The sequence below is a fragment of the Phycodurus eques genome, chromosome 4, assembly GCF_024500275.1.
Source record: "Phycodurus eques isolate BA_2022a chromosome 4, UOR_Pequ_1.1, whole genome shotgun sequence".
Lineage (NCBI taxonomy): Eukaryota > Metazoa > Chordata > Actinopteri > Syngnathiformes > Syngnathidae > Phycodurus > Phycodurus eques.
Genome location: NC_084528.1, coordinates 1,367,244 through 1,943,959, shown reverse-complemented (window position 1 = coordinate 1,943,959; position 576,716 = coordinate 1,367,244). Strand labels below are relative to the sequence as shown.

At 43.7% G+C, this 576,716-nt stretch overlaps 2 protein-coding genes and 1 non-coding gene across 7 annotated transcripts in view; 2 read left to right on the top strand and 1 right to left on the bottom strand.

The window, feature by feature from the left end:
• enpp2 (ectonucleotide pyrophosphatase/phosphodiesterase 2) overlaps positions 1 to 29,949 on the top strand; it is a 297,302-nt gene extending 267,353 nt beyond the window's left edge. The window contains exons 24-25 of the mRNA XM_061673612.1: positions 2,058 to 2,211; positions 29,632 to 29,949. Coding sequence (XP_061529596.1) covers positions 2,058 to 2,211; positions 29,632 to 29,802 — 325 coding nt within the window. The 3' untranslated portion in view covers positions 29,803 to 29,949. The remainder of the gene's footprint in view (positions 1 to 2,057; positions 2,212 to 29,631) is intronic.
• A 196,813-nt stretch (positions 29,950 to 226,762) lies between these two features.
• On the top strand, positions 226,763 to 553,375 carry adgrb1a (adhesion G protein-coupled receptor B1a). Of its 5 annotated transcripts, none has more exons than XM_061673606.1 (30): positions 226,763 to 227,495; positions 291,851 to 291,955; positions 310,628 to 310,789; positions 311,054 to 311,218; positions 353,653 to 353,817; positions 353,971 to 354,135; positions 354,358 to 354,459; positions 354,565 to 354,671; positions 364,943 to 365,137; positions 366,991 to 367,059; positions 370,104 to 370,212; positions 399,026 to 399,169; positions 421,085 to 421,160; positions 424,605 to 424,707; positions 424,797 to 424,840; positions 433,540 to 433,666; positions 460,074 to 460,177; positions 472,403 to 472,505; positions 472,621 to 472,771; positions 472,861 to 472,930; positions 476,499 to 476,565; positions 482,344 to 482,429; positions 494,717 to 494,815; positions 501,866 to 502,037; positions 503,696 to 503,791; positions 504,813 to 504,852; positions 506,887 to 507,548; positions 527,824 to 527,859; positions 528,069 to 528,227; positions 551,863 to 553,375. In XM_061673606.1, the coding sequence occupies exons 1-30, from the start codon at positions 226,769 to 226,771 to the stop codon at positions 552,058 to 552,060; spliced, it is 4,608 nt and encodes a 1,535-aa protein (XP_061529590.1). In that variant the 5' UTR covers positions 226,763 to 226,768; the 3' UTR covers positions 552,061 to 553,375. The 5 variants fall into 5 exon arrangements, with proteins under 5 accessions (XP_061529590.1, XP_061529589.1, XP_061529592.1 ...); XM_061673605.1 differs by having other exon boundaries at positions 310,625 to 310,789; XM_061673608.1 differs by lacking the exon at positions 310,628 to 310,789.
• Positions 428,457 to 428,529, bottom strand: trnak-uuu (transfer RNA lysine (anticodon UUU)). Its single transcript has one exon. It is a non-coding gene; the product is annotated as a tRNA-Lys (tRNA).
• Positions 553,376 to 576,716: the final 23,341 nt, after the last annotated feature.

Here is a 576,716-nt window from a genome sequence, read left to right as displayed (position 1 = left end):
ACTAGCTCCCAGCTGGAGAAACCTGAATGCTTAATGGATTTAAGCATAGCAGGTGCTTTGCATTTGTGCAATGAATGTGGGTGTGACCTCAGAAGATCAACACCCTATATAAAGGTGTACGTAATTTTTAGGCAGCTTCTTTTCTTTCGGCAAAACGGGCACAAAAAAGAGGTTTAACTGACTTTGAAAATTCAAATATGATCAAAGGACCTTCACATGGATGCAGCACTTTTGAAATATCAAAGATTTGGGGCGGGTTCACAGAATCATCAAACATTTTGTTGAGAATCGGTCAACAGGGTTGCAAGAAACGTGTTGGGAGAAAAAAAATGCAAATTAACTGCCAAGGATTTGAGAAGAATCAAGCGTGAAGCTACCAGAAAACCATTATCTTCAAGTTCTGTCATGTTTCAGAACTGCAACCTACCTTGATTACCTCCAAGTACAAGATGTTTAGTGTTCAGAGACATGACTAAGGTAAGAAAAGCTGAAAAAAGACAACCACTGAGCAATACACATACAGTAAACTGAAGCCTCTAGACAGGGCCAAGAAATATCTAAAGACAGATTTCTCAAAGGTTTTATGGACTAATGAAATGAAAGTGACTCTTAACGGACCAGATGGATGGGCCCGTGGCTGGATCACTCACGGGCACAGAGCTCCACTTCTACTGAAGACAGGCTCAAAATTATATTTTTGAGATTTTTTTTTCTGTGACTTCGTGACTTGGACCTAGCAGTTTGAGTGGTGTTCCAGTGCACCTTTCCTGGTCAGAGGTTGGAAAACTCCGACTTCCCACTTTGCTGGAATGCAGCATTATAACAGAGAGCTACAGATAGCAAGAAAGATAATTGTTCATGCATCTTTGTTCTTTGCTGAATGACTGAAAGTTTGAAAGTTTCATACTGTGTACTCGAGAATGTTTAGTTACAGTGCATAACAGCAATTGATATATTCACTAAGCTAATGTTAGCATTAAGCTAGCACAGCTAGCACATTCGCTAAGTTAGCATTAGATTACCGAAGCTAATACATCACATTAGCATTATGCTAGCCCTTTATGTCATTTGAATCTGTTAAATATCATGATTGTTTTTAATATCTTCAATTGTAGCTCATGAGATAGATACCACACATTTGTCTGTTGTTGTAGTTTTACAGTGATTCCTGAATTAAAAAGTGAAAAGGAAACTTCATCTTCTTATTTGGGAACTGTTAGCTGAGTCGTGTAACATGCCAAAGGACGCCACACACACGCAGGAGCAGAATACTTTCAGTTTTTCATCAGAGAGAGCCCTTTGCACTGGGAGCTGTGATGAGCCGTGGCCATGGTCTGGCCTCTTGGGGTCCTCAGTCGCTATATTGTGGCTCTTCTTACGTCACTGTACTGGGGCTCTCTGCCGATGTTCTGTGGTCAGAGTCTGTTGTCTGGTCTCAGTGGAAATGGCTCCTTGAGGTGTTCCTTCACTTGGTTTCTCTGTGCCCAGCCATAGGACATTACATAATTATTTTTAACCTGCATATGTGTGTGTGTGTGTTTTTTTGTGGATGAGGGGTGGGAGGGGATTGATTTAAACTATGTAAAGCACGTTGAGTTGCATGTCTTTGTATGAAAAGTGTTTTATAAATAAAAATGTGGTGAATTTATGGATTGATTTGTTGATTGATTGATGATACATTATATCTTGGAAATGTAGAAGTATTTGAAAAATATAAACGCTTCCAGAGAGTTCAGAAATAGTGTTCCATATTGATATTTATCTGTTTTCTAACTTAAATCGTTAAACTTTGCTGAGAAATCATAAACATGATCACTGATCAATGTCTTCACATTGGTGAATATCATTAATAAAATGAGAAAAAGTAATCTGAGCAAATTATTTTTTCAGATGTATCAAACTTTAGCCCTTTGCAATAATCAGTAGACGGGAAGTCGCTCTCAGTTTCAAAAAGGCTGGGGACCCTAGCTGTACAGTACTAAACAAAGTCAACATATGTTCAATAAGCAAACATTTGGTAAATTGTCACTAATCTCATGACTTCTTCTTAACTGCAGGTATGCGCATGGTACAATACCCATCCCAACTCACTTTTTTGTGGTTCTAACCAGCTGCTTAGACTTCAGAGAGCCTGCAGATTCTTGTGGTGGCCCCCTCAGCTCTGCCGCATTCATCTTGCCACACCAACCTAACAATGATGAGACTTGCAATGTAAGGAACACCACTCGTCTTTATACTTTGCCTTACTCCAACTCGGAAGTCAAGTATTAGAATGTAAATGTATAGTCAGGTCATTTGTGTTTACATACAGTATTGCACCAGTTCACAACAAAGGTTATATCAGGATATCACTTTCTACATGGAGGATGTTGACTAGGATGCAGAAAGGACCCAAATGCACGATTGATAGGTTGAAAAAAAATAGGAGATTTATTGAGTATTCAACAGGGATCTTCTAAAACAAAAAAAATAAATCCGACGCAGGAGTCACAAATGTCTATATTAAGAGTGACAAAAACAAAAAAATCATAGCAAAGCTGGAAAAGAACAACACTGGAAAAGACTCTTGCTTTATCTGATCTGATTTGGCAGAACTCAGAGCCCTGCTGGGTTTATATTCCATTAAAATGTCTTTAATGTATTCAGGGCCTAAACCATTGAGTGATTTGTAGACCAGTAGCAGAACTTTGAAGTCTATTCTAAAGCTGACTGGGAACCAGTGTAGAGACTTTAGAATTGGAGTAATATGTTCTGATCTCTTCATTATTCCATACCGGATCGGTCGTGGCCCGGGTTAACAACATCCGCCACCGGCGCCGTCAACCTGCGGGGTGCCGTTGGAAATTCCGCTACTGTGGGTCTAAGTCAAAGAAGAAGAAGCGGTGGAAAGCGGGTTCTTTGGAAGAAAGAGAAGAGGAAAGCACAGAGCCTAGAACTGAATGTGGGGACTTTGAATGTTGGGACTATGACAGGAAAATCTCGGGAGTTGGTTGACATGATGATTAGGAGAAAGGTTGATATATTGTGTGTCCAGGAGACCAGGTGGAAAGGCAGTAAGACTAGAAGTTTAGGGGCAGGGTTTAAATTATTTTACCATGGTGTAGATGGGAAGAGAAATGGAGTCGGGGTTATTTTAAAGGAAGATTTGGCTAAGAAAGTCTTGGAGGTGAAAAGCGTATCAGATCGAGTGATGAGGCTGAAACTTGAAATTGAGGGTGTTATGTGTAATGTGATTAGTGGCTATGCCCCGCAGGTAGGATGTGACCTAGAGGTGAAAGAGAAATTCTGGAAGGAGCTAGACGAAGTAGTTCTGAGCATCCCAGACAGAGAGAGAGTCGTAATTGGTGCAGCTTGTAATGGACATGTTGGTGAAGGTAATAGGGGTGATGAAGAAGTGATGGGTAAGTACGGCATCCAGGAAAGGAACTTGGAGGGACAGATGGTGGTAGACTTTGCAACAAGGATGCAAATGGCTGTAGTGAACACTTTTTTCCAGAAGAGGCACGAACATACGGTGACCTACAAGAGCGGAGGTAGAAGCACGCAGGTGGATTACATCTTGTGCAGATGATGTAATCTGAAGGAGGTTACCAACTGTAAGGTAGTGGTAGGGGAGAGTGTGACGAGACAGCATAGGATGGTGGTGTGTAAAATGACTCTGGTGGTGGGGAGGAAGATTAGGAAGACAAAGGCAGAGAAGAGAACCATGTGGTGGAATCTGAGACAGGACGAGTGTTGTGCAGCTTTTCGGGAACAGGTGAGGCAGGCTCTCGGTGGACGGGAGGAGCTTCCAGAAGCCCCACTACAGCCAAGGTGATCAGAGAGGCAGGCAGGAGAGTACTTGGTGTATCTTCTGGCAGGAAAGGAGAGAAGGAGACTTGGTGGTGGAACCTCACAGTACAGGAAATCATACAAGGAAAAAGGTTAACTAAGAAGAAATGGGACACTGAGAGGACCGAGGAGAGGCAAAAGGAATACATTGAGATGCGACACAGGGCAAAGGTAGAGGTGGCAAAGGCCAAACGAGGCATATGATGACATGTATGGCAGGTTGGACACTAAAGAAGGAGAAAAGGATCTATACAGGCTGACCAGACAGAGGGATAGAGATGGGAAGGATGTGCAACAGGTTAGGGTGATTAAGGATAGCGATGGAAATATGTTGACTGGTGCCAGCAGTGTGCTAGCTAGATGGAAAGAATACTTCGAGGAGTTGATGAATGAGGAAAATGAGAGAGAAGGGAGAGTAGAAGAGGCAAGTGTGGTGGACCAGGAAGTGGTAATGATTCGTAAGGGGGAAGTTAGAAAGGCATTAAAGAGGATGAAAAATGGAAAGGCAGTTGGTTCCTGATGACATTCCTGTGGAGGTATTGAAGCATCTAGGAGAGGTGGCTGTGGAGTTTTTGAGCCAGCTTGTTCAATAGAATTCTAGTGCGTGAGAAGATGCCTGAGGAATAGAGGAAAAGTGTACTGGTGCCCATTTTTAAGAACAAAGGTGATGTGCAGAGCTGTGGGAATTATAGAGGAATAAAGTTGATGAGGCACACAATGAAGTTATGGGAAAGAGTAGTGGAGGCTAGACTCAGGACAGAAGTGAGTATTTGCGAAGCAACTGTATGGTTTCATGCCTAGAAAGAGTACCACAGATGCATTATTTGCCTTGAGGATGTTGTTGGAAAAGTACAGCGATGGTCAGAAGGAGCTACATTGTGTCTTTGTAGATCTGGAGAAAGCCTATGACAGAGTACCCTGAGAGGAACTGTGGCACTGCATGCGGAAGTCTGGAGCGGCAGAGAAGTATGTTAGAATAATACACGAGGTACGAGGGCAGCAGAACAGCGGTGAGGTGTGCTGTAGGGGTGACAGAAGAGTTTAAGGTGGAGGTGGGACTGCATCAGGGATCAGCCCTGAGCCCCTTCCTCTTTGCAGTGGTGATGGATAGGCTGACAGATGAGGTTAGACTGGAATCCCGGTGGACCATGATGTTTGCAGATGACATTGTGATCTGCAGTGAAAGCAGGGAGCAGCTGGAGGAACACTTAGAAAGATGGAGGCATACACTGGAAAGAAGAGGAATAAAGATTAGCCAAAGTAAGAGAATATATGTGCATGAATGAGGGAGGTGGTGGGGGAAGAGTGAGGCTACAGGGAGAAGAGATAGCAAGGGTGGAGGACTTTAAATACTTGGGGTCAACCGTCCAGAGCAATGGTGAGTGTGGTCAGGAAGTGAAGAAACGGGTCCAAGCAGGTTGGAACGGGTGGAAGAAGGTGTCAGGTGTGTTATGTGACAGAAGAGTCTCTGCTAAGATGAAGGGCAAAGTTTATAAAACAGTGGTGAGGCCAGCCATGATGTACGGATTAGAGACAGTGGCACTGAAGAGACAACAGGAAGCAGAGTTGGAGGTGGCGGAAATGACGCTCTCGTAGTGACCAGGTTGGATAAAATTAGAAATGAGCTCATCAGAGGGACAGTCAAGGTTCGATGTTTTGGAGACAAAGTTAGAGAGAGCAGACTTCGATGGTTTGGGCATGTCCAGAGGAGAAATAGTGAGTATATTGGTAGAAGGATGATGAAGATGGAGCTGCCAGGCAAGAGAGCTAGATGAAGACCAAAGAGAAGAGTTGATGGATGTCGTGAGGGAAGACATGATGATAGTTGGCGTTCGAGAGGAGGATGCAGGAGATAGGCTTACATGGAAAAGGATGACGCGCTGTAGCGACCCCTAACGGGACAAGCCGAAAAGGAATAGAAGAAGTTCTGAGCTCTTCGTTCTGGTCAGAACCCGAACTGCAGCATTCGAAATGAGCTACAGCTGTTTAATGATCTTTGGGGGAGTCCAGTCAGAAGACAATTACGAATAGCCAAGCCTACTTGAGATAAAAGCATGGATGAGCTTCACCTGGTCTGCTCGGCTGATGTAAGCCTTCACTCGGGATATGTTCTTCAGCTGGTAAAAGGCTATTTTACTGATTGATTTGATATGGCTGACAAAGTAATTGAACCTGATAAAAGACACCCAGATTATCCGTGGGGACTTTAACAAAGCAAAACACCTGGTGAGGACATGCAATAACTAACCAAGAGAACCAGATGAGAGAGGACAGAAAAGGGCAGGACAGGGCAGGATGTGGGAAAATGAGTAAGGCAGTGCGACTGTCGAGTGGTGCGGTGGGATTCTTTTTTAGTGTCTAAACACCTGTAAGAACCTGTGAGTTGATATGTTAATATAACCTGTCTTGTTATTTTAGTGATTCCAGCACAATTACGGGACACTATAGAGTGTTTCTATTGAACTTATTAGTGAATGAATGAACACCATATCACATTCATGTCAGTCAACTGGTGTACGGAGTTGCTGAGCCGGCACATCAAGGAAGGGTGAAGGGTGTTAGAGGATTAATGGGGGCCGTACGTGTATACTGGACAAATGCAGAGCCAACCATGCACAAGAAGAGCGACACAGAAAACAAGTGAATAACGATACAGCTAAGCCTGCCAACCGTGTCCAGTGAACCAGTTAGAATCAAGAACCTCAAGGACGGTTTGTTAAAGTACTGTGGACAGATAAAAGAAGTTAAGGCCTGAGGAAAGACTGATGACGAATTGGGATGTGGGGCACAAAATGGGGATTTACAGCAGCAAGCGGCATAAAAGAACAAACATAGCAGTTAGAGCGATTTTGAAAATGTGCCATTTGAAGGGCGTAAAGAAACCAAACATTCATACTGAAGGAAGTGAAATTAGCAGAGGAAGTGACAATCACATGTAATCAAAGAAGCTCGTCATTGGTGTCACGTCTGACAAGGTACGAAATAGTGTCGATTGTCAAAGTGGGACCATCAATACACATATTGAACACAATAATTATGGCAAGTAATGCTAAACCACAGAGGAGGTGTTTGAAACCCCCAGGAGAAGTCATCTTCTTCTGTTCTTCCGCAGAGTTACGCAAGTGTGTGTGAGGTATGTGCGCGTCAGTTCAGATGATTGGTCGTTGCTCGGTCTTTATGACCTATCTTCTGCTCCTCTATAACCTATGCAATCAGTTACCAGCACTGATTGTAGCTAAAAGTGTATACTAAAAGTGAATCATCGAGACACTATTCAGCCACGTCGAACTTATGCAGCAAACAGCTTCTGTCCGGTCGCGGTGAGCATTCAGCTTTATCAGGCCGGGCTTCCCGGCCATCTGCTGCAGAAGGTGAAGGAGGAGGAGGAGGAGTTGGGACCACAGGAGGCGCTTGCAACCATCTTTCAGTCTGACGCGCGAACCCACATAGCGCCTTCAGCAACTTTCACAGCCGTTGGAAGTTACCAAGAGTACTTGAAAGGGTCCAAGCCAGCGCTGATGTCTCCATCTTTTTCGGCAGAAGTTTTTGATCAACACTAAGTCGCCAGGTTTTATGTTGTGCGGGGCCCGTCAGCCGCTCTGGGCAGTGGTGAAAAGAGCAAATTAGACAAAGGTGTGCAATACCTGATCATGTTGTCTTCGCAAAGATGTGTGTCCATTGTCCAGCCTGGAGGATTCATTCTGACATTCGGAGGCCCTGCAAAGAGGATTTCAAAGGGGGACAAATTGTGCCGAGGACGCACACGCATTCTCATAGACTGTACATTAACATGATTGGCAGGCACTTCATCCAAATTAATTTAGTTTCTTCAGACCATTTATTCAATTTGGCTTTCAAAATCCCATTTTCTTTCTCGACTGCACCACCAGATTGAGGGTGGCAGCTATAATGTGTTCTGAGGTCAAATCGTAGTCTATCTGAAAGCTGGGTCAGCACGTCATTTACAAAGTGTGTGCCATTATCGGAGGAAAGTTTTTCAGGGAATAACTTCAGTCAGTAGTGCTTTTGCCACAGTGGATGCAGATGCATGTTTTGCCGGGAAGTCTCTCCAGCGTGTCTTGGGTCGTCCCCGGGGTCTCCTCCCGGTGGGACGTGCCCGGAACACCTCACCAGGGAGGCGTCCGGGAGGCATCCGAATCAGATGCCCCAGCCACCTCATCTGGCCCCTCTCGATGTGGAGGAGCAGCGGCTCTACTCTGAGATCCTCCCGGATGACCGAGTTTCTCACCCTATCTCTAAGGGAGAGCCCGGACACCCTGCGGAGGAAACTCATTTCGGCCGCTTGTATCTTGTTCTTTCGGTCACGACCCACAGTTTGTGACCATAGGTGAGGGTAGGAACGTAGATCGACCGGTAAATCGAGAGCTTCGCCTTTCGGCTTAGCTCCTTTTTTACCACAACGGATCGATACAAAGTCCGCATCACTGCAGACGCTGCACCGATCCGCCTGTCACTCTCCCGTTCCATTCTTCTGTCACTCGTGAACTAGACCCCAATATACTTGAACTCCTCCACTTGGGGTATGAGCCCATCCCCGACCTGGAGAGGGCATGCCACCCTTTGTCGACTGAGGACCATGGTCTCAGATTTGGAGGTGCTGATTCTCATCCCAGCCGCTTCACACTCAGCTGCGAACTGCTCCAGTGAGAGTTGGAGGTCACTGCTTCATGAAACCAACAGAACCACATCATCTGCAAAAAGCAGAGATGCAATACTGAGACCAGACCCTCTCTGCGCCTCGGCTGCGCCAACAAATTCTTCCATAAAAGTTATGAACAGAATCGGTGACAAAGGGCGGAGTCCAACCCTCACCGGAAACGAGTCCGACTTACTGATTTCCTCGAAGCCATCCGGAAGTCTTTCTCCATGGCCTCACCGAACTCCTCCCATGCCCGAGTTTTTGCTTCAGTGACCACCAAAGCTGCATTCCGCTTGGCCAGCCGGTACCCATCAGCTGCCTCAGGAGTCCCACAAGCCAAAAAGGCCCAATAGGACTCCTTCTTCAGCTTGACGGCATTCCTCACCATTGGTTCGGGGATTGCCGCCACGACAGGCACCGACCACCTTAAGGGCACAGCTCCGGTCGGCTGCCTCAGCAATGGAGGCACGGAACATGGTCCACTAGGACTCCATGTCCCCCGCCTCCCCCGGAACATGAGCAAAGTTCTGTTGGAGGTACGAGTTGAAACTCCTTCTGACAGGGGATTCCGCCAGACGTTCCCAGCAGACCCTCACAATACGTTTGGGCCTGCCACGTCGGAACGGCATCTTCCCCACCATCGGAGCCAATTCACCACCAGGTGGTGATCAGTTGACAGCTCCGCCCCTCTCTTCACCCAAGTGTCCAAGACATGCGGCCGCAAGTCTGATGACACGACCACAAAGTCGACCTAGGGGGTCCAGGTGCCAAGTGCACGTGTGGACACCCTTATGCTTGATCATGGTGTTCGTTATGGACAATCCGTGATGAGCACAGAAGTCCAATAACAGAACACCGCTCTGGTTCTCATCGGGGGGGCCGTTCCTCCCAATCATGCCCTTCCAGGTCTCACTGTCATTGCCCATGCGAGCATTGAAGTCCCCCAGCAGAACGATGGAGTCCCCAGCGGGAGCGCTCTCCAGCACCCCCTCCAAGGACTCCAAAAAGGACTGAACTCCTGTTTGGTGCATAGGCACAAACAACACTCAGGACTCGTCCCCCCACCCGAAGGCGGAGGGAGGATACCCTCTCGTCCACCGGGGTGAACCCCAACATACAGGGGCCGAGCCGGGGAGCAATAAGTATACCCACACCTGCTCGGCGCCTCTCACCGCGGGCAACTCCAGAATGAAAGCGAGTCCAACCCCTCTCGAGAGGACTGGTTCCAGAGCCCAAGCTGTGCGTGGAGGCGAGTCCGACTATATCTAGTCGGAACTTCTCGACCTCACACACCAGCTCGGGCTCCTTCCCTGTCAGAGAGGTGACATTCTACGTCCCTAGAGCCAGCTTCTGTAGCCGGGGATCGGATCGCCATGGTCCCCACCTTCGGCCACCGCCCCATGGGCCCGGGCCTGGCTCCAGAGCGGAGCCCCGGTGAAGGGAAGGGAAGGGCAAGGGAAACCTGTGTTCATTTTTTGTCATCATCATAAGGGGTCTTTGAGTCGTGCTTTGTCTGGTCCCTCACCTAGGACCTGTTTGCCATGTGTGACACTGCCAGGGGCATAAAGCCCCAGACAACTTAGCTCCTAGGATCATTGTGACACACAAACCCTTCCACCACGATAAGGTGACGGCTCAAGGAGGGGTACTGAAATAATGATAAATTAAAACATAAGGTCATATAAAATATTGAAAATTGAAACTACATATTTGAAAAAAAAACCCTGTACTAAATGATTAAATGTTACTGTATTATATTAAAACTAATGCAACTGTACTGTTATTTATAAATGTACTGTACTTGATTAAAAACATGAAGTCACTACAACATTATGCGATCAATTCTATCTATCTATCTATCTATCTATCTATCTATCTATCTATCTATCTATCTATCTATCTATCTATCTATCTATGAATGATGATTGTGTTTCAATAACGCTTTTCCTCATTGATTTAAAATGACTGCTTTTAACGTGTATGTGCTGTAGGATAAATGTGCCTTTCGGGCTAAAGCGCAGTGGACGTGTGTTTACTCCTGGACTCAAGACAGAGTTTCAACACTGCTGCGTTACAATCTGAAACGTATACGGTTCATTGCAGGCAGGATGGCCGGATAGTCTAAGCTCCCCTGCGCCGGTGTACCTAATGAGGTGTCCAAAGGTAAAGAAGGAATTTAAGTGTCGGAGTGAAACTCGTGTCATAGATATGCACTCCAGACTACACACAGTCAGAGTCAAATATTTCATTACTTTTTTAAATAGAGGTACCTCGCAATAAATTAGAATATAGTTGCAAAGTTTTTCTTCAGTCCTCAGTAGAGTGATTAAACGCTGAAGTGCTTTTCAAAGCGCAAATTCCAGCCTAATTTCTACATTAAAAATCAATATTTCTTGAATTAATTCACTATTTCGTTTGACGTTATATTTTAGTTTCTCAATATGGGGATTTTTTTAATTTGCTATGTGCTGCAATCATCTTGTCACTTGTGAACTTGTGAATGCCAGTGATGTGTGCAAGAATGTGATTGACATGCTCGCGTGAACGCATTTGAGTAGTGTTGATGAAAGCAAGATGCGTGCGAATGAGAGTATTTGAGTCGTGTAAATGAGAGCATTTGACTAGTGTAAATGAGCATTTGAGTAGTGTAAATGAAAGCATTTGACTATTGTAAATGAGAGCAATAGAGCATTTGAGTAGTGTAAATGAGAGCATTTGAGTAGTGTAAATGAGAGCATTTGAGTAGTGTTAATTAGAGCAAGACTCATGTGAATGAGAGTGTTTGAGTAGTCCTTATGAGAGCCTTTCAGTAGTTTGTGTGTGTGTGAAAGCATTTGAATAGTAAGTGTGAGAGCTAATCCTGAATAATGTCCCTAACGGCCCCTCATAACCTTCTGCTCGGCCGCAGGCCTCAGCGAGCGCTATCAACTCAGCTGCTTGCGCCGAGTAATGAGAATGGAGCGATGAGGAAGGCACAAAGCGGAGCCAACAAGCAGCAGACAAGTGAGAAGAGCATTGCTCCTGTAAGATAGAAGTCACACAGTGAGGAACGCACAAAGTTAGTGGAGAACAGCCTGTTTACAGATGGCCACCATGTGAAAGCACGCAGGAAGGCGCCATTCCACTAGATCAAGTTGACAAAGGGAAGTACTCCATCGGGCGAAGGAGGCTGCCATGACGCTTGTCCACAAACTGAACAAAGGGCTTGGATTAATCAGGAAGCCAAAGCGTGAGGAGGACAGCAGGGCAGATGTGCGCTTAACGCGCTGAAGTTTGCTCCGGCAGAGAAATGTGCACATAAAAAAAGAAACACAACTGCGCATAAACACACAGACAACACAACATAAAAAAAAAACACACACAGCTGCGCAAAATCCTGTCTGGAGAGGAAAAAAATATAAAAAACAATTGCAATATTAACTGAGTTTCTTCTAAAAAGAAAAATCAAAAAATATTCTCAGAATGCTATAATGAAATGCAGTTTGTAGCATTCAACATTCCGTTTAAGGATTAAATATCTGTTCATGTTGAAATTGTTAAAATTGTACTGTGTTTAACTTTGAATGCACACTGATAGTTATCCCAATCTAGTAACTCAATTCAATCAATTTATTATTTTGTGTGAACGTTGAGTAGTACTATCCTAAGACTTTGAGCAGCCTCCTTTTCGCTCTTTTTCCCCCAATGGAATCTGTCTTATCAGTAGGCTACTTCCCTTTAAGGTCTCGAGGCCTCATTCGCACTACTTCATAAAATAAATAAATAAATGAATAAAAATAAAAACTAAACTCTACAACTCTAATCTCTAAAATATTACTCACACTACTTAATCACCAATCACCAAACAACAAAAATTCCCACAATTTATATTCCCCTGCAACATCTCACGACGCATTACATGAGTAATGACATGGGCACACAGAGATATACAGTATCCACAGGGAACAACAGATCTTCCTGTAATCAGTCAAACAACACACTTTCACTAAACACTTGGCCAAGATTCCAGCATTCGTGTTTCAAACACTGCACACATACCTGTACATACACCACCACACCAATAATCAGCAGACCGCACAGTCACTCACACCAAGTCGTTTTCGTCCATAAATTGAAAACGTCTTTTCAATCAGATGTCTTATGTCTTCAGTCTCAAATACCTTTAAAGCTTTTCTCATCATTTGAATGTCTTCAAAGCACTTGGTGTTACATCTTTAATGTATAAATGGTGCTTCATAAATAAATTTGCTTTGATCCTTTGACAGCATTTGAAATAAACATTGTTTCAAATAAAACTGTTAACTCTGTGAGTGTACACAAATCATGGTTTTGAGCTCAGTGCTGCGAATTATACATTTTCACAAAACTGATATTCTGACCCCTCACAGTAAGTAGTTAACATTTCGCTTTTCACATTTGTGTTAATAATTTATTTATATCAATTGAATTAACCATTAACTACCACAATTAACCATCATCCAAAAAAAATAAACCTTGATGTATTTAAACTTTTCAGTCATCAATTAATGAATTTTAATTCTTTTTCCCAGACCAAATGTCCACGAGTGAATAGTTTCTCGACACCTTGAAAAATGACAAGTAACCGTCCTAAATTTCATGTGAGTTGTCGATTACAGTCCCTGAGGCCCCAGGCCAAGTTACACCATCCCTGGCCCACTGTAAATTTGTTCAAGCAGTTCCAAACTGCTACACCTAAGGTCCCAGACCAAACATCAATGCGGGGAAGAGATCCTCAGATGATTACAAGTAATGATTCTACATTTCAGGTAGCTCAATCTGCATTCGTCATGGTTGTCGTGATGGGAGGACATCTTTCTAATTCAAAGGGATCGATCAATTGTACTCCATAGTTGCATAGATTAATTTCAGAACTGTGTAAATGAATGTCTGGTGATGACTGTAAATGAAATAACTATCTTAAGCAGAGCAGTGTTATTAGTGCCAAGCGCGTCTTCATTGCAAAAAATAACAAAAAGAAACAGCAATGTTGAATGTATATCGCCAGTTAAGCGGCACTCTGTCTTTGGAGTCAGCCAGAGGGCGGACAAACTGGGTCCCCCACCATCAATCGCCACCATCAGTGCAAATGTCTTGCCCTTTTATTTATCTTCTTCGGATAGTCTCTGTTCCAATGTCCAGCCAATGTCCCTTCTTTCCACAATGGAAGCATCTTCTGCACCCTCCGCATCTCCTCCCTTGTCCAGTCCCAACCTCCTCAAATCTGGTTCAGTGATGCTTTGCTGTCCATTAGTTGTCAAGAACAATCCTCAAGGCCAGGCGATGTGGGAGGGAGGCGGCTCCTCTTGAGGTAGGAGAGGAGGGGTTCGCAGAAGTGCTGTGTGTGAAGGGCCGTGCTGTGGGTCACAGAAGAGGGTTGTGTTGTTGGTCTTCTTCCAGATTGGACTTTTCTAGATTTCTGTCAAAGGGTGATTGATTTGTGGAGGCCACTGTGGAACCCAGCTCGCGACTGCATCCTGACATCCTACCCGAGGCCAACTCGGACAGATTAGACCACAGGCGATACACAGTTATCAGTAACTTGCCCTACACATAGTTTTTGTCTTCTGTCCCTGTTTGCATCTAAATCTAACAGTCAACCACATTTCCAGACATTTGACATATTTCTCTAAAACTTCAAAATCCTTGACTTCATTTATTTTTTGTTCTTTCTCGAACAACTTTCTTTTTCCCTCCAACATTTCCTTCAGTTGGTGTAACTGCTGAACACTTAAACTTGCCATCACCGGGCAATTTATTTGGTTCTCCACTTGTTAACACACTCCACAGATCCCCCCCCCCCATATTTTTCCCTTGTATTGGTCATGACAGGTCGTGTATACACCGGTAATTTGTTTTCTTTGCTCATCCCATTTTCAGTATTTGTTACAAGCACTTCTCTTTTTTTACAATATTCGAACGTCTTCGAAATTGTTGGGAGCACTAATCCCTGATTGTCGGACTCTAACCAGGGGACCTAAACCCCTAACCGTCAGACTCGAACCTGGGGACCTGAGCCCCTAACCTCCGAACTCCAACTGGGGGACTTTAATCCGGGACTTTAAGATGGACTTCAACCTGGATTTAAACCTGGATTTTAACCCGGCCTCTAAGGACTCCAACCTTAGCAATGAAATGTGGGGATAGCAATTTCCAATACCACTTAATACAAAGACAAGATTGTTTCAAACACAGTACATTACTTTCCACCGTGTGAAATCAGAAATGTTCAAATTATTTTACCGTAGTTCTTTATCTGGAGGACAATGCAGGTCTGTGTGGATCTCGAAGCGACAGTCAGTTGTCCAAGGGCCAGCTAGTCCCTCTGTCCAAATGTCTCAGGTAAGGGCAAGACAGTTACTTGTCTTGGATGATCTGTCTCCGTCTGGTTCCTGGTTTGACAGTCAATCCTGAGATCCCACTTCTAACACCAAGTTTGTTTTGGATATGAAATCAAGAAACAATCTTGTCTTTTGTCGTTTTAATAATATCTTTGCAAAGAGAGAAATAGTCAAGAGAGTTTACAGGTGCCGGCTTCTCTGCCCGTCTCTGAAGAAGACTGAAGAGCAACAGTTAAGCCAAAATGGGAGGGAGATTAGGGAAGAAGAAAGACCTATTCATAGATATCTTGTCCTTGAGAGAAAAGGGAGGTTGGTACAACCGCCGAGACAGAATGACAGAAGGTAAGAAAAAAAAGAAGTCTCACAAGAACAAATAACCTTTGAACTATGGAATAATACAATAAGAGTAATATACTATATTTTGTCATCTTGCCATAACAAATGCATGGTGGCCGACTGGTTAGAGCGTCTGCTTCACAGTTCTGAGGAGCGGGGTTCAATCCCCGGTCCCGCCTGTGTGGAGTTGGCATGTTCTCCCCGTACCTGCGTGGGTTTTCTCTGGGCACTCCGGTTTTCTCCCACATCCCAAAAACATGCATTAATTGTAGACTCTAAATTGCCCATAGGTGTGACTGTGAGTGGGAATGGTTGTTTGTTTGTATGTGCCTTGCGATTGGCTGGCAACCAGTTCAGGGTGTACCCCGCATCCTGCCCGATGACAGCTGGGATAGGCTCCAGCACGCCCGCGACCCTAGTGAGGAGAAGCGGCTCAGAAAATGGATGGATGGATGGATAATGAATTTAGCACAGTTAATATTCTATTTTTGCTAATATGTATTCATATGGAGACTGATGTCAGATGGTAGACTGCAAATGCAGATTAGTTTGTTCGCACTAATATGATTACATTTCACATGATCCTCAGGCACGGAAGTAGGACGTAAGTTGATATATACATACATATATACAGTATATACATCATCTGGCTATTAGACGTGAAGTGAACATGACAATGTTCTGCAGAACTTGGAATTAAAAGACACATATTGAAAAGCTGGACATCCCGTCTTTTCCCTTTATTGTGTGTAATTACTCAATTTCTTGGTGCAGAAACCCAGGACATAATGATGAGGGGGTGGAATTCAAATGGAGACTCAGCCAAACCTGCAACGAGGATGTTGAAGAAGGATTGTCGTTAAGGATGCGGAAATATTTAAATTAAAGTAGAGTATCTGTACAATCAGTGGTCCTACCCCAGGACTTATTCAACGCGTTGATTCATAAATGGGTGAAACAGAAAGGGATGTTGATCATTTAAGCACGTTGCTGGAGATCTTATCCATCAAGGAGGAAAATTTGTTAAAACTAATTCATGAAACGGACCTCAAAACGTCACTGAACGTCATGGAAACAGAAATTGAAACATCAGAGGACTATACTGTAAGGAACAGATCAATGCAGGCATTCTACTGCCTGCATTTAAGCCTGCCAGATCCAAGACTCCACTGTCAGAGTATTAACGTTCTCCCGTGGTACACCAGCTCTCTGACCAACACGTAAACTACGCCAGTCCTCGCAACACTTCTGACCTCTGTGTTTTCCCTTGTCCTCAGTGCTCTTTCTGTGTTCCCCGCTGTGTTGACCTCTTCCACCACGCCGCCAAGCCATCCACCTGCTCACGCCACCGCCTGCAGCACGTTCCCTGTCTCAACAACCGCCAGCATGCCTCAAAGATCCATCTCCATATCCTCTTTAATAAACCTTTCACCACAAACCTCTCAGCCTCCGCTTGCTTCTGGGTCCAGTGAAAATCGAATCGTGACAGAATTCTCTTGCCACCCATGGACCCAGCAACCCCGGAGGCGTTAAAACATGCACTCACCGTCCAAGGCGCCCACATAGGGCGAAAGGACAAAGCTCTTCAAGAGATCATGGAATCCTTACAATTCCTCACACAAAAAATCTCCCTCCTTTCTTCAAAAATGTAGTCTGACTACACTTCCATAACTAAAACCTTCCGAGCCCGCAGCCTCCCCGTTCAGGGCAGGGAAGCCACTCACCGCCTCCTTACGCTCACTCAGAGCGCAAGTTCCATTCCTTCTATTCAGTTGAATTCCAAATACTTACGGGTGGGATGGGGGATTTTCATGAATGGTCTTTCAGAGCAGCTGAAGGATGAGATTGCTGCTTGGGACGAGCACTCCTTACTCAAGGATCTCATTTCACTATCGATTTGCCTTGACAACCGGTTACGGGAAAGAGCACGTGAGAGGGGGGTTAGAGTCCGTCAAATTATTTACACCATGGGCACTGCACCGTCAGTATCTCACTCGTCTTCTGCACCTCCGACTTGCTCTGCGTCACCCGTTTATCATCTGGACTGATTACAAGAACCTTGCCTACCTCCGCCTTAACCCCCGACAAGCTCGCTGGACCCTCTTCTTGAGCTGATTTCATTTCTACCTTCTCTCCTTCTGTCCTGGATCCCACAACAGCAAACCTGATGCGCTGTCTCGCATGTTCTCACCCCCCTCCAGCTCAGCAGAATACGAAACCATCCTCCCTTCCTCCTTCGTTGCGGCAGCTACTTGGAAAATCGAGATGATTGTCAAACATGCTCAAGAGGATCCCAAGACTGGACCTCCTAACCAGCTGTTCGTACCCGACTCGGCACATTCTGACATTCTCCAGTGGGCCGACAGTTCAAAACTCACCTGTGAGTGGAAAATTGAGCAGCCGTGGCCCAATGGTTAAGATCATCACCTGCCACCGTGGGGGACCTAGGTTCAAGACCCTGACTGGATCATCCGCCAACATCCCCTGGACTCACGGCTGTTGTGTCCTTGAGCAAGACACTAATACCCCGAAATGCTCCCCGGGTGCTTCAGCTGCCCCCTGCTCCAGTGTGTTCCATAAACACGTGTATGTGTATGTGTTCACTGTGATGGGTAAAATGCAGAGAACAAATTCCGTGTGCATGCATGTTCATGACAATAAAAGGTGATTCTTCTTCTTCTTCTTCTGTGACCCCGGTATCACCCGCACAATTCAATTTATACAACAACAGTTCTGGTGGCTGAGCCTGTTGAAAGACACCCGGGATTTCGTCCAACCCTGCTGCGTCTGTGCCCGAAGGAAGGCTTCACACCTGCCCCCAGCTGGTCTGCTGCACACCTTACCTATCCCGAGCCGCCCTTGGTCCCACAGCGCCTTGGACTTCGTTACCGGCCTCCCCCCCTCTGAAGTTAACAACCATTTTCACCATTATCGATAAATTTTCTAAGTACGTCCAATACATTCTCTTCCCCAAGCTACCCTCTGCCTTTGAAACTGCTAACCTCCTTGCCCAACATGTCTTCAAACTCCACAGAATCCCCATCGATATCGTCTCGGACCGAGGTCTTCAGTTCTCCTCCCTTGTCTGGAAGGAGTTCTGTAAAGCGGTGGGCGCAGAAGCCAGCTTGTCATCGGGATACCATCCACAGACCAACGGCCAGACGGAGTGGGGAATCGGCCCTTTGCTACATTGCCGCACGCAACCCCACCTCCTGGAGCTCATTCCTCCAATGGATTGAGAACGCTCACACTTCCCTCACCAGCTCCGCCACTGGTATGTCTCTGTTCATGGCCTGCTACGGTTTCTAACCTCCATTATTTAGGGAACAGGAGCAGGCGGTGGCGGTTCCCACGGTAAGGGATCACCTTAAGAGGGTCCAGGCCGTTTGGAAAGACGTCAGGGCGGCCTTAACCTGGTCCGCAGAGAGGAACAAACAGCTTGGGGACCTTAGTCGCTTTCCTACGCCTGAGTCCAAGCTGGGTCAGTTTGGCTTTCCTCCCTTGATCTCCCACTCCAGACGGAATCCCCCGAACTCACTCCACACTTTATTGGTCCATTCCCGATCACTAATTAAAACTCCCGCAATTCATCAAGATCCATCCAACATTCCATGTTTCTCTGCTCAAACCTGTCTCCACTTGCGCTCTTAGCCCTCCAGCTGTGCCCCCTCCGCCCCCCGTGTTATCGACGGCCATCCTGCTTTCATTGTGTCGCACATCCTTGATGTGAGGCCCAGGGGAAGGGGGTTCCAGTTTCTTGTGGACTGTGAAGGCTATGGTCCAAAGGAACTCTCCTGGATCTCCCGCAAACTGATTCTTGATGAGTCCCTGATTAGGGATTTTTACGCGGCTTACCCTGGGAAGCCAGGTAGGACGCCTGCAGGGGGGAGTACTGTCATGGTCTGTCCCTCCAGTTCTGTTGCCAGAGCTTGGGTGGCGGTTTGCGCCCCTCTCCTTCTCTCTCTTTTCAGAATCAGAATCATCTTTATTTGCCAAGTATGTCCAAAACACACAAGGAATTTGTCTCCGGTAGTTGGAGACGCTCTAGTACAACAGACAGTCAATTTACAGAACACTTTGGAGACATAAAGACATTGACAAAAAACAATTGTCCAAAAAGATGCAGAGTCCTCTAGCACTTAGAGCAGTTCGAATGACTAATATTGCAATAGTCCGGTGCAATGACCATTGTGCAAAGGGCGCTGAGACTTCAAGGAGTGTATGCGATTTAAAGTGATGAGAAGTGCGATAATCTGGGACAATGTTGGTTGTGCAAATGTTACAGATACCCCTCAATCAGTGTGCAAATGGAGCAGATGCTACTCTGGCATGAGTGGCCAGTATATGCAAATAGTGCAGCATGGCGAGACAACTACAGTGAGTGCACGAGTAATACATAATTGGCCCCACAGAAATGTGACAACGAACTCAAGTCAAAAAATTGCCATCTTATTGTAATGGAATTGTAGGTTAGGTGTTTAAGAAGTTGATTGCAAGAGGGAAGAAGCTGTTGGAATGTCTACTAGTTCTAGTTTGCATTGATCGGTAGCGCCTACCTGAGGGAAGGAGCTGGAAGAGCTGGTCCGAGAGACGAGGGTCCGAGAGCATTTTGCACGCCCTTGTCTTAGTTCTGGCAGCGTGCTAGTCCTCAATGGTGGGTAGGGGGGTACCGACAATCCTTTCAGCAGTTTTGATTGTCTGTTGTGTGTCCTTTTTTGTAGCAGCACCAAACCAGACTGTGATGGAAGAACAGAGGACTGATTCGATGACCGCTGTGTAGAACTGCCTCAGCAGCTCTGGTGGCAGGCCGTGCTTTCTCAAAAGCCGCAGGAAGTACATCCTCTGCTGGGCCTTTTTGAGGACGGAGTTGATGTTGGTCGCCCACTTCAGGTCCTGAGAGATTGTAATTCCCAGGAACTTGAAGGTCTCGACGGTTGACACAAGGCAGCTGGACAATGTGAGGGGCAGCTGTGGCGAAGGATGCCTCCTGAAGTCCACGATCATCTCTACAGTCTTGAGCGTGTTCAGCTCCAGGTTGTGTCGGCCGCACCACAGCTCCAGCCGCTCCGCTTCCTGTCGATATGCAGACTCGTCACCGTCCATGATGAGGCCGATGACAGTGGTGTCATCTGCAAACTTCAGGAGTTTGACAGTCGGGTTCGCTGAGGTGCAGTCGTTCGTGGAGAGAGAGAAGAGCAGCAGAGAGAGGACACAACCTTGGGGCGCCCCAGTGCTGATGCTGCGTGTGGATGAGGTGGCCTTCCCCAGCCTGACCTGCTGTGTCCTGCCCGTCAGAAAGCTGTAAATCCACTGGCAGATGGCAGGTGAGACGCTGAACTGGAGAAGCTTGGTTGAAAGGAGTTCAGGGATGATGGTGTTGAACGCTGAGCTGAAGTCCACGAACAGGATCCTCGCGTAGGTCCCTGCACTGTCGAGGTGTTCTAGGATGAAGTGCAGTCCCATGTTGACTGCATCATCCGCAGACCTGTTCGCTTGGTAGGCAAACTGCAGGGGGTCCAGCAGGGGACCTATGACACTCTTGGTCCAGCACGAGACGTTCAAAGGACTTCATGACCACAGATGTCAAAGCGACAGGCCTGTAGTCATTCAGACCCGAGATTGCAGGTTTCTTGGGGACTGGAATGATGGTGGAGCGTTTGAAACAGGATGGAACTTTGCACATTTCCAAAGATCTATTGAAGATCTGTGTGAAGACTGGAGCGAGCTGGTCCACGCAGACTTTGAGGCAGGATGGGGACACATGGTCCGGGCCTGCCGCTTTCTTAATCTTCTGTTGTTTGAAGATGCGTCTCACATCCTGTTCATGGATGGTTAACGCAGAAGTCAGAGGTGTGGTTGTGGTCGTGGGTGCGGCCAGATGGGTGTGTGGTGTGAAACTGTCCTTTTCAAATCTGCAGTAGAAGGTATTCAAGTCGTTGGCTAGTGTGCTATTGTTCTCAGCTTGGGCGGATCGTCGCTTGTAATTAGTCAGCGATTGGAATGCATGCCAGACTGATTTAGAGTCGTTTGCGCTAAACTGTTTTTCCAACTTTGCTGCATAGATCCTCTTTGCAATATTAATTTCTTTAGTAAACTGGTTTATAGCTCGATTATACAGGGCCCTGTCCCCGCTCTGATATGCGTTCTCCTTAGCTTGGCGAAGCTGCTTAAGTTGAGCAGTGAACCACGGCTTGTTGTTGTTGAATGTGCGAAATGATTTTGTTGGTACACAAACCTCTTCACAGAAACTGATATTGGATGTGACAGTGTCCGTATATTCATCCAGGCTGCCAGCTGAATTTTCAAAGACACTCCAGTCTGTGCAGTCTAAACAGCTTTGAAGTTCCATCTGGCTTCATTGGTCCACTTTTTGACTGTTTTCACTGTAGGCTTCGCACATTTAAGTTCTTGCCTGTACGTCGGTATTAAGTGAATTAAGCAGTGATCAGACGAGCCCAGGGCTGTACGAGGTATAGCATGGTATGCGTTTGTTACCGTAGTGTAGCAGTGGTCTAAAGTATTATTTTTCCTGGTAGGACAGTCAATGTGCTGCTTGTATTTCGGGAGTTTGTGGTTGAGTTTAGCTTTGTTAAAGTCCCCTAGAATAATGAGGGGTGAGTCCGGGTGTTTTTTTTCAATTTCGTTGACTTGTTCGGCGAGCATTAGCAATGCGGCGTTCGTGTTAGCTTGAGGCGTAATATAGACTCCAGCCAGTATAAACGATGCAAACTCACGTGGCGAGTAGAATGGTTTACAGTTTAAGAATAGCGACTCCAAATGCGGGCTGCAGTGTGTGCTGAGCACCGTGACGTCCGTACACCATTTTTCGTTGATATGGAGACATTTCCCGCCGCCCTTTGTTTTCCCCGATGATTCCATGTCGCGGTCCGCTCGATGAATGTTGAAGCCGGGAAGCATGACAGCGCCATCATGTACAGCGTCGCAAAGCCAGGTCTCCTTGAAGCACATGGCCGCGGAACGTCCGAAGTCTTTACTGGTCTTTAACAGAAGATGAAGCTCGTCCATTTTGTTGGGTAGGGAGCGTACATTCGCGAGGTGGATCGACGGGAACACCAATCTGTGTCCTCTCTTGCGGAGTTTCACCTGAATGCCGACTCGCTTCCCTCTGTGGCGCCGCTTCCGTCTCCATGCGCCGAAAACCGCGGACGCCGCTCCGGTGAGTAACTCGGGGAAAAAACTGAGCGGATATTCGAAAGTTGGTGACAGAAAGTCCGGAGTAGCCTCCTTGATGGTTAGCAGGTCTCCCCTTGTGTAAGTGAGTCGTGTAAGGTCTCCAAAGACGGACGAAAAACACAAAAACAAAGACAATACTAGAGAGCGCGTTACCGAGGCGACCACACTGGTAGGCGCCATCTTGGGTAATCAGTGATTACTGGGATTACTGGGTAATCACACATCAGACACATCACATCGGAGCATCCCCGACTGCAGAGCATCCTGCAAGCGCTCCAAGCTACCCTGTTTGGAGGTCTGAGCTCACCCCGAGGGAACGGAAGCGGGCACAATGCGCCCGTTCCGAACGTCTTGCGAGCCGAGACACTCGGGATCCTGCCGGGTAATCCCAGTAATCAGCACCACTTCGGCCGCGCACCGGTTGCCAATCGGCACTCAACTCTGCCTACCAGATCCAAGACTCCACTGCCAGAGTATTAACGTTCTCCCATGGTACACCGGCTTTCTGACTAACACGTAAGATACACCAGTCCTCGCAACACTTCTGACTTCCGTGTTATTCCTTGCCCTCAGTGCTCCTTCCATGTTCCCCGCCCTGTTGACCTCTTGTCTCGACAACCCGCCAGTATGCCTCAAGGATTCATCTTCATATCCTCTTCAATAAACCTTTCGCTACAAACCTCTGTGGCACACACGCCATGAAAAGATGATACCCAGCACCCCAGTCTCCGGTGAGACTCGCTCTTCCCACCGAGATAGACGATCACGGAGTGGCGCGATGTCACATCACATACAAACGCTAATTGAATCAACAGCCATGATCAACAGAAGCAAGACACAAACATTTGCTTTGGCATCCCGACGCTAATTGAATTACCAGGACCCGGAGCTTCGTAGCGGAGATCAAAGATACCGAGTTTGCACGAGGAGGCTAAATTAAATCCCTTCCACCCCCAGCCAGCCCGGAGAATTTCACCAACCAAGGTGTCTCCAACCTGCGGGGTACCGCGCCACTTGGTCGGTCAAGTTGGGAACTTGGACAGAGCAACAGTGACCTCCACAGGCAACGCCACTCGTGACTGTATTGCTGCAAACTCGAATGTCTGATGTCGAATCTGTTGTCAACTGAACCAGATAAAATGTTTCAATCCACACCACACAAATGCCACATTGAAAAGTGTTCTCAACAATCACATAACGTTTGAAACATTCATTTCATGTATTAAAGAGGATCAGCGTGGGACAATGCAAAGCGGGAAAATTGTCTTATCTTGAATCCAATCATTAATATTTTATTCCACTGGTCTTAAACCACGAAATAATACCAAAATGGGAAATTAACACTCCTCGGCGGTCCAGCTCCCCTTTTGGTCCCGAAGGTGGAGGGAAAGGAAGGCAGGAGGGGACAAACCACCCCCTTCTGGCTCACTTCGGCCATAAAAAGGCTGGAGCTATGCTTTCTGGGCAGCTCTCGTCTCACCCGACCAACTTGCCGATGACTGACCCAGGCAGGACGCCCACCTCACTACGAGGTGACGAGGACACATCGGAGCATCCCCGACTGCAGAGCATCCTGCAAGCGCTCCAAGCTACCCTATTTGGAGGTCTGAGCTCACCCCGAGGGAACGGAAGCGGGCACAATGCGCCCGTTCCGAACGTCTTGCGAGCCGAGACACTCGGGCTCCTGCCGTCCGGCCTGGGAACCTTTTGGGCTCCTTTTTTCCTTTCTCTTCTTCCTTTCCGCCAAATCCACCTGTTCCAGGTGCAGACCGGGCCGGCCGAACACTCGGAAGCTTGACCTGCCTGCCTCAAACGTGTTCAAGACATGTAAATCCAAGTCCAGTCTACTAAAAGTACAGATTAGTGCATATTTGGGTTTAATTTAACAAGAACATGAATCCCCAGCTATATGCCTTCACTACACGCTCATTCTACCATTGTCACATCACAAGTCAGTTTCCTTTGCCAATGTTTGTCTGTACTTTGTTTGTTTTGTGTTTTTCTGTTTTCTTTCCCTATAGATTCCCCATGTGAATTAAATTTTCCATAAAATTCACTACCTGCATTGTTGTGTGTGTTTGGGTTCGAGAAAAAAAAACCTGGATGTCTAGAACTCTTATCAAAGTTTCCTAAAGTGTAGCAACCTTCGGATTACGAGACTGATAAAAAGGTTTCTCGTTGTTTTTCCTAAAATTTATCCACATAAAAAAGCGACGCTTCCAGCTCATTCTTTTCTCCTAAATTAATTTAAAAAATTATTTAACCCATATACGCTACACCTCTCAGCCTCCGCTTGCTTCTGGGTCCAATGAAAATCGAATCGTGACACTACCATGGAAATCAGATAGAGTGCTACTTCCAGATAACTACAGAATTGCCAAAAACAACTGGAATATCTAAAGAAAAGGTTCAAGAGGGATGTGACACTGCATAAGAGCTGCGTGCGGCAACACAGCGGCGGGCTGATTCTAGGGCCTGATTCGCCCGCTCAGTCTGGCCGTTGGTCTGTGGATCAGAATCATCTTTATTTGCCAAGTATGTCCAAAAAACACACAAGGAATTTGTCTACGGTAGTTGGAGCTGATCTAGTACGAAAACAGATAGTCAATTGACAGAGAACACTTTTGAGACATAAAGACATTGACAAAAAACAGTCACTGAACAATAAAGGGTTGCTAGTTATCTGGTAATGCCGGATAACCCGAAGACAAGCTGACTGCTGCCCCCACCGCTCTACAGAATTCCTTCCAGTCAAGGGAGGAGAACTAGGGTTCTCGGTCATAGACGATATCGATGGGGATTCCGTGGAGTTTAAAGACATGTTGGACAAGGAGGTTAGCAGTTTCAAAGGCAGAAGGAAGTTTGGGGAGGGGTACATAATGGACATATTTGGAAAAGTGATCGATAATAGGGAGAATGATCGAGTTATCTTCAGTGGGGGGTAGTGATGTGGGACCAAGGGCGGCTTGGGATAGGCAAGGGATGTAGCAGACCAGCTGGGGGCAGGTGTGAAGACTTCCCTCGGGAGCAGAGGGCGCAGGCTTGGACGAACTCCCAGGTGTCTTTAACGAGGCTGAGCCACCAGAAGCGTTGCTGGGTGAACTGAATGGTGCGGGTGATGCCGGGATGACAGTTGAGTTTGGAGTTGTGCGCCCACTGAGGGACGTCAGAGAATGCGGAATCGAGTATGAACAGTGGCTCAGTCTTGGGATCGCGTGAGTCTTTTGTCCCTCCTTAACCACCTGTTCGATCTTCCAAGTGGCCACTCCAACAAAACATTGTCCCAGATTATCGCACTACTCACTTGAAATCTCGACACGCTTTGCACAATGGTTATTTCACCGGACTATTGCAATATTAGTCTTTCGAACTGCTCTAAGTGCTAGAGGACTCTGCATCTTTTTGCACAATTATCAAAAAATAATAATAATAATAATGTACCGGCATTACCAGATAACTAGCAACCCTTTATTGCTCAGTGACTGTCTTTATGTCTCAAAAGTGTTCTCTGTCAATTGACTGTCTGTTGTCGTACTACAGCGGCTACAACTACCGGAGTCAAATTCCTTGTGTGTTTTTTGGACACACTTGGCAAATAAAGATGATTTTGATTCTGATTCTGATAACTGTACGGTTGAAGATTGAAACCCTGGGAGCAATTAAGAAGGAACTGGTACATGCACTTAGATCCCTGAAATAGAGCTCGGGCTGAGGAACATGAGTTTCTTTGTACGGGAGGAGGGGTGGCTCGGAGGCTGCGGGCTCGGCAGGAGTATTTACTGGTGCGTGGTCTGATAGCATTTTCAAAGAAAGGAGGGAGACTTGTTGCGTGAGGGAGTGTTAAGATTCCATGATTTCTTGAAGCACTTTTTCCTGTCGCCCTATGTGGCGAGTGCATGTTTTAGCGCCTCCGGGATTGCTGGGTCCATAGTATTCTGTCACGATCGGATAGAGACTGGACCCAAAAGCCGGCGGAGGCTGAGAGGTTGTGATGAACAGTTTATTGAAATGGAAATGGGGATGGTCCTTGAGATGCACTGGCAGGTTGTTGAGGCAGAGAATGCGTGGTAGGCAGTGACAAGGACGGGCGGCTGGCTTGACAACGAGGTGGGAGAGATCCACTTGAGGAGGGACACAGAGGATACACTGACGACAAGGAAGAACACAAAGGTCAGAACGATGACAAAGAATTGAGTAGGCTTACTTGGAGACTGGGGAGCCGTGTTACCGCTGGAGAAGCTGCAATACTAATATGAGAGTTTCCGGGATCTGGCAGGCTTATATGCAGGTGATGATGAGGGCTGATTGATGACAGGTGTGCGGCCGAGAGGGTGAGAGGATCCACCCAGGCTCCAGCAAAGGTACTGCAGGGCACAGCTCATGACACAACAGAACATTGCGGAAGACGTACCACAAGAAAGCACAGGTGTATGCAATGTGAAGTACTACATGTCTCATCACACAGTACTCCGAGAAAACAAAGCAACCATGAAATAAAGGTGATCTTTGATGCATCATCCCATGAAGAGGATTGTCGTTGCCTCAACAATTGTTTTCATAAGGGCCCAAGCCTATTATCTATTTTGAAAGTAAACACATAGCCTCTAGCAATTTAATGGCAAGAGGGATGAAGCTGTTGGAATGTCTGCTGGTTTTAGTTTGCATTGATCGACAGCGCCTACCTGAGGGAAGGGCCTGGAAGAGGTGTTGACCAGGATGTGAAAGGTCGAAGAGGATTTTGCATGCTCTTGTCTTAGTTCTGGCAGCGTGCAAGTCCTTGAGGGTGGGTAGGGGCGTACCGACGATTTTTCCGGCAGGCCTGATTGTCCGTTGCAGTCAGAGTTTGTCATTTTTTTTTGCGGCAGCACCAATCCAGACTGTGATGGACAAACACAGGACTGATTCCATGACTGCTGTGTAGAACTGCCTCAACAGCTCCTGTGGCAGGCCGTGCTTCCTTAGAAGCCGCATGAAGTACATCCTCTGCTGGGCCTTTTTTAGGATGCAGTTGATACTGGTCTCCCACTTCAGGTCCTGAGCGACTGTAATTCCCAGGAACTTGAAGGTTTTGACAGTTGACACTGCGCACTTGGACAGCGTGAGAGGCAGCGGTGGCAAAGGATGCCTCCTGCAGTCCATGATAATCTCTACAGTCTTGAGCGTGTTCAGCTCCAGGTTGTGTTGGCCGCACCAAAGCTCCAGCTGTTCCACTTCCTGTCGATACGCAGACTCGTCACCATCTTTGATGAGGCCGATTATGGTGGTGTCGCCTGCAAAATTCAGGAATTTAGCAGCTGGGTGCGTTGAGGTGCAGTCAAGAGAGAGAGAAGAGCAGCAGAGAGAGGATACATTCTTGGGGCGACGCGGTGCTGATGGTGTGTCTGGATGTGGTGATCCCCAGCCTCACCTGCTGTGTCGTGCCCATCAGGAAGCTGTACATCCATTGGTAGATGGCAGGTGAGAGGCCTCCAAGCTGGAGAAGCTTGGAGGCCTAGTCCATTTATCAAAGGAGAAGCACGGGAAACTTAGCTTCTCACACGGATGCTAAATGAATTATCAGCCAGTCCGAAGGAGCTCATCGAAGCTGAGACACGGACAGTGGTTTCTCACTCGGACGCTAAGTTAATTAACTTTCACCCCCAGCCAGCCTGAAGAGTCTCACCAACAGACTTCTTTTTTTGGGACTTGGTGACTTGATGACCAAGAAGGTGAGAAACCCGCTGGTCGGTGGTTCCACAGGGCCATTTGTTCCTTCTGTCTGGGACAATGGATGGAGCACGAGTGACACCCACAGGCGGTGGAAATCTACTGCAACTTCAGGGAAACTCATCACAATGTGCACCGAATTTGAATGATGTATGATATTTTAATAACTTTGCATGAACGTTCCCAGTCTTACCATCACAACAGCGCCACTAGTGATTGTATTTCTGCAAATTTGAATGTCTTGCGAACAGCGACACCCGGGCTCCGGGCGCACTACCTTGGAATTCCTTTCCTTGTTATTTTTCTTTTTTCCTTCCTCTTTTTTCCGCCAAATCCACCTGATCCCCATGCGGACCAGACCGGCCAAACATTCAGGAGATCGACCAGCCTGCCTAAATTGTGTTCCACGCACCTGAGTCAAACTTGTGGTCTACTAAAAGTACAGATTGGTGCATATCTGGGTTTAAATAACGAGAACAAGAACCACCAGCTCTATGCAATGTCATTGCACGCTCATTGCGCCTCCTTCTACCAATGTTTGTTCGGTTGATTGAAAACTCTAAATTGCCCATAGGTGTGAATGTGAGTACGAAAGGTTGTTTGTTTATATGTGCCCAGCGATTGGCTGGCGACCAGTTCAGGGTGTACCCCGCCTCTCACCAGAAGATTGCTGGAATAGGCTCCAGCACGCCCTCGACCCTCGTGAGGAGAAGCAGTACAGAAAATGGATGGATGGACATTTGAGATTGCTCATATGATTTGAAACAAGATTTGCAACAAGATATTCAATACATGTGAATATTTTCTCAAATGTAGTTGCAATTATGGGGACCCAAAAAAATGGTAAAAAATTAAATTTTCATTAATTATAGCTTATTAGGGCACAGATATACTGGTCTGGCCCGCTTGGGATCAAATTGGGGTGAATGTGCCCCGCGAACTAAAAGGAGTTTGACACCCCTGTTCTAGGATAATCTTCCATCCATCCATCCATTTTCTGAGCCGCTTCTCCTCACTAGGGTCGCGGGCGCGCTGGAGCCTATCCCAGCTATCATCAGGCAGGAGGCGGGGTACACCCTGAACTGGTTGCCAGCCAGTCACAGGGCACAAACAAACAAACAACCATTCACACTCACAGTCACACCTACGGGCAATTTAGAGTCTCCATTTAATGCATGTTTTTGGGATGTGGGAGGAAACCGGAGTGCCCGGAGAAAACCCACGCAGGCACGGGGAGAACATGCAAACTCCACACAGGCGGGGCCAGGGATTGAACCCTGGTCCTCAGAACTGTGAGGCTGACGCTCTAACCAGTCGGCCACCGTGCCTAGGATAATCTTATAAAACATAAAATAATCTGGTATTTGTTGTCCTTGGTTGTGAAGGGACAAATCGGGACAAAAAAAAGCCTGATTCTCTTTATGTGTGTGGCAGGCCTTCACGAAAAAAAAAATTTTTTTTTACTGAGATTCAGTCCAGAGGTTAAATTACAGGAAAAGGAGGGAAACCCAACACTAATACTTGCTTCTCAATGATCCCTTGCAGAGCTCAGATGAGGAGTTTAACTGGGTGGAGGACCTGATGAAGATCCACACAGCCCGCGTCAGAGATGTTGAAATCCTGACAGGTCTGGACTTGTATCGTAGAACCACGCGCAGTTATCCTGAAATCCTCTCACTGAAAACGTATATGCAAACCTATGAGAGTGAGATCTAAATTTTACATTATACTTTGCTGGATTTGAACATTTTGATCACACTGACTTGGATGTAGATATCCTATGGAACTGCACAGTGACTTTGATTCACATCTTTTTCATACCACTTAGCTACTAAATTTGTCATAAATTATAAAAGTCAGCTAGTAGGGAAGAAAATGGGTCTGTTTATATATATATATATATATATATATATATATATATATTTGTGTATATATATATATATATATATATATATATATATATATATATATATATATATATATATATATATATATATATATATATATATATATATATGTTGTACTGCCACGGAGAAGGAATAGGCCCTAATCTGCCACGCTGGCCCAATGCATGTTGGCAGCTTGTTCAGAAAACACTTGAAGCTGGACATGGAATAAAAAACGTAAAACGTGCATTAATTCGCTACAAGAAAATCATTTTTGGTTTGTGGATGGAACGATATGTCACAGCCGCCAAGAAATCGTACAACGAGTTAAAGAATTTGATACAAACCTATACAGTGACCCTCACCGAATGATTACTAGAAAACTACAAGCAGACCCAGTTCCATGTATCCCGAATGAAGAGGTTGAAAATGCTATTAGATCACTTAAGGCCGGAAAAGCTTGTGGTCTGGATGAAATTTCTGTTGAAATGGTTAAAGCAGAAGGGAACGAACTTAATAAGATCCTTGTAAAACTATTTCAACGCTGCTTGGACTTGCAAGAAGTATCGGCGACATGGAAAGACGCAGAAATCAGTCATCAGGTGATAAAATGGACCTAAGAAATTATCCCTCAATAAACCTGCTCTCAACGATTTATAAAGTATTTGCAAAGATATTGGACAAACGAATTGTAATCAAACTCAGTGAAGCACAGCCGATAGAACTAGTGGGTTTTTTGTAGCCGTTTTAATACACATATAGACAGTTCAACAAATAATCGAACGACACGAGTACGAAATGCCTCTGTGTGTAGACTTCATCGACTATGAAAAAGCGTTTGACTCAGTCACCACCACTTTGATATGCAGGCGCTAGTAAAGCAAGGGATAGAGCCGACCTATATAAACATTCTACAATCAATATACAACGATTCTTCAGGTTCAATACGAAGTGATGATGAAAGAGTGCGAATAAGTCTAGGAAAAGGAGTCAGGCAAGGTGACACACTGACTCCGAAGCTAGCTTGCATTGAAGAAATATTTAAAAAGCTCAATTGGGAAAAAGAAGGACTAAAAATTAACGGCGCTTATTTCAGCCATCTTCGTTTTGCAGACGACATAATTTTATTCTCCTAAGATGCTGAACAACTACAGCGTCGTATTCAGGAATTAGAGTTAGAAAGCCGTCGCTCAGGTCTGAAAATGAACAAAATGATATCAAAATGGAGGACTATGTCCTAGACGCCGTCGACAACTACATCTATTTAGGCCAACTTCTAACAATGGATGGAAATACAAGCACTGAAGTTGAACGGCGCATGAAGCTTGCCAGGCAGGCTTATGGAAGGCTTAGCGTTATATTCAAGAACAATCTTCCCATTTGCTTGAAAAGAAAAAATTTCGATCAATGTATTTTACCAGTCCTCACTTATGGGAGTGAAATTTGAACTATGAATGCCAAAGTTATACAAGACCCAAAGGAACATGGAATGCCAAATGTTGAAAATAAGCATTCGCGACAAGAAAAGATGCAGTTGGATAAGACAGCAGACGCGAGTTACCAACGTCATTCAAAAATTAAAAAGCCTTAAATGGAAATGGGCTGGCCACGTTGCTGGACCACAGAAACTATCAATTCGATACCACTGGACACAAAGCGACCACGGCGAAGACCTAAAAGTAGATGGATAGATGAAATCATTAAACACACCGGAATACAGTGGCAACAAATTGCAAAATGTCGTTGTCGTTGGAAACGTGAAGAAGAGGCCTTCATCCTGCAGTGGATAGGTAATGGCTGATGATGATGACGATATGTACATTTTTATTGTGTGTTATCCAATTGAAAGAAACCTGTGAACATCAGAACACCTATTTTAGTTTGAATTGTATATTATGAAATCAAGTTTGTATTACATTGATAGTTTTCCTGTAACATCACGCACTTCTGGACATGGCCTATGCTATGCTTGAAATATGGTGGCCGACGAGCAAATGCGTAGCAAAACGCCATATCACAAGAAAAGAACAAAAGAAAAACGATGCAAGATAAAAATGCTGCAATCACAAAAAACAACTCCAAAGGAAAAATGCTGCAAACACACAAAAAAACACGCACACAAATCCGAAAGGACTGGTCCGTCCTGAAGGTTGCGCCCTGTAGTGGCTTGGCATACTTCCATTGTGTCATGTGAACTTGCAGCATTTCTCTCTTGCAGTTGTTTTGGGACATGTATGTGTATGTGTTTTTTTGTTTGTTTGCAGCATTTTTCTTTTGCTGTTGTTTTTTGTGACAGCAGCTTTTTTATCTTGGGGCAATTTTCTTTTCCTGTTTTTTTGCTGTGATTGCAGTATTTTTATCTTGTAGCATTTTTGTTTTACTGTTGTTTGCTGTGATTGCAGCATTTTTAACATGCAGTGTTTTCCTTTTTCAGGTGTTTTATGTGCTTGTGTGTTTTTCGTTTTGTGTCATTCCTGCTTGGCAGCATATGGCTGTTTGCAGCGCGTTTGCCCCTTTCGGCGTCCCTATGGAGGTCTATGTATTGTTTTGTTCCGGAGTTTATTGAGTGTTTGAAAAGATAAATTTGATAGCCAACATTAAAGAATGGTGAATTACTGTGCTATGTTGGAATCAGGGCGAGAAGACAGAATATTTGCCAAGAAAAAGATGGAGATTGTGGCTTGAACGAATCCACAGACCTGTTTTTATTCCTGCCAGATACCCAGTCCATACAGTCCATTGTTTGTTCTAAATACTTCGTTGAAGGTAAGCTTTAACACTTAGCAATGTGAGAAAATGCATTTTACAAACTGTACAGTACATATGACCTTTTCAATGTTTACATTTTACTTCAGTATTCTTAAGTAACACAGTTTTTAAAAAATATATATCTTATGTTGGATATTGGTTGATTGTTGCTGTATTATACCAAACAAACATACATGTCAGAAATGTAGGATTCTTTAATTACCAGAAAGGGAGCTCACTCCCACCATACTAGAGATCGTTGTCTAGCCTTGACGCTAATGTTAGGCAAAGTCAATGCTCTTTGAGCTAAAGTAAGCCAAGCTGTCAACTATTCTGGGGCTTTAAGTGAAACAGTCTCGGTTTTATTTCCACTTTTCTTCACACACAGTTAGGCTATGAGAGATGTCTGCAGGGATCACAGTGGTTTATGATGCCCCCTGTCATGTTGTGTATTTGCCAATTCATCCAAAGTTTCTCAATACTCTTATCAGTTTTTTAGCCCTCATTTTAGCATATCTAAGGAGGTTGTAAAATTTAAAACATAGTTGATATTAAATGATAAGGGTTATACAGAAAAAAAACGGATAAACAAAACCAAACATGAGTCAGTCAACTAGATCTCACGACTGAAAGCTACCTATATTATACATACATGCAAATCAAGTCACCTTTTTGTGTTCGCCGTTTTGAACTCAAAATAGGCCATTTAACGTAAATCGTAGAGCTCCAATGAGTTTTTCCTGGATGGGAGGCAGGGGGTGCTCGCCGTCGCCGTCACTATGTCATAGGTTAGGCGTGTGCAAACTACGGCCTGCAGGGCACATCCAGCCCGTTGATCATTTCAATCCGGCCTGCCAAATATTGGTACAGAATCGCCCAAATCATATAAAAATCATGACAACATTCATTTGACCTTGTCCTGTAATGCCGAGTAGTTCCACCAGGCTGTGCTGTAAATGCTCAGTGGTTCCACCAGGTTGTCCTGTAATGCCCAGTGGTTCCACCAGGGAGCGCAGTAGGTACAGTGATACATTTACTTGACTTTGGCTGTTCTGTTTTTACTCTGCTTCTACTCTGAACCCAAAGAAAAGAAAAGTCGACAGTGAGTTCCGAGTGTTTAATATACATCCCCAATTCCAATGAATTTGGGATGTTGTGTTAAACGTAAATAAAAACAGAATACAATGATTTTCAAATCATGTTTAACCTATATTTAATTGAATACACGACAAGGACAAGATATTTAATGTTCAAAGTGATAAACTTTATTGTTTTTAGTAATCATTAACGTTAAGTAATCATTAACTTAGAATGATATGGCTGCAACACGTTCCAAAAAAGCTGGAACAGGTGGCAAAAAAGTTGAGGAATGCTCAACAAACACCAGTTTGGAGTATCGCACATGTGAACAGGCTTATTGTGAACAGGTGGGTCCCATTATTCGGTATAAAAAGGGATAAACTTTTTTTTTAGCAAATGATCATTAACTTAGAATGATATGCCTGCAACACGTTCCAAAACTGGAACAGGTGGCAAAACAGACTGCGAAAGTTGAGGAATGCTCATCAAACACCTGTTTGGAATATCCCACATGTGAACAGGCTAATTTGGGAACAGGTGGGTGCCATGTTTGGGTCTCAAAGGAGCTTCCCTGAATTGCTCAGTCATTCACAAACAAAGATGGGGCGAGGTTCTCCTCTTTGTGAACAAGTGCGTGAGAAAATAGTCGAACAGTTTAATGACAATGTTCCTCAACGTACAATTGCAAGGAATTTAGGGATTTCATCATCTACGGTCCATAATATCATCAAAAGGTTCAGAGAATATGGAGAAATCACTGCATGTCAGTGGCAAGGCCGAAAACCAACATTGAATGCCCGTGACCTTCGATCCCTCAGGCGGCACTGCATCAAAAACCGACATCAATGTGTAAGGGATATCACCACATGGGCTCAGGAACACTTCAGAAAATCAATGTCAGTAAATACAGTCCGGCGCTACATCCCTAAGTGCAACTTGAAACTCGACTATGCAAAGCAAAAGCCATTTATCAACAACACCCAGAAACGCCGCCGGCTTCTCTGGGCCCCAGCTCATCTAAGATGGACTGATGCAAAGTGGAAAAGTGTTCTGTGGTCCGACGAGTCCACATTTCAAATTGTTTTTGGAAATTGTGGACGTCGTGTCCTCCGGGCCAAAGAGGAAAAGAACCATTCGGACTGTTATGGACGCAAAGTTCAAAAGCCAGCATCTGTGATGGTATGGGGCTGTGTTGGTGCCAATGGCATTAATGCTGAAAGGTACATACAATTTTTGGAGAAACATATGCTGCCATCCAAGCAACGTCTTTTTCATGGGCGCTCCTGCCTATTTCAGCAAGACAATGCCAAACCACATGCTGCACGTGTTACAACAGCGTGGCTTTGTGGTAAAAGAGTGTGGGTACTAGACTGGCCTGCATGCAGTCCAGACCTGTCTCCCATTGAAAATGTGTGGCGCATTACGAAGCATAAAATACGACAACGGAGACCCCGGACTGTTGAACGCCTGAAGCTGTACATCAAGCAAGAATGGGAAAGAACTCCACCTACAAAGCTTCAACAATTAGTATCCTCAGTTCCCAAACGTTTATTGAATGTTGTTAAAAGAAAAGGCGATGTAACACAGTGGTAAACATGACCCTGTCCCAGCTTTTTTGGAACGTGTTGCAGCCATAAAATTCTAAGTTAATGATTATTTGCTAAAAACAATAAAGTTTATATACCCAATCATGGCACCCACCTGTTCCCAATTAGCCTGTTCACCTGTGGGTTGTTCCAAACAGGTGTTTGATGACCATTCCTCAACTTTCTCAGTCTTTTTTGCCACCAGTCCCAGCTTTTTTGGAACATGTTGCAACCATAAAATTTGAAGTTAATGATTATTTGCTAAAAACAATAAAGTTTATCAGGTTGAACCTTAAATATCTTGTCTTTGTCGTGTATTCAATGAAATAAAGGTTGAACATGATTTGCAAATCATTGTATTCAGGTTTTATTTAAGTTGAACACAACGTCCCTACTTCATTGGAATCGGGGTTGTAGAATGGACTACTATACTATACTAATACTTTTTCACTGAAGTCTGGTCAAAGGCTGTATGTCTAATTTGTTAAGAAACCATTGTGGTTTTAGAGGAATATAACATCAGCTGTCACTTTTCTACCAAGCGTGCTGATTATGCTAACAGCCAATCAAGGCAGGAACTGATGGCTACTGCTCAGTGGTTAAAATCAAGCTTGCAGGCTCAGCAAAACACCTTTATCTGACAAACTGCCATCCAAGATTTAGTCACACAAGAGCCTGAAACAGCGCCACGGGAGCTGCAGATGGAACTGATTGATTTCCAATGTGATACTGTCCTAAAAGAGAAGTTCAACTCTCAAACTGGATGAGTTTCATGATTCATTAAGCGCAGACACATTTCCAAAAATCCGGAAGATGGCACGGAGGATGCTGGTGGTGTTTGGCTCTACATTTGTGTGTGAACAGACTTTTAGTGTGATGAACACCAACAAAACATCCTACAGATCCCAGCTGAGTGATGAACACCTCAGATGTGTTTTGAGAATTGAGAGAGAATTGCCACAACAAAACTAACACCAGACTTTGATGCACTGCCAAAAAAAAAAGGTGATCAACAACACTGTTCCCATTAAAAGTATTAACACTACAATGCCTTTTATTTTTATTTATTATTTTTGATATGTAAGCGTCTGGTTCTGTCAAATTTTGAAAGTCAATGTGGGCCCTGAGCCAAAATGTTGCCCACCTCTGTCAGGCTGTTTCGTACTCCTTGAACGCTGGCAGCGAAATCTATTCCACAGATCCACCATCAACACACAGATTGTGAATATTACTCTGCGGCGGACTAATATGCGGCTTGAGGTTCTGCCTTTGCGCTCGACTGTCACAGGAGTTGACGAGACCAGAAAAAAAACTTCCGCCGCTTCTGCTGTTAATAAGTCACGGTACTTTTACTCCATGACAATGATCTCAATTTCGCTCGCAACTTTTATTTATCAATTATTGATTATTTATTAACTATTTCGTGCGCGAGACTCCCACTTTGACTTCCGCATCGGGCGCTGTCAATCCAATTTAAGCGCTAGTGACGTTTAAGTCTAGTTCACCAATCAAATGACACAAGAAAGTCACATGACCTCACAAAACGTCTTTCATTGTGCTTCCCGGACAAAGGTATTCACACTCGATAAGCCTGCCCCGCTGATCGTCGTGCGAATGTGGCGGCCATGTTGGGAAGGTCGTCGTTACTATGAAGGCAACGGCGCGCTCCTCTTGTTTACATTTATACGAACAAAAACCACAGCTTTCATGTATTGAAAAAAGTTGAGAATACACCGTGCAGTAAATTGCAGATGTTATTTTGTAGATTTGATTGTACATACACACACACACAGAAACATCAGAATTTGTACATTCACATTTTATTTTGTAATTTATTTGTGTTTAATTGAGGATCATGCTGTGGTAAACACCTGCGGCGTCAACCTGCAGGGCGCCGTTGGAAATTCAGCTACTGTGGGTCGAAGTCGAAGAAGAAGAAGAAGAGGTGAAGAGCGGGTTCTTCGGCAGAAAGAGAAGAGGAAAGCACAGAGCCTAGAACTGAATGTGGGGACTTTGAATGTTGGGACTATGACAGGAAAATCTCGAGTTGGTTGACATGATGATTAGGAAAAAGGTTGATATATTGTGTGTACAGGAGGCCAGGTGGAAAGGCAGTAAGGCTCTTAAATTTAGGGGCAGGGTTTAAATTATTTTACCATGGTAAAAGGAGATAGACGAAGTAGTTCTGAGCATCCCAGACAGAGAGAGAGTTGTGATTGGTGCAGATTGTAATGGAGTGGTGAAGGAAATAAGGCTGATGAAGAAGTGATGGGGAAGTATGGCATCCAGGAAAGGAACTTGGAGAGACAGATGGTGGTAGACTTTGCAACAAGGATGCAAATGACTGTAGTGAACACTTTTTTCCAGAAGAGGCAGGAACATAGGGTGACCCACAAGAGCGGAGGCAGAAGCATGCAGGTGGATTACATCTTGTGCAGACAATGTAATCTGAAGGAGGTTACCGACTGTAAGGTAGTGGTAGTGGAGAGTGTGGTTAGACAGCATAGGATGGTGGTATGTAAGATGACTCTGGTGGTGGGGAGGAAAATTAGGAAGACAAACAAAGAGCAGAGAACCATGTGGTGGAATCTGAGACAGGACGAGTGTTGTGCAGTTTTTCGGGAAGAGGTGAGACAGGCTCTCAGTGGACAGGAGGAGCTTCCAGAAAGACTGGACCACTACAGCCAAAGTGATCAGAGAGGTAGGCAGAAGAGTACTTGGTGTATCTTCTGGCAGGAAAGGAGAGAAGGAGACTTGGTGGTGGAACCTCACAGTACAGGAAATCATACAAGGAAAAAGGTTAGCTAAAAAGAAGTGGGACACTGAGAGGACCGAAGAGAGGCGAAAGGAATACAATGAGATGTGACGCAGGGCAAATGTAGAGGTGGCAAAGGCCAAACAAGAGGCATATGATGACATGTATGGCAGGTTGGACACTAAAGAAGGAGACAAGGATCTGTACAGGCTGGCCAGACTGAGGGATAGAGATGGGAAGGATGTGCAGCAGGTTAGGGTGATTAAGGATAGAGATGGAAATATGTTGACTGGTGCCAGTAGTGTGCTAGATAGATGGAAAGAATACTTCGAGGAGTTGATGAATGAGAAACTGTGGTACTGCATGAGGAAGTTTGGAGTGGCAGAGAAGTATGTTAGAATAATACACGAGGTACGAGGGCAGAAGAACAGCGGTGAGGTGTGCTGTAGGTGTGACAGACGAATTTAAGGTGGAGGTGGGACTGCATCGGGGATCAGCCCTGAGCCTCTTCCTGTTTGCAGTGGTGATGGGTAGGGTGACAGATGAGGTTAGAATGGAATCCCCGTGGACCATGATGTTTGCAGAATACATTGTGATCTGCAGTGAAAGCAGGGAGCAGGTGGAGGAAAAGTTAGAAAGATGGAGGCATGCACTGGAAAGCAGAGGAATGAAGATTAGCCGAAGTAAAACAGATATATATACATATATACATATATTCTGTATATATGTGCATGAATGAGAGGGGTGGTGGGGGAAGAGTGAGGATACAGGGAGAAGAGATAGCAAGGGTGGAGGACTTTAAATACTTGGAGTCAACCGTCCAGAGCAATGGTGAGTGTGGTCAGGAAGTGAAGAAACGGGTCCAAGCAGGTTGGAACGGGTGGAGGAAGGTGTCAGGTGTGGTATGTGACAGAAGAGTCTCTGCTAGGATGAAGGGCAAAGTTAATAAAACAGTAGTGATGCCAGCCATGACGTACGGATTAGAGATAGTGGCACTGAAGAGACAACTGGAAGCAGAGCTGGAGGTGGCGGAAATGAAGATGTTGAGGTTCGCTCTCGGAGTGACCATGTTGGATAAAATTAGAAATGAGCTCATCAGAGGGACAGCCAAGGTTCGATGTTTTGGAGACAAAGTTAGAGAGAGTAGACTTAGATGGTTTGGTCACATCCAGAGGAGAAATAGTGAGGATGGAGCTACCAGGCAAGAGAGCTAGAGGAAGACCAAAGAGAAGGTTGATGGATGTCGTGAGGGAAGACATGAGGGCAGTTGGTGTTCGAGAGGAGGATGCAGGAGATCGGCGCTGTGGCGACCCCTAAAGGGATAAGCCGAAAGGAAAAGAAGAAGATGCTGTGGTAAAAAAAAAAATCTGAAGTTACTCACTATTTACTCAGTACTTGAGTAATAATTTCACTGCATACTTTTTACTCTTACTCAAGTAATTTTTTGGAGGACTACTATTTACTTGAGTCACATTGTCAAGTAACAGTACTCTTACTTGAGGACAATGTTTGGCTACTCTACCCACCTCTGGAGCAGACATCCTCTCTTGCTACTCTTAAGTTTAAGCAACATTTTTGCGCATCAGATCAGCCAGTATGGTATTTGTTGCGCTGGTCTTTTGTATTTTTGCGTTGAGGTGCTGCGGGTCGGGGCCCTGGTTGTGGTCCCAAGTGGAACCGCGAAGGACACGTAACTTTGGCGACAAGAGTTGATCCGGTAGTACATCCATCCATCCATCCATCCATCCATTTTGTCCTTACAAGGGTCGTGGGAGTGCTGGAGCCTATCACAGCTATCTTCGGGCAGGAGGCGGGGTACACCCTGAACTGGTTGCCAGCCAATCGCAGGGCACATATAAACGAACAACTATTCGCACTCACATTCACGCTTCGGGCAATTTAAAGTCTTCAATCAACCTACCATGCATGTTTTTGGGATGTGGGAGGAAACCGGAGTGCCCGGAGAAAACCCACGCAGGCACGGGGAGAACATGCAAACTCCACACAGGTGGGGCAGGGGATTGAACCCCGGTCCTCAGAACTGTGAGGTAGACACTCTAACCAGTCGCCCACCGTGCCGCCTCCGGTAGTACATTTTGTATTAATTAGGAAATGCGGCTACAATTATCTAATTAGTTTACTGATATTAATGTTAAATGTATTAAGCGCTGTTAAGGATTATGTCACAACACAGAATGAACTAACTTCAAATTCAGAAATGGCCAATAAAAACTGAAAAATATTGTACTTAATATTTTCCTGGATGATGCATTTGGGATGATCCTTTGAAGTTGGTAATTGTGAAAAATGAAGTGAAACAGACAATGATTTTAGTCAATTATTTTCCAGAATGAGAGTGCTGAAAGAGGAGGATACTATTCATGTGGCACAGCTTGAAGCAGGCATCAGGTGCAAGTGGAGATGGGCCTGGCTCAAGTTGGAGGCCAGAACAAAAAAACAAAGAAATGAGGCAAATTTAGTTTTAAATTTTTAAATTTGTACATCAACATTTACAACCCCAAATCCAATGAAGTTGGGACGTTGTGTTAAACATAAATTAAAAACAGAATACAATGATTTGCAAATCATGGTCAAACTATATTTAATTGAATACACTACAAAGACAAGATATTTAATGTTCAAACTAATAAACTTTATTGTTTTGAGCAAATAATCATTAACTTAGAATTTTATGGCTGCAACACAAAAAAGCTGGGACATGTTTACCACTGTGCTACGTCACCTTTTCTTTTAACAACATTCAATAAAACGTTTGGGAACTGAGGATACTAATTGTTGAACCTTTGTAGGTGGAATTCTTTCCCATTCCTGCTTGATGTACAGCTTCAGCTGTTCAACAGTCCGGGGTCTCCGTAGTCGCATTTTACGCTTAATAACACATTTTCAATGGGAGACAAGTCTGGACTGCAGACAGGCCAGTCTAGCACCCGCACTCTTTTACTACGAAGCCACGCTGTTGTAACACATGCAAAATGTGCTTGGCTAGAATTCTTAATACAGGCTTAAAAATCTAGCACCTTTAGGACAGGAATAAGTCTTAAAATTAGAAAAAAAAATTCGTATTACAAGCAACAATTTGAAGAAAAGTGATATATTTTCATCATTAAAGAGTGTTTCACTTAATTTAAGAATTTACATCTCACATATGAATTTAGTTTATTACAAGCACCAAATGTATATTATGGAGGAAATATTTCCTTAAAATATGTTAAAATCAGTGTTGAATAATACAGTTTATTAAAAAGTAGTTAAAATAAGCAATTTAGACTTCAATCAGGGCCCTTGAAGCGTTCTTACACACATACACACACAAAATAATCATACCAAAAACTTTTTTGCATGTTCTCCCCGTGCCTACGTGGGTTTCTCCGGGCACACCGGTTTCCTCCCAAACATGAGTGGTAGGTTGATTGAAGACTCTAAATTGCCCATAGATGTGAATGTAAGTGCGAATGATTGTTTGTTTCTATGTGCTCTGCGATTGGCTGGCGACCGGTTCAGGGTGTACCTCGCCTTCTGCCCGAAAATAGCTGGGATAGGCTCCAGCAGCCCGCGACCCTAGTGAGGATAAGCGGCTCAGAAAATTGATGGATGGATGGATAGCCTTGAATTTCGATTTCCAAACTATTCATCTATCGATTTGTTGTTTATATAAAAATATAAGGAGGTGATTCAATATTTATATGATTTCAAAATCATAACGACCCCCTGACAGAAACCATAACAACAATGTGGCCCGCGACAAAAATGAGTTTGACACCCCTGTCATAGGGGGTTTTGGAGCCGTGCTTTGTCTGGTCCCTCACCTAGGACCTGTTTCCCATAGGTGACGCTACCAGGGGTGTGAAGCCTCAGACAACTTCGCTCCTCGGATCATTGGACACAAACTCCTTCACCACAATAAGGTGACGTGGAGGGGTACTAGTTAGTAATGCATTTCAAATATCCCAGACAAAATAATAAAGCAATAAATAGTAAATTTCTGGCAAAGTTTTGGGCTGAACTTCAACTTAAAGAAAATAATAAAATTTTCTTTTTGAACATCCACAATATAGTTGTTTTTAAGCTTCTAATGGAATGGAATATTTACGTAAGTTTAATGTATCTTAAGATACCTAGTTTGGAAAAATATTCCACTCATTTAACCCAGCTTGGTAAGCATTACTCCATTTTAACAAAATTGTATAATTTAAATTACCAAACTATTTTCTTTCCTGAAACACAAAAATGTATTTCAAGCAATAGAGCCATGTAAAATGCATACAACTGCAATACTACAATCATTTTTTTAAATTGACCATGTTTTTTTCAGCAACGAAAGAAACATAACCCTTTCCTAGAAAGCTTCTCGTGTGTACGTTCCTCAGTGATGGCATGACAATAATTTTAAAAAAATCTGCCTCACAAACTGGAATATTCCTCTTCTTGATGGAGTTCTCCAGCAGGTTTGCAACCTTTCCTATTTCCTATACTTTGGATTGAACACTGCTGAATCGGAGAACAAAAAAAGAATATTCTAAGGTTTACAATGATTGTTTCTTTAAATAAGTGGCATGAGAAATACTAAACAACTGGGGAAATTTCCCCGTGCGTGTCCCCAAACACCACAAAGCCAGACAGGTGTCGAAGAGTCTGAAGCAAGCAGATGACCCTGTTCAACACATTGTGATCACTGTTTTTAGCTGTGCTGTATGGTATTCTGTTAAGTTCAAAATACTTTAGTTATAATAGTTAGTGGTTATCATTACTCACAAGTTGAATTAACTGTGGGTCCTGGTGTGTTGTTCTTTCGCTGTAAACATGTTGGTGGCTTCAGAAATGGGAGTTAGGACCCACCTATACAATACCAACAGCATAAAAGACAGATCGTCCTGTTTTTGTGCCGATTCTGCTCCTTCTCCTGACCAAGTACGTCAAACGCCAGACAATCTTCAAGTCTTATAAGATTATCCTATAAGATTGTCCTTAGGTCCGATGTGTGTTAAAAGTGGATTCCTGGTTTTAGGGTCCGAAACAGGTCGGGGCTGATAACCTTAAATAACATGTTCAATATTCATTCATTCATTTTCAGTACCCCTAATCCTCACGAGGGTCACGGGCGTGCTGGAGCCTATCCCGGCTGACTCTGGGCGAGAGGCGGGGTACACCCTGAACTGGTCGACAGGCAATTGCACGGCACATATAAAGAAACAATGCATATGAGTCCGTCGCGGAGTAATATTCAGAAATTACATCTGTGTGTGGATGGTGGATGTGTGGAATGGATGTAGCTAACAGCGTTCAAGGAGTACGAAACAGCCTCTGACGGCAACATCAGACGAAATAACACTAAACTGAAATTTAAGGGAAGATCCCTCAATTGACTGTGAATACTAAAACCTATATGTTGTTGAAATTGTTTTGTGTTATTTTATTCTCCTAAAGGCGGAACAGTGGACGACTGGTTAGCACATCTGCCTCACAGTTCTGAGGACCTGGGTTCAAACCTGAGTTTGCCTTAATTTATGTTGAAATTTAAAAAAAGTCTCTGCGGGGATCCCCCCAGACCCACCCTTTTTTTGGTCACCATTTTGTACAACATTGTACAGGGATAGACAACTGCAAGTGCAGGGGCAAAAACCAGGGTGGCAGATTTAAAAAAAGTACTCCTGGAAAGACCCTGTGTGGCCCCACTGCATGGCGGCCAACTGAACACAATTTCCACTTTAAAGGGAATGATTCAAGCATAGAAATGTGATGCTATGCCTAAGCTAACAAAATCAAGATAGACTACAGTGTCGCCAGTGCTGTCGTAGTCATCGTCATCGGCAGGAGGAGCGGGTTTCAAGATGGGTAAGTTGGGTGTGGCGTCGGATTCATACTCTTCATCGGGGGCGCTGAGGAGGGGCATCTGGTTGGCAGGAGTTGGACCTGAAATCTTGTTGTCCAAAGTAGTGTTAATGCATTTCAAAACGTCTAATGCATGAAATGCAGCAACTGCTGCAAAAGATAAGCAGCACAATGGCTGTTACCAGAGATATGAATATAGAGACCATCCAATTCTTCCATTTACCAAAAGTGGCATGTAGCCAATCTTCTTAGGCACATGTGCCAAACTCATGGCCCGCGGGCCAAATGTGGCCCGCCGTGTCATTTTATGTAGCCCGCAGGAGCTTGAAAGGTCTTAAAATAAGTCAATTAAGCAGTTTACATGTGTATTCACCATCAACTCCATTTCCCATAATACATAAATTGTTGCCTAACAAATTATCGGCAAGTGACAGAATCTTACCACTAGGCAGTGGTTTTATAAATGACTTGAGAAACGTCTACAAATGATCCCAAAATGTCGAGGAAGCAAAAAATTGTTTAGATAGAAGGCTTTTCAACAAAGATTGGAAAACGAATATATATTTTTATGCTTCTCTGTTCATGGGTTTCTGTATTCATGCAGACACATTTTTACTGTATTCACTATTCACACATTTCTCATTAGCAGGTGGTATTCCCTTTTCACTTTATACCAGGCGGATTTGTATTTCTAAAATGCTAACTCTGTCACCAATGTTCTGAGCAGTGAAAAAATTGTCAAGCGTAACAGAAAACATTTGAAAAAAGTTAATGTCATAACTTGGGTTTGGAGATATTCTTGTTTATTTACTTAAAATAGTTTGATGGTTGATTGATGAGCAACGTGGGTTTCTTAGGATTCATGTTATAATACCAGGGCAATAAGTAATAATAAATAGTTATTTAACAATATGTTGTGGTGTATAGTTACATTTACTGTCTTCTAACTGGCCCTTCCACTGCATCGATAATGGGTTCACGAAGCATTGGGTGTTGTGGTGGTCTGAAGATGCAAAATACACGCATTGTGATTGGCGTTAAGTGGAAATAGGCTTGGAACCATGACTTTAGACAGACTCAGTCTCAGTAGTGACCCACTGTAACCACACATTTTCATGAGTCATGAAACTTGTATAGCCACCTGAGGCCTTCTTTAACGCAACTGATATCAAACTTCCATCGTTCCTGTTTGGGCAAACAGTTGACTCACACACTGCAACTACGGAACTTGAATTCGAAAGCTGATGCGTTTGAAAAACATTGTTTCAATCCTCACCCTCGGTCTTACTCCTCGGCAAATCGATAATCCCACTGGGTTGAACATTTAGAAATATCTCGGACTATTAATGTTTCACTTTTATCACTACCCAAGTGTAAACTAAATGGCTTGATTAGCTGTCACTCAACTACAGGCCACTGCAAAAAAATTTTCCTGAGTACCTTCGTGAGTCTACACGTCCTTCATAACTTCTACTAATACGACGCAATTAACTACTTGCTTAAGTCCCCCAATTCCCACTATTCTATCTTGTGAATTATTAAAATCACATCAACATCAACCCTAACAAACCAGGCTCCTGTCCAATTTCAATAAAATAATCGATCCCATTATAAATCTCTCATAGTCCTATGCAATTCTACCCCCCTTGCATGCCATTTGTTCCTACTTCCTGTGGGGAAAATAACATCTTCAATCGATGATTCACATTTTCCGACAGAACACCGGCATATTTACGGACAACCGTTAGTGCTAGCACTAGCTTGCTAGGCTACATAACATTTTGTTACTTGCTTGCGAGCCGTATTGTACTTAAAAGTATGTGAACTTACTGTACCTCAAGCAATCCTTGAATGGTCGTCCGCTCCCGAGTACCAGTCATTTCGTTCTTCCCCCCAACACACAATACATTGGAATAGCGCATTGTTGTCATCGCCATGGTAACGAGTGTATCTGGTCACGTTGACCGTGGACACGTTTTCTCGTCCCGCCTCTCCGACAGTGTTTGATTTGATAAAGGCCAGTGATCGTAAAAGATAGGTTGCGGTGGTCTCGGTATACATGTGTGTTGCCACTGTCTGACTGAGACCGAGATAAGGCAAGATTTTATGGCAGTAATTGATATATTTTTATAAAGATAGAATGCTTGCATATCAACATAAACAAAGGTTGTGGGAGATCTAGACAGGCGCAGTCTGGGAGAAGGAACAGAAAAGATTAACTGTGTATATTTGCAAGCATATTGTCCCAGATTATCGCACTACTCGTCACTTTAAACTGCATACACTCCTTGACGTCTCGGCTCCCTTTGCACAATGGTCATTGCACCGGACTATTGCGAGATTAGTCATTCGAACTGCTCTAAGTGCTAGAGGACTCTGCATCTTTTTGCACAATTGTCAAAACAAAAATTGTACCGGCAAAAAACAGTCACTGAGCAACTCTTTATTGCTCAGTGACTGTTTTGTCAATGTCTTTATGTCTCAAAAGTGTTCTCTGTCAATTGACTGTCTGTTGTCGTACTTGAGCGGCTCCAACTACCGGAGACAAATTCCGTGTGGTTTTTTTTGGACATACTTGGCAAATAAAAATGTTTCTGATCTGATCTGATCTGATTTGTTTCGGCTTGTTTCTAAAGGTTGTAACCTCTGTTGTTTGCCTTATAAGTAGTAAAACTTTCTGGCACATTCCACCTCACTCCCTACTCAGAGTATAAGATAGATAGCGCTTCTTTTTTGAGACAGACACATAGTCGCGCCACTCGTGAAACTATCTGTCTCCAACGCCTTGTTGCTCCTTACCAATAAACGACAGACAAGTGTCCATTTGGTCTTCTGGAACTTCATTGGCTTTTCCTCACATAAAGAACTCACAATTGGTTGGTATGAATACTTTTGGCGAATATTTTTTCCATAGCTTTAACAGATTGTGTCAGAAGTGGAATATGAGAGAAGTGACCGTTGAGTTCACGACTGCACCTCCACTCCCCTCTCCTTGTGGAGAATGGACAGACATTCCACCCATCTGGCCGGCTAAAGTAGGAACAATTTACTTCTGTTTTGATGGTGTTATTGTCAGTTCAATAATCCATGTTATTAATCCTGTCATAATAAACCATTTGATCAATTGGATATACTCGATACGATTTGTCATTTTTTTTCAGAAATATTGGCAAGGAGTAAATTTTCATTATTTGTTGTTTTAGAAAGTCACCAATATAAGGAAGGAAAAAGAGGGTGCCACCCGAGGGGGTGAATACGCTGTGGGAGCGTCTGGTCCTCTATTATTGAGAGGACGCGATAAAAACCTGGATGGACAGGGTCAGCGTTATTAATTAATATGTTTGTGCATATATCGGTGTTATAATGATTGGATTTGGACAGAAACTGTTGCTGCAATTATGCCGCCTTAAGCGACACAGACGAAGTGCACCTTGACCAGTACATTGCCTCGAGAAATCAGTGGAGACGTCACTGGTTGCAAGCAACCTCTGGGTGGTCAGTCTGATAAGGGGGACGAGGACCAGGCCGTCCCTAGGTGGGGGGGAATTAGGCCGGGTTGTGTGTTTGTTGTATATTGTACTATGAAATCACTTGTGTTTGGAGGATAGTTGTGGAGAATGAATGCGATGGATGAGTTTAAGGTGGGAGGAATGTTTTATTTGACTATGGTGGTACAGTAAGGTTTATCTGAAAGAGCGAGGCAGGTCCATTAAGAAGGCTTTAAAATGGTTTCGTGAGTGTCAGGCTCGTGGGTATCTCTGAACCTCCCTGAGTGCAGCCCCAACCATGTGCAACATTGATAAGATTGGGTATCAAGTGAACGCCATTGTCGATCATGCTCTCCGTTGCGGAAGTGTACATGCAAACACCAGTTAGAGGAAATAGGAAAAAATGCAAGCAGAGTGGAGGCTCTACCTCTGTGAATTCAAATCATAGTCAACATGAAGCCCACATCCGCTGCTTCTGCCTCACCCACTCCCGCCGTTGCATCTCAACTGGAAGTTGATTAGCCATTGCAGCAGGCGGAAGCCTTGAGGTCGGATGACTGTTGTCCTCCCCCTCCTCCTCCCACTTTTCCTCCTCCCTATGTGGTGTTGCAGGCAGCTCTTTAACGTATGGCAACAGGGCCATCTGCCGAGCAATCGTTGGAGTTGCTAGTCAGGAGCGCACTTAAACTTCTGATGCTCTAACACACCTGACCCAGTACTGACATTTGTAAATATTTTGTACAAACCTGCGATGCATGTGGAAAGATGAATCTGAAAGCCACACTACAAGCTGCTATGGGGGCCTTCCCAGTACCTGCGCTGCCTTGGAAAGCAATTGTGCTTGATTTTATGGACATGGGGATAGAAAGCAGATGTGAAGGCAAGAGGTACGTGTTGGTATGTGTGGATAGTTTTTTTTAGATGAGTAGAAGTCATTCCTACTAGGAATCAGACAGCGAAGACAGTTGTAAAATGGCTGTTGAGAGAGCTAATTCCACACATTGGATACCCAGCCCAGATAAGATCAGATAATGGCTCTCACTTTACGAACAACCTCTTGAAAGAGGGAGAAGAAAAACTGGGTATCACTCAAACTCAGAGCTGCCTACCATCCGCAATCTCAAGGGCCAGTGGAGAGAATGAATAAAACCAAAAACCTGTCCAGACACAGGACTGACCTGGGTAGATGCTCTCCCAATTGTTCTCCTCCACATCTGAGCCACGGCGAACTCCACGTTCAATGTTAGCCCACATGAGTTGTTGACGAGCAGGAAAATGTCGCTTCCCGTCACGTGTTTACCATCTTCAGGTCCAACTTTGATGTTGCAAGCAGAAGAGCTTGACAATTATGTGTGTGAACTTAACATCTCTGCGAACAGCATTTCTCAACAGGTTGTGAACATTCTCACCAAGGAACAAGAGGAGGAGAGCTCCTAGGTTTCGCTGGGCCAATGCATTTAGGGAAAAACCTTCAAGTACCATTGGGAACAACGCCGTTGGTTGGGTCCCTACGAAGTGGCGGAGGTAACATCTCACTGCCTTAAGGTCTGGCTCTCAGTCGACAAACTAAGTACCTGTATCAATAAGACACAAGGCACGCTTGCGAATGACCCAACTGAAAGAACTCTGACTCAGACTAGGCAACAACTGGCGAATGCACCATCTAGCGACTGAGACTTGTGTATATTGCTTGCTCTGCTTACCCTCTAGAATAGTGCCTCCACGAGATTTCTCCAAAAGACCCTGAGAGAATTGGTTACTGGTGTCCTTCTTATCACCCTTTTAATAGTGTTACAATTAATTTGGGAAGAAATAAACAGAGGAGGAAAGGAGAAGAGGAGTATCTTCCTCTATTTAAAGATTGGAATATAAATTGGCTCGGGGATTTAAACTTTCTTGGTGAGAGAGCAGTTGCGATAAATGATCGTGAGGAATGAATTAACTCTTTCCTATGTGCATTGTACAAGAGTGGAATAAGTATTAACTTGTGTGTCCGATAGGGTCATTGTTTTGTGTTTACGAAGTGGCATGTTAGTAAGTGGTTGGAAGAGGGATGACAACCAGTCTGGGCTACATGAAAATTGGGGGTATAGAGAAATCATAAACTGTAATTATACAACCCCAATTACAATGAAGTTGGGACGTTGTGTTAAACATAAATAAAAACAGTACAATGATTTGCAAATCATGTTCAACCTATATTTAATTGAATACACTACAAAGACAACCTATTTAATGTTCAAACTGATAAACCTTATTGTTTTTAGCAAATAATAATTAACTTAGAATTTTATTGGTGCAATACGTTCCAAAAAAGCTGGGACAGGGTCATGTTTACCAGCTTCAGCTGTTCAACAGTTCGGGGTCTCCATTGTGTTATTGTACACTTCATAATGTGCCACACATTTTCAATGGGATACAGTTCTGGACTGCAGGCAGGCCTGTCGAGTACCCGCACTCTTTTACTACGAAGCCACGCTGTTGTAACACGTGCAGAATGTGGTTTGGCATTGTCTTGCTGAAATAACCAGGGGCGTCCATGAAAAAGACATGGTTGGATGGCAGCATATGTTTCTCCAAAACCTGTATGTACTTTCAGCATTAATGGTGCCTTCACAGATGTGTACGTTACCCATGACATTGGCACTAACACAGCCCCATACCATCACAAATGCTGGCTTTTGAACTTTGCGTCCATAACAGTCCGGATGGTTCGTTTCCTCTTTGGCCCGGATGACACGACGTCCACAATTTCCAAAAACAATTTGAAATGTTGACTCGTCGGACCACACAACACATTTTCCACTTTGCTTCAGTCCATCTTAGATGAGCTCGGGCCCAGAGAAGCCGGCGGTGTTTCTGGGTGTTGTTGATAAATGGCTTTTGCTGTGCATTGTAGAGTACGAATTGTATATACTGACAAGTGTTCCTGAGCCCATGTGGTGATATCCTTTACACATTGATGTCGGTTTTTGATGCAGTGCCGCCTGAGGGATCGAAGGTCACAGGCATTCAATGTTGGTTTTCGATCTTGCCGCCTATATGTAGTGATTTCTTCAGATTCTCTGAAACCTTTGATGATATTATGAACCGTAGATGATGAAATCCCTAAATTCCTTGCAATTGTACATTGAGGAACATTGTCCTTAAACTGTTTGACTATTTTCTCACATACTTGTTGACAAAGAGGTGAACCACGCGCCATTTTTGCTTGTGAATGACTGAGCAATTCAGGGAAGCTCCTTTTATACCCAATCATGGCACCCACCTGTTCCCAATTAGCCTGTTCACCTGTGGGTTGTTCCAAACAGGTGTTTGATGACCATTCCTCAACTTTCTCAGTCTTTTTTGCCACCAGTCCCAGCTTTTTTGGAACGTGTTGCAACCATAAAATTTGAAGTTAATGATTATTTGCTAAAAACAATAAAGTTTATCAGTTTGAACATTAAATATCTTGTCTTTGTAGCGTATTCGATTAAAAATAGGTTGAACATGATTTACAAATCATTGTATTCTTTTTTTTAGTGTCCTCAGTTCCCAAACGTTTATTCATCCATCCATCCATCCATTTACAACACCACTTATCCTGGTTAGGGGCGCGGGGCGCTGGAGCGCTGGAGCCTATCCTAGCTGACTTCGGGCGAAAGGGAGACTACACCCTGAACTGGTTGCCAGTCAGTCGCAGGGCACATATAGACATGGACAACCATTCGCACTCACATTCACACCGTCACTGAGTGGGAACTGAACCCACGCTGCCCGCACCAAAGTCAAGCGAGTGTACCACTACACCATCAGTGACAACGTTTATTCAATGTTGTTAAAAGAAAAGGTGATGTAACACAGTGGTAAATCGTATTCCGGTTTTATTTAAGTTTAACACAACGTCCCAACTTCATTGGAATTGGGGTTGTAGAATGGACTACTATACTATACTAATACTTTTTCACTGAAGTCCGGTCAAAGGCTGTATGTCTAATTTGTTAAGAAACCATTGTGGTTTTAGAGGAATATAACATCAGCTGTCAATTTTCTACCAAGCATGCTGATTAGGCCAACAGCCAATCAAGGCAGGAACTGATGGCTACGGCTCAGTGGTTAAAATCAAGCTTGCAGGCAAGATTTGCAATGATTTGCAAATCATTGTATTCTGATTTTATTTAAGTTTAACACAACGTCCCAACTTCATTGGAATTGAGGTTGTACTTATTCTTTATATATAGAAGTTCCTTTTTGTGGCTAACCGTTTTAATCAATGAACTCAATGAGATAATATAATCAGAAATAGGGTATTAAATTAGTATAGTAAATTAATTTTTTTCAATTTTAATAAATGAGAGGGACGTGTTAGTATGTCAAGTTATCTTGCGGGTTATCTTACAATATTTCCAGTGCCGCTAATTAGGTAACAGTAGGAGAAATAGGGGAACATCTGGTTATTAACATAGCGACTTTCTGGTTAGTTATGAAGGAAAAACAAAAATACGTGAGATGAGAAGAGAGGGATTTATTGTGATTGCAGTGAGCAGCTGCACCATGAGATGGCGCCTAATTTGCATGATGCACATAGAAAATGACGTGCAGTACTTGTTTTTGAGAATGACTAATTTTGGAATGAGTAATAATCTGATTGTCTCCCCACATTCAACACTAGAGGCAAGGAGGATGAAAATGACTGTTCCATTTGTAAAAGTAAAGTTTGAGGGTGGGATTTTTGTTAATTTGCATTCAGACCTATTATTTGAGTCAGTTGAGATTATTTATGTTCAATTGTAGTTTATTTTTGATTAAAGGGGGCCAATGTTGTTAGAGTTTCACAAAGTTCAAGTCACCTGCCATGCAGAGTGAGACAAACAAGCATCTGCATTGGCAACATTGTACAGTTGTATTCTATTTTGCGTGAATATTATTCCATTAGTTTTGGGATTCTGATACGAGGATCCATTTGGAGAATACTTTAATCCTAGACGTATAGATTTAATGCTTTGTTACAACCTATTTGAACAGTTGATGGAAGAGCGAATCATAAATTCAGAGAGAGAAGATCAACATCAACTCAATCCTCACTTCCTGCAGCTTCTGAGGAAGCATGGCCTTCCACAAGAACTGTTGAGGCAGTTCTACACAGCAGTCATCGAGTCAGTCCTGTGTGATGCTAAAAAAATGACAAACTCTGACCGCAACGGACAATCAACACTGCTGAAAAGATTGTCGATACACCCTTACCCACCCTTGAGGAATTGCACGCTGCCAGAACTAAGACAAGAGCATGCATTATCTTCTTGGACCCTCCACATCCTGGTCACCACCTCTTCCAGCTCCTTCCCTTTGGTAGGCATTACCGAACAATGCAAACTAAAACAAGCAGACATTCCTACAGCTTCTTCCCTCTTGCTATTAACTTCTTAAACAGTTAACGTAATTCCATTGCAACATGCTGCCAATTTTTTGCCTTGAGTTTGTTGTCACATTTCTGTCGGGCCAATCACTTGACTCTCTGTTGTCGTACTACAGCGGCTCCAACGACCAGAGACAAATTCCTTGTGTGTTTTGGACGTACTTGGCAAATAAAGATGATTGATTCTGATTCGGATTTACATCCAGTCAGGACCTCATGCGGGCTTAAGTGTAGCTTGTTGATGATCAAAGTTCAAAATAATACAATGTTAATGCCCGACCGTGTGATGAAACCTGAATATGTTGGACTCCTAGTGAATGCAATCAGAAGTCTCCACCTATCCAGGTAGTCGATCTACTTCTCAACCCCCTGTTCAACATGCCGTTATTCGTCCAGTCTGGTCTTGTACCGTCAGAATGTCATGAATTCTCTGTTCTATGCAGAAGCTTCTGTTGCCTGATTGACTTTACCATTTCCACAAGGCCTTCTCCATTGGCAATTTCCCAAATGGTGCCTCAGTTTATGTAATATTTTTGAATTCACTAACAGCAATAGGAGAAAACGGCCAAGAATTATTACTCATTTCTTAATGTTAGGGTTTGCATTGCTTCACACTTGTATTTTTTTGGGAGGTATGGATTTTCCCTCTGGCGTAATTAAACTCCAATTGTGCATGCTTCTTTTCGGTGAACAAAGCGTCAAAAAGTCTATTGCAGTACTAAAGCGCTATTCCCCAGCTGAACAAGGTTCTTGAGATGATCATCTATACTATGTATTACTATTGTAATTGTTATATATTATTATTATTATTATATATTGTTTATATATTATCTCTAATAATATGCTCTATGCTACTGTGTATTTTCTTTAAACTCATATTCCCATCAAAGGTTCAAATCGTATAGTTTAAACGCACGTTCACTGATAAACTATTCCCCTCCCTTCTCACAGCACACACAGAAAGAGACAAGCAGAAGAGCGGGAATCAGAAAGACCAAGACATGCATGTGTGAGAGAGAGAGAGAAAGAGAAAGCGAAAGAAAGAAAGAGAAAGAGAGAAACCCCCGGCTGTATCAATTTTTCCTTTGCTTTGCTGTAGCAGACAAATGGGTGTATCCCCTGATTCCTTTAGAAGCACAGCTGGAACATACCTTGGTCCTCTGGGGCAAGACAGCTTTGATTTCCCCAAGGTAACACTTTTTAACTCTTTAGAATTGACCAATGCCCCCCTTTCATTTTTCTTTCTGTTTGCCTTCCCAACCATTCAGAGCTATCGAACCTCATCTCCTTATCTGTAACGTCTTCCACTAAGCCCCTCAACAACCGATAAACCTGACTAGGCAAACATGGAACCTTCCAATTCTTCTTGTCCCTACTTTGCATGTTTACATCAACCACTTACACAATGTATTGTGTTCATAGTGCCACCGTTTAAGCTCAACATAAACATACTTATGTCTGTAAAGCTGTTTCCCAGGGTGCTATCATATAAATACAGCACCCATCTATTTATTTATATTTATTTTATTTTGACGACCGTGACATGTAAATTCAAGTCTAGTGCTGCAAGCACAACACAATGGAAAAAAGTGTGAAGGAGCCATCAAAATCCCTCTTCCTGTCATGCTGACGTGTCCTGAAATGTTTTTTTTATTTTTTTTTTAAACTAAACACCAAATGAGCAGCCCACTTTTGCTGATAACATTTTATGGAGTTATGATCATTAAAACACAGGTAATTATTTGAAAGAAAGGTTTAGAAGATAAAAGGTTAGCTAATTCTACATTCGGATTAAGTTAAACAGTTTAAACAATCCATTTGCTCAATAAATTGGTAAAAATTAAACAAAACAACTTGTGAAAAAATAATCTGTAGATGCTCATGTTCTTGGCATATGCAGTTTTCAACAACAAACATTTATTTGACTCAGTAGATTGTGGAATAAGTACATAATTTAAAAAAAATCCATGCATTTTTCTTACATATTTGTAAAATTTGACACATAATACAAAATACATTTTCCTAAAATATAGAGGATTACATTAGTTGAAATTTCTGCAATTTGTTAAATAAGTACCGAAGTTGGATAGCCTTCTGCAGGACAGAAAGACAAACAGCTAGTAACCATTATCAGTAAGTTACATGAAACATAAAACAGACTGAAGTATTTGATCATTCTGAGACTCTGCCATTGTTATGTTATGTTAAGTAAATATAATGCCTTGGAAGAACATATGTAACATGGTTTAAAATGCTTTCAGGTGATATATGAGACAAATCAGATAGATGCGAGCCTAACGCCAAGAATTGCACTGATAAAATACTGCAAGATGAAAAGTATTGGATCTACTGCTGTATTTTTATTATCCATCTATACTTTTGTCATTGGCATTAATACCTAGAATAACTTCATTGTCAACAACATCTGCCTCACAGTTCTGAGGCAGTTCAAATCCCATCCCCGCCTGTGTGGAGTTTGCATGTTCTCCCCGTGCCTGCGCGGGTTTTCTCCGAGGAGAAGCGGCTCAGAAAATGGATGGATGGATATATATATATACATATATATATATTTTTTTTAATTTCCTTAATCCTGAACTTTTTCAAAGTAACTTTAACCACCATCTGACCTCTGATGGAGTCACATAGTCTCTTTATCTATTCTGAAGCTTTCTTCATGAAAATTAGTTTTGAGCCCCCCCAAACAAAAAAAAAAAGGGCAGCAGGACAGAAGTGACAGAAGAAGGAATCAAGCCATTTTCACAACAATTCGAAGTGTGAACAAGGCATCAAAACCCCAGCTTCCAGTTTGGCCCAACTTCCCACATTTTTGAATGCCAAAATATAAATTACTCAGTAGTCATTCAGTAGTATATCAAATAATTAAATAATTAGTCATGCCTCTGCCCGTTTATTAAACCTCTCTTTTTTAAACTATCCATTTGATTTTGAGTCGTGCATTTTGGGTCCTGTCCTTTGTTCCATTCATGACAGAACGAACTGGCCATAACATGGAACCAGCAGACTCAGACCCGGTGCGCAAAGCCCTTCAAGCGCAGGGTCAACGCCTCTCGAAGCAGGATGAGCAGCTTGCTGCCCTCCACCTTCATCTGAAGGGACTGTCAGAACATCAGGACACTATGATAAGACAGGTGGCCTCACAGTTTGAAGTTCTAATGAATATGGTTCAGAAAAAGGAACCAGCTGGCACAGCACCCGATGCCGCCACTGTACCACTGTTTCCATGTGAAGCAGTCACCATGCAGCTACCTGCCACCTCCGCTGCTGTCTGCCCACAGCTCTCTCGACCGGAGAGGTTCTCTGTAGATTCTGGGAACATTAAGCAGTTTATCACTCAGTGCGAACTCCACTTTGAGCTGCAGGCAGCTGCCTTCCCCACCGAGCGGGCAAAGATTGCTTTTGTCATTTCCCACCTGACTGGTCATGCGGAGGCGTGGGGTACTGCTGAATGGAGCCGCAATTCCGCCGCATGTCATTCTTTTTCAGTATTCCACACCAGATCGTGAGGCAGCTCGCTCCCTTGTCACCTTACAACAAGGCAAGCGCAGGGTGTCAGATTACGTGATTGAGTTTTGCATTCTAGCAGCTGAGAGTCAGTGGAATAACAGGGCACTACTCGATAAATTTTTTTCAAGGACTAACCCCCACCGTCAAGGATCATTTGGTCCCACTAGACCTGCCGACCGACTTTGACACTCTCATCGCTGTCGCCATAAAGATCGACAAAAGGCCTTTGGATCGCGAGCTGGACGGAGATCGGTGGAAGGATGCGCCACCGCACACTTGAGGACGAGCCTCGGTGACCAGCCAAACCAAGGCAGATTCCCTGTTGCAAATCTTAATCCACTGGCTAGCGTCAGCACAGATTAACCCATGCAACTGGGCAGGTTCCGTCTCTCCCCTGAGGAACATCAACGCCAGCTGAGGGAAGGGCGGTGCTTCTACTGCGGGCATTTGCGTCATTCCGTGAGTAACTGTCATGTGAGCAACTGTCATGTCAAAGTTGCCGGTAACAAGGGTACGGGAGCGGTGAGTCTAAATATCATTAAGGAAGACCCTACCCAGGTTCTTCCTAAAGTAACACTATGCTCTCCAGATTGAAGGAACCTGTGTTTAAAATCTCCTATTACTCTCGTGGTTCCCAGCGTGCTCGTTTTCGTGAAAGAACTATGTTCACAACAATGTATAAAAACCAACCAATTTATTCCTGACAGAGGAGTCTATACATTTTGCAGAGCTCTGGGTTCGTAACTATCCCTATCTTATCTTTAGCAGATAGAGTAGTCGAACCAAAAAAACTATCTGATTCTACCCCAGATTTATACAATGTTTCAAACGGGAAAGTATGGTATCGCTATCGTCTGATTAGTCCGTGGTCTAATCTGACGTCATCGTTGCTCGGCAGAATGATGACCATTTGAGCTGGCTCCTGATGTCGCCTCCAGACGCCGGCCCACATTCCTGAATTCAATGTTTATAGGGGCTCCCCGCAGTCTTTTTCTTCTTTGACATCTGTTTTTGATTGTCTCCAAATACACTCTGCTGGGGGGGGGGCTTTCCTGCAATAAACTCCTACCCCCTTATCTGATTATACTACAATACACATCCTTGCTTACCTTCCAAACCAGTTACCATGAAACTCTATATTTTATTCTATTACATATATAATTACATATTAGAATATAAAGTATTCTATATTCCCTTCAAGATCAAAATTTATACATATTTATTGACTCTGATCCTAACTTGTCTCAAGTGCCCACCTGTTACCATGACATTAAAGAAGTTTTTTCCAATTTCAAAGCCAAATCCCTTCCACCCCACAGACCATACGACTGTGCAGTTGACTTGCTGCCTGGAACCACACCTACACGGGGGAGATTGTTCTCTCTTTCAGGGCCAGAACACAAAGCCATGAAGGAGTATGTGTAAGAATCATTGGCAGCCGGGATCATTCGCCCATCTTCATCCCCTGCGGGAGCAGGATTTTTCTTTGAGGACAAGAAGGACAAGACTCTGCGACCCTGTATCAATTACCGGGGTCTCAATGAAATAACTGTGTAAAACAGGTACCCTCTTCCTCTCATCTCCACCACCTTTGAGTTCGTGGAGGGAGCCAAGGTTTTCACCAAACTAGACTTAAGAAATGTGTATCATCTAGTCAGGATAAGGGAGGGGGATGAATGGAAAACATCATTCGACACACCAACGGGACATTATGAGTATTTGGTAATGCCTTTTGGACTAACTAACACTCCAGCTGTTTTCCAGAACATTTGTCAATGATGTCTTGCGTGACATGTTAAATGTGTACGTTTTTGTATATTTGGACGATATTTTGATATTCTCCCCGGATGAGGAGACTAACATCATTCATGTCCGCTCTGTGTTGCAGCAGTTACTGCAGAATGAACTATATGACAAGGCTGAGAAATGTGAGTTCCACAAGCCGTCCGTTTCTTTTCTGGGTTTCGTGCTGGCTCCAGGTGAAATCAAAATGGACCCTTGCAAAGTTGATGCCGTGACAAATTGGCCCACTCCCACGTCACGCAAGGACATACAAAGTTTCTTGAGGCATCCGAATCAGAAGCCCCAGCCACCTCATCTGGCTCCTTTCGATGTGGAGGAGCAGCGGCTCTACTCTGAGATCCTCCCGGATGACCAAGCTTCTCACCCTATCTCTAAGGGAGAGCCCGGACACCCTGCAGAGGAAACTCATTTCGGCCGCTTATATCCGTGATCTTGTTCTTTCTGTCACGACCCACAGCTCGTGACCATAGGTGAGGGTAGGAACGTAGATTGACCGGTAAATCGAGAGCTTTCGCCTTTCGGCTTAGCTCCTTCTTTACCACAACGGATTGATACAAAGTCTGCATCACTGCAGACGCTGCACTTATCTGCCTGTCGATCTCCTGTTCCATTCTTTCCTCACTCGTGAACAAGAGCCCAAGATACTTGAACTCCTCCACTTGGGGCGGGATCTCATCCCCGACCTGGACAGGGCACGCCACACTTTTCCGACTGAGGAACATGGTCTCAGATTTGCACTATCTTCCCCACTGTTTCATGGACGGGGGCCCTGTCTTCACGGTGAGGCACCTGTTGTCATCTCGCCGGAGGGGGAGGGGGTTTCAATATCTGGTGGACTGGGAGGGCTACGGGCCTGAGGAACGTTCATGGGTGCCGTCTGGGTTTATCGTGGATGACTCACTCATTTGGGACCTCCACATTGAGCATACTGGGGCTCCGCGGCCGTCTGGGGCCGGCCGTTAAGGGGAGGGGGGGTACAGTCATGGGTGTGTCTTCTGGTTGTTGTCTTCCCCATGTCTCGTACACACCTGCTCCTGAGAGCATCTTCCCCACCTGTGCCTCGTTTACCCTAATTACCCCATGCATTTAACCTCGTGTCTCATTCTTTCTGGTCGCCAGTTCGTTGTACCTTGTTGTCGCGTTCCAGCATTCCTTGTTTCCACGTCACCGACTCATATTAAGACCATAGCCCTGTTCTGATTATTGACCTTGCCTTTTAGCCTCACGTTTTTTGGATACTGTTGGCATTGCGGATTGCCTGCCTGTGTACCGACCTCTGCCCGCTTGTTAAACCTCTCTTTTTGAAACTATCTATTTGAATTGGAGTCGTGCATTTTGGGTCCTGTCCTTTGTTCCGTTCATGACGTTTGGAGCTAAAGCAAAAGAACACATTCAGTATTTCCGGTCGAAAGGTCAGATAGCATATATGCCAATATGTTACTAGCAGTTAGGATGCCATTTGACTGAAAAATAACCTCAGTTGTTAAATGTAAGATCACCATGGGTTGCGTGAAACAGGATTCTCAACTCGTGGACTGGGACTCAGAAGTGTGACCCATAATGGGTGGGTTGCAGAGAGGTAATAAAAAAAAATATTGTTCCTCCAACACACTTTGTTTCAAGGTTACGAATGGCCCACAATGAACTAATTTGTGATCACGTAAGAATACGTGATCACGTGGCACACAGATGCATGCTCAGTTTGGGCCATTTTTCATTCATTTATCAGGTGTTATTCATGCAGATATTTCCTGTAATTTTTAATTCAATGACTGTTTGTACAGATTACAGATGGACAATGTCTTACATACAAATTCGGGTTATGCCGCTGCCGTAGGAGGAGAACTACATTGTCAACTCAGACCCTTCTGTCCAGTGAAATATTTAAAGTGCATCCCAGGAGGAGGGAGTTAATATAACCAGATGCCCCCTCAACCCAGTCCCCGGCCCAGCGCGAGGTCGTGAGAGTGTCCCTTGTTTGTTGGAAAGGAGGGCATATAACGGCACCCGACAAGGGAATGATAAAGGGGGGGGGGGGGGACCCATGGAGCAGCCGCGGGCCATGAGAGGGAAGCCCCAACACCAAACAGTCATCCAGCCCAGGGGGGCCCGGCCTCAGAAGCACCACCATGCAACTAAGTGAGAACCCCCTCCCACGTAACTATGACTGCCAGGTCCCCGACAGGCTGCCAGGCACTACTGCCTAACAGAAAAATCACCCCCCCAGGAGATGGGTGTATGTGGTCCATTAAAATGTGGGAAGTGTGTGTGATGCATTTAAAATCCAGGGGGGCAGGTAGAGCAGAGGGGCAGGGCGCACGGGCCGGGAAACAGCACAGACGTGCTGAAACCCGGTCCGACACCTACACCATCCCGATCCCATACCAGTCCCCCAGGAACCCTTTGATATGTATATGTGCCGAGATGTGATTAGTGAGAAAAATATATACAGTGAGTTGTGTGGGTGTGTGCTAAGTGAGTGATTAAGAGGCATGGCTCCTGCAGGTCGGGCCCACTAGGCCGCACAACCACCGACGAAGAGGGCTACCCCACCCAGACCCGCAGCACCGACCTCGAGGCCCCCCCACATTTCCGCCAGCACCCACTACCCGCCCCCGAGTGTGGGAGGCGGACCCCCCTAAATCAGGCAGGGACAAAACACCCACAGCAGGCTCCACAGCCCCCAGGGGACCACCCGGCTCCCCCACGGGAAGAGGAAGAGGCAACCGCAGCGGGACGCAAGGAACAGAGAGAAGAGGAGGCAGCAGGCCTGAGGAGCGACAAGGGGGCCCCACTGCTCCCACGAGCAGACAGAGCGGGGGACCCAGGCGGGCGCCAGCTGGCAATGCCCCAGCACCCACAGAACATGGGCGAGTCACCATCACATCACCCCAGGAGGTCGCCGCAGTGGTACTCCCCCACCACCGAGATCAGGAAGGAGTGAAATAAGTCCCGCCACCACAGACGCCGGAACAGCAAACACAGGGACAAGAGAAGAAGATCCCCGCTCTATACATGTGTCCTCTCACCATGCAAACTGATCTAAAATGTGTGGAAAGTAAAATAAAAAAAGAAACATAAATAAATAAATAGAAAAATAATAAAACAACAACAACCTTGACAACAAAGAATACAGAATTCCCTTGTTTACTTTCACACTTATGAAAATAGTCTCGCTATTGCTAAATGGCACCCTACCCAGGCGAAGGAATCAAGAGTCTAGATTTAGCATGGAAAGAAAAGGTGACCAGCTATCTACGTATATATGGAATTGATTTTTTTGGTTCTGCTTTTGGTTCTGCGGATTTTTTCTCAGGCAATATATTCTATGATGAGATTTAGCCACTGCTTGATGTTAATAGCTCGTTTGTTTTTCCAGTTTTATAGAATTGTTTTCTTAGCGCTAGCTGACGCGACAAGTAATGCTTGTGAATATTTATTAGGGAGGTCGATTATTCTTAGCGGCACGGTGGCCGACTGGTTAGAGCGTCAACCTCACATTTCTGAGGACCCGGGTTCAATCCCCGGCCCTGACTGTGTGGAGTTTGCATGTTCTCCCCGTGCCTGCGTGGGTTTTCTCCGGGCACTCCGGTTTCCTCCCACATCCCAAAAACATGCATAAATTGGAGACTCTAAATTGCCCGTAGGTGTGACTGTGAGTGCGAATGGTTGCCTGTTTGTATGTGCCCTGCGATTGGCTGGCAACCAGTTCAGGGTGTACCCCGCCTCCTGCCCGATGACAGGTGGGATAGGCTCCAGCACGCCCACGACCCTAGTGAGGATAAGCGGCTCAGAAAATGGATGGATGGATGGATTATGCCTAAGTCGCCAAGTATGCACAATCTTCGGGAAAGTACTCCTTGTCTGGTTCCTCTTTGTAATGTAAAACTTTGTGAAGTAATCCTATTTGTGGTGACTGTTGCTTTCGGCGAATTGTATAATGTTGCCATCCAATGTATAAATGAATCTCCCAAGCCAAATTTGCAAAGTACTGCAAACAGGAAAGCTCAGTTAACTTTATGGAAAGTGTTTTTCTGCGTCAAGTGAGATGATGATTGCGTTTAGAGTTTTACGATGCTTTTTACGATGACATGCTTATTAAATTCGACGGACGTCTGACATTATTTGGGGAACTTCTACCTTTAATAAAGCCTGTCTGCTCATAGTGGATTGTCGACGGAAGTACTTTTTCAAGTCTCGCTGCGAGGGCTTTTGAGATAATCTTGATATCTACATTAATCAGTGATAAGGGCCGATAATTCACAGGGGAGAGTGGGGTCTTTACCTGGCTTTAGTAATAATTTCATATGGTTACTAATTCTACCTTTATCGTTTATCTCCTTGACTGTTCTGAAAAATAGAGGCACTAGTGTTGGCCAAAAATGTTTAATGAATTCAACGGGGATTCCGTCCGGGCCAGGCGCCCGTCCCGATTGCATATTTTTTTAATCCATCCATCCATTTTCTGAGCCGCTTCTCCTCACTAGGGTTCACGGGCGTGCTGGAGCCTATCCCAGCTGTCATCGGGCAGGAGGCGGGGTACACTATGCGTTATGTAATTAATTTATGTATTTAATTGAGGGATGTTTACATCCTTAATAAAATTACATTTCTTTTTGATCTGTGTTGTTCGGAGATGCGTATAAGATGCTATACAAATTGTAAAAAATGTCATTTCTTTCTAGTGGTGTGTACAGTTGCCATTTGAATCTTGAATGGCTGTAATTAATGACTTTTCTTTATTGCGCTGAAGTTGGTTCGCAAGGAATTTTCCAGATTTATTATTGTCCTCAAAGTTAGTGTATCTTATTGATGTTGAATTGATGTTTTGCCTTTCGAAGTTGGTTTCTAAGCGTATCTATCGGATTAATTGCATATTCTTCTGTGAGGTGTTTAATTTTTTCCTCAATTCTATTTTCCAATTTTTGTTCTTGTTTTTTCTTATACGAAGATTATGATATGATTCGACCTCTCAAAACAGCTTTCCCACAACAGAGATGGGGATATGGTTGGGGAGTCGTTGAATTTCAGAAACTCATCCCATTCCTTCCTCACGAAAGAATCAAAATCCGTGTCCTTCAATAGGGACGTGTTGAAGCGCCATGTTGGTGGGGGTCCCAAATTGCATTAAACTTTTAGATTGAGAGAAATTGATGCGTAGTCACTGATGATGATTGGATGTATTTTGGGAGTAATTCTTTGAGCTTCCGAATTGTTTGAAAGAAAGAAATCTATTCTTGAGAAAGAGCGGTGAACTGATGAGAAAAATGTGTATGTAAAATCTGTATTTTTTTCAGCCTCCATATGTCAACGAGACCAAAGTCATCCATATACTGCTAGTATATAGTACCATATATTGGTAGTATAGCTAGTATATTGAACCATCGTGGCTGATTGCTATTTTTGAGATTTGAGTGATCTATTAGGGGGTTTAGCGTAAGGTTAAAATCACCTCGTATAATAATTGTAGAATTGGCTGACAAGTTTATCAAGTGTGAAAACAGCATGTGAAAAAAGACTGGATCATCTTTATTTGGAGCGTATACATTGACAAATTGTGTAAAGCTTGTTCAATATTGTAGCCTGTATAATTATATATTGGCCTTCTGGATCTGCTACTGTACTATTTATTGTAAAAAGTAGTCTTTTATGGACTAGTATTGAGACTCCTCTTTGTTGTAAAAGGCAGAGATAACCTGAGTGAAATTAGAGTCAATGAGGCATTTTTCTTCTGCCTTAGTAAGGTGCGTTTCTTGTAGTAGGAGGAGGTCTTTTAAATTTAGTGGTATAATCCATAATCTTAATTTTCTTTGTCTGTGATCGAATGCCATTCGCATTCTAAGACACAATTTCTATGTGTGCCATATAATGTGTGTATGTTTCATAATTTTAAATACATTTTGGTACTATGCATTCTTTGTTGGTATTTGTTTTTAGAGATTTGTTGGTATTGTGTTGACGAATGTTATTTAGAGAGGGTGATAGAGATACTATACTTAAGTACTGCAAAACCAGGGTACATAAAAGGGTAATGAACAAACACTGAACATAGGAAACAAACAGTGACAAGGGGATAATGACTCCTTTCCTTTTTTTGAAGATCGCTACCAAAAGGTTAAAAAATCAATTAGTTGATTTGCCAAAACCAAAATTTAGACATTCTATATGCCTGATCTATGAGTAAGAGTACAAAGTTGGGATTGTTTTAGATTAATACATGATTTGTAAACCCATTTTATGGGTCAAAATTGTAGACTAAATTCAAGCTGAAGGGTGAGGTCTTCTCCACTTCTTGTGCCTTAGACACACCCTCTGGGTATTCAACGCTTAACTTCCGGCTTTTCTTTCTTCTTGTCTCTGACTTCTTGGCTCGTGTCTTCCATGCTGAGGCTCCCTCGGCACGGCTCCGCCGTGCTGCCATCCATCGTCCCTCCCCTTTTCTTTGTTCGACCACGCGGCTTTGTTCGACCACGCGGCTTTGCCAACGCGAGACTGGGATGGAGACTCAGCTTCCCAGCCTCTGTGAATCGTCGCTAGGCAATCAGAGCCGCTGCTGCCAAAGTACCAGATATGCTTCAGCCAAGCATGATTACATGGAAATTACTAGAGAGACCTTGGAAAGGCAGGAAGAGAGACGGTCATATTCTCCCAATGAAAGCGTGACCCTATGGGTGGCACAAGTCAGTGCAAACTGTAGGCCGGTCCCAAGCCCGGATAAATGCAGAGGGTTGCGTCAGGAAGGGCATCCGGCTTAAAACCTCGCCAAACAAATATGAGCGTTCATCCAAAGAATTCCATACCGGATTGGTCGTCGCCCGGGTTAACAACGTCCGCCACCGGCGCCGTCAACCTGCGGGGCGCCGTTGGAAATTCAGCTACTGTGGGTCGAAGTCAAAGAAGAAGAGGAGGTGGAAAGCGGGTTCTTCGGCAGAAAGAGAAGAGGAAAACACAGAGCCTAGAACTGAATGTGGGGACTTTGAATGTTGGGACTATGACAGGAAAATCTCGGGAGTTGGTTGACATGATGATAAGGAGAAAGGTTGATATATTGTGTGTCCAGGAGACCAGGTGGAAAGGCAGTAAGGCTAGAAGTTTAGGGGCAGGGTTTAAATTATTTTACCATGGTGTCGATGGGAAGAGAAATGGAGTCGGGGTTATTTTAAAAGAAGAGTTGGCTAAGAATGTCTTGGAGGTGAAAAGAGTATCAGATCGAGTGATGAGGCTGAAATTTGAAATTGAGGGTGTTATGTGTAATGTGATTAGTGGCTATGCCCCACAGGTAGGATGTGACCTAGAGGTGAAAGAGAAATTCTGGAAGGAGCTAGATGATGTAGTTCTTAGCATCCCAGACAGAGAGAGAGTCGTAATTGGTGCAGATTGTAATGGACATGTTGGTGAAGGTAATAGGGGTGATGAAGAAGTGATGGGTAAATACGGCATCCAGGAAAGGAACTTGGAGGGACAGATGGTGGTAGACTTTGCAACAAGGATGCAAATGGCTGTAGTGAACACTTTTTTCCAGAAGAGGCACGAACATAGGGTGACCTACAAGAGCGGAGGTAGAAGCACACAGGTGGATTACATCTTGTGCAGACGATGTAATCTGAAGGAGGTTACCAACTGTAAGGTAGTGGTAGGGGAGAGTGTGGCTAGACAGCATAGGATGGTGGTGTGTAAGATGACTCTGGTGGTGGGGAGGAAAATTAGGAAGACAAAGGCAGAGAAGAGAACCATGTGGTGGAAGCTGAGACAGGACGAGTGTTGTGCAGCTTTTCGGGAAGAGGTGATACAGGCTCTCGGTGGACGGCAGGAGCTTCCAGAAGGCTGGACCACTGCAGCCAAGGTGATCAGAGAAGCAGGCAGGAGAGTACTTGGTGTATCTTCTGGCAGGAAAGGAGAGAAGGAGACTTGGTGGTGGAACCTCACAGTACAGGAAATCATACAAGGAAAGAGGTTAGCTAAGAAGAAGTGGGACACTGAGAGGACCGAGGAGAGGCGAAAGGAATACATTGAGATGCGACACAGGGCAAAGGTAGAGTGGGCAAAGGCCAATCAATGATGACATGTATGCCAGGTTGGACACGAAAGAAGGAGAAAATGATCTATACAGGCTGGCCAGACAGAGGGATAGAGATGGGAAGGATGTGCAGCAGGTTAGTGTGATTAAGGATAGAGATGGAAATATGTTGACTGGTGCCAGCAGTGTGCTAGCTTGATGGAAAGAATACTTCGAGGAGTTGATGAATGAGGAAAATGATAGAGAAGGGAGAGTAGAAGAGGTAAGTGTGGTGGACCAGGAAGTGGCAATGATTAGTAAGGGGGAAGTTAGAAAGGCATTAAAGAGGATGAAAAATGGAAAGGCAGTTGGTCCTGATGACATTCCTGTGGAGGTATGGAAGCATCTAGGAGAGGTGTAGTAAGTAAAACAGAATATATGTGCATGAATGAGAGGGCTGGTGGGGGAAGAATGAGGCTACAGGGAGAAGCGATAGCGAGGGTGGAGGACTTTAAATACTTGGGGTCAACCGTCCAGAGCAATGGTGAGTGTGGTCAGGAAGTGAAGAAACGGGTCAAAGCAGGTTGGAACGGGTGGAGGAAGGTGTCAGGTGTGTTATGTGACAGAAGAGTCTCTGCTAGGATGAAGGGCAAAGTTTATAAAACAGTAGTGAGGCCAGCCATGATGTACGGATTAGAGACAGTGGCACTGAAGAGACAACAGGAAGCAGAGCTGGAGGTGGCGGAAATGAAGATGTTGAGGTTCGCTCTTGGAGTGACCAGGTTGGATAAAATTAGAAATGAGCTCATCAGAGGGACAGCCAAGGTTCGATGTTTTGGAGACAAAGTTAGAGAGCGCAGACTTCAATGGTTTGGACACGTCCAGAGGAGAAATAGTGAGTATATTGGAAGAAGGATGATGAGGATGGAGCTGCCAGGCAAGAGAGCTCGAGGAAGACCAAAGAGAAGGTTGATGGATGTCGTGAGGGAAGACATGATGGCAGTTGGTGTTCGAGAGGAGGATGCAGGAGATAGGCTTACATGGAAAAGGATGACGCGCTGTGGCGACCCCTAACGGGACAAGCCGAAAGGAAAAGAAGAAGAAAGCGTGACTAACCACTTCCCTTTTTCTTCTTCCACCCCTTTTGTTTTTGTTTTATTTTGTGCATCTCCTTCTTCAACAAAACCTGCTTTGTTTAGGCTCCAGCATGCCCGCGACCCTACTGAGCAGAAGCGGCTGAGAAAATGGATGGATGTCTATGTATATGTGAGTTAGAATGTACTGTAAATCAAATGTTGCACTCCTCTAATGACGCTTTCATCTAAGGGAGGCAAAAGGATATTCTGTTGCACAATGATGGGCCTTGACATCTTGTTCCTGGTGTTTTTCTGAAGTAGAGATGACCTGTAAAGGCATAATCAGAGAGACAATTATATAATACCCCCACCTTTTTGGGAGAGCAGACATTCAACAAGATGTTTTCTCTCAGTGCCAATATTTGTCAGAGCAAGCAACAGGAAATAATGTTGAATTATGCCAATCAGTTACGTCAAATATCTAACTTCTCAATGTGACATCAAATGATCCCCTTGCAACATGCTTTGGGTCAGTACATAACTGTAATATGCATGAGTGATTATGAATGGCAAACAACGGGGATATCACATTCTCAGGAGCTTGAGGGAAGGCGCGTTTTAAGTAAACTTTTGAAGGATAGTCTTTTTTGATATGTAATATTAATAGAAAATGATGATCATTGCCATAGATCAAGAGGGAATGGACAATTCTTAACATTGGTTCGACCTGTCAGCCATGCCACACAACGACACAACACGACAGTTTGAGTCACCTTCCACACCGATCCCTCCTTTTGATAAAGGACGGCGTTTACAACGGCATCCTTTTCATTGCAAATCTGAAACTAAGCGGATTGCCAATCATCCATCCATTTTCTGAGCCGCTTCTCCTCACAAGGGTCGCGGGAGTGCTGGAGCCTATCCCAGCTATCATCGGGCAGGAGGCGGGGTACACCCTGAACTGGTTGCCAGCCAATCGCAGGGCACATACAAACACACAACCATTCACACTCACATTCACACTTACGGGCAATTTAGAATCTTCAATTAACCTACCATGCAAAATGCTGGAGGCGTATCGAGATTTCCAAAAAGGTACTGCTTAATGCTATATGAACCTGAATTAAAAAGACCAGCCTGTGTGATGCAAACCAGGTAAAAGTTTCCTTAGCCATAGATGCAAGGTCTCACTTCCTTGTCTTTGCAGATAGTGATGGGCACTGCAGTTCTTTTGAGTGTACTGAATCACAAGAGGCGGCACAGTGCCGACTGGTTAGCACATCCGCCTCACAGTTCTGAGGACCCAGGTTCAAATCTGGGCTCGCCTGTGTCGAGGTTTGCATGTTCTCCCTGTGCCTGAGTGGGTTTTTTCCGGGTACTCCGGTTTCAGAATCAGAATCAGAATCATCTTTATTTGCCAAGTATGTCCAAAAAAAACACACAAGAAATTTGTCTCCGGTAGTTGGAGCCGTTCTAGTACGACAACAGACAGTCAATTGACAGACAACACTTTTGAGACATAAAGACATTGACAAAAAAACAGTCACTGAGCAATAAGGGTTGCTTGTTGTCTGGTAATGCCGGTACTTTTTTATTTATTTTTTTGACAATTGTGCAAAAGATGCAGAGTCCTCGAGCACTAAGAGCAGTTCGAATGACTAATATTGCAATTGTCCGGTGCAATGACCATTGTGCAAAGGGCGCCGAGACTTCAAGGAGTGTATGCGGTTTAAAGTGAAGAGTAGTGCGATAATCTGGGACAATGTTGATTGTGCAAATGTCGCAGATACTCCTCAATCAGTGTGCAAATGGAGCAGATGCTACTCTAGCATGAGTGGCCAGTATTGGTCAACAACAGATATGCAAATTGTGCAGCGTGGCAAGACGACTACAGTGAGTACACGAGTAATATATAATTGGCCCCACAGAAATGTGACAACGAACTCAAGTCAAAAAATTGCAAGCATGTTGCAATGGAATTGTAGGTTAGGTGTTTAAGAAGTTGATCGCAAGAGGGAAGAACCTGTTGGAATGTATGCTAGTTCTAGTTTGCATTGATCGGTAGCGCCTACCTGAGGGAAGGAGCTGGAAGAGCTGGTGACCGGGATGTGGAGGGTCCGAGAGGATTTTGCACGCTCTTGTCTTAGTTCTGGCAGCAAGTCCTCAAGGGTGGGTAGGGGGGTCCTTTCAGCAGTTTTGATTGTCCGTTGCAGTCGGAGTTTGTCTTTTTTTGTAGCAGCACCAAACCAGACTGTGATGGAAGAACACAGGACTGATTCGATGACCGCTGTGTAGAACTGCTTCAGCAGCTCCTGTGGCAGGCCGTGCTATCTCAGAAGCCGCAGGAAGTACATCCTCTGCTGGGCCTTTTTGAGGACAGAGTTGATGTTGGTCGCCCACTTCAGGTCCTGAGAGACTGTAATTCCCAGGAACTTGAAGGTCTCGACGGTTGACACAAGGCAGCTGGACAACGTGAGGGGCAGCTGTGGCGAAGGATGCCTCCTGAAGTCCACGATCATCTCTACAGTCTTGAGCGTGTTCAGCTCAAGGTTGTGTGGGCCGCACCACTTCTTGTCGCAGACTCGTCACTGTATTTGATGAGGCCGATGACAGTGGTGTCATCTGCAAACTTCAGGAGTTTTACAGTCGGGTGCGTTGAGGTGCAGTCGTTTGTGTAGAGAGAGAAGAGCAGCAGAGAGAGGACAACCTTGGGGCACCCTAGTGCTGATGCTGCGTGTGGATGAGGTGGTCTCTCCCAGCCTCACCTGCTGTGTCCTGCCCGTCAGGAAGCTGTAAATCCACTGGCAGATGGCAGCCGAGATGCTGAGTTGGAGAAGCTTGGAGCAAAGGAGTTCAGGGATGATGGTGTTGAACGTTGAGCTGAAGTCCACGAACAGGATCCTCGCGGAGGTCCCTGCACTGTCGAGGTGTTCTAGGATGAAGTGCAGTCCCATGTTGACTGCAACATCCGCAGACCTGTTCACCCGGTAGGCAAACTGCAGGGGGTCCAGCAGGGGCCCTTGTGACGCTCTTGAGGTGGTCCAGCATGAGACGTTCAAAGGACTTCATGACCACAGATGTCAAGGCGACAGGCCTGTAGTCATTTAGACCCGTGATTGCAGGTTTCTTGGGGACTGGAATGATGGTGGAGCGTTTGAAACAGGATGGTACTGTTTCTGAGGACCGGGGTTCAATCCCAGCCTCACCTGTGTGGAGTTTGCATGTTCTCCCCATGCCTGCGTGGGTTTTCTCCGGGCACTCTGGTTTCCTCCCACATCCCAAAAACATGCATGGTAAGTTAATTGAAGACTCTGAATTTCCCGTAGGTGTGAATGTGAGTGTGAATGGTTGTTTGTTTATATGTGCCCTGCGATTGGCTGGCAACCAGTTCAGGGTGGACCCCGCCTCCTGCCCGAAGATAGCTGGGATAGGATCCAGCACTCCTGTGACCCTTGTGAGGATAAGCGGCTCAGAAAATGGATGGATGGACAATCACTAGTGACATTGGTGTGGTGGTCAACACTGGGGGCATTCATGCAAGGTTCTTAAAATATTAAAGCAGAAACAATCGGTGAGAACATTTTGCAGTATCTCTAATTAGCCAGTGGGTGTCGCTTGTGCTCCATCAACTGTCCCAGACCAGACGGGCCAAATGGTCCCTCAGAGAAAAGACATTGTGGGTGAGTGTCTCAGACCGGCTGGGGGTGAAAGTTAATTAGCTTAGCGTCCGAGTGAGAAATCAGCTGTTCTGTCCCTCAGCTTTGATAATGAGATTCTTCAGACTGGCTGGTAATTCATCTAGCCTCCATGTAAGAAGCTAGGTCTCCTGTGCTTCTCCTTTTATAAGTGGCTCAGGCCTCCCTTAGCTGTCTTGTGTACACAGATGGGCTCAGCAGGGCGGCAGAGGCAGGTATGCAGGGCAGTCAGAAATTGGGGGTTCCTGGGTGCCATTTGTTCCATAACGGCACACTCGCTACATTATTGTTATTATTATTACTTAACAAAAAGCTTTAATAATGAGGGAATATGTGTACACATATACATTTATTGTTAATATAAATTTATTTTAAATGTGTGTGCTTGCGCTGGATGAAGTGGCTGGGGAGAGGGAAGTCTGGGTGTCCCTGCTAAAGCTATTGCCCCTGCAACCCGACCTTGGATAAGCGGTAGAAAATGGATGGATGGATGGATGGATGTGCTTGTTTTCATGTGCTTTACTGACTCAACATTAGCTGTTAGCTTGGAGAAACACACTTGCTACATTATTGTTATTATTATTATTACTTCACAAAAAGCTTTGAAATGACTTTAGAGACACAGAGGGAATATGTGTACACATATACATTTATTGTTAATTTAAATTTATTTTAAATTGTGTGCTTGCGCTGGATGAAGTGGCTGGGGAGAGGGAAGTCTGGGTGCCCCTGCTAAAGCTACTGCCCCCGCGACCCGACCGAGGATAAGCGGTAGAAAATGGATGGATGGATGGATGGATGTGCTTGTTTTCATGCGCTTTACTGACTCAACATTAGCTGTTAGCTTGGAGAAACAGATGCTCGTGAAAGCTTTCCCTGTGAGGACAAACGGTTAAAATCATTCATGAGTGCGTTCGTTCACTGCGTAGTACGTCGTTCCTTACGTGAACAAATCACTCACCATACAAGTTTGCATTGAACTTCCACATGAGTCACTGCATAGTACTAGTATGTTTCTCCTTGGCGGATCGCTAACGAAGAAGTTCAACTTTCAGTTCATCAGTAGACTCAGTTCACTTCAGTCCCTCCCCCGCCTGTGCCTTGCTGCCTGATGCTGGCTGGTCATTGGTCATTCGCGAGAAATTCAGAATGAATGACAGTACGCTGCAGCACTCCTTTGGCGCAACTGAGTTCAACTGAAAAAAATAAAATAAATCCCACAATCACTTCCCTGTTTATACATAGTATTTATACATACAATTAATATCATATGATGTATTCCCTTGTAGGCCTGATCGACCTCGAACATGGATATCTGTCAAATCAACAAATAAAGTGTATGTGTAAATGTCTGGTTGTTAAATGGGTTTTGTAGCACTGAAATACAAACACTAAGAAAACAAACACGACAAGTTTTGATATAAAATTCTCCTATCGTCTCATGACTTTGTGTATTCTGTTAAGATTATGAAGACACCGTCCGACCAACGGCCCGTGTATGTGCTTGTTTTCATGCGCTTGAATGAGTCAACATTAGCCATTAGTTTGAAGAAACAGATGTCAGTGAAAGCTATCCCCGCGAGGACGTCAGGACAAACGATTAAAAGGACTCATGAGTATGTTCGCTCTATATTACGTTGTTTTTTGCGCGAACGAATCACTCATTGTACTAGTTCGCAGTGAACTTCCGCATGAATCACTCATGCCAGCACATTTCACTGCATACGTACTAGCACTTCGGTCCTTAGTGGATTGCAAACTAAGAAGTTCAACGAACGAATCACTTGTGGCTGAACTAGAACTCGAGGGCGGAAGCAAAAGGCTGGGCAAACAGCCACAGGAACAGACAAACTTGATATAGCAGCCTTGTAGCGTCTTGCACGGATGACTGTCGAACACTGACACATCAACAAAGCCTTAAATGGGGAGGGGGGGGGGGGGGGGGCAATGGATTGTGGCTGACAAACTGTGATTGAATGGCTTTGGCTGTCATAACAGACAGTGACAAATCCACGAGCCTTCAAAATCTGTTTTATGTAGTGATTGGGGGGCCTCAAGCATGTAACACACTGTGTATGGGAGGAATTGGTCTGCGTATTTAGGAAAAGTGAAGAGCTTTTCTGGTTCTTGTTAATAGCTCACAGGCTTGATGCATCTATTTTAGATCAGTATTTTAGCTCACCGACGAATTTTTCGTTGCTAATTTTTAAATATATATTTGTTAGATCAGATCGTCTCAGTACTGCTCTCATTTTGCAATGTGACTATATCATTTATGCACTTTTGTGAATATTGCTGTTATGGCGCCTTCATTTCCCTCACATGATTCTTCTTTTCCTTTTGGCTTGTCCCGTTAGGGGTCGCCACAGCGTGTCATCCTTTTCCATGTAAGCCTATTTCCTGCATCCTCCTCTCTAAAACCAACTGCCCTCATGTCTTCCCCACAACATCCATCAGCTCATCTCTTTGGTCTTCATCTAGCTCTTTTTGCTCTTTTACCAATATATTCACGATCTCTCCTCTGGACATGTCCAAACCATCTAAGTCTGCTCTCTCTAACTTTATCTCCAAAACATCTAACCTTGGCTGTCCCTCTAATGAGCTAATTTCTAATTTTATCCAACCGGGTCACCTCAACATCTTCATTTCCGCCTCCTCCAGCTCTGCTTCGTGTTGTCTCATAAACTTTGCCCTTCACCCAAGCAGATACTCTTCTGTCACATAATACACCTGAGAACTTCCTCTAGCCGTTCCAACCTGCGTGGTAAGGAAGTGAAGAAAGTGAAGAAACAGGTGTTTCTTCAGAAACAGGTGTTTCTTCACTTCCTTACCACACTCACCATTGCTCTGGACTGTTGACCCCAAGTATTTGAAGTCCTCCACCCTTGCTATCTCTTCTACCTGTAGCATCACTTTTCCCCCTCAACCCCTCTCATTCATGCACATATACTGTCTTACTTCGGCTAATCTTCATTCTCATATTTCCACTGTTTGCCTCCACCTTTCTAACTGTTCCTCCACCTGCTCCCTGCCACCTGCTCCCTGCTTTCACTTTCACTGCAGATCACAATGTCATCTGCAAACATCATGGTCCACAGGGATGCCAGTCGAACATCATCTGTCAGCTTATCCATCACCACTGCAAACGGGAAGGGGCTCAGGGCTGATCCCTGATGCAGTCCAACGTCCACCATAAATTCCTCTGTCACACCAACATCACACCTCTCCACCGTTCTGCTGCCCTCATATATGTCCTGTATTATTCTAGCATACTTTTCTGCCTTTTCAGGCATCTTCTCACCCGCTAGAATTCTGTTGAACAAGCTGGTCAAAAACTCAACAGCCACCTCGCCTAGATGATGCCATACCTCTACAGGAATGTTCACGAATAACTGCCTTTCCGTTTTTCATCCTCTTTAATGCCTCTCTTACTTCCCCCGTACTAATCATTACCACTTCCTGGTCCACCACACTTGCCTCATCGACTCTTCCTTCTCTCTCATTTTCCTTATTCATTAACTCCTCAAAGTATCCTTTCCATCTATCCAGCACACTGCTGGCACCAGTCAACGCATTTCCATCTCTATCATTAATCAACCTAACCTGCTGCACATCCTTCCCATCTCTATCCCTCTATCTGGCCAACCTGGAGAGATCTTTTCTCCTTCTATAGTGTCCAACCTGGCAATGCAGCCCTATGGGGGGCAAAAGTCAGTGCAAACTGTAGGCCGGTCCCAAGCCCTGGATAAATGCAGAGGGTTGCGTCAGGAAGGGCATCCGGCTTAAAACTTTGCCAAACAAGTATAATCCATACCGGATCGGTCGTGGCCCGGGTTTACAACGTCCGCCACCGGCGCCGTCAACCTGCAGGGCGCCGTTGGAAATTCAGCTACTGTGGGTCGAAGTCACAGAAGAAGAAGATGTGGAAAGCGGGTTCTTCGGCAGAAAGAAAAGAGGAAAGCACAGAGCCTAGAACTGAATGTGGGGACTTTGAATGTTGGGACTATGACAGGAAAATCTCGGGAGTTGGTTGACATGATGATTAGGAGAAAGGTTGATATATTGTGTGTCCAGGAGACCAGGTGGAAAGGCAGTAAGGCTAGAAGTTTAGGGGCAGGGTTTAAATTATTTTACCATGGTGTAGATGGGAAGAGAAATGGAGTCGGGGTTATTTTAAAAAAAGAGTTGGCTAAGAATGTCTTGGAGGTAAAAAGGGTATCAGATCGAGTGATGAGGCTGAAACTTGAGGATGGATGCGACCTAGAGGTGAAAGAGAAATTCTGGAAGGAGCTAGACGAAGTAGTTCTGAACATCCCAGACAGAGAGAGAGTCGTAATTGGTGCAGATTGTAATGGACATGTTGGTGAAGGTAATAGGGGTGATTAAGAAGTGATGGGTAAGTATGGCATCCAGGAAAGGAACTTAGAGGGACAGATGGTGGTAGACTTTGCAACAAGGATGCAAATGGCTGTAGTGAACACTTTTTTCCAGAAGAGGCACGAACATAGGGTGACCTACAAGAGCGGAGGTAGAAGCACGCAGGTGGATTACATCTTGTGCAGACGATGTAATCTGAAGGAGGTCACCAATTATAAGGTAGTGGTAGGGGAGAGTGTGGCTAGACAGCATAGGATGGTGGTGTGTGAGATGACTCTGGTGGTGGGGAGGAAGATTAGGATGACAAAGGCAGAGAAGAGAACCATGTGGTGGAAGCTGAGACAGGCTCTTGGTGGACGGGAGGAGCTTCCAGAAGACTGGACCACTGCAGCCAAGGTGATCAGAGAGGCAGGCAGGAGAGTACTTGGTGCATCTTCTGGTAGGAAAGGAGAGAACGAGACTCAGGGTTAGGGTTTGAACCTTTGGAACCTCACAGTACAGGAAATCATACAAGGAAAAAGGTTAGCTAAGAAGAAGTGGGACACTGAGAGGACCGAGAGGCGAAAGGAATACATTGAGATGCGACACAGGGCAAAGGTAGAGTGGGCAAAGGCCAATCAATGATGACATGTATGCCAGGTTGGACACGAAAGAAGGAGAAAATGATCTATACAGGCTGGCCAGACAGAGGGATAGAGATGGGAAGGATGTGCAGCAGGTTAGTGTGATTAAGGATAGAGATGGAAATATGTTGACTGGTGCCAGCAGTGTGCTAGCTTGATGGAAAGAATACTTCGAGGAGTTGATGAATGAGGAAAATGAGAGAGAAGGGAGAGTAGAAGAGGCAAGTGTGGTGGACCAGGAAGTGGCAATGATTAGTAAGGGGGAAGTTAGAAAGACATTAAAGAGGATGAAAAATGGAAAGGCAGTTGGTCCTGATGACATTCCCGTGGAGGTATGGAAGCATCTAGGAGAGGTGGCTGTGGAGTTTTTGACCAGCTTGTTCAATCGAATTCTAGTGCGTGAGAAGATGCCTGAGGAATGGAGGAGAAGTGTACTGGTGCCCATTTTTAAGAACAAAGGTGATGTGCAGAGCTGTGGGAACTATAGAGGAATAAAGTTGATGAGCCACACAATGAAGTTATGGGAAAGAGTAGTGGAGGCTCGACTCAGGACAGAAGCGAGTATTTGCGAGCAACAGTATGGTTTCATGCCTAGAAAGATTACCACAGATGCATTATTTGCCTTGAGGATGTTGATGGAAAAGTACAGAGAAGGTCAGAAGGAGCTACATTGTGTCTTTGTAGATCTAGAGAAAGCCTATGACAGAGTACCCAGAGAGGAACTGTGGTACTGCATGCGGATGTCTGGAGTGGCAGAGAAGTATGTTAGAATAATACAGGAAATGTACGAGGGCAGCAGAACAGCGGTGAGGTGTGCTGTAGGTGTGACAGCCGAATTTAAGGTGGACGTGGGACTGCATCAGGGATCCGCCCTGAGCCCCTTCCTTTTTGCAGTGGTGATGGATAGGCTGACAGATGAGATTAGACTGGAATCCCTGTGGACCATGATGTTTGCAGATGACATTGTGATCTGCAGTGAAAGCAGGGAGCAGCTGGAGGAACAGTTAGAAAGATGGAGGCATGCACTGGAAAGAAGAGGAATGAAGCTTAGCCGAAGTAAAACAGAATATATGTACATGAATGAGAAGGGTGGTGGGGGAAGAGTGAGGCTACAGGGAGAAGCGATAGCAAGGGTGGAGGACTTTAAATACTTGGGGTCAACCGTCCAGAGCAATGGTGAGTGTGGTCAGGAAGTGAAGAAACTGGTCCAAGCAGGTTGGAACGGGTGGAGGAAGGTGTCAGGTGTGTTATGTGACAGAAGAGTCTCTGCTAGGATGAAGGGCAAAGTTTATAAAACAGTGGTGAGGCCAGCCATGATGTACGGATTAGAGACAGTGGCACTGAAGAGACAACAGGAAGCAAATTTGGAGGTGGCGGAAATGAAGATGTTGAGGTTCGCTCTCGGAGTGACCAGGTTGGATAAAAATAGAAATGAGCTCATCAGAGGGACAGCCAACGTTCGATGTTTTGGAGACAAAAGTTAGAGAGAGCAGACTTCGATGGTTTGGACACGTCCAGAGGAGAAATAGTGAGTATATTGGTAGAAGGATGATGAGATTGGAGCTGCCAGACAAGAGAGCTAGAGGAAGATCAAAGAGAACGTTGATGGATGCCATGAGGGAAGACATGATGGCAGTTGGTGTTCGAGAGGAGGATGCAGGAAATAGGCTTACATGGAAAAGGATGACGCGCTGTGGCGACCCCTCACAGGACAAGCCGAAAGGAAAAGAAGAAGATAGTGTCCAACCTGGCATACATGTCATCATATGTCTCTTGTTTGGACTTTGCCACTTCTCCCTTTGCCCTACGCCACATCTCAATGTATTCCTTTCTCCTCTCCTCGGTCCTCTCAGTGTCACACTTCTTGTTAGCTAACCTCTTTCCTTGTATGATTTCGTGTACTTTGAGGTTCCACCATCAAGTCTCCTTCTCTCCTTTCCTGCCAGAAGATACACCAAGTAATCCTGCCTGTTTCTCTGATTACCTTGCTGTCGTGGTCTAGTCTTCTGGAAGCTCCTCCCGTGCACCAAGAGCCTGTTTCAGCTCTTCCCGAAAAGCCACACAATACTGTTCCTTTCTCACCTTCCACCACATCGTTCTCTGCTCTGCCTTTGTCTTCTTAATCTTCCTCCCCACCACTAGAATCCTCTTACACATCACCATCCTATGCTGTCGAGCCACACTCTCCCCTACCACTATCTTAAAGTCAGTAACCTCCTTCAGATTACATCGTCTGCACAAGATGTAATCCACCTGCGTGCTTCTACCTTCACTCTTGTCGGTCACCCTATGTTCCTGCCTCTTCTGGAAAAAAGTGTTCATTCCAGTCATTTCCATCCTTGTTGCAAAGTCTACCACCATCTGTCCCTCTAAGTTCCTTTCCTGGATGCCATACTTACCCATCACTTCTTAATCACCCCTATTACCTTCACCAACATGTCCATTACAATCTGCACCAATCGCGACTCTCTCTCTGTCTGGGATGCTCAGAACTACTTTGTCTAGTTCCTTCCAGAATTTCTCTTTCACTTCTAGGTCACATCCTACCTGTGGGGCATAGCCGCTAATCACATTACACATAACACCCTCAATTTCAAGTTTCAGTCTCATCACTCGATCTGATATTCTTTTCACCTCCAAGACTTTCTGAGATAACTCTTCTTTTAAAATAACCCCTACTCCATTTCTCTTCCCATCTACACCATGGTAAAATAATTTAAACCCTGCCCCTAAACTTCTAGCCTTACTGCCTTTCCTGGACACACAATATATCAACCTTTCTGCTAATCGTTGTGTCAACCAACTCTCGAGATTTTCCTGTCAGTCCCAACATTCAAAGTCCCCACATTCAATTTTAGGCTCTGCTGCTTTCCTCTTCTCTTTCTGCCTAAGAACCCGCTTTCCACCTCTCCTTTGTCTTCGACCCACAGTAGCTGAATTTCCACCGGTCCCCTGCAGGTTAATGTTGTTAACCCGGGCCACGACCGATCCGGTATGGAATTCTTTAGATGAACGAATTATATTTGTTTGGCAAAGTTTTAAGCTGGATGCCCTTCCTGACGCAACCCTCTGCATTTATCCGGGCTTGGGACTGGCCCGAAGTTTGCACTGGCTTGTGGCCCCCATAGGGCTGCATTATTTCCCTCACATGATTAATAAAGTAAATGTATCAATCAGTTTTCCTGTCTATCTACATCTTGATTCGTAATAAATATAAAGAGGAGTTAAATGCATTATTTTCCATACCTGATTAATAAAATTCAGTAGTTCATTTCCCTAAACTTAATAAACAAGCGTCAAGATTATGGAATACAGCATTCCCTGGATTTATCTATGTCATGGTGGGACCATATTTCGCAAGACAGCAAGCTGCGGAACCCTTACTGAGCAATGTACTTTTATAACACATGCATGAATTTTTTTTTTTAAAACTGGGTTCCTCTCATACAGTACAGCTCAAGTAAAGGGTTCTGTTAAGCATCTGCTCATGAATAAATTGAGGCTTTGCATCCTGTGCACAGAGTGGCTTTTCTTGTCAACACATAAAAGTAGGATTAAAATTGAATGACTTTTAAATTATTTAAAGCCATGTTTGATCATGAAGAGAATATTAGACAATGAAAATAAGTACATTATTGTAAATTTTTTACTGTAGATACACTCCCTCACACACTATAGATCACCTGCTTTGACTCAGATATGAATTTAAGTGACATCCCATTCTTAATCCATATGGTTTAAATTGACATTGGTACACCCTCTGTAATTATATCTTAAACTTTAAACTTTTCTGGAAAGGCTTTCAACAAGGTTTAGGAGTGTGTTAATGGGAATGTATGACCATTTTCCCAGAAGAGCACTTTTGAAGTTACATACTAGTGTTGGACAAGAAGGCCTGGCTCTAAGTCTCCACTCTAATTCATCCAAAATTGTTCTATAGGGTTGAGGTCAGGATTGTGCAGGCCAGTCAAGTTCATCCACATAAAACTCTTTCATCCACTTCTCTATGAACCTTGATTTGTGCACTGATGCAGTCATGTTGGTACAGCAAGGGGCCATCTCCAAACTGTTCCCACAAAGTTGGTAATGTCCAAAATATTAGCTCCTGTGAAAGGAATTCTGAATGCTTCAGCATATCAAGAGATCTTGGATAGTCAAACAGTTTGGGGATTACTCCTTCCTGTTCCAACATGTCTATGCACCAGTGCACAAAGAAAGGTCCATAGAGACATGGATGAGATAATTTGGTGAAAATAAACTTAACTTCCCTGCACAGAGTCCCGCCCTCAACCCCATAAAACAACTTTGGGTTTATTCCCAGTGGACAGTGAGCCAGGCCTTGTCGTCCAACATCAGTGTTTGACCTCACAAATATGCCCCAGGAAGAATCGGCAAAAATTCCCATGTCACTCCTAAACCTTGTTGAAAGCCTTTCCACAAGAGTTCCAGCTGTTGCAGTTGCAAACGGTAGAATTGGAATCAGCTTGATTGCCCAAGTATGTTACAAAACACACAAGCAATTTGTCGAGACTCTAGACCTAAATCATATTAAACCATATGGATTTCGAATGGAATATCACTTAAAATCATATGTGAGTCAAGGCCGGTGAGTGACTAGTTTTGGCAATACAGTGTATGTATCCAAAAGGTTCACATACTTTTCTTGTACTTGTTTTACACCAGTATCAGTTTACCACTATAGGAACTGACAGGTGTGTTTTGGTGGGCAGTAATTATTTAAAAAAAATATAGTGTCAAAATCGCTATGCTTAGTTTTGCCTGTGAAGACTTCATTTACACGCGTCAGAGGTGAAACTAAAATCAAAGCCAAGAAATAGACATGGAATACGAAACAGCAACAACAACAGAACATTTTTTTTAGAGCTAAGTTAAATAACGAGTAGTCACATCAGCAACAACCTCCAGAAGGCAGGAGTGAAGATACATAGGCTGAAATAAGTATTTAACATGTCACCATTTTTCTCACTAAATATACTCTTCAAAAGGTGCTTTTGACCTGAAAATTTCACCAGATGTTGGGAACAACCCAAGTAATCCATACATACAAGAAAGTAGAACAAATAAGATTAGAAATTAAGTTGTGTGTAAAAATGTGAAATGACACAGGGAAAAGGTGTTGAACACATTAAGAAAGGGAGGGGCAAAAGGCATGGAAAGCCAAGACAACACCTAAAATCTATCAATAATCAAACAGCAATCCAACCCCTTGTCAGTGCAAGTGAATATCAGATGGTCCAGTCCCAGTTAATGGCCTACAAAAAGGTATCATTGCCAAGGTGTGAGTCAAGACACATCTCATGATGGGTAAGAGTAGAGAGCTATCTCAAGGCCATCGCAAACTAATTGTTTCAAAACATAACGATAGCATTGGTTACAGGCGCATATCTAAGCTTCTGAATGTTCCATTGAGCACGGTTGGTGCCATAATACGTAAGTGGAAAGCCAATCATACGACCATAAATTTGCCTCGATCAGGTACTCTTCGCAAGATTTGTGACAGAGGAGTGCCAAGAGCCAAGGACCACCTGTGGATAGCTTCAAAAATACCTGGAATTAGCAGGTACTGTTGTCACAAAAACAATGAGTAATGCACTCCACCGCCATGGCCTGTATGCACGCTCACCACGCAAGACCCCATTGCTGAAAAAAAGCATGTCAAATCTCGTTTAAAGTTTGCTAAACAACATTTGGACAAGCCAGTTAAATACTGGGAGAATATAGTCTGGTCAGATGAGAGCAAAATTTAACTGTTTGGATGCCATAATGCACACCACGTTTGGAGGTGAAATGGCACTGCACATCACCCTAAAGACACCATACCAACAGTGAAGTTCGGAGGTGAGAACATTATGGTGTGGCGTTGCTTTTCAGCAAATGCTACTGGTAAACTTCACATTATTGAAGGAAGGATGTACCGAGACATTCTTGACAAAAATCTGCTGCCATCTAGGAGGATAGTGAAAATGAAATGAGGGTGGACATTTCAGCAAGATAATGATCCAGAATATACTGCCAAGGAAACTCTCAATTAGTTTCAAAGAAAAAAAATAAAGTTGCTAGAATGGCCCAGCCAAACACCTGACTTGACTCCAATCAAACATCTATGGAAAGAACTGAAGCTCAAGGTCCATCAAAGAAGCCCACGGACTTAGAATATACAGGGTGATTAAAAAATAACTCCCAATTTTAAAATATTTGCTAATTTATTCACGTTGTAATATTTTTCAATTTTTTTTTGTGTATGTTCCATGATTAAAGGAGCAAGTCTATTCTACCAAACCAACGATTTTGGAAGAACTTGAAGGGCAAATACGAGAAGGTATGTCTTCCATCCCACAAGAGTACCTAGTGAAATCACTTAATGCGGTTCCCAGGCGGATTGAGAAACTAGGTGGCTAATGCTGACGCCGATATCGAATTTTAAATAAAACTCCATGCAATACACTTTCTTCTTATGTTCATTTCTTGTAAGAATTATAGTTCAGAAATAAATTACAAGTACTTAAAAATAGGAAGTTACTTTTCAATCATCCGGTATATAAATAGAAATGAGAATATCATGGAAAGGTTTATTTATTTCCATAATTTCATGCAAAAAGTTAAACTTTCATAGATTATAGATTCAGGGCCCACAATTTAAACAATTTAAAGTATTTATTTGTTTATTTTTACATAATTTGCGCTTCTAGCTCGTAATACCAACGAAATCAGGAATTAACAAAATTAGAATACTGTGAAGAAATCAGACCAAATTTTGCAGGCCATAATTGTTTTTAACCGAGTGTCACATACCAATCATCTACAAAACTAAAAGCACCAGCACAGGTTTTTCCAGGTGTCATTAAATTGCTTCAGTTTGGTGCAATTGTCTCAGTTGGGTTCTGTATAGGGAAGACTGCAGACTTGACAACCATCATTGATACCCTCCATAGGATGGATAAGACACAACGGTTCATAGCTGAGGAGGCTAGCTGTTCACAGAGTGCTGTGTCCAAGCATATCAATGGAAAGGAAGGACAAAATGTGGCAGGAGAATCTGCACCAGCAAAAGAGATGACCGTGGGTTTCAGCGGATTATCAAACAGAGAAGATTCAAGAATTAAGCAGAGATCCAGAAAGAGTGGAATAAAATGTAAAAAAAATTCAAAATAAAAGCCCTGAAAATTTAGCTCCACTTTTCTTATTTCTCAACCGATTCGCACTGTTTCAACTTCTACATGTTCATCTCATTCAAGCCATCCTGTGAACCATTCCCCAAATTTTAAAAATAAAAGCTAAAAAAATTGAACATTTTTACAAATTTAGCTAGTTCCCTGAGTTCTCAACCGATTCGCACCGTTTCAACTTCTGTGTTCAGATTCATTCTAGCCATCCTGTGAACTACTCCCATTCCCCAAATAAAAAAAAAAATTCAAAATAAAAACCCAAAATTCAAACCTTTTGCAAATTTAGCTACTCTTTCCGTATTTCTCAACCGATTCGCACCGTTTCAACTTCTATGTGTTCAGCTCATTCTATCCATCCTGTGAACCACTCCCATTCCCCAAATTTAAAATAATTACAAAATAAAAGCCCAAAATTAAAAACAATTACCAATTTAGCTACACTTCACTTATTTCTCAACCAATTCGCACAGTTTCAACTACATGTTCAGCTCATTCAAGCAATTCTGGGAACCACTCCCATTCCCTAAATTTTGCAAATCTTCCAAATAAAAGCCCGAAATGAAAATCTTTTACTAATTTACCAACAGTTTACGTATTTCTCAACCGTTTCGAACTGTTTCAACTTTAACATGTCCAGCCCATTCAAGCCATCCCGGAAACCACTGCCGTTTCCCAAATTTCACAGATTTTCAACATAAAAGCCTGAAATTCTGAATTTTTACAAATTTACCTATAGTTTCCTTATTTCTCAACCGATTCGAACCGTTTCAACTTTGTGTTGTGCTCATTTAAGCTACAATGTGAACCAATCTCATTCCACAATTTTTCAAAATAGGTTGTCCAGATCCTGTATGACTAAAGCAGCACAAGACCATCACACGATTCACCGCCATGTTTGACTGTTGGTATGATTTTCTTTTTCTGAAATGATGCACTACATTTACTCCAGATGTAACGAGACACACACCTTCCAAAAAGCTCAACTTCCATCTCATCAGTTCATATAATATTCTTCCATAAGCCTTGGGAAACATCCATCCATCCATTTTCTGTACATCTTATCCTCACTAGGGTTGCGAGCGTGCTGGAGTTTCAGGTTTTTGTTTTGTTTTTTTGTTGGTTTTTTTTTCAAACATATGACAAGCCTATATGTTCTTTTTGGTCAGCAGTGGTTTTCATCCTGGAACTCTGCCATGGATGCCATTCTTGCCCAGTCTCTTCCTTTTTGTTGTGTCATGAACACTGACCGAAACTGAGGCAAGGGAGGCCTGCAGTTCTTTAGAAGTTGTCCTGAGTTCCTTTGTAGCCTACTGGATGAGTCATTGCTGTTCTCTTGGGATAATCTTTGTAAGCCGGCCATTCCTGCGAATGTTCACCACTATTCCATGTTTTCTCCATGTGAGGCCAATGGCTCTCCCTTTGGTTCGCTGAAATCCTACAACTTTTGGATTTTGTAACCCTGTCCTGACTGATAGATGTCAATTACTTTATTTCTTGACTGTTCTGGAATTTCCTTGAGTCGTGTCTTTTTGTTGCAGCTTTTTTAGATCTTTTGTCTGACTTGATTGTGTCAGGACAGATTCTATTTAAGTGATTTCTTGATTGAACAGGTCTGGAGATAATCAGGCTTGGTTGTGATCAGTGAAAATTAACCAAAAATTGTGATAAAACAGAATTAATCCATAATTTAACAAGGGTGTTAATTACTTTTTCACACAGGGCCAGGTAACTGTGATAGTTACATTTGTTTGATGATCTAAAACTAAGTGGGGAAACTATGCCAAATTATAAGAATTTGAGAAGCCAATTTTTCACAGCACTTCCCCGGTGTCAGAAGCTGATTCTAGGGACGTGGAATGTCACCTCTCTGGCAGGGAAGGAGACCGAGCTGGTGTGTGAGGTCGATAAGTTCTAACTAGATATAGTCGGGCTCGCCTCCACACATGGCCTGGGCTCTGGTACCAGTCCTCTTGAGAGGGGTTGGACTCTCTTCCACTATGGACTTGCCCACGGTGCGAGCCGACGAGCAGGTGTGGGTATACTTATTGCCCCCCGGCTCGGCGCCTGTACGTTGGGCTTCACCCTGGTGGTCAAGAGGGTAGCCTCCCTCCGCCTTCGGGTGGGGGGACGGGTCCTGACTGTTGTTTGTGCCTATGCACCAAACAGCAGTTCAGAGTACCGACCCTTTTTGGAGTCGTTAGAGGGGGTGCTGGAGATCGCTCCCACTGGGGACTCCATCGTTCTTCTAGGTACATCGAGTCCGAGTGGACCATGTTCCGCGCATCCATTGCTGAGGCGTCCGACCGGAGCTGTGGCCGTAAAGCCTGTCGTGGTGACAATCCCCGAACCCGTTGGTGGACACCAACAGTGAGGGATGCCGTCAAGCTGAAGAGTCCTATCGGGCTCTCCTATATCTGGGGTTGAGGTCACTGAGGTGGTTAAAAAGCTCCTCGGTGGCAATGCCCCAGGGGTGGATGTGATTAGCCTGGAGTTCCTCAAGGCTCTGGATGTTGTGGGGCTGTCCTGGTTGACACGCCTCTGCAACATCACATGGACATCGGGGACAATGCCTTTGGATTGGCAGACTGGGGTGGTGGTCCTCCTTTTTAAGAAGGGACCGGAAGGTGTGTTTCAACTACAGGGGGCTCACACTCCTCAGCCTCCCTGGTAAGGTCGATTCATGGGTGCTGGAGAGGAGGGTCCATCGGGAAGTCGAATCTCAGATCCAGGAGGAGCAGTGTGGTTTTCGTCCTGGCCGTGGCACATTGGACCAGCTCTATACCATCGGCAGGGTGCTCGAGGGTGCATGGGAGTTCGCCCAACCAATCTGCATGTGTTTTGTGGACTTGGAGAAGGCGTTCGACCGTATCCCTCGGGGAGTCCTGTCGGGGGTGCTTCGGGAATATGGAGTACCAAACTCCCTGATACGGGCTGTTCGTTTCCTGTACGACTGGTGTCAGAGTTTGGTCCGCATTGCTGGCAGTAAGTCAGACTCGTTTCCGGTGAGGATTGGACTCCGCCAAGGCTGCCCTTTGTCAACGATTCTGTTCACAACTTTTATGGACGCAGCCGAGGCGTAGAGGGGTCCAGTTTGGTGGCCTCAGTATTGCATCTCTGCTTTTTGCAGATAATGTGGTTCTGTTGGCTTCATCAAACCGTGATCTCCAACTCTCACTGGAGTGGTTCGCAGCAGAGTGTGAAGCGGCTGGGAGGAGAATCAGCACCTCCAAATCTGAGACCATGGTCCTCAGTCGGAAAAGGGTGGCGTGCCCTCTCAGGTCGAGGATGAGATCCTGCCCCAAGTGGAGGAACTTGGGGTCTTGTTCACGAGTGAGGGAAGAATGGAACGGGAGATCGACAGGCGGATCGGTGATGCGGACTTTGAATTGGTCCGTAGTGGTAAAGAAGGAGCTAAGCCGAAAGGCGAAGGTCTCAATTTACCGGTCGATCTACATTCCTACCCTCGCCTATGGTCACAAACTGTTGGTCATGACCAAAAGAACAAGATCCCGGATACAAGCGGCCGAAATTACTTTCCTCCACAGGGTGTCCGGGCTCTCCCTTAGAGATAGGGTGAGAAGCTCGTTCATCCGGGAGGATCTCAGAATAGAGCTGCTGCTCCTCCACATTGAGAGGAGCCAGATGAGGTGGCTGATTTGGATGCCCCTGGAGGCCTCCCCGGTGAGGTGTTCCGGGCACGTCCCACCGGGAGGATACCCCGGGGATGAATCGGGACACGCTGGAGAGACTGTGTTTCTCTGGTGGCCTGGGAATGCCTCGGGATCGCCCCGGAACAGTTGGATGAAGTGGCTGGGGAGACAGAAGTCCTAGCGTCCCTGCTAAAGCTATTGCCCCTGCAACCCAACCTCGGATAAGCGGTAGAAAATGGATGGATGGATTTTGATTGATTTTGATTGATTTTTTGACAATTGTCCAAAACTATGCAGAGTCCTCTCGCATTTAGAGCAGTTTGAATGACTAATATAGCAATTGACCTGTGCAATGACCATTGTGCAAAGGGGGGGTGTATGCAGTTTAAAGTGACTAGTAGTGCGATAATCTGGGACAATGTTGATTGTGCAAAATGTTGTAGATACTCCTCAATCTGTGTGGAAGTGGTGCAGATGCTACTCTGGCATGAGTGGCCAGTATTGGTCAACAACAGATATGCAAATAGTGCAGCGAGGACGAGACTACTACAGTGAGTACACGACTGTTGGAATTGATCGGTAGCACCTACCTGAAGAAAGGAGCTGGAAGAGCTGGTGATCTTATGTGGAGGGTCCGAGAGGATTTTCATGCTCTTGTCTTAGTTCTGGAAGCATTCAAGTCCTCAAGGGTGGGTAGGGTTGTACCAACAATCTTTTCAGCAGTTTTGATTGTCCGTTTTATTCAGAGTTTGTCCTTTTTTGTGGCAGCACCAAACCAGACTGTGATGGAAGAACACAGGACTGATTCAACAAGAACAAGCCATGGTTCACTGCCAAATTTAAGCAGCTTCGCCAAGCCAAGGAGGACGCATATCAAAGCGGGGACAGGGCCCTGTATAATCGCGCTAGAAACCAGCTGACTAAAGAAATTAACATTGCAAAGAGGAACTATGCAGCAAAGTTGGAACAACAGCGCTAACAACTAACGCTAACAACTCTAAATCAGTCTGGCTTGCATTCCAATCGCTGACCAATTACAAGCGACGACGCCCCCCAGCTGACAACAATAGCACACTAGCCAACGACTTGAATACCTTCTACTGCAGATTTGAAAAGGACACTTTCACACCCCACACCCACCCAGCCGCACCACTGACCGCTATCACTCCACCGACTTCTGCGTTAACCATCCACGAACAGGATGTGAGACACATCTTCAAACAACAAAAGATTAACAAAGCGGCAGGCCCAGACCATGTGCCCATCCTACTTCAAAGTCTGCGCGGACCAGCTCGCTCCAGTCTTCACACAGATCTTCAATAGATCTCTGGAACGGCGCCAAGTACCATCCTGTTTCAAATGCTCCACCATCATTCCAGTCCCCAAGAAACCTACAATCTCGGGTCTAAATGACTACAGGCCTGTCGCCTTGACATCTGTGGTCATGAAGTCCTTTGAACGTCTTGTGCTGGACCACCTCAAGAGCGTCTCAGGTCCCTTGCTGGTCCCCTTGCAGTTTGCCTACCGAGCGAACATGTCTGCGGATGTTGCAGTCAACATGAGACTGCACTTCATCCTAGAACACCTCGACAGTGCAAGGACCTACGCGAGGATCCTGTCCTTGGATTTCAGCTCAGCGTTCAACACCATCATCCCTGAACTCCTTTCATCCAAGCTTCTCCAGCTCAGCGTCTCACCTGCCATCTGCCAGTGGATTTACAGCTTCCTGACGGGCAGGACACAGCAGGTGAGCTGGGGGTGGCCACCTCATCCACACGCAGCATCAGCACTGGGGCGCCCCAAGGTTGTGTCCTCTCTCCGCTGCGCTTCTCTCTCTACACGAACGACTGCACCTCAGCGAACCCGACTGTCAAACTCCTGAAGTTTGCAGATGACACCACTGTCATCGGCCTCATGAAGGACGGTGACGAGTCTGCATATCGACAGGAAGTGGAGCGGCTGGAGCTGTGGTGCGGCCGACACAACCTGGGACTGAACACGCTCAAGACTGTAGAGATGATCGTGGACTTCAGGAGGCATCCTTCGCCACACCTGCCCCTCACGTTGTCGAGCTGCCTTTTGTCAACCGTCGAGACCTTCAAGTTTCTGGGAATTACAGTCTCTCAGGACCTGAAGTGGGCGACCAACATCAACTCCGTCCTCAAAAAGACCCAGCAGAGGATGTACTTCCTGCGGCTTTTGAGTAAGCACGGGCCTGCCACAGGAGCTGCTGAGGCAGTTCAACACAGCGGTCATCGAATCAGTCCTGTGTTCTTCCATCACAGTCTGGTTTGGTACTGCTACAAAAAAGGACAAACTCCGACTGCAACGGACAATCAAAACTGCTAAAAAGGATTGTCGGTACCCCCCTACCCACCCTTGAGGACTTGCACGCTGCCAGAACTAAGACAAGGGCGTGCAAAATCCTCTCGGACCCTCCGCACGCCGGTCACCAGCTCTTCCAGCTCCTTCCCTCAGGTAGGCGCTACCGATCAACGCAAACTAGAACTAGTAGACATTCCAACAGCTTCTTCCCTCTTGCGATCAACTTCTTAAACACCTAACCTACAATTCCATTCCACTTGCTGGCAATTTTCTGACTTGAGTTCGTTGTCACATTTCTGTGGGGCTAATTATGTATTACTCGTGCACTCATTGTAGTAGTCTCGCCATGCTGCACTATTTGCATATACTGGCCACTCATGCCAGAGTAGCATCTGCTCCATTTGCACACTGATTGAGGAGTATCTGCGACATTTGCACAACCAACATTGTCCCAGATTATCGCACTACTCGACACTTGAAACCGCATACACTCCTTGAAGTCTCGGCGCCCTTTGCACAATGGTAATTGCACCGGACTATTGCAATATTAGTCTTTCGAACTGCTCTCAGTGCTAGAGGACTCTGCATCTTTTTGCACAATTCTCAAAAAAATAAATAAATAAATAAATGTACCGGCATTACCAGATAACGAGCAACCCTTTACTACTCAGTGACTGTTTTTCTTTTTGTCAATGTCTTTCTGTCTCCAAAGTGTTCGATAAATTGACTGTCTGTTGTCGTACTAGACCGGCTCCAACTCCCGGAGACAAATTCCTTGTGTGTTTTTTGGACATACTTGGCAAATAAAGATGATTCTGATTCTGATTCTGATCAACATTGTCCCAGATTATCGCACTACTCGCTTCAAGTCTTGGCGCCCTTTGCACAATGGTCATTGCACCGGACTATTGCAATATTAGTCTTTCAAACTGCTCTAAGTGCTCGAGGACTCTGTATCTTTTTGCACAATTGTCAAAAAAAAAAAGGAACTGGGATTACCAGATAACTAGCAACCTTTTATTGCTCAGTGACTGTTTTTTGTCAATGTCTTTATGTCTCAAAAGTGTTCTCTGTCAATTGACTGTCTGTTGTCGTACTCGAGCGGCTCCAACTACCGGAGACAAATTCCTTGTATGTTGTTTGGACATACTTGGCAAATAAAGATGATTCTGATTCGGATCTGATTCTGATTCGATGCTTCAGCAGCTCCTATGGCAGGCGGAGTTGATGTTGATCGCCCACTTCAGGTCCTGAGAGACTGTAAATCCCAGGAACTTGAAGGTCTCGAGGGTTGACACAAGGCAGCTGGACAGCATGAGGGGCAGCTCTGGCGAACGATGCCTCCTGAAGTCCACGATCATCTCTACAGTCTTGAGCGTGTTCAGCTCAAGGTTGTTTGGGCCGCACCACTTCTTGTCGATATGCAGACTCGTCACTGTATTTGATGAGGCCGATGACAGTGGTGTCATCTGCAAACTTCAAGAGTTTGACAGTCGGGTGCGTTGAGGTGCAGTCGTTTGTGTAGAGAGAGAAGAGCAGCGGAGAGAGGACACAACCTTGGGGTGCCCTAGTGCTAATGCTGCGTGTGGATGAGGTGGCTTCCCCCAGCCTCACCCGCTGTGTCCTCCCCGTCAGAAAGTTGTAAATCCACTAGGCAGATGGCAGGCGAGACGCTGAGTTGGAGAAGCTTGAAGGAACCTGATACGGTCTATTTGGTCCCTGTACGACCGGAGTCAGAGTTTGGTCCGCATATCCGGCAGTAAGTCGGACTCGTTTCCGGTGAGGGTTGGACTCCGCAAAGGCTGCCCTTTGTCACCGATTCTGTTCATGACTTTTATGGACAGAATGGAATCAGTCAGTTGGACCTGGTACTAATAACTGGTTTTCGATTCCCACCCATTGTCAGCTCCACCCCACTATCACCCCCCCATCGGCGGATGTTTGCCGGTCCGCGAAATACATGTATATCCTTGAATGGGTCTGTGACTGAAAAAAAGGTACCTTTCGAGAAAATGTATCATTTTTATTAGTATTATTATTAGTTGTCCGTATTTCACCTGCCCTTGTAGAACAAATTAATGATAAAAATCAAGCGGTTACTTGGCTGTTAAAATGATATCAAAACTTGGGATGTGTTTACATTTCAGACTACGAAAAACAACAGCTTTAACATGCAGCATAGTTTTGTCACTGCCCAAACATGGATATTTCAGCCCATTCGAACTTGAGAAAACACCTTGCGGTAAATTGCAGGTGTTTCTGCTGTGCATACATTAGCCCTATTTTATTGTCACAAGTACCGTATTTTCGCGACCATAAGGCGCACTTAAAAGTCTTAAATTTTCTCCAAAATGGACAGAGCGCCTTATGTGTCCACCAAGTTCCAAAATCTGTAAATGTTGTTGTGTGACTTTGATGAGCGCTCCGCTTGACTGACTGGGAGCATTTCCTGCCGACACGCTGTTTATATAGAGGAAAGGCGGACGTGACTGAGGACAGCATGCAGACGTTAAAGGAGGAAGGGTGCGCGTGAAAGAGGACGCAAAAGGCACGCCCCCAGTCGGTATATAGCGCCGGTATGTGAATTGTGCAAAACAACATCGGTTTGGCTAAGGACCCCCGAAAATGGCACCTACGAAGAGACACGCTTAAGAAGCACAGTTTAAACTGCAAGCTATCATTTCATGCGGAGGAACATACGAATCGAGAGAATTCAAGATCAACGAATCCATGGTTCGCAAGTGGAGGAAGCAGGAAAACGAGCTTCGTCAAGTCAAAAAGACGAAGCGCCAGGCGAGTTACGCCACCATATGTGAATGTATTGTGGATGCCTGGGCTAAGGTATCTGCTTTGACTGTTGTCCGAGCTTTCACGAAAGCCGGCATCATTGGTGAACAGCCCCCCGGCAACGAGACTGACTCCGACAATGACAAGAGGGAAACCGGCATGTTTGATGGAGAACTTGCACAGCTTTTCATTTGGGATACAGAAGATGAGGACTTTGATGGATTTGTGGATGAGGATTGATAAAAAAATAACGTGAGTACATTGTTAAATACTTCAATAAAGTACAGCTGTACTCAGTTTTGCTCCCGCTGCTTTTTTAAAAACATACGCTAGCATGCATGCTAGCGTATGTTTTACCATGCCTGCGCCCAATAATACGGTGCGCCTTATGTCTGTGTTAAATACAGAACTAGACCCGTAACTGAGACTGAGTCTTTTTATACGGTGCATCTTATGGTCGTGAAAATACGGTAACTGTAAAACAAGCGGTGTAGTGGTACACTCGCCTGACTTTGGTGCATGCAGCGTGGGTTGTTCCCACTCAGTGACAGTATGAATGTGAGTGCGAATGGTTGTCCGTGTCTATATGTGCCCTGCGACTGACTGGCGACCAGTTCAGGGTGTAGTCTGCCTTTCGCCCGAAGTCAGCTGGGATAGGCTCCAGCGCCCCGCGACCCTAACCAGGTGTTGAAAATGGATGGATGGATGTAAAACAAGCATCTTCTGGGGTATGTTCTGTTTTTTCTCTCTCTCTCTCTCTCTCTCTCTCAAGCACACGCACACACTTTATCAATAAGTCTGGTCAGCAAATAGCTTCTGTCAGGGTTGCTGTCTCAGCACCCTGAACCCCTTCCTGTGTGTGTGTGTGTGTGTGTGTATGTGTGTGTTGGGTGTGTGTGTGTTTGCAGGTGCAGGAGTGGAGAAACGAGTTGGAGCTGGGACCAGCTGCAATTGATTATCATCAACGGTGCACTTAAGCCGGTCCCTAACGCCACCTTGTCGCCATATCATCTTGTATACTCACACTGTCCGTCGCAAAGTCGTTCATACTAAACAGAAAGATCCTGATCAGCACTTTCCCTTGCCTCCCGGAATCTCCACGCCTGCTTCCTCGCCTGCACACCTGCCTACCTGCGGAATCCTCCACGCCTGCCTCCTCGCCTGCCGAAGCCCTCTACGCCTGTTTCCTCGCATTCACACCTGCCTGCCCTGTGATTCCCTTGTCTAGCCAAGTGTCAGCACCCAAGATTCAACTACCCCTACCTGGGTGACACTCCCTCCTCTTTTCTGCCTGTTGCTTGTAAATAAATGCCCTGATAGGTTTATACGATTGGCTCGTATCTGCTGTTGGGTCGTGTTGTGTCACCAACCCTAACATCTTCATCTTCTCGTGGACAATGCAAATTGTGTTTCTTTTCGGCCCTATGCGTGTGTTGTTGGTTTGTGACACTTAAAAATTTAAATAGTGGACATAATGTGTGGATTCCCAGTGAACATGAGTTTGAATCTGATCTGTTACTTCTGAACACAGCCACATGCCAGTTATTAAACAGATTTTTATTTATTTTATTTAAACTTTATTTATCCAGGGAAAAGACCAGTTAAAACAGAAAATCTCTTTTGCAATGCTGACCTGCCCTAGAAGGCAGAAAGTTGAATGTCAAGTCCAAGACAATAACATACAAGTTTATTTCAGTTGTTTATTTTCACCTCCCCTCTCAAAAAGAAACAAAAATAAATCAGTTGAGTTTAACAAGTTCTAAAATTATTAATCTTGGTCATAATTATTTTACATCACAAAAACCTGGCATTTCAACAGGGGTGTGTATACTTGTTCCTGTTTTTGTAATCTGCCAGTGAGCCTACAGTATTGCGCTGTTTAACAAGTGGAAAAAAATAGAGTATAAGACTATTTCATGGCGCTGAATTTGCCTTAATGTGTTATTTGACAAAGGTTTTATTTTATGAAGCCCATCCATCCATTTTCCATACCGCTTATTCTCACTCGGGTTGCAGGCATCCTATCCTATCCCAGCTATCTTTGGGGCGGGAGGCGGGATACACCCTGAACTGGTCACCAGCCAGTTCACTCCATTCCACTTATCTTCATTAGGGTTCCGGTTGATCTGGAACCGTACCCATTTAGACAAACCCATCAGTGAAATGGCTGAGCTGACTTTTTAAGAGTTGGAGCTCAAAGGAGTAGAAAGCGTCCGCACTCACTAACTACCAAGAGAAGTGGGTTTTCCAGAACACTGCCAAGCCACAACCACGACCCGTCAGGCACAGAGTTGCACAAATGAACAGTTCACATATGTGAATTTCTTTTGCCATCACCAAGTCTCAGTCATGAAAAGGAAGTCCAGTTATAACATGTCTTTCATTACGTGTATTACATGTATTCTTTGAAGACACCAGCACTCCATTTCAATTATTGGATGCTTTTAGGGAGAATATGATCACACAGGTGACTGGAGGTCTATGGCGAGTCAGAGAACCCAGCTGACGACCCCAGCGAAGCAGCCATAGTCCCTCCACGTCACAGTGACCACTAAGGCAATTGAGAGTTGAGGGTCCACTGCACTTTTCTCTTGCCAGCATTTTGAGGTTTACTCTAGGTCAAGTGTAACCTTCAAATGTATTCTGATCACAAATCCCTCAAGTCCGTACTAATTAGTCAATCTTAGCATAAAGAGCAGAAAGCAGTCTTTTATCTTCACAAGTAAATCTATATTTACAGACCCTTTCCAAAAAATGTGAATATCATGGAAAAGTTCATTTATTTCCATAATTCTATTCAAAAAGTTAAACATTCGTAGATTATAGATTCAGGGCCCACAATTTAAACAATTTCAAGTATTTCTTTGTTTATTTTTACATAATTTGGGTTTCCAGTTCATAAAACCCACAAAATCAGGAATTCAAAAAATTTGAATAGTGTGAAGAAATCCCCATTTACTTCTCAGTTTTTGTAAAAATAAAATAAAAAGAAAAAGAAAAAAGAAAAAAGAAAAAGAAAGAAATTAGGGTCACATTAAATCAATCAAAATATGGTACTTTAAATAATTGGTTGGGGATTCCTTTGCTTTAATCACTGCCTCGGCATTGAGGCAATCAGCCTGTGGCATTGCCTGGGAATTATGGAAACTCAGATTTCCTTGATGGACCTCAGAAGATGGTGGCCAAACGACGGACTTGAATTTGAATTTAGCTCTCAAAGTTTTAAGAAGTAAACTTAGACTAAGACTTGAAATTAAACCAAAAGACAAATAGCTTGAGCTGATCACTGAATGATTATTCGAGGCCTCAAAAATCCATCCATTTTCTGAGCAGCTTCTCCTCACTCGAGTCGCGGGCATGCTGCAGCCTATCCCAGCTGTCATCGGGCAGGAGGCAGGGTACACCCTGAACTGGTTGCCAGCCAATCGCAGGGCACATACAAACAAACAACCATTTGCACTCACAGTCACACCTACAGGCAATTTAGAGTCTCCAATTAATGCATGTTTTTGGGATGTGGGAGGAAACTGGAGTTCCCAGAGAAAACCCACGCAGGCACGGGGAGAACATGCAAACTCCACACAGGCGGGGCCGGGGATTGAACCCGGGTCCTCAGAACTGTGAGGCTGACGCTCTAACCAGTCGTCCACCGTCACCCGCTGTTATTTGAGTAAGGACCACCAGAGTTGTATCTTTTGGGCTTCCCAACTTTCCAAAAGTAGCTTCCAAGAGGCCAGCATATTTCACTATTCACTTCATTAAATGCTTACTTATGAAGAACACCACTAAAAGAATAATTCAGAATATTAATTACTTACAATGCTAAGACTCGACACGGTGACCTTGGATTTAAGAAAGCAGAGTTTACCAACACCTGCACTGGACATTGCACCCCAAATCATGACTGACTGTGGATATTTCACACTGGACGTCAAGCAGCTTGGGGTCTGTTCTTCACCCGTCTTACTCCAAACCCTTGGACCTTGATTCCAGAATGAAAGGCACACTTTACTTTCATTGGAAAAGAGGACCTTGGACCACTGGCCAACAGCCCAGTCCTTCTTCTCCTTGACCCAGTTGAGATGCTTCCTACATTGGCTCAGTCTCAGAAGTGGCTTGACCCAGTTGTAGCCCATCTCCCGGATGCCTCTGAATGTGGTGGTTTTTGAAGTTGTGACTCCCGCCTCATTCCACTCTTTCTGGATCTCTGCTAGATTCTTGAATCTTCTCTGTTTGATAATCCGCTGAAGCCCACGGTCATCTCTTTTGCTGGTGCATCTTCTCCTGCCACATTTTGTCCTTCCACTAGACTTTCCATTGATATGCTTGGACACAGCACTCTGTGAACAGCCAGCCTCCTTAGCTATGAACCTTTGTGGCTTACCAATCCTATGGAGGGTATAAATGATGGTCTTCTGGCCAGTTGTCAAGTCTGCAGTCTTCCCCATGTTGAACCCAACTGAGACAATTGAACCAAACTGAAGCAATTTAATGGCACCTGGGGAAACATGTGCAGGTGCTTTGAGTTTTGGAGATGATTAGTGTGTGACACTCAGTTTAAAACATTTACGGCCTGCAAAACTTGGGCTGATTTCTTCACAGTATTCAAATTTTTTGAATTCCTGATTTTGTGGGTTTTATGAGCTGGAAGCCCAAATTATGTAAAAATAAACAAATAAATACTAGAAATTGTTTAAATTGTGGGCCCTGAATCTATAATCTATGAAAGTTTAACTTTTTGAATGGAATTATGAAAACAAGCATTTCCATTATATTCAAATTTTTTGGAAAGGGTTAGTATATGTACTGTATATAAGGAAGAGCCAGGCATCTGCTAATTCCATTGTAGCCGTCCCTTTGCTGTGCTACATTTGAAAGAAAGACTTAAACATGTTTTGAGTAACTTAAATGAATGGAATTGTCAATTTTCAATGTGTTTGCTCTGTCATAACTACAACCCCAATTCCAATGAAGGTGGGATGTTGTGTTCAACAGAAATAAAAACACAATACAATGATTTGCAAATCATGTTCAACCAATATTTAATTGAATACACTTCAAAGACAAGGTATTTAATATTTTATTGTTTAACACAATGTCCCAACTTCATTGGAATTGGGGTTGTATTTATGATTTCAATAGTTAAGAGTTTATATTTCAAATACTTCTTAAAATATTCATCCTCATATTCTGCCGTCTAATGTTTACAAAGTAAATTCCGACAGTTAAACAAAAGATAAAAGTAAATTTTAATCCTTGCTCCCTGTCTCCCCATGCATGTATTGGAAGGAAAGAATGCATGTTATTTTGAATTTCTTTTTCTGTATTTTTTCTCATGCCTGTTTTCTTCGACAAAGGCAACAACAGCATGAGCATTAGACCAGAGCTGAGGCTGGAGTCTTTAAATCCTGATGCGCTTCAAAGCAGGGAGAGAGAGCAATTCATCTTCTTATCTTTGACTCAAAACAGCCTTTTTGTGTGGAGAGAGGGAGAGGGATGAGGCGGGGGGGGAGGGGTGCTGTCGAGTAATTTTCCGTTTAAATGTTCCACTCCACAACCATTTGCATAAGCAGCCCTGCGCCTGTGATAAGAAGATTGGTAATTTTCAAAGGCTCTGTCGGGATTGAGAATTAAAAGCCTTTCTGCGCTATCTTCCCTCTTGCAGCTGGCCACCAAAGATTCTCTCGTCTCTCATGCATTTTTTGCCTAAACTACGCGTTATAAACTTTCTCTACCATCCTCTCCTTTGCTCACCCTGACAGTGCAAGCTTTATCCCTCTGTATATCCTCAGTCCTATCCTATCATTGTGCTCCAGACTTCATACTGTTTTGTGTAATTTCTGCTTGCCTATCTCTGAGCAACAGAAATGTGAATTGACACAAATCATGCATTCACTTTTTAAGATGATCACTGCAATGTTATTGCAAAGACAAGAAAACTCTGTTTGACTGGTTGCATTGTTGCTGTAATCTTATAATTATGGGCTTGTTTCCGGAGCTGTCCAATAGAGGTAGTGCTTTTTTAAGCAATATTTATATCGTATTTATATAATATTTATAAACTATACACCAGGGGTACTCAAATACAAATCTTATTGCCACATATTATTTTTTTTAATGAATAAACGTTCCATTTATTGAGGTGAGTCATGCCACGTCATAATACTGTAGTCTTCAAAACAAAATGTCCTGTTCATTAAAAGCAAAAATACCAACTAAAATAAAATGTCATTTCCATTTTGACATATATTGAAATAAATTGTTGAATAAAACAAAACATAACCTGTCATGAATTCAAAACAAATATATCAGGAGGGGGGTCAGAACACTTTTCTTTTTCAATACAAACTCAAAGAACCACAAGAAAGAAAAATGTATTTTTGTCCTATTATTCAGGGGCTTCACACTTTGAATGTGTGCCTGGGCCGATATTCACTGTCCACTTTTCTTATAGCAGCGAATTTGGAGCACAACATTTTTGTGCAAACTAGGCTGTTACTGCTGTCAGATAGTCATTATGGGAACTTATCCTAAAGCAAAATAGAAAGTTTAAACTTGAACTCACAGCAGTGAACTTTGAGTGACCCAGGAGCAGGCTGGGTAGTGGAAGTATTCTCCCATGTTGCTAGTTCATGGAAGTGGGGCAGTTCTCACGTCAGGGTTTCAGCCAGAAAACCACTTGAGGCTAGACTCAGAGGAAGGATGGTAATACTTTCTCTAAGGCAAATATGTGGGCTTTTCGCGACACTCCATGCCTTATAAGGCACTTCCTCTGTGTGTGCGTGTGTTTGTGAGCGTGTGTGTGTGCGTGCGTGTGGACATCCACTTATGTGTCCTCGTCATGTTATTGTCTGAGAAGTCTTGTTGTCTTTAAAAAAAAGTGTTTTGTTGTGTTATGTGGAATATTTATGTTTTGCGCTAATTAAAAACATGCACAAATGAGGTTCAACAGAGCCAGTCAATTTGGGTTAATTTATTGGGTTGTGAACACGTGAGATTAATTCTCTCACCCACATTAAAGAATAATATTCCGAAACATTAAAACCTTGAGTTTGAAGCAGACTAATGATTTGGCGCCATGACTTTTTTTCTGTGAGCTATGACTTTTAATTGAGTGGAGCTGAGTTGAAGTTGAAGCACCAATTGGGTCAGATTTAGCCATGTGGGTTAGGCTTCACCTAAAATGTCACCTAAAACGGCTATGGCGTCTGTTATGATTATGACGAGCAGTGACATTACAGTTGACGTGACTGGACAATCTACACGGATGGACGACTGACATTGCGACATTGCGAATGTGTCCATAACAAAGGGGGATGACTATGATTTATTTTTATAGCGCACCTATGAGCATGCATGTATTCATGTTGTAATTTGTTGGCGTGCCGACTTAATTTTGTTTGTTTTGCTTGATGTGATTTTTGTTTGACATTTCTGTAATCTGCCTGTGGTATTTTGTGTATTGGTATGCTTGGGTTGATTGTTGTTCACTTCTTTGGAATTAATGTAAAGGATTTGTCGTCTCCCCTGGTATCAGTGTCATTTGTCGGTGTGTCATGGACATATCACTGTGGTTGTTTACTGAACTTGTCAGGACTGCTGCTGCTACTACTTGGAATATGACCTGTGTGAATGAATGTTTGTGTTTTATATGACTGTTGTTGTGTATCTTATGCATAATTGGTCTGCAGGGGTTTTAACATGCCTACCCCCAAAAGTGGAATACGTCCGTTGGTTGGAACAGGGCTACCGTGTTGTGAAATTGACACATTGAAGGATTGTGTGTCAGAAGCAGCGTATTGGTATTTTCAATTTTCAATATTCAATTTCATCATATTTATATAATTAGTTGGATCAATACAGACGATCGGATGAGGGAGGGAAACTGCCTCCTCAAGTGGACAGTGGATGGATGACAACTCAGGATGAAAATTACTTGTTTAGTGGAGTAAAATTCATGACAAGTATGGTAAATATGTCCACTTTAACAACTCCCAGAAATTTAAAACAATATGGTGGTAAGGAAAGGAAGTATGTCACAATGGCTGTTGGAGCACATGATAATTAAAGCCTGGTATTTGAAGATATATTTTTTAACATACCTACTGATTTAATAAACATTCCACAATGGCTCATGACAGATTTAAAAATGTTGGCGGGTACCATAAAGATATAGTGATTATCGTATGATGTGTTATTTTAGTTTGGGGTTTATTAAATAGATAGTGCAGTCATGTCCAAATTGAGGTTGGACGCCAAACTGGATTAAAGGGGGTGATGATGACCAAGATGGCTCCCAGCAGTGTGGTCGCCTCGGTTACGCGCTCTCTAGTATTGTTTTTGTTTTTGTGTTTTTCGTTCGTCTTTGGAGACATCACATGACTCACTTACACAAGGGGAGACTTGCTAACCATCAAGGAAGCTACTCCGGACTTTCTTTCACCAACTTTCGCAAATCCACTCAGTTTTTCCCCCCCGAGTTACTCACTGGAGCGGCATCCGCGGTCTTCGACGCATGGAGGCGGAGAGCGAAGCGAGCCGGCATCCAGGTGAAACTCCGCAAGCGAGGATACAGATTGGCGTTCCCGTCGATCCAGCTTTCGAATGTACGCTCCCTACCCAACAAAATGGATGAGCTTCATCTTCTGATAAAGACCAGTAAAGACTTCGGACGTTCTGCCGCCATGTGCTTTACGGAGACCTGGCTTTGTGACACTGTACCCGATGGCGCCATCATGCTTCCGTCTTCACTGATTAGACAGCGACATGGCATCATCGGGGAAAACAAAAGGCGGCGGGATATGCTTCTATATCAACGAAAAATGGTGTACGGACGTCACGGAGATCAGCACACACTGCAGTCCGCATTTGGAGTCACTGTTTTTGAACTGTAAGCCATTCTACTCGCGTCGCGAGTTTGCATCATTCATACTATATTCCGCCTCAAGCTAACACAAACGCCGCACTGCTAACGCTCGCCGAACAAGTCAACGAAATTGAAAAAAATAAACAGACTAACCCCACATCATTCTCGTGGACTTTAACAAAGCTAAACTCAACCACAAACTCCCTTAATACAATCAATGCATCGACTGTCCTACCAGGGAAAATAACATTTTAGATCACTGCTATACCACGCTAAAAAACGCATACCGTGCCAAACTTCGTGCACCACTGGGCTCGTCTGATCACTGCTTAATTCACTTAATACTGATGTACAGGCAAGAACTTAAATGCGCGAAGCCTACAGCCAAACAGTGAAAAGGTGGACCAATGAAGCAAAGGTGGAACTTCAAAGCTGTTTAGACTGCACAGACTGGAGTGTCTTTGAAAATTCAGCTGACAGCCTGGATGAATATACGGACACTGTCACATCATATATCAGTTTCTGTGAAGATGTGTGTGGACCAACAGAGTCACGTCGCACATTCAACAACAACAAGCCGTGGTTCACTGCCAAACTTAAGCAGCTTCGCCAAGCTAAGGAAGACGCATATCAAAGCAGGGAGAGGGCCCTGTATAATCGCGCATGAAACCTGCTGACTAAAAAAATTAACATTGCAAAGAGGAACTATGCAGCAAAGTTGGAAAAACAGTTTAGCGCTAAATCAGTCTGGGATGCATTCCAATCGCTGACAAATTACAAGCCACGATCCCCCCAAGGTGAGAACAATAGCACACTAGCCAACGACTTGAACACCTACTGCAGCTTTGAAAAGGACACTTTCACTCCTCACACCCACCCAGCTGCACCACCGACCACAATGACACCACCGACCTTCTGCGTTAACCATCCATGAACAGGATGTGAGATGCATCTTCAAACAATAAAAGATTAACAAAGCGGCAGGCCCAGACCATGTGTCCCCATCCTGCCTCAAAGTCTGCGTGGACCAGCTTGCTCCAGTCTTTACACAGATATTCAATAGATCTCTGGTACTGTGCGAAGTACCATCGCGTTTCAAATGCTACACCATCATTTCAAAAAAATGATTACAGGCCTGTCGCCTTGACATCCGTGGTCATGAAGTCCGTTGAACGTCTCGTGCTGGACCACCTCAAGAGCGTCACAGGTCCCCTGCTGGACCCCCTGCAGTTTGCCTACCAAGCGAACAGGTCTGCGGATGATGCAGTCAACATGGGACTGCACTTCATCCTAGAACACCTCGACAGTGCAGGGACCTACGCGAGGATCCTGTTCGTGGACTTCAGCTCAGCGTTCAACACCATCATCCCTGAACTCCTTTCATCCAAGCTTCTCCAGCTCACTGTCTCACCTTCCATCTGCCAGTGGATTTACAGCTTTCTGACGGGCAGGACAGAGCAGGTGAGGCTGGACAGGAGCCCACCTCATCCACACGCACCATCAGCACTTTGACGCCCCAAGGTTGTACCCTCTCTCCGCTGCTCTTCTCTCTCTACACGATGCACCTCAGCTGTCAAACTCCTGAAGTTTGCAGATGACACCACTGTCATCGGCCTCATCATGGACGGTGACGAGTCTGCATATCGACAGGAAGTGGAGCGGCTGGAGCTGTGGTGCGGCCGACACAACCGGGAGCTGAACACGCTCAAGACTGTAGAGATGATCGTGGACTTCAGGAGGCATCCTTCGCCACAGCTGCCCCTCACGTTGTCCAGCTGCCTTGTGTCAAATGTCGAGACCTTCAAGTTCCTGGGAATTACAATCTCTCAGGACCTGAAGTGGGCGACCAACATCAATTCCATCCTCAAAAAGGCCCAGTAGAGGATGTACTTCCTGCGGCTTCTGAGGAAGCACGGCTTGCCACAGGAGCTGCTGAGGCAGTTTTACACAGCAGTCATCGAATCAGTCCCGTGTTCTTCCATCACGGTCTGGTTTGGTGCTGCTACAAAAGAGGACAAACTCCGACTGCAACGGACAATCAAAACTACTGAAAGGATTGACGGTAACCCCCCACCCACCCTTGAGGACTTGCACGCTGCCAGAACTAAGACAAGAGAGTCCAAAACCCTCTCAGACCCTCTACATCCCGGTCACCAGCTCTTCCACCTCCTTCCCTCAGGTAGGCACTACCGATCAATGCAAAGTAGAACTAGCAGACATTCCAACAGCTTCTTCCCGCTTGCAATCAACTTCTTAAACACCTAACCTACAATTCCATTGCAACATGCTGGCAATTTTTGGACTTGCGTTTGCTGTCACATTTCTGTGGGGCCAATTATACATTACTCGTGCACTCACTGTAGTAGTCTCGCCACGCTGCACTATTTGCATATCTGTTGTTGACCAATACCGGCCACTCATGCCAGAGTAGCATCTGCTCGAGTTGCACACTGATTGAGGAGTACCTGCAACATTTGCACAATCAACATTGTCCCAGATTATCACACTACTCATAATCAGAATCATCCTTATTTGCCAAGTATGTCCAAAAAAAATACACAAGGAATTTGTCTCCGGTAGTTGGAAGCCGCTCTAGTACGACAACAAACAGTCAATTGACAGAGAACACTTTGGAGACATAAAGACATTGACAAAAAACAGTCACTGAGCAATAAAGGGTTGCTAGTTATCTGGTAATGACGGTACATTTTTTATTTTATTTTTTGACAATTGTGCAAAAAGATGCAGAGTCCTCTAGCACGTTGAGCAGTTCGAAAGACTAATATTGCAATGGTCCAGTGCAATGACCATTGTGCAAAGGGCGCCGAGACTTCAAAGCGAGGAGTGCGATAATCTGGGACAATGTCGGTTGTGCAAATTTTACAGATACTCCTCAATCAGTGTGCAAATGGAGCAGATGCTACTCTGGCATGAGTGGTCAGTATTGGTCAACAATAGTTATGCAAATAGTGCAGCGTGGCGAGACTACTACAGCGAGTGCACGAGTATGTATAATTGGCCCGACAGAAATGTGACAACAAACATGTTGTAATGGAATTGTAGGTTAAGTGTTAAAGAAGTTGATTGCAAGAGGGAAGAAGCTGTTTTCTCAGAAGCCGCAGGAAGTACATCCTCTGCTGGGCCTTTTTGAGGACGAAGTTGATGTGAAATAATTTAAACCCTGCCCCTAAACTTCTAGCCTTACTGCCTTTCCACCTGGTCTCTTGAACACCCAATATGTCAACCTTTCTCCTAATCATCATATCAACCATCCATCCATCCATCCATCCATTTTCTGAGCCGCTTCTCCTCACTAGGGTCGCGGGCGTGCTGGAGCCTATCCCAGCTGTCATCGGGCAGGAGGCGGGGTACACCCTGAACTGGTTGCCAGCAAATCGCAGTCATATCAACCAACTCCTGAGATTTTCCTGTCATAGTCCCAACATTCAACGTCCCTACATTCAGTTCTAGGCTCTCTGCTTTTCTCTTCTCTTTCTGCCGAATAACCCGCTTTCCACCTCTTCTTCTTCTTTGACTTCGACCCACATTAGCTGAATTTCCAACGCCGCCCCGCAGGTTGACGGTCACGGTGGCGGACGTTGTTAACCCGGGCCACAACTGATCCGGTATGGAATTCTTTGGATGAACGCTCCTATTTGTTTGGAAAGGTTTTAAGCCGGATGCCCTTCCTGACACAACCCTCTGCATTTATCCGGGCTTGGGACCGGCCTACAGTTAGCACTGACTTGTGCCCCCCATAGGGCTGCATTTCATCAGTTAGCGCTATCTTGAATTCTCTTGCGGCTGCTCGATTCCCATCTTCCTCCGTGTAACTGATAGCTTGCAGTTTCAACTGTGCTTCGTAAGCGTGACTCTTCGTAGGTGCCGTTTTCGACTGCGGTCATGCCAGTCTCCACTCCTAAAGTTGCAGTCAAGCCAGCCGACCCTAATTTTGTTCATACTAGGCATTATGGTAATAGGTCGCTAAGTCACGGCGAAAGCCACCTTCTAAATAAAAGCTTCCCAATTACGGACGTCAGTGCTCTTCGGTTAAGGAATGCAACCAGCAAAGTTAATTTGAATCTAGAGATAGATTTAAAAATTTTGTTTATTTGATATCTTGGGAAAAATAAATGGTAAATGGACTGCACTTATATTGGACTTTATCTACATCATCACAGTGCCCAAAGCGCTTTACAAAGCTTCACATTCACACACACATTCATAAACCAATGGACGACTGCTGCCATGCGAGGCACTGCCAGGCCCACTGGGTTTAGGGTTCAGTGTCTTGCCCATGGACACTTGGACATGCAGACAGTCGTAGCAGAGATTCGAACCTGTTCTACCTACTGAGCCAAAGCCACCCCAACATAATCCCATTGGAGAAAATGTAACACTTTTAAGTGCGCCTTATGGTCGTGAAAATACTGGTATAAAAAGGTCCTCCTCACTGCCTCAGGGGACGTCGCAGTAACAAGGACCTTTCAGTGTGGAAGGCTACATCATGACCAGACATGGCAGTTCGGAATAATTTACGATAATGGATTTATTAGTTAACCTGGCCTTAATGGATTTATTGGTTAACTAACCTCCCCATGAACCTGCCAGGAGAGTTACAAAGAGCCTTTTTACATTCTTCACAGTCCAGTATGATTTCTCGTAACAGACTCTCTGGGATCATTAGTAGAGTATGAGCGACGTCCGCTGGCGCTTAAGAGTCACTGCAAGCTGAATTCTAAATGACTGCATATTAGTGTGTTACCTTCCAGGTGTCGAGCAATACAAACCCTTCATGAATGTTCCAAGTGTATATTGTGATATCAATGCCATTCATGACTGACTCCTTCTGCAGGTCTGCTGTCAAATCTGTTTGAACGATATGATTTTAGATCAGTCAATACGAAAGGTTACATCATTGACATTAATTGGTCTTTGCCACCAAACAAGGTTGAAACAATCATGGCATATGTCAACCATTATGTGTGAGACAATGCAAAAGCTGAGAGTTATTGTTTTAATTTTTGATACACTGGGTTTTAGCCCCCAGATAAATTTAGGGTGAATTTCAATGTCAGAGGTGTTGTCTATTCTCCCGCACTGGCTTTTCTTCCCTCCTCAAGGTACAAACGCCGCAAAAATACTCCTCTCTCGTTCTCTTGTTTCCCTGCTTCGCCTAAGACCCTGGGCTCCTGGCCAAAGCCCCCTCCTCTCCTTCTCACCTGGCCAAAGCCCCCTCCTCTCCTTCTCACCACGCCACAAGCCACCTGGGCTCGGCCCAGCAAAAACCTTCCCAGCCGCCTCAACACTTGGCGGGAGACAAAGACATTCTTCCCAACACCCCATGACGCTTTTTTGAGTCCTCTTCCTGCTTTCGTACAGTGCGGACGCTTTTCTGCTTGCTGCTGCTTGCTTTGCCTCTGTTTGCATTTATTCTTGGTGATAAGCTTGTTTTTTTCTTCCAAGGAAATTGGAAGAAGCGATTCCTGGATATTTTTAAACTTGTGGGAATGTACTTTTTTTTTTTTTGTAGATGCAGTCAGTTGTTGCCAAATTCGATATTTTTTTCACCCCCTTACGCATGAGCATCGCATGCTAATAAGCACAGACCTGCTATTGGCAACAAGACCAGCAACAAGATGCCTGTCTACCCCGCTGAGGACTATCATGGACTGCGACAGTGGGTGTCGGTCCTTGAAACGAAAATCCACCATCTTGAAGTCTATGTGGATGTAAATGGACAGTCGGGGAATGAAACCACTCTACCGATGTCTCAAAATGGTGAGCAGAAGTGTGCTAACAGCAGAAGTGTGCTAACAAAGCACAACAAAGAGGACAGATGTGGACTGTGGAAACGGTAATGGGATCAGTCTTTCCTGGAATTTACTGAGAGTAAAGCCCAAATATATGGGACAACATCGAAAAGGGAGGACACAATACCAGCAGATTACCGAGGAATCCGGCTGGCCTGCGTTGCATGCTGCTTCAACCCAGAGTGAGCGGCCATGGATGGTCGTTACAGTGAAGGACAAGAAAAGAGTACGCGAGAATTCAGAATTCCAATTAGATTTCAGCCACTTTTACAAGACCCTGGCCAAGAATGCTCATCCTCCACCACCACTGAAAGGTATGAAACTAAATCATACAAGAAATAAAATGGCACCCCAAACATTAATAGTTGGTGATGGAGCTGTCAAGGATGTGAAACGTTTTTGCAGGGAGAAGAACACCAAAGTAATGTGTTTTACCAATGACATGGTGTCTGATATCTCAAAAAAAAAAAGAAATCCTGGAGATCACTGATGAGCACCCAACTTTAAAATCTGTCATTATGCACACAGGGGCCCTGAAGCAAGATTTAATTGATCTCCTAACTGAAGTGCAATGTTTGGATGCTGAGGTTTTCATAAGTGGACCTCCCCAACAGTACGTTTTGGAGATGAACGTTTCATTAGGCTCAGTCAATTAAGCAAGTGGCTCAAAGAAGAGTCTACTGCACTATCCATGAATTTCATTGACAATTTCTGCCTTTTTGGGGAGCGCAGACATCTTTTAAAGGCAGACGGTTTCTGTCTAAATAGACAAGGGGTTAAGTTATTGGCTGCCAACATTTCTTACTGTGTACGTCATTCAGCGGCCTGAAAGGTAAGCATTGGCCTGCTGAAAGATAAAAAGATGCAGTGGTTCCCAAACAATCGGAGAAACAAGAGATAAGGCGACATGAGGCGCAGATGGATTTATTAGCGTCACTCAACCATTCGGAGGAACGAATGAGAAATGAGATGACCCAGCACTTTGAATCAACTACACCCCTTCTTACCACATTGGAGCAAAGCCCAACCTAAAACTCACTCTCTACTAGCCTAAATGCCCTGTTAGGTGTGACAGATAGAATGAAGGCTATTGTCAATATTGGAATCCATCCAACACACCTTCCCATGAAGAAGCAGGGGGGACTGGGGACTCTGAGGCAGTTTGGGTTCAGGTGGTTGAAAAGCTCCTCGGTGAAAGTGCCGCCGGGGTGGATGTCATGGGGCTGTCTTGGTTGACACGCTTCTGCAACATTGTGTGGACATCGGGTACAGTGCCTCTGAACTGGCAGACCATGGTGGTCTTTTTAAGAAGGGGGCCGGGAGTGTGTGTTCCAACTGCAGGGGGATCAAGCTCCTCAGCCTCCCTGGGTAAGGTCTATTCAGGGGTTCTCGAAGGGACGGTCGATCAGGAAGTCGAATCTCAGATTCAATAGGAGCAGTGTGGTTTTCGTCCTGGCTGTGGAACAGTGGACCAGCGCTACATGCTCAGCAGGGTCTTCGAGGATGCATGGGAGTTCGAACAACCACTCTACATGTGTTTTGTGGACTTGGAGAAGGGGTTCCATCGTGTCCCTTGGGGAGTTCTGTGGTTGCTCTGGGAATATAGGGTACCAGACCCCTAATACGGGGAGTTTGGTCCATGTATGACTGGTGTCAGAGTTTGGTAAGCATTGCCGGCAGTAAATCGGCCGTACAGTGGGTACGGAAAGTATTCAGACCCCCTTAAAATGTTCACCCTTTGTTATATTGCAGCCATTTGCTAAAATCATTTATGTACACACAGCACCCCATATTGACAGAAAAAAAACGGAATTGTTGAAATTTTTATTCAGACCATTTGACACTCCTATATTTAACTCGGGTGCTGTCCATTTCTTCTGATCATCCTTGAGATGGTTATACACCTTCATTGGCATCCAGCTGTGTTTGATTATACTTATTGGACTTGATTAGGAAAGCCACACACCTGTCTATATAAGAACTCACAGCTCATAGTGCATGTCAAAGCAAATGAGAATCATGAGGTCAATGGAACTGCCTGAAGAGCTCAGAGACAGAACTGTGGCAAGGCACACATCTGGCCAAGGATACAAAAAAAATTCTGCTGCACTTAAGGTTCCTAAGAGCACAGGGGCCTCCATGATCCTTAAATGGAAGACGTTTGGGACGACCAGAACCCTTCCTAGAGCTGCCCGTCTGGCCAAACTGAGCAATTGGGGGAGAAGAGCTTTGGTGAAAGAGGTAAGGAAGAACCCAAAGAGCACTGTGGCTGAGCTCCAGAGATGCAAACGGTAGATGGGAGAAAGTTCTAGAAAGTCAACCATCAATGCAGCTCTCCACTGCAGCTCTCCACCAGTCAGGGCTTTTTGGCAAAGTGGCCCGACAGAAGCCTCACCTCAGTGGAAGACACATGAAAGCCCGCATGGAGTTTGCTAAAAAAACAAACACCTGAAGGACTCCAAGATGGTGAGAAATAAGATTCACTGGTCTGATGAGACCAAGATAGAACTTTTTGGCCTTAATTCTAAGCAGTATGTGTGGAGATAACCAGGCACTGCTCATCACCTATCCAATACAGTCCAAACTGTGAAGCATGGTGGTGGCAGCATCATGCTGTGGGGGTGTTTTTCAGCTGCAGGGAGACTGGTTGCAATTGAAGAAAAGATGAATGCGGCCAAGTACAGAGATATCCTGGACAAAACCTTCTCCCGAGTGCTTGGGACCGCAGACTGGACCAAAGGTTCACCTTACAACAAGACAATGACCCTAAGCACACAGCTAAAATAGCAAAGGAGTGGCTTCAGAACAACTCCGTGACTGTTCCCAGCCTGAGCCTTGAGCATCTCTGGAGAGACCTGAAAATGGCTGTCCACCAACGTTCACCATCCAACTTGACAGAACTGGAGAGGCTCTGCAAGGAGGAATGGCAGAGGGTCCCCAAATCCAGGTGTGAAAAACTTGTTGCATCATTCCCAAAAAGACTCATTGCTGTATTAGCTCAAAAGGGTGTTTCTACTAAATACTGACCAAAGGGTCTGAATACTTATGGCTGTGTGATATTTCAGTTTTTCTTTTTCAATCTGGAAAAAATTCAAAAATTAAATTTTTCTTTCTGTCAATATGGGGTGCTGTGTGTACATTAATGAGGGAAAAAATTACTACAATTATTTTAGCAAATGGCTGCAATATAATACTGAATACTTTTTGTACTCACTGTATTTCCAATGACAGTTGGACTCTGTCAAGGCTGCCTTTTGTCACAGATTCTGTTCACTACCTTCATGGACAGAATTTCTAGGTGGAGCCAAGGTGTTGAGAGGGTCCGATTTGGTGACATGAGTATTGAGTTATTTGGTTCTGATGGCTTCATCAAGCCAACTCTCACTGGAGCAGTTCACAACCGAGTGTGAAGTGGCTGGGATGAAAATCAGCACCTCCAAATTTGAGGCCAAGGTCCTCATCGGAAAAGTGTGGAGTGCCCTTTTTGGGTCGGAGAATAGAGCCAGCCCCAAGTGGAGGAGTTAAAGTATCTTGCGGTCATGTTCATGGGTGAGGGAAGAATGGGAGCTTGACAGGTGGATCGCCGCAGTGCATTAATGCAGACTCTGTATCGGTCTGTCGTGGTGAAGAAGGAGCTGAGCCGAAAGGTGAAGCGCTCAATTTTCAGATCGATCTAAGTTTTCCCCTCACCTGTGGTCACGAGCTGGGTCATGACCGAAAGAACAAGAACACGAATACAAGCGGCCAAAATGAGTTTCCTCTACAAGGTATCCGGCCTCTCCCTTAGAGAAAGTGTGAGAAGCTGGGTCCTCCGGGAGGGGGCTCAATGTCGAGCTGCTGCTCCTTCGTATTGAGAGGTACCAGATAAGGTAGCCCACAAATCTGGTTAGGATGCTCACTGGACACCTCCCTGGTGAGGTGTTCCGGGCACATCCCACTGGGAGGAGACCCCTGGGACGATGCAGGGCACGCTAGAGAGACTACATCTCTCAGATGGCCTTGGAACGCCTTGGGATCTCCCCTTGAAGAGCTGGACGAAGGTGGCTGGGGCGAGGGCTTTCTGAGCTTTCATGTTAAAGCTGCTTCTCCGACCTCAGATAAGCGGAAGAAAATGGATGGACAGTTCCTGATCGCCCTCCACAGGAGTCGTTTCTAGTTTAAAGAAGGGTCGTTGGAGGTGTTCTTCTCATCCCAAGCCTGATGGTGTCTGATATCTCTAAAAAAAAAAAAAAAAGTCCTGGAGATCATTAATCAGCACCCAACTGTGAAATAAGCAATTTATAATAATAGTAACAGTCATTTGTCACAAGATGGCATCTTGTAAATGTAAACAATTGTCACGTCTGCGTACGATACAGCCAGAAGGGCGTGGACAAAGACAAAGGGAAAGGGGCTAACAGGTAGAATTGGGATTGGGTCAAATACTGCAGGAATCTGGTAGTTTTTTCTCAACTTGGTAAAATAAACCGGGGAAGAATGCTTAAACTCATCACATGCTACTACTTCAGTTGAATGAATAACAGTCTGCAATGCATTTGTGGATAGTGGATCCGAATGTGTAGTATGTCGCTGTATTCTACATAAAAAACTATGTGTGTTGTTAAGAGTCCAGCATTGCATTAGATAGCCTTAACCTTACAGACTCCAAGCCTGTTCTAACAGGCTCGTAATCACCTTTGTCCTAGCTTGCTCTAGTGTGTACTGTCATTGAAAGCTCAAACCGAAATCAATGTTTCTAGACATAGTGATGGCACCTACCCAGTTATGGTGAAGGCCATCCTTCCTAGTCAAGCCGGTTTGTCTCCAGAACGAGGGCCAATTATTTACAAACTGCAGTCCCTGTTCGCTAGCTGTTTTTTTTCTTCTTCTTCTTTTTCATTTCTACCAATTTAATTGAAATGATAACTGAAAAATGCTGGTGGCGAAAGGCACGGACGGTGGTGATTAATAAAATTCTGAACAATTTGTGCAGCCGCTGCGAAACCGGTGAGTTACCACCCACACAACCCTGGATTGGCCAGTTGAGTGGGACAGGTATGCGTGCCGTGTGGTCAGAGTCCACACCTCTCTGTTCATGCGGCACTTCTGTGACCGGTTTAAATTAACTGTCACGCACGTGGTTAGGGCGAGGGTGAGTAACGCAAGGCAAGAACATGGTGGACCTAATTGCAGGGAAGCAGGGAGGCAAGGCAGGAGTGTGGGAGTCTCAAAATAATATTTAATCTTCAGAAAGGGGAAACAAGGATATTGGCTAAAGCAAAACTGAACGAAGTCCCACAACAGATAATCAAACCAAAGTAACAAAGAAACACTTGAATATCTATAACTGGAAACAAACTATGACCTGCGAGTAAGACGAGGAATAGATAGGGAAAATGACACCTGACAATGACATACCACAATGATAAAGACAACTGACGACTATGACATGGCAAAGACATGTGACAACGACAATGAACCGACAAGAACTGAAAGAAACCAGGGAACTAAATACAAACAGATAGACGAGACAACGAGGAACACCTGGACAAGACATGAGTGGCTGGAGAGAGCTGATTGGTCGACACAAAGCAGACGAGAACAGGTGGACACAACAACTTAATGAGCACACGACAAACATGGAACACAGGAAAACATGGAACAAAACTAAACACAACCCAAACCAAAACACAGACCATGACAGTACCCCCCCTCTAAAGGAACGGATCCCAGACGTTCCCCAAACAACAACCAAAAAGTCACCAACCCAGGGTGGGCGGAAGGGGGCCTGGAGGAGGGTACAGAGTCCACCCCTCAGGTCAGTCTGGTAGCCATCCAGGCCACCCGAGGTGAGGTGCTTGGCTGAGCGGTTCAGGAGGTCGTCCAGGACGCCAAGCACCAGGGTCTTTACAGGGCCATTCAGGCGGACGGCCACGGTGCCGAAGCCAATGGTAATGCAGGGGCCAGGCAATACGGTTGGGTTGCGGCCGCTGGACGAAACCCCGCCGGAGCGGGGTCGGGTGGCGGCCGCTGGACGAGCGCCGCCGGAGCGGGGTCGGATGGCGGTCGCTGCAAGAGCGCCGCCGGAGCGAGGACGGGTGGCGGCCGCTGGATGAGCGCCGCCGGAGCAAGGACGGGTGGCGGCCGCTGGACGAGCGCCGCCGGAGCGGGGTCAGGTGGCAGCCGCTGGACGAGCGCTGCCGGAGCGGGGTCAGGTGGCGGCCGCTGGACGAGTGCCGCCAGAGCGGGGTCGGGTGGCGGCCGCTGGACGAGCGCCGCCGGAGCAAGGACGGGTGGCGGCTGCTAGACGAGCGCCGCCAGAGCGGGGTCGGGTGGCGGCCGCTGGTCGAGCGCCGCCGGAGCGGGAGCCTGACGCAGCTGCCGAGGAGCAGGAGCGGGAGCCTGACGCAGCTGCCGAGGAGCAGGAACGGGAGCCTGGCGCAGCTGCCGAGGAGCAGGAACGGGAGCCTGCCGCGGCTTGACATGTTATATAATTGAACTTGGAGGTCGACTTTCTTTGTATCACATTTATTTAACCAACTTTAAACTTTCTTTCTCTTGTAATTAGAGGGATTAAAAAAATGGCTGATCTCGACACGGTTTGACTCATTCTGGAGAAAATTTTGTTTTCATCTGATTTTGCAGCCACAACCCTGTAAATATAAGTCAGATTCGCCGTTAAGGTTCTTCATGGACAGAGAGGGGGCTCGGCGCAACTTGCTGAATGGTTGTCTCGAGTGTAGTGGACTGTGAGGAGGACATGGACATGGTGTAAATCGGACTGATTGACAAGTTTCTTCATCTTGTCAGTGAAATCCAGGACAGAGTAATTTATGCTGGGTGAGAGGGAGTGTTATGTTAGGCTTTGCTCCAATGGGGAGAGGGTGTGGGGGACTCCAAGTGCTGCCTTATCTCTTTTTCCTCCGATTGTTTGGGTGAAGCTGAAGACTCCTTCTGCACCTCATGTCCTTTAGAGTGCTGACTAATCTGTTGATCCCTTTCCTTTTGTGCCGCTGAATTATGCACACAGTAAAAAATGTTGGCAGCCAATAATTTAACCCCTTGTTTATTTTGACAGAAACCGTCTACCTTGTAGAAATGTCTGCGCTCCCAAAATATATAGAAATCGTCAATACAGCTCACGGATAGGGCAGTATACACGTTTTAGCCATCGGTTTAGCATCATTAATCTGCTAAAATTTTCATCTCCAGGTCAAACCACCACATATAAAAACCTCCACATCAACAATTTGCAATTTTTTCAGGAGATTATGAAATCCTGTAACAGGACCTCTAATTGCTGCTTGACAACATCCACGGCCCCTGTGTGTACAATGACAGATTTATCATGTAGTGTATATTGGTTTTGGATAAAAACGTAATTAATTTGGAAAGAAATACATCAGAAAGTGTACTTGGACATATGTGAAAAGTTACAGTCAACCTATCTTTGTTTCGAAAAGGGGCACCACATCACTTTTTATACAGTATGTGTAAATTTTAGGAAAGTGATGAAAACCCTCTATTAATCTCTTATATAGAAGGCTGCTACATTTATGAAATAAGAGTTCTCAATTACAGTGGTTTTACTGTTATACTCAAACACACACAGAACACAACAGGAAGTGGAATTTTGTAGAAAATGTAATTCAATCTAAAAGGGAAACCTACAGGGAAACAATGGGGAGGGATTTTACTTTTAAAAAAGAAAACACTCATAATGGTAATAGAAAGAAAATAGGCAAATGTAAAGAAAATTAGGACATCGTGTGTAGCTGTACTAAAAATGTGTGCGAAGAAGTCAGAGTGTGTTGAGCTAGTACAAAGTTGGAACTTGTGTGAAGCTGGTATTTTACCTCAAAATTATTAGGCACTTGTCATGCTCTACTCACAATCATAGATCAGTTGGCTCTGGAGATGGTCTGTCTCCGAGCATCTCAGGAGGAAAAAGAGGTAGCTTCAGATGAAGAAAAAGGACAAAAAACGGAAACAAAAACAGGCGGAAAAAGGAAAAAAAGAAGTTGTTCTTCACATGTTCTGTGAGAGAATGCGACAGTTTCTCTTCCTGCCTTTTTCATGGACCCGCTGGTAAATCAGAGAGCTCACGCTTGGCTTGAAGCGTAACTTGTACTTTTATCAGCAGCTTCTCTGATTGCCTGGCACTGGACAAGTAGAGGCCAGGAAGCCGAGTCATCATCCAGGAAGATGCTCCTCACAGTGGGTGGAAGCTTGCAAGGGTTGTGGCTGTATGTAAGGATGATGATGGATTTGTTCGCAAAGCTACTATAAAGATAGATGTGAGTAGAAACAAAGATAGGTGAGTAGAAACAAAGTGAGGGAGGCGAACGCCTCAATAATTCATCTATTGGTAAACATCCCATCCAGAAGGTAGTCATTTTAGAAGAAAGATATAGACGCCATCCATCCATCCATTTTCCTGGAAGCCATTCTGTGATGGCAAATATTGATTTATTTTTGCTGCACCACAGGCAGATAAAGGAAGAACGTGAGAAACATTTGACACCAACGATGTTGGCCTTGATAGATCAGCGTACAGCACAAAAAGAAAAGTTCTACTCAGCATAAGAGAAATGGAAAGCTCATGTTAGAAATGTTAATACAAATCTAAAATGTGAATGCTCTGATCGTGAACTCTGTGAAATGATGGAGTCGCTTGAAAAGCTCGAGGCTATAGTAAAAATGAAATATGAAATTCTCAGAGTAGAATCATCTTTCACACAGGAAATAAGGCGAAAGATTGATACCTGCTCAGTGGTGACTGGAAATATAACACAATTAATGTGTGAACACCTGTCTGCAGTAGGAGAAGACAGACCCGGAAGCTGAAAAGCCAAGGCTCCGTTTGCTGCTGGATAACGACTATGTCAAGTCCCAATATGGATCTGCAGCCCCTAGATCATCTGTTGCCAGCAGCGTCAAACCTGCCTCAGCGACACCAAACGTAGCAGTCAAGAGAGCTGAGAAGGTTACTCAGCTTGCTGCAAAAAAGGTTGAATTTGAAAAAGAAAATCTCACCTATGCACAGAATTAAAACGACTTCAGCAACAAAAGGATCTTGAGGCTATGAAACCAAGCTTAAAGTGTATGCTGAGGAAGAGTTACAAGCAAATAGTCAAAGCTGTAGCTATGCGTGCATAAGTGTGAAACAGGTGCATGCCAAGTTGGTCAAGAAGCTCTAAACATCGAACCATCGTTACTGTGCGCTCTGAATGATTCTGTTGTACTCACTCAAACTCACTTTTCCAGAACCTAGTGTATTCGCCATTAAAATTCATACAGTGGCATACGAGTTTCAAAGCTCGCATAGATCAACGCTACCCCAATCCTGCTGACAAGCTGTTTTACCTACAAAAGTATTTTGCAGGAGAAGAAGGTACCTTAGTAGTTCTAGAAGGTACCTTCTACAGAACAGATTAAGAAGCCTATCAGTAAGCATGGGAGAAGTTGTACAACGTGCAAACAGAGAGAAGGCCCAAAATTGGTACAAAGGAGTATATACAGTTGAAAGAATTTGGTGACTTCCTACAAGCATGTGACAGCGCCATGCCTCATGTTAAAAGTTTGGAGGTACTTAATGATTGCAAAGCAAATCAAAAGATGTTGGCCAAACTCCCAGAGTGGGTAATTCCAAGGTGGAATCGCTGTTTCTGAACAGCTGGGAAATGCCAGAGACTACCCCAGCTTTAAGGAGTTTACTACGTTCATCTCAAAAGAAGGATATTGAAGGGAATATAGAATACTTTATATTCCAATATGTAACTCTTAACTAGTTTGGAAGAGAATGTGTATTGGAGTATAGGAGTATATTGCAGGAAGGCCCCCATCGGGGGGTATTTGGAGACAGATGGCAAAGAAGAAAGGAACTGCGGGGAGCCACTATAAACATTGAATGCAGGAGACATCGACAGGCGACGTCTGGACCCAGATCAGATTGTCATCATTTGGCCAAACAACGATGACGTCAGATTACGGACCAATCAGACGACAGCGATTCCACACCGGCCTGTTTGAAACATTGTATAAGTCTGGGGTAGAGTCAGATAGTTTTGTTCTACTACTGTATCTGCTAAGGATAAGATAGGGTAGTTACGAACCCAGAGATCTGCAAAATGTATAGACTCCTCTGTCAGGAATAAATTGGTTGTTTTTTTTTACATTGTTGTGAACGAAGTTCTTTCACGAAAACGAACACGCTTGGAACCACGGAAATTAGGGGATTTTAAAACACAGGTTCCTTCAATATCATTACATTCAGTACATTGCTCATGAACAGATTGCAATTTTAATTGTTTGTTGGCTCGACTGTCAATGTTAGTAGGTCTGCGGAGATGCTGAAGTATGGTAGTCTTACTCTTCAGAATCAGAATCAGAATCATCTTTATTTGCCAAGTATGTCCAAAAATCACACAAGGAATTTGTCTCCGGTAATTGGAGCTGCTCTAGTACGACAACAGACAGTCAATTGACAGAGAACACGTTTGAGACATAAAGACACTGACAAAAAACAACAGTCACTGAGCAATTAAGGGTTGCTAGTTATCTGGTATTGCCAGTACAATTTATATTATTCTTTTGACAATTGTGCAAAAAGATGCAGAGTTCTCTAGCACTTAGACCAGTTCTAATGACTAATATTGCAAGAGTGCAATGACCATTGTGCAAAGGGTGCAGAGACTTCAAGTGAGTATTGCGATAATCTGGGACAATGTTGATTGTGCAAATGTTGCAGATACTCCTCAGTCAGTGTGCAAATGGAGCAGATGACCCAGTATTGGTCAAAAACAGATATGCAAATAGTGCAGCGTGGCGTACAGTGAGTAAACGAGTAATATATATTTGGCCCGACAGAAATGTGACAACAAACTTACCGTCAATCCTTTCAGCAGTTTTGATTGTCCACTGCAGTCGGAGTTTGTCCTTTTTTGTAGCAGCACCAAACCAGCCTGTGATGGAAGAACGCAGGACTGACTCGATGACCGCTGTGTAGAACTGCCTCAGCAGCTCCTCTGGCAGTCCGTGCTTTCTCAGAAGCCGCAGGAAGTACATCCTCTGCTGGGCCTTTTTGAGGACAGAGTTGATGTTGATCGCCCACTTTAGGTCCTGACAGACTGTAATTCCCAGGAACTTGAAGCTCTCAACAGTTGACACAAGGCAGCTGGACAGCGTGAGGGCCAGCTGTGGCGAATGATGCCTCCTGAAGTCCATGATCATCTCTACAGTCTTGGCAGGTTGTGTCGGCCGCACCACAGCTCCAGCCGCTCCACTTCCTGTCGATATGCAGTCTGGTCACTGTCCTTGATGAGGCCAATGACAGTGGTGCCATCTGCAAACTTCAGGAGTTTGACAGCCGGGTGCGCTGAGGTGCAGTCGTTCGTGTAGAGAGAAGAGCAGCGGAGAGAGGACACAACCTTGGGGCGCCCCAGTGCTGATGCTGCATGTGGATGAGGTGGCTTGCCCCAGCCTCACCTGCTGTTTCCTGCCTGTCAGGAAGATGTAAATCCACTGGCAGATGGCAAGTGAGACGCTGAGCTGGAGAAGCTTGGAGGAAAGGAATTCAGGGATGATGGTGTTGAACGCTGAGCTCAAGTCCACGAACAGGATCCTTGCGTAGGTCCCTGCACTGTCGAGGTGTTCCAGGATGAAGTGCAGTCCCATGTTGACTGACCCGTTCGCTCGGTATGCAAACCACAGGGGGTCCCGCAGGGGACCTATGACACTCTTGAGGTGGTCCATCACGGGACGTTCAAAGAACTTCATGACCACAGGTGACAGGCCTGTAGTCATTTAGACCCGAGATTGTAGGTTTCTTGGGACTGGAATGATGGTGGAGCGTTTGAAACAGGATGGTACTCTGCACAGTCGCAAGACTGGAGCGAGTTGGTCCGCGCAGACCAAGACCCGTTCCAAAAACTGTGAATATCATGGAAAAGTGTTTGTATTTCCATAATTCCATTCAAAAAGTTACACTTTCATAGATTATAGATTCAGGGCCCACAATTTAAACAATTTCAAGTATTTATTTGTTTATTTTTATGGGGCCAACATTTATGGGAGGAAACTTGCAAACTCCACACAGGCGGGGCCAGGAATTCAACCCAGGTCCTCAGAACTGTGAGGCAGACGCTCTAACCAGTCGTCCACCGTGCCGACAACAACAATTTAACAATTATTTATAATTTTCACCCATACACTTGTCCATCTACCAGATGTAAACCATGTCAAGGGGTTCCAACTTTTGTTCACATAATCTTGGGATTGAACATTTCTTATTGTTTACATTCTTTGTATGGCTTCAGCAATTACATGTCTCCAGCATTTCCAGGAATACATGTACAACATGTTTCATTGATCACGGCGCAAACTCCTCCTTATGCCGCAGTTATTATCAAGAACTAACCGATTATATAAAACCATTATCCCCATGTCAGTCATTTCCTCATTCTTTGTTTCCCATGCTTTAATGCTAGTATTTATAAAAATGGACATTGCATCTCGTGTAGGGTGCATCGAGGAAGCAGGCATCTTTGTACATACGTAACAAGTGGATCTTTTTTTTTTTTTTTTTTTTTACTTTTACAATCATTGAAACATACCTGTCTCATGTAGTCATTAAATATATATGTGATTACATTCCAACCTTCATGCAGTATGTCATGATGTTCTTTCAACACAAATCATTGTCTTTTGGCAATCATATCAATACAATTTTCTTCCCTTCTATGCAAAAGCCATATCAGTGGTGGAATCATTAACACGACACACAACAATACTATACATAATATTTCTCTTGGCATGCAGCCAATGAGATGTCGCATGGTCTTTTTAATTCCTGGTTTCCTCTTAAGCCAGTAATCAATCATCTTTCTATATCCTGAGAGGGAGAGGTTACGAGCACGTCGCCTCTCCCTCCCTTTGTATCTAACAATATTGTCCCGTTCTTGACCAAATGTGGTTATTATTCTGCTCCTGTGCCACTTCTCACTCTCGCCCCTTCAGAAGGACAAAAGAAGGACAGCCCACGATGGTTTGGATTGCACTATACCCTCCTGTTGATGTGGAAGGGGCACTGGATACCCTCTCAGTCACTTCCTGCTCAATGCTCAGGTGCTGCGACTTCACAGCTCCTAAGAAGTTGGGGGAGTTCTAGGGAGCAAGCCCCCCTCTTCACTGACATTGAGACGGATAGGCTCTATATGCCTAACCCCCTTTGTAGTCAGACTCCGCCCCACAACCGGGTGAGCTGCTTGTCAGTGGTACCTGTCTCTTGCAGTGTGACAAATGGATCCAAGAAGATCGTTCAACGATCCTCACAGCAGTTGGGGTCGTCAACAACACTTGGAATGGACCTTCCCACCGCAGACTGGACCAACACTTTCAGTTGATCACTTTGATCAGGACCCAGTCTCCAGGTTCGATGGGAGGTTGGGCTTGCTGCAGGGGTAGAGAGTCATCTGGCATTTGATTAGACATTCACTTGTTTGTCATCAATACTTCCATGTAGTCACTTAAATCAACTTATTCCATTTGCTCAGGACTTAACAGGCTATTTACCATGGGTATTTTAAGTGGTCTTCCGGACAGAATTTTAAACGGACCTAACTGTCCTGCTCCTTTCACAATTCTTATGTACATTTTGACCAGATCCAAACAATCCGGTTCGAAACGATTCTGATTCTGATCCAGACATGACTTTCCTGTCTCAGTCATGCAATTTATTATTCTGTTTTTTACAGTGCCATTCGTTCTTTCCACCAATCCTGCACTTTGTGGATGATATGAACAATGGAGGTTTAACTGGATGTTTTCTCAACAATATTATTTACAAAATGACTTCTATTGTGGCGGCACAGTGGGCGACTTGTTAGAGCGTCTGCCTCACAGTTCTGAGGTCCGGGGTTCAATCCCTGGCCCCACCTGTGTGGAGTTTGCATGTTCTCCCGTGGCTGTGTGGGTTTTCTCCGGGCACTCCGGTTTCCTCCCACATCCCAAAAACATGCATGGTAAGTTAATTGATGACTCTAACTTGCCCATAGGTGTGAATGTGAGTGCCAGATAACTAGCAACCCTTTACTGCTCAGTGACTGTTTTTTTTTTTTTTTTTGTCAATTTCTTTCTGTCTCCAAAGTGTTCTGTAAATTGACTATGTGTTGTCGTACTAGAGCGGCTCCAACTATCGGAGACAAATTCCTTGTGTGTTTTTGGACATACTTGGCAAATAAAGATGATTCTGATTCTGATTCTGAATGATTGCTTGTTTATATCTGCCCTGCGATTGGCTGGCAACCAGTTCAGGGTGTACCCCGCCTCCTGCCCGATGACAGCTGGGATAGGCTTCAGCACGCCCGCGACCCGAGTGAGTAGAAGCGGCTCAGAAAATGCATGGATGGATGGATGGATGGATGGATGGATGGATGGACTTCCGTTGTCACTCCAAATGATTTGTGGTATGCCATACTGGGGCACGATATATTTACACAGTGCCTTTGCCACAGTAATAGCATCTGGGTGTTTTGCTGGAACAATTTTCACCCATTTTTAAAACACTTCAATCAGCATGAGGCAATATTTGTATTGTCCTACTTTATTCTAATTCAATAAAATCCATTTGCACCGTTTAAAAAGGATACTGTGCTTGTGGATTTTGGACTCTCTTGGGCCTGATATTGCCTTGTGAATTATGTTTTGCAGAAGTCTCACACGCTCGACAAAGTGTTTTTAAGAAATTAATGAATCCATATATAGCAAAGTGTTGTTCCACTATCTGTACCATCCCTCCAGTTGAGACATGGCAAGGCCCATGACTCATAATTGCTGCCCACTTAAACAAGCCTTTCGGGAGGATGGGTTTACCTTTTTTATTACAAATTGTTCCGTCATCATTTGCTATTGCACCTTTATTTTTCCCAAATGTTTTTTCACTTTCTGGTGCACTTTTTTGCATATATTTGCCTACCTCACTGGAGTAGTCTCACCACGCTGCTATTTGCATATCTGTCTCGTTGACCAATACTGGCCACTCATGCCAGAGTAGCATCTGCTCCATTTGCACACGGATTGAGGAGTATCTGCAACACTTGCACAATCAACGTTGTCCCAGATTATCGTACTACTACTTGCTTGAAGTCTCAGCGCCCTTTGCACAATGCAAAGGTCGTTGACTATTGCAATATTAGTCATTTGAACTGCTCTAAGTGCTAGAGGACTCTGCATCTATTTGCACAATTGTCAAAAAAATTAAAAATTACAATAATTAATAAATTTTTAAAATCTTCTTTTCCTTTCTGCTTGTCCCTTTAGGGGTCGCCACAGCGCGCCATTCTTTTTCATGTAAGCCTATCTCCTGCATCCTCCTCTCGAACACCAACTGCCCATCAACCTTCCCTTTGGTCTTCCTCTAGCTCTCTTGCCTGGCAGCTCCATCCTCATCATCCTTCTACCAATATACTCACTATTTCTTCTCTGGACGTGTCCAAACCATCGAAGTCTGCTCTCTCTAACTTTGTCTCCAGAACATCGAATCATGGCTGTCCCTCTGATGAGCTCATTTCTAATTTTATCCAACCTGGTCACTACGAGAGCGTCATTTCCGCCACCTCCAACTCTGCTTCCTGTTGTCTCTTCAGTGCCACTGTCTCTAATCCGTACATCATGGCTGGCCTCACCACTGTTTTATAAACTTTGCCCTTGTTAAATATATTTTAGAAGTTATCATTTATTCGCTTAGCTTGCATTAGTATTATGGACGATTTTTAGAAAGGAAGATGTCTCGCCTTCAAGAAGATGACTCAGCATCATCCGATGGAAGGGCGCCTTGACCAAGGACGTGATCGGATGTGGTCGGGGACGTGACAGATGTTGGTCCAATGTTTTCGTTGTGTCTTGCTGCTTAGAACGTTATGTCTTGTAAAACCATCCTATTTTCAAATGTTTTTTGTTGTGTCTTGCTGCTTAGAATGTTATGTCTTGTAAAACCCTCCTATTTTCCAATAAATGCAGGAGCGACGGGAGAGATTGTTTAGAGCGTGTTGAGAGGCTGTCAACTGAACAATCTCCCATACGTCCTCCTCATGAGAAAGAGATACCCAGCGTCTTCATTGCTTTTGTGCATTTTTATTGATGTTGGGTGAGATAAATCCAACAGCCCTTCATCCCAGCAGAGACTCTGCTGTCACATAACACACCTGATGCCTTCCTCCACCTATTCCAACCTGCTTGGACCCGTTTCTTCACTTCCTGACCACACTCACCATTGCTATGGACGGTTGACCCCAAGTATTTAAAGTCCTCCACCCTTGCTATCTCTTCTCCCTGTAGCCTCACTCTTCCCCCATCACCCCTCTCATTCATGCACATATATTCTGTCTTACTTCGGCTAATCTTCATTCCTCTGCTTCCCAGTGCATGTCTCCATCTTTGTAACTGTTCCTGCACCTGAAAGTATAGGCTTTCTCTAGATCTACAAAGACACAATGTAGCTCCTTCCGACCTTCTCTGTACTTTTTCATCAACATCCTCAAGGCAAATAATACCTCTGTGGTACTCTTTCTAGGCATGAAACCATACTGTTGCTGACAAATACTCACTTCTGTCCTGAGTCTAGCCTCCACTACTCTTTCCCATAACTTCATTGTGTGGCTCATCAACTTTATTTCTCTATAGTTCCCACAGCTCTGCACATCACCCTTGTTCTTAAAAATTGACACCAGCACACTTTTCCTCCATTCCTCAGGCATCTTCTCACACGCTAGAATTCTATTGAACAAGCTGGTCAAAAACCATACTCCATACTACCACACGAATGTCATCAGGACCAACTGCCTTTCCATTTTTCATCCTCTTTAATGCCTTTCTAACTTCCCCCTTACTAATCGTTGCCACTTCCTGGTCCACCACACTTGCCCTTCTCTCTCATTTTCCTCATTGATCAATTCCTCAAAGTATTATTTCCATATAGCTAGCACACTGCTGGCACCAGTCAACATTTCCATCTCTATCCTTAATCACCCTAACCTGCTGCACATCCTCCCCATTTCTATCCCTCTGTCTGGCCAACCTGTATAGATCCTTTTCTCCTTCTTTAGTGTCCAACCTACCATGCATGTCATCATATGCCTCTTGTTTGGGCTTTGCCACCTCTACCTTTGCCCTGTGTCGCATCTCAATGTATTCCTTTCGCCTCTCCTCGGTCCTCTCAGTGTCCCACTTCTTCTTAGCTAACCTTTTTCCTTGTATAATTTCCTGTACTTTGAGGCACCACCACCAAGTTTCCTTCTCTCCTTTCCTGCCAGAAGATACACCAAGTACTCTCCTGCCTGCCTCTCTGATCACCTTGGCTGCAGTGGTCCAGTCTTCTGGAAGCTCCTCCTGTCCATCGAGAGCCTATCCCACCTCTTCCCGAAAAGCTGCACAACACCCGTCCTGCCTCAGCTTCCACCACATCGTTCTCTGCGCTGCCTTTGTCTTCCTAATTTTCCTCCCCACCACCAGAGTCATCTTACACACCACCATCCTATGCTGTCTAGCCACACTTTCCCCTTTCACAACCTTAGTCGGTAACCTCCTTCAGATTACATCGTCTGCACAAGATGTAATCCACCTGCGTGCTTCTTCCTCCGGTCTTGTAGGTCACCCTTTGTTTGTGCCTCTTCTGGAAAAAAGTGTTCACTACAGCCATTTGCATCCTTGTTGCAAAGTCTACCACCATCTGTCCCTCCAAGTTCCTTTCCTGGATGCCGTACTTACCCATCACTTCTTCATCACCCCTATTACCTTCACCAACATGTCCATTACAATCTGCACCAATTACGACTCTCTCTCTGTCTAGGAGGTTCAGAACTACTTCGTTTAGCTCCTTCCAGAATTTCTCTTTCACCTCTTGGTCGCATCCTACCTGTGGGGCATAGCCACTAATCACATTATACATAACACCCTCAATTTCAAGTTTCAGCCTCATCACTTGATCTGATACTCTTTTCACCTCCAAGAAATTCTTAGCCAAATTTTCTTTTCAAATAACCGCGACTCCATTTCTCTTCCCATCTACACCATGGTAAATAATTTAAACCCTGCCCCTAAACTTCTAGCCTTCCTGCCTTTCCACCTGGTCTCCTGGACACATAACTGTTCTCCTAATCATCATGTCAACCAACTCCCGAGATTTTCCTGTCATAGTCCCAAAATTCAAAGTCCCCACATTCAGTTCTAGGCTCTGTGCTTTCCTTTTCTCTTTCTGCCAAAGAACCTGCTTTCCACCTCTTCTTCTTTGACTTCGACCCACAGTAGCTGTATTTCCAACGGCGCCCTGCAGGTTGACGGCGCCGGTGGTGGACGTTGTTAACCCGGCCCACGACTGATCCGGTATGGAATTCTTTGGATGAACGCTCATATTTGTTTGGCAAAGTTTTAAGCTGGATGCCCTTCCTGACACAACCCTCTGCATTTATCGGGGCTTGGGACCGGCCTACATTTTGCACTGGATTGTGCCCCCCATAGGGCTGCATTTAATTTAAAAAATAATAAAATTTTAAAAAATTACCGGCATTACCAGATAACTAGCGACCTTTTATTACTCAGTGACTGTTTTTCTCAATGTCTTTATGTCTCAAAAGTGTTCTCTGTCAATTGACTGTCTGTTGTCGTACGAGAGCGGCTCCAATTATCGGAGACAAATTCCTTGTGTGTTTTTTGGACCTACTTGACAAATAAAGATGATTCTGATTTTAATATTGTGTTGTTGAGTTGTGTTTTCATCTATTTTTTGGTCTTCTGAAAATGTGTCGTGCATACCGACAGCTACTTCTTTAGGTACTTTGTCTGCATATGCATTTCCTCTTGAAACCGCATCCGTTTTTTTCTCTTTGTGTGTGCTGCACACTTGCACACTGCTATTGCTTCAGGAAGTAACACTGCTTCAAGCAATAAGCTGAGAAGCTTTGCATGTGTTACTAACTTTCCGGCTGATGTCATTCCTCTATTCTTCCATTGTGCATCAAATACATGTAAGGTAGAAAATGCATATTGACGATCTGTTTTTTTTTTTGTGATGAGCCATCCACATAAATATGCAATGAATCCTGCAGGGGCAGATCTTTAAGATCTGTCCTTGGTAGCTTAGTGGATTGGCTGTCTTCCAAACAATTGTGTTCCACGCCATCTTATGATGTTGGCTGTAAATGTGGCTGGATTTCAATTTTGTACATCTCTGTAATGTTATGTATGGTTATGGTAGCAACACCGCTATATATGACAATTGCCTAGCAGGCGATAAAAACGTCGTTTTGCTTTGCAGGAGAACAACTGAGACTGCATGTGAAACTTTGAGTGTCAGCTTATGAAACAACACAATATTGGCTGATGCCTGCACGGCCATTGCAGCTGCAACTGCAGCCTGCACACAAATTGGCGTTACTCGTGCAACTGCATCAAGCCTAGTTGAATAGTATACTAGTGGGGTGAGTTTTGCTCCATGTTTTTGCAACAAAACTGAGGTCATGTGACTGTTTCGACAATCAAATGTCTGTTCAAATGGTTTTTCATAATTTGGTAATGCCAATACTGCTGTTCCTGCCAAAATTATTTTCAATTCACAAAATACTCTTTCTCCTTCCTCTGTCCAATGAATTTTGTCTGACATTGTCATTGGTGTTTCATCAATCAAATTTTGCAACGGTGTTGTTATCTCTGCGTAATTAGGTACCCAACTTCTGCAATAATTCCACAGCCCCAAGAAGGACAACATTTGTCGTTTTGCTTCAGGTTGTGGAGCTGACAAGATGGCTTCTTTTCTCATTGAGTCCACATGACGACCGCTTGCCGTCAACATATGACCTAAATATTTCCCTTCTGTCACACAAAATTTTAATTTAGCTTTGTTCACTTTATTTCTCGTTTTGCAAAGGTGTTGCAACAGAGCCAATGTGCCTTTTTCACAGTCCTGTTCATTTTGTGATGCCACAAGAATGTCATCCACGTAAGTCAAAATCTGACTTCCACATAGAGGATCAAATGTGCCCAAGCAAGTGTTTATTGCTTGGGAGAATATTGTGGGACTTTTACAATATCCTTGAGGTAACCGGGTATATGTGTATCTTTTTCCTTCAAATGTACATGCAAACCAGAATCTGCTATCTGGGTGTACTGGTATAGAAAAGAATGCATTACTCAAATCCACAACAGAAAATATTTTTGCGTTGGAATCTAACTTATTTAACAGCGTGTGTGGACACTTGGTGCTCTAGCAATCACTGCTGCATTTACTGCTTGCAAAACATGGCTCATCCTCCATCCTACAGATGGGGGTGCTTTCTTGACTGGAAATATTGGTGTATTGCATGGTCAATCTGAGCATTCAATTAACACTTTTTACATTTAGCAAGCCATCAATTACTGGTCTTATACCTTCTTTAGCATCTTGCTTTAATGGATATAATTTTTTTGCATGGACGATATTCATTTTTGGCTCCAATTTCCACTGGCTCACTTGTTGTCATTAAGCTAACATCTGAGCTGCTTTTTGTCCATAATTCATCAGGAAGCTGGTTTAGCTGCTCTGTGATAAAAAAAAAAAAAATTCTGTCATACCTCTTGTATTTATATGTCTGCAATGTGCTGCGCTGGCATCATTCTTAAATACCATCCTAGGTACATTCTCCTCATCTGCAATGTTTTGCTAAAGTCTGTTCTTTTCCCAGACCTTGACTCTCAATCTGTAGCTCTTTGCCCTCTAGTTGCCATAAGGCCTAAATTTGCCCATGGCTCATGTTTACTTTTCATTAGAAACATGTGAAATTGTATGATTACAAAACAGTCTTTCTGCCTCGTCACTTAAAGTGACTGCTACTACTGCAGTAGTCTAATTCCAGTACAAATATAGCAATTGCACTGTTTGTGGCCCTAATTTTATTACTTCATGTTCATATTTGTTGTCAGGACCAGGGGTCTCCTTGTATCTCAATGTGATATGCAATTTTTTTTTTTTTTTGTCATTTCATCTTCAGGCTTATTAACCTTACTTTCAGCACATCGAAGCAATTCTTCAGCTGCCCACACAGGGGGCCCATTCACCAAATCCAAAGTCCAATAAAAATGTGCAGTCCCATGGCCCTCATACACCTATATATTGTTTTCTTTGCCCAGTCTTTTTGCAATCATTCCATCGTTGAATGGGACAACTGCAATGTTTAATACTGTCATTAAATCTCTGCCCAATAAATTTACTGGGAACTGTAGGGCCATTACAAGGGGTGCTTTAACATGGTTTCCTGTTTCTTGATCATAGATACCTCGCGGTTTTGTCAGGGTGTCTATATTTATTGCTCCACTAGCAACGCTAACAATGATGTTATCTTTAGACATTTCTACATTGTGTTTTTGTTTCTTATTATCACTATTCAACATGCTCCTGAATCACACAAAAACATGCAACTTGATCCTTTTCTAATTAGTTTATATCATTTTCTATTTGTATATCGCTAACACAGACATCTTTTACAATTTGTCTGTGTTCAGACTTATCTAGTCAACAATTCCAGCAACCTTCCGCATTCAGTTTTGACTGATTCCAACTCTCTCTTCCACTATTACCAGTGTAATTTATTTCCTCTTCTCCTTCAGTACACCAGAATGTCTCTGTCTTCTTCACTACATTCTTTTTCTTTTTATTTCGTACTACACTTTCAGCATGTCTAGCATGATTCATGAACTCATCCAAGCTTTGGGTGGCCAAGTTTACATCATAGTCATGGACTTAATACTGCACCCATCATTCTGCTCCAATTGCCCACACCACCAGTTTTACTTCCTGTATGTGCTAGTGTGGCTGGAAAAGGCGGATGCAGGCTTATCACATTCTTCTTTACAGAAGGTGGAGGAGAGCCAGTATATGCTGGAGGCTCCTCCTCCCACGCAGGGACAGATAAGAGAGGAACAGAGGCCTCAGGTGCTCCTCCCTGTTGTCTGCGTTCCTGCTCCATTGTCTTAATTTCTTATAAACAATCTTTGTTTAGTATCTAACTGACCTTTTTTTCCGTTTTTGCGCTTCTACTGCCCAGCTAATAGCTGCTGCTATTTCTTTATCTAACTTTACCTGTTTTTTGGTACTTTCTGTTCTTAGTTTCTCTTCTTTCAACTTTTTTACCTATCCAATGGTCCCTGGTATTGTCAATTTTCCATTAACATTATATTTATTTTTCCACCGGAGCACATACTCAGTTGAACTTTCATACTTTTGTTTCATATACTTTTCATCTCTTGTGATCTCCTTGTCACTCTGATTCTTACAACAACAATTTCCCATTTCCTGGTAACTATAACAATACTTGCAGCAAACAGAGTGAAAAATATCTCAACGGAGCAAGCTCAACCTTATCATGGGTTTCACTTGTTTTAGATTCACCTTTTGACTGCCAAAATATCAACGACTTGTCACTTGCCACCTACTTCAACAGACGGCAGCCTTACGTTAACACCGTCAGGTTTCCGGGTGCCCGCTGCTTCGGTTTTTTAGTGACTCGCTGCATTCATACTACACACACTCCCACTCTTTCACACCTCAACCTTTACCGTGTACCGCTGACCTTTTTGGATGGGACTACTCCACGTTTTTGACGTGCTGGACTACCCTCCACGGAACTACCCCACGTTTTTGGATAAGTGCTGGACTTAAACCCTACTTTTCTGATTAAGTGCGAGACATAAACCCCACTATTAAGTACGTGTGAGACTAAAATCCCTCCTATAGCACGAGACTAAGTCGCTGCTTTCTGGACTTCACCTCCCCCCTCTGGCATGGGAATCAAACCCAGCTCTTACACACGCATACACAAGAAAGGTTGTACTCACAGTTTGTGACTCCTCGTCGTTCCTCCTTGATGGTGCCTGAATTCGGAATGCCCCCAATCCATGATCCCGGGGAGGAAGCTGACGCAACCAGCCACGGAAAGTGGACTTCTTTTTCTGCGCTCGTCTGGCTGTGCACAGTCTTCAGTCGCCGTCAGCAACACCCCCGAGGACCGCAGATATGTTGGCATCCGGCTTGAAGGACCAAGTTATGATAAAGTTATTTCAACCAAAAAATTCACACCACGGAAGGAGACAGAAGTAGGAAATCACAACTTGAGTTAAGAAACTTTGTAAAGTGAGAGCAGCTACAAGAACAAGCACCACCCTTGCCTCTCCCAACTCTTCTGAGGTGCCTGTCCTTGCTTAGCACTTTTTATTAGGCTTGAGTAGGTGGTATGACATTCCATGACCTTTTAAGGATGTGGTCAGTGTCTGGAGCTGTGGGGGTTTTATTGTCTTTATTGCTTCCAAACTTCTCCTGCTTCTAGTGAACAAAGCGTGCTATCATCTCAATGCAGTTACAGCAACAATGTGTTTTTTTGCGATAATATATATACAATTTTTCCATTACAACCTCACCCCCAGAGTGTGTCAATTATGGTATGAAGTGTCTCGTATCCCTTATCCCTCCCTCAGACTTCATCAGAAATAATTTTTATATTGACGATAGAAGTTTATCTCCAATGATTGTGTTGTTCTTGAATCAATGTGTGAGAGTGAACTAGCCAAAGGAGAACTAGCCAATGTAGATCTCAGCCACAAAGATGTTCCAGTCCAGACAGTGCTTTGAGTGCTTTCTTTCACCGGAAGAGAAATCATGGACACGACGTGCGATTCTCTGAACGGTGGCCTCGGTGTATCACCCATTGTGGTTCTCGGCCCCATTCCTCTAGTCAGATCAAAACAGTCCATATCATTTTGTGATATGGACTGTTTTGGGTTAGGGTTAGGGTTAGGGTTAGTCCATATCATTTTGTGATATGGACTGTTTTGGTCAATTTTACACCAAACAGGGCCACAAAGAACAAAAGCGGTATGGTCTGCTCATCACGTCCCTCTGCTCGAGAGCAGTACAAATTGAGATATTGGAAGACATGATGACAAATGCATTCATCAACGCCTTGAGATGTTTTGTAGCCATCCGAGGAACAGTAGGACAAATAAGATCAGATCACGGATCCAACCTTGGTGGTGCGAGGGAGTAATTGCAGAAAGGCCTAAAAGAACGCGACGGAGAGAGAGTGACAACATTCTTGTCGGAACAACAGCAGCGACCAGCCAGATGCAAGTCATGTTGGAGGTGTCTAGGAGCAGCAGCTACGTGCAGTGAGGAGTGTTGAGTTCAGTCCTATCGCAGAACACAGGTAGACTGGTCGATGCCTCTCTCAGAACCTCCTTTTATCAAGCCATGTCCATCATTAATAGCCTTCCTTAGACTGTCGACTGTATCAATAATCCCACAAGCCAAGACCCCTTGGAACCAAATCATATGCTCACGTTGAAATCATCTGTCACAAATCTGCCCCCACCAGGCAGATTTGTCAAAGGGGACGTATAAACTAAGAAAAGATGGAGGCGGGAGCAGTATTTGTGTCAGTGCAGTTTTGGTGCAGATGGAAGAAAGATTATCTCGCCAAGATTATCCTCAGGCAGAAGTGGCATGCTCCAAGACGGAATGTACAAGTTGACGACATAGTGAGTGGAAGCCTGCCAGGGTTGTGAGTGTATGTAAGGATGACGATGTATTTGTTCGCAAAGCATCTATACAGATAGGTGAGCAGAAATAGATAGGCAAACGCCTCAACAAGTCATGTGTTGTTGAACGTCCCATCCAGAAAGTTAGTAATTTTAGTAGAAAGCAGTAAGACTCTGTGTGTCTTAAAATAGAAGCTTTATTATTTCGACATGGAGCGTATATTGGATGTTAAAACCATAATTAATGTGTTAAGAAGTCGGAGGATACGTTTGCATTCTCCTTGGTTCCCTCAGGATCCGTTTCAAGTGAAATGGGCGAATGTTACAACTACCGATGTTTACTATAAAAATGGGTTGATTAGCTTACAGCAGGACAAAATGACAAAAATCCTCGTGGATCAATCTTTTTCCACAGTTAAGTAGAATTAGTTCTCAATTACAGAGGCCAATATTTTTGACTGAATCACACACAGTACAAAATAGGATATTTAACATAGAGAACATTTTATCAATCACAGGGAATTTTGTGGACAAATGCAGAAGGACTTTCCTACGAAATTAAAGACAAGCCTACGTAACACAACAGGCTATAGTGTGAATGGCTGAACTCGTGAGATGAGCGTTCATGAATTGATGCGTTGAGAGAGAGAATAAAGTTGGGACTCGTGTAAGATTGTTAACGTAACCCCAAACTACTATGCACCAATTCTTACTTATTCTGGTAGGTACTGCAATATTTACTCTCAATCGTAGATCACGTGGTTACTGGTCCAGACATGCTCTTCCTCGGTTGTCCCAGGAGGAAAGCAAGGAGGTTGAGTTGAGGAAAAAGGATGGACACAAAGGAAACAGAAGAGAACTACAAAAGGAAAGTTGATTTTCTCGCTGCTTGCCCTCGTAGATTTTCCTGCCATTTGGACTTGTTGGCAGGCCATGAATGCCAGGAGTTTCTTTCCTTGCCCCCCGACAGCAGCAGGCTGTGAAAAACAGAAGCAGCATTGCAGGCTTCAGTCATCGGACCGAACTTTCCTCGGAGTATGTACGCCACATGGCAACAACAAAGGAAAAGGGGTTGGCATGGCAGAAGCTGCACCAGGAAGCGGGAGAGATGAGAGAGAGGCGAGAGTGCGAGCTGAGCAGGAGGCGAGAGTTTCTCAGTAACGTAGGAGAAAAAGACCACGACCATCGACTCAGATTTCTATTCTAAATTTATATTCTATATGCGTGAGGCAGGGCGGCACGGTGGAAGACTGGTTACCCTAGTGAGGAGAAGTGGCTCAGAAAATGGATGGATGGATGGATGCGTGAGGTATGCCCTCAGCATGGGTTGAAACTCAGCACATTTTCAAATAAACTATTCCCAACTTTGAAATTCACGCAGAGATTAAGCATACAAAATGATCTTCTTCAATCTTAGTTCTGTCATATCCAATAATGTTGTCCAACACAAGGTCATTTCATATGTTTGGCTTCAAACACAATTGTGTCTTTGTGTCATCACTGGGGGGTGATCGTGCTCCATTTATGAGGAGTGGGGTGAAATCTCCGTGGCACCAAACACCTGTTTCTGTGTTTACTGACCAGCATCTTGAGGGCTAGTAAAAGAAGGCCTGTTTCATTGTTCTCCTCAGTCATCAATCATTTCCTTCTCCTCCCTAGTCACAGTGTGAGGATCATGAGAAGAGCTACAGTCCACCTCGGTCATCCTGGTGTCTCACACAATGAAGTCCTTGTTATTTTTAAGTTTCGCGAGGGGGAGAGAACAAATTTTATCTGATTGTCAAATTGACATCCTGTGGTCGGTGGGCCAAGGAAGAGGGGAGTTATTGTGGGGTGGATTGGTTGATATCCGTTACAGATATATAATTGAAAGTACCATTGATTTCTCTCGGGGTGTTACCTGCCCATTATTGGTATGTGCATAAATCAAAGGGTAATGGGTGGGAGTGTAAACAATGGCATAAATTTGCCAAAATGTTGGTAGATTTCATTTCAAATTTATTTTAGTTTATTATTATTCACCCCGGCGGCACGGTGGACGACTGGTTAGAGCGTCAGCCTCACAGTTCTGAGGACCCGGGTTCAATCCCCGGCCCCGCCTGTGTGGAGTTTGCATGTTCTCCCCGTGTCTGCGTGGCTTTTCTCCGGGCAGTCCGGTTTCCTCCCACATCCCAAAAACATGCATTAATTGAAGACTCTAAATTGCCCGTAGGTGTGAATGTGAGTGCGAATGGTTGTTTGTTTGTATGTGCCCTGTGATTGGCTGGCAACCAGTTCAGGGTGTACCCCGCCTCCTGCCCGATGATAGCTGGGATAGGCTCCAGCACGCCCGTGGTTAGCACATCTGCCACACAGTTCTGAGGACCAGGATTCAAATCCGGCCCTGCCTGTGTGGAGTTTGCATGTTCTCCCTGTGCCTGTCTGGGTTTTTCTCTGGGTACTCCGGTTTCCTCCCACATCCCCAAAACATGCATGGTGGGTTAATTGAAAAATCTCTAAATTGCCCGTAGGTGTGCGTGTGACTGTGAATGGTTGTTTGTTTATATGTGCCCTGTGATTGGCTGGTGACGAGTTCAGGGTGTACCCCGCCTCTCGCCCAGAGTCAGCTGCCCGCGACCCTAGTGAGGAAAAGCAGTATGGAAAATTGATGGATGAATGGATGATTTACCCCTTAGCCCGGATGTTGCGCTCAATAAGGAAGTAGAGTGATGAGACGAGCGGGAGCGGTGAGCTCAAAGATGAAACGCGAACGCCGCAAGAAAACAAGTTACTAGCATTCTACAATTGGTCAAGGGCACACACAGTAAATAGAACTCCAATATGTTGTACTAAACCTTGTGTTTTAGTGAACCTAACACCGTATGGTCGAAGTGTGAAACGCCATTAAGCATAACAATAATCTGTTTGCATAACGTATAAAAGCGAGTCACCTTGTACTAGGCTATTGATGCACATGCACATTAGCACATGCTCTACTGTCAATGCTAGATTTATACTACCAAATCTTACTTCGTCATTCATAAAATATTTAATTTAATGCTTGGCTCATTTTTGCTGTGTTTTATAATGGTTGCTAAGACTGTTTGTGTACAATTTGACCATTTACTTTCAATTGCTTTAGATAAGATGTGCATTTATTGTGGTATATTTTATTATCGTAATAATAAGGTATATACTGCAAATTATTACATTTGGAACTATTTAAGATGGTTGCGCCACAGTGAAATGTAATCAAATGTTACTTGAATGTTGTAAGCTGTCTGTGATGGCAAATATTGATGTAGTTTTCATGTCAATTTTTTTTTTAGTTTCCACGAGTGTTCAATGGTGTTCAGTGGTGTTCAATGAAAGTGTTGCTCAAAGTGCAATGATTAAAACACTTAAAAACATCAGTTTGAAGCGTGGAGGATTGACCAGGAAGTAGTTACAGGCGGCATATCAAACTCATTTGAAACGGCATTTAAAAACATAATATACTATACGTTTTCAGATGTTATTTTTAAATTTAAAAAAAAGAAAGTGTTTTTTGTTCTTAACCTCTCGATGAAAGTGTGTTGCAATTTTGCAGTAATAGGAAACTGCAGGTCCCAGGATGATAACAGTTGAGAATCATTGCAATCAACTCCTTCCACAAGATCTCCTCCAATTACATTCCACTCAGTTTGGCTGTCTTTAAGATCAGATTTTTTTTTTAAACGTGAGTGATTCCAGTTCCAGCTGCTCTACTATAGACACTAGCCAAGGTTTTCTCATTGTGCATAAGCTTAGGGACTTCAGAACTTGCTCTGACTCATGGTTATCAATTTCAGGTACCCTTCTGATTGACCCTTTTTTCATTACGTAATCAAAAACCTTTTCGTCTATGTGTGTTTAAGACAACCTAGTAACCATGACAGAGTTCGGCACTTCTATATTTTCAGTGTCAACAATCTCCGTTCTGAATTTTTAACGCCAGTGCTCTTAATTTTGAGCCTTAAATTTTAGATTTCAATCAGTGGTACATTTTCAGTAAATTGCAATTCACTAAGCAACCACGAGGTGATGCTGTAATGGTGTTTATATATGGAAAGGGTCAAACACAAAGCTCCCAGCTAGCTTGCCAACTTTTAAGATGTAACCATCCATCCATTTTCTGAGCCGCTTCTCCTCACTAGGGTCGCGGGCGTGCTGGAGCCTATCCCAGCTGTCATCGGCCAGGAGGCAGGGTACACCCTGAACTGGTTGCCAGCCAATCGCAGGGCACATACAAACAGACAACCATTCGCACTCACATGCACACCTACGGGCAATTTAGAGTCTCCAATTTATGCATGTTTTTTGGGATGTGGGAGGAAACCGGAGTGCCCGGAGAAAACCCACGCAGGCACGGGGAGAACATGCAAACTCCACACAGTCGGGGCCGGGGATTGAACCCGGGTCCTCAGAACTGTGAGGCTGATGCTCTAACCAGTCGGCCACCGTGCCGCCTAAGATATAACCATTATACACAAATAAGGCAGATGACTCTAGATAACCGAAGGGAGCTGAGTGCGACCATGAATTAACATTTTTTAGTGCTTTACTGACAGAAAGTCATTTAACAATAGCACAACTAATTTTTAACAATTTATGAAAATAAAATGGGCCCTTAATTCATTCAATGCCAGCCATCTCAGAAAATGCAACACCAAGAGTGCCAGCCATTTTAGAACATTTTGACAGATTTTTCAAAACCCACAGAATATTGTGTTCTACGATTATATGTACAGTATATACACTACACTCAATCTACCAAAAGAAAGAAATGCAAAGCAAAGCAAATTTATTTATAATCACATTTCATATACAAGGTAACTCAGTGTGCTTAACATGATTAAAAGCATTTAAAAACAAAGGAATGTGCCCTGCGATTGGCTGGCGACCAGTTCAGGGTGTACCCCGCCTCTCGCCCGAAGATAGCTGCGATAGGCTCCAGCATGCCTGCGAGCCTAGTGAGGAGAAGCGGTACAGAAAATGGATGGATGGATCGATGGACCGTCAATATAAATGTTAAAGTCTCCCGTTATGACAAATAGTTGTAGTCAGTACAAATAACTGACAGCAGTTCTGAAAAGTCCTCCATAAATGTTCTGTTGTATCTTGAAGGCCTATAAATTATTAAAACAATAACCTTTGGGTCACCTTTAACTAAAAAACAGAGATATTCAAAAGAGCTAAAATCACCCAGTGTAATTTCTTTACACTGAAATAATGACTTAAAAATAACAGCAATACCACCGCCTTTTTTCGCTCTTCGACAATTGTTCAGAAAATTAAAATTTGCTGGTGTTGGCTCATTTAAAATGGTATTACAGCTACTTTTTGTTAACCACGTTTCATTTAGTAACAAAAAGTCCAGATCATAGGTTGTAATGATGTCATTAATCAACATTGATTTATTACCCAGTGACCTGATATTGAAAAGAGCTAGAGATAACTGGAGACAATGGTTTTGATAGGTTCAAATTGTATCCTCACTAAGTTTAGAGTTAAACTTTTTTTTGTGCCATATTTCTTCGACCAACTTTCTGTCTCTTGTAATTATCCAACCATCCATCCATGTTCTACCGCTTATCCGGGTCAGGTCACGGGGGCAGTAGCTTTAACAGGGACGCCCAGACTTCACTCTCCCCAGCCACTTCATCCAGCTCTTCCAGGGGGATCCCGAGGCGTTCCCAGGCCAGCCGAAGGACGTAGTCTCTCCAGCGTGTCCTGGGTCGTCCCCGGGGTGTCCTCCCGGTGGGACGTGCCCGGAACACCTCACCAGGGAGGCGTCCGGGAGGCATCCAAATCAGATGCCCCAGCCACCTCATCTGGCTCCTCTCAATGCGGAGGAGCATCGGCTCTACTCTGAGATCCTCCCGGATGACCGAGCTTCTCACCCTGTCTCTAAGGGAGAGCCCGGACACCCTGCGGAGGAAACTCATTTCGGCCGCTTGTATCCGGGATCTTGTTCTTTCGGTCACGACCCACAGCTCATGACCATAGGTGAGGGTAGGAACGAAGATCGACCGGTAAATTGAGAGCTTCGCCTTTCGGCTTAGCTCCTTCTTTACCACAATGGACCGATACAAAGTCCGCATCACTGCAGACGCTGCACCGATCCGCCTGTCGATCTCCCGTTCCATTCTTCCCTCACTCGTGAACAAGACCCCAAGATACTTGAACTCCTCCACTTGGGGCAAGGATCTCGTCCCCGACCTGGAGAGGGGCATGCCACCCTTTTCCGACTGAGGACCATGGTCTCTGATTTGGAGGTGCTGATTCTCATCCCAGCCATTTCACACTCGGCTGCGAACTGCTCCAGTGAGAGTTGGAGCTCACGGCTTGATGAAGCCAACAGAACCACATCATCAGCAAAAAGCAGAGATGCAATACTGAAGCCACCAAACCGTACCCCCTCTACGACTTGGCTGCGCCTAGAAATTCTGTCCATAAAAGTTCTGAACAGAATCGGCGACAAAGGGCAGCCTTGGCGGAGTCCAACCCTCACCGGGAACGAGTCCGACTTACTGCCGGATATGCGGACCAAACTCTGACTCCGGTCGTACAGGGACCGAACAGCCCGTATCAGGGGGTTCGGTACCCCATACTCCCGAAGCACCCTCCACAGGACTCCCCGAGGGACACGGTCGAACGCCTTCTCCAAGTCCACAAAACACATGTAGACTGGTTGGGCGAACTCCCATGCACCCTCAAGGACCCTGCCGAGGGTGTAGAGCTGGTCCACTGTTCCACGGCCAGGACTAAAACCACACTGCTCTTCCTGAATCTGAGATTCGACTTCCTGATGGACCCTCCTCTCCAGCACCCCTGAATAGACCTTACCAGGGAGGCTGAGCAGTGTGATCCCCCTGTAGTTGGAACACACCCTCCGGTCCCCCTTCTTAAAAAGGGGGACCACCACCCCAGTCTGCCAATCCAGAGGCACTGTCCCCGATGTCCACGCGATGTTGCAGAGGTGTGTCAACCAGGACAGCCCCACAACATCCAGAGCCTTTAGGAACTCCGGGGAAATCTCATCCACCCCCGGGGCCCTGCCACCGAGGAGCTTTTTAACTACCTCGGTGACCTCAAACCCAGAGATAGGAGAACCCACACTCTGCTTCCTCATGGGAAGGCGTGTCGGTGGAATTGAGGAGGTCTTCGAAGTATTCTCCCCACCGACTCACAACGTCCCGAGTCGAGGTCAGCAGCGCCCCATCCCCACTATACACAGTGTTGGTGGTGCACTGCTTTCCTCTCCTGAGACGTCGGATGGCGGACCAGAATTTCCTCGAAGCCGTCCAGAAGTCTTTCTCCATGGCCTCACCGAACTCCTCCCATTCCCGAGTTTTTGCTTCAGCGACCACCAGAGCTGCATTCCGCTTGGCCAGCCGGTACCCATCAGCTGCCTCAGGAGTCCCACATGCCAAAAAGGCCCAATAGGACTCCTTCTTCAGCTTGACGGCATCCCTCACCAACGGGTTCGGGGATTTCCGCCACGACAGGCACCGACCACCTTACGGCCACAGCTCCGGTCGGCCGCCTCAGCAATGGAGGCGTGGAACATGGTCCACTCGGCCTCGATGTCCCCCGCCTCCCCCGGAACATGAGCAAAGTTCTGTCGGAGGGGGGAGTTGAAACTCCTTCTGACAGGGGATTCTGCCAGACGTTCCCAGCAGACCCTCACAATACGTTTGGACCTGCCACGTCGGACCGGCATCTTCCCCCACCATCGGAGCCAACTCACCACCAGGTGGTGATCAGTTGACAGCTCCGCCCCTCTCTTCACCCAAGTGTCCAAGATATGCGGCCGTAAGTCCGATGACACGACCACAAAGTCGATCATCGAACTGCGACCGAGGGGGTCCTGGTGCCAAGTGCACGTGTGGACACCCTTATGCTTGAACATGGTGTTCGTTATGGACAATCCGTGACGAGCACAGAAGTCCAATAACAGAACACCGCTTGGGTTCTCATCGGGGGGGCGTTCCTCCCAATCACTCCCTTCCAGGTCTCACTGTCATTGCCCACTTGAGCATTGAAGTCCCCCAACAGAACAATGGAGTCCCCAGCGGGAGCGCTCTCGAGGTCTACCTTCCAAGTACTAACCAGGCCCGCCCCTGCTTAGCTTCCGAGATCGGACGAGATCGGGCGTTCTCAGGGTAGCATGGCCGTAAGCCCTTGTAATTACATAGATATAAAATGCCTGATCTCCGTAGGGGTCTGACTTATTCTGGAAAAGACCCCGAAGATATCAGTCAGATTTACAGATAAGGTTCTTCATGGGTGGAGGAGGGGCCCTTCGCATCTTAGTGGACGGTGGTTTCAGGCGAGGGGGGGTGGGAGGAAGATCTCGGCGTGGTGTGCGTTGGATTCCAATATTGCAGCAGTGGGACCAAAGTTAAAGACCCTGACTGGACCATCCGCCAACATCCCCCGGACTCACGGCTGTGGTGTCCTTGAGCAAGACACTGATACCCCGAAATGTTCCCCGGGCGCTTCAGCTGCCCCCTGCTCCAGTGTGTTCCACTAACATGTATATGTGTTCACTGTGATGGGTTAAATGCAGAGAACAAATTTCGTGTACATGCATACGTGTTCATGACAATAAAAGGTGATTTTTCTTCTTCTTCTTCTAAAAATATTGATAATCGTCTTCATCCTGTCTGTCACAACCAGCAGAGAATTTAAGATAGTCGAGAGTGAGTTTTGAAATGACTCCCTTCTTTCACCAGAAAAATAAGTTAATTTCTACCTTTTTCCGTTCTTTAGTAATCAGCAGTAGAATATAGGTAGGTTTTACTAAATTCGGCCATTTATCCCAGAAACCGAGAAATTATTTTTTTATTTTTAAAAAATGAAACAATATAAGGCACAGGCGGAACGGTGGTCGACTGGTTAGAGTGTCTGCCTCACAGTTCTGAGGACCGGGGTTCAATCCCCGGGCCCGCCTGTGTGGAGTTTGCATGTTCTCCCCGTGCCTGCGTGGGTTTTCTCCAGGCACTCCGGATTCCTCCCACATCCCAAAAACATGCATGGTAGGTTAATTGACAACTCTAAATTGCCCGTAGGTGTGACTGTGAGTGCGAATGGTTGTTTGTTTGTATGTGCCCTGTGATTGGCTGGCAACCAGTTCAGGGTGTACCCCGCCTCCTGCCCAATGATAGCTGGGATAGGCTCCAGCACGCCCGCGACCCTAGTGAGGAGAAGCGGCTCAGAAAATGAATGGAAGGATGGATGGATAATTTAGTCAACAAGCTGATTCGTTTCACTCCAGCAAGTGCCCTTCGCAAATTATTTTAAATCACCAATTAAATTGCCAAACCTCACGCAGCAATTTCATTTGATCAAATAAATTTTGGGCGCATAGCTTGACGGCGTCAATATTTTTGTGCTACTCGATCACTGCTTCTACACACATTCTCAAACACCTTTAAATTACGTGATAAACCCCTTAATTTGCGAAAGCAATTTAAGTGTTTAACACATCATTACATCGCTTATATCGTGCCTCTATTCCAAACACTGGAAGAGCTCGTCAGCAATTTAACTAGGGGCCTTGTCCCGAGCTATGCAGAGTCTGTCAAAAATGCTGGCCTTGAATTCCTCAATGATACAATGATACAAGATGGCCCCTACCAGTGTAGTCGCCTCGCTTACGCGCTCTCTCGTATTGTTTTTGTTTTTGTGTTTTTCGTTCATCTTTGGAGAAAATACACGACTCACTTACACAAGGGGAGACTTGCTAACCATCAAGGAGGCTACACCGGACTTTTTTCACCAACTTTCGGAAATCCGCAAACTTTTTTTCCTGAGTTACTCACCGGAGCGGCGTCCGCGGTCTTCGGCGCATGGAGGCGAAGACGACGCCACAGAGGGAAGCGAGCCGGCATCCAGGTAAAACTTCTCAAGAGAGGATACAGATTGGTGTTCCCGTCGATCCACCTCGCGAATCTACACTCCCTACCCAACAAAATGGACGAGCTTCATCTCCTGTTAAAGACCAGTTAAGACTTCGGACGTTCCGCCGCCATGTGCTTTATGGAGACTTGGCTTTGAGACGCTGTACCCGATGGCGCCGTCATGCTTCCCGGGTTCCATCATAACCGGGCAGACTGAACATGGAATCATCGGGGAAAACAAAAGGCGGCGGGATATGCTTCTATATCAACGAAAAATGGTGTACGGACGTCACGGAGCTCAACACTCACTGCAGTCCGCATTTGGAGTCGCTGTTTTTGAACTGTAAGCCATTCTACACGCCTCGTGAGTTCGCATCATTCATTCTCGCTGGCGTCTATATTTCGCCTCAAGCTAACACGAACGCCGCACTGCTAATGCTCGCCGAACAAGTCAACGAAATTGAAAAAAAACACCCGGACTCACCCCTCATTATTCTCGGGGACTTTAACAAAGCTAAACTCAACCACGAACTCCCTAAATACAAGCAGAACATTGACTGTCCTACCAGTGAAAATAATATTTTGAACCACTGCTATACTACGCTAAAAAACGCATACCGTGGCAAACTTCATGCACCACTGGGCTCGTCTGATCACTGCTTAATTCACTTAATAGCGACATACAGGCAAGAACTTAAATGCGCGAAGCCTACAGTAAAAATAGTGATAAATTGGACCAATGAAGCAAAGCTATTTAGACTGCACAGACTGGAGTGGCTTTGAAAATTCAACTGGCAGCCTGGATGAATATACAGACACTTTCTGTGAAGAGGTGTGTGTACCAACAAAGTCATTTCGTACATTCAACAACAGCAAGCCGTGGTTCACTGCCAAACTTAAGCAGCTACGCCAAGGTAAGGAGGACGCATCAAAGCGGGGACAGGGCCCTGTATAATCGAGCTAGAAACCAGCTGACTAAAGAACTTAACATTCCAAAGAGGAACTATGCAGCAAAGTTGGAAAAACAGTTTAGCGCTAACGACTCTAAATCAGTCTGGCATGCATTCCAATCGCTGACAAATTACAAGCGACGGTACCCACAAGATGAGAACAATAGCACACTAGCCAACAACTTGAATACCTTCTACTGCAGATTTGAAAAGGACACTTTCACACCCTACACCCACCCAGCCGCACCACCGACCACTATCCCACCACCGACTTCTGCGTTGACCATCCGCGAACAGGATGTGAGACACATCTTCAAACAACAAAAGATTAACAAAGCGGCAGGCCCAGACCATGTGTCCCATCCTGCCTCAAAGTCTGCGAGGACCAGCTTGCTCCAGTCTTCACTCAGATCTTCAACAGATCTCTGGAACTGTGCGAAGTACCCTCCTGTTTCAAATGCTCCACTATCATTCCAGTCCCCAAGAAACCTACAATCTCGGATCTAAATGACAACAGGCCTGTCGCCTTGACATATGTGGACATGAAGTCCTTTGAACGTCTGATGCTGGACCACCTCAAGAGCGTCACAGGCCTCCTGCTGGAACCCCTGCAGTTTGCCTACCGAGCAAACAGGTCTGCGGATGATGCAGTCAACATGGGACTGCACTTCATCCTAGAACACCTCGACAGTGCAGGAACCTACGAGAGGATGCTGTTTGTGGACTTCAGCTCAGCGTTCAACACCATCATCCCTGAACTCCTTTCATCCAAGCTTCTCCAGATCACTGTCTCACCTTCCATCTGCCAGTGCATTTACAGCTTTCTGACGGGCAGGACACAGCAGGTGAGGCTGGCGGAGGCCACCTCATCCACACGCAGCATCAGCACTGGGGCACCCCAAGGTTGTGTCCTCTCTCCACTGCTCTTCTCTCTCTACACGAACGACTGCACCTCAACGCACCCGACTGTCAAACTCATGAAGTTTGGAGATGACACCACTATCATGGGCCTTATCAAGGACGGTGACGAGTCTGCATATCGACAGGAAGTGGAGCGGCTGGTGCTGTGGTGCTGCCGACACAACCTGGAACTGAACACGCTCAAGACTGTAGAGATGATCGTGAACTTCAGAAGGCACTCTTCGCCACAGCTGCCCCTCACGCTGTCCAGCTGCCTTGTGTCAACCGTCGAGACCTTCATGTTCCTGGGAATTACAGTCTGTCAGGACCTGAAGTGGGCGACCAACATCAACTCCGTCCTCAAAAATGCCCAGCAGAGGATGTACTTCCTGCGGCTTCTGAGAAAGCACGGCCTGCCACAGGAGCTGCTGAGGCAGTTCTACACATTGGTCATCAAATCAGTCCTGTGTTCTTCCATCACAGTCTGGTTTGGTGCTGCTACAAAAGAGGACACACTCCGACTGCAACGGACAATCAAAACTGCTGAAAGGATTGTCTGTACCCCCATACCCACTCTTGAGGACTTGCACGCTGCTAGAACTAAAACAAGAGAGTCCAAAATTCTCTCAGACCCTCTACTTCCCAGTCACCAGCTCTTCCAGCTCCTTCCCTCAGGTAGGCGCTATCGATCAATGCAAACTAGAACGAGTAGACATTCCAAGAGCTTCTTCCCTCTTGCAATCAACTTCTTAAACACCTAACCTACAATTCCATTACAACATGCTGGCAATTTTTTGACTTGAGTTCGTTGTCACATTTCTGTGGGGCCAATTATATATTACTCGTGCGCTCACTTTAGTAGTCTCGCCACGCTGCACTGTTTGCATATCTGTTGTTGTCCAATACTGGCCACTCACGCCAGAGTAGCATCTGCTCCATTTGCACACTGACTGAGGAGTATCTGCAACATTTGCACAATCAACATTGTCCCAGATTATCGCACTACTCGCTTGAAGTCTCGGCGCCCTTTGCACAATGGTCATTGCACCGGTCTATTGCAATATTAGTCATTCAAACTACTCTAAGTGCTAGAGGACTCTTTTTGCACAATTGTCAAAAAAAAAAAAAAGTGTATTACCATTTAACTCGCAACCCTTTATTGCTCAGTGTTCTCTGTCAATTGACTGTCTGTTGTTGGACTAAAGCGGCTCCAATTACCGGAGACAAATTCCTTGTGTGTATTTTGGACATACTTGGCAAATAAAGATGATTCTGATTCTGATTCTGATAACATCGCACTACTTATGAGTGAAGCCGAGCACAAAACCTTAAAAGATTGAAATCTTGCTCGAACGCTGGGCTGCATGAAGCTGGATTTGGTGGCCCAACTCAAATGGAGCGACCGCGAGGACGCTCTGGTGCAACGCAGACTGGAAGCTGAACAGCATAAACAAGTCCGGTCAACTGCACAATTAAAAAACACCACCCCGCGCTTAATCTTGGCTGAACTCCTTGACGTTGAAATGCAATGCAGAGAAATGCAATGCAGAGGCTGCACAGTGGCCGTCGAAAGACAACGCCGAATTAAACTATGACGATGATAAACCAACCCAACCCCCACCTCGAGCGAACTAACTTCCAGAGGTCAGCATAACCAGCTACAAGACGCTTATGGCGAGATTGCCCACTTAAAAGCTAAATTGGTAGAATTAGCCGACCGACCGTCGAATGACCAAGTTCTTGAATTACAGGCCGAACATCACCGAGCAACTATTGTGCTGCGACAAGCTTCCGATGACATCCAGCAGCTCACCAAACGCACCGAAACACTCAAAGCAGAACGCTCCAAAGAGATGGAATAGTCCTATGGGCTCAAGACACAGATGGCAATCTGGAAGACGGAGCTGTCCCGCCTCTAGCAACAGCTCTGCGACCAAGAGGATGAGTTAGCCCATGTCAGGCGTGAGCTACACGGGTTCCTCACGGGTGGCAGCGTCAACTTTTTGGCTCACCTCCGACTCTCCCTCCACCCAGCGCTGCTCCAGGTATGACTCTTAAAGGGTTAGGCAATGTTGCGCGCAACATCCCGAGGTTCGAACCTTAGCCAAACGGGTCACACGACACAGCTGCGTACCTTAGAGACCTCAAATTTCACCTTAAATAATTCCCTTCTGCTACTACTGACGACAGAGTGTACCTTATCAGATAGCCGAGAAGTCAGTAGCTTAATTGAACGACAACTGGCTCATGTGCTGGCCCTCTGCCAAGCATTGTCTCAAGAATTTGATGACCCAGAGGCCGCAACCGGCTTATCTGCAGGCCTCACAGTTAAACAGGGGAGACTTGAGACACCCCAAGCTTATTACTGCCGGTGGCCCAATCCCTAAACCCCTCTTGTGCCGTCCTAATCGTCCGACTAGACCCTGGCGAGGCCTCTGACACGCGTGACATCACGCTACTAAATAACGTTCTGCCATTCCGTCAGCTTTTGGGTGAACTTACCGCTAAAGGTACTTCACGAAAGTTCTATTTGACCGTTACACTTGAGCATGAACTTGTCCGAGAAGCTCTGATTGACCCCACAGCAGACATCATTGTTATGTCCAACGCCGTGTTCAATCAACTTCTGACATTGCTACAAGCCAGTGGCCGCGACCTTCAACTGCAACGCTGCGCATTAACCATCCACGCATTTTCTGTGACTAACACCGAGCTAAACACCTTAACTATGCTCCGCTGGACAATTGGCCCCATGACGTTAGTCCATCCAGTCCACGTGTTTCCAATTGAAACAGTCCCCCAACTCATCGGACAAGACCTGCTCTGCCGCTTCGAGCCACTAATTGATTACAAAAATCTTCAGCTGTGAGCGCAGGTTGAACAGGCATTACCACCACCAACTCGGAAACTGTCCTCAGACCGGTGCCTGGTGTTGGACCACTTGGAGGACAGCGACCTGTCAGGCCGCACTCCTTCAAGTGACGACACCCCCATTGACTACACCGCCGAGTCCCCTGTAGCCACCTCGCCACCGCTGAACCAACTTAGAGCACTTTACACGTTTCTCTGCCATCTTGTCCAACCACCACACGAAGAGCGCTACGGCCCCAATGTTGCTGGTGGGATTAATTTGTATAACTGCCCGACAGATGACGTCATCCTGGCCTTGTAGGCTGATAAATTGGCAATTTCTCAGGCACTGTTTGACACCCTACGACTTAAGCATCCTGACCTTCAATTAACGCTGAAAACTTTTTGTTTTCCAGTTAACACCGTGCCACCGTCTGCCATCACAGCAATTGGCGTATGCGCCCTGAACCTGCAATGGAACCATCACTCATTAACTCACTGCTTCCAAGTAGTCTCCAATTTGCTGCATAAAACCTATGGTGGCGCAGATGTACTTGTCCGACTGGCTGTTCAAGGTGACACCATTAACAATGTTTTGTGGTCGCGCGCTTACAGCGGCTCCGCCAACCGCGGCTCCGCCAACCGCGGCTCCGCCAACTGCCTTTTCAACCGTTAACCCTTAAGTTAAACCATCCCCGACGCTTGCGAAGTTTTGAGCGAAGACAAAGTTATAGTAGAAGCGTCAACTGTTAACTTCCCTATTCAACTGGTCGCGCGCGCTAACCAAGCAGCACCGCCTTACATGCGTCTTTCAGCCTTCGCCGGAGTTTAACAACCTGGGTTTGTCGCTGCATGCCACACCCCTCCGAGACGCTTCCCGAAAACTGTGCTGCTGATTCACAACCACACACTGAACGATATTCACATCCCCAGATTTATTCGCCTCTTGATATGCTCCGACTTCCACGATTTCAATCTCACGGTCCCCGTGATTGGTCACCTTCCACTAGACCTCTTCCCATTGCTGAGCTCTGACGGAGTGCAACTCATTGTTCCTTTGCGACACATTGCTCTCGTTCCAGTGGGACTTACTGAGGGTGATGGCATCATCAGAGTGGACCTGGCTACAGACCAACACCTGTTGATCCATGCGTTCAGTACAATCCCAGCTGCACCTGGAAAAGCATCTCCGGCGACTTCACCCACTCCCTCAAACTCCATCGCGAACCAACTCGCCTGCACCGGTAACACCGTGTGATATTCCCCAACTCCCTTATCCCGATTTTGAAACCCACGTGCAGCAGATCCTAGCGGATGCTGATGCCTTAAGTTCTGATGACGAACGACAGCGTTTGCGGGAAGTGCTAACCAAACATGCCACGTCATTCGCTAAAGACTCACTCGACTGCCGGCCTGACCGACTTGCACATGGTCCGCATTCCGACCCCTCCAGACGTGCCGCCAACTTTCGTGCGGCAGTATAAAATTCCGCTCGCCTCCTACAAGCCGGTACTAGAAACAATTGATGCCAGGCTAGACAAAGGCATTATTCGGCTATGCAATAGCACATACTCGGCACCTCTCTGGCCAGTTCTAAAACCTAACGGTAAATAGCGACCCACCATCGACTGTTGAAAATTAAACACTCAAATTCCCTTGTCACGCTGGCCTATGGCCCAGCTCGAACAAGAACTTCCTAAAGTGCGCAATGCTAAATTCTTCACCACCATCGAAGTAACCTCCGACTTTTGGACCATTCCAGTGGATCCCGGAGACCAACACAAATTAGCTTTCGCTTTTGCCAACAAACAATACACATTCACCAGGGGCCTCATGTACAAAAGGTGCGTACGCACAAAAATGTGGTGTCCGTTCATTTTCACAGAAAAGGTAAGATGTATCAAGAGTTACATGACCGTGGAAATGTGCGGTGCCTCACACCAACTGCATGGCTGGCGTACGCACGTTTCTGCAGCTTTTGGTGCTTTGGCGACACTTAGAGGTGATGCTGGGAAATTGTTCTCATAAATTTGCACACCAGAGACACATGAATAATTAACACTGATGAACAATTCATGCCCGGCAACATTTGATTTCAACAATGCAATTGAGGCAAGGACTCCGAATTCATTTGTTAACCACTGTATTTAAAGAACCACTGATATTTGTGAGGACACCTACTAATTGATCAATGCGATCATTTATGCCGCCTATTGCCCTCACAATCGCTTCGTGACTCCAGCACATGCACTGAAAAAAAGAGTCCTTTGAATTTACTTCATTTGAACATGTACATCGGTTCGGTTGCACATGATTCAAATGTGTTTAAATTGACATAATTTACCCCTCTTCGCCTAAAAAAAAGGTGATTTTTTTTTGTCAGTGTGCGTGTCCTCTCCTGTGTATTAAAATAATAAATTGAGTAATCAAAAAGGAGTCAAAGTTTTTGATATCCTCTTTGATATGCTGATGTGCTTATATTTGAATTCAAAAGATTTATTGCAAATACCACACATACAGCATTTACGCATTAACCTTTATCTCACAGGGCTGAGTGTAGGTTACTGTATGAACACATTTAAGAGTTCTAAAAAATACATGATATTAACCTTGTGGGGTGATCAGAGTCAGCCACGCCCTCCTATAACCCCTGAGAGAGCAGCGTCACCCATGATCGCCGCGATTCTCTCATTGAACGGGGTGAGGCCCTCTGCACCGGTTCTTCCGCCTTTTTTTTGGCCACACTGGCGGTGAGCAGCTGTCCTCCCCTTCACATCCATCTTTATGTCTGACCACTTCTTTTTTAGTTCAGCATGCTCGCTATTCTGTCTCTGAAATAGGGTTAGGTTAGGGTTTTTGCAACCACAACACGCAATACACGCAAGTCATTGCAACCACAGGCAGCTGTGACCCAATGGTTAAGATCATCAGCCTGCCACCGTGGGGGACCTAGGTTCAAGAACCTGACTGGACCATCCACCAACAACCCCCGGACTCACAGCTGTGGTGTTCACTGTGATGGGTAAAATGCAGAGAACAAATTTCGTGTGCATGCATGCATGTTCATGACACTAAAGGTGATTCTTCTTATTCTTCTTCTACATGAGGCCCCAGGTGTTCATTTGGCTACGCCAACTCACTGGCTGAATTCAACATTTTCCTCAACAAGGCCTGTCCCGACGCTGCAGCCAGGGGTAACCTCATCTATGTCGATGACATCATGATGAGGAGCCCTGTGCTGGATGCCCACCTGGTGGAAATGGACCACGTCCTATCCAAACTTGCCGACGCCGGGCCCAAAATCTCCCTCCTAAAGGGACACTAGTGCTGTAAAAAAGTCAATTAGGTCGGCCTCCTGATTGGCCCGAATGGCATTGAACCCCAATCCAGCCGTATTCAGGGCCTCCTAAACATAAGCGCCCCCACTAATGTGTCCAAACTTCGCAGTTTTCTCGGTGTGTGCAATTATTCCTGGCAGTTCGTCGCACACTTCTCTGACATCGCGCGCCCCCTCACCGAACTCCTGAAAAACGACACTCCTTTCATTTGGGGTGAAAAGCAAGAAACCGCGATGCAGTCCCTAAAAGACCGGCTATGCTCCGCCCCATATCTTGCCTACCCTGACAGCAAAAAAGAATTATTCCTCAAAGCAGGGTTTTCAGGCCATTGCCTCAGCGCTGGTCTTTACCAAATGTACGACCGAGACAAGCGCATAATCGCGTACGCGAGCAAAACCCTTAACGGTCCCGACCTTAAATACTTGGACTGTGTAAAGGCCCTACTCTCCACGGTCTGGGCCATCAAACATTTCTCCAACTATATTATAGGCCAAAAAGTCACCATTGACATGAACCTCTAGCCGGTTACCTTCCTTCACAACCAACAAATCAAATCTCAGAGACTGGGACATGAAACTCCCGTTGATATTGATGGCCATCAGGGCCACCCCACACGAGTCCACCGGAGTGTCCCCTTTCGAAATGATGACCGGAAGGCGCATGACACTGCCTCTGCACTTGCTATACCAACCTGGTGAGTCCAACATAGCCACCGCATATATACGACTCACCAATGACCGACCTACACGCCCATTTAAAGGCCACATTCGCCTTTGCCCAGCGACACCTGGGGAGAAGTGCGGAAGGCCAGAAGGCGTATTATGACCAGAAAACCTCATAGGACGAACTCCAAATAGGGGACAAGGTGTGGTATTACCTGTTTGCACAACCAGGCAACACTAACCAGAAACCCCTATGCCCCAAATCTCGGAAAGTCCTTCCCCGTTGGGCGGGACCCTACGAGATCATGGACAAACTCTCTCTGGTCGTGTACCAAATTAAAATGAACCAAGGCCCTAAAGGCATGCTGTGAAAGTGGGTTTATCGCAATCAAATAAAGAGACACCACTGTCCCATGGTCCTCACTGCGGAACCACCGAGTTCACCACCGGAACCCCAACCGGAAGTCGGTGCCAACGACAAGGGACCAGGAGCTCCGGCCCCACAGGGATGCTAAATCGACACAGCTTAGGCTTCTAACATCAAACGTGATCAAGACCTTGACCCGGACTGAGAACTGGTGGTCCTTGGAGATCCAATCTCAAGGGAAATATGATGCTCCTGCTGAGTCTCACACTGTAGCTGCTCCCCATTACTGCACAGTCTGAAATTATTTGGCCGGGGCCCACCTCCGGGATCGCCCTGAAAGACCAACCGGGGCTGCTAATCACTAACTGTCGAACGCACACCCAAAAGTTGTTTGTCCGCGTCAAACCATGAGAAGTGTATTTGAAGCACGTCAGGATGTCCACCAAAACCACCTACGCAGGAGCCACGTAATCTCGCAACGCTATCCACCATGGTGGCTTCGACACCACACACATGCTCCAGCAATTAGAAAAAATCGCCGTCACTCAGGCCGATGTCAGCGGAATCCCCAGACGTTCATAGCGTTTTGTAGGAGGCTTACTCATGGCTGCTGCATCCCTCGGCACATTGTTTAATAGGAACTTCCACGGTTAACGGCATCAGCTTAAACACACTTAAAAACAAACAAAACAGCTCGAAACCAAAATTCATAACATCCAACGCAGCATGGAGAGACAAACCTCTAACCTCCAATCGTTAGGCGAGACACTCAAGGGCACTATCCTGGTCCTCAACACTCACAGTGTCATTCTGAACCAAACAAGACAGAGCATAAGTAAACTGCTGTCGGTGGTCCAAATGGATTATGCTCACACACAGATTGTTTCCACATTAATGAATGACATGCGACGTGAAATCTCTTCATCCATAGACAACTCATCAATGATAGAATTCCTCCATACTTGGTACTCCTGAGCTTAGTCGAAAGCATAATTTCTAAAGCTCGAGCAAGCCCCATTAGCCCTGTCCAAGCCCACTTGGCTTTTTCCCTCGGGAGTTCCACTGTCTTGTATGTCAATCCTGAGTTCTGAGAAATAGCCTTCCTTGTTACTCTTCCAATTATCGACTCCCGCAACATCTATCGCCTAAAAGACGTAATTAATGTTGTCATCTGGCAAAGCGACACTTTCGTCCGAATCAGTACTCCCGCGGTAGTCGCCTATCACGATACTAATCCTGATCTGTATCTGGCGCCAAATTTGCACATGTGCATCCTCACAAAAGACATCCATTACCTGTGTCCCAGTAAGCCGTTGATCCGAGATGTAGCGGATGGGATTTGTGGCCTGAAGCCCATGAAGGATGGGTCACGGTGCAGAGCAGAAGCTACACCTCACTACCAGGTTACTACTACTCATGTGGAAATTGTTGGGTCTAAATGGCTAGTCAACACACCAGCCCTAAGCGCAGCGCTGAGTTACAACCACGATGACACCACGATGAGACTTGCCCTGCCAAATCAAACCATGTGGCTCAATGTCCCCAAAGATGCCATTTTGTATTTTGAGGACGTCGCCCTCTACCACCGGCCAGCCGACAATTACGAGGGCGAAATCGAGATTTCTAACTTTTTCGGACAGTACAAATTAGAGGTTAATCCTGAAATGCTGAAAAAGATTCAGTTCGAAGGAACTCAGGCGATTGACATCATCATTGACAACACCCTACGCGCCATTAGCACTGAGGACACAACACCCAAGCTCCCGCTCATGCATTCCTGGTCCGCAGCAGATAACATCTTAATTGCCTTGGTCAGTCTCGGTTACTGCATGACTTTCGGCATCGCCTACCTGCTCTATCGAAAGACTCAGAACTTGCAGGGTCTTCTGAACCAGTGCTCAAATGCGCGACCCAAAATTTTCCGTAGGAAAAGAACGACTGAACCCGAACCTAACCCATTACGGACAGGGGAGTAGGTCCTCCTTGACCTAAATTGCCCCCTGGACCTCTCTAACCCCTTTTGAATCAAGACTAGGATTCAGCTCTCCCAAAGATTTGAACCTCTACTTGACACTTTCCCTCTCCTTGATTGATGTGTCAGGTTCTACATCTGACCGCTGTGCCCCCTATGTGCCAAATTGAAGCTAGCTACCTTTTCTTTCTCTTTCTTTCTCCTTCATAGAGCCGTGTTTCTCCTCGTTTTTTTTTTTTTTTTTTGTGACTTTTACTGCGAACTCTACACCTAGTTCATGTTTACCCTTGGTTTTAGCTTCACCCCTGCCCAGAATTACTGGTCTCACTGCCATCCCAATAGACACACCCATCCATCCACACATGTCAATCCTGACACGACACTTATATACACATATAGGCTGATCTTAAGTTAGAAGTTGCCATGAACAACTGTTATAGCAATGAAGGGGGGGGTGATAATGCACAAAGGTTGTATTTTGGTAACTGCATTGTTGTGTGTGTCCCTGCCAACCTGTGCCATGTTCCAACGAGACGTCGCCTAAATTTTCCCGCCGAGATAGATAACCACGGGGTGGCGAGACTCAACTTCACATACAGACGGTAAGTTAATCACCAGCCATGATCATCAGAAGCAAGACACAGACATTTGCTTTGGCATGCTGGCGCTAAGTGAATTACCAGCACCTGGAGCATCAAAGCGGAGACCAAAGATACAGAGTTCGCACTAGAACGCTAAATTAATTGACCACCACCAGCCAGTCCAGAGGATCTCACCAACAAAGGCGTCTCCACCCTACTGGGTACCGTGCCACTTGGCCAGCCAAGCTTGAAGTTTGGACAGAGCAATAGCGACACCCAAAGATGACGGAACGCCACTACAGACGCGGGTTCATGAAACACAGTTGGTACCGGACTGGGAGTTAATATTTTAAGAACTTTACATGAACGCCTCTTGTGAATGTTTTTATGCAAACTTAAATTTCTGATGTCGAATCTGTTGTCAACTGAACCAGATGTAATGTTTCAATCGACACCACACAAATGCCACATTGAAAATAGATGTGTTCTCAACAATCACATAACATTTGAAACATTTGTTACAGGTATTAAAGAGGATGGGCGTGGGACAATGCAAAGCGGGAAAATTGTCTCGTTATCTTAAATCCAATAATATTTTGTTCCACTAATTTTAAACCACAAAATAATCCCAAAATGGAAAATTAACACTCACAGACGGTCCAGCTCCCATTTTGGCCCTGAATGTGGTGGGAAAGGAAGGACGTGGGATGTAAACCATCGCCTTTTGGCTCGCTTTGGCCATTAAAGCTATGCTCTCTGAGTCAGCTCTTGTCTCACCAACCAACTTGCCGAAGACTGACCCAGGCAGGACGCCCACCTCACCACGAGGTGACAAGGACACCCTGACTGCAGAGCATCCTGCAAGGGTTCCGACCTATCCTTTTCGGGGGCCTGAGCTCACACCGGGGGGACGGAAGCGGGCACAACGCGCCCGTTCCGAACGTCTTGCGAGCTGAGACTGAGGAGAGGCTTCCATCGAGCTACTCTGCCATAAAGCCCCGACTGGCGCAATGATGGTTAATTTTCTAGAACTTTCGCCCATCTCCCGACTGCATCTCTGGAGCTCAGCCACAGTGATCTTTGGGTTCTTCTTTACCTCTCTCACCGAGGCTCTTCTCCCCCAATTGCTCAGTTTGGCCGGACAGCCAGCTCTAGGAAGGGTTCTGATCATCCCAAATATCTTCCATTTCAGGATTATGGAGGCCACTGTGCTCTTTGGAACCTTAAGTGCAGCAGAATTTTTTTTGTAACCTTGGCCAGATCTGTGCTTTGCCACAATTCTGTCTCTGTGCTCTTCAGGCAGTACCTTTGACCTCATGATTCTCATTTGCTCTGACATGCACTGTGAGCTGTAAGGTCTTATATAGAGAGGGGTGTGGCTTTCCTAATCAAGTCCAATCAGTATAATCAAACACAGCTGGACTCCAATGAAGGTGTAGAACCATCTTAAGGATAATCAGAAGTAATCGACAGCACCTGAGTTAAATATGAGTGTCACAGCAAAGGGTTTGAATACTTATGGCTACTTATTTCAGTTTTTCTTTTTTAATCAGCAAAAATGTCAACGATTCTGTTTTTTTTTACTGTCAATATGGAGTGCTGTGTGTACATTAAATAGGGGACAAAATGAACTTAAAAGTTTAACAAATGGCTGCAATATAACAAAGAGTGAAAAATTTAAGGGGGAGAACACAAGGAGGTGAGTACAATTTCGGGAAGTCGAGTACTTACAACTAAAGTGTGAGACATTCCCTGTGCATCTGGACAGGTCAAGCTTTTAACAGCGGTCACTATTCTCCCACAAACGTATGCCTGTATCAGACTACAAGAAAAATGAGGTCTCGCAATTGCACTATGTCAGACTACTGCCATTAAATCTTGCCGTATCTCGGTCAGAAAGTGGCGACAGTAACATGTTCTGATACCACCGTATCAAGTCTTTTCCGATCACTGGGCTTTATCTTGTCAAATCAAACACTGTTGGAGAGGCGGAACCAGAAAAGGTGTCACCGGTCAACGCGACCGTATAGACCCGTTACCATGGCGATGACAACAACAATGGATGGAATGTATTGTGTGTGTGTGGTGGGGAACAAAATGAGGAAAAACGTGCTCGAGAGAGGATTTTCATTCAAGGATTGCTTGAGGTAATGTACTTTAATATGATGCGGCTCACAAGCATGCAATAAAACGTTATGTAGCCCAGCAAGCTAATGCTAGCACTAACGGTTGTACGTAAACTTGCCGGCGTTCTGTCGAATCACGCTCTAAAACTTAGGTAAACATCGGTTTGTGCGCTTGGTTAAATGTTGACAACGGCGACCAAGTATGTTGACAACAGCAAGCGCGGGAGACGATGCCCCGGTCACAATACGCAGTCCTAATGGTCAACATCAATTGCAGTGTCTGAGATTAGGCGTTGATATGTCACACTACATAAAAGATGTCCAAAAAAATCAAACGTGGTAGATTTTTCATTTTGGCGTCGTAGGGCCAACATTGGTCGTGGATTATGTCACACTACAAAAGGTTTTGTCATTCCCGACAAAATATGTCAGGCCTGATCTGGGGAATCGCCCGTGATAGCTAATTGGGCCAATATTGGGGCTATAATTATGTCGTCTGATCAAGGCATTAATGAGAACCAGATGTGTTTAGGACTGGAAAGCTAGACAGTAAGACGCCAGTGTCAACTCTGATGAGCGAGAATGATGGCGCAAAAGACATGTTAGTTCACGTTGCACACCATATTTGGTAAGGCACCCAAAAGAAACAGCCTGCTCTACCCTTAAGCTGCGGAATGTACGCCCAACTATTTAAAGTGAGCCTAAACGCTGATGTTGGGGGAGAAATGGGTGCACCATTTTGATTTTGTTTTGAAAGAAGCCGCTTGACGCAGATGTTGCCAATAAAACAGTTTGACTCCAGATCAATGTGTCCTGATTATTCCTGCTCAAGGTTGCTGGCAGCTAGACCAGTTGCTTGCAGCATCTCACATCAGACCGGGAAATCCACCACAGACGTCACTTCAGTGCGTCTTACTCTGGCCTTTGGCGGCTCTTTGCCTCGCATCCTGCCGACTATTAAAGGTGATATTTTTACTCACGTTTTTGTATGCCTGACAGACGGAGCTGGGTTCTGGGTGCTTTGACAGAAGGCATTTGACCTGTGTGGGTGTTCTGGACTTGAGCAGAGATGTGAACACACATTTGTTCAATGTGTGTTTGAATTGATCAAAGGGGGGAATCCATTGGGCGCATATAAATTTGAGTAGATAATGGGAAAAAATGCATATATATCCACATGACACGAACGTATGCTGATTTGCGATGCATGTTGAAAGTAGCCTCTTGGGTTTAAATCTTGTCGACTTTAAGACGCGCATTAAATCGACTATGAGGTGAAAGTGAGCTTTGTAAGGAAAAACAAGGGACAAATTAAAATGAGAGGCAACGCTAAGTTGAAGAGAAAATGGTCCATTGAGAAAATGGAAATAATAGCGTTACTGCTAGAATACTCAGGCACACGTAAATATGCTTTATGGGCCGTGCATTTCTAAAGTTTTTATGTAAAATAGGAATTCCTTAAATCTTGTCGAGTGTCAGTGTTTTGGCAATGTTCTCTTTTTCTGACAATAAGTGAGGAAGCAATCTTGTCTTTGTGGGTTTTTATTAAAAAAAGAAAGAAAAATCTTTGCAAAGAGAGAAAAAGGTACAAGTCTTACGAGTTGTCACCCCTTACTGAAGCCCAAACTAAAATCCCCTTTGTTATATCAAATGGAGACTCAAAACAAAACAGTTATATATGTCCAGCTGCAAGTATTCCGCACACAGAGCTAGTAGTCACAACATAACAATAAAGCATGTGAAGGTTGTCTAACATAACTAGGAACAAGTGTTACGCACACAAATGGGAAGGTTGTCTAAAACTAATAGAAGTAATATTTGATATATCCATCCATCCATTTTCTGAGCAGCTTCTCCTCACTAAGGTCGCGGGCGTGCTGGAGCCTATCCCAGTTATCATCGGGCAGGAGGCGGGGTACACCCTGAAATGGTTGCCAGCCAATCGCGGGGCACATACAAACAAACAACCATTCGCACTCACATTCACACCTACGGGCAATTTAGAGTTTTCAATTAATGTGCATGTTTTTGGGATGTGGGAGGAAACCGGAGTGGTCGAAGAAAACCCACGCAGGCACGGCCCGTGAGAACATGCAAACTCCAAACAGGCGGGGCCGGGGATTGAACCCCGGTCCTCAGAACTGTGAGGCTGACGCTCTAACCAGTTAGTCACCGTGCCGCCTATTTGATATATATATATATATTAAATATAAATTTCCCAACACAGCTCCCCACTTGATTATATTCCCATATTTTCACGACCATAAGGCGCACTTAAAAGTCTTAAATTTTCTCCAAAATGGACGGGGCGCCTTTTAATGCGACACGTCTTATGTGTGCACTGAGTTCCAACATCTAAAAATGCACCTTTTAAGCTGCATGCTGTCAGTTACGCGGCGGAACATGGGATTCGAGCAGCCGCGAGAGAATTCAAGATCAACAAATTAAATGCTGAAAGAGAAACATATGCTGCCATCCAAGCAACGTCTTTTTCATGGACGCCCCTGCTTATTTCAGCAAGAAAATGCCAAACCACATTCTGTACGTGTTACAACAGCGTGGCTTCGTATTAAAAGAGTGCGGGTACTAGACTGGCCTGCCTGCAGTCCAGACCTGTCTCCCATTGAAAATGTGTGCGCATTAAGAAGCGTAAAATACGACAACGGAGACCCCGCACTGTTGAACAGCTGAAGCTGTACATCAAGCAAGAATGGGAAAGAATTCCACCTACAAAGCTTCAACAATAACTGTATTTTCACAACCATAAGGTGCACTTAAAAGTCTTAAATTTTCTCCAAAATGGACAGGGCCCCTTATGTGTTCACCGAGTTCCAAACTCTGTAAATGTTATTGTGTGACTTTGATGAGCGCTCGGCTTGACTGACTGGGAGCATTTCCTGCCGACATGCTGCTTATATAGAGGAAAGGCGAACATGACTGAGGACAGCATGCGGACGTTAAGGAGGAACATGGGATTCGAGCAGCCGCGAGAGAATTCAAGATCAACGAATCCATGTGGATTCGTTGATCTTGCAAGTGGAGGAAGCAGGAAAACGAGCTTCGCCAACTCAAGAAGATGAAGCTGAGTTTCCGCAGAAACTAGGCGAGGTGGCCCGAGTTGGAAGACCAACTCAAACAATGGATTAATGAGCAAAGAACAGTCACCATTCAACTGAGTGCAATAACTCGGAGCTTGCCATCATTCCGGGAGGCTTGACGAAGGAACTCCAACCGCTGGACATCGGTATAAACAGGGCGTTCAAAGTGAAGTTGTGAGCGGCGTGGGAGCACAGACAGATGGCGAACACAGCTTTACTAGGAGACTAGGAGGCAGCGCCGGGCGAGTTACGCCACAATTTGTGAATGGATTGTGGATGCTTGGGCTAATGTGTCTGCTTGCACTGTTGTTCGAGCTTTCGTAAAAGCCGGCATCATTTCTGAGGAGCTGCACGGCAACGAGACTGACTCCGACAATGACGAGAGGGAACCTGGCGTGTTTGATGGAGAATTTACCCAGCTGTTCATTTCGGATACAAAAGATGAGGACTTTGATGGATTTGTGGATGAGGATTGATCAAAAACTAACGTGAGTACTTTGTTAAATACTTCAATAAAGTACAACCGAACTCAGTTTTGCTCCCACTGCCTTTTTAAAAACATTGTTTTAGTGTGTATGCATGCTACTGTATGTTTTAAGCTAGCGTATGATTTACCATGCCTGCGCCCAATAATACGGTGCGTCTTATGTATGTATTAAATACAGAACTAGACCCCGTAACTGAGACTGCACCTTTTAATACGGTGCACCTTATGGTCGTGAAAATACGGTAGTGTTCTCAGTTCCCAAACGTTTATTGAAGGTTGTTAAAAGAAAAGGTGATAAAACAGTGGTAAACATGACCCTGTCCCAGCATTTTTGGAACGTGTTGCAGCCATAAAATTCTAAGTTAATAATTATATTCTAAAAACAATAAAGTTTATCAGTTTGAACATTAAATATCTTGTCTTTGTAGTTTATTCAATTAAATATAGTTTGAACATGATTTGCAAATCATTGAATTCTGTTTTTATTTAAGTTTAACACAACGTCCCAAATTCATTGGAATTGGGGTTGTACAATTATTCCAGCTTGGAGCAATGCCTCAAATACTGGCCAAATACCGTCAACAGCGTCTGCGCAAAGTGGGTATTGATGCTGTAGAGGGCGAGAGGACAACTTAGGTTCGATCTGAACAGGTGGACAGTTCTTAATTAGCCCGACATCATGTTTGCTGGTAGCCCACAGCATAGGTGGGACTCGCTCTAGCAGAGGAGAGATGTCCGTCAGAGTTTGTGTATGAAACGACTGAGATTGAAACAAGGTCGACTTCAACGTTAGATAGATGGAACGCAAGGCACGTGTGTGCGCACTGAATAACTTTCTGTGTGCATTAATAGATTTTGAAAAAAACATTGTCGGATTCGATGTTGGTGCCAAATCAGTCGCACGGTGACATCGATAAATAAATGGGCCTACATCCTACCATTGCGCTGTAGGTTGTTTTCCCAAAGTAATGTGTGGTGCTGAACGGACAACATCAAAGACAGACAGCTGCGCTGATGTTAGTGAGACAGACACTACGCAAAAGTCATAATTAAAAAAGAGGTCACTGATATTTAACGAGTTATTCAGGTCTTTATAAAAAGTCTCCTCAAAATGTCGGTCTGGTCCGTCATGTACGTGCGTCGTACAATGCAATTTGCGGCTGTTCATTACATCAGAACCGGGGAAAATGAACTGAGTCGCAAATTGTGTCAAAGAGGTGCTGATTGGACCGCTGATTCTCCAATGGTAAATGTATAGCGGTGTGTGGGAAATTCATTTAACAGATGATGATTCCACATCATCGACCGGACGCGTGATTTCAATACTGTCAGGAGTGGATGTCGAGACCCATCCTAATTTTATCATGAGATCTCTTCCCAACTGATTGATTGTACATGTGGAGCATAACACAAATGGATGCTTGAACGGCACGTCTGACCCAAAGCCACGCAATGTGCATGAAGCACATTTTGAACCTCCAGAATCAACAAGGAAAGTAATGGGTGTATTATTTACCAAACATTTAACTGTGGGAAAGGCGGCAATTTTCAAAAGTGTGTGAATATCTGGTGGTTGGGCTGCAATTTCCTTTTCTAAAGCTACAATCTTATTTTGAATCTCAGCAAGCAGTGTACCAGTGCCAAGCGCGTCTTCATTGCACAAAGGAGCGAGTGTTGGGTGCAGGTGTGTTTGTGTATCACCAGTCAACTGCGCTGCTCTGTCCACGGGGCCCGTCAGGAATCAGTCAGAGGCGACGCCGTGCAAATTGGGTACCCCACGACCTCCCTGACTGCGAGCGACCCAGTCCTGATGCTGTTTCGGGCACTCTCTTTGCCAATGTCCTTTTCCTCCACAGTAGCGGCAAGTGTCATCCTGTTGTTTAGTCGGGCGGTATCCTTGTAAATGTCCTTTCTCTCCACAGCTGTGACAGACGAAATCTGCACAGGAGCCACTCGCTCGGTTATTGAGGTAGGGGTTGTAACTACCTCTTTTACTCCCACCACGTCCCCTGCCTTGTCCGACGCCACGTCCTTGGCTTTGAAAGTGGCCTTGAGCAAGTGCAGTCACAGCCAGGTGTGCATTGGGCTATGCCTTTGCTGATTCTTCCTCTTTCCTCCTCTTTTGGTTGCATTATTTTATCTCAGCATGCTTGGCATGTCGCATAATTTCTGCCAGGTGGTTATCTGGCCAGCCGGCAATCAGTGTAGAAGCTGTAATTTTGGTCAATGGGGAACGTAGACCATCCATAAATGCTGCCTTCACAATGGACCCGAAAGGGCTCTCATCACCGTCAAAACTGGCTAGTTTAGCAAGTCCAGAATGGCTCTCACAAACGTCCATGAGACGGTGCAAGTACTCAGCTGCAGTCTCATCTGCTCCTTGCACGCAGGCACGAATCCATGGCAGGTCGGTGCAGAGGGGAAAGTGCATCTCCAGGGCCTCCTCTATGGCTGTTATTCTCACTTCCCATGGTCCATTTGGGTTGCAAGAGGCAGTCCTCTTCCCATGGCTCACCACCTGTGGGAGGGGCCATAGGGGTCGGGTGCAGTGCGAGCTGGGCGGTGGCCAAAGGCGGGGACCTTGGCGATCCGATCCCTGGCTACAGAAGCTGGCTCTATGGATGTGGAATGTCACCTTTCTGGCAGGGAAGGAGCCCAAGCTGGTGTGTGAGGTCGAGAAGTTCCGACTAGATATAGTCTGACTCGCCTCCACGCACAGCTTGGGGTCTGGTACCAGTCCTCTCGAGAGGGGTTGGACTCTCTTCCACTCTGGAGTTGTCCACGGTGAGAGGCGCCGAGCAGGTGTGGGTATACTTATTGCTCCCCGGCTCGGCGCCTGTATGTTGGGGTTCACCCCGGTGGACGAGAGGGTAGCCTCCCTCCGTCTTCGGGTGGGGGGACGGGTCAAGACTGTTGTTTGTGCCTATGCACCAAACAGCAGTTCAGAGTACCCACCCTTTTTGGAGTCCTTGGCGGGGGTGCTGGAGAGCGCTCCCGCTGGGGACTCCATCGTTCTGCTGGGGGAGTTCAATGCTCACGTGGGCAATGACAGTGAGACCTGGAAAGGCATGATTGGGAGGAACAGCTCCCCGATCAGAACCCGAGCCGTGTTCTGTTATTGGACTTCTCTGCTCATCACGGATTGTCCATAACGAACACCATGCTCAAGCATAAGGGTCTCCACACGTGCACTTGGCACCAGGACAGTCTAGGTCGCAGTTCGATGATCGACTTTGTGGCGTGTCGTCGGACTTGCGGCCGCATGTCTTGGAAACTCGGGTAAAGAGATGGGCGGAGCTGCCAAGATGGCACCTACCAGATTATCACACTACTCGTCACTTTAAACCACATACACTCCTTGAAGTCTCAGCGCCCTTTGCACAATGGTCATTGCACCGGACTATTGCAATATTAGTCATTCGAACTGCTCTAAGTTCTAGAGGACTCTGCATCTTTTTGCACAATTGTCAAAAAAAAAAAAATAATAATAATAATTTACTGGCATTACCAGATAACTAGCAACCTTTTACTGCTCAGTGACTGTTTTTTTTTTGTCAATATCTTTCTGTCTCCAAAGTGTTCTGTAAATTGACTGTCTGTTGTCGGCTCCAACTATCCATCCATCCATTTTCTGAGCCGCTTCTCCTCACTAGGGTCGCGGGCGTGCTGGAGCCTATCCCAGCTGTCATCGGGCAGGAGGCAGGGTACACCCTGAACTGTTTCCCAGCCAATCGCAGGGCACATTGAAACAAACAACCATTCGCACTCACGGTGCGAATGGTTGTTTCTCCAATTAATGCATGTTTTTGGGATGTGGGAGGAAACCGGAGTGCCCGGAGAAAACCCACGCAGGCACGGGGGGAACATGCAAACTCCACACAGGCGGGGCCGGGGATTGAACCCGGGTCCTCAGAACTGTGAGGCTGACGCTCTAACCAGTCGTCCACCGTGCCGCCCGGCTCGGTGGACGATTACAATTCCATGACAACATGCTGGCAATTTTTTGACTTGGGTTCATTGTCACATTTCTTCCATCCATCCATTTTCTGAGCCGCTTCTCCTCACTAGGGTCGCAGGCGTGCTGGAGCCCATCCCAGCTGTCATCGGGCAGGAGGCGGGGTACACCCTGAACTGGTTGCCAGCCAATCGCAGGGCACATAGAAACTAACAACCATTCGCACGCACAGTCACACCTATGGGCAATTTAGATTCTTCAATTAATGCATGTTTTTGGGATGTGGGAGGAAACCGGCGTGCCCGGAGAAAACCCACGCAGGCGCGGGGAGAACATGCAAACTCCACACAGGCGGGGCCGGGGATTGAACCCGGGTCCTCAGAACTGTGAGGCTGACGCTCTAACCAGTCGTCCACCGTGCCGCCCGGCTCCAACTACCGGAGACAAATTCCTTGTGTGTTTTTGGACATACTTGGCAAATAAAGATGATTCTGATTCGGATTCGGATTCTGACTGATCACCACCTGGTGGTGAGTTGGCTCCGATGGTGGAGGAAGATGCCAGTCCGACGTGGCAGGCCCAAACATATTGTGAGGGTCTGCTGGGAACGTCTGGCGAAATCCCCTGTCAGAATGAATTTCAACTGCCACCTCCGACAGAACTTTGCTCATGTCTCGGGGGAGGCGGGGACATCGAGTCCGAGTGGACCATGTTCCGCGCCTCCATTGCTGAGGCGGCTGACCGGAGCTGTGGCCGTAAAGTGGTTGGTGCCTGTCGTGGCGGCAATCCCCGAACCCGTTGGTGGACACCAACGGTGAGGGAGACCGTCAAGCTGAAGAAGGAGTCCTATCGGGGCTTTTTGGCATGTGGGACTCCTGAGGCAGCTGATGGGTACCGGCTGGCCAAGCGCAAAGCAGCTTTGTTGGTCGCTGAAGTAAAAACTCGGGCATGGGAGGAGTTCGGTGAGGCCATGGAGAAAGACTTCCGGACGGCTTCGAGGAAATTCTGGGCCACCATCCGGCGTCTCAGGAGGGGGAAGCAGTGCACCATCGACACTGTGTATATTGGGGATTAGGCGCTGCTGACCTCGACTCGGGACGTTGTGAGCCGTTGGGGAGAATACTTTGAAGACCTCCTCAATTCCACCGAAAACGCCTTCCCATGAGGGAGCAGAGTCTGGGTTCTCTGAGGCGGGCTCTCCTATCTCTGGGGTTGAGGTCACCGAGGTGGTTAAAAGCTCCTCGGTGGCAAGGGTGGATGAGATGCGCCTGGAGTTCCTCAAGGCTCTGGATGTTGTAGGGCTGTCCTGGTTGACACACCTCTGCAACATCACGTGGGCATCGGGGACATTGCCTCTGGATTGGCAGACTTGGGTGGTGGTCCCCCTTTTTAAGAAGGGGGACCGGAGGGACCGGAGGGACCGGAGGGTGTGTTCCACCTACAGGGGGATCACACTCCTCAGCCTCCCTGGTAAGGTCTATTGAGCGGTACTGGAGAGGAGGGTCTGTCGGGAAGTTGAATCCCAGATTCAGGAGGAGCAGTGTGGTTTTCGTCCTGGTCGTGGAACAGTGGACCAGCTCTACACCCTTGGCAGGGTCCTCGAGGGTGCATGGGAGTTCACCCAACCAGTCTACATGTGTTTTGTGGACTTGGAGAAGGTGTTCGACCGTGTCCCTCGTGTGGTCCTGTGGGGGGTGCTTCGGGAGTATGGGGTACCGAACCCCCCGATACGGGCTGTTCGGTCCCTGTACGACCGGAGTCAGAGTTTGGTTCGCATATCCGGCAGTAAATCGGACTCGTTTCCAGTGAGGGTTGGACTCTGCCAAGGCTTCCCTTTGTCACCGATTCTGTTCATAACTTTTATGGACAGAATTTCTAGGCGCAGCTGAGGCGTAGAGGGGGTCCGGTATGGTGGCCTCAGTATTGCATCTCTGCTTTTTGCAGATGTGGTTCTGTTGGCTTCATCAAGCCGTGACCTCCAACTCTCATTGGAGCAGTTCGCAGCCGAGTGTGAAGCGGCTGGGATGAGAATCAGCACCTCCAAATCAGAGACCATGGTCCTCAGTCGGAAAAGGGTGGCGTGCCCGCTCCAGGTCGGGGATAAGATCCTGCCCCAAGTGGAGGAGTTCAAGTATCTTGGAGTCTTGTTCACGAGTGAGGGAAGAATGGAACGGGAGATCGACAGGCGGATTAGTGCAGCGTCTGCAGTGATGCGGACTTTGTATCGATCCGTTGTGGTAAAGAAGGAGCTAAGCCGAAAGGCGAAGCTCTCAATTTACCGGTCGATCTACGTTCCTACCCTCACCTATGGTCACGAGCTGTGGGTCGTGACCGAAAGAACGAGATCCCGGATACAAGCGGCCGAAATGAGTTTCCTCCGCAGGGTGTCCGGGCTCTCCCTTAGAGATAGGGTGAGAAGCTCCGTCATCCGGGAGGATCTCAGAGTAGAGCCGCTGCTCCTTCACATCGAGAGGAGCCAGATGAGGTGGCTGGGGCATCTGATTCGGATGCCTCCTGGACGCCTCCCTGGTGAGGTGTTCCGGGCAAGTCCCATCAGAAAGAGACTCCGGGGACGACCCAGGACACGCTGGAGAGACTACATCCTTCGGTTGGCCTGGGAACGCCTCGGGATCCCCCCGGAAGAGATGGATGAAGTGGCTTGGGAAAGCGAAGTCTGCGTGTCCCTGCTAAAGCTACTGCCCCCGCGACCCTGACCTCGGATAAGCGGTAGAAGATCGATGGATGGATGTATGGGTTATGATAAGTGATGTGTAAACCGGTAATTCTTTTTTGCTCGTTAGAAGCGCTTCTCTTTTTTCCACAATATTTGAACGTCTTCGGAATTGTTGGGGACCTAAACCCTAACCTAGACCTTAACTAGACTCTTTAACCTCGACCTTAACTAGACTCTACCAATGGAATGTGGGGAGAGCAACAATACCAATACCCCTAAATACAAAGACAATATTGTTCCAACCAAAATACACAATACACTACTGTAAATAAAAAAGATTATTAAATTCTTTACTGTAATTCTCTGTTCTGGTCCGTTTGGAACTTCGAGGTGATGGCCGATCCAAGAGAGCAGCCAGACAGTCCCCCGTCCTAATGCTCGGAGTAAGGGCAGGACTAATGTGCTTGTCCCGGATGATCAGTCACTGGTCCGGAGAGCCTCTGGATTGGCGATCAATCCTGGAATGCCACTTCTGACGCCAACTGTTTTGGCAAATCTTTTTCTGACAGAATAAGTGAGGAACCAACTTTGTGGGTTTTTATTACCAAAAAGAAAGAAAAGTCTTTGCAAAGAGAGGAAAAGGTACAAGTCTTATGAGTTGTCACCCCTTACTGAAGCCCAAACTCAAAATCGCCTTTGTTATATCAAACGGAGAAAGAAAACAAAACAGTTATCTATGTCCAGCTGCAACAAGTATTCCACACACAGCGCTAGTAGTCACAACATAACAATAAAGCATGTGAAGGTTGTCTAACATAACTAGGAACAAGTGTTACGAACACAAATGTGAAGGTTGTCTAAAACTAATAGAAGTAATATTTGATATATATATATTAAATATAAATTTCCCAACACATCAGTCACACAGCGGCCATAAAATTCTAAATTAGTGATTATTTTCTAAAAACAATAAAGTTTATCAGTTTGAACATTAAATATCTTGTCTTAGTAGTGTATTCAATTAAATATAGGTTGAACATGATTTGCAAATCATTGTATTCTGTTTTTATTTATGTTTAACACAACGTCCCAACTTCATTGGAATTGGGGTTGTATGTCATATATTTTGTACTTACTAGAGTGTAACGAGGCGGCACGGTGGCCGACTGGTTAAAGCGTCAGCCTCACAGTTCTGATGAGCGGGGTTCAATCCCCGGCCCCGTCTGTGTGGAGTTTGCATGTTCTCCCCGTGCCTGCGTGGGTTTTCTCCGGGCACTCCGGTTTCCTCCCACAACCCCAAAAACACGCACGTTAATTGAACACTCTAAATTGCCCGTAGGTGTGAATGTGAGTGCGAATGGTTGTTTGTTTGTATGTGCCCTGCGATTGGCTGGCAACCAGTACAGGGTGTACCCCGCCTCCTGCCCAATGACAGCTGGGTTAGGCTCCAGCACGCCCGCGACCTTAGTGAGGAGAAGCGGCTCAGAAAATTATGGATGGATGGATAGAGTGTAACGAATATCGCCAACTCCAAACCAAAGGACAAATAGCCGTCCCAAACCAGCCATCAGTAATACCGTCACGCCGCATCCATCCTTCTAAAGACATGCATCCATTGTCAACACCGCTTATCCTGGTTAGGGTCGCGGGGCGCTGGAGCCTATCCCAGCTGACTTCGGGCGAAAGGCGGACTACACCCTGAACTGGTCGCCAATCAGTCACAGGGACAGACACGGACAACCATTCACACTCACATTCACACCGTCACTGAGTGGGAACTGATCCCACGCTGCCCGCACCAAAGTCAGGTGAGTGCGCCACTACACCATCAGTGACTTCCTTCGAAAGACAAAGAGAGGTAACTCAAAGACCTCCACTGGGTACAGTGACCAAAAGACAGAAGGTCTGGACTAACTTAATTAGCAATAGCTTGATAAGTCGGTTCTGCAAAGCCACAAACTGGTGGATTAAAGAGGTTTCATTATCAACAATAACAAGAGGACATGGTGAGGAGTTACTGAACAGTGAAGCAACAACAGCCCCAAGAAGGGGAATCCTGGGATTGACAAACTGACGATGCAAAGCCTAAACTTGTGTTTTGATGTGTTTTTCTCATATCGCAGAGGATGAAAGGGGATTTTATTACTGATGGTGGCAATAGTCCGGTGCAATGGTCATTGCACCGGACTATTGCAATATTAGTCATTCGAACTGCTCTAAGTGCTAGAGGACTCTGCATCTTTTTGCACAATTGTTTTTTGTCAATGTCTTTATGTCTCCAAAGTGTTCTGTAAATTGACTGTCTGTTGTACTAGAGCGGCTCCAACTACCGGAGACAAATTCCTTGTGTGTTTTGGACATACTTGGCAAATAAAGATGATTCTGATTCTGATTCTGATGTCTGGCTGTGCTACTTCTTCCCTGGGATTCCTTTCATCTTTTATGAACAATATACGGAAGAACAGTATTAGGATGGCGATGAAGATGATATGTTTAAAATTACAGTCAGTCATGTTTAGATTCAAATGAATGACACTTCAAGTTATTTGCCATACCTCAAGACTATTATGATCCAAACGTGAGATACGGTTAGATAAGGTTAGTCACCCCAAATTCGAAGCCCACAAAGAAACTTCCGTGCCCATCATAAAATAGGGTGGGTCCACCCCTTCCCTTCTTGTTTGTCTCCAGGGAAGTTTAAAAGAAGAAGCTATCAGCCCGCCTCGTAATAGAGAAAGAAAGAGAGAAGCTTTTGTTCCTGCTCTGGTTACTGACCTCTCGGGGTGCTAGGTTTCAACCTGCCAGCTCCTTTCGGAGCTGGCTCATCCCCAAGCTTTTTATTTCATCTTTTATTTATCGTGTTAGCCACATTTTTGGGTCCGTCCCGTTGTCACCAAATGATTCTTGGCCATAATGACCAAAGTGGAACCTAGTGGCTACCCATGTGGCGAGATGTTTCAGTAAAGCAGCCTGTCGTTGCCCAGTTGAAATTAAGGTTGAGAATACTGATGGTCAAATCGTTTTTAATATACTGTATACATATGTCATTCATATGACCAACGTAAGAGCTGAGAGAACACAAAGAGAAACAATACATTAACAAATGTGCCATACACATGACAATTATACACACGAATTAAATGAAAATCAATGAGCTTCACCTCTCCCTTATCAACCGGCGAAAATATTTTTTTTGTAACCGTTCTTTCTTTCCTTTATCTTTCTTAACCATTTTCTCTGGGTATCTCTGGTTTAGCTCTTCGTGCCTTCATTGCCCTAGAAAACAACTTCCTGTTCTAACCTTCAAAATAAAAGCACTCAAACGCAAAGGAAAATCACAAATCGACAACAAATAATTACTTAGCTCCTTACACTCCCACCAAATTATTTTGTGTTCTTTTGGACACTAGTTGATATCACAAAAATAATTTTCAGAAGTAAACTTTCGAAGTCCGCATTGTAAGTAAGTCGGACTCGTTTCCGGTGAGGGTTGCACTCCGCCAAGGCTGCCCTTTGTCACAGATTCTGTTCATAACTTTTATGGACAGAATTTCTAGGCGCAGCCGAGACATAGAGGGGGTCTGGTTTGGTGGCCTCAGTATTGCATCTCTGCTTTTTGCAGATTATGTGGTTCTGTTGGCTTCATCAAGCCGGCTGTGAACAAAGTCGTATTGTTGTGCTGTACTTGGTCCAAGTTGATGAGGTCCTTTCTCCATCTCTCTTACCGTGCTCTTAGATGATCAGACAGCTAGACATCCCATCCGGTCCCATGGCGACACATAGGATTTGATCTTTGAGAAGATAGGGGGTGACAAATCCTAAGGGATCAAAGATGGAGGCAACTGTGGATAATATTCCACGCCGTGTGGGGGGTTGCTCTTTAAGTGTAGCTTTGAAGGTCCAATAAATACTTAAAGCGCTCTCTGTTTGTGTCTTGCCGAGAGCCAGGTCCTTTGTCTTCCTGTCATTAGCATGCCTCGCTGTTTGATATGAACTTATGTAGCCTGATACTACCCTTGGCGCACAGATCACGAGCCTCTTGTGCTAGCCGCTTCCACTGTCTCTGCATTCAAAACTCCATCATCCACACAGAAGTCTCTGGTGATGAACTGTGCCCCTAGTGGGTATGAAGATTTCTACTCTTTGGCAAGGTGCCTTAAGCCGTAATTTGTACACCCTGACGATGCACCAAAGAGGTGCACTGCCATTCTGTACTCTTGTGGTGGTGTGCTTGTTTCTGTATCCTTCCACCATAAGAAACAGAAGTAGTTGCGGTCATTCTCTTGGACTTGAAATTGATAAAAAAAAATTCAATGTCACACTTTAATGCTATTTGATGTTGTCTAAAGCGTATGAGGACCCCTGTCAGATTGTTTATCATGTCTGGTCCAGGCAGCTGTTTTATTCTAAAAGTCTATTTTTAAAATATTTTTAATGTGAACCAAAAATCCATAAATATACAAAAAAAGTATACTTCATGAATGGATAACCTCGACATGTGATTAAAATTCTTATTTTTAAATGCAACCATATTGTACTTAAAATTGTAAAACAACGCATATGTGCTCAGCGTAATTGCTGTATTTAGATGAGAATATTTTAGTAAACATTATTAAAATAGAGCAACAGTGTTCATCAGACATGATGCGGAGGTATAATTCTATTAAAAAAATATGTATTTTTGTAATATTTTGCACATTTTTAACATTAGCCCATAAATACAATAAAAACTGTACTTCATAAAACATGATATATGTTTTTAAAACCAATTATTTGAATTTAAAGATGTATTGTACTTAAAAGTGGTTGTTTGTTTCTATGTGCCCTGCGATTGGCTGGCGACCGGTTCAGGGTGTACCCCGCCTCCCGCCCGAAGATAGCTGGGATAGGCTCCACCCTAGTGAGGATAAGCGGTAAAGAAAATGGATGGCTGGATGTACTTAAAAGTTAAATATAACCGAATTATGTTTCAGAAAATGTACTCTTAAAAAATGTAGTGTAATGGCTCTGAAAAATTATTGTCAAGTATTGCTTGTTGTAAATGCTGTAATTTATTTCTTATACATATCACAAGTGATGCTCATATCACATTTTGAGAACCATTACCTCCTACCTATTCCTCTGTAATGTGATAAATACAAATTCAAAAATGCTATACAGACACTGTACAAATGGAATGTTTCATAATTATATACCACTGTTGTGTATAATAAGTGTATAATCCCCACTATGCATTAATTGTATAAATATTACTGGGGGGGTATTTATTCCTAACCAATATCTTTAATATTGGGTTATTTTGTTGAGGTTGAAATGTTCTTTTAAACCATCCTAAGTACTGCCCTATCTGCGTTATCATTCCGGGTGTATACTAATAATGTACTATTCCTCTTGGGAGGAACCCACTTCACTGCTCCTGACAAATGTGTTGACTGTTCATCTTTCTATTCAGATCGGGTGTTAGTTTTTCTAATAAGTTACTAGACGTAAATAATGCACATGAAATATAAATAAACGGTCTTATCAGCAGAATTAGGTTAAATGAAGAGGGTAGTTCCTCGTACTTAGTCTTGTGTAGTGGATTTTTTTGTAGGTCAAATAAAAGTGCAACAAGTTATCTCTTTCCCTTCCATCTCAAGAGACATCTATTTTAAAACATAAAAATAAAAAATCATGAAACTACTGAGCGATATTCTGGTCAAATTGAAATGTTCTTTTATTCCAGCGTTCGGTTATCTTTATGATTCATTGCTCCGTATGTGTCGGGACATGACTGGTGCATTGCTTCAATGTGACAGATAAAACCTAAAAGCATCCTGATTTCGAATGGACGTCGACGTACGTACGCGTCTTGAGTCGGTGGCCGGCTTCTCAGCAGCTCCGTCTCCCTCACGCGTGGCCTGAAGCGTTTGCGGTCCCGCCCCATCTCTTCCCATGGTCCTTTGCGGGATGCGACAGCGGCAGAGCGCCACACCCTCATTACGTGAATCTCCACGGTCGTTGAGAAGTGGACCTCACGCTAGAGTACACACAAACAACAACTCATGTCAGGATGGCCGGGTGAATTGCTTTCACCTACTCACAACGCAAAGCAGTGTGATGAGGACACAGTTCCAATATTTCCTCCAAATTTCCTTTGATATATATATGATAATTAACCCAAAAATAATTAAAAACTCAACTCAAACCCGAGTGGACTTGACAAATAAACCAGATGGAAAAATAAAAAATAAAAAAACAATAAATTAATAACTGTCAGGTCATTATTGTGACTCATGGTATGATTTGTCTTAGGCTGGGGTTGCCGAGTTGGCTTACTTGGATATTTTTACTCCCTAATGCAAATAATTACCCCTTATCCCCTGTAGTGTATAAGATCCTGTCTGTTTTCTCAAAATTTATGGCATGTGTATGTGTAGTGGTAGGTTAAGTAGTAAAAAAAAAAACACTTAAAAAGTAGACTACTGATGTAGGCATGCATGCTGATACTTAGGAGAATATGATTCAAGTAAAAGTAAAAAGTAGTCTTCCAAATAAGTACTTGAAAGGTTGAGTATTCTGGCTCGTGCTATACAGTTTATCATACACCTTCATATTCATATACAGACTCAATCACTTAGCCTGTCTATGGCATTTTGCTTAGTTTGACAGCAATAACCTCATCTTTTTTCGTAAGACAAAGCTACATGGTTGTTTTACAAACTCAACATGTAATACTCTCTTGTTTTATGTTTAGTGTCACAGTACACTGCGATTGGCTGGCAACCAGTTCAGGGTGTACCCCGCCTCCTGCCCGATGACAGCTGGGATAGGCTCCAGCACGCCCGCGACCCTAGTGAGGAGAAGCGGCTCAGAAAATGGATGGATGGATGTCACAGTACACTTCAAATGAGAGTGGTAATAAAACTCTCAAAGCCTTTTTTTTTGAAGAAGAAGAATTGTTTCGTATCTGCCAAACCACCGGTTTTTGTAATCACTGTCATCATCATGTCGTCTTATCTCCATTTTTTGTGGATAAGTCATGCCATAAAATAGCCCTAACATCGATTCGTATCTTGAAAATCTTGTAAGTCATGTCATTCATCTCTCAAAGTATCAATGTAGTGATAGTTTAAACCAAAAATGTACCGAAAACTATGATGCCTAAATACTTTGATAATATTTCAAATGTTTACGAACATTGTTTTACCCTTAAAAATACGGGAAATGTTTTTCAAGCTGAGCATGCACATACACAACGTACACTAGCTGTATGTAAGTCGCCAAACAAGTAAACGAAATTGAAAAAAAAACACCCGGACTCACCCCTCATTATTCTCGGGGACTTTAACAAAGCTAAACTCAACCACGAACTCCCTAAATACAAGCAGCACATCGACTGTCCTACCAGGGAAAATAATACTTTAGACCACTGCTACACTACGGTAAAAAACGCATCCCGTGCTATACCTCGTGCAGCCCTGGGCTCGTCTGATCACTGCTTAATTCACTTCATACCGACGTACAGGCAAGAACTTAAATGTGCGAAGCCTACAGTGAAAACAGTCAAAAAGTGGACCAATGAAGCAAAGATGGAACTTCAAAGCTGTTTAGACTGTACAGACTGGAGTGTCTTTGAAAATTCAGCTGGCAGCCTGGATGAATGTACAGAGACTGTTACATCCTATATCAGTTTCTGTGAGGAGGTTTGTGTACCAACAAAATCATTTCGCACATTCAACAACAACAAGCCGTGGTTCACTGCTAAACTTTAGCAGCTTCGCCAAGCTAAGGAGAATGCATATCAGAGCGGGGACAGGGCCCTGTATAATTCGAGCTAGAAACCAGCTTACTAAAGAAATTAACATTGCAAAGAGGATCGATGCAGCAAAGTTGGAAAAAAAGTTTAGCGCAAACGACTCTAAATCAGTCTGGCGTGCATTCCAATCGCTGACTAATTACAAGCAAAGATCCCCCCAAGCTGAGAACAATAGCACACTAGCCAACGACTTGAATACCTTCTATTGCAGATTTGAAAAGGACAGTTTCACATCCACACACCCACCCGGCCGCACCCGCGACCACAACCACACCTCTGACTTCTGCGTTAACCATCCATGAACAGGATGTGAGACGCATCTTCAAACAACAGAAGATTAACAAAGTGGCAGGCCCGAACCATGTGTCCCCATCCTGCCTCAAAGTCTGCGCGGACCAGCTCGCTCCAGTCTTCACTCAGATCTTCAACAGATCTTTGTAAATGTGCGAAGTTCCATCCTGTTGCAAACGCTCCACCATAATTCCAGTCCCCAAGAAACCTGCAATCTCTGGTCTGAATGACTACAGGCCTGTCGCTTTGACATCTGTGGTCATGAAGTCCTATGAACGTCTCGTGCTGGACCACCTCAAGAGTGTCACAGGTCCCCTGCTGGACCCCCTGCAGTTTGCCTACCAAGCGAACAGGTCTGCGGATGATGCAGTCAACATCGGACTGCACTTCATCCTAGAACACCTCGACAGTGCAGGGACCTACGCGAGGATCCTGTTCATGGACTTCAGCTCAGCGTTCAACACCATCATCCCTGAACTCCTTTCAACCAAGCTTCTCCAGCTCAGCGTCTCACCTGCCATCTGCCAGTGGATTTACAGCTTTCTGACGGGGAGGACACAGCAGGTCAGGCTGGGGGAGGCCACCTCATCCACACCCAGCATCAGCACTGGGGCGCCCCAAGGTTGTGTCCTCTCTCCGCTGCTCTTCTCTCTATACACGAACGACTGCACCTCAGCGAACCCGACTGTCAAACTCCTGAAGTTTGCAGATGACACCACTGTCATCGGCCTCATCAAGGACGGTGACGAGTCTGCATATCGACAGGAAGCGGAGCGGCTGGTGCTGTGGTGCGGCCGACACAACCTGGAGCTGAACACGCTCAAGACGGTAGAGATGATCGTGGAACTTCAGGAGGCATCCTTCGCCACAGCTGCCCCTCACGTTGTCCAGCTGCCTTGTGTCAACCGTCGAGACCTTCAAGTTCCTGGGAATTACAATCTCTCAGGACCTGAAGTGGGCGACCAACATCAACTCCGTCCTCAAAAAGGCCCAGCAGAGGATGTACTTCCTGCGGCTTCTGAGAAAGCACGGCCTGCCACCGGAGCTGCTGAGACAGTTCTACACAGCGGTCATCGAATCAGTCCTGTGTTCTTCCATCACAGTCTGGTTTGGTGCTGCTACAAAAGAGGACAAACTCCGACTGCAACGGACAATCAAAACTGCTGAAAGGATGGTCGGTACCCCACTACCCACCCTTGAGGACTTGCACGCTGCCAGAACTAAGACAAGAGAGTCCAAAATTCTCTCAGACCCTCTACATCCCTGTCACCAGCTCTTCCAGCTCCTTCCCTCAGGTAGGCGCTACCGATCAATGCAAACTAGAACTAGTAGACATTCCAACAGCTTCTTCCCTCTTGCGATCAACTTCTTAAACACCTAACCTAGAATTCCATTACAATAAGGTGGCAAATTTTTGACTTGACTTCGTTGTCACATTTCTGTGGGGCCAATTATGTACTACCCGTGCACTCACTGTAGTTGTCTCGCCATGCTGCACTATTTGCATGTACTGGCCACTCATGCCAGAGTAGCATATGCTCCATTTGCACACTGATTGAGGAGTATCTGTAACATTTGCACAACCGACATTGTCCCAGATGATCGCACTACTCGTCACTTTAAACCGCATACACTCCTTGAAGTCTCAGCGCCCTTTCCACAATGGTCATTGCACCGGACTATTGCAATATTAGTCGTTCGAACTGCTCTAAGTGCTAGATGACTCTGCATCTTTTTGCACAATTGTTTTTTGTCAATGTCTTGATGTCCCCAAAGTGTTCTGTAAATTGACTGTCTGTTGTACTAGAGCGGCTCCAACTACCGGAGACAAATTCCTTGTGTGTTTTGGACATACTTGGCAAATAAAGATTATTCTGATTCTGATTCTGAAAAAAAAATAAACAGTGCACTGCGCAGAAAATACCGTTGTCTCAGCATATGTAGGAAATATGGAAGTTGTATTTTTTTCAATTAAAAATGATAAAATACTGATTTTAGAAGTTCAGGTATGAAAAACAATCCTGTCAAAACCCTTAAAACCTCAAATCATGGATGTTAGTCAGTCAGCATATGTGTACTAATTGCATTAATAAATACTATGATACAACCACTCATTTGTTGCTCTACAGTCTGGGTTTAAAACGAAAGGTAAACTGTTCATTACTAATTGAGTTTTATTTGATTTATTTTTCATAGAAAACATCAGGAAAATTCAATTCATAACATAGTACAACTTTTTGTTACGCTTAGGTTAAGGCTAAATTGACGATTTATAAGTACTGTATTAACTTACTCATTTTGAAACATGATATTGATGTTGATAATGAATTAAAAATCTGTTTAATGGCATAAGTAGCCTGAGCAAGGTTTTGAAGTAGCTTGGAAATAAATTGGCTGTAACGTATGCATGGAGGGGGATGGGTCGGAGACCTTGGAATTTCCCGAAGCTTATGTATGAAAGTCTTCTCTTTCATCCTAAGGGAGGGAGGGACGCACGCACGCACACTCGCCCGCACGCACGCATGCACCCATTGTACTCAGAAATGAAGCCTGGAGGTCTCCAGAGAATTTAAGTCACGATATTTATGATTGTAAGAACAGAGACTGCAAGAATGAAAAGAATATCGTACTGGAGTAAAGTGAGCAGAACATTTGCTTCAGGATTAATGTATATGACATTGTGCAGTTATATACATTGAAAGTAACAAAAGAATGTGAAAATAAATGTCTAAATATTGTGTCAGCAGTGTGTTAGGTTAAAGACGGCACATGTGCATATGCTACGAATTAACAAGCATTTGGTTTATTTGCAAATTGAAGAATATGATCTTTACCCATTTTATATGACGAATACCATCACAACATGTTGATCTTAATGTTTTTCTTGGTTGTTGTTGTTTTTTAAACACTTTTAGGAAAGCAACAACTTGATACTAGCACGATCATAATGTGAGAACTAAAGAGGAGAAGTTGTGTGCACACAATATCGTGGGAATATTTCGCTGATGATGTCACCATGTAGCAATTAATTGATCTGAAGAAACCCGTGATCGAATGTTACTAAAGTCAAACGATGACTCGAGACAAAGTAGAGAAATAGCCTCCTTTAAAAAGTAATCGAGTATTTTGCTATTACAATATAATGTAACCATGTAACGGTAATTCTGAGAATCCTACTGAATAATGCTGTCAATATATCGATTTGAGTTGAAAACAACGTACTATAAACTTCATCGGTTTTGTTTAAATAATGTAAGATCCTACAGTAGAAAAGTGGTTTAAATGCAGCAATAGTCATGTATATGCTGTAAACGGTGCCAAAAATAATTGAAACTAACAAAAGCACCAACACTTGTCAGTTGGTGAGCATGGAAATGTTGAAATATTGACTGGCTATGACTGGAAGTGTGGGGGGAGGGGACCCGCCTGGGGGGGGGGGGGGGGGGGGGGGGGTCACTTCTGGTCTACTTCCGGCAACAAACAATGACGGGACTTCCGGCACACTTCCGGCCACCCATCATTTTGACATTTCCTGGATACTATTATTTTTTCAGAGCAGTGATTCTTAAAGTGTTGTACAAGTACAACTTGTTGTACAAGTACAACTTGTTGTACAAGTACAACATGTTGTACGCGATCTTCCTCCAGTGGTACGCCAAGAACCACTGAATAAAATGCTCAAACTGCATAATGTTATACCGGCTTAAACTTTTTTTTATAATCCAGCACAATATATTTGTTAACTAAAATATAGTTGAATTTAACATTTATTTAGGTACTGTTTTTTTTTGTGTTGTTATTATGTGCAAAATATTTTACTTGAATTGATTTATCAGCGGCGGCACGGTGGCCGACTGGTTAGAGCGTCAGCCTCACAGTTCTGAGGACCCGGGTTCAATCCCCGGCCCCGCCTGTGTGGAGTTTGCATGTTCTCCCCGCACCTGCGTGGGTTTTCTCCGGGCACGCCGGTTTCCTCCCACATCCCAAAAACATGCATTAATTGAAGAATCTAAATTGCCCGTAGGTGTGACTGTGCGTGCGAATGGTTGTTAGTTTCTATGTGCCCTGCGATTGGCTGGCAACCAGTTCAGGGTGTACCCCGCCTCCTGCCCGATGACAGCTGGGATAGGGCTCCAGCACGCCCGCGACCCTAGTGAGGAGAAGCGGCTCAGAAAATGGATGGATGGAAGAAATGTGACAATGAACCCAAGTCAAAAAATTGCCAGCATGTTGTCATGGAATTGTAAGTTAGACGTTTAAGAAGTTGATCGCAAGAGGGAAGAAGCTCTTGGAATGTCTACTAGTTCTAGTTTGCGTTGATCGGTAGCGCCTACCTGAGGGAAGGAGCTGGAAGAGTTGGTGACCGGGATGCGGAGGGTCCGAGAGGATTTTGAACGCCCTTGTCTTAGTTCTGGCAGCGTGCAAGTCCTCAAGGGTGGGTAGGGGGGTACCGACAATCCTTTCAGCAGTTTTGATTGTCCGTTGCAGTCGGAGTTTGTCCTTTTTTGTTGCAGCACCAAACCAGACTGTGATGGAAGAACACAGGACTGATTCGATGACCGCTGTGTAGAACTGTCTCAGCAGCTCCGGTGGAAGGCCGTGCTTTCTCAGAAGCCGCAGGAAGTACGTGCTCCTTTTTGAGGATGGAGTTGATGTTGGTCGCCCACTTCAGGTCCTGAGAGACTGTAATTCCCAGGAACTTGAAGGTCTCGACAGTTGACACAAGGCAGCTGGACAGCGTGAGGGCGAAGGATTCCTCCTGAAGTCCACGATCATCTCTCCAGTCTTGAGCGTGTTCAGCTCCAGGTTGCGTCGGCCGCACCACAGCTCCAGCCGCTCCGCTTCCTGTCGATATGCAGACTCGTCACCGTCCTTGATGAGGCCCATGATAGTGGTGTCATCTGCAAACTTCAGGAGTTTGACAGCGGCGAGGTGCAGTCGTTCGTGTAAAGAGAGAAGAGCAGCGGAGAGAGGACACAACCTTGGGGCGCCCCAGTGCTGATGCTGCATGTGGATGAGGTGGCCTCCCCCAGCCTGACCTGCTGTGTCCTGCCCGTCAGAAAGCTGTAAATCCACTGGCAGATGGCAGGTGAGACGCTGAGCTGGAGAAGCTTGGTTGAAAGGAGTTCAGGGATGATGGTGTTGAACGCTGAGCTGAAGTCCACGAACAGGATCCTCGCGTAGTCTGCACTGTCGAGGTGTTCTAGGATGAAGTGCAGTCCCATGTTGACTGCATCATCCGCAGACCATTTGCACAGTGTTAATGTTACAGTGTCTTACAATAATCCATGCATCCATTTTCTTTACCGCTTCTCCTCACTAGGGCCGCGGGCCGCTGGAGCCAATCCCAGCTATCTTCGGGCGGGAGGCGGGCTACACCCTGAACCGGTTGCCAGTCAATCGCAGGGCACATTGAAACAAACAACCATTCACATTCACATTCACACCTATGGGAAATTTTGAGTCTTCAATCAACCTACCATGCATGTTTTTGGGATGTGGCCGGAGAAAACCCATATAAAGGCACGGGGAGAACATGCAAACTCCAGACAGGCGGGGCCGGGATTTGAACCCCGGCCCTCAGAACTGTGAGGCAGATGTGCTAACCAGTCACACACTGTGCCGGCGTCTTACAATAATATTAAATATAAAGTTGATAGATTTTTGAATACATAGGCCTAGTATGCTACAGTATTTTTGGGCGTGATGGTGGTACTTGAAAGGCTAAGTATTTGTTTTTGGAAAGTGGGGTACTTGGTGTAAAAACGTTTGAGAACCACTGCAGTGCAGTCTTTTAAATTGCTGGTACGAAAAGAAAATGCACAGCCAGAATCTAATACCCACAGAAACCCAGATTATGTATTGATTTGATTCATACTGTGACCAGAAAATATGATTCCACAAAATGATATAACACGCAGCATTTAGTAGCCATTACTGTACGATTATTATTGATGCTCTGGGACTCCAGAAGATGGGGCTGCTGGCTGGGTTTTGTAATTTGAGGTGGAAACCACCCAGCCCATTCCACACCCGATGAGCTTCGAACGCAGGAAAGCCCGAATTCGACAGGAAATGAGCCTTTTCTTCGCCTTCAAAGTTAAAGCGCTCCCCGGGGAATACACGGAGACATTTTATTTTGAAGGTACACACCGGAAGACGTTTTGGTAAAGCGTCGACGAGATTTTCCAAACAACGAATGCGGTTGGTTGCTTCAAGCAAGGCAGAGCAACAAAAAAAAAAAAAAAAAAAGCAGAGCTGCGAGCGAAGCTTGTCTACGGCGGCGGGTCCGGGGTCGCGCGCGAGCCCCCCCTCCGTCAAAGCCACACGTTCACCTGGCTGGAACAACTGCTCAAAGGGGAGATTTCGACAGACTTGGAATATGGGGAAAACTCAAGAGGAAGTATTACTCGCGGCGAATTTGTCAGTCAATCCAAGCAGATGGGATGTTTGATTGAGGGACAGAAGCAGGAAAACAACGTAGGGAGACTGGCGCTCTTTTCGCGCTCGCTGAGAGAAAGAACGATTGGAATCGAACGGACAATTCCAATTTCAACATTAGTGATTTTTTTTTTTTTTTTTGGGGAGGGGGAGACGTATCGAAGGACTTATTGTGTTATTGCCACACTTGTGTGTGTTTTTTTTTTTTTTTTTTTTTTTTGGGAAATTGGTGCCCCAGTGACAGTTAATGCATCCAAAGGAGAAGTGACTTGCTCAAGGTACACGGAAATCAATTTGATTTTTTTTTTTTTTTTTTTTTGCTTGTTCACATCAAGTTTTGTTGGGGTCGCCGAATGTGTGCGGTGGTTGGGGGCGGGTGGGGGGGGGCATATTGACTCCTGACATAGCGATTGCCGCGTAGCTTTACTCGAATGTCGCGTTGTGGACGCCGACTTTTAGTCACACTTCCGGCTTTCGATAAAGCAGAATGCGCGGTGGGCATTCGCCTTCTGCGGTCCAACATAAAGAACGTCACATTTATGTCAGAATGTTGACATATTTATTTATTTATTTTTGCTTAGTTTGACATAATCTGGCAAAAGATAACTAGTATACTCAAGAACTTTCCCCCCCCCCCCCAAAAAAAAACCCCAATTAGAAACAAAAAGGCGTGTCCTAGCACATGACCTTCATTTGCCTCGTCTTGAAACTCAATTAAGCATATGTATATTTTTAGTCGTATTTTGGTAATTGTGCCAATTCATTGGACAGCCTTTTCATAATCCTTATACTTGTATGCAAAATTAAATAATGTGTTCGAAGAAATGCTCTGTTTTTCAAACTTTAAGGCAGCATTGCTCAATAAATGTACAAGCATCCAAAAAAAAAAATCTATATATATATCACATCAATATTTTATTTTTGTGTGGTATATTCTCAGTTTTCCACATTCTTCCTATAAATCATAAACGCGTGTAAACGCACTCTTTGGATCAGACACGTTAAATGAGATTATTACATGATGAACTGTGCTGCTCAGATTATGTGAATCATAAGGATGCCTTTTACAGGCCAAAGGAGGTATATAATATCATATTTTGTCAAACGGCACAGATGAAATGAGTTCTCTAAACGGATGAGACCGAGCTAAACGTGACAGTATAAGAAAAGGTGCTATAAATTTACACAATTATCCAACGTGTGAGACAATGTTTTAGATATTTGTGTATATTGACTGACAGTTTGAAGCATTGATACTTTAAAAAAGATTTACTTCAGGTCTATTATTTAACAGAGCTAATGATGTCAAATTCAAATGTTTGTAATTTTAAATACCAAATGGAGAGGAATTGTGACCCATTTATGGCCTTAGGTCTGAATATTGGAATTAAAATCTGTATCGGGACAGTTTCGCCCCCTTTTTGAAGGAGCCGGACGTTTCATGCTAAGGTGTCTAGTCGCAAAGAATCCAAATGTATATAAATTCGTCAGAAAAACAGACACGGCAATTCTGCGACTGGCACAGTTGGCTTGTAGTCACAGAAATTAGACAAGGCAGCAACACGACGCGGGCCTTTGCGAAGCCATTCATGCATGTTTTTTAACCTAGATGTCCCTCTTCTTTTCTCCATCTTGTGTCTTCCCGTCGCCATTCAAGTACAAGTGGAGCCAACTCCCCAAAACTAATCTTCACGCGTGCTATCAGGAAACCTTATATCTGAATTTGTGACATCAGAGTACGGAGAGGAGACGACGAGGCGGGGGGGGGGGGGGGGGGGGGGGGGGGGGTCATTGAAAGATGAGAGATAAATAGATGGGTGATGAGAGACAGTGAGCGGGATGAAAGAAGATGGATTGAAGGCATTCTATCAAGGGACTGTAAATACAGTGCCACAGACAAACCATGCTATTGTGCTCCCTCTGAGAAGGACAGATGACTTTGTGTGCGAAACCCACTAGCTTTAAAGTACATAGTACATTCAGTCAGCAAAGCGATAGTGCTGACACCAACACCTCAGTAACTCACCCCCAGAGTAAAGCTTACCCACGTCCCAAAATTTCCGAATGCTTTGTCAATCTTACAATTGAGAGAAATATATTTTCTTTGAGAAACTACTGCAAAATTCAACGGATTCTTCTTCAATGAGGGACTATTGAAGAGCTTGGAAATGGTACTAAATGACTCCTGGCCCATGAGTTTAGAGTGATTTACTACACGTAACATTTACAAGACATCCGTGTTGCAGTTTCGCCAATGAGGAGTTTGCGTATTGTAAAAACAGGATGAATCTGAAGTGATGCTTGAGTGTTTCTGATCACATAGTAATTGAAAATATGTTAAATTGGGTCACTTTCATATTAATTTGATCAATAACGGTAAAGACACGTGGGGGAAAAGAAATCTCCTTTAGCATTTTCTAATGCCGCTTTAAGCCCTATTTGCAAAAAGTTATTGGTTAAAATTTTAAGCTTTCATAGTAAATGCAATCCTTATTGACAGAGGAATTGGGGGTGGCCAATTGAAATACCATAAAGACATAAACAGCTTCATAACAATCATGTGAATTGCACAATTTTACATGTGTTGCCCTTCAAACTGTATATAAATTATCCTAACTGCTCATTAAATCCAGTGTCCGAAATTAAATTTTTATACTCACCGGCCAAATTGGCCAGTAAATATATTTAAAAAAAATGCCTGGAAAATATTTTTTTCCAGGCCAAAATAGTAAATTATTTTACATAGGGCTGCACAATATATCAAATAATTATCATCATCGTGATAATGGCACGTGCAGTATGTGTATGTATTTTATTATTGGGTTGAAAAATGTCAACCTACGTTGTACTTTTTTACTGAAGTACATTTACAAGTGTGTACTTTGGAACTTTTACTTAAGTAAAGGAATGGCCTACTTTTTCTCTTACCACAGTTGTTTTTTTGCACAAGTATCGGTACTTTTACTGAAAGCTATAATCCACAACTCCCCCCCCCCCCCCCCCATTTAAAACAAAAAGTCATTTTCACCCAACCCACTACTAGAAGAGATGACACAATGGTGATGAAGCCATTCAGCTCCTCTAACATCTTGCTGTATTATTTTTTAATTTTTTTCTATTTAGTGAATGCCCTATTAATTTCCAGCGCTGGCCTGGTTGGTGATCCACTGCAAATGACAGCAAAGAAATGATGGCACACATTTCCTTCAAAACATAGTAAACATGTAGTAGAATCACATAAGGGACATTACAGACATTGCCTACGTCATATTGAAGCGACGGCTCTGTTCTTTTGTTGTAATGCAGAATTCGGGCTTAGGGGGGCGCCATAAGTTATATACTATAGCTTTAAATAATGAATACCAGTACAGCAATTTGGCTGATATAATTTTTAAAAAATTATATATATATATATATATATATATATAAAAAAGAGGCTTCAAGCTGTACATTGCCACCATCAGTTGGAATTTACTTGAAAACTAACCATGAAATAAAAACGTGACGAGATACGAGGCCAGGGGGCAGGGGTCAAGCATAGTGTTGTTTAGTTCGTGAACGTTTCATTCAAAAGAACAAATCTTTTTAGTGGCCGTACTGAACTGAATCAGTTTATAAAATTCTTTGAGTTTGGCCGGCGGCATGACCGAGTCGGAAGTGCTCTGTCACTCACTTGTGAATCTTTGGCGAATGACCAATGAGCAGGCAGCGATCCGCCGAGGAGGGAAGTACAAGTACGTATGCAGTAAACTGTCATGCCATGAGTGATTTGGGCGGAAGTTCTCTGCAAACTAGTACGATGAGTGGTTCGTTCGCTCAAGGAATGACATATTATTCAGTGAACGTACTCATGAGTGATTTTAACCGTTTGTCCTCACGGGGATAGCTTTCAGTAGGATCAAGGACATGAAAACAAGCACACATTTGAAATAAATGTTAAATTAATAAATGTGTATGTATACATGTACACATGTATCGGTCCATAAATGTCGAAGGAGGAGGGAATGGGTTAGGGTTATCTGTCATATGATCGGAATTTTGTGAGTTGTAAAAGTGGAAACATTTGGCGAAAATGATGAAATTTTAGACAAGGACATTTTTTGGAAGATGGAAAATATTTTGTAGTTGTAATAGATTAGATTGGTGGAGAAATGTGAAAGGAGGAGGGAACAATGTACAATATGTCATAATTGGCCAATTTTGTGGGTCAAAAAGGAGGAATATTTTGGTGGGAATGATGAATTTTTTTGGTGTTTGGGAATTGTTTTGAATGTTGAAAATCAATCCCAAGGTGAATAGAATGAGCTGAATATTTCTCATTTTAAATGGGAAAGATGTGAAACTTTTTTGTTGAATGTCTGTTGAATCGGTGGAGAAATAAGGAAACTGTAGCTAAAATTGTAAAAACTTTGAATTTCGGGCTTTTATTTTGAAATTTTGTGGAATTTGGGGTATGGGAGTGGTTCGCACATTGACTAGAATGAGCAGAACACGTAGAAGTGCGAATCATCATCATTCATTCATCCTTTTTTTTTTTTTTTCATTCATCTTCCGTTCCGCTTGTCCTCACTAGGGTCGCGGGCGTGCTGGAGGCTATCCCAGCTATCGTCGGGCGAGAGGCGGGGTACACCCGAACTGGACGCCAGCCAATCGCACGGTGCAAATCGGTTGAGAAATAAGGAAACTGTAACTAAATTTGTAGAGATTTTGTATTTTGAGCTTTTACTGTGAACATTTCTGAAATTTGAAAAAGTGGTTCACAGGTTGGCTTGAATGAGCTGAACACGCAGAAGTTGAAATGGTGCAAATTGGTTGAGAAATAAGGAAACCAGCTAAATTCGTAAACATTTTGAGCTGTTAGGGTTAGTTAATAATACATTAGTTTACGGCTGTTAATGTTAAATGTATTAAGCGACGGAGCGATGTTAAGGATTATTACACAGAATGAACTAAGTTCAAATTCAGAACTGGCCAATAAAAACTGAAAGATATTGTACTTAATATTTTCCTGGAGGATGCATTTGGGATTAGCCTTTGAAGTTGGTAATAATGAAAAAGGAAGTGAAACAGACAATGATTTTAGTCAGTTCTTTTCCAGAATGCGAGTGCTTAAAGAGGAGGATGCTATTCATGTGGCACAGCTTGAAGTAGGCATCAGGTGCAGGTGGGCCTGGCTGAAGTTGGAGGCTGAAACAAAATAGCAAAGAAATGAGGCAAATCAACATGTACTTGAGCAGTATAAATACATGTTTTTATGTGTGAAGAAAATTGGATTATTTTGCCTTATTGTACTCTTCAGAGTCTTCCAGAGTGCTTAATTTATGTTAAAATCAAAAGGATCCCCCCAGACCCTCCTACAATGTTATTTTATTTATTTATTTTTTTGGGCACCTTTTTCATGACCTTGGTATTTGTATGTCATATATATATATATATATATATATATATATATATATATATATATATATATATATCATCATCATCATTATCATCATCATGAAGGCCTCTTCACTGCTATGACATTTTGCTATTTGGTGCCAGTGTATTCCTGTGTGTTTAACACAGGCGGGGCCGGGACTACCCATCTACTTTTAGGTCTTCGCCGTGGTCGCTTTGTGTCCAGTGGTATGGAATTGATAGTTTCTGTGGTCCACCAATGTGGTCAGCCCGTTTCCATTTAAGGCTTTTTATTTTTTGAATGACGGTCAGTAACCCGCGCCTGCTGTCTTATCCGATTGCATCTTTTCTTGTCGCGAATGCTTATTTTCAACATTTGGCGTTCCATGTTCCTTTGGGTTCCACGTGGTCTTTGTATAACTTTGGCATTCGTAGTCCAAGTTTCACTACGGTAGGTGAGGACTGGTATAATACATTGATCGAAAACTTTTCTTTTCAAGCAAATGGGAAGACTGTTCTTGAATATAACACAAAGCCTTCCATAAGCCTGCCAGGCGAGTTTTATTCGCCGTTCAACAGTAACGATTGAACATGACCTTCGTTTTGCTGTTGTGCATTTTCAGACCTGAGCGACGGCTTTCTAACTCTTAATTCCTGAATATGACGCTGTGTAGTTGTTCAGCATCGTAGGATAATAAAATGATGGTGTCTGCAAAACGAAGATGGCTCAAATAAGCTCCGATAATTTTTAGTCCTTCTTCTTCCCAATTGAGCTTTTTAATATTTCTTCAAGGCAAGCTGTAAATAGCTTCGGAGACAGTGTGTCGCCATGCCTGACCCCTTTTCCGAGACTTAATTTGCACTCTTTCGTAATCAATTTGTATTGAACATGAAGAATCGATTGTAGAATATTGATATAGGTCGGCTCTATCCCTTGATTGACTAGTGCCTGCAGTATCGAAGTGGTGGTGAGTGACTGAGTCAAACGTTTTTTCATAGTCGATGAAGGCTACACACAGAGGCATTTCGTACTCGTGTCACTGAGTTTGATTCTAATTCGCTTTTCCACAGCCTTCATAAATCGTTGCGAGCATGCTTATTGGGCGATAATTTCTTAGGTCCCTTTTATCGCCTGATTTTTGTAGCAAAATGATTTCTGTGTCTTTCCACTTCTTGCAAGTCCAAACAGCGTTGAAATACTTTTACAAGGATCTTATTAAGTTGGTTCCCTCCTGCTTTAAGCATTTCAACAGAAATGTCATCCAGACCACAAGCTTTTCTGGTCTTAAGTGAACTAATAGCATTTTCAACCTCTTCATTCAGGATACATGGAACTGAGTCTGCTTCTAGCTTTCCAGTAATCATTCGGTGAGGGTCACTGTATAGGTTTGTATCAAATTCTTTAACTCGTACGATTTATTGGCGGCTGTGACATATTGTTCCATCTTCCATTTTCAAACCAAAAATGATTTTCTTGTGGCGAATTAATGCACGTTTTCCCTTTTTTTTTATTCCATGTCCAGCTTCAAGCGTTTCTGAACAAGCCGAACGTTGTAAGTTCTCAATTCTTCTCGTATCTTTTTCCAAATTGTCTTGCACAGTTCAACATATTCAATTTTGTTGATAATGCTGCCCCTTTTCTTCATTTCTCACCACTTTTTCATTAAGTCGAGAGTAGCTTTAGATATTCTGGATGTTGTCCTCTTTCTCGTTGATGGCGCGACTTTGTGTGCAGTTTGAACAATCCCGTTTACAATTTCATCGTTGTGTGTTGACAGATCTGTCTTGTTCAACAAATTCTATTGAGCGTTCTCCTCTTTTGCATATATACACACACACACACATATCATGGGGTGCGACCAAAGAGCGCGACCAAATCATGTGCTGGCCAGTGCGACCAGTGCAAAAGTTAGTATAGAGTCCTGCACATATTGCACGGAGCATTTTTGCAATGACAATATTTTTTTTCGATATATTGCGCAGCCCAATGTAAAATGACGTAATATTTTGGCCGGTAAAAAATACGCTTGGCTGGTGGATTTTTCTTTTGGCCAACTTGGCCATGAGTCAAAAAGTTAATTTCGGACACTGACTGTATGCTTTCTTATCGACCATGTAGAAAAAGACAGCATTGTAATTTCATTTTACTATACATACCGCCTTGTGTATTTTTTCTCCTTTGCACCTCTTCAAATCTGAGCCTATCCTTGCAGTTTGATCTTGCTCCTTCTTTCATGCTCTGCCCGGCATCAACTATCCCCCGGCCTCTTATCTCAGTTTGACACTGTTTTACGTTTCTTCTTTTCTTCTACTTCTCAGTTCTATTCTACTCGGTCAACTTGGCCTCTGTTTCACAAACTGTCTTTATCCTCTCGTGGTTATTTCTCAAATGTCATCTCCTCTACTGTTTTTACGATGGAACATTGTAACTCACCTCTGTTCATCTGTGCATGGCTTTTACATGCACAGATGAACAGCTTCTGTTAATTCTTCTCCTTGATGAGGGATTTTGAGTTATGCCTACAGCAGTTAATTTAGAGTGTTTTCATTTTGTACTTGTGTTTGACTATTTGTCCATCCATCCATTTTCTGTATCGCTTCTCCTCACTAGGGTCGCGGGCGTGCTGGAGCCAATCCCAGCTATGTTCGGGCGAGAGGAAACAAAAAAAACACCCTGAACTGGTTGCCAGCCAATCACAGGGCGCATACAAACAAACAACCATTCGCACTCACATTCACACCTACAGGCAATTTAGAGTGTTCAATTAACGTGCATGTTTTTGGGATGTGTATATACTTGTGTACTGTATACTGAGTTTCTTTAAAAATATCTTGTCAGGTCATGTATTCTAATCAGTCAGGTCAAACCAACATTACAACATAATGTAATGGGTGCTAACTTACTGTAATTAAATTACTTTATTGTAATTAACTTCACACACACCGAAACCTTAGAGCATGATTCGACAGAACGCCGGTACTACCGTACCGCTTGTTAGGCTACATAACGTTTTGTTGCCTGCTTGCGAGCCGTATCGTATGAAAAGTACGTGAACATACCTCAAGCAAGCCTTGAATTAAAGTCCTCTCCTGAGCACCAGTGACCGCCAGCACACGTTTTTCCTCATTTTGTTCTTATAATACACACGACACGATCGATTGTTGTTGCCGTGGCCGTGGTAACGCGTGGATCCGGTCGCGTTTGAGTTGAGAAGATTAAGCCCAGTGATCGTTAAAGACGGGATGCGGTGGTATCGGAATACAAGATTTTATTGCAGTAGTCTGACATAGTGCAAGTGTGAAAGACCAAATTTATCTTGAAGTCTGATCCAGGCATTAAAGTGTTGTCTGTCCAACACTGCCAACATATCTTTTTTTTTTTTTTTTTTTTTTTTAAATGACTGTATTGGCTGTCAGAAATTTACAGTAGTACATGTACATCAAAAGACGCGCAACAAGGCTAAGAATAAACTCGCTTTTGGATTCAAACAGTGTACACGATGGCGACGCAGAGTAAATGTCTTTTGCTGCGCCGATCAATTACGTCATTCATTACGCTGAGGGATCATGGTTGATTGTAGAGGATTCCCCATAATAGCGGGTGGCATTGGGTAATTGTGTTTTAAAGGCATGTCATGTTTTTTCACTTCATTGTTGAGGAATCACATGGACAAACCAAAGGAATTTAAATTGAGGACCTTGACAGCTAACTGCAGCGAGCTAGATCGACTGCCATCTTTAAAAATAAACATTTATTTCATCCTTCTCGCAGTAATTGCAAGTGTGGTCAATGTAAATATTGAGGTCTGGTGTCAGCTTTTTTTTGCAACATGAAATGTGCATGTGTTGTGGCAGTCAACCAAATTTGTCATTTTTAGTTTATTTTTTGTCACCTGTACATGTTTATACACATATACACGGTATAGGTGGTGCTTCAATGGTAATTAATTAGTATGGCTTTTAAGATTATGTAAAAAATAAGTCTAAATAATAAATAAGTCTAAATAAGTCTGGCTCCCGTCGTTCACTGCAAAGAGCTGGCTCTGAGACCCGGATTGGTCGTCCGACACACAACTAATATTAATTCCACAGCTTCTAATGGACTTCAGATAGCTGACTAGCTAAGCAATCAAGATGGCCCCAGTGTGTGTGGCCTGCCTAATGCTTTTAGTTTTTGTATTCTATCTGTCACTTCCAGCCCAAAGTGTCAACTTTCTGCTGGTGCATGATCGCCAGATATTACGAAAACCTCGGCTGTCCACTGAAAATCTAGATCCGTCTAATCAAAATAATTAGAATTCTATGCCTCCCCTGCAGCGCTGTCATTGTATTAATCACTTGCACAATTCTGTTATTGATCAGTATTAGTGCACTATTGATGAATGATTCTCTATACTTTGTACATTTGTGCATATTTCCTGAATGTATGTTTTATTGTTTTTGTTTTTTACATACAGTATTACATACAGTATTCTCCCACTACATTGCAATTCATCATTCACACCCCTGCAGTATTGCGTTTTTTTAAAGGGATCGCTTGTTAATGTTTTATTTTTTTCAGTATATTTACTTAATGTGTCAACTTAATGTGCCCTTGCATGTGGAACGGGACAGGCACAGTTGCACATGCACTTTTCAGCTGTTTATTGGATGCCGGGAGAACAATTAAACACACTAAGTACACTCATGCTAATTCTGCTATCGGCCACAGCTTCCACCCAGACACTCACGCAAATTCGCCGATGTCACACAGCACCCCACCGGGCCCGGCCGCTTAAGAGCCACAGTACACAGACGCTACAATATGTACATTCAGTATTTTCCATACATTTTGTGTTGAATAGTCTTTTTTTTTTTTTTTTTTAAGCTTTAGAATGTGCTTAAAAATTGTGTTTTAATAAATTGAATTATGTCTAAAGTAGGGATGTCCCGATCTGCTAGTATATGACAATGCCCGCCGATCACAATAATGATCAAAGACATTGACTGGAAAAAGCGAACAAAACTATCTCTGACACTGAGATGCAGTCTTTCAGCTGAGGTTAGGAGAAAGGAGTCGCTGATTTCACGACGCACCTCCCGTCATCCTGGCTGGGTATTTAAGTGGTCTCTCATCAACATTGGCTGAAGCCCCCATCAAAACCAGAATCTGAATCAGAATCATCTTTATTTGCCAACTATGTCAAAAACACACAAGGAATGCATCTCCGCTAGTTGGACCAACTGTAGTACAACAGATGGCCACCGTGATTAAAATATACTTTTACTTCATAAAAGCACACTATGGAGAGTCAATGCTGGTACAATGACAGGTGTGCAAATAATGCAGTCCTCAAGCAATTTAGAGCAGTTTGAAGTAATTTAATAGTGTGATAATCTGGTGCAGTGACAATTGTGCAAAGGGTGTAGAGTCTTCAAGACATGTAAGCAATCTAAAGTGATTCAGGAGGACACCCAGATGGCTTAAGCCCCCATGGAGGACACACTTGCGTGGAATCCAATAACCTGCCCAAGACCATCCTGTTCAACCCCACGACATGGTGTCACCTAGGTCGAGATGGTGTCGCGTGGAAAAAAATGCCAGAGAATCCTTCCCCCATTGCTGGTTCTGCAGAATAGATTCGCCGCCCTGGCAGATGATTCCGCTGCACCCACGGGCATGTCTACGTCGCTGGGGCCGATTGGGGATGGCGCTGGTCCAGTGGTCGTTTCTCGTGGACCCTGAACTAATTCCCCACCCAGAGTGACGTCCTATGTTGGGAATCTTGGAGCAGGACACTCCCCCTCCCTCAGCCACCCACCTCTCATTCTCTCATGGCAGTCCGGCACTGGCTGCCAACATCCAGCATGCCGTCATTTCCACTTCCAGCTAACACTCGTTTAAACTTCCCACACCACATGTTACTGCTCCTTCTACGCCTACGCACCACAATAATAGTCTCACAACATCCACTCACAGGCCATTACCCACACTACACGCTGTTACTCCGCTCACACATGCACATACCAGTTATCACGACCAACAGGGGTGCAGTACAAACAACAACAGAGAATCATACCCAAACAAAAAGAAACTCTGGACTTTACCACAATATCACAATCTGCAATATTATGAAAAAACACAGGAAATCAGCTATAATACTCAACATGACACTTTTAAATGTACGTTTTATTTTTATTTTTTTTCAGTGTGGGATGGCAAGAGGGGAGGTGGCACAGCATCCATAACAACAAATAATAACAACAAAGCCACCGCACCAATTTTACTTGACCAATATTACACTTTTGAACATCATGCTATTGTTTTGAACACTCCCCCTATTTTATGTGTCACAGTATATAACAGTGGACCTCCCAAACAGTGCACTGGTTTTATTATGGAATTGTATCTATCATTCATAGTAAGTATGAAATGATTCTCTTAGCTGGCAGTTTTAATCTTCCTGTGGATAAAATTTTAGACTAACTTGCAAAGGACTATTTAAATGTTCTTAATATTTTTTTATTTTAACCAATACATCATGCAGCCAACTCATAATATGGGACACATGCGAGACTTGGTCATTACTCACGGATTGACCACGTGTGTGTCCCGTATGGTTGACTTGGCTGTCTCTGACCACTGCGTGTTTTTTTTCATACCCCTGGTATTATTCAACGGGAGGCGTCTGTGCAAACTGCGAAGTGCTTTCTCACCTCTGAAGTGGTTCCAACATCCCTGAATGTTTTAAGCACACAATCCTCCGCCCACGTTACCTGCCCCATGTAGTTCTGTGGTGGCCGATTTTAATCGCAAACTCCGAACAAGCCTGGACCTGGTCGCCCCAGTCAAAACTACAGAGGTACTGACACAAGCAAAAACCCCATAGAGAACGGATAACATGGACATTAAAAAGGGAATGCAGTGTCGCAGAAAGGAAATATAGGAAAAACAAAACCATTGCGAGGTACAGCATCTTGTGTGTACAACAACAACAAAAAATATATATAGCAATGCTGTCAAAAGTTCGAGAAAGGCATACATCGCAAAAATAATCTGATAATAAGGATATCTGACATTTTTTGGTGTTCTTTGCGCATGACACACACATTGCTTTTTGCAAATAAAGCGTGTTTTGTTTAAATCATTGAATCCCATAGCTTTTTTTAGGCTAAAAACGGACAAAGGATTGGACTAAGTAATTTGTAAATGTTCTTGTTCCTGTGGTGCTAATGAAAGAAGTCTAAATGATTGCATCTTTCACCGCAATTTATGTCTCTGCAAAATCAGGCATTTTTGTCTGCAACAATCGCCAAAAAAAGTCAGTGCAGTCCTGGAGGGACTGTTCTTACTTGAAAAATGTTTTGGGAGTGTTTTCCAACAACATTGCTGTACTTTTTTTTTCTTTTTAAGGTGCGATTGAGTTTGACACCCTTCTTACAGTATAATTGTTGTATTGTAGCTTCTCTTTAATTGAGGCAACAATTAATTATTGTCACGTGTAAACATGCCCAAAAATATCAAACTAGGTGTCCTCTCCACAGAGGAAGAAAGAACGCTGTTGTGTGTGTCGGTGGAAATTCCACATCTGATTTTTGATCGACAGGGCAAGTAAAAGCAAGAACGTTATTTTTCATATTTTCATGGCAAAATACTGTCTACAGTATGTATGATATGTACGGTAGTGTAGTCTTTCTTGAGACCATGAACGGTCAATATCAGCCGTAAACACTCAAACCAAACTTCTGCTCGATCACACTTATTGTGTGGGTAGGTTGAAGTTTTGGCTCTACAAGCTCGCTCACCCAATCACTGATCTAGAAGCAACCGGTTTATATTTGTGATTGAAGCAGGAGTGGATCGATAAGATGGCAACACCCACCTCTGCATTGGACATAAAGTAAATGGAAGGGCAGAGAAATCAGGTGAGAAGTAGTCTATTTGCAAAAGAAAAATCAGGTGGAAAAATGACAATTGCGGCCTTGACAAAATGTCCAGATGAGGCATTGATATAACATTTTGCACGAAGTACAACGATAAAATGAATTGATGCAGATGAAAATCAATCAAACCATTGTGTCTTTTGTGTGAAAGCTAGTCGCTTGCCCTCTTCAAAACCCAGGTGGCAGCCATAAATTTCCCCCATTGATTTGTAGTGCATATGGATTTTCCCCTGCCTTGAAGCCCCAAACTAAAATAAGCTTTGTTTGGCAGCTGATGCACTTGTAAATCTGCCTGTGACATTTTGATAGTGGATGACACACTGAGAGGAGAGCAAATATCATTACAATGGGAAAGGATTAAAATATGTCACTCAAAGTGACTTATCGACAAAACCAGTTTTCCAAGCCAACGCTGTTAGAAAGCTCACAAAGCGGCTCAATGGGAAGAAGAGATAAGAAAATGGGAAGTTTTCATCTAAAAAACAAAATAGTTAAAGGTTCTGTGCACAAGTGGTCTCAGTCCGTCTATCTGGATGTCTCCAATAAACAGAGTAGAAAATATTTTAGCCGTTATGGCCAAGTGTAGGAAGCCGGTCCCACTTTGCGTGGCAATGACAGGAAACATGGATCGTCTGTCTCAAAAGGAAGCTTCACCACCACCACCCCACCCCGACATACACACACACACACACACACACACACACACACACACACACCAGCATGCACAGACACACCAGCTGAATGATAATCAAAAAACAGTGCAAGTCAGTACTTCCTTGTTCCCAGAGCCAGATTCAAATGCAGGGACATTCATTCATTCATCCATCTTCCGTTCCGCTTCTCCTCACTAGGGTCGCGGGCGTGGTGGAGCCCATCCCAGCTATCTTCAGGCGAGAGGCGGGGTCCACCCTGAACTGGTCGCCATCCAATCACAGGGCACATATCAACAAACGACCATTTGCACACACATTCACACCAATGGACAATTTAGAGTTTTCAATTAACCTACCATGCATGTTTTGGGGATGTGGGAGGAAACCAAAGTGCCTGGAAAAAACCCACGCAGGCACGGGGAGAACATGCAAACTCCACACAGGCGGGGCCGGGGATTGAACCCCGGTCCTCAGAACTGTGAGGCAGATGTGCTTACCAGTCGTTCACCGTGCCGCTAATGCAGGGACACCAACTGCTAAATTGATAGAAATAGTAACAGTCCACACATCACTCAGATACAACCACTTGGATGTCGACGGGGTGTGGAGAATTTTTGGAATTGTAATACGAATGATCATTTTTGGGGGGGTGGTCAATGACTCATGTTTTGTTTTTTTCACTATGAACAGAAGGACTCGCCAACTATCCCATGCAAATAGCTGTAGATTACTGCATTGTTTCTTCTATTCCTTTCGGCTTGTCCCGCCAGTGTCTTCTGAATAGTCCTCTCTCACTTGAAGTGCTTCATGTCTTCCCTCACTACATCTGTCAACCTTCTCTTAGGTTTTCCTCTAGCTCTCTTGCCTGTCAGCTCCACCCTCTTCATCCTTTTACCCATATATTCACTGTTACTCCTCTGACCATGCCCAAACATTCTTAAGTCCGGTCTCCCTAATTTTGTCTCCAAAAAAATCTAACCTTGGCTGTCCCTCTGATGAGCTCATTTCTAATCCTATCCAACCTGGTCATTCCTAAAGAGAACCTCAACATCTTCATCTCCGCCACCTCCAGCTCTGCCTCCTGTCATCTCTTCAGTGCCACTGTCTCCAAAGTGTATATCATAGCTTATAAACCGTCCCTTCATTTTAGCAGACACTCTTCTGTCTCATAACACACCTGACAGTTTCCACAACATGTTCCAAAGATGCTTGGATCATTTTTTTTTCTACCTCCCTTCCTCACTCACCATTGCGCTGGACTGTTGACCTTGTGTATTAAAGTTCATTGCTATCGGTACCTCACTCTTCTTCTTCCACCCCTCTCATTCATGCACATACAGTGTAATCTCGACAGAACGGATCAATAAGGCCGGGGGGTCTTCCAATATAGCCAATTGTCTGATACATTGAGAGCACTTTTTTGAGGCCATATGCAAACATATTACTGTACAGTACAAAATTATTGTTTTGTAGTTGTCATACAAAATAAATGTATTCGCTATGTCTACTAAGGACATGCAAAATTGCAGTAAATGCAAAATAGAAACTTCAATTAACTGCTTATTTAATAGTCACCCAGTAACTTGCCATAAAATGCTGAAAACAATTAATCTATATGAGTTTAGCATAAGTCTGCACAAACAACCACCACATTCCATTGTAGTTGCTTACAGCAAAGTGCTAAGGCTGATTTCTGGATTTTAAGGAAATATTTACGCATTAGACAAATATTTACAGTTTAGTGTATTTTAATAACTTTTGATATTGTCTACTGTCTTGTGATTTTTCAAGTCGAACTAAAATTGGGCAGTATAGTATGATTTCAGAATCAGAATCAACTGTATTTGGCAAGTACTGTATGTCAAAAACACACAATAAATTTGTCTCCGGTAGTTGTAGCCACTCTAGTACGACAACAGACACTCAATTGACAGTGAATACTTTTGAGACATAAAAGCATAGAAACGCAGTCACTGAGCAATAAGAGGTTACCAGTAATGTGGTAATGCCGATGAAAAATATTTTGGGACAATTGTGCAAATGATGCCGAGGCCTCTCGCAATTTAGAGGAGTTTCATTTTAGTTTCTGTCTAATTAAAGTCATGTTATTAATATAACAGTATACTCTGGAGGGAAGTTCTGATGTAAACTATGGCTAAAGTTTTGCTGACTTTTTTATTTTATTTTGTTGTATTATTGTAAGTTACACCTTAGGGTATGTGAGAGATTGATCGCGAGGGACTGGACAAGATTCCCATTCCCATTTTTCAGTTTGTACTGTAGTTGTTGACAGACCATCTCATTGCGATACAGAAAGGAAAAGACAGCACTGCATAGTACAAAGAAAAAAAAAGTCGAAACATGAGCATAGGACTTCCTAGGGAAAACTGTACATGCAATCCATCCATCCATTTTCTGAGCCGCTTCTCCTCACTAGGGTCACGGGGGTGCTGGAGCCTATCCCAGCTGTCATCGGGCAGGAGGCCGGGTACACCCTGAACTGGTTGCCAGCCAATCGCAGGGCACATAGGAACAAACAACCATTCGCACTCACAGTCATGCCTACGGGCAATTTAGAGCCTCCAATTCATGCATGTTTTTGGGATGTGGGAGGAAACCGGACTGCCCGGAGAAAACCCACGCAGGCACGGGGAGAACATGCAAACTCCATACAGGCGGGGCCGGGGATTGAACCCGGGTCCTCAGAACTGTGAGGCTGACGCTCTAACCAGTCGGCCACCGTGCCGCCACTGTACATGCAATGCTATATAAATGATAGGGATACAAAACGATGGTCGTTAAGATGCTTTGTAGAGAGGCCTCCTTCCCATCAGTTGCAGTCGTTCGGGGGAAACTCCTTCATTAATGTTTCAGTCAGTTGTCAAAACATGTTGGAGCCACCTGACGGCTAATTGAGGCTGTTTTTTTTGGTTATTTGGCTCAGTCATTTCGTGTCTTTGGAAAGGACAAATTGACGGTGTTTTTTGTGGGAGATACTGCACATGGCCTCCTAAGCCGCCTCCTCTGTTTAGAGATGTTTTTTTTTTTTTTTTTTTTTTTTACCTTAACATAGATCACTCCTCTTTCAAACCATCTATCTTCTCTATCCAGAATATGCACATTTATGTCGTCAAAAGAGTGTGGTTTCTCTTTGAGGTGCAGGTAGACAGTTGGAGTCTTGATCTGAAGAGATGGCACATCTGTGCTGTGCCATGCCATGCACCTGCTCAGTGGTTGCTTGGCTTCCCCAATATATACATCAAAGGTCAAACGTTTTTTATTTGTCATTTCTTAGTACAGGTACAAAAGAAACACAATAGTCTACTCCTAGGTTAAAAGCAGTGTAAAATACTCACTGCACTTGACTGCATACACCAGATTGCTTTTCTGGGTATGGGTCTTTGGGGTGTACCAGCATTTGTCTAAGGGTGTTACCATGATTTGAAGTGTACTGGAATGTTGTTCAGTTAGACCTGATACATACCGAATGACTATTGTTTTGTCTGTCACTCTTTTCTTTCACATCCACCTTATTTTTTTCCCTTCTAAAACTAGCAAAATTTTCACAAATGCCCAGCTGGGATAGCCAGAGGTCTTCAGGGCCTCCCTCCCAATGCTCTTTCTCTTTGGCCTGTGGACTGGTTGGAACATTACCAGCACTGTGTTGTAGTGTTCTGATGATGCCCAGTTTCTAAGTGTTATTACAGTTTGCACTGTTTTTTTTTGTTTTGTTTTTAATTTTGTGTGTACAATATTTTTGTGTTATCCATTGGTCTTGCTCAACCTATTATAAAAAATTTGCAATTGCCATAAAAACATGCCAAGGGTATTTTTAAATAGGTTATTTCAGTATCACAGATTTGACTTTATTCTCTGAAGGATGTCACTGATTGTGTGAAATGTCACCTCAGCCTTTGCGAGTTAAACGACTGCTTAAACCTGTCACCGTGAACAAAAAGGTTTTCGCGCTCTTCGCATCAAAATTACGATGGAGGGAGCAAGTGTGTGTGTGTGCGTGTGTGTGTGTGTGTGCGTGTGTGTTGTTGGGGGACGAAATCAGGAAACGCTATCAACAACTAAATGCATATAAAATGACTGCTGTTGGCTGCAGTCACGCTTTTAAAACAACATTAAGTGCAGTCCTGACTGTTTCCCCCAAGCCCAACATCTAACCGCCACTCTCTCTCTCACGCTGACGTACACGCACGCGCGCACACACGCACCCACCCACCTGCATACGCACACACACACACACACAGTTGCCTTCATGGATCCCCACACAATCGGAAACCACAGAACTCTAACTCTGTCTGTCTGTCTGTCTGTCTGTCTGTCTATCTATCTATCTATCTATCTATCTATCTATCTATCTATCTATCTATCTATCTAGTTAGCTATCTATCCATCCATCCATCTATCAGTTAAGAGTCTTTAGAGAAGTGAACTTGAGAATAGTGTGCTTGTTTACGTTATTTACTGTATTTGGCATGTCAAGTCCGCACTAAGTAGCTCATTGAATATGGCTTCAACTACACTAATATTTAAATAGTGGTTTCATGTGGATGACGTCATTCTGTGACTTGTGTGGCGTGTATGACCAAGTAATGGGTACAGTTAAGCTAATGCTCTGTTTGGACTGTGGATAAGTGATGTTTCTGCCTCTTGGCAGCTGCTGAAAGTAACTTAAAAAAGTTACTTGTCATCTAACTGAGTTAGTTTTGAAATAAAGTAATCAGCATAGTAACTATGGCAACACTGAGTTAAAGTGCTCGGTGATGGCTTGCACTTGTTGGCTTTTTATTTTAACCTGTGCCATCCACATATCTGCACTGTTGGGAAAGTCCATTTTCTCAGCGAACTCGTTCAAAGTTCAGTTTACCATTCCGGAAATAAATTAGTTCAGTTCATAGTTCATGATTCAAAATTTTGAACTAAGTTCACCATTCCAAAAAAGGAACTAATTCATTGTTTTTTTTTGTTTTTTCTCAATCTGTTGCTGACGGAGTGGCACGGTGGGCGACTGGTTAGCACATCTGCCTCACAGTTCTGAGGACCCGAGTTCAAATCCAGCCTTCGCCTGTGTGGAGTTTGCATGTTCTCCCCGTGCCTGTGTGGGTTTTTCTCCGAGTACTGTGGTTTCCTCCCACACCCCCAAAACATGCATGGTAGGCTAATTGAAGGCTCTAAATTGACTGAAGGTGTGAATGTGAGTGCGAATGGTTGTTTGTTTATATGTGCCCTGCGATTGGCTGGCAACCAATTCAGGGTGTACCCCATCTCTCGCCCGAAGATAGCTGGGATAGGCTCCTACACACCTGTGAACAGAGTGAGAATAAACGGTATGGAAAATAGATGGATGGATGGATGTTGCTGACGGCCTTATTCCCCTTAAATACTGACATTTCATTTTCCCATTGTTGCCACCCATTCAGTCCACACTAGTAGCCAGCTGCAGCTTTCACCTTACAATCTCAAAAACATTTGGAAAAAAATGTTGCTTGAATGGTCTTTTTTTTAAATGAGGAATTAAAACAAAAAGAGGACTTTTGTTGCACCACAGTATAACTGTATTACAAAAAGAACCTCCACAGTGTCCCTGAACACACCTCCCGTTCTCATGCAGCTGTGACGTGCCTGCCGTGAATGGCGCCCGTGGCCACACTGAATCAGTTGCCAATACAGCATTTATCTGCCGACATATGAAGGCTCGAATATAGTGTGTTCAGACTGGTTTGTCCTGGAAATCCCGAACGAAACCTGCCACTCTTGAATGAAAATGAACTTTCGTTTGAAAACCGTTCTTTGTCGCCAGATTGAGCCCGTTCTCAATTACGTTCATCAGACAGAAATTAAGTTCAGTTCACGTTTGCTCAAAATATGAACTCGTTCATGAACTTTCATTCATTAAACTCATTCAGGTACAACATCGCATATCTGTACCAATGACTTGGAGCTGTTCCCTAAAAAGAGTTCAGAGCCCTCCTTTCCATGTCCTCCATGTAAGGTTGGCTACGATGGGGGATACTGGGGAACCCATAATGTACCACCTGTGCTGTTAGGCAGAGGAAGATAAGCTGCTTGGCTAGTTCTAGTTTCGATGAGTGGTAAGACGAGCAAATAGAATTACCAGAATCTAATGTAGTTTGAACATGAAGCTGGCAGTTTACTGAGAACAATAAACAAGACAGTAGACAAGATGACTGTGCAGACGAATTTTGGGCACATCAATTTGCATGTGAACCTTAAAATAACCCTTTTCGTTATGTTAGACCTTATTTTTGACTTAAAGAGTGGAACAAAAGTGGTAAGCGGCTGGGATGAGAATCAGCACCTCCAAATCTGAGACCATGGTCCTCAGTCGGAAAAGGGTGGCATGCCTTCTCCAGGTCGGGGATGAGATCCTGACCCAAGTGGAGGAGTTCAAGTATCTTGGGGTCTTGTTCACGAGTGAGGGAAGAATGGAACGGGAGATCGACAGGCGGATCGGTGCAGCGTCTGGAGTGATGCGGACTTTGTATCGATCCGTTGTGGTAAAGAAGGAGCTAAGCCGAAAGGCGAAGCTCTCGATTTACCGGTCGATCTACGTTCCTACCCTCACCTATGGTCATGAGCTGCGGGTCGTGACCAAAAGAACAAGATCCCGAATACAAGCGGCCGAAATGAGTTTCCTCCGCAGGGTGTCCGGGCTCTCCCTTAGAGATAGGGTGAGAAGCTCGGTCATCCGGGAGGATCTCAGAGTAGAGCCGCTGCTCCTCCACATTGAGAGGAGCTAGATGAGGTGGCTGGGGCATCTGATTTGGATGCCTCCCGGACGCCTCCCTGGTGAGGTGTTCCGGGCACGTCCCACAGGGAGGAGACCCCGGGGACGACCCAGGACACACTGGAGAGACTACATCCTTCGGCTGTCCTGGGAACGCCTCGGGATCCCCCCGGAAGAGCTGGATGAAGTGGCTGGGGAGAGGGAAATCTGGGTGTCCCTGCTAAAGCTAATCTCGTGAGTTAGTTGACATAATGATGAGGAGAAAGCTTAATATATCGTGTGTCCAGGTGACCAGGTGGAAAGGCAGTAAGGCTAGAAGTCTAGGGGCAGGGTTTAAAATATTTTACCATGGTGTAGATGGGAAGAGAAATGGAGTCGGGGTTGTTTTAAAAGTTAGCTAAGAATGTCTTGGAGGTGAAAAGAGTATCAGTTCGAATGCTGAGGCTGAAACTTGAAATTGAGGGTGTTATGTGTAATGTGATTAGCGGCTGTGCCCCACAGGTAGGATGTGACCTAGAAGTGAAAGAGAAATTCTGAAAGGTGCTGGACGAAGTAGTTCTGAGCATCCCAGACAGAGAGAGAGTCGTGATTGCTGCAGATTGTAAAGGACAGGTTGGTGAAGGAAACAGGGGTGATGAAGAAGTGATGGGTAAGTACGGCATCCAGGAAAGGAACTTGGAGGGACAGATGGTGGTAGACTTTGCAACAAGGATGAAAATGGCTCCAGTGAACACTTTTTTCCAGAAGAGGCACGAACATATGGTGACCTACAAGAGGTAGAAGCACGCAGGTGGATTCCATATTGTGCAGACGATGTAATCTGAAGGAGGTTACTGAGTTTAAGATAGTGGTAGGGGAGAGTGTGGCTCGACAGCATAGAACGGTGGTGTGTAAGATGACTCTGGTAGTGGGGAGGAAGATTAAGAACACAAAGGCAGAGCAGAGTACCATGTGGTGGAAGGTGAGAAAGGAACAGTGTTGTGCGGCTTTTCGGGAAGAGCTGAGACAGGAGGAGCTTCCAGAAGACCAGACCACAACAGCAAGGTAATCAAAGAGACAGGCAGGAGAGTACTTGGTGTATCTTCTGGCAGGAAAGGAGAGAAGGAGAATTGGTGGTGGAACGTCAAAGTACAGGAAATCATACAGGGAAAGAGGTTAGCTAAGAAGAAGTGGGACACTGAGAGGACCGAGGAGAGGCGAAAGGAATACATTGAGATGCGACACAGGCCAAAGGCCAAACAAGAGGCATATGATGACATGTATGGCACGTTGGACTCTAAAGAAGGATAAAGACAGTTCTGGCCAGACAGAGGGATAGAGATGGGAAGGATGTGCAGCAGATTAGGGTGATTAAGGGTAGAGATGGAAATGTGTAGCGGCATGGTGGTCGACTGGTTAGAGCGTCACCCTCACAGTTCTGAGGACCCGGGGTCAATCCCCGGCCCCAACTGTGTGGAGTTTGCATGTTCTCCCCGTGCCTGCGTGGGTTTTCTCCGGGCACTCATGTTTCCTCCCACATCCCCCAAAACATGCATAAATTGGAGACTCTAAATTGCCTGTAGGTGTGCATGTGAGTGCGAATGGTTGTCTGTTTGTATGTGCCCTGCGATTGGCTGGCAACCAGTTCAGGCTGTACCCCGCCTCCTGCCCGATGACAGCTGGGATAGGCTCCAGCACGCCCGCGACCCTAGTGAGGATAAGCGGCTCAGAAAATGGATGGATGGATGGAAATGTGTTGACTGGTGCCAGTAGTGTGCTGGCTATATGGAAATTGTGATCTGTAGTGAAAGCAGGGAGCAGGTTGAGGAACAATTAGAAAGATGGTGGCATTTACTGCAAATGAGCGAATGAAGATTAGCCAAAGTAAGACAGTGTAGCGTATGTTAGTTTAATAAAAAGGTAATTAAATTAGGAGAAAAGAATAAGCCGGAAGCGACGCCTGCGTTACTTCTGGTTAAGCGTAATTTTAAGTTTATTTGTTGAAATCAAACAAACTCGTAAAGGGGCACCACGTCACTTTTTATGTGGATAAAATTTAGGGAAAATAAGTAAACCAAGATTTTGAGAGAACCTGCTAATTACTTTTGGGTCCAAAGCATCTTGTTGTGGGAGTCCCACAGCAGGGGGGGGGGGGGGGGGGGGGGTGGGGGTGGGGGGGCTTCAAAGGATGCAGTTTATCAAACCGTGCGGGGTCACTTTTTCACCTCCGTTTGTTGGGAGCATGTCCGCTACAACAGAATATATGTGCATGCCTGAGCGGGGTGGAGGGGGAAGAGTGGGGCTACAGGGATAGCAAGAGTGGAGGACTTTAAATACTTGGGGTCAACAGTCCAGAGCAATGGTGAGTGTTGTAAGGAAGTGAAGAAACGGGTTCAAGCAGGTTGGAACGGGTGGAGAAAGGTGCCAGGTGTGTTATGTGACAGAGGAGTCTCTGCTAGGATGAAGGGCAGTTTATAAAACAGTGGCGAGGCCAGCCGTGATGTACGGATTAGAGACAGAGGCACTGAAGAGACAACAGGAAGCAGAGCTGGAGGTGGCGGAAATGAAGATGTTAAGGTTCGCTCTCGGAGTGACCAGGTTGGATAAAATTAGAAATGAGCTCTTCAGAGGGACAGCCAAGGTTCGATGTTTTGGAGACAAAGTTAGAGAGAGCAGACTTGGATGCTTTGGACACGTTAAGCGGAGCGATAGTGAGTATATTAGTGGAAGAATGATGAGGATGGAGCTGCCAGGAAAGAGAGGTCGAGGAAGACCAAAGAGGAGGCTGATAGATGAAGTGAGGGAAGACATGAGGGCAGTTGGTGTTAAAGAGAAGGATGCAGGAGATAGGCTTACATGGAAAAGGATGGCACGCTATGGCGGCCCCTAACGGGACAAGCCGCAAGGGAAATAAGAAGTTTCTGCTTTATTTTATTGACTGGTCATTTAGTCTAATTTTGGATAATACACTTTCTCACAATGTATTTTGGATCATTTAAAAAAATATATATTTGAGCTATTTATTTATTGGTTCATCAACGGTTCATATACTGCTCAGTTTTGACAGTGTACAATACTGGGGTTACAATAACACAACCATGTAACTGTCTGTAAAATGTCCCCATGAATTGAAAATATGTGGTGTTCCAGCAAGTGGCATATCGGTTCTGGAATAAGTGTGGATCTGTTTTGGAGGCTCTGATCAAGCAGTAATCGTTGGCTCACTGCTTCCACTGCATCCTGAGTTGGAATGCAAGTGACGATAGAGGTAACATAGAATGAAACCCTCATTTAATTTTTTTGTCCAGCTTTACAGTAGGTCTCTGACTTTCTCAAAAAGGTCAATGGAGTTTCGGACATGATATGGTATATGGCTGACCAAGGGTGGTAAGATGCTTGGCCAACATACTCAGCAATGTTATTAGTTACAGAGTTGATGCTGCTGACATCGAGTCTGAGGGTTTCCCCTTCTTTGTGTATATTTGGATGACTATAGATGCTAGGATTGGATGGAATGGAAATTGGATATGAGCAAATAATAAATAATAAATAATGGGGAAGCCAGGCACATAAAAAAAAAAATTATATCCAAAACATTATTTTGCTTGATTTATCTTCTTCAAAGTGTGGCACTTGGATGTACATTGGATGTGCAATGTTACCTGGGCAGATACTGTATCTGCCCATTCTGTGCATTCGAAACTTGGGACAGCCCACCTGAAAAACTGCTCTACACAGTATTTAAAGACACAAAATCAGCCACCGCAATTAGTCTCAGGCTTGATGAATACAATATAATAATAAATAATAGATTAGCTTCCACATCATTATGTGTGTGCCATCAAGTTTGCACGCGTTTTTGAGTGTGCAAACCTTTCGCAAATCAGGCCCTATGTACAGTATATACAAATGATTCAAAAATACATTTCCCACAATCTGTCCACTTTAAAATTAACAAATGTGCCTCACTGTTTCAAGGCTTTTCGAGGGGCCTTCTTATTGTTCTTGTTCTTCTTGTTCTTCTTCAGCCAGGAACACAAGACACAAATTATGTTCAAATGAATGGCGCAGATATTTAAATTAATTGCAATCAAATTATGTGTTGTAGCAGATGCCCATTGTCAGTTGGGCTGGGTCAGCTACCCACATCCATGCTTAAGGGTAAGTGATATCATGTAGATAGTGGATGAATAGTCAGAGCTGTTCGAAAAATAGTTCCGTGTCATATGATAATAAAATGAGATGCCTACATAGTTGGTATTGTAGTACATTAAACAAATGAATAAACATGAAAACTGTTTTCAATTCAGAAAATACCACCATATTCTCATTTGAAGACAATTATTAGTGGAAAAAAATACTTTGTACTATTTAACGGTCAAATTAGAATTTTAAGTGATGTTTCACAGCAATTTTAATCATTTTCCAATAGACACATAGCTTTTCCAATTAACTCGTTTAATCAGAATATGATCGAGCTTGATTTGATTTGGTATCCAGAGCAATCGCCTTTCATATTAATGTGATTACTCCCAGAACAAAGCAGCCATTATACTCAAACTTATGGCAGCGTGGTGGAAAAAAGACCATCATTGCCATCAGTAACATGCCCACTGAGAGTTATGGTATAAGGGAGGAGAGATAACACCCAAGCATGCCCACAGGCACATGCATCAAAGCTCTAATCTTGCTCTTCCTTTTCTTATTGTTGGATGAGCACTATTATTACTGCAGCCAGATTCAAGGCAAAATTAGTCTGTTTGTCACAGTCATGAGCCCATTAGTAGAAATCCAAATATCTTGGGGAAAGGTTGTAATCTGACGATACAACCCCAATTCCAATGAATGTGTTAAACAAATAAAAAGAGAATACAATGATTTGCAAATCATGTTCAACCTATATTTAATTGAATACACAACAAAAAAATATATATTTAATGTTTAAACTAATAAACTTTATTGTTTCTAGCAAATAATCATTAACTTAGAATTTTATGGCTGCAACACGTTCCCAAAAAGCTGGGACAGGGTCATGTTTACCACTGTGTTACATCACCTTTTCTTTTAATAACATTCAATAAACATTTGGGAAGTGAAGACACTAGTTGTTGAAGCTTTGTAGGTGGAATTCTTTCCCATTCTTGCTTGCTGTACAGCTTTAGCTGTTCAACAGTCCGAGGTCTCCGTTGTCGTATTTTACGCTTCATAATGCGCCACACATTTTCAATGGCGGACAGGTCTGGACTGCAGGCAGGCCAGTCTAGTACCCGCACTCTTTTACTACGAAGCCACGCTGTTGTAACACGTGCAGAATGTGGTTTGGAATAGTCTTGCTGAAATAAGCAGGGGCGTCCATGAAAAAGTTTCTCCAAAACCTGTATGTACCGTTCAGCATTAATGGTGCCTTCACAGATGTGTAAGTTACCCATGCCATTGGCACTAACACAGCCCATACCATCACAGATGCTGGCTTTTGAACTTTGCGTCCATAACAGTCCGGATGGTTATTTTCCTCTTTGGCCCGGAGGACACAACGTCCGCAATTTCCCAAAACAATTTGAAATGTGGACTCGTCAAACCACAGTGCACTTTTCCACTTTTCATCAGTCCATCCTAGATGAGCTCGGGCCCAGAGAAGCCGGCGGCGTTTCTGGGTGTTGTTGATAAATGGCTTTTGCTTTGCATAGTAGAGTTTTAAGTTACACTTCCAGATGTAGCGCCGAACTGTATTTAATGACATTGGTTTTCTGAAGTGTTCCTGAGCCCATGTGGTGATATCCTTTACACATTGATGTCGGTTTTTGATGCAGTGCCGCCTGAGGAATCGAAGATCACAGGCATGCAATGTTGGTTTTCGGCCTTGCCGCTTACATGCAGTGATTTCTCCAGATTCTCTGAACCTTTTGATGATATTATGGACCATAGATGATGAAATCCCTAAATTCCTTGCAATTGTACATTGAGGAACATTGTCCTTAAACTGTTTGACTATTTTCTCACGCATTTGTTCACAAAGAGGAGAACTTCGCTCCATCTTTGCTTGTGAATGACAGAGCAATTCAGGGAAGCTCCTTTTATACCCAATTATGGCACCCACCTGTTCCCAATTAGCCTGTTCAGCCACGGGCTGTTCCAAACAGGTGTTTGACGAGCATTCCTCAACTTTCTCAGTCTCTTTTGCCACCAGTCCCAGCTTTTTTGGAACGTGTTGCAGCCATAAAATTCTAAGTTAATGATTATTTGCTAAAAACAATGAAGTTGATCAGTTTGAACATTAAATATCTTTGTAGTGTATTCAATTAAATATTGGTTGAACATGATTTGCAAATCATTGTATTCTGTTTTTATTTGTGTTTAACACAACATCCCAACTTCATTGGAATCGGGGTTGTATATTTATAACTTCTAATGTGCCTGCGGATGAAAACATGAAGCTTGTGGCCAAAATGGTACATATCATGCTGTGTCTGTACCGCGCTGAGTACGTTCAAATGAACTAGGAGCAAGCAAGATTCTTTTAAAATATCCACACCCTCGATTTTATTCGCACCCACATTCACTCTCTTGAGCAACCCGCTTTTATGGTTTAATAAATGTGATAAAGTACAATATACTGGATGTACAGCATCAAACGCCTACACAGGTTCGCTATTCAGGGCATCCATATATCCAATTGTTAATTGTGCTTGGGTGAGTTGGCAATTCAAATTTTTTTGCGATGAACCGTCCAATCGGGTTCGCTGAGACTTCAAGTGAGTAGTGTGATAATTTGGGACAATGTTGATTGTGAAAATGTTGCAGATAGTCCTCAATCAGTGTGCAAATGGAGAAGATGCTACTCTGGCATGAGTGGTCAGTATTGGTCAACAACAGCTATGCAAATAGTGCAGCGTGGTGAGACTACTACAGTGAGTGCACAAGTAATGTATAATTGGCCCCATAGAAATGTGACAACAAACACAAGTCAAAAAATTGCCAGCATGTTGCAATGGAATTGTAGGTTAGGTGTTTAAGAAGTTTATTGCAAGAGGGAAAAAGCTGTTGGAATGCCCGCTAGTTCTAGTTTGCATTGATCGGTAGCGCCTACCTGAGGGAAGGAGCTGGAAGAGCTGGTGAGGGTCTGAGAGGATTTTGCACGCTCTTGTCTTAGTTCTGGCAGCGTGCAAGTCTTCAAGGGTGGGTAGGGTGGTACTGACAATCCTTTCAGCAGTTTTGATTGTCCGTTGCAGTCGGAGTTTGTCCTTTTTGGTAGCAGCACCAAACCAGACTGTGATGGAAGACCACAGGACTGATTCGATGACCGCTGTGTAGAACTGCCTCAGCAGCTCCTGTGGCAGCCCGTGCTTTCTCAGAAGCCGCAGGAAGTACATCCTCTGCTGGGCCTTTTTGAGGATGGAGTTGATGTTGGTCGCCCATTTCAGGTCCTGAGAGACTGTAATTCCCAGGAACATGAAGGTCTCTACGGTTGACACAAGGCAGCTGGACAATGTGAGGGGCAGCTGTGGCGAAGGATGCCTCCTGAAGTCCACGATCATCTCTACAGTCTTGACCGTGTTCAGCTCCAGGTTGTGTCGGCCGCACCACAACTCCACCCGCTCCACTTCCTGTCGTAATGCAGACTCATCACCGTCCTTGATGAGGCCGATGACAGTGGTGTTATCTGCAAACTTGAGGAGTTTGACAGCCGGGTGCGCTGAGGTGCAGTCGTTCGTGTAGAGAGAGAAGAGCAGCGGAGAGAGGACACGATCTTGGGGCGCCCCAGTGCTGATGCTGGGTGTGGATGAGGTGGCCTCCCCCAGCCTCACCTACTGTGTCCTGCCTGTCAGAAAGCTATAAATCCACTGGCAGATGGCCGGCGAGACACTGCGCTGCAGAATCTTGGAGGAAAGGAGTTCAGGGATGATGGTGTTGAACGCTGAGCTGAAGTCCACGAACAGGATCCTCGCGTAGGTCCTTGCACTGTCGAGGAGTTCTAGGATGAAGTGCAGTCCCATGTTGACTGCATCATCCGCAGACCTGTTCGCTCGGTAGGCAAACTTCAGTGGGTCCAGCAGGGGACCTGTGACGCTCTTGAGGTGGTCCAGCACGAGACTGTTCATTGGACTTCATGACCACAGATGTCAAGGCGACAGGCCTGTTGTCATTTAGTCCCGAGATTGCAGGTTTCTTGGGGACTGGATTGATGGTGGAGCGTTTGAAACAGGATGGTTCTCCGCACAGTTCCAGAAATCTATTGAAGATCTGTGTGAAGACTGGAGCGAGCTGGTCCACGCAGACTTTGAGGCAGGATGGGGACACATGGTCTGGCCCTGTCGCTTTGTTAATAATTTGAAGATGTGTCTCCCATCCTGTTCGTGGATGGTTAACGCAGAAGTCAGAGGTGTGATTGTGGTCGGTGGTGCGGCCGGGTGGGTGTGGGGTGTGAAAATTATCTTTTCAAATCTGCAGTAGAAGGTATTCAAGTCGTTGGCTAGTGTGTTATTGTTCTCAGCTTGGGAGGATCGTTGCTTGTACTTGGTCAGCGATTGGAATGCATGCCAGACTGATTTAGATGCCAGACTGATTTAGAGTCGTTAGCGCTGAACTGTTGTTCCAGCTTTGCTGCATAGTTCCTCTTTGCAATGTTAATTTCTTTAGTCAGCAGGTTTTCTAGCTCGATTATACAGTGCCCTGTCCCCGCTCTGATATGTGTCCTCCTTGGCTTGGCGAAGCTGCTTAAGTTTGGCAGTGAACCACGGCATGTTGTTGTTGAATGTGCGAAATGACTTTGTTGGTACACACACATCTTCACAGAAACTGATATAGGATGTAACAGTGTCCGTATATTCATCCAGGCTGCCAGCTGAATTTTCAAAGACACTCCAATCTGTGCAGTCTAAACAGCTTTGAAGTTCCACCTTTGCTTCATTGGTCCACTTTTTCACTGTTTTCACTGTAGGCTACGCGCATTTAAGTTCTTGCCTGTATGCCGGTATTAAGTGAATTAAGCAGTGATCAGATGAGCCCAGTGGTGCATGAAGTTTGCCACGGTATGTGTTTTCTAGCGTAATATAGCATTGGTCTAAAATGTTATTTTACCTGGTGGGACAGTCAATGTGCTGCTTGTATTTAGGGAGTTCATGGTTGAGTTTAGCTTTGTTAAAGTCCCCGAGAATAATGAGCGGTGAGTCTGGATGTTTTTTTTCCAATTCAGTTTACTTGTTCAGCGAGCGTTAGTAGTGCAGCGTTCGTGTTAGCTTGAGGCAGAATGTAAACACCGGCGAGAATGAAATATGCTAACTCATGGGGCGAGTAGAATGGCGAGTAGAGTGACTATAAATGCGGGCTGCAAGTGTGTGCTGAGCGTGTCCGTACGTTTTCGTTGATATAGAAACATATCCCGCCACCTTTTGTTTTCCCCGGTGATTCCATGTCGCGGTCTGCCCTGTGAAGATGGAAGCCGGGAAGCATGACGGCACCACCGGGTACAGCCTCACAAAGCCAAGTCTACGTAAAGCACATGGTGACGGAGCGTCCGAAGTCTTTATTGGTCTTTATCAGAAGATGAAGCTCGTCCATTTTGTTCGGTAGGGAGCGTAGATTTGCGAGGTGGATGGACGGAAACACCAGTCTGTGTCCTTTCTTGTGGAGCTTCACCTGGATGCCGGCTCGCTTCCCTCTGTGACGCCGCCTCCGCCTCCATGCGCCAAAGACCGCGGTCGCTGCTCCAGTGAGTAACTGTCACGTACGTGGTTAAGGCGAGGGCGAGTAACGCAAGGCAAGAACATGGTGGACCCAATTGCAGGGAAGCAGGGAGGCAAGGCAGGAGTAAAATCAAAATAATATTTAATCTTCAAAAAGGGAAAACTAAACAAAGTCCCACAACAGATACCAATCAAATCAAAGTAACAAAGAAACACTCGATTATCTAAAACTGGAAACAAACTATGACCTGTGAGTAAGACGTGGAATAGAAAGGGAGAATGACACCTGACAATAACATACCACAATGATAAAGACAACTGACGACTATGACATGGCAGAGACGTGACAACGACAATGAACCGACAAGAACTGAAAGAAACCAGGGAACTAAATACAAACAGATAGACGAGACAACGAGGAACACCTGGACAAGACATGAGTGGCTGGAGAGAGCTGATTGGTCGACACAAAGCAGACGAGAACAGGTGGACACAACAACTTAATGAGCACACGACAAACATGGAACACAGGAAAACATGGAACAAAACTAAACACAACCCAAACCAAAACACAGACCATGATAGTAACTCCGGGAAAAAACTGAGCGGATTTGCAAAAGTTGGTGAAAGAGAGTCCGGAGTAGCCTCCTTGATGGTTAGCAAGTCTCCCCTTGTGTAAGTGAGTCGTGTAATGTCTCCAAAGACGAACGTAAAACGCAAAAACAAAAACAATACGAGAGAGAGCGTAATCGAGGTGACCACACGGCCATTACATGGGCAATGTCTTGTAAAATGAGTATTACTGTATTATGCAACGTAATCAAATTGTGGTCTTTTATTGGGAAAAAAAATGAAGGTAACATGGCAACTGAGATCATAGCATTCAATTATCCTCACACCCATATTTGTAAAATTAAATTATATTCTGTACATGTATTTAAGTGTTGTCCGAGGACACCTGCCATAAAGAAAACAAACTTTTATAAATTTCAGATTCATATAAACAAACCGTGGTCATGCTCATTTGCGTAACGTACGCAGGACATCAGCAATCCCGTTTTCCTGGTTTGGTCATTCCACCTATAGCAGTTTGGCATGGCAAAACAACAACAACAAAAACACAACCTCATAGGGAAATGCCCCATTTTAGAGGTTATCTTATGATTCAATGCTCCATATGTGTTGGGACATGTCTCGTACATTGCTTCTACGTTATAGATCAAACCGAAAAGCATCCTGGATTCGGCTGGACGTCCACGTACATACGTATGCATCTTGAGTCGTTGGTCTGCTTCTAAACAGTACCCGATGGTCCGCTCCCCCCCCCTACACGGCGCCTTAAGCATTTGCAGTCCCACGCCATCTTTTCACAAAGTCCTTTGCGGGATGTGAAAGCGGCAAAGCGCCACACCCGCAATACGTGAATTTCCATCACCGGTGAGAAGGGGCGCTCACGCTGGAGTACACACAAACAACAACTCACGTCAGGATGGCAGGGTGAATAGCTTTCACATACTCAACATCGCAAAGCAGTGATATGAGGATACAGTTCCGATATTTGCTCTAATATTTCCTTTGAGGTATGCTGTATGATAATTAACCCAACAATAATTTCAAACTCGAGTGTACTTGAACTTCGCAAATAAACCAAATGGTAAAATAAGAAAATAACCGATAAATTAATATCTGTCGGCTCATCATAGTGGCTCGTGGTATGATTTGGAATAAGTGGGGTTGTTGAGTTGGCTTACTGATTTTTTTTTTTTTTTTTTTTTTACTCCGTAAAGCAAGTAATTACCCTTTGTGCCCTGTAGTGTAGAATGTCCTGTCTGGTTTCTCGTAATTTATGAAATTTGTATGTCTAGAGGTCGGTTGTGTAGTCAAAAAAAATTGATGAAGGAGTACAGGCTGATTCTTAGGATAATATGATTCAAGTAAAAGTAGAAAGTAGTCTTCCCAAAAGGTACTTGAAAAGTATTCAGTGAAAAAAAGAGAGAAAACTACTGAACTGGTGAGTAGCTTGTCTTTCATGATTATTATTTTTTTTTACCTGTGCATGAATGTCATTTAGCTACAAATATATTTTACGACTGCATGAATTCTAATATTCTGCCATTTGATGGCCCTCGCTATTCAGTTTATCATACGCCCCTCATATTCATATACAGATTCAATTTGTTAGCCTGTCTCTGGCATTTTGCTTAGATTGACAGCAATAACCTCGCCGTCCTTCGTAAGACAAATCTGTGTGGTTGTTTAAATACTCAACATGTAATTCTCTCTTGTTTTATGTTTCGTGTCACAGTAAACTTCAACTGAGAGTGGGAATAAACATTTTCAAGCCTTTTTTTTTAAGGAGAATTGTTTAGTATCTGCCAAACCACTTGTTGTCATAATCACTGTCATCATATGTAATTTTTTTGCGCGTAAGTCATGCCGTAAAATATGTCGAACAGCGATTCGTATCTCGAAAGACTTGTAAGTCTGGTCATTCATCTCTCAGGGCATCAATGTATTCACAGTTTAAACCAAAAATACACCGAAAACTGTGATGCCTAAAGACTTAATATTTCAAATGTTTATGAACATTGTTGTACCCTGAAAAATGCAGCTGAGCATACACATACACAATGTACAATAGCTGTACGTATGTCAAAAACAAACAATAGAAAATACTGTTGTTGTTTTCAAAGTTGAGGTGGAAATATCTCTGAAAAACTTCAATCGTGGACTTTAGTAAGTCAGCAGATTCGTGACAATCATATTACAGAAAGTACAATGAATCTGTATTCCTGGAATGATGAAATAAATATTTGTTGTTAAATGCCAGTGATCTAACAGATGTGTTGTTAATACTCAGGAGATGGAGGAAACGTGGAAGTCGTATTTTTGCAATTGTCAATTATAAAATACTGATTTTTTAAAAAACTATTAAAACCCTTGAAACCTCGAAGAATGGATGTTAGTAAGTCAGCATATGTGTACTAATTGCCTTAATAAATACGAGGATTCAACCACTCATTTGTTGCTTTACAACCTGGGTTGGAAACTAAAGGCAAACTGTTGAATACTGATTGAGTTTTATTTTATTTTATTTATTTTTCATAGAAAACATCAGGAAAATTAAATTCATCCCACAATCCAACTTTTTGACCATATCGCCCTATCCCTGTTTTGAGACTCTGTCCCACTTAGGTTAAGGCAAACCAGACTATTTATAAGTACTGTGTTTACCTACAGTCACTGATGGTGTAGTAGTACACTCGCCTGACTTTGGTGCGGGCAGCGTGGGTTCAGTTCCCACTCAGTGACGGTGTGAATGTGAGTACGAATGGTTGTCTGTGTCTATATGTGGCCTGCGACTGACTGGCGACCAGTTCAGGGTGTAGTCCGCCTTTCGCCCGAAGTCCGCTGGGATAGGCTCCGGCGGCCCGCGATCCTAACCAGAATAAGCGGTGTTGAAAATGGATGGATGGATGGATGGATTGATGTATTTACCTACTTGTTTTGAAACATGCTATTGATATTGATAATAAAACAAATAAATAATTGTAATAAATCTAGTTAATGGCGTAATTAGCCTTAGTATGTGTTTGAAGTAACTTGGAATTGGCTGTAAAGTGTGTATCTGGGGGAAGGTTGCAGGCCTTTGAATTGAGGAAGCTTATGTATAAGGGCTCAGACAATAGTCTGTACGTGTAAAATCTCTTCTCTCTTTCTCGCTAAGGACACACGCATACGCACACGCACACACACGCGCACACACACATACTTTCATCCATCCATTTGCTACACCGCTTATCCTCACAAGGGTCGCGGGTATGCTGGAGCCTATCCCAGCTAACTGCGGGCAGGAGGCGGTGGACACCCTGGACTGGTTGCCGACCAATCGCAGGGCATAAACAAACAACCATTCGCACTCGCATTCATACCCACCGACAATTTAGAGCAGTGATTTCCAACCTTTATGGAGCCAAAGCACATATTTTACAATTGAAAAATCTCACGGCACACCAACAAACAAAAATGTCACAAAAAGTTGATACATTAATTACTGTATGTACTTCCTCCCATCTAATAGAAGACCATTCATTTGTTCTCTCTGTCACTATGCCTCACTTGCATAAATAGATGAAAAGAGTTGATAATTTCCCACGGCTCACCTGAAAAGCGCTCATGGCACACTAATGTGTCACGGCACACTGGGTGGGAATCACTGATTTATAGTCTTCAATTAACCTACGATGCATGTTGTGGGGATGTGGGAGGAAACCGGAGAACCTGGAGAAAACATACAGACACTGGAGAACATGCAAACTCCACACAGGCGAGGCCGGATTCGAACCCAGGTCCTCAGAACTGTGAGGCGGATGTACTAACCAGTCTCCACCGTTCCACCTACTTTCATCATAAACTTGAAATTTACAGTACTTATGACTTGGACTTACTCCAGCCTGCTAATAACTCCACATTAATCTGACAATCAGAATAAGAATCAGAATCATCTTTATTTTCCAAGTATGTCCAAAAAAAGGAATTTGTCTCTGGTAATTGACTGTCTGTTGTCAAGTATGACAACAGACAGTCAATTGACAGAGAACACTTTTGAGACATAAAGACAAAAAAAAGACATTTAGAAAAACAGTCACTGCGCAATAAAGGGTTGCTAGTTAATCTGGTAATGCCGGTACAATTCTATTTATTTATTTTTTGACAATTGTGCAAAAAGATGATAATCCTCTCGCACTTAGAGCAGTTTGAATAACTAATATAGCAATAGTCCGGTGAAATGACCATTGTGCAAAGTCCTCAAGGGTGGGTAGGGGTGTACCGACAATATTTTCAGCAGTTTTGATTGTCCGTTGCAGTCGAAGTTTGTCCTTTTTTGTAGCCGTACCATACTAGACTGTGATGGAAGAACACAGGACTGATTCGATAACCGATGTGTAGAACTGCCTCAGCAGCTCCTGTGGCAGGCCGTGCTTCCTCTGAAGCCGCTGGAAGTACATCCTCTGCTGGGCTTTTTTGAGGACAGAGTTGATGTTGATCGCCCACTTCAGGTCCTGAGAGACTGTAATTCCCAGGAACTTGAAGGTCTCGACGGTTGACACAAGGCCGCTGGACAGCATGAGGGGCAGCTGTGGCGAACGATGCCTCCTGAAGTCCACAATCATCTCTGCAGTCTTGACCGTGTTCAGCTCCAGGTTGTGTCGGCCGCACCACAACTCCATCCGCTCCACTTCCTGTCGATATGCAGACTCGTCACCGTCCTTGATGAGGCGGATGACAGTGGTGTCATCTGCAAATTCAGGAGTTTGACAGCCGGGTGCGGGGACACATGGTCCGGGCCTGCCGCTTTGTTAATCTTCTGTTGTTTGAAGATGCGTCTCACATCCTGTTCATGGATGGTTAACGCAGAAGTCAGAGGTGTGGTTGTGGTCGCGGGTGCGGCCGGGTGGGTGTGTGGTCTGAAACTGTCCTTTTCAAATCTGCAGTAGAAGGTATTCAAGTCGTTGGCTACTGTGCTATTGTTCTCAGCTTGGGGGGATCGTCGCTTGTAATTAGTCAGCGATTGGAATGCATGCCAGACTGATTTTGAGTCGTTCGCGCTAAACTGTTTTTCCAACTTTGCTGCATAGATCCTCTTTGCAATGTTAATTTCTTTAGTAAGCTGGTTTCTAGCTTGATTATACAGGGCCCTGTCCCCGCTCTGACATGCGTCCTCCTTAGCTTGGCGAAGCTGCTTAAGTTTAGCAGTGAACCACGGCTTGTTGTTGTTGAATGTGCGAAATTATTTTGTTGGTACACAAACCTCTTCACAGAAACTGATATAGGATGTGACAGTGTCCGTATATTCATCCAGGCTGCCAGCTGAATTTTCAAAGACACTCCAGTCTGTGCAGTCTTAGCAGCTTTGAAGTTCCATCTTGGCTTCATTGGTCCACTTTTTGACTGTTTTCACTGTAGGCTTTGCACATTTAAGTTATTGCCTGTACGTCGGTATTAAGTGAATTAAGCAGTGATCAGACGAGCCCAGGGCTGCACGAGGTATAGCATGGTATGCGTTTTTTACCGTAGTGTAGCAGTGGTCTAAAGTATTATTTTCCCTGGTAGGACAGTCGATGTGCTGCCTGTATTTAGGGAGTTCGTGGTTGAGTTTAGCTTTGTTAAAGTCCCCGAGAATAATGAGGGGTGAGTCCGGGTGTTTTTTTTTCAATTTCGTTGACTTGTTCGGCGAGCGTTAGCAATGCGGCGTTCGTGTTAGCTTGAGGCGTAATATAGACTCCAGCCAGTATGAACGATGCGAACTCACGTGGCGATTAGAATGGTTTACAGTTTAAGAATAGCGACTCCAAATGCGGGCTGCAGTGTGTGCTGAGCACCGTGATGTCCGTACACCATTTTTCGTTGATATGGAGGCATATCCCGCCGCCCTTCGTTTTCCCTGATGATTCCATGTCGAGGTCAGCTCGATGAATGTTGAAGTGACGGCGCCGTCGGGTACAGCGTCGCAAAGCCAGGTCTCCGTAAAGCACATGGCCACGGAACGTCTGAAGTCTTTACTGGTCTTTAACAGAAGATGAAGCTTGTCCATTTTGTTGGGTAGGGAGCGTACATTCGCGAGGTGGATCGACTGGAACGCCAATCTGTGTCCTCTCTTGCGGAGTTTCACCTGAATGCCGGCTCGCTTCCCTCTGTGGCGCCGCTTCCGTCTCCATGCGCCGAAAACCGCGGACGCCGCTCCGGTGAGTAACTCGGGGAAAAAACTGAGCGGATCTTCGAAAGTTGTTGACAGAAAGTCCGGAGTAGCCTCCTTGATGGTTAGCAGGTCACCCCTTGTGTAAGTGAGTCGTGTAAGGTCTCCAAAGACGGACGAAAAACACAAAAACAAATACAATACTAGAGAACGCGTTACCGAGGCGACCGCACTGGTAGGCGCCATCATATTTACATTCTACTACAAGGAATTCATATGTTTTGTAGTGTGTCAGCATTGTCTAGCGCAGCCTCAGAGAGGTACAGCCTTGTCCCAAATGTAAGTCCAGAGCAAACTCGTTGGATCCCTTAGCCTGAGTCAAGCGTGTGGCTAGACCTTGTCTATGCTGAGCAACATTCGAAAACCACATGCTGCTACAACTACAGGTAAGCATAGTCAAGTACAAAAGTACTTACTTTTAAAATACTCAAGTATTCCAAGTTTTTTCTGTTATAATGTATAATGGAACATTCATTCAGAGAATCTCATCCCTCGCCCTAATTTGTTAATGAACATGAACATAAATGTTTAAATATTGTGACATCGGTACATTAGGTCAAGACTAAGCATGCGCTGACATGCCTTTGGAGGGAGTTGATGTGACAATTTACAAAACATATATGTTTGTCTGTTTATTGACATAGAGAGACCACCCAGGTGGCATGTGAACAAGGGTTATCACACAGAAATATAATTCATCTTTCTGACATGTGAACCCTTCAGGTTTCTCGTGAATTTTAGGCACTATATTGATGATTGTTTGTAACAACAGGGATGAAATGTCCTTCTGTTGTTACACACCTGGAGACAGCCTGTCAACATATTGGTTAGCCATATGACCGAGAGTTATGGGTGAATTTCAAGCGAATTGATAGATTGTAAACATTAAAATAAAATATATACAGTATTATATGGATTAACAAGCAAGTGGGGTATTTTTAAAATTTAAGAATATGGTCTTCACCAGTTTTGTATGAAGAATACCATCACAACATTTTTTTTAAACACTTTTATTAAAGCAACAGCTTGATACTAACACAATCATACTGGGAGAACTAAGAAGGAGAAGTTGTGTGCATACAATATCGTGGAAATATTTTGATGATAATACACAATGTAGCAATTAATTGATTTGAAGATACTCGTGATCGAATGTTACTTCAGTCAAAATATGACTCCAGGAAAAGTAGAGAAATACTTACTTTTAAAAGTATTTCAAGTATTTTTTATTACAGGATAATTTAACCTGTAACAGTAATTCAGAGAATCTGACAGTATAATGTTGCATAGTTATTGTTTTGGAATGAAAATGACCTATGGCCTATGAAGTGAAATGTGTAGAAAATGACTGCAACTAACACAAGCACCAACACTAGTTCGTTAATGAACATGGAAATGTGTTAAATATTGTAATATCCTTACTGCAGTAAAGGGAATGGGTTAAATGCTGCAGGGGTAAAGCATCTCACACTTCATTCAAGTAAAGTATAACATACATTTTTTTCTAACTAATTGAACACTATGGGTCTGTGTGATAATTCTATTGACAGGGTCCTTGGGGCATGCCTGAGAATGTGCAACAATGTTTTTTTCTTCTTCCCGCCTTCCCAACTTACAATATTCAGTAAACTCAGCAATATAAAAGAAAGAGGATTAGTGTTCCCGTGCTTTAATTTTAGTGCATAGTAAACCACTCAAAAGCAATTTTGCCTCTCTTCAGAATGACTATTGTACTATTGTCTGCGATAGCACTGTCCCTCAGTAAGTGAATGTGTTACAGAGTTAACCTCAGGGCTGAACCATGAACTGAGTGAGTGACGAAGCACTTGACCAAATCTTTTGACCAAATCTTTTTAATGAACTGATTCAGTAGAGTCAAAATAACTGCTGTTCTCATCATTAGTGAGAAATAATTTTCCATGTGACTATTAATTTTTTCATCAGTGCTTTCTTTGTCTATATTTCTAATTATTTGGATTTGTGTTGAATGGATTGATTTGGTCACAGAGCAGGCTTGATTGGCATGCTTACTACTTAACACAGATGCAGCTATGCGCCTTGGCTAATGGAACATCTTTGCTCTTTTAATTGGTTGCTATTCTATTCATGGGCTGGAAGGAATGAATAATCTACTGCTGTTTTAGTTTCCTATTCTACAGAAGAGCTCTCCAGAATATTATCTTTCACTCAAGTTCTCTCACTTAGACTTGACATGTCCAAGCAACTCCTTATATTGACAGCAACTTCATCTTGGTTTGGCTTACTTGAATATTTTGTAAAATGTTATCAGTTGTTGATAGACATGTTAATCGTGTTTTATGTATAGATTGGTTATATATATTACAAAAGTATATTATTATTATGAGACATACTTAAATATATTTCTCGGTTTAACCTTTACAGCTTCAATTTAACTTTAACACATTTGTAAACCACTTATGGCAAGATCAGACTACAGGATTTTAGCCCTGATATTGGCTATTAGCTATTGCAGCCGATTTCCTAGATCGGGCCCAACATATTTTTTGGGAACGACAAAACTTCTTGTAATGTGACATAATATACGACCAACGATTTTGCCCTACAATAGCCCTACAAAGCTTAAATGAAAAGTCTAGCCTGTTTGATTTTTTGGGATATCTTCCATGTAGTGTGATATACCAACGACAACTCTCCGACAGCGCGTCGACATCAAGCAATATGATTGCATATTGTGACCGGCGCTTCGCCCCCCCGTGCTTGGCGTTGTCAACATACATGGTCGCTGTTGTCAACAATTTTTCATGCGCACAAACCAATGTTTACTGATGCTTTAGAGCATGATTCTACAGAATGCTGGCATGTTTACTGTACAACCGTTAGTGCTAGCACTAGCTTGGTAAGCTGCATAACGTTTTGTTGCCTGCTTGCGAGTCGGATCATATTAAAAATACGTCAACATACATCAAGCCTTCCTTGAATAAACGTCCTCTTCCATAGCACCACCACACACTTTTCATTTTGTTTGTTTGGTTGCCTCCCATACACAATACGAAGAAGAAGAAGAATCACTTTCATTGTCATGAACATGCATGCATGGACATGAAATTTGTTCTCCGCATTTTACTTATCACAGTGAACACGTACATATACACATGTTAGTGGAACACACTGGAGCAGGGGGCAGCTGAAGCGCCCGGGGAGCATTTCGGGGTATCAGTGTCTTGCTCAAGGACACCACAGCCGTGAGTCCGGGGATGCTGGCGGATGATCCAGTCGGGGACTTGAACCTGAATCCCCCACGGTGGCAGGCAATCTTAACCATTGGTCCACGGCTACATTGGCATGGCGCGTTGCTCTCATAGCCATGGTAACGAGTGTATCCGGTCGCGTTGACCGGCGACAGTTTCTGGTTCCGCTTCTCAGACAGTGTTTGATTTGACAAGATAAAGCCCAGTGATCAGAAAAGATGGGATACGGTAGTATCGGAATACATGTCGTGTAGTGTTGCCAATGTCTGCCCGAGATACGGTAAGATGTTATGGCAGTTGTCTGACATAGTGCATTCGAGAAACACCAAATTTGTCTTGGAGTCTGACCCAGGCATTAAATGACTTTCTGAAATTCATATGAATTATTCATTTGTACATGCATTAAACTTGAAGAGTAATTTTAGCATACATAGTGATGGAATGGTTTAATAGTTACCTGGACCACATTTCAAATGGTTTGTATTACTACTTCAAATTGTAATCTATTTTACTGCCGTATTTAGTGGAATGTTATTTGTTTTGCACGAATCCTTTTTAGGGGTGGCATGGTGGTTGACTGGTTAGCACATCTGCCTCACAGTTTAAACCTCTGGGTTTAAATCCGGCCTCACCTGTGTGGAGTTTGCATTTTCGCCCCATGTTTCCATGGGTTTTCTCCAGGTACTCTGGTGTCCTTCCACATCCCAAAATCACGCATGGAAGTTGAAGACTCTAAATTGCCCATTGGTGTGAATTTGAATTTGTGTGCGAATTGTTGTTTGTCTATGTGTGCCCTGCGATTGGCTGGCAACCATTTCAGGGTGTACCCTGCCTCTCGCTCAGAGTTAGCTGGGATAGGCTCCAGCATGCCTGCGACCCTAGTGAGGATAAGAAAATGGTTGGCTGGATCCTTTTTAGGGGCGAGCAAATTTGAAAGAGACAGAGAGAGAGAGAAAGCGAGAGAGAGCGACATGACAGAGAGAGAGATCTTTGTTTTTTTTTGTAATTTAGTAATTTTACTTAATTAAAATGTGATTAATTAATTACAAAGCCTTTAATTAATAAGATCAATGTTTTAATTGACTCCCACCAATATTAAATATATACAAATATCATTTTATTTTATTTGTTTTACGTTCTTGCATGAATGAAACTTCATTTTGGTTTTTGCTGCTCACTATTGTCAGTGTCCAAATATGAAAAAAAATAGGGTTGCTGATTTTATATCTTTCTTTTCAAAATTAAAACAAATTGTACCATTTTTTTTATATAAAGAATTTTGAAGTTTTTATAATTTACATTGAGCAATATAGTGATAATACCGATAATCAGGATTATTTTCTTATTGATATTTTCATACTATAGTACTGACGTTTTTTTTGCAGCGAAACACCCTCAAAAGCATATTGCTTCCACCTCCATGCTTGACGGTGGGAATGGTGGTCTTGGGGGCATAGTCTGAATTCCTCTTCCTCCAAACACAGCGAGTCAAATTGATTCCAAACAGCTCGATTTTTGTCTCATCTGACCACATCACCTTCTCCCAATCATTCTCTGAATCATTCAGGTGTTCAATGGCAAACTTTGGATGGGCCTGTACATATGCCTTCTTGAGCAGGGGGACCTTGGAGGCCCTGCAGGATTTTAATCCATTACTGGCATAGTGTGTTACCAGTGTTTTACTTGGTGACTGCGGTCCCAGCTGCCTTAGAATCATTAACAAGGTCCTCCCATGTAGTTCTGGGATGATGCCTATCCTTTCTCATGACCATTGTTACCCCACAAGGTGAAATCTTGCGAGGAGCTCCAGACCGAGGCAGTTTGACGGTCCTTTTATGTTTATTCCATTTTCTAATTATTGCACCAACAGTTGTGTCCTTCTCACCCAGCCTCTTGCCTGTGGTCTTGTAGCCCATTCCATCCTTGTGCAGGTCTACAATCTTGTCCCTGATGGCCTTAGAAAGTTCTTTGTTCTTGCCCATGATTGAGATGGTGGTGTCTGATTGATTGATTCTGTGGACAGGTGTCTTTATACAACGAGTTTAGATTAGGTGTACTTTCTTAAAGTGAGAGGACTAGTCTGTGGGAGCCAGAATTCTTTTTTGTTGGTAGGGGATCAAATACTTATTTCATGCAATGAAATGCAAATACATTGTTATCCTTTTTCAAATGTGATTTTCAGGCTTTTCTTTCAAATATTCTGTCGCTCACTGTTAACATAAACCTACCATTACAATGATGTTATTGTCATGTCTTTGTCAGTGGGTGAACTTACAATCACTGAGTGATCAAATAATTATTTCCTCCACTGTAATTAAGATTGACAGTGACTCAAGTTATGTCTGCAAAATATTTTACTGTGAATATGAAGTTTGTTTGTAACAAGGAGTGGCTGACTAAACAGGTCATCTCTTTTAGATAATTTTAGAAGATAATGGAAACATGGTTAGATAAAAGCATAGCATCACAACAGGCATGGATGTGTTTTCATGTATTCTATGTAGGCTTTACACGATCAGGATTTTTGGGGCCAATCAGCGATCAGCGAATTAAAAAAAAAAAAAAACGGTAACCGATCACCGATCCGATCACAAGATGGAGGAATGTGTCTTTTCAAATGACCTGTTCATTTACTTTATATACTTGTGCACTTAATTGCTAAAAAAAATTATATTTACAATAAATAAACTTTTTCCCTCTATTTATGCCAGTGAGGCATCGTGACAGACAGAACAAATGAATGGTCTTCTATTAGATGGCAGGAAGTAAATACAGTAATTAATGTATCCACATTTTGTGACATTATTGTTTGTTGGTGTGCCGTGAGATTTTTCAATTGTAAAATATGTTCCTTGGCTCCATAAAGGTTGGAAATCACTGCTCTAGTCAGATCGTGTATTCTAATCAGTCAGGTCAAACCAACATTACGTGACAGAAATAATGGGTGCTAACTTACTGTAATTCAAATGACTTCACCCACACCGAAACTTTAGAGCATGATACGACAGAACGGCGGCATGTTTACATCCAACCGTTCGTGATACCACTAGCTTGCTAGGCTACATAACAGTTTATTGCCTGCTTTGCGAGCCGTATCGTATTTAAAGTACGTGAACATACATCAAGCAATCCTTAACCGAACGTCCTCTCCTGTCCTGAGCACCGGTGACCACCAACACACGTTTCCCCCCATTTTAATATATGTCAGTCAGCGCAATCCACTCTTGTTGTCGTCACCACAGTAACGAGTGTATCCGGTCTCATTTGAGTTGACAAGATATAGCCCAATAATCGTAAAAAACTGGATGCGGTGGAATCGGAATACAAGATTTTATTGCAGTAGTCTGACATAGTGCAATCGTGAAAGAGCAAATTTGTCTTGTAGTTTGATCCGGGCATGACGTGTTGTCTGTTCCACACCGCCGACATGTTTTTTTTTTTTTTTAATATAAATAACTTTCTTGGCTGTCAGATATTTCCAATACTATGTCAAAAGACACGCTTAAAAATAAACTAGCATTTGGATTCAAATATACTGTGCACGCGGCAACACGGCGTAAATGTTTTTTGCGGAGCCGATCAATAACGTCATTGATTGGCTCGGCGAATTATGACATTAAAGCCGATCAGCATAAAATTCTAATTATCGGCCGATACCGATCAGCCCGATAAAATCGGTGTAAAGTCTAATTCTATTTATTCTGTTTTTTTGACTGCATAAATGCTGTACTTAAATTAACGCAAGAGCAGAATAATTTTAACTTAATATCAGCATACATGTGGGGTTTGGGCGGCATGGTGGACGACTGGTTAGAGCGTCAGCCTCACAGTTCTGAGGACCTGGGTTAAATCCCCGGCCCCGCCTGTGTGGAGTTTGCATGTTCTCCCCGTGCCTGTGTGGGTTTTCTCCGGGCACTCCGGTTTCCTCCCACATCCCGACAACATGCATTCATTGAAGACTCTAAATTGCCCGTAGGTGTGACTGTGCGTGCGAATGGTTGTTTGTTTGTATGTGCCCTGCGATTGGCTGGCAACCAGTTCAGGGTGTACCCCGCCTCCTGCCCGATGATAGCTGGGATAGGCTCCAGTACGCCCGCGACCCTAGTGTGGAGGCGGCTCAGAAAATGGATGGATGGATGTGGGGTTTGTATTAAAGTAGGGCTCTACTCTACCTTCTGCACTAGTAGCACTGGTGCGACCACCTTTTTCAGTTGGTCGCACCAGCACATGATTTGGTCGCACCATTTTTTGTGAGGAGGTACAGCATGATTCTGGCTTACGATAGTTTTGATTGACTGTGACTTGAGATATCATATTTGCAAAATATGTTACTGTCAACGAGAAATTTGTCCACAATAAGCAGCAGCAGACAAAACAGGTATATTAAATAAATAAAAAAATAAATATAAAAAAATAAGGTTTTACATATATTTGATCATTTGTTTGACTCAGATAGCTCGCCAGTAGTCCAGATGAGTTAAAGGCTCACAGTTGTCATTTGAAATGAATAAGTAGTGAGCCAGCGTCAATATAGGTATGTGGTTGTCACTGGCCAGGCACAACGGGGACGAGCCGGTCTGTGACTTGCATGCGTGGTGCACATGTACGAGAGTGCAGCCAACAATATTGCAGCAGGTCGCTTTTAACTAAAATGGAATTCATAGCAATGATTGACACGGCATTGCAGGACCTCTCTCTCTCTTTCTCTCTCATGTAGGAGGAGGAGATAGCAGTGGAAACAAGGCAACTTTCAACTATTAAAACATGCACTCCCGTAAATGCGACAAGATGACATTTTTAATCACACAAGCTGAAAGAAAGGTTGCATTCTTGAGCCCTGTGATGGGGGAAAAAACAATGAGTGAACACATTTGAATATAAAACGTTTATTTGTTAGCAAACGAGCAGAACTTGACATTTTGTAACAATGTAGTTGTTTTCAAAACTGTGCATAAAATTACAACTAAATACTTTTCTTGGAACTTTGTAAAAATTATTTTAATGAAGAACTTAACTTGTGGGTTTATGAGTTCCATGGCAGTATGAAGTGGGACACTTACACTGTCTTTCTGCATATTAATGGTGGATATGAGACTTAACAGTTGCATATACAGTATATCTGTATTTGTTTCACAAAGATAATTTACATAACTCTAAAACTAGATAATTGTGGACAAAGGAGTCAACAGAGTTGGGGGTTACGCGTGAGGGGGACTTGCTGTGCTCGGAACTGTAGCTTTGGTTCGTTTCTGTAATAGTCTTTTCACAGTCTTAAACTCAGAAGATCATGACGACTGTACATAGGCTTTTCCCAACATGGAGTGACGTTTGCCAAGCGAAAATACACACAAATACAAGCAAAAACAGCACAGAGTATGCTGTGACGAGACACCATTTTACGCCCGCTGGAGCAGCCTCACTTACGTGGGGAAGGATCGATACTGTCTCAAATGTCGAGGGCTCTGATACCAGAAGATCGTTTTGATACTTAAGTCATTTGAGGGACTGTATTTCCAGTATCGTATCAGAAAGGAAATCAGTGGTATGGATCATTAGCAGACACACAAAAGGAGCACATCGAGGCACAATTTCCGTGCAGCTAAGGCCAAAAAATTGTGGTGACCACAATTTATTTGTGGCGGGCTCGCCACAAATAAATTGTATCTGGAAAACTCTGTAGTATAGTAGCATAGTATAGTATAGTATTGTATAATTTGCTATTTTACATATTTATGTATTTAGAATCTCTCATTGGTTTTACTGGTTGAAAGGCAGTGTGAGATAATATTTAGTGGGGGTAGATATTTCACCATGTAGCTTGATATTAGGTGGAAAGATGAGAACACATGGTTCATAAATCAAAGTCACGATGATCTGTTTTACTCTTCAGTGTATTGTGTATTGTCTCTCATCTCCAATACAAAGTAAAATGGGGCGGTGTGGTCTCATGCGGAAGTATGTCTTTTCAGTGACCTTTACGGCAGCCAATGGAGATAAGTTAAAAACATGACATGACTTATTTCATTGCTTTTTAAGCTACATACTTTTAACAGTACATGCTGGAGAAGACAGATGATACTATGTTCATCCATCCATCCATTTTCTGAGGGGCTTCTCCTCACTGGGGTCGTGGGCGTGCTGGAGCCTATCCCAGCTGTCATCGGGCAGGAGGCGGGGTACACCCTGAACTGGTTGCCAGCCAATCGCAGGGCACATACAAACAAACAACCATTCGCACGCACAGTCACACCTACGGGCAATTTAGAGTTGTCAATTCACCTACCATGCATGTTTTTGGGATGTGGGAGGAAACCGGAGTGCCCGGAGAAAACCCACACAGGCACGGGGAGAACATACAAACTCCACACAGGCTGGGCCGGTCACTGAACCCCGGTCCTCAGAACTGTGAGGCAGACGCTCCGACCAGTAGAACACCGTGCCGCCTGATACTATGTTAAAAAGTCAAAATCATACAATCAAAATTGGAGTATTTTGGACAACAAAAGTAATCAAATTAATTTTTATATTGTCTAAAAGATTATGATGATTCCAAATATCAGTGGTTTCAACATCAAAGAATTACAAGCCATTCTAGCACTACTTGTACCAGATGATTGTACATTAAGAAAAAAATAAGCAGGATACGCATTTAACAGTAGAAAATTTAATTCATGTTGTTTCTTTTATTTCACAGGTTGCTGGGAAACTCTGGGTCTACAACTGAAGCCATCTGCCAATTTATGGATCTTTGAGAGGAAACTTTTCTCACATTTTTTAATCTCTTAAACCTGTTTGCTCTACAATTCCAAAAAAAGTCATCATTCAATCTGGAATATCCTTTTGTTTATTGTAAAACAATGTCGAACATTATTTTTCAGTTTGCTAATTGCCCACTTCGAGTGGTGATACTGTATTTTGTTCCTATTCTCTTGATGGGAGAGTGGTGCCTCTCATCCCCTTCAGGGTCAGAGTCAAACTCCTGTTCTACATTGGTACAAAGCCGTTTATTTGGCTTCTTCCTGTCATCATCAGTATTCCCCACTGTTCCTTGCTCCTGGATCCTGCAGAATCCTGATCCACGGCACTACACCATCTTCATCAAGATAACAAAACCTACTAAGGACTGCATGCCATTACAGCATCGTATCTTCCAATATGACTCCTTCCTGGAGACCACGCACACCTACCTAGGAATTGATGGCTTTGACGAAGTTGTGAGGCTGTGCGACACCTCTTCCCCAATGGCCTTCCTAGAGGCTGACAAGCAGTTTTTTCACATGAGAAGGGGTCCTCATCAGAAAGGTGAAACCACTACAAGCGACAGTGGTGATTTCAAAGTGGAGTACCTGGTTGTTGGAAAAAATAACCCCAGCATGGCAGCCTGTCAGTTGTTGTGTCAGTGGCTGGAGGACTGCCTGGCCCCCAGCACATCGAGCAGGCCATGTGGCATAATGCAGATGCCATGTTCGTGCTGGCATCCACCACCACAGCACAGTGAGGCCGACAGCTGTTACTACAATGGAGTTTACCTGGATAAATGTTTACACAAAGTAAGAGAATTTGGAAAAAAATCTAAAATAAAAGGTGAGTCAAAAATTATTTCGCTGAAATTTGAATTTTATCATTACTGATGTCACAATGAGAAACAGGACCTATTTCAGCTCAACATGCAAGCTATGTCACACAAGTAATAAAACACGAAGGATTTGTGTGATTTGTAAAATGGGTGTCTGTAATTTTATCACATTGATTGGGGCAGTTGGGGGAATTAGCATATGTCAGAAGGAGACAGTGGATCAGAAAATCCTTTATGCATGGTTTACGATTTCATCTGGTCGAAGTGAGCTCTGTGACCTTGCAAGGTCATACAGTATTTTGCGCCTGTTCGGTCCAAGCAGGGACACTCAATCAGCTTCTGGGAGAAAGCTAGACATATAGCAGAATAAAAGGATGATATCGGATAGTTCAGCGAATGGGGGATGGCGAGGTGGGGGTCATTGGGGAGCTGGTGATGTAAACAAAGACAAGAGAGGACAATAGAAGGGGAACTAGAAAATGGAATAGGATAAAGGTCTGTGGATTGAAGTCTAATTGTTGGTTACTTGATGCTGCCTCCCTTTTCCAGACAGGATGTAGCCTGACATCCCTATCCTGCCTTTGTCAGCAATATTGCCTGAGGGTTGAGTCTTGGCTTCACTGTCTCCACCTCTTTTTTTTCTTTTCTGTTGTTACATTTTTCTGGTTCTCCTCTTCGTTTGAACCGTCACTACCCCCCGGTCTTTCTGTCCTGAGGCTGATAATGGGCTGATACTGAGCCATTCATGGGAAACCAACCAAGCCAGGAGAGATGTTGCTGTGGGTATCTTCTGTTAAAGTACATCATGCATGTCTGTCTCCAGAGTAGCTAATTTCGTATCACCTATTTCTTTGATTGTAAAATTGTTCAACAGAAAGATGCCTGTGAATATTCTCACTCATCCAGGTCATTTGATTCTCAGGGCATTGAATCAATTGCAACTGGACTGTTCAGTCCAATCCAGTCCAGTTGCAATGGAGTACATGCCCTGAGAAAGTTCAATAGAAAGGTTTGGGCTTTAAGGTGCTTTAGATTGTTGTTTTTAATTCCACCCAGTGTACTGTCAGTGGACAGTATAGTGTTTTACTCGCCTGACTTCCGTGCAGGTAGCGTTGGTGTAGTTCCCACTTCTCACACAGTGACGGTGTGAATATGAGTTTGAATGGTTGTCTGTCTCCGTATGTTTCCTGTGTTTGACTGGTGGCATTTTCCCAAAGGCCTGCCGCAAACTTTGCGAAGCGGTCGAACCCGATTGGACGGTTCATCGCAAAAAAATAAGAATTGCTGACTCACCCAAGCACAATGAACAATTGGATATATGGATGCCCTGAATAGCGAGCCTGTGTAGGCGTTTGATGCTGTACATCCAGTATATTGTACTTTATCACATTTATTAAACCATAAAAGCGGGTTGCTCAAGAGAGTGAAGGTGGGTGCGAATAAAATCGAGGGTGTGGATATTTTAAAAGAGTCTCGCTTGCTCCTAGTTCATTTGAACGTACTCAGCGTGGTACAGACACAGCATAGTATGTACCATTTTGGCCACAAGCTTCATGTTTTCATCCGCAGGCACTTTAGAAATTATAAATATACAACCCCAATTCCAATGAAGTTGGGACGTTGTGTTAAACATAAATAAAAACAATACAATGATTTGCAAATCATGTTCAACCTATATTTAATTGAATACACTACAAAGACAAGATATTTAATGTTCAAACTGATCAACTTCATTGTTTTTAGCAAATAATCATTAACTTAGAATTTTATGGCTGTAACACGTTCCAAAAAAGACTGAGAAAGTTGAGGAATGCTCATCAAACACCTATTTTGAACAGCCCACAGCTGAACAGGCTAATTGGGAACAGGTGGGTGCCATGATTGGGTAGAAAAGGAGCTTCCCTGAATTGCTCAGTCATTCACAAGCAAAGATGGGGCGAGGTTCACCTCTTTGTGAACAAGTGTGTGAGAAAATAGTCGAACAGTTTAAGGACAATGTTCCTCAACGTACAATTGCAAGGAATTTAGGGATTTCATCATCTACGATCCACAATATCATCAAAAGGTTCAGAGAATCTGGAGAAATCACTGCATGTAAGCGGCAAGGCCGAAAACCAACATTGAATGCCTGTGACAAAAAACTGACATCAAAAACTATGATGTGTAAAGGATATCGCCACATGGGCTCAAAAACAGTTCAGAAAACCAATGTCAGTAAATACAATTCGGCGCTACATCCGTAAGTGCAACTTGAAGCTCTACGATGCAAAGCAAAAGCCATTTATCAACAACACGCAGTAACGGCGCTGGCTTCTCTGGGCGAGTTCATCTAAGATGGACAGATCCAAAGTGGAAAAGTCCACATTTCAAATTGTTTTTGGAAATTGTGGGACGTCGTGCCCTCCGGGCCAAAGAGGAAAAGAGCCATCTGTGATGGTATGGGGCTGTGATAGTGCCAATGGCATGGGTAACTTACACCTCTGTGAGGGCACCATTAATGCTGAAATGTACATACAGGTTTTGGAGAAACATATGCTGCCATCCAAGCAACGTCTTTTTCATGGACGCCCCTGCTTATTTCAGCAAGACAATGCCAAACCACATTCTGCACGTGTTACAACAGCGTGGCTTCGTAGTAAAAGAGTGCGGGTACTAGACTGGCCTGCATGCAATCGAGACCTGTCTCCCATTGAAAATGTGTGGCGCATTATGAAGCGTAAAATACGACAATGGAGACCCCGGACTGTTGAACAGCTGAAGCTGTAAATCAAGCAAGAATGGGAAAGAATTCCACCTCCAAAGCTTCAACAATTAGTGTCCTCAGCTCCCAAACGTTTATTGAATGTTGTTAAAAGAAAAGGTGATGTAACACAGTGGTAAACATGACCCTGTCCCAGCTTTTTTGGAACGTGTTGCAGCCATGAAATTTTAAGTTAATGATTATTTGCTAAAAACAATAAAGTTTATCAGTTTGAACATTAAATATCTTGTCTTTATAGTGTTTTTGATTAAATATAGGTTGAACATGATTTGCAAATCATTGTATTCTGTTTTTATTTATGTTTAACACAACATCCCAACTTCATTGGAATTGGGGTTGTAGTTAAGTATTGTTGTGAAACAGTATTTGATATTTTATATACTGTAGTTATATGGCTTGGGGGCGGCACTTCAACTCCCGTTTGCTTAAAACCGGCAAATGTATTTTTAGCGTGCGTGGAAGATGATTTGCATTTTGATTGGCTGTAATCTGTGATGTTGGAACGGCGTGCACCGGCAATTCAACTTTTGAATTGCAACACAACCAGTGGCCAACCGATTCAGTTCAGACGGGTTCGGCCACTTCACTTGGTGTGCGGCAGCCTAAAGTCCCCTGGGATAAGCTCTAGCTCCTTGCAACCATGCACAGGGTAAATGGTATACAAAATGGATGGATATTACATTTGATGTTGGTATATGTATAGAAAGTAACATAAGCACATAATAGCTTCATTTTCCTTTTTTTCCTCCACTGGGAAATGTCTCTGTGACTCTGCAATCCGAGGTTCAAAAGGGATTAGGAACCATATGATGCACTTGAACAGGGGAGCAAATGGTCTGTGAATATCTGGAAGGATGGATGTCTGGGTAGATTCAATTGTTGGAAGAAGATAAAGAGTGGCTGGGGAAGATGTAATGGTTTATTGTGGAAATCAGCTGGCAAAGGGTGGAATAAAAGTGTTTATGGATGTGAGTGATGAATGTAAAGATAACAGATATCAAGATGTGAGAGACAGATCAGCAGAGGAGAATAAAGGAGAGTGACTGAAGAGGCTGAGAAGGGTTCAGAGGGAAAGTTGTAAAGGGTGAACAGGGTTTGATGAGGATAGACACTGTATGCGTTTTGAATCAGGCTCTGTCCAGCTGGACCTGTTTGGTCTCAACAACTGAAGAATTAATAGAGTTACCTCAAGCCTCCTTCACTCCCTCTGCGCAAAGGGAGTGAATACCTACCTAGTAGCAGACAAGCGAGTGTGAACTAATTTCAACAATCAAGCCGCTTATGTCCATTTCATTGAGTCCTTGAAGTGTGCTTTTGATCTCCCTCTCCCAATAACTTAACACACATTTGAGACTAACATAATAATAGACTGCTAATATAGAAGATTGTTTATGATAAGGAAATTATAGTGGGTAATACATTGCTTTAATCGTGTCTAAACACAATGATGTCAAAACATTGCTTGGCAGTGTTATATGAATGAATATATATGAATTTTTGAAATGGTCGGAACTATTGCATGTCTTTACCGTTATTACCAGGGCTGTTTATAAGTGGTGCGCAGGTGTTCATACGCACTAAAAATATTAAATGCGCACCCGATTTGATTGTATCAGTGTGCCTTTGTGTACCATGAAGCATTTTTGTTTTTCCTTTTTTTTTTTTTTTTTTTCGGAAGGTAAGGCAGCGCTAGAGGCGGCTCGAGTCGCGTTGTCGTTGAAGAGCAACTCGTTCAAACAAACAAGTCTTTTGAGTGAGCTTATTGAGTGGAATCACATCATGAACTGATTCATTACTTTCTCAGTTTAGTTGTGCTCAGCTGTGAGCCTGTGGTGTACATTCTCTGTTCTCTGCAAATAGTGACACTCACAAGCGGGGACAGTGCCTGAGTGCATGCAGGGACTGGCGACGATGCCGTGCCGCGGTTGGCTCGGTGGGGCATGGGCATCCCTGTCTTGCTGTACAGCAGTTACAACAGTCCTTCAAAATATTTACGTTAAAACGGACCGTGGTGCAAAAAAGATCGGGGACCGCTGCCTTACAAAACTACACCAAATCAACTGATCGTGTGGTCCCATACTGCCCCTCACCCTATCATCTTCCTCCTCATCATCGTAGCTAATGGCAGTGTGTGCTGCCACAGTCACGGTCTTGCCCTTTTGCCAAAAATTTAAAATAAATAACATTAAAATTTCCTCATGGGATTATAAAACAAGTATCTATAATTACATGTATATACAGAATGAAAGGTATGAAAAAATATACAATGTGTTTCAATCCATGTCTATTGCTACAAGTATGTATTAATTGGGTGTTCACCAGCTGTGAACTGGCTCAGAAAAAGACTAATTCAGTAAAATGTAAAACACATGTTAAAAGACCTAAAAGGGGAAAGAAAACCAGTTATCAGGTCATTAAACAAACAAAAATATTTTGTATTCATTTGTTTGTTAGTAACAGATAGGACGTTTGTCTACAAATGGACATAAGTACATCCAGTGAGGTCAGTGGGTCATGGAAAAATAAAAAGAGCACCAAGCAACAATGACCAAAATTGATATGTGCACTCCTGGTTATTATGATTGTGTAAAGACAAAAGTGTAATGGATTTAATGAGTAGTTCAGTTAGATCATTTATGCACTTGTAGCCACAGAGTTTGACTTACTAAAAATTACAAAGGTTACCATTAGTAACACACTACTTCATCATGGATTCAACTCCTGCAGTGCCCGAAAGGTCCCCCAGCTTAAGCCAGTACATGTCCAGGCCAGTCTAAAGTGTGCCAGTGACCATCTGGATGATCCAGATGTCATGTGGTCAGATGAGACCAAAATAGAACTTTTTGTTATAAACGTCACTTGCCGTGTTTGGAGGAAGAAGAATGATGAGTGCCATGCCAAGAACACCATACCCACTGTGAATCATGGGGGTAGAAACATCATGCTTTGGGGCTGCTTTTCCGCAAAGGGGGCAGGACAACTGATCCATATTAAGGAGAGGATGAATGGAGCCATGTATAGTGTTTGATTTTGGATAATAACCTTTTCTCCATAGGAGCATTGAAGATGGAACGTGGCTGGGTTTTCCAGCATGACAATGACCCCAAACACGCAGCCTAGGCAACTAAAGAGTGGCCCCTTAAGAAGTATTTGAAGATCCTAGAGTGGCCTAACCAGTCCCCAGACCTCAACCCAATAGAAAATCCGTAAAGGGAGTTGAAAGTCCATACGACAGCCCCAAAACATGAGAGATCTGCATGGAAAATTCAGCCAAAATACCTCCTAGATTGTGTGCAAACAGTCAACCACGACAGGAAACATTTGACCTCGGTAATTGCAAGCAAAGGTTTTATTAAAAAGTATTGAACTAAACCTATTGATTGTCTGAATATTTATTTACCGCACAAATTTACAAATACATTGTTTAAAAATCATAAAATGTTATTTCCTGTATTTGTTTTCATAGTTAGTCTTTCACAGTTGGAGTGTACCTGTGATTAAAATTACGGACGTCTTTCGTCTTTTTAAGTGGGATAACTTGGACAATCGGTGGCTGTCCAAATACTGCCCCCCTCGCACTGGTGCTGCTCATTAATTTGTAACAATGTAGGGCTGCACAATTGATCAGATTTTAATCGTGATCGCGATTTTGGCTGCCACGATAAAATGAGCCGGATCATCTGTGATTTTTTTTTTATACATTTAAAACGCGGGCACTTGATGCATATGAAAAGTGCATCGTATGCAGCAGTGCCCACAACCTCGTCAGCCAGCTGCCAGTGGGGTGAACGTGTGGTGAAGGCTTCATTAAGCGCCGGCACCTCGAACTTCAAGGTAAAACCCTAAAATAGCATTGATGTCCAATGTAGTAATGTATGAAGGTTTTATTTTGAAGTTGGCCCTCTCAGCACGTTGCCTTCTATGCATAAACTGTATTTGCTTCCATTAAATTGCAATTTGTCATTGTACTTTGTAATAGCATATATATATATAGAGAGAGAGAGATTTTTTTTGGGGTACATTTCTTTCTTTTTATTATTATCTCTCATTTATTCTTATTTTACTGCGATTGGCTGGCGACCAGTTCAGGGTGTACCCCGCCTCTCGCCCGGAGATAGCTGGGATAGGCTCCAGCACGCCCGCAGCCCTTTTGAGGATAAAGCGGTATGGAAAATGAATGGATGGATGGATATTCTTATTTATTCATTTTTTTTCATTTTGCACTGAAAACTGTACATATTGTTTGTTGAAAAGTAGTGCAGTAAAAATAAAGATTTTTCCCGAACATGAGGCATAATCGTGATAAGTAATCGTGATTGCAGTATTGATCAAAATAATCCTGATAATTATTTTGGCCATAATCGTGCAGCCCTGGAACAATGTAATTATTTTTTTGACAGGAACGACTTGAAATGTTCAGAACGTGTACATTAGGCTGATGAAATTTTCGGAGCCATGGTATAATACTATGTGTTCCCACACAAACGTAGCTGCGCTTCCAAGAGCCTGATAAAAACACGGCTCAATCTATAAATATTTTTTTTACAAATTCATTTGATTTTAGAAAATAGAGCTGTTGTAACAGTCTTGGAAACATGAATATTTTTCCAAACAATAGTTTCCATTTTCCATACTTTTCCAGACCTGAAAATGTATTAAATCAAATTCCATACTTTCCATACTTGCGTAGGAACCCTGCGCTAAACTTAAGCTCCGAGATCCTGCCGTGAAATTAGTATGGGACATATCCAATCCGCCGGCATGGTGGGCGACTGGTTAGCACATCCGCCTCATAGTTCTCGGGGCTGGGGTTCAAATCCCGGCCCCGCCTGTGTGGAGTTTGTTTTTTTTCTCACTGTGCCTGGGTGGGTTTTCTCCGGGCACTCCAGTTTCCTCCCACATCCCATAAACATGCACGGTAGGTTGATTGAAGACTCAAATTGCTCGTAGGTGTGAATGTGAGTTTGAATGGTTGTTTGTTTCTATGTGTACTGCGATTGGCTGGCGACCGGTTCAGGGTGTCTCTCGCCCGAATATAGCTGGGATCAGCTCCAAGCAGCCCGTGACCCAAGTGAGGATAAGCGGTAAAAAGAAAATGGATGGATGGATGGATATATCCATTCCCTTTTTGCTCCTGTGTCACCTCCTCCTCTTCCTAAAAATAGGAAAAGTTGGGCTCAAATACATTACATATTGCCTAGTTGAGGTCTACTCAGCGGGGAATCCCTCCCAACTCCTTGTTGACTGCTAGTGCTACGCCTGCACTTCCTAATATGGGCATCTGCATTAGCTGCACCAGTTGGCAGTTTTCTTACTGAGCAAGTGCAGTGTGAAAAGGCTCATCAAAGGAGAGCGATTGTCCTGTGTGGCCGAAAAATCAGTCTTCGCTTGTTTTGGTCACGTGGCACTATCTTTGTCCTCTTCGGCGTTAATGGCCACTAATTTGGTCGAAGCATGCGCCAGTGAAAGATGTTTCATTTGGCTGGCTCGAAGTGGGGAAGCACTTTAGTCCATGGCGTAATGTGCGTTTGACATACACTATATTCTTTCCTTTACAGTAATTTCGTTTACAGGAAAATAAGGGCGAAACATTCAGTTAAAGAAGGCTGCTTTTCCTGTATAATTAACCTCTATCAATAATTACTAGAAACTGTAGCACTGTAAAAATACTGAAAGCACTTTCCCACTTACACTTGATAAGTTAAGAACCTGAGACCCGGCTTTAATGCGAAAAGTGTAATTTATTGATGTTGATCTGTCTTTATTATGTTTTAAATCAGCTGCCAAGGGATTACGAATATAAATTAGCTGCAACCCATTTTGTTTGCAATCCACATCCTCACTTTGCCAATCCTAATGTAGGGGAAGGTACTAGCTGCTTATGGGTGTGTAAGAGGTAAACAATATTCTTCTTTGTAGTTCAGGGTGACAATCCCAAAGTAAACTTGATATTGTGATATTTTGTCCATGTTATATGTAATATTACCATACCGCAATTATGTGATAATAGATACAGGTGCATCTCAAATTAGAATAGTGTAAAAAGCACATTTTAGTGAGGTAGTTCAATTAAAAAAAAGTGAAACTCATTCTAGAGAGACTCTAGAGAGACTCAGAGTGAAATATTTAATGATTTTATTTCATATATACGTACAGTTTTTATAAACCCAAAATTCACCATCTCGAGAAACTAGAATATTATGTAACGAACAGTCACAAAACAATGAAAATGATCTTTTTAATGTAGAAATTTGGCAGGAATTTGTTTATTGAATGTACTGTATGTAATGTACGGGTACTGAAATAAATGGACTTTTCTACCATATTCCAATTTATTGAGATATGCCGGTATATTGGGAGAAAATAAGATAAGAAGGGAAATTTGTTGAGAAACATGCAGCATCAGCACAGTCACAGATTTTGTGTGATAATCCATTGTCACTCAGTTTTAGCCAACATGAAAGAATCTCAATTTCCTTGATTTGCAATATTTTTTATGAGTTTTTTTTCCAGAAATTATCTTAAGGCTTCTGATTTTGCAAAAACTACCTCATGGGTTATACCACCAGATCCTTTGTTTGGGTATGTTGATTCAACGTAATATTTGTGGTTGAAAATGCTTGTGTAATGAAAGAAATTAAACCTTAAAAGAGACATTTTTCTTTTACAATTTAAAACAGTTTCCAAATGTCTTAACATGTCTGTGACATGCTTTTGTCAAAATACTCTAAGGATCAAAATTTGTAGTAGAGTCTAAAAAACGTGCATTGTTTGCGTTTTCACTCATGGAGACAGGACTTCCATTACCAAGATGCTGGATTAAAGGACCAATCTAATGGTGCAAATATTGGCACTTGTTCTATAGTTATGGACTAAAAAAATATGTGTGCAGAAAAAAAATCACCCTGAAATAAACTCAGTAGTCATTTTAGGCTCGTTTTCTGATGACATATTTGATTTTCAGACAGATTTTGGTCCACCCACATAAAACCTGCCCAACTGACACACCAGCTTGCTAATGTCAGCGAGAGAATGATGAGCAGCTTTCCTTGTACTAGTACATGTTCTTGGTTTCTTCAAAAATGTCTACTATTGGTCTGTCCCCTCTTTATCTTGTCAACTCAAACACGACCGGATACACTCGTTACCTCGGCCACGACAACAACAGTCGATGGCGCGTGTATTCTGTTAGTGAAAAAAAGAACAAAATGGGGAAAAAAATCATGTGGTGGTGGTGGTCGGTTTAGTCAGCTCTCTGTATTTATTGCATTGTTCAGGGTTCTAAGACCTTTGAAAGAAAATTTGGGAAGATGAAGTAACATATGCATTTGCTTTTGTGAAGTTAAAGACTTTTTGTACGGTCAGTGGCATCATGTGACCGCGGACATTGATGGACATGGCTAGTTGGCGTTTTCTTCGTACCATATATAGTGTAACAAATCAGCATTTTTTTAAGCATATAAACAAGCGATTAAACACTTTTGGGGTGCTACTGTGTTGATGTGGATGTGCAATGGCATATGGTACCACTAGCTTATGAGGTATAATACCAATTTGAAGAAAGCAGTGTTTGGAAACTGAGAGATGAGATGCCGTTTTTTGGATTTCCTGAAAAGTTGTCATTTTGGAGGTGCGAGGATTCCGCTTGACAGTGACGATATGCAGTGGGTACGGAAAGTATTCAGACGCTCTTAAATTTTTCACTCTGTTTTGTATTGCAGCCATTTGCTAAAATCTTTTAAGTTATTTTTTTCCTCATTAATGTACACAGAGCACCCCATCCATCCATCCATTCATTTTCTGAGCCGCTTCTCCTCACTTGGGTCGCGGGCATGCTGGAGCCTATCCCAGCTATCATCGGGCAGGAGGTGGGGTACACCCTGAACTGGTTGCCAGCCAATCGCAGGGCACACATAAGCAAACAACCACTCACATTCACACCTAGGGACAATTTAGAGACTTCAATTAACCTACCATACATGTTTTTGGGATGTGGGAGGAAACCGTAGTGCCTGGAGAAAACCCACGCAAGGATGGGGAGAACATGCAAAGTCCACACAGGCGGGGCCGGGGATTGAACCCCGGTCCCGAGAACTGTAAGGCAGACGCTCTAACCAGTCGTCCACCATGCCGCCAGAGCACCCCATATTGACAGAAAAACAAAACTGAATTGTTGAAATTTTTGCAGATTTATTGAAAAAGAAAAACTGAAATATCACACAGCCATAAGTATTTAGACCCTTTGCTGTGACACCTTTAACTCTGGTGCTGTCCATTTCTTCTGATCATCCTTGAGATAGTTCAACACCTTCATTGGAGTCCAGCTGTGTTTGATTATACTGATTGGACTTGATTAGGAAAGCCACACCCCTCTCTATATAAGACCTTACAGCTCACAGTGCATGTCAGAGCAAATGAGAATCATGAGGTCAAAGGTACTGCCTGAAGAGCACAGAGACAGAATTGTGGCAAAGCACAGATCTGGCCAAGGTTACAAAAAAAATTCTGCTGCACTTAAGGTTCCAAAGAGTACAGTGGCCTCCATAATCCTGAAATGGAAGATATTTGGGACGATCAGAACCCTTCCTAGAGCTGGCTGTCCGGCCAAACTGAGCGAGTGGGGGAGAAGAGTCTTGTTGAGAGAGGTAAAGAAGAACCCAAAGATCCCTGTGGCTGAGCTCCAGAGATGCAGTCGGGAGATGGGAGAAAGTTCTAGAAAGTCAACCATCACTCCAGCCCTCCACCAGTCTGGGCTTTATGGCCGAGTGGCCCGACGGAAGCCTCTCCTCATTGCAAAACACATGAAAGCCCGCAGGGAGTTTGCTAAAAAACACCTGAAGGACTCCAAGATGGTGAGAAATAATATTCTCTGGTCTGATGGGAGCAAGATATAACTTTTTGGCCTTAATTCTAAGCGGTATATGTGGAGGAAATCAGGCGCTGCTCATCACCTGTCCAATACAGTCCCAACAGTGAAGCATGGTGGTGGCAGCATCATTCTGTGGGGGTGTTTTTCAGCTGCAGGGACAGGACGACTGGTTGCAATCAAAGGAAAGATGAATGCGGCCAAGTACAGGGATAACCTGGACAAAAAACTTCTCCAGAGTGCTCAGGACCTCAGACTGGGCCGAAGGTTCACCTTCCAACAAGACAATGACCCTAAGCACACAGCTAAAATAAGAAAGTGGTTTCAGAACAGCTCCATGACTGTTCTTGAATGGTCCAGCCAAAGCCCTGACTTAAACCCAATTGAGCATCTCTGGAGAGACCTGAAAATGGCTGCCCACCAACGTTCACCATCCAACCTTACAGAGCTGCAGAGGATCTGCAAGGAGGAATGGCAGAGGATCCCCAAATCCAGGTGTGAAAAACCTATTGCATCATTCCCAAAAAGACTCATGGGTGTATTAGCTCCAAAGGGTGCTTCTACTAAATACTGAGCAAAAGGTCTGAATACTTATGGCTGTGTGATATTTCAGTTTTTCATTTTTAATAACTCTGCAAAAAGGTCAACAATTCCGTTTTTTTTCTGTCAATATGGGGTACTGTTTGTACATTAATCAGGAAAAAAAATTATTTAAATGATTTTAGCAAATGGTTGCAATATAACAAAGAGTGAAAAATTTAAGGAGGTCTGAATGCTTTCCGTACCCACTGTATAAAATAGGAGTAAATACTGCCACTTTCTAGTACAGTGCATTCCTTTGTCCACACTGGCTATGCGGTGAAATCGTCTCCAGTTCTGTCAATGATGTCGCACAAAGACATACTGGCATATAAATTTTGGCGTTCCCATGGCAATTAGTAATTTGTTTCAAAAACAGATTGATGTGATTGCAAATGACTGCCAGTTTCATTTTCTTGAGCAAACAATTCACAAAGAGAACTTGTGAGTGAAATATTGACCATCTGGACATGATAGGTCCTTTAAGGACTTTTCACACTACACTTGGCAAAGTGCAGTGCGCTGTCGACTAACCCATTCATTGTGTATGTGCTGGGAGGGCGCGCCATGTCGCATTGCATATTGCATTTACCGTCGTGGCGCCATGCCTCAAGTTGAAACATTTTCAATTCAGGAACGGCGTCGCTGTGACATCAGACAGCACATCCAATAGGACAGGGGTTGGTGGAGTCATATCAGAGTGCTAAAATCAAAATACCAACCAGCGGGAAGAACACCCATGCTACTTCCTAGTAGGCCGTTAAGCAACCACTTACAAGTGTGGTCAAGCTTGTACTAGAGCGCTGTCGTCCCTGCGCTCTGCCTCGTGGTGAACTCTAAGAAAACTACACCTTAACACTTGTCGATTAGCGTGCATATCTGTGTGTGTGGCGCATGTATTTGGGTTGACATGATAGTGTTTGCTTGTCGTCTGGTCCTAACTCAGCTGTCAAGACACGGGTGGATAAACTTGGTGTCGGGGCGGAATATGTAACTCAAAAATTCAGGACTCTTTCTCAGACATATTTTAGGAAATGGGCGGTTAGCAAAAGATTTATTTGTTGTATAATTTCATACTTGAGGAGTGGTCAGAGACTCCAGAGACTCAACCATTTGAATACAAGTACATTTTCCATATACCCCCTCCAGTAAGTCATTTTAGTACATTGTTTAATGTTTACACGTATTGGATGTCTAGACATATGCATGTGGAATTGTCACTCCAGAAAGTGCTAAAACAAAGTGCTGGTCCCTGTTGCCTGAGGGTGGGTGGCTGACTGAGGAAGAGTATAAAGCTGAGATATCCATTCGATTGTGTGTGAACATGCAGGCATAAAGGTGTGGCTCATGGTGCCATGGGTGCAATGTGGGTATAAACAAATTGAAGACCGATGATAGAAATGCTTGCAACACACTTTTTGCAGGGAGACTCAAATAAGTATTTTTTTGTGACTGCCAAAGGAAGAGGTGCGATAGAGGATATATCTATATATATATATATATATCAAAGCACCAACCAGCGGGATATATATATAAATATATTACTTTGAATTCTCCAATTTCAGTCCTTTCAATTCCTAGATTTATCAATTGCTGTTTTTGCGTTGAGAAACGTAAGCATTATTTAGATGTGGACATACAGTACTTGGAGAGCACGGTGAAATTTGATCATGATAAAGCCAAGTCTGCTTTTAAGCAGCCAGGGCCATCTCGCCCGTTAGGGAATATAGGCAACTGCAAAGGGTGCCGCGGCGTCCGGGGGATATCAGAAAATTGGGGGTTGGGGGGGAAATTACCTTCAACATAATTACATTCAAATTAACTATTAACTGTTAAAATGGAAACGCTAACATGGATTCAAATGTAAAACAATACCCATGTTAAGAAGCTCACGTGTGTTGCCATTGTTTATTTTTCTGATGGTGTTTTTTTTTTTTATGTGAGTATGAAATGTCCTATTTTTTGGGCGGTCCATGAACACTCCTCATGCAAGATAAAACTGAAAATGAAGTCAATGTTTTGTTTTCTTCTCTCTAGAGTTGCAATGATTATTCGATTAATCGACGACTAATCTATTATCCAGTTAAGCAGTAAAAATTTTTTTAATCGTTAGAGACCTTGTTGAACTTAAAATTGTCCAAATCCTCGGAATTCAGCCTCTAAGCAGTAAATATTATTATAGTTATTGTAATAATAGGGCAGACTAATTATCTTTGTGTTTCATCAAAATAAGACGTTTGCAAACATCTTTTACTTTTGAAAAAATTTCTGCTTATTTTCTGACATGAATCACAATCAATTTGTTTGTGCATTTTCTGCACTGTCATTTTAAAATAATATCCTGTTTTGAATAAAGGGACGGTACATTTTTTAAATCCGATTCATCGTTTAATTAGAAAAAAAATAATTGACAGATTAATTGATTATTAAAATAAACGTTAGTTGCAGCCCTATTCTCTCCGGATGTAGCTACTAACACCTCAAAGATTTTTTTGGGTGGTCGTTTTTCCCAAAATTCTGGAAATTTTTTACTTTTTATTTATTTTTTTTTTTTTTTTTTTTTGAGGGAGAATCAACCACAAAAATACTTATTGGCAGTTTATTATCATTTATTGAAGAATTTTTGGGGATTAGAAAAAATAAAAAACATAATTATAATGGCCGTCATAAATGATTTATGATTTTCGGGCATCCACTGTATTCATAATTTTGTCTCAATTTACTTAGAAAATTACTTACTTACTAGGTGTAAAATGTAGACCTGTTTAATGGAATACAAACCTAATATACAGGTACACACAGGAAGTGTGACTTTTTTTGTTGTACTGTATGAATGGCAACAGTTTTTATTTATTTTTTTATTTATTATACTTATTTGTGTCCCCTCAAGGGGAACTCCAACTCCCACTCCAATATATACTTTTGTGTTGTACACCACACACAGAGCCAGATCACACAAATGGAAGGAGAAGCAGCGTGAAAGAGGTGCGCAAAGAGTGCTGCACCACTTGAGCTGGGCTGGTGGGGGTGCTCAAGGCACCTTGACAGTAGCCATCTAGCAGACACGCATCTCCAACAACTAGTTGCCATCTTAACATTTTTGACCATCATGCGGCTTTCACCTGTGTCCTCCGACTCCGAAGCCCAAGTCCTCATAGACTGAGCTACTGCTGCCCCTTCTGCCATCAATTGAAAGAGCATTTAATTTGTCTGTCAGTCACTATACGTTACTGGTATAGATAGATAAGCAAATATTTATTTGTTATTAATAATAATTTTAGGACAAACTAATTGAAATTGTGTAATTTCCTGCGGCACCGTGAAAGATTTTTTCCTGGCACACGAGTGTGCCACGGCACCCTGGAACGGAATCATTAATTGTGTTTACTGTAATTTCTCGTGTATAATGCACAGCCATGTGTAATACGCACCCCCAAAGTTGACCTCAAAATTCTGGAAAACCCTTCTCCCTATGTATAATGCAATTTTACAATGCATAATTTTGCTTCTACTCATATGATCAAAACATATTATGTTTTATTAGTTTTTTAAATAATTATTCTGAAGTTAAGCACTTTATTTGAACACTTAAAATGTACTTGCTCTTATTTTGAAATTCACAGCCCTACTTTTATTTATTAAATTAGGAAACATACATTTCTGCTCTTATGTTTGATTACCCAGGCAGAATTTGTAAGATGGCTACAATTCTATTGTGAAGTCTATGCAAGCTGGTTTGCAGCAAATAATTTTAATTTTCTAATTCTAATTCAAATTTTCTAAAGCTCTTAAAGTAGCTGCCATTAAGCCTTTGCTAAAAAAAAATAGAACGCGGGACGCTACCATTTTAGCAAGCTATATACCCATCTCAAATCTCCCTTTCATAGCCAAGATTGTTGAGAAATTTCTTGAACTTAATGGACTTATTGACAAATTTCAATCAGGTTTCCAAACTCATCACAGCACAGAAACTGCTCTTATCAAAGTGCTAAATGATACAAGGTTGAATACTGACTCGGGAAAGGTGTCAATTCTGGTCTTGTTGGACCTCAGTGCGGCTTTTGATACGGTAGATCATAATATACTGCTGAACAGGTTGGAAACAAGGGTAGGACTACAATGGAACAGTCCTTAAATGGTCCAGGTCCTCCCTGGAGGAAAGTAGGGAATTTTTAACCATTGGGAGTGTTCAATCTCATCAAATGGCAATGACCTATGGGGTCCCTCAAGGGTCAGTTCTTGGACCCCTCCTGTCCAGCCTGTATATGCTACCCTTGGGTCAAATTCTTCAGAACTTTAATTTTGACTATCATAGCTTTCCAGATGACACACAGTTATATCTAGCAGTGCCTCCAGATGACTACAGTTTAATTGAGGTGTTGTGTCATTGTCCAAAACAGATAAATAACTGTCCATCCATCGATCCATCCATCCATTTTCTACCGCTTATCCGTGTCGGGTCGCGGGGGCAGTAGCTTTAGCAGGGACGCCCATCCAGCTCTTCCGGGGGTATCCTGAGGCGTTCCCAGGCCAATTCTAAAGTCTTTACACTGGCTTCCAGTCAGCTTTAGAATAGATTTTAAATTTCTGCTACTGGTCTATAAATCACTCAACGGTTTAGATCCTGAATACATGAATGAAATGCTAATGGATTATAAACCCAGTAGGGCTCTGAGATCGACAGACTCGGGTCAAATAGTGGAGCACAGAGTCCAAAGCAAACATGGTGAAGCAGCATTTTGCTATTATGCTGCATACAATTGGAATAAGTTGGCAACAGAAGTGACGTCAGCCCCAAGTGTGCATGTTTTTAAGTATAGGTTAAAAACTCTTTTTTTTCCCCCATGCTTTTTAGAGCATTTCCGCTTTTAAATGATATTTCTTGCACTGTTTTAATTGTGTTCTTTTTGTCTTTGTTTTAAATGTTTCTAAGCTGTTTTTTTTTTTTTTAGTTTTTATATGCTTTTAAACATGTAAAGCACATTGATTTACCTAGTGTATGAAATGCGCTCAATAAATAAATTTGCTTTGCTTTAAAGAAAACATGAAGGACCAGGCGAAACACATTTAATTTTATTTTAATGGGATTCAAATTAAACTGTCAAGCATTTCAGAAAATAATTATCATTAAACAAAACATAACTATAAAGAAATTAATGATGGTTGTTGTTCAGTCATCAGTCATAATTAAAAAAAAAAAAAAAAAAAAAAAAACTATTTCACAAATTCTGCCAGAGTATGGAAATTTATGAGCACAACTGTACATATATGCTGTCATACGTACCCCTGTCATATTGGAATAAAAGTGGAGGCTCCACCTTTTTTATAACCACTAGGTGGCGGTGGCATATTATAATGAAAGTGTACACCTTTCTCATAACCTCTAGGTGGCGATGGCAATTTGGAATGAAAGTGTACAGCTTCTTCATAACCACTTGATGGCGGAAGACGTTTTTTTCCATTTGCCCCTATACCTATGTATAATGCGCACTATTGAATTTTGACATTTTTGGGGGGAAAGAAATGCGCATTATACACGAGAAATTACGGTAGTTATGTAATCACTGAATACAGTGATTTATGTAACTTGGGTTCACTATTGTGTACATGTTAGATATGTGATGTTGATGCCTTGCTCATTCTTCTTTGTCCGTGTCTGTGTTCATCTACTCCCTCTTGGAGGGGTCTTATTTGTTCAAAATCAGTGGGTTTTAAATTTTAACACCAAGTACCATCTAAAAAAGAAAATACTTAGCTCTCCAAGTACCACCATAATGACCAACATGAAACTGCAGTTTCATAGTAGGAAGTGTTTATTGAAAGAGTGAAAGAGGTTCAATTTCTAAAAAAATATATTTGATATTATTGTAAGCCACTGGAACATTATCAACAATTTGGACAAACTACACTTAAATATAGGGGGAGGAAAAAACTACTTAAAGGATTCAATTTAAAATGTACAGTGGTTCACATAAAGTTAAATAAAAAAATTTCAAGATTAAGTGCAAAAGTGTGGTACTTAAAAATACTGAACTGTACTTAAATATGTACTGCACTTGAAAAGTTAAAAAAGATTACAGTACTGGATTTTCAAAAAGTTTAAAGTGGCTGTATACATAGCTACAAGCTTAATAATATTATGTTTGATTGTAATTAATGTTTTAAATGTAAATTGTATTTGTATTTAATCCAGTGATTCTTTAGTGGTACTCGTACAACATTTTGTGAATCACTGTTATAAATCATTTGTAGAGATTAAAACTATTCAGGTGGTGTCTACATTTGCCTTATATACACAAATTATTTGTTGAATATACTGTATGTACATGTGGCTAGCTAACGTTGTTCCTGCTTTTAATAGGCAATTAAAATATTCCCTTTTAACCCCATTGGGTTAAAAGGGAAATTTCAATGAAATTGTTCATTGTCGAGCAGTTAAACAAAGTATGTAATTATTTTAAACTTAATGTCAGTGTTTAGTACTCATCATTATTATTATTATTATTATTATTAATTCTTCATAAGCATCTCCACATTGTTGCATCTGTTGATCAACATTTCACTGTAAAGACTTAGTTGTAACTTGTCTAATATGCATATCAGAAAAAAAAGAAAATATTATACTGTACCTGCATAGTAGCCAACATGTATCTATTAGGTATTTCATTTTTATATTTTAAATTATAATAATTACATTATTTTACATTTTATTTTGTATTTTAAATTGGGTGACAGGCGGAATGGTGGACAACTGGTTAGCACATCTGCCTCACATTTCAGAGGTCCTGGGTTCTAACCTGGCCTCCCATGTGTCGAGTTTGCATGTTCTCGTTGATAATTGTACGTGTGCAATAGTATTGTGACACCCCCCCCTGCTGTACTGGATAAATCCAGCAGGTAAACAACTTGATCAGGGTGCTTGTTAAATCATTTAAGCAGACCAATGAAATAGGACATCCTTGGGACAGAGTTTGGCCTGCATTAATTAATAGAGAGATGAAAGCAACCAACCCGACTACGGTCCCATACAAATAAAAAAAACAAAAAAAAACAAAAGCAAAGCAGATGGGCAGCTGTGGCTCAGTAGGTAGATCAGGTTGTCCAATAACTGAAGAGTCTGTGGTCTCAAAGAACAAATCTGCCATTTTTAACATTGCCAGAGCCCTTTTGGGAAATCCTTTCTCTGGACAGATGAGTCAAAGATAGAATTATTTGGTCACAATCAAAACCACCATGTTTGGAGAAAAGCCATCACTGCATATGAACTAAAGAACCTCCTTCCAATGATGAAGCATGGTGGTGGAAATGTGAAGGTCTGAGGCTACTTTCCACTTCTGGGCCTGGACGACTCCACCGTATCTTAAGAGCCGTGAATTTCCAGGCGTATTAAAAGAAATTCTTGACCAGAATCTCCTGCCATCATTAAGGGAGTTGAAGCTGGGATGGGAATGGAATTAACAAGACAATGAACCAAAGCGTTCCAGCAAAAGTACAAAGGAATGGCAGAAAAAAAGGATTTGTATTGTGAATTGGCACAGTCAAAGTCTTCTTCTTCTTTTCCTTTTGGCTTGTCCCGTTAGGGGTCGCCACAGCGGGTCATCCTTTTCCGTGTAAGCCTATCTCCTGCATCCTCCTCTCGAACACCAACTGCCTTCATGTTATGTCATTATTGTGGGAGGAAAGGCTGATATAGTCTCCTCCTTGCTCTGCGCCCCATCCCGGCACGACATTCTTCTCCTTCTTAGTTCACGGTGAATGTCGAGCCTCGCTCATGAGCCATCGAAGAGCTTGCACAAAGTGCCAACAGGTTAGCCCGACTGCAAAAACAAGCGCCTTGCCTCCGAGCCAGCACAATCCGGTTGTCCATGTTTAGAAAGCAAAAGAAGTAGACTGAGGTCCAAAAGTACAAATAAACAAGGTAAAAAAGAGAAAAGCTCAACAGTGAGCTGAACCTGCTGAAACAGTCGATGCCAACTATTTGATGACATATGTTGTCATTTAACCTAACGTCATTGTCAGTGCAACCTGTCATTGCAGTATCAATTCCAGGTTTCTCTTTGGCTTGGGGGTTTGTTTAATATTTGTGCTTTAAGAGCTATTTCATCACTGTTTCTTACTTGACAACGATGAGCATATTACATGTTGAGAGTTTTTTTCCCTCCCCCATCAGTCATGTAGTATGACTGTGGGAAATTATGCAACAGGGATGGAACAGTGATAGTGTTTTCTGGCAGGGATATTGTCACCATATACCTTCTACAATTTTCTGAAAGAACCCTTGATATTAAAACCTGTCACTTCTGCCCAAAATACTCTATTAGTGAGGGACTGTGAATCTGTGAAGGGTGAAATTGGGTGTGAATGAGAAAATAGAGAATTGACGGTGCACTCCACTCTCTTGACTGCGAGGACATGGTCTCACTGTCTCATTGTGGTTCATTAGATTTGAGGGCATAGCGATTTTCTTAGATCACTTTGTGATGTACAAGTTTATTGCTGCCATGTGCTAGATCTAGAGTGAAAAATGGAGCTTATCCCTGGGTTGCTGTATCTGGGTGCCTCTGTGTTTTTGTTAAGAGTTGTAGGTGGCTTTACAGGATAGCTGTAAGGGCTTGCTCTCCTTAGCAATATCACCTAAAGTGATGATGGCCATATGTAAACACATGATGGCCATTTGTCAACACACACACACACACACACAGACAATATATATTGGAGATATAATCGTTTTGGCAATGACTCGATTCGTATCACGACTTGTGGTTGCCGATTCGATTCAAGGACAATATTGGTTCATTTAGAACGAAATTGATTCAGTAACCTTTTAGCCAAAAATTCAACCAGTGTGACTGTGGAATAAACACCTACGTACTGTACAGTACAGGTGAAATTTCCTACATTCCTGTTGTTTCTTGTAAGGGAATCAGGTGAAATTAATCCGCGATGTGGGAATGTCAAGTGACCAATGTGGAATACGGAAATAGCTGACTTCCTGTATATGCTGTGCTAACGATCATATAGCCAGGATTGATTACATGATTGTTTGAAGCTGGACATTTTTTTTCTTTATGGTCAGTGTCTTCGGACAAAGTTAAATACATGTATATCATTTATTTATTCAAATGTAATATCATGCTTGTAAACATGAACGAAGTCCAAACACCATCCTTTGTCATCTTTGGTGGCTCTGTGGTGACCTCTTTTTTTTTTTAAAGACGTTGATGTTTAAAGTTCCTGCGGGTGCTTTGAAACAGTCACATTGCTCATTCACCCAAGCAAGGCGGAAGTGCTTTTACTTGATTTGTGGAAGTTGTTTGTGTATATACAGGACTGTGGTCATTAAATAGAAATATTTTCCTGACATACTTACAATAAAACAAAGGGGAACAGCAACATATTGTGATTTATGTTATTTGAGCTATCATTTGACTGGTTCAGCTAGTTTTTTAAATTGGTGTTAGAATTATGACTGTGTCAATGTAAAAATGTCTCAACTGTATGAATCCCTGTCCCAAACAGTAAAATACTAATGCTAGAAAAGGAGCGCTGTGAGATTTTTACGAGAGAAATCTTTTAGGAAATGTGTTAATAATACATAGAGGGATGAATAAATTAACAAACCTGCTCTTTGGAGCACATAGTGAGCCTTGGAAACAGGGTCCTGTAGTTGACGTTGTCGCTTGTTCTCCTCTTTTGTACCACAAAGTTTCCCCCCTCGCTTGCACTTGGCTGTCATTCTTTCAAAAGCTCCAAATATTTCTTTGATAGCCACAATAATTCACGCTTTCTGCAGTGCTGTCAGCATTTCTGTCGGAATCAGAATCAGAATCATCTTTATTTTCCAAGTATGTCCAAAACACACAAGGAATTTGTCTCCCGTAGTTGGAGCCGCTCTAGTACAACAGACGGTCAATTTACAGAACACTTTGGAGACATAAAGACATTGACAAAAAACAATTGTGCAGAAAGATGCAGAAGTTCTCTAGCACTGAGAGCAGTTCGAATGACTAATATTGCGATAGTCCGGTGCAATGACCATAGTGCAAAGGGCGCTGAGACTTCAAGGAGTGTATGCGGTTTAAAGTGACGAGTAGTGCGATCATCTGGGACAATGTTGGTTGTGCAAATGTTACAGATACTCCTCAATCAGTGTGCAAATGGAGCAGATGCTACTCTGGCATTTGTACACATTTTCACACGATAATCACATTCACAGCACTTTACACTCACTCTTGATCTCTGCTGAGCGATGTATTGATCACGAACATGTCTTTAGGGGCTTTTCCATCAAACAGCCCAGGAACTTTGAGTTCCATTGGCCCATGTGGTTTGTGTTTCCCTTGCACTAATTAGTTCAGGGAAGTTTGAGCAAATGAGGCTGATGTTGTTCATTACTGACAACTACTGGATCTAAAAAATGCTGGTATTTCAAGCTTTCCATGTCATATGTTTTATCTTAATCTAAGTTTCAAATATTTTTGATACCTTTGAAACCTAACCCTTTATCCAGGTGAGGCACTTGTGAGCTGATTCACATTTGGAATGCCAACCAATTCAATAAATTAGAATCTATTTATTCGATTTTATTGAGAGGACATACCTAAATAGATTGTGAAACAGAAGCTTGCAGATGACTATAGACTATGGAAAATGCAATAGGGACATCAGCCTGAATCCTGACACAGTTCCACTACAAATTTGAGAGCATTACATCACATCTATAGTCATCTGCAGGTTTCTGCATCCATCCATTTTCTGTACCGCTTATCCTGACTAGGGTCACAGGCGTGCTGGAGCCTATGCCAACTATCTTTGAGCGAGAGGCGGGGTACACCCTGAAATGATCACCAGCCAATCGCAGCGCACATTCTGTTCATTCACACCTATGGATAATTTTGAGTCTTCAATCAAAATACCATGCATGTTTTTGGGATATGGGAGGAAACCGGAGTACCCGGAGAAAACCCACGCAGGCACGGGGAGAACATGCAAACTCCACACAGGCGAGGCTGGATTTGAACCTGCGTCCTCAGAACTGTGAGGCAGATGGCTAACTAGTGGCCCAACCTACATTTGTTTAAATATATTTATTTTTTCAAAAAGAAATTTTTTTCTAATGTCTTGGCATTCAGGCGATTACATTTTTATTCATGCAAGTTCTCAAGCTTTAGAGAATATCCCCTTCCATACCTTTTATGGATCTTTTTTTCACCATGTGCTATGATGTAATGCAATATTTAACTTGTTACGACATCACATTGTACAGTTTGTATAGGTATTTGCATCTATTTTGCTTTGTTTTACTCTGCTGTCTGCAGCCAGGTTGGCATTGTAAATACCTTACCTGGAAAAGGTTAAATAAAGGAAGGAAAAGAGACGGAGAAGAATTGAGTATAGTAGAAGAAGAAGTGAGCATTGGAAGATGAAAGATCACACTTAAATGCTGAATTTTCAGGTTTAATGGCAGCAAACCCTCAATTTCACCGTAACCGCTTGGGAATACACAAAAATCAATGTGTAAACTAAAAGCCATACTCTTACAACTGTCTGTGTATCTTAACACAGCGTTTACAAAAATCAGTAATCTGAAGCTTTGATAGGGAAAATCAACAAATTTACAATCTGGTAACAAAAATATTAATGTATTGATTTACGATTGATTGATTTAAACAATACACATACCTTGTTCCTCTATCAGGGGGGTTGTTAAGCACAAAATACTGAACATTTATTTCGCTCCGTGTTGACTTTTTACTTTTCCGTCCTTTCATTGCAGTTTCATTGCTTGCTCAAAAAAGCAAGCAATGCCTTTCAAAATAAAAGGCAATAAGGACCTAAATAGATATATAGATATATATATATATATATAGTAATCAGAATCATCTTTATTTGCCAAGTATTTCCAACACACACAAGAATTTGTTTCTGGTCGTTGTTTCTGGTAGTTGTAGCCGCTCTAGTACAACAACGGACAGCCATTTTGACAAAAAAAAAAACACTTTTGAGACATAAAAACAATGAAACAAAGTCACTGAGCAACGAAAGGTTACCGATAATGTGGTAATGCTGATACAATTTGACAATTGTGCAAATGATGCAGTCCTCTCCCAATTTAGGGCCGTTTGAAATGACTAATAGAGCAATAATCTGGTACAGTGACAATTGTGCAAATGGTGCAGAGTCTTCAAGAAATGTAATCAGTTTAAAGTGACTATTAGTGAAATCATCTGGACCAGTGATAATTTTGCAAATGGTACAGATAGTTCTCAAACACATGACTGGTCAGTATTGGTCAACAACAGATATGCAAATAGTGCAGAGTGATGAGACTACAACAGTGAGTGTACGACAGACGCTTTTTGTGGCAGCACCAAAGCAGACTGTGATGGATGAACACAGGACTGATTTGATAACTGCTGTGAAGAACTGCCTCCCCTGGCAGGTTGTGCTTCCTCAGAAGCCACAGGACGTACATCCTCTGCTGGGCCTTTTTGAGGAAGGAGTTGATGTTGGTCTACCACTTCAGGTCCTGAGGTACTGTAAATCCCAGGAACTGGAAGGTCTCGATGGTTGACATAGGGCAGCCGAGGCGAAGGATGCTTCCTGAAGTCCACGATCATCTCTATAGTCTTGTTCAGCTCCAGGTTGTGTCGGCCACACCAAAGCTCCAGCCGCTCCACATCCTGTTGATATGCAGACTTGTCACCGTCTTTGATGAGGCCGATGACTGGTGTCACCTGCAAACTTCAGGAGTTTGACAGCCGAGTGCGTTGAGGTCCAGTTGTTCTTGGGGAAAGAGAAGAGCAGCAGAGAGAGGACACATCCTTGGGGCGCTCCGGTGCTGATGGTGAATGTGGATGAAGTGGTGTCCCCCAGCCTCACCTGCTGTGTCCTGCCCATCAGGAAGCTGTGAATCCACCAGCAGATGGCTGGCGAGACACTGAATTAGAGAAGCTTGGAGGAGAGGAGTTTGGGGATGATGGTGTTGAACGCAGAGCTGAAGTCCACGTACAGCATCTTCATGTAGGTCCCAGCCTTGTCTAGGTGTTCTAGGATGACGTACGGACCCATGTTGACTGGTGTCATCCACAGACGTGTTTGCCTGGGAGGCAAACTGCAGGGGTTTCTCTTTGCGATGTAAATTTCTTTTGTCAGATGGTTTGTAGCGCGATTGTACAGGGCTCTGTCCCCACTTCAATAGGCGTCCTTTTTAGCCTGGCGAAATTGCTGAAGTGTGGCAGTGAACCACGGCTTATTGTTATTTATTGTGCGAAATGTCTTTGTTGGTACACACACACACACACATCTTCACAGAAACTGATATACGATACGACACAGTCCGTATATTCATCCAGGCTGCCAGTCGAAGTTTCAAAGACACTCCACTCTGTGCAGTCTAAACAGTCTTGAAGTTCTGTCTTTGTTTCATAGGAGTAGTTTTGCTCATCATTTCTTCATTTGAGGAGCAACTTTCTAATTTTGAGGAGCAATTTTATGCAGGTTAATCGTACAGAGACCCGAAGCAAGGGTTTTATTAAATAATAAAAATATGTCAATATAACGGGGGAGGTGACTGTAGGGCTGCAGCTAATGAATATTTTAGTAATCAAGTATCTGACTGAAAATTCTGTCGAACAATCGAGTATTTGGATAAACTATATTTTTGCTTGGTGAAACAGCAATTATCAATATAAAAGACAAAATCATATATATATATATATATATATATATATATATATATATATGTAGATATATTTATAATGTATGACAAATTAGTTTCCTTTTTTTAGTTTTTATTTCTTAAATTCACACTGTCTGCGATTGGCTGGCAACCTGTTCAGGGTGTACCCCGCCTCCTGCCCGATGATAGCTGGGATAGGCTCCAGCACGCACGCGACCCTAGTGAGGAGAAGCGGCTCAGAAAATGGATAGATGGATGGATAAATTCACACTGTGCATAAAAGATAAGGCATTATTTAAAAAAAAAAAAAAAAAGCCTTTGTGCATCTTCACCTCAGCAGCTAGCATTTTAGCATTTTGTGACATATTAATACATTAGTTTCATTAATGAGCTTATACCAGCTGACTAGGAATAGGACAAATATTCTTTGTACTACTTGAAGTTTTGGAAGTGTTCAATTTGTTCGAACTAAAATGAAGAAACCTTGAGACAAAGCAAATATGTCCTTCATCTGACTTCACCAAAAACCCTCCTCTGTTTGGGTACATGACCAATTTTAGTCTTATTCCTTCCTTATTTCCTTTTTGTTTTTCACCTACTTAAAGTTTTGCCACTTACAGATCATCATATGGTAGTATACTGGCAATACTGCATGTCTGTCACACAGCGACTACACTGAGCAAAAACACCTGGAAGTAACGTTATGGTTGCTATATGGTTGCGTAATGTACTTGTCACCTTTGTAAGAAACAAAGCCACACACACTTTTGGGAAAGTTCATTTTCTACACAAACTAGTTCAAAGTTCTGTTCACTGTTCCAAAAATGTCCAGAGAGCATGTTACGTATGAAGGAAAGCGGGGGTGAGTAGTTCTTTGAGGCGGAGGGGGGACATTCGATCCTGTATTGGACAGGAAGTCAATGGAGAGATTTGAGGATGGATGTGATGTGGTAATACTTCCGCACTTTCATCAGGACACTGGCAGCGCTGTTCTGTATGTACTGTAACTGCTGTAATCGTTTTTGGGATCCAGATGAGAAGTGTGTTGCAGTAGTCCAGGCTGGAGGATAAAAAGGCGTGGACAAGTTTTTGGGCATCGGAGTGAGTGGGGAGGAGTTGTGCAATGTTTCTGAGGTGAAACAAGGTCTTGCAGAGGTGTTTGATGCGGGTCTTGAAAGTCAGGTGCCCATCCATTTTAACACCAAGGTGAGAGACTGTTGATGAAAGCTGAATGTTAAGGCCATAAAAAGCCATGCAGGTAATGGAGGATGACCCGGTCAGCTGTGGGGTGCCAATGAGAATGGTTTCCGTTTTTGAACTGTTCAATTGAAGGAAGTTATCCGTCATCCATGCCTTTATCTGCCAAGCGGCGGAGGCGAATGAATCTCTTTGCGTCCGGTGTCAACGCATTGTAAGTCACTGATCATCACCTCTATAGTAGCGAATAGGCTACACTTCTTAGCATGCTTCTTACAAGTGTCACGAAGGGAGGACGAGGAGTGGATAGGCGAAGAGGATGTCAAAGCCATGCTAATTCTTAAGTCATGCAGCTGCAAAACATCGAAATAAGTGATTCAGTGAAACGATACACTTGTCACATAGGTCTGGCTGGAACCGCGTTTTCGCGGAGAGTAACCAACTTTGAACAAAAAAATAACAGGCCAATTAGTACGTGTTTAGAGACTTAAAAATAAAATAATACACGTCCACACCGGACGGCGCGCCTGAACTGGAAATTAATTAGCATGTCACTGCACACGTCACTTCAGAACGTGAGCAGGTTAAAAGAATCATGCATTGTGCCAGTCATGTCATGTGAAAGCTGATTACAAGAATTTCAAATTAGAGCTGGTGACTTCCTTCAATACTATAAAGTATGAACAGCAATCATAAAAAAGATTCAACACACGTGAATAATTTAGAACGATCTCTTTTTGTTCAGAATAGCAGAATTACTCCCACAAAACAAAAAAACTCCTTTCAAAAGTATACAAATTAATCTCAAGTACTAATGCAATACACTTACCGATCTCAAAATGGGATAAGACCTCTTAGTGTCTACTGACAATGATTACTGGGTGCAAATATGCAGAAATACAATCTCAATGACAAAAGACACTAATTTACAGCTAATCCATTTCAATGTACCCCATAGATCACACATGACACAATATAGTATGCATACATTGGGCTATTCAAAATCAAACATAATGCATGCACTAATTGTACTGAAAAAGCCCCAGACACTTATTTTTATGCTCTTTGGCATTTTACACCTGTACAGAGCTTCTGGTCACTTGTTACACAGAAACTCTCCTCAGTTTGAACTGTAGGATTTAGCTGTAGGGTGGGGAGGTGCTGGCCGGGCCTGCAGGACTCTAGCCTCTTACTTCACATACTGTGCACATTTTTATTACTCACACTGTACATATTTCGCACATTGGGCACATTCACATCGCATTCAGGGTCCCCTGGACGGACTGGCACAATGCATGATGAGGCGAACGCCAGGCCGGGAACTGGCACATCTGTGCTGGTCTCCGGTCCGGATGCCCCATTCTCTGCCCTGCCGCTCCTCCGGTTTTAATGATCATACACCCGTCAGTGGGTAGTGTCGGACTGGGGGGGGGGTGACACGCCCAGGTGTTCCGGCACTCCAGCCTGCTCTCTGGCTCGCCATCCCTTTCCACGCCGAATGCAGCACATACCTTCGCACATCATTTGGGGAGCTGGTTGGCCTGTGTGGGGTTGACGGTTGCAGGTCATCATTGGCCTGTGACTGTATCGCCTCACCCCCACCAGTCTCCCCAATTTTAATGCACGACACCCCACCACACATGATCACGGTGCAGGGGTAATGGTTTCCAGTCGGGGACCTGGTAGCCATAGTAAAATGGTGGGTGGTGGGTATTCACATTTCTCTTGGCTTCACTGCTGGGGCCTGACCCACCCACCCACCTGGGGAAACCCGCTCCCCTTTGGGTCCCCTTAGGGTTAGGTTAGGTTTGGTTCCTCTCCCCTCTCCTTTCATCCTAGAGGCCCAGTGGGACTGCTTCGGTTGGGCTAGGGGACCGTCCTGGGGAATGGGTAGTGCCCCCCTGGCTGGGTCCCCCGCAAGTTGGGCTTGCTGGCTTGGCCCCCCCTTGCGAGTTGAGGGGGCCCTTGCTCACCCTTCCTCAATGTGCCGGCTCAGCAACCCCATACATCAGTTGACTAACATGCATGTGCTATGGTGTTCATTCACTAATAAGTTCCATAGACACGCTATATGCTTGAATTGTTTGTGCTGCGACCTCTAATAATCAGAATCAGAATCAGAATCAGAATCAGAATCATCTTTATTTGCCAAGTATGTCCAAAACACACAAGGAATTTGTCTCCGGTAGTTGGAGCCGCTCTAGTACAACAAACAGTCAATTTACAGAACACTTTGGGGACATAAAGACATTGACAAAAAACAATTGTGCAAAAAGATGCAGAGTCCTCAAGCACTTAGAGCAGTTCGAACGACTAATATTGCAATAGTCCGGTGCAATGACCATTGTGCAAATGGCGATGAGACTTCAAGGAGTGTATGCTGTTTAAAGTGACGAGTAGTGCGATCATCTGGGACAATGATGGTTGTGCAAATGTTACAGAGACTCCTCAATCAGTGTGCAAATGGTGCAGATGCTACTCTGGCATGAATGGCCAGTATGCAAATAGTGCGGCATGGCGAGACAACTACAGTGAGTGCACGAGTAATACATAATTGCCCCCACAGAAATGTGACAACGAACTCAAGTCAAAAATTTTCCAGCTTGTTGTAATGGAATTATAGGTTAGGTGTTTAAGAAGTTGATCGGAAGAGGGAAGAAGCTGTTGGAATGTCTACTAGTTCTAGTTTGCGTTGATCGGTAGCGCCTACCTGAGGGAAGGAGCTGGAAGAGCTGGTGACCGGGGTGCAGACGGTCCGAGAGGATTTTGCACGCCCTTGTCTTAGTTCTGGCAGCGTGCAAGTCCTCAATGGTGGGTAGGGGGGTACCGACAATCCTTTCAGCAGTTTTGATTGTCCGTTGCAGTCGGAGTTTGTCCTTTTTTGTAGCAGCACCAAACCAGACTGTGATGGAAGAACACAGGACCGATTCGATGACCGCTGTGTAGAACTGTCTCAGCAGCTCCGGTGGCAGGCCGTGCTTTCTCAGAAGCCGCAGGAAGTACATCCTCTGCTGGGCCTTTTTGAGGACAGAGTTGATAATAACACAGGTTATATTAAGTTATCAACTCACAGGTTCTTCGAGGTGTTTAGACACTATAAAAATCATCCCACTGCACCATTCATCCGTAGCACTGCCTTGCTCATTTTCCACATCCTGTCCTGACCTGTCCTGCCTTTTTATGTCCTCTCTCACCTTGTTCTATTGGTCAGTTGTTGCATGTCTTCATGGGATGTTCCCCACTCATCCACCAATACGAACCCGATTTAACTGTTGAAACCTTACTTGTCGTCAAATATCAAGACTAACTATTGTTCTGCTGTGGTTCGCACCCCTATTCCCCTCATCCGTTCTGTCCCTCTGTCTGTCCCCTAAAACCCTTTTCTGTCTGACTGCATTTTCAATAAACATCAGAAAAAATGTAAAAAAAATTAAAAATAAGCAGAGGGAACAATTCAAACTACCCTGTTCCAACACAAAAGCCATACAGATCCACCATTCTGCATGGCCATGCAGCTGAACAGGACAGGTTAAAAACAAAAAATGTCTGGAAAAGGATGGTATGACCCTGAAGTTCTAGTCAACAAACGCACCTTTGTGTGTAATACCCCAGACCAGAAACCCCAAACAGTTATTTCCATCCCTCTCCCAATATCTTGAACTTGTCAGTCTTCTCTAAAAAAAAAAAAAAAAAAAAAAAAGATGTGGGTCACCAAGACCAGAGCAGCACGGAAGTCAGTCTCTGGTAAAATGAGGAAACAAAAATCATCACTAATCTTTCTCGTACCCTATATGAATGCCCAAAGAGCTGTGGTTAATACAGTGCAGTTGATAGCTTCCACAACCAATTCAAATTTGTATACACTGGATAAATTAAATCAGTGTGCGCAAAATGGTTAGGTGTAAGTGACAACAATGTCTTAAATTACAAACTATTGCTTTTAAAGTGTGAGATGTACCTGTAGTCAAATCGGATTGGGGAAGTCTTTACTCCCTGCGCCATTTCTATGTGTTCAGGACACTTGGGCGCTTAGTTCAGTTCTCTTACACCATCACTCCTCCAAGAATCAATCTAAAGCTCCCCCCTGCCCGTCAACACTGGATAATACTTACACTGAGTACTCCATCATTGCTTCATGGAGATCTCGAATGATCCTGTGTTTATCTGTGGCTGTTTTGTGACAAGCTTCTTTACCATCACGTCTGGTCTGGAGATCTTTGGAAAAAGGAGGAATGACCAACTCTTCATTACTGACGTAACTGGAATTGGAAAAGCGTAGCACAAAAAATAAAACCACAAGTGATGGCCAAACAGAAACAATGATTTTGTAAAAAATTCATACCAGCTTGTAGAAATATGCTCACACTAAAATGAGAATGCAAAGTCATTTTAAATACTTATATCGCAGTTCTTTGGTCAAATGACCCCTGAGACAATTGTATGCGCAAGTGGATCAGAGCAAGGCATGATTTAAATTTGTACAGAGCCCCTAAGGTGACATGAAGAAAAAAATAACTGTTCCGTTGCAATAAACTATGCGTTCTGACACAATGTATATTGTGAAAGAAATTTTTTTTTATTTTATTTTATTTTTTTGATACGCCTTAATGTTCTTTCTGGGTTAACTTAATGCACAGGAGCTTCTAAAGTAACTCTTTTTGTAGACATAAGCTCAGGAAGGCACAATCTTTTTATATATTTTTCAATCATACGTTTGTCAAAACATTCTGTGACTCGGTGTGACACGGACAGCTACTGACTGCATCAGTCTTACAGATCAACTGGTTACCGCTGGGGCCGTTGAACGATATTTCTCTTTATATTTGCAGTACCACTTGTTTAAACCACCCATCCATCCATCCATCCATTTTCCATGCCGCTTGTCCTCACTAGGGTCGCGGGCGTGCTGGAGCCTATCCCAGCTAACTTTGGGCGAGAGGCGGTGTACACTCTGGACTGGTCGCCAGTACAAGCCACCAGTAGGGATGACACATTGGAAACAGGACACAAGGCATTTTCTAAATGCTTCACTCAATTTGCACCCGGCAACCTTCTAAGTTAGCATAAAAGTTTCACTGTGTAAAGCCAGTCTTAGGAAATGCAATACTCATGACTCAATTACGTCAACCATACCATTCTGCAGTCAATGGTTGCTAGATGGATTGTTCAGGTACAATTTCTAGTGTTACAACTTCATTCATCTCCCATACAAATTTGTTGAATTTGGCTTTTTTTTTTGAATGATCCAGGGAAGAGCAGTCACACCAAAGTATTTGTCAGGCCACACACAATCATTTCACCATCCACTTCATTGTCTTCATTGCTCATGCACACGCACACACACACTAGTAGCACTGGTGCGACCAACCTTTTCAGTTTGTCGCACCAGCACATGATTTGGTCACACCTTTTTTTGGAGGAGGTACAGCAACCATGGCATACCATAGTTTCGTATGAAGTAAATTACAGTGACTCAGAGATATATTTAAAACATATTTTACTGTGGACAAAAAGTTTGTCTGCAGCAAGCAGTGGCAGACAAAACAGGTCAATTCATTCAAAAAACACAAAACAAAACAAAGGCTTTACTTTTATTTGACCTTTTGTTACACTCACAGGATCCACTTCTTATTGTGAGGGTTCCTAACCCTCTTCCCCATGGAAAACCACTTATTTTTTAACATTACCGCAACCACATGATTGACATACATTTAAAAATGATTGCATAAGTTTACCATCACCATATAAAATTACCATTTATGATTATTCACACTATTTTGCAATGTATTTACTAGCAAAACAAACTAATTTACCTATTTAAAATCATAGTCCCAAACAGAACATGGATAAATAATTACTACTGCAATTATTGCACTTTATTTTAACGATAGTTTGTTTTCCGATACAATACTCATTTAAGGAGTCTGAACTTCTTAATTTTGGACATATCATCATATGTCTATGCTATAAACACGGTTGGGGAGGGTTACTTTAGATCAGGGGTGTCAAACTCATTTTTGTCTCGGGCCGCATTGTAGTTAGGATTTCCCTCAGAGGGCCATTAGAACAGCGAAACCATATAAATGTTTAATCACCAAATCATACTATTACCATTACACAACAAATTGAGGGATAACTAGTTTTGAAATCAGAAGACAAGGATAATAGATTGTTCAAGTATTGTTTAAGTTACTGTAGAAGAAGGGTTTGGTAACAGAAAACTGCAATATCTCAACATTATTGTTTATTATTACGACAATTTTGAATTCGGGTACAGATTTTAGCAAAAATCACAGAGCTTGACGAGCATGATTTGCTAAACTGATGTGGCGGGCCACATCTGGTCCCCGGGCCTTGTGTTTTACACCTATGCTTTAGATAGATAGATAGATATAGATAGATTGATTGATTTGCCAGCTAAACTTTGCACATGATTGTATTTGTTACGAGTGAAATGAAAACAAGAGCCAAATTAAACAGGCGATCTTTGCAGTAAGCATAGAAGCTCCCCCAACACACACACGCACGTACCCATCCTCCTGATTTTGAGATGATCATGTGACGTCACTCGGTGAAACAACTTCTGGTTTCATTCCAGTGACAAATGGAGCAGCATCGATCAGAATCAGAATCATCTTTATTTGCCAAGTATGTCCAAAAAAAACACACAAGGAATTTGTCTCCGGTAGTTGGAGCCGCTCTAGTTCGACAACAGACAGTCAATTGACAGAACACTTTGGAGACATAAAGACATTGACAAAAAACAATCACTGAGCAATAAAGGGTTAATAGTTATCTGGTAATGCCGGTACATTTTTTTTTTTTTTGACAATTGTGCAAAAGATGCAGACTCCTCTAGCACTGAGAGCAGTTCGAATGACTAATATTGCAATAGTGCGGTGCAATGACCATTGTGCAAAGGGCGCCAAGACTTCAAGGAGTGTATGCGGTTTAAAGTGACTAGTGGCGCGATAATCTGGGACAATGTTGATTGTGCAAATGTTGCAGATACTCCTCAATCAGTGTGCAAATGGAGTAGATGGATAATATTGTGTATAAAAAGAAAAGTTGTGGATGGCTTGCGATGGGAGGAGTTTACCGGTTTACCGGACTTAAAGGTAGGTGCGGGCTATCTAGCTTGCGGCCGGGCCAGCGTCAATATAGGTACGTGGTGGGCACTGGCCAGACACAACCGCATACTGGCCAGTCTGTGATGCGCAAATGCGGGGCGCTTGTACATGACGATCCTGCGGATAAGAGTACGTGTCCTATCTGTAAGAAGCAGTTAATTATGTTGCAGCAGACAGCCAATCCATTTTAACGCAAATTGAATTCATAACAACAATAGAGATCTCTCTTTCTCTCTCTCTCGCTCTCTCTCTCTCTCTCTCTCTCTCTCTCGCTCTCATTCTTTGTCTAGCTCTATCTCTCTCTTGTTGGGAAATCTTTTTCTGACAGAATAAATGAGGAAGCAATCTTGTCTTTGTGGGTTTTTATGACAAAAAATAAAGAAAAGTCTTTGCAAAGAGAGGAAAAGGTAGAAGTCTTACGAGTTGTCACCCCTTACTGAAGCCCAGAGTAAAATCCCCTTCGAAGTGAGAGAGAGACAGAGAAAGAAAACAAAACAACTATCTTTTACCAGCTGCACTCAACTGATCTTTACCGAATAGCAGCTACTGGTCACAACATAGCTAGGAACAATTAATACGCACAGTATGACCGGGAGAGAGCGAGTATTCACAACATAACAATAAAGCCTGTGACGGTTGTATAAAATTAATAAAAGTAATATTTGGTATATTTAAAACGTACATTTTCCAACACAGGGAGCATACAGGAGGAGAGATTGCAGTGGGAAAAAAGGCGACTGTCAACCATTAAAACATGCTCTCGCGCAAGTGCGACAAGACGAAATTTTTAATCGCACAAGCTGAAAAAAAGTTTGCACTCTCGAGCCCTGTGTAATCAGTCTGCCAATTTAAAGGGTGACACGAAATCGCTGTGCTGTTTGGTGACATGGTGTGTACTGCATTAAACATAGACCAGAGGAAGAGAGTTGTCTCTGGAAATTAGAAAGAAAATTATAGACAAGCAGGTTAAAGGTATAGACTATAAGACCATCTCCAAGAAGCTTGATATTCCTGTGACTACAGTTGCACATATTATTCAGAAATTTAAGATCCTCGGGATTGTAGCCGACCTCCTTAGATGTGACCGCAGGAGCAAAACTGATGACAAATTGAAGAAATGGATAATATGAATGGTAACAAAAGATCCCAGAAAAACCTCAAAATATATTAAAGATATTAAACTCCAAGGTCAAGGTCCATCGGTGTCAGATTGCACCATCTGTTGTTGTTTGAGGCTAAGTGGACTTCATGGGAGAAAATAAATAATAAAAACAGCGAGACTGGAATTTGCCAAACTGCATGTTGACAAGCCACAAAGCTTTTGGCAGAATGTCCTATGGACAGACGAGCCAAAACTGGAACATTTTTGCAAGCCACATCAGCTCTATGGTCACAGATGCAAAATTGAAGCTTAACAAGAATAGAACACTGTCCCTACTGTGAAACATGGAGGAGGCTCTATTATTTTCTGGCGCTGCTTTGTTGCATCTGGCACCGGGTGTCCTAAATCTGTGCAGGGTACAATAAAATCTCAAGATTATCAAGGTATTCTCGAGAGAAATGTGCTGCCCAATGTCAGAAAATTTGGTCTCAGTCGCAGGTCACAGTTCTTGCAACAGGATAATGACCCAAAACACTGAGCTAAAAACACCCAAGAATGGCTAAGAGCAAAACATCGGACTGTTCTGAAGTGGCCTTCTATGAGCTCTGCTCTAAATCCTAATGGAACATCTGTGGAAGGAGTTGAAATATGGTGTCTGGAGAAAGTACCCTTTAAACCTGAGACAACTGGAGCACTTAGCTCCAGTTTTCTTCAGAGTGGGTCAAAATACCTGCAGAGAACTGCAGGAGTCTCATTGAAAGTTACATAAATCTTTTGATTGCAGTGATTGACTCAAAAGTTTGTGCAACAAAATATTAAATTAAGGATACCATCATTTTTGTTGAGGCTTGTTTCATGAGTTTGTTTTTTAAAATATTTCTGTTGAACCACGACTGATTTTCATTGTTTAATTTTCCTATATTTTTTTAATTATTACTTTTGACAAATTTGATTTGTTTCTATAACCAGTGTTGTTTTTTCTTTCATTAAAGTGCAAACAAACTCATTTTCATGTTTTGTTTCCAAATACATGAAATGTGTTTGAAGCGCTGAAAGCATGCAAAGACTGAGGACAATATAGTACTCAATTGTTGGGATATGGCTTAAAACTCTTTTTCACCTTCTAAATTTTGCTAATATTTGTGACATCACTGGGCTGGGGCCTGTTTAGAAACACCAAGGAACCTTATTCCATGCAGTGGCCATTTGGCAGAATTGCACTTTCTTGTTCATAAATAACTTAACCGATTTCTACCAGTATAGCGTGCAGTTGGCCATGAAGCTATGCCCATAACTTGAAAAAATACATCTTCCCTGAAGTGTAACGTGCTTTGTTATTTGGGCAACGTGTCTTGCCGTCTGGCACCCACACGTGAAACGGAAGACATCTGCCACGCCGCGGCCCATTGCTAGTCGTTATTGAAGCCGCTGGAGGTTGAGCACAACAGCATTCGTGCCGTTAGCCTTACAGCCTCCCTTGAGGAGGAGGAGGGAGAGGGAAAAATTCATCCAGGGAGACCGGAGAGCAATGCGCGGCTTTTGGCCGCTTATGGAGCACATTGTCCGCTGAATTTCAAAGGAGGGAAAATTGTCATGGCGGCGCGGTTTATGGTCATTATGCCGGCTCAGTGTGAAAGCGTGTGATATCTTGGGCGCTGGAAGGAGCCGTGAGAGAAGGAAGGTGGTACGTGTATTTGATTGACAGGAGAGGCGGGATTTTCAGAGCTCTCAGCGACACGCCCAGAGCATCTGCAAGCTGAAAGAATGTCTCAATTCTTGACAATTTTGAAGCCTGATTTCACGTACTTTGCAATTTTTTATTCGTTCATTCAGTGTCAGGCTTGTTAACAAGATTCTTCTTTGTGAAGAAATTTTTTCTCCTGTTTGGTTTCACTTCAACAGTGAGTTAGTGAATAGAATTGTTTATTCACCTTTGATTGTAAAGCATATATTTATATAGTGAACGAGTTCAATGAACGAAAGTTCATGAAATATTTCATTTTGTGCGAACTTGAACTGAATTTATTTCATTTCTGCCTGATGAACATAATTGAGAACACACTCATTTGGTGGTTCTTTTTTAATACAATACATAATTGTAAAAATTGATTACGAGGAAAATTATTTGCATCAGAACACTTTAGTTAAAACTGTACTATCACACTGTCAATTCTTGCTATGAAATATGGCTGAACGCTCATATTTGTTTGGCAAAGTTTTAAGCCGGATGCCCTTCATGAAGCAACCCTCTGCATTTATCCGGGCTTGGGACCGGCCGACAGTTTGCACTGGCTTGTGCCCCCCATAGGGCTGCATTTTGTCTAGTTAGCCTCCTGGACGAAAATATATCGATTTAAGTCATTTTAAAAAGGTCATCAATTGATTGTATCGATACTTGGAAATAATGCATTGGATTTACACATGGCAGACTTTATACTGTATGGATGTGCATGTGTGTGTGTGTTTTTTTTTATCACCTTCCATCCTTCACATTTTCTTAAAAAGTTTAAGACACTGTAACATGATGCACAGTTTGAACCTTTAATTCAATTATTCTTACATGTCACGAGAGTGAGCCCACGGACGACAACTGGTACATATACCACTCTTTGAGAACCACTGTTGTAGAGTGTTTTACTCATGACAGATGGTAACTTGGACATCACGACTTTTTCAGAGCTAAGTAACCACTATGTGACACATCGTGACTAGTACGTAGGTACCGTATTTTCACGACCATAAGGCGCACTTAAAAGTCTTAAATTGTCTCCAAAATGGATGGGGCGCCTTATAATGCGGCGCGCCTTATGTGTGCCTTTGATGAGCGCTCCGCTTGACTGACTGGGAACATTTCCTGCCCACACGCTGCTTATATGGAGGAAAGGTGAACGTGACTGAGGACAGCATGCGGACATAAAGGGGGTAGGGTGCGCGTCATGGAGGACGCTAAAGGCAAGCCCCCAGTAAGTATATAGCGCCAGTATGTGCGTTGTGCAAAACAACGTCGGTTTGCTAGGACGCCCGAAAATGGCTGAGACACGCTTATGAAGCACAGTTTAAACTGCAAGCTGTCAGTTACGCGGAGGAACATGGGAATCAAGCAGCTGGGAGAGAATTCAAGATCAACAAATCCATGGTTCGCAGGTGAAGGAAGCATGAAAACGAGCTTGGCAAATCAAGAAGACGAAGCTGAGTTTCCTCGGAAACATGGCGAGGAGGCCCGAGTTGGAAGACCAACTCGAGCAATGGATTAATGATCAAAGAACAGCCGGGAGAAGCGTCTCTACAGTCACCATTCGACTGAGGGCAATAACGCTTGCAGAAGAAATGAAAATCGAACATTTTCAAGGAGGTCCGTCTCGGTGCTTTCATTTTATGAAACGGCGCCATCTATCGATCCGGGCAAGGACTACCGTGGCGCAACAACTTCCGGAAAAGATGGCCATCTTCCGCTCCTACTGCAGTAAAAAGATTGCCGACAAATACATCCAGCCCAACCACATCACCAACATGGAAGAAGTGCCGCTCACTTTCGACATCCCGGTGAACCACACTGTAGAGAAGAAGGGGACCACCATGGTAGCGATACGCACAACTGGGCACGAGAAGTCGGCTTTTACTGTTGTGGTTGGTTGCCATTGTAATGGACAGAAACTGCCACCTATGGTGATTTTTAAGAGGAAGACGCTGCCTTAAGAAAAGTTTCCAGCCGAAGTCATCGTTAAGGCCAATCAAAAGAAAGGAAAGACGAGGAGAAAATGAGAGAGTGGCTGAGTGAGGTGTACGTAAAGAGACTGGATTTTATTTCCCACTCGTTACCGTCCCTGTTGATCTCTGACTCCATGCGCGCCCATCTCACAGCCGCTGTGAAAAACCAAGTGCAGCTAAGACTGGGAGGCAACGCCGGGCGAGTTACGCCACCATATGTGAATGGATTGTGGATGCTTGGGCTAAGGTATCTGCTTTGACTGTTGTCCGAGCTTTCGCGAAAGCCGGCATCATTGCTGAACATCCCCCCGGCAACGAGACTGACTCTGACAATGACGAGACAGAACCCGGCTTGTTTGTTGGAGAACTTGCCCAGCTGTTCATTTCGGACACAGAAGATGAGGACTTTGATGGATTTGTGGATGAGGATTGATCAAAGAATTTTTGGAAATTTCACTTGCACTCTGGTATCCCGGTGTTAATTTCACAGTCACGGTGGTTGAATTTTTGGCTAAAAAGTTACTGAATCGATTTCCAAACAGAATCGTTTCGGATTGTATCGTTCAGGATGAACTAAGATTGTCCTTGAATCATATCGGCAACCACAAATCATGATATGAATTGAATCACTGCCAAATGAATTGTTCCACCCCTATTTTGTGTGTGTGTGTGTGCGCGTTGTGTGTGTGTATATATAATAATATACCCCAATTCCAATGAAGTTGGGGCGTTGTTTTATACAAATAATAATAGAATACAATGATTTCCAAAGCATGTTCAACCTATATTTAATTGAATACACTACAAAGACAAGATATTTGATGTTCAAACTGATAAACCTTATTGTTTTTAGTAAATAATCATTAACTTAGAATTTTATGGCTGCAACATGTTCCAAAAAAGCTGGGACAGGTGGAAAAAAAGACTGAGAAAGTTGAGAAATGCTCATCAAACACCTGTTTGGAACATCCCACAGGTGAACAGGCTAATTGGGAACAGGTGGGTGCCATGATTGGGTATAAAAGGAGCTTCCCTGAATTGCTCAGTCATTCACAAGCAAAGATCAGAATCCGAATCATAATCATCTTTATTTGCCAAGTATGTTGAAAAAACACACAAGGAATTTGTCTCCGGTAGTTGGAGCCACTCTAGTACGACAACACTTTTGAGACATGAAGAAAAACAGTCACTGAGCAATAAAGGGTTGCTAGTTATCTGGTAATGCCGGTACAATTATTATTTTTATTTTTTGACAATTGTCCAAAAAGATACAGAGTCCTTGAGCACTTAGAGCAGTTTGAATGACTAATATAGCAATAGTCCGGTGCAATGACCATTGTGCAAAGGGCGCCGAGACTTCAAGGAGTGTTTAATTAAAGTGACGAGTAGCGCGATAATCTCGGACAATGTTGATTGTGCAAATGTAGCAGATACTCCTCAGTCAATGTGCAAGTGGGGCAGATGCTACTCTGGCATGAGTGGCAAGTCCTCAAGGGTGGGTCGAGAGGTACTGACAATCTTGTCAGCAGTTTTGATTGTCCGTTGCAGTCGGAGTTTGTCCTTTTTTGGAGCAGTACCAAACCAGACTGTGATGGAAGAACACAGCACTGATTCGATGACCGCTGTGTAGAACTGCCTCAGTGGCTCCTCTGCTGGGCCTTTTTGAGGACGGAGTTGATGTTGATCGCCCACTTCAGGTCCTGAGAGACTTTAATTCCCAGGAACTTGAAGGTCTCGATGGTTGACGCAAGGCAGCTGGACAGCGTGAGGGGCAGCTGTGGCGAAGGATGCCTCCTGAAGTCCACGATCATCTCTGCAGTCTTGAGCGTTTTCAGCTCCAGGATGTGTCGGCCGCACCACAACTCCAGCGGCTCCACTTCCTGTTGATATGCAGACTCGTCACCGTCTTTGATGAGGCCGATGACAGTGGTGTCATCTGCAAACTTCAGGAGTTTCACAGCTGGGTGCGTTGAGGTGCAGTCGTTCGTGTAGAGAGAGAAGAGCAGCGGCGAGAGGACACAACCTTGGGGTGCCCCAGTGCTGATGCTGCGTGTGGCTGAGGTGGTCTCCCCCAGCCTCACCTGCTGTGTCCTGCCCGTCAGGAATCTGTAAATCCACTGGCAGATGGCAGGAGAGAGGCTGAGTTGGAGAAGCTTGGAGGAAATCTGTTCAGGGATGATGGTGTTGAACGCTGAGCTGAAGTCCATGAACAGGATCCTCGCGTAGGTCCCTCGACTGTCGAGGTGTTCTCGGATGAAGTACAGTCCCATGTTGACTGCATCATCCGCAGACCTGTTCACTCGGTAGGCAAACAGCAGGGGGTCAGCAGGGGACCTGTGACGCTCTTGAGGTGGTCCAGCACGAGACGTTCAAAGGACTTAATGACCACAGATGTCAAGGCGACAGACTTGTAGTCATTTAGAGCCGGGATTTTAGGTTTCTTGGGGACTGGAATGATGGTGGAGCCTTTGAAACAGGTTTTTTGCACAGTTCCAGAGATCTATTGACGATCTGTGTGAAGACTGGAGCGAGCTGGTCTGCGCAGACTTTGTGGCAGAATGGAGACACATGATCTGGACCTGCCGCTTTGTTAATATTTTGTTGTTTGATGGGGCGAGGTTCACCTCTTTATGAACAAGTGTGTGAGAAAATAGTTGAAGAGGTTAAGGACAATGTTCCTCACCGTACAATTGCAAGGAGTTTAGGGATTTCATCATCTACGGTCCATAATATAATCAAAAGGTTCAGAGAATCTGGTGAAATCACTGCATGTAAGTGGCAAGGCCGAATACCAACATTGAATGCCCGTGACCATCAATCCCTCAGCATAAAAAACGACATCAATCTGTAAAGGATATAACCACATGAACTGAGGAACACTTCATAAAACCAACGTCAGTAAATACAGTTCGGCGCTACATCCGTAAGTGCAACTTGAAACTCTACTATGCAAAGCAAAAGCCATTTATCAACAACACCCAGAAACGCCGCCGGCTTCTCTGGGCCCGAGCTCATCTAAGATGGACCGAAGCAAAGTGGAAAAGTGTTCTGTGGTCCGACGAGTCCACATTTCAAATTGTTTTTGGAAATTGTGGACGTCGTGTCCTCCGGGCCAAAGAGGAAAAGAACTATCCGGACTGTTATGGATGCAAAGTTCAAAAGCTTTAACAATTAGTGTCCTCAGTTCCCAAACGTTTATTGAATGTTGTTAAAAGAAAAGGTGACACAGTGGTAAACATGACCCTGTCCCAGCTTTTTTGGAACGTGTTACAGCCATAAAGTTCCAAGGTAATGATTATTTGCTAAAAACAATAAAGTTTATCAGTTTGAACATTAAATATCTTGTCTTTGTAACATATTCAATTAAATATAGGTTGAACATGATTTGCAAATCATTGTATTCTTTTTTTATTTATGTTTAACACAATGTTCCAACTTTGGAATTAGGGTTGTATATATATTTGGAGTTCCACTGCCGTCCACCCTCATAGATCATAGATCTTCCTTTCAGGTCAGTGGATAATGGCACAGTGCTTCTTTTTATACCATGACTGGAAATGGTCATCCCACATATTTTGCAAAGGCATTTTTACACCTTCAGGCACCCTAAAGGGGCTTACAATTTAATTGTTAATGATTCTGGCCAAAAACACCACTCCGCCACATCCATGCTGACATTGTGGTTGACTGGTTATAGCGTCTGCCTCACTGTTCTGATGACCGGGCACACAAAGAATCAATCAATTCAATCCCCGGCCCCGCCTGTGTGGAGTTTGCATATTCTCCCCGTGCCTGCGTGGGTTTTCTCCAGGCACTCCGATTTCCTCCCACATCCCAAAAATATGCATTGTAGGTTGATTGAAGACTCTAAATTGCCTGTAGGTGTGAATGTGAGTACGAATGGTAGTTTGCTTATATGTGCCCTGCGATTGGCTGGCAACCAGTTCAGGGTGTACCCGGCCTCCTGCCCCATGATAGCTGGGATAGGCTCCAGCACTCCCCTTGTGTAAATAAGCGGCTCAGAAAATTGATGGATGGATGGACGGTTCGAGGTGACCATAATATACAGTACCTTTATGCATGACTTCTTCTTCTTGGGACTCCAGAGGCTTTGCTTCTTGCTCATTAGTTGCTTTTTTTACTGCTAATCTCTTAATACAATGCATTTCCTAGATTTGCCTGTATCTGAACAAACCCATTTGCTCTCATAGTCATGTTCACATTTTATTATTATTTATTTTTAACAATAATCTCACTTATGTTTTCTTCAAGTGTCTAGTGCCAGTTTTTTCATTCCTTACGCAAAGCAATTGACACATATATGCTTTTCAACAGTAGAAAGATCCTTCGCTTTCCCCATACTTGATAAAAACTGATACTTGCTTAATGATCTGGAACAACCTCTTCAACCCTCCCGCTGTATTTTGAAGACACGTCCAATAATAATCAAATGTAAACAAATAAACAAGCTAATCTAAGAGAGCAACCACAACCACCAATAAAACACGTCTCGATTCAAGGTTATCAAACTTTATCACTCTTGAGAAACATTTCAGTGGCATTGTGGCACAAAAATGGATAATAACGGATCATAACTGCAGCTATCGTAAAGGCAAAATAATGTATATTTTTAGTTTATTCAGTAAAAGATGAGGCAAAGTCTTGAGACATCGGACTACTGAGATTTTAACTGTGGATGGAGAGTAAAGGATTCCGTAGCAAAATATCTAACATCCACACAGCTTACAAAGTTCCCCTGCCTCCCATTCACACACCCACTGCTGTCGACCACATTACCCACACCTCTCTATCATCCCATCCAAACTTTATAATTGCACACCTCTTTCATTTCCCTGCCATAATAAGACTCCCAGCACCCACTCCACCAACTCCTTATCCACCTCTACCACCATTTTTCTCACTCTATGTCTCCCTGTGAGTCACAATGTTGTCACCATCCTACACTGTGTGGGGAGGAAGACAAGGGCTTGATGTATGAGAGCATTGTAAAGCGTGGGAAGACTAAACTGCATTGCTCAGAGATGTGCATTTGTGTGTGCTTCCATACGTTTGTATGTGTGCCAAAAGAGCTGAAGCTTATCGATCCGTGATCCCTGGATGCCTCTGAATATGTTCCTTTGGTTTAGGCATAGCCCTTATGAGTTAAAAATTTAGTGTTTAATAAACTGCCAAAGTTACTTGGACAAAGACTTAGAAAATAAATAGTGACTCATAGATTGTCGATGAATGTAGAATGTGCAGAGAGGACCTGCACACAAGAGCACAGTGGGGGCGAATTTGAGTCATGGATACAAAGTCTTGGACAGGTCTTATATAATGACCCACTGCCTTAAAAAAAAAAAAGAGGTTGCAACATGTAAACAGATGGTTTAAAAGTAAAGTTTGAAAGCATCCATCCATCCATTATTCTGGAGGGCTGTGAGCTGGAGCCTGTAGCTGGGTCACAATGAGCTGGTCGCCAGCCAATTGCAGGGCAATTTCAAAGCATCGCTCAGCTAATTTTAAACAGTTTATGAAATTCCTTGAAAAACAAAGTAGGACCCTGATAGATGACAAAATTACATTTGTAAACAAACTTGGGGAGTTCTGTGACTTTGCTAAGTTGCTGTGTGACATGCAAGCTTTATCAGCAACAAAGACGTGTAAGTCAAGGAGGACAAAAAAATAAACCCCTACCAAAGTGAGCTGTCACCCCAATTGGCGAAAAACAGGGGAATCTGATCCACATGCTGAAGGACCTTAAATAAAGAGTTTTTTGTTGTTGTTGTTGTTTTTTGTTTTTTTTTTAAATCGCTCCCTCTACAATAGGGCATCCATCTTCGGAATTGAACTGTCTGGTTGGCTGACCTCCACCTGAAACGAAGGAGTATCCGACATGATCTGTATTTATTGACATTGGTGTTGGGCAGATACTTCCCGAGCTGCCACTATGTGAAAGAGAGGGGTTTGATAGCTTTTGTTCCTGTTATATTTCGAAATAATACCTATTAAACTGTCTAATAAAAGTTGAGTGACGAGTAATCATGGGCAGAGGTGGGTAGTAACGTGCTACATTTACTCCATTACATTTACTCAAGTAACATATGGCATTAATTGTACTTGTCAGAGTGTTTTGAATGCACCATACCTTTTACTTTTACTTGATTCTAGGTTAAGAAGAATCAATACTTTTACTACATTACAACGATCGACGTGCCTCTCGCTACTATTGTTTATTCATTATCGCATGCGCCATCTATTTTTAGAATTCATCTTTGACTTCCATATAGGGCGCCGTTGCGCCAATCCCCTGTGATCACTAGTGTTATTTGACTCCAGTTCACCAATCAGACGGCACAAGGCAGTCAAATGACCTCACACAAAGCTTTCGCAGGCCAATCAAAATGACTCATTTTGGGGGTAAAAAAAAAAAAAAAAAAAAAAAAACAGGCGCGTGAGTGTTTACTTTACAGACTCCGAAAAACAACAGCTTTATGATGCAGATGACGATTATAATGATGTAGTCTTGCGTCTGCTCAAACGTGGATATTTCAGCCCATTTCTAACTTGAGAAAACACCTTGCAGTATGTTTCTATTGTTGTTTTGGCAGTGCATCTGGAAACATTACCCCCATTTTATGATCATAAGTCACTGTGAAACATACTTCTTGGGGATACTGTGCCATGCTCTCTATCTCTCTATCTCTGTCTCTCTCTCTTTCTCTCTCATGCACACACACTATCAATAAGTCTGTTCAGCAAACACCTGCTTCATTTAAGTGAATAAAGCAAATAATGTTTCTGTAGGGCCCAATGCATGTGTTGTTGGTTTCTGGGCACTTAAAAATTGAAATGGTGGCAGTTGTCTGCGGACGCCAGTGTTAACTGAGGAATATATAACAAGTCTTTGGAGCCTGGAACAATAGCAACAGTTTTTTTGTCATATATTATTAATGTTTATTTTATTTGACCTTCATGGTCCGATTTAAAAAGAAAATCAGATGCTACTCACCAGTTACTCTTTCCCTGAGTAGTTTTTTCACTGAGTACTCAAGTAAATATTTGGAGGACTACTTTTTACATTTACTTGAGTCATATTATTCTAAAGTAACAGACTATCAATTGAGTTCAATATTTGGCTCCTCAACCCAGCTCTGGTCATGGGTACATTTAAAAGGAATTTACATCATTTTGTTTTATGTTTAAAGAAATTGAACACGATACTAGTGCGTCACCTAACCCAATTCCCTTTAAGATCACACTATTAAATGGTTGGCAAAAGGACTGAAAATGCATAATTTTTTATTTATGATGATTGTAATGTAGTCATCTTTTTCAGGGTCACGGGTAAGCTGGAGTCTATCCCAGCTGACTTAAGACAAGAGGAGTGGCACACCCTGGTTGCCAGTTAATCATACGGCATATGTTGACATACATATTTACAACTATGGGCATTATAGTCTTCAGCATGCATCTTTTTGGAATGTGGGAGGAAGCTGGAGTACCTGGTGAAAATGCTGTAATGGGGAGAACATGCAAACTCTACACAGAAAGGCCAGAAATTTGAACCCAGAACAACCTTTGACTGTGAGGCATGTACAGTATGCGCACCACCTTATCCACAATCGATCACTCTGAAATACTGTTTGCACTCAAAGGTTTTTAACAATTCTGACAAAGCAAGATGTATAGCTTATTCACACTTTGTTATTTTGTGTATAGTTATCGTCCTTTCCTGAATCAACCTGGTCACCGTGACATTTGATATTAAAGAATTGATATGGAATAATGTGGTGTCAGGATGTATATCGTGAAATTGTTATCCTTTAAAGTAGCCAAGCTAGTTAAGAGATAAAATGGAGCTATTTATGCTTCTGTTTTTCCATCCATCCATCCATCCACATCCATATGTACTATCTTTCAAGTAATAAAATTTGTGAGAGGAGGGTGTATGGAGCGCAAGACGAGACATGTCACTAGGGCTGTGGCCTGGATGTTCCTGTAACTTCTTATTTGAATGTCCATGCATACTACTTACAGAAGTGAATCTCTACATCTTAATAATAATTATATTTATAATAATAGTCAGTGAAAGAGTGGCAGTATGTCTGCCTCACAGCCTACTGGTTCAAATCTCAGTGGTACTTCGTGTGGAATTTGAATATTTTCCCTGTGTTTGTGTCAGTTTTCACCGGATACTCTAGTTTCCTCTCACATCTGCAAAATATGTTTTTTTTTTTTAGGTTAACAGAATACTAGAAAGATTGTCAGTAGGTGTGAATGCGCCTGTGAATGGTTGTTTGTCTATAGAGTATGTGGCCTGCAACTGACAAATAATTTGTCGAATTATCAAGTCTATTCTCATCGTTATGAAAGCAATAAGCCTTTTTGTTTTTTTTTTAAAGATAGTTAATCTTCACACACATTTGAATAGCAAACTGAACATTTACCAACCCTTCACGGTTCAGCTGTTTTTAATGATAGTCTTGGCAATTTATGCTGAGTGCACTGCAATCAAGTGTAGAACTTGACACTGCACCCAATCTGCACAATTACCCATCCCTTCCCTTTTCCCCCTGGCCCGCACTCACATTACTGCACTTAATCGGGTTCAGTATGTTTGGAGGTGCCATCGTTCATATTACAACACTGCATTACTACAACTTCCCCAACTGTGGATTATTTTGTGTCGTTCTGGTTATTTTCTCTCATGCAAGGCGTTGGTTATCATTAATATGTAAATATGTAGGAGGAATAATTGCCTCGATGAGACGTGTCCACATTCTTTGTGTGCTTGCACACATTCTTGCACACATTCTTTGTGTGCTTGCACACAAAGAATGTGTGCACACAAAGAGAAAATATTGCATTATTTATTCAATTACAGAAAACACTGACCAGATGACTGACGATTTCTTTTAACATTAACACTTCCTCAAATTGTAACAGTAATAAGGGGCCTCCAGCCCAGTGAAAACTGCGTATGTGCTGTTCTATCCATCCATCTTTTTTTCTACTGTATATTGGTTATCTTCATGAGGGTGGCGAGAGGGGGGTTACACCCTGGACTGGTGGCCAACTAATCGCAGGTCCCATGAAGACAAATACCCTTTGACAGTCAAATTCACACCTGTTGACAAATCAGTCTTCAATGAACCCGAGGTGGATTTTTTTTTCACCTGTGGTTCTGAGCTCCTTGTCCCCCGGGAGAACACTGGCTTCCGTTGGACAGGAATGAATGAAGACTTCGAGACACCGTGGCTTTTGGGCTATTTAGATTTATTGAACAAGCCTTAGTGCCATAGCAGCTGCTTACAAAGCCAGAACAAGGGGGAAAAAAGCCCCCGAAACTCCTGGATGCCAGATTATAAAGGTTTAATTATCTGGGTGTGGAATTAACCCAGCCCTCTGAATGTCAGCCTCTCAATAGTAAATAGTCTCAGATTTCTGTAGTCCTCCATGAAAGCAGACTGATTAGCCTTGTGTTTAATCAAAAGGAGACATTTGCAAACATCTGCTTTTAATTTGGAAAAGAATGATCAACATTTTTGACAATTTTCTGATGTCACAAACCAAACAGTAATGGAATCATAATACAGGGTGATTGAAAAGTAACTCCCTATTTCGCAATACATTTATTCATATGTTGTAATATTTTTCTAACTTTTTTTCGTGGATGTTCCATGAATAAAGGAGCAAGTCGATTCTACCATGCAATACACTTTCGTCTCGTGTTCATTTCTTGTCAGAATTATAGTTAAGAAATACATTACAAGTCCTTAAAAATAGGGAGTTACTTTTCAATCACCGGTATACAAACAGTGGAATAATAAAACGGACCCCGATATAACGGATATCGGATAAAATGGACCGTCGGGACTGAACAATGTGTCCATTTTTAACTTAAACAGCCGCTGACAAAATTTTTTAGTTCCAGAATTGTCTGCTGTTGTTTAATGCCGCTGTGGCGCAATTGCTGGCAGAGAATGTGACTGATGTGACAAAAAAAATAGATCCAATTCCAAAAGACGTGCCTACGTGGCGGCCATGTTGAATGTGGGGCAATGACGTGGCGGCCATGTCATGATGGTTATATCTATTGGACCATACAGCGCAGCCAGAGGGAGGGTGGGAGGTTGGGGGAGGGGGGGAGAGAGAGAGAGAGAGAGAGAGAGAGAGGCATGACGCCAGTGTTAACTGAGGAATATATAAGACGTCTTTGGAGCCTGGAACAATAGCAACAGTTTTTTTGTCAAGCCGTTCGCCTTTGGCGACGAAAATGTTTAAAAAAAAAAAAAGTTGCCATTTATAGCTTATAAGGCCACGGATATACTGGTCCGCCCCACCTGAGATCAAATTGGGTAGGATGCGGCCCGCGCAAAATGAGTTTGGCACGCCTGAACTATAGGGTGATCACACTACCTCTGGATTGGCAGACTGGGGTGGTGGTCCGAAGGGGGACCGGAGGGTGTGTTCCAACTACAGGGGGATCACACTCCTCAGCCTCCCGGGTAAGGTCTATACAGGGATTCTGGAGAGGAGGGTCCATCAGGAAGTTGAATATCAGATTCAGGAGGAGCAGTGTGGTTTTCGTCCTGGCTGTGAAACAGTGGACCAGTTCTACACCCTTAGCAGGGTCCTCGAGGGTGCATGGGAGTTCACCCAACCAGTCACCATATGTTTTGTGGATTTGGAGAAGGCGTTCGAGCGTGTCCCTCAGGGAGTCCTGAGGGCTTCAGGAGTATGGGGTACCAAACCCCCTAATACGGGCTGTTCGGTCCCTGTACGACCAGTGTCAGAGTTTGGGCTCAGCGTTCTTCTCGGTTCCACATACCACCTACGCCGCCGCTTTCTTGATCGATTTTGCAGCATAATTAAACTTATCATCTGGTCATCTAGGTCCATGCGTTCCAGCAGACACTTTTCCACGGTCGCCATTGTTGTTGCTTTGTTCCTTGTTACGGAAAGGAAAGTAACAACGGCTACCGGAAATGGCCCAAAAATGCAGCAGAAACTTCACCCTGTGGTGTTCTAGCCAATACCAGCCGTCGCGACACGCCCGACTTGGAGGAGTTCTGAAGTACTTTTTCAAAACTGCGTGCGTGGGTTGCATTCGAGTATAAAGGCAAACTGCGCGCGAGATAGCCGCAGTGACGTCAGCGCCCGAGCGAGTATAAATAAGCCTTAAGACACACAATGGAGAAAATGTTGACGTTACAAGATGGTCAGCCTCACTCTCTCCAACTTGAATAAAATAAAAAGGTAATTGCAACTCATCTCACTACATTTCAATCTAAGCTAGCTCACACTATAGCACGAACTGTGATAATATCACATCTACAAAAAGTGATCAAATAACAAATTCCAAAAGGCTACTTTGGGCATTAGGAGAAAAGGGGAAGGCACACATGCCCCGCAACCCGACTGTACGACCCTGTTTGGGAGTCCCAACTAGTAATTCTAATGTCAGCGCTTTTGAAAAATACAGAAAAACGGATGACTGTTGATTAAATAGTGATGTTTTTTTATTTTATTTTAATGACTGCTTATAATTAAGTTTTGATTTTACGTCCTAATCATAACAACATATACCCTAATTACACAAGTAGCAGCTTATTACAAAAATACAATTTAATGTTTTAAATAAATGCATTAAATTTAATACGGAACACGATTGAGGTTAGTACGTTGGCCTGCCTCTCCACAAACGTTCCAGTTTCTCGCATGACCCCATTGGAAAATGAATTACTCACCTTTGGTCTCACGAAAGAAACTCATGAATAGGATTTACATGTGTTAAATAGTGTTATTTCTCATACTTACCTCGACAACATGACACACACAACATTGTTTTGTACGCCCCTTCATAATTGCCTGCAACGCTGCATGACTGTGGTCTGGTTCTCTGTGTGATGTAATGCACACACCACAGGATACAACGTGCAAAAACTGAGTTTCCTTTCTGTGATTAACATATTCGTGTTGGCGACCGGTTCAGGGTGTACCCCCTCCTCTCACCCGAAGATAGCTGCGGTAGGCTCCGGCATGCCCGCGACCCTAGTGAGGATAAGCGGTACAGAAAATGGATGGATGGACATCGATTCATTTTCTAACACGTCCTCATTAGGGTCGCGGGTGAGCAAGAGCCAATTGTGACTGACTTTGCCCGGAAGCGACGTACCTTGAACTGGCAGTCAGTTGTTCACAGGGCATATAGGCAAACAACCATTTATACTTACATTCACAGCTACGGGTAATTTGAGTCTTTAATAAACCTACCATGCATATTCACAGCTTGTAGGAGGAATCAGAAGTACATTGGGAGAAAAAAAAAAAAAAAAAAAAAAGCATGGGGGGGGGGACATGCAAACTTGACACAAGAGGACCGCAGCTGAGAATTGAAACAAAAATCCCTAGGATTTGTACAGCAAATTTTAATTCATCAGCATGTACTGTATACAGGTAGGTTGCAACTTCATCAATCTAAATGTTAATGCTCATACATAACAGTATGTGGTTAAGTCTTTTTTTGCTCCCTTCCCCCACTTCCACTTCAATTCCCTCCCCTCGTCTTATCTATCCTATTACTTTTTCTTCTGTCTGTCCCTGCCTCCCTTCATGGCCTTCTGCCCCCACCCCCGCTCTCCCTTTCACTGCCTGTTATCTCCAACATGCAGTTGACTGCTTCTGTCCTCTGGGTGTCAGCACTTGCCTTTTCCTCCATTCAACTGTACCGCTTTATGTGAACTAGCCACCCTTACTGTGTCAAAATTTTATTTCCACAGGTATTTTCTCTCTCCACATTCTGTCGTTTTAGTTCCTTTTTTTCCCCCTCTCTCTCCCTCATGCACAAACTCACAATAAAACACACTCAAAAATCAATAAACGTGGAGCAATTGTACACAAGACCTCTGTTTGTGTGTGTTTGTGTATGTGTATGGGCGCATGTGCGTGTATACGTGGGTGTGCTTGCATGTGTGTGTTTATGAATGTGTGTCTGCACTAGTTTGATATTTTTTGTGTGTGTGTTGGGGATGGAGGCGCTAGTTTGGTGGCAGATATTGATTTCAAAGCTGGTGGAATTTGAGCTGTAACAGGAGATAAACCATCCACTCATCCAACTGCTCGAAATGGAAGCAGAAGATGGATGTGAAGAAGTTCAATAATACAATAAAAATGCATCAACTTCATATGTGCATCAAAACAAAATGTCATGGTATACTGAACAAGGAGGGGCTTACAGTAATGCGGACGATTATGCATTTGGGCAATGATGCAAAGTGGATGAAGATTAATGAAAATCTTCAAGTGCCCACAACCAGGAGTGTGTGGATACATAAGCACGCTTCAGAATGACTGAGGACATACAGAAATGTCCTTTCAAAGGGAGACAACACGAAGCTACTTTCCAATTTTCACCCTCCACATTGGCCGTGATTGTTGAGGAAGAAGAAAAGTCCATCATGTCATAAACCTCCAGAAAAAAAAGAATCTTCTCTCCCAAATGGAGCCACCTCATAGTTTTCTTACTTCGTTGAAGCCTTTGCTTGACAGAGGAACTGTCTGTCCGTTATTCCAAACTGTAGTTAATCTTCTTTTGTATTCACACACATATTATGTATTCATAATGTGTTCACAATAAACCTATAATAATTCAAAAGAGCAGATGGAGGTTGTTCTTCATTATCATGTGCTCTTTATTTTCCCAAACACATGGGAATGTAGTTTTGCTGATTTGTAGTGCTTGAAAATTGGGAAAAGAGAACTAGATTTAAAAATAAAAAGGTTCTGCTGTTAAAAACAGCTACAACAATGCATTGTAACAAAAACTACAAAGGAAATTGCACAAATTCCTGCTGAATATTTAGTAAATATAAAGTTTTAAAGTTTAGTGGAAAACTGGCGTCATTTACCATTCATTGTGTCATGTTTTTCTTGTGAAGAGTCCGCTCAAGACCAGAGGGATCAGGTACGATTCAAGGGTGGTGGGGGGGAAGACATTTTGGTGCAAATACGCTATTAAGTTACAAGAATGTATTATTTTACTTCCTCGCTGTGCCATTTATGGCACTTGGGATTTTGTAGTGAGCGTTACCTTACAGGATTTGAGTAAAACAATACTTCATGTTTTCTGTGGTCCATGAATGCTGAAAGGTACATACAGGGTTTGGAGAAACATATGTTGCCATCCAAGCAACGTCTTCTTCATGGACACCCCATCTTATTTCAACAAGACAATGCCAAACCACATTCTGCATGTGTTACAACAGAGTGGCATTGTAGTAAAAGAGTGCGGGTACTAGACTGGACTGCCTGGAGTCTGCCATTGAAAATGTGTGGCGCATTATGAAGCGTAAAATATGACAACGGAGACCCTGTACTATTGAACAGCTGAAGCTGTACATTAAGAAAGAATGGGAAAGAATTCCACCTGCAAAGCTTCAACAATTAGTGTCCTCCGTTCCCAAACATTTATGGAATGTTGATAAAAGAAAAGGTGATGTAACACAGTGGTAAATATGACCCTGTCCCAGCTTTTTTGGAACCTATTGCTGCCATAAAATTCATCCATCCATCCATTGTCAACACCGCTTATCCTGGTTAGGGTCGCGGGGCGCTGGAGCCTATCCCAGCTGACTGCGGGCGAAAGGCGGACTACACCCTGAACTGGTCGCCAGTCAGTCGCAGGGCACATATAGACACGGACAACCATTCGCACTCACATTCACAACGTCACTGAGTGGGAACTGATCCCACGCTGCCAGCACCATGTCAGGCGAGTGCACCACGACACCATCAGTGACTTGCCATAAAATTCTAAGTTAATAATTATTTGCTAAAAACAATAAAGTTTATCAGTTTGAACATTAAATATCTTGTCTTTGTAGTGTATTCAATTAAATATAGGTTGAACATGATTTGCAAATCATTGTATTCTCATTTTATTTGTTTCCATCCAACCATCCATTTTCTACCGCTTATCCAAGGTCGGGTCGCGGGGGCAGTAGCTTTAGCAGGGACGCCCAGACTTCCCTCTCCCCAGCCATTTCATCCAGCTCTTCCGGGGGGATCCCGAGGCGTTCCCAGGTCAGCCGAAGGACGTAGTCTCTCCAGCGTGTCCTGGGTCGTCCCCGGGGTCTCCTCCCGGTGGGACGTGCCCGGAACACCTCACCAGGGAGGTGTCCGGGAGGCATCCGAATCAGATGCCCCAGCCACCTCATCTGGCTCCTCTCGATCTGGAGGAGCAGCGGCTCTACTCTGAGATCCCGCTTCACACTCGGCTGCGAACTGCTCCAGTGAGAATTGGAGGTCACGGCTTGATGAAGCCAACAGAACCACATCATCAGCAAAAAGCAGAGATGCAATACTGAGGCCACCAAACCGGACCCCCTCTACGCCTCGGCTGCGCCTTGAAATTCTGTCCATAAACGTTATGAACAGAATCAGTGACAAAGGGCAGCCTTGGCGGAGTCCAACCCTCACCGGAAACAAGTCTAACTTACTGCCGGATAGGCGGACTAAACTCTGACTCTGATCGTACAGGGACCGAACAGCCCTTATCAGGGGGTTCGGTACACCATACTCCCGAAGCACCCCCCACATTACCCCCCCGAGGGACACGGTCGAACGCCTTCTCCAAGTCCACAAAACACATGTAGACTGGTTGGGCGAACTCCCATGCACCCTCGAGGACCCTGCCAAGGCTGTAGAGCTGTTCCACTGTTCCACGGCCAGGACAAAAACCACACTGCTCCTCCTGAATCTGACATTCTACTTCCCGACGGACCCTCCTCTCCAGCACCCCTGAGGAGTGTGATCCCCCTGTAGTTGGAACACACCTTCCGGTCCCCCTTCTTAAAAAGGGGGACCACCACCTCAGTCTGCCAATCCAGAGGCACTGTCCCCGATGTCCACGCAATGTTGCAGAGGCGTGTCAACCAGGACAGCCCTACAACATCCAGAGCCTTGAGGAACTCCGGGCAAATCTCATCCACCCCTAGGGTCCCCGCCTTCGTCCACCGCCCAGCTCGCACTGCACCCGACCCCTATGGCCCCTCCCACAGGTGGTGAGCCCATGGGAAGGGGGACCCACGTTACCCTTTCGGGCTGTGCCCTCCCGGGCCCCATGGGTGCAGGACCGGCCACCAGGCGCTCGCCTTCGAGCCCCACGTCCGGGCCTGGCTCCAGAGGGGGGCCTCGGTGACCCGCGTCTGGGCAAGGAAAACCTGAATCCATTTATTGTACTTTTCATAGGGTTTTTTGGAGCTGTGCTTTGTCTGGTCCCTCACCGAGGACCTTTTTGCCATGGGTGACCCTGCCAGGGGCATAAAGCCCCAGACAACGTAGCTCCTAGGATCATTGGGACACACAAACCCTCCCACCACGATAAGGTGACTGCTCAAGGAGGGGATTTTCCATCCATCCACCGTTTTTTTGTCATTCCAAACGTATTGTTACAAATCTGTATCCAGTAGCTACGGTCAGCGGACATGGAAAGGTTTCTTCCCGTTTAGTGATTGGTAATTTAGTGCATTCAATTAATTTATAAACTTTTTCTTTTACTTTGCGGGAGAAGCTTCACTATTTGCTCAACAAACTCCGGCAGTTCGAGGGTCCTCTGGAGTGTTATTTTTTTTATTGCTGCTTTTAATTTATTGTATTGAAGAAAGTTACCGCCTGTTATTTGGAATTCTTGGAACAGTTGATCACGTGTCCTAAAAACATTATTGTTAAATAGTTGTTGTAGTTGGTCAATTCCATGTTGTTACCATGTAGTAAAATGAACGGGTATATTATTAATTTCAAAATCTGCATTGTGCCGGTTTGGGGAGCGCATATTGGGAGCTAATTGAGATCCTGTAGATTCTATTGGGTTCTTGAAGCATTTATGGCGTTTAAGACTTGTGGAAATAAATGGAAATAAATACTTAATTGATGAATGTTTAGATTCTTAATAAAAGTTTCAATTTATTTTTGGTCTGGGTTGTTAGAAGATGCATATAAACTGCGATAATAATTGTAAAAAAAAATAATGTATTTCTTGCTGTGACTGTGTACAGTTGCCGTTTGAATCTTGAATGGCTGTAATTAATGGTTTTTCCTTATTGCGCTGAAGTTGGTTCGCAAGGAATTTTCCTGATTTATTATTGTCCTCAAAGTTAGTGTATCTTAACTGTTGTTGTAGAAAATCTGTTGTTTTGGATAAGATAACGTTTAATTGATGGTTTGCCTTTTGAAGTTGGTTTCTCAGTGTATCTGTTGGATTAATTGCATATTCTTCTGTGAATATTTTTTTTCCTCAATTCCATTTTCCAATTTTTGTTCTTGTTTTTTTAATATGAAGAGTCTGATATGATTCGATCTCTCAATACAACTTTCCCGGTTTCCCACAATAGAGATGGGGATATGATTGGGGAGTCGTTGAATTTCAAAAACTCATCCCATTCCTTCCTCACAAAATAATCAAAATCCGGGTCCTTCAATAGGGACGTGTTGAAGCGGCATGTTGGTGGGGGTCCCACACTTGATTCAACTTTTAGATTGAGAGAAATTGGTGCATGGTCGCTGATGGTTGTATGTATTTTGGGGGTAATTATTTGAGCTGCCGCATTGTTTGAAAGAAAAAAATCTATTCTTGAGAAAGAGTGGTGAACCGACGAGAAAGATTTGTATTCTCTTTTTGTACGGTTTTTCAGCCTCCATATGTAAACAAGACCAAAGTCGTCCATATACTGCTCTAATATATTGGGGCATTGTGGCTGATTGCTATTTTTGAGATTTGAGCGATCTATTTGGGGATTAAGCGTAAGGTTAAAAATCACCTCCCATGGTAATTGTAGAATTGACTGACAGGTTTAACAAGTGAAAAAAGGCTGGATCATCTTTATTTGGAGCGTATACATTGACGATTGTGTAAAGCTTGATAAATATTATTGCCTGTATAATTATATATCGGCCTTCTGGATCTGCTACTGTACTATATATTGTAAAAAGGAGTCTTTTATGGACTCGTATTGAGACTCCTATTTGTCTACAGTTATAAAAGGCCGAGATAACCTGAGTGAAATTAGAGTCAATGAGGCATTTTTCTTCTAACTCAATAAGGTGCGTTTCTTGTAACAGGACGTCTGTTTTAAATTTAGTGGTATAATCCATAATCTTAAATCTTTTTGCCTGCGATCGAATGCCACTGACATTCCATGACACAAAAGTTAAGTGCGACATATAATGTGCCCCTGTATCATAATTTTAAATAAATTTGGTACTATGCATTCCTTGTTGTTATTTTTTTTTGACAGTTTTCGGGATTGTGTTGATAAATGTTATTTAGAGAGGGTGCTAGAGATGGTATATTTAAGTACAGCAAAGCCAGGGTACATAGAAGGGTAATGAAAAAACTGAACATAAAAAACTGTGATAAGGGGATAATATGGTGTGTGTTGGTTTGTAGTGCGCAAGAAGAGTTTTGAGCGATTTGTGTGTTTAGTGTGTGTAGAAACAAGCAGAGCAGGAAACAGATAGGAGTGAGGATTCATGCTGGTGGCATGCGTGATTACGCTTTTTTTTTTGTCTAAGCAAAAGTGGAAAGAAGAAACAAAATACAGTCCACTTTTGACAATTCATAACGACAACAGATCAAAAGAAGGACTTATCTAGAAGAGCCAGGGCGTGACGTTGGCATTTATCGACAATTAGCCAGACGCGTTTGCCTTTGTCACAGTGATTCTTCATGAACGGGTACAAGATTTTACGCCTGTCGTTGATTTCCTTGGGGAAGTGATCGTTCATGCCATACGAAGTCCCTTTGAGCTCCCGACCTTTGGATTTTACAAACACTTTTTGCTGAAAGTGTTCAAACTTTGCAATGAAGGGACGTGGTCGGTTTCCTGGGGGAGGGCCTCCCATTCGGTGAACACTGTGAAAAGTAATCTTGTCGACTGTATCTTGAACGCGGACATCATAAACTTTTTAATCTGCACCTGTCTTCCGGAGCATTTTATGGAATGCCCGAGAAAATTAGATTGTCGCAAATGCTTCTTGATTGTCTTGAATGTCCAGCGTAGTTTATTTCATGAGTTTACATTCCAGTCTAAGAGTTTGTAGTTATGATGACATTGACATCATGTTCTATCGGAGCGCAGTATTATCTAAATTTAGCTCCTTGACCAGTTGTTGTTTGAATTCCAAGCTCTTTCTGAATTCGGCGATCTCCTGGCGAAGCAAATCAAGTGCAATTGACAATTTCTTGTCGATTGAGAGGAGGACACTCGTCTGTATCTCTGTCGAATCAAGTCAATCCTCAGTTACAGTGGAAGAATCTGTTTTTTTCCTCATCAGCGACAGCTCAACGCGATGGCTTGGATCCTCCATGACTGACGAGTTGGCGTTGACGTAGCTGCGCGGATGGCAAGTGAGCTTCCACAAGTTACCGCTGCTAGCCCTGGCGAAGGAAAAGAGAAAAGAACAAAACGACCATCCGTCATTGAAAAAAGAAAAAGACTTGTGAAAAGATACATTTTATCTTGTAATAGCTGCTTTTTCAAATATATGCATGGGGCGCCGCCATGTTTTTCGTCTTCGGAAATCACGCAATCTCTCGCATTGTCACAGCATGCTCTCCGTTCTCCCCTCAACAACCTGTCTTGACTCAATACCATCTGACTTTTTCAAAGCTATTGTAAAGTCTGTGCTAGCTTATTTGCAGCAAATAATCAATTGCTCACTTCAGTCAGGCGAGTTCCTAAAGGTCTTAAAGCAGCTGCCATTAAGCCTCTTCTAAAAAATAGAAAGCTGGACGCTTCCAAGTTAGCAACCTATGGACCTATCTCAAATCTCCCTTTCATAGCCAAGATTGTTGAGAAAGTTATTTTTAATCAACTCAGCAATTTCTTGAACTTAAATGGACTTCTTGACAAATTTCAATCAGGTTTCCAAACTCATTACAGTTCAGAATATGCTCTTATCAAAGTGCTAAATGATACAAGATTGAATACTGACTCGGGAAAGGTGTCAATTCTGGTCTTGTTGGACCTCAGTGCGGCTTTTGATACGGTAGATCATAATATACTGCTGAACAGGTTGGAAATGTGGGTAGGACTAAATGGAACAGTCCTTAAATGGTTCAGGTCAGAGGAAAAGAGTTATTTTGTAACCATGAGAAGTGTTCAATCTCATCGACTTGCAATGACCTATGGGGTCCCACAAGGGTTAGTTCTTGGACCCCTCCTGTTCAGCCTCTTTATGCTACCCTTTTGGGTCAAATTCTCCAGAACTTTAATTTTGACTATCATAGCTATGCAGATGACACAGTTATATCTAGCAGTGTCTCCAGATGACGACAGTTCAATTTAGGTGTTGTGTCACTGTCTAAAACAGATAAATATCTGGATGAGCTGACATTTTCTTACTGAGATAATTGTTTTTGGCAATAAAGAAAAGAGGATTGCTGTTCGTAAATATCTGCAGTCACTCTCTTTAAAAACCAAAGACCAAGTCCGAAACCTTGGTGTTCTGATTCTGACCTGACTTTCAACAGTCATATCAAATCAATTACTAAAACTGCCTTCTACCATCTGAAGAACATATCCAGAGTGAAGGCTTGCATGTGTCAAGCAGACCAGGAGAAGCTCATCCATGCTTTTATCTCAAGACGACTAGACTATTGTAATTGTCTTCTGACTGGACTCCCGAAAAAGAGCATTAAACAGCTGCAGCTCATTCAGAATGCTGCAGCTCGGGTTCTGACCAGAATAAAGAGGTCAGAGCATGTTACTCCAATTCTAAAGTCTTTACACTGGCTTCCAGTCAGCTTTAGAATATATTTTAAAGTTCTGCTACTGGTCTATAAATCACTAAATGGTTTAGGTCCTGAATACATGAAAGAAATGCTAATGGTATATAAATCTGAAATCGACAGACTCAGGTCAAATAGTGGAGCACATAGTCCAAAGCAAACATGGTGAAGCAGCATTTAGCTATTATGCTGCACACAAATGGAATAAGTTGCCAACAGAAGTGACACCAGCCCCAAGTGTGAATATTTTTAAGTCCAGGTTAAAAAGAGCTTTTTAGAGCATTCCAGTTTTAAATATTTCTTGCACTGTATGTTGTTTTAATTGAACTTTTATTTTTTTTTCTCTTTGTTTAAAATCTTTGTTGTTTTTTTTCTTTAAAAAAATGCTTTTAATCATGTAAAGCACATTGAGTTTCCTTGTGTATGAAATGTGCTATATAAATCAATTTGCTTTGCTTATTCCATACACTTACCAATCGCAAAATGGGAAAAAGACCTCTCAGTTTCTATTGAAAATGATTGCTGGGCACAAGTCTCGAGAAATACATTCTCAATGACAAAAAAACAGTAATTTACAGCTAATCCAGTTGAAAGTACTCCATAGATCAATATAGTCAGCATAAAATGGGCTCTTCAAAATCAAACATATGCACTCATTGTACTGAAAACGCTCTTTGGCATTGTACACCCGTACAGCTCTTCTGGTTACACAGAAACCTTCCTCAGTGTTGAACTGTAGGATTCCGATGTCTCCTAATCTTTTTCCCGCTGCGTGGTTTAATAGATATAGATCTTCCAAATGAATATGCTCAACCCATACTTATAATTCTGTTGAACTGGAAAAATAAAAAAGCTTTCAACATTAACCAAATGGCAAAATCTTGTCGCAGAGTATATAATACTCAAAAATGTCTCTTCCAAATATAATAAACACATGGGTAACTTGAAGAAAAGTTGGTCCGCCCCCCCTCCTCCCATTTGGGCCCCGCCTTCCTCTCCCCTCTCTTGGCGCCCTTGCCCGTCCTTGCTCACGACGAGCGCTTAACATGTGTTCGCTTTGGCGGGCTGTTACTGTTTTTGGGGAGCGGTTGGCTCCTGAGTTGGGCCCTATTGGTGGCTGGGGCCCCCATGCTTCCGGCAGTGGGTCGATGGTGCTGGGGCTGCTGTGTGTGTGTATGTGTGTGTGTGTGTGTGTGTGTGTGTGTACAGTGGGTACGGAAAGTATTCAGACCCCCTTAAATTTTTCACTGTTTTTGAGATTGCAGCCATTTGCTAAAATCATTTTAGTTAAATTTTTCCCACAATAACGTACACACAGCACCCCATATTGACAGGGAAAAAAACGAATTGTTGAAATTTTTTCAGATTTATTAAAAAAGAAAAACTGAAATATCACACAGCCATAATTATTCAAACCCTTTGCTCAGTATTTAGTAGAAGCACCCTTTTGAGCTAGTACAGCCATGAGTCTTTTGGGGAATGATGCAACTTTTTTGACACTTGGATTTGGGGGTCACCTGCCATTCCTCCTTGCAGATCCTCTCCAGTTCTGTCAGAGTAGCTGGTGAACGTGGGTGGACAGCCATTTTCTAGTCTCTCCAGAGATGCTCAATTAGGTTTAAGTCAGGGCCATTCAAGAACAGTAACAGAGTTGTTCTGAAACCACTCCTTCGTTATTTTAGCTGTGTGCTTAGAGTCATTGTCTTGTTTGAAGGTGAACCTTCGGCCCGGTCTGAGTTCCTGAGCCCTTTGGAGAAGGTTTTCTTCCAGGATATCCCTGTTCTTGGCCGCACTCATCTTTCCTTCGATTTCAACTAGTCGTCCTGTCCCTGCAACTGAAAAACACCCTCACAGCATGATTCTGCCACCACCATGCTTCACTGTTGGGACTGTATTGGACAGGTGATGAGCAGTGCCTGGTTTTCTCCACACATGCCACTTAGAATTAAGGCCAACAATTTCTATCTTGGTCTCATCAGACCAGAGAATATTATTTCTCACCATCTTTGAGACATTCATGTGTTTTTTTTTTTTTTAGCAAACTCCATGTGGGCTTTCATGTGTCTTGCACTGAGGAGAGGCTTCCGTCGAGCTACACTGCCATAAAGTCTTGACTGGTGGAGGGCTGGAGTGATGGTTGACTTTCTAGAACTTTCGCCAATTTCCCGACTGTATCTCTGGAGATCAACAACAGTGATCTTTGGGTTCTTCTTTACCTCTCTCACCATGCTCTTCTCCCCCAATTGCTCAGTTTGGCCGGACGGCAAGCTCTAGGAAGGGTTTTGGTCGTCCCAAACGTCTTCCATTTAAGGATTATGGAGGCCACTGTGCTCTTAGGAACCTTAAGTGCAGCAGAATTGTTTTTGTAACCTTGGCCAGATATGTGCCTTGCCACAATTCTGTCTCTGAGCTCTTCAGGCAGTTCCTTTAACCTCATGATTGTCATTTGCTCTGACATGCACTGTGAGCTGTAAGGTCTTATTTAGACAGGGGTGTGGCTTTCCTAATCAAGTCCAATTAAGATAATAAAACAGCTGGACTCCAATGAAGGTGCAGAACCATCTCAACGATGATCAGAAGAAATGGACAGCACCCGAGTTAAATATATGAGTGTCACAGCAAAGGGTCTGAATACTTATGGCTGTGTGATATTGCAGTTTTTCTTTTTTAATAAATCAGCGAAAATTTCAACGGACTATTGCAATATTCGTCATTCGAACTGCTCTAAGTGCTCGAGGACTCATCATCTTTTGCACAAGTGTAAAAAAAAAAAAAAAAAAAAATGTACTGGCATTACCAGAAAACTATTAACCCTTTATTGCTCAGTGACTGTTTTTTGTCAATGTCTTTATGTCTCAAAAGTGTTTTCTGTCAATTGACTGTCTGTTGTCGTACTAGAGCGGCTCCAACTACCAGAAACAAATTTCTTGTGTATTTTTTGTACATACTTGGCAAATTATTCTGATTCATTATAGCAACATTATCATTGAACTTTCACCCCAAAAGTAATTTTATCTTAATTATGGCATAATTTTTTATAACTTGCGGCACGGTGTGGACTGGTTAGAGCGTCTGTCTCACAGTTCTGAGGTCCGTGGTTCAATCCCCGGCCCCGCCTGTGTGGAGTTTGCACGTTCTCCCCGTGCCTGCGTGTGTTTTTTTTTTTTTTGGCCGGGCACTCCGGTTTCCTCCCACATCCCAAAAACATGGATGGTAGGTTAATTGACAACTCTAAATTGCCCGTAAGTGTGAATGTGAGTGCAAATGGTTGTTTGTTTGTATGTGCCCTGCGATTGGCTGGCAACTAGTTTAGGGTGTACCCCGCTTCCGGCTTGATGATAGCTTGGATAGGCTCCAGTACGCCCGTGACCCTAGTGAGGAGAAACAGCTCAGAACATGGATGGGTTTTTATAAATAAAATATTTTGTTTAGCACTTTACAAAAGTACTATGTACCATTCCATCCATCCATCCATCCATCCATTTTCTGAGCCCCTTCTCCTCACGAGGGTCGCGGGCGTGTTGGAGCCTATCCCAGCTGTCATTGGGCAGGAGGCGGGGTACACCCTGAACTGGTTGCCAGCCAATCGCAGCTATGTACCATTCATGCAGATTAATACATTTTTGTCCTTGTCTTTAGGGGATGGAAGTTTACTTTCTGTGCTATTAAATGTGTTACAAACTGGCCTGGGCAGCGCACAGATCTTTTATAAAAATATGGATATCAGATCAGGAGGATAAACATCAAACTTACTGGCCCTCTCCTTGAAGAACACTTAATAATGTAACTCAAGTGCCTTAAAATTTACTTTTCTGTGGTTGATGTTCTTGGTGTATTTGTCTTTGTGTCTGAAGAATTTTGGAGTTCTCATAGTATCTGGGAACAGCGCAGTAGTTTGTGTGGAGGGGGCACACAAATCCGTATTCATAATACATCGTAATTACTGTGGGGTTAGGAGTCGGGGGCAAGAATGAATACTTGCTGTTTCATCAATTCTTATTCTTATCCTGCTCCTGTTATCCATGTGCACATTTACTTATTTACTGTAAATATTGGGTGATTTCTTCTGCAAAATGCTTCCTTCAACTTCTTCGTATCTGAAATACTGCACTTTCCCCCCATGAGATAATATAAGAAGCAATGGTGCAACAATGATTGGCATTGATGTTATGGCATCCACAGAAGGTAGGCCAGGCATATTTGCATGGTATAAGGATTTACAATTTGTGATATATTATATATTGCGAATTTGTGATATATTACCCAACATTTAGTCCTCAATTTTTTTAAATTTCACTGACATCGTTTTTCACTATTGACACATTTTCCCCAGCCCTGTTGGACGACTGAAGAAAAGAAGAAAAAACATAGTTTAGGCTTTTATTTTTACAGAAATGAAAGTTAAATTAAAACACAATAATTACCCATATTTTGATGTACTGATGTATGTGGTTAATATTGTTGCTGTCTCAAATTTGTACTGCAATCAAGATGCCTTAATTTCTAGTGCCTGCTTCCACTCTCATCCTTGCCTTACCTTCTTAGGTAAAGACCTGCATATTTCTCGCAGTCAGTACCTTCGTTCAGTGGACAGTCGCAAGCTTGATGATGGAGACAAGCCCCGTAGTGGACAGCAAAATCCTCAGACAGGTAAGAGAGTTCAATGAAAAGAGATCCTTTGCAGTAGATATTTTAGTGAACTTGGGTGCAGGGTTTATGTTGGTAAGCATATTGTCTCTGTCCAATATATAGCTATAAAATACATTCTGTTAATTATATATATATATATATATATATATATATATATATATATATATATATATATATATATATATATATATATATATATATATATGCATGCCTGCGTGGATTTTCTCCAGGCACTCCGGTTTCCTCCCACATCCCAAAAACATGCATGCTTGGTTAATTGACGACTCCAAATTGCCCGTAGGTGTGAATGTGCGTGTGAATGGTTGTTTGTTTGTATGTGCCCTGCGATTGGCTGGCAACCAGTTCAGGGTGTACCTCGCCTGCTGCCCGATGATAGCTGGGATAGCGGGCTCCAGCACGCCCGCGACCCTAGTGAGGAGAAGCGGCTCAGAAAATGGATGGATATATATGTGTGTGTGTGTGTGAGGTGGGCAGTGGCCGAAGACGGGTACCTTGGCGATCCGATCCCAGAAGATATTACAGAAGCTAGCTCTCGAGATGTGGAATGTCACCTCTGTGGAAGGGAAGGAGCCCGAGCTGGTGTGTGAGGTCGAGAAGTTCCGACTAGATATAGTCTTCACGCACAGCTTGGGGTCTGGTACAAGTCCTCTCGAGAGGGGTTGGACTCTCTTCCACTCTGGAGTTTCCCACGGTGAGAGGAACAGGTGTGCGTATACTTATTGCCCCCCGGCTCGGTGCCTGTACGTTGGGGTTCAACACGGTGGACGAGAGGTTAGCCTCTCTCCGCCTTTGGGTGGGGGAACCAGTCCTGACTGTTGTTTGTGCCTATGCACCAAACAGCAGTTCAGAGTACCCAACCTTTTTGGAGTCCAGGAGGGGGTGCTAGAGGGTGCTACTGCTGGGGACTCCATCGTTCTGCTGGGGGACTTCAACGTGGGCAATGACAGTGAGACATAGAAGGGCGTGATTGGAAGGAACGGCCCCCCGATCAGAACCCGAGCAGTGTTCTGTAATTGGACTTCTGTGCTCATCACTGATTGTCCATAACGAACACCATGTTCAAGTATAAGGGTGTCCACACGTACACTTGGCACCAGGACACCCTAGGTCGCAGTTCGACGATCGACTTTGTGGTCGTGTCATCGGACTTGCGGCCGTATGTCTTGGACACTCCGGTGAAGAGAGGGGCGGAGTTGTCAACTGATCACCACCTGGTGGTGAGTTGGCTCCGATGGTGGGGGAAGATGCCGGTCCGACATAGCAGGCCCAAGCGTATTGTAAGGGTCTGCTGGGAACGTCTGGCAGAATCCCCTGTCAGAAGGAGTTTCAACTCCCACCTCTGACAGAACTTTGCTCATGTTCCGGGGGAGGCAGGGGACATCGAGTCCGAGTGGACCATGTTCCGCACCTCCATTGCTGAGGTGGCCGACCGGAGCTGTGGCTGTAAGGTGGTTGGTGCGTGTCATGGCGGCAATCCCCGAACCAGTTGGTGGACACCAACGGTGAGTGATGCCGTCAAGCTGAAGAAGGAGTCCAATCGGGCATGGTCCTCAGTCGGAAAAGGGTGGAGTGCCCTCTCCAGGTCGGGGATGAAATCCTGCCTCAAGTGTAGGAGTTCAAGTATCTTGAGGCCTTGTTCACGAGTGAGGGAAGAATGGAACGGGAGATCGACAGGCAGATCCGTGCAGCGTCTGCAGTGATGCAGACTTTGTATCGGTCCGTTGTGGTAAAGAAGGAGCTAAGTCGAAAGGCGAAGTTCTCAATTTACCGGTCGATCTACATTCCTACCCTCACCTATGGTCACGAATTGTGGGTCGTCTGTTCCTCCGCGGGGTGTCCGGGCTCTCCCTTAGAGATAGGGTCAGAAGGGGAGGATCTCAGAGTAAAGTCGCTGCTCCTCCACATCGAGAGGAGCCAGATGAGGTGGCTGGGGCATCTGATTCAGATGCCTCCCGGACACCTCCCTGGCGAGGTGTTCCGGGCATGTCCCACCGGGAGGAGACCCCGTGGATGACCCAGGACACGCTGGAGAGACTGTCTCCCGGCTGGCTCGGTAACACCTCGGGATCCCCCCGGAAGAGCAGGATGAAGTGGCTGGGGAGAGGGAAGTCTGGGTGTCCCTGCTAAAGCTACTGCCCCCGCGACCCGACCTCGGGTAAGCGGAAGAAAATTGATGGATGGCTGGATGGATGGATATTTAAGGAATAAATTAATCGAAGGATAACACCTTCGTTCACTTCCGGGTTAGTTCGATTCACGTTTTAAAGTCACAATCAAACTACTTTTGTCTTGTAAAGAGCACAACGTCTCTTTTTACATGTATAAAATTTAGGAAAAAGTGACGAAAAAAACCTCTTATCAGTCTCATGATCTGAATGTTGCTACACTTAGGAAATACGAATCCTCGATCCCAGAGGTCTCTTAATTGTCGCACCCCAAACACACAAACGATACAATTTTATCTGACATTTAATGGAATCTAAAAGGGAACCAAACTACAGGGAAACAATACAGAGAAAAGACAAACAAGGTACAGGTAAACATCCATAAAGCAGGATGAACTTGTGATGTATGTGTGAAGTGAGGATGTACGGTGAGCGATGCATAGCTGTGATTCCTGTTGCCGTTAATTTAAACCCAATATGCACCAATCTGTGCTTTAGTAGACTGCATGTTCGACTTACTTTGCGTGTGACACATTTTAGGCAGGCTGGTCGATCTCCCAGAAGCTTGGCCGGTCTGGTCGAGGAACAGGTGGATTTGACAGAAAATGGAGGAAGAAAAAAAAAGCAAAAGCAAAAGAAGAGCTTCAAGTGCAGGGCGGGCGAAGCCCTTGGGTGGCCCTGGTCGCCAGGTGCTCGGAGTGATCTTGCGTCGCACTTCTTCCCGAACGGATCTGGGGTCAGGTTCGGGTTCAGTCATTGTGTTCCGACGGAAAATTTTGGGTCGCGCATTTGAGCACTGATTCAGAAGACCCTGCAAGCTCTGAGTCTTTCGATCGAGCAGGTATGCGATGCCGAAAGTCATGCTGTAACCGAGACTGACCAAGGCTATTAAGATGTTATCTGCTGCGGACCATAATTGCATGAGCGGGGACTCGGGCGTTCTAGCATCAGTGCTACTGGCCAGTAGAGTGTTGTCTATATGGGTGATATGGGTCATGATTGATATGACTCAATCGCCTGAGTTCCTTCAAATTGAATCTGCTTAAGTAACTCAGGATCAACTTCAAATTTGTCCTGTCCGAAAAAGTTAGAAATCTTGATTTCGCTCTCATAATTGTCGGATGGCAGGTGGTAGAGGGTGACATCCTCAATATGCAAGATGGCATCTTTGGGGACCTCAAGCCACATGTTTTGATTTGGCAGGGCGAGACTCGTTGTGGTGTCGTGGTGGTCGTAACTCAGAGTTCCGCTTAGGGCTGGTGTGTTGACTAGCCATTTGGTACCAGCAATTCCCGCGTGAGTAATAGTAACCTGCTAGCGAGGTGTAGCTTCTTCTCTACACCGCGACCCATCCTTCATGGGCTTCAGGCCACAAATCCCATCCGCTACATCTCGGATCAACGGCTTCCTGGGACACAGGTAATGGATGTCTTTTGTGAGGATGCACATGTGCAAATTTGGCGCCAGATACAGATCAGGATTAGTATCATGATAGGGAACTACCGCGGGAGTACTGATTCGGACGAAAGTGTCGCTTTGCCAGATGACAACATTAATTACGTCTTTTAGGCGATAGATGTTGCGGGAGTCGATAATTGGAAGAGTAACAAGGAAGGCTATTTCTCAGAACTCAGGGTTGACATACAAGACAGTGGAACTCCCGAGGGAAAAAAGACAAGTGGGCTTGGACAGGGCTAATGTGGCTTGTTCGAGCTTTAGAAAGGATGCTTTCGACTAAGCTAAGGAGTACCAAGTATGCAGGAATTCTACTCATTGCTCAGTTGTCTATGGATGAAGAGATTTCACGTCGCATGTCATTCATTAATGTGGAAACATAATCCATTTGGACCACCGACAGCAGTTTACTTATGCTCTGTCTTGTTTGGTTCAGAATGACACTGTGAGTGTTGAGGAACAGGATAGTGCCCTTGAGTGTCTCGCCTAACGATTGGAGGTTAGAAGTTTGTCTCTCCATGCTGCGTCGGATGTTATGAATTTTGGTTTGGAGCTTTTTTGTTTGTTTCTTAACTGTGTTTAAGCTGATGGCGTTAACCGTGGAGGTTCCTATGCTAAACAATGTGCCGAGGGATGCAGCAGCCATGAGTAAGCCCCCTACAAAACGCTATGAACGTCTGGGGATTCCGCTGACGTCGGGCTGAGTGACGCCGATTTTTTCTAATTGCTGGAGCATGTGTGTGGTGTCGAAGGCACCATGGTGGATTGCGTTGCGAGATCACGTGGCTCCTGTGTAGCTGGTTTTGGTGGACATCCCGACGTGCTTCAAATACACTTCTCGTGGTTCGACGCGGATAAACAACTTTTGGGGGTGCGTTCGACAGTTAGTGATTAGCAGCCCCGGTTGGTCTTTCAGGGCGATCCCGGAGGTGGGCCCCGGCCAAATCATTTCAGGCTTTGCAGTAATGGGGAGCAGCTACAGTGCGAGACTCAGCAGGAGCATCATATTTCCCTTGAGATTGGATCTCCAAGGACCACCAGTTCTCAGTCCGACCCCGGGTCAAGGTCTTGATCACGTTTGATGATACAAGCCTAAGCTGTGTCGATTTAGCATCCCTGTGGGGCCGGAGCTCCTGGTCCCTTGTCGTTGGCACCGACTTCCGGTTGGGGTTCCGGTGGCGAACTCGGTGGTTCCGCAGTGAGGACCATGGGACAGTGGTGTCTCTTTATTTGATTGCAATGAACCCACTTTCACAGCGTGCCTTTAGGGCCTTGGTTCATTTTAATTTGGTACACGACCAGAGAGAGTTTGTCCACGATCTCATAGGGTTCCGCCCAACGGGGAAGGACTTTACGAGATTTGGGGCATATGGTTTTCTGGTTAGTGTTGCCTGGTTGTGCAAACAGGTAATACCACACCTTGTCCCCTATTTGGAGTTCGTCCTATGAGGTTTTCTGGTCATAATACGCCTTCTGGCCTTCCGCACTTCTCCCCAGGTGTCGCTGGGCAAAGGCGAATGTGGCCTTTAAATGGGCGTGTAGGTCGCTCATTGGTGAGTCGTATATATGCGGTGGCTATGTTGGCCTCACCAGGTTGGTATAGCAAGTGCAGAGGCAGTGTCATGCGCCTTCCATCATTTCGAAAGGGGACACTCCGGTGGACTTGTGTGGGGTGGCCCTGATGGCCATCAATATCAATGGGGGTTTCATGTCCCAGTCTCTGAGATTTGAGGTCACACATTTTTTTAAGAGAACCACTGTGCGGTTAGTGCGCTCGACCTGCCCTGATGACATTAGGTGGTGGATGATGTGCAACTCAGTCTTGATCCCAAGGAGCTGCCATAGTTCTTGTACCACCTCGCTGGTGAGGTGGGTTCCCCTGTCTGAGTTGATCTGAGAGGGCAACCCATATCTGGAGAACACGTGGTTCATCAGCAAGTAGGTGGTAGTTTGTGCCGAGTCGTTTGGTGCGGGCAAGCACTCTATCCATTTGGTGAATGCGCATGTGACTGTGAGGAAGTATTTATTTCCTTGTGTGGACTTGACCATTGGTCCCACCCAGTCAATCTGTAGGTCAGACTACGGGAATGCAACTCCTCTTTATTGGAGAGGTGCTCTGTGGTTAGGGTTGGTGGGCTGAAATTGGCAGCATACCAGGCAGCCTTTGATATAGGCTGTTACATCTTTGTGCATGTGTGGCCAGTATACTGCTTGATGCAGGGCCATGGTTGTTGCTTTGACGCTGCGGCGTCCTGCACAATGTGCGTCGTGGGCATAGGTCAGCATCACCCCCCTTTGGCCCAGGGGGACCACAAACATGGGTAGGGAGTGATCCTCGGGGACATAAACCAGTAGGCCTTTGACTAGACGTAGCGTGTCTCTTTTTAGCCATAAATCCGCAAGGTCTTGGTCGGCATGTTGTCGGCAGAGATTAGGTTTGCGTCAGAGTCTGAGAGCCAACTGCAGAGCTTGGCGAGTGGCGGGTCACCGGATTGTTGGGCAGTCAAGTCAAAGTCACGAGTCGCAGAGGAAGTATCATCATGTGGCCGAGCGGTGGAAGGTGCAGCGGCGGAGTGATTACAGACACCGATGGGTTGGGTGGGGTGGGGAGCCGTGAGGCGTCAAACTGCCATGGGGTGCCTTGAAGGGCGCCTTGCTTCGCCAAAGAGTCAGTCAAGTTGTTAGAAATCTTATCAGGTCCCGGAATAGTGTGACCTCGGATTTTCTTCCAGTTGACGTGCATGTTGTTTGAATTGACTCGACAGTCATATGTAATGATTAGATCACAGTGTTTGACTGTTTTTCGCCCCGACGTGAGGAACCCATTACCTTGCCATGTCGGTAAGTGGCAGGTGAATACGAGAAATGCAAAGTTGCATATGCAAAGTTTGAGTTGGTACAGATAACCAAGGAGGTGGTCTTGTGTTTTACCGCTAAAGTTAAGGTTATTAGAATGCCTGCAATTTCAGCGTATTGGGAGGAGTGCGGCCCCAATTGGAATTGTCGTGGTTCGCACAGCATGTCACCAACCCATACAATGCCGATGCGAGCTTGCAGCTTGCGTTGGGTGGAGGAAGGAACAACCGTCCACATACGCCGTTATCATATCGCGGCACGCATTCTCATTGAAATAACGATGTCGCGTGAAAACAAGCAGTGGTAGTGGGAGGTCCTGCAGGCTGGTCTGTAGACAGACAGTTCTGGCAGGTGGCCAAGTCCACTGCCAAGGGGAGTCTATAGTTCTTAGAATAGCGGACCTCAATATTGTAGCTTTGCTGTGCTATAAGCCAGGCCGCGATACGAGCGTTGGTGACGGTCCCTTCTCTGATTCGTTGGTTGTGAAGGAAGGTAACCGGCTAGTGGTTCGTGTCAATGGTGACTTTTTGGCCTCCAATATAGTTGGAGAAATGTTTGATGGCCCAGACCGTGGAGAGAGGGACAGCCAAGGTTCGATGTTTTGGAGACAAAGTTAGAGAGAGCAGACTTCGATGGTTTGGACACGTCCAAAGGAGAGAGAGTGAGTATATTGGTAGAAGGATGATGAGGATGGAGCTGCCAGGCAAGAGAGCTAGAGGAAGACCAAAGAGAAGGTTGATGGATGTCGTGAGTGAAGACATGAGGGCAGTTGGTGTTAGACCGGAGGATGCAGGAGACAGGCATACATGGAAAAGGATGACACGCTGTGGCGACCCCTAAAAGGACAAGCCGAAAGGAAAAGAAGAAGATGATTTTCAGATTTTTCAATGGCGTCCGCTCAAGCCATCACATTTATAAAACAAACTGTCAAACTGAGAGCAAGCACATCGTCAGAACTTCAACCTTCACAGAAAACAAGAATAACTGGAACTGCGAGCAGCTGTTAAGGGCCCTCGCACCCCTTGGCACGTTGGGGTACAAGAACATAGAAGGTACAAGGTACTTTTATTGTCAATTCTACAATATACTTAGCACATACAGAGGGTTGAAATTATGGTGGTCAAGGGCCCACGGTGCTACAAAAGACGGTATAAATAATAAACATCAGTCTAAAGAAGCTAAATAAAACTACTATATATACAGTATCCATCCATCCATCCATCCATTTCCTTTACCGCCTATCCTCACTTGGGTCGCGGGCGTGCTGGAGTCTATCCCAGCTATCTTCGGGTGGGAGCCAGGGTACACCCTGAACCGGTCGCCTGCCAATCGCAGGGCACACGAAACAAACAACCATTCGCACTCACATTCACACTTACGGGCAATTTAGAGTCTCCAATCAACCTACCACGCATGTTTTTGGGATGTGGGAGGAAACCGCAGTGCCTGGAGAAAACCCAGAACGGAGAACATGCAAACTTCACACAGGCGGGGCCTGGATTTGAACCCCGGTCCCCAGAACTGTGAGGCGGATGTGCTAACCAGTCGCCCACCGTGCCGGCTACATACAGTATAAAAAGTACAAATGAAATGTGCAAATATCAAAGATTAGGAGACGTGCAACATAGTCAAAGTCTTAGTACCAAGGCACATAAAGACATTGACAAATTAGAAGGCAGTATGGGGAGGTGTGAGCCTGTGTGTGCATGTGCGTGGGGGTTCATAGTTCAGGGCAGAGGACAAGAGAGATCGAGGGCACAGAGTGGGCAGAGAGTGCAGATTCCTGACAGCCTGATGAATAAAACTGTCTTTAAGTCGGCTGGTCCTGGCCCGCAGACTGTCGTCTCCTCCATGATGGCAGCAGACTGAAGAGGTGGAGATGGATGGGCGACATCCCTCGCAATGCGGAGGGCTTTGCGGGTGAGGCGGGTGCTGTAAATATCCTGCAGGGAGGGAAGAGAGGTTCAAATGATCTTCTCAGCTGCCCTCACTATGCGATGGAGAGTCTTGCGACAGGATGCAGTACATGCTCCGTACCACACAGTGATGCAGCTGGTAAGGCTGCTGTCTATGGTCCCTCTGTAGAAGGAGCACATGATGGGGGTTGGGGCTCTGGCTCTTCTCAGCTTGTGCAGGAAGTAGAGACACTGGTGAGCTTTCTTGGCCTGTGATGAGATACTGCTGGTCCAGGAGAGGTCGTCAGTGACATGGACTCCCAGGAACTTGGTGGGAGGGTGGACTCTTTTGTGGTGCATGACTATTCGTTTGAAGCACTTCATCAGGATGGGAGTGAGTGCGGTAGTCATTGAAGCAGAAGGGAGATGACTTCTTCAGGACCAGGATGATGGTGATGGGTTTGAAGCACGTAGGGACAACAGCCTGACTCAAGAAGGTGTTGAAGATGTCCGTGAATACATCTGTGAGTTATGTATGTATGTTATCTGGGCCCAGGGTTTTACGTGCTTTAATCCTGCCGAGAGATCTTTTCACGCTTTCCCAGGTCAGTGACAGTACCTGGTGACCAGGAGGTGGTGGAGACGTATGCAGGTGGGCTATTGTGTGCCTCAAAGCAAGCTAAGAAGTTGTTTTGCTCATTCAGCAGGGAGGTGGAGCTGTCACAGGTCTGTGGTGAGGATTTGTAGTTCGTAATCGTCTGAATACCTCACCACAGACTCCTGGTGTCACTGCTGTTACTGAAGCGGTGGGCAATCTTCCTGAAATACTCCCTCTTGGCCTCCCTGATGCCACAGGACAGATTGGCCTTAGCTGTTCTCAGGCCCTCCTCATCCCCAGATCTAAAAGCAGCGTTGCAGACCTTCAGTCGTCTGTAGACCTCCGCCGTCAGCCACGGGTTCTGATTAGCACGAACAGTGATGGACTTAGTGGTAGTGACATCATCCATGCACTTGCTCATGTAGGCGGTAACAGTCTCTGTGTACTCCTGAAGATCAGTGATGGAGTTGTAGCTGGCAGTCTGTTTGAACATGGTCCAGTCTGTAGTGGCAAAACAGTCTTGCATTGCCTCTAGGGACCCTTATGGCCACACTCGTTTCCCAACTAGTTGTGTAACTTTAACCACTGGTCTGTAAGCTGGCATTAGCATTACAGTGAAGTGGTCTGAGGCACCGAGGTGGGGGAGGGCAAGGGCCTTGTCGGCTCCTCTCAGGGGGGTAAAAACATTGTCCATAGTGTTATTTCCCCGTGTTGGAAAGTAATTGCTTGAGTAGAGTTTTGGAAACACAGTCTTGGGGTCAGCATGGTTGAAATCCCCTGTCAGGATGTGGAAAGCATCTGGGTGGGCTATCTGCTGCTCACTGATGTGATGGTATAGTTCACTCAGCGCCTCACTCCTCTTATTGGAGCTGGGGGGGATGTAAATAGCCACAAGCAGTATGGCAGTAAATTTCTTCGGTAAATAAAACAGCCGGCACTTCAGAACCATAAACTCCAGTAGTGGTGAGCAATGTTGACTGACCAAGACAGCGTCCTGGCACCAGGCAACGTTGATGTTAACACCGAGCCCGCCACCGCGGGTCTTACCTCCCTCGATGGGAGCTCTGTCCGCTCGGTAGCATACTAGCTGGTCGAGCTGAATGCCGCTGTTGGGAACGCTGCTGTGAAGCCATGTTTCCACAAACACAAAAACATAGCACTCTCTCGCAGTCTTACGGGTAAAACGGAGTAGTCGAATGTAATTGTGGGAATTGCCGGCTTGTGCGGTTTGTGCCGCGAGCCTTGCTTGGATACCTCCATGCTTGCCCCACGTCTGCTTCCTCCTTCGCTGTTCGTAGCGCCTCCACTGTTGGCGCGATGCTGGAATAGGGGTCTGAGTTGTTGTAGGCACCCGGAGCAGACCGCAATTCCGTAGCTCCTCAGTGAGAGTAGACTTTAACTCCGTAAAAGTAGTTCTGCCTGTCACATTTGGGGTTTTTGAAGGCAAGGCAAAAACGTGGAGGACCCAAGTGCAGGGAGGTATCAAAAAATATTTTATTCCAAAAACAAAGGAAAACAAGGATCATGGAAATATCTAAATACTAAATTAAAGTCCAAAATCAAAACACAAAGTAACAAAGAAACACTTGAGTAAACCCAAAACAAGAAACAAAACATCTGGCGACTATGACGTGACACAGACAGTGACAATGACAATGAACCAACTAGAACTTAAAGAAACCAGGGAACTAAATACAAACAGATTCACGAGACAACGAGGAACACTTGGAAAAGACACATGTGGCTGGAGGGATCTGATTGGTCGACACAAGGTAGAAGGTTGACAAGAACAGGTGGACACAATGACTAAATGAGCACACGACGAAAAACATGGAACACAGGAAAACATGAAGCAAAACCAAACACAATAAAAACCAAAACACAGACCATGAATGACCTTGGGACATGTAGACTTGACAAAACACGGGCTAAAACACTCTGACATACACTACGAAAGACAGAGAGAGCTGCGTGTGCACGCGCTGCCAATACCACTTTAAAAAAAAGTATAAAAAATACAAAATTTAAAAAAAGCCGCAACGCTACTTTTAGATCAAGGGATGAGGAGGGCCTAGTGTACTGGCATGTTTTAATAATAATAATTCTCACGATTACAGCGGTTGCTGCTCGGGCCCTAATAATAATATCAATCCATCCATTTTCTGTACCGGTTATCCACACCTTGGTCGCGGGCGTGCTGGAGCCTATCCCAGCTATCTTCGGGTGAGAGCCGGGGTACACCCTGAACTGGTCGCCAGACAATCACAGGGCCCATATAAACAAACAACCATTCACACTCACATCCACACCTACAGACTATTTAGAGTCCTCAATCGACCTATCATGCATGTTTTTGGAATTTGGGAGGAAACCAGAAAACCCATGCAGGCACGGGGAGAACATGCAAACTCCACACAGGCGGGGCTGGGATCCTCAGAACTGTAAGGCAGACGTGCTAACCAATCGTCCCCCGTGCTGCCTAAAAATAATTCTTAATTAATAATAATTCTTATGATTACAATCCGGACCTCGTAACGGTCGCTGCTCGGGCATCCATCCACGAATCACATCCATGTAGTTTTCTGTCGTGTCCGAATCCTATGAATGTGTGATTTTCAATGCAGAAAACGAGGAAGATTTTCATCTTTGTCAGAACCAATTCATCTGAATTGTACATTTAAAAAAAAAAAACGAGGTATTTCCCAACAACGTAATCTGAAAAGAACAAGGATTATCTTGCGCAAAACAATGAGAAAACACAATTTTGGTGGACCTCCGCTAAATCCATGCACCCGAAATCTGGCACTGCGAAAAGGAAAGAAAATGGCGGCCGTTTTTCTGGATTTAAATACATAGCTACTGTTAGTGTCTCGTAGCAAACTAGGCACATGGGTTTTCCTTTAAATTCAGTGAACATTAAATCTGCTTCCTATTTTACCTGAAAGACAAGTGTACCACGCATGTTTTTGGGATGTGGGAGGAAACGGGAGTGCCCGGAGAAAACCCACACAGGCACGGGGAGAACATGCAAATTTCACACAGGCAGGGCCGGGATTTAAACCCTGGTTCCCAGAACTGTGAGGTAGATGTGCTAACCAGTGGTCCACTGTCCCAGCGAAACGTTTTATAATTTCCAAAATGTATCAAGGGACACTATGTGGCCTGGGGCCACAAGATGCCCATCCCTGATCTATGAGGTAATGTAGCAAATGCTACAACTATTGCTAGTATGCTATCAGAATCATCTTTATTTGCCAAGTATGTCCAAAAAACACACATGGAATTTGTCTCTGGTAATTAGAGCCGCTCAAGTACGACAACAGACAGTCAATTGACAGAGAACACTTTTGAGACATAAAGACATTTGAGAAAAACAGTCACTGAGCAATAAAGGGTGGCTAGTTATCTGGTAATGGCGGTACATTTTTTATTTTTTGTTTGTTTGTTGTTGTTGTTTGTATTGTAATGTCTTCCAATGATACATAACGAGATGTTAGTCAGTTTAGGTCACATTTATTGGTCAAACAACGAACATGGCGACGCCTTCAAAAAGAAGAAAAAAAAACCACAACTCAACTTGCAAGCAAAAGCGATTTTCACGACTCCCACTCATACAGGCAGCAGCGATCTTTTCAAACAGAAAATCAGCGCTCACCAAAACAGAACAGGACATGGCTCGCTAAAACCCCATCCTACAGTAACACATAACAATAACGCACCACGTAACACATTTCGTTACAGTATGTCAGAATCAGAATCAGAATCAGAATAATCTTTATTTGCCAAGTATGTCCAAAACACACAACGAATTTGTCTCCGGTAGTTGGAGCCGCTCTAGTACAACAAACAGTCAATTTACAGAACACTTTGGGGACATAAAGACATTGACAAAAAACAATTGTGCAAAAAGATGCAGAGTCCTCTAGCACTTAGAGCAGTTCGAACGACTAATATTGCAATAGTCCGGTGCAATGACCATTGTGCAAAGGGCGCTGAGACTTCAAGGAGTGTATGCGGTTTAAAGTGACGAGTAGTGCGATCATCTGGGACAATGTCGGTTGTGCAAATGTTACAGATACTCCTCAATCAGTGTGCAAATGGAGCAGATGCTACTCTGGCATGAGTGGCCAGTATATGCAAATAGTGCAGCATGGCGAGACAACTACAGTGAGTGCACAAGTAATACATAATTGGCCCCACAGAAATGTGACAACGAACTCAAGTCAAAAAATTGCCAGCTTGTTGTAATGGAATTATAGGTTAGGTGTTTAAGAAGTTGATCGCAAGAGTTCAGAAGCTGTTGGAATGTCTACTAGTTCTAGTTTGCGTTGATCGGTAGCGCCTACCTGAGGGAAGGAGCTAGAAGAGCTGGTGACCGGGGTGCAGACGGTCCGAGAGGATTTTGCACGCCCTTGTCTTAGTTCTGGCAGCGTGCAAGTCCTCAATGGTGGGTAGGGGGGTACCGACAATCCTTTCAGCAGTTTTGATTGTCCGTTGCAGTCGGAGTTTGTCCTTTTTTGTAGCAGCACCAAACCAGACTGTGATGGAAGAACACAGGACCGATTCGATGACCGCTGTGTAGAACTGTCTCAGCAGCTCCGGTGGCAGGCCGTGCTTTCTCAGAAGCCGCAGGAAGTACATCCTCTGCTGGGCCTTTTTGAGGACGGAGTTGATGTTGTTCGCCCACTTCAGGTCCTGAGAGATTGTAATTCCCAGGAACTTGAAGGTCTCGACGGTTGACACAAGGCAGCTGGACAACGTGAGGGGCAGCTGTGGCGAAGGATGCCTCCTGAAGTCCACGATCATCTCTACCGTCTTGAGCGTGTTCAGCTCCAGGTTGTGTCGCCCGCACCACAGCTCCAGCCGCTCCGCTTCCTGTCGATATGCAGACTCGTCGCCGTCCTTGATGAGGCCGATGACAGTGGTGTCATCTGCAAACTTCAGGAGCTTGACAGTCGGGTTCGCTGAGGTGCAGTCGTTCGTGTAGAGAGAGAAGAGCAGCGGAGAGAGGACACAACCTTGGGGCGCCCCAGTGCTGATGCTGCGTGTGGATGAGGTGGCCTCCCCCAGCCTGACCTGCTGTGTCCTGCCCGTCAGAAAGCTGTAAATCCACTGGCAGATGGCAGGTGAGACGCTGAGCTGGAGAAGCTTGGTTGAAAGGAGTTCAGGGATGATGGTGTTGAACGCTGAGCTGAAGTCCACGAACAGGATCCTCGCGTAGGTCCCTGCACTGTCGAGGTGTTCTAGGATGAAGTGCAATCCCATGTTGACTGCATCATCCGCAGACCTGTTCGCTTGGTAGGCAAACTGCAGGGGGTCCAGCAGGGGACCTGTGACACTCTTGAGGTGGTCCAGCACGAGTCGTTCAAAGGACTTCATGACCACAGATGTCAAAGCGACAGGCCTGTAGTCATTCAGACTAGAGATTGCAGGTTTCTTGGGGACTGGAATGATGGTGGAGCGTTTGAAGCAGGATGGAACTTCGCACATTTCCAAAGATCTGTTAAAGATCTGAGTGAAGACTGGAGCGAGCTGGTCCGCGCAGACTTTGAGGCAGGATGGGGACACATGGTCCGGTCCTGTTGCTTTGTTAATCTTCTGTTGTTTGAAGATGCGTCTAACATCCTGTTCATGGATGGTTAACGCAGAAGTCAGAGGTGTGGTTGTGGTCGCGGGTGCGGCCGGGTGGGTGTGTGGAGTGAAACTGTCCTTTTCAAATCTGCAATAGAAGGTATTCAAGTCGTTGGCTAGTGTGCTATTGTTCTCAGCTTGGGGGGATCGTCGCTTGTAATTAGTCAGCGATTGGAATGCACGCCAGACTGATTTCGAGTCGTTCGCGCTAAACTGTTTTTCCAACTTTGCTGCATAGATCCTCTTTGCAATGTTAATTTCTTTAGTAAGCTGGTTTCTAGCTCGATTATACAGGGCCCTGTCCCCGCTCTGATATGCGTTCTCCTTAGCTTGGCGAAGCTGCTTAAGTTGAGCAGTGAACCACGGCTTGTTGTTGTTGAATGTGCGAAATGATTTTGTTGGTACACAAACCTCTTCACAGAAACTGATACAGGATGTGACTGTGTCCGGATATTCATCCAGACTGCCAGCTGAATTTTCAAAGAAACTCCAGTCTGTGCAGTCTAAACAGCTTTGAAGTTCCATCTTTGCTTCATTGGTCCACTTTTTGACTGTTTTCACTGTAGGCTTCGCACATTTAAGTTCTTGCTTGTACGTCGGTATTAAGTGAATTAAGCAGTGATCAGACGAGCCCAGGGCTGCACGAGGTATAGCACGGTATGCGTTTTTTACCGTAGTGTAGCAGTGGTCTAAAGTATTATTTTCCCTGGTAGGACAGTCGATGTGCTGCTTGTATTTAGGGAGTTCGTGGTTGAGTTTAGCTTTGTTAAAGTCCCCGAGAATAATGAGGGGTGAGTCAGGGTGTTTTTTTTCAATTTCGTTGACTTGTTCGGCGAGCGTTAGCAATGCGGCGCTCGTGTTAGCTTGCGGTGTGATATAGACTCCAGCCAGTATAAACGATGCAAACTCATGTGCCGCGTAAAATGGTTTACAGTTCAGAAACAGCGACTCCAAATGCGGGCTGCAGTGTGTGCTGAGCACCGTGACGTCCGTACACCATTTTTCGTTTATATGGAGGCATATCCCGCCGCCCTTCGTTTTTCCCGATGATTCCATGTCGCGGTCCGCTCGATGAATGTTGAAGCCGGGAAGCGTGATGGCGCCATCGGGTACAGCGTCGCAAAGCCAGGTCTCCGTGAAGCACATGGCCGCGGAACGTCCGAAGTCTTTACTGGTCTTTAACAGAAGATGAAGCTCGTCCATTTTGTTGGGTAGGGAGCGTACATTCGCGAGGTGGATCGACGGGAACGCCAATCTGTGTCCTCTCTTGCGGAGTTTCACCTGAATTCCGGCTCGTTTTCCTCTGTGGCGCCGCTTCCGCATCCATGCGCCGAAAACCGCGGACGCCGCTCCGGTGAGTAACTCGGGGAAAAAACTGAGCGGATTTTCGAAAGTTGGTGACAGAAAGTCCGGAGTAGCCTCCTTGATGGTTAGCAGGTCTCCCCTTGTGTAAGTGAGTCGTGTAAGGTCTCGAAAGACGGACGAAAAACACAAAAACAAAGACAATACTAGAGAGCGCGTTACCAAGGCGGCCACACTGGTAGGCGCCATCATCATCAAAAAAATAAAATAAATAAATACTACATACTACATGTTTATCGCTATGCGGTGGTTAGCATGTAGCCCAGTCTACCTGTCTTTGTATGTCATTTTATTTTATTTCATAAATAAAAACAGAATACAATGATTTGCAAAACATGTTCATCCTATATTTAATTGAATACACTACAAAGACAAGATATTTAATGTTCAAACTGATAAAGTTTATTGTTTTTAGCAAATAATCCAAGGTATGTATGTATGGATTACTTGGGTTACAATTCATCCATCCATCCATCCATCCATTTTCTGAGCCGCTTCTCCTCACTAGGGTCACGGGCGTGCTGGAGCCTATCCCAGCTATCATCGGGCAGGAGGCGGGATACACCCTGAACTGGTTGCCAGCCAATTGCAGGGCACATAGAAACAAACAACCATTTGCACTCACAGTCATGCCTACGGGCAATTTAGAGTCTCCAATTAATGCATGTTTTTGGGATGTGGGAGGAAACCGGAGTGCCCGGAGAAAACCCACGCAGGCACGGGGAGAACATGCAAACTGCACACAGGCGGGACCGGGGATTGAACCCGGGTCCTCAGAACTGTGAGGCTGACGCTCTAACCAGTCGCCCACCGTGCCGCCGGTTACAATTCAACCTATTCAATTTCGTTGATACCCCTTTTCTTCATTTCTTTTTCATTAAGTCGAGAGTAGCTTTTGATATTCTGGATGGTGTCGTCTTTCTCGTTGGTGGCGCTACTTTGTGTGCAGTTTGAACAATCCCGTTTAGAATTTCGTCATTATGTGTTGACAGATCTGCATCTTCCGCCGTTAGAATCGCTTCTTTCTTGAATTAAATTTAATTTGGTAAGCTTGCTCTTTCGAAGTTTCTTTCGTTCAAGTTGGCAGTTGGTTTGCACTTTGACCCGAACCAATCTGTGGTCACTTCCAATGTCAAATTTGTTTAGGGTGGTGCAATCCGTAAATACCCCTTTGTCGTTGGACAGGAAGTAGTCTGTGATGCTAGCGTTACCTTTGGGGCTTTTCCATGTCCACTTTCTGTTCCATTTCTTGTTAAAAGAACAAATTGATAAAGTATAAGCCTTCTTGTTCAGCAAATTCTATTAAGTGTTCTCCTCGTTCATCTCTTGATCCCATTCCGCTAGGATCCAATTGATTTCTCGCCAGAGTTATGGCCAATCCTGGCGTTAAAGTCACCCATGACTATTCGAAATTTGTGCTTCGGTTAACTATAAAGATGGGATAAATGCTTCCACCTCATAGTCGGTGTGGCTGATGGTCGGCGCAATTGAAGCGAGTAACGCTTTCTAATAGAGATGGTACATGTGGCGAGTCTATCGGAAACACCTTTGACGCTGGTAACGTAATTGGCGATACTTTTATTTATAATGTAACCAACTTCACCTTTGCGTCCACTTTCTGATCCTTTGTAATAAAATAGATGGCCATTATCGAGAGTCAACGTAGCTTCATCTTTCCAACTTATTTCACCAAGTCCAATTATATCTCATGTTGTAGCTCTTCTAATCGATAATCGTCCTTTAGCGTTCGCACGCTGAGTGTCCCAAAAATAAGACTTTTTTGCTTCTTTCTTGGTACTTCTGAAGATTGTCCCTTGGGTTGACTTAAAATGTTTGTTGGACTAACCGTATTCTGGTCTATCATAGCCAAGTCCGTTGTACCTAAGCAGCCATAATTAACCCGGTGATTCTTAGCACCCTCTGCCGCCAAGCTTGTCTGTCTGCTGCCGTAGGCAGAGACTCTTTGGCCTCCGGGGAATGAGGGCCATGATTTCTGCCATGAAGAAGGAATAGGCCCTAATCGGCCACGCTAGCCCAATGCGTGTTGGCAGAGTGCCCAAATTTAGTCCCCTAATTTTACCTACAGTTAAGCCCCTACGCGACGACAACGCATCTGGCATTTAGGGATATATTTAGGATATATATATATATATATATATATATATATATATATATATATATATATATATATATATATATATATATATATATATTTACACACAAACACACACACACACACACAGTAAACAGTAAACCAAAAGGATAAGCTATCTCAGCCAAACCAGCGGATATTAAAATATTTCCTGTGTACACATTTGAATACTAATTGATAAGTTGTGTGATCCCCATCCCCAGTTTATTGTTTTTAAAGGGGTCACACTTACAGGTTTTTTAGGCCATTGTCCTATTTAGTTGCAAATGCAAATGTCCAAGTTATAAGTTTGAATGCTTCAAACACATTTTTAGAAATATTCTCCTCTATTATCTGTGGAATTGGCCATCCTGATCCATCCATCAGGAAAAATGTGCATGTTTTAAGGGGACCGCTGCATTGTACCATGTGACAAATCTGCCCCTCATCACACTATAGTTCTTCAGAGGCTAGATCCTGCATGCTAATTAGTTATGGACCTCTCCTTTCCTCTTTTTTCTACGTTCCCATTCTTTACCCGCCCTTCCTCCTCAGTAGACTCAACCTCAGGTGAGGAGTGGTCAGCATGGAGTGTGTGTTCTGCTACATGTGGGGAGGGCTGGCAGAGTCGCACTCGTTTCTGTATCTCCTCCTCGTACAGTACCCAATGTAGTGGGCCTCTGCAAGAACAGAGAACTTGCATCCCTGCTGTTTGTCCAGGTAAGTTCCCCTTCCCTCTCTGTCCAGTCAACTCCCTGCACTCGCCAAGCCCTCTCCTTAATGCTTCATAGTCATCACGCATTCCAGTATACAAAATCTGCTACTGAAAGAGACTATATGCCCCCAATGCAAATAGTTGTTGGCATTTAGCTACAGAAAAAGGGTTTCAACAACAAACAATGAATTGAAATGTATGATCATGTAAAACATTGAACATATGAAAGTTGCTGTATGTAAATCATACTGTAGCGTCTCTGTTTGCAGTGGCCGGCGCTTGGGATGAATGGTCACCATGGAGTTTATGTTCGTCAACATGTGGCAGAGGTTATAGATCCCGAACACGAACCTGCACCCCTCCCCAGTTTGGGGGAGACCCCTGTGATGGTCCAGAGAAGCAGACCAAATTCTGTAATATAGCTGTCTGTCCAGGTGAGAAACACAATGCATCTGTTATCTCAAAAATATTCTGAATCAGTCATCTTTATTGGGCATGTACTGGTATGTTAAAACACACAAGGAATTTGTCGTTGGTGTCACTCACAGAGTTGTCAAACAGTACAGCCTGCCACTTCAAAGCAAATCATGTGCATCTACTTAGTGTTTCTTGCTATCTGTGACAAAATTGAAAATTGTCTTCACTTTTAATAATGTTGAGATATTGCAAAAACTTGTTACCCAAAACCCTTTTAAGAAAAATAGTTGAACAAACTAATTTCAATTTGTCATGTACTGTATGTATGGAGTAATATGATGAGGAGATGATACATTTACATGGTTTCACAGTCATAATGGCCCTCTGAGGGCCACCACAACTAAATTATAGGCCTCATCAAAAATGAGTTTGACACCTCTGCTTGTACCAGAGCCAAAAAGACGCTGTAACAAAATATATATTTAGGACATGCAGTACAGCGAAACTTCGGGTTACGAATGACCCGTTTCATGAACAATTCGTAATCGCATCAATTACGTCCAAAATTTTCACGGAGAAATTACCTCTATTTCCATACTATTTTCAAGTGTTTGTGACTGAAATCGGTCCAATGTCACCAAAAAAAATTAGCCCACGTGATCGCAACTACAGGTTGCTAAGGTGCCAAAACAGTAGCAAGCAGTAAAAGTGAATGTTACTGGCTTAAAGTCGTTTGTTGACACTCCAGTTGAAGTTCACTGTAAAACTAAACACACATAACAAAGTAATTACACCTATTGCATGTTCAAATACATGACAGACTACAAATACAAGATCGCTACCTCAAAGCTAACACATAATGAATGAAAAACACAATTGACGAGCTAACGAAAATTAGCATCGAACTTGCGCCACTTTAATCTCTCAAGATAATGAATATTGGTACGCAAACGCACAAACACATACATACAGACAATATAACAATACTCTCTGGCATATATTCTTCAAACTGTGAAAAACGGGTTATATTAACAATATTTGATTGTGACTCTGTTTACTTTCTTTGCTACTGCAAGTGTGTATCTCATTGCGTCCACCACACTGCCCTTCAGAGGCCGAGACGTGCACAGCAGGAATAGCGATCCCAACGAGGCACACAGTGACCAACCACTGAGCACCTCGTTCTAATTTCTTATCCGCCACCGCATTGTCAATAAAACTCAACCCCGATTGCATCCAGAAGTTCAAAAGTATATTGCCGCATATGTGGAGAAGGCAAATAGTGTTCCCACCATATACTGAAAAATATATAAAAATAAAATAAATAACTGAATGAACTTTAATTGTTATTTTGCACTTTAAAAGTGCTTTCAAACTCTGGCATGGTAAATATAATTTTTCCTGGGTGGTTTTAGGTGTTGCATCAGTTTATCATTTTGCTGATTTGATATTTGACCGGATGGATTGTATTTTTTCAGTAAAATAGCAAGTAAATTCATTGCATTTATTGGTTGTGATGAGTTCTGAAGCTATCTGAGTGGTTTGTGAGCTTGTCAACCACAGCAAACAGAGTGTGAGTATTGTTGAGGTTCTTACTAATTCTGATTCTAGAAAATGTTGCTGTTTCCCCCCTGACTAACTCTTGGTTAAATTTACAAAGACATTTGTCTGTAGTTTTTCTCCACTTACTCTCTGCTTTCCTACAGTGTGATTTCAATTGTCTCTGCATTTACAGTTGGTGACACAGTAATGGTCTCCATAAACTTAGTGCTGGTACGCTCATGTACCGTATGCACCTTTTCTTAACAGACTCAGAGGTTGCCTGAACCTTTGGGAGAATTTTCAGTTCGAAGAACACACAAAAAATAGCCAAGTCCTTAATGGCAACAGATAAAACATCAACATCCCTCGCGATTACTAGGTCTGAGATGTGACCTTGAGTGTGGGTCAGACTCTATATGTTGAGAGAGTGCAAATGTGTCCAGTACAACAGAGAGTTTTAATATTTTTTTCCCCCATGTTATTGTCAGCATCCAATCCAATCCATTTTAGCACATTTAGAAACAACAGAGTTGCTGTTCATCAGAAGATGCCAAATATAAAAATATATATGTAAAAATAAAGCACCAGTAACACAACAAATGCAGGACATAAAAACACTACAACTTACAAAAACACAATAAAATAACAAAATAAATCTTACACAGGGTCTGAGAATGCCAAGGGAGAACATATGCGGTTTTAAATGTGATTTAAATGAATAATGAGAATGGGATCTAATCTAACCGGGAGGGCCAGCTCATTCCAGAGTTTGGGGGCTGCAACAGCAAAGGCTCTGTCTCCCGCTGCGTTTCAACCTTGATTTTGGGACGACAAGGAGAGATCTTTCGCAGACCTCACAGACCGTGTTGGAGTGTATGAGTGTGAAAGGTCAGAGGTAGGATGGAGCCAGCCCATTCAGTGCTTTAAAAGCAAACAATCGAATTTTAAAATGTACTGGGAGTCAGTGGAGTGAAGCCAGGACAGGTGAAATGTGTTCTCACCTTCGTGCTCCAAGTTAAGAGTCGAGCAGCAGTGTTCTGGACCAATTGTGAATGAGCAAGGGAAACCTGGCTGACACCAACATAAAGAGGGATTACAATAATTAAGTCTGGTGGAGACATAAGCATGAATAACCCTCTTAAAATCATTAAAGGAAAGGAAAAGCTTAACCTTAGGTAAAATTCTCTGCCCTCGACTCCGCTTCTCGAGTGGGTCGTGTGGGGTCCTCAGCCCCCGCGGTGCAGGCGCAGCGATTACACATGCAAGATGGTGTCAATCCAATTGCATGTGTCCGCAGATACTCACCTCTGGGACTTGTTCGCTTGGTGTGGGGCCACTCACTCGTTGCGATAAATAACTCATAATTATGCAAACCTCTTGGCTATTCCCTCACTTGCACTCTGTTTCTAAAGATGATTAGAATTTACATAGCCACTCCGACCACACTTCAGTTGTACAGCCGAGTCCAGTACCTCCATCCTGCATACTTCCTCACCTCTCCTCATGCTGTCCAATCCTATCCTAAATTGTCCTGTCCTTCCTTCACAGGGTGTAGCACTACTGTCCCATACAACACTCGAATCTAATGCGTTATTGTACTACGCGTATAATAATTTACTTTCCTCATTTTACAGCTAATGTCCTGTCTTTTGTTTTCTTCACTTCCGATGATTTAGTTTTCTTTTCACTCTCTCCCTTTTGTTTTTTCTGTCCCTCCCCTTTGAAACTTTGTTCTTCCTGACTGAAATGTTCAATAAAAATCCATCAGAATACAATGAACCACAGTGTCAGCTAAAAAAACCACTGTGGCACAGGAAAATTGTTCCAGCATAAAAGGGACACAGATCCTCCTTCCTGCTTGACCTAACAGCCGAACAAGACAAAAGAAAAAAGAAAAACACTTCGTCCACAAAAAAAGTATTAAAAAGGACACAGGGTTTGTGACAATTGTTTTATGTAATATCAGATAAATATATATGAATATTAAAGTCTCTGATGACAAAATAGTTGTAGTCAGTACAGATAACTGACAGCAGTTCTGAAAATTCCACCATAGATTTTTCATTGTGTCTTGGAGGTCTATAAATTATGAAAACAATAACCTTTGGATCACCTTTTACTAAACAACTGAGAGAAAGAGCAATAAACCGTTATCATGTTTATTTAGAGTTTTATTTCTCTTATTTCGATATTACACTATTTTTAACCACGCACAGGTAAAAAAAAAAAAAAAAAAAAAAAAAAAAAAGGAAAGTATAACTTAATTTTGGAACTGGAACAGATTGCATTTTCATTCATTTCAATGGGGAACATTGTGGTTTGTGAAGGTCCGGTTACATACGGGGTCATGGAACAAATTAAAGGGACTATCTAATCTTGTGAATACAGGCACTTATTTCATAGTTCTGTACTCACAAATGATGACTGTAGGAAAGACTCCCCCAAAAATAGACTCAGTAGTAATTGTAGGCTTGTTTTCTGATGAACTATTTGATTTTCAGCCAGATTTTGGCCCGCCCACATTTTGGTCACGTCAGCCTGTCACGTAACAAGCAGGAGCAGGTGACATTTCCTCATTGAACTATGTATTTTGCTGTTTAATTTTTGCCTATATTGAAAGTCTGGATGGTTTTTTAAAGACCATTACGAATGAAAATAGTGATAGTGAAACATGTAGGAAGGCTTTTTTAAAATGCGTTGAAATGCCTCCAGGAAAGAAGACAGCCATGTCATCCCACATAAAGTAATCCTTGTAGATTAATTTCCGCATATATAAATGGGTTTCGTCAGCTCAATTTGGGATTGATTGCATCACAAATGCCTCTAAGACGTTTGAAAATAATTCCTATGCATGACAAAGGTGTGTCTGTGTGACAGACGCAGACTTTGGCAGGCTGTAAAAATGTCGGATGGCGAGGGTTTCCTGGCCAGAAGCTTTTACGTGGCTTAATGTCCCAAACCTGAGATCGATTGTCACCAAAATATATGTGGACATTTCTATTTATGCCCGCTTACACTTTTGAAAATATCAGAACAATCGGTCTGATATTTATTCTTTTTATGGACCTGAGCGTTTCCTTGTCAGCCATGCGTCATCCCACATTCATTTCCGCACATATAAACTGGTTTCATCAGCTCAATTTTGTATATATTGCATGACAAATGCTTCGGTATGGAAAGACTTCCTATGGATGAAGAAGACAGTTCTGTTAGTGGCATTAGCTGACAGACGTGGACTTCGGCTGGCTGTCATAACGTCAGATGACGAGGGTCACAGAAACGCTTTACATGGCGTAATGTTCCAAAACTGTGATCAATTGTCACCAAAATTCATGTGGATATCTTCATTTATGCCCACCTACACCTCTGAAAATATCAGAACAGTTGGCCGTATATTTTTTACTTAATGGACGCTAAGCGTTTTCATGTCAGACATACATCATCCCACGTTAGTTAGTACTTTACAGATTCATTTCTGCATATATAAACTGGTTTCGTCAGCTCAATTTTGTATATATTGCACGACAAATGCCTGTTTGGTTATACTTGGTGACAGTTTTGGGACATTACGCCACGCATATGATTGTTTGGGTTCAGGAGATTTGCAAAGAGGTGGCACTTGCTCGCCGTGTGTGTATCATTTTATCCGATGACACCCGAATAAATTAGTGATTTTTCAGCACATTAAATTAGCGGTTGAACATAAGTTTGGGGTTCTAGCTGTTGTTCATGTGAGATAGCTGTTGTGCATATGAGAGTGCAACAATATATGACAGTAATATAAGGTATAATACCAACTTCAACAAAGCGGTGTTTGGAAACTCAAGCTGCCATTTTTTTCCCCCTGAAAAGTTGTCACTTTGGAGGTGAGGGGATTCCCTGGGCGGTATGGCACAAATAGCAGAAGGATGCGCTGAAGCCGAAGGGTTGCTGGTTCATATACCTGCCCAAGCGCATGTCGTTGTGTCCCTGGGCAGGACACTTAACCCAGATTGCCTACGAATGAATGCGGTTGGAGGTTTGGTGGTGGTCGATGGGGGTGCAGGCGCAGAATGGCAGTCATGCTTCTATCAGACTGCCACAGGGCAGCTCTGAATACACAAGTAGCTTACCAACACCAGGTGTGACTGTGGAGTGAATGAATAATGTCTGCAATTGTAAAGCCTCTTTGAGTGACGAGAAAAGCGCAATATAAGTGTAAAATATTATGATTATTTTCATTTTCATTATTATTATTAGTGTTATTATTATTATTCCATCCGACAGCTACGATATACAAAATATGAGTTAATACTGCCACTTTATAGTAAAGTTTATTCCTTTGTCCTTTGTCCGGTTATGCAGTGTCTCCAGTCATTTTTATTTTTTATTTTTTCCTAAAACGTTGGGATTCCACCCGACAGCGACAATATATAAAATATGACTAAATACTGCCACTTTATTGTATAATACATTCCTTTTTCCACAATGGCTGTGCAGTGAATTTGGTGTGACAATTATGTGCTATTGTTAGTAGTGATGGACCAAAATTTCTGCCACCGAAATGTTTCAGCTGAAAATAGCCCAAAAGTGCATTTTTTTGTTTCTGACCAAAATACTTTTTTTACCAGAAATAAAACTAATTAAATAACATGTGTAACATGTCATATCACATCCTTATCGTGGTGGAGGGGTTTGTATGTCCCAATGATTCTAGGAGCTAAGTTGTCTGGGGGTTTACGCCCCGGGCAGGATCACCCATGCCAAACAGGTCCTAGGTGAGGGACCAGACAAAGCACAGCTCCAAAGACCACTTTGATGATGGAAAACAGAGGAAAACGTTTTCCCTTGCCTGGACATGGGTCACCGGGGCCCCCCTCTGGAGCCAGGCCAGGTGGTGGGGCTCGAAGGCGAGCGCCTGGTGGCTGGGCCTCCACCCATCCACCCATGGGCCCCGACTGGGCACAGCCTGAAAGGGTAACGTGGGGTCTCCCTTCCCATTGCCATAGGGGTCGGGTGCAATGTGATCTGGGCGGTAGGCGAAGGCAGGGTGATCTGATCCCCGGCGACAGAAGCTGGCTCTAGTGACTTGAAATGTCACCTCTCTACCTCTCTGAGGTCAGGCTCACCTCCACACATGGTTTGGGCTCTGGTACCAGTCCTCTTTAGAGGGGTTGGACTCTCTTCCACTCTGGAGTTGCCCACGGTGAGAGGCGCTGAGCAGGTGTGGGTGTACTTATTACGGCGCCTGTACATTGGGGATCACCCAGGTGGACGAGAGGGCAGCCTCCCTCCACCTACGGGTGGGGGGACGGGTCCTGACTGGTGTTTGTGCCTATGCACCAAACAGCAGTTCAGAGTACCCACCCTTTTTGGAGTCCTTGGAGGGGGTGCTGGAGAGCGCTCCCACTGGTGGCTCCATCGTTCGGCTGGGGGACTTCAATGCTCACGTTGCCAATGACAGTGGGACCTGGAAGGGCATGACTGGGAGGAAAGGCACCCCCGATCACGGATTATCCATAATGAACATCATGTTCAAGCATAATGGTCTCCATACGTCCACCTGGCACCAAGACACCCTAGGTCGCAAATATATGATCGACTTTGTGGTCGTGTCATCGGACTTGCGGCCGCTTGTCTTGGACACTCGGGTGAAGAGAGGGGGTGAGCTGTCAATTGATCACGACCTGGTGGTGAGTTGGCTCAGATGGTGGGGGAAGATGCCAGTCTGACCTGTTTGGCCCCAACATATTGTGAGAGTCTGCTGGGAACGTCTGGCAGAATCCCCTGTCAGAAGGAGATTCAACTCCCACCTCCAACATAACTTCACCCACGTGCCGGAGGAGGTGGGGAACATTGAGTCCGAGTGTACCATGTTCCGCGCCTCCATTGTTGAGGCGGCCGACCAGAGCTGTGGCCGTAAGGTGGTCGGTGCCTGTTGTGGCGGAAATCCCCGAACCCATTCGTGGACACCAGTGGTGAGGGATGCCGTCAAGCTGAAGAAGGAGTCCTATCGAGCCCATTTGGCCTGTGGGACTCCTGAGGCAGCTGATGGGTACCGAGTGGTCAAGCGAAATGCAGCTTTGGTGGTCGCTGAGGCAAAAACTCGGTCATGGGAGGAGTTTGGTGAGGCAATGAAGAACGACTTCCAGAAGGCTTTGAGGAAATTCTGGTCCACCATCCGGTGTCTCAGGGAGGGGTAAGCAGTGCACCATCAACACTGTGTATAGTGGGGATATGGGGCACTGCTGACCTCGACTCGGGACGTTGTGAGTCGGTGGGGAGAATACTTCGAAGACACCTCAATTCCACCAACACGCCTTCCAATGAGGAAGCAGAGTCTGGGTTCTGTAAGGTGGGCTCTCAATCGCTGGGGTTGAGGTCACCGAGGTGGTTAAAAAGCTCCTCAGTGGCAAGGCCCCGGTGGTGGATGAGACTTGCCCGGAGTACCTAAAGGCTCTGGATGTTGTGGGGCTGTCCTGGTTGACACGCCTCTACAACATTGCGTGGACATCAGGGTCAGTGCCTCTGGATTGGCAGACTGGAGTGGTGGTCCCCCTTCTTAAAAAGGGAGGATGTGTTCCAACTACAGGGGAACCACACTCCTGAGCCTCCCGGGTAAGGTCTACTCAGGGGTTCTGGAGAGGAGGGTCCGTCGGGAAGTCGAATTTCAGATTCAGGAGGAGCAGTGTGGTTTTTGTCCTAGCCGTGGAACAGTGGACATGCTATACACCCTCAGCAGGGACCTCGGGGACGCATGGGGGTTCGCTTAACCAGTCTACATGTGTTTTGTGGATGTTCAACCATGTCCCTCAGGGATTCCTGTGCTTCCTGTGCTTCAGGAGTATAGTGTACCGAACCCTCTGATACGGGCTGTTCGGTCCCTGTACGCCCAGTGTCAGAGTTTGGTCTGCATTGCTGGCAGTAAGTCGGGCTCGTTTCTGGTGAGCGTTGAACCCCGCCAAGGCTGCCCTTTGTCACCGATTCTGTTCATAACTTTTATGGACAGAATTTCTAGGCGCAGCCGAGGCGTAGAGGGGGTCCGGTTTGGTGACCTCAGAATTGCATCTCTGCTTTTCGCAGATGATGTAGTTCTGTTGGCTTCATCAAGCCGTGATATCCAACTCTGACTGGAACGGTTCGCAGCCAAGTGTGAAGCGGCTGGGATGAGACTCAGCACCTCCAAATCTGAGAGAATGGTCCTCAGTTGGAAAAGGGTGGAGTGCCCTCTCCAGGTTCGGGTATGAGATTCTGCCCCAAGTGGAGGAGTTCAAGTATCTTGGGGTCTTGTTCACGAGTGAGGGAAGAATGGAACGGGATATTGACGGGCGAATCGGTGCAGCGTCTGCAATGATGACTTTGTATCGGTCTCTTGTGGTGAAGAAGGACCTAAGCCAAAAGGCGAAGCTCTCGATTTACCAATCTACCTTCCTACCCTCACCTATGGTCACGAGCTGTGGGTCGTGACCGAAAGAACAAGATCCCGGATACAAGTGGCCGAAATGAGTTTCCTCCGCAGGGTGTCCGGGCTTTACCTTAGAGATAAGGTGAGAAGCTCGGTCACCCGCGAGGGGCTCAGAGTAGAGCCGCTACTCCTCCACATTGAGAGGAGCCCAATGAGGTGGCTTGGACATATGATTAGGAGGAGACCCCGAGTACGACCCAGTACACGCTGGAGAGACTATGCATCCCGGCTGGCCCGGGAACGCCTCAGGATTCCTCCGGAAGAGCTGGATGAAGTGGCTAGGGAGAGGGAAGTCTGGGCTTCCCTGCTAAAAATACTGCCCCAGCGACCCGACCTCGGATAAGCGGAAGAAAATTGATGGATGGATGGAACGTGCCACATGTTGAATATACTGATGGCAGGTGCATGCGAGTGTGTACACCTCAGAGTAAAGCATATTTTTTTATTTACAAGCAATACCCTATTGAGCATTGTTAAATAACCAGTTTAATTGGTTTGAACTGACACCCTACACTCACGGTTTGATAATGACACAGTGCCATAAATCAACCATAAATGTGACATATGCATAAATGTTAAATAACACATGCATTCAGCAATTAGTAACAAACACAATAACAAAAAGACAAACATCTTTTTTACTGTAATAAATAAAATTAGCTTGTCGCGATGAATTATGGGAACCACGTGGCTTTCTGTCATCATGCTAGCAGTTACTAGGCCAAACGGAGCATCCCTATTGACGCCCAACCTTGCTGCTTTCCGCTGCTATTTTGAGGCAGCTGCCCCAGCAACTTATGAGCTACAGCTAACATGGCTAAATACGATGTCTAGCCGCGGAGGCGAACGTGCGCCCCGTGCCCGTTGTCAGCGCAGCAAAAGTCACTAATCACTTCCATTACAGCGAATATACTAAATTTTTAGACACGTATCGTAATAACGGGGAGTACAAGACAGACACATATGGCAACACCATGCTCATTGCTAAACTATCACATGAAGTCGCAAAACCCCAAAATAAGTGATTGGGTGGTAGGAGTACACACATTGGTCTGTATGGAACCACGTTAAAGCGGAGACTAGCCAACTTTGAAGAGCAAAATAGCAGACAAATTAATACATGCTTATAGAAGAAAATGCTCTCATATTTGATGCTAGCCAACCATAACAGGGACCGGAAATGAATTAGTACGTCACTGCTTCTATGTCACTTGAGAAAATGTACCTACAATTTAAAAGTACATTAATATAATGAATCTTTATGATATAACTGTCATTAGTCTTATAATAGAAAAATTTGCATTTTCTAGCAATAGTGGCCACATGAATTACAAAAGGATATTTGGCTGCAAATTTCTGTCATTTCAAGGTTGATGCAATAGATACATTAAAAAAGCAAATATTGAAGCCATAACTGGCGACCAGATCAGGGTGAACCCCGCCTCTCGCCCGAAGATTGCTGGGATAGGCTCCAGCACGCCCGCGACCCTAGTGAGGACAAGTGGAACGGAAGATGAATGAATGAACCCATAGTTTATTAACGGTTATAGCAAAGCAAAGCACATTTATTTATATAGCGCATTTCATACACAAGGTAACTCAATGTGCTTTACATGATTAAAAGCCTTTAAAAACAAAACAAAAAACAGCTTAAAAACATTTAAAACAAAGAGCAAAAATAAAAGTACAATTAAAACAGCATACAGTGCAAGAAATATCATTTAAAAGTGGAAATGCTCTGAAATGCATGAGAAGAAAGAAGAGTTTTTAACCTGGACTTAAAAACATTCACATTTGGGGCTGAGGTCACTTCTGTTGGCAACTTATTCCATTTGTGTGCAGCATAATAGCTAAATGCTGCTTCACTATGTTTGCTTTGGACTCTGCGCTACACTATTTGACCTGAGTCTGTTGATCTCAGAGCCCAACTGGGTTTATATTCTATTAGCATGTATTTCATGTATTCAGGACCTCAACCATTTAGTGATTTATAGACCAATAGCAGAACTTTAAAATCTATTCTCAAGCTGACTGGGAGCCAATGTAAAAACTTTAGAATTTGAGCAATACGCTCTGACCTCTTTGTTCTGGTCAGAACCAGAGCTGCTGCATTCTGAATGAGCTGCAGCTGTTTAATGCTCTTTTTCGGTAGTCCGGTCAGAAGACCATTTCAATAGTCCAGTCTACTTGATATAAAAGAATGGATGAGCTTCTGCTGGTGTACTTGGCACATGCAAGCCTTCAAACTGGATGTTCTTCAGATGGTAGAAGGCAGTTTTCGTAATTGATTTGATATGACTGTTAAAAGTCAGATCAGAATCAATCAGACCACCAACCATCTTTGGTTGGTTTTTAAAGTGAGTGAATCCATGTATTTACTAACAGCAATCCTCTTTTATTTATTGCCAAAAACAATTATCTAAGTTTTGTTGTGGTTTAATTGAAGAAGGTTTTGGCTCATCCAGTTATTTATCTGTTTTAGACAGTGACACAACACCTCAATTGAACTGTAGTCATCTGGAGACACTGCTCGATATAACTGTGTGTCATCTGCATAGCTATGACAGTCAAAATTAAAGTTCTGGAGAATTTGACCCAAGGGTAGCATATACAGGCTGAACAGGAGGGGTCCAGGAACTGACCCTTGAAGGGACCCCATAGGTCATTGCTATTCGATGAGATTCAACACTTCCAATGGTTACAAAAGAACTCCTTTCCTCCAGGGAGGTCCTGAACCATTTAAGGACTGTTCCATTCCGTCCTACCCACGTTTCCAACCTGTTCAGGAGTATACAGTGGGTACGGAAAGTTTTCAGACCCCCTTAAATATTTTATATTGCAGTCATTTGCTAAAATCATTTAAGTTAATTTTTTTTCGCATTATTATACACACAGCATCCCATATTGACAGAAAAAAACGGAATTGTTTTAATTTTTGCAGATTTATTAAAATATCTGAAATATCACGCAGCCATAGGTATTCAGACCCTTTGCTCAGTATTTCGTAGAAGCAATCTTTTGAGCTAATACAGCCATGAGTCTTTTGGGGAATGATGCAACAAGTTTTTCACACCTGGAATTGGGGGTCATCTGCCATTCCTCTCTGCAGATCCTCTCCAATTATGTCAGGTTGAATGGTAAATGTTGGTGGGCAGCCATTTTCAGGTCTTTCCAGAGATGCTCAATTGGGTTTAAGTCAGGGCTTTGGCTGGGCCATTCAAAAACAGTCACAGAGTTGTTCTGAAGCCACTCCTTTGGTATTTTAGCTGAGTGCTTAGGGTCATTGTCTTTTTTTAAGGTGAACCTTCGGCCCAGTCTGAGGTTCTGAGCACTCTGGAGAAGGTTTTCGTCCAGGATAACCCTTTACTTGGCCGCATTCATCTTTTCTTCGATTGCAACCAATCTCCCTATCCCTGCAGCTGAAAAACACCCCCACAGCATGATGCTGCCACCACCATGCCACCACCACCTGTTGGGACTGTATTGGACAGGTAATGAGCAGTGCCTAGTTTTCCCCACACATGCCACTTAGAATTAAGGCCAACAATTTCTATCTTGGTCTCAGCAGACCAGGGCATCTTATTTGGAGAATAAGTCCTTCAGGTGTTTTTTAGCAAACTCCATGCAGGCTTTAATGTGTCTTGCACTGAGGAGAGGCTTCCGTCGGGGGACTCTGCCATAAAGCCCCGACTGGTGGAGGGCTGCAGTGATGGTTTATGTTAGATATATTGTAGAAGTTATCATTTATTTGCTTAGCTTGCATTGGTATTATGGACAATGTTTAGAAAGAAAGATGTCTCGCCTTCAAGAAGATGACTCAGCAGGAATCATCTGAGAGAAGGACGTGGCCGGGACGTGGCAGGTGCCATGTTTTCACCTTGAAACCCTACCCTTAGTGTGTTGTGTCTTGTAGCTTAGTACGTTATGTCTTGTAAACTTAGAAACCTCCCTATTTTCAAATAAATGCAGGAGCGACGGGAGAGATTGTTTAGAGCGTGTTGAGAGGCTGTAATCTGAACAATCTCCCATGCGCCCTCCTCATGAGTAAAATGACCAACGTCTTCATTCCTTTTGTGTTTATTCATTATAATGTTTGGTGAGATAAATCCAACAGTTTACTTTCTAGAACTTTCTCCCATCTCCCGACTGCATCTCTGGAGCTCAGCCACAGTGATCTTTGGGTTCTTTTTTTACCTCTCTCACCAAGGTTCTTCTCCCCCAATTGCTCCGTTTGGCTGGACGGCCAGCTCTAGAAAGGGTTCTGGTCATCCCAGACGTCTTCCATTTAAGGGTTTTGGAGGCCACTGTGCTCTTAGGAACCTTAAGTGCAGCAGAAATCTATTTGCAACCTTGGACAGATCTGTGCCTTGGTACAATTCTGTCTCTGAGCTATTCAGGCAGTTCCTTTGACCTCATGATTCTCATTTGCTCTACATGCACTGTGAGCTGTATGGTCTTATACAGACAGGTGTGTGGCTTTCGTAATCAAGTCCAGTCAGTATAATCAAACACAGCTGGACTCCAATGAAGGTGAAGAACCATCTCAAGGATGATCAGAAGAAATGGACAGCACCGGGTTAAATATATGAGTTTCACAGCAAAGGATTTGAATACTTATGGCTGTGTGATATTTCAGTTTTTCTGTTTTAATTAAAAAAAAAAAACATTTCAACAATTACGTTTTTTTCTGTCAATATGGGGTGCTGTGTGTACATTAATGAGGAAAAAAAATAACATGATTTTAACAAATGGGCGGGACGCTCGTCGACTGGTTAGAGTGTCAGTTCTGAGGACCGGGGTTCGATTCCCGGCCCTGCCTGTGTGGAGTTTGCAAGTTCTCCCCGTGCCTGTGTGGGTTTTCTCCGGGTACTCCGGTTTCCTCCCACATCCCAAAAACATGCATGGTAGGTTAATTGAAGTCTTTAAATTGCCCCTCGGTATGAATGTGAGTGCGAATGGTTGTTTGTGTATGTGTGCCCTGCGATTGGCTGGCAGCCAGTTCAGGGTGTGCCCCGCCTCCTGTCCGATGATAGCTGGGATAGGCTCCAGCACTCCTGCGACCCTTGTGAGGATAAGCGGCTCAGAAAATGGATGGATGGATGGATTTTAACAGATGGCTGCAATATAACAAAGAGTGAAAAAATTAAGGGGGTCTGAAAACTTTCCATACCCACTGTATTATGATTTACCGTATCAAAATCCGGACTGAGATCCAACAAGACGAGAACTGACACCTTTCCCAAGTCAGTATTCAAGCTTATCTCATTTAGTACTTTGATAATAGGTAGATTATGTACTGTGATTACCCAGTGACCTGGTATTAAAGAGAGCGAGTCTTGCAGAGATAACTGGAGACAATGGTTTGATAGATTCACATTTTATCTTTTATTACAGGGATGGAAAATGCCTGATCTCCAAAGGGGTCTGACTTATTCTGGATAAGACCCCGCAGTCAGATTCACAGATAAGATTCTTCATGGGTGGAGGAAGGGGCCCTTAGTGGCATCTTAGTGGATGGTGGTTTCAGGCGAGGGGGGATGGGAGGAACATCTTGGCGTGGTGTGCGTTGGATTCCAATATTGACAATAGTCTTCATCCTGTCCGTCACAGTGAACAGGGCATTTAGGGAAGTACAGAGTGAGTTTTGCTTTGGGCTTTGCACCAATGCGGCAGGGAGGGGTGTGGTAGATTCAACATGCTGACTCATCTCATTTGTTATTCGCTCCTCCGATTGTTTGGATGACCCTGATGAATCCGTCTGCGCCTCGTGTCGTCTTATCTCCTGTTCCTCTGATTGTTTGGGAACAACTGCATCTTTTTGTCCTTCAGCTCTGTCAACAAGGCCAATGTTTTCCTTTTGGGCCACTGAATGACGTACACAGTAAAAAATATTGGCAGCCAATAACTTAACACCTTGTCCAGTTAGACAGAAACCATTTGCCTCGTATAGATGTCTGTGCACCCAAAAAAACCCACAGAAATTGTCAGTGAAACTCACGGGTAGTGCAGTACACATTTCTTTGAGCCACTTGCTTAATTGACTGAGCCTAGTGAAACGTTCATCTCCAAATCGTACAAGTTGGAGAGGTCCACTTATGAAAACCTCAGCATCCAAATATTGCACTTTTGTTAGGACATCAATGAAATTTCGCTTCAGTACCTCTGATTGCTGCTTGACAACATCCAGGGCCCCTGTGTGTATAATGACAGATTTTACAGTTGGGTGCTGATTATTGATCTCCAGGATTTTTTTTCGAGATATCAGACACCATGTCATTGGTAAAAAACACAGTATTTTGGTGTTCTTATCACTGCAAAAACGTTTAACATCCTTGACAGCACCATCACCAACGATTAACGTTTGGGGTGCCATTTTTTTCTTGTATGATTTAGTTTCATACCTTTCAGTGGTGGCGGGGATGAACATTCTTGGCCAGGGTCTTGTAAAAGTGGCTCAAATCTATTTGTAAGTCTAACCTTTATAGAGTCATGATTACGTTGTGAAATTCAACAGTATGCAGAAATACTTTTATCCTATTACATAATATACAGCTATAAATGTCCCCCGGTTATGTTTTTGACATAATTTTAAAAATATGGAAATTCAGACAAATTGTTCTGGAAGTCAATTTCTATATGTTGGCAACTCTGCAGTCATAGCCATGAATGTAATTTTACTAATAATTGTCATAATTTTATAATTGGCGAGTTTGATCTGTTTTTATATTTTAATTAATGTAAAGCACTTTGTATTGCATTTTTTGCATGAAAAACGCTGACAAATCACTGCAGCATTGGATATTGGATAAAATGTAATTTATTTAAGAAATAAATTTGTCGAAGGTGAATGCCTGCGTTTACTTCCGGGTTAGTTCGATTTACGTTTTAACGTCACTATCAAACTATCTCTCTCGTAAAGGGCACCACGTCTCTTTTTTATGTGTCAAATTTCGGAAAAGTGACAAAAATCCTCTTATCAGTTTCATAATCTGAAGGTTGCTGCATTTCTGAGATACGAGTCCTCGATTCCAGAGGCTCCGTTATTAAACTAAAAACATGCACAAAACACAACGAGTGGAATTTTATAGAATATTTAATTAAATCTACGAGGGATCTCTAGGGAAACACAGAGAGGGGTCTAACTACAAAAAGGAAACACGAATAATGGTGAAAGAAAGAAAAATCGGCGTATGAAAAGGGAAATAGGACATTGTGTGTTGCTGGGCTAAAAATCAAAATGTGAGCGTTTAATGCGTTGAGTCAGAGCGAGAGAGAGCAAAGTTGGGATTTGTGTGAAGGTAGTATTTCCCCCCCAAATTATTAGGCACTAATCTTGTACATTTTGGCAACAATGGTTGTGTTACTCACAACCGTAGATCAGGTGTCCCTGGGAATGGTCTTTCTCCGCGTGTCTCAGGAGGCAAACGAACCAGGTTTAGTTGAAGAAGAAGCACCAACAAGTAAAAACAAAAAGAGGAGAGAGAAGAAAAAGGAAATTTGTTCGTCACACTTTAGTTTGGAGAATATGAGCGTCTCTCTTGGTGCCTGTCCAGGGACCCGCTAGTAATTTCACAGAGAATCATGCTTGGCTGGGAGCGTATCTGGTACTTTTAGCAGCAACTGCTTTGATCGCCTTGCAGTGACCCAAGTAAGCTGGGAAGTCAAGACTTCATCCCAGGCTCGCGTTGACTAAGCCGCGTGTTTGAACAAAGAAAAGGGAAAGGGGGAGGGGTGGCAGCACGTCGGAGCTGTGCCTAGGTAGCCCTCAGCATGAGGAACCAAGAGCGACAAGAACCAAAAAGTCAAGACGAGGCGGGAGTCAAAGCTTAAATACCCAGGAGGTGTGTCTAAGAAATGGGGAAGACTGAAGAAGACCACGGCCATCGACTTGAATTCCGGTCTACAATTTAGTCATAAAAATGGTGTAAAAATTGGATATTAATATAAAATACTCCCAACTCTGCACTCCTACCCATAGATCAAGCATATAGAATGATTGTATAAACTTTAGTCTTGCCAAATCAACTGCCTATGGTGCAATAACATTTCATACTGTTTGGCTTCAAATCAAGACGAACAGATCTCAAAGTCCCGCAGCTGGACCTGCAAAGCTGAAACACAGACATCAAGGCTCACACTTGGAACATTTCTGCAGACTTCGTGAAATATCAAAACAGACATTTATCTTTAGTTAAAGACACTTCGAATGAGAGTCCGGGGGGTGGGGGTTGCAGTGACAACCGGGCCCTAGTCGCTGCACACATTTGATTGACTGATTGAGTAAGATGGCGCCTACCAGTGTGGCCGCCTCGGTAACGCGCTCTCTAGTATTGTCTTTGTTTTTGTGTTTTTTGTCCGTCTTTGGAGACCTTACACGACTCACTTACACAAGGGGAGACCTGCTAACCATCAAGGAGGCTACTCCGGACTTTCTGTCACCAACTTTCGAAAATCCGCTCAGTTTTTTCCCCGAGTTACTCACCGGAGCGGCGTCCGCGGTTTTCGGCGCATGGATGCGGAAGCGGCGCCACAGAGGAAAACGAGCCGGAATTCAGGTGAAACTCCGCAAGAGAGGACACAGATTGGCGTTCCCGTCGATCCACCTCGCGAATGTACGCTCCCTACCCAACAAAATGGACGAGCTTCATCTTCTGTTAAAGACCAGTAAAGACTTCGGACGTTCCGCGGCCATGTGCTTCACGGAGACCTGGCTTTGCGACGCTGTACCCGATGGCGCCGTCACGCTTCCCGGCTTCAACATTCATCGAGCGGACCGCGACATGGAATCATCGGGAAAAACGAAGGGCGGCGGGATATGCCTCCATATAAACGAAAAATGGTGTACGGACGTCACGGTGCTCAGCACACACTGCAGCCCGCATTTGGAGTCACTGTTTTTGAACTGTAAACCATTTTACGCGCCACGTGAGTTTGCATCGTTTATACTGGCTGGAGTCTATATCACACCGCAAGCTAACACGAACGCCGCATTGCTAACGCTCGCCGAACAAGTCAACGAAATTGAAAAAAAACACCCTGACTCACCCCTCATTATTCTCGGGGACTTTAACAAAGCTAAACTCAACCACGAACTCCCTAAATACAAGCAGCACATCGACTGTCCTACCAGGGAAAATAATACTTTAGACCACTGCTACACTACGGTAAAAAACGCATACCATGCTATACCTCGTGCAGCCCTGGGCTCGTCTGATCACTGCTTAATTCACTTAATACCGACGTACAAGCAAGAACTTAAATGTGCGAAGCCTACAGTGAAAACAGTCAAAAAGTGGACCAATGAAGCAAAGATGGAACTTCAAAGCTGTTTAGACTGCACAGACTGGAGTGTCTTTGAAAATTCAGCTGGCAGCCTGGATGAATATAAGGACACTGTCACATCCTATATCAGTTTCTGTGAAGAGGTTTGTGTACCAACAAAATCATTTCGGACATTCAACAACAACAAGCCGTGGTTCACTGCTAAACTTAAGCAGCTTCGCCAAGCTAAGGAAGATGCATATCAGAGCGGGGACAGGGCCCTGTATAATCGAGCTAGAAACCAGCTTACTAAAGAAATTAACATTGCAAAGAGGATCTATGCAGCAAAGTTGGAAAAACAGTTTAGCGCGAACGACTCGAAATCAGTCTGGCATGCATTCCAATCGCTGACTAATTACAAGCGACGATCCCCCCAAGCTGAGAACAATAGCACACTAGCCAACGACTTGAATACCTTCTATTGCAGATTTGAAAAGGACAGTTTCACTCCACACACCCACCCGGCCGCACCCGCGACCACAACCACACCTCTGACTTCTGCGTTAACCATCCATGAACAGGATGTGAGACGCATCTTCAAACAACAGAAGATTAACAAAGCAACAGGACCGGACCATGTGTCCCCATCCTGCCTCAAAGTCTCCGCGGACCAGCTCGCTCCAGTCTTCACTCAGATCTTTAACAGATCTTTGGAAATGTGCGAAGTTCCATCCTGCTTCAAACGCTCCACCATCATTCCAGTCCCCAAGAAACCTGCAATCTCTAGTCTGAATGACTACAGGCCTGTCGCTTTGACATCTGTGGTCATGAAGTCCTTTGAACGTCTCGTGCTGGACCACCTCAAGAGTGTCACAGGTCCCCTGCTGGACCCCCTGCAGTTTGCCTACCAAGCGAACAGGTCTGCGGATGATGCAGTCAACATGGGACTGCACTTCATCCTAGAACACCTCGACAGTGCAGGGACCTATGCGAGGATCCTGTTCGTGGACTTCAGCTCAGCGTTCAACACCATCATCCCTGAACTCCTTTCAACCAAGCTTCTCCAGCTCAGCGTCTCACCTGCCATCTGCCAGTGGATTTACAGCTTTCTGACGGGCAGGACACAGCAGGTCAGGCTGGGGGAGGCCACCTCATCCACACGCAGCATCAGCACTGGGGCGCCCCAAGGTTGTGTCCTCTCTCCGCTGCTCTTCTCTCTCTACACGAACGACTGCACCTCAGCGAACCCGACTGTCAAGCTCCTGAAGTTTGCAGATGACACCACTGTCATCGGCCTCATCAAGGACGGTGACGAGTCTGCATATCGACAGGAAGCGGAGCGGCTGGAGCTGTGGTGCGGGCGACACAACCTGGAGCTGAACACGCTCAAGACGGTAGAGATGATCGTGGACTTCAGGAGGCATCCTTCGCCACAGCTGCCCCTCACGTTGTCCAGCTGCCTTGTGTCAACCGTCGAGACCTTCAAGTTCCTGGGAATTACAATCTCTCAGGACCTGAAGTGGGCGAACAACATCAACTCCGTCCTCAAAAAGGCCCAGCAGAGGATGTACTTCCTGCGGCTTCTGAGAAAGCACGGCCTGCCACCGGAGCTGCTGAGACAGTTCTACACAGCGGTCATCGAATCGGTCCTGTGTTCTTCCATCACAGTCTGGTTTGGTGCTGCTACAAAAAAGGACAAACTCCGACTGCAACGGACAATCAAAACTGCTGAAAGGATTGTCGGTACCCCCCTACCCACCATTGAGGACTTGCACGCTGCCAGAACTAAGACAAGGGCGTGCAAAATCCTCTCGGACCGTCTGCACCCCGGTCACCAGCTCTTCCAGCTCCTTCCCTCAGGTAGGCGCTACCGATCAACGCAAACTAGAACTAGTAGACATTCCAACAGCTTCTTCCCTCTTGCGATCAACTTCTTAAACACCTAACCTATAATTCCATTACAACAAGCTGGCAATTTTTTGACTTGAGTTCGTTGTCACATTTCTGTGGGGCCAATTATGTATTATGTATTACTTGTGCACTCACTGTAGTTGTCTCGCCATGCTGCACTATTTGCATATACTGGCCACTCATGCCAGAGTAGCATCTGCTCCATTTGCACACTGATTGAGGAGTATCTGTAACATTTGCACAACCGACATTGTCCCAGATGATCGCACTACTCGTCACTTTAAACCGCATACACTCCTTGAAGTCTCAGCGCCCTTTGCACAATGGTCATTGCACCGGACTATTGCAATATTAGTCGTTCGAACTGCTCTAAGTGCTAGAGGACTCTGCATCTTTTTGCACAATTGTTTTTTGTCAATGTCCTTATGTCCCCAAAGTGTTCTGTAAATTGACTGTTTGTTGTACTAGAGCGGCTCCAACTACCGGAGACAAATTCCTTGTGTGTTTTGGACATACTTGGCAAATAAAGATGATTCTGATTCTGATTCTAATTCTGATAACTTCTGCGGGTGTTTCGGTTTTTGGTCTTTGGTTCCCCAGTTTTTGGTTTTGGTTTTGGGCAAGAATTTTCATTTTGGTGCATTACTGCCTGTTAGTAACTGTGGTGTCATCTGCAAACTTCAAACTTTGACAGGTGGATGCATTGAGGTGCAGTAGTGAAGAGCAGGGGTCAGTCACCATTATCTTTTTGAAACTGAGAACTACTTCTTGGGTAATGATTAAAGGTCCCATATTTTGGCTATTTAGACCTAAATAAGGTGACTTGCTAACATGGATTTAAGATTAAAAATGTAAATTTAACTGAAAAACACCTTGGTTTTGTCATACAAGTGTCCAGAAAAGGCCCCTCTGACAGCTACTTCTGTTTGACCTACTTTTTTAACCGCTTTGTCCACATTTGGCTCAGTCCGCGCCCTTTACTCTGATTGATTGCCTCCGTGTAGAAGACTCACTTGTGAGAGCACATGTGTTTGTTATGTAGACAGCGCTGGCTCGGGAGTCCAGAGGGAGGCGGAGATCTTCGCTCGCGACATAGATAAGCTTGAGAAAATCAAATGAGCTGATTTCAGGCCTCTTGGCAGAAAAACGTCTGGAACTCAGAATGCTTGGGCAATTTTATTCATATTTCAAATATTTCATATTTACTGAGACAATATTTAATCCCAAATACAAGAAAAAGTTGTTTTGGCAAAATATGGAACCTTTAATACGAAGGGCTACTACCAATTCAGTCCACACTTCTGGGGGGGGGGAGAAGCTCAAATTACCTTTAAGCATATGTTATTATTAGTAATTATTGATAATCATCAATTTGAAGTCACTTATTATTGATAATTATCTAACAATAATTATCAACAATGATTTAACAAGGTAGGAAACAGATAAATATGGAGTATGCTTTTATGACTATAAATCTCTGCAAGTATCTACATTTTCAAATGATCACTTCTATAACATTTCTAGAAAATCACAATGTCCCATCACTTGAAAGTGTTTTTTAGAACAGGCTCACAGGCTTTTCAAGAGGTCCTTTGGGGCTACCTGGTGCCTGTGGGCACCATGCCAGTGTAGAGAGGGGATTCAACCTTGGGGGGGCTCCACAGTACTGTACGTCGATGAAGTGATTTTCTACAGCTTTCAATGAGCTAGAGGACCTTGGAGGAGAGGATTTCAGAGATGATGGTGTTAAAGGCCTCGGTGAAGCCCACAAACAGGATCCTTGCATAGGTCCCTGTCCCACCAAGGTGTTCGAGGAAGCTAAATACAAGATCCACTGACATGTTTGCCTGGTTTGAAAAATGCAGTGGGTCCAGCAGTTGGTGCTGTGATGCTCTTCATGTGGTCCAAGGCGAGACGTTCAAAGGATTTCATGACCAAATATGTCAGAGTGCCAGTTTTGTAACTGCTGGTTTCTTGGAGACTGTGATGGTGGTGTAGCTTTTGCGGTAGGATTGGACTTCACACAGTTCCAGAGATTTATTAAAGATCTGAGTGAAGACTAGAGCCAGCTTGTCAGTGTGGACTTTCAGGCAAGAGGGATTTAGGAGCCTTGTAGAGGCCCATAACGTAATAACGGCCCATAATGTAATAAATCTGCCCTTTTTAATAATGTAATAAATGTCCTGAACCTATAACATAATAACTTTTGACCAATAACATAATAACTTATTATATTATTGGCTAGTTATTACATTAATGACCTGGTAAGAATTAAAAAGAAAGGGGGGGGGACTTTGCAAATGTAATAACCGAGCCCATGACGTAATAATATATGGTGCTAATATCACTTTTGGATATAACTGTAAAAAGGTATACCTTCTCTGTTTCTGTCTCTCGCTCTTGGTCCCTCCATCTAGTATTTCTATTTAACTTAATGGTTAGCGACCGATAGATTGGCTGCTTTTCGGTACCCAGCATGAATTGAGGACTGCAGTGCTGAACTTTTTTTCCATAATAAGCACATTCATCTTTATTGTTTAAGTGTGTTTATCAGTGGTGTAACGATTCATTCATTATATCAATGTTTCAACTGGATCGGTCTGTGTTCGGCAAGTTAGCCTTCCCGATGTAAAAAGTGACGGAAGGGGGCCGTAAGCCACATGGCTAACACATGGCTAATTTGGCTAATTTACATGGGCCAGGATGCACGCAAATTGCATGTAAATTGGACATGTGCTTGCGTGCTGGCTCGCTGCGCTCTTTAAAATGACAGGGAGGTCAATTTGGATAAACTTCAAACATTTTCAAGCTTTTTCTAAATATTTATTTACAGTAATTTTGGACTGCATTGTGTGTTTTAGACCACCCCAAAAAGTTTAAAACAGTAATTTTCTACTTATGGTTGTATTTTGGACATGGAAAAAAGTGCTTCAATATAATGGATAACAGACAATTGTCTGTAACAGACGATATCATTGGATACATGAATACAATGAGGCCGAGTTTGTATGAATTGGATAAGGATTAAGGAGTTTATGACACTTTTTCCGTCCAAAATTTGCCAACATTTTCTGCCTAGAAATGAGTGTAAATCGTTAGGAAAGGTGCGACCAAAACCTTGACTCTTTGGTAGAAAAATGACTGGGTGTTTCTTATTATTCGAGACGGAAATATGATGTTTAAACAAGCCCTTTTCCGATTTTCAATTGAGAGTAACCGCATCCCCGGAATTATATCAAACTTTACAGAAAACAAGAATAATAATAGTGAATCAAGGATATATAGGTTTCTATTCAGGAGGAATCCTACGAGACTGTGATTTTTTATTTATTTTTTTAATGCCAAAATCGAGGAACAACCGGCGGAAGCGCGACAAATAGATTTCTGCCATTTAGTGGTGAGCAGTGCACCTACAACTTAGAACTGATCATGTATGGTGGAGGAATAATTTTTTTATCATGTTCCAAAATTAATCGAGGGGCCACTCGAGGGGCCGCCAGGAGGTGCTCTGGCCTACAGTTAAATCTGAACACCGGCGAGAACGAAGGCTGTAAACTTGCACTGCAGCGTTTTGTTGCACGCCACACACCAACCATTGTTAATGTAGAAGTATATTCTAAAGCCTTTTGTTTAATCCGTGGCACGGCCTTCTCTGTGAAGGGCAGCTGTAGCACGGGCAGCTGTAGCACACCGTCAGGGATGTGTCTGTCAGGTTTCAATAAAGCAAAGAATGGAAGCATGTATAAAGTCCATATTGGTCCTTGTGAGAAGAAGCAGTCCTTCTATTTTGTTGGGAAGAGAGCGTAGATATGTCAGATGAGAGTTTAGCCAAGGGGCAATTGTACCTCTCTCATCTGTGTCTCTGCCATGCCCCATAGAGTGTTGCTGCTGCTCCAGTATTGTCCCAAAAAACTTTGGGGTTTTGTGAAATTTGGAGATAAAAGTCCTGGGTCGAGTATCTAATGTTTAGAAAGTCTTCTCTTGTACCGTACGCTCACTACTGCAGTACGCAAGTGAATTTGGCACACAATTTTTTTCTCGTCTTGAGAATATGTAAGAAGAGATGAGACTATAGCCGGCCTTACATGGAGCCTTGTATTCCGATTATAATTGGGTTAGAATCTCAAACCAAATAAAAATGTTCCATATACACACCTCAATCTGAATAAACAGGCTAATTCCGAATGGAATTTCATTCAGTTGCATAGGGGTTTCACCAAACCGATCAGAAGTCATGTAAACGTTTAATCGGAATAGTCAGGCTTGTGTTCTGTCTGCACATGCTCTGTCTTGTTCTGAATGTGCAGTGACGTCATAATTTAGGCACTTGAAAATATGGTGGCTTGCAATAAGAGCTGGTCTACGACAGAGCTTGTATGTAACTTTTACTTGTTTTTATCAAGCTGTTGCTTTCATAAAAGTGTAAAAACAGTTGCAACTGCTATGCGAAATAGATGATTGACCTCATCTTGCGATTGTCACACGGCTGTAAACCAACTGTTCTGATTAAATGTAGTGACCCGTGGAAACACCAGATCGGAATAGATCACGTCACATGTAAACAGTTGACCTGAGATCTTCAATCGGAATGATTTCATTTGGAATGAAAAAAAGTCTGCATATAAACCCGGCTAATTTTGGAGTTACACTGTAACTTAGTAACCATCCATCCCTCCATGTTCTTCTGCTTGAAGATGAGACAAGAGTTGTGTTTTGTGGGCATTGGCCCAAGCAGAGAGGACCAGACTTCACTTTTCCAGGCCATTTCGTGCAGCTCTTGAGAATCGAGAGGTGTTCACAGGCCAGCCCAGAAACAGTCTCTCCAGCATGTCCTGAGTCTTCTTCTGGGTCTCCTCCCATTGGGATATGCCCGGAACACCTCACTCGGAAGGTGTCCAGAAGGCAACCTAACGAGATACTCAGCCATTTCGTATGACTCCTCCCCGATGTTCCAGAGCTTTACTCTGAGCATCTCCCAGATGGCAGCGCCTCTGACCCTACAGGCGTGTTGAGGAAGCTCTTTCGGATGCTTGTATCTGTGAGCTTGTTATTTAGGTCTACAGATACCCACAGGTCGTGACCATCTGTGATGGTGGGAATGTAAAAAAAACCACAAGCTTTGCCTTTTTTCTCACCTCCTACTTTATCACAACTGTTGATCTCCCACTCCATTTTTTTTCAAGGGCCCCTCCCATTGTGATTGGGAAGGCGACGAGGACTAGGGAAATCGGAACTCCAAGGTTTTTCATCATCAAAGACGGTTATTTCAGCCATACTTTATCTTGCCTCTCACCTAGGACCTGTTTCCTTGAGTGACCCTACCAGGGGTATAAACCCTCTGATAACTTAAAGCTCCTAGGATCATTGGGACATGCAAACCCCTCCACAATGATAATTTTACACAGACTGGAGCTGTGGCCATAAGTCGGCAGGCCAAGCGGAATGCAGCATTCATTTGTGCTGAGGAAAACCCCGGTGAGGTCATGGGAATGACTTCCGGACAGCTTCGATGAAATGTTTTTCCACCATCTGGCATCTCGGGATGGGGAAGCAGTGCACCATCAAGATTTTGTATCGTGAGGATGAGATGCTTCTGACCTTGACTCGGAACATTGTGAGTGAGAAAGGAGAACACTTTTAGGACCTTGTCAAGTCCCCCGACACGTCTTCTCATGACTAAGCAGAGTCTGGGGACTCTGAGGAGGGCTCTCCTATCCCTTGGGTTCAAGCTCCTCGGTGGCAGGGCCCCAAGGGTGTATGAGTCCTGCCCAGAGTTCCTAAAAGTTCTGGCTGTCGTGGGGCTGTCCTGCTGTATCTGTAAAATTACGTAGACATGAGACGGAACAGTGCCTCTGGATTATCAGACCGGAGTGATTATCCCCCCTTTTTAAGAAGCAGGACCAGGGGTGGTGTTCCATCTACAGGGAGCTTGGACTCCTCAGCCTCCCAGGTAAGGTCTATTCGGGGGTGCTGGAGGATTCAGGAGAAGCGATGTTGATTTTCGTCCTGGCCATGGAACGGTGGACCAGCTGCCTATGCAACATTGTGCGGACATCAGGAACAGTGCGTCTGGATTGGCATATATATATTGGCATATATGTGTTTCAACGACAGGGGTATCACACTCAGCCTGCAATTAAATATTTTATTTCAATCTACAGCTCTCGTTCAAACCAATCGTCAAAGTGTGTGTTATCAAATAACCTCCTTGCTGCAAACTACCACATCAGCCACATAATCAGCCATGCAGCCAGATGGAAGTTTGCTCAAGCTCCTTTTAGCTTGCCCTTGAGGATTGATTGCTGAATTGCATTTAATGCATTCATAATGCCACCACTGATCTCCAGGCAAGAAAGTGAAGTGGGGAAACAACTGCTTGCTTGATACAAAGACGGATAGATGGTCCAGTTTAGACATTGCAGTGTTTTTCCCTTTTGTGCTCCCAGTGGATTGGATAGATGGTCACCTAATATTCTTTATTAGGTGACAAGGTAAAACTACTGTTCTGAAGTTGCTTGACCCCTGGGATGCGTGCATGCCTGGGAACTATGGCCACACAGGTTGTCTTCCACAGGACTCGTACTCTCCAGGCTGAGGTTGAAAGTGAGCAGAAACACCTTCAAGACATAGTCTGCTCATCAAGTAATGGGGGCCTGATAGTTGTGTATGCGCTTCACACCGAAAATAATAATTGTGTATTTTTTAGGCACTGAGAGCTGACAATGCAAAAGAAGACAAATGACTCACATAGTAGTGATATTTAATTAAGTTTAATTGCCAACATATAACATGTATCCACTTATCTTTAACTCTACAATTTATCACTTTGCAAAGTATTGAAGGCGGCACGGTGGCTGGTTAGAGCATCAGCCTCACAGTTCTGAGGACCCGACTTCAATCCCTGGCCCCACCTGTGTGGAGTTTGCACGTTTTCCCCGTGCCCGCGTGGGTTTTCTCCGGGCACTCCGGTTTCCTCCCACATCCCAAAAACATGCATGAATTGGAGACTCTAAATTGCCCGTAGTTGTGAATGTGAGTGCGAATGGTTGTTTGTTTGTATGTGCCCTGTGATTAGCTGGCAACCAGTTCAGGGTGTAGCCCGCCTCCTGCCCGATAATAGCTGGGATAGGCTCCAGCACGCCTGCAACCCTAGTGAGGAGAAGCGGCTCAGAAAATGGATGGATAGTATTGAAACTTACTGCATATTCTGTCTAATTGTTCATAAAATGCAATACAGGAGTGAAAGTTTCTTTGCTTGTAGTCTGATGGTAGACTAGCAATGCGCGAGCTCCCGTTTACCAATAATTCAAAACATGGCTAATATTTACGTTATAAGAACATGACAGTCTTTTTTTCTTTTCTTTTTTTTTTCTTCTCCTGTTCGGCTGTTAGGTCAAGCAGAAAGGATGATCTGTATCCCAGAACACAGTTTTAAAACAAAAGGGAGGACAATGAAAAGATAACTAAATAATATAGGAAGAGAAGACAACAAAAGACAAGACACTTGCTGTAAGAAAGATGAGGTAAATCATTATATGCCTAGTACAATGACACATTAGATTTGAGTGTCGTATGGGGCAGAAGTGCTACATCCTTTGAAGGAAGGACAGGACAGTAAAGGACAGGACTGGACAGGAGGGGCTTATGCAGGACAGAGGTAGTGGACCCAGCTGTACAACTGAAGTGTGGTGAGAGTGGCTATGTAAATTCTAAACATCTACAGAAACAGAGTGCAAGTGAGGGGATGCCACGGAAGTTTGCATAGTTATTGAGATATTTATCGCAATGAGTGAGTGGCCCCGGACTATGCGAATAAGTCCCAGGTGTGTGTGTCTGCAGACACATGCAAATGAATTGACACCGTCTCGCAACCAAAATAACTGTCAGAAGTGTCCTGTAATTGCTGCGCCTGCACCACGGGGGCTGAAGACCCTACCCCACCCACCTGCAAAGCGGGGTCGGGCCCAGGAGCCCACCCGAGAGTGGACCGCTGGACGGGACACTACCCACACCGAAGGAGCGAGGGTGGTCTACCAGCCCCACCAAAGCTCCCCAAAACCGCCCACCTGGAGGAGGTCGCAGCCCCCCCCCCAGCCAACTGAGAATTTGTTCTCGTGAATGTGCAAAACCAAGGGTTAAGGGGTGAAACAAGGGGTAAAGGGTATAATTGGGATTGGCCCTAGATCCTTCCGCTCGTCCATGCAAAGACTGTTCGCAAATCAATAATAGTACATAGAGTTAGGTTTTCTATGAAAAATTTGGGTAATATACACTAATATACACTGTAATATACACTATTATGAGCATTACCAATTCGATTGTCTTTCAATTTTAAAAGCTAAATACTGACTCATATTTTAAAATAATTCATTGGCTCAATATTTCATCAATACACTAATTTTGAGAGAAGGCAGGAGGACTGTTAACTATGACCATTTTAAAATCACCATCATCGTAATCATCATCATCATTGATTGTGGAAGTTAGTCTTGAATAAAGAATCGTAGTCAATATCAAACGTTAATGTTAAACGTGACATATAGTGAATGGTTGTGTGTAATAATACAAACGTGATGATGATAATCATCATCATTATCATCATCCTCAATGATAATCAAATATTATCTGCCTCACAGTCGAGAGGTTCTGGGTTTGAAGCCAACCCACAACCCTAATGAGGACAAGCAGTAAATAGAAAGTGGATGGATTAATGAATTAATAATAACAAGAGTAATAATAATACCCCTCCTTTAGCTGTCACCTAATAATGGTGGAGGGGTTTGTGCATTCCAATGATCCTAGGAGCTAGGTTGTCAGTGGCTTTATGCAAACAGGTCCTAGGCGAGGGACCAGACAAAGAACGCTCAAAGACCCTCGATGATGATGACAATAAATGGACACCGTTTTCCCTCGTCCGGACGCGGGTCACCAGGGCCCCCCTCTGGAGCCAGTCCTGGAGATGGGGCTCGATGGCGAGGGCCTGGTGATTGGGCCTGTACCCATGGTCCTTTGGCAGTGTTGGTCCCCCTTCCCATGGGTTTCACCACCTGTGGGAGAGGCCAAGGGGGTTGGGTGTGTAGAGAGCTGGTTGGTAGCTGTAGTGACTACTCCTATTGCCCGGTTGTCAATAACAGCCCCATGAACTGATAAATCTTTGCATTCCTGCTTCCTGAACCTCTACCAGCCAGTTTGTTGCCAGAAGCCACGGGAAACCTGGTTTATATCATTTGGAGCCATAAAACTGATTGCAAATCTCTTCATGATTAATTTTGCAGCTGCGCGAGAGTTTTAACAATTCTTTATCATGTTTCATTCCTAAGCGTGGGAGAGTACAAAGTTGCGAGTATTTTAGATTAATATATGATTTTTAAATCCATTTTTATGGGCTAAAAATTGTAGGCTAAATCCAAGTCAATGGGTGTATTCTTCTCCACTTCCCCTGTCGCTTAGACACGCTTCCTGAGTATTTACCCTTTCGACTTCCACCTTCTCTCCCTCTTGGCTCTCTCCTCTTCATGCTGAAAGTTACCTAAGCCGCGGCTCTGCCGTGCTACGCAACCCCTCCACTTTTCCTTTTTCCTTTGTTGTCACCAAGTGGCGCGTGAGCAACCACGGAGCAGGACGGCGGCACTGTCCGATTAAAGAAGCCAGCTTCGATCTGTTTTTCCCAGGATTGATCTGTTGGCGGAGCCCCCAGGTAGCCACTCCTGGCACTCGTAACAGTTACATGTGCAGTTGAGCGCAAGAGCGGTGCCCGCAACAAGTTCAAACGGCAGGAAAAGTGACGAGCGCACCCCAACGGGACAACAACTTTCTTTTTGCATCTCTTTTGTTTTTACTTTTGTTTTAACTAAACCTGCCTCATTTCCTCCTGAGACAACTAAGAAAGACCAGACCCAGTGACCTATGTCGTGAATAAAACATTGCAGTGAGTACGAGAAAGTACAAATAGGTGCCTAGTAGTCTGGTCCACCATCCGGCGTCACAGGAGGGGAAGCAGTGTGCCATCAACCCTGTGTATAGTGGGACCGGGGTGCTGCTGACCTCAACTCGGGACGTTATGAGTCGCTGGGCTGAATACTTTGAAGCCCCCTGAATTCCACCGGCATGCCTTCCAATGAGGAAGCAAAGTCTGGGGATTCTGAGGCAGGTTCTCCCATCTCTGGGGTTGAAGTCACCGAGGTGGTTAAAAAGCGTCTCGTTGGAAAGGTCTCAGTTGCCTATGCCACAGCCGTGGCCCAATGGTTAAGATCATCCCCTGCCATCGTGGGGCACCTAGATTCAAGACCCCGACTGGACCATCCGCCAACATCCCCCGGACTCACGGCTGTGGTGTCCTTGAGCAAGACACTGATACCCCGAAATGCTCCCCGGGCGCTTCAGCTGCCCCCTGCTCCAGTGTGTTCCACTAACATGTGTATGTGTTCACTGTGATGGGTTAAATGCAGAGAACACATTTTGTGTGCATGCATGCATGTTCATGACAATAAAAACTGATTCTTCTTGTGGATGATTTCCACCTGCAGTTCCTAAAGGCCCTGGTTGTTGCGAGACTGTCTTGGCTGACACGCCTCTGCAACATTGCATGGAAATCGGGGACAGCACCTTTGGATTGGCAGACCGTGGTGGTGGTTGGAACACACCCTCACAAACTGGGTAACAAACTGGCCAAGAGGAACGCAGATTAGATGGTCACTCCTCTGTGTTAGGAGTTCGGTGACACCATGGGGAATGACTTCAAAGAAATTCTGGTCCACCATCTGGCATCTCAGGACACTATGTATAGTGGGGATGGAACGCTGCTGATCTTAACTCCAAACAATGTGAATCGGTGGATGGAATATTTCAAAGACCTCCCCGATTCCACCGACACATCTTCCCATTTGGAAGCAGAGTCTGGGGACTCTGAGGCTGGCTCTCCTATCTCTGGGGTTGAGGTCACTGAGGTGTTTAAAAAGCTCCTGGGGAGAAGGGTCATGGGGTTGGATGAGATCTGCCCAAAGTTCGTGAAGACTCTGGATGCTGTGAGGCTGTCTTGGTTGACACACCTCTGCAACATCGCATGGACATCTGGGACAGTGGCTCTGGATTAGCAGACCTGGGTAGTGGTTCCACTTTTTTAAGGTGGTGGACAGGAGGGTGTGTTCCAACCACAGAGGGATCACACCCCTCAGCCTCCCTGGTAATGTTTATTCTGGAGTTCTGGAGAGTAGAGTCCGTTGGGAAGTCAAATCTTAGATTCAGGAAGAACAGTGTTGATTTTCGTCCTAGCCGTGGAATGGTGAACAAGCTGCCTCTGCAACATTGCGTGGACATCGAGGGCAGTGCTTCTGGATTGGCAGACTGGGATGGTGGTCCCTGTTTTTAAGAAGAGGGACTGGAGGGTGTGTTCCAACTACAGGGGTATCACACTCCTCAGCCTCCCTGGTAAGGTCTGTTCAGGGGTTCTGGAGAAGAGGGTGGGTCTGGAAGTTGAATCTCAGATTCAAGAGGAGCAGTGTGTTTTTTGTCCTGGCCATGGAACAGTGGACCAGCTCTACACCCTCAGCATGTTCCTGGTGGGTGCATGGGAGTTCGCCCAACTAGTCTACATGTGTTTCGTGGACTTGGACAAGGCATTTGACCAGATCCCCTGGTATGGGCAGTTCGGGTCCTATACGACTGGTGTCAGAGTTTGATCTGCATTGTCAGTAGTTAGTCGGATTTGTTCCCAGTGAGATTTGGACTCTGCCAAGGGAGCACTTTGTCACTGATTCTGTTCATTACCTTTATGGACAGAATTTCTAGGCGCAGCTGAGGTGTTGAGGGGGTCCGGTTTGGTTACATCAGTATTACGTCCCTGCTTTTTGCAGATGATGTGGCTCTGGTGATTTCATTAAGCAATCTTCAGCTCTCGCTGGAGCGGTTCACAGCCGACTATGAAGCGGCGGGGATAGAAATCAGCACCTCAAATCTGAGGTCCTCAGTCAGAAAAGGGTGGAGTGCCCTCTCAGGGTCAGGGAAGAGATCCTGACCCAAGTGGAGGAGTTCAAGTATCTCGGGGTCTTGCTCATGAGTGAGGGAAGAATGGAGCGGGAGATCGACAGACGGATCGGTTCAGTGTCTGCAGTAATGCTGACACTGGAGCTCTCAATTTACCGATCAATCTACATTCCTACCCTCACCCATGGTCTAGCCTTGTGTCGAGATTGAAAAAACAAGATCACGGATACAAGCGGCTGAAATTAGTTTCCTCTGCAGGGCTCTCCCTTAGAGATAGGGTGAGAAGCGAGGTCATCCAGGTGGGGCTCAGAGTCAAGCTGCTGCTCCTTCGCGTTGAGAGGACCCAGGTGAGGTGCCTTGGGCATCTGATTAGGATGTCCCCTGGACACCTCCCTGGTGAGGTGTTCCGGGCACATCCCACCAGGAGGAGGCCCCAAGGACGACCCAGGACACACTGGAGAGACTACATAACTCTGCTGGTGTGGGACTGCCTCGGGACCACCCCCTGATGAGCTGGAATAAGTGGCTGGGGAGAGGGAAGTCTGGGCTTCCCTGCTTAACTGTTTTCTTGCCACCAATACCGATAACTTGGTGCCACTCCAAACTGATACCAATAACCAATAAAATGTTTTAATGATTCATATCAGGGGTCTTCAACGATTTCCAGGCCGAGGACACCCAAACTGGAAGGCTGGAGCGGGGACCTCCTACTTGGGTATAATTGTGTTTTATATCAAAGTTGTCGTATCATAAAATGCCTTTTTATTCTATAAAATATAATGAACTCATTAAGTTTAATTAAAATAGTACTATACTAATATCGTATTATAATTTGGAGGAAGACTGGTGAAGAACAGAACTCAAGCTGCTTGAGCTCCAGTGTGAAATATCCACAGTCAGTCATGATTTGGGGTACAAAGTCCAGTGCAGGTGTTGGTAAACTCTTCTTTCGTCAATCTAAGGTCACCGCAACAGTCTACCAGAATTTTTTAGAGGACTTCATGATTCCTTCTGCTGAGGATCTGTATAGAGATGCAGATTTCATCTTTCAGCAGGACCTGGCCCCTGCCCATACTGCCAGAAGCACCAAAACCTGGTTTGATGCCCTTGCCATCACAATGGTTGAGTGGCCAGCCAACTTGCTAAATCTAAACCCCATTGACAATCTATGGGGTATTATCAAGAGGAAAATGAGGGGCACCAGACCCAAAAACAAAAAAGAACTGATAGCAAGCATCAAGGAAATTTGGGCTTCCATAACTCCCAGGCACTGCCACAGGCTGATTGCCTCAATGCCACGGCGCATCGAGGCAGTAATTAAAGCAAAGGGATTCCCAACCAAGTATTGTATTACATCGTTTTGAAAGTACCATATTTTGATTGATATAATGTGACCCTAATTTCTTTTTTTTCTTTCTACAAAAAACTGAGAAGTAAATGGTGATTTCTTCACAGTATTCTATTTGGAGGAGTGTTGATGCTGCTGAGCGAATTCGGACTGTCTTGTGTTTTTATATCAGTTCCATTTGTAGATTATGTCATTTATTGTCCAGTCTCAGTGAGCGCCTGAGAGCAAACTGAATGGTCGCGGTGCTGTGTATTGGGTTATCTCTTAGCTTAGTTGTTCGACTGCCGTGACAGCCGCGTTTCCGTTTCCGATTAAACCGCTCCTGCTGGTCCTCTGTCGATTTAAGTTGCTATGCGAGTCCTCTGCTTCATAGTTCGCTGGGTCTTGCCGGGAACTGTGCTCTGAGCCTCCAATGAACGTGACGCTTGCGGTAGTTACGAACTACTGCGGATATTGACTATTTTTGGTGTTGTTGGTCTGCCCCGACAGCCGCGTTTACAGGTCCAATTAAGCTACCTGCGCTTGCTACGCTGCCGGTTTACGCACGTCCGCTGCTTTGTAGGCCGCTGGGTCTTGCTGAGTGCTGTGCTCCAAAACGGTGGTGACCGTTTTAGTTACGAACTCAAAGTCACTGAATGATCACAATTTCTACAATTTCCTAGTTGAGTTGAGTCCTCCCCGGAGAAGTGGAAGTTCGCAAACAGACAAATGCGTCTGTGATGGATCAAGCAATGTAAGCAATGTATACAGAGCTCCAGACATTTGTTAATGTCTGTTAGGGTACAGATTGGTAAATTGAGGGAACAGATTACTAAACTGAAGGGAATGGATTATTAAATTGAGGGTACAGTTTACTAAACTGAGAGTACAGATTACTAAATTGAGGGTACAGATTACTAAATTGAGGGTACAAATTACTAAATTGAGGGAACAGTTTGCTAAATTGAGGGTACGGATTAGTAAACTGAGGGTACAGATTACTGAACTGAAAGAACAGATTATCAATGAATTTTAATTTTCTCATACCTTGGCACCAGGGTCTCCGTAATTTTCTGTGTTGTAGGCAAAGAATTTTCGTGAAATATCAATGACTGTCTCAAGCAGCAGCCTCTGCCGACCAGCACGCCAATGAATGATATGGCTCTTGTTATCAGTCTATTTTATTTATTTTTTTTGTATCAGACCGATGTGTTGAGATCTTTTTTGCGCAGTATCGGCCTGATAGTTTTTGGTCCTTTAGTTATCGTGGATTCCTAGATTAAAGTTCAGAATTGGAGCTAGAAAATTCTGACATTTGTGTATAACTTGAACGCTTAGTCGTTGCACACAAATGCTAAACTCACCCTGAAGCACAGGTGTCAAACTAAAGGCCCAGGGATCAGATCTGGCCCGCCATAGTATTACTATTACTAATTTGGCCTGCGAAAGCAAATCATGTGCATCACTTTCATGTTTCTTTCTAAATCAGCAAAAATACAAATTGTCTTTTAATAATTGAGATATTGCAACCATTTTTTGTTACCAATCCCATTATTTATTTATTTATTTATTTCACTGGCTTCTGATTTCAAACTAGTTTTGTTCTGTATATGTAATAATATGAGGCAATCATAAATTTAAATGGGTTTATAGTGGGGGTGTTTGATACCTTTTTTTTTTCTCAGACCAATACCAGTAGGAGTATTCACTCTTGTGTCCTCATCAATACCGATTATCGATACCACTGGTACTTTTGATGCATAACATTTTTATTTACACAATGACTGATTATTGTGAACAAAGGCCCTTTTCTTTCTTTCTTTCTTTCTTTCTTTCTTTCTTTCTTTCTTTCTTTCTTTCTTTCTTTCTTTCTTTCTGTCTTTCTTTCACACACAAAATGATTCACTAACTACTGGTGAGGAGGACTTACTCAATGTCATATTTTGCCTTAAGTATCGTTGGCTGGCATCAGCAGCCTTCACTAATACCCGATACCTTGAAATAAGGCCGATATCGGCCTGATACCGATACCTGGTATCGCTACTCACCCATCCCTCTTTGCAGTCAGTTATGAACTCCTGCATCTTAATAGATCAGTGGCTGGCACGGTGGCGCGAGCCCCCCTCTAGCATACTATATGACACTTGGACCAAAGCAGAATATATGCCAGGATGTATTTCCTTGATTCAAGTTCTGCATTTAATTACATCCACCGGGAAAGCTGATTGTGAAGCTGAGTGATCTCAACATCCCAACAAGGGCTGCAACTAATGGGTATTTGAATAATCGATTAATTGATGGATTTTTTTCTCAATTAATTGACGAATAGGATCTATATTTCCATTCCTTTATTAAAAAAGGTGACATTAGTTCATATTGGCAGACAGACATGTTGTTGCATGAATATCCCAGAACTCTTAAAATTATGAATAATAATTTATGATTAAAAGAAACAATAACTTAATGTAAATAGCTATACAATAAGTCATGGACCAACCAAACAAAAACAGACAAATGTATGCCAGGGTTGGGACTGGGTCATGAAACCTCTTAACCACTGTGGCTAAACAGTATAAAAATCTCCTAGCCATGTGTGTAGTTAGCCACAACATCAGGTGTGTTTATGAGTCTAACACTTTAGCCACACTTCCTAAGAAGCCCTTTAAAACTACCTAGTCATCAATCAGGAGAAGGGCTGAATGATATGGGAAACTCTGAATTGTGACTTTTTTTTCTTTTTCTTTTAAACAAATATTGTGAATGCGATTTAGCATGTGATTTTTCAAGAGGAAGTTTGTAATCTTCAGCATTATTCACTAAACACAAGATATAAATTATTCTATAGTATGACCAACACAACATTGGATATAGCCAACAAATAAGCAACTCTTCCCTGTAGGCCAGGCCTAAGTGTTATGATGAATTGATATGAAGAAGAAATCTTTATTTTACTATTCAATTGTAAAAGGAAACATCTTCGATCACAGTAGAATATTGACTTATTGATTTATTTTCATGCCTTGTAAAAACTTAATACTGTATAATGATGCTCTTGTCAGTAGCAGTAGCACTGATGTCAGTGTCAGCTGAGTATAGAGATAAAGTGGAGAGTGACACTTTTCATCACCAAGACGTGAGTTTAAAAGTGGCTGAAATGGTCAACTATATTAAATGTTGATTAATGTTCTCATGAATTACAGTTAAAGTGTTAAATTGATTCACTTGTTATTGAAAAAAAAATTAAAAAAACACCCTGACTCACCCCTCATTATTCTCGGGGACTTTAACAAAGCTAAACTCAACCACGAACTCCCTAAATACAAGCAGCACATCGACTGTCCTACCAGGGAAAATAATACTTTAGACCACTGCTACACTACGGTAAAAAACGCATACCGTGCTATACCTCGTGCAGCCCTGGGCTCGTCTGATCACTGCTTAATTCACTTAATACCGACGTACAAGCAAGAACTTAAATGTGCGAAGCCTACAGTGAAAACAGTCAAAAAGTGGACCAATGAAGCAAAGATGGAACTTCAAAGCTGTTTAGACTGCACAGACTGGAGTGTCTTTGAAAATTCAGCTGGCAGCCTGGATGAATGTACAGAGACTGTTACATCCTATATCAGTTTCTGTGAGGAGGTTTGTGTACCAACAAAATCATTTCGGACATTCAACAACAACAAGCCGTGGTTCACTGCTAAACTTAAGCAGCTTCGCCAAGCTAAGGAAGACGCATATCAGAGCGGGGACAGGGCCCTGTATAATCGAGCTAGAAACCAGCTGACTAAAGAAATTAACATTGCAAAGAGGATCTATGCAGCAAAGTTGGAAAAACAGTTTAGCGCGAACGACTCAAAATCAGTCTGGCGTGCATTCCAATCGCTGACTAATTACAAGCGACGATCCCCCCAAGCTGAGAACAATAGCACACTAGCCAACGACTTGAATACCTTCCATTCCAGATTTGAAAAGGACAGTTTAACTCCACACACCCACCCGGCCGCACCCGCGACCACAACCACACCTCTGACTTCTGCGTTAACCATCCATGAACAGGATGTGAAACACATCTTCAAACAACAGAAGATTAACAAAGCGATAGGACCGGACCATGTGTCCCCATCCTGCCTCAAAGTCTGCGCAGACCAGCTCGCTCCAGTCTTCACTCAAATCTTTAACAGATCTTTGGAAATGTGCGAAGTTCCATCCTGTTTCAAACACTCCACCATCATTCCAGTCCCCAAGAAACCTGCAATCTCTGGTCTGAATGACTACAGGCCTGTCGCTTTGATATCTGTGGTCATGAAGTCCTTTGAACGTCTCGTGCTAAACCACCTCAAGAGTGTCACAGGTCCCCTGCTGGACCCCCTGCAGTTTGCCTACCAAGCGAACAGGTCTGCGGATGATGCAGTCAACATGGGACTGCACTTCATCCTAGAACACCTCGACAGTGCAGGGACCTACGCGAGGATCCTGTTCGTGGACTTCAGCTCAGCGTTCAACACCATCATCCCTGAACTCCTTTCAACCAAGCTTCTCCAGCTCAGCGTCTCACCTGCCATCTGCCAGTGGATTTACAGCTTTCTGACGGGCAGGACACAGCAGGTCAGGCTGGGGGAGGCCACCTCATCCACACGCAGCATCAGCACTGGGGCGCCCCAAGGTTGTGTCCTCTCTCCGCTGCTCTTCTCTCTCTACACGAACGACTGCACCTCAGCGAACCCGACTGTCAAGCTCCTGAAGTTTGCAGATGACACCACTGTCATCGGCCTCATCAAGGACGGTGACGAGTCTGCATATCGACAGGAAGCGGAGCGGCTGGAGCTGTGGTGCGGCCGACACAACCTGGAGCTGAACACGCTCAAGACGGTAGAGATGATCGTGGACTTCAGGAGGCATCCTTCGCCACAGCTGCCCCTCACGTTGTCCAGCTGCCTTGTGTCAACCGTCGAGACCTTCAAGTTCCTGGGAATTACAATCTCTCAGGACCTGAAGTGGGCGAACAACATCAACTCCGTCCTCAAAAAGGCCCAGCAGAGGATGTACTTCCTGCGGCTTCTGAGAAAGCACGGCCTGCCATCGGACCTGCTGAGACAGTTCTACACAGCGGTCATCGAATCAGTCCTGTGTTCTTCCATCACAGTCTGGTTTGGTGCTGCTACAAAAAAGGACAAACTCCGACTGCAACGGACAATCAAAACTGCTGAAAGGATTGTCGGTACCCCCCTACCCACCATTGAGGACTTGCACGCTGCCAGAACTAAGACAAGGGCGTGCAAAATCCTCTCGGACCGTCTGCACCCCGGTCACCAGCTCTTCCAGCTCCTTCCCTCAGGTAGGCGCTACCGATCAACGCAAACTAGAACTAGTAGACATTCCAACAGCTTCTTCCCTCTTGCGATCAACTTCTTAAACACCTAACCTATAATTTCATTACAACAAGCTGGCAATTTTGTGACTTGAGTTCGTTGTCACATTTCTGTGGGGCCAATTATGTATTACCCGTGCACTCACTGTAGTTGTCTCGCCATGCTGCACTATTTGCATATACTGGCCACTCATGCCAGAGTAGCATCTGCTCCATTTGCACACTGATTGAGGAGTATCTGTAACATTTGCACAACCAACATTGTCCCAGATGATCGCACTACTCGTCACTTTAAACCGCATACACTCCTTGAAGTCTCAGCGCCCTTTGCACAATGGTCATTGCACCGGACTATTGCAATATTAGTCGTTCGAACTGCTCTAAGTGCTAGAGGACTCTGCATCTTTTTGCACAATTGTTTTTTGTCAATGTCTTGATGTCCCCAAAGTGTTCTGTAAATTGACTGTCTGTTGTACTAGAGCGGCTCCAACTACCGGAGACAAATTCCTTGTGTGTTTTGGACATACTTGGCAAATAAAAATGATTCTGATTCTGATTCTGATTTGATAATCCTCAAGAACAGGGGTGGGCAAATTACAGCCAGCGGGCCCGAACTTTTCCTGCAATGCTCAGTGGTTCCACCAGGCGGCGCAGTAGGCACAGTGATACGTTTACTTGATTTTGGCTGTTGTGTTTTTACTCTGCTACTGCTTTGACCCCTTCTTCAACCATGAGTCAGTCAAGTGCCGAGTGTTTAATAGATAATGGACTACGGAATACTTTTACATTTTTTCTTATTTGCCAAAAAACCATTGCGGTTTTAAAGGAATACATCAGCCGTCAGGTCAAAGATTGTGTAGTGGTCCACTCCCCTGAATTTGGTGCAGGCAGCGTGGGTTCAGTTCCCACTCAGTGACGGTGTGAATGTGAGTGCGAGTGGTTGTCCGTGTCTGTATGTGCCCTCTGACTGATTGGCGACCAGTACAGGGTGTAGTCCGTCTTTCATCCGAAGTCAGCTGGGGTAGGCTTCAGCACCCCGCGACCCTAACCAGGATAAGCGGTGTTGAAAATGGATGGATGGATGGACATCAGCCGTCACTTTTCTACCAAGCATGTTAATTATGCTAACAACCAATAAACGCAGGAACGGACGGCTATGGATCAGCGGTTAAAATCCAGCTTGCAGCCTCAGGAAAACACCTTTATCTGACAAGCTGCCATCCAAGATTCAGTCACAAAGGTTAGGTTTTTGCTGGCATTCAAACTAACGAAGACCAGCAAGCCTCTTTCCCTGGGGGAGTTTCTGAAAGAATGCATGTTAGAGACAGCAATTATCTTATGTCCTGAGAGCAAGAACAAATGTGAAAACATTAGCTTATCACACAGGACAGTGACTCGCCTGTGTTGAGCTAATTGATGAAGACTTAGCTAACAAGCTAAACAAAAAAGCAGTTATTTACATTGTATTCCATGGCACTGGACGAAAGTAATGACGTAAAGGATACCGCTCATCTTTTATTTTTTATCAGAGGGATTAATGACAATTTCGAGATAATGTAAGAGTTTTTGGCCATGGAATCCCTGAAGGGAAAAACGTGTGGTGAATTTGTATGACAGCTTGTCGGAGGTCATCAAGAGGCTCAAGGTACCTTGGCGTACGCTCACCAACATTACGACAGATGGATTGACAACTGTGACTGGAAAAAAACATCGGGCTGCTAAAAAGAATCCAAGAAAGGGTGAAAGAGGACTGAGCAGGAGGTAATTTTTCTACACTGTATAATCCACCAGGAAGTGCTCTGTAAATTTGTACTGTAGCTTGACTAGGTAGTAAAGCCAGTTCTAAAACTTAACTTTATTTGTGCGAGGGGACTTCGGCATCGGCAGTTTATTAAGTTTCTCGAAGAAACTGTTGCTGATCACCAGGGCTTGCTTTACCACTCAAATGTCCACTAGTTCTATTTGGGGATAGTGTGCTATCGACTGTGGGAGCTCAAATAGGAGATTATCTAATTTTTGGCGCTACTTGAGAAAGCTGACGATTTCCCTGAGCAGAGTGACACAGATTGGCTTTGTGATTTAGCTTTTGCTGTGGACATACTGACACACATGAATGAGCTGAATGTGAAGCAACAAAGGGAAAGACCAGTTTGTGCATAAAAGGTATACAAACATCAGAGCCTTCAAAACCAAAATGTTTGCCCACCCCTGCTCAAGAAGGATCTTAAGAACTTTCTATAAATTAAAAGAAATCTTTTTAGTTGAAGAGAAAAATATTTGGTGGTAAATATTAGTAGGCTAACTTTAGATGTCAGATAATTGTAACAGATTGCAAAACCAGCACAAAGTGGTCTAAATTGCATAATTGGGGGTGTGGGGGTGTGTTGGTAGGGTGACTGTTTTCTCTGGGGCCCCAAATGACAAGCTAGCTACGTACGGCCCAGCCAAGTGCCAACGCGCTAGGCATGACAACCAAGCTGTGATAAGCGGTTTCGAACATTGTTGAAGCAGGCAGCTAGCTAGCTGCAAGAACTAATGTGAATTGCAGAACACATTGACCATTGACGCTTCAAACGTACAGTACGTCACGGTAAATAAATATGCATGCTTCAATTCGGCGCCAAGCGGCATCGGGTCTTGTCTTCCCTGATGTGTCGGTACCTCACAGCTCGGAAAGGCCCTGAGCATGACTGCTTTGCCAGCAGCAACTGGAGGGCAAATTGAAGCATTTTACAAAGCTGGGGGAAAACTAAACCACTAGCTCCACCACCCTCGGCAGAATGAGCGTGCTCACTTCAACTTTTATTGGGAAGGGCTTTTGCGTGGCGAATGTGGCCAATATTGGCTTCGTCACATCCCTGTTTCAAGTAGTCGCTGGTGAGGTGGCGAACCCTGGTATGCTATACAAAATCTGCTAAAAAAATGTTTTTGTTATCCTCTGTCACTACACTGTCTGTCTCCTCAGTCTCAACTGCCACATTAAGATTTTCAGGCGTGCCTGTACCCTCACCACTGTCTCTCTGTAAATCACATTCTCACTCTTCACCTCTTATGCGTTCCATTTAGATGTTACATATAATACATTAAACTTATGAAAGCCACACACTAAGAAGTAAAAACGATTTCAAAATGTAACTCTAATCTCGCCATGTTCATCAATTTCTGAATTGAAGGAGTCAGTCAAGGTCAAACACTGTAACTCTCCATGTACCAACTTTTCAAGGAGGTATTTCACTTTATACACGACAACAACACAATGTGGAAAATATGAAAATTATTTTTTAGTCATCATTTCACCAGTGAAGCACTGAGGAGGCTCAGTTACGATATGTTCCTCTGCGGCTTAGCAGCATTCGTCACGGGCTGTCTTGTCTTGAATCTGTGAAGGGAATCATCATCACAAAACAATCTAAGCATTCTGGAGTAAACTTTGCTGACCAATGTAGAAAGCTTGGTGTCAGTTATGGGTCCTCCAACAGGTTAAAGACACATCTAAAACATGCAAAAATGCCTAAGAACAAAACTATGTTTCACCGTGGTGCCAAAACCTGATGAAACTCCTAACTTTTCATCTTTTTGTGTTTTGCAAATGTTCTGTCCTGACAATTCTCAGTGGATGGTGTGTGGAATGAGTGGTCAAGTTGGAGTTCCTGCTCATCTTCCTGCTCAAATGGGACCATGCAACGGACAAGAGAGTGTAACGGCCCGTCATATGGAGGTTCTGAATGCAGAGGAGAGTGGCTTGAGACTGTTGACTGCTTTCTTGGGGAATGCCCTGGTAGGGGAAAGACCATGATCAAGACTATGTTTAGTTTGCTTTTGTTTTTTTGTTTTTTTAAACTGTATGCTTGTGTATACTCATGACTCCTGTGTGTTTAGCAGCTAAATAAATTTTTTTGCAAGTGGTCTAACATTGCAAATATCCTTTCAGTGGATGGGAGCTGGCAGCCATGGTCTCTGTGGTCAGGTTGTTCCAAGACCTGCGGTGGAGGTAGCCAGCAGAGAAGCAGAATTTGTTATGGGCCCTTTTTTGGAGGGCATTCTTGCCCTGGAGAACGAGAAAAGGTCCGACACTGTAATGAAAAAAGATGCCCAGGTAAGTAAAAGATAACATTCTGCGTGAAGCTTTCTCAGTTGGATAACATTTGAGAAATGTAAAAACATAAAATCTTTGACCCTTATAGATACATTACCAGTCACAAGTTTGGACATAGTTTCTCATTCAATAGCATGAGAAAGAGTGCCCAAACTTTGTGTATAGAATTTTGTGATGATATAGTCCAGTTCAACAAATTTACTCATATTTTGCTGCCATTAGAATCTCATGAAATATGCGTTGAGGACAACTATTCCAACATTGTTTGGAAGATGACTCCTGCTGGAGATACAGCAGCAGTACGATGTCCTCCCAATGCAATGGGTTAGCTTCGAGCATCGAGACACATATCCTACTATCCAATCAAACATTGGAAATTACAAGACACATTGGCAGTATACAACAATAGTTACTTCTGTCTCATCACAGGGTTGATTTTGCGTCGCTGCATCCTTGATGAGGAGGGTATTGCATTCTGGGAGAATCCTACCTATATGAAGTGCATTTCCAATGATTATCGCAGCATACAAACTTTGGTGAGTTTCATATACAGTATGTTTTTTAGAAGCTGAAGCACTTCCATTATGAAGCACTTCCATTATGTGGCAATAGCAGAGATAAGATACTCAGTCCACCTGGTTCTGCCTAAAAATTATGTACAAGTAGAACTTATTGCAATCATGATGAGATGAAGCCAAATGAATCACTTTTAATTTTGCTTCATATGAAATCATTGATCCCTTTCATCACAAAAGAGTTATAACTAGTTATTAGTTATCATATATAATCACTCAAACTATTTGTCGCTTAATTTTCAGTACAAGTGCGTACTTAGCAAATGCTCACCATTAAATATTCCCTTTCCATTATCTTCCCATTTGAAAATAATCTTGAATCTTTTGCTCTTAGCCTCAAGCCACCACATTAGGGATTGTAAAACTGATAATGAAATCATCATAATCATCAATTATGAAAATAAAAATGTTTCAATATCAAAGTTTCATATATCAGAACAATATTGCAGGGTGTATTTTACGTTATTGGTTTCGTAGGTAGGAATTTGATCTCGATATTTTTAAGAGTAATGTAATACTCTGAAATTCTGTGCTATGGTCTGGCATTATCACAATAATGCCTACTGTCCATCGATCTCATTTCGCTTATGTTTCCTTCCATTACCTTGACATTTTTTTTCTATAACAGCTCAGTGTAAAAATGATTGTCATAAAAAAAACATACATTACATGTCAGTGCCCTCTCCAGTGAAAGACATGATTCAGCTGTGGGATGTGCAGTACGTGTGCGTTTCTTGTTCCCTCCACCTTCATATACAACCACGTTTCCTTCCATTTCTCATTGACTTTTCCTCATGAATCAAATCAAAGGCACAAAGCTTCAAACGTACAACCGTAGCAGTGGCGTTTCAACTCTGTAGCATGTATCAATGAATCATGTGTAACTACTGTATTGATGTACAACCCCAATTCCAATGAAGTTGGGTCGTTGTGTTAAACATAAATAAAAACAAAATACAATGATTGGCAAATCATGTTCAACCTATATTTAATTAAATATACTACAAAGACAAGATATTTAATGTTCAAACTGATAAACTTTACTGTTTTTAGCAAATAATCATTAACTTAGCCTTTTATGGCTGCAACACGTTCCAAAAAGCTGGGACAGGTGGCAAAAAAGATTGAGAAAGTTGAGGAATGCTCATCAAACACCTGTTTGGAACATCCCACAGGTGAACAGGCTAATTGGGAACAGGTGGGTGCCATGGTTGGGTATAAATGGAGGTTCCCTCTATTGCTCAGTCATTCACAAGCAAAGATGGGGCGAGGTTCACCTCTTTGTGAACAAGTGCGTGAGAAAGTAGTCGACAATGTTCCTCAACGTACAATTGCAAGGAATTTAGGGATTTCATCATCTACTGTCCATAATATCATCAAAAGGTTCAGAGAATCTGGAGAAATCACTGCATGTGAGCGGCAAGGCCGAAAACCAACATTCAATGCCCATGACCTTCGATCCCTCAGGCGCCACTGCATCAAAAACCGACATCAATGTGTAAAGGATATCACCACATGGGCTCAGGAACACTTCAGAAAATCAATGTCAGTAACTACAGTTCGGCGCTACATCTGTAAGTGTGACTTGAAACTCTACTATGCAAAGCAAAAGCCATTTATCAACAACACCTAGAAACGCCGCCAGCTTCTCTGGGCCCGAGCTCATCTAAGATGGACTGATTCAAAGTGGAAAAGTGTTCTGTGGTCCGACGAGTCCACATTTCAAATTGTTTTTGGAAATTGTGGACGTCGTGTCCTCCCGGCCAAAGAGGAAAATAATTATCCGGACTGTTATGGACGCAAAGTTCAAAAGCCAGCATCTGTGATGGTATGGGCCCTTGTTAGTGCCAATGACATGGGTAACTTACACATCTGTGAAGGCACCATTAATGCTGAAAGGTGCATACAGGTTTTGGAGAAACATATGCTGCCACCCAAACAATATCTTTTTCATGGATGCCCCTGCTTATTTCAGCAAGACAATGCCAAATCACATTCTGTACGTGTTACAACAGCGTGGCTTCGTCGCAAATGAGTGCGGGTACTAGACTGGCCTGCCTGCAGTCCAGACCTGTTTCCCATTGAAAATGTGTGGCGCATTATGAAGCGTAAAATACGACAACGGAGACCTCGGACTGTTGAACAGCTGAAGCTGTACATCAAGCAAGCAGGGGACAGAATTCCACCTACAAAGCTTCAACAATTAGTGTCCTCAGTTCCCAAACATTTATTGAACATTGTTAAAAGAAATGGTGATGTAACACAGTGATAAACATGACCCTGTCCCAGCTTTTTTGGAATGTGTTGCATCCATAAAATTCTAGGTTAATGATTATTTTTGCTAAAAACAATAAAGGTTATCAGTTTGAACATTAAATATCTTGTCTTTGTAGTGTATTCAATTAAATATAGGTTGAACATGATTTGCAAATCATCGTATTCTGTTTTTATTTATGTTTAACACAACGTCCCAACTTCATTGGAATTGGGGTTGTACTTCAGTATGTCCTGTACTAAGCTTTTATTTGTATTCTTGATTATATGTGAACCCCAGGAAGATTAGCAAACTGCTACGGCTGCTGCTTCTTGCGACAGTCATTGACATTTTCACCAAAATGCTTTGTACAACACCAAAAATATTCAATATCCAAAGTAATTTAGCATATGGACACCAACACTTGCTTAAATTGCGATCATCCACTGATTTTGAGGTTGTAAGTACGACAGCTGGCACCGAGCTAACAAAGATAGCTTGCTTTAAACAACAAACAAAGGAAGCGTGCGCTTGAGCTATCTCATTTTTCGGATCACACTGAGAGCCAGCGCATTGTCAGATTTACTTCTAAACCTCACAGAAAACAAGGATAATAATAGTGATTCACGTCCATATAGTTTTCTATTGTGTCCGACCGAATCCTATAAACGTGGGATTTTTTATGCTGAAAACACATTGCAGTCAGATTTGCGTTGTAACCACAAGGAACATTTTCATTTTTTTCATAACTTCGAATAAACACTAACTTAATGTCGATAACTTTCATGAAAACTCATTCCATGAGAATCTGGAAAGTACTCCTGTAAACGTCATTGCCTCCGATCAAATAAGACGTCCGTCAGCGTTCTTTTCATCGTTGTCGTTTGCCAATCACTTTCACTTTTTGCAGTCAGATTTGCACTGACACACAGTTCTTCGGCAATGTGTCTTCAATTAATCGACGACAACCATAGCTTCCAAAATTAGCAAAAACAGTTACTTGTACTTAAAATACGCAAACAGATGCTTAAGTATCCATGTGATTCCTTTGAAACTGGTATCTGGGCAACTGTTGTATCCCCACACCAGCAACACTGAGTACTGTATAATTCATACAAATAAGAAGACGCTGCTCATGGAATTACGTATACGTTTGGCTGAGGCTGTTGGGAATGCCAGTCTCATGCTGACTTCAAATTGATCCTGTGGACCAGACGCCTGCTGGCCTGGAACTTGACATGTCTGGCCTAGATGGTAACTGACTTGGCATTAAAGGCTATTTTCTCTGTGTACTTCTGTTCTCTCTGCAAGTTCCACTGAGTTATTTTAGTCATGATGTCCTGCAATATTCTTGGCCACCACACTGACTGATTGTCTCTTTGCATTTTGCCAACCCCTGCTGCCTGTCATGAATCCTATCTATTATCTTATTACTCATTGAGCTGGAAGTAACAATACAATTTCCCCTGATAGTAACTGCCCCTCCCACAGACAGCTCCCCTCTTACATAGTTAAAGTCCTTAACTGACTCAGGCATCTGCTTCTCATACTCAGCCCGCCCTGACTGAATAAATTCCCTCTCTACCTGAAGCTGGGGGTCATCAGCAGTGCATTCTTTAACCTCTTACACCCTCTATGGGGTGGCTGGAAGATGTTTCAAGATGGAGTGTGTGTGTGTAGCCACGTCACTGCTGTACACAGTCTCTCTCTCTCCTCGACTAAAGCCTCTGGAAAGAGCATCCGACACTGCTAATGTCTTTCCTGGAGCATATACAGTCTCTGTAATAAATCACTTCAGTCTCATGAGAAGTCTCTGACATCTGATAGGAACATTGCCCAAGTCTTTAATGTTCCTTAATGGTACTAAGCACTTGTGAATCAGTCTTGAGTTAAAACTCTCAAGTCCTAACAGGTATTTTTTCTAAATGTTTGTGTGCCAAAACACTGGCAAGACATTATTTTGCTATCAGTGCGTACCTTGTTTAGGATCATCTGAGTGTTCTGAGAAGAGTATGCCACAGTTTCCAATCCTCCTGTGCTGGTGAAGCGGGACAGCTCCCAGTCCATAATTGCAGGCCTCAGCCAACATCTCAGTAGGTCTGGTTGCATCATAAATGGTGAGTACAGATGCTTACATTAAGGCCACCTTCAGCGTCTGGAAGGCGGACTGTTGAGCAGGCCCCCACAGCCATCCTACTGTGCCTTTAGGCAGCTTATACAAGGGTTGACATGTAGTGGATAGTTCGGGGATGAACTTTCCCATGTAGTTCACCATTCCCAGGAACCTCTTGAGCATAGACATGTTCTGAGATTGTGTAAAGTCTTTTATCCCCGCTACCTTTCTTGGATCAGGTCTGACCCCGTTTTCATTAACAATGTGTTCCAGAAAACAAATCTGCCTGCTTAAACTTGTACTTTGCTTTGTTTAGTTTGAGACCTGCTGCCTCAATTACGTTCAGCAACTGTTCCAAGCATCTGTCATAGATCTCAGTTTCACCATGAACAAGGAGGTTGTCCATACCAACATATGTTCCATCTAACCCCTGCAGGTTCTCGGCCATTTTCCATTGGAAAATTTCAGGTGCGCTTGTTATCCTAAATGTGAATCTTTGGAAGGTGTACTTTCTAAAGATTAAAGATCGCAAACGGGTGTCTTCGGAAGGCCTACCTCCCAAAAGGTGTGAGGAAGGTGGTCAACTTGCGGCTTTCTTCGTGCAATGGAATCTTGTAGAACCCACTTGCACCATTCAATGATGTGAACACTTTTGAACATTGAGAGCCATGACATAATTTCCTCATCTGTTGGGAGTACATAATGTACTTTTTTACGTTTCACAGCTGGCTTCAATCTTCTTGGTTCTGCGCAGCATCAAACGTCTTTTCTGTTTGGTTTTAGGACTGGAACCATAGCAGCACAAAACTCTGTGGGCTGTGATACCTTCTCTATGATGCCTTCTGTTTTGAGCTGTTGCAGATCCTTCACTTGTGGTACAAGCGGCAGTGGTACTCATCTAGCACAGTCTACTGCATACCGCTGGGCATCCTCATTTATAATATTTTTTACAGGTTCCCTCTTCAAGAGACTTCTGGTTCAAAAGACAGCTTTCACATTTCTGAACAAACCCATCATAACTGCTTCTGGTCAGCTGAGCAGACTACTGCATTTACCTTTTATGACATACACATCCATCCATTTTCAAAACCGCTTATCCTCACCAGGGTTTCAGGTGGGCTGGCGCCTGTCTCAGCTGACTTCAGGAAAGAGTCAGTGATTTGTCTGACTTGCTCGCCAGCCAATCACAGGGCACATGACATACGGTCCCCCGTTGCACGGCAAGGACCCCTCCCACCGGGAGGAGGCCCTAGGGATGACCCAGGACACCCTGGAAATACTGCCTCCCAGCTGGGCTGGGAACACCGCTGGATCCCTCCACAAGAGCTTGTCGAAATGGCAGGGTAGAGGGAAAGTCTGGCCTTGAAAACATTTTAAAAAATCCATATATTGTTTTGGAGCTGAAGGAAATTTGGTTGTTTGTTTTCTTTGTTGTAACAATGCTTCTTGCCCATGAATTTTATATTGTTGGAAATCTTGTTTATTACCATTTTAAATTGTGGCACATTTGTAAGCAACATGTATTTGTGGGATGAGGAGCATTGCAGCTTTATGTGCATTGTGCCTGTGAAAAATCTGCCAAATCTTCTTTGGCAATATCAGACTATTTTGCTGTTGCGATTGACTCTTGTTTGGTGTTTGGTGGACAGCATGATAAAAGCTTGATATAACTTGAATTTAAAAGGGAAATAAACTGGCTCTTCAACGGTATAAGATATCGTGCCAAGAAGCATTTTTACGACAAAGAAACAATCTACCCAACATAACTTACTTTTACTTACTTACTTTTTTTGTTTTTTTTGTTTTGCTTTTATTCGGAGTAAATCAGTAATCATCAGATTATACGTAACATACATTACTTTGTTTCTAATGCATATATTTCCTAAATATATAGTATTGTTGTTTGCGTATATTTGGGGAAAATATAGACACCACAAACAAGGTATGTCATTTTTCATCTGATGATTATGAATCTTAAAATGTTATACTCTGTATTTAGGATATACGGTACAGCAGATCAGAGCCGAAAATAAATTATATATTTTTCTAAAGCTCATTTGAGTGTTTTACAGCTAACAATGCATTTAACACTGTTACTCTAAGGTAGATATTGACATATATATTGGAGTTAACATTTATATTCATGAGATAAAAGTTTGTTTTGGTTTCCTAAATATATTGGTCTACATGGGAATGGCGGAATGAGCATTAACTCTTTACACTTTGTAGAAGGCGCTTGATGAAGTTCAGTTCATTACCTTGAATTTGTTTATGGGAAGATCTGACACATTCAATATGGCTGACATTCTTACTTATCCCAGCAACAGGCCAACCCACTCAAAGTGGGGTCTTTGTATATTTTTTATGTATATGACAGCAACAGGCGACCCCACTCAATGAAGCATCTACTGTATGTACAGTATATACTGAATGACTATGGATGCAGGACATAATCTTCGACCCAATTGATTTTAATACCAGCTACCAATTCTTCCAGTGTCAGTGTCACATGAACAATGAATAGCGACTTGATTGGCTGCATGTTTGATGAATTGAGAGAATCCGTGTATCAGTTGTTCTTTCTATTTTCAACTTCTTTTTCTTTCGGCTTGTCCCGTTAGGGGTCGCCACACCGTGTCATCCTTTCCCATGTAAGCCTATCTCCTGCATTCTCCTCTCTAACACCAACTGCCATCATTTTTTCCCTCGCAACATCTATCAACCTTCTCTTTGATCTTCCTCTAGCTCTCTTGCCTGGCAGCTCCATCCTCATCACCCCGCTACCAATATCCTCACTCTTTCTCCTTTCTCCCGTGTACAAACCATCGAAGTCTGCTCTCTCTAACTTTGTCTTCAAAACATCGAACCTTGGCTGTCCCTCTGATGAGCTCATTTCTAATTTGATCCAACCTGGTCACTCCTAGAGAGAACTTCAACATCTTCATTTCCGCCACCTCCAGCTCTGCTTCCTGTTGTCTCTTCAGTGCCGCTGTCTAATCCGTACATCATGTCAACTTTGCCCTTCATCCTAGCAGAACACACCTGACACCTTCGGGCCACTCGTTCCAACCTGCTTGGACTCGTTTCTTAACTTCCTGACCACACGCACCAATGCTCTGGACTGTTGACCCCAAATATAGTCCTCTACCCTCGCTATCTTTTCTCCCTGTAGCTTCACTCTTCCCCCACCACTCCTCTCATTCATGCACATATATTCTGTCCGACTTCAGCTAATCTTCATTCCTCTCATTTCCAGTGCATGCCTCCATCTTTCTAACTGTTCCTCCACCTGCTCCCTGCTTTCACTGCAGATCACAATGTCATCTACAGTGCCTTTCTAACTTCCCCCTTACTAATCATTGCTTGTCCACCACACTCGCCTCTTCTACTCTTCTTTCTCTCTGATTTTCCTCATTCATCAACTCCTCAAAGTACTCTTTTCATCTATCCAGTACACTGCTGGCACCAGTCAACACATTTCCATCTCTATCCTTAATCACCCTAATCTGCTGCACATCCTTCCCATCTCTATCCCTCTGTCTGGCCAACCTGTATCGATCTTTTTCTCCTTCTTTAGTGTCCAAACTGGCATACATGTCATCATATGCCTCTTGTTTGGCCTTTGCCACCTCTACCTTTCGCCCTAAGTCGCATCTCCATGTATTAATTTCTCCTCTCCTCACAGTGTCCCACTGCTTCTTAGCTAACCTCTTTCCTTGTATGATTTCCTGTACTGTGAGGTTCCACCACCAAGTCTCCTTCTCTCCTTTCCTGCCAGAAGATACACGAAGTACTCTCTGATCACCTTGGCTGTAGTGGTCCAGTCTTCTGGAAGCTCCTCCTGTCTCACCTCTTCCGGAAAAGCCGCACAACACTCTTTTCTCATCTTCCACCACATGGTTCGCTGCTCTGCTATTTGTCTTCTTAATCTTCCTCCCCCACCACTAGAGTCATTTTACACACCACCATCCTATGCTGTCTCGCCACACTCTCCCCTACCACTATCTTAAACTCAGTAACCACCTTCAGATTACATCGTCTGCACAAGATGTAATCCACCTGCGTGCTTCTACCTCTGTTCTTGTAGGTGACCCTATCAGAATCAGAATCATCTTTATTTGCCAAGTATGTCCAAAAAACACACAAGGAATTTGTCTCCGGTAGTTGGAGCCGCTCTAGTACGACAACAGACAATCAATTTACAGAACACTTTAGAGACAGAAAGACATTGACAAAAAAAAAAAAAAAAAAAAAAAAACAGTCACTGAGCAGTAAAGGGTTGCTAGTTATCTGGTAATGCCGGTACATTTATTTATTTATTTTTGACAATTGTGCAAAAAGATGCAGAGTCCTCTAGCACTTAGAGCAGTTCGAATGACTAATATTGCAATAGTCCGGTGCAATGACTATGTTCCTGCCTCATCTGGAAGAAAATGTTATTTCAATCTTTTTTGCAAAGTCTACCACCATCTGTCCCTCGAGGTTCCTTAACTGGATGCCAAACTTACCCATCACTTCTTCATCACCCCTGTTTCATTCACCATGTCCATTAAAATCTGCACCAATCATGACTCTCTCTCTCTGTCTGGGATGCCCAGAGCTACTTTGTCCAGCTCCTTCCAGAATTTCTCTTTCACCTCTAGGTCACATCCGACCTGTTGGGCATAGCCACTACATATAATGTAATACTATACAAAACAATTTCAAGTTTAAGCCTCATCACTCGATCTGATACTCTTTTCACCTCCAAGACATTCTTAGCTAACTCTTCCTTTAAAATCACCCCTACTCAATTTCTCTTTCCATCTACACCATCGTAAAATAATTCGAACCCTGCCCCTAAACTTCTAGCCTTACTGCCTTTCCACCTGGTCTCCTGGACACACAATATATCAACATTTCTCCCAATCATCATGTCAAACAACTCCCGAGCTTTTCCTGTCATATTTCCAACATTCGAAGTCCCCACATTCAGTTATAGGCTCTGTGCTTTCCTCTTCTTTTTCTTCCGAAGAACCTGCTTTCCACCTCTCCTTCGTCTTCGACCCACAGTATCTGAATCTCCACCGGTGCCCTGTAGGTTAATGGCGCCGGTGGTGGACGTTGTAACCCAGGCCACAACCGATCTGGTATGGAATTTTTGGGATGAAGGCTCATACAGTATTTGTTTGGGAAGGTTTTAAGCCGGATGCCCTTCCTGACACAACCCTCTGCATTTATCCGGGCTTGGGACCGGCCTACAGTTTGCACTAGCTTGTTTCCCCCATAGGGCTGCATTCTTTCCATTTTCAACTGGCGATTAGAAATTTTAAAAAAATGAAAAAGTTATTATTTTTATTTTATTTAATCTAAGACACACACACACACTCACACACACAAAACATTTTTTGTTTTTACATGAACCAGACGTACCAGTAAGTATTAGTGCAAATGCATTAGCTTGTTAGCCACCACAATTAGTAAGGACCATGACCATGAGCCATCAAACGAGTCATCAGCCATATTACGTGTATATCAAGGACAAAGATGTTTTTAACTTCTTCCTGGCTTTCACCTGGATATTGACCTCATAGTATTTTTTTGTGCCATCTGATTTTATATTTTAATTTAGAAGTAGATTTATTTATTTTTTACTCTTAATTTTTTGAGATGTTGACTTTTACGTCTAATTAAAAAAATATTTTGATGGAAAGAAAAAGGAAAATATTTATGAAAACATTCCAATTCAAACTCAGAAATTCCATTTCCATTTTTGTCAAATTTCAAATTAACCATCCATCCTGCTAATCTCTATAAGTAATAATGACACTTTATGCTATTTTGTTATAATTAACAAAAATGTTACGGTCTGGCTCTTTGTGTTAGACTCGAGATCATTTATCTAAAGCGCAGCGAGGCCTCGTGGCGGATGGAATCTCTGAAGTGATGGCTAAACTGAGAGTGACTTCCAGTGATGGCACCAGCTACAGTGGTGATTTGCAGGCTATTTTGGACGTGCTGAAGAACATGACTGAAATCTTCAGGAGGGCATACTACAGTCCCAGCAGCGCAGACATGAGGGTACATTTTTATTCATTAGTTTAGAAATAGTTTGAAATTACATGCTTTGCTCCCCCTATGAGTATTATCATTGATATGACAGAAAATACATACAGTAGAACCTGGAATTACGAACTTAGTTTGTTCCGTGACCCAGTTTGTAAGCCGAAACATTCTTAAACCAAGGTAAATTTTCCCATTGAAATTAATGGAAATGCAATTAATCGATTCCAGCCCCCAAATTAAATTATACTTACCTTTTTTGATCAGTCTGTGGTTAAAAATAAACATAGTGCAATATAGAAATACGTGAAAACACTAAGTAAGTATGATAAAAATGTATTGCTTGTAAACAACAACTAAGGAGGGGAAAGGGGAGGAGGATTATAACTACTCATTGAAGAAGAGCCGTCTTCTATAATAACTCAGGGAAATTCTGATTCAGGTGTTTTCTTTTGTCTGTTTATTTTCTAATTCATTGGTTAGTTGTGGCACAACAAAGCAATCCAGAGAAACTTTTCTTTTTCGTTCAATGTTTTTATGAGAGACGGTAAAATTCTGTAAATAAAATACATACTGTGAATAGTATATTTTGACGAAAACAAAATGATTTCCAGACTTTTTTTTTCACCACGTCAATCACAAACGCTTTTAGATTAGTGATTGGATGATCGAGGATGTTGAGGTGGAACTTCCGCCTGAAACAAAATTCCGCCTTACACAGCGGAGCAACTTGTTTTCACCTTACATCCAAGCGTTTTGCACAAAGTCAATGATCATCGTGCAGCGCGAGTAGAAACGCAACATAGATTCTTCTGTTCGCCAATACCAAGACCGCTCGCTAACCAAAAATTTTGTACGTAACCTAAATTGTTTGTAAACAGAGTGGTTCGTAACCCGAGGTTCCACCGTACGTTATACAGTGGAACCACCTTTAAAGGAGCCCGATTTAACGGATATTAGAAGTAGCGCAGTGTTATCGCGAGCCACATGGCTAATTTACATACGCCAGGACGCATGCAAATTGAATGTAAATTAGCCATCTGCTTGCGCACAGGCTCGCTGTGCTCTTGAAAACAGCAGGCCAGGGTGTGAATCCCAGCTGGAGGAGATACGTTTCGATAAACTTTAAAACTTTTCTAGTTTTTATAAATTTATTTACATTAATTTTGTAGTGGTGGCACGGTGGAGAACTAGTTAGCCAGTCCAGGGTGTACCCTGCCTCACGCCCAGAGTCAGCTGGGATAGGCTCCAGCACGTCCACGACCCTAGTAAGGATAAGCGGTATGTAAAATGAATGAATGAATGATTTTGTAATATATTTTGTATTTCAGGACATACAAATGTATAAAACAATAATTTTGCAATGTATTTAGGCCAATTTGCTATAACGGAGTACCCCCCAATTAGTCTGTTAAAATCAAGGTTCCACTGTATATTAAACTGGAGGATTTTTGTCAAAATTAACAGGAAAGAACAGTTAACTGTGGTTGCCCAATTAGTCGCCATACAGTAATAGGATACTCAAATTTCAGTGAGCAGGCTAACATTAAGGCTGAGTCACCTCAAAGGGGAACAAACAGATGTTAATAACTACGTAACTATGTAAAATCAGGCTGAAGTAAAGCCTGATTTTTCTACAAATCATTTTTACTGACAATATTATTATTTTAAAATATACATAGAGAAAATATTATTTTATATGGGATATCAATATGAAATTATCTAATAGGAATGTTTATGAAATGTACCCACACTGAATAATACTTTTTAATTCTAAGGTATAATATTTTCAAATGTTTGATAGTATATTATATACTTTGTCTGATTTTTGTGTTTATATATATATACACACATATATTTTTCTTTTCTAGAACTTTGTCCAGTCAGTTAGCAATCTGCTAATGGAAGAAAACCGAGCACGATGGGAAGAAGCTCAATTGGTAATGGTCATCTTTTTGTAATTGCATTCACAGTGCTTCAGAAATGTCACTTGATATTGTGTGTGTGTGTGTGTGTGTGTGCGCGCGCGTGTGGGCAAACATGCATGTATGTATGCACAATATATATACCAAATGATGTGTGAAATGAGTTACTAATTCAAAAATAAATTATATCATATATGCATTATTTAAATTGCTCTCGTATTCCGCATACTCAGAACACTACAAATAAATGAACTTTAAAATACAATTCAACTTTATTGATAGAGCATTTTCAAAAAGAACTGCCGCTGTAACGTAAAGTGCTGAACGTAAACATTATCACAATAAATATAATGCAAATATATAAAACAAATATGAGGAGTATTTGTATCTCCTCCTCCTCCTACTACTACTACTAATATAAATAATAATAAATATAAATAGCTGGTACCCTTGTGAGGAAAAGCGGTAAAGAAAATGGATGGATGGATAAATGTAATTATTTTATTATTAAAATATACAAAACTAGCTCTCTTCACTTTGGCATTTTGGTATACAGGAGGTCCAGCCTTTTTTTTTTTTTTTCCTGGTGTTGCACAAATAAGCACATTGTGTGAAGCTGTTCAACAATGAGAGCAAGGAGATGACGGGAGCGTCAGCGACTGACACATTACTACGCCGATGTGTTTCATCTCTCTTGGATTGTTTTATGCAATTATCATATTTTATGCTCACTTTCAAGCACAATCAAAGCTATATTAGCAATAAAAAAATAAATAATGGTTGATGATTGAGGAGGTACGTGATGATTTCGTGCTCATGTAAATACGTATGGGCTCGTGATTGGCTTAAATGGAGATGACGGTAGCTGCATCAAAATGTGTATGGTGCTTGGCAGAGTCCATCCATCCATTTTCTTCTGCTTATCTGGGGTCAGGTCACGGGGGCAGCAATTTAAACAGAGAGGCCCACACTTCTCTCTCCCAGCCAATTCGTCCAGCTCTTCCGGGAGGAAGCCAAGGCGTTCCCAGGCTAGCCGGGAGACATAGTCTCTCCAGCGTGTCCTAGGTCTTCCCTGGGTCCTCCTTCCGATGGACGTTCCCTGAACACCTCACCAGGGAGGCCTCCTAAACAGATGCCGGAGCCATCTCATCTGGCTCTTCTCGATGCCGAGGAACAGTGGCTCTACTCTGAGCCCTTCCTGGATGACCGACCTTTTCACACTGTCTCCAAGGAAGAGCACTACACCTTACTTAGAAGAAACTCATTTTGGCCGCTTGTATCCGCAATCTTGTTCGTTCAGTCATGACACACAGCTCATAAGCTCGTAAGAACATGAATCAACCGGTAAATCGAGAGCTTTGCCTTTCTGCAAGGCTCCTTCTTCACCATGACAGACCAATACAGAGTCTGGTCACTGCAGACGCTGCACCAATCCGCCTCTCGACCTCCCACTCCATTCTTTCCTCACTCATGAACAAGAACCGAAGAAACTTCACCTCTTCTACGTGGGGCAGGATCTCATTCCAGACCTAGAGAGGGCACTCGACCCTTTTCCAATTGAGGACCATCCCCTAAGATTTGGAGGTGGTGATTTTTATCCCACTTCATAATTGGCTGCGAACCGCTCCAACGAGAGTTGAAAATCGTGGCTTGACAAAGGCAACAGAACCACATCATCTGCAAAAACTAGAGATGCAATACTGAGGCCAACAAACAGGACCCCTTCAACACCTCCACCACCTTATGAACATAATAAGTGATAAGGGATAGCCTTGGCTGAGTCCAACCCTCACTGGAAATAAATCTAACTTAATGCAGGCAATGCAGACCAAACTCTGACAGCAGTCATACAGAGACCGGCAGCTCGAAACAAGAGGGCACGGGGAGAACATGCAAACTCCATATTCCCAGAGCACCCTCCACATGACTCCCCGAGGGACACGGTCGAACGCCCTCTCCACATGTCCACAAAGCACATGTAGACTGGTCTGGCAAACTCCCATGCACCCTGCTGGTCCACTGTTCCACAGCCTGGATGAAAACCACATTGCTCCTCCTGAATCTAAGATTGGACTTTTCGATGGACCCTCCTCTTCAGCTGAACCCCATGGATAAATTCCACTAGGCGCTCACCATCCCCACCCCCAGGCCTAGCTCCAGAGGGGTGAGCCACTTCAAGGCGGGTGAAAATGTATTCTAAAGCTTTGTGTGGTCCCTTACCTAAGACCTGTTTGCCATGCATAACCCTACCATGGGCATGAAGCCCCAGATGACATCGCTCCTTGGATCATTGGGACACACAAACCTCTCCGCCATGATAAGGTGCTGGCTCAGGCAGGATGATCTCATTTTTAATTATTTCCACACGCTTGAAGCATGCTGCTAGTTTGCTGCACGAACCCACCACTTGTTGATTTCAGCAAGCCATCCGTGTTGTGTCCAAAAGACGTGACTGACGATTAATCAACGTCAAGCTATAACCGTCATCGCGGCGTGGTAAAGTCGATGCATCGACTCGTCGGTTCAACCCCTACTTAATATGCATGATGGGTTGAGATCAGAGGTATTGGTTATCAGTTGATTGAGCACAGCTGTATGCCACATGGGCACCAGCCAATTTGTGTGAGCCAGAATTGTGGCTGAGTTGTAGTTGATCAAATACTTATTTCACTCATTAAAATCAACATTTTATCATTTGTCTTTATCATTACCAGAATAAATAAATATTAATACACATTTTAGATTTTCTTGTTCATTTCTTTGAAAGGAGGCAAACTTACAATTTCTCAGGGGATCAAATAATGAGTTCCCCCATTGTATAGTCAAAATTGAAGACTAGTGCTTTGAAACCATAGGGCCACAGTTAACGTCCTGCTGTGGATGAAAATACATTTTATAACCTACATGTTTGTGGTATGGCTCTCTGCATGGTGTGGAAGAAAAATACACAGCAATGTATGAGTTGAATTTGCATTCAGATATCATAATAAGTATTAAAAAATAAATAAATAACTTGCTTTAAATAACCATTTTGTTACATTTTACATTGTCTCCCACAGCTGGGCCCTAACATCAAAGAGCTGTTCCGCCTGATTGAAGATTTTGTGGATGTCATTGGTCTGAGAATGAAAGACTTTCAAGACATGTATGAAGTGACTGATAACATAGGTAAGTCTTGAGACTGTTCATATCCATTGTCACTCCGTTTCTTGGGTTATGGTTTTTGCAGAAATATAAAAAAATAGGCAAAAGATGACCCAATGGTGGCACAACTGCTTAAACTTCTGAAATTCCACACTAGAGCTATCAAGTCTTTCCACCCAATCAGAATCATAATCAGAATCATCTTTATTTGCCAAGTATGTCCAAAAACACACAAGGAATTTGTCTCCGGAAGTTGGAGCCGCTCTAGTACGACAACAGACATTGACAAAAAAAACAGTCACTGAGCAGTAAAGGGTTGCTAGTTATCTGGTAATGCCGGTACATTTTTGTGCAAAAAGATGCAGAGTCCTCTAGCACTTGGAGTTTTTCGAATGACTAATATCGCAATAGTCCGGTGCAATGACCATTGTGCAAAGGGCGCTGAGACTTCAAGGAGTCTATGCGGTTTAAAGTGACGAGTAGTGCAATAATCTGAGACAATGTTGGTTGTGCAAATGTTACAGATACTCCTCAATCAGTGTGCAAATGGAGCAGATGCTACTCTGGCATGAGTGGCCAGGATATGCAAATAGTGCAGCATGGCGAGAAAACTACAGTGAGTGCACGAGTAATACATAATTGGCCCCACAGAAATGTGACAACGAACTCATGTCAAAAAATTGCCAGCATGTTGTAATGGAATTGTACGTTAGGTGTTTAAGAAGTTGATCGCAAGAGGGAAGAAGCTGTTGGAATGGCTGCTAGTTCTAGTTTGCATTGATCGGTAGCGCCTACCTGAGGGAAGCAGCTGGAAGAGCTGTTGACCGGGGTGCGGAGGGTCAGAGAGGATTTTGAAAGCCCTTGTCTTAGTTCTGGCAGCGTGCAAGTCCTCAATGGTGGGTAGGGGGGTACCGACAATCCTTTCAGCAGGTTTTGATTGTCCGTTGCAGTCGGAGTTTGTCCTTTTTTTGTAGCAGCACCAAACACACAAAAAAAACATTTTGTAGCAGCACCAAACACACAAAAATTGTGAAACTGTCCTTTTCAAATCTGCAGTAGAAGGTATTCAGGTCGTTGGCTAGTGTGCTATTGTTCTCAACTTGGGGGGATCGTCGCTTGTAATTAGTCAGCCAGACGGATTTAGAGTCGTTTGCGCTAAACTGTTTTTCCAACTTTGCAGCATAGTTCTTCTTTGCAATGTCAATTTCTTTTGTCAGCTGGTTTCTAGCTCGATTATACAGGGCCCTGTCCCTGCTCTGATAAGCATCCTCCTTAGCTTGGCGAAGCTGCTTAAGTTTAGCAGTGAACCACGGCTTGTTGTTGTTGAATGTGCGAAATGATTTTGTTGGTACACACACATCTTCACAGAAACTGATATAGGATGTAACAGTGTCCGAATATTCATCCAGGCTGCCAGCTGAATTTTCAAAGACACTCCAGTCTGTACAGTCTAAACAGCTTTGAAGTTCCATCTTTGCTTCATTGGTCCACTTTTTCACTGTTTTCACTGTAGGCTTCGCACATTTAAGTTCTTGCCTGTACGTCGGTATTAGGTGAATTAAGCAGTGATCAGACGAGCCCTGGGCTGCACGAGGTATAGCACGGTTATGCGTTTTTTACCGTAGTGTAGCAGTGGTCTAAAATATTATTTTCCCTGGTAGTACAGTCGATGTGCTGCTTGTATTTAGGGAGTTCGTGGTTGACTTTAGCTTTGTTAAAGTCCCCGAGAATAATGAGGGGTGAGTCCGGGTGTTTTTTTTCAATTTTGTTGACTTGTTCGGCGTGTTCGTGTTAGCTTGAGGCGGAATGTAGACTCCAGCCAGTGTGAATGATGCAAACTCACGTGGCGAGTAGAATGGCTTACAGTTCAAAAACAGCGACTCTAAATGCAGGGCTGCAGTGCGTGCTGAACTCCGTGACGTCCGGACACCATTTTTCGTTGATATAGAGGCATATCCCGCCGCCCTTTGTTTTCCCCGATGATTCCATGTCACGGTCTGCTCGATGAATGTGGAAGCCGGGAAGCATGACGGCGCCATCGGGTACGGCGTCGCAAAGCCAGGTCCCAGTGAAGCACATGGCCGCGGAACGTCCGAAGTCTTTATTGGTCTTTAACAGAAGTTGAAGCTCGTCCATTTTGTTGGGTAGGGAGCGTACATTCGCGAGGTGGATCAATCGCCAATCTGTGTCCTCTCTCGCGGAGTTTCACTTGAATGCCGCCACGCTTCCCTCTGTGGCGCCGTTTCCGTCTCCATGCTCCGAAAACCGTGGCCGCCGCTCCGGTGAGTAACTCAGGGAAAAAACTGAGCGGATTTGCGAAAGTTGGTGTCCGGAGTAGCCTCCTTGATGGTTAGCAGGTCTCCCCTTGTGTAAGTGAGTCGTGTAAGGTCTCCAAAGACGGACGAAAAACACAAAAACAATACTAGAGAGCGCGTTACCGAGGCGACCACACTGATAGGCGCCATCTTGCATATATATATATATATATATATATATATATATATATATATATATATATATATATATATATATATATACGGCGGCACGGTGGACGACTCGGACCCGGGTTCAATCCCCGGCCCCGCCTGTGTGGAGTTTGCATGTTCTCCCCATGCCTGCGTGGGTTTTCTCCGGGCACTCCGGTTTCGTCCCACATCCCAAAAACATGCATTAATTGGAGACTCTAAATTGCCCGTAGGTGTGACTGTGAGTGCGAATGGTTGTTTGTTTGTATGTGCCCTGCGATTGGCTGGCAACCAGTTCAGGGTGTACCCGCCTCCTGCCCGATGATAGCTGGGATAGGCTCCAGCACGCCCGCGACCCTAGTGAGGAGAAGCGGCTCAGAAAATGGATGGAAATGGAAATCGCATCTCAAGTGGAGCAGGAACGAATGCAAGTTGGCCAGTATCTGGGTAATGTCATCATACTTTCTCATCCTGGTCAAAAGTCTTGCTGGAGTGTTTTGTATTACCTGCAGGCTTTTAATACGAGACATGGGAAACCAGACATAGTCGAGGCGAGCCGTAAAAAATGCGTGGACTATGATCGCAGCATCACTTGTGTATTGGACGGGCCATAATTTTGTGATTTTGCGAAGATTAAAAAAATGCAGTTTCGGTCATATATTCTTGATGTGCTTTTGAAAGGAGAGAGTTGACTCAAATATAACACCGAGACTATTTGCTGAGTCAGTTTGGGTAACAGTGTTTTTGTCGTAACTCAGAGTGGTGTCCTTAAACAAGTGGATATGTCTAGCAGGGCCAGTGATCAACAGCTCAGTTTTTTCAGGGTTAAGGACCAAAACATTTCAGGACATCCTGTCACGAAGGGATTGAGACACTGGACCCAAGAGCTGGCGGAGGCTCATTGGTTGTGATAAACAGTTTATTGAAAAGGGAAAAGGGGCTGGTCCTTGAGATGCGCTGGCGGGTTATAGAGGCAGAGAATGCGTGGCCGCCAGTGACAAAGACTGGCGACTGGCTTGGCAGAGAGGTGGCAGAAATCCACTTGACAAGGGACACGGAGGAAACACTCAGGGACAAGGAAAAACACGGAGGTCAGAATGATGACAAGGAATTGCGTCTTATTTGGAGACTGGGGAGCTGTTGTACCGCTGGGGAAGCTGCAATACTCTAGCGAGGATTTCCGGGATAAGGCAGGCTTAAATGCAGATGGTAACGAGTGCTGATTGGTGACAGGTGGGCGGCCGAGGAAGGTGCTGGAAGGAGAGAGGGGAGGGGAGAGAGACAGCGTGAGAGGGCGCAAAGCGCCACCCAGGCTCCAACGTTAGTACTGCAGGGCAGCTCATGGCAGTACCCCCCTCTCAACGGACGCCTCTTGGCGTCCTGCCAGGCTTCCCCAGGTGACCTGCATAAAAGTCCAACAGAAGGGAGTTGTCGATGATCAGTTTACAGGAAATCCAGGAACGCTCCTCCGGACGATACCCCTCCCAGTCCACGAGGTACTGGTAACCCCTCCCCCTTGGCCTCACATCGAGAATGCGCGAAACCGTGAAGGCCGGATGGTTGTCGATAACATGGGGGGGCGGAGGAGATATGGCCGGAGGGCTCAGCACACAGGTGGAGAGAGGCTTGAGCAATGACACGTGGAAGGTCGAATGAATTTTCAGAGACTGCGGGAGTTTAAATTGAACGGACGTGGGATTGATTATTTTAGTGATGGGAAACGGACCGATGAAGCGCGGAGTGAGTTTGCGGGATTCCGTTTGGAGCGGGAGGTCATGGGACGAAAGCCAAATGGTCTGGCCCACCTTGTACTCAGGTACAGGGGAACGGCAAAGGTCCGCAAGCCATTTATTCCTCTCCGCAGATCGGACCAAGGCCGCCCTGACATCCTTCCACATGGACAGTTCATGAATGGAGACATACTAGTGGTGGAGCTGGTGAGGGAATTATGGGCGTATTCAATCCATGGAAGGAATGAGCTCCAGGAGGTGGGGTTGCAAGCAGCAGATTCCAGGGATTGATTCGCCTGCACCATCTGACCATTGGTCTGAGGATGGTACCCTGAGGACAAGCTGGCTGCTGCCCCCACCGCTTTACAGAATTCTTTCCAAACCAGGGAGGAGAACTGGGGACCCCGGTCCAAGACAATGTCGATGGGGATACCGTGGAGTTTGAAGACTTGATGAACAAGGAGGTTAGCAGTTTGAAAAGCAGAGGGTAACTTGAGGACGGATATGTAATGGACATATTTAGAAAATCGTTCGACAACAGTGAAAATGATCATGTTACCTTCAGAAGGCGGCAAATAGACGGTTCGGAGGTCCACTCTTGGGGTCAGGGTGAGTCTTTTGATCGCATTTGACTATTTTTTCTATTTTCCATGTGGCTCCACCAACGAAGCAGGAGGAAGGGAGGATAGTTTCATGTTCTGGAGGGCTGGAGGGGGGTGAGTATATGAGGGATATGACGTCAGGTTTGTTGCTGCGGGATCCAGGTCGGAAGGGGAGGCTGAAATTAAATTGGCTCAGGAAGAGGGCCCAGCGAGCTTGTTGGGGCTTAAGGTGTTTGGCGGAACGGAGGTAAGCAAGGTTGTTGTAATCAGTCCAGATGATAAACGGTACTTCAGTTCATTCCAGCCAATGCCTCCATTCCTCTAATGCCCAAATTATGGCCAGCAGTTCTCAGTTGCCAACATCGTAATTCCTCTTGGCAAGGACCAGGCGACAGGAGAAAAAGGCACTGGGATGAAGTTTATGGGACGTGGGGTCCCGCTGTGAGAGGACAGCACTTGCCCCAGTGTCCGAGGCGTCAACCTCCACCACGAACTGGAGGGAGCAGTCGGGGTGGCGTAGGATGGGAGCACTGGTGAAAAAGGTTTTTAGTTGGCTGAAAGCTTGGGATGCTGCCAGGGTCCATTGAAAGGGGGAGCTGGTGGATGTGAGGCTGGTGAGGGGAATTGCGACTTTGCTGTAATTGCGGATGAAGCTGCGGTAGAAGTTGTCGAATCCGAGGAAATGTTGTAGTTCTTTCCAGATGGTGGGAATGGGCCCGTCAATGATTGCTTGGATTTTGCAGGGTCTGGTCGCAATTGTCCTATGGCAAAGATGTAGCCTAGAAAATGTATGGAGGAGAGGTGGAATTCACATTCTTCGGGTTTGACGTACAGACAGTTTTCAAGGAGGCGCTGGAGGACTTGTCGTACATGAGTGCGGTGTTCTTCAAGGGAGCAGGAGAAAATGAGGATGTTGTTCAGGTAAACAAAAACGAACCGGTTTAACATATCACGGAGGACGTCATTCATGAATGCTTGGAAGACTGCAGGAGTATTGGTTAATCCGAACGGCATGACCAGATATTTAGAGTGTCCAAGGGGGGTATTGAAAGTGGTCTTCCATTCATCCCCCTCTCGGATACGTATGAGGTGGTAGGCATTTCGTAGGTCTAATTTGGTGACGATCTGGGCATCGCAGAGGGGTTCAAATGACGGCGGGTCAATGAGGGATAGTGGTGATTTGTTTTTTTTAAGGTGATGCCATTGAGTCCACAGGAGTCTATGCATGGGTGGAGAGTGGTGTCTTTCTTTTCGACAAAGAAGAAAACGGCCCTACCGGAGACGAGGAAGGGCGAATGAGTCCAGAAGCCAGGGAATCACGGATGTAGCCTCGATCGCCTTTTTCTCCGGGCCGGCGTGATTGAAGAGACGGCTGGAGGGAAGAGGCACTCCCGGCAGGGATTTATTTGTGCAGTCGTAAGGGCGGTGTTGGGTAGAGAAATGGCCAGGTCTTTACTGAACACCGGAGAGAGATCATGATATTCTTTGGGGACTCGGGAGAGGTCAACTGGTGTGGCAGATGACGGTGGTTTACAGGAGGGCTGTATAGCAGAGAGCAGGCAGTGTGAATGGCAGTGAGGGCTCGATCCACTGATGGATAAGCAGCTCCAGTCTATGGCGGGGTTATTTTTCTTGAGCCAGGGAATTCAAAGGACTAATGGGGTGTCAGGGGAAGGGATAACAAAACGAGAAATGCTCTTGCGGTGATTTCCGGAAATCAGCAAGGTGAATGGCACTGTTTGGTGGGTGACAGGGGATACGACTTGGGCATCCAGGGCTGTGACTTCTTTGGGAGACGGAAGTGGTTGGAGAGGGAGTTGGAGCTGATGTGCTATTCCTTTGTGAATAAAATTATCATCTGCACCGAAATCTATTAGGGCAGCTATGGGTGTGTTGTGAGCTGAACCTAGAATGCAAGCAGGGACTGTCATACGAGAGGGAGATCTAGAGGAAATGGTGGTTTGGCTCACCACGGCACACTCCGATTGTGGTGAGCGTGGTCTTTTGGTCGCAGGGCAATGTGGCTATGAAGCCAAGCAAAGCAAATTAATTTATATAGCGCATTTCATACACAAGGTAACTCAATGTGCTTAACATGATTAAAAGCATTTAAAAACAAAGACAATAAACCTGCTTATAAACATTCTAAAACAAAGAGAAAAAAAATACAATTAAAACAGCATACAGTGAAGCAATAAATGCAATAAATGCACAGCTGCTGGATGACGTGACGCTGACATTCCTGGACATCTAGTCGTGTGTTACCGATTTGCATGGGCTCATCAGGTGCAGTGGGGGGTGACGAAGGGGTGGTAGGTGGTGCAGAAGGCGCGATGCTAACGGTGGGAGTGATCTTAAGCGCTCAAACCACCCTCTCTTGTTCTCTTTCTCGTAGTCTGTTATCCAGACGAATAGCGATTGCGATGAGATCCTCGAGAGAGGAGGGCTCGTCCCGAGCAGCAAGCTAGTCCTTAAATTGCTCTGAGAGGCCGTTCAGAAATATCCCCATATGCCTAGCGTTATCCCACCCGCATTCACCTGCAAGTATCCTAAATTCTATAGAATATGCAGCTACGGAACCAGTGCCCTGAGTGAACATAAGGAGCTGGCTGGTGGCTTCTCTGCCCTAAACGGGGTGATCAAAGACCTTTTTTAGTACGGCGGAAAAATAAGCGAATGACTGTAGTACCGGGGAGGAGTTGTGCCATAACGAGTTGGACTATTTGGCTGCTTTGCCGTTGAGGAGGTGAGTGACAAATGCGACCTTGGATTGTTCGGAGGGATAACTGTACGGTTGAAGGTTGAAATTAAGGAGAAACTGGCTATATGCACCTAGGTCCCCGGAGTAGGGTTGAGGATGAGGTTTCTTTGTACGGGAGGCGGGGTGGCTCGGAGGCTGCGGGCTCGGAAGGAGTACTTACTGAAGGGTGGTTGGATTGCATTTTTGAACAACAGAGGGAAACTTGTTGTGTAAGGGAGTTTAAGGATTCCATGATCTCTTGAAGGGCTTGATCCTGTCGCCCAATGTGGGCACCTTGGAGGGTGAGTGCATGTTTTAGCGCCTCCGGGGTTGCTGTGTCCATGGGTGGCCAGAGTATTCTGTCACGAAGGGATTGAGACTGGACCCAAGAGCAGGCGGAGGCTGAGCGGTTGTGATGGACAGTTTATTGAAAAGGGAAATGTGGATGGTCCTTGAGATGCGCTAGTGGGTTGTTGAGGCAGAGAAAGCGTGGCCGGCAGTGACGAGGACTGGCGAATGGCTTTGTGTCGAGGTAGCAGAAATCCACTTCACGAGGGACCCGGAGGAAACACTGAGGACAAGGAAAAACACGGAGGTCAGAACGATGACAAGGAATTGCGTAGTTTACTTGGAGACTGGGGAGCCATTGTACCGCTGGAGAAACTGCAGGCGAGGATTTCCGGGATTAGGCAGGGTTAAATGCAGGTGGTAACAATGCCTGATTGGTGACAGGTGCGCGGCTGAGAAAGGTGCTGGAAAGAGGGAGGGGGGGGGGAGAGAGAGAGGGCGAGAGGGTGCAAAGCGGCACCCTGGCTCCAACAATAGTACTACAGGGCAGCTCATGACACATCCATTGTTTAATCTCAACAAGTCACGCCTCCAGATTAGAGCAGTCGCGTGGGTTGGTTAGTTTTAATGGCATGTACAACTGAGTATCTGCGGCATAACATTGAAAGCTAATCTTATATTTGTGTATGATATCGCCAAGTAGCAGCATATAAATAATAATGCATTTCAAATGTTATCCCAGACAATAATAGAATAAAGAAATACATATCGTATTTCTGACAACTTTATTGGCAGAACTTTTTTTTAAATAGAATCACATTCTCTTATTGAACATCCTCAGTGAAGTTGTATTTGGGCTCCTAATGTAATGGAATGGAGTATTTATAGTAAATGTAATTTAAGATACTTAGTTTGAAAAAATGTTTGAAAAATTTTCCACACTCATTTAACTCATCTTATAAAGCATGACTCCATTACCAATTTAACAAAGTTTGATCCATCCACATTCCGTACTGCTTATCCTCACTAGGGTTGCGGGCGTGCTGGAGCCTATCCCAGCTGTCGTCGGGCGAGAGGCGGGGTACACCCTGAACTGGTCGCCAGCCAATCGCAGGGCACATCAAAACAAACAACCAGTTGCACTCACAGTCATGCCTACGGGCAATTTAGAGTCTCCAATTAATGCATGTTTTTAGGATGTGGGAGGAAACCGGAGTGCCCGGAGAAAACCCACGCAGGCACGGGGAGAACATACAAACTTCACACAGGCGGGGATTGAACCCGGGTCCTCAGAACTGTGAGGCTGACGCTTTAACCAGTCGTCCACTGTGCCGCCTCAAGTATTTGCACTCACTTTCACACCTACGGGTAATTTAGAGTCTTCAATCAAGCTCCCATGCATGTTTTTGGGATGTGGGTGGAAACCCCACGCAGGCACAGGGAGATTTGTACTGTAACTTGATCAGGAAGTAAAAACAGTTGTGAAACTTAACTTTATTTGTGTGAACTTTACTTCGGCATCGGCGGTTTATTGAGTTTCTTGAAGAAACTGTTGCTGATCACCAGGGCTTGCTTTACCACTCAAATGTCCACTGGTTATATTTGGAGAAAGTGTGCTATCAAGTGTAGGAGCTCAAACAGGAGATTATCTAATTTTTGGCACTACTTGAGAAAGCTGACGATTTTCCCGAGCTGAGTGACACAGATTGGCTTTGTGATTTAGCTTTTGCTGTGGACATATTGTTACACAGGAATGAGCTGAATGTGAAGCTACAAGGGAAAGACCAGTTTCTGCATAAAAACCAAGCTAGTTTTATTCTCAAAGCGAATGTCAAACAAGTCATTTGTTCATTTCCCCACAATGGCTATGCTGAAAGAGGCCCCTTGACGTGAAAAAATACAGGAAATCACTGGACGGCCTGCATGGAGAATTCTGCCGTCGGTTCTCTGATTGTCATGTCCCTTACATAAGACCCTGAAACTGCACCACAGGAGCTGCAGTTGGAAATGATTTACATCCAATGTGATACTGTCTTAACAGAGAACTTCACCTCTCTGAAACTGGATGAGTTTTATGCTTCATTAAGCGCAGACAAATTTCCCAAAATCCGGAAGATGGCACCGAGGATGCTGGTGTTGTTTTGCTCTACATATGTGTGTGAAGAGACTTTTAGTGTGATCAACACCACCAAAGCATCCTCGAAATCCCAGCTGAGTGATGAACACCTCAGATCTGTTCTGAGAAGGGCCACAACAAAACTAACACTAGACTTTGATGCACTGGCAAAATAAGGTGATCAACAACACTGTTCCCATTATAAGAAAATGTCAGTATTAGCACTACAATGCTTTTTTTGTTTATTATTGGTTCATTGGCTTGGCCCGCCTGTAAAATTTTAAAAGCCAATGTGGCCCCTGAGCCAAAAGGTAAGTCCACCCCTGGCCGAGTAAGCTTCTAGTGTGTACATTCCTCAGTGACGACATGAAAATAATTAAAGAAGAATCTGCTTCACAAACTGGTATCTTCCTCTTTTTAATGGAGTATGTTTCAGGTGTTCTCCAGCATGCTTCCGATGTTTCCTATTTCCTTTGGCTTGAACACTGTTATATCGGAAAACAAAAAGAATGTTCTAAGATTTACAATGATTGATTCATTAAATAGGTGACATGAGAAATCTCAGCAAGTGGGGAAATGTCCCTGTGCGCATCCTCAAACACCACAAAGTCAGACAGGTGTCAAAGAGTCTGAAACAAACAGGTGACCCTGTTCAACACATTGTGATTACTGTGTTTAGCTGTGCTGTATGGTATTCTGTTCAAAATACTGTAGTCATCATAGTTATCATGACTCACAAGTTGAATTAACTGTGGGTCCTGGTGTTCTTCTTGCATTGTAATTGTTTTGGTGGCTTTGAAAAAGCGAGTTAGGTTCCACCTATATATCAACAACAGCATATAAGTCTACAACTTAGAAAATATAATTATGCGCTACAGCATTATCAAAATTGTCCAGAATCAATTACCCATTCTGCCATGCTCCTCCTTACTGTATATCAGATTCTGTGGAATCTGTCGTCAGCTTCGTACGTCATGTTGCTTGCCGCCACTCGTGTACGTGCCATGTTGCTCGTCAAAGCAGCCCAGGCACAGTCTGTGAACGAACAGACAATATATGATACGAAGAACAATGATATACAACATCTAAGTTTATGTTATGTAACACCATCCCATGCAGTTAATGTATTAACACTCTCGTTAATGTGGTGGTAGTACTATGAGCGTGGTCTTGGGTACAAAAGAGTCATCCTAAAACTTTGAAGTAAATTACAAATTACGTTGCCTCCAATAAGTAGGATATTTATAGATAAATCTCTTTATAAATCCCACTAAGATTGATGAAATATGCTTAGAAATCTTATTTGTTATTGTAAAGCATCTGAGTGACTTGAAAAGAGATATATACAGCGTCTTCAAGACATCTCCTGTACGGAGAAACTACTCACATGCATTGCTCTGGTGTGATTTTGGCCCATTCCTCCACACATGCAGTCTTTAAATCTTGAAGGTTTCGTGGGCTTCTTTTATGGACTATCCTGCTGAATTGTCCACCCTTGTTTCAATTTCATCATCCTCGTAGATGGCAGCAGATTTTTGTTAAGGATGTACATTTGCCCATTCATCCTTCCTTCAGTAATGTCAGACATGCAAACACAAAAGGGATGAAAAAGGTGACAACCCCCCCGCCCCTCCAAAAAAAACATTGGGGGGTCTGGGGAGATGGCCCGGGCCCCCGCAGGGGATTTTAACATAAATTAAACAATCTGGAAGACTCTAAAGATTACAATAAGGGAAAATAAACACATTTTCTTCACGCTGAAAAAACATTAATTTACACCGCTCAAGTACATGTTCCATCCATCCATTTTCTGAGCCGCTTCTCCTCACTAGGGTCGCGGGCGTGCTGGAGCCTATCCCAGCTGTCATCGGGCAGGAGGCGGGGTACACCCTGAACTGGTTGCCAGCCAATCGTAGGGCACATAGAAACAAACAACCAGTTGCACTCACAGTCATGCCTACGGGCAATTTAGACTCTCCAATTAATGCATGTTTTTAGGATGTGGGAGGAAACCGGAGTGCCCGGAGAAAACCCACGCATGCACGGGGAGAACATGCAAACTCCACACAGGCGGGGATTGAACCCGGGTCCTCAGAACTGTGAGGCTGACGCTTTAACCAGTCGGCCACTGTGCCGCCTCAAGTATATGTTGATGTACAAATTTAAGATTCAAATTAAATTTGCCTCACTTTGCATTTTTGTTCTGGCCTCCAACTTGAGCCAGGCCCATCTCCATCTGCGCCTGATGCCTGCTTCAAGCCGTGCCACATGAACAGTATCCTCCTCTTTAAGCACTCTCATTCTGGAAAAGAATTGTCTAAAATCATTGTCTGTTTCACTTCATTTTTTACTATTACCAACTTCAAAGGCTAATCCCAAATGCATCCTATTAAGTACAGTATTTTTCTGTTTTTATTGGCCATTTAACATTAACATCCATCTATCCATTTTCAACACCGCTTATCCTGGTTAGGGTCACGGGGCGCTGGAGCCTATCCCATCTGACTTTGGGCGAAAGGCAGACTACACCCTGAACTGGTCGCCAGTCAGTCGCAGGGCACATATAGACACAGACAACCATTCGCACTCACATTCACACCGTCACTGAGTGGGAACTGAACCCACGCTGCCTGCACCAAAGTCAGGCAAGTGTACCACTACACCATCAGTGACTTTAACATTAACATCCATAAACTAATTAGATATTGATAGGCGCATTTCCTAATTAATACAAGATGTAGTAGCCAGCGGATCAGCTCTTGTCGCCGATGTTACGTGTACTTCGTGGTTCCGCTGGGACCACAACCAGGGCCACGACTCGCAGCACCTCAACGCGAAAATACAAAAGACCAGTGCAACAAATACGACACTGTCTGATCTGATGAGCAAAAAAGTTGCTTAAACGTAAGAGTAGCAATAAAAGATGTCTGCTGCAGACGTGGGTAGAGTAGCAAAATATTGTACTCAAGTAAGACTACTGTTACCTGACAATAATGTGACTCAAGTAAAAGTAAAAAGTAGTCCTCCAAAAAACTATGTAAGTAAGATTAAAAAGTGCACACTGAAATAATTACTCAAGTACTGAGTAAATAGCACAAACAATAAAAAAAATATTTTAAAAACAACAACAAAAACATTTGCGATTTACTGCACGGTGTTTCCTCAAGTTATACAACCCCTATTCCAATGAAGTTGGGACATTGTGTTAAACATAAATAAATACAATGATTTGCAAATCATGTTCAACCGATATTTAATTGAATACACTACAAAGGCAAGATATGTAATGTTCAAACTGAAAAACTTTATTGTTTTTAGCAAACAATCATGAACGTAGAATTTTATGGCTGCAACACGTTCCAGAAAAGCTAGGACCAGTGGCAAAAAAGACTGAGAAAGTTGAGGAATGCTCATCAAACACCTGTTTGGAACATCCCACAGGTGAACAGGCGAATTGGGAACAAGTGAGTGCCATGATTAGGTATAAAAGGAGCTTCCGTGAATTGCTCAGTCATTCACAAGCAAAGATGGGGCGAGGTTCACCTCTTTGTGAACAAGTGTGTGAGAAAATAGTCGAACAGTTTAAGGACAATGTTCCTCAACGTACAATTTCAAGGAATTTAGGGATTTCATCATCTAGGGTCCATAATATCATCAAAAGCTTCAGAGAATCTGGAGAAATCACTGCATGTAAGCGGCAAGGTCGAAAAGCAACATTGAATGCCCGTGACCTTCGATCCCTCAGGCGGCACTACATGGAAAAACCGACACCATTACTGCTGAAAGAGAAACATATGCTGCCATCCAAGCAATGTCTTTTTCATGGACGCCCATGCTTATTTCAGCAAGACAATGCCAAACCACATTCTGTACGTGTTACAACACCGTGGCTTCGTAATAAAAGAGTGCATGTACTAGACTGGCCTGCCTGCAGTCCAGACCTGTCTGGACTCCAGACAGGTCTGGAGACAATCTAAAAAGCTTCAACAATTAGTGTCCTCAGTTCCCGAACGTTTATTGAATGTTGTTAAAAAAAAAGTGATGTAACACTGTGTTAAACATGACCCTGTTCCAGCTTTTTTGGAATGTGTTGCATCCATAAAATTCTAAGTTAATGATTATTTGCTAAAAACAATGAAGTTAATCAGTTTGAACATTAAATATCTTGTCTCTCTAGTGTACTTAATTTAATATAGGTTGAACATGATTTGCAAATCATTGTATTCTGTTTTTATTTATGTTTGATACAATGTCCCAACTTCATTGGAATTGGGGTTGCAAGTGAGCTGAAATATCCACGTTTGGGCAGACAGTGCCAGACAAATACTACAAAACATGAAAGATGTTGTTTTTGTTCATCTCAATGTAAATGAGTTGTAACGATGACTTTCCCCAAATGATGGCTACTTAGGCACGACGATCAGCCGGGCTGGCTTGTCTAGTGTTAATACCTATGACCGGGAAGCCCAATAGAAGACGTTGTTTGAGGTCATGTGACTTTCTTGTGTCGTTTGATTGGTGAACTAGACTTAAACGTCAGTCAAACGTCAAAGTACTGTTACCGCTAGCTGCCAGCATTCAAGGAGAACGAAACAGCCTATGACTACAGCGACCCCCACCACCGCAGAAACTCACCGGATCTATATGATTCAGGTAAATGGCCTATTTTGATTTCAAAATGGTAAATTTCGCCAAAAGGCGACTTATTCGCATGTATATAATGTGAAGTTTACCAGTACCATTTGCTGAAAAGCAGCCCCACACCATCATGTTCCCACCTCCGAACTTCACCTTTGGTATGGTGTTTTTCGGGTAAATGTGGTGTGCATTATGGCATCCAAACAGTTCTATTGTGCTCTCATCCGACCAGACCATATTCTCCCAGTATTTAACTGGTTTGTCCAAATGTTATTCAGCAAACTTTGAACAAGCTTTGACATGTTTTTTTTTTTTTTTTTTTCAAGCAATGGGGTCTTGCGTGGTGAGCGTGCATACAGGCCATGGTGGCGGAGTGCATTACTCACTGTTTTCCTTGTGACAACAGTACCTGCTAATTGTAGGTCTTTTTGAAGCTCTCCACAGGTGGTCCTTGGCTCTTGGACAACTTTTCTGATTCTTTGTACGCCAGCTGCCACCATAAAAATTTGCATTTTCCATCTCTTAAAAAGCTCTATAACAGGGGTCACCAACATGCTGCCCTCAGTCCAAGGACCCCATGAGTAGCCTGCGAGCCTATTCTAAAAATAGCTTACTAGTGATGGTGTTTTGGCAAATCTTTTTCTGACAGAATAAGTAAGGATGCAATCTTGTCTTTGTGGATTTTTATTTATTAAGGAAAAAAAGAAAAATCTTTGCAAAGAGAGGAAAAGGTACAAGTCCGGACAAGTTGTCAGCCCTTACTGAAGAGCAAGCAAAGAAACACCTTCGTTAAATAGAAGTGAGAAGTACAGAGAAAAAAAAGGAAAGAAAACAATTATCTTTGTCCAGCTGCACTCAAACTTATCTTTATTTAAATGGAAATCGAAGTAAAATAACAGTATAATATATATTAACAAAACAACCCTACAATCATCCAGAAATTCACACCTCAGGTTTAAGATAATCCTTCATAAGTGGGTTGTAAGTCAGTTATGCACCAAGTTATAGTAGACTGAGCACTCGGAATCATGGTCATCATTTAAGTCATCGTTGTCATCCAAGCAGTCGGCTTGAGGGAAAAGGTCAGGCAAACGTTCATCAGAGACTGAATAGTGAAATATAAATCGTGGACAAACGCTATGTCAGCCATGCAAGAGAGTAAAGATTTCACCAAAGGGACCAAGCAATAGGACATTAAAAATAGAACAAGCAAAGCGATACAGCCAAGCCCGCCATCCAAGTCCAGTGAACTAGCTCGAATCGAGCACCTCCTCGCGGGCAATGAGATCATGGAGTCTAGTGAGGTTTTTAATGCCACTGGTTATGGCGCGCGGCACGGTGGCCGACTGGTTAGAGCGTCAGCCTCACAGTTCTGAGGACCCGGGTTCAATCCCCGGCCCCGCCTGTGTGGAGTTTGCATGTTCTCCCCGTGCCTGCGTGGGTTTTCTCCGGGCTCTCCGGTTTCCTCCCACATCCCAAAAACATGCATTGATTGGAGACTCTAAAAATTGCCCGTAGGTGTGACTGTGAGTGCGAATGGTTGTTTGTTTCTATGTGCCCTGCGATTGGCTGGCAACCAGTTCAGGGTGTACCCCGCCTCCTGCCCGATGACATCTGGGATAGGCTCCAGCACCCCCTCGACCCTAGTGAGGAGAAGTGGCTCAGAAAATGGATGGATGGATGGATGGTTATGGCGCCTCTATCGCCAGCATTGTCAGGAATGTATGTGTAACAGGTTTGGTTCTAGAGGCTACAAATACCGCCCTGAGAAGCCAATAGCAGATCAAGTGCCATGCGGTTTTGGAGGGCTACTTCACGAATTTCCACACGTGAAGCCTGAAGAATGGTCAGGGTAGTGTTAACAAAACTATAAAAACGATAACTTAGAGTTTCATATCGTAACATCAATTTGCCCACCCCAATTTGAGGAAATAGTGAGTATAATACCTTGGTACCTGTACTCCGAACCTTGTGATCGGTGGGGACGTCTGTGCCCCAAACAGGATTGTGTTCTTTAAATTGGGCCTGTCTGCGACAACGGGAACAGGATGTGGCAGAGATAATGTATGAGTGGTCTGTCAAAACTAGACTTTACACCGATCTGATCGGCCTGATTGCATTTTATGCATTTTATGCTGATTGGCCGATCGGCTTTCATGTCATAATTCGCCGATCCAATCAATGACATCATCGATCGGCTCTGCACAAGACATTTACTCCGCGTCGCTGTCGCGTATGAATCCAAAGTTTGTTTTTAGCCTTGTTCCGTATCTTGTGGCGTAGTACTGTAACTATCTGACAGCGTCTATCTGAAGTTTTTTTCAATGTTGTTGGTGAAAAAACACGTCGTCGGTGTGGGACTATTTTGCGGTCCCTCAGACAAACAACACACAATTTGCAGTCTGTGCACAACTGAAGTACGTCATGGGGAACGTCATCTAAATGGTTCAACACAACAAATTTGATCGGGCACCTGAAGTATGTACAAAAGGAGGAGCATGCCACGTTCAAGCAACGCAGCGTGAAAAAACCCCCCAAAAAAACCAAAGAAAAACCAAAGGAGAAGCCAAACGGACGTAAACTCTGGACAACACCCATCCATATAGCCGAGACAGTGAGAAAGTTAGAGTAAGCATGTCATTAACAGTATTTATTAAAGTAATTTAATTACAGTAATTAAATAATTTTTGTTATGTTGATGTAATGGTGATTTGACCTAAATTTATGTCAGTGGCCATGTCAGTGGCCAATCCTTGAATGCACCGTAGAGGTCATTGATGTTTTAACTTTTGTCTAAAATCATAAAGAATACGTTTGAAGATACTCAAGTATACACAATATACACAAGCATATACAATAAATAAACAAGTCATGTAAACAGACACATTGCTCCATCTTTTGATCGGATCGGTCCAGAAATCCTGATCGTGTAAAGCCTAGGCAAAACAGTAGGGGTGCATGGTCTAAAACGGTCTAACCCGTGTGTCATTTTAGCATAACAAAAGAAGAGACGCCGAGGGAGACCAGGGCCCATCCACACGCCGTCATCATAGGTTGCCCTGCACTGTCGCACAAAGCGCGCTCAGTGGGAGTAGACAGTGAGTGAAGGTCAGCGTGAGGAAGGGAGGGGGTGTGTGAGCAGCGGAGAGGGAAGAGGAGAGGTGGAATGATGGAGGAGGTAGGCGCGATGCAGCCTTGGCGACGGGATCTGCACTTGCATTCCCTTGAGAGACAGGGTCAGAGATGTTGGTGTGTGCCGTACATTTGCAGATCGCGATGGCAGAAGGTAGAAGAATGGCATCAAGAAGAGCTGCAACCTTGTCATGGTGAAGAATATGTTTGCCGTCAGATTTAAAAAATTTGCGGTGGCGCCAGATGGCGCCAAAGTCATGGACCACGACAAAGGCATAACGGGAGTCTGTGTAGATCAGGGGTGCTCACACTTTTTCAGCATGTGAGCTACTTATAAAATGACCAAGTCAAAATGATCTACCTATTATAAAAATGCAAAACATGTATATACTAAGAAATAAATTGAAGATTCTTCATATGTAATTTATATTATATTGATATCTTCAATATAAATCTGTACATTTTTGTCATTACCTTACTCCTGCAAGATTGAATTTACACAGTGAGGGAGGCGTACCCCACATAATCATGTGTAGCAAGTACAGCCTGATCACAGGCTGCCACCGCACAGAGGCACGCAGGAAGACCCCGCGCCATCGGATCAAGTTGACGAGAGAAATACCCCACTTGGCGGAGACGGTCGCCATGGCGCTGACGTAACACAGATGTCATGTTGCCATGCCGTTCGTCCTCAAACTGAACAAAGGGCTTGGATGAATCTGGAAGCCCAAGAGTGGGGTAGGACTGCAAAGCACACTTGAGGTGTTCAAAGCCAGTGGTAGCCTCAGGTGTCCATTTGACATGTGATGAGGAAGTGAGTGACTTGTCCAGGGTGAGAGAGCGCACAGCAGACTCATAATGAGAATAATTTGGGATGAAATCTCCACAGTAAGAGCACATTAACCCCCAAAAATATGTTTCTTCGTGAGTGGTCTGGGTGTGTCGACAATAGGCTGCACACGGGCAAGAGAAAGTGTTTTTCCATGAGGAGTGAAGACGTGTCCCAAAAACCTAACCCTTTGTGACACAAACTGCAATTTTGACAATGATGCCTTGTGACCTTCTGATGCAAGTGTTTTAGCAAAGCGACTGTATCAGTCTCACATTGTTCTTTGGTGGGTGCGGCAATCAACACGTCATCGAAACACTCTAGTAAAGCTGTGCCAGGTGTGAGTGTCAAAGGTTCAAGACTGCGGGCGAGTGCCTCACAAAAGAGAATGGGGCTGTACGTCAGCCCCTGGCATAAGCGTGTCCATGTGTAGTTTTTCCCGTCAAAAGTAAAAGCAAATCAGAATTGGGAATCTTTTTGAAACGGTACTGAAAAAAAAGCATTTGAGAGGTCAACAACCGAGAACCATTTTGTCAGGTGCAATTTGGCCCAAAACGGTGTATGGGTGACCAAAGGCAGGGACCCTGGCGGGGACCAAAAGGCGGGGACCCTGGCGATCCAATCCAGAAGCTGGCTACAGAAGCTGGCTCTAGGGACGTGGAATGTCACCTCTGGCAGAGAAGGAGCCCGAGCTGGTGTGTGAGGTTGAGATGTTCCGACGAGATATAGTTGGACTCGCCTCCACATCAACCTCCGGCAGAACTTCAACCACATCTCGGGGGACCAACCACATCTCCGAGTGGACCATGTTCCGCGCCTCCATTGCAGAGGCGGCCGACCGGAGCTGTGGTCGTAAGGTAGTCGGTGTCTGTCGTGGCGGCAATCCCCAAACCCGTTGGTGGACATCAGCGGTAAAGGATGCCGTCAAGCTGAAGAAGGAGTCCTATCAGGGCCTTTTTGGCCTGTGGGACGCCTGAGGCAGCTGATGGGTTCCGGCTGGCCAAGCGGAATGCAGCTTTGGGGGTTGCTGAGGTAAAAACACGGTGAGGCCATGGAGAACAATTCCGAATGGCTTCGAGAAAATTCTGGTCCACATCTGGCGTCTCAGGAGGGAGAAGCAGTGCACCATCAACACTGTGTATAGTGGGGATGGGACACTGCTGACCTCGACTCAGGACGTTGTGAGTCTGTGGGGAGAATACTTTGAAGACCTCCTCAATTCCAACGACACGACTTCCCATGAGGAAGCAGAGTCTGGGGTCTCTGAGGCGGGACTCTCCTATCTCTGGGGTTGAGGTCACCGAGGTGGTTAAAAGGCTCCTCGGTGGCAAGGCCCCGGGGGTGGATGAGATTCTCCCGGAGTTCCTAAAGGCTCTGCATGTTGTGGGGCTGTCCTGGTTGACCCGCCTCTGCAAAATCGCGTGGACATCGGGGACAGTGCCTCTGGATTGGCAGACTGGGGTGGTGGTCCCCCTTTTAAAAAGTCCCCTGGAGGGTGTGTTCCAACTACAGGGGATCACACTCCTCAGCCTCCCTGGTAAGGTATGTTTAGGGGTGCTGGAGAGGAGGTTCCGTTGGGAAGTCAAATCTCAGATTCAGGAGGAGCAGTGTGGTTTTCGTCCTGGCCGTGGAACAGTGGACCAGCCTTACACCCTCGGCAGGGTCCTCGAGGGTGCATGGAAGTTCGCCCAACCATTCTACATGTGTTTTGTGGACTTGGAGAAGGCATTTGACCGTGTCCCTCGGGCAGTCCTGTTGGGAGTGCTTCGGGAGTATGGGGTGCCGAACCTTCTTCTCTTCGGTCCCTGTACGACCAGTGTCAGAGTTTGGGCCGGGTTGCCAGCAGTAAGTCGGACTCGTTTCAGGTGAGGGTTGGACTCCACCAAGGCTGCCCTTTGTCACCAATTCTGTTCATAACTTTTATTTTTATTTTATTGATGTTCATGCTCTGATTGTTTAGAGCGTCTGCCTCACAGTTCTGAGGTCCGGGGTTCAATCCCGTGTGGAGTTTGCATGTAGGTTAATTGACAAGCTCTAAATTGCCCATAGGTGTGAATGTGAGTGCAAATGGTTGTTTGTTTCTATGTGCCCTGCAATTGGATGGAAACCAGTTCAGTGTGTACCATCCATCTATCTGAGCCGCTTCTCCTCACTAGGGTCGCGGGCGTGCTGGAGCCTATCCCAGCTGTCATCGGGCAGGAGGAGGGGCACACCCTGAACTGGTTGCCAGCCAATCGCAGGGCACATACAAACAAACAACCATTCGCACTCACATTCACACCTACGGGCAATTTAGAGTCTCCAATGTTTTTGGGATGTGGGAGGAAACCGGAGTGCCCGGAGAAAACCCATGCAGGCATGGGGAGAACATGCAAACTCCACATAGGCGGGACCGAGGATTGAACCCCGCTCCTCAGAACTGTGAGGCTGACGCTCTAACCAGTCGGCCACAGTGCTGCCCATTTTAGAAGTTATGTTTGTTCAAAACTTTTAGATCTTGTTTCATGATGGCATTTCTCCATCTTTAACTCAACTTCCACGCCGAGTCTCTTTCTCTCTCCCTTGATACAGTTCTTTTCGACTGTCTGGGCTGCGCACTATCAGTGATTACCACCTGAGATGATGATTTGATTAGCTGACGGGTGGGGGGGGGGGGCTGAACTCGTATCTAATTGGTCGGTATGGTTCGTCACTACCGTAAAGCTTGTAATGCTGTGCTGCTTAAAATAAAAGCGCCCTTTATGTCTTGAATCATACATAACCTTACTCTTTTTGCTATGGTGGGCGTCCATGTGGGTCCATATGGGACTGCTTCTGGGTCTGGACCCGGAGCCTTATAGCCTACATGACCGCCCACAACGCGTCGTGTAGCAGAGGTCCGCCTGTGTGTGTGTATGTATGTGTGTGTGTGTGTGTGTATGTATGTGTGTGTGTGCGTGTGTGTGTGTGTGTGCGCATGTGTGGGTGTGGGCGTGCGTGTAAATACGCGTTCCTTGCATCTATTCGGCCCTTCTCTCCATCCATTTCCTAACCTCCCCACCTTACTCTACATTCTACTTGTCTCGGTTGCAGAAGAATACAAACATACTTGCCCTCGCTCACTTCCTTGGCTGCTCTGTTAAGGACTTCAGTGGGGGCTGAACCCCTGTTCGTTTTGTGCGGATAAACAGGGCAGGTTGTCCAGGTCAATTCCGATTGTTTTGCCCAGATGTGACATATATCTATTTTTTTTTTCATGTCAATGTGAACAGTACAATTCCGATTTATTTCTTTTTTTTTTTCCTTTTTCTTTTTCAAATCCGACCCAGGCTTCTTTCATATGTAGATATGAATCAAATATGTATCCAGTCCGACTGCAGTCTGGACGCTCAGGTCGCACTCATCTGACCTATACATCATAAAAAGGCAACAAACAACACAATTGTTCGACGAAACAGACAGGCGCAAAAAGCAATGGTGGACAAATGAGATAAAAAGAAGATGCTTTACAACTGATAAATACAGTAAATCCGGGGATAGTTCAGTTCAAGCACAAAATCCTTGAAATTGTCACAAATGCGTCAGGACGAGGGGCCATATTTACTTCCATAAATACTACTGCGCCACGTGATGTCGTGTTTTGTGCCCATGCATGCGCTTCACGGACACATTCGAAGTCACATTTGTTTTTGTAATGTGAACGATGACATAAAAAGATTTAATTTAACACAAATATCTGAATTGGGCATCATAATACAGTGTGATCGTAACATAGTCTCAACTTGTCCCTGACCATATAGCTCAACGTACCACATGGGTACCATATTTTATTTATTACGCCCTACAGCTAATGTGATGCACTTTTATACCAGCTGTAATACACATTTTGCAGCTCATGTGAATGCCCCTTGTGAGTGCAAATGAATATCAGCTGGTTGAGTCCTACTTGATGGCCTACAAAAAGGTCTCATTGCCAAGGCTGTGAGTCAAGACACATCTCATGATGGTTACATGCAAATAGCTGTCTCAAGACCATCGCAAAGTAATTGTTGGAAAAAATAATGATGGCATTGGTTACAGGCACATATCTAAGCTTCTGAATGTTCAAGTGAGCACAGTTGGGGCCATAATACGTAAGTGGAAAGCCCATTATACCACCATAAATTTGCCTTGATCAGTTGCTCCTCACAAGATTTCTGTCAGAGGACTGCAAAGAATAATCAGAAGAGCCAAGGATCACCAATGGAGAGCTTCAAATAGACCTGGAATTAGCAGGTACTGTTTTCGCAATGAGAACAGTGAGTAATGCACTCCGCCGCCATGGCCTGTATACACACTCATCACGCAAGACCCCATTACTGAAAAAAAAGAATGTAAAAAGCTCGTTTAAAGTTTGCTGACCAACATTTGGACAAGCCAGTTAAATACTGGGAGAATATAGTCTGGTGTGATGAGAGCAAAATTGAACTCTTTGGATGCCCTAATGCAAACCACATTTGGGGGTCAAGTGGCACTGCACGTCACCTTAAATCATCATACCAACAGTGGAGGTGGGAACATGATGGTGTGGGGCTGCTTTTCAGAAAATGGTACTGGTAAACTTCACATTATTGAGGGAAGGATGAGTGGTCAAATGTACCGAGACATTCTTAACAAAAATCTGCTGCCATCTATGAGGATATGAAAATTAAACAAGGGTGGACATTGCACCAGGATAATTATCCGAAACATACTGCCAAGGAAACTCTCAATTGGTTTCCACAAAAAAAAAAAAATAAAGCTGCTAGAATGGCCCAGCCAATCACCTGACTTGAGTCCAATCGAAAATCAATGGAAAGAACTGAAACTCAAGGCCCATAAAAGAACCGAAAGACGGACCAAATAAACATGTCACATACATTACATATCACATGTTGAACACACTGACGGCCGGCGTGCGCGAGTGTGTACACTTCATAAATTTGAAATAAGCATAAATGTCACAAATGACACACGCATTCAACAAAGTAACATAAACAAAGTAACATAAACATACATTAATAACAAAGATGAACGTCTTTTTTACTGTAATCATTCAAATTTGCATGTCGCGATAAATTATGGAAACCGCGTGGCTTTTCTGTCATCATGCTAGCGGCTACTCGCCCCAACGGAGCGTCCTTAATGTCACTCCCCCAACCTTGCTGCTTTCCGCTGTTTGGGGGTAGAATGCTTGTTGCATGCCATTTTGAGACAGTGGCTCAAGCTCCCTACAAGCTACAGCTAGCGCAGCTAAATATGACGCTGAGCCACAGAGGCCGACGAGGCGAACGTGCACCTGAATACAACGCCGCACAAATAGATACTTATCGCCTCCATGACGGTGAAAAAACTACACTTTTAGACAAGTATCGTTATTGTCACGGTTCACGAAGGATGGACAGAGAATAAGACAGATGGAAACATCATGCTACTCGCTAACCTATCACATGACTTTGCAAAACACCAAAGTAAATAAAGTGATTGGGTGGTACAGTACACTGGCCACATTTGGTCAGACTGGAACTGCGTTAAAGTGGATTTTCTCCAACTTTGAACAGCAAAGTACCAGGAAAATTAGTACGTGTTTATAGTGGAAAATACTGTTATATGCAATGCTGGACAGCCGTACAAAGACCAGAAATGAAATAGTATATCATCTCTGCTACGTCATATGAGAAAATTAACCTATAATTTTAGAGTCCATCCATCCATCCATTCATTTTCTACTGCTTATCCGAGGTCGGGTCGCGGGGGCAGTAGCTTTAGCATGGACGCCAAGACATCCCTCTCCCCAGCCACTTCATCCAGCTCTTCCGGGGGGATCCCAAGGCGTTCCCAGGCCAGCCGAAGGATGTAGTCTTTCCAGCGTGTCCTGGGTCATCTGAGGGGTCCGGGAGGCATCCCAATCAGATACCCCAGCCACCTCATCTGGCTCCTCTCGTTGTGGAGGAGCAGCGGCTCTACTCTGAGATCCTTCCGGATTACCGAGCTTCTCACCCTATCTTTAAGGGAGAGTCTGGACACCCTGCGGAGGAAACCTATTGCGGCCGCTTGTATCCGGGATCTTGTTCTTTCAGTCACGACCCACAGCTCGTGACCTTAGGTGAGGGTAGGAACGTAGAACGACCGGTAAATCGAGAGCTTTGCCTTTCGGTTTAGCTCCTTCTTCACCACAACGGATCGATACAAAGTCTGCATCACTGCAGATGCTGCACCGGTCCGCCTGTCGATCTCCCGTTCCATTCTTCCCTCACTCGTCAACAAGACCTCAAGATACTTGAACTCCTCCACTTGGGGGAGGATCTCATCCCCGACCTGGAGAGGGCACGCCACCCTTTTCCGACTGAGGACCATGCTCTCTGATTTGGAGGTGCTGATTCTCATCCCAGCCGCTTCACACTCGGTTGCAAACTGCTCCAGTGAGAATTGGAGGTCACGGCTTGATGAAGCCAACAGAACCACATCATCAGCAAAAAGCAGAGAAGCAATACTGAGGCCACCAAACCGGACCCCCTCTACGCCTGGGCTGCGCCTAGAAATTCTGTCCATAAAAGTTATGAACAGAATCGGCGACAAAGGGCAGCCTTGGCGGAGTCCAACACTCACCGGACTGACTTACTGCCAGGATATGCGGACCAAACTCTGACTCCGGTCGTACAGGGACCGAACAGCCCGTATCAGGGGTTTCGGTACCCCATACTCCGAAGGACCCCCCACAGGGCCCCCCGAGGGACACGGTCGTATGCCTTCTCCAAGTCCACAAAACACATGTAGAGTGGTTGGGCGAACTCCCATGCATCCTCGAGGACCCTGCCAAGGGTGTAGAGCTGGTCCACTATTCCACGGCCAGGACGAAAACCACACTGCTCCTCCTGAATCTGAGATTCAACTTCCCGATGGACCCTTCTCTCCAGCACCCCTGAATAGACCTTACCAGGGAGGCTGAGGTCTGCCAATCCAAAGGCATTGTCCCCGATGTCCACGCGATGTTGCAGAGGCGTGTTAACCAGGACAGCCCTACAACATCCAGAGCCTTGAGGAACTCCGGGCGAATCTCATTGACCCCCGGGGCCTTGCCACCGAGGATATTTTTAACCACCTCGGTGAATTCAACCCCAGAGGTAGTAGAGCCTGCCTCAGAGAACCCAAAATCTGCTCCCTCATGGGAAGGTGTGTCGGTGGAATTGAGGAGGTCTTCAAAGTATTCTCCCCACCGACTCACAACATCCCGAGTCGAGGTCAGCAGCACCCCATCCCCAATATACACAGTGTTGATGGTCCACTGCTTCCCCCTCCTGAGACGCCGGACACTTAGTCTTCAATTAACCTATCATGCATGTTTTGGGGATGTGGGAGGAAACCAGAGTACCCAGGCGAAAACCCACGGAGGCACGGGAAGAACATGCAAACTCCCCACAGGCGGGGTCCGAATTTGAACCCCCAGTCCTCAGAACTGTGAGGCAGATGTGCTAACCCGTCGTCCACCGTGCCGCTCCTATGAAAATAGTTCTTAATATTTATTGATATCACAAATAAATCACTGTTCTGCATTGCACATAAAATCCATATATGGGAAGACAAACAGTGTCATATGTTGGATCTGTTGGGGCACTGGGCCCTGAACTCGAAAGTTAAAGCTATCGATCTAGCTATCAATCTATTTGCGGTGTAACGATTCGTTTTAGCAACGATTTTCGTGTTTGCCGATTTGATTCAAGGATGATATTGATTAATTTAGAACGATACGACCTGTAACGATTCATTGGCTGGAAATCGATTCAGGAACTTTTTAGACAAAAATTCGTCCAGCGTGACTGTTAAATGAATACCTGAATACTGCACAGTGTAGATGAAATTTTGTGGATGCTTGTTGTGTTCTTGTAAGGGAATTGGGTAAAAAATTATTATGGTCATTAAAATATAAGTATTTTCCAGATGTACAAATGTACGCAGACGTTTCGCATGTTCAATAACAACAAGATGCGGTTCACTGCCAAACTGAAGCAACTTTGCCGGGCTAAAGAGGATGCCTATCAAAGTGTGCACAGAGCCCTGTACAATTGTGCTAGAAATCAGCTGACAAAAGAAATTAACGTTCCAAAGAGAAATTATCCAGAAAAGAAGGAAAAACAGTTTACTTAAGTCGGTCTGGCGAGGATTAAAATCGCTAACCAACTACAAGCCACCATCCCCCCAAGCAGAGAACAAAAGAGAACAAGCTGACGACTTGAACACCTTCTACTGCAGATTTGGAAAGAACACGTTTACACCCCACAACAACTCAGCTGTACCACCATCGCAGCTCTGACTTCTGCGTTAACTGTTCATGAACAGGATGTCAGACGCATCTTCAAACTACAAAAGATCAACAAAGCGGCACGCCCAGATTTACAACTTACTGATGGGCAGGACAAAGCGGGTGAGGCTGGGAGACACCACCTCATTCACACGCACCACCAGCATCGGGGGGGCCCCAAGGATGTCTCCTCTCTCCTCTGCTTTTCTCTCTCTCTACACAAACGACTGCACCTCAATGCACCCAGTTGTGAAACTCCTGAAGTTTGCAGATGACACCAGCGTCATTGGCCTCATCAAAGACGGTGACGAGTCTGCGTATCGACACTAAGTGGAGCAGCTGGAGCTTTGGTGCGGCCGACACAACCCGGAACTGAACATGCTCAAGTCTGTAGAGATGATTGTCGACTTCAGGAAGCAACCTTCACCACAGCTGCCACTCACGCTGTCCAACTGCCCTGTGTTAACCGTCGAAACCTTCAAGTTCCTGGGAATTACAGTACCTCAGGACCTGAAGTGGGAGACCAACATCAACTCGATCCTCAAAAAGGCCCAGCAGAGTATGTACTTCCTGCGGCTTCTGAGAAAGCACGGCCTGCCACAGGTGCAGCATTCATCGAATCAGTCCTGTGTTCATCCATCACAGTCTGGTTTGGTGCTGCCAAAAAAAAGGACAAACTCCGACTGCAACGGACAATCAGGACTGCCGGAAAAATCGTCGATACCTCCCTACCCACCCTTGAGGACTTGCACGCTGCCAGAACTAAGACAAGAGCATGCAAATTCCTCTTTTACCCTCCACATTCTGGTCACACCTCTTCCAGCTCCTTCCCTCAGGTAGGTGCAATTGATCTATGCAAACTAAAACCACAAGACATTCCAACAGCTTCTTCCCTCTTGCCATTAAATTGCTAGAGGCTCAGTGACTCTCCGTAGTGTGTTTTAATGTTTTAATGTTTCAAAAGTATTTATTGTCAAAATGGCTGTCTATTGTCGTACTAGAGCGGCTCCAACTACCGGAGACAAATTCATTGTGTGTTTTTGACGTACTTTTGACAAATAAAGATTATTCAGATTCTGATTGTTTCATGTCTTATTATATACCGTACTTTATGTGTTTTCCAATGGACTATGAGTCTGCTTTATAAAAGTTGATAGATTTGTATTGCTTTGCAATAAAACAATGGGGGAAAGCAGAAACATATTTTTCATTATATTATTTCTGCTATGATTTTACTTGTTGAGCCATTGTTTTCCAAGAAAAGAGATGTTTAATTGGTGTTAGAATTATGAAGTGGTCCTTGGAAAAATGTCTCTACTGTAAGGAGTTCCTAGCTGGACCCAGTTTGAGAATCCCTATTCAAAACAGTTAAATAGTAGCGACTAAAACAAAGTATTGTGAGGTTTTCATGAGGAAAATATTTTAGCAGTAGTGTTAATAATACACAGAGAGCTAAATAAATCAATAAACCTGCACTTTGTAGCTCAAACGTGAGCCTGAAACATTCTCGCCCGTGTCCTCCTCGTCTGCCATCCACGAGACAGAAAAACAACACACACACACACATACTGTGGTGTCTCGTCCAACCACTAGGGGCACTACGGAAAGGAGTGACTAGATTTGGGGCGTAGAAAAGGAAATGAAGGAGAAAAGAGACAAAGAAGAAAGTAATATTGACAGTGCTAACTGCTGTGCACTAACGGCAATGCTTAAATCAAAACAATCGACTGATTACCTTTTAAAACAATTTAAATATATATATACATCATATCTATATATTTCTTTATTTATCTATCTATCTAGCTGAACATTAGCAACTGGATTTCTTTCCATTTGCTTTATTTGGTGTTGTTAACATCAGAGTGTATTTATATGAACGAGCTATTATTTGCAGTGTTCTGCAGTCCTCATTCATGCATTCTTTACTGGTTTGTTTCTTCCAGACTAATTGAGTCAAGGGTATTATTAATGCATTAATAATTTCTCTCATCTCTGCTACAGTTTTGAGCATTCACAAGCGTCCAATGCTGAGTAACGCAGATATCAGCTTCCCAATGAAGGGCTGGAGGGGCATGGTGGACTGGGCCCGCAACTCAGAGGACAGAGTCACTATCCCAAAACACATCCTGCTAACAGGCAAGCCAGGTGAGTGCTGTACACACTATACAAGCTATTTATAGGGTGGTTGATTGATGTGCTTTACTACGAAAATAATTATTGCAAATTGAATGGTAAAGTTGTTGTCCTCAGTCCTGGGAGCAGGAACACCTCCGCAGTGAAAGGAGGAAAAGAATAAGAAAGAATGAAAGAAAGAAAGAGAGAAACAAAGGAAGAAAGAAACAAAGAATAGGTAACTAGCATAGTACAGAGGTAGGGATGAACCAAAGCAAAATAGTATAACAATCCGGTATATGTGCAACCATCTTCCGCATTTGGCAAAACGGGTCTGAGTTCGGGTGAATGGCGAAGAGGGCCGCGACAAGGCAACCGTGGGGACTTTAAATAAGCTACAATATCTTTTATCAGAATCAGAATCATCTTTATTTGGCAAGTTTGTAAAAAAAACACACAAGGAATTTGTCTCCGGTATCTCTAGTACGACAACAGACAGTCAATTGACAAAGAATACTTTTGAGACAAAACAACATAAAAACACAGTCACTGAGCAATACAAAGTTAGCAGTATAAGTGTTTTTTTTTTTACAATTGTGCAAAATGATGGTGAGTCCTCTGGCAATTAAAGCAGTTTGAAATGACTAATAGAACAATCGTCTAGTGCAGTGACCATTGTGCAAATGGCACAGACACTTCAAGAAATTTATGCAGTTTAAAGTGACTAGTAGTGCGATAATCTTGGACAATGTCAATTGTGCAAATGGAGCAGATACTTCTCAAGCACATGAGTGGCCAGTATTGGTCAACAACAGATATGCAAGTAGTGCAGGGTGGCGAGACTACTACAGTGAGTGCACGAGTAATGTATAATTGGCCCGACAGAAATGTGACTTCAATCTCAAGACAAAATTGGCCGCATGTTACAATGGAAATGGAAGTTAACTGTTTAAGAAGTTAATGGCAAGAGGGATGAAGCTGTTGGAATGTCTGGTTGTTTTAGTTTGCATTGATCGATAGCGCCTATCTGAGGGATGGAAGCTGGAAGAGGTGGTGACCAGGATGTGGAGGGTCCAAGAGGATTTTGCATGCTCTTGTCTTATTTCTGGCAGTGTGCAAGGGTAGGTAGGGGGGTACGGACAATCTTTTCAGCAGTTTTGGTTGTCCGTTGCAGTCGGCACTTGCCCTTTTTTGTTGTAGCACCAAACTAGACTGTGATGGATGAACACAGGACTGATTTGATGTCTGCTGTGTAGAACTGCCTCAACAGCTACTGTGGCAGGCCGTGCTTCCTCAGAAGCCGCAGGAAGTACTGCTGGGCCTTTTTGAGGATGGACTTGATGTTGATCTCGCACTTCAGGTCCTGAGAGACTGTAATTCCCAGGAATGTATGTTGATGTACTTTGCATCACTGCATGAGCCAGTCTTGCACAACACAACATAGTTAAACACTTTGGGCATTGTGATAGTGTAGATAAAGCGCAACATAGCGGTAAGTGCACTCCATTTACTCTGGGCACTGTGATAGTGTAGATAAAGTGCTATATAAGTGGAGTCCATTTACCATTTACCATTTTAAACCTGGATAAGCAGAGAAAAACTCAGGTAACCCATTGCCTGAGGTAACCCCATTGCCTTAAGTAATCACAATCATTGCCCACCCATTGATTTAACTTAGTTTGTTAAGTGTACTGTAGATCTAGATGGGTAGCGTATACTTATTCAACTGCTCATTTAACTCATCTTATTAGGTACTGTATAATGTAAGCCCTGGATAAGTAGACTCTACTTGTTCTACTATCGTTTAACTCAGTTTGTTAAATATACTCTAAACCCTGGATTGGTACACTCTACTTATTATACTACTAATAATTTAACCCCCTTGAGCCGTCACCTTATCATGGTGGAGGGGTTTGTGTGTCCCAGTGATCCTAAGTTGTCTGGGGCTTTATGCCACTGGCAGGGTCACCCGTGGCAAACAGGTCCTAGGTGAAGGACCAGACAAAGCACAGCTCAAATGAACCCTTATAAGGATTAACATAAATGAGCATCAGTTTGCCAGACCTGGGGGTGGGGTTCGAAGGGGAGCGACTGGAGGCTGGGTCTGCACCAATGGGGCCCGGCCGGGCACAGCCCGAAAGGGTAACATGGGTCCCCCTTCCCATGGACTCAGCAACTGCAGGAGGGGCCATAGGGGTTGGGTGCAGTGTGAGCTGGGCAGTCCCGAAGGCAGGGACCTTGGCGGTCCGATCACCGGCTACAGAAGCTGGCTTGTGAAACGTCACCTCTCTGGCAGAGAAGGAGCCCGAGCTGGTGTGTGAGGTCGAGAAGTTCCGACGAGACATTGCCGGGCTCGACTCCACACATAGCTTGGGCTCTGGTACCAGTCCTCTCGAGAGTGGTTGGACTCTCTTCCACTCTGGAGTTGCCCACGGTGAGAGGCGCCGAGCAGGTGTGGGTATACTTATTGCCCCCTTGCTTGGCACCTGTACATTGGGGTTCACCCCGGTGGACAAGAGGCTAGCCTCCCTCCGCCTTCGGGTGGGTGTGTGGGTCCTGACTGTTTTTTGTGCCTATGCACCAAACAGCAGTTCAGAGTGCCCACCCTTTTTTGGAATCTTTAGAGTTGGTGCTGGAGAGCGCTCCCGCTGGGGACTCCATCGTTCTGCTGGGGACTTCAATGCTCACATGGGCAATGACACTGGGACCTGGAAGGGCGTGATTGGGAGGAACTCCCCCCGATTAGAGCCCAAGCAGAGTTCTGTTATTTGACTTCTGTGCCGATCACGGATTGTCCATAACGAACAACATGTTCAAGTATAAGGGTGTCCATGTATGCACTTGGCACCGGGACACCCTAGTCCGCAGTCATCGGACTTGCGGCCGCATGTCTTGGACACTCGGGTGAAGAGAGGGCCGGAGCTGTCAACTCATCACCACCTGGTGGTGTGTTGGCTCTGATGGTTTGGGAAGATGCCGGTCCAAACATATTGTGAGGGTCTGCTGGGAACATCTGGCAGAATCCCCTGTTAGAAGGAGTTTCAACTCCCACCTTCCACAGAACGTCGCTCACATTCTGGGGGAGGCGGGGGACAATGTATATAGTGGGGATGGGGCGCTGCTGACCTCGACTCGGGACGTTGTGAGTCGGTGGGGAGAATTCTTAGAATCCCTCCTCAATTCTACTGACACGCCTTTCCATGAGGAAGCAGAGTATGGGATCTCTGAGGCAGGCTCGCCGATCTCTGGGGTTGAGGTCACCGAGGTGGTTCGGAAGCTCCTCCTCGGAAGTCCCCAGGGGTGGATGAGATATGCCCAGAGTTCTTAAAGGCTCTGGATGCTGTGGGGATGTCCTGGTTTACACAGCTCTGCAACATCGTGTGGACATCGGGGACAGCCCTCTGGATTGGCAGACTGGGGTGGTGATCCCCCTTTTTAAGAAGAGGGACCGGAGGGTGTGTTCCCACTACAAGGGGATCACACTCCTCAGCCTCCCTGGTAAGGTTGATTTAGAGGTGCTGGAGAGGAGGGTCTGTCGGGAAGTCATATATCAGATTCAGGAGGAACTGTGTGGTTTTCGTCCGGGCTGTGGAACAGTGGACCAGCTCTCCACGCTTGGCGGGGTCCTCATAGGTGCATCGGAGTTCGCACAACCAGTCTACATGTGTTTTGTGGACTTGGAGAAGGCATTCGACCGTGTCCCTCTAGGAGTCCTGAGCGGGGTGCTTCGGGAGTATGGGGTACCGAACCCCCTGATATGGGCTGTTCGGTCCCTGTAAGACCAGTGTCAAAGTTTGGTCCGCATTGCTGGCAGTAAGTCAGATTCGTTTCCGGTGAGGGTTGGACTCTGCCAAGGCACATGACGCATAGCACACGACATTTTGTCACTGATTCTGTTCATAACTTTTATGGATGATTTCTAGGCGCACCCAAGGTGTGGAGGAAGTCCGGTTTGGTGGCCTCAGTTTTGCATGTCTGCTTTTTGCAAATGATGTGGTTCTGTTGGCTTCATCAAGCCGTGAGCTCAAAGTCTCACTGGAGCGATTTGCAGCGGCGTGTGAAGCGGCTGGGATTAAAAACAGTACCTCAAAATCTGAGACCAAGGTCCTCAGTTTGAAAAGGGTGGAGTGCCCTCTCCAGGTCGGGGATGAGATTTTCCCCCAAGTGGAGCAGTTAAAGTATCTTGGGGTCTTGTTGACAAGTGAAGGAAGAATGAAACTGGAGATCGACATGCGAATCGGTGCGGCATCTGCAGTGATGCAAACTTTATATTGGTCCGTTGTGGTGAAGCAGGAGCTAAGCTGAAAGGCTACGCTATCAATTTACCGGTCAATCTACATTCCTACCCTCACCTATAGTCACGAGCTGTGGGTCGTGACCAAAAGAACAAGATCCCGGATACAAGAGGCCGAAATCTGTTTCCTCCGCAGGGTGTCCGGGCTGTCCCTTAGAGATAGGGTGAGAAGCTCGGTCATCCTGGAGAGGCTCAGAGTAGAGCTGCTGCTCCTCCCCATTGCGAGTAGTCAGATGAGGTGGCTCGGGAATCTGATTAGAATGCCTCCTGGATGCCTCCGAGGTGAAGTGTTCCGTTTCTTTTAATGAGCTATTGACTGCACCCTTGATTTTATTACATACGTATTGTTCTGCTTGTCCAGCAATGTGTTTTGAACCTTTAGAGACTTTTCCAGCCAAGTAGGATCTTACCTGTGGTGTCTCTGCTGGTTCTCTGGGTCCACCTGTCCATCAAAGCAAAATGTGGATCGCCAGGCTATTCATATGGTCGCTGCTCATCTGGGATGCTCTAAGCTGTTTAAATTCGGCAACTCCAATATTCTGCTACCGCGCTCTTGAAACTTTGTCTGAACTCAGCTGTTCCACCTCCACTATTGCTCCTCTATTTGGACATCGCTCGCCCGCCTCGACGAAAACACATCCGCGATCTTTCCCAAGGGATGGGCTGTTCGGTCCCTGTACGACCGGAGTCAGAGTTTGGTCCGCATATCCGGCAGTAAGGGTTGGACTCCGCCAAGGCTGCCCTTTGTCACCCATTCTGTTCATAACTTTTCTGGACAGAATTTATAGGCATAGCTGAGGCGTAGAGGGGGTCCAGTTTGGTGGCCTCAGTATTGCATCTCTGCTTTTTGCAGATGATGTGGTTCTGTTTTCTTCATCAAGCCAAGTCTCACTGGAGCAGTTCGCAGCGGAGTGTGAAGCGGCTGGGATGAGAATCAGCACCTCCAAATCTGAGACCATGGTCCTCACTCGGAAAAGGGTGGCGTGCCCTCTCCAGGTCGGGGATGAGATCCTGCCCCAAGTGGAGGAGTTCAAGTATCTTCGGGTCTTGTTCACGAGTGAGGGAAGAATGGAACGGGAGATCGACAGGCGGATCGGTGTAGCGTCTGCAGTGATGCGGACTTTGTATCGATCCGTTGTGGTAAAGAAGGAGCTAAGCCGAAAGGCGAAGCTCTCGATTTACCGGTCGATCTACTTTCCTACCCACACCTATGGTCACAAGCTGTGGGTCGTGACCGAAAGAACAAGATCCCGGATACAAGCGGACAAAATTAGTTTCCTCCGCAGGGTGTCCGGGCTCTCCCTTAGAGATAGGGTGAGAAGCTCGGTCATCCGGGAGTAGGCTCAGTCTGGCTCCTCTCTTCACATCGAGAGGAGCCAGATGAGTTGGCTGGGGCATGTGATTCGGATGCCTCCCGGACACCTCCCTGGTGAGGTGTTCCGGGCACGTCCCACCGGGAGGAGACCCCGGGGACGACCCAGGACACGCTGGCAGAGACCACATCCTTCGGCTGGCCTGGGAACGCCTCGGGATCCCCCTGGAAGAGATGAATGGAGTGGCTCGGGAGAGGGAAGTCTGGGCGTCCCTGCTAAAGCTACTGCCCCAGCGACCCGACCTCGGATAAGCGGTAGAAAATGGATGGTGGATGTTTCCCAAGGGATTGTCAGAATTGACAACTCCACTTCCATCAACTCTTTCTGGTCTTCATCTCCCCGTCAATTGAGACCCTCCAGGAGTTGTTTGCATCTGTTCAGCTCGTGGTACTGGCCGGGGAGGAGGTCTCATGATGGTTCACCATGAGAAGTGGAAAGTCTCGCCCGCCTCTGCTCCAATTTACTGGTAATTTGAATCTACAGCTATACAACTAAACGGATCGTCTCCACCATTTACCGTACACCTAAGCCAAAGACAAACTTTATGTGCGATTTTTCAGAGTATCTCCCATCTCATCATTAACCCCTAACTTAATCCTGCTGGGTGACTTTTAATTTTGATTTTGACAATATAAATAACCCCTACACAACATAATATCCATTTTTGGACAGTTTTGGTTTACAACAATATGTTGATTTCCCTACCTACTCTTAAGGACAGGTTCTGGGCCTCGTTTGCTGTCTTTTTGAAAGGGGCGACACCCTTTCAACTGTTCTGCAGCCGACCCACCTGCTTCTTTTCACAAACTAGTCTCATTTAATGTCAATATTTTACTTTCAAAAACCAAACAATCCCGTTTTATCTTACTCCATAACATAAAGGACATTCATTTAACTTCTCTCACTGCTGGTATTGAAAGTCTCCCAAGCATTAACTACTCATCCACCCCTAATGAACCTTTCACACCCTGCAATAATGGACCAGAAACTCCTGGATTCCCTAGCTCCCTTACTAATTTGGAGTGTGTACTTTAATCACTACTGCTTGGTTCACACCTGAACTCCATAAACTTAAAGTTAAAGGACGTCAACTAGAATGCCTCTATAAAAAATGGCCTCACTATCCACAAGAATAGAGTATGTACACAACTCACAGTCTACACTATAAAGAAATGCTCTCCACTGCAAAATCCCATGACTACTCAAACATAATCAACACAGGTGATGGTAACAAACAACATTTCTGCATAGTAAACAACACATTATGCCCACCTCTATTCCACAGAACAATGTAACTCCATAAGGACAGTTTTAAACACAAACATTGCCAATATCCACCGACAATTAGCTCTCATCTCCCCTTGCTGGTCCGACCACCGTCAACTGCCCACTTTCGAGCTTCAAAATTCCCTCTGCTTCTGAAATACAGCACTTTATCGACAAATCTTAACCATCCACTTGCCAACTCGACTTGTCTTGTTGAAGCCTGTTTTCATTCGCTGACCCCTTTAATAAATGCCTTTTACAGTGAACAGTGAAATCATCATCGATAGCACTCTCTCATTTCAGGTTACACACATTAACTCCATCACCTGGTCTGCCTACTTTCACCTCCGCAACATCTCCCATCTCCGTCCATCCCTCAAACAATTCACAACACACCTGACCTACAGCAACTTTACTAGCTGGCCATTACCCACCATATCTCATACAATATCCTCTTTCTCACATTCAAAGCCATCAATAACCTGGCCCCTCAGTATCTCACCAAACTCTTCCAGATTAACAGACCCACCCATTATCGTAGGTAATCCTCCTCTGTTCAATTTTGTTCCACCTCCCACCCTTGCATCCTGTATATCCCAGCAAAACTCAGACTGGTCCTTCTGGCCAGGCCCTAATGTTTGTAATCTCAGACCTATGTTGTTTTGTCAGTGGTTTGTGTGTTTGTATTAAAATAACAGCTAGTTGGTCTGAATGGCTGCGGTGGGGGAAGCGTGACATGTTGTATGACTCTGGGATGTTTGCATAAATAAAATCCCTTATGGTAGCTCCTTGTTTTGCAGTCCACATATTGTTTGAACTTGGGTATTGTTCTTTTCCCCACCAACTGGTTTTGATAACCCATAATATGACACACCGACAAAAATAAATAAATAAAAATAAGAAGTGGGTGTAAAAGCCAAGATGAGGCTGAGTCATAGCCTGTCATGAAGTCCAATGTGGCCAGTTCCGAAATGAAGCTGATCTTCAGTGACTGTTCCTACAGTGAGACTATTTTTCCCGTTCTAATAGACACCCCCAATTTATGCAAATATTGTGCATTTTTTAAAGCAACAAAGTCAAAGTAAAAATTAAGCTTGCAATGCTTTGTTCAAACAAACTAACCTCATTTTGAAGATATTATTTGAATCACTGATTTATGTTACCTCCAGGCCACTTTTTCTTTGTTGGACACAGACAATCCGGCTTATATGCATTTCAGCTACGCAAGACCAAATTTAGATGAATAGGAAACATATTACTAACCTCCTTTACACACATACATGCACGACTCACTTGGTTCATCCCGGATGCCCACGAAAGCTCAGCTGTTGCCTGGGAGCTACATTCTCTGCCTGCAGCCTGGCATACTATGAAGCGGCCATATCGTGTCCTAGAAGAGAGGAGCTGGATGTTTTCAGATGGCTCAGCAGATGGAAGTTGTATTTCACCCTTGACACATCAGCGGGAAATAAGGGTTCTTCTTGCCGAAGGCCTCTCTGTATGTGTACCAGATTTGATCCTCCCCTTCTATCTAGCTATCGGTCCAGTCGGTCCGGTCTTAGTGGTGTAACGGTTCAATCAATCCAATCCAACTGGATTGATCTGTGCTGGGCAAGCAAGCCTTCCGGACGTACTGTAAATATATCGAACACTAGCTGTATGTAGGTCAAAAACAATAAACTATGGACTATGCAGAAAATACCGTCGTTTTTAAAGTTGAGGTGGAAATATCTCTGAAAAACTTCAATCGTGGATGTTGGTAAGACAGCAGATGTGTAACGATCACATTACTGAGAATATGACGAATCTGTATTCTTGAAATGATGAACTCAACATTTGTTGTTAAATGCCTGTAATGTAACAGATGTGTTGTTAATACTCGGGAGATGCAGGAAACATGGAAGTCGTATTTTTTCAGTTTAAAATGATAAAATACTGATTTTAGAAGTTCAATCCTGTCAAAACTCTTAAAACCTCGAATCATGGATGTTAGTAAGTCAGCGTATGTGTCCTAATTGCATTATAAATACGATAATTCAACCACTCATTTGTTGCGTTACAGTCTGGGTTTAAAACTAAAGGTAAACTGTTAACTACTGATTGAGTTTTATTTGATTTATTTTTCATCAAAAACATCCGAAAATTCAATTCGTAACATAATACAACTTTTTGATCATACATCTGTTACGCTTAGGTTAAGGCTAAATAGACTATTTATAAGTACTGTATTAACCTACTAATTTTGAAACATGATATTGATATTGATAATAAATAAAAAAATCTACTTAAGTTGCCTTAGTTAGGTTTTTGAAGGAGCTTGGAAATATATTGGCTGTAACGTATGCATGTGGGCGGATGGAATTCCCGAAGCTTATGTATGAAAGTCTCATGACTTCTCTTTCATCCTAAGGGAGGGAGGGACGCACGCACGCACGCACACCCGCACCCACGCCCGCCCACACACACACGTCACAGCCTCAGTGATGTACAGCCTCGTTCCAAAAAGTCCAGACCGAACTCAATGGATCCCTTACCCTAAGTCAAGTGTGTGACGAGACCTTGTCTTGTTTGTCTGTTTATTGACCATCCAGGTGGCGTGGGGAAAAGGACGCTTCACACAGGCGTATAATGAATCTCTTTGTCAGAAGTGAACCCTGGGGGTCTCCAGAGAATTGAAGTCACTATATTTATGATTGTAAGAACAGAGAGTACAAGGATGAAAAGAATATCCTACTAGAGTAAAGTGAGCAGAATAATTGCTTCAGGATTAATGTATATGACATTGTGCAGATATATACATTGAAAGTAACAAAAGAATGTGAAAATAAATGTCTAAATATTGTGTCAGCAGTGTGTTAGGTTAAAGACTGCGCATGCGCAGACACGCCTTTGAGGGCGGTACTGTAGAAAAATTAAGCTGATGTATTTGCTACGCTTTATAAAAACATGGAATACAAGGATAAAAAGTCATTCACTCAGTCATCACACCTGGAGACAACCATGAACTTCATCAGTTTTGTTTAAATGTTGTAAGATCGTATTGTAGTAAAAAAAAAAAAAAAAAAAAAAGAATGGTCTAAATGTAGCAGCAGTCATGTGTATGCAGTAAATTGTGTAGAAATATGCATAAACTGTCAAAACTCCCCAACCCTAGTTAGTTGATGAACATGAAAAATTATTAAATATTATAATATATATATATATATATATAATATTTTCTAAAGTGAATGGATTAAATGCTGCAGCAGTAAAGTAACTCACACTTCATGCCTCTGTTATGTTTAAATAATGTCGTGTAATATCGTACTGGAGTAAAGTGAGCTGAATAATTGCCTCAGGAGTAACGTATAAGAGATTGTGTACATTGAAAGTAGCGAAAGCATCACTCGTAATTTGTTAATGCATATGCAAATAGCTATAATTAAATACTGTGACATTTAGTGCGATAGATCAAGAGAGCACATACGCAGACACACCTTAGAGGGCGGTCCTCTCGAAAAATGAAGCTGATGTATTTGCTATGGATGAGAAGAACACAAAGTACAAGGCTGAAAAGTCACTCGGTGGCGTGCGCCCGTTGACATATTGGCCCTCCGTATGACCCTGGGTGAGTTGCAAATGAATTGATAGATTGTAAACACTGTCATGATGTTTTGAAATATATATGCTATGAATTAACAAGCAATTGGGTTATTTTTCAAATTGAAGAATATGATATTTAAGAGGAATACCATCACAACATGTTGATGTTAATGTTTTTCTTGGTTGTTGTTTTTGAACACTTTTAACAACAACTTGATACTAGCACAATCATACTGTGAGAACTAAACAGGAGAAGTTGTGTGCATATAATGTTGTGCGAATATTTTGCTGGTGAAATCACCATGTAGCAATTAATCGATGTGAAGAAACTCATGATCGAATTTTACTGAAGTCAAACGATGACTTTAGACAAAGTACAGAAATACTTACTTTAAAAAATAATCAAGTACTTTCTATTACAATATACTGTATCGTGTAACGGTAATTCGGAGAATCTGACTGAATAATGTTGTCAATATATCGATTTGAGTTGAAAACTGACATCTGTTTTGTTTAAATAATGTAAGATTGTGCTGTAGAAAAGTGGTTTAAATCCAGCAATAGTCATGTATATGCTGTAAATTGCGGAGAAAATAACTAACAAAAGCACCAACACTTGTGAGTTGATGAACATGGAAATGTTTCAATATTGTAATATCCTACTTCAGTATCGTGATTGGATTAAATGCAATGACAGTAAAGTAACTCACACTTCATTCATCGGTTTTGTTTAAATAATGTAATGTAATATCATACTGTAGTAAAGACTGAGTATGTGCAGACATATCACTGCAAGTGGTCAGCTCGAAAATGTAAGATGATGTATTTGCTACTGTTTATAAGAACACAGAGCACATGGCTGGAAAGTATTGTTGTTTCTAAAGGATGACTTTCCATGAACATAAGTAGAGGAATCCCCCGCGATTTGTATCACTCAGTTTTCTATGCTCAACACGGCCTCCTCTAATCTTATGGATGCTAATTGGAAGTGTGACTAATACGCCCCTAATGTAAGAAATGTAGATGTGCAGGTGTGTGCTCTGTTTACATGTTGTTATTTGGATAGACGATGACATCCCTGTGACGGTTCAGGACTGAGCATTTTGAGACATGTCTTCAGTGGAGTTGAGACGATTATATTTAGCATATGTTTATTGACATAAGCGGACCCCTCTCAGATGTTGTGAGGAAAAAAAGGACTTCACCCAAGAATATAATTAATCTTTCTGACACGAATCTTCAGATGTTTGAGAATGTGTTAGGCTGTGACTGGAAGTGCGGGGCGAGGGGACCCGCTTGAAGGGTTGTGGCGTTTATGGTGGTTGGGGGTCAAGACAAGTCTGGGACTTGTTCTAAACATGTTTCAACATGCCCGGGCATGTTGAAACATGCAACAAATGTTGATGCCACTTCCGATTTACAGCATACTTCCGGCAACAAATGACGACGTGGCTTCCGACACACTTCCGGCCAACCATCATTTTGACAGAAAATGTATAATATTCTTCTTTTGTTCTCAAACTTTGGGTCCAGCTAGGGACACCATACAGTGGAGACATTTTACTAAGGACCCCGTTATAATTCTAACACCAATTAAACATCTCTTTTCCAGAGGACAAAATGGCCTAACAATAAAATCATTGATGAAATAATAACAACATGTTGCTGTTTCCCCCTACGTTTTATTGACAATACAATCAATCAGTCAATCAATCAATCAGTCAATCAATCAATTTTAATTAAGAAGACTCATAGTCCATTAGAAAACACATAGCGTACAGTACACAATTACACATAAAAGGAAAGTACATCACGAAAATCCAACCATTTTCTGTACCGTTATCCTCACTCGGGTCGCGGGCGTGTTGGAGCCTATCCCAGCTGACTCTTTGCGAGAGGCGGGGTACACCCTGAACTGTTTGCCAGCCAATCGCAGGGCACATACAAACAAACAACCATTCGCCCTCACATTCACACCTACGGGCAATTTAGAGTTGTCAATGAACCTACCATGCATGTTTTTGGGATGTGGGAGGGACCTGGAGTACCCGGAGAAAACCCACGCAGGGATGGAGAGAACATGCAAACTCCACACAGGCAAGGCCGGATTTGAACCAGGCCGTCCGAACTGTGAGGCAGATGTGCTAACCAGCCACCCACCTTGTCAACATCAGGAAAATGTTCATATTTTATGACCATAATTAGTTTTTAGTTTCTTTCAAAAAAACAACAAGAATCAAATAAATTTCTCCTTCACACAGGATTAATTTTTGGCTAAAAGGTTACTGAATCCATTTCAAGCCACTGAATCGTTTCAGTGAGTATCGTTCGAAATGAACCAATATCGACCTTGAATAGAATCGGCAGGCACAAATCGTGATATGAATCGAATCATTGCTAAAACGAATTGTTACACTCTACTATCTGTCCATCCGTCGTTTGTCTGTCCATCTGCCCTTCCATCCATCCATCCATCTAGCTTTCTATCTTCCATCCATCCATCTCTCTATCGATGAAATGGTTGAGTTTGTTACTACCAAAGAAGGCTCAAGCAGTTATTATATCCAACGTTTTGCGTAGTACTTTTTCCACCTTCCACTGTGAAAGTTTGGTGTGTGTAATTACACGGAAACATGTACAGTAACTGTTAGTGTTGTATTAGTTTGTGTGTGTCTAAGATAATCAGTTACAGTAAAATATTATGACCAATTTATGCATACCTCTAGGTAATTCCCAAAGGTTCACATATATTTTCTTCCAACTGTATGTAGGAGGATGAGAAAGTCAAGAGGTCTTATTTGTTACTCCTTTAATATTATATGGAAGATGGTGGAGCAGTTACCTTGGCAACGGCACGTGGGAAATTGTGTCATTGAGGCAAAATGCCAAAAGGGAAGATAACACACAGCCAAAACAACACTGGCAGACCAGATCACAGCATTTTACCGCTTTTACTGCTTTTCTGGAATGGTATACATTTACTAAACTACAAATGTCTTTCCTCATATTCTAAATCCATACATACAGTACATACTTTACTTAAGACCCAGGAGGACAAGCATCTGTTTCTTAAAAAGTTCTGTTGCTAACTTCTGCATCAACCAGATGAAGGGTCAAGTGTGGGTTTACCCAGACTCGTCGCCAGACCTCAGTCTTAAAGGGGGCACATAAAATTCAGTTGGTGGGGGCAGACAATTACTATTACCCAACAGACAGTTCATATTTTTGATAATCCTACAGCCTACTCTATTTGCAAAGCCCTGACACACATAATCATCATTTTAAACCTAACCAATTGCATAGTATGACCAGCAACAACACCATTCCTCATAATTTAAAGCAGCGGTATCAATATCCACAACACACTCAAGTGCTCAACTTCTGAGACGTAACACCAGAAGCATCTCTCAAACTGAAAAGCACCATGGCGGGTGCAGTTTAAATGCTTAACAGAGGTACATGGATTGCCAACACACACACACACAAACACGCACACACAAAACACTTCAAACCTACTTTGAGTAGTGTGTCAATTAGTGTGGCACCAAGTACCAATACCAGTGCGAGACCAAGGTATTTTGACATCAAAAATAGCACAGTACCAGTACTCCATTCAGTTTCTTTTTTTTTTTTACCGGTCCTAAAAGAAATTATATATAATATATATATATATATATATATATATATATATGTTAAGGATAGGTCAATATATATATATATATATATATATATATATATATGTTAAGGATAGGTCAATATATATATATATATGCAGGCATTGATCTATTTTTTTTTATGTTAAGAGTGGGCTAATTCCATTATTTTTCAAGATTTGAAGTATAAAAATAAAAATAAATAATAATAATAAAATACTAATAAAAATATGAAAAATAAATATAATATATTTGAAGTTGTTCTGTCAGTTATCATTCCATGGCTTTTACGGGTATTGTTGATTTCTGCCTTGGTATCGTTTCAGTACTGGTTTCGAGGTATTTTATGCAGGTATAGTATGGAAGTCAGAATCTTTGTATCGTAACACCATTAGTGTCACTATAGCGGTATAGTAGTGTCTCTGCACTGACAAAGGAGCAGCCCATTGGTTTATATTTAATATAGACAGTGGCCTGAACCAATCAGCATATAGGACAAAAGCTGCCCCACCTCTTCCAGGCACTCTCTTGTGTCACTCTGTCATGAAAAAAGGGGGTGTGCAGATGTTGAGTGCAAAGAAATTGAAGAATCTCATTTTAGATTATGCAAATGTTCTAACATCACAGATATGTTCTCTTGAGGGGCTGCTGTGGTCTCCACGTCTATGACACCAATGCACCCGCAACAGCAGGTTCAACCAGCGCCCAGCAACAGGCAGGGAGAGGAGCAGCACAGATGCATGCGGGCTTTTGAAAGAAGGAGACAGAGTGAGCAGAAAAGTGTACACAGTGCTGCCATTGAGGTTGTAACGTTTGATAATAAACAGACTTTCAGATGATGGAGGTGATATTAGCTAGAATCCATGATCCATCCCCCCATCCATTTTCTGAGCCGCTTCTTCTCACAAGGGTCGCGGGCGTGCTGGAGCCTATCCCACCTATCATCGGGCAGGAGACGGGGTATACCCTGAACTTGTTGACAGCCAATCGCAGTGCAGATACAAACAAACAACTATTTGCACTCACATTCACACCTACGGGCAATTTAGAGTTGTCAATTAACCTACCACGCATGTTTTTGAGATGTGGGAGGAAACCGGAGTGCCCGGAGAAAACCCACGCAGGCACGGGGAGAACATGCAAACTCCACACATCACCATTTACTTCTCAGTTTTTGTAGATAAAAAAGAAAGAAATTAGGGTCACATTAAGTCAATCAAAATATGGTACTTTCAAAACAATATGTCAAACTTCAATACTTGATTTGGAATCCATCCATCCATCCATTTTCTGAGCCGCTTCTCCTCATTAGGGTCGCGGGCGTGCTGGAGCCTATCCCAGCTGTCATCGGGCAAGAGGCGGGGTTGTGATTTGGATTCCCTTTGCTTTAATTACTGCCTCGATGCGCTGTGGCATTGAGGCAATCAGCCTATGGCATTGCCTGAGAGATATGGAAGCCCTGATTTCCTTGATGCCAGTTCTTTGTTTTTGGGTCTGGTGCCCCTCATTTTCCTCTTGATAATACCCCATAGATTCTCAATGGGGTTTAGATCTAGCAAGTTGGCTGGCCACTCAACCACTGTGATGGCAAGGGCATCAAACCAGGTTTTGGTGCTTCTGGCAGTATGGGCAGGGGGCAGTTCCTGCTGGAAGATGGAATCTGCATCTCTATACAGATCCTCAGCAGAAGGAATCATGAAGTCCTCTAAAGTAGACTGGTAGACTGTTGCGGTGAGCTTGGATTTAAGAAAGCAGTGTTTACCAACACCTGCACTGGACATTGCACCCCAAATCATGACTGACTGTGGATATTTCACACTGGACCTCAACCAGCTTGGGTTCTGTTCTTCACCCGTCTTCCTCCAAAACCTTGATTCCTGAATGAAAGGCACACTTTACTTTCATCGGAAAAGAGGACCTACAGTCCAGTTCTTCTTCTCCTTGGCCCAGTTGAGACGCTTCCTCCGGTGGTTCTGGCTCAGAAGTGGCTCGACAGTTGTTGCATGTGGTGGTTCTTAAAGCTGTGACTCGCGCCTCATTCCACTCTTTCTGGATCTCTGCTAGATTCTTGAATCTTCTCTGTTTGATAATTCGCTGAAGCCCACGGTCATCTCTTTTGCTGGTGCATCTTCTCCTGACACATTTTGTCCTTCCACTAGACTTTCCATTGATATGCTTGGACACAGCACTCTGTAAACAGCCAGCCTCCTTAGCTATGAACCTTTGTGGCTTACCCATCCTATGGATGGTATCAATGATGGTCTTCTGGCCAGTTGTCAAGTCTGCAGTCTTCTCCGTATTGAATCCAACTGAGACAATTGAACCAAACCGAAGCAATTTAATGACGCCTGGGGAAACATGTGCAGGTGCTTTGAGTTTAGGAAGTGATTAGTGTGTGACACTCAGTTTAAAACATTCATGGTCTGCAAAATTTGGACTGATTTCTTGACAGTATTTAATTTTTTGAATTCCTGATTTTGTGGGTTTTATGAGCTGGAAGCCCAAATTATGCAAAAATGAACAAATAAATACTTGAAATTGTTTAAATTGTCGGCCCTGAATTTATAAACTATGAAAGTTTAACTTTTTGAATGCCATCCAGCCATCCATCCATTTTCTACCGCTTATCCGAGGTTGGGTCGCGGGGGTAGTAGCTTTAGCAGGGACACCCAGACTCCCCTCTCCCCAGCCACTTCATCCAGCTCTTCCGGGGGGGATCCCGAGGCGTTCCCAGGCCAGCTGAAGGATGGAGTCTCTCCAGCGTGTCCTGGGTCGTCCCCGGGGTCTCCTCCCGGTGGGACGTGCCCGGAACACCTCACCAGGGAGGGTTTTTTGAATGGAATTATGGAAATAAATAAATATTTCTATGATATTCTTTTTTTTTTTGGAAAGGGTCTGTATGTAGTCCTACATGTTAGTATATCACCATCCATCCATTTTCTGAGCCTCTTCTCCTCACTAGGGTCGCAGGCCTTGCTGGTAAAACAAGCATATTGTAGCCAATTGTACTGCTCGGTGGCACAAGGGACCGAGCCGTGCGGCAACTAGTGAAAGAAGAACATGGCCCACTCAGACTCAATGTCCCCCGCCGACCCCAGGACGTGGTTGAAGTTCTGCTGGAGGTGGGAGTTATAACACCACTCTGCCAGATTTTTCCTGCAGAGTCTCACAATACGTCAACTCCAGGGTAGAGGAGAGTCCAACCCCTCTCAAGAGGAATGGTACCAAAGCCCAAGCTGTGTGTCGAGGCGATCCCGAATGTGTCTAGTCAGAACTACTCAACGTCGCACACCAGCTTTGGTTCCTTCCCTGCCAGAGAGGTGACATCCCGAGAGTTAACTTCTCTCGCCATGGATTGGACTGCCAAAGTCCCCGCCTTTGGCCGCCACCCAGATCATGTTGCACCTGACCCCCCTGGCACCTCCCCAAGGAGACCCATTCACCTATTAGCGCTGTGGCGGACCAGGCCGAATGGGTCCAGGCCCAGCCAGTAGGCACATGCCGTCGAGCCAGACCTGGCTCGAGAGGGGAGCCCTGGTGACCCGCGTTAAGGCAAGGAAAACAGAGTTATATTTATAGTTATTGTCGTCGAAGGTCATTTGAGCCCTGCTTGGTCTGGTCCCTCACCCAGGACCTGTTTGGCCTGGGTGACCCTGCCAGGGGCATAATGCCCCAGACAACTTAGCTCCTAGATCACTGGGAAACACAAAACCTTCCACTGCAATAAATTGACATCATAAGATGGGGCGGTTCTGTACTACATGTATGTACAGTAACAGCCAGCCGCATCCAACCACTATTATTTATTCAGGCCCCATCTTATTCTTTTTAATTCTCAAAAAGAACATCTTTATATTTGTTCTTAAAGTCTATTATTTTTGTGCTTTGTTTCAGCTCATTGCTCCTTAGTATTATGCGTATACTGTACTTAATGATTTTATATTTAACAGACCCATGAAGTTATAACCGGTGGTGGGTAGAGTAGCCAAATATTGTACTCAAGTAAGTGTACTGTTACTTGGCAAAAATGTGACTCAAGTAAAAGTAAAAAGTTGTCCTCCAGAAAAATTACTTAAGTAAGAGTAAAAAGTACAGAGTGTAAAAACTACACACAAGCACTGAGTAAATGGTGAGTACCTTCTCATTTTTTCGAATCAGAGCATGAACATCAATTAAATAAAAATAACAAAATAAAATGTGAATGTGAAAACTGAATGTGTGTGTATATTTATGTGTGTGTGTGTGTGTGTGTACACAGTGTGAGCGGATTTAGCACATACCCCAAGAGATGCATGTTTTACAGTTACTTGTGATAAAATAGGAATAATGTAGGCTAAATTGCACAGTCAAAACAACAACATAACAACTGCAATTTACCACAAGGTGTTTTCTCAAGTTAGAAGTGGGGTGAAATAGCCACGTTGGGGCAGACAGTGCCAGACAATTACTACAGTACATGAATGCTGTTGTTTTTCTTCATCTAAATGTAAACATGAGTCGCGACTCACGTTGCCTTCAAGGAGAATGACGAACTTCCCAACATAATCGCCACGTAGGCATGACGATTAGCCGGGCTGGCTTATCTAGTGTTAATGCCTATGCCCAGGAAGCCCAATAAAAGATGTTGTGTGAGATCATGTGACTTCATTGTGTCGTTTGATTGGTGAACAAGACTTAAACATAGTCTAAAAAGATAGGTCGCGCACGAAATAGTTGATAAACAAACAGTAATTGATAAATAAATGTAGCGAGCGGCATTAAGATCATTGTAATGGAGTAAAAGTACCGTTACTTCTTAACATAAATGCTTGAGTAAAAGTAAACAGTATGCAGTATTAAAACTACTTTGACAAGTACAATGTATTCAAATTGATACTTGAGTAAATGTAGCGCGTTACTACCCACCTCTGGTTATAACCCACTTCGCTTTCAAAATAATTTTTCAGGTAGTAAATAATTCCTTCTACAGAACATTTTTTTGTTCACTTTTGAAGTCAACTAGATCATGGAGTTTTAGGGTTCTGGACTTTATAAATTGTTGGTTTGATCTATATATCATTGTGGATTAGTCACATGACTCATTTAAGTGTATTTAAAGGTCAGAGGACAAACATTTTATGGGGTCAGATAAAATTAATATTTGCGTTGTTTATACGTTATGTAATACATGCACGTCTTTTCCAGCAAGTTGTCAACTATAGTTTAGCTAACAACAAGGTTTTTATTACAAATATTGAGCACCCGAAGCTCGAGACACCGTGGTGTTACTCTATCCACCGCAAAGGCTACCGGAAGTGACATTGGAATTGTTAAACACGGCGCGCTACACTCTATACGTAATAGTGAGCAACGTGTTGGAATATGAGGAGGAGGAGGATTTCGACATATAGGAGCCCCCAACTGAACTTGACATCGTCAAAGCGTACGTTTGAGCCGATCAGGAGGTCGGAACATACTGGTATGTTTTGTGCATCCCATAAATCCATAATTTACTTGCTCCAGCATCGTGTCGATAGAAACATTGAGTCATGAATAAAATATAACTGGCATGCTCATGGAGTCAGTTGAGGGAAAATAAGCATGTATTTTTATACAGTCATGGCTAGAAATAATGGCACCCCAGAGGTACCAATATTTTTTAGCATGACTATACGTATTATATATTCATATGTTTCAGTGAGCGGCACGGTGGCCGACTGGTTAGAGCGTCAGCCTCACAGTTCTGAGGAACCGGGTTCAATCCCCGGCCCCGCCTGTGTGGAGTTTGCATGTTCTCCCCGTGCCTGCGTGGGTCTTCTCCGGGCACTCCGGTTTCCTCCCACATCCCAAAAACATGCATGAATTGGTGACTCAAAATTGCCCGTAGTTGTGAATGTGAATATGAGTGCGACTGGTTGTTTGTTTGTATGTCCCCTGCGATTGGCTGGCAACCAGTTCAGGGTGTACCCCGCCTCCTGCCCGATGATAGCTGGGATTGGCTCCAGCACGCCCGCGACCCTAGTGAGGAGAAGCGGCTCAGAAAATGGATGGATGGACGGATGTTTAATAAATAAATTTATTAAACATTATTAAACATTAAATAATAATAAATTTGTCCACGGTGAACGCCTGCGTTCACTTTCGGGTTAGTTCGATTCACGTTTTAACGTCACAATCAAACTATTTTTGTCTTGTAAAGGGCACCACGTCTCTTTTTGTAAGTATAAAATTTAGGAAAAGTTACAAAAAACCTCTTATCAGTCTCATAATCTGAAGGTTGCTACACTGAGGAAATACGAATTCTCGATTACAGAGGCCTTGTTGTATCCAAACACACAAATGATACACGAAGTGTATTTTCATAGAAAATTGTATGAAATCTAATGGGAATCAACAGGAAACAATACAGACTACAGAACAAAGGACATGCAAATATTGGTAAAGGAGGCTGGACTCGGGGTGCAAGCTGGTGTGAGGATGTACGGTGTGCAATGCATGGAGCTGGGAGTTCCTGTTACCATTAATTTATACCCAAATATGCACCAATCTGTACTTTAGTAGACCGCACGTTGGATTTACGTTTAATTTAGGGAGGCTGGTGGATCTCCCGAATGCTTGGCTGGTCCGGGTCAAAGAACAGGTGGATTTGATGGAAAAGGGAGGAGGGAAAAAAAGCAAAAGCAAAAGAAGAGCTTCGAGTGCAGGGTGGCCGGAGCCCTTGGGCGGCTTTGTCCTCTGACCTTTAAAGGGCTAATGTAAGGTTTTGTACTGTAGGTGTTTTATGTATATGTATCTCCGTAAGAACATGTTTTTCTTTGGCCTAGACAGGAATGCATCAAGACAGTTTAGTTTGTACGTTTAATGTGACACTTCCATCTTATCTTGCCCTCGATTAATACACACAGAAATGTTTTTGTTCACTCTCTCTATGTTTACCTCTTCTGTTTACACCTGAATTTGACTGTTTTATTTACAGCTTCCACATATTTTTTTTTTACTTAAATTTATTGATTGCTTGTTATTATCAAACATTAGTAAACTGAGGGTACAGTTTGTAGATTTGAGAGTACAGATTAGTAAACCGAGGGTACAAATGTTACAATTTTTTACTTGAGCCCAGTATGTTTCTGTCATCTACGAATAATATGAATTTCAGTAATTCACATGCTTTGCATTTAACATTTTTGTACAAATTAAAAAGATGGTAGTAAATATGTTCTTCTTGTACAAACAGGTTCAGATGACACCTCAGCATTTGTAACAAGCATTACACAGAAACTGTTCTGCATAATGACTTGAGGGTTCCACACAAAGTCCCAGTACCATATACCATGAGACACTAGCCAGACAAGTAGGCGGGTGAAAAGAAACTAGAATTGGATCTATAATCCAGGGTGATATTCATATTTATGAAAACTTCAGAATGACCCCCCCCCCACTCCTGAATGAACTACTAAGTGACTGCTTCCATTTTCAAAACCAAGAGGATATTCAACTGAATGAGGATGCCACATGCTCCTATGATAGTATGTACAGTATCTTTAGCAGAACGAAGCGCTATCTGTGACACGTACAGTAAATGCTGGATTTTAGGATAATGCAATACTAGCTTGTCTCATAGGAGACCATTTATAGTTGACTAGTCATGTTGGCCGCCTCCATTCTAAAAAGCTGGAGGCAGCAAGGATGACCTGCATTTCCTTCAAACAAAGACCACTGTTCAAACAATGACTGCACCATTGAGATTTTAATATCTGACCCTGACCAAGTTTTTTTCTCTCCTGATCTCTCTGTTTCTCAGATTCAGATGACTCCTCGACATTTGTAACAGGTATCGTTCTGTACAGAAACTTGGGAAGTGTTCTGAATTTGCAAAGGTAAGACCACTGTTTCAAAAACTGAAAGTTCTTTTGCATTGATTCTTTTAAAATAGATCACATTTTGTAGTTTTCCCACATAATAACAATGTCAACTATGAGGGGCCGTCAAAAACTAATGAGTCCAATTTAATTTAACCTACTAATAATTTAAAAAAAAAAATTCTGAGTACTTGTTTGAATTTTTTTTTTTTAAAGCCTGTCCTCTTCCAGTCAGCCCATTTTATAAACCACATCATTGTTGGATTCCCATCAGAAGCAGAGAGCTGTGATTGAATTTCTTGCTTTGGAAGGGGAACTATGTATGGGGTTAGGGTTATGTCATCAATGATTACACAATGATTGATGTCATCAATGGTAACTCTACAATCTTCTCTGATCAGTGCCTCGGTCCTAGCACTGTTCCCAGGATTAACCGCTAAGGATGGTCTTCTGCTCCTTTATTTGTCACAGGGATCACTCAAAGCAGGCTCTTTTCCTACGCCTTTGATCCTGGACACCCACTTTTTGACTGGGCTGTTCCCCATACACATGTTCCAACCTTTTGAAAATATTTTATGATGGTTCCCCTTCCAAAGCAAGAAATGTAATCACAGCTCTCTGCTTCTGATGTGAATCCAACAATGACATCGTTTATAAAATGACTGACAGGAAGAGGACAGGTGTAAACAAAACTTGTTTTGTAATAAACCTTCAAACAAGCGTTTAAACTACAAACCAGGGACATTTCAGAAACAAATAGATTATTAGTAGGGTAAATGAAATTGGTCTCATCACTTTTTGACTGACCCTCATAGAATAGAGAGCACCACCTCAGGCGCAGTCCTGCGGCAAAGCTGAACTCTTAACTATAGTGTGGGGTTGGGGGGTCGGGGGGACGCTCAAACCCTAATTTGCTCCCAAGGGGCCTCGCAGCGCCTTGCACGGCATTGGTGTATGAATGTGTGTGTGAGTGGGTGTATGTGAGGCTTTAACAAGGAGTGAACAATTTAAGGGGGTCTGAATACTTTCCATTCCCAATGTATATATGGTCACCACTTTGTTGATTTCATTTATTGTGGGGTTTTCTTATGAAGTCAGACTCTCCTTGATGGGGTATGTTAAATCTGTCAATTTATGCCGCAGTCCCATTTGTATCAATCCAATAAGTACTGAATTTCTAAAACAAAAGTGCACATGGTGATAGCTCCTCCACCTGTCTATGATTTAAGTGACTGCATTTGCATACGATATGTTCAATTGCTTCTGGTAAGAAATCTGGACTTTGTGGCTGCATAATCCATTATGATCTGGTAGGCAACATACAGAATTAGAGAAATTAAACCTTGAATCTCCCACCTTTCTTCAGAGTTTTTAAATGGCTTTCATCTTCCTCAGCTCCTCTTCACAGTGCCATTTCATTTCATTTTTATCTTCTTTCATTTTTTTTGCATTTCATTTGCCCCTCCAGCTAAATGAGATGAGTTTGAGGGAAGAGACTAGATGACATGAAAGATTAAACTGACTGATTATGTTTTGGACTGGTGAGAGGGTGATTGTGCATAAATCATACACTGATGATGTGAAGAATCAAAAAGGTGAGCAAGATTTTAACGTGTTTGGCTGTCCAGAAGCATTTGGCATCTCACTAGATCCTATGAAAAGTAGAAATCACAAATAGGGAGGAAAGTGTAAAATAAAATGGCATAAAATGTTGTGAAACATTGGAAAAATATGCTATGCCTCGAATGGTGGAAACAAAAGAATCATGAAATTGGATTGCCTTACCTGGAAAATAAACTGAGCAGTTAAGTATACCTGCATATCAAGAACTATACCGTATCAGCTGGATCAAATTCTGTCTTATACACTAAACATATGTCTTATACACTAAATTTATGTTTATTAATTGTGTTTTTTGTTTGCAGTGTTGAATTGCACTGTATTTTACTGAGTGATGAGCTATACTGAGTGCTATATTTTAGTTACCTAGTTTAGCTACGCGAGACAAAATCTAAAACCTTTCGGTATGATTCAGGTCAATTCTACACAAACGACTACCATAACAAATGTGCAGGTGGGTGTGCTGAGCCTATCCCAGCTGATTTTGGACGAGACGTGAGGTACACCTTGCACCGGTCACTAGCCGGTTGCAGAGCACACAATGACAAACAACCATTCACACTCAGATTCACACCTATGGACAATTCTGATTTTTCAATTACCCTTCCATGCATGTGGGAAGAAAACGGTGTACCCGGAAAAAAACGTATGTGCTCACGACTCGGTCACCGTGCTGCCCTGTTAGGTTAACTGAAGACTCTAAATTGTGAATGAATGTCTAAATGTGGTACCGGGCCGCACAGGTATAAAAAAATATATATGTTTTGGGGGGTCGGAGCGAGAGATGGGGCACCCCCTGTTAAGTATTGCGATACAGTATGAACGCACGCTTAAGCCATGAATTACGGCACTCAATGTGCTGTTGAGGTTGACGTTCTCTGTTGATGTCGCCTTGCTCGAGCATAGAGCGAAGCGCGCAGTGATGATGTGAATGCATAATAAATATGCTGGCCGGAGGCCGAAAGGGGAATCACGGCGTTCTACTTATTCTCCACCACGCAAAGAGAAGAAGTCACCGATTCACCTAAACTTCTTGTCAATTGAATTTACCACACTCCCATCAATTTATAAAACTCTCTCAGGGGTATTTAACATGATGGAACTAGAACGCACTCAGTTTTAAGTGTAATAGAGATTTTTTTTTTTTTTCTCAATTGTTTTTAGCATTGTCATTATGCCTTATGGTGTGCAACATTTTGAGGGTGAAAAAGTCTTTGGAATGGACACATTTGAGGGGTAAAGAATACTTTCCGAATTGCCCTGTACACACAGTATATGTAACTCGTGGCACGGTGTAAACTGGTTAGCACATCTGCCTCACAGTTCTGAGGATCCGGGTTCGAATATGGCCTCGCCTGTGTGGAATTTGCATGTTCTACCCGTGCCTGTGTGGGTTTTCTCTGGGTACTCTGGTTTCCTCCCACATCCTAAAAAGATGCATGGTATGTTCATTAAAATCTCTAAATTGCTCGTAGGTTTGAATATGAATGCGAATGGTTGTTTGTTTATATCTGCCCTCCAATTGGCTGGTGGCCAGTTCAGGGTGTACCCTGCCTCTCGCCAAGAGTCACCTGGGATTGGCTCCAGCACCCCCACAACCCTAGTGAGGATAAGTGGTACGGAAGATGAATGAATGAATAAATTAGTTTTTTTTTAAAAAGACACGGTATGATGCATGCAACAAATCTAAAGAGTCTTGTAAAATGTGGGCTGTCCACAAATACTGTACATATACAGGTATTGCCTCATAGGTTCAGCGACTAAGTGAAAGACATTTTGGGGGGGAGAGGCTAAATATTGTCACAGTAACATTTTTTTTTCTTTTTCTTTTTGTCCCTGTAGAAACAGCACATTACTCAACTCCAAGGTTGTATCAGTCACTATTAAACCCACTCCTGCTTCACTTTCTGCTCCAGTTGCAGTTGAATTTTCTCACTTGTACAACGTGAGTGCCAAATCAGTGTTTCAGAGGAGCAAGTCAACAGAGCAGTTAACGTCGTTTTATATTGACTGTACAACTGTCTCATCCAATAGGGCACCACAAACCAGACGTGTATATCCTGGGATGACAATGAGAGGTAAGATAAGTTTTCATATTTACTTGAACTTTCCTAGCGTTTAGGCTACACTTTACTGTGCTAAAACTGTAAGGAGATTGTTTGTATTCAGTCAGCATACACTGAATGTTTATTGCATTTGTAGTGTATATCGGTGTTAAAAAAAACTTTGTGTTAAGGGGTTGGAGGATAAACGTTTTTGTTCTCCTTCATTCCCCAGGGTCCGTTTGAATTGAAATGGGAGTGTTTAGATAGCATTAAAATAGGGCAGCACGTCGTTGATTAGCTACAGTAACAGCAGGGCAATATGACGAAAAACATCGGTGGATCAATCTTTCTGAAAGGGTTGCCACAGTTACAGTATTTAAAATTAGTTCTCAATTGCAGAAGTCAATATCTTCGAGTCAAACACACACAGTACACAATAGAATGCCTGATATGTGGATCACTTACTGTCTAAACTACAGGGAAAATGTGGGGAAACGCAATGGGAATTAACTACACGATAAAAGAAGAATAACATAACACGTCGGGATATAGAGTGAATGGCTTAACTTAAGCATGAATGAACTGATGAGTGTTGAGAGAGAGAATAAAGTTGAGACCCAATGCAGGTTGAGGAGGACCTCCTCCACGGTTCGGACTGGGTCATTTCCGGGTTCGGCCATTACCTTTCTATGGAAGACCTTGGGGGGAGCATTGGAGCACTGTTTGACGAAACCCTGTAGTTTATTTGTCTTTCGGTAAAGGAGGTAGGCTATGCCAAAGAGAATGCATTAACCAAGGCTGACTAGGGCTATTAAGATATTGGCCGCTGTTGACCAGGAATGCATGAACGGGGGTTGGGGAGTTTTAGCCTCAGTACTAATGGCGCGTAAGGTGTTGTCAATGTAAGTAATGTCATTTGACTGAGTTCCTTCAAATTTTATTTGTTCGAGCGTTTCAGGGTCCGGCTTGACCGGTCCAGTCTCGCCGTGTTGACCATCCGTTAATTCTGTACACGATTGCAAAATGGGCGTATGACTGTGTGACGCCCCCCCCCTTCGGCTGCGTGGGGCCACAAACACCTGTGAAATGCAGTTCACGGATCCCCAACAAATAAAGCCCATGATAATGCACAGTTGTCAACAGACAGCCATGGGGAAACTAAAGTTACGCTTGCGTGGTGCGCAGGAAGGCAGAATAAAAAAAAGTAGAAGCGGAGATGAGCCACCGAACGACCATTTCAAAAGCAGATAATGTGGACATCACGGCCAATGCCGAAGAGAAAAGAAGGGCTAAAAACCAGCTCAGAAGAAAGCGCTCGCCACAAGCGGTTGCGGCAGGTGCCATAGAAGCGACAGGTTTATGGTTTAAGCAATGTATGGGTGGGGAGGTTGGAATGCCAAAGAAGAGGTAAGAAGAGTTTGGGCCAGCTAAGTAGAAAAGACACATTGAAGGCTAGCATGATAGGGTAATTAATTGTTAATTAATTAAACAGAGTTCACAAGTTGTGCTGTGATGGTTTACCACTTTGTCTGAAATGTGATTGAGAATATGGCTTTAAGCAGTAGTGGAGTTACTGTGTTGAGAAAGAAATAAAGTTATGTTTCTAAAGACAAAGTTTTATTGATCGAATTAAAATTGATGCGTGGGTGTTGGCAATTGTTTTGATCGTTGCTGTATTAAAACAATTTTGAAAGACATCCTGGAGTGTTGTTTAGTAAATCAACTTGTTATATTAACTTTAAATTTTAGTTTTGGTAAATAAATTAACTTTATTTATGATTTGGTAAGTAAATACATTTAAATGCTTGTAATGAATTACAATGTTGTTAACTTTGGGTTAAAATTTAAAAAAGGAGCCAAATTCATTAGATATACAAGTGTTGTTTGTCTTTTGTTAAAGTTGTGAAAAGAGTAGGAAATTCACGACCTGAAACAGCAATTAATTAATAAGAATCACTTGTGAGTGAGTTAATTAATTGTGTTGAATTATTCAAGGTTTCAAAGTGAATGGTTTGAAGTTGGGTAAGTTTAGGAAACGTAAGTGACCGAAGGCGGCACCATTGGCTTGAAAATATAACGTGTGTCGCAGGAGTTACTTGTTGCGGCTGTTACGTTATAATTTTTAAACTGACAGAAAATCACAGGCACAAAACTTTGATCGTACAACAGTACTAGTGATGTTCAAGCAAATGAGTGAAAAACGGAACGCTTTAAAATTAGTAAACAGGGACTGATTGTAGTAGCATTTTAGCACAGTAGCTCCAGTTAGCGGCTATACTAGTTAGCTAGAAGCCAGAGAGAAGCGGCGTTGTGAGTGTTACTAATGAGGCTGTCTGGCGGTGCGGTTGCTAATGCTTGGCGTGACGGCTCGCTGAGGACTGACCAGATGGAAGCTGACACAAAAAGCTTTAAACAGCAAAACAGCAGACACTAACAAGTTTATTACTTCAGGAGTAACCAAACTTTCGCTTGAACACGAGGCCTTAACACGTGTTCATTAGCGACTAACTAGCGGCTAAATAGCGGCTAGTTAGCTAGCGGCTTCCGGGCGGGCCTCCGTAAACTGCGTAATATCACAAATGTCCACGGGGTAGTACCCGAGCAAAACAAAAAGCATGCCTAAAGCCCACAAAGAAAATGGCCTCTTAGGGCCGCGTGTGTTCACACACAAAAAGCTAACACAATGCGGACAGCGAGGGTCTTCGGTTTGTGACATTACTAGCGCCCAGGGACTGCCCAACTCCTTGGTACGCAGTGGGTGTAAACACTTGAAGCCCGACTCAATGCGATCAGCGAGGGTCTTCAGTTTGTAACAATATTAGTGCACAGCGACTTCCTAACTCCTACGCAGCAGGTGCATCAATATTTATTCCCCACCAGCAATCGGCTTATTACTGATTCAGGGGTCTAATCTGAACATTGACGCGGGGTTTGACGATTCTTCTGATTGCTCAGAATTAGTGGCACATCTGAGAAAACCTTAATGGCCTTTTAAACAACAATCGGTGTAGGAAATCCTACAACAGCCAAATGCATGCAATACAAAATACAACGGTTATTCATGGGCTTTCACAGCCTGAACACCATTCAACACGACAGATTTACTCCAGTTTAACTCCAGACATTTGATATATGTCTCATTTGTTTCACAACTGCTCTTACACTGAACAAAAATACACTTTTGTTTTTCCTCCCATTTTCTGTGAGCTGGACTCAAAGATCTAAAAATTGTCTATTTACACAAAAGGCTATTTCCAAATGTTGGAAAAATCAATCAACAACCTGATTAATGTGCTAAGGAGTTGGAGGGTAATGTTTGTGTTCTCCTGCGTTCCCCTGGGTCCGATTCAATTGAAATGGGAGCATGTGGTAACCAAGGATGTTTAGTTAGGATAAAAATGGGGCACCACGGCGTTGATTAGCTAAGAGCAGGCCAAAATGACGAAAAACCTCAGTGGATCCATCTTTGTGCCACAGTTATAAAAAATTAGTTCTTGTTTGTAGAGGTCAATATCCTTGACTCAAACACACAGAGTACACAACAGAATGCTTTATATGTGTAACATTTATTGTCTAAACTACAGAGAAAATGGGGACAAATGCAAAGGGAATTAGCTACACGATAGAGTGAATGGCTTAACTTGGTACCCGCCTGACCAGAGATTTGAACCCTGGACCCTCAGATTAAAAGTCTGATGCTCTACCGACTGAACTATCTGGGCTCCGTAATCTTAACGCCGGACCACGCCTTTCTCGTGGTCCGGGGAACCATGAGGAGACCAGAAAAAAAAAAAAAAAAAAAAAAAGGGAGGGAAGGATGGCCAGAGCAGAAAAGGAGTCAGGTCAGCCGAGCGCAGGAACAGAGAGAAGGAGGAATAAGAGAGAACCCGAGGGCAAGAGCAGGGTCTACTTTTTTACTTTTGAATCGCCTGGTGAAAGAAATCATGCCTCCATCTCGGATTTCTTCTCTCAGTTTCTTAATTATGCGGGTGCACCCTAATCATGGGCGGATCTCCCTTTTCTATTCAATATGGTTCCCAACTTTGAAACTGTCTAAAACGAGATCAAATATACGAATGTACTTGTTTAAATCATGGTTCTGGCAGGTCAAATAATACTGACCAACACAACACTATTTCATCTGTCCTATGTCACATTATTTCATAAATTTTGTGCTAGTCACGTTGTGACACAGTCCTGATGAACAGACTCATCGCGAAACCTGCAGAATTAACCTATTAATGCCACAAAAGTCAAGGTGTACCTGTACATTCAGGGCACTTTGTATAGCTTTGTACAGGTTCGTGCAGGCGTGGGATTTCCTTAATTGTATTGTTCATTCTCGATACCCATGTGTTTAGAGTCACAAGGAGTCTATCGTTCAGTGTTTTGGGTCACCACTGGGGGAATGACCGTGTTCCATCGATGAGAAGTGACCGCTCGTTTTGAGAGCTAGTCATCTGGCCATATTCAATCTGCTGAGTGGACTTTTTGGGGCTGATAAGAGAGGGCTTGTCCTCTGTTGAGCAGTCATCAATCATCCTTCCTCCCCCAGTCGAACTATGGGTCTCAAGAAAAAAAAATGCAGACCTTTTTGGGACAATCTGTCATCTCTCCTTACTGGGCAATCTTTGTTCGTGGGTTTTAGGCGGTCTTACTTCGTTGAGTATCATTGTGAGTCCAAAACAGACATCCTGCCGGTTTGTGGCCTTAGCAGAGGAATGTTGGGAATGTTTCGCTGAGTGGATTAAAAAGGAGGATTTGCTCATAAAGAGGAGGTCATTGACATTTACCAAATGTATTCGTATTGTATTTGTATTTGTATTCTGTGGTGGCCACCAAATTTCACTTTATCAATTAATGTTGTGTATGGTAAATTTTGTTCACACACCAAAAATTTTTATTGTAGTTATTACTCCATCCATCCATCCATTGTCAACACCGCTTATCCTGGTTAGGGTCGCGGGGCGTTGGAGCCTTATCCCAGCTGACTTCGGGCAAAAGGCGGACTACACCCTGAACTGGTCGCCAGTCAGTCACAGGGCACATATAGACACGGACAACCATTCGCACTCACAATCACACCGTCACTGAGTGGGAACTGAACCCACGCTGCCCGCACCAAAGTCAGGCGAGTGCACCACTACACCATCAGTGACTGTAGTTCTACTCAACAACCTGAAATGAAATCCAATCTGAACTAATTTTGTATAAGGGCGGGAGGAGTTGACAAGAGAAACAATCAGAACGATGTGGTCCGGAAGTTATGTAAATGTACAAATGTACAAAGGAAAACAAAAATGTCAATGCCTGGAAGGAAGAAGATCGACAATCTATGGGTACATTTTAATTTTGACACAAAGGGCAACAAAGCCAAGTGCGAGGATTAATGAAAAAAACATGACCAACTTGAAGAGGCATTTACAGTCCAGTCATCTGAAAATTCATGCACCGGTAAACATGTTAGGCAATTAAAAATAAGACTTTTAGCGATCATTTAGCATATGCAAATCTGCTCGTCCGGTAACTTTCTCACTGCGTTGCATTTCTTTTCAATGACGGCTCTGATAAATCACTCTGCATATGCACTTTAAAATACATGAGTTTGTGTAGTTAAATGTAAACAAGAGATCACATTTTATGGGGAATGTCTTTGTCACAGTGCCAGAGACTTGAGCTGGTACACTGGCTTGGAGGCTCAAATGCCAATTAGAATACAGCATTTGATAGAGCCGTGTAATAAACTACGAATGTAACACCATCGCTGTCCTGTAAATTTAACCACACGCACTGATTAAAGGTGCATTGGACAAATTTTAAGAAATGTTGGGGTAACAAGAACATTTTAACTCCTCTTTTTTTCTTCATCGTTGATATAGAAGACTTCAGATGACCACAGTGGACCACAGAGTGTAAGGAAACTGAAAGTGTCCCAACAAAACATTTCAGAAGCTATTTTAGATGTTTCAAAATACAAATGTGATGCTAAAGAGCAACAGACAAAGAAGAAGGTTACGGTATAGTGAAATGAATTGGGTGCACAGGATTACTCTTTACGACAGTCGAAGTTGAAGACTTTATTCTTATGATGGAGACAATGGAAAACTCAGAGTTCCCCCCCAAAAAAATGTAAATAAGCAATATGATTGACTTTATGAAGCTGAAGTACAGACATTCAAAAGTAGATTGGCTTCTGTGCATAAGGTATTCATTGATATTGCCCTGTGGACAAAAAAAAAAATAGAAAAAGACTGACTGCTTCTTTCCTGACCATAAATTCATGTTATTTTGTGTTGAACAAACACCTATTTTACACCTACACATGTTGCCGGCCCTTGAAAAGTAGCCCATCCACACACTGCGCAAACAATTACTTGAATTACACTGAGACGGAGACAGCAGGCCTGATGGTATTGTAACTTCTGCACTTTTTCCTTTCCATTTTCTTATTTTATTTTTGTGCTGATTTCACAGTATTATGGGTAAATAAATGTTTGGTCCAAATACGTTAGTTATGTGTCTGTGTGTGAATTGTATGGTCAAACCTTAACGTTCTTTAACACACTAGGTGAACATAATGGCTTTAAAAAAAAATTGAAGGAAAGCTTCAATTACCCTTACTTATTACCCTTTACACACTTGTTTTATTTTAGTTAACTAAATCTTCTGCGCAGCACGGTGAAAGACTGGTTAGCAAATGGTTGTTTGTTTATATGTGCTTTGCTGGCTGGCGACCAGTTCAGGGTGTACCACATCTCTCGCCCAGAGTCGGCTCGGATAGGCTCCAGCACGCCCGTGACCCCTAGTGAGGATAAGCGGTACAGAAAAATGGATGAATGGATTAAATCTGCAGCAGTTTTTGTCAACTGGAATCTTGTGGTATTTCGTCAACTAGAATGAGACGAAGACAAAAACAAACAAAACAAAAAAAAGACAAAATTATGACTAAAACTAAATTATGTATTAGAGAAAAGAAAAGAAGAAAACTAAATAAAAAGTTGCAGATCTGCTCTGTGTGGATATATTGCCAAACGCAAATACTTCCAACCCCAAGTTGACAACTTAGCCAAACATTCAAGTTTTTAGAAGTTAACGCCATTAACACTGTTAGCTATCGCTAATGTAAACATCAGACAAAGATAACCCAAGTAAATATAAAATGCTGTTTTAAATGGTGATTTTATTTATTAAGGGGGAAAAAAAACTATTCAGAGGTACAGCGGAAGGGGGGGGGGGGGGGGGGGGGAATGCCAACCCATTGGAATTTCTTACATTTCTCATAAATACATTGTCATAAATTATAGTCTGCACTTCATCTAAATCAAGAGATCGCACTCATCCTCGCACTTCAGCTCACAGATCCCGCTGGTGTTTTTTTTTAACAACATAGAGAGGCTCTCTCCAGTGGCATTAATCGTAAAGACAGCTTGAGTGATGAAGAATGTCCGTTGGTAAATGAAGCAAAAAAAAAAAAAAAAAAAAAAAAGAAAATAAGGAACCCTGAACACACTAAGGGGCGTTTGTGTTCATTTTCATGGACAACGGATATTTAGCAATAGGTGTTACATCCTATATATCCCAAAAATTCATTAGCGTCTTCATAAAACATCAACGCAAATCATGAAACTTCTTTTTTTGTTTTGTCCTTAGAAACAATTATGACCTTTTGATGGATAACAACTGCCAACAATTCAAATACAGTACTCATATCACTAATATGAATTGATTTTCAAAAGGGAATTTACCGTTATTAATCAAATTATATGAAAATGACCCAAACAGTTTATCTGTCTGTGTCCTGTAATTTATCTTTTGATTCGTCCAAAATACACCTTACATCTTGTCCAAGTCAGGTGCAAATAAAGGAATGAATGACTACACTATTACTAAATGAAATGTGCACTTGGCATTATCCATTTTATTGAACAATGTTACCTTATGTTTGCAAAACAGTTCAAATCATTTCACTGTTTTTCTCAGCTGAATTTTGATGGTAGTGAGATGTTTTTATCCCTTTGAGATACGCGCTCCTAAATATTGTCGAATTAGACTGTCATTCAACAAAGACACGGTCAGTGCACATATGTCATAATTGTTTAGCCGCTCACCAAAATGTAATGACAAGATCATCCACCATCTAGGGTTGGTATCATATATATTAAACTGTAAACGGTGAGTTGCACTCCATTATGCAGTACATGCAAACATCATGTCCTTGCCAATTAAGGGTGACTAGAAATCAATTTGAGCTTCTTGAAGTGACGATGCTGAAATGAAAATGCAACAATTGACTTCAGACCATAAATAGATGTCAAAAGACTATTCTTATTCTGTAAATAAATGGATAGGCTAGTTATTTTAAAAACAATCCATTTTCACATATCGTGATGTACTATTTTGTACTCATTTGGTTTTGTATGTGGATAATTCTGTTCTAGATGTTTGGATAAGTATTGTTACTTTATTAACATAAAGAGCGCAATGTTTTTTGTTTTGTTTTGTTTTTTTTTTTTGGGGGGGGGGGGAATAAATGTGTCCATGCAGAAACCTGCAGCGCCTCGTCATCACCGCCATTCACGTGTGTTGCTGCATCTTAGATTGCAAATAACGGAGATAAAATGGATTAAGTAGCGGGTGTGCGCATAGCTGTGGGCTTCTGACTGCTTTCTTAGCCTTTTACCATCTCTACATTTACTGCATCGCCTCCTTTTTGTGTGTTCGTGTCTCTGTAGCTCCTCTCTGCTGGGATCCTGGTCTGCTCGGGGCTGCAAAGCCGTGCTTGTCGATTCACTCCGAACCAAATGCCTGTGTGACAGGCTGTCCACCTTCGCCATATTAGCACGACTTCATCCCGAAATGGTAAGTGTGGACGTTCCTTGATTTCGTCAAAAGAACGAGTAGCGGAGACTGTGTCTTTTACTGTGGTGTAATGTCCACGCACCAGCCTCCCCCCCAGGGCGTCATTGTCATTACATTATCAACAGACCCTCCCCCTCTCCCCATCTTTGTCACTATCTCTCTGCCTCGCCAAGCCAAAGCAATGCTGCGAAAAAAAATAATAATTAACTAGCTTGCCGAACATAAGTAGCTAATATTTACGTCACAAAGTAAAGGTTATGGTTGTTTGTCTGGGCCAAGGAGGAGGGCAGCTAATGCAAGATTTGCAGTATGCGGACCACTGGTTACATATATTCAGAATACTTCAATCTCGAGATTCAAAGTAGTAGTTTACTTGTTTGGTGCAACATCCCATGATAATGCGAGCTTGTTTTCAATTAGTTGGCACACTCTTTATGGTTAAAGCCCCACCCAGAGAATTATTGACAAATAATTTAAGAGCTAGGAGAGTTAATTACTTTAAAAATAAGACACTCTTGGAGGCAACAACTCTATTTCTTCACAATGTGGCTGGCATTGGGCACAGCCAAGCAGAATTGTGCCATCATGGAAAACAGCATCTCAGAAATCAGAATCTGACTCAAACAAACCACCATTCTCTTTGGGGAAAGCACAGTCTCTGTGGTGAGTGTTCATTCATTGCTGTTAGTGATTATTAGACTGCAAATTGCCTTAAAAGCTTTTTTGTTCATTGGTTACCCTGGGAACAGCATGGGTTCCCATGAAGACGTTAGAGAGCATCGTGCTGTTCAGACCTCAGCCTATAAAACTTATAGAAGGCTAGGTTAGGCCAAATGAAAGCCAAAGCCGGGCCATTTGTCTAGATGCCCACCATGTGTACAGGATGGTCACATCACCGTTTTAAACCATGACCATGGTCTAAAAATACTATAAGCTGTCTGTCTGTCTGTGCCCTGTAATTATATTATATTTTCCCTGGCAAAGATGTTTCATTATAAGCTTGAGCAAATACAAGTAATAGTAGTCTCATTTTATTATTCTTGAAAATACAAGGCAAAACAGTGTGAATGTTTTTTTTTTTTCCTGTAACGTATCCATTGTTATTTGCTAAAACCTCACCTATTTGCAGCTTTCCACTCTTTCTGAACTGGCCTAACATGCCCCAATATTTATTTATTTATGGCACGGAAGCCCTAACAGAAAGATAGAAATATCATTTTTAATAACATATTATTACAAGTTATTCTATATTACCCTAAAAATAAAGGATTTCATATGCATGTAGCGACAACTCTATCGTACCTTCTTCTGCCTCGTAGGCTAAACTTAGCTCCGTTTGTCTCTCCGTTGAGATTTGGCCTGGCCAATTATATGATCGCGACGTGATCGCGATACATTTCAGGTCGATTACAGTGATCGGCTTTGCGCATATTCACAACGCAAACATGGTGGAAATGTGTGTGACAACAGCCAATCAAAGTCGTCTTTTTAATGCTCCACTTTCGTTTGTGTAGTAGCATTTGTGCAGAAAGGATTTGTCTCAGTCTGTTGCATCCATCCATCCATTAGTTTCAAAGTGAATTTTTTTTGTTTTATCTGTAAAACACAAAAATATAACATTTGGTTATCACGTTGACCGTCACACCGCTGTCCCAACATTGCGTGTCATTGTTGCTCTTCTACGCTTGACAATGCGAGGCTGTTCTTTGGTCTTCTGCTGGTCGGAGTTAGACATTACACCCTACTAGCCCATAAAAGTCCCCTCCCCCCCTTTTTTTCAACAAATAACCAGCGACAAAAACATAACCACACTCTGAGCATGACCTGTGCATGCTTGCAAAAACACTCAAGACTGTAAACTAATTCTTTGTGTTATTTTATATTTTTTCTACATTTGTTTTGATTTTGAGTAAAAATTGTTTTAATATTTTTCTATGTTCATTTTATTTATTTTTTATTTATTTGCAGTAATAAATATGTTAATAAACTGTTACTCTCTAATTTATTTAGTTTTCAGTAAAGATGCTTTGAACCTGGAGTATATAATTATTTTCAGTAAATTTCACCCAAGCCAGTACTGGAGGAGACTGACATAACGCTGATTATGCCCATCAGCTCCTCTAACATCTTGCTACATTTTTCAGTATTTGATTTTTTTTTTTTTATATATATTTCGTGAATGCCGGACACAATTCCCGCACCTGATGGCGCACCGCGAATTACATTGCAGAAACGACAGCACTGAAATGATGCGTTTTACCTTGCACCTTGTCTTTTGTAAAAAGCTCACTAAACAAATTATTTTGCATTTCTGTGGGGGGAAAAAATAATCCGACAAAAATGACTGTGAAAACAAAAACAGCAATAATAGAAATAATTGCCATGAATGAACAAGCGCCCCTTAGCTGCACAACAAGGTGCCTCATGTAAAATAAACAGTAACGTCCGAACAATGCATTCACATAACGCGGAAATAATAGTGGATTTACAACAATTGCAACAAATACTTTTCCCCCCACTGGCTGTCCTTCAAAACAAAATAAAAACTTTGTCGAATCATCACATACAAGGGGCGATTTCTGTTTTTTGTAATAACTGAATTCCAGCCAAGGGGCGACAGAACTTACGGATTTCAGCTTTAAAACTGGCAGTTTAAAAACAATATTTAAAAAAACAGTAATAATAATCGACATCAGACGATATGGAAAAAATATATCGTGATCATTTTTGGGCGATATTTCCCAGCCCGAGTTGAGATGTCACTTAAACATAGTCCATTGGCAAGACAATACCACAAAATTTCACCGAAGCCCTGTATAATAGGAAAGTACGACTAGTTTTGTTTTAGACAGGGCCAAAGAAGCCCAAAAATGCCAAAAGGTGGTCAAAAGCTCTTTCTAATACAAAAGTAGAACGACTAAACTGCTTTGGGGAGTGTCAAACTCATTTTTGGCATATTTATAGTCTGCCTCACAGGGCCATTATGACTGTGAGACCATATAAATGTATGCTTGTCTCATACACAACAAATTGATGGATAACTAGTTTCAAATCAGAAGCCAGTAAAAAAAGAGTTTGTTCAACTATTATTATTATAATGCTTACAGCAGCTCACTGTTGTTAAAAGTGGAGACGATTTGCAATTTTGGTATTTTAGCGAAAAAACATGAAGTCGACAGAGATGATTGCCTTTCGCGGGCCACATAAAATGATGTGGCGGGCTGGATCTGGCCTTGACTTTGAAACCTGTGGTTTAGACTATAAATATAGACAATTATAAAAATTATTTTGTTTTTGGCGGCACGGTGAACGGACTGGTTAGAGCGTTTGCCTCACAGTTCTGAGGACCGGGGTTCAAATCCCGGCCGCCGCCTGTGTGGAGTTTGCATGTTCTCCCCGTGCCTGTGTGGGTTTTCTCCGGGCACTCCGGTTTCCTCCTACATCCCCAAAACATGCATGGTAGGTTCATTGACAACTCTAAATTGCCCATAGGTGTGAATGTGAGTGCGAATGGTTGTTTGTTTCTATGTGCCCTGCGATTGGCTGGCAACCAGTTCAGGGTGTACCCCGCCTCTTGCCCGATGATAGCTGGGATTGGTTAGGAGAAGTGGCTCAGACAATGGATGGATGGATGGATTTTGTTTTTGTGGGGGGGGATTATTGGTGTTCTTTCACTAGTTGCGGCACGGCTCGGTCCCTAGTGCCACCGAGTAGTACAATTGGCTACAATATGCTTGTTTTACCTTTCTACTGTGCAGTGTGAAAGGCATATTGGAATATTACCCATCAATACCACTCTGTAGGACTGTTCTGTTTAGTTAGTGGCCAGTGACACATTATTGGTAGTGTGGAGCTAGCCACTCTGCAATCGGTTCAGTGTGATGTAGGGAATAAAATTGAAGAACAGAAAATATGGATTAAAATAGTACTGTGATTGATTTTTATTCTTTGACCTTTTTGAATGGAGTCATTCCATGACTGTTGACTACCTCTAACTTTCGAAACTAGCTGCTTTAGTTAAGGATGATGGGGGAGATAAACTCCTCTCTTCCCCCTGCTGTTGATGCCTCCCCTGCAATCTATTTTTTCAAATATCCATGGGCCTCATGCCAATTATGTCCTGTGAATTTTTTTGCTCGTTTCTAAATGGCTCAGCCAGTCTGTCTGTAACTAGCCCGCTACGGCCCCAGAATAATAAACACGTCACTCCTTTTTTTCACTTGTACTTTCGATTTTCTTTTGTAGCCCTCAGTAATTTTTTCCCTCTGATGCCGCATTACATTTTCACTTCCCGTCTTTACGGCATACATAACCTGTTTGTCTCTTGCTGTTATTTCTCACACCTATTTTGGTCACCCCAAATTTGCTGTACGCATTTAGATAAAATAAAAAAAAAACATGTCACACAACATGCACTGCATTTAAAGGGAAGAGCTCCTTCGCTTAACACAACTACAACTGTATGTGTGTGTTAAATGGATGATATATTGTATTGGATCGGCGGACATTTGCCTCTGGAAAAATTAATGTCCAAAGTCTATGCGCACCCCTGGCCGATCGTCAACAGATCATGACAAAAATATTGTCAAATCCAAGTACTGTATGGTTTTACACATTTCTACATACATTAGGTTGTTTAAAAAGGAGATATTGTTCAAAAAATAAATAAATTGGTGACTCAAATTTTAGGGACCAATATGGGCTTTAAAGGCCAATGCTGAGTGACATGGCCCAAAAGTGTTTTTTGTTTTGTTTTGTTGGGCTCAATGGTTGAAAGCAAAAGTAACTGTATCTGCCAAGCATTGCAGTACCAGTGGGTTGACTGCAGGATTGTGAGCCGCGAGCCACCTTTTACCTTTAAGGGGCTATCTCACTGGCCTTGAGACTAGTTGGCTACTTAATGGCGACTCAAGTGTCCGCTGGTTTCAAAGACGTCTCTTGGAGTCTCCTGGAGACTAGCAATGTCGCCAAGGAGTGCGACGTGGTGGACAGTGTTCCGATGCCCATGCCTCTCCCTTTGTGACTGGTCGGGGCGCTTCGGTTGGGCTCGGGTCCTCCCTGGGTCCTGAGGGGTCGGTGGTATCCCCCTGGGTGGTTCCCCTGCTGGACAGGCTCGCTGGCTTTGCCCCTCCTTATGGGTGGAGGGGGCTGGCCCCACCCTTCCTCAATGTGCTGGCTCAGCAACTCCGTGCACAAGTTGACTAACATGCATGTGATATGGTGTTCATCAGAATCAGAATCATCTTTATTTGCCAAGTATGTCCAAAAAACACACAAGGAATTTGTCTCCGGTAGTTGGAGCTGCTCTAGTACGACAACAGACAGTCGTTGTCTACCAAGATGGCGCCTACCAGTGTGGTCGCCTCGGTAACGCGCTCTCTAGTATTGTCTTTGTTTTTGTGTTTTTCGTCCGTCTTTGGAGACCTTACACGACTCACTTACACAAGGGGAGACCTGCTAACCATCAAGGAGGCTACTCCGGACTTTCTGTCACCAACTTTCGAAATTCCGCTCAGTTTTTTCCCCGAGTTACTCACCGGAGCGGCGTCCGCGGTCTTCGGCGCATGGATGCGGAAGCGGCGCCACAGAGGAAAACGAGCCGGCGTTCAGGTGAAACTCCGCAAGAGAGGACACAGATTGCCGTTCCCGTCGATCCACCTCGCGAATGTACGCTCCCTACCCAACAAAATGGACGAGCTTCATCTTCTGTTAAAGACCAGTAAAGACTTCGGACGTTCCGCGGCCATGTGCTTCACGGAGACCCGGCTTTGCGACGCTGTACCCGATGGCGCCGTCACGCTTCCCGGCTTCAACATTCATTGAGCGGACCGCGACATGGAATCATCGGGGAAATCGAAGGGCGGCGGGATATGCCTCCATATCAACGAAAAATGGTGTACGGACGTCACGGTGCTCAGCAGACACTGCAGCCCGCATTTGGAGTCGCTGTTTTTGAACTGTAAACCATTCTACTCGCCACGTGAGTTTGCATCGTTTATACTGGCTGGAGTCTATATTACACCGCAAGCTAACACGAACGCCGCATTGCTATCGCTCGCCGAACAAGTCAACGAAATTGAAAAAAAACACCCGGACTCACCCCTCATTATTCTCGGGGACTTTAACAAAGCTAAACTCAACCACGAACTCCCTAAATACAAGCAACACATCGACTGTCCTACCAGGGAAAATAATACTTTAGACCACTGCTACACTACGGTAAAAAACGCATACCATGCTATACCTCGTGCAGCCCTGGGCTCGTCTGATCACTGCTTAATTCACTTAATACCGACGTACAAGCAAGAACTTAAATGTGCGAAGCCGACAGTGAAAACAGTCAAAAAGTGGACCAATGAAGCCAAGATGGAACTTCAAAGCTGTTTAGACTGCACAGACTGGAGTGTCTTTGAAAATTCAGCTGGCAGCCTGGATGAATATACGGACACTGTCACATCCTATATCAGTTTCTGTGAAGAGGTTTGTGTACCAACAAAATCATTTCGGACATTCAACAACAACAAGCCGTGGTTCACTGCTATCTTTGGAAATGTGCGAAGTTACATCCTGTTTCAAACGCTCCACCATCATTCCAGTCCCCAAGAAACCTGCAATCTCTGGTCTGAATGACTACAGGCCTGTCGCTTTGACATCTGTGGTCATGAAGTCCTTTGAACGTCTCGTGCTGGACCACCTCAAGAGTGTCACAGGTCCCCTGCTGGACCCCCTGCAGTTTGCCTACCAAGCGAACAGGTCTGCGGATGATGCAGTCAACATGGGACTGCACTTCATCCTAGAACACCTCGACAGTGCAGGGACCTATGCGAGGATCCTGTTCGTGGACTTCAGCTCAGCGTTCAACACCATCATCCCTGAACTCCTTTCAACCAAGCTTCTCCAGCTCAGCGTCTCACCTGCCATCTGCCAGTGGATTTACAGTTTTCTGACGGGCAGGACACAGCAGGTCAGGCTGGGGGAGGCCACCTCATCCACACGCAGCATCAGCACTGGGACGCCCCAAGGTTGTGTCCTCTCTCCGCTGCTCTTCTCTCTCTACACCTCTCTACGACTGCACCTCAGCGAACCCGACTGTCAAGCTCCTGAAGTTTGCAGATGACACCACTGTCAAGCTCCCCGACTGAGAGGGGGAAGAAGACTGTCAAGCTCCTGAAGTTTGCAAATGACACCACTGTCATCGGCCTCATCAAGGACGGTGACGAGTCTGCTATATCGACAGGAAGCGGAGCGGCTGGAGCTGTGGTGCGGCCGACACAACCTGGAGCTGAACACGCTCAAGACGGTAGAGATGATCGTGGACTTCAGGAGGCATCCTTCACCACAGCTGCCCCTCACGTTGTCCAGCTGCCTTGTGTCAACCGTCGAGAGCTTCAAGTTCCTGGGAATTACAATCTCTCAGGACCTGAAGTGGGCGACCAACATCAACTCAGTCCTCAAAAAGGCCCAGCAGAGGATGTACTTCCTGCGGCTTCTGAGAAAGCACGGCCTGCCACCGGAGCTGCTGAGACAGTTCTACACAGCGGTCATCGAATCAGTCCTGTGTTCTTCCATCACAGTCTGGTTTGGTGCTACTACAAAAAAGGACAAACTCCGACTGCAACGGACAATCAAAACTGCTGAAAGGATTGTCGGTACCCCCCTACCTACCATTGAGGACTTGCACGCTGCCAGAACGAAGACAAGGGCGTGCAAAATCCTCTCGGACCGTCTGCACCCCGGTCACCAGCTCTTCCAGCTCCTTCCCTTAGGTAGGCGCTACCGATCAACGCAAACTAGAACTAAGTAGACATTCCAACAGCTTCTTCCCTCTTGCGATCAACTTCTTAAACACCTAACCTACAATTCCATTACAACAAGCTGGCAATTTTTTGACTTGAGTTCGTTGTCACGTTTCTGTGGGGCCAATTATGTATTACTCGTGCACTCACTGTAGTTGTCTCGCCATGCTGCACTATTTGCATATACTGGCCACTCATGCCAGAGTAGCATCTGCTCCATTTGCACACTGATTGAGGAGTATCTGTAACATTTGCACAACCAACATTGTGCCAGATGATCGCACTACTCGTCACTTTAAACCGCATACACTCCTTGAAGTCTCAGCGCCCTTTGCACAATGGTCATTCCACCGGACTATTGCAATATTAGTCATTCGAACTGCTCTAAGTGCTAGAGGACTCTACATCTTTTTGCACAATTGTTTTTTGTCAATGTCTTTATGTCCCCAAAGTGTTCTGTAAATTGACTGTCTGTTGTACTAGAGCGGCTCCAACTACCGGAGACAAATTCCTTGTGTGTTTTGGACATACTTGGCAAATAAAGATGATTCTGATTCTGATTCAGATTCTGATTCAATGGACAGAGACCACTTTTGAGACATAAAGACATTGACAAAAAAAAAACAGTCACTGAGCAGTAAAGGTTTGCTAGTTATCTGGTAATCCCGGTACATTTTTTTTAATGACAATTGTGCAAAAAGATGCAGAGTCCTCTAGCACTTAGAGCAGTTCGAATGACTAATATTGCAATAGTCTGGTGCAATGACCATTGTGAGAGGATTTTGCACACTCTTGTCTTAGTTCTGGCAGCGTGCAAGTCCTCAAGGGTGGGTAGGGGGGTACCGACAATCCTTTCAGCAGTTTTGATTGTCCGTTGCAGTCTGAGTTTGTCCTTTTTTGTAGCAGCACCAAACCAGAATGTGATGGAAGAACACAGGACTGATTCGATGACCGCTGTGTAGAACTGCATCAACAGCTCCTGTGGCAGGCCGTGATTCCTCAGAAGCCGAAGGAAGTACATCCTCTGCTGGGCCTTTTTGCGGATGGAGTTGATTGTTGATCTCGCGCATCAGGTCCTGAGAGATTCCCAAGAACTTGAAGGTGGTCTCAACAGTTGACACAAGGCAGTTGGACACCGTGAGGGGCAGCTGTGCTGAAGGATGCCTCCTGAATTCCCCAATCATCTCTAAAGTCTGGTGCGTGTTCAGCTCCAGGTTGTGTCAGCCACACCACAGCTCCAGCCACTCCACTTCCTGTCAATACGCAGACTCGTCACCGTGTTTGATGAGGCCGATGACAGTGATGTCATCTGCAAACTTCAGGAGTTTGACAGCTGGGTGCGTTGAGGTGCAGTCCTTTGTGTAGAGACAGAAGAGCAGCGGAGAGAGGACACAACCTTGGGGCGTCCCGGTGCTGATGGTGCGTGTAGATGAGGTGGCCTCCGCCAGCCTCACCTGCTGTGTCCTGCCCGTCAGGAAGCTGTAAATCCACTGGCAGATGGCAGGGGAGACAATGAGCAGGAGAAACTTGGAGGAGAGGATTTCGGGGATGACGGTGTTGAACGCAGCGGTGAAGTCCATGAACAGGATCCTCAGATAGGTCCCCGCGCCGTTGAGGTGTTCCATGATGAAGTGCAGTCACATGTTGACTGCATCATCCGCAGACCTGTTTGCTCGGTAGGGAAACTGCAGGGGGTTGAGAAGGGGACCTGTGACGCTCTTGAGGTCTCTGGAACTTTGCATAGTTCCAGAGATCTATTGAAGATCTGTGTGAAGACTGGAGCGAGCTGGTTGCGCAGACTTTGAGCCAGGATGGGGACACAAAGTCTGGGCCTGCTGCTTTGTTAATCTTTTGTTGTTTGAAGATGCGTCTCACATCCAGTTCATGCATGGTGTGAGAGTCAGAGGTGTGATGGTGGTCGGTGGTGCATCTGGGTGGGTGTGGGGTGTGAAAGTGTCCTTTTCAAATCTGCAGTAGAAGGTGTTCAAGTCGTCTGCTAGATTTTATTGTTCTCAGCTTGGGTGGTTGGTCGCTTGTCATTGGTTAGCGATTGTAATGCATGCCAGACTGATTTAGAGTCGTTTGCGCTAAACTGATTTTCCAACTTTGCTGCATAGATCCTCTTTGCAATGGTAATTTCTTTCGTCAGCTGGTTTCTAGCACGATTATACAGGCCACTATCCCCAATTCCATATGCGTCCTCTTTAGCCTGGCAAAGTAACTTAACTTTGGCAGTGAACCACGGTTTGTTGATATTGAATGTGCGAAATGACTTTGTTGGTACACACATCTCTTCACAGAAACTGATATAGGATGTGATGGTGTCCGTATAGTCATCCAGGCTGCCAGCTAATTTTCAAAGACACTCCAGTCTGTGCAGTCTAGACAGCTTTGAAGTTCTATCTTGGCTTCATTGGTCCCCTTTTTCACAATTTTCACCAAAGGCTTCGCACATTAAAGTTCTTGTCTGTATGTTGGTATTAAGTGAATTAAGCAGTGATCAGACGAGCCCAGAGCTGCGCGAGGTATAGCACGGTATGCGTTATTTAGCGTAGTATAATAAATTGCCCTGAAGTGTGAATGTGTGTGCGAATGGTTGTTTGTCTATATGTGCCCTGCAATTGGCTGGCGACTAGTTCAGGTTGTACCCCGCCTCTTGCCCGAAGATAGCTGGGATAGGCTCCAGCACAGTCCCGCGACCCTAGTGATGATAAAGCGGTACAGAAAATGGATGGATGGATAGCAGTGGTCTAAAATTTAATTTTCCCTGCTAGGACAGTCAATGTGCTGCCTGTATTTAGGGAGTTTGTGGTTGAGTTTAGCTTTGTTAACGTCCCCGAGAATAATGAGGGTGAGACTGGGTATTTTTTTCCAATTTCGTTTACTTGTTTAGCGAGTGTTTGCGGTTCGGCATTCGTGTTAGCTTTAGGCGGAATGTAAACACCAGCGAGAATGAAAGATGCAAACTCACGATGCGAGTAGAATGGCTTACAGTTAAAAAACAGTCACTCTAAATGCGGGCTGCAGTGTGTGTCCGTACACCATTTTTCATTGACATAGAAGTATATCCGGCCGCCTTTTGTTTTCCCCGATAACTCTATGACGCGGTCTGCCTGGTGAATATGGAAGCTGAGAAGCATAACGGCGCCATCGGGGACAGCCTCACAAAGCCAAGTCTCCGTGAAGCACAAGGCGGCGGAACGTCCGAAGTCTTTGCTGGTCTTTGTCAGAAGATGAAGCTCATCAATTTTGTTGGGTTGGGAGCATAGATTCGCAAGGTGGATCGACAGGAATTGGAATCTGTATCAAGTGAAGCGGAGCTTGGATGCCGGCTCGCTTTCCTCTGTGGCGTCACCTCCGTCTCCATGCGCCATAGACCACAGTCGTCCCCCATTCCCCCACCCCACCCCGGTGAGTAACTCGGGGAAAACACTGAGCGGATTTTCGAAAGTTGGTGAAAGAACGTCCGGGGTAGACTCCTTGATGTTTAGCAAGTCTTTCCTTGTGTGAGTCATGTAATGTCTCCAAAGACGAACGAAAAACACAAAAACATAGACAATACTAGAGATCACGTAACCGAGGCGTCCACACGGGTAGGGGCCATCTTGGAAATTCCTTGGCAATACACACACACACACAAACACACACACACACGCTCACTGATGTGCAGTGCCATTTCTCCTCCAAACGTGGTATGCATTATGGTATCCAAACAGTTGAATTTTGTTCTCATCAAACCAGACTACATTCTCCCAGTATTTAAGTGGATTGTCGAAATGTTGTTCTGCAAACTTTAAACAAGCTTTGACATGTTTTTTTTTTCAATGGGGTCTTGCGTGGTGAGCCTGCGTACAGCCCATGGCAGGGGAGTACATTACTCACTGTTTCCCTTGTGACAACAGTACCTGCTAATTCCAGGTCTTTTTGAAGCTCTCCACAGGCGGTCCTTGGCTCTTGGGCAACTCTTCTGATTATTCTTTGCACTCCTCTGTCAGAAATCTTGTGAGGTACACCTGATCAAGGCAAATTTATGGTGGTATGATTGGCTTTCCGCTTACATATTATGGCTAACTATAACATTGAGAAGCTTAATGCAGCCCTATGGGGGGCACAAGTCAGTGCAAACTGTAGGCTGGTCCCAAGCCCGGATAAATGCAGAGGGTTGCGTCAGGAAGGGCATCCGGCTTAAAACCTTGCCAAACAAATATGAGCGTTCACCCAAAGATCTCCATACCGGATCGGTCGTGGCCCGGGTTAACAACGTCCGCCACCGGCGCCGTCAACCTGCGGGGCGCCGTTGGAAATTCAGCTACTGTGGGTCAAAGTCAAAGAAGAAGCGGTGGAAACGGGTTCTTCGGCAGAAAGAGAAGAGGAAAACACAGAGCGTAGAACTGAATGTGGGGACTTTGAATGTTGGGACTATGACAGGAAAATCTCGGGAGTTGGTTGACATGATGATGAGGAGAAAGGTTGATATATTGTGTGTCCAGGAGACCAGGTGGAAAGGCAGTAAGGCTAGAAGTTTAGCGGCAGGGTTTAAATTATTTTACCATGGTGTAGATGGGAAGAGAAATGGAGTCGGGGTTATTTTAAAAGAAGAGTTGGCTAAGAATGTCTTGGAGGTGAAAAGAGTATCAGATCGAGTGATGAGGCTGAAATTTGAAATTAAGGGTGTTATGTGTAATGTGATTAGTGGCTATGCCCCACAGGTAGGATGTGACCTAGAGGTGAAAGAGAAATTCTGGAAAGCGCTAGATGATGTAGTTCTGAGCATCCCAGACAGACACAGAGTCGTAATTGGTGCAGATTGTCATGGACATGTTGGTGAAGGTAATAGGGGTGATGAAGAAGTGATGGGTAAGTACGGCATCCAGGAAAGGAACTTGGAGGGACAGATGGTGGAAGACTTTGCAACAAGGATGCAAATGGCTGTAGTGAACACTTTTTTCCAGAAGAGGCACGAACATAGGGTGACCTACAAGAGCGGAGGTAGAAGCACGCAGGTGGATTACATCTTGTGCAGACGATGTAATCTGAAGGAGGTTACCAACCTGGTAGGGGAGAGTGTGGCTAGACAGCATAGGATCGTGGTGTGTGAGATGACTCTGGTGGTGGGGAGGAACATTTGGAAGACAAAGGCAGAGAAGAGAACCATGTGGTGGAAGCTGAGACAGGACGAGTGTTATGCAGCTTTTTCGGGAAGAGGTGATACAGGCTCTCGCTGGACGGGAGGAACTTCCAGAAGACTGGACCACTGCAGCCAAGGTGATCAGAGAAGCAGGCATGAGAGTACTTGGTGTATCTTCTGGCAGGAAAGGAGAGAAGGAGACTTGGTGGTGGAACCTCACAGTACAGGAAATCATACAAGGAAAAAGGTTAGCTAAGGAGAAGTGGGACACTGAGAGGCGAAAGGAATACATTGAGATGCGACACAGGGCAAAGGTAGAGGTGGCAAAGGCAAAACAAGAGGCATATGATGACATGTATGGCAGGTTGGACACTAAAGAAGGAGAAAAGGATCTATACAGGCTGACCAGACAGAGGGATAGAGATGGGAAGGATGTGCAGCAGGTTTGGGTGATTAAGGATAGAGATGGAAATATGTTGACTGGTGCCAGCAGTGTGCTAGCTAGATGGAAAGAATACTTCGAGGAGTTGATGAATGAGGAAAATTATAGAGAAGGGAGAGTAGAAGAGGCAAGTGTGGTGGACCAGGAAGTGGCAATGATTAGTAAGGGGGAAGTTAGAAAGGCATTAAAGAGGATGAAAAATGGAAAGGCAGTTGGTCCTGATGACATTCCTGTGGAGGTATGGAAGCATCGAGGAGATGTGGCTGTGGAGTTTTTGACCAGCTTGTTCAATAGAATTCTAGCAGGTGAGAAGATGCCTGAGGAATGGAGGAAAAGTGTACTGGTGCCCATTTTTAAGAACAAAGGTGATGTGCAGAGCTGTGGCAACTATCGAGGAATAAAGTTGATGAGCCACACAATGAAGTTATGGGAAAGAGTAGTGGAGGCTAGACTCAGGACAGAAGTGAGTATTTGCGAGCAACAGTATGGTTTCATCCCTAGAAAGAGTACCACAGATGCATTATTTGCCTTGAGGATGTTGATGGAAAAGTACAGAGAAGGTCAGAAGGAGCTACATTATGTCTTTGTAGATCTAGAGAAAGCCTATGACAGAGTACCCAGAGAGGAACTGTGGTACTGCACTGCGGAAGTCTGGAGTGGCAGAGAAGTATGTTAACCGTCCAGAGTGTGGACAGAGAGTGAGTGTGGTCAGGAAGTGAAGAAACGGATCCAAGCAGGTTGGAACGGGTGGAGGAAGGTGTCAGGTGTGTTATGTGACAGAAGAGTCTCCGCTCGGATGAAGGGCAAAGTTTATAAAACAGTGGTGAGGCCAGCCATGATGTACGGATTAGAGACAGTGGCACTGAAGAGACAACAGGAAGCAGAGCTGGAGGTGGCGGAAATGAAGATGTTGAGGTTCGCTCTTGGAGTGACCAGGTTGGATAAAATTAGAAATGAGCTCATCAGAGGGACAGCCAAGGTTCGATGGATTTCGTGAGGGAAGACATGATGGCAGTTGGTGTTCGAGAGGAGGAAGCAAAAGATAGGCTTACATGGAAAAGGATGGCGCGCTGTGGCGACCCCTAACGGGACAAGCCGAAAGGAAAAGAAGAAGATAACATTCAGAAGCTTAGATATGCGCCTGTAACCAATGGCATCGCTATGTTTTGCAACAGTTAATTTGCAATGGTCTTGAGACAGCTCTCTGCTCTTACCCATCATTAGATGCGTCTTTACTCACAGCTTGGCAATGAGACCATTTTGTAGGCCATCAATTTGGACTGAACCATCTGATATACATTTGCACTGACAAGGGGCTGGATTGCTGTTTGATTATTGATCGATTTTAAGTGTTGTCTTGGATTTCCATGCCTTTTTACACCTCCCTTTCTCCATGTCTTCAATATTTTCCCTGTGTCATTTCAAATTATTACACACAACTTAATTTCTGAGTTTATTTGTTTTTGTGTGGATTACTTGGGTTGTTCCCAAAATCTGGTGAGAAAAATGGTGAAGTGTTAAATGCTTATTTCAGCCTCTGTGTGTATATATTGTATTGTATTTTTATATCTCATTTTCACAACCATAAGGCGCACTGTATTAAAAGGTGCAGTCTCAGTTATGGGGTCTATTTCTGTATTTAACACATGCATACGGCTATTATTGGGCGCAGGCATTGTAAAACATACGCTATCTTAAAACATACGGTAGCATAAAAGCACGCTAAAACAATGTTTTTAAAAAGGCAGCGGCAGCAAAACTGAGTTCGCTTATATTTTGAAGTATTTAACAATGTACTCACTTTTTTTTTTTTTTTTTTTTTTTTTATCAATCCTCATCCACAAATCCATCGAAGTCCTCATCTTCTGTATCCGAAATGAACAGCTAGGCAAGTTTTCAATCAAACACAGCAGGTTCGAGTCAGTCTCGTTGCCGTGCGGCTCCTCAGAAATGATGCCGGCTTTTACGAAAGCTCGAACAACAGTGCAAGCAGACACGTTAGCCCAAGCATCCAAAATCCATTCACAAATGGTGGCGTAACTCGCCCGGCGCTGCCTCCTAGTTTTAGTAAAGCTGTGTTCGCCATGTCATCCATCGCTTCCACGCCGCTCGCAACTTCACTTTGAACGCCCCGCTCTAACCAGTCTTCCACCGTGCCACCTATATATATATTTATATATATATATATATATATATATATATATATATATTTATATATGTTTTCCACATTTTGCTGTTACAGACCTATTCTAAAGTGATTTGAGGATAGTGTTCTTTAAAAAAAAAATTAAAATCTTCATAAAATACAGTGGGTACGGAACGGATTTAGACCCCCTTAAAATGTTCTCTCTTTGTTATGTTGCACCCAGTTGCTAAAAAATTAACTTTTAAGTTAATTTTTTTCCTCATTAATGTACAACCCCAATTAGTTGGGACGTTGTGTTAAACATAAATAAAAACAGAATACAATGATTTGCAAATCACGTTCAACCTATAATTGAATACACTACAAAGACAAGATTTGTAATGTTCAAACTGATAAACTTTGTTGTTTTTAGCAAATAATCATTAACTTTGAATTTTATGGCTGCAACACGTTCCAAAAAAGCTGGGTCTGGTGGCAAAAAAGACTGAGAAAATTGAAGAATGCTCATCAGACACCTGTTTGGAACATCCCACAGCTGAACAGGCTATTTGGGAACAGGTGGGTGCCATGATTGGGTACAAAAGGAGCGTCCCTGAATTGCTCAGTCATTCACAAACAAAGATGGGGCGAGGTTCACCTCTATGTGAACATAATCATTGTATGTTTGTGCATTTTCTGGACTGGCAATTTGAAATGTTGCTTTTGAATGAAGGGAAGGACATTTTCAGATCAAAAGGTTTTTTAATCCACTTCATTAATTAATTGAAAAACTAATCCAGATCAGAATCAGATTCATCTTTATTTTGACAAGTATGTCAAAAATTTGTCTCCAGTAGTTGAAGCCGCTCTAGTTACGACAACAGACACTTTTGAGACATAAAGACATTGAGAAAAACAGTCACTGCGCAATAATATGTTACTAGTAATCTGGTACTGCTGGTACAATTATTAATATTTTATTTTCTTTGACAAATGTGCAAAAAGGTGCAGAGTCCTCTAGCAATTAGAGCAGTTTGAATGTATGCAGTTTAAAGTGATTAGTCGTGCGATAATCTGGGACAATTTCGATTGTGCAAATGTTGCAGATACTACTCAGTCAATTGTGCAAATGGTGCAGATGCTACTCAGGCATATGAGTGGCCAGTATTGGTGAACAACAGATGAGGAAATACTGCAGCGTGGCGAGACGACTACGGTGAGTGCACGAGTAATGTATAATTGGCCCGACAGAAATGTGACAAAAAACTCAAGACAAAAAAATTGGCAGCATGTTGCAATGGAATTGTCAGTTAACTGTTTAAGAAGTTAATGGGTTAGACAGAAGAAGCAGTTGGAATGTCTGCTAGTTTTAGTGTGCATTGTTCGGTAGCGCCTACCTGAGTGAAGGAGCTCGAAGAGCTGGTGACCAGGAAGTGGAGGGTCCAAGAGGATTTTGCATGCTCTTGTCTTAGTTCTGGCAGCGTGCAAGTCCTCAAGGGTGGGTAGGTGAGTACCGACAAGCTTTTCAGCAGTTTTGATTGTCTGTTGCAGTCGGAGTTTGTCCTTTTTTGTAGCAGCACCAAACCAGACTGTGATGGAAGAACACAGGACTGATTCGATGACCGCTGTAGAACTGCCTCAATAGCTCCTGTGGTAGGCCGTGCTTTCTCAGAAGCCGCAGGAAGTACGTGCTCTGCTGGGCCTTTTTGAGGATGGAGTTAATGTTGGTCGCCCACTTCAGGTCCTGAGAGACTGTGATTCCCAGGAACTTGAAGGTCTCCACGGTTGGCACAAGGCAGTTGGACAGCGTGAGGGGCAGCTGTAGCGAACGATGCCTCCTGAAGTCCACAATCATCTTGACAGTCTTGAGCGTGTTCAGCTCCAGGTTGTGTCGGCCGCACCACAGCTCCAGCCGCTCCACTTCCTGTCAATACGCAGAGTCGTCACCGTCTTTGATGAGGCCAATGACTGTGGTGTCATCTGCAAACTTCAGGAGTTTGACAGCCGGGTGCGTTGAGGTGCAGTCGTTCGTGTAGAGAGAGAAGAGCAGCGGGAGAGGACACAATCCTTGGGGCGTCCCCGGTGCTGATGATGCGTGTAGATGAGGTGGCCTCCCCCAGCCTCACCTGCTGTGTCCTGCCCGTCAGGAAGCTGTAAATCCACTGGCAGATGGCAGGTGAGATACTGAGCTGGAGAAGCTTGGAGGAGAGGAGTTCGAGGGATGATGGTGTTGTCCACGAACAGGATCCTCGAATAGGTGCCCGCACCGTTGAGGTGTTTTAGGATGAAGTGCAGTCCCATGTTGACTGCATTATCCACAGACCTGTTTGATCAGTAGGCAAACTACAGGGGGTCCAGCAGGGGACCTGTGACGCTCTTGAGGTGGTCCAGCACGAGGCGTTCAAAGGAGTTCATGACCACAGATGTCAAGGTGATAGGCCTGTAGTCATTCAAACCCGAGATTGCAGGTTTCTTGGGGACTGGAATGATGGTGGAGCGTTTGAAACAGGATGGTACTTCGCACAGTTCCAGAGATCTATTGAAGATCTGTGTCAAGACTGGAGTGAGCTGGTCCACGCAGACTTTGAGGCAGGATGGGGACACAAGGTCTGGGCCTGCCGCTTTGTTAATCTTTTGTTGTTTGAAGATGCGTCTCACATCCTGTTCGTGGACGCAGAAGTCAGAGGTGTAATTGTGGTCGGTGGTACGGTTGGATGGGTGTGGGGTGTGAAAGATGTTCTTTTCAATTCCGCAGTAGAAGTTGTTCAAGTCGTCGGCTAGTCTACTATTGTTCTTAGCTTGGGGGTATCGTCGCTTGTAATTGGTTAACGATTGTAATGCATGCCAGACTGATTTAGATTTGTTAGTGCAAAACTGTTATTCTAACTTTACTGCATAGTGTGTCTTTGCAATGTTAATTTCTTTAGTCAGCTGGTTTCTAGTGCGATTATACAGGGCCTTGTCCCCATCTTCGATATTGCATCCTCTTTAGCGTGGCAAAGTTGCTCACGTTTGGAAATGAACCACGGTTTGTTGTTATTGAATGTGCGAAATGACTTTGTTGGTACGCTCAGCTCTTCACAGAAACTGAGGATGTCCGTATATTCATCCAGGCTGCCAGCTGAATTTTCAAAGACACTCCAGTCTGTGCAGTCAAGACAGCTTTGAAGTTCTATCTTTGCTTCATTCGTCCACTTTTTCACTGTTTTCACCGTAAGCTTTGCACATTTAAGTTCTTGTCTGTATGTTGGTATTAAGTGAATTAAGCAGTGATCAGATGAGCCCAGGGCTGCACGAGGGATGGCATTATATGCGTTATTTAGCATAGTATAGCAGTGGACTAAAATGTTATTTTCCCTGGTAGTACAGTCGATGTGCTGCTTGTATTTAGGGAGTTGAGTTTAGCTTTGTTAAAGTCCCCGAGAATAATGAGGGGTGAGTCTGGATGTTTTTTTCCAATTTAGTTTACTTGTTCAGCGAGCGTTAGTAGTGCAGCGTTCGTGTTAGCTTGAGGCAGAATGTAAACACCGGCGAGAATAAAAGATTCTAACTCATGCGGCGAGTAGAATGGCTTACAGTTCAAAAACAGCGACTCTAAATACGTGCTGCAGTGCGTGTTGAGCTCCGAGATGTCCGTACACCATTTTTCATTGATATAGAAGGCATATCCCGCCACCTTTGTTTTCCCTGATGACTCGGTCTGCTCGGTGAAGATGGAAGCCGGGAAGCATAATGGCGCCGTCAGAGACAGCCTCACAAAGCCAAGTCACTGTAGAGCACAGGACGGCGGAACGATTAATTGATTATTGAAATCCATCCATTTTCTGAGCCGCTTATCCTCACAAGGGTCGCGGGAGTGCTGGAGCCTATCCCAGCTATCTTCGGGCAGGAGGCGGGGTACAGCATGAACTGGTTGCCAGCCAATCCCAGGGCACATTATTGAAATCATCATCATCAAATCATTAGTTGCAACCCTAATTTGAACAATTTGATCTCTTGGTGTGTACCCTCCTTTGGGAGTGAAAACCAAACATTTCCTGTAGTTATCGGTTAGACCATTACATTGCTCAGGAGGAATTTTGAAATGTTCCTCATAACATTACTGTTTTAGTTCAGCAATATTCTAGAGATGTCTGGTGTGAATCGCTCTCTCGAGTAACTGGGCTACTCCTGAAGGCCCATTTTCTTCTTCTGAAGCTAATCTATGACTGATTTAATGTGCTTTGAGTTTTTGTCCTGTTGCATCACCCATCCACTATTGAACTTCAACCAGTAGAGAACTGGTCTTAAGTTCTTCTGCAAAATATCCTGATAAATTTGGGAATAAATTTTTCTGTCGACGAAAGCAGTCCGTCAAGGCGTTGAGGCGACAAAGCAGTCTCAAATCACGATGCCCGATGAATCACGATGATTTCACAGTTGCAATGAGTTTTTGATGGTAGCGTGTTTCACCCTAATTTATTCACACATTAGCATTTCGTGTTCCTTCCAAACAACTCAACTATGGTTTAATATTACCATGGAAATCTTTTCTAGTCGTGCTGTGGAACATTTCGGTGCTCTTTTGCAAACTTGAAATATGTAGCAATGTTTTTTGTTGTGGTATTTTCCCATGACAGAAATTCTTCTTAATGTTTTCTTATTGTAGATTTGTCCACAAAGATTTGTCACACAAGTTTGTCAGAGATTTCTGTAAGCAATTTTCTAGCAGCAATTTTCGTTCACCTCATTGCTCATTCTGCATTGTGCCTCCCTTGTGCAGTCATCTTTGGAATCAGAATCAGAATGGTTTTATTGCCATTGACAGTGAAAGGTCCATACTGTAACTAGGAATTTTTCTACATCTGATAGTAGAACATGAATCATTGATGGTACTAATAAAAATAATAAAAATAAAAATTCAAATATAAATAGTCCAAGGAGAAGGGAAATAATGTGCAACAAGGATCAGGTGTAGGTGTGAAGTTTAAATAGCTGATACCTGCTTATTTAGTGTTCAGGAATCTGATGGCCGAGAGGAAGAAGCTGTTCATGTGGTGGGAGGTAAAAGTCTGAATGGACCGTGGCTTTCTGCCTGAGGGGAGAGCATTAAACAGGCTGTGTGCAGAGTTTGTAGTGTCAGCTATAATCTGATCTGCATGCCCCCATGTCCTAGATGCGTACCTGAATGGATGGTAGCCTGCAGCAGATCCTATTCTCAGCAGCATGATCAGTGTGCTTCAGTGTATGCGTGTATCTGGCAGTGGCACCAGCGTACCACATGGTGAAGTAGGAGGTGAGGATGGACTCGATGATGGCCATGTGGAACTGCACCAATATCTTGGTTGGCGGCTTGAGTTTCCTCAACTGCCGCAGGAAGAACATCCTCTGATGGTCAACTCCCACCTGAAGTCCCGAGTGAGGGTGGTGCCCAGGAATTGCAAGGAATCCACAACGAAGATAGGGAAGTCTGTGAGAGTGAGGGGGCACCGTGGAGCTGGGACTTTCCTGAAGTCCACAATCATTTCCTTTGTTTTCTGGGTGTTAAGCTCCAGGTTGTTGCTGTTACCCCAGGACACCAGCCTGTTCACCTCCCTCCTGTAGGCAGATTCATCGTCATCCAAGATAAGGTCGATGAGGGTGGTGTCGTCCACAAACGTTATCATTTTTATGGACTGATGGTTTGAGGCGCAACAGTTGGTGTACAGGGAAAAGAGCCAGGGGGAAAGTACACAGCCCTGGGGGGATCCAGTGCTGATGGGCGGAGTGTCCGAGATGGTCTGCTTCAGCCACACATGCTGCTTTCGGTCCATTAGTAAGTCTGTGATTCACCTGCAAAGGGAGTCAGGCACGTTGAAATGGAAGAGCTTTTCCTGGAGTAGAGCTGAAAGGATGGAGTTGAAGGAGGTGCTGAAGTCCACAAACAGGATCCTGGCGTAGGTTCCCAGGAAGTACAGATACTGCAGAATGGAGTGGAGGGCCAGGTCCAGGCCATTATCAACAGACCCATTTTGGCTTTGTAGGCAAACTGCAGCGGGTCCAGGAAGGGGTAGGTGATTGATTTGAGGTGGGGAAGGACTAGGCGCTGAAAAGGCTTCATGACTACATACCTCAAGTAAGTACAGTGGGTAGGGGACTGTATTGCGACCCCCTTACATTTTCACTCTGTTATATTGCAGCCATTTGCTAAAATCATTTAAGTTGTTTTTTTTCTCAATAATGTACACACAGCACCCCATATTGACAGAAAAAAAAACAGAATTGTTGAAATCTTTGCAGATTTATTCAAAAAGAAAAACTGAAATATAACACAGCCATAAGTATTCAGACCCTTTGCTCAGTATTTAATAGAAGCAGCCTTTTGTGCTAATACAGCCATGAGTCTTTTGGGGAATGTTTTTCACACGTGGATTTGGGGATCCTCTGTCATTCCTCCTTGCAGATTCTCTCCAGTTCTGTCAGGTTGGATGGTGAACGTTGGTGGACAGCCATTTTCAGATCTCGCCAGAGATGCTCAATAGGGTTTAAGTCAGGGCTCTAACTGGGCCATTCAAGAAAAGTCACAGAGTTGTTCTGAAGTCACTCCTTTGTTATTTTAGCTGTGTGCTTAGGGTCATTGTCTTGTTGGAAGGTGAACCTTCGGCCCAGTCTGAGGTACCTGAGCAGCTCTGGATAAGGTTTTCGTCCAGGCTTTCCCTGTACTTGGCCGCATTAATTTTTCCTTCAATTGCAACCAGTCATCCTGTCCCTGCAGCTGCCACCATCATGCTTCACTGTTGGAACTGTGTTGGACAGGTTATGAGCAGTGCCTGGTTTTCTCCACACATACCGCTTAGAATTAAGGCCAAAAAGTTCTCTCTTGGTCTCACCAGACCAGAGAATCTTATTCATCACCATCTTGGAGTCCTTCAGGTGTTTTTTAGCAAACTGCATGCGGGCTTTCATGTGTCTTGCACTGAGGAGAGGGTTCCATCGGTCCACTCTGCCATAAAGCACCGACTGGTGGAGGGCTGCAGTTAACTTTCTAGAACTTCCTCCCATCTCCCGACTGCATCTCTGGAGCTCAGCCACAGGGATCTTTCGGTTCTTCTTTACCTCTCTCACCAAAGCTCTTCTCCATCAATTGCTCAGTTTGGCTGGATGGCCAGCTCGAGGAAGGGTTCTGGTCATCCCAAACGTCTTACATTTAAGGATTATGGAGGCCGCTGTGCTCTTAGGAACCTTAAATGCAGCAGTAATTTTTTGTAACCTTGGCCAGATCTGTGCCTTGGCACAATTCTGTCTCTGAGCTCTTCAGGCAGTTCCTTTGACCTCATGATTCTCATTTGCTCTGACATGCACTGTGAGCTGTAAGGTCTTATATAAACCAGTGTGTAGCTTTTCTAATCAAGTCCAATCAGTATAACCAAACACAGCTGGACTCCAATAACGATGTCGAACCATCACAAGGATGATCAGAACAAATGGACAGCACCCGAGTTAAATATATGGGTGTCACAGCAAATGGTCTGAATACTTATGGCTGTGTGATATTTAACTTGTTTTTCTTCTTAAGAACAGGGACGATGTTGGAGGACTTGCAGACCATTGTAATGTTGGGGGGCAATGGGGTGTCCGGAGCAGTGTGAAGCGCTGATGGGAGATCGAAGTAAGAGTAGTGGGTCATGAGGTTCTGGGTCAGGGCCAGGTCGTTAACACCTTAGGGGGGTTTAGTCTTATAGTTCATAATTTGCCTAAATTCTCTCCAAACAGCCGCAGAGTTCCTCACTTCCCTGCTAAAACGATATTTCGCCTCCTTGTAGCTGCTTCTATTTTGGCCTCTGAACTCTGCCTCTTTTTCTTGATGAATCTGATGGAGCTCAGCTGTGAACCAGGGCTTGTTGTTATTACACATCCAGGTGCAGGTTGGTACTATGCTCTCCTCACAGAATTTAATATATGAGGTCAAAGTATCCATATACTCATCCAGATTGTCCTTCGGACCCCTGAACCCCTCCCACTCTGAAATACTCGAAATCATTTGTATAGCAACATTTGAGTGTTGTGAGGCTTTTCGGGAAGAGGTGAGACAGGCTCTCTGTGGACAGGAGGAGCTTCCAGAAGACTGGACCACTACACCCAAGGTGATCAGAGAGACAGGCAGGAGAGTACTTGGTGTATCTGGCAGGAAAAGAGAGGAGACTTGGTGGTGGAACCTCACAGTACAGGAAATCATACAAGGAAAGAGGTTAGCTAAGAAGTAGTGGGACACATGAGAGGACTGAGGAGAGGAGAAAGGAATACATTGAGAATGCGACTTTGGGTAAAGGTAGAGGTGGCAAAGGCCAAAAAAGAGGCATATGATGACATGTATGCCACGTTGGACACCAAAAAAGAAGAAAATGATCTATACAGGTTGGCCAGACAGAGGGCTAGAGATGGGAAGGATGTGCAGCAGGTTAGGTGGATTAAGGATAGAGATGAAAATGTGTTGACGGTGCCAGTAGTGTGATTGACAGATGGAAAGAATACTTGGAGAAGTTGCTGAATGAGGAACAGCCACTGTTTTGTCAGGAAAAAATTTGCTCTGGGTTAGGGAGGAGCTCCCCTCCTTTTCTCTGGGGTCTTCCTGCCGGTCGGACCGAGCCAGGCCCACAGGAGTCTAGCCTCTTACTTCACACGCTCAGCACATTTTTATTACTCACACTCTACATATTTCGCAAAATGGGCACATTCATATTTCATTCAGTGTCCCCTGGGGGGCTGGCACAAGGCATAATGGGTCGTACGCCGGCCCGGGTTCTGGCACATCTGTGCTGGTCTACTATCCGGTCGCCCCACTTCTCTGCCCTGCCAGTCCTCCAGTTTTAAGGCATCATCCACCCGTCAGTGGGGGGAGGGCAGTGTCGGACTGGGGAGGACATTTGGCCAGGTGTTGCAGCACTCCGGCCTGTTCTCTGGCCCCCAATGTCTTTCCCCCGCGGATTTCTAAATCACCACATACATTCACACATCTTTTCGGGAGCTGGGTGGGGGTGGCAGTTGCAGGTCATCATTGCCCCATGACCGTCTCGCCTCACCCGCACCAATCTCCCCAATTTTAATGTACAATACCCCACCACACGCGATCACAGTACAGGGACAATGGTTGCCAGTCGGGGACCTGGTAACCATAGTAATACGGTTGGTGGTGGGTATTCATATTTTTCTTGGCTTGACTCCTGGGGCCTGCGCCACCCCATCCCCCTTTGGTGGGCGGGCCACGGGGATATAGGAGTCCCCCCCTTCCTGCTGGTGCCCTCACCTGTCATTGCTCCCGGCAGGCGCTTGACATGGGCTCGCTTTTGACAGGCTGTGACCTTTTCGGGTGGCAGCTGGCTCCTGCGTCGGATGGGCCATGGAGGTGGTCGTGCTCTCTGCGGGTGGCAGGGATGGTGGGAGACGCTGGGTGGGTGGAGGGGGTTGAAGTGTTGGGGGGTGGTCCCTTGACCCTCCCTTTGGGACTGGTCGGGGTGCTTTGGTTGGGCTGGGGAACCGTCCTCGGGATTGGGTGGCATCCCGCATGGGACAGGCTCGCTGGCTTGGCCCCCACATGCGAGTGCAGGAGGCCAGGTCGACCCTTCCTCGATGTGCCAGCATAGCAACTCCATACATCAGATGGCTAACATGCATGTGATATGGTGTTCATTTACTAGTAAGTTCCATAGACACGCTATTGGCTTTAATTGCTTGTGCTGGGACCACTAATAATAACACAGGCTGTATTAATATATCAACTTACAGGGTCTTACGGGTGTTTCCAGGTGTTTTAGACACTATAAAAGTATCCCACCGCACAACTCATCAGTAGCACTGGCTTGCTCATTTCCCACATCCTGTCCTGCCCTGCTCTTTTCTGTCCTCTCTCATCTTGTTCTACTGCTTAGTTGTTGCATGTCCTCGCTGGGTGTCCCCTCCCGTCCTCAAATAAGAACACAATTTGACTTCGTAACATTACTTGAAGTCAAATATCTAGACTGATATTAACTATTGTTAATATCAGTTATATCTAACGATATATATATCTAACTATATCTAACTAGATAAATCTAACTATTGTTCTGCTGTTCTGCACCCCTATTCCCCCTGTCCCTTCTGTCCCTCGGTCTATCCCCTAAAACCCTTTTCTGTTTGGCTCTATTTTCAATAAAAAAATTAAATGATAACAAAAATAAAAAATAAGCAGATAAAGTATTTCAAACTCCCCTGTTGTACAGCAAAACTGTTCCAGCACAAAAGGCATACAGAACCACCATTGTGCATCGCCATGCAGCTGAAAAATAAATAAAATCAAGGAGAAAAAAGGAGAACATTTGCTGCTTTATATCTAGCTGTACAGAAATTAATTCTGTTGTGCATCCCTTTGATACATTTCTGTCAGATTGGGCAAATTGGATTCTTCCTGAAATCATGTGTTGTTTTTTCGGTGGTGTTTAATAAAAGGAAAGAGTCATTATTTAACCAAATCATTAGCATATAAGGTGGTAAACCATTGATGAGCTGTACATGTGGTAGCATCTTAACTAACTCCCTACCTAACTACCTTTTTTAGTTTAGTAAGCCAAAATATTTTATTAATCCATTGAAATGTCAAATTATTCTCTTTTATATCATTACATATTTATTTTTACATAGGACCAAAAACCAAATCTTATCCCTTTACAATATCTGACCAAAGGTATTTGGGGTAGCTGGAGTCATAGTTGAAATCAGAACACAATGTTTGGGTCTGTGTGTTTCAATTTTGAAATGGGTTCCCTGACTACAAATAATTGATCATTTAGGAGGGACTGTGATAGTTTGGTGGACTGTTTTTAGAAATTATTCGAAATTCTTATGATGACTATTAATTTTGCCATAATATACACAGATAATGACACATACTGGAACACATTTTCTGTGTTCTTTCTTTTTTTCAGAACATGGATAAGACACAGCTCCCATCTGTGACACTGATTGTGGGTTGTGGAGTATCTTCGCTTACATTGTTGCTACTCATCATCATCTATGTGTCAGGCTGGAGGTGAGAATATTTGTCTTTTGAATTTTCTTGAAGGGGAGATAAACCCAACATGTTTATATTTATATTTTAAATGTGCATATCTTTTTCAGCTGCTGTTTAGTTAAATCTACACAGTATAATAAAATGTTTAAAATGTCACATCTACTCGAATATGGGAGCTGCCATCTTTAGGCTGTTTCACTCTTGCGAGAGAATGTGACGTGTATCAGTCAATTGCTGCCTGCTTTATTTATTAACAAAACAATACAGTTAGTAAACATTCAGCAACAACAAGCTAGATTTTCGATTTCATTACATGTACAAAAGCTACACAATAAACCATGATTATAAACGTCATTTACTGTACATGTACTTACTGAATTGTGAGCTGATCTATCCTTTTTTGCTGATCTTTCACATCTAGAAGTTGACAACGCTTTTACACTTCACTACACTGATTACCATTGTATGTTTCTCAGTCGTGTTGTACACAGGATACGATAATTGAATCCATCACTGTCAACAATGTGTCAGCCAACACAGTTCGATGCCTTGCTCTATTAGTAGACAACCCGCGACGAGTGTTGGCACTGTGTCGTGAAACCTCTTCGGTATTCCATTCCTGCTCTCGTACAGTGCAGACACTTTTTTGCTTGTTCTGCTTTTTCTTGCTGATGAGCTTATTTTTCTTATTCCAAAGAAATTAGAATGTGCTACTCCTGGATATTGTGAAACTTGTTGGCCGTTACGTTTTGTAGATACAGTCGTTTGCATATTCCATATATATTATATTATTTTTATACCCCCTCACCATTACTGTGACCTTGGCCTGCAAATTAGCACAAACCTGCTTTTAGCAACAAGACCAGCAACAAGATGCCTCCCTTTTCTACTTAAGAATATCACAAACTGCTACAGATAATGGTGGTCCTGGAAACAAAAACTCACTGCCTTGAAGTATATGTGGAGGTAAATGGACAGTCGGGGAATGAAACCACTTTACCGATGTCTCAAAATGGTTAGCAGGAGCATGCTAACAGACAGCCAGTTAGCTCCACAAAGAGGAAAGATTGGGGATCATGGATACGGTAATTGATCATCCATCAGTTCTCCCTGGAATTTACTGGGGGCAAAGCCTAAAGATAGGTGAAAGCATCCAAAAGGGAGGACAGAACAACAGAAGAAGAAGAAGAATCACCTTTTATTGTCATGAACATGCATGCATGCACACGAAATTTGTTCTCTGCATTTAACCCATCACAGTGAACACATACACGTTAGTGGAACACACTGGAGCAGGGGGCAGCTGAAGCGCCAGGGTTTACCAAGGAATCTGGCTGGCCTGCGTTGAGTGCTTCTTCAACCCCAAGAGAGTGACCATGGACGGTCACGACATCAAAGGGCAAAAAAAGAGGACACAAGTCAATGCAAAACATTGACATCAGACTAACACATACAAGACCCTGGCAAAGGCTCAACCCCCACCACAACTGAAAGGTATGAAACTAAATTACACAAGAAAGAAATGGCACCCCAAACGTTAATAGCTGGTGATGGAACTGTCAAGGATGTGAAACGTTTTTGCAGCAAGAAGAACACCAAAGTAGTGTGTCTTACCAACGATATGCTGTCTGATAGTTCAAAGAAAAAAATAAAAAACATTGAGATCACGAATGAGCACCCAACTGTAAAATCTGTCATTATACACACATTGGCCCTGGATGTTGTCAAGCAGCAATCAGAGGTACTGACATGAGATTTCATTTATCACTTATGAGCTGGAGATGAACGTTTCAGCAGGCTTTTACAATTAAATAATCTGTACTGTGCTATCTGTGAGCTACATTGACAATTTCTGCATTTATTTGGAGCACAGACATCTCTACAAGGCAGACTGTTTTCTGTCTCAATAAACATGAGGTTAAGTTATTGGCTGCCAACATTTTTTACTGTGTAGGTCATTCAGCGGCCCAAAAGGAAAACATTGGCCTTGTTCACGCAGCTGAAGCACAAAAAGAGCAGAAGGAGTCTCCAGCTGTACTAAAATAATGGGAGGAACAAGAACTAAGACGACACAAGTCCCAGATGGAGTCACCAGCGTCACCCAAACAATCGGCGGAACGAATGAGGAATGAGATAGGAATCTCCCACACCCCTCCCTGCCCCATTGGAGCGAAGCCCAACATAACTCTCACTATCATCTAGCCTAAATGCTCCATTAGATGTGACAGATGTGAAGGGCCCCTCCTCCACCCATTGAAGAATTTTATCTCAAAATCTGACTAATATGTGCGGGGTCACAGCTGCAAATCAGATACAAACAACATTCGTCTCCAGAATAAGTCAAACCCCTCAGGGGAGCAGGCATTTTTCATCCCTGTCATTACAAGGGACAGAAAGTTGGCACAAAGAAAGCAGAGCTACAAGCTTAATGAGGATAAAATGTGAACCTAACAAACCTTTGTCTCCAGTTGTCTCTGTGAGACTAGCTGTATTCAGTATCAGGTCACTGATTAAATAAATCAATATTGATTAATGGCATCGTTACGACCTATGAGCTAGACTTTTTCTTACTAAATGAAACGTGGTTAACAGAAAGTAGCTGTAATACAATTTTAAATGAGGCAACACCAGCAAATTTTGGTGGTATTGCTTCCATTTTTTTATTATAGCAGCTGGTATTGCTGGTATTTTTAAATTATTATTTTAGTGTAAATAAATCATACCGGGTGATTTTAGCTCTTTTTGTTTGTCAAAGGTGACCCAAAGGTTATTGTTTTAATCATTTATAGACCTCCAAGATACAATGGACAATTTATGGAGGATTTTTCACAACTGCTGTCAGTTATTTGTACTGACTACAACTATATTGTCATAATGGGAGATTTTAACATTCATATTGACAAAAAAAATTAATTTTCTTTTTGAATAACTCTGCTATACTGGACACATTTGACCTCTCTCAACATATAACGACTCCAACCCACACTCAAGGTAACATCTTAGACCTGGTAATCTCGAAGGATGTTGAACTTCTCTCAGATGACAGTAAAGGGAACTTACTTTAACAAACCAACTTTTCTAGCATTTGGGGTGTAATATTGTCTCTGTGGTGCCTCAGTAAACATGTGAAATATAAATTAAAATCGTCCACACATTCTGACTCTTAAACGTTTTTCTGCCGAGAGGCCTGAAATCAGGTCATTCAAATTTCTTAAGCTCTACGTCACGAGCGAAGATCCTCTGCCTTCCCTCTCCTGTCCCGAGCCAGCGCCGTCAACATAACAAACACGTGTGCTCTCATAAGTGGGTCCTCTCCACGAAGGCAACTAATCAGATGAAAGGGGAGTGGTCTTCGCCAAATATGGAAAAAGAGGATACAAAACTGGGTCAAACAGAAGTAGCTGTCAAAAGGGCCTTTTCTGGACACTCGTATGATGAAACCCAGGTGGTTTTTTTTTAAATGGAATTGACCGTTTTATACTGTCCATGTTAGCAAGACATTCTATGGAAGTTTAAATAGCCAAAATACGGGACTTTTAAGGATGTAGCTATTTCTGACCATTTTTGTGTGTTCTTTCAACTACAGCATTCTCCCAAAAGGTCAGACAACCTCTACTTCTCCACTTCATTGAGCAGCGTCTCAACTTCACATTCAGAAAAAATATTTTTCTTCACTGCCTTGCTTATTTTCTTTTCTTTCTGATCGCGCAGAGATTCGGATCTGAGGTGCAGGGACAATTCAAATATGATTTACATATTTAAATGTGGCCGTGGACAGGGAGGAGTCAGCTCTGACAAAATGTGCGCTCAATTCTATGTTGACTGGGATGTACAAAGGAAATGTGCTTGGATTCATGCGTATGCACAGATTCTTACATCTGGATATTTTTGTGCTTAGAATGTTTTCTGCATTTGAGCGTACGTTCAGGAGGAAATCCACGCAAGTCTCATTCGTGCTTTCATCTTAAGTAGGCTTGACTACTGTAATGGTCTTCTGACTGGACTCCCTAAAAAGAGCATAAACAGCTGCAGCTCATTCAGAATGCTGCAGCTCGGGTACTGACCAGAACAAAAAGGTCTGAGCATATTACTCCAATTCTAAAGTCTTTACACTGGCTTCCAGTCATCTTTAGAATAGATTTTACAGTTATGCTACTGGTCGATAAATCACTAAGTAGTTTAGGTCCTGAATACATGAAATATATACGAATGGAATATGAACCCAGTACGGCTCTGAGATCTGACTCAGGTCAAATAGTGGACCACAGAGTCCAAAGCAAATGAGGTGAAGCAGCATTTAGCTGTCATGCTGCACACAAATGGACTGAGTGGCGACCAGAAGTGACAATCAGTCCAAACTTTGAATGCTTTTAAGGCATTTAAATTATCTTTTTTTTGCACTGTATTCTGTTTTAATTGTATTTATATTTTTCTCTTTGTGTTAAATGTTTATGAGCTGCTTTTTTAAAATTATTTTAATCATGTCAAGCACATTGAGTTACCTTGTATACGAAATGCGCTATATAAATAAATTAGCTTTGCTTTAGTTAGCCAATGTGGCTAAACAGTAAAAAAAAAAAAAATCTAGCCACACTTTTGTGTAGTTAGCAACAACATCATCAATCGTCATCAATCATCTATCGTCATCAATCAGGAGTCGGGCTGAATGATTTGGGAAAATACTCTTACAAGTTGTAATTGAGAGGTTGCTTTTCTTTTATTTTCAACAAATATTATATTTTAGCAAGAAATTTTTCGGGAGGAAGTTGTTTTTTTTGCTCTCGCTCTCGTTCAGTGCAGATGCTTTCCTGCTTGCTCTGCTTGCTTTGCCTCTGTTTGCATTTTTTCCTGCTGATAAGCTCATTTTTCTTCTTCCAAGGAAATTGAAAGAAGAAACTCCTGGATATTTTTAAACTTGTGGGATGTTACTTTTTTTTGTAGATTCAGTCAGTTATTGCCATATTCCAATATTTGTTTTTTGAAACCCCCTTACGTGTGAGCGTGGCCTGCAAATTAGCCCAGGCCTGCTATTGGCAACAAGACCAGCAACAAGATTCCTCTCTATTGCACTGAGGACTATCACAGACTGCTACAGAAGATGTCAGTTCTGGAAACGAAAATCAACCGTCTTGAAGTGTATGTGGATGTAAATGGACAGTCGGGGAATGAAACCACTCTACCGATGTCTCAAAATGGTGAGCAGAAGTGTGCTAACAGACACTTTGCTGAAATCATCATTAAAAACTTCAACAATACTGGCACTCTATTTGCTGTGGTTGACAAGATCACAACTCCCCCGGATAGCTCCAGAACTTCGCACAGCAGATAAATTCAATGAATTTGCTTGTTATTTTAGTGAAAAAATACAATCCATCAGGTTGAATATCAGCACAAAATCAGCAAAATGATAAAGGGATGCTACATCTGAAGCCACCCAGGCAAAACTCTATTACCATGTCAGAATTTGATACAGTTGACCAAAAAAACTGCAGAGAAAATGGTTCAGCACCTGAAACCATCAACGGGCTCTTTTGACTCAATACCATCAGATTTTTTCAAAACTATTGTAAAGTCTGTGCTTGGGCGAGTTTCCTGAAGCTCATAAAGTAGCTGCCATTAAGCCTCTTCCAAAAAATAGAATGCTGGACACTTCCATGTTAGCAAGCTATAGACCCATCTCAACTCTCCCTTGCATTGTCAAGATTGTTGAGAAAGTTATTGTTAATCAACTCAGCAATTTCTTGAATTTAAATTGACTTTGTCACAAATTTCAATGAGATTCCGAACTCATCACAGTACAGAATCTGATCTTATCAAAGTGCTTAATGATATAAGGTTGAATACTGACTCGGAAAAGGTGTCAATTCTGGTCTTGCTGGATCTCAGTGCGGCTTTTGATTCGGTAGACCATAATATACTGCTTAACAGGTTGTAAACGTGGGGAGGACTAAATGGAACAGTCCTTAAATGGGGGGGAGACTAAACCACCAACACCGTGGCCGAATGAGCATCCTCACTTTAACTTTTATCAGGAAGGGATTTTTAGTTTTGATGCAGGAAATTTTGTTTCACCAGTAGTGGCGAAGGTGGGCAATATTTGTTTCGCCACATCCTGTTTCAGTTAGCCATTGGCGACGTGGCAAACGGGCAGCGCGAAACCTGTGCGACTGTAGTTTTGACGTTACTTCCGCAGTCTGCAGTTAATAATGATTTCGCCAAACATGGCACCCCCCTGTACACTGATTAAATATTCTGTTTAATTCTTATTCCATGAACGCAATATTAAGTAAGAGTACCGTGTTTTGACCAGTGCTGGCACGTAGAGTGTATTCTTGCTTTAAGATTTTAACTGAGATAGGTTCAAAGATTTGCACAGTACACCAGTTGATATGCCGCTGTCAGTTAGTTAACTAAATGGTAACTTTAATTGTTGAAACAGTCATATATGTGGACATAAACCCACATTTAATCATTTTGAACCAATTCTTTAGAAAATAAATCTCTCTCCACGAGTGGATTCTTAGGTTTTTCCCGATAACTGGTTACACTATATCCTCTTACTGTATGACTAAAGCAGAATAAATTAAATTGTAAAAAAAATAATAATAATAATAATAAAAAAACATAGGAGCTGGACAAGAGGATTATCATTCCTCCTTAATATCAGACTAAATGAACATTGCAGAAAAAGTAAGGACATTTGTGTTTGGTCTATTTCTTTGTTCTAACCATGCTTCTTGGCAATAAAATGTATACCGATGGAACGTCTGTTCAATAGCCGTTGAAATGGTGCCATATTTGGAAAGAACCTGCACTTGTGGGATGAACAGCCGAGCTGTTGTGGGTTGTGGCCATTAAGTATTTGCCAAATTTTCTGTGCCAATGCCAAACAACTTATTTTGTTGTTGCCGCTGGCTCTTGTTTTGAGCTTCTGATACTCCCAAGTTAGCATGAGCCCTGGTACAGTGGTCAGTAGGTGTCTGCTCCAAGAATCAGCATGACACATTTTACTCATCTGGATAGGGCCCGTGCGACAGGGCAATTTCAAGCTGGTGTTCTCCAAAGTCAAGTTGCAGCTTTGTTTGGAATGAGCCCTAGTACCATCGCCCAACTGAAGGGCAAGTTCCATATAACGGGATGTCAAAGACAAGAAGATGACAACCCAAAAATACAGGTTCCTCAGGCTGTCAACACTTCGGTACCGTCAGCCGTCTAATACAGATTTGCTGTCAATGTTTGCAGGACGATGTGCCTGACAGCTCTCTTCCCAGACAATCCGTAACAGACTGCACACAGCCAATCTGTGGTTTTATTGGGCTGTCAAAAGGCCTGCCATGACTGCCCTTCACGTCAGATGCACTGGGCCATGAAAATGTGGAGGAACATAATCTTTGGCGATGGGTCCAGAATCTGTCGATGGCAATTGGCTCATTGGGTCAAAGTAAAGAGATGTGCACAACGCTACGCTGATTGCTTTACCAATAGAGTAACATCTTTTGGTGGAGGCAGTGACATGGTGTGGGGTGGCATAGACCTTCCTGGAAAAACGAAACTTCTCATTATTGGAGGTAATCTCAATGCAGAGAGATCTTGAGAATAGATTACACAAGAAGTGGCAATCTCGTTTCAAACGCTCCACCATCATTCCAATCCCCAAGAAACCTGCAATCTCGGGTCTGAATGACTACAGGCCTGTCGCTTTGACATCTGTGGTCATGAAGTCCTTTGAACGTCTCGTGCTGGACCACCTCAAGAGTGTCACAGGTCCCCTGCTGGACCCCTGCTGGACCCCTGCTGGACCCCTGCAGTTTGCCTACCAAGCGAACAGGTCTGCGGATGATGCAGTCAACATGGGACTGCACTTCATCCTAGAACACCTCGACAGTGCAGGGACCTACGCGAGGATCCTGTTCGTGGACTTCAGCTCAGCTTTCAACACCATCATCCCGGAACTCCTTTCATCAAAGCTTCTCCAGCTCAGCGTCTAACCTGCCATCTGCCAGTGGATTTACAGCTTTCTGACGGGCAGGACACAGCAGGTCAGGCTGGGGGAGGCCACCTCACCCACACAGAGCATCAGCACTGCGGCGCCCCAAGGTTGTGTCCTCTCTCCGCTGCTCTTCTCTCTCTACACAAACGACTGTACCTCAGCGAACCCGACTGTCAAACTCCTGAAGTTTGCAGATGACACCACTGTCATCGGCCTCATCAAGGACGGTGACGAGTCTGCATTTCGACAGGAAGCGGAACGGCTGGAGCTGTGGTGCGGCCGACACAGCCTGGAGCTGAACACGCTCAAGACTGTAGAGATGATCGTGGACTTCAGGAGGCATCCTTCGCCACAGCTGCCCCTCACGTTGTCCAGCTGCCTTGTGTCAACCGTCGAGACCTTCAAGTTCCTGGGAATTACAATCTCTCAGGACCTGAAGTGGGCGACCAACATCAACTGCGTCCTCAAAATGGCCCAGCACAGGATGTACTTCCTGCGGCTTCTGAGAAAGCACGGCCTGCCACCGGAGCTGCTGAGACAGTTCTACACAGCGGTCATCGAATCAGTCCTGTGTTCTTCCATCACAGTCTGGTTTGGTGCTGCAACAAAAAAGGACAAACTCCGACTGCAACGGACAATCAAAACTGCTGAAAGGATTGTCGGTACCCCCCTACCCACCCTTGAGGACTTGTACGCTGGCAGAACTAAGACAAGGGCGTGCAAAATCCTCTCGGACCCTCCGCACCCCGGTCACCAGCTCTTCCAGCTCCTTCCCTCAGGTAGGTGCTACCGATCAATGCAAACTAGAACTAGTAGACATTCCAACAGCTTCTTCCCTCTTGCAATCAACTTCTTAAACAGCTAACCTATAATTCCATTGCAACAAGCTGGCAATTTTTTGACTTGAGTTCGTTGTTACATTTCTGTGGGGCCAATTATGTATTACTCGTGCACTCACTGTGGTTGTCTCACCATGCTGCACTATTTGCATATACTGGCCACTCATGCCAGAGTAGCATCTGCTCCATTTGCACACTGATTGAGGAGTATCTGTAAAATTTGCACAACCAACATTGTCCCAGATGATTGCACTACTCGTCACTTTAAACTGCATACACTCCTTGAAGTCTCAGCACCCTTTGCACAATGGTCATTGCACCGGACTATTGCAATATTAGTCATTTGAACTGCTCTAAGTGCTAGAGGACTCTGCATCTTTTTGCACAATTGTTTTTTGTCAATGTCTTTATGTCTCCAAAGTGTTCTGTAAATTGACTGTCTGTTGTACTAGAGTGGCTCCAACTACTGGAGACAAATTCCTTGTGTGTTTTGGACATACTTGGCAAATAAAGATGATTCTGAAGAGGAAGTGACAGGCTCTTGTGGTTGTGATTGGTTCGTCCATACACTTCTGAGGCGTTTGACTTTTTAATGAATAAATTGTTGAATTGCCAATATGTCTTGTTTCTTCAAACTTCAATCCTCCAATCCACCAAAAACCACAAGTCAATGGCAACCTCAAAATCATGGGCAGAGATTTGGCAAATGTCACCTGTCTGGCAGGGAAAGAGCCTGAACTAGTGTGTGAGGTCGAGAAATTCCGACGAGACATAGTTGGGCTCTCCTCAACACAACAGCTTGTGCTACGGTACCAGTCTTGTCGAGTGGGGTTGGACACGCTACCAATCTCGAGTTACCCCCGGTGAGAGGCGCCAAGCAGGTGTGGGCATACTTATTGCCCCCTGGCTCGGTGCCTGGACGTTGGGGTTCACCCCGGTAGATGAGAGTGTAACCTCCCTCCACCTTCGGGTCGGCGAACAGGTCCTGACTATTGTTTGTGCCGGTGCACAATGCACAGTGAGACCTGGGAGGGCGTGATTGGGAGGAACACTGCCCTCAGTTAGAACGCAAGTGATTCTTTGTTATTGGACTTCTGTGCTCATCATGAATTCTCCATAACAAGCGCCTTTTTCAAACTTAAGGGTGTCCGTACATGCACGTGGCATTAGGACGGCATAGGCCACAGTTCGATGATTGACTTTGTGGTCGTGTCACCTGGCTTGCGTGGCCATGTTTTGGACACTCGGGTGAAGAGTGGTTGAGAGCTCTCTATGACTCACCACCTGGTGGTGTGTTGGTTCTGATGGTCAAGCCTTTTGGCCTTTAGTACTTCAGAGGCAGCTGATGAGTACCGGCAGACCATGTGGAATGCAGCTTCATTGGTCACTGAGGCAAAAATGCGGCCATGGGAAGAGATCGATGAGGCCATGGAAAACGACTTCCAGACGGCTTTGAGAAATTCTGATCCACCATCCCAGTGTCTCAGGATGGGAAAGCAGTGCACCATCAACACTGTGGAGAGTGGTACTGACCTCGACTCCAACATTGTGAATCGGTGGTGAGAATACCTCAAAGACCTCCTATACTGTACTGTTTCACCAACACACCTTCCTAAGCAGAGTCTGGGGTCTCTGAGGTGGGCTCTCATAGCTCTGGGGTTGCCAGCTCCTAGCTGGCAGGTCCCTGGGGGTGGATGAGATTAGCCCGGAGTTTATAAAGGTTTTGGATGACGTGGGGCTGTCCTGGTTGACACGCCTCGACTCTGGCTTGGCAGACCGGGGGTTGGTGGCCCCCTTTTTAAGAAGGAGGAGGCTGTGTTCCAACTACAGAGCAATCCACTCCTCAGCCTCCCTGGTAAGATCTATTTGGGGTGCTGGAGAGGAGTGTCCATTGGGAAGTAAAATTCTGGTTCAGGAGGTGTGGTGTAGTTTTCATCTTGACCATTGAACAGTGGACCAGCTCCACACCCTGCACAGGGTTCTGGAGGTTTCATGGGAGTTCACCCAAACAGTCTCCTTGTGCTTTTTGGACTTGAAGAAGGCATTCAACTGTGTCCCTCGGGGAGTCCTATGAAGGGTGCTCTGGGAGTATACGGTACCGGACCCTTTAATATGGGATGTACGGTCCCTGTACGGCAGGTGTCGGAGTAGATCGTATTCGTTTCCAGTGAGGGTTGGAGTTTGCCAAGGCTGCCCTTTGTTACAAGTCTGTTCATTACCTTTATAGACATAATTTCTAGGTGCAGCCAAGGTATTGAGCGGGTCCAGTTTGGTTACCTCAGTTTTACAGCTTTGCAGTTTACAAATGATGTGGTTCTGATGGCTTTATCAAACCGTGATCCTCAACTCTCTCCCGCTGGAGTGGTTCGGAGAAGAGACTGGGATGGAAATCAGCATCTCAAAATCTGAAGCCATGATCCTCAGTCAGAAAAGGGTAAAGTGCCCTCTCTGGGTTGAGGATGAACTCCTGCCCCAAGTGGAGGAATTTCAGTATCTTGGGGTCGTGTTCACGAGTGAGGGAAGAATGGAGCGGGAGATCAACAGGCGGATAGGTGCGGTGTCTGCATTGATGCAGATGCTGCATCGGTCTGTCGTTATGAAGAAGGAGCTGAGCCTAAAGGAAAATCTCTCAATTCATCAGTCGATCTACGGTCCCAACCTCACCTATGGTTCCAAGCCGTGGGTCATCACCGTATGAACAAGATGGTGGATATAAGTGGCTGAAATGAGCTACCTTCGCAGGGTGTACAAACCTTCCCTTAGATATAGGGTGAGAAGCGTGATTATGCAGGACGGGCTCAGAGTCCAGCTGCTGCACCTCCCCATCGAGAGGAGCCAGCCCTTTTCGTGGCTCAAATGATAACTAAAATAAAATACAGACAAATGTTTAAAGGTGAGGATTAGACTTTTACTGTAGCCTAAAGTGTATTTATAAGCACCGAGGACACAGTTCCAGGAAGGTCACTCCCCTCCTCCCATTCTTGGAGGATGAGGACATTTCAGAGAAATGGGAGGATATTCTCTTAAAAGGAAGCGCACTGAGTAAATGTGTTTCCATATTTACACAACCAGAGGTCAACAAGACTAGTTTTCGTAATTGCTGTATATAATCAAGTCAAAATGAGTTGAAATTAGTTAATTCCAACATAGATTCCCTGTACCGTATATTGGTCTGCCCATATTGACGCCTCCCTGGACAACGAAGTGGTTGGAGAGAGGGAAGTCTGGGCATCGCTGCTGAAGCTGTTGCCCCCGCGACAAAGTAGTTAAAGCAAATATGCAAAGAAAACTCAGGTTTTCACATGTACAAAATAATTACTTAGAAACAATTTGGATGAATATTTTATTCAGTTATGATAGAAACCAGTGAAAACCAAAAATGTTTTATTTTTGTTTCCTCTCATTTTCTTGCAGATACATTCGGTCTGAACGATCTGTCATTCTAATCAACTTCTGCCTCTCAATTATTTCCTCCAATGCCCTTATTCTCATTGGACAGACCCAAACAAGAAATAAGGTAAGAACACCTATGTTTGTTTTGAAATTTGAGGCAAGACATACGGCATTGTATCATCACAGTAAAGTCTTTATGAAACATAAATCCCCAATCGCTTTATTTCCTGTTGTTCCAGGTATTATGCACCATGATAGCTGCGTTTCTTCACTTTTTCTTCCTGTCATCATTCTGTTGGGTCCTGACGGAAGCATGGCAGTCATACATGGCAGTGACGGGTCGTCTCAGGAATCGCATTATACGGAAGCGTTTTCTCTGTCTTGGCTGGGGTTAGTCTTCCATCTCTTATCTATCCATGTTTCAATTTTAATAGTTTTGCTCATTCGTTTTATTTTAATACCACCTTTTTATCTCCCAGGTCTCCCTGCTCTTGTCGTTGCAATCTCAGTGGGTTTTACCAAGGCAAAAGGCTATGGAACACCAAGCTAGTAAGAATCGTTGTCTGTATATGATCTCTCATGTTGATCGACAATGTTTATGCGAAATATTGACAATATACAATATTTCATGTTTCTACCACTTTTTCATATACTGTGTAGTCGACATTACTTTTACATTGTTTTTGTGTAACCCATTTCTTTCGCTCATTCCCTCTTTTTTGTTTACCTTGTGGTGTTTCCCACTTTGTACTTCTTTGCGGTTCCATCACTCGTGTTGCCTCAAAAATTCTGACTTCGTCTCACATTCTATCCATCCATCCATTCCGCTGATCCGAGGTCGGGTCGCGGGGGCAGCAGCCTCAGCATGGAAGCCCAGACTTCTCTCTCCCAGCCACTTCCTTGAGCTCTTCCGAGGCGTTCCCAGGCAAGCCGAGAGACGTCGTCTCTCCAGCGTATCCTGGGTCGTCCCCGGGATCTCCTCCCGGTGGGACGTGCCCGGAACACCTCACCAGTGAGGCGTCCTGGAGGCATCCTAAACAGATGCCCGAGCCACCTCATATGCCTCCTCTCAGTGCATAGGAGCAGCGGCTCTACTCTGAGCCCCTCCCGGATGACCGAGCTTCTCACCTTATCTCTGAGGGAGAGCCCAGACACCCTGCGGAGAAAACTCATTTCGGCCGCTTGTATCCGGGATCTTTTTCTTTCGGTCACGACCCACAGCTCGTGACCATAGGTGAGGGTAGGAATGTAGATCGACCGGTAAATTGAGAGTTTCCTCTTTCGGCTTAGCTCCTTCTTCACCACAACAGACCAATACAAAGTCCGCATCACTGCAGACGCTGCACCGATCCGACTGTCGATCTCGGGTTCCATTCTTCCCTCACTCGTGAACAATACCCCAAGATAATTGAACTCCTCCACTTGGGGCAGGATCTCATCCCCAACCTGGAGAGGGCACTCCATCCTTTTCCGACTTAGGACCATGGTCTCAGATTTAGAGGTGCTGATTCTCATCCCAGCCGCTTCACACTCTGCTGCGAACTGATCCAGTGAGAGTTGGATATCACGGCCTGATGAAGCCAACAGAACCACATCATCTGGAAAAAGCAGAGATCCAATACTGAGGCCACCAAACCTGACCCCCTCTATGCCTCGGCTGCGCCTAGAAATTCTGTCCATAAATGTTATGAACAGAATCGGTGACAAAGGGCAGCGTTGGCGGAATCCAACCATCACTGGAAACGAGTCCAACTGACTGCCGGCAATGCGTAACAAACTCTGACACTGGTCGGACAGGGACCGAACAGCCCGTATCAGGTGGTTCGGTACCCCATACTCCTGAAGCACCCCCGCAGGACTCCACGAGGGACACGGTCGAATGCCTTCACCAAGTCCACAGAACACCCATGCACCCTGTACGACCCTGCCGAGGGTGAAGAAATGGTCCAATGTTCCACGGCCAGGACGAAAACCACACTGCTCCTCCTGAATGTGAGATTCAACTTCCCGACGAACCCTCCTCTCCAACACCCCTGAATAGACCTCACCAGGGAGGCAGAGGAGTGTGATCCCCCTGTAGTTGTAACACACCCTTCTATCCCCCTTCTTAAAAAGGGGGACCACCACCCCAGTCTGCCAATCCAGAGGCACTGTCCCCGATATCCACACGATGTTGCAGAGGCGTGTCAACCAGGACAGCCCTACAACATCCAGAGCCTTGAGGAACTACGGCAGAATCTCTTCCACCCCCAGGGTCTTGCCAGCGAGGAGTGTTTTAACCACCTCGGTGACCTCAACGCCAAAGATAGGAGAGCCCGCCTCAGATACCCCAGACTCTGCTCCCTCATGGGAAGGCGTGTCGGTGGAATTGAGGAGGTCTTCGAAGTATTCTCCCCACCGATTCACAACACCCCGAGTCGAGGTCAGCAGCGCCCCATCCCCAATATACACAGTGTTGATGGTGCACTGCTTCCCCCTCCTGAGACGCCGGATGGTGGACCAGAATTTCCTTGGAAGCCGTCCGGAAGTCGTTCCCCATGGGCTCACCGAACTCCTCCCACGCGTGGGTTTTTGCCTCAGCGACCACCAAACCCGCATTCCGCTTGGCCAGCCAGTACCCATCAGCTGCCTCAGGAGTCACACAGGTCAAAAAGGCCCGATAGGACTCCTTCTTCTGCTTGACGGCATCCCTCACACCAACGGATTTGTGGATTGTCGCCACGACAGGCACCGACTACGGCCACAGCTCCGGTCAGCCGCCTCGGCAATAGAGGCGTGGAACATGGCCCACTCGGACTCAATATCCCCCTCCTCCCCCAGTTGAAACTCCTTCTGACAGGGGACTCTGCCAGACGTTCCCAGTAGACCCTCACAATAAGTTTGAGCCTGCCACGTCGGACCGGCATCTTCCCCCACCATCGGAGCCAACTCACCACCAGGTGGTGATCAGTTGACAGCTCCGTCCCTCTCTTCACCCGAGTGTCCAAGACATGTGGCCGCAGGTCCGATGACACGACCACAAAGTCAATCATTGAACGGCCACCTAGTGTGTCCTGGTGCCAGGTGCACGTGTGAACACCCTTATGCTTGAACATGGTGTTCGTTATGGACAACCTGTGGTGAGCACAGAAGTCCAATAACAGAACACCACTCGGGTTATGATCGGGTGGGCTGTTCCTCCCAATCACGCCCTTCCAGGTCTCACTGTCATTGCCCACGTGAGCATTGAAGTACCCCTGCAGAACGATGGAGTCCCCAGGGGAAGCGCTTTTCAGCACCCCCTCTAAGGACTCCAAAAAGGTTGGGTACTCTGAACTGCTGTTTGGTGCATAGGCACAAATAACAGTCAGGACCCGCGGAGGGAGGCTACCCTCTCGTCCACCGGGGTGAACCCCAACGTAGAGACACCGAGCCAGGGGGGCAGTACGTGTACCCACACCTGCTCGGCGCCTCTCACCGTGGGCAACTCCAGAGTCCAACCCCTCTCAAGAGGACTGGTACCAGAGCCCAAGCCATCTGTGGAGGCGAGCCTGACTATATCTAGTCTGAACTTCTCAACCCCACACACTAGCTCGGGCTCCTCCCCTGCCAGAGAGGTGACATTCCACGTACCTAAAGCAAGCTTCTGGAGCCGGGGATTGGATCCCCAAGGTCCCCGCCTTCGGCCACTGCCCAGCTCACACTGCACCTGACCCCTATGTCCCCTCCCACAGGTGGTGAGCCCATGGCAATGGAGACCCACGTTTCCCTTTCGGGCTGTGCCTGGCCGGGCCCCATGGGCGCAGACCCAGCCACCAGGCGCTCGCCTTCAAGCCCCACCTCCAGGCCTCGCTCCAGAGGGAGGCCCTGGTGACCCGCGTCCGGGCAAGGGAAACCTAGATCCATATATGTTGTTCGTCATCGGGTTTTTTGGAGCTGTGCTTTGTCTGGTCCCTCACCTAGGACCTGTTTGCCAAAATTCTGACTTAATCTCACATTCTACATTTCAACAATTCATTTAATACTACATTTCATTTCAGTATAAGCTCTTCAGTATTCACATGCCATTTCTGCATACAGTAGATTGCATTTTCTAGTTGTATGATAGTATCCATATCTACCTGCTCCTCTTTTGTAGCTGCTGGTTGTCTCTGGAAGGAGGGCTTCTCTATGCATTTGTTGGACCAGCTGCTGCTGTTGTCTTGGTATTCTTTCTTCTCTCTCTGTGCTGTTTGCCTTTTACCAACTTTGCATCAAATTACCTCAAAACTCAAGCCTTTCACTATATTGTAACTCAGCATGTAACTCGGCATTAGATATTGTTTTGTCAGTGTGTCCTTGGGGTTGAACTGACTATTTGACTAGTCGATGCGTAGGCTTTACCACTCCGCAATGACGGCTAGGGCTTGAGGTCGACTAAATGCAGTAACGTTTTTGCATTAACAGAATGGACGCCTCACTGAAAGTAACAGGGGGTGGGTCCGCGCAGCAAACTAGCAGCGGTGCCTAAAGCGTGTAGAACTATTTTAACCAGAAATGAGACCAGTAGCATAGTCACTAAATCAAAGCAAAACAAAGCCGATTTATCTATATAGTGCATTTCATACACAAGGTAACTCAATGTGCTTTACATGATTAAAACATTTTAAAACAAAGGGGAACAAAACACCTTATAAACATTTTAAACAAAGAAAACATTTTTAAATACAATTAAATCAGCGTACACTACAAGAAATATCATTTAAAAGTAGAAATGCTCAAAAAAGCATGGGCATCTTTTTAACCTGGACTTAAAATGGGGCTGACGTCACTTGTTTTGGCAACCTATTCCATTTGTGTGCAGCATAATAGCTAAATGTTGCTTTACCATGTTTGCTTTGGACTCTGTGCTCCACTATTTGACCTGAGTCTATTGAGCTCAGAGCCCTACTGAGTTTATATTCCAGTAGCATTTCATTCATGTATTCAGGACTTAAGCCGTTTAGTGATTTATCGACCAGTAGCAGAACTTTAAAATCTATTCTAAAGCTGACTGGAAGCCAGTGTAAAGACTTGGGAATTGGAGTAATATGCTCTGACCTCTTTGTTCTGGTCAGAACCCGAGCTGCAGCATTCTGAATGAGCCGCAGAAGACCATTACAATAGTCAAATCTACTTGAGATAAAAGCATGGATGAGCTGCTCCTGGTCTGCCTGGAACATGCAAGCCTTCACTCTGGATATGTTCTTCAGATGGTAGACAGCAGTTTTCGTAATTGATTTGACATGACTGTTGAAAGTCAGGTCGGAAGGTTTCGGACTTGGTCTTTGTTTTTTAAAGAGAGTGACTCCAGGTATTACTAACAGCGATCCTCTTTTCTTCATTGCCAAAAACAATAATCTCAGTTTTGTTGTGTTTTAATTGAAGAAGATTTTGGCTCATCCAGTTATTTATCTGTTTTAGACAGTGACACAACACCTCAATTGAACCGTTGTCATCTGGAGACACTGCTCTAGATAACAGTGTCATCTGCATAGCTAGGATGGTCAAAATAAAAGTTCTGTAGAATTTGACCCAAGGGTAGGATATACAGGCTGAACAAGAGGGGTCCAAGAACTGACCCTTGAGGGACCCCATAGGTTATTGCCATTCGATGAGATTGAACACTTCCAATGGTTACAAAATAACTCCTTTCCTCCAGGTAGGACCAGAACCATTTAAGCACTGTTTCATTTAGTCCTACTCACGTTTCCAACTAGTAAAATATGCAAGTCTATCCTCAAATATAATGGATGTATAAGTGTTGACCATACCCATTTGAAATGACAATCGCTAACGCTTGCTGGCGAGCAGCCTAAATCCTCCCGTCAGCCTTCAATTAGAAAATTCCCCAATTGCCCTCCTGTAACAGAGAAAAGACAGAGAATATAATTTAGCGCCTACCTAATTCAAGGATGTCAAATTCAATCGCAGAGGGGGGTAAAACTCAAAGCACACTTTGGGTTGCAGGTCAAACATAATAAGCATTTATTGAACAGACTAAAATGAAATGTTTTCTTTTTAACACAAATATGAATCAAAACAGACAGGATACAATATCACTCTAAAATAAATGACGTTAAACTTAAAATAACTTAAAATAATTTTGCTGTGCTTAAAAATACGTTAGAATTATACAAATTCCAAAATGTATGCTGCAAAAAAACCCTGAAAAATGTTAAAAGTAAAGATATGGTAAAAGTAGTAGTTAAAATAATAAATTGAAACTTAAAATTCTTTGCTCTTATGCCATTTTGCCAGAGCGTGATACTTGGTATCTGAGATTCTCAGGATGGACTGCAAGTGTTCATCAGTATTAGATGTTTTGTTACTTTTCGTCACAGAGAACAGCTTATCACATAGATACAGTATATGCTAACAAAGATACACAGAGTCCGAGCTGCATGTAGCGAGAGCTACAGAATATCTGTGGGTTGCCTATCATTTGATAAGGCCCGGAACACACACAAAGACAATCGGCCCGTTTTTGTGCTCATTTTGCCCCTTCCCAACCAAGCACGTCAAATGCCGGATAATTTTGAGTCTTATAAAATAATCCTATAAGATTGTCTTTAGGTCTAATGTGTGTTAAGAATGGATTCGTCCCAACTTTAGGGTCTAAAACGAGTCGGGGCCGACAATCTTAATTAATGAAGGTGTTCAATATTTATGACAAAAAGTCTTCCTGTGTGTGGGCGAGAAACGACTTCTCCTGAGTCATGGCGCCGTGAATTTTGACGTTGAACGGATTATAGCCAATCAAGAAGCACCCTGATTCAACAGAATCGACTGTATATAAAAATAAGCATAAAATCTTACCCGATGTCGTTTAGTTTTTGTATAAAAGTGGGTTCCCCAGCCGGCAAGAATTATTTTCCAAAGCAAGTAATTTTTTTTTAGAACAACGCCACTTCGGGAAAATATCGGCACAAAGCCGGATGTGGTTCTTGTTTGGTTTTGTGAGCTCACGTGTGATCACGCGAGATTTCAAGTTTCCTGTTTGAACAGAATCTTTGTGTGTGTGGTGTTCTGTGTTGATATTAACAGCACACACAAAACGACTAAAACTATTAAATGCCAAATTTCTTTATCTTCTTGTGTGGGGTCTGTCACAGATAAAAAATGTTTTAAAAATCTTTATGTGTGTACCAGGCCTAAGGCAGCTGTTGAGCTACAGTGGGTACGGAAAGTATTGAGACCCCCTTAAATTTTTCACTCTTTGTTATATTGCTGAGTGTCACAGCAAAAGGTCTGAATACTTATGGCTGTGTGATATTTCATTTTTCTTTTTTAATAAATCTGCAAACATTTCAACAATTCCGTTTTTTTCTGTCAATATGGGGTGCTGTGTGTATATTAATGAGGAAAAAAATAACTTAAATGATTTTAGCAAATGGCTGCAATATAACAAAGAGTGAAACATTTAAGAGGTCTGAATACTTTCCATAACCACTGTACATTTAGGTATTTGTAGCTTGCGTGTCATCAATTGCGAGCATATGTCTGTGTTGGGGAGCGTGAGGGAGGTAAACAGTTGCGTGAACAGTGAGTTGACAACTGAAAAAAATATCAATGACGTCATCAATCATTCGACATCAACTCAGTTTTCATCAACTGAACGTCAACTACAAAAAATATTAAGTCGTTCAACCCCTAGTATGTCCTTGCAATGATAGGTCTTTGTGTGTTTTTCATCTTATGCTGCGTTCATACTGGACACTCGTGGAAGTTTGATCGCGGGTGTTCGTTCACACCACATGTCCCGGACAAAAGAAGGGGCCGAGACCAGTGGTCTTCACCGGGCCGTGGGCCATTTGGTAACTGGTCACCCCCCCGAAGAAAAAAAACCAAAACAAATTATGAGCGTCTGATCTGGACATTACGTCTATGCCCCCTCTGCCACCCCATAGACGATCCAATTCCATGATCAGTCACCGCCGCTGCTCCTGGCCAGTGGGAACACTGGGAAACACAATTTTTGTTGAGTTAGGTCTGACAGCTGTTTTTGACAAGTCTTTGGGTGCAGAATCCAAAATCGATCTCAGTTTTTATCTATCGCGTCAAGTTTCTGAACTATAGGATCCCCGTTTTCTTATGAAAATCTGAAAAATGTATGTATCTATGGAAATAAAACACTAAGGTGGAATAGTTACAAGCTTTGAAAACTAAAAAAATCAGCATAAAATGAAATAGAACTTACAACGGTATGCCCATGGTTACAAGGTCAAGAGAAAAGCTAGAACAAATCCTCTTAATTCCTACTATGCTAGCTTTCTGTATGTAGATATTGATAGTACTGACCTATTGGGAGCTGCACACACCTCTCACGGCACTGTCTCAATTGTGCCTGCACAAACAAGTTGCCACATAGCTGTAAATGAGTCCAATCGTAATCAACTGGCAAGTCTTACTACAGCTAATCAGTGGAATTTTGCTTATCTGGAGGGGTAGCTGGAGGGTAAACATGACGTGCTAGAAAAAAAAAAACGGACTGCAATTTTGCAATCAGCATGCCAATTTTATTTGTAATCAGCATAAAAATCTAACGCAACAGAATTTTTTTTTTCAAATTGTTCCCCAGTGTTATCATCCAATCCAGAAGGCAGCAGCACCCCCACGCCACCCCCTGTCGCTGGCCGAGACGTCACCGTGACTGCCGAGAATGATCAGTCGCGGTGACTACGGCAGCCGGGAGAGCAAAATATTGCTTGTGCTTTCACCAGGAAGATGTCTGGGTGATGTTTCCAGACAACGTGACAACCATTTCACCAAGAGGTCACTGATACAGGCCTATATACCGTATAATGTTACTGCATATAACATATAGTGTGTGTGTGTATGCGCACGTGTTTGTGTGTGTGCATGCGTTTTAAACAATATGGAGAGGGTAAGTTGATCATGAATGATAGCAGAGAGAGCGAGACATATAGGACTCCATGTGTAATTTATTGATGCAGACACAGAGGCACGAAAGCATAGACAGTTTTAAAGTACGGGCATCCAAGTCTGAATATGGGACACACGTTATATATTTGGGGCCAAAATCTCATTTAGAGCCACCGGGCCGGCCTTGGGCAAATGTATGGAACGCATTTAGCAGCTAACCCAACTACCTTCACTGCAGATGAGGACAAAAATAAACCTGACACTGACCTGAACTTTTGATGTAACCAAAATAGCGTTAATGCAGCGTATAACGTCCAATTCACGTCCAGTGTGAACGTAGCATTTGTTTTTCCTTTATGGTCTTAATACATTATTAAGATTTGGAACATGCACTTCTTTTCGTTTAATTTTTGCTCTTGCATTGAATTCTATATTCACTTCTTCATTCACTCGGAATGAAATGCTAAACCTTTTTAGAGCAGTTTACAGCATACAGTATCATTTTGAAATCACAAAAATAAAGTATTTCCTATAATGGCAGTTATGTGCATAATAATTATTAGTATAGCAATAATACATGATGTACGACAACACGATTGCAAAAACAAAGCAACTAGACATCATTTAATGACATATTAAGTGATACAGAATGGTGTATTGGCAAAATATGTAGTCACCCAACAGGTGAGGTTTTATTTCTCTCAATGATTTCTCACAAAAGTACTTTCTTTTGTATCGGTACTTTTTTCATCTCCTATGTTTTTTAATATAATAATGTTTGTCGTAATGAAAACTATTTCTGTCTTCCCGTATTCATAACATATAGAAAATGTATTTTTCACGGAATATTGAATTTAAATTAACTTTTCACATCTCCAATTTGTATTGGGTGTCTGATCATTTTCTTATTATTGTTATTTACATTTAACATAGTTGCTAGAACTTTGTGCAGTGTTGATTATTATATATATATTTTTTTGCATTCTGTCGATCATCAGTCATGATCATAGTATTTCTGCATGCTGTCAAAAAAGAAAATGTCTTTATATGTATTAATTGTACACCTCTTCTTTTGGCAGGTTAACATGGTAATTGGGATTCTCGTTTTTAACAAACTGGTGTCCAAAGACGGCATTACTGATATGAAACTAAAGGAGAGGGCGGGGTATGCCTTATACCACACTTTTACACTGTCACCTATAACCAGCCTGGTGGTGTAGCTCACTAAAGGAATTATTGGGCCAGATTCATCAACATGTTCATAAAAAATTACATTTGTTCTTAGAATGGTTCTTAAAATAGTCTAAGTCATATTAATGAAGAATTCTTGAACTTAAAGTCACTTTAATGATGATATATAGGATTTAAAATCCTATTCCTATACTATTATACAACTGTAGGATGCGATAAACAATTCCATGTTCAATAATGATCCATTAAATTGTGTGTAAGTATTCTGTGGAGTGTTCTTCAGAAAATACACATTGGTGAATGCCACATTGTTATTGAAAAGCGTAAATGTGTCCTCAAGAATGGTTCATGAATGAGGTCCATTGTCTTTGGATCAAACATTCCAAATTGATTCCAAAATGATTCTTAATTGATGGCAGAGAGAGACGTCAAGAAATATAATTCATATAACTTATGTATCATGACAGATCGCCAAAGTATTAAGCATAAGAAAAGAAGGATGATGTGATGTGAAGAGTTCCATCTGGTTGTAGGTACTGCTATAAAGATGGTGATCCATCCCATTTCTTTAGACGTAGCTAGCTGTTCTTTGTGTGCAGTTCTGTGAAAATAGCATTAATTAATTCCATGTTTGTCTTCTCTTTGGTCGTTTCTAGTAACGGGAAGCAGGGCTTCACAAAAACCTTCAAAGAAAAATCCAGTGTGTCACAATTTAGAATGTGGGCGATACGATATTTCATTTCATTTTAAACTACAAAATCAGTATTATGATTTCAAAAAATTACAAGAGAGAACACCAGACAAACAAATAATATAATAGTAGTTGTAGCTTTAAAATGTCAGGAGGGTAGTTTGAGGGCCCCAAGATTTTTAGACATGTTGTATTGGCTATAAGATCATATTAACACAGATATCATCTCATAAATTACCCAATTAATTGCATCCACATGTGCATACATACATTTTACATGAATATGTCTGAATATATCCTTTAAATGTGCACCCTGCACTGTAACTGAAATAATAATTAAAAAACACATAGCTAGTTGCTTGTGAGCTATCGCCATTTCTTCTCCGCTGAATTTTATGAGTTGAATACCAAGTGTTGGATTCTCGTAGATGGACAAACTGTCACAAATATCATCCTCCTTAGTGAATGTAAAACACTTGATTACATTTGAATACGTTCACTTCAAACCAAACAGCATTTCAGGAAGTGTGCACCCTGCTCTCCTTCATATGGCAGGCTATTCTGTCCACATTATCATTGTTGGTATATTCAAATGCTTTCCTAAAATGTTTTCTTTCTTCAATGATCTCTTTGTTCAACTGCATCTGTTTTGCTGTCTCAAATGTCATTTTTGGGTTTGCACAGAATCCCCTCTCTCTCACTCAGGGCTCCTCAATCAGGAACACACTAGCCTCAGAAGCCCCTTCCCGTGCTATCAGTGATTGGTAATCTATTGGATGCCCGTTCCATCCTCTTCCTAGAGACCTGGTTCTAGCCCTGCCCATAAGCACATCTGCTGAATCCAATTGCAAACACCCATAGTTTTCTTATCTCATTCACTGCCGTGGATTTTTATAGTACTCAACTGAAATCCAAAGTTTACTGCCACCGACAAATATATGCGTCAAATGCATTTTTCAATGTGTAGGCGTTGAAGAGGGTCTTGCCCAGCTCGTCTTTGAAATTCAAGGTTCGACATAACTTTACGGCCAAACTAATACCAGTAGATGGCGACTTTGCATCGCTTTAGATTTTAGCTCATGAGAGCTTTTCAGAATAGGGACTGAAGCTTGGCTTGTCACTTTTATTATGAGGGAGCGAAATGCTAACACGTTTGAAGCCAGATAAGTTTAGGTATCTGACGCTCGTACAGACCATGTATTTGTATGGTATAAACGGAGTATGTCTCACAGTGGGTAATAGAAAGTGTGTGTCGAAATTATGAAAAAAGATGATGCAGTTCAATGTGTGAATGAGGAACGCCATTGAAAAAAAGTCACTGACATAATAATTTGAGCCATGCCAAAAATCAGGCATTTAACAGTTTTGGTCGTATTGTGTGTGGTGTGCTCCAATAATTTCAACACACAACACCACACACATTAAGATTCTGTTCCCCAACAGTCTCAAAACAAGTCCTTCGAGGCAGAAATCTCACATGATCCCACTTGATCTCACAAAAACGAAGACAAACAGACACTTCCGGGTATTTTTCCAATGTTACATGAGTGTTTCCTGTTGACTTCTCAAAAATACTTGCTTTGGAACATACTTCTTGCCGTTCATGCCTTGATCAGACTACAGGATTTTGGCCCAGATATTGGCCCAATCAGCTATCGCAGCCGATTTCCCAGACATATTTTGTCGAATGACATAAATTATTGTAGTGTGACATAATCCACGACCAACGATTTGGCCCTACGAAGTCAAAATGAAAAGTCTAGCAAGGTAGATTTTTTGGGATATCTTCTGTGTAGTGTGACATATGAACGACAACTCTCCGACAGCGCACCTTGACGTCGACCAATAGGATTGCGTATTGTGACCGCCGCATCCCCTCCCATGCTTGCCGTTGTCAACATTTATTCACATGCACAACCCAATATTTACCAAAGCTTTAGAGCATGATTCGACGGAACGCCGCCATGTTTACGTACAACCGTATGTGCTAGCACTACCTTGCTAGGCTACATAACAGTTTGTTGCCTGCGTGCGAGCCGTATCATATTAAAAGTATGTGAACATACCACAAGCAATCCTTGAATGAATGTTCTTGTTATGTTTAACACAATGTCCCAACTTCATTGGAATTGTACAAAAAATAATATCAGGTAAAACATGTTTGCACTCATGGCCACTTCGTTGTTCCTCAGTCAGGGCACTTCTTTGGTTGGCTACATTCCAATTCACATCACAATTCATGGCGTCATTACTCGGGAAATGTCGGCTTCCCCCACATACATGAAGAGGTTTGGTCCTAAATATTTAGCCGTCTCAATATTTAAGATTATTATTGGCCCGACCCAATTTAGACCCAGTTATCGGGACAAATCAACACACCTCAGACCTAAAATCAAATCAACACACCTCAGACCTAAGGATATTCTTATAGGATAATCTTATAAAACATAAGGTACTGGAGATCTGGCGTTTAACGTGCTCGGTCAGGAAGGGGCAAAATCGTGACAATAACAGCCTTGTTTTATGTGTGTACCGGGCCCAAGTCAATCTGGCAACGAGGTGGATTTCAGTACTGGCTTACATATGCAGCTGATGACAATTGTGTTCACCTGGGTCCCTGCTCCAACTTCATTAATTTTCCACACCGCTTATCCTCACTAGGTTTGCGGTCGTGCTGGAGCCTATCCCAGCTAAGTCCGGGCAGGAGGCAAATCACACCCTGAACTGGTTGCCAGCCAATCACAGGGCACATTGAAAGAAACAACCATTCGAACTCACATTCATACCTATGGATAATTTAGAGTCTTCAATTAACCTACCATGCATGGTTTTGGGTTATGGGAGGAAACCGGAGTACATGGGGGAAACTCACGCAGGCATGGGGAGAACATCCAAACTACACACAGGTGAGGCCGGATTTGAACCCGGGTCCTCAGAACTGTGAAGCGGATGTGCTAACCAGTCGAACACCGTCCCGCCCTGCTCCAACTTGTCTCTCTCCAATCCTGCACACAAACACATAGACAGTCCGAATGGGGGGAGGGAGGAGACCTGACACAGACTAACTTTTTTTACTAGGAGCACAGTGGCTCATAACTTGAAATTTTAGGGGCACTAGCAGAGAATTTAGGGGCGCACGCTGTAGACCAATTTGCAAAGTAAATATTCACATTTCCTCCAACTTTCACTGTATTACTGATTAATAATAATAAATCAGAAACTGAAATAGAAAGTTTCGCTTGTCTGCAAAATCTACATTTTGTAGTGTACTCAATAATACATCCACCCATCCATACCGCTTATCCTCACTAGGGTGTGCGGGCAGGCTGGAGCGTATCCCAGCGTACTCTGGGCGAGAGGTGGGGTACACCCTGAACTGGTCGCCGGCCAATCGCAGGGCACATGTAAACAAACAACCATTCACACTACCATTCACACCTACGGGAAATACAAACAACCATTCACACCAAAAGTAGTGCGGAATACCTTAACGAAGCAGGTGAATGAGTGGCAAATCCTAAGAGGACTGGAGAGAAGGTAGCATGAGATACAGAATTATCACATGCACACATGGCTTTGACAAAGTGTTATTGACGCCATGAACCATCCTAGATTTGTTTTTGACAATAATACCATCGGATTTGATTAAGAGGAGTGTGAGGCAAAGTTTTTGTTTTCAAGTGCCTTGATGAGTATACAAAATGTTTTGATTTGTCCTTCTGGTGAGCAGCTGCTATTTAAAGTAACCAGTTTTTGCCTGTCTAATAGCCGAGTACATTTATTCCTGGATGACCTGTCTTGTGTTCATTTTGACGTCTTAGCTATTCGCTACAGTCGGTGTTTCTGATGGATAAGCTTATACATATGAGGACTTAACCATGTACTAAGTGATATTTAACTTATTGTCTCAAGAGGAGCATGTTTTTTTTGAGAATAGCAGTAAAGTAAGGCCAGACATCTTTAGCATCAGGGATAGTAGACTTATTCTGTGCCATTGTAATAATGCTAGATCATATAAAAAAGTCTGTTCATTAAAGTGTCTCGAGTGATGTTTAGAGACAATCAGATGCTGTTGTCTAGGCAGATTTGCGAACCAAGGCTATGCTACAGTGATCACAAAGGCTTTGACAGAACACGCCAGATGAGTACTTGTCAGGTCTGTTGGTGAGTATGAGGTCAATTAGTGTGCCAGAGTCCACCTGTCCTCTCCAGTCGAAGTGTGTGACTTTTTGTCACAAACAAATTTAAGTTGGTTCATTTCTTCAACAAGCACTTTATTAAAGCCGGGTGTGCATCTGATGAATCAGCATCTCCTACTAATTCTTTTGTCATGACAGGATCCACAACTCAATGACTCGCTTCGACACACCGCCCCATTCTCCTTTCATTCTGTACAAATCTCTGACATACTGTCTGAGCTGCTCAACCTATACACTCATACATCTCCGGGACTGGACGGGCTAGTCCTATTCTTTTTTTAAAACTGGAGCACATCATTGTAGGCCCCATCTACCATCTGTTCAACCTGTCACTCCAAAAGGTACTGTTCCCCAAAGATTAGAAATGTGCTCCAGTTATCCCATTCTTTAAGGGCCGTAGTCTCCTATTCTCGCATAAGCCGTTTTTTTTGTTTTACACACCTGGCTTGCACGCTGTCAAGGTCGCAGATTCTGCCGCAGTGACTTCTGCCACACCTCCCATGCGTACCCGTATCATTTGCGCGGCTGAGAGGCATGACGTTGAAGTTCAAGGGATATTATTCCTGGAATGTGGAGTTTTTCTGAGAAACGCGAATGCCATTGAAATCCACCTGGAAAACAACACACATTCCAAATCTCTGTAGCAGATACGGAAGTTAATCATCGCCGCGCATTGTTGATGACATGCCCGCCGCTTCATTCATCAGCAATACTGTGCTCCTGACTGAACGAATTGGCGTCAGTGATATGCTGTCACCGGTATATTGCACATTTTTAACCTTAGTGTGTAAAAAATAAAAATGTTAGTGTGTCACTAAACGAGTGGGAGGAGCTAATGTGCTCAATCGGTTGAGCGCATCAGCAGGAGTGTGTCCCACGGGTTTGCCTCAACGCAAGGGGAGGACATCTAAAATAAATTACCGTATATTCAATAAAACATACATTATGTGGTGACCGTATCCTCCCTTTAACTGGTGTAAAATTGTGAACATACCAAGACATGCCAATTGACAATCCTTTGGCATATTGTGCTGCCATCCCCGTATTTGTGTGGCCATCCTGTTGTCATATGCAAATTTAACAATGTAATAACCTTTAAGTGAATGTCGATGGTAAAAAAAAAAAAAAAAAAAAAAAGAAGACAACTTTGTGACAGTGGCAGTTTGAATACTTTTGATAGCTTTTCGGGAGTCTATTTCACGTAGTATGGCGTAACTACCTCCAAACTTCAAGTGCCACATGATGTTTAATCTTCATGTGGCACTGTACTTACTATAGCCTCCAGAGTGCAGAGAAATAAAGGTGCTGAAATCGACGGCAGTGAACGCCCACGATCCAGGGTTTCTCCACCCAGAGTGTGTAGCTGCCACAAGGTATGCTGCGTATATGACCTACTTAAGTGGAGGGAAGAATCTGTGCAGCCAGAGAAGTGAGGCATTGCGCACCTTTTCTGACTTAAGCACACAGGAGAATATGCGCTTAAAGACCTCGTGACATTTATTGTGCATGTGTGACGGCGTTGAATGTTTCTGTAGACACAAACACATGACTTTGTTAGCTTGGTTTGGGACCATTCTGTCATTAATATACACAGCTCTTGTGACTTTGCATGTTCCCTCACTTGCACTCAGTTTCTATGGGTGTTTAGGGGCAATTTAGAGTCTTCAATCAACCTAACACGCATGTTTTTGGGATGTGGGAGGAAACCGGAGTGCCCGGGGAAAACCCACGCAGGCACGGGGAGAACATGCAAACTCCACACAGACCGTGCGGGGATTTGAATTTCGGTCCTCAGAACTGTGAGGCAGATGTGCTAACCAGTCACCCACCGTGCCGGCACAAATTAATTTGACCTCACAAAATTAGACAACCACTCAAAATATTGAACTCAAGAATGGTTTAATTTTATGCTGACTGTAGGTTTCATCCCATTATTTTGGACTCAATTAAATACATTGACTGTAGTGCGAGTCATTTGATTCAAATCTTTTGACCAATAAGTTTATTTCCCAGATAAGGTCTTGACTACCTTCATTCTATCCAGCCACTCACCCACCTTTAACCTTTTGACTTTCCTTTCCACGTCGATTTTAGATTTTTTTATACGTTAGTTTTGATTGCTTTTTAATATCACTGCCTACGGTATACATAGAGCTGGTGTATTGCCCTTTCACTTGAAATTGAATTTCTTCCACATGTGGTTTTTAATCTGGACATCCACAGGCTATAAATTTCTATTCCCTCCATTTGGTAGTTGAAATTGTTGTTCATCAGGGGACTTATGTAACTAAACATGATGGTTAGTGGTAACCATCCAACATTTTCAGCATTCTATTTGGTCTGGTGATAACAGTTCATTTACATAGACTGACGATTTGAGCCATGGTAAAGTAAAAATAACAATAATAATAATCATTTTTACTTTCTAACAGGGCTTGTGAAGAGTATGTTTGCATCACTGCTGTGCTGTGCTCTGTTGTGCTATACTGTACTGTACTGAAAAATCAAACCTTAAGATGCCTTTAACAAGAAAGAATTAACAGCACCATGGTTGCTAAAATAATTGCAAACAATCAGAATTGCAGAGTGCACTGAAATACCCATAACGTGCTGCAACAAAACTAGTACGATACTCTAAGGATCCACCAATTGCACCTTTTCACTGATTTTCCATATGGTACAGTACCAGTACTTGTAATAGACACTTTTGTTGGTTAGTTAAAAGTGAGTTACCAAGTTTTACAGTTTCTAGTTGTTCTTAAATTGTATTATGGTCATTATTATCGATCTATCTATCCATCCAATTTCGCTTTTCTGGGGATCGGGTCAAGGGGGTAGCGGCCTAAGCATGTAAACCCAGACTTACCTATTTCCAGTTTCTTTGTCCAGCTCTTCGTGGGGTATCACAAAGCGTTCCCATGCCAGCCGTATTCTAAATGAATGCACAGGCCACCTTATTGGGCTCCTCTCGATGCGTAGGAAAAGCAGCTCTACTCTGAGCTTCTACCCTATCTGGAAGGGAGTGCACCCTACAGGGGGAACCCATTTGGCCGCTTGTATTCATGATCTTTTTTCAGTCACAACCCACAGCTCATGGACATTGGTGAGAATGGGAACCTAGATCAACTTGTAAATTAAGAACTCTGCTTTTCGGTTCAGCTTTTCTTTTCTGTTTTTTTTTTCTTTTCTGTCATTCTGTTTTCTCAGACCATTTCAGAGTCCCCGTCACTGCTGACACTACATCAGTTGGTCTGTCAATCTAGTATTCCTTTCTTTCCTTAGTTGTAAAAACAAAAAACAAAAAAAACAATACGCTTGAACTCCTGTACTTGAGGTTGGATTTCATTCCCAACCAGGAAAAGGGCATCTACCCTTTTAAGCCCAAGGACCACTGTTTCAGATTTGAGGTGCTCATTCTCCTCCGAACCTCTACAAACATGGCTGTGAACCCATCCAGCGAGGGTTGAAGCCAGCAGAACCACATCATCTGCAAAAATCATATACTTAATACTTGGCAGAGTCCAAAGCTCACTGGAAGGAAATCCGCAATGTGGATCAAAGTCTGACAAAAAAAAGTAGTCTTTTAGGGACTGAACCAAACTGATCAGTGGTACAACACCCCAAACTCCCAGAGCACACCCCACAGGTATCCCCGAGGGTCACGGTCGAATGGCTTCTCCAAGTTTACAAAGCACATATAGACGTGATGTCTGATAACCTCAAAGACCCTGCTCAGGGTGTAGATTTGGTCCACTGTTCCACAGCCAGCACGAAAAGCACACAGCTCCTTGTGAATCTCAAGTTCAACTTCCCCACTAGACCTTGAAGGGAAGCTAATGAATGTGACCCATTTGTAGTTTTTCATGATTTCATGAAAAAGAGGATGATCACACTGGTCCGCAAATACAGACTCACTATCCTCGATGTCTACACGGTGTTGCCAAGGCATGTCAACCAACACAGCCCCACAACATCCAAAGCCTTTAGGAACTCCGAGTGGTTTTCGTCCACTCTTGGGCCCTACTCCCAAAGAGCTTTTTAACCCCCTTGGTGACAACGACCCTGGAGATAGGACAGCCTACCTCAGAGTCCTTAGACTTGGCTTCCTCACTTCGAAGGCATGTTGGTGAAACTGAGGAGGTCTTTGAAGTATTCTCCTGATCGACCTACAATGTCCCGAGCTGAGGTCTGCACGACCAATGCCCAGTATACACAGTGTTTATTGTGCGCCGCAGCGTCGGGCAGTGCATGTTGGACCTGGGCCTTCAGTGGGACTTAAATTACCTAATCCACCACGATCACGTCACAATTTTACAAACTAACATACAAAACACAATATAACAATGCGTAGCATTACAGAGAGAGGTATTCCGCATATTTGGGATGAATACCAAAATTACTAAATCAAGAAGCATAGTTAACCCTTTATACTTTTCCAAGCAGCTCCAAACGTCTACAATACAATGTCATTTGGTTGAGCAGTTCATGCTCAATATTTATCTAATAATGAGAAAAAAATATAATAACTTTGAGATGATTATTTATACATCATTAAAAACCATCCTCCTTTCTTTGCGCCTCAGAGCTAGCTAGTTTGCCTTAATACTGCTACTCTAGAAGTGCAGAATAAACCCTGAGCCCCTCCCAGATGACTGCGCTTCTCAGCCTATCTGGAAGGGAGTACACCCTGCAGAGAAAATAAGACGGCCAGAAATGAAATTGGCCAATCTATCTTCATGTACTCTTTTTCTGCGACCCTTTTAGAACATCACAAGACTATTTAGCTTAACCAATCAGAAAAGTGCACTCACAAGACTATTTACTGTAGCTCAAACAATCAGAGGATGGAAAAAATGCTGCCATCAGTCTAAGCCTGCAAGGCCAAGAGTGGTGTACCTAAAATCTGATTGGCAAAAAAACAAAACAAAACAAAAAAACAGCCATTCCTAATAGTGCATATTGAGTTGGCAAAATTACTTATATTCACGTTCACAAGGTTTAGTGCCTTTGCCTTTATTATCCATCCATCCATTTTCCTTACCGCTTATCCTCACTCGGGTCACAGGACGTGCTGGAGCCTATCCCAGCTGTCTTTGGGTGAACGGCAGGGTACACCCTGAACTGGTTGCAAGCCAATCGCAGGGCACGCATAGACAAAAAAACCAAAAAAACATTCACACTCACGTTCACACTTATGGGCAATTTAGAGTCTTCAATTAACCTACCATGCATGTTCTTGGGATGTGTGAGGAAACCGGAGTACCCGGAAAAACGCCACACAGGCATGGGGGGAACATGCAAACTCCACACAGGGGAGGCCAGATTTGAATCCGGGTCCTTTCTTCCATGTCTTTCTCCCGCTGTCTCTGTCACTGTATCTTTTGTTTATATCATGTAAATAGCTTTTTGTTAAAAAACCCTTAAAGACAAGATTGATTCCTAACTTATTCTGTCAGAAAAGGATTTGCCAAAACAGTATTTGCCATGGGCCAGCACTTATGGCAATGAAGGGCCTGGGGAGATTACATTGACACGGCAACACATAGAAGCTGAAATCTGATTGGACAAAGAAAAACATACCCATCTAAAATATACCCTAGACTACTGGAAGCTCAGCAGCCAAGAGAATGGCCATAAAATGAGCATAATAGCGTGTTGAAAATTAACGGATACAAAATTTCTAGGCACAGCCGAGGCGTAGAGAGGGTCCGGTTTGGTGGCCTCAGTCTTGCATCTCTGCTTTTTGCAGATGATGTGGTTCTGTTTGCTTCATCTAGCCGTGACCTCCAACTCTCACTGGAGCAGTTCGCAGCTGAGTGAGAAGTGGCTGGGATGAGAATCAGTACCTTCAAATTTGAGACCATAATCCTCAGTCGGAAAAGGGTGGCGTGCCCTCTCCAGGTTGGGGATGAGATCCTGCCCCAAGTGGAGGAGTTCAAGTATCTTGGGGTCTTGTTCACGAGTGAGGGAAGAATGGAACCCGAGATCGACAGTCGGATCGGTGCAGCGTCTGCAGTGACGCGGACTTTGGATCGATCCGTTTTGGTAAAGGAGGAGCTAAGCCGAAAGGCGAAGCTCTCGATTTACCGGTCGATCTACGTTCCTACCCTCACCTATGGTCACGAGCTGTGGGTCGTGACCGAAAGAAAAAGATCCCGGATACAAGCGGCCGAAATGAGTTTCCTCCGCAGGGTGTCCGGGCTCTCCCTTAGAGATAGGGTGAGAAGCTCGGTCATCCGGGAGGATCTCAGAGTAGAGCCGCTGCTCCTCCACATCGAGAGGAGCCAGATGAGGTGGCTGGGGCATCTGACTCAGATGCCTCCCGGACACCTCTGTGGTGAGGTGTTCCGGGGACAGCCCAGGACACGCTGGAGAGACTACATCCTTCGGCTGGCCTGGGAACGCCTCGGGATCCCCCCGGAAAAGATGGATGAAGTTGCTGGGGAGAGGGAAGTCTGGGTGTCCCTGCTAAAGCTACTGCCCCTGCGACCCGACTCGGATAAGCGGTAGAAAATGGATGGATGGATGGATGGAATTTTAATGTCAGTGCTTCTGGTAGTATTTAGTCCAGCAGAGAAGGCCTTACAGTCCCTCACTGGACACCACTGGTGCACTGCTTCCCCTGCCTCAGCTGCCAGATGGTGGAGCAGAAATTCCTCGAATCCAATCTGAAAGTCGTTCTCCATGGCATCATTGAACTTCTCCCATGTCTCAGTTTTTGTCAGCCTATCCCAGCTGACTTCAGGCGAAAGGCTGACTACACCCTGAACTGGTCGCCAGTCAGTCTCAGCGCACACATAGACACGGATACACACCGTCACTGAGTGGGAACTGAACCCACGCTGCCTGTACCAAAGTCAGGCAAATGCACCACGACACCATCAGTGACTATTTGTATCCAAGAAATTCAAGTGTTAATTTTCCCTAAAGGCCCGCATTAAATCCAGTTGATTTTTGTCATCATTCTACACATGCAATCAAGAATGAGAATCACCATGCATATGTAATATTAAACGTTCTGCGCCTTGTGTAATACAAGCAGATGAATGATTAGCTGGTAAAATGTCAAGCACCCAGTACGGAGTCCCAACCCCTTCAGGCTAACATTATTTTTTTCAGGAAAATCAAACATTTGGTGACAGTCTTGTCCCTTTCTACATCTTCTTCTGAGTTGCGCACATAAAGCCAAGAACAACAGTCTGAGCTGCCTCACAGCCCTGAGAGAGAGATTGTGCGAGACCACTGTGACTCATTGTTCGCGTGACTGTTTTGTTTTTGTGTGCTTGTACATGTACATCTGTATGAATCTGTGTATGGGTGCATTTGTATCTGTTTGTGTTGTTGTTACAGCGTGTTAATTTGACTTTGCAGTCAGATGACAGTGCCACTGTACAATATGACGCTCAAATGTGCCAAGTGTGGAGTTATCTCGTCGGCTGACGTATCCACCACAGCTACCAGTAACGCCATGTTAGTCCCGCTAATTATTTTTCCTTAACTCTTCTTACCTCTATCTTCTCCTCAACCTTACACCTCTCCTGTTCTCCCTCACTTGATTGGTTCTGTTTTCATTATCAGACTCTCATTTTTCCCTCAGATGTATGCATCCAATACAGAATATGCACCTGCCGCTCCACCAGTATTGGAACCCTGACACAAATTCTTTAATTTTTGTAGTAGACAGTTTGTAACATCTGGTTTGACATAAAAAAAAAAGACAAATATGAGACAAGAGATCAACACTGAGGTTTTATTAACATGTATTTTGTATCTGGGTCAGATATACAACTTTAGCATTACTTGTACGGTAATGGAACAGCTTTATGGAACAGACTTTTTACTTATGTTTTTTATTCTTCTAGTCTTTCAGCCTTTTTAAGCTGCTGTTTTTTGTGTGTTTTACTTCCTTCAGCGTCCACTTTTGCAGTTAAAAGCATGCTCTATGGGGTTTTCGTCTCAGGATTGACTTGGCCAGTCTTAAACATGTCACTTCTTTCCCCTGATGATCTCCTTTGTTGTTTTGGCAGTGCCTTTTGGGTCCTTTTCTTGCTGCCTGAACTATGATAGTTGCATCTTTATTAATGGTAAGATTTGTTTTCCCCCCTCCATGCTTCTGAGATCATTTTGCTACTGACATTATGGTGTTCATCAGTGAAGGTTTGTGAGCCCATTCCAGAAGAAGCCATGCAAGCCCAAGCCATAATATTACTTCCACTAGAAACATGCTGGAGGTAATAAAGGCTTGCATGGCTAGATGAGCTTGTATATTGAGAATTATGAACATACCCTTGCTTTCTACAAACTTTAGCCTTTCCATCACTTTTCTAAATATTTGTCTTTGTCTCATCAGTCCATAAGACTTGAACCCAGCATTGACATCAGCTCGCTTCTGTAGTTCTCCAAGTCTGACGTTCCTAGTCTTCTTACGAAAGAGTGGTTTGCATCTACTAGTGCTACATCTCATACATCTTGTCATGTTTATGACCCTCACACCTGCCTTTTGGAGGTTGCTGCTGGTGTCTCTACAGTTGTCTTAAGCGGGGTGCACATATGCCGATAATCAGGCCAAATGAGAGCATTGTTTTGACTTTGTTGATCTTCCATCTCTTCTTTCATCACATTTACTGTAGTGGTACTTGTTTTTCACGCATAGACACCTTGATGTTTTTTTTTATCTTGGGGACACTTCCAACTAGTATAAAGGTAGTCTTCACAGGCAAAACTCAAATCTGAAACTAAAGCGTGGACATGTAGCACTATTTATTGTTTGTCAATCAGTGTAGTACAATACACTTTGGCAACATACCACAGCTGCCAGTCACATGTTCCACTACTTCTGCTCACAAAGAAAATGGATGGGTTCCAAAAAAGTGTCCTCTTCTAATCATCTAAATTGTCTATCCAATCCAGATAGAGAATAACTGGAAATAAAACCTGAAAAATTAAGCCTTCGTCTTATAGTTTGATGTCAAACCAAAATGTTTTAGTTTACACAAAAATAAAGGATTTGGCCTTCCTGTTATAATATATTTAAATATATTTCAAAGGGGAGTCAAGTTTGGGGTTTGAAAAGTAATTTTGTGTTTTTTCCTCTGCGGTGACAGACGAGCATATTCATAAACTGTTAGGAACAGAGTTTAAAGTAACAGTTGATTTTGTGTGTGTGTGTGTGTGTGTGTGTGTGCGTGTGTGTGTGTGTGTGTGTGTGTGTGCATGTGCTTTGTAGATGGGTATTTTATTTTCAACTGCATGATCTGATATTAATGTGTTGGAACATCAGTTTTAATCTCCCACTATGCCATACCTATCCCGATTCCTAACACTGATGATCCATGTCTAATGTATGAAAAATACTAGCACAGCTGATTTGATTTTACCTTCTCACTTTATTTTTGGTATAATTCTTTATAGCACTAAATATGAAGATCGTTTACTTTGTGTTTTTTTTTTTTTTTTTTTTTCAAAAAAGCAAACTACGTTTTAAATAGTATATTTTTGATACCATCAAGCGCAACTGTTTGAACGTAAATCAACCGAAGAGCACCAAAACAATTTTGGCATTAACAGGAAGATTTTAAATATTGATGTTGGAATAATCATGTCCTAATGCCATCACCTTTTAGTGCCGTAATTGTTAAACCAGCTTTGTTTCTGACTCTTAACTGACACAGGCAATGTCAACAGAATATGTCACAGTACTAAATATTCACATGTAAATATTTTGTCATTTGGCAGTTATTGTTGTTACACATAAATGGTCCTATGACAAATTGTCAATTATTATATTTTATTAATTTATTAAGTATGTATGTATATATATATATATATATATATATATATAGTAATCAATCACAATGACGTGGAGACAGCATTTCACTCTCAGCATTCATACCAATGGTAATTGAAAATATTTTACTTAACATACAAAAACATACGACATTCATTACATAAATGCCCGTGGGGACGCATCTCCAAGGAAACACCTTTGCGGAGCAGGAACTGCCAGCTTGGGGCAGAACGGTCTGCAAAATTGGCAAACATGCACAGCGAGCCTTGCACTTGCACACATATTCCAACATTTGCGTACGCCGCAGATGTGCTGCCTATGAGAATAGAGGCCAAAAAGTTGTTATTAAATTCAGCTGCCCTCAAACTAATTTCTCAGCCATAAGTAAATAACATTTAATTGTCGTTGCATCGTGATTAATTTGATAAGGAACTTTTGGACAGGTTTGAATTAGAATTTCCAACAAGGTCAAGGAATATAATGAATGTACTAAATCACATTTGGGCTCAACTGTTCTTTCTGAAAAAATTAATATCTTTGAGAAAACAAACAATGCTGACTGACTGTATAACTTTGGTAGGATCTAAACCTTTTAGATACTGTTTTGTATTGTATCCTTTTTTTTTCCTTCCCACCATATGGACAATTTAGCTGTTTTACTTTGACAAACTGGTAAAAAGCATATATTTTGTTTACTAATCGGTTGAATTTTCATCCAGTATGTTTTAGGCTAAGAGTGATTCAAGGCACAGTAGGAATTGGAGTCCAAATTTATATCATGTAATAGCAATGCAATAACAATTGATATACTCGGTTCTCACACATAAGAATGGTTAGCCCAATTTAAGACTAAAGGTATTTATCTATAGTAGCATTAATACATAATTCCACAATGCCCATTGTTCTTTGATCAGAGTCTCTACATTTTGGGCAACAATGCCAGGGCGTTGCTAAAGCTTCAATGTAGACCTATACCACGAGGTTATACAGATTGTTTTTTGGATATCTGGAATATCTTATCAATTACAAGATAAAAGGGCCTTTGTTATTTTTTTTACCCCTTATGTCGAAGTTATGTTGACAAGAACAAGTTGAAAGTTAAAAAAAAAAAAAAAAAGTGAACATTCATGAAAATAACTCAACTAAGGATACCTCTTCATACTATGCCTCTGTCCTGCTTGTCCCTTTCTGGTCTTCTTTCCTTTCTGGACCAGCCTCATTATTCCCATTTCCCCTCACTACTCACCCTTCCTTCTCTTCCCTATAAAGGTAGTTCTTCTACAGCTTGTTTGAGATACCTTGAGCATACATGCATGAAATATATGTAAATATATTTATGTGTGTGTGTTATACACACACACAAATATGTATGTGTATATATATATATATATATATATATATATATATATATATATATATATATATATATATACACACACACACACACACACACACACACACACAGCGGCTGAAATAAGTATTTAACACGTCACCATTTTTCTCGTCACCGTGCGAGTATAAAGAGGCCTTTACCCATCATGAGATCTGTTTTGACTCTCACTTTGGCAATGAGACCTTTTTGTAGGCCATCAATTAGGAGTGAACCATCTTATATTCCTTTGCACTGACAAGGGGCTGGATTGCTGTATGATTATTGATAGATTTTAGGTGTTGTCTTTGCTTTCCATGCCTTTTTACACCTCCCTTTCTTCATGTGTTCAACACTTTTTCCGTGTCATTTCTCATTATTACACACAGCTTAATTTCTGATCTTATTTGTTCTGCTTTCTTTGTATGTATAGATTACTTGGGTTGTTCCCAACATCTGGTGAAAGTTTAATGTCAATAGCACCTTTGAAAATATATTTAGTGAGAAAAATGGTGATATGTTAAATACTTATTTCAGCCACAATATATATATATCTATATATCTATATACAAACCCAATTCTAAAGAAGTTGGGACATTGTGTTAAATATTAATAAAAACAGAATACAATTATTTGCAAATCATGTTCAACCTATATTTAATTGAATACACTACAAAGAAAATATATTTAATGTTGAAACTGATTAACTTTATTGTTTTTAGCAAATAATCATTAACTTAGAATTTTGTGGCTGCAACACGTTCCAAAAAAGCTGGGACATTCAATAAACGTTTGGGAACTGAGGACACTAATTGTTGAAGCTTTGTTGGTGGAATTCTTTCCCATTCTTGCTTGATGTACATTTTCAGCTATTCAACAGTCCGGGGTCTCCGTTCCCGTATTTTACGCTTCATAATGCGCCACACATTTTTAATGGGAGACAGGTCTGGTCTGCAGGCAGGCCAGTTGAGTACCCGCTCTCTTTTAATACGAAACCACACTGTTGGAACATGTGCAGAATATGGTTTGGCATTGTCTTGCTGAAATAAGCAGGGGCGTCCATGAAAAAGACATTGCTTGGATGGCAGCATATGTTTCTCTTTCAGCAGTAATGGTGCCTTCACCGATGTGTAAGTTACCCATGCCATTGGCACTAACACAGCCCCATACCATCACAGATGCTGGCTTTTGAACTTTGCATCCATAACAGTCCGGATGGTTCTTATCCTCTTTGGCCCGGAGGACATGACGTCCACAATTTCCCAAAACAATTTGAAATGTGGACTCGTCGGACCACAGTACACTTTTCCACTTTGCATCAGTCCATCTTAGATGAGCCAGAGAAGCCGGTGGTGTTTCTGGGTGTTGTTGATAAATGGCGTTTACTTTGCATAGAAGAGTTTCAAGTTGCACTTACGGATGTAGCGTCAAACTGTATTTACTGACATTGGTTTCCTGAAGTGTTCCTGGGCCCATGCGGTGATATGCTTTACACATTGATGTTGGTTTTTGATGCAGAGCCGCCTAAGGGATCGAAGGTCACGGGGATTCAATGTTGGTTTTCGGCCTTGCCGCTTACATGAAGTGATTTCTCCAGATTCTCTGAACCTTTTGATGATATCATGGACCATAGATGATGAAATCCCTAAATTCCTTGCAATTGTACGTTGAGGAACATTGTCCTTAAACTGTTCGACTACTTTCTCACGCAGTTGTTCACAAAGAGGTGACCCTCGCCCCATCTTTGCTTGCGAATAACTGAGCAATTCAGGGAATTGCTCATACCCAATCATGGCACCCACCTGTTCCCAATTAGCATGTTCACCTGTGGGATGTTCCAAACAGGTGTTTGATGAGCATTCCTCAACTTTCTCAGTCTTTTTTGCCACCTGTCCCAGCTTTTTTGGAACGTGTTGCAGCCATAAAATTCAAAGTTAATAATTATTTTTGAAAAACAATCAAGTTTATCAGTTTGAACATTAAATATCTTGTCTTTGTAGTGTATTCAATTAAGTATAGGTTGAACATGATTTGCAAATCATTGTATTCTGTTTTTATTTATGTTTAACACAACGTCCCAACTTCATTGGAATTGAGGTTCTATCTATCTATCTATCTATCTATCTATATCTATCTATCTATCTATCTATCTATCTATCTATCTATCTATCTATCTATCTATCTATCTATCTATCTATCTATCTATCTATCTATCTATCTATCTATATGAGCGCATTGGATGTATGGTGTGCCTATGGCACAAAAATGTGTTGAAATGCAAGGCTCTTAATGTTTTTTTCCAATGGATTAAAATAAACAGGGAGCTTTGATTAATGTATTTTTTTTATCTTATGGGAATTATGTTTTGAACATTAACTACACTTATGGAAAACAGTACACAGTAATCCCTCGTTTATCGCAAGGGTTACGTTTCAGAAAGCTCTTGCAATAAATGAAGTAGTGAAGTAGCAAGCAAATATTTATTGTATTATTATATAAATTTAAAATTTTTGCATATGAAATTGAATGCCAATAAGTGATACTTTAGAGAGGTGCATGTATTTTATTTTTCCACTTGAGATCACCACACACACACACACACACACACACGCGCACACACACACACACACGCATTCTACATGAGTAGATGCATATAAAGGGTGGGTGGGCTTTGCTTGAGTGACGTGAACAACAGCCCATGCGGACATTGGCACTGTGCCTCACTGACGTTCCTGGCAATGTAGTTAGCGAAAAGCATTATGGGAAGCAGGTTGGCAGATCCTGCTGCTTCACAAAATTCTTTGAGGTCATTTTTTTTAACTACAGTACTGTAGTCATCGGAAATCAAGCTAAACATTGCTCTTTATTTGCATTTGTTTCTGTCTATATTGTTATGAGTGTGTGCACTATGTACGTCAGGCTAAGGTTTGTAATTTGTGCATTTATTTCATGAAACTTTGTTTTCGGCTTGTGTTTTAAACAGTGGCATTCCGATCATGTTCTTTTTATCTTCAAGCAGTTTGGTGACTCCCCAAATGTATGAGATAAGATCACTCAGTAAAGTTTCTTTTTCTGCAAAAACTAAGAGCCCATTTGACTGTACGTGAGTCATTGCTGCCACATTAAAATCAAAATGGCCAATAAGGCTTACTATATCAGAGATGTGCACGACACTAACCTCTTAAAAAAAAAAATTCAAAAATCAGCGATGCACTGAATCCGCAATAAGTGAACCACCATTTAACGAGGGATTACTGTGTTTAAATTAATGCATAAGCTACACCATAATCATCTGCTTTCTGGGTTTTGTTGATGAAAGGTTATCACTGCTGTCTTTGACTGCTGTCCTACTCCCATCTTGCAGGGCTTCACTGTGGAGCTCCTGTGTGGTTTTGCCCCTTCTGGCTCTCACATGGATGTCAGCTGTACTTGCCATCACAGACCGGCGCTCTGCACTATTCCAGATTCTTTTTGCTGTCTTTGATTCTATGGAAGGCGTTGTCATTGTCATGGTGCACTGCATCCTGCGACGAGAGGTACCTTGACATAATCATGGCGACAACACTGTCCATTTTACTGTCCTGTTTTTGTTTTTCAAGACAATTGTGACTGCCTTGCTCTTTAAGTGTTCAGGTTCAGTGCATTCAACTACTATGTTGTTACTCTTAAGAGGATGATTTCTAAAGGTTTTGCACTCATTCCGTCACCATGCTCTTGCTCCCAAATGTCTCATTAACATTTAGGAGTCAAGGGGTGGCCTTTGTCAGGTGCTATTTTAAAAAAAAAAATTTTTTTAGGTCCACCCCCAGCTTCCAGACAGCCCATTCAAATCTATCCATTAGCACGAAACACAATACCACTTGCACCTGATGCTGTCATTAGGGTGTAAATGAGCTCTATGCTCGTCACCATCGTCATTAGATGAACGACACAACATTACGAAACTGCTGCTAGTGTGTTGGAGTGCCTTATAATAATGAAAGCTATTTGCAGCACAGAGCTGGGATTTAATAAAGTTCTATTTTCTAATTTACTGTACTGATAGAGCCACCAAGGGGAAATTCAGTTACATTTTAATTATGATGATTATCCATTTTGTAACGATTATTATTTTTATTTGATCATTTTTACTATTTATAATGGATAATGGATGAGTTGGAGCCTATCCCAGCTAAATTTAGGAGAGGAGCACCATGGACTGGTCAGCAGTCAATCACGGGCACATATTGGCAGGCAAATCTTTGACACTCACATTCATACATATGGGCAATTTAGTCTACCATTGATTAATGGTAGCAATAGCATGCATATAGTTGTGGGAGGAAGGCAGAGCAAGCAGAGAAAAGATGCAAGTTCAACACAAGCTGAGATACAAGCCCACAAGAGGTGCCAGCCACATGCGCTACTGTGCCACCATAATGATTCTAAGGGTCATTTTCATATAATTTGATCAATACCGGTAAAAACAGTCTAGTTTAGCAAGGTTTTTTATGCCGCCTTGGTTTTTATATGGGTGAATGTCTTCTGTGTTGAAACAGCCCCACTTTAAGTCCTATTTTTTTAAAAAATGATTGCTGATATCAAATTGTGGGCATTCATAGTAATGGCAATCCTTATTCACAAAGCAAATGGTGGTGGCCCACTGAAATACATTACTTGCATAATGGTAAACACAAAAGTGCATAACAGTAAAGACAAACAGCTTCTCGAAAATTGTGAGTGGCACGATTTACATGTTGCCTTTCAAACTCTGTGAATACGCGTGTATAAATGATTTATCATGAATGAATCACGAACTTCATTTCAGACACCTAACAGTCAAGACGGCATTAGAAAGTTTGAAAACTATTACTCTCGAATATATTTTTTTCTGAGAAATAAGTGTGACATTATGTTGGATTAAAAACTACCAATAATTCAAATACTCCGACGTGTGAAGTTAATTGATTTTCAAAAGGAAATTCAGTGGCCACTGTTTTATTTTACCATGATCGATCCAATTATATGAAAATGACCCATATTTAGTTTGAAATCTGAAAGATCTAATCAATATAAAATATCAAATAAAACACAAAGATAACCTTAAAATGTCCAGTCATTCATTAAATTGGGCTCATCCAGTCTTTAGGAAGTGTTTAACAGCATTTATATAATACACCAGAAGTAAAGCCAGGAGCTGTACTGTGTTAAACAGGTTCAGGAGGCAGTAAAGTGCCGTGTGATAGACCGCCAGGAAGATGGTAATGGGGATTCTGGTGGATCATTCCAGAATGGACATGCTCAGCTTGTGGTATGCATATGGATTTTCTATCTACCATGCTCTACCTGTTAAGACAACATGTATACTTGGACAAATTTGTACTTAGTCATTTTTATTAGGGTCCTTGTAGCATTTAGCATAATCTTAAGCATCAACTATAAATATAAAACATTGGATATGCCTGTTTTTAACAGAAAAATGGGAATAATTTTAGACCTGCAAGCTTTTGTCAAAAAACAAAATTCAAATACTGAATGTATTTTTTTTATTGATGGGTTGACTTGTAGTCTATTGCCATTCACGTCTATCTATCTATCTATCTATCTATCTATCTATCTATCTATCTATCTATCTATCTATCTATCTATCTATCTATCTATCTATCTATCTATCTATCTATCTATCTATCTATCTATATAATCTGCCGACTGCTCGATCTACAGTGGGCATAAAAGTTTTTTGCACATCCGTTTAAATTCCAGGCTGTTGTTTTTTACTCAGCACACACCTGCCACCATTTTTTTTTAGCTGGAAGGTGGGGCCTTTGTCATGGCCTTCGTGGGTATTATGAACACTTCCAAATACCACTCAGTGTTAGCATAAAACCTTCAGGCTGCCATTAAAAAAACATAACAAATGTTAGGAAAAGCCTACTAGAACAGCTCAACTTCATTTGGCGTTCATCTGAGGCACTTTAAATGGTGGCAGGTGTGTGCTGACTCCCATTCAACATGAGTGTCAATGTTATTGGTAAATTCAGAACACAGCCACATCCCCAGTCATGAGGGTGTGCACACTTGTGCAACCCAATTATCTCAGATGTTAATTATTCTTACATTAAAGACTACAAAAATAATTGTAGTTGTACAGGGTATATGTCAAGTTTAAAACATTATTTTATTTATATATATTTTATATCACAAATGCCTGGCATCTGAACCGGGATGTATGACACCTTTTAGATACACTGTATCGATGTCATTTTATCTGTATAATCTGTTTTGGCGATTTGGAATAAAATGTATTTCCTTTTATATTTTGACTTTGACAGACTGACTTTGAGAAGGATGTTGATATGGCTTGCAGATCAGGTAAATGTGTTTTAGTGTTCTACTTCATTTCATAATTGCCCTTTTGAGGAACTTTCTTAACAGAAGAGAAGTGTGTTCATACATTTTGGAGGTAGACTTCCTGGGCTATTATATATCGTAATATCTGAGTCCCTTCCAAACAGTCTATTGAGTTATTAAACCAGTGTCACAAAAAAATATATATATTGTCCTCTAAATCAACTGGTAGTAGCTAACAGTAAAATTTGTGTTTGAAATATTTTCATGAAAAATATGCCCCAATTAAACACATTTTGGATTTAGGAATGTCATAATGCATTACATCTGTACATTAGAGAAGCCATCTGCGTACCTCAGTAGACCTGATTTCAGCCAGGAACAAAACTCTGTTTTCCGACACTTTTTCTGAAAGGTAATAAGTATCAGACGATAGCATGAAGTAATGTTCCCCCTCAGTTTCTCCATGTCTTTTGTGTTTGCTGTTGATGGTAGTGGCTGTGACTGTGCGGATGCAGTGAATTGTACGTGTGTGTGTGTGTGTGTGGCGGGGGGATTCTAATTGGTTTAGAAGGAGATACAGTGAGATGCGTTCTTTAATTTCGCAGTAGTGAAGGTGAGATGAAGCTCCGTGAGGCATCGAACCACTTAAGCCATTTGAGAAAGGGTTCATCTCAATGCTTCATGGGCACACGAAACCACCTGCGAGCCAGGTGTTTAATCACCGCTTGCTGCTTCTTAACCACATCATGTTTGTGTCTGCTATGGTTCGTGGGAATGACTATGAATTACAAACGAATGTATGACCATATTACTCGACATAAAATGTAGAAAATATTTTTGAGTGTATTGTACTGTATTCTGTGTGCATAAATTTTCCAAAAATGAAAGTCTCATATGATACGGCAGGTTGTATTCCAATTTTTTTGTCACATTTGAAAAATGGCATGGGTTATGCAGGCATAGGACAGTGAAATGCTTGTGTAACTTGGACAATGACATACAGAACAGAGAACAATGTATTATTGTTTTTATTCAGAAACAAATTTCTCAACAGTTTTTGGTTTTAAATTGTATATATATTTTTAAAATGTTTTGACACAACCTCTCTCCGGCCTTCGAAAACACCTTTTCGCATGGTACAGAAGATCCTGATGTGTACAAAATTGCAACAGTACAGCAATTTTGCCTTTCCCAGTAAGGTGTTGTTATTGTACTCCAATTCCTCACAACACAATGAACACCCAACCTTTTAAATAAAAGAAAGAAGAAGTGAAAGAAGTGAAGAAAACACTGAAAAATACAGTTCTTTTTCAGCAAACGTAATGCGTGTGAAATATTGTTAGATAGGTTCATCTTACCTTATTAGGAGTTGGCAAATCAACGAAGCCTTCCCACAAAGGGAAACTCCTATTCTTCCTAGCTGGCTCCACCCTCTTACTTATCCTTATCTCCTCCCTCTCCTAAATATTTAATTTCTCTTTCGCTCTCTCTCTCTCTCTCTACACGCACTACTCTCCAAACTGAGCTGACCGTAACGCTATTTAAAAAAAACACACACTGTTAATTTTCATCACTATTATGCAGCCTTTTCTTGCAGATGTTTCATCTTTTCTCCTGTCTCACTGCGAGATGAACAACCACCATTTTCGAGCTGCGATAAGTGATTTTTCTCACGATCGCCCAGCTTTGTCTACAGTGCCCAAAATGTACAGTGCAGAACAGAACAGACTTAATACTTGTTCGACAGTGTTAAAAATAGATACACAGTGTATCCACGTCTGATGCAACGTTTACTGTTTTACCCTTTTTCATTTGCTATGAAAATTAAGTGTTTTATTGTTGTTGAAGGATAAATATTAGAGTGGATAACTTTTGCTTAAACTCGTTTAACAATTTTAAAATATTAAAGTACATTTTGAATGGAGGCGACAGTTTTGACTGAAGTTGACCAAACTGACTGAAGTTGACCAAATCAAAAGTAGACCTACATCCTATTTTGTCCTAAATTTCCCAATTAGGGAAACCGTTTTCAAATATTTTTTTCTATTCATCTAGGTACTGTGAAGAACTCCTCCCTCCAGGAAGAGGAAAAGGCCTCTTCTGGGGCTCTAACCCTTCAAAGGGGATCTAACTTCAATACCATGCCAGCCAGTATGGCCAAAGTCCACGTCCAGAACAGGGCAGACTATACCAGCCACACACTGACTCTACGCAGAGAGAAATGTACCACTAAAGGAATGAGCACTGAGTTGCTAGGTGCCAATTCCATTTACATCTGTGACAGTGAGCTCTTTAAGCAGCTAGATGGTGAGCGTCCACAAAGGAATGGAGAAGGAAGCAGTTGTGAGGGCACTGGCAAAGCTCCAGGGCCAGTCCTTTTACCAACCAAAAATACGAGCACCCTAAGGCCGGCCAAGGGCAAAGAAGAGCAACCAACCAAGTATAAGAAAAGTGGTGAGCAGCTGCCTCAGACAAGGCTCGTCCACCTGGCTAACTCTGTCAGTGGTGAGCCAGTGCTTGGATTTGGACTGAAGAGCCTGCCTGCTGACCAGATCAGTGTGTCATGCTCAGAGAGAGATTCCCCTGCGCACAACCTAGAAAACCTGTCAAGAGACTCTCAGGTGGACAGTAGCACCTGTAATGGAGCAGAATCTGGAAACTCTGTTGTGATGCCCAAGAATGAAACTGTATCTACTCTTTCCATGAGCTCCCTGGAGGTGAGTACATTTACTTCCATGAGCTTGTCCGAGCAATAAACGTTCATATTTTATACTTGAAAATGTGATTTACTGTTAAAGAGACACCGGTACGGTGGGCGACTGGTTAGCACATCTGCCTCACAGTTCTGAGGACCGGGGTAAAAATCCCAGCCCCGCCTGTGTGGAGTTTGCATGTTCTCCCCGTGCCTGTATGGGTTTTCTCCGGGCACTCCGATTTCCTCCCACATCCCAAAAACATGCGTGGTAGGTTGGTTGAAGACTCTAAGTTGCCCGTAGGTGTGAATGTGAGTGCGAACGGTTGTTGGTTTCTATGTGCCCTGCAATTGGCGGACGACCGGTTCAGGAAGTACCCCGCCTCCCGCCCGAAGATATCTGGGATAGGCTCCAGCAGCCCGCGAACCTAGTGAGGTAGGTAAAGAAAATTGATGGATGGATGTTAAAGAGACATAATTCTGTGTGCGTGTCATTTATTGATTGTGCTGCTACAATCCCCAACAATCTATCAACATAATTCCACCGACAGTTCAACAAAGAAAAGCAAAATGATAATAATGATACCTTTTTCTCACATGAATTTCTGTCAATAAATAAATAAATATATACAATAATGTGTGTTCAAATGGACAGCAATAACTTGAATACAGAAATGGGGGATTAAACTGTTCTAAGATGCTGGCAGGATTGCACGGTATACCGGTACTAGAAAAGTACCGCGAAAGCTCATCGTCAAAACTGCAGTGAGACCACATGATACCAGTAATTCTGTGCAGTTCGACAGATCTCTAAGCTCCCTTGCCATCTCTTTTAGAGCATGGATGCAGTAGACTGTAAGATACTATATTCAGCCTCCATCGCTAAGCACAACAACAGTATAGCAAGCGCGAAGGGATACCACCTAAAGCAGCTATGGAAGACAAAAGTGAGATCCACAATGCACTACAACCCCAAGTCGAAGTTTACTGTAAAACTGAAACCTAAAACAGATGAATTAAACATTGTGTATTTAAACACCAAAATGTTCAACCAAACCATATAATATTGAAAGTCTGCTAGCTTAATACAAAAACATAATGTGAAGCACCATAGATTCTGTACCGAAACCGAAAATCATGGTATTGAAATACACGATCCTGTGTCATCTTTGAAATGGTAGAACCGCGACACTCCCTTTCAACTGTGTGCCTCTGTTCCTCATACACTGCTACCAACCTAAGATGATTAATATTATTATTATTGTTATTCACCTTAATTTAACAGGAGATCGACAGGGGGACAGGTGCAGGTCTGCAGTGATGCAGACTTTGTATCAGTCCATTGTGGTGAAGATGCAGCTAAGCCGAAAGGCGAAGCTCTCAATTTACCGGTCGATCTCCAAGAACATTCCTACCCTCACATGTGGTCACGAGCTGTGGGTTGTGACTGAAAGAACTCGATTTCGGATACAAGCGGCCGAAATGAGTTTCCTCCGCAGGGTGTCCGGGCTCTCACTTAGAGATAGGGTGAGAAGCTTGGTCATCAGAGAGGGGCTCAGAGTCAAGCCGTTGCTCCTTCGCATTGAGAGGAGCCAGGTGAGGGGGCTCGGGCATCTGATTAGGATGCCTCCTGGACGCCCCACTGGTGAGGTGTTCTGAGCATGTTCCACCGACCTAGGACACGCTGGAGAGACTGTCTCCAAGCTATGCCTGGGGATCTCCCCGGAAGAGCTGGATGAAGTGGCTGGAGAGAGGGAAATCTGGGCTTCCCTGCTAAAGCTACTGCCTCTGCGACCCAACCTCTGATAAGCAGAAGAAAATGGATGGATGGATGAAAGTTAATTTAATAAAAAAATATGCCTAGACTGAAGATACATTCGCCCGTGTTGACGTCGCTGGTGTAAAGTATTCCACCTATACTCTGGCAAATTACTTTCACTTTTCACTACTTAACACTAGTGTGTAGTATCAAATACAGCCCTACGGGGTCACAAGCCAGTGCATACTGTAGGGCAGTCCCAAACACAGATAAATGCAGATGTCAGGAAGGGCATCCATCTTAAAACTTTGCTTAAAACCTCCCCCTCCGTTGAGACGACAACACCCACCTCACAGTGAAGACAGGGCCCGCATCCACGAACCTGCGGGGGAGGAGGGGGCCTGGAAGGCAGGACCAGAGGGGACTCCTGGGCGGGCTTGAGCAGGCTGCCGTGAAAAACAGGGTTGACCCGCATCGACCTTGGGAGCCTAAGCTTCACGGTGACAGGGTTGATGATCTTTGTGATGGGGAAGGGCCCAACGAACCTGGGAGCAAGCTTCCTGGACTCCACCCGGAGTGGAATATGTTTGGTAGAGAGCCAAACTCGCTGACCCACTTTGTAGTTCAGGGCCGGTGTCCTCCGACGATCAGCAGCAGTTTTGTAGGACCGTCCCTGGTGCAGCAGTATCTGGCGGGCTCGCTCCCAGGTCCTCCTGCAGCATCTCACCAAGGTCAATGCCGCTGGAACTGTGGACTCTGGTGCTAAGTCAGGAAATAGAGATGGTTGGAAACCATGCACAACGTGAAAAGGCGATAGACCAGTGGATGCAGAGAGGAGAATTGTGAGAGAATTCGACCCAAACCAGTTTCTGAGACCAGGATCATGGCTCCTGTGAAGCAAGACATCGCAGCCCAGTCTCTAGATCCTTGTTCAGCTTCTCGGTTTGTCCGTTCGTTTCAGGGTGAAACCCAGACGACAAGAGTGATGTTAGCACCTATGAGATTGCAAAACTTCCAAAATCGTGAAATGAATTGGGGGCCCCTATCAGATACCACATTCTTGGGGAAACCATGGAACTCGAATACCTGGTGTATCATTAACTCGGCAGTGTCTTTAGCTGAGGGGAGTTTCAGGAGTGCAATGAAGTGTGCCATTTTAGAGAACCTGTCCACGACTGTGAGAATTGTGGTATTTCCTTTCGAGACTGGTAATCCCGTCACAAAGTCTACGGAGATGTCTGACCAAGGACGTTGTGGTATTAGCAGGGGTCGCAACTCCCCAGAAGGACGTTTACGAGAGGACTTGTTAGCAGCACATACCTGGCAAGCATTGACATAATTGGTAACATCCCTTCTAACACTGGGCCACCAAAAAGCGCTGTTCGGCCACAGATTGAGTCTTGGCAATGCCTGGGTGACATACAGTCCGGTTCGTGTGAGCCCAGTGGATGACTCTTCCCCTTAAGGTCAGAACCACATAAAGTCTGTTTTCAGGCCAATTTTCAGGGCTAAGAGTGTTCTTCAGAGCCTCCTTTACCGCAGTTTCAATGTCCCAAACAAAAGCAGAAACTAAACATGACTTCGGACAAAGAATTCTCTGCGCAGAAAATGCGCGATAAAGCATCTGGCTTACCATTTTTAGAACCAGGTCGGTAGGATAACGTGAAATTGAATCTAGTGAAAAACAGATCCCATCAAGCCTGCCTCGCATTTAATCTCTTAACAGACTTAAAATATTCCAGGTTCTTGTGATCTGTCCATACTAAAAATGGAGTATGTGCCCCCTCTAGCCAGTGCCTCCACTCCACCAAAGCCACCTTGACTGCGAGAAGTTCACGGTCACCAATGTCATAATTTCTCTCGGCTGGGGTCAGTTTTTTTGAGAGATAAGCACAAGGATGTCATTAACCATCCTTGAGACATTCTGGGAGAGCACCGCTCCTATACCGGCATCAGACGCATCCACCTTTGCCACAAACTGCTGTTTGATATCTGGCAAAGTGAGGAGGGGAGCGGAGGTAAAGCTCGATTTAAGTTTCTGAAAAGCTGCCTGACAAAGCAGGTTCTATACGAACCAGGTTCCATCCCTTATCCTGACTAGATGATACACATTTCTCAAGTCTAGTTTGTTGAAAACCTTGGCTCCCTCCAGGAACTCAAAGGCAGTGGAGATGAGAGGAAGAGGGAACCTGTTTTTCACAGTTATGTCATTGAGACCCTGGTAATCGATACAGGGTCGCAGAGTCTTGTCCTTGTCCACAAAGAAAAATCCGGCTCCCGCAGGGGATGAAGTTGGGCGAATAATCCCGGCTGCCAATGATTCATACACATACTCCTTCATAGCCTTGTGTTCCAGCCCTGTAAGAGAGAATAACCTCCCTCGTGGAGGTGTGGTTCCAGGCAGCAAGTCAACTGCATAAGGTCTGTGGGGCGGAAGGGATTTGGCCTTGGACTTGGAAAAAACATCTTTAATGTCCTGGTGATCTTGCTCATAAAACTGCCGTCTGCAGCATAGGCATTGCGGTGGTGTTTTATTTGAAAGGTTCTAAGGTACATACGTCTAAAGAGGAGGGAGTTGAGTAAGTTTGCGTCAGAACCAGAGTCAATTAATACAGGTGTATGAATTTCTTCATCAGGAGAGCATAGTGTCACTTTAGGAAGAAGCCGGGCAGGGTCTTCCTTAATGAAATTCAGTCTCACCTCTCCCATGCCCTTGCTACCGGCACCGGCAACCTTGACATGACAGTTGCTCACGGAATGACCCAACTGCCCGCAGTACAAGCACCGCCCTTCCCTCAGCCGGCGTTGACGTTCCTCAGGGGAGAGACGGAACCTGCCCAGTTGGATGGGTTCATCCATGGTGACGCTAGCCAGTGGATTGAGACTGGCAACAGGGGATCTGCTTTGGTTTAGCTGGTCACCGAGGCTCGTCCTCCAAGTGCACGGTGACGCAGCCCTCCGCCGAACTCCGTCCAGCTCGTGATCCAAAAGCTTCTTGTCGATCTTTACGGCGAGAGCGATGAGATTGTCCAAGTCGGTCGGCAGGTCTAGTGGGACCAAATGATCCTTGACGGCGGGGGATAATAGTCCATGAAAAAATGCATCGTGCAGTGCCCTATTATTCCACTGACTCTCAGCTGCTAAAATGTGAAACTCAATCGCGTAATCTGAAACCCTGCGCTTGCCTTGTTGTAAGGTGACAAGGGAGCAAGCTGCCTCACGATCTGGTGTGGATAACTGAAACATTTGCTCCAGTAGTCTTTACGACTATGTACCAGCTGGTTCCTTCTTTTGAAGCATATTCATTAGCACTTCAAACTGTAAGGCTACCTGTCTCACCATATTGTCCTGATGCTCTGACAGTCCCTCTAGATGAAGGTGGAGGGCAGCAAGCTGCTCATCCTGCTTCGAGAGGCGTTGACCCTGCGCTTGAAGGGCTTTGCGCACTGGGTCTGAGTCTGCTGGGTCCATGTTATGGCCATTCGTACTGTCATGAACAGAACAGGGTTTGGTCTTATTGTTTGGTCTTATAATGACCAAACAATTATTGGTTTGGTCTTATAATGTCTGTCACGTGGAAACAAGGAATGCTGGAACGCGACAACCAGGAACAACGAACTGGCGACTAGAAAGAATGAGAAACGAGGTTAAATGCAAGAGGATATTAGGGTGAACGAGGCACAGGTGGTGAAGATGCTCTCAGGAGCAGGTAGTGTATGAGACAGGGGGAAGACAACAACCGGAACACACACCCATGACAGTGGTAAGGGAGAGTGTACCTAGACAGCATAGGATGGTAGTGTGTAAAATGACTCTGATGCCGGAGAGAAAGATTAACAAGACAAAAGCAGAGCAGAGAACCATGTGGTGAAAGCTGGAAAAGAGTATTGTGCCGCTTTTCGAGAAGAGGTGAGACAGGCTCTTGGTGGATATGAGTAGCTTCTAGAAGACTGGACCACTAAAGCTAAGATGATCAGAGAGACAGGCAGGAGAGTACTTGGTGTGCTTTCTGGTAGGAAAGGGGAGAAGGAGACATGGGAATGGAACCTTAAAGTACAGGGAATCATATAAGGAAAGAGGTTAGCTCAGAAAAAGTGGGACAATGAGAGGACCGAGGAGAGGAGACAAGAATACATGGAAATGCGACGCAGGGCGAGGGTAGAGGTGGCAAAGGCCAAACAAGAGGTATATGATTACATGTATGCTAGGTTAGACACTAAAAGAGAAGAGAAAGCTCTGTATAGGTTGCCCAGATGGAAAGTTAGAGCTGCAAAGGATATGCAGCAGGTAAGAGTGCTTAAGGATAGAGATGAGAATGTGTTGACTGGTGCCAGTGGTGTGCTGGATAGAAGTTGATGAATGAGGAAAATGAGAGAAAAGGAAGAGTAGGAGAGGCAAGTGTGGTGGACCAGGACGAAGCAATGCTTAGTAAGGGGGAAGTTAGAAAGCCACAAAAGAGGATGAAAAATGGAAATGCAGTGGGCCCTGATGACATACCTGTGGAGGTATGGAAGCATCTTGGAAAGTTGGCTGTGGAGTTTTCAACTAGGTTGTTCAACAGAATTCTAAGGGTGACAAGATACTTGAAGAATGGTGGAAAAGTATGCTGGTGCCCATTTTCAAGACCAAGGGTGATGTGCAGAGCTGTGGGAACTAGCGAGGAATCAAGTTGATGAGCCACAAAATTAAGTTATGGGAAAGAGTAGTGAGGCTAGACTAAGGACAAAAGTATTTGCGAGCAACAGTTTGATTTCATGCCTCGGGAGAGTGCCACAGATGCATTATTATTATGATTATGATTATGTAGTGAGGAAAGACATAAATACAGTTGGTGTTAAAGAGGATGATGCAGTATATGCACTGTATATCAGAGTCAGAATGATCTTTATTTGCCAAGTATGTCAAAAACACACAAGGAATTTGTCTCCAGTAGTTGGAGATGCTCTAGTACGACAACAGACAGTCAATTGACAGAAAATACTTTTATAGACATAAAAACACAGTCACTGAGCAATGATATGTTACCAGTAATGTGGTAATGCCGGTACAATTGTATTTTTTTTTTTGACAATTGTGCAAAATGATTCTGAGTCCTCTCAAAATTAGAGAAGTTTGAAATGACAAATAGAAGAATTGTCTGGTGCAGTGACCATTGTGCAAATGGCGCAGAGACTTCAAGAAATGTATGCAGTTTAAAGTGACTAGTAGTGTGGGACAATTTCAATTGTGCAAATGGTGCAGATACTTCTCAAGCACATGTGTGGCCAGTATTGGTCAACAACAGATATGCAAGGAGTGCAGGATTGGCGAGACGACTTCAGTGAGTACACGAGTCATGTATACTTGGTCTGACACAGATGTGACTACAATCTCAAGAAAAAAATTGGCAGCATGTTACAATGGAATTGTAAGTTTACTGTTTCAGAAGTTAATGTCAAGAGGGAAGAAGCTGTTGGAATGTCTGCTTGTTTTAGTTTACATTGATCGATAGCGCGTGTCTGAGGGAAGGAGCTGGAAGAGGTGGTGAGGAGGATGTGGAGGGTCCAAGAGGATTTTGCATACTCTTGTTTTGGTTCTGGCAGCGTGCAAGTCCTCAAGGGTACATAGGCGGGTACTGACAATCTTTTCAGCAGTTTTGATTGTCCGTTGCAGTCGGAGTTTGTTTCTGTTTTGTAGCAGCACCAAACCAGACGATGATGGTTGAACACAGAACTGATTCGATGACTGCTGTGGAGAAACTGCCTCTACAGCTCCTGTGGCAGGCCGTGCTTCCTTCGAAGCTGTAGGACGTACATCCTCTGTTGGGCCTTTTTGCGGATGGAGTTTATGTTGATCTCCCACTTCAGGTCCTGAGAGACTGTAATTCCCAGGAACTTGAAGGTCTCGACGGTTGACACAGAGCAGCTGGACAACTGAGGGGCAGCTGTGGTGAAGGATGCCTTCTGAAGTCCACGATCATCTCTACAGTCTTGAGCGTGTTTTGGGACTGTCAGAACAATTAAATGCTCCTCCATTGTAGGGCAAAAGGTACAATAAACCTGTGTATCCACCTGTTGCAATTCATACAATAGAATAAATCATGGCTGTCTATAAATATGTCAGCTTTGTGTTTTAACTAAACAAGCCCAGATTTCACACTATTTGTGACTAAATTGAGACAAGATCATTATTTTCAGTATTCATAATTTTTATATTTTTGTGTGTTGGTTCACCGTGAGATTTTTCAAATGTAAAATGGCCTTGGCTCAACAAAAGTTGGAAAACACTGATCTTATCATAACTCTCCTAAATCAAAGCTCAACTTATTAAATAATAACAACTTATATGATTATTATATCCACTGACACGCTTTTACAAACATAGCAATTTCCATTGAGTTGTGATCTCTCCAATGCAAGATCTCTGGTGCAGAAAATGAATGACTTGGAAGTCCGTTTTATGCACCAGAGATCTTGCGTTGGAGAGATATAAACACGTTACACTGGTCTCACGTTCGTCTGGGATGTTATGTAAATAAATGAAAGACACTCGAAACAGTATCTGGTGCTGGTAGTTAATTTCTTTAAGGTCCTCACACGATACTTCATAAACAAGCAGGGAAATAGTACAAAAAGTGCACCGAAGAGGAGCATCATAAGCCGCCGGAGCGTAATTACGAATCCCATTTAGTAACACTTAATATACACTTAATTATTATTATAATTACTTATTACACTTGTTTCGTAATATGTAACTCCCATTACTATTGTACTACTATTGTACAAGATGATTGGCTGCTGTATCACTGGAAGAGCTTGACGCAAATGGTGTGTCCTGCCTCATTGACTTCTCAAGTGAGTAAGCACGACGCTGCAGCCATGCAAGCCGCCATCTTCGAACCGAATGCGGGCCAAACTATTTTGACCGTTCCACCCATGTGTGTGTGTCTATACAGAGGCTGAAATAAGTGTTTAAAATGTCACCCTTTTTCTTACTAAATATATTTCCGAAGGTGCTATTGACATAATTTTCACCAGATCCAATCCAATCCAATCCACTTTATTTATATAGCACAATTTAAACAAACACATGGTTCCCTAAGTGCTGTACAATGCAATAAAAACACAGCAAAAACACAAAATAAGGATTAAAAACAAAAAAAAAAAAAAAAAATTACACAAAATGAGGTAGGTAAAATCAACATAAAATGAAATGCACTGCCAACACAACACATATACATCACATCAGACATGCTAACTGGTGATAAAAGCCAGGGTAAAAAGATGGGTTTTAAGCAAGTATTTAAAATGAGACAGTGCTGAGGCTTGTCTGATGTGGAGTGGCAAAACATTCCACAGTTTTGGAGCTGCAACAGCAAACGCTCGTTCTCCTCTAAGTTTAAGCCTGGCTCTATGCTCTGTCAGTAGTAGCTGGTCAGCTGACCTGAGAGAGCAGCTGGGAATAAATAGGGGTGCAGTAGCTCAGAGAAGTACGGTGGGGCAAGGCCATTCAAGGCTTTAAAAGCAAATAAAATAATTTTAAAATGAATCCTAAAACGAACAGGCAGCCAGTGGAGTGAAGCTAAAATGGGTGATATATCCTCAAGACATTCTTGTGCCAGTTAAAAGATGAGCCGCAGCATTTTGAACCAGGTGCAGACGAGCAATGGAGGACCCACTAACCCCCATATATAGTGCATTGCAGTAATCCAGCCGAGTGGTCACAAAGGCGTGGATTACTATTTTAAAGTGCTGTTTCTGAAGGACCGATTTGATTTTTGCTAGCTGCCTTAACTAGAAAAAGCTAGATTTTAATTTGGGTGTCAAACTTAAGATCTGTGTCCACTTTTACACCCAGTTTGTTAATGATGGACTTTTGATATTGTGCGCTAAGGGACCCAAATCAACTAGGGGTGGGGGGGTCAAAGAAGTTCCGCCAAAGATCATGACCTCTTGTCTTTTTTTTCATTAAAATTTAAAAAGTGAAGAGACATCCATGCCTTAATATCATATAAGGACTCTAGCAACTCTAGCTTAGCACAGTAGGAGTCTGACGTTTTATGTGGGGCAAAGATCTGACTGTTATCTGCATAGCAATGAAAAGTTGTTTCCTGAGAAATGAGCCGAGTGGAAGTAAATAGAGGGAAAATAAGAGAGGGCCGAGCACAGAACCCTGTGCCACCCCATGTGGAAGGGGAGCAGTGGAGGACACAGAGTCAGCAAGGCTAAAACAAAAGGTTCGCTGAGACAGGTAGGACCAGAACCATTCAAGTGCTGTGCCTCTGATGCCCACCAACTGCTCGAAACAAGCAATCATGATGCCATGTAAAAAAGCTGCAGTCAGCTCTAAAAGTACTAGGGAAACACAGTGATCAGTAGGAAAAAATATGTAATTAAAAATTCTTAAAAGTGCTGATTCGGTGCTGTGCAATGTTTTAAAAACCGGATTGGAAAGGCTCAATAATATTTTGTTTATTAATAAACTCCATAAACTGGGAATAGACAATCTTTTCCAAGATTTTAGAAAGGCAAGGCAATTTGGAGATAGGCCTAAAATTTGCCAGGTTTTTTTTTTTTTTTTTTCTTAACAAAGGTTGCACAACGGCATGTTTAAGATTAATGGGAACCACTCCTGCAGACAGACTACTATTAATAACTGCAGTAAATAATGGCCCAATAGAAGGGAAAACCTCCTTAATAAGTCGGGGAGGGACAATATCACTTGGTGAACCCGAGGGCTTCAAATGACCAACAATTTCCTCTACAAAGCGCATGGTCACAGGCTCAAAATGGTCTAAAATAGCAGAGCAGGGGACAAACACTGAAGGATAAAACCTAGGGGGTGAAATAAGTGCTCTGGAAGAAGCGATTATCAGGGAAAAAGTGAAGGTTTTCACACATAGCCGGGGAACCCTCAATTCCAACAGTCTGTGGTGCATTCAAGGCAGAGTTGATAACCTTAAACAGCACACAAAGCTTGTGGGAGTTTAACAGAACAATATCAGAAAAATATTTTTACTTAGCCTCTTTCACAGTGGATTGGTAATGACGCCAGGAGTCTCGCAACATTTGAAATGACACTTGTAATTTGTCCTTTTTCCAGTTTTTCTCAGCTCTTCGACAGGCCTCTCTGGAAGCACGGGTTGTTTCATTCAGCCGGGGCTAAGCCTCTGTTTTAGTTTTTTGCCTTCTAGTTTTTAATGGAGCCGCAATGTTCATAGCAGTGTGACAGGTGTCGAGGAACCAAGAGTTCGGAGCCTCAGTGTAATGAACACACTTACAGGTATGGCAGATATTTGACTGAAGGCAGTCGAGAAGTAAGCAGCAGTGGAAGAGTTAATAACTCGACATCTGCGAGCGGTAGCGTGAGGTTTGACTGTTTGACAGCAAACAGCAGTTTCAAACAGTACAAGCATAGGATCAGAGAAAATAAGCATTACAGATCTCCAGATTAGAAACAGACAAACCATAGGATCAAACAAGATCAAGTGTGTGACCACATTCATGTGTTGGCCCAATTACAGACTGGACAAAATGAAAGAGTCTGATGCTTCGAAGGTCCCTCTAAAGCGTTCTTTGGGCAACACAGGTGAATATTACAATCACCAACAATAAGAACTTGGTCATAGAAAAGCCAGTTAAAAAGTCATAAATTATATTTAGGAGGCAGATTAACTACCGCACACAACACCATGTGTGAATGTCCCAGTTCAGTTGGTTTGAACTGGGCTGGCGGGGGGTGATAGTGATATCTGTTTGCATTTTAACTCTTAAAAACTGTCGCAATTCCTTCACCTCGGCCAGATGTCCGGGGAGAATTTAAATTGCAGCACTCGTCAGATAAAAGTTCCGTAAAGACACAGGACTCACCCGGACTCAGCCAGATCTCTGAGATAAAGAGGAAGTCCAGTTCCCGAGATATGAAGAAATCCTTAAGGATATATGTTTAATTCCCAAAGCGATCTGGCATTGACCAGGCTGACTCAAGCAGGAGCGCGCTGGAAGAAAGAATTGAGAGGGTGGCTGCCAAGGCGAGCCACGGAAAGATTAAATGAAAAGCAGGCTACTTCAATATCACAAACGATATAGAAGAGAAGAGGAAGGCTGGGAACCAGCACAGAAGGAATCACACATAACAAGTGGTCATTGCAGGTGCAATATAAGAGTTGGGTACAAGGCGTTGCCCTGGAAACGAAAGGGTGCGCGGGTTGGGAAATACGATGACACTGAGGTGCGCTTTGCAAGGTGTACAGAAAAAGTGCACAGGAAGTCTGAGGTCTCTGATAAGAGATGATGCCCACATGTCCTGTGCTGTTGAAGCCATGCGTGTGTGAAAATCACAAAAGAAGTACAATGACTTAGCGGCCACTGAGAGTGACGGCCAGCGAATCAAGAAAGACACAATCAAGGTTAGAGTGACAGCTAAATGGATGGACCAATGATGAGGGCCGGGGCCCGTAATATGTGACTCATAGGGCGCAGTTTTCCCTCTCCCCGAGGGGTCTTGTGGTCTCGAAAGCTTGGAAGAATGGTCGCGAGAGCGCCTACTTGTGGGCATCTTCAGCGTTTCCGGTGTGCACATCCCTTTCGTCAAGCTGTCATCTGGCTGCGATTTTGGTAGTGGCGACACCTCCAGGAGGCGGTTGTGGCCGCTTCAGGGGCCGGCGCACCTGTGCATAAATCTCACACCTAGTACAGTCAATTAATGGCATGAAACGACTTAGCAGATCTTGTCCAATGAGCAAGGGTACTGACTTGACAGGTGACACGAACACAGGATGAATTATGGAATGTGGCCCTATTGTCCAATGTAACCACACTAGCGAGCTTATGTGGGTGTTCACCAAAGCAAGGGCGTGAAGTGTCATTTTGCAGTGTTGAAGGTTGAGTGTACGGCTGTCTTGCTGTACTTTGTGACGCAGTAGGTCAAACACATCCTCAAACAACACAGTGATGTCTGCTGCAGTATCCACGAGTCCATCATATTGGAACGTACCTTCGAGTGTGGTTATCAAGTAAAATTTTCCTGACGTGTCATTCACGGTGAGTTTACCTAGAAGACGCTGGAATGGTAACAGGGCATGGTCGGAGACTCTCCAGGTCGGATTGTCAAACTGGGTTTTGGTCCGTGAATTTTGATTTTAGTAACAGGTGTTACCTGGTCATCGCAGTGGTCGGTTATGTGCTTCCCCACGGTCTGTTGGACGGGACGCTTGTCATCGCCAATTGGAGAATCAGCCAAATGCACAGAGACGTCGGGCTGGCCGAGCTCGTGGGTGTGGCCTCTAAGCAGGGACTCAGGCTGTCGTGGGTCTTGCTTCATATTATGCGGATAATCTCAAGGATAGCATGTGCAACAGTACCCAATTCTTTGTTAGCGACCCCTTGTGGGGTTGCGAAGGAGGACACATGACTTTTGGGCTTGTCGCGTTCGAGCGAACCGGACCAGGCGTCATTTTTTTCCAGCAAATGTTCAATGTCTTGGCGCACGTCATTATTTTGGTAGCTCAAACCAGAAATATTGTGAATCCGACAGCTTTGTGATGGTCTTTTTATGAATAGCGAAGCCTTTAGCGGCTAGGTCGCGCAGTTTTGAGCTGGACAGCGTGCGGTGGCATGTTGCTACCCCCAAATGTTGCTTTACATACAGATGCATGTTTTAAACAACAAGAGTTTTAAAATGTATGTCTTCCTCCATGTTGGGTTTGTTTAAATGTCCGAAGTACGCTTTGCGCAAACGACGGTAATAAGCTTGTGGCGTTTCGAAGCTCTCCTGTTTAACTAGTAAGAGTGCCAGGAAGCCGGTTGGGGCCTCTGGATCATCAAATTCTCTGCTCGTTGTGCCATTAAGTTGATTTGTTGTTGCTGTTCAGCTTCAAGTTTGAGTTTTATTCTGTTTTCTTCCGCATCGCACCTGCGACACTACAACGATGCAACTGAGCGTTTGAGATAGATTTTTATCTCTTAAGGTTTTATGCTCAGTGTCAGTCATAAGTTGTGCCATGTTGCTGTTGAGGGCTTCAAGGCTAGCATCTTTGACAGATTCTGCATAGCCTGGGACGAGGTCTTTGGAAAGGTTACTTACAAGCTGTGTTAACGAGTTGAGACTGTCAGAATGGTGTGACTTTTTACAAGTTCTGCCATAATTGCGTTGTGTATGCAGTAGCTGTACTTGGCACATAACAAGATGGTTTGTTATGTAAACTCGTTTGAGCGGTGTGTCTAATTTGGAATAGATGCACAACAAAAGCGATGTAATTAATTGTTTCAACAATTAAATAGCATTCGCAAACTATGGTGTCAATGTTCATCACGTAACTTTTAAAAGTATTTGAGAACATGCGTAGAAGCAGTAATCAAGTAGAACAAAATTGTCAAATTTTGTATACAAATTAATTTGATCGAATTAAAATTGCTGTGTGAGGTTGAGCAATTTAATCTTTGATTCAAAACCGTTACGAAGGCATCTAGGTGGTGTGAGAAGAATCAGCTTTTCAACTAAATTTTAAACTAATTCAAACTAAACTAATTTTTAAACTAATTCAACTAATTAATTTATTTAGCTCTGGTAAATAAATTATGAATTATTAATATATATTATTATGATTTAGTTAAGCAAATTGATTTGACGTGTGTGACGCTGTGACTGCATGTTAATTCAATTTCTGAACGCAAGTTAGGACGTTAGGTAATTCACATAAGTCTTATTTAATCTTTGGTATAAGTTAAATGTACTTATAATTAGGTTTATGAATTAATGAATTGCTTGTATGGCTTCCAATGATGTTAGCTTTGGCAGAGGAAAGAGGCAAAGCAGAAGAAAGTTCAAAAGCAAATATTTCCAAAGGCAAATTTATTTTGAAACAAAAACAAATTTAGTTTTTGTAAATAAAACCCAAAGTGATTAAAAAGAGACAAGAAATTAATTAAACCACTTTGTAAAAGAGTATGTAACTGTGGTTACTGTAATGTTTAGTGCTCATACGCGAACGGAAGACGGTGTTTATCACTTGGGTGATGCAGGGCCTTCGTTGCTAAAGCTTGTCATACTCTCATGTTGTAAGTCTCAAAATTGGTTAAAAGGCACAAAGCTTCAATGTGTGTTAAATCAAACGAGCGAAAACGGGAATGTTTAAATTAATCACACTCCCGATCGTGAGTGGATGCAGTACCTCAGTGTCGAGTTAACGGGCCAGCGGTTGCTAGGCGACGCAACGGCGGCGGGAAAGTGCGGTGGTTCGGGGCGCGCAGCGTGGTTAAACTAGTAAAAAAAGCACTCGCAAAACAGCAGAAGAGCATAATGTGGTGCGACAAACACAAACTAAGGGGGATCCCGAGGCATTACCAGGCCAGCCGAAAGACGTAGTCTCTCCAGCGTGTCCTGGGTCGTCCCCAGGGTCTCCTCCCGGTGGGACGTGGCCTGAACACCTCACCGGGGAGGTGTCCAGGAGAGATCAGATGGCCCAGCCACCTCATCTGGCTCCTCTCAATGTGGAGGAGCAGCGGCTCTACTCTGAGATCCTCCCGGATGACCGAGCTTCTCACCCTAAAAAAAATTAGTTTCAGGGTGTCTAGGAAGAGCCCTGGACACCCTGAAACTCATTTCGGCTGCTTGTATCCGGGATCTTGTTCGAATTCCAAGATCAACCCACAGCTCGTGACCATAGGTGAGGGTAGGAATGTAGATTGACCTCAAAGCCATCCGGAAGTCTTTCTCCATTGCCTCACCAAACTCCTCCCATACCCGAGTTTTTGCTTCAACGACCACCAAAGCTGCATTCCACTTGGCCAGCCGGTATCCATCAGCTGCCTTAAGAGTCCCACAGGCCAAAAAGGCCCGATAGGACTCCTTCTTCAGCTTGACAGCATCCCTCACCGGTTCTGATCGGCGTGGCCGTTCCTCGCAATCACGCCCTTCCAGGTCTCACTGTCATGCCGACATGAGCATTGAAGTCTGCCAGCAGAATGATGGAGTCCCCAGGGGAGCGCTTTCCAGCACCCCCACAAAGGAGTCCAAAATGGGTGGGTACTCTGAACTGCTGTTTGGTGCATAGGCACAAACAACAGTCAGGACCCGTCCCCCCCACCCGAAGGCGGAGGGCTTCTACCCTCTCATCCACCGGGGTGAACCCCAACGTACAGGCGTCGAGCCAGGGGGCAATAAGTATACCCACACCTGCTCGGCGCCTCTCACCGTGGGCAACTCCAGAGTGGAAGAGAGTCCAATCCCTCTCAAGAGGACTGGTACCATAGCCCAAGCTGTGTGTGGAGGCGAGTCCGACTATATCTAATCGGAACTTCTTGACCTCATACAGCAGCTCGGGCTCCTTCCCTGCCAGAGAGGTGACATTCCACGTACCTAGAGCGAGCTTCGGTCGCCGGGGATCGGATCGCCAAGGTCCCTGCTTCCGGCCACCGCCCAGCTCGCACTGCACTCAACCCCAATGGCCCATTCCACAGGTGGTGAGCCCATGGGAAGGGGGACCCACGTTACCCTTTCGGGCTGTGCCCGGCCGGGCCGCATTGGTGCAGGCCCGGCCACCAGGCGCTCCTAGGTTACAGAGGTTTATTTAAACTCAGATCACACACATAACATGACCAAGAGTGGAATTCTATGGTATATTTAATGAAACACACAACTACAACTACAATAAGAAAATAACACTGAGGGTAAACGAAAGAAAGAAAATAAGGCGTACGAAAATGGAAAAGAGGACATCGTGTGTGGTCGCTGGGCTAAAATAAATGAGCGTATGAGCGTTTAATGTGTTGAGTGAGATTGAGAGAAGGCAAAGTTGGGGTGTCGTACGAACCTAGTAATTTTCCCACAATTATTACACACTGATGTTGTCCATCATAGTAAGGATTGCAGTGTCGACTCACGAACGCAGAGCAGCTGGTCTTTGGGGGTGATCAGGAAGGGGTCTTTTGAAGACAGGAATAAATATTTGACGGGAAGCATGCTAATTAGGTTAAGGTCCACTTGACGTACACCAGGCATCAGAATCAGAATCATCTTTATTTGCCAAGTATGTCCAAAAAAAACACAAAAGGAATTTGTCTCCGGTAGTTGGAGCCGCTCTAGAATGACAACAGACAGTCAATTGACAGAGAACACTTTTGAGACATAAAGACATTGAATAAAAACGGAGCAGTAAAGGGTTGCTAGTTATCTGGTAATGCCGGTACATTTTATTTGTTTATTTATTTATTTTGACAATTGTGCAAAAAGATGCAGAGTCCTCTAGCACTTAGAGCAGTTCGAATGACTAATATTGCAATAGTCCGGTGCAATGACCATTGTGCAAAAGGCGCCGAGACTTCAAGGAATGTATACGGTTTAAAGTGACAAGTAGTGCGATAATCTGGGACAATGTCGATTGTGCAAATGTTGCAGATACTCCTCAATCAGTGTGCAAATGGAGCAGATGCTACTCTGGCATGAGTGGCCAGTATTGGTCAACAACATATGCAAATAGTGCGGAGACAACTACAGTGAGTGCACGAGTAATATATAATTGGCCCAGCAGAAATTTGACAACGAACTCAAGTCAAAAAATTGCCAGCATGTTGTAATGGAATTGGAGGTTAGGTGTTTAAGAAGTTGATTGCAAGAGGGAAGAAGCTGTTGGAATATTCTGCTACTTCTAGTTTGCATTAATCTGTAGCGCCAACCTGAGGGAAGGAGCTGGAAGAGCTGGTGACCGGGATGTGGAGGGTCAGAGAGGATTTTGCACGCTCTTGTCTTAGTTCTGGAAGCGTGCAAGTCCTCAAGGGTGGGTAGGTGGGTACCGACAGCAGTTTTGATTGTCCGTTGCAGTCGGAGTTGCAGTCCTAGTCGCCATCTCAAAGCAGGGCAGCGTGGAGGAGTAGGGTTCTCAAGTGGTTGCAAGTCTCTGGCGCCTCGATTTGCGGAGCACATGTCCGCTACAATATATATATATATATATATATATATATGTTAAGTTGATTCACTACAAAGTAGGCCTAGATCAGTGATTCTCAATTTGTGTGCCGTGAGCGCTCTTCAGGTGTGCCGTGGGAAATGTTACGTAATTGCTCAAAAAATTATTTATTTACAAGAAATAATGTATCTTTGTTCGTCTATGTATGCCAGTGAGGCATATTGACAGACACTTTTTTGAGATTTTTTTCAATTGTAAAGTATGTGCCTTGACTCCATAAAGGTTGGAAATCACTGGCCTAGATTGTAGACACATTTCTTCATCAAGCCTCCTGCAACTGCTGGGACATCGCTGGTGTAATCCACCTATATTCCGGCGGATTACTTTCACTTTTCACTACTTAACATTAGACTGTGGAGTACCAAATAAATCATCCATGAATGTCTGCGCAAGTTCTGAGAGTATGAAAAATGCGCTGGCCCTGCTGCCTAAATTGTGGATTAGTTAACACTTAGCTGCGCATCGTTAGCCTCAACTAGTCCGATCAATTTAACAAGGTGGGCAAGGAATGAGGGGAGTGGCGCAAATTGAAAGTCGATCTTAGTCGCCAATGTTGTGTTCAGTAACGTAAGTACACTGTGTACCAACGGTACTTCATTCCAACTCATTATTATTGTGCGCAAGTCTTTTGAAACACCTGTAGTGTATTGTAGTGTGTACTTTGTCCGCCTGGCTGCACAGAGAGCTGGGCTGTTGTGACTCCTTTGAGACAGTAAGAAAAAGTTTTTTTAATTTAATATCTGGTTTGCAGCACAGATAGGAAGTCAGTTACTGTGTCACCTCGGTTTTTACGTTATTGCAGTTTGTAGTACAAACAGGAAGTTTGTTTCCTAAATTTCACAGTGTTGTTCTGTTATTATATTTTAAGCAGGAGCTATTTTGTCAGGGAAAAGTTTTACTTATTTTACATACAGTATTTAGTTATTTAATTGCTGGTTTGCCGATCAGACCGGACACTATTAACAATCATGCATAATTAAGGGTCATAATTAAATAGTCGAGTCATTGCTGTCATAATTTACCCCCCACAAGACAAAATAAAAATCGAATCCCGTACGAACTATGGGTCAGAAATCGTGATCTGAATCGAATCGTGACCTTGGTGTATCGTTATAGTCCTAATATATATTTGGGGTTGGACTTTGACGCTTTAATTGGGATTTATTACTTGCATTGCATTTTAATCGCATTTTGTGTATCAAACGAGGAACTTTTGTCTAGGTTTGGGGATCGTTTGAATTTGAGTGATTCCGGTACCGATTCCGGTTCTTCATTTCGATTCCGGTTCCAAACGATTCTCAATTGTGATTGGTTAGCCTGGGTCAAAAAAATTTGCATGGTTTATATAAAGGTTACCCAAATTATGAACATCCATTTTCTTAGCAGCCTGCAGCATAAATTAAAATGAACATTTGACTCGACATTCTTCATAACCAATATCAAACCTATGACCTAAAAGGCAATGTGTGTGGCAATAACCCAATTAACTTAATAATCATTAATTATTGTTCCAGCTAAAAGATAAAGATAGCATTTTTAAAATAGTTACTTGTGACTGTTTTATCACGTCAAATGGTTTGTACGTGCAAGGTTTAACTTGACTTCCTGTTTTTAGCATGTAGCCTTTTATTTTGAATGGTATGCACCAGAACTCAGTATTTTGGCACGAAAAATAACTTCACACGACACCGGTAAAAACTAATTTAAAATGAGATGCAAGAAAAATAACCAAATGCTCTGTAAAATGTTGATTCCTTTATCAACACACCAATGAGACACAAGGTTAGTGTTTGTGACACTGTGAGACAATGTTTTTGTGAATTTTATCCTAATTCATTGTGATGTAAAGTTGTAAAAATATATCCCAAAAAAATAAAAATATGTATTAAAGAAAAAAAACATATATATATATAAATATATATATATGTATGTATATATATATATGTATATATATATACATATATCTATATATATATATAGATATATATACATACCTACTCCATACGTAAGTTGGATACATTTCAGGCATTCTCAGGTTTCCTTTTTATGATGTTTTGAATTAGACAACAAGCATCTTATTTCAATGGGCAAACAAAACCGCATCCAAAAAAAGCGTGGATGGCCATAAGAAAACCCTGGAGGTTGAAAAGGTTAGGAGTTTATTCCCAATTTATAGTGCTGACTGCAGTCCCAAGATATGGCAACATGGTGAACAGCACATAGTGGCCTCAACATCTGTCTGCTGGTGTCTTTTCACTTCAGGGCATAACACACTTCCATACATGGCGTGTGAGGCAGCAGCTGCCAGAGCAACTGGGCAGCCTGAAGGTCAGGTTTTCCTTCACTATTCAGTGACAGCTGATTTAAAGGTCATTCGGTCACAATCTGTTAAATGCAAACTTTTGCCAATGGGGCCGGAATGACCAGCGACAAACCTTGTTTTATCCCTTCGTGACTCACTGCTCTCCTATGGGTCGCAGAAAATCCCTTATTCACTGTCCACCACAATAAAATGTATTTAGCATACTCAAGCATTTGTCTTCTCATGTGGCTCATATCTGTACACATCTTTAATATGTCTGTATCATCTCCCCCCAGAGGCGAAAATCACGCTATGCAGAGCTTGACTTTGAGGTAATTTTAGTCTCTTTTATTCAAATACAGATCTACGATTTGTCTCATTAGAATCATAAACTGTAGATGTTTGAATACATTCATTATTCACTGTTTGGTTTGGAGCTTTATTAGAGGGATTAGAGATGAATAAGAAGAGGGTAAAAAAGTGGAATTGATGGGCGTCTGTGCTATTTCCCTTGTGCGTAATGTACAATGTTCCTGTGTAGAAGATAATGCACACCCGGAAACGCCACCAGGACATGTTTCAGGACCTGAACAGGAAGATTCACAGTGCAGACATGGATGTAGAGTCTACACCTGTTGATGCCAAAGCTGCCAAAAGATGGAGTGTGTCCTCGACCAGCAGCGACAAGACCAACATAAGTGTAAAGAGTTTCACGTTTTTATGTTCTGCACCCCTCCCCCACACCCACACCCACCCTTCTATTGATGTTCTCCTTTCACCTAATACGAGCCAAAATCAACAACTTGGGTGGAGTTGTATGTCCGCACAAAGCCCTGACCTTAACCAAGTAAAAAACCATTTGGGATCATGCTTTTCAGGATAAACTGGAAAAAGACAAGTTCTTGTGGGAAACCTTCCCAGAGGAGTGCACTCTATAAAAAATAAAATAAAATCAGAAGGAATGTCAACTCCATATTTTCCTTCCTTCCTCGCGGTCTACTGGTTAGGTGTAGCTTTGCCCATATAGGGCTCTATTGTCGTAGTCGGCGCATCTGCGGTGGAGCCCATATCAGAATCAGAATCCTCTTTATTTGCCAAGTATGTCAAAAGCACACAAGGAATTTGTCTCTGGTAGTTGTAGCCATTCTAATACGACAATAGACTGCCATTTTGACAAAAAAAATACTTTTGAGACAAAAACACACTACGGAGAGTCACTTAGCCTCAAGCAAATTAATGGCAAGAGGGAAGAAGCTGTTAGAATGTCTGTTTGTTTTAGTTTGGATTGATCAATAGCGCCAACCTGAGGGAAGGAGCTGGAAGAGGTGGTGGTGCAAGATGTGGAAGGTCCAAGAAGATTTTGTATGCTCTTAGTCCTGGCAGCGTGCAAGTCCTCAAGGGTGGGTCGAGGGGTAACAACAATTTTTCCGGCAGTCCTGATTGGCCGTTGCAGTCGGAGTTTGTCCTTTTTTGTGGCAACACCAAACCAGATGGAATGGATGAACACAGGACTGATTCAATGACTGCTGTGTAGAACTTCCTCAAAAGCTCTCGTGGCCAGCCATGCTTCCTCAGAAGCCACAGGAAGTAAATCCTCTGCTTGGCCTTTTGGAGGATGGAGTTGATCTCCCCCTTCAGGTCCTGAGAGACTGTAATTCCCAGGAACCATCAGGTCTCGACAGTTGACACAGGGCAGTAGGACAGCATGAGGGGCAGCTGTAGTGAAGGATGCTTCCTGAAGTCCACGATCATCTCTACAGTCTTGAGTGTGCTCAGTTCCAGGTTGTGTCGTCCACACCAAAGTTCCAGCTGCTCCACTTACTGTCGATATGCAGACTCGTCACCGTATTTGATGAGGCCGATGACTGTGATGTTGTCTGCAAACTTTAGGAGTTTGACAGCTGGGTGCATTGAGGTGCAGTCGTTTGTGTAGAGATAGAAGAGCAGCAGAGAGAGGACACATCCTTGGGGTGCCCCGGGGCTGATGGTTCGTGTGGATGAGGTGGTGTCACCTCCAGCTTCACCTGCTGTGTCCTGCCCATCAGGAAGCTGTGAATCCAATGGCAGATGGTCGGCGAGACGCTGAGCTGGAGAAGCTTGGAGGAGAGGAGTTTGTGGAAGATGGTGTTGAACGCAGAGCTAAAGTCCACAAACAAGATCCTCACGTAGGTCCCCCGCACCGTCGAGGTGTTATAGGACGAAGTGCAGCCCCATGTTGACTGTCATCCAAAACTCTGTTTGCTCGGTAGGCAAACTGCAGGGGGTCCAGCATGGGTCCTATGATGCTCTTGAGTTGGTCCAGCACAATGCGTTCAAAGGTTTTCATGACCACAGATGTCAGGGCGACAGGCCTGTTGTCTTTCAGACCCGAGATTGGAGGGTTCTTAGGGATTAAAATTATGGTGGAGTGAAAATGCTAATTGTGATTGCTAGAAATTTGGCATTTTGCTGTCTCAAATTCTGTACACCAAATTTCTAACACACACACAGTCCCAAAATATGCAGTTGAAGGATCGAAGTCCATCCCTCATAAATGAGAATAAAATGCATGTTAGTATCAATAAATAAAGCAATAATCAATAGGAAAATTTATTCTAAAAGATTCGATAATGACAGCCCTCATTGAGACCATGTCTAACTCCAGCGCATTAGGTAGACCGCTGTTGTAACATAGTTTTAGTGAATTTGATTGGGGCACATACAAGCTGATTTTGAGCTCTGCAGATGTGTGGTGCATGTCAGATGTAATCCCTTCTTAAATATGTGAACAGTGGGAATCAAACTATGAGTCATTGTAGAACTCAATTCATTGAATTATTGTTATTGTTATTTTTATTATTGTCATCATTATTATATATTTTTTACGCAATGGCCAACATGCAGCTGGCATGAACAATCGAGAGTGGGGGATATATATTTGCATGTAGAAGTCGTCAGTGGTTATCATCAGCTCATTCTGTATTTAATAAGGGTAACCGCTCACGTACGGTATGTTGCCACACCGGCCAAGAGCAGTGACACTGCCCTAATCAAGCACGGATCGCTGTGTCCTCTTCCACACAGAGATGTCTCTCTGCGAGATGCTGCATTTAAAGTAAATGAGAGGAGCCACTTTGATTGGTGGTGAATTAAGTCAACTTTGTTCACTCCCACAGCGGCGCAGACCGCTTGCGCGCACCTGCGAAAATACGAAAACGGTCTAACCCACCTCCAGAAGAGTATAAATTTATATTGTTAGTTCATAGTGATGGGTAAAAGTATTGATTCATCTGTTGCCTTACCTGGTGAAACAAATAATAATTATTATTAACCCTAACCCTATTATTAGTTGTAGTAGTAGTAGTAATAGTAGTAGGAGTAGTAAAATTACATAGTGCAGGCTAGATAGGACAGCTCTCCGAGCTCGAGCTGTCCTATTTATCCCATGTGCATATGAACTAATGAAGCCCGGAGGAGAGGCTAAACATGTTTGAAGACAACTAGAACAGTCCAGTTGTGATTGATTCAATGCCCTGAGAATATAACATTCCGTTTTTAAATGATCTTATTTATGAAGGAAAAAACTCCAAACATTTCAGCCCCTACGTGAAAAAGTAATTGTCTCCTGAGTCAAATAACTGTTTGCACCACCCTTGGCAGCAATAACTGAAATTGAGCGTTTCGGTCTTTCGTAACACTGTAGAGGAAATTTGTCTCACTCTTCTCGCAAAATTCTTTTAACTCAGTCATATTTGTGGGTATTTGATCATGAACTGCCCGTTCAAAGGACATACCACAATCACATTGTCTGGACTTTGACTTGGCCACCCCAAAACCTTCATTTAGTTTTTATTAGCCATTCTGATGGCACGGTGGGTGACTGGTTAGCACATCTGCCTCACAGTTCTGCGGACCGGGGTTCAAATCCACCCTGGCTGTGTGGCGTTTGCATGTTCTCCCCGTGCCAGCGTGGGGTTTCTCTGGGTAGTCTGGTTTCTTCCCATATCCCAAAAACATGCACGGTAAGTTAATTGAAAACTCTAAATTGGCCGTAGGTGTAAATGTCAGTGCGAATGGTTGTTTGTTTATATGTGCCCTGCGATTGGCTGGCGACCAGTTCAGTGTGTACCCTGCCTCCCTGCCCGAAGATAGCTGTGATAGCTCCAGCACACCCGCGACCCTAGTGAGGATAAAGGGTACAGATAATGAATGGATGGATGGATGGACGGATAGCCATTCAGAGGTTGACGTGCTGGTATGTTTCAGGTTGTTGTCCTGCTGCATAATCCAAGAGCACTGGAGTTTGAGGGCACAAAATGATTGCTGATCAGTTACCTCCAGGATTTTCTGGTAAAAAGAACAATTAATTTCCCATTCATCACATAAAGTCATCCAGGTCCTGAAAGGAGCAATACATAGCGCACTGCCACCACGTTTGACTGTTGATGATGATGTTTTTATCCAATGCTGTGTTATTTTTATGCCAGCTGTAACAGTGAGAGAAGCATTTGTTTTCTTTTTTGTCAGCAAAGGTTTGGGCCTTGGAACTCTCCCATGGATGCCATTTTAGTGCAGTTGCTTTCTTATGTTTGAGTCATGATCACTGACTTTAACTAAGGCCAGGGAGGTCTGCAGTTCTTTGGATGTCATTCTGGGTTCTTTTGTGATCTCCTGAGAGATGCTAAATAACTGGAGACGGGGGAGCTATTTCCAAAGGTTTGTGTAAGTCGCAATGTGAGAGATGCAAGCTTCAAGTTTCAAGCAAGTCCCAAGTTACTGTGGCAAAAATTAAGCAAATCCATCCTGACTCAGTTTATAGGATGTCAAGTTTTTCACTGATCATAGCACAAAATGTGCATTTACACCTATAAAAGCTAAATGACCAACAACTTAAGAGTATGAAGTAAAATTTTGATATGTTATACAGTTAATACGTTGTTTTTCTTTCTAACATTTGCATGAGTGTAACTTACTGTGATGATCAATTTTGAAATGTTTTGTAGCTATATGTGAGTAAACCTATGTAATCATCAGAGTTTAAAATTTCATTAGCTGTTTTTGGTGTTTTTGTTTCCCCAAATATATTCGTGTGTGTGTATGGCTAAATGGGAGACAATGAGTTTGTACACATTGTACGTTGCCACTATATAAAGTTCAGTGCATTGCCTTGCTTTACGGACTGATCTGCCACATCAAATATGGGGAACATAGTGAGGTCACAAGATAATACCAGACAAGTCGGCGTTTATATATACATATGTATGCTAACACATTCACAACCGTCGTTTTTGAATGGCATAGTTTCCAGTTTCAGTCTCCACGTTGTCTCATATTTCAATGTCTTATCAAATCAGTGCATAACCAACATGAAGTGTTGTTAATGTTTGAACAGCTCTCGGTGAGCTAATTGTGCAGTTAGAAGTTAGCATAGCTTACCTGCATGCAGGTTTAGTTTCATGGTGGCAGATGACGTTAGACGTCGTAGATGCTGTCAGACTTTCTCTGTGCAGTATGTCGCCGTTCTCTTTTTCTCTATTTTAGAGGGGGAGGGGGGCAGAGTACTTTGAGTATCCCTGACTAGTTTGAAAGTTCGGCCGGAGACATTTTTAGGTCTCAAAAACGTCCGGCTAAAAGAAAACGTCTGGTCTCCCGAAGTCAGCTAATGCTTATTTTTTTTCAAGCGAGCTAGCTAAAACATGTCCTTTACACAAAACGATATTTTAAAATATGTTGCCATAACATTACCTTAATATTTTGACTTTTTTTCCTCCTCCGCTTTTCTTGTTTTGCGGAACTTTGCGTCCAAGGGCTGAGCTGTCCTTTTCATCCATCCATCCATCCATTTCCGTTACCGCTAATCCTCACTAGGGTCGCGGGTCCTTTTCATGATGTAAAAAAATTGTAAATAAAATCACCTGTCCTGTTCTGACTGTTCGCACGTTCGCTGACTTGAGATGCGTCATGTGACGTGACTTGCCAAGTGACAAACATAGTTACTTTAGTTTATTTTGTAATTTTATTTGTTATTTTCAAGACAGAAACGTAAAAGGGGTGCCAGTGGGCGTCACAAATTATTTTATGATTTTATTTAAAAGATTTTCCCGAGGAGGAGGGTGCCTGCAGTGCGCCCCTCCAGCAGATGACGCCCTAGGTGACCGCCCATGTCGCATATGCCCTGACTGAGAACAATATTGTTCTGAATTATTGAGATATAGCTTAAATCTCTTTTTCACCATCTCAGCTGGCCAGAATCGTTGGGCAGGGCTAAAACGGGGACGCACTGTCCCAAGCAGGGAGCAGCCTCCCTGACGATATAATTACCACGCACCCTTGTTCCATGCAGTGGCCATTTGGCGTAATTGCCACTTACTTATTCATAACAACTTGGCCCATTTCTTCCAGTATAGCGTGCAGTTAGCCATCAAACTATGCCTATAACTTAAAAAAAAAATACATCTTCCCTGAAGTGTTTTGTGTTATTGTGTGTGCCGTCACATAGCGAGGCAGCGACGAAGCAGAAGTCTCCGCCACCACGGCAGCCCCACGACACCCTGCCAGCAATGGTGTTAGGGCCGTCAGCCTAAAAATTGCTGACCGCGACATTGCAGGATAAAAAACATCATCAGGGGAACCGATTTGCATCACACTGCTGTCCCTGCATATGGCGTACCCTTTGGCAGCCACAGTAGCGTGATGCACAGCACGCTGAATTTCAGCAGAGGCAAAGGAGGGAAAATAGTCCCAGCACGGCTGCCGGTCAATGGTGCTGGGGCACAGAGGCTTCCTGGCTGCCACAGAATGCCTCTCTGCGGTCCGTGAGAATGTGTCCAATGTGCATCACTAGCAATTCTCCTCTCGCATTTGATTGACGGTTTTCAGAGTATTCAGCGACACGCCCATAGCGTCTGGAAGCTGAAAGAACTATTTTACCATTTTGAAGCCGAGTCCATATACTGTACTTAGCAGTTTTTTTTTTTTATTCATTCAAATTTGTCCAGTTTGTTTACAATACTCTTCTCTGTGGTGTGTCAAATTTACTAGACGTTTTTTGGGTAACTTAATTTGGATTTTAAGTCCAAATTGCTAATTAATTTGCAGACCACAGAGTTAAAGTATACAGCTCATGCTCCATTTTGTAAGCCCCACAATTCATATGTTGTATACTTGTTGAGCTCATACATTTCTTATTAACCTCAATGACATTACAGTAGATCAAGGCTTGATTTACACTGCGGGTAGATGTAGCCAATTCTGATTTAGTCCCTCTTCGGCCTGCCGCTGAGCAGCGAGACTGAGACCCCTGCGGCCTCTTTGTGCCACCGAGGCACTCCTTCCCCCAGGTTGGCGATGGAGATAGCCGCCCTGCGAATGATGGCGGCGGGCCATCTGGCAACCACTGAGTTTCTCATGCGACGCACGCTCACGGCTAAGGTCAACTAAACTGAGACGTTTATGAAGTGATTTCATTCAGAACAGTCAATAAAAGGATGTGTTTTTTTTCAACAAATTGCAGACAACACACTCCTCAAGCCATTTGGTAAGTCCCCAAGTTGCTTAGTGATCCAGTGAATATGACCGGAGTGCCACTCTTTAACACACAAGCCACAGTCAGAGTTTCATGTAATCAATTTACAAATACCAACCTAGCCCAACGTATCGCTAATGCACCCACTCAACAATATGGACAGGAACAAATGCAAATAAAGAGCAACGTGTAGCTTGAGTTTCTCCAACTACAATACTGTAGTTAAAAAGACCACCGCAAAGCATTCTGGGAAGCAGCAGGATCTCTCTCTCTCTCTCTCTTTGGGTGAGAGGCGGGGTACACCCTGAACTGGTCGCCAGCCAATCGCATAGCAACAAACAGCCATTCGAACTCACATTCACACCTACGAGCAATTTAGAGTCTTCAATCAACCTACCATGCATGTTTTTGGGATGTGGGAGGAAATCAGAGTACCCAGAGATAAACCCACGCAGGCATGGGGAGAACATGCAAACTCCTCACAGGCAAGGCCGGGATTTGAACCCCGGTCCTCAGAACTGTGAGGGGGATGTGCTTACCAGTCCACGTGCCGCCATTTCTCTCTCTCTCTCTCTCTCTCTCTCTCTCTCTCTCACACACACAGCAGCTGAAATAAGTATTTAACACATCACCATTTTCTAAGTAAATATATTTCTAAAGGTGCTATTGACATGAAATGTTCACCAGATGTTCACCAGGTAATCCATACATACAAGAAAGTAGAACAAATAAAATCAGAAATTAAGTTGTGTGTACATTGTAATAATGTGAAATGACACAGGGAAAAATTATTGAACAGACCAACTGGTATTTATATAATACTCTGTACAAAAGCCTTTGTTTGCAATGACAGCTTCAGGAGGCCTCCTGTATGGAGAAACTAATCGCATGCATTGCTCTGGGGTGATTTTGGCCCATTCCTCTACACAAGCAGTCTTCAAATCTTGAAGGTTCTGTGGGCTTCTTTTATGGACCTTGAGTTTCAGTTCTATCTGTAGATTTTTGATTGGATTCAAGTTGGATGGGCTGGGCCATTCTAGCAGCTTTATTTTTTTTCTTTCTTTGAAACCAATTGAGAGTTTCCTTGGCAGTATGTTTTGGATCATTATCCTGCTGAAATGTCCACCCTTGTTTCATTTTCATCATCCTCGTTGATGGATGCAGATTTTTGTTAAGAATGTCTCGGTACATTTGCCCATTCATCCTTCCTTCAATAATGTGAAGTTTACCAGTACCATTTGTTGAAAAGCAGCCCCATACCATCATGTTCCCACCTCCGAACTTCACTGTTGGTATGGTGTTTTTAGAATGATGTACATTACTCACTGTTTTCCTTGTGACAACAGTACCTGACAACTAGAGTTTACACAGATCTGATCGGTATCGGACGACAATTAGCATTTATTGATGATCGGCTGAACGGCTTTAATGTCATAATTCGCGGAGACATTTACTCCGCGTCGCCATCGTGTACAGTATTATTTTTAGCCTTGTCATGTGTGTTTTGACATAGTACTGTAAATATCTGACCACCAATAAAATTAGTATTATTATCGGTGTGGGACAGACAACACGTTTGAGACAGACAACATGTAATGCGTGGATCAGACAACAAGACAAATTTGGTCTTTCACAATTGCACTATGTCAGACTACTGCAATAAAATCTTGTTTTCCAATACCACCACAACCCGTCTTTTATGATCACTGGGCTTCATCTTGTCAACTCAAACGTGACCGGACACACTCGTTACCATGGCGACGACAACAATAATGAATCACGCCCTGTGTTTATAAGAACAAAATGGGCAAAAACTTGTGTTGCTGGTCACCGGTGCTCGGGAGAGGATGTTCGTTTAAGGCTTGCTTGAGGTATGTATATACGTACTTTTAATATGATACGGCTCGCAAGCAGGCAACAAAACGTTATGTAGCCTAGCAAGCTAGTGCTAGCACTAACGATTGTAAGCGAACATGCAGGTGTTCTGTCGAATCATGCTCCAAAGTTTTGGTGTGTGTGAAGTAATTTAATTACAATAAAGTAATTTAATTACAGTAAGTTAGCACCCATTATTTCTGTCATGTTGTAATGTTGGTTTGACCTGACTAATTTAGAATACATGATCTGACTGGAGCAGTGATTTCCAAACTTTATTAAGCCAAGGCACATATTTTACAATTGAAAAATCTCACGGCACACCAACAAACAAAAATGTCAGAAAAAGTGGACACATTAATTACTGTATGTACTTCCTGCCATCCAAGAGAAGACCATTCATTTGATCTTTCTGTCACTATGCCTCACTGGCATAAATAGATGAACAAAGACACATTATTTATCCATCCATCCATTTTCTGTACCACTTTATCCTCACTAGGGTCACGGGCGTGCTGGAGCCTATCCCAGCTATCTTTGGGCGAGAGGCGGGGTACACCCTGAACTGGTCGCCAGCCAATCGCAGGGCACATATAAACAAACAACCATTCGCACACACATTCAGACTTAAGGGCAATTTAGAGTCTTCAATCAACCTACCATGCATGTTTTGGGATGTGGGAGGAAACCGGGGTGCCCGGAGCAAACCCATGCAGGCACAGGGAGAACATGCAAACTCCACACAGGCGGGGCCGGGATCTGAACCCCGGTCCTCACATCTGGGAGCCAGATGTCGCCCCCCGTGCCGCCTACATTATTTATTGTAAATATATTTTTGGAGCAATTAAGTACATATACAGTACTTAGTATATACAGTAAATGAAAAAGTCATTAAAATAGACACATTGCTCCATCTTATGATCGGATCGGTGATCGGTTATCGTTTTTTCAACTCGTTGATTGGTGAACGGCCCCCAAAAACCTGATCGTGTAAAGCCTACTGACAACATCTGGTGAAAATTTCATGTCAATAGCACCTTTGGAAATACAGCGGCTGAAGTAAGTATTTAACACGTCACCATTTCTCTCACTAAATATACTTCCAAAGGTGCTACTGACCTGGAACTTTCACCAGATGTTGGGAACAACCCAAGTAATACAAAGAAAGTAGAACAAATAAGATCAAAAATTATGTTGTGTGTAAAAATTTTAAAAACACAGGGAAAAAGTATTGAACACATGAAGAACGGGAGGTTCAAAGGCATGGAAAGCCAAAACACCTAAAATCTATCAATAATCAAACAACAATCCAGCCCCTTGTCAGTGCAAATGAATATCAGCTGGTTCAGTCCTAATTGATGGCCTACAAAAAGATCACATTGTCAAGGTATGAGTCAAGACACATCTCATGATGGGTAAGAGCAGTTAGCTGTCTCTAGACAAACTAATTGTTTCAAAACATAACGATGGGGTTGGTTACAGGCGCATAGCTAAGATTCTAAACGTTCCCGTAAGCACGGTTGAGGCCATAATACGTAAATTGAAACCTAATCATACCACCATAAATTTGACTTGATCAGGTGCTCCTCGCAAGATTTCTGACAGAGGAGTGCAAGGAATAATCAGAACAGTTGTCCACAAGCCAAGGACCACCTCTGGAGAGCTTCAAAAAGACCTGGAATATGGCGGCTGAAAACCCATACAAAAAGAGAATACACCTTTTAATCGTCATTTCACCGCTCTTTCTCAAGAAGAGATTATTTTCTCTCAAACAATTCGGCAGCTAAAAGAATGACCTCCAAAATATATCCAATCCTCATTAGTGACCACGCACCAATTTCTCTCAATCTAAAAATTTAGTCAAATCTGGGACCCCCACCAACATGGCGCTTTAACATGTCCCTATTGAAGGACCCTGAATTTGATTCTTTCGTGAGGAAAAGAATGGGATGAGTTTTTGAAATTCAACGAATCCCCAACCATATCACCATCTCTGCTGTAGGAACCGGGAAAGGTGTATTGAGAGGTCAAATCATATCATACTCTTTGTACAAGAAAAAACAAGAACAAAAATTTGAAAATGAAATTGAGGAAGAAATTAAACACCTCACAGAAGAATATGCAATTAATCCGACCGATATGCTTGGAAACCTACTTCAAAGGGCAAAACATCAATTAAACGTCATGTTATCAAAAAGAACAGATTTTCTACAACAGCAGTTAAGATACACTAACTTTGAGCACAAAAATAAGTCATGAACATTTCTTGCAAACCAACTTCAGCGCAATAAAGAAAAGTCATTAATTACAGCCATTCAAGATTCAAATGGCAACTGCACACAGTCACCGCTAGAAATAAATGAAATATTTTACAATTATTATAGCAGCTTATACGCATCTTCGAACAACCCAGAACAAAAATAAATTGAAACTTTTATTAAGGATCTAAACATTCCTCAATTAAATACAGAAATTAAAGCGAGTCTTGATGTTCCTTTAAACATCACAGAATTACAAAAAATATTTTTAAAAAAATGCAATCGGGACGAGTGCCTGGTCCGGACGGAATGTCCGTCAAATTCATTAAACGTTTCAGGCGAATTTTAGCACCTCTATTTTTCAGAGCAGTCAAGGAGATAAACAATAAAAGTCAAATAAGTAGCCATATGGACGGCACGGTGAATGAGTGGTTAGCACATCTGCCTCACAGTTCTGAGGACCGTGGTTCAAATCCCGGCCCTGTCTGTGTGGAGTTTGCATGTTCTCCCCGTGCCTGCGTAGGTTTTCTCTGGATACTCCGGTTTCCTCTCACATCCCAAAAACATGCATGGTAGGTTGATTGATGACTCTAAATTGCTCGTAGGTGTGAATGTGAGTTTGAATGGCTGTTTGTTGCTTTGCGATTGGCTGGCGACCAGTTCAGGGTGTTCTGCGCCTCTCATCGGAAGATAGCTGGGATAGGTTCCAGCACGCCCGCGACCCTCGTGAGGATAAAGTGGTACAGAAAATGGATGGATGGATAAATAATGTGTCTTTGTTCATCTAGTTATGCCAGTGAGGCATAGTGAGTGAGGATAAGCGGTACAGAAAATGTATGGTCAAGGAGATAAACGATAAAGGTCAAATAAGTAGCCATATGAACACAGCTTCAATTAAATTATTACTCAAGTCAGGTAAAGACCCCGCTCTCCCGGCTATTTATGAGCCCTTATCACTGATTAATGTAGATATCAAGATTATCTGGAAAGCCCTCGCAACGAGACTTGAAAAGGTTCTCCCATCGATAATCCACCATGACCAGACAGGTTTCATTATAGGTAGAAGTTCCACAAATAATGTCAGACATCTATTAAATTTGATAAGCATGTCACAGCGTAAAAATCTTAATGCAATCACCATGTAACTTGACGCAGAGAAAACTTTCGATAAAGTTAACTGGGCTTTCCTGTTTGCAGTTCTTTGCAAATTTGGCTTTGGAGACTCATTTACACATTGGATAGCAACATTATACAACTCGCCAAAAGCGACAGTCAACACAAATTAGATTACATCACAAAGTTTTCCTTTATAAAGAGGAACCAGACAAGGCGTAAGAATGCTAATATTAAAGGTATCTGCGCACCAGTGACAGAACACAAAATCAATCTGTATGCTGATGATATTGTTCTGTATTTACAGGAACCCAAGTCTTCTCTTCAGTCAGTCTTCAATCTCATTAAAACATTTTCATAAATATCAGATTACTCTATCAACTGGACAAAATCAACAATACTCCCAATAAAAGCAAACTCATGAAATCCTGCAGATCAAACCCCAGATTACCCCCTTCCTATAGGAAGCATTAAATATTTAGGTGTTAATATTTTGCCGGAACTCTCAGAGCTAACCAATCTAAATTACAAACCACTTCTGGGAAAAAAATCTCATCTGATTTAAAATGCTGGAATAAAAATGAAAACCTTACCTCAAATAAAATATTTATTCTCAATGATTCCATTTAAGACCACATTTAAATAAAACATTACATTCTGCCGTAATAATTTTTATTAAAAAAATAAGAAAAATAGAATTAGTTTATCCACTCTTCAGAAAAGTAAACAGGAGGGAGGCCTAAATGCTCTCAACTTTAAACACTATTATTGAGCTAACCAATTACAATACCTCATCAAATGGATGCACCACAATGAGGGTTTGCCTGGGTGGGTGGCATTGGGTCCCTGCGACCTCCTCCGGGTGGTCAGTTGTCATGGCTCCTCGGTGGGGCCGTCGGACCGCCCTGGGTCTCTCGTGTGGGACGTGTCCCGTCCGCCAGGCTGATCTCGGGTGGACTTCTGGGCCCGATCCCACCTCTCGATTGGGTGGGGTCCTCAGCCACTGCGGTGCAGGCACAGCAATTACAGGACACTTCTGATAGTCATTGTGCATGTGAAACGGTGTCAATTCACTTGCATGTGTCCGGAGGCACACACCCCTGGGACTTTTGTCGCTGAGTGTGGGGCCACTCACTTATTGCGACAAATAACTCAGGAATATGCAAATTTCTTGGGTATCCCTACACTCACACTCTTGTCCTATAGACGTTTGTAATTTACATAGCCACTCCCACCACACTTCAGTTGTACAGCCGGCGTCACGACCCTTGTCCTGCATGCTTCTTCTCCTGTCCTTGTCCTGTTCTATCTTGTCCTGTCCTTCCCTCACGGGGTGTAGCACTACTGCCCCATACAACACTCATATCTAATGTGTCATTTTTCTAGATATATAAGGATTTACTTTTCTCATCTTGTTTACAGTTAGTGCTTTGTCTTTTGTCTTCTTTTCTCACTCCCCTCTAGAAACTTAGTTCTGTTCGACTGATCAAGTGATTCTCAATAAATAACCATTATAATACTATGAAACCACAGCGGCAGCTTAAAAACTCCACTGTAACATAATAAAACTGTTCTGGCATAAAAGGGATATGGATCCTCCATTCTGCTTGAACTAACAGCGGAACAGGACCAAAAAAAAAAAAAAGACCTGTATTGAGCAGGTACTGTTGTCACAAGGAAAACAGTGAGTAATGGACTCTGCCGCCATGGCCACTCTGCACGCTCACCACGCAAGACCCCATTGGTTAAAATAAAAAAAATAAAATAAAAAAAAGCATGTTAAAGCTTGTCTAAAGTTTGCTGAACAACATTTGGACAAGCCAGTTAAATAGTGGGAGAATATAGTCTGTTGGATGAGAGCAAAATTGAACTTTTTAGATGCCATAATTAATGCTCACCATGTTTGGAGGAGAAGTGGCACTGCACATCACTCTAAAAACACCATTCCAACAGTGAAGTTCGAAGGTGGGAACATGATGGTGAGGGGCTGCTTTTCAACAAATTGTACTGGTAAACTTCACATTATTGAAGGAAGGATGAATGGGCAAATGTACTGAAAAATTCATAACAAAAATCTGCTGCCATCTACGAGGATGATGAAAATGAAACAAGGGTGGACATTTCAGCAGGATAATGATCCAAAACATACTGCCAAAGAAACTCTCAATTGGTTTCAAAGAAAGAAAAAAAATAAAGCTGCTAGAATGACCCAGCCCATCCAACTTGAATCCAATCGAAAATCGATGGAAAGAACTGAAACTCAAGGTCCATAAAAGAAGCCCACGGAACCTTCAAGATTTGAAGACTGCTTGTGTAGAGGAATGGGCCAAAATCATACCAGAGCAATGTATGTGACGAGTTTCTCCATACAGGAGGCATCTTGAAGCTGTCATTGCAAACAACGGCTTTTGTAGAAAAAGTATTCAATAAATATTCACATTATTACACACAACTTAATTTCTGAGTTTATTTGTTTAGTTCTAGTTTATTTGTATGTATGGATTACTTGGGGTGTTTCCAACATCTGGCGAAATTTATATAGCAATTTATATAGCAATAGCAATTTAATGATAAAAATGGTGCCGTGTTAAATACTTATTTCAGCCGCTGTATATTTGGTGAGAAAAATGGTGACGTGTTAAATACTTATTTCAGCCACTGGCTATATATTTGTGGGTGTCTGCATACAGAGGGAAAGTTTTAACTTTCTTTTTTTTTTTTACTGATATAGACATCGATTTCCACATTAAAAAAAAAACATATTAGTAATTTATTAATGCGGACACTTACGCTTCATTACAGTTGATACAATATCGCCCCTGGGATCACAGATTATGACGAAACCCAGTCTACACTTTTAACATTGTAGCATGTTTCTCTTTTGCTGTCAACTCTCAAAAGCATTCCGTCCCATTTTTTGACACTTTAAAAATCTTACACATCCACCACAATCATGGCATGGCACGTTTACCAATACCACCCACACGCATTGTATCATGACCATCCCGTTTTGTCCACGGTTCCCTGAAATGTGGCCACCGTGGCCGCCAGGTATTTTGTGAAAACGTAGCTTAACCAAACATGATGTAGCTTTCTGGTTAGTTCATTTGGGTAGCTGTCATTCTGTTGCAAAAGACTAACTACAGTTATGTACTAAGCAGACATGTTGTTTATTGATACAATCTGTTGGGAATGCTCAGAAGGAATACACTCCCAGCCAATAGTATTGAAACACTGAGGCCAATTCTTTATTCCTTTATTTTTCCTGTAGACTGAAAACATTTGGGTTTGACATCAATTATGAGGCAAGAGATCAACATTTTACTTTTTATTTCTAGATCTGATATACAAAACGTTTTGGACTGACAGATGTTTGATTGTTTTTTTGTTCTGGCATGTGCCCTACAACTTTGATTATGTGAATGTCAAATGTGTGTTTGTATTAAATGTCTAGGCTCAGTTTCAGATGCGGGTTATGCATGTGAAGACTATATTCATGCAAGTAAAAGGTTTAACCAACAGAAAAACCATAGAATTGAGAAACAGCCATTGCTCAAACCTTGGCCACAGCCAAGCCAGCCTTTTGGGATGTCCTGTAGAAGAAAGGATCCACGGGTGTACGAAGTAACAGACATCTAATGTGTTGAAGGAAAACAGCAGTTGATGACAGAAAAATTGTGAAAACTGTAAAGAAAGCCCACAACAGCTGTTAACAATATGAGCACCAACCTCCAATATGGGTGGTGTGACGATATCACAATCTACTGTTTGCAGAAGACGAACGCAAGTGTAGACTCTACAGTAGAACATTCAAATTATTCATTCCAAGAAGACTAGGAAGGCCAGGTGAAAATTCACCAGAGTACTCAGACTGGCCTTAAAAGAACTAAAAGCACCACAAAACAATGCAACTGTTTGGTGACGTCAATGGCATACAGGCTTGATGCAGTTATTGATAAAGGATTTACAACTACATATTTAATATGATTGACGACAGTCTATGATAATTGTGTATGTTCCAATACCTTTGCTTTTGTTTTAAATAAGGTTTCTCTTCTAAGTTATATATCAGATGCGGCTGTAAATATCTGAAAATAAAAGCTGATTTCTTGATCTCACGGAAACTTCATGAATTGATTACGCTGTACTAATACTTTAGAAGGACAGTGTATCTCTCAATCATCCCTGGACTTTTATTTAAAAATACACTATAATGCCTTCTTGTATCCATCTGTTATGAAGTGATCTTTTTCATTTTTATCATTTTACTCTTAGAATACTAAGTGCGTAAGGAACAAATATATTGGCAACATGGAACATTCAATTCCAAATCAAAACATGACGGAAAATGTGTTCTTCAAAAAGTAATAGTACAGGGGCTCCTCAGTTGTCCGGTATCCCATACTCCTGGAGCACACTCCACGAGGGACACGGTCGAACGCCTTTCCCATAAATAATCCACAAAACACATATAGACTGGTTGGGCGAACTCCCATGCACCCTCCAGAACCCAGAGCTGCCAACCTATGGAAATTCACTTCCAGAACAATTTGCCCAAATCTGTCTGAATTTCCATATTTTCAAAATGTTGTCAAGCACATTACCGCGGGACACTTATTGCAGTATATTACGTAATACAACCCAATTCCAATGAAGTTGGGACATTGTGTTAAACAAATAAAAACAGAATACAATGATTTGCAAATCATGTTCAACCTATATTTAATTGAATACACTAAAAAGACAAGATATTTAATGTTCAAACTGATAAATAATCATTAGCAAATAATCATTAACTTAGAATTTTATACCTGCAACACGTTCCAAAACAGCTGGGTCAGGGTCATTTTTACCACTGTGTTACATCACCTTTTCTTTTAACAACATTCAATAAACGTTTGGGAACTGATGACACTTAATTGTTGAAGCTTTGTAGGTGGAATTCTTTCCCATTCTTGCTTGATGTACAGCTTCAGCTGTTCAACAGTCCGGGGTCTCCGTTGTCGTATTTTACGCTTCATAATGTGCCACACATTTTCAATGGCTCTGGACTGCAGACAGGCCAGTCTAGTACCCGGACTCTTTTACTACGAAGCCACACTGTTGTAACACGTGCAGAATGTGGTTTGGCATTGTCTTGCTGAAATAAGCAGGGGAGTCCATGAAAAAGACATTGCTTGGATGGCAGCATATGTTTTTCCAAAACCTGTATGTCGTCGTCCACAATTTCCAAAAACAATTTGAAATGTGGACTCGTCGGACCACAGAATACTTTTCCACTTTGCATTAGTCCATCTTAGATGAGCTCGGGCCCAGAGAAGCCGGCGGTGATTCTGGTTGTTGTTGATAAATGGCTTTTGCTTTGCATAGTAGAGTTTCAAGTTGCACTTACGGATGTAGCGCCGAACTGTAGTGTTCCTGATCCCATGTGGTGATATCCTTTACACATTGATGTCGGTTTTTGATGCAGTGCCTGAGGGATTGAAGGTCATGGGCATTCAATGTTGGTTTTCGGCCTTGAACCATTCAAGTGCTGTACGTCTGATTCCCACCCACTGTTCCAAACGAGTAATCAGGATATCATGGACCAAAGTATCAAAGGCTAATAGTAAGATCTAAAAGTACTAAGACAACACAGTGACCAGAGTCAGTAGCTAAAAAGACGTCATTAACAACTCTTAAAAGCGCTGATTCGGTGCTGTGCAGTGTTTTAAAAACAGATTGGAAAGGCTCAATAATATTGTGTTTATTAATAACCCCCATAACCTGGGAATAGAAAATATTTTCCAAGATTTTATAAAGGAGAGGCAATTTGGAGATAGGCCTAAAATTTGCAACAACAAAAAATGGGATCCAGCCCAGGTTTTTATTAAAATTAATGGGAAACGCTCCTGCAGACAGACTACTATTAATAACTACAGTAAATGATGGCCCAATATAAGGGAAAACCTCCTTAAAAAGCCAGGCAGGGACAATATCACTTGGAGAGACCGAGGGCTTCAAATGACTAACAATTTACTGCACAAAGTACAGGGTCACATGCTCAAAATAGTCTAAAACAGCAGAGTAGGGGAGAAACACTGAAGGATCAAAACTAGGGGGTGAAATAAGTAACTCTGGCAGAAGTGACTTTATCAAGGAAAAGTTGAAGAAAGTTTTCACACACAGCCGGGGAACCCTCAATTCCAACAGTCTGTGGTGCTTCAAGGCAGAGTTGATAACCTTAAACAGAACACGAGGCTTGTGGGAGTTTAACAGGACAATATCAGAAAAAAAAATTTGCTTACTGTCTTTCACAGTGGATTGGTAATGATGCCAGGTGTCTCTCAACGTGTGAAAAGACACATGTAATTTGTCCTTTTTCCACATTTTCTCAGCTCTTCGACAGCCCTGTCTGGAAGCACGGGTTGTTTCATTCAGGCAAGGGCTCAGCCTCTGCTTTAGTTTTTTGCCTCCTGGCTTTTAATGGAGCCGCAATGTCCATAACAGTGTGACAGGTGTCGAGGAACCAAGAGTTCAGCGCCTCGGTATCATTATACACACAGGTATGACTGAAGGAAGTCGAGAAGTAAGCAGCAGCAGTGAATCTGACGAGCTCTAGCGCGAGGTTTGACTGTTTGACAGCAAACAGCAGCTTCAAACAGTACAGGCATATGATCAGGAAAAAAAAGCATCACAGATCTCCAGATTAGAAACAAACAAACCATAGGAGAAAACAAGATCATGTGTGTGACCACGTTCATGTGTAGGCACAATTACAGACTGGACAAGGATAAAAGAGTCGATGATGCTTCGAAAGTCACTCACTAATGGGTTCTTGGGGCAACACGTGAATATTACAATCACCAACAATAAGAACCCGGTCATATTTAGGCATAATATCCGCCAAGAACATAGAGAAGTCCGTTAAAAAGTCTGTAATTGTTAGTCTTGAGATGGCCTGATAAACCACCGCACACAACACCGTGTGTGAATGAACCAGTTCAAACAGACTCAGTTCAAAGCTGGCGGGAGATAACAGTGATATCTCTTTGCATTGAGAATCACTCTTAAAAACAATCACAATTCCTCCACCTCAGCCAGATGTCCAGGAAGAATTGAAATAGCAACACTCGTCAGGTAAAAGTTCCGTAAAGACACAGGACTCACCAGAACTCAGCCAGGTCTCGGAGATAAAGTTCAGTTCCCGAGATATGAAGAAGTCCTTAAGGATAAAAATTTTATTCCCAAGTGATCGGGCGTTTCCCAGGCCAAACCTAGCAGGCGCTAGCGGGTCAGGGCAAACAGCTGATGAGGGAGCACAGAGGGCGCAGATACTCCAGATTCACTCCACGCAAGCGGAGGCATTGAGCCCAAGGAAGGCCACATCGGAGCCCGCCGTCACCAGACAGACAGGAACAGGGTCAAGGGAACGCTGAGCGACACAGGCGAGAACCAGCTCCAAAACCACCTCGATAGGGGCGTGCCAAAACGGCCCACGGCCTCACAAGGCAGCCACTACGCTTTCCCCGGCGTTGGTGCCTTTTTCACCAAGGCGGTGGAGCAAGAGTGCGTCGGAGATATGACGGGATATCCGATAGAAAAGGAGGCTCTGTTCCTCGCTTCCGTAATAGTCCAATTTACGCACATTTAGAGCGGTGATCCTCAGATCTAGTAGCGTTTGGCGATCATATACCAGCAGAGAGTTGACGGTTTGTACAAGTGTTTTAAACAGAAAAAACGCACACAACAGGTGGAGCAGCTGACACACTGCCGCCATCTTGCCACCACCTTTAGTAGAAAAATAAGCCACCCTGTGCAGAACAAATGTTTTGTTCACAAATTTTTGTTCAAGAAACGTATCGTGTTTATATTTTTTGCTTTTAATGCACTTCCGTGATTTAACTCATTTAACATTTTAATATAATACATCATAACATTTTAATGTACAAGTAAATTCCATGGTATTACACACACAATGTACTATATTTAAGGTCTTAGCATAATTGATATTTTTTGAGTTGGCTAAAGTCACAAATACACTAACGAATGATAAAATAGTTAATATTAATTTTCTATTTAAACGGTGTATTTGTGACTTTAGCCAACTCAAAAAAAAAAAAAAGAAAAAAAAAAAAGATAGGCACGGTTGACAACTGGTTTTCACATCCGCCTCACAGTTCTGAGGACCGCGGTTCAAATCCCGATAGTATAGACTCTAAAATAAATAAAATAGACTCTAAAATTGATAAAAATGAATAATGATAAAATATTGCTTCCAACACTATTATCCACACCTGGATATTCTCTGGCATGCTGACAAGTTCTGCCAATGACCTCTGCGTCTAAATTAGAGGTCTGGCAGCGGAGCCAAGGGGTGGTGGACGGGGCGGGGGGGAGGGAGGGTGGTGTTGTCTCCTCTCTCCGTTTCTGCAGGTCATTGTTTTCTTTGGCATGGTTTGCATGTGTTTGTATAAATTTGTGGTGTTGCCACTGTACCTTACAGCCTTTTTGTAAACAGTGCAGATTGTTAATGTCATTTTCAACCTGAAAATATAACAACATGGCGTTCTTCCGCTCACAGTGCTGTGGATGGCACACGTGTGCATGTGTGTGCTGTGCTCGTGGGCGGGCGGAGACAGCGGCTTGCTTGCTCACGCTGCTACGTCACGTGACGGCACAAAACATAAGAGAGGGGAGGAGGAGCTAAGAGTGCTAGCCACTCACCAGTTGCCATTCGGCACTGACTGCTGCTAAGTCATGTGACGGCACATCGAAACACAAGCCGGGAGATGAGGAGCGAAGCTCCGCGTTGAGACAGAAACGGCGAGTCTGGCATCGCCTGTTTGATGAAACCAAAGCAGTGCATGCAAGAGTGAAACTGAAACTATTGTATCGATATTTTCAGGCGAGTATCGAGCCGATCCAATACTGACTCGATATTATTGATATTTACGATCGATCTGCCCACCACTGGTTGATATGCCAAAGAGGTTAGAATTAGCCTTTTTTTTTTTTTTTTCTAAAGAGAGATGGCACAACATTTTGTGGACGAATGGTTCTTTTTTAGGATAAGCAGTTTAGAAAATGGATGGATGGTTGGTTCTTTTTGGTACAATGAGCCATCGATATTTTTCAGACGCCCCACTGAATTCAAGCGAGAGTACACTGACCGCTATGAAGCATGGTGGCGCAAGCATCATGATATAGAAATGTTTCTCTTATTTATCGCATACTAGCAATCATGGATCAGTTGGAATTATCCAGAATACCTGTAGAGATCATGTTGGCTCATGGCAAACAGGAAATGCCCTTGAAATGGGTGTTTCGACAAGACAACAACCACAAACTAGAGTTGCAGAATATATCATTTAAGTATCATCGTCGCAAAGTACGATTGCTTGGCCCCCTTGATCCCCTGATTTGTCCGTGTGTGATTATTCTTTATGGGGACACCTCAAGGTACGTGCGTATGCGCATAGACCCCGTACCTTAGACAAGGTGAAGGAAGCTATTTGCATGGAAGTCATCCATATCAACAGAGCAATTTTGGCGAGTGTGGAAGCCAACTTCCATCAACACCTTCAGAAATGCTTTAGCCAAACCCATGTTGTTTTGCACAATGCACATACCGTAACTATATACCTACTGGGGGCGTGCCTTTAGCATCCTCTTTCACGCGCACCCTTCCCCCTTTAACGTCCGCATGCTGTCTTCAGTTACGTCTGCCTTTCCTCTATATAAGCAGCGTGCCGGCAGGAAATGCTCCCAGTCAGTCAAGCGGAGCGCTCGTCAAAGTCGCACAACAACATTTACAGATTTTGAAACTCGGTGCACATAAGGCGCCCCGTCCATTTTGGAGAAAATGTAAGACTTTTAAGTACGCCTTATGGTTGTGAAAATACGGTACTTAAACTTTTTCTGTGGGGAAAAAAAAACAAAACTTTTCTATCTCTCTCGTCAGAATTTGACGAATGAATGAATGTCGCGACAGATTCAACTTTAGGGCAGCGGGTAGAGCTACGTACACAACAACGTTTTTTTCTTAAGCTAATGCACTCAAGCCGGCACGGTGGACGTCTGGTTAGCACGTCTGCCTCACAGTTCTGGGGACCGGGGTTCAAAACCCGGCCCCGCCTGGGTGGGTTTTCTTCGGGAACTCCGGTTTCCTCCCACATCCCAAAAACATGCGTGGTAGGTTGATTGAAGACTCTAAATTGCCCGCAGGTGTGAATGTGAATGCGAACGATTGGTTGTTTCTGCCCTTCGATTGACTGGCAACCGGTTCAGGGTGTACCCCGCCTGCCGCCCGAAGATAGCTGGGATAGGCTCCAGCAGCCCGCGACCCTAGTGAGGATAAGCGGTAAAGAAAATGGATGGATCGATGGATAATGCACTCAAATACAGAAAACCTAATGCAGATGTTAAAACATAGGTATAAAATAACATTGATTAAAAACAAATGGATAGTGTTCAGGATGTGCTAATGACTCTACAGTATAACAGGGCTGAAGAAATTAACTTAATGTCTAGCTGGACTATTGTTCAATACTACTGTGCATTTAAATACACATAGGCTTCATACAAATAACTACATATACTTTTGTGCTCTACTGAGCGTAGTTTTTCTCCAAAGGGAAAAAGAGAAATGTGTGCTGGTTTTCACAGTTATGTGTATTTTATCCTGTATTTTTTTAACATCGCAGCGCAGGGTCAAAAAAAAAAAATTGCAAAGTCATTCATTTCATTCATTTCCAGTTATTGTAGGCAGTCAGACCAGACTGCAGTTCCGTAGCTCCTCAATGAGGGTAGACTTTTAACTCCGTAAAAGTAGTTCTGTCTGTGTCGAGCAGCAACCTACGACTGTATCTCAGAGCGGACTTGGTGCGTGAGAGTTAACTTTTGCGATAAACCCGTATTTTAAGTAGGACTCCTGATAAAGTGTTGTTTAAACAAATCTATTCAGTAAACGTAATGAGCTGAATTAGTTTATGAAATGATTTCGTTCTTTGAGCTCTGCCGCCGTTAGTCAGACAGAACAGAAACAGAAGCGTTCGAACCGGCTGGGACCGGAAACGGAAGCGTTCTGTGCAGTCTCGACGTGTCATTTGAGATGCGCAGCTGTTGCGGCGGAGAAGATCCGAAGATCAATTTTCAAAATAAAACACATTGACACGTGAATTGCAATAAAACAGAAATTATATAAATAGGTCATTCTTTCTCTGCGGCCCGGTACCGGTCCGCAGACCGGTGGTTGGGGACCACTGGTGTAGAGTACAACTACGGTAAATATTATTTCAATGATTCTCAGGAAAGTAAAAGTAACCATTTTCAGTTTATACCTCCATTTTTTTTAGTCAAACAAAATCTGGTAATATCTAATATCCACTAATATCCGTTTTCCACTATTCTTTACAGGAATAACACATCAGATCCCTTTTGCCCCCTTTTTTAAAATTAGAATACAATATAGCTGTGTGTTTGGAAATAAAAGCTGTTATGGATTTTTATTATGGGTTTTGAGCTCTATAGCTCACACATTCAACACACAGCTGTAGATCCTCAACTAAGTAGTACAAAACAAAACTGTTCTCTCCTTTCATTAGGATAAGCAGCAGAGCCCAAGTAAGAGGGCATGGGAGGGCATACAAAAGACCCACTCCCCAACATCCTGGGGAAGAAAGGACGACCTGGTGACAGCAGTGACCTCCCCTTTGGAGATGCAGACAGTGGAGTGGGAGAAGACAAGTGCAACTATTCCTTTGGTAGGCCAAGACATCATGGACCTGCAGACGGAGGTGTGATAAATCAAACATTTCCTCAACTCATATTTCACATCAGTCTTGGACAAATAAGCAACATGCCACATTATACTGGTTGAGGAGAAAGGAGAGATAAGAAAAAGACAATGAAAGCAGGAAATGAATGCAAGATAACTGGTATCATGATGTCCTTGTATGTTGTTTCATTTAATGGTTGGACCTGCGTTTTCATCAGAAATGAACTGTCCCCCTAATATGGAGATGAGTACCAAACTGGCTCACATAGGAGACAGTTGGCAAAGTAGGAGATTCAGCAACTCCATTGTGCATTATACTCAAAGGTTATGACCTGTTGTCTGGTATGTATGTAATGGTTGTAATGTAATTAGTCATGTCTTCTTTCCATTCAGTGTTACTCCATCACTGTTGCACTTCTTTCTCCAAATCAACGCTGCTGTTTTACATGGCTCACGAAAGGTTTTCCTCTATGTCAGTGAAAAAAAAATCACCAACTCTTTGGGGACATACAGCCAAGCACCCAGTACCATGCTCCTCCCCTGCGCTACTCACCCATAATCCTTTTGGCTCCAACACTTTTACCACCCTGGCACGGTTGGCACTGGTGATACAAGTGAAGAAGGAATGTGGATGGCAAAAAAAAAAGAATCATGCACCCAAAAACCCCTCTGAGATTTTTGCAGGCGTTGCTATCTAACCGGGTCTCAACATCAATGCCACCCCTTGAGGATCAGGGGTAGCTCACAGCTAGTCAGTCAACACATCCAACTATGTGCTATTTGTTGACGAAGATAGGCAGGCAAGCTTAGTACAGCTAACATAAAATGTTTAACATTGGATTAAAAAAGGAGTGTATTTATGTTTAATAATTAAAGATGGCTGTGTGACTCAAGATAGAAATATATACCGTATGTTATGATACATAAAAGGAACATGAAAGCACAAGGCTCATTTGGAGTCAAGATGTACAGCATTGTAATTATTTCAACAGAATGGAGTTCAGCCTTTAAATACACTTCATACTGTGCTTGGGGAAGAGTCATTACTGAAAATAAGAGCATTATTATGAGATCCTTCTTCTCCCTTCCCCGTCTTTTCACGATACCGGACTATATGCGTGTTCTGTATAAAAATGTAACCTGTGTGTTTTTGTATTGCACCCATTTTACTCTTGGAGTTCCTTGCTGTTCCCCCCCTGTTCTCTAATCTGCCTGATCGTCCGTCAGCCTTTCTCACAGAGCCCTCCCACACCTCCTAACATGCCTTTTTTATTTTACCTGGTGTCATCTGTTTGTCAATGTACAGTTTTCAGAGCACAAAGTGAATGTGTCTTATTTCTAATAAAAATATATATGTACATAAAAGCAGTCATCATGATTTTAGCTCTTGCTTGCTGTGCTAATAGAAATATTGGTTTTCTTATGCTCCTTTTTTTGGGAATGTGACATAAATTGTATTTAAATGTACTGTATATGTGTATTCTACATGGTGTATGTACTGTATATGTTCATCAGAAAGCAAGCTAGGTATACCATTATGTATTACCACGATATAGGCAAACATAGGAAGCAGTTTGCAAAAACGTCCAATGCTACAACAACTTACTTAAAGGGCGTTATCCAAGTTTTGGAAATGCTAGCAAGATCTCAATCTAGCCCCATTTCATGTCCCGCCACCCGGCCCCTGCCGCCTTGTGTCTGCACGAAGAAACTCCCCCAGTTCACTCAACGAAAAAGAACCATGAAGAGTGCAGCTCGGTCAGCCAGGTGCATGCAACAAGCCGCTGGAGGAATGAGGAAGTGACCCGGACCCAAGAGTTTTTTTAGTGGGATGACCAGAAATGTTGTCGGGTGGCCGCAAAATCAAATCGTGGAGGGGGAGTCTAATGTTTTACCCCTTGAAAACCGATCGTCAATGGGGGTGCGTAAATATTTTCCAGATTATTCCAGACACACGTGGGGGTTGGCCAAAGGCATGGCCACCCTTCAGTTTAAGGTGGCCACCCCCTGACCCTTGTCCCCCTCACCTGCGACCGCCTCACTCAGACTGCACCGCGAGCCCAAACGTTACACGAAATGTTGCCAACCAGCCACATATTTTCTTTATTGCTTTGAGGTCTCAAAGTGACAGTTGCTTATCCCAGTTGACTAAGCCAACAGATACATGCTGGATAATTTTCTAGTAAAACTAAGCCAGAGTAGCCACAAGCATAGGGAGAACATCAGAACTCAACAAGAAAGCCCCGGAGCAAGATTTGAACCCCAAACCTTTTGCTGTCAAGCTGTGGCGCAAACATCATACCTACCAGCTGTGAGTGTGCGTTTTACTTCCAGTTGTCTCTTTTATTGGGTTTAGTTTTTAGGAGCCTGTGATGTCATTTTCTATTATTTGTGTCTAATTGTCAGACCATCTGTTTCATTACCTCATATCCTGCCTATCCAGATAGAGACCTTTCACCTATTAAAGGACCTTGATTTTTTCAGTTGCAGTTCCTTAGAACTGTACACATGTTCTGAGCTTAAGCCATAGACAGAGGTGCACATAATTTTGGTGTGGTTCTCAAAGGAGCACCAGAGGTTGTTGGTTGGTGTTCATTTTTTTTTCCAGGCACACTCAATGAATGAATGAACTCAGACTTATTTACTTAAGACTTAGAGAAAGGGACTGTACGATCAGCTGATTTGGCATAGTTCTCTAGGGCAGCAGTCCCCAATCTTTTTTGCACCACGGACCTGTTTCATGTAAAGACATATTTTGACGGACCGTCGTCGCCGCTGCACAACAGACAGAAACGCACATGAAGCCCGCCACCTCGTCGGCAGCCCCTCCGCGTTCATCCACCGTCACCGCCTTGCAAGTGGCACCGTTCATGAGGAATTTTCTCGAGTGGCACACACTCATGGCAGAACTCAACTGAACTGAGAAAGGACCAAATCAGTTCATGAAGTGATTTCATTCAACTAAGTTTGGCCCCAGGCCATAACCATTCGATCACGGGCCGAAATTACATTTTCATCAGGTTAACCCTGCTTTTCCTGATGGAATCTTTTTTTTTTTTTTAGTATTTATATGTTTCTCATTAGTTGAGACAAAAACGTGATGGTTAAACAGGCCATTTTCAGATTTTCCAATTGTGGCGACCGCTCAAGCCATCTCATTCCCGACCACGCCTTGAACCAGCACATCGTCAGATTTACATCGAATTTCAATTGAAAACAAAATAATAACAGTTCATCACATCGCTCTACCTGTCATTCGTGTTGAAATAGTACGAACGTGTGCTTTTGTACGCTGTACGGAGTACAAGGAAGAGTGGAAAGAAAAGTATGCGTAATACTGTACTATCTGCGTTAATATATGCCAAGCTAACTCGTCTCATCTGCAACAGGATGTGTGCATTTAGCACTTTGTTAAGAGTTGATTCAGTAACTGTGATGAGTTCGGAAGCCTGATTGAAATTTGTCAAACAGTCCATTTGCAATTTGATTTTTTAATTGCTGGGTTGATTTAAAAACAACTTTCTCAACTTAGTTACTTTACTGATTACTTGAGCTTAAAAGTAACTCAATTCGAAAAAAAGTCACTTTTTAGTTACTTTCAGCAGCTGCCAAGTGGCAGGAATATCACTTATCCACAGTACATAAAAAGCATTAACTTGAACCGTACCCATTACTTGGTAATGTACGCCACACAAATTACACAATGACGTCATCAACATGAAACGATAACTTAGTGTAGTTGAAGCCACATTAAATGGGCAACTTAGTGTAGACTTGACATGCCAACACAGTACAGTAAGTACCTAAATGTAAAGCACACCATTCTCAGTACACTTCTCTAAAGACTCTTAACTGATAGATAGGTGGATGCCGATTGTGTTCCATGAAGGCAACTGTGTGTGTGTGTGTGTGTGTGTGTGTGTGTCTGTGTGTGCGCACGTTTGTCTGGGCGTGTACGTAAATGTTAAAGTGAGTGCCGGTTTGATATTGGGGGGCTAGAAACACACACGCACAAACCATTGCTGCCGCCATCGTAATTTTGATGCGAAGCGCGAGAAAAGGTGACAAGATGTTTAACTCGCAAAGCTGTGGGTGATTGACAGGGGGGGGGAGCACTGACATACGTGACGTCAAGCTGAGCAGCACGTTAAACCCGCTCGCAGTCAGACGAAGTTGAAACTTCTCATTTTTCATTGTAAATATTATTTAAGATAAGTATTGTAAGTCTTTTCATTGAGTCAGTCCTTAACCTCCATGACCGATTTATGAGCGCCCTTCAGTATGAATAGGTAACCCACAATGCATTGCGCACTTCACAAGCCAGTCAAACAGTATTCTTAATGTGTAAATAAAAAAGTAACAACCATCAAATACACTTTTTACAAAGGGAAATAACAAAAATTGTGTGGCGATAGTGAAATCGGTACTGCACCGTCACTGTGCATTGTAGACTCAACAATCACAAGGTCGCATTTAATCACATACAATCCGCACATCAAATGCAGTGTGGCTCCTCTGCGCTGCAGTCTGCGGTGTTGTGCAGGGTGTTCAGAAACGGTTAAGAAAACTGAGCTCCTGTGGGTTCACGTGGCAGACCTCATAGATGCTCACCGCCTAGATAACGTGTCCTTTTGTTGTGCCACATATGCACACAGCTGCAAACGCCCAACATAACTCCAAAATAACATGCATTCATTTTTATGCTTTCTTTGCTGTATCTTTAGAAATCAATTTACTTTATAATTGAATATAAATAAGTTGTCTGCTTTTATCAGATCATTATTTGAGCATTTCCTTTCATACTTCATTGCACAAATTTTGTGGTTGTTTCTACGTCGTTTACACATGAGTAAAAAAAAAAAAAAAAAAAAGTTTCAATTTGTTAAGTTCCATAACACTATATATAATACTAATAATAATTGTCTCAAGTAATGACTTTTGAAGTGAGAGGGTGCAAACGGTTATGTATTTAATATTCGCAACATGTTTATTAATGAACAGCACTGAGAATAGTGGTTACCACGTTTAGCTCGCAATTCCGTGTATGACTTCTTTGTGTGGAGTTTGTTTATTTATTTGCGCCCCGCGATTAGCTGGCGACCAATGCGGGGTGGACCCGGACTCTCGCCCAAAGTCAACTGGTATAGATTTCAGAAATTGTTGTGCTATTGCAATAGTTCAACAGACTATTATCCCAGATTGTTTGGTTTCAAAACTAATTGCCAACATTTTGTTGTGTATATGTCCATCCGTCCATCCATTTTCAACACCGCTTATCCTGGTCAGGGTCGCAGGGCGCTGGAGCCTATCCCAGCCGACTTCGGGAGAAAGGCGGACTACACCCTGAACTGGTCGCCACTCGGTCACAGGGCACATACAAACACGGACAACCATTCGCACTCACGCACACACACACACACACACACGCACACACACACACACACGCACGTTACAGAAAGGGAATTGTGTATATGTGATGACGTGTTAAGTCCATTAAACAATTATTTGGTTTCACAGTCACATTGGTCCTCTGTGGGGGCTGACACTTGGGAAACCAACTCATTTGCGTACTCATCATTAACTTTAATGGTACATGATACTAACTAACTAACTCAAATGGAGATTTTTCTGGAAGTTTGATAGATCGATGAAGAAGTCAAAAAAGTCTGCAATAAGGTTATTATACATAGCAAAACGGTTTAAAACACAGAGACACAAAAAAACAGCATTTACCAGCTCGTCTTGAAGAAATATATACGTATACTTTCTTTTTCCGGCTACTACAGCCAAACAAACACCTATCTTTTATTTCTACTCTGTCATCCAAAGGTTTTTAGTTATTGTCCACACACAATAATGCTGCAAAAGCTTGATGTGCATGAGGTTTTTGACCAAAAGATGTGCGGTTCTTTAAGGTAAAAATACACTTTTGTGATGCTAAATGTAAACAACAGAGCTCGCAGTATTTTCTGCTGGAATCGGTCTAGGTTTCAACGATATCGTTGCCAAAATGATCTGGCAGGGCGGCTGGGTTCACTCCACCCTGTTTCTGAGGCGCCGCCTATAGTCCAAAGCTGGGGGCGTGAAAAAGGTTTTATTTTATGACCCGTTTATAACCGATTTTATAACCACACCTTTTTATTTTTGAATCACTGGTTTATTTTTGTATCATTTTCATTTTAATAAACAACAAAATTAAACAACTAAAATAAACTTGAATGTGATTGACTTGGACTTGATGTTTAACTTGCTGCCGTCTTGGCCAGTTCACCATTGCAAAAGAGATGTTCTTTTTTAACGAGTTTTTAGTTATTAGTTATTAGTTTGAACTGTTTTCACTGCAATAATCATGGTGGAGCAACGGAGGGCTCTTTGCATCCTCCCCCCCCCCCATTGTGATCAATGGCAGTAGTAATAAGTAAAAATTCCATCAACGGCTCATTTTTAACTGTCACGCAAGTGTATAAAAAAAGTGAATCACTCTGATGAAACAGCAACTTTCACAACCGATATACTGTAAATATCTGGACACACAATATATCATCATGTCAACCAACTCCCGAGCTTTTGCTGTCATAGTCCCAACATTCAAAGTTACCACATTCAGTTCTAGGCTCTGTGCTTTCCTCTTATCTTTCTGCCCAAGAACCCGCTTTCCACCTCTCCTTTGTCTTTGAGCCACAGTAGCTGAATCTCCACCGTCACCCAGTAGGTTAACGGCGCCGGTGGCTGATGTTATTAACCTGGTTTGGAATTCTTTGGATTAACGCTCATATTTGTTTTAAGCCCGATGCCCTTCCTGACAAAACCCTCTGCATTTATCCGGGTTTGGAACTGGCCTACAGTTTGTGCCCCCCAAAGGACTGCATTTCGATATTCATATTGTATTTGCCCCTTCATGAGCCGTCACCTTATCGTGGTGGAGGGGTTTGTGTGTCCCAATGATCCTAGGAGATAATTTGTCTGGGGCTTCACGCCCCTGGTAGGGTCACCCATGGCAAACAGGTCCTAGGTGAGGCTCCAGACAAAGCACGGCTCAAAGACTCCTTATGACGAATAAAAAAATTTGACTCAGGTATCCCTTGCCCGGACGCTGGTCACCCGGGCCCCCCTCTGGAGCCAGGCCTTGAGGTGGGGCTCGAAGGAGAGCGCCTGGTGGCCGGGCCTGCACCCATGGGGCCCGGCTGGGCGCAGCCCGAAAGGGTAACATGGGTCCCCCTTCCCATGGATTCCCGTGAATTTGACAATCCGGAGGCCACAACTGGTTTATCTGCAGCTCTGACTGTTAAACAGGACAGTCTCGATATGCCACAACCTTACTACTGTCAGTTGCGTAAAGCGTACTTCCAAAATTTAAACGAACCGAACATGGAGGAACATTTTAAAACGCTTTTTGTTGAAAACATGCAAGCGCATGTTAAACAACATTTGGGAGTGGCAGCATGCTCTTGCACACTGTCCATCTCACAATTGCGTGACCTAGCCGCTAAAGGCTTCGCTAAGCACAAAAAGACCAATACAAAGCTGTCGGATCACAATATGTTTGGCTTGGTCTACCAAAATAATGACGGAGGCCAAAACTTTCAACATTTGCTGGAAAAAACTGACGCCTGGTTCAGTTCACTCGAACGCGACAAGTCCAAATGTCATACATCCTCCTTCACTAACAAAGAATTGGGTACTGCTGCACATGCTATTCTTGAGATTATCCGCAGCTTGGCAAATAATATGACCTAAAAAGACCTACAACAGCCTGAGCCCCTGCTTGGAGGCCACGCTCCCGAGCCCGGCCATCCCGCTGTGATGGTCTGTTCTGACTAAGACGTCTCTGTGCATTCCGCTTATTCTCCAATTAGCGATGACAAGCGTCCCGTCCAACAGACTCTGAGCAAGCACATAACCGACCACTGCGATGACCAGGTACCACCCGTTAAACGTGAAATCAAAATTCGGTGACCAATACCCAGTTCGACAATTAGACCTCGACACAAACCAAAAACATAATGACCGAAATAAAACACATCCACAGCGCCCCCACCGGTGACGTTTGTAGTCTTATTACTATCGAGACACAACTTCGGGAATTGCAGTCAAAAATCCCCACCACACGGCAACGCATGGCTAACAAAGTAGGCAATTCCTGGTTGCTAAGCAACATGCTAAAAGTAGCCATTTAGTTCTCGACATCTGCTGTCTCAAGGCGCTGACGTCACTGCGGCTGTGCCGCGTGTAGTTTGCCTTGATACTCGAGCGCTACCCAAATTCGCAGTTTTGAAAATGTACTGCAGTTCACCTTCAAGTCGGGGGTGTCGCTACACCAAATTGTGATTTCCAAGTTTTTCAAACAGCACAAATTTGAATTTGGCGGTCAGATACAGTACTACGTCAAAAGACACGTGACAAGGCTAAAAAGAAACTAGAACTTTGGATTCAAATATACTGTAGGTGATGGCGACGGGGAGTAAATGTCCCTTGCAGAGCTGAACAATGACATCATTGATTGGATTGGCGAATTATGACATTAAAGCCGATCAGTATAAAATGCTAATAACTGGCCGATACCAATCAAAGCGATCAGATCGGTGTAAAGCCTACTCAGTACATTTGCTCATTCATCCTTCCGTCCGTGTTGTGGATAATCGCATCCAAACCGTTCAATTTTGTTCTCATCCGAGCAGACTATATTCTCCCAGTATTTCACTGGCTTGTCCAAATGTTGTTCAGCAAACTTTAAACTAGCTTTGACATGCTTTTTTTCAGCAATGGGGTTTTGCGTGGTGAGCGTGCATACAGGCCGTGGCTGCAGAGTGCATTAATCACTGTTTACCTTGTGACAACAGTACCTGCAACCCGGGGTTCAATCCCCGGTCCCGCCTGTGTGGAGTTCTCCCCGTGCCTGCGTGGGTTTTCTCCGGGCAGTCTGGTTTCCTCCCACATCCCAAAAACATGCATTAATTGGTGACTCTAAATTGCCCGTAGGTGTGAATGTGAGTGCGAATGGTTGTCTGTTTGTATGTGCCCTGCGATTGGCTGGCAACCAGTTCAGGGTGTACCCCGCCTCCTGCCCGATGATAGCTGGGATAGGCTCCAGCACGCTCGTGACCTGAGTGAGGAGGCGGCTCAGAAAATGGATGACCATAATTGATTTTAGTTGATTCCTTTACAAGAAACAACAGGAATCTGGGAAATTTCACCTGCACTCTCCAGTATGCAGGTATTTATTTCACAGTCACACTGGATGAATTTTTTACTTTTTCAGAGAAGCACAGTATGACGGCTCAAATTTGGGTGAATTCTGTTTGAAATCACTCATTCCGGTTCAAAATGGTAAAATGTGGAGAGCTGACTGAAAATGAAAGAGCCCGGATTAAAGCACTACATGATGCTGGATGGTCTCTGTGACAGACATGAAAGGTGGTCTAATAAATGTGTTAAGCACTGTACATTTTAACTATATTCATACTTGTTCAAATAAACACTGATTGTGATCTTTAAGCGCATTCATTTGTAATTTTGATTTTTGATCAAATACAATATCCATCCATCCATCCATCTTCTACCGCTTATCCGAGGTCGGGTCGCGGGGGCAGTAGCTTTAGCAGGGACGCCCAGACGTCTCTTTTCCCAGCCACTTCATCCATCTCTTCTGGGGGGATCCCGAGGCGTTCCCAGGCCAGCCGAAAGATGTAGTCTCTCCAGCATGTCCTGGGTCATCCCCGGGGTCTCCTCCCGGTGGGACGTGCCCGGAACACCTCACCAGGGAGTCGTCCAGGAGGCATCTGAATCAGATGCCCCAGCCACCTCATCTGGCTCCTGTCGATGTGAAGGAGCAATGGCTCTACTCTGAGATCCTCCCGGATGACCGAGCTTCTCACCCTGCGGAGGAAACTTATTTCGGCCGCTTGTATCCGGGATCCCGTTCTTTCGGTCACGACCCACAGCTCATGACCATAGGTGAGGGTAGGAATGTAGATCGACTGGTAAATCGAGAGCTTCGCTTTTCGGCTTAGCTCCTTCTTTACCACAACGGATTGATACAAAGTCCGCATTACTGCAGACGCTGCACCGATCTGCCTGTCGATCTCCCATTCCATTCTTCCCTCACTCGTGAACAAGACTCCAAGATACTTGAACTCCTCCACTTGGGGCAGGATCTCATCCCCGACCTGGAGAGGGCACGCCACCCTTTTCTGACTGAGGACCATGGTCTCAGATTTGGAGGTGCTGATTCTCATCCCACCCGCTTCACACTCGGCTGCGAACTGCTCAAATGAGAGTTGGCAGTCACGGCTTGATGAAGCCAACAGAACCACATCATCTGCAAAAAGCAGAGATGCAATACTGAGGCCACCAAACCGGACCCCCTCTACGCCTCGGCTGCGCCTAGAAATTATGTCCATAAAAGTTATGAACAGAATCTGGGCAGCCTTGGCGGAGTCCAACCCTCACCGGAAACGAGTCCGACTTACTGCCGGATATGCGGACCAATCTCTGACTCCGGTCATACAGCCCATATCAGGGGGTTCGGTACCCCATACTCCCGAAGCACCACGCGATGTTGCAGAGGCGTGTCAACCAGGACATCCCTCCAACATCCAGAGCCTTGAGGAACTCCGGGCAAATCTCATCCACCCCTGGGGCCTTGCCACCGAGGAGCTTTTTAACCACCTCGGTGACCTCAACCCAAGAGATAAGAGAGCCCGCCTCAGAGAACCCAGACTCTGCTCCCTCATGGGAAGGTGTGTCGGTGGAATTGAGGAGGTCTTCGAAGTATTCTCCCCACCGACTCACAACGTCCCGAGTCGAGGTCAGCAGCGATACACAGTGTTGAAGGTGCACTGCTTTCCCCTCCTGAGACGTCGGATGGTGGACCAGAATTTCCTCGAAGCCGTCCGGAAGTCTTTCTCCATGGCCTCACCGAACTCCTCCCATGCCTGAGTTTTTGCTTCAGCGACCACCAAAGCTACATTCCGCTTGGCCAGCCGGTACCCATCAGCTGTCTCAGGAGTCCCACAGGCCAAAAAGGCCCAATAGGACTCCTTCTTCAGCATGACAACAGCTTGACGGCATCCCTCACCATTGGTGTCCACCAACGGGACCTGCGTCCGGGCAAGGGAAACCTGAGTCCATAATTTGTCTTCTTCATAAGAGCCATGCTTTTTCTGGTCCCTCACCTAGGACCTGTTTGAGCGTTAATCCAAAGAATTCCAAACCAGGTTAATAACATCAGCCACCGGCGCCATTAACCTACTGGGTGCCGGTGGAGATTCAGCAGCTGTGGGTCAAAGACAAAGGAGAGGTGGATAGCGGGTTCTTGGGCAGAAAGATAAGAGGAAAGCACAGAGCCTAGAACTGAATGTGGTAACTTTGAATGTTGGGACTATGACAGGAAAAGCTCGGGAGTTGGTTGACATGATGATATATTGTGTGTCCAGGAGACCAGGGGGAAAGACAGTAAGGATATAAGGGGGGCAGGTTTTTAGGGGCAGGTTTTAAATTATTTCACCATGGTGTAGATGGGAAGAGAAATGGAGTCGTTGTTATTTTAAAAGAAGAGTTGGCTAAGAATGTCTTGAAGGTGAAAAGAGAATCAGATCGAGTGATGAGGCTGAAACTTGTTGGCTAAGAATGTCTTGAAGGTGAAAAGAGAATCAGATCGAGTGATGAGGCTGAAACTTCAAATTGAGGGTGTTTTGCATAATGTAATTAGTGGCTATGCTCCACAAGTAGGATGTGACCTAGAGGTGAAAGAGAAATTTTGGAAGGAGCTAGACAAAGTAGTTCTGAGCATCACAGACAGAGAGAAAGTCGTGATTGGTGCAGATTTTAATGGACATGTTGGTGAAGCAAACAGGGGTGTTGAAGAAGTGATGGGTAAGTATGGCATCCAGGAAATGAACCTGAAAGGACAGATAGTAGTAGACTTTACAAAAAGGATGGAAATGGCTGGAGTGAACACTTTCTTCCAGAAGAGGCAGGAACATAGGGTGATCTACAAGAGCGGAGGTAGAAGCACACAGGTGGATTGCATCTTGTGTAATCTGAAGGAGGTTACTGACTGTAAGGTAGTGGCAGGGCTGAGTGTGGCTCGACAGCATATGATGGTGGTGTGTAAGATGACTCTGGTGGTGGGGAGGAAAATTAAGAAGACAAAAGCAGAGCAGTGAACCATGTGGTGGAAGCTGAGAAAGTGTTATGTGGGTTTTTCGGGAAGAGGTAAGACAGGCTCTTGGTGGACGGGATGAGCTTCCACAAGACTGGACCACTACAGCCAAGGTGATCAGAGAAACCGGCAGGATTGTACTTGGTGTATTTTCTGGTAGGAAAATGGAGAAGGAGACTTGGTGGTGGAACCTCAAAGTACATGAAATCATGCAAGGAAAGAGGTTAGCTAAGAAGAAGTGGGACATGGAGAGGAGAATGGAGATGGAGATGCGACGTAGGGCGAAGGAAGAGGTGGCAAAGGCCAAACAAGAGGCATATGATGACATGTATGCCAGGTTGGACACTAAAGATGTAGAAAAAGATCTATACAGGTTGACCAGACAGAGGGATAGAGATGGGAAGGATGTGCAGCAGATTAGGGTGATAAAGGAAAGAGATGGAAATGTCTCGACTGGTGCCAGCATTGTGGTGGATCGATGGAAAGAATACTTGGAGGAGTTGATGAATGAGGAAAATCAGATAGAAAGCATATTAGATGAGGACCTGGAGGACCAGGAAGTAGTAATGATTAGTAAGGTGGAGGTTAGATAGGCACTAAAGAGGATGAAAAATGGAAAGGCAGTTGGTCCTGATGACATTCCTGTGGAGGTATGGAAGCATCTAGGAGAAGTGGCTGTGAAGTTTTTTACCAGGTTGTTCAACAAAATTCTAGCAGGTGAGAAGCCTGAGGAATGGAGGAAAAGTGTGCTGGTGCCCATTTTTAAGAACAAACATGTATGAGGGCAGCAGAACAGTGGTGAGGTGTGCTGTAGGTGTGACAGAAGAGTTTAAGGTGGAGGTGGGACTGCATCAGGGATCAGCCCTAAGCCCATTCCTGTTTGCAGTGGTGATGAATAGGCTAACAGTTGAGTTTAGACTGGCATTCCCGTGGACCATGATGTTCGCAGATGACATTGTGATCAGCAATGAAAGCAGTCAATGGAATAACAGTCAGAAAGGTGGAGGCATAAAGATTAGCCGAAGTAAAACAGAATATACGTGCATGAATGAGAGGGGTGGAGGGGGAAGAGTGAGGCTCCAGGGAGAAAAGATAGCAAGGGTGGAGGACTTTAAATACTTCGGGCCAACAGTCCAGAGCAATGGTGAGTGTGGTTTGGAAGTGAGGAAACAAGTCCAAGCAGGGTGGAACAGGTGGCGGAAGGTGTCAGGTGTGTTATGTGACAGAAGAGTGTCTGCTAGGATGAAGGTCAAAGTTTATAAGATAGTGGTGAGGCCAGCCATGATGTACGTATTAGAGACAGTGGCACTGCAGAGACAACACGAAGCAGAGCTGGAGGTGGTGGAAATGAAGAGGTTGAGGTACTCTGTAGGAGTGACCAGGTTGCGACGATGAATGATTCCGAACACAGAATTGGTCGTCGGTCCCCACTTCCAAGTGAATAAGTTGCCAACAGAAGTCAGCCGTGGCCCCATGGTTAAGATCACCCCGACTGGACTATCCACCAACATCCCCCGGACTCGCGGCTCTGGTGTCCTTGACCAAGACACAGATACCCCGAAATGCTCCCCTTCAGCTGCCCCCTGCTCCGGTGTGTTCCACTAACATGTGTATGTGTTCACTGTGATGGGATAAATGCAGAGAACAAATTTCGTGTGCATGCATGCATGCATGTTCATGGCAATAAAAAGGGGTTCTTCTTCTTCTTGGATTAAATTAGAAATGAGCTCATCAGAGGGACACGGGCAAGGTTAGATGTTTTGGAGAAAACGTTAGAGAGAGCAGACTTCCACGTCCAGAGGAGAAATACTGAGTATATTGGTAGAAGGGTGATGAGAGTGGAACTGCCAGGCAAGAGAGGTAGAGGAAGACCAAAGAGAAGGTTTATTGATGTAGTAAGGGAAGTTGGTGTTAGAGAGGAGGATGCAGAAGACAGGCTTACATGGAAAAGTATGACACGCTGTGGTGAACCCTAACGGGACAAGCCTAAAGGAAAAGAAGAAGACAAGATGAATATTGGAGAGGATGGTAGCTAGCAACCAGTTCAGGGTGTACCCCGTCTCCTGCCCAATGATAGCTGTGATAGGCTCCAGCACTCCCACGACCCTTGTGAGGGTAAGCAGCTCAGAAAATTGATGGATGGATGGATGAAAGATAAAAACGTACATACACAATAAATAACACAATAAACATGGCAGTGGTAATGCAGGCTAAGGAAAGGGAGTAGGCAAGCTTGAATAGGTGGGTTTTGAGTCTGGATTTGAAGAGAGGAAAAGAGTCAATTTAGTGGATGGCAGGTGGCAGAGAGTTTCAGAGTTGGGGAGCAGAGCGGCTGAAAGCTATGCTTCCCATTGTGATAAGGCGGGCAGGGGGAACAGTGAGGTGAAGAGAGAAGGAGGATCGGACAGAGTGAACTGAAGTGGCAATATGGGGGAGGTCAGGCAGATAAGGAGGGCCGAGATTATGAATTGCCATGAGCGTGTGTAAAATAATTTTTAAATGAATTTAGTAGATTACTTGGAGCCAATGTAGTTGCTGTAAAATGGGGATGATATTTTGGTGATCAGACGGGCTGCAGATTTTTGAACCAACTAGGGTTTACTGAAACATTTTTGAGGAAGACCAAAAAGAAGAGAATTACAGTACCCGAGGTGGGAAGTGACGAGGCTTTGCACAAGAATACCAGTAGTGTGGGGGGTGTGGGAGAGGTGGCGCCGATTGATATTGTGAATGTAAAAGTATGATGACCCGCTAATGTAATTTGGATAAGAGTGAAACGAGAGAGAGCTGTCCAGGATGACACCCAAATTCTTAACCTGAGGGGAAGGGGAGAATGAAGAATTGTCAATTGTGAGGGTTAAACTGTCAATTTTCAAAAGGGTGGTTTTGTGTCACGTGTGGGGAGTAGCTGGACCCAAGAGCAGGCAGAGGCAGATGTAAAATGATGACCAGTTTATTGAGCAAAGGTTAAGGAGGTGGTCCTGGATGTGTTGGCAGGCGGCGGCGTCGACAGGTGTCAGGCAGTGGACAGAACAGGCGGGTGCTTGGTGGCAGGAATGACGTGGGTGAGGAACACAGGGGAGCACTGGGAATGAGGAAACACAAGAGTTAACAAGGGAACGAGGAGTAAGTGGCTTACTTGAGTACAGTGGGCCGTGGTATCGCTAGGAGAGGCTGCAATACTTTGGCAAGGATTTCCTGGAACAAGCAGGCTTAAATACCGGTGGTGATGAGGCTGATTGGAGACAGGTGCTGAAAACAGAGAGGAGAGGGGGGAGAGAAAGAAGACACAAAGAGCCCTCCAGGCTACTATAATGGAACTGCAGGGCAGTATATGAGAGTCTTGGGTCTAATGAGAAAAAGTTCACTTTTATTGCTATTGAGTTTCAAGAAATTGGAGGTGTCAGAATTTGATTTCTGAAAGACATGAGGTAAAGGAAGTGAGAGGAAGTGTTGAACTCGGTTGACCAAAAATGTAGAGCTGGGTGTCATCCGCGAAGCAGTGGAAAAAAATATAGTTGCAGAAAATGTTTCCAACAGGGAGAAGGTAAATGGTGAAAACAAAGGGCCCAAGAACAGAACCCTTGTAAATGCCCGAAGTTACGGGTGAGATATCGGATTTCAAAGATTTGAGCTGAATAAACTGGGAGCGGTGTGAGAGATAGGAGTGGAACCATTGGAGAGGTGTGTGAGTCATACCAATGGCAGAGAGTCTGCTGAGGAGGATGGTGTGTGAGATGGTATCAAATGCTGCGGTCAGGTCAAGCCGGATGAGAATGGAAAAAGGACGAGAGTCAGCTGCGATGAGGAGGTGGTTTGTTACTTTAAGAAGGGCAGTCTCAGTGCTGTGGCAGGGACGGAAGCCAGACTGGAAGGGCTCAGAGAGACTGTTGAGGGTAAGGTGAGACTGAAGTTGAGGGGCATCTATTTTTTCCAGAATCTTTCAGATGAAGGGCGGTTCGACCTGGGGCGAAAGTTATTCCAATTGGTGGGATCTGAGCCAGGTTTTTTTTCAGGATAGGAGTGGTGGCCGCAGTTTTGAATTCGGAAGGTACAGTACCGGAGGTCAGGGAGGAGTGGATGATGTTAGTTACAGTATGAGAGGAAGCAGAGAGGGAGGACAAGATTTGACGAGGTCCGTGGGAAGGGGATCAAGCTGACATGTAGACAGTTTGGATTTACGAATGTGTCAGAAATTGCCGGAGGATCCGGCAGTTGAAAGCAAGAAAGGGGCTGACAGCAAGAAAAATCATCTGGTGAGGGAGGAGGCAGTGAAATTGAATATAATTGGTGATGGCTATTCTGAATTTTGTCAATGAGGAATTGCATAAGAGAGTTACAGGTGTTGACTGAATAAAAGTCGGAAAGTAGCGAGTCTGGAGCCTGATAGTTTCTGTTGAGCACAGAGAAAAGTTTTTTAGTATTTCCTCTGTTAGAGGATAGTCCAAAGTAATATTGTGATTTGTTGGTGGCAATTAATTCCTTGTACTGTAAAATATGAGCCATGTACATGTCTTTGTGGATAATGAGACACTTTTTCTTTTCTTTTTTAAAGCTGCTCAAGTTGTCGACCTTTGGCTTTTGTGGTCTGAAGCTCAGGGGTGTACTAGGGTGCTGAGGTAGAAAAGGAAACGGAACAGGTTTTCACAGGAGCAAGAGAATTTAGGGTGTGGGATCGACCATTATTGTACTGCGCTACTAATTCACTGGGGTTGGAGTGAGAGATCGGGATCAGAGAGCTGTCAAAGGTGGAGCAGAGCTTTTCTATATTGATATCCTTGTTCTGAAATTAGATCAGATGTCATGTCTTGATTGCAGAGAGGTCAAGAGGGACATTGAATTACAGGAGGAAATTGTCTGTTTCACGGAGTTCATCATCTGAGAGCTTGGAATGAGAGACCAGAGCAACAAATAAGGTCCAGACTGTGATTTTTTTATTTTGCTCAATAAATTGATTAAATACAAAGCTATCCACACATGAAGAGAAATCTCTAGTTAGGGGCAGATCAAAATTGTCAATTTGGATATTGAAATCACCCAGTAGAATTACATTTGGAGAAAGGGTGGATAGGTGGATGAGTAATATCGCAAAGTCATTTAAAAAGTCACTGTGAGGCTTAGGAGGATGGTAGACTGAACCAGTAATAGTAGGAGTAGGTCCAGGGAGTTTGACTACAAGGCACTCAAATGAGCTGGAGGTGGGTACTGTGACTGGGAGGACCTTCCACTTACTACCTCCGCCCTGACCGTAAGTGTGAGGATTGCAGACGTAAACAAAACCGGGAGGAGTAGATTTGAAGGGAAGTCATTTGTCTGTTGCCAAGTTTCAGTTAAACAAAAAAAGTCAAGCTTACGCTCGTTGAGGAGATCCTGGATGAGGTAACCCTTGCTCGTGAGTGAGAGGATGTTGAGCACACCAAAGTTGACAGCAGTGTTGGCTAGCTTGGTCAGAGCTTTAGCTGACCTAGCTAGGCTGGCTAACGTACGAAGGTCAACAGTCCGACAGTGGTTTCTGCGAGAGCACCGAAATATAGACCAGAGGGAATTGATGCTTTTGGAGTTGTCGTGGTGGAAGTTCCTGCGAGATCCACGATAGATGTACCTTCAGTGGGGAATGAAGACAATGTCGGGGTGATGAAGCAACGGTTTCGGTGAAGGTTGTGTGTGATGACATCGTCCCCAGAGAACTTCGGTGGCGGTATATCAAAGTAAACCTGCCACAGGATGGTGGAAAATAAGATGGAATGACCAGAGAAGTGCCAGCCATATGGCGATGTTGTTGACCCACATGACAGGAGAGGCTACGAGTCATCCAGGTCCGCTAGTGTTCACCCACATGCTCACACGGACAATCACGACAAGACAGATGTAGCTTGCAAAGGGAAAAGCCAAAGCATTGCAATTCCACTGCCCGGGGGCAAAAGCTGAATAAAAGATGGCAAAAGCCAGCATTTATTCACCTGAGAGCAGCAGCAGCAAGTCGTGCCAGCATTCACCCACCCGGAAGTCCCAATGCTCAACTGTAAGTGCCAATGCACCTTCTGAACTATATGAACTGTTATGTTCTGGGGCTGCTTGCTACATCTGGCACAGGGTGTCTGGGTAAAATAAAATGTCAAGACTATCAAGGTATTCTAGGGAGAAGTGTGCTGCCCAGTGTCAGAAAGCTTGGTCTCAGTCGCAGGTTATGAGTCTTGCAACAGGAAATTGACAAAAAATTTAATGAAATGAAAATGACAAACAGCTAAAACCACCCAAGAATGGCGAAGAGCAAAACATTGGACTGTTCTGAAGCAGGCTTCTATGAGCCCTTATCTAAATCCTATTGAACACCTGTGGAGGGAGCTGAAAAAGCACCCTTCAAACAACGGAGCAATTTGCTTGAGAGAATGCCAAAATACCTGCTGAAAACTAGAGAAGTTTGATTGCGGTGATTGCCTCAAAAGGTTGTGCAAAAAATATTAAATTAAGGGTTCCATCTTTTTTGTCAAGGCCTGTTTCATGAGGTTTATTTTCTGTTGAACCACAATTCAAAAGCAATGCCTGATTTTCATTGGCTAATTGTCATAATTTTTTTATTCATTATTACTTTTGTTGAAGACTCTGAATTGCCGTAGGTGTGAATGTGAGTACGAATGGTTGTTTGTTTCTATGTGCCCTGTGATTGGCTGGCGACCAGTTCAGGGTGTACCCCGCCTCCTGCCCAAAGATAGCTGGGATAGACTCCAGCAGCTCGCGACCCTAGTGAGGATAAGCGGTAAGGAAAATGGATGGATGGATTATTAATTTTGTCAGATTCAAGATATTTCTGGGACCAACTGTGTTTTATTTATTTTTCCATTAACAGAGGGGTACCAACAATTTTATCCATGTGTGAAAAATACAATAGAAATACTACTGATAGTACTAAGGATGTCCCAATCAAATTTTTTGCACTCGAGTCCTAGTCTTTGAATTTACGGATCTGCCGATACTGAAACCCGATCCGATACCTCTACAATGTATTTAAAAAAGAACATGTATCCTATTTTCTCAAATTAATATTATGTGTGGGCCATGGAGAGTATATTGTTACACATACACATATACATACATACAAAATATATGCAGGTTCTCCCACTTAAAAAGATGAGAGAGGCCTGTAATTTTCATCATAGGTATACCTCACCTATGAGGGACAAAATGAGAAAGAAAAAATCCAGAAAATCACATTGTCAGATTTTTAAAGACTTTATTAGCAAATTATGGTGGAAAATAAGTATTTGGTCACATTCAAACAAGCAAGATTTCTGGCTCTCACAGACCTGTAACTTCTTCTGTCTTCCACTCATTACCTTTGTTAATTGCACCTGTTTGAACTCGTTATCAGTACAAAAGACAACTGTCCACAACCTCAAACAACACTCCTAACTCCACTATGGCCAAGACCAAAGACCTGTCAAAGGATACCAGAAACAAAATTGTAGACCTGCACCAGGCTGGGAAGACTGAAGTTGCAATAGGTAATCAGATTGGTGTGAAGAAATCAACTGTGGGAACAATACATACAAGACCACGGATAATCTCCCTCGATCTGGGTCTCCACGCAAGATCCCACCCTGTGGGATCAAAATGATCACAAGAACGGTGAGCAAAAATCCCAGAACCACACGGGGGGACCTAGTGAATGACCTGCAGAGAGTTGGGACCAAAGCAACAAAGGCTACCATTAGTAACACACTATGCTGGCAGAGACTAAAATCCTGTTGTGTCAGACATGTCCCCCTGCTTAAGCCAGTACATGTCCAGGCCCATATGAAGTTTGCTCGAGAGCATTTGGATGATCCAGAAGAGGACTGGGAGATTGTCATATGGTCAGATGAAACCAAAATAGAACTTTTTGGTAAAAACTGCAACTCAAAAGATGAAACGTGGCTGGGTCTTTCAGCATGACAATGATCCCAAACACACCGCCCGTGAAATGAAGTAGTGGCTTCGTAAGAAGCATTTCAAGGTCCTGGAGTGGCCTAGCCAGTCTCCAGATCTCAACCCCATAGAAAATCTTTCGAGGGAGTTGAAAGTCTGTGTTGCCCAGCCCTAAAACATCACTGCCCTAGAGGAGATCTGCATGGAGGAATGGGCCAAAATAACAGCAACAAAATAGCAGCAACAGTGTGTGAAAACCTTGTGAAGACTTACAGAAAACGTTTGAACTCTGTCATTGCCAACAAAGGGTTTAGAACAAAGTATTGAGATTAACTTTTGTTATTGACCAAATACTTATTTATTCTCTAATCTTTTTGAGTGTCCCAGGAGCCAGCTTCTGCCGGGGATCTGATCACCAAGGTCCCCGCCTTCGGCCATCGCCCAGCTCGCACTGCACCCGACCCCTATGGCCCCTCCCACAGGTGGTCATCTGGGAGGATCTCAGAGTAGAGCCGCTGCTCCTTCACATCGAGAGGAGCCAGATGAGGTGGCTGGGGCATCTGATTCGGATGCCTCCCGGACGACTCCCTGGTGAGGTGTTCCGGGCACGTCCCACCGGGAGGAGACCACGGGAACGACCCAGGACACGCTGGAGAGACTACATCCTGGCTGGCCTGGGAACGCCTCGGGGATCCCCCTGGAAGAGCTGGATGAAGTGGCTGGGGAGAGGGAAGTCTGGGCATTCCTGCTAAAGCTACTGCCCCCGCGACCCGACCTCGGATAAGCGGTAAAAAATGGATGGATGGATGGATCTTTTTGAGTGAGAGAACTTGCACAACTGGTAGCTGACGAAATACTTTTTTGCCGCACCATGTGTGTGTGTGTGTGTGTGTGTCACACATACATACTTCATTTCCTTTCGGCTTGTCCCGTCAGGGGTCGCCACATCATGTCATCCTTTTCCATGTAAGGCTATCTCTTGCATCCTCCTCTTTAACACCAACTGCCCTCATGTTTTCCCTCACTACATCTATCAACCTTCTCTTTGGTCTTGCTCTCTTACCTGGCAGCTCCAGCCTCATCACCCTTCTACGAATATACTCACTCGCTCTCCTCTGGACCTGTCCAAACCATGGAAGTCTGCGCTCTCTAACTTTGTCTCCAACATATCGAACCTTGGCTGTCCCTCTGATGAGATAATTTCTAATTTTATCCAACCTGGTCACTCCGAGAGCGAACCTCAACATCTTCATTTTCGCCACTTCCAGCTCTGCTTCCTGTTGTTCAGTGCCACTGTCTCTACTCCGTACATCATGGCTGGCCTCGCCACTGTTTTATAAACTTTGCCCTTTATCCCAGCAGAGACTCTTCTGTCACATGTCCCTGATTCTGCTCATCTACAAACGACACTATTGATTTATGACCACAAGCTTGCTTGTCCCAAAAATATCTGACATTCTCTCGACTCGTTGATGACCCTATTCAGCGAGGGGCTTCGCAGACTTAGGTAGAAGTACAGTATCTTTCAGCTTGCTCTCAGGGTGTGCGGTCGTGTTGTGTCTCCTTGTTCTTGTGTGGTGTAACGGGCCAATAGAATCAAGACAGACTGTGACAGCGTGTCTCTTTCACTGAGACATACACTAGAGGCTGACACGGGAGTGGATGTCGACTCCCGTTCCCCCCCCATTCCCACAGAGGTTGATCCCAGTCATTTCTAATTCAATCCATCCATTTTCTGAGCCGCTTATCCTCACAAGGGGCGCAGAAGTGCTGGAGTCTATCCCAGCCATCATCGGGCAGGAGGCGGGGTACACCATGAACTGGTTGCCAGCCAATTGCAGGGCACTGTCATGGTCTGTGTTTTGGTTTGGGTTGTGTTTAGTTTTGTTTCCATGTTTTCCTGTGTTCCATGTTTGTCGTGTGCTCATTAGTTTGTTGTGTCCACCTGTTCTCGTCTACCTTGTGTCGACCAATCAGCTCACTCCAGCCAATCGTGTCTTGTCCAGGTGTTCCTCGTTGTCTCGTCAATCTGTTTGTATTTAGTTCCCTGGTTTCTTTCAGTTCTTGTCGTTGTCTTTGCTGTATGTCATTGTCAGGTGTCATTGTCCCTATCTGTTCTACATGCTACTCACCAGTGATAGTTTGTTTCCAGTTTTAGGTATTTAAGTGTTTCTTTGTTACTTTGGTTTGGTTGTGGGACTTTGTTTAGTTTTGCTTTATCCACGTTCCTTGTTGGCCGTTTTTGAAGATGAAATATTTTTTGGAGACTCCTGCACTCCTGCCTTGCCTCCTTGCTTTCCTACACTTGGGTCCTCCATGTTCTTGCCTTGCGTTCCTCGCCTTTGCCCAAACCCCAAACGTGACAGGCACACATAAACAAACAACCATTCGCACTCACATTCACACCTAAGGGCAATTTAGAGTCTTCAATTAACCTACCATGCATGTTTTGGGATGTGGGAGGAAACCGGAGTGCCCGGACAAGACCCACACAGGCACGGGGAGAACCGTGCCGCCCCTTCCAATTCCAATAGTGTTTAAAAAAAAAATTACACTCCCTCCCACTCCCACAGGGGAAATGTTCAAATATCCATCCTTCCATTTTCTGAGCCGCTTCTCCACACTAGGGTCGCGGGCGTGCTGGAGTCTATCCCAGCCATCATCGGGCAGGAGGCGGGGTACACCCTGAACTGGTTGCCAACCCGCAGGGCACATACAAACAAACAACCATTCGCACTCACACTCACGCCTATGGGCAATTTAGAGTTGTCAATTAACCTACCATGCATGTTTTTGAGATGTGGGAGGAAACCAGAGTGCCCACGCAGGCACGGGGAAAACATGCAAACTCCACCCAGGCGGGGCCAGGGATTGAACCCCGGTCCTCAGAACTGTGAGGTAGATGCTCTAACCAGTCGTCCACCGTGCCTTTTCAAATATCGATTTCATTAAAAATAAAATTAAATATAAATGCATAATGGTTTCACTCCCGTCATGTTTTCCACCCCCGTCAACTCCCACCACCATTTTCACTCCATTCATTTTGACACCATTCCTTGTGACTTTGTTTTCATAGTGCCCTAACCCTAACCTGCTCCCGGTGACCTTCGCTCCTACTCCTGCCCAATCAAGATCTTTGTACTTTTGGATTACTTTACTTTTGGACTTTGTGACATTTAAAATGTCAGAAAATGAATAAAACCAATCTCGATCAGCTGAAAATCATGTGATCAACCCATATTTTTCATCACATGATCCGATCCGGACATCCCTAACTACTACTACTAGTAGTAGTAATAATAATCATCATCCTCATCATCATAATCATAATAATAACAATAAATGAAAAATTCAATAATGTTATTTTCTCATTAAAATGTACGAGACGAAATATTGAACTTTAGGCCTTTTTTTTCCACTGTTGCTACATTTTCGAATAACAGTATATTGAATGTTATTTGCTTTTCTTGTTGTGCCCTGCGATTGGCTGGCAACCAGTTCAGGGTGTACCCCGCCTCCTGCCCGATGATAGCTGGGATAGGCTCCAGCACGCCCGAGACCCTAGTGAGGAGAAGCGGCTCGGAAAATGGATGGATGCTTTTCTTGTATTTTAGATTTTATTCAACTTTATAACTACTGCATACTTACATTTAAACTATTTTTCTATGATAGTTACCAGTGACAGTTCAAAATAACTGCTTTCTGATCTATTAAATAATTAATAAAATATCTACCTAACCAAAGGATGTAAGTACTGTATATTGCTGTCTGTTTGTCACACACGCATGCCATATGCCAAATTGTATCTTGACCAAAAAAACAATATACATTCTTTCATCTTCCAACTGAACCATACCTCATCTAGTCAAATATGATAACTGAAGCTTAATGGGTGCCATTTTTGCTTCTCTGGTTGGGGATATGAAAATCATATCTGATGTCATTTTTGCTTAAGGCATGGTGGAAAATGGGTATTAATTAAACAACTAGTGAGTAAAAGACATTTTAGTTATTTTCCTTTCCCGCTCTCAGATATATAAAGTCTTGTAATTTCATTTCACAGTATGTCTTTTTCCAGCCTCGATTAATTATTTATATACTGAAGTGCAAGGCTTCGAACCATAATGGTTGGTAAATTAGATGCAGCCCTTTTATAATTAATGCAGTAAATGCATTTTCTGAGTGCTCTGACAATATTCAGCAGGATTTTTCCAGCTTGTCACTGTTTTTTCTGTGGAGATTTATTTAATAAACTCTTAACAACTCATTTGTAAAATTATAAATAATGCTCAATAATTTTAAGTTAAAGGGTAGATAGCAAAAAGTGAGTTAAGACAATGGGGAGAGTATTTTGTACAGTTGTTGACTGATGACTGAATCACATTTCTCTTGGCTTGACGACCTGGGGCCTGGCCCCTCCCCCTTCAGTTGTCAGGCCGTGGAGAGATAGGGGTCCGCCCCTCATCTCCCTTGGGGCCCCGCCTTCCTCTCCCCTCTCTTGGTGCACAATCCTTTCTTACGACGGGCGCTTAACATGGGCGTGCTTTTGGTGGGCTATTTTTGGGTGGTGGCTGGCTCCTGCTTTGGGTGGCTGGCTCCTGCGTTGGGTCCTG

Excerpts from the sequence above, each read along its gene's own strand:
- adgrb1a (XM_061673605.1), top strand. The coding sequence starts at position 226,769 with ATGTCGAACATTATTTTTCAGTTTGCTAATTGCCCACTTCGAGTGGTG. Across the intron at positions 227,496-291,850 it reads AAAAAAATCTAAAATAAAAG|GTAAAGACCTGCATATTTCT; the intron begins GTGAGTCAAAAA and ends TTACCTTCTTAG. Across the intron at positions 353,818-353,970 it reads CTTTCTTGGGGAATGCCCTG|TGGATGGGAGCTGGCAGCCA; the intron begins GTAGGGGAAAGA and ends ATATCCTTTCAG.